Source organism: Dermacentor silvarum, chromosome 6 (assembly GCF_013339745.2).
Source record: "Dermacentor silvarum isolate Dsil-2018 chromosome 6, BIME_Dsil_1.4, whole genome shotgun sequence".
In the NCBI taxonomy this organism is placed as follows: domain Eukaryota; kingdom Metazoa; phylum Arthropoda; class Arachnida; order Ixodida; family Ixodidae; genus Dermacentor; species Dermacentor silvarum.
Window position 1 is genome coordinate 133,188,240 of NC_051159.1, and position 576,716 is coordinate 133,764,955.

Here is a 576,716-nt window from a genome sequence, read left to right on the forward strand (position 1 = left end):
TTCTTTGGTAAGGTGGGAGACCGGGCTAATTGGTATTCTATATTGGTACGACCAGCGCAAAGAGAGACACGAAACAAAAAGAGGCGACGAAGGCAAGCGCTGTCCGGATTTTTTAACGTGCTCCTAAATCTAAGTACACGGGTGTTTTCGCATTTCGCCCCCATCGAAATGCGACCGCCGTGGCCGGGATCAGATCCCGCGACCTCGTATTTAGAAGCCCAACACCGTAGCCACTAAGCCAGCCACGGCGGGTTCGTGTATAGATGTTCAGCCCACACGAAAAAAAAAAAAAGTGGTCATGTACATGGATCTGACCACACTTCGTCCCTTCGGCTTCGAACAATCTTTAGTTGGTTTGTATATTAATTAAGCGGCTTGAAGCCATTTTCTTTTATCGCAAATATGTTGTTTGACAACAATTAGTCTCATTAAGCCACTAATTTCTACAATGTGATGTTTTCTATAACTTTACGAACAAAAATAGCTGTTGACATGCCACAAGTAATTACGGTCGCTGTGTGGTACCGGACATCGCATGCTCAAAGAGAGTGGTGGGGGTTAAATAATCACTGTAGAAAATGAAGATAAGTCGGCCTGAGCTACTAAGTATGTTCTGGCCTGCTACACTGTACAGAGGAAGGAGGAAAGGGACAAAAATGAGTGATGAAAGGTGATGCTGACTTAAAGTCTCGAGTCCAGTCCGGCGTTTTGCAGATCGTTCTATAACGGCCATATATAGCTGTCTTTGCTGCCGTGTGGTCACACAATGCGGCTGAAATAGCGGCTTCCTATGCCTGCCAGCGCAAAAGAGGTTGTGCGCCCAGAAGGTTGGGCGCACAAGAAGGGAACGAGCATAAGAAGAAATACAGAGAGCGCTCGTCCTGTCTTTTGTCTTGTCCTGGTTGCCCGCTTGTGCTATCTGCTTTCGTCATGAGCGTGTTGCAAAGTCTCGGGCACTTGGTGGTGTTCGCAGTCCGGATATGGTCAAAGACGTCGTTATCTACTTATGCGCTGAAAGTTATGCATTGAAATGAATTGGCTGTTAGCGTAAAACAGTTGAAGTGGAAAACGTTGTGAGGTGCAGCACGCTACACAAGTGAACCCCGAAGAGCAGCAAAAGAAGCCGCAGTGGGCTTTCTGAACGAATTCGCGCCAAATCGAAGAAATATTCCGGCAGAATCAAGGTGGCGGGGTTAGGATTCATTTTGAACGCCTAACGCACAGCAAACGAACAGGGACGAGCCAATTAGTGGAAGCGTGCAACGTAAGAATTAGGTATATGTGGCACATGCACAAGGGAACCACCGGTGATTTATATACAGGTTGTCCCAGCTATCGCGCAGCACGATAATAATAATAATAAAAAAAAAAAACAAGGAACGGCGTTATGCGAAGCAAGCCTAGTGCGTATTGTTTCCAGTACAGTAATTTTTTTGTTACTAAGTATAAATTAGGTAATTGTAATGAATTATCTAACTCGAGAAGTACTGTCCTAATTATCAAAGTGTCAATGAGAAAATTGTAGAGCAACACGAAAAACTGCCGATATAGCTGTCTGTTGCTGAATACGTGCTACATAAGTGTCTCAGGTGGTGGGGTTAGGAGTGCTCCATGTCCTGTGTTTTTCCGAGTGTGAAAGGAGCCCGCGAATACATGCAGAATTGCCGCGCGACTGGCCGCTCGAGGTACTTTGTATATATATATATATATATATATATATATATATATATATATATATATATATATATATATATATATATAAGGGATTTCTCTAATTGCACCAATATTGATAGTTTTAATTTTCACAACGTCATTACATTTTGCCCTGTGTCATGCGCACGTTCGGTTCTTGCTTTTAGTGTTCTTTTTCTCGATCTCTGGTTCTTTTACATATCCTCCTGAGACCCGAACACAACTATGTGATATAATCATTCTTCGAGGTGGTTTTTATTATCTAATGTTATGTTATGAACTTGAAAAGCTACTTTTAAAATTTAGGTACCACGGTTAGATGCCAAAAAATGCGTCTCCATGTCCGTGAACAGCTCATCTCCTCATGTTTGCTATGGTAAAAACTGCATTTCACTGCTTAAATGTAGAGATATAGATGGAACTACGTGTAGTACATTGCCATGTTACTGGCGCGTCCGGTATTCTCACGCAATTTCTGTGATTTTGAAACGCACCTCAAGGTTGCTTTCGGCCGTCCGGGACGACACACAGGCCTAGATGAATGTCAAATTCCTCGAAAGTGGTTGACAAGAATATGAGTAAGCCACTTTTTTAGTTACACATGCACCGTACTTTATACCGAGAATTAATATTTTGCGTAATCACTTCCGCGTGAATTTATATATTTATATATATAAAAATGTACAAGGCAATGTGCAATGTGTTGTACAAGGAGTCTTAGGAGGATATGAGTGATGTTTTCTTAATAAAATCAGTTGAGTGTCAGCGTGCCGTGTCGTAGTTTTTTCCCTACCTTTTTTCTCTGTTCGTTTGGGCTGTGTTACAACCATTACAAGTTTAAAATGAAATATTCGTGTGCTACTCACAATTTCCTTGATGTATGAACGACTGTAACGTCAAGTATTGCGCTATGATAACATCAGTGTTAAACTCCTTCAGTTTCTCTTATCGCTGGTCGTTCACGGCCCATTCTTCGCGTTCGCTATCGCAGACGTTTCTCCGATCGGTGACTTGCCAAAGATAAGAGCGACGTCGTGGACTCTATACTACTTGTGCAGGGCTGTGTGAAACCTGCAAACACCGAGGACAGATAAAGAAAACAATAGCGGGAACTGAGTGAGTGTCGAATAATGCAAAAGAAAAAAAAAAACTGAAAGAATAAATACCGGAAGCTCTTTTTATCTCTATATTATCATGGGTGACTAGCTATGCCATGCCACCGCTCGCGTGTTCTTACTGAACGCAAATGTGATAATACTGGGTGAAACATGCAACCCTGTCTTTTACTCGCCCTATAATGCCGATATGATGGCCGGCATTAACAGAAGCACCAATAAAGCGTTTCCGGAGAATACGCAAGCTTGGACTGTAACTTTCTAACCTGGTTATTCTTTGATCCGCAAAACGATGTGAAACAACCGCACAGCCAATCAGCCGTAAGCACTATAGAAGATAAATTTCGTTGCCGAAACTCTCCAGTAGATGTAAACGTGTATAACTGCTCTCGTTGTGTGTGTTGTGTTGTTCCTTGGCCAGCTTGCCATGTTATGTCCTTAACGGTAATAAAAAAGACTCACACTGAGGATGATTTGTTGATAGTTGCTTATCACGGTTGATAGTGGTTCGAGGCGCATGGTTAAGGTACTAAAGAGCGATAAGGGCTTACTATGATCGTATCAATTCTGATAAGGTTGATAATCACCGATAAGGGGTTGATAAGGGTCAGATCAAGTTCGATAATGTTGATAAGGACCGATAAGAGTTTATAAGCGTCGGGTCATGGATAAGGTTGACAAGGACATATAAGAGATGATAAGGGTCGGATAGATTGCGATAAGGTTGATAACAACTGATAAGGTTTGATAAGGGTGGGAACTAGTCCGATAAGGTTGATAACGGTTGATGAGGGTTTATACTGGTAGGATCAAGTTTCATAACATTAATAACGACACCGGGTTGCGTGGAGATGAGCAAGTGGGACATTGCTTACGCATACTTAGATAACTCCCAAGAGAAGGTTTGCGTGAATTTTTTAACTTAGCTTTCTTTTTCAATATTTCTCTCTACTTATACAGACGATGAAGTAAAATTGAGAAGCCTAGCGGAAGCTTTTACTTCGCACACAGTTCGGAATGTAAGTTCGTCATCGGCACACGTACGTACATTAGATGAACGCAGGATAAAATACTACGGGATGCTTTTCTGTTAGCCTCTATATAGAAATCGAAAAATAACACTAATTAAAGAAGAACATGAACGCACTGAGGAATCTAGTGCAATTCCTCTACTTCAGATCGCCTAATTGAAAAATGTAGCTATCATTTTCATGACATATTAGAATGTGCACATAAACTAACGAACAAAAGCTTGTTAATTAGCTTTATAATAATTCATTTTACGGCACATGTGAAAATGGAACCGGGCAGTACGGAAGTAAGTCCATGTAGCAGAAAAAAACAACGAAGGAAAAAACTAGCAACAACTTCAATACACCTGTGTCTAAGGTGCAATACGAAATACGTTGGTGTTCAAGTTAACATGTTCTTGGAAAGTCTACCTAGCGTACCTTGAAACAAAGCAAAACAAGCAACAATAAACCCAGGAATCAGATGTGAGAAACGCAGTATTAAAATTTTGTCGAATAAACGGAAGTAACTGCTTTAAGGCGTTTCGCACGCGTTGATGACAGTGCTTGCTAACTTGAAGCTAAAAAAATCATGCGGATCACACGCAGTGCGGGGAATCGATGTAAGCTAAGCTTTCTGTGCTGTTTGGTGATGTTTGACGGTAATTGGCCGGGGTTGTTGACAGCGAATGTTTAAGTTGTTTACCGTTTAGTGGCAATACGAGAGTGGTGAGTTGATGTTAAACGTTAACTTGTGCGCACCACTTGTGTTTGTCTTCGTAGTACACCGAACACACAGCGAGACGTGTTTGCTCGAGGGGTTGTTGCGCGCCATTGTTCGCAGCCTGCGAGGAGGTTAGCACTGTCAATTGCTAACCCAAGCGCACCCAAGCGTCCTTTCGCGTACCCAGGTCGCCACGCTCACCTTGCGTTCTTTTGTACACCCGGCCGTTTGCGCTCCCTAATTTTGTTGCCGCAAAATCTAATACTCTCTATTGCCTCACACGGCTCATCGGCGCATCGCATCGTGGTAGAAGTGTTGAATTGCTGGACGGCCGCTTACGTGTAGCGACGTCTTGACGCTACGATATGCTTCTATAGGGCTTTGCGTCTGCACAATCTGCGTCAGTTGTCAGCGTGGACAAAATTGCACGATGTTTATTTTTCAGAAGTATAGCAGAAACGTACCGTACATGCATTACATTTAATTTAAACTTCTCCAGTTTGTCCGCAATAGTTGCCATGTCTAGTATAGCAACGTTTCCTTAATCCGCATGGTGTTGTACGCCCCCCCCCTCCCCCCTCCCCCTCACCCCACGCTTTTCTTTTTTTCCCGTTATATATATATTTTATACTCCTCCCATTCATTTCCCCACATAGGCTAAACCTGCGTGCGGGTACAAACGTAAGCTGCAGCTTACGTAAGCGTGCAGCTTACCCTGCAGTTCGAGGGTCATCCTCACAACACTTACTCAGAACACATTCAATTTTCGTTCACTTCACTTCAATTCAATTCGCCAACGCTTGTTGTCCTACATTTTGCCATTTGATGGACCAGTGCGATGCTCAACGCATTGTGGTGTGGTTTCCTCCTCAAGCGCTGCGATATTAAGAAAAGCTGTAGTATGAGTTATCACAGACGTCGCTGTAAACGAGAAAGATTATACGGGCGTATCTCTGTCGGACAGGAGCTCTAACAGCTATCGCCAGCCATCGCTCTAGAACGTCGTCAAACACCTGTCACCTTGAGTGAGTGCGTCAGAAAGTGTGTTAGATGGAGCAACAAAACAGCCTTGGTCTCTGCCCCTCAAATATACAGGCTGTCTGCCTTTCTTATTGTTTTTTTTTCTTGCTTTCTACTGACAATTGTTTTGTATACACAAGGGTTTTATGCCTTTTGCGTTGACGCAAATTTAGCGTATGATTTGATTGTAAGGGGTTGATATAATTGTGTTATACTTGGTCCATGCTGGAGTTACGTAGTTTGAATAAAGACGCGGCTCCTTATCATACGTGACAACCACGTATGTTAACACCCAGCCTCTCGTCAAACGCTCACGCGTTAATTTTTAGGCAGCCCTACAATACCTAAAACATAAAAATTAAATGCAGCAATTTGAAGAAAGCTAAAGAAAAAGAAGATCAGAACAGGGCACAACATCATGCATACCTCTAAATATTTGCAAACTGCTGAATCATTCTGCGAATCGGAAACGGCCGAACTGCGATTCACATATCCTAATCGGCGATTTCTCGAATGCCACTCGCCCTGCTTCGCGGAAGCGCAGCAACTTTGACGACAAATACAAAAATGCACGCAGTATTTTATTATTTTTATTGATCTTTCCGCATCTTCGACGGAGGCGTGCTACAAAGTGATTTCCACACCGCTCGCCCACTAATCAGCCTTGTTTTTCCTTTGCCAGAAGTTCCGGAGCTCCAAAGGGCAGCGTCTTCCATATATAGTGAAGCTTTTCGGTAGTGATCTTATCGAGGATGCCCTGCTAAATATTGACCACCGCACGCGGCGCCCCCGTCATCCGTTTGTTTTGTTGATTTTTCGACAGGATACGGACCTTGCGTTAATCTCGACTTTGCGTGAAGCTGTTGCGCCACCACCTGTTACGCAACTCAATCAGCAGCGCCGCACACCGTCATGTGGAGATTCAGGATTTGTGCACAAAATGCCCGCAAATATCTCCGAAGGCGCGCTCCTGTTTTTGGTCGCCACCTTTTGTTCGCTACAGAACATTTTCTTTTCTGTTGTCAGCGATAAGCTGAACAAGGTCGTGAAGGCTGGAGTGTTCAATCTCGCTGCGTTATTAAGAAATATGCCCAGGCTTATATATATGTCCCGATGACCAAATTTATCTTTAGAATAAAGCTGCTGCTGAGCAGGCATAAGGCTACATTTGTATACCGGACTGCGCAATGACTGCGCCAAGCTGTGCTGAATTTGTTTCGTTTAGCGAAAAGTTTGTGCAGATTACTGTAATCACCACCGCTGATTGCCTATTATCAGACACTGATGTTATATTCAGATTATGAGAACTAAATAGAATTAGACGCGTCGTGTAGCGTGCAGAAAATGTATGTTGACTAATAGGATGGGTACCAAGAGAAAGGCTACGCAGTCGAGGGTATATGTCTGCTAGATGCAGTGATGAGACTTCGGTATTCGTCGGACAGGGATAATCGGAGGTTTCTGAGAGTGGTCTTTGTCTTGAACTTGGCATAAAAAAATCACCTGACGATGATTATCTGAGATCTATCATAATTTATTCGCTCTCTAGCGAATAAATAAACTAGTTAGCCTGACAGCCTTATAGCTTGTCGGAATGGGCCAGTGATTGCTACGCCTGGGCGACTCTTTAGGGGCTCGAGGAGGCGTGAACATTTGTTCGTCACTTTGTTTTCTCGTAGATACGCGAGGAGAAAGGCGTGATACTTCCTCGCTTAGTATTCGCCGTTCTCTCGGTAACACTATACTTGTGCGCAGAATTGAGCGACAGGAAGCACTTCATCCAGTCCTTCATCCGTCATTGTTGTGCTGAAGGGGTTACTTGATAACCCGAGATGAAGACAGAAGAACGGGTTTGCTAACCTGCATGCTGGAGGGGTAGAAGAATTTATAGAAGAATTTACAGAAGAATAAAATTGGGTTGGAGTGCATACGGCAGGCATAGCCAAATCCTGACTGGGAGCTTACTACTGTCGTTGAAAAGAAAAGTGTACAATCATTGCATTCTACCGGTGCTAACATATGGGGCAGAAACATGAAGGTTAACAAAGAATCTCGAGAACAATTTAAGGACCACACAAACAGCGATGAACTAAAAATGTTAGGCCTAACGTTAAGAGACGGCAAGAGGGCGTTGTGGATCAGAGAACAAAGGGGAATAGCCGACATTATTAAGCGGGGAAAATGGAGCTGGAGAGGCCATGTAATGCGTAGTATGGATAACCGGTGAACCATTAGAGTTACAGAATGGATACCAAGAGAAGGGAAGCGCAGTCGAGGACGGCAGAAAACTAGGTGGGGTGATGAAGTTAGGAAATTTGAAGGCGCAAGTTGGAATCAGCTACCGCAAGACAGGGGTAATTGGAGATCGCAGGGAGAGGCCTTAGTCCTGCAGTGGACATAAATATAGGCTGATGATGATGTTGGAGGGGGAAGGGAACGTAGAAATAGGAGGAGCCAATAGAAGAGAGGGACTGCTTTCTACACGCGCACAGCCGTCAAAATATAACTTAACAGTAGGGCAGCGTTAAATGTCAACTGCACAAGTCTGCTTATCTAGAGAAGCATAAGCACTTTCACATGCCTGAAACTTCATTTAGAATGCGAGCATTACTTACATTACAAATCACCATGAAAAGCGAGGTAAATAATAAAGTTTCAGTAATTAACGTTTCATTAAATATTTTATGGCACGCATTGCAGTTACTGGATTGAATCACATCATGGTTCAAGGCGTGCCCATTAATTCATACTCAGACAAATTGAGAAATTTAGGAGAACTTACAACACTCAGTCAATATAGCGCCAGTTTTGGTATCCGAGTCCGTAAAATGTGCGTCGATATGCCGCTCACGTATGATTTTCTTGAGAAGTGTTATAAAACCGTGGACCAAAAACTAAGTGGAACGTCCATGCATCACGTGGCTCATTACAGGGACGGGTGTCTTGAAACTGGTTTTATAGTTTCGAAATTCCCAAATCACCCTATGCGCCTCTAGCACAGATCGGCTTAGATCATTCTCACCTTTTCGACATGCGCGGGAAGGTGATCGCTTCAAAGGTAAATAGCGGCGCATCGTAATTACGTTAGAAGACACGCTTTGTCGAGCAAGATAACATCCGCCTCTTGAAGCATAACAACCGTCGTGGTGAAATCGGCTTGCTGCCACGCAACTAATGACTAAATTGTATCCGTGGTGCCTTAAAAAGGAGCGATATAAAATACTTATCCAGCCTGCGCATTTACTTTATATTTGATTCATGACTGTCTCTTTAGTCACTGCTTTAACCCAGACACGCCATGGGTGTAAGCAGCCCTAACATATTCTTCATTGATACCGGAGTGTCCTGGAGCCAGGGCTTCTAGTGAACTTAAAATCTACAGGTTTCGAAATGCAACTTTGTGAACAGTTTGAGTATAGCATGCCAGGTCGTCAGCTATATAGGCAGACATCTCCAGTTTGTCATAATGGTCAGCATCTCTCTATTCATTAATTTCACGCTCTCATCATCCTATTTTTTGTTTGTTTGTTTCTCACAGCCTCAAATGGATCGAAATAAAAGGAGCACATTTTAACGTAGGAAACTTTGATTAGACATTAAGCTTCGGGTTGTCGACGTTCAGCATCATAACCAGCTCACTTTGCCTCAGCTAGTCGATAAAGGCTCTTCACGGAGGCTTCAACTAACACTACAAATCAATGAGGACAAGAGACAGAGAGGGCGCCACTCAGCGCTGCACTTCCAGCAAAGTTCATATAAATAGAGTACTACGCATATACAGCGTCAAGACACAGCGGTACTGTTGGGCCTGCGCAGGTGAGCAAGCGACGTTTTAACACGAACAAACGAGCAAAATCTTACACTTTCGGGCAATGTCAAGATATCTGAGCTCCTTTTCCGGTTAGGGACTGGAAGAAATTAATAAGTGTGCCCCTCGCCGAGATGCATATTTTACGCTTCAGTTATTTCTCGTGTAAGGCTATGCTCATGCTTAGCGAGACATTTTTTTTTCTTTTTGTGTGGTGCGTTGTTTGATCACCTGGTCATGTTGGACTATGTGACTCAACCGAGATAATGATTGCAGCTACGTATATTTGTAGCGCCTTTTGCGAACAAACGTTGTTAGGAGAGTAGTCTCTTGTGGCTTCCTTTATACCGTCGTCTGTACGTTGAAGTTTGTGCTCTTTGCTGAAACACGAAACACCCACAAGCCCAGGCGCCTATACGCTTGAGTTTGACGAAAAGCCAGGCGAACGTTTGTTGGGGTGCAAACGATTGGAATATTCAACTATTGCACGGAACTGAAGCGTTTATCGCTGGCCGTATACATATACTGCGGTGCGCCATTGCCTATAAGAAAGCTGTGAGAAGTACAGCAGTACCGAGATTATTCCGTTGGCAATCATTTCGGAGACGTTGATATTCGACGCTTTAGAATATTCTTCATGGTCCCATATTATTAAGTTTACCGGAGCACTAAGCACGTGTAACTTGTGTCTTGCCTGTGGCTTCTTCTCTCAGCTGAGCAACAAAGTGCGTAGGCATTCCCGCAACTCCTGTTCCGAGTGACGTGGGTCTCTTCTGCTGTAGGAGACATCTGTCATGTCGCGCTCGCGCTGATATCACGGCGCAGGAATAACCCAATAAGAACGAACGATTTATTCCAGCAGCGCCTTCTATACCACAAACCTGTGACTTTGCACTCGCGTGGTCGTCCATTTGGGTTGGCCGCGGCTTGCCGGTGACGCGTCAACGTGGCCGCTGCGCCGAGAGAGCGATTTAGTTAGGCGGCATGAGGTGTAGTTAATGCTGCACCAGGAAAGCTTATTACATTACTGGATTTCAATGTTGTGCGGACTTATATCTCGATTTATGAGTAGCCAGTTGGGCCCTGCTTTATGGAGCCACCTGTATTGCCTCACCATAACGCAGATTGACCGGATGAATTTGGCCCAACAAGCGAACGGCCCTCTAAACGCTAGCCCAACTAAGCCGCGCGGCTTGTACGACAGTATTAGTCCGAATAAAGCATGTTTTACTTCTTGAAAATTGACTTTTGTCTAAGGAAACCATACATTTGCGCTCATCAATATATATGTGTTAGAGGTGTTCAATGGGCCAGGTATTTTCACAAATTCGCGGTCATCTTTGCTTTATTGCCCAAAAGTTTGGGTCGGTGGACCAACCTTCGTCAGGAGTGGCAAGTGCCTGTAACCTTGTCTGTCACCCCTGACGAAGGTCGGTCCACATACTGTTGGTAATAAAGCAAAGATTACCGCCAAGTTGTGAAAAAAAAGAAAAAAGAATGAACACATTCTTTTTTCTTTTTTTTTCACAACTTGGCGGTAATCTTTGCTACAGTTTTTTTATTATTTTTGTAATAATTTTATGATCTCGTGTTCTATTCTGACCTGAAAATCGTCACATTTACAAGCTTCTCTTTGAAACCTAAAGGGTCCCTAAACCACTCCGAGCTCACGGCGAGCAATCACTTTCTTCGTCGTCTTCGCCGGCCCCTCCTCACGGATGCTCTCTGCTCCTCGCCGCATACTTCTCTAGAAGACACGTGCATACACTACGTCAATACCAAACGTCACGTTGGCTGTCTTTTCCTGCTTGACAGCCCCACCAACTCCCGCTTATCAGGACGACGCCGCTCTAACGGCAACACGCTGCTGGCGCCTCGCGTGTGCAATGCAAAACACGCTACACGAGGTGAAATTAGTTGATTGCAGACGACAGACAATATCAAGACGACGAGGAAGAGCAGCCGTGCGGCTGGCATGGCGAAGGCGTGCTATAGCAGACGGATTGGAAATTATGTCCCTCGTGTATGAACCTATCGACAGATTTCACTTTGGTGACGTTCACGTGCGTGACCTTGTTGGAGTCACGACGTGCGAAGATGGGACCCGAAAGGCCCAAAGGAGAAGCACGCGATTTATTGATTGATTTATTTATTATTATGTTTTTATTTTTTCACAGAGTTGGTTTAGGTGACACGGAAGAAGTAAACGAATTAGGAGGGAGCATTACGTCGCGCAGCCAGCCTTGTCAAGCCGGCTCTACGTGAAGCCCTTCACTTTGTCCACCGAGAAGCCGGTCCAACACGTGACCTCTTAGTATTAGCGTATTGGCTGAGAATATTTTGTTCCTGAGAGTTCTTTAATCGATGCGCACTTGTTCGGCTGCTCAGCACGCTCTGCGGGCAGAGCGCTGACGGACCGGGAGCACTTAAAACTACCGCGCGATAATATGAGGTAACAATCACGCGTCGGGCCGACTCTTCTCGCTTCATTAGTGTTATACGCAATGCTCCCCCTGTATAGCTCTTTACTTGCTCCGGGTTTACAGTCCCTTTAAGCAAGGCGGCTATAAAAAGCAGGATGTACAACTGCGCGTGAGCAGGTTCTGTTCTCTTTCTGCCACGAGCAGAATCTTTTGTTAGCATCTTGATCAGACGTTGTGGTCCATGTTTCCTTTCTCTACTGAAGCACCTGGCGTGTATGCTACATTTATTCGCTCCGTTGCTTTGCAGATTTGAGGTGTGAGGTGGAGCACGTGACATTTTTCTTTTTTTTCTTTTTATGTGTTTGTATGTGTTTATGTGTTTATGCGGTGACATTGGGCGCTTCTCCCAAGGATACTCTTAAGTCGAGGCTAAATCAATGTAGGCTGGTAGCTTATTCCTTCGAAAATGTATCTACCTATCTACGGCGCAAATTAAAGGTAGAATTCTATATTTGAATTTCTATTTATGAATTTCGCGCAAAATCCATCAGCCTTCTGTGAGTCGTGACGACGTCCGTATCATAGAATTTATTACCTCTACCTGCAGGAAAAATCACAAAGGTTGTTATGTAGGAGTTTTATTTCATTTTTATTTGTAATGTGGCACTTTAGTTTTTCAACAAAAAGGTAACTATACCTAGAACAAAACCGCCAAGTTCGATGGCGTCATGGGAAAGAGCGAAGGAAATCGCAACGTGGCATTGTTCCCCACGGATTTCGTTTTTTTGCCCTTTCTGGTTTGCCTACGCTTCGACTTGCCTACTTAAATTACCAGACCCACCGCACTGGTTCATCGGCTATGACGGTTCTGCTGCCAGTTACGAGATCGTGGGTTGGATTTCCAGGCATCGGCGGTAGCATTCGCATATCGATGGCATGTGAAAAGCTTGCTGTAGCGAACTTTGGGTGGCGCGTTAAATAATCCCTGTTGTTAAATTTCTACCGGAGCCCTTCCCCCTGATTCTTTCATAGCCACTATTCTTCGGAACCGTAAACTAACTAACTAACTAACTAACTAACTAACTAACTAACTAACTAACTAACTAACTAACTAACTAACTAACTAACTAACTAACTAACTAACTAACTAACTAACTAACTAACTAACTAACTAACTAACTAACTAACTAACTAACTAACTAACTAACTAACTAACTAACTGTAATGCCAGACTTAAAATCTATCAATTGCAACTCGGCATTATATTTCGCTTTAAATAGTGCCTCTTTAATATGTAAGCACGATGTATACGGCTACCTAATTCTTACCAAACACAAGCGAGTTGAGATTACCTTTTCGCTCTTTTGATGCCATAGATTATCTTCCCATAACTGAGGTACCGATAGAGGATCTTCGACGGTATAGCAAAGCAGTAAGCAGTGGGTCGGGAGAGCGAACTCTCTCCTTCCACTTCGCGCAGGGCAGAAGGTCAAACTCTGAAAGAGGTCAACCAAGATGAGATGTGACGGTGCGATACTGCATGCTTTGGGCTCTGTACACGGAGGCCAGTATACGTTGCTGTGCGTTAGGTGCTACATCGACTCGCTAAGAGACGACAAGCTCCTGTCGGCCTAGATCCACCTGTGCCTTTCGCACACCACAGTAAACATAGAGTCAACAGGCAGAAAGCAGGCTGGAATATATGCGTCACCTTTATTTAATACAGAATATTATCCAGCTTGAACGGTGTCCCAGCACAAGAAGATAAGGATGCCGTCATGTTTCGGAGAAGCCGCTTCTTAGGGGATTGTCTCGCAGGTTGTGCGCCCTGACTACAGAGGAAAGATACAAAGTGGGGCTCATCGCACACAGGGACTTGGGGTTATTTCGTTTTGCTCTATAATAAAGCTTGTCGGCGATACTAAGTATTCATTCGCATTCACGTTTGACGCGTGGTCAAAGAGTCCTCGAACCTGTATCTTGTGCTTTGCGCGAGATAGCTGGACAAAAAAAAAGCAATGTTAAGCAAAACGCATGGGTCGCAGGTTAAGTTTATGAGAATGCCAATGGGGAATCGAGTGACGACGGAGAGCCGCTGGGTAACGGAAGGGCAGTTCTCCACGGAATGAGGGAGGTTGTGCAGAATAAGGACGCTGTGATCACCGAACCACCACGCGCGCGTATATTCTTTTTACAATCCTCTCACATGCAAATCAAAAACTCTCTTGTCTGAATTTAAAATCTTGGGGATATACGTATAGTCTGAGTAATGCGATACTGCACATCATCGCTGGAAAAGCGCCGAGCGTTCGAGAAATTACCAGCTATCCCGTGAAAGAACAAAGTCCTAAGATACGTTCATTAAGAGTCGGTATGGGCCGGTGGTGTTGATGTAAAGCTTTATTAACACTATATTCGGCGAGCTCAGGTAAGAAACTTATAAACTCTAGAGACTACAGAGTTCGCTCTCAATTTTCAAATGTTAACGGCCGTAGCGCGGCTATAATCCGGACGTTCGAGATAGTTACGCTTTACAGCTGGACGCGTCCTCAGCCCGCCTATATAGGTTTGCGGCGATAATTCGACGCGTTTTCTAAGAGGATTACGAAAAGCGCCTGAAAGGCTTGGATGACTAAGGCGCGCTTGCTTGGACGAAATAACTCCGGTATAATTCCCTGGTAAAGAGGGCCCAATTCAGGAACAAAGCGGGACACGCTTGGAGGCAAGCGGAACACTCACTGCGAAACGAGCAGAGCCAAATTTGCATGAAACAATTGTATGGAGACTTTAAATCGACTATATATATATATATATATATATATATATATATATATATATATATATATATAATATGTATGTTACTCTGCCAAACAGTATTCAAGAGGACGCAGTGCAGCCATTTTGCGAGCTTTTGCCGGCCAGCTCCTTCGCTCGTCCGGGGAAGTCATTGGATCACAGTAGCATCGGCTCTGTACTATGAGACGCTATAGGGTGTAATACAAGCAATCAAGAAGCCGATGACAAACCTCGCGTCAAACGTGAATTCATAGTCGTTTATTTCAGCACAGGATGGAAGGGGGAGGGAGGGTGTCGAATCGAAAATGAAGTAAATGGGGCAGGGACGGTCTCAGAAATGAGCCCGCGATACTTTCATTATGCGCATTATATTACTTGTTGGCAGACATATCCTCCACTTTTCATTGTTCGCGAGCTCGGAATAAATTCTCACAGTCGAGCGTATTGGGTATTGCCTCGTTTTACAAATAGGCCAGGAGGAACGAATGTACTTGTTTTTTCTTAACAGGATGTCTCATCGCTTAGCACCTCGTGGTTTAGTATATACGTTGTCTTAGCTAAAGGAAAGTCGGCGGGATCTGTCGAAAAAAAAAAAATTCAGGTGTGCTGCCATTTTCCTTCGTCATGTCTTCTTGCGCTTTTTCATTGTAGCGAGCAAGATCGTGGAGAAGTCGGATGTCACCGCCGCTGGAGGGGTCGGCCGGTGGTCGCTTTCATTCGAACGACGTGTCCTTGTAATCCTCGGAAGCTTTCCTGGAACAATAAAAAAAAAAAACATATAAAATGAGCGCCAGTTAGTCACAAAGGCGCATCGTCATGAGTGCCAGACGACATACGATAAAGAATATAATGTACAGCAAAACTGCGCCGGCACTTACGTTTTACAAAGAAAACATTTTTTTAATAGAAAAAAAAAAGAAATGTTTTGCTCTGGCATATCTTTAATGAAGATAAGTAGTCCATGGCAGACTTACGTTGCGGGGTCGCGGAACCCTTTAAGTTCAAACAATCGGCGTGCGAGGCTCAATATAGCCTGACTTGCAAAAAAAAAAAAAAAAAAAAGCGACCTCCGTGATATGGCCCTCTATTGTAATTTGCAAACAAGCAACACACGCAGTATCAGCCTTTGCCTCTGAAGTTCTTGCAGGTCACAAAAACACGCCCAGCGTCCGTTCCCCCTTTCTATACTTTTCTTTATGTCGTCAAATCTGCCTTGTGTACGTATTTTTTCTCACTTTAGTGCGAAATACTATCTCCTGCGTGAAAGGAACTCGGGCGCTCGCTATCGCCGTTTCTTTCTTTTTCCTTTGGTGCATTTATTATTTCTTTTGGCGCATTTATCGCGGCACCCCAGTCGGACAGTTGACACACGCGATAAACAGACAGGCCGCTGTGGTTCCCTGAACCTGATTCAAGTGGTCTGCGCGTTTATTGGGGGACAGCCGAAATGCTTAGCGTGAGATCGATGTTGTGGTGCATTTGTTGTCTGTATATACACGCGGCTGTGTTGCTACGTGGAACCACTTGAATATGTGTACGCTATAGCTCGGCTGAAGTGTTCTCGTATAAGCCGTTGTTGTGCCTAAATGACGACGACGCACTTGAACAAGATCGCGTGCGTCGCATACCCTGTGGAAATACGACCCATATTGTTGTTTTTACCCTTAGTATATAGCGACGAGGACACCTCTACCTTCTGAGGCGGTGGTATTGAATGGAATAATAACCAGTTAACAAATTGCTCATAATTATTTCGACAGTAGTGTAGTTTCTAAGTGCCCAAACCTTTTTTGCACTGCGCCACTATTGAAATGCTGCCTACGGTGGCTTAGTGGCTGTGGCGGCAGCCGTATTTTTATGAGAGAGGAATGCAGTATAACGCTCGTACGTGTACTAAGATACGTTGCGCCAGTACTTGACTGACTGACTGATAATTAGTCCAATACTTGACTGACTGACTGGAGGAGGAGGAAAAGAAGGAACTAAAGGCAGGGATGTCAACCAGACGCACGTCCGGTTTGCTACCCTACACGGGGGAAGGGGTTTAAAGAGATGAAAAGAAAGAAAGGAGAGAGAAGAAGGTACTCTTAGCGTGACTGAGAATACCAGAATGACTGACCGGCTAAGTAGCTAACTAATTAATTAAGCTAATAATACGAACAAATATAACAGACCTTCCCGGCAAACTACCACGTTACACTTGTTGATACACCGTCTGACCGACGCTGCCGCGGCACAGAGGACCGCGCACGTTTCCCGCCTAAAGCTTTCCCTTTAACTCGGCCTTCTACGATGGCTTAACTTGTGGCCAGAGAGAGAAAGAAAGGGAAAGAAAGACAAGGAGGTTAGCCAGTGTAAATACCGGCTTGCTACCCTGTACTGGGGAAAGGGGTAAAGGGAATGAAGTGTGATAGAAAAAAAAGTGAAGTAAAAACATTCGCGCAATAACGCGACCCTACGCGCTACAACGTTCAAAGCCGGTCGCACAATTCACAAGCCCTTAAGAACTTCAGCAGAGCCCTTAAGGCCTTGAGTGCCGAAGCTCGTCTAGACTAGTGTCCTAAAACTTTTCCCTCTGTGAGGGGGTGATTGTCCAGTTTTTCAAGCGCAGTCGCGAGCACTTTTCTTGCCACATTGTAGCGGGGACAGTCACAGAGGAGGTGCTTGATTGTCTCCTCGCAACCACAGTTGTCGCAAGCAGGGCTGTCAGCCATTCCAATGCGGAAGGAATAGGCGTTCGTGAATACCACGCCGAGCCACAGGCGGCACAGAAGTGTTGCTTCCGCTCGTGATAACCCTGGTTGAAGACGGAGTTGCAGACGTGGATCCAATCTGTGGAGGCGTGCGTTGCTGAAATCACTGGTGTTCCACAGAGTCTGCGTAAGCTCGCGTGCGAGGGAACGAAGTTTTGTGGCTGCGTCTGTTCTCGACAGTGGTATTGGTACAATAGGGGCACCATCGTGGGCCGATCTGGCAGCGTCATCCGCACTGTGATTTCCCGAAATTTCGCAGTGACCCGGTATCCACTGGTAGATGATGTTGTGCCCCTTTTCGGTTGCGTGATGGTGAAGTAGTCGGATGTCTGCGATAATTGTGCTTTAGGTCCGTGATTGAAAGGGGACAGCAGGCACTGGAGAGCTGCCTTCGAGTCACAAAAGATGCACCATGACTGTGATGATTTGGGACCAATAAATTCCAGAGCAGCACGGATATCTGCGAGTTCTGCAGCCGTCGATGGTGTAATGCGAGACGTCTTGAATTGGATGGTGACAGATTTCACGGGAATTACCACTGCTCGAGCTGAACTTTTGGAGGAGACAGAACCGTCCGTGTAAACGTGGGTGCGTTCTCTATGCTTTTCATGCATGAATGAAAGCAAGGTTTGTTTGAGGGCGAATGACGACATCTCCGGTATCACAAAGAAAACTAGCGACCAGGCTGGCTGTTTCCGTCTGCGGGGCCAATTGGTGTGAGCATTTACATGGACCTCATGTTCCTCAACTGTACCTAACCACGATCATCACTTCGAGTCGTCGTCTTCTGCACGCTATATGGCCAGTTTTCCTGAAATAGAGCGTTGGCTCAATGGTTGCGTTACAATAGAAATAAAGGTGGCGCACAGTGGCGGGCTAACTTGTACTTTTCCTCTACGTTTTATTTGCTAACGGACCCCTTCCGCGGCGAGGTCAGTCTGTCAGACTTCCGGGGTGCGTTGCGCAGCCACGAAGTAATGCGCGCGAGCGTAGATAAAAACGCTGGCATCCGCAACGCGTCAGGCACACTCTCATTTGCGACGTGCGGTCGCGCACGACTGTGGGCCACGTGATGCGCCACTTACGCGCCAGAGGAAACACACAGACAGCGCTATCTCTCTGTCGCTTTGTTTTATCACTCACTCCACCTCTCTCTCCTATAGCTTAGGTTTCGCGCTTGGCGAGTGGTCGCCGCACAGCGCAACATCGGTTGCTGTCTAACGAGTGCACAATTAGCGCGCCCCGTGTCTGGGTGCTGTGCCTGCGGGCCTGGAGTCCAGACGCACGCCGTACTTCATGCAGACGTTGTGCCGTTAGCAGAGAGTCCTGCGAGTCTGGGCAGTACCCGAATTTGGAGCCTGCTGTTTTGTACAGTGGAGCAAATGCTATACTAGGGAAGCTGAAAAAAAAAAAAGAAATCCACTTTAGAAGTTATGTCAGAAGGCGCGCGCACCAATGCCCGGGTTATTCAGTATCACTGCTTTCAGTATCTTTTATATCTTGTCTCTCCTTTGCTGCTTTTTTAAATTTTGGTTTCTCTGTGTCGTTAGCTTATGCAGAGTCGACGAAACGTCATTAAGTGAATTGTCAAGGAAGTTACTCAGGGCCTCTGTTTAAAACTTGGCGTTACGTACACCATTGCAAGTCTGCCAAACCTTTTCATGACTAGTCGTGAAGGTTACCTTAGAACGGGGTCCATCTTTGTTAGGCACCGGTTGACGAGCGTTCGTAAACAGCCTAACGTTGGCGCTGCTGCAGGAACGCTAACGAGAACGGGTAGCGTAGTATATGTGCTAATGGCCGTTGCATACGGCAGGAACAAGGATACGAACCCATTGAGCAACGGTTCATCTGGTAACAGGGACCTTTGGTTATGGGATTATCCTGTCGTGGGTCCCGCTGCCACCGCTCATATTTGGCCACCATTGCCAGAAAAGCGGAGAAACAGCCGCACTGTAATGACTGGACTCTTGGCCACTCCGGTGATAACGATGAGCTGCTGCCCTTGTTGTCGAGAGGGGCCATCGCAATTTCGTAACTACCGTATACGGATATCGCATCGTATGTTTTTGTGCCTACTTGGCCTTGACCTTATCTGATACAAACAGCAAACAAACAGACAAACAAATAACACAGCAACTAAAGAGAGAGAGAGAGAGAGAGAGAGAGAGAAATAGGAATGAAAACAAGGATGTTAGCTAGCTGCAAAAACGTCTGGTTGGCTAGTTTGCTCTGACCGAAAATAAAAGAGGCGTAGAAGCATGAAATAAAGTACTTGGTAAAGAGAAAGAAGCGAACAACCTACCAAACTAAGGGACAAAAGCAAACGAAGAAACAAACGGAACCGTTCTGATTACTGTTTTGTCCCTGTCACGCACACACGCACGCACACACACACGCAAACACACACACACACACACACACACACACACACACACACACACACACACACACACACACACACACACACACACACACACACACACACACACACACACACACACACACACACACACACACGCACGCACGCACGCACGCACGCACACACACACACACACACACACACACACACACACACACACACACACACACACACACACACACACACACTCACACACACACTCTCTCTCTCTTTCTCTCTACCTTAATTTCTACACAACGACCGACGTATAACAGAACACCAAACTATTTTGAACGGATTTGAGATCGCCAGCAGTAACAATCGAAGTAAAAAAGAAAAAAAAATCGGCACACCAGAGACGCGTTGATAATGCATCTTTCAACATGACTGCTTAATAAGGAATGTCCGTCCCCCAAAATTTATTTCTTTGACTCGGAAAATACACTTCGTGCGGCATGCGACAGTGAAGGTGTATTACGCTGCAACGCATCTACTTCGCAAACAGAATCTGCCCCCGACCTTTTCATACTCTCGGAGGGATAACCAAGATGACGCAAAATGAACAGGCAAAGTGTTGCGGCATTTGCGTAGTTGCCCCAACGTGTCAAGATGCGATGTTTCTCAATCATCATAAGCATCTCTAAGCCTGCCGGTGCACCACGTAGCGTTTGGAGGGAATGCTCCGCTCGCCCATCACCTCTCCCTTGGGTGCTGTCGTCTGCCACTAAACCGCAGCCGGCTGTCTGCTAAGCAATTGATTTACCTCCAGTGCGCGATAAACGGACTGAGGGAAAGAGAACTGCGCACGGAGTGACGTGGGCTGAATCCAATTCCACGGGGGTGTACGGACGCGTGAAAAACAAAACTCCGCCAATTCGTGAGAACATCTTGTGAGAGGAAGTTCCTGCCTCGTTTTATCGTTGCCTCGTCCTCATTTGTTACGGGACCAACATTAGCGTGAAATTTGATTTAGGGGACGTGGCGAAGGGAACTGCAGCTGCAAAGACTACCGTCACCCTTTGATGATTAGTGCAGATGGTTTGCAGTGCTCACGAAGTCCGGTCAGGTGACTGTGACACATTTGTTCACGTGTGCTCACGATAACGCTTCGCATGATTCTTCTCTGTTACGCGGACCATATCGCCCACCACTCTCGCCCATTGCATGTATTTATTAGCGCCCGCCGAAATGCTGGTGCGAGTATTGCCCACGAACACGACCGTGACGGGTGTGATGCTTTCTCTGGCAAGGCGGCTTATCGCGCTTAAACCCAAGAACACAGGTGCTGTGGCGTTTTTCAGCTAGAGTAGCCACTTTTTCTCGCGAACCATTTTTCACATTCTAATAGAATGCGAAAAACGCGGGGTGGTTTAAGTAATCAATTATTCTAAATCTAAGCTTTTCGTTTTTTTTAAAGTTTTATGCGATTATCTAACGTGTCGTGAAACGTAATTACTAAATGACCCAAATTATCCGCTACCGATTCCTACATTGTAGGACAATGTGCTTTGCCATTCCTTCCGCGGCTCCTCTCCGGGCTTCTTTCTTTCTTCCCAATATTTATTCAGAAACAAACATTTTACGAAGATTTGACCAGAAAGGGACGAAAAAGCACCACCTTAGCGCCGTGGAACATTGCATGCGAGGCCTAAAATTGCATCTTATCTAACCTAACCTAACCTAACCTAACCTAACCTAGCCTAACCTAACCTAACTTTCATAGCCTAATCCTTTATCTCTGAACACGCGTTAATAGCTCTGGCTAGGTACGGCAACTGCGCAAGGACCTGCGCAACAAACGTTATAATAAGAAATAGTAAGCGTAACGTTAAGAAGCAGGAAGCAAGCGCGGTATCAACTAGATAATTAACGGTTCTGGCTGATATTCTACTGGGTGTTAAGAAGAAGAAGCGGAGTTGTGCAAGTAATTTAATGCGCAGAGCAAAAAAGCAGGTAGTCATTTAAAGTAACATAGTGGATGCCAAAGGAAGGGAAACGTAGTCTTGGAAGCAAAGGATTAGGGGAGTAGTGGGATTTTGAAATTTTCACACATATGATGGACTCAGCTGACGCAATACTAGAGCGACTAGAGATCACTTGTAGGGGCCTTCGTCCTGTCGTGGACATTATATAGGCTGATGATAACGCTGACTGCCTGCTACCGTCCTGGCATGTCTCGATTTCATTTTTTTTAATTAGGTTGGACCGGCTTACCTGGAACACCTGTAGATGTCCGCGAATCCCGTGTAGGTGCAGGATATGCTCGAGTCGCCGAAGAAGTTCACCGTCAGGTCTCTGGATACACCTGGATCATGAAAAAAGAAAGAGGGAAGTTACAGGGCGCAATGCAAATAAGACACCTTCTTCGCAAAGAGAGAGAGAGATAAGAGAGAGAAGGCTTTGTCGTGGGCCTGAAGGCACGTATGAACATGAGGTGCCCTTCTGTTACACTAATTACTATCGACATTCGATGCGGAAGCGTAAGCCTTCCTACTGAATGCGTTTGTATAAAAGTGAGAACTACTGATCGACGCTGTTTATTGTACGCCAAGGAACATTCTCTAAACGCTGCCGTCATTTCTGCGCTTCGTCCTTATTAAAATGTGGTCGTTTTGGTCCGCCCGTTGTCAGAAAGACATTTGAACTTTATCGTCCCTCGGCCACATCAGCGAGTTCCTCTCAGTTGCACGTCTTCGATTACCTAGAACGTCCGAGGCACCAGCCATACTTATTCCTTCTTCGTCTTCTTTCTGGGGTTTTACGTGACAAAACCAGTTCTGATTATGAGGCACGCCGTAGTGGAGGGCTCCGGATTAATTTTGACCACCTGGGGTTCTTTAACGTGCACTACAACGCAAGCACACGGGCGTTATTGCATTTCGTCTCCTTCGAAATGCGGCCGCCGCGGCCGGAATTTGATTCCGCGATCTCGTGCTCAGCAGCGCAATGCCTTAGCTGACTGAGCCACCGCGGCGTGTCATACTTATCCCAATGAAAGGTAACATTATCAGGGAATACACTGAGGACTTAAACAAACTTTGTTCTTCGGGAATGCGCACGGTGGAAAGGCTTTCAAGAACGGATAGCTTATCATCCACCTTATTGTACCAGAACGCTAACGAGAAGCAGAAAGCTACAGAGAAAGTTTATTCAGCGATAACAAATGACCGCACTCGGCATTATTCAAGCTCCAGTGACAATGTCGCATCCGCAACGTTGATGCAACTTTTTTTATTTAGCGATGAAGGCGAGGATCTGTAACCGAAATACCTTTGACACGAGCTGTTTCCAAGGCCTTTTGACTTACAGGCATCATCCTATGAATACTTCGATGTAGTTGTTCTGAAGCGTCTTTGATAATCAAGGGACTGCTCCGGAAGTCAATTTACTGACAAGGCTGATATTTGATCATGACATTAGCTGAGGCGTTCAAAAGACTGAGGGGATAATGGTTTCGTTTCAAGGTTCTCAAGTAGTGAAAAAGACTCATTAGCCTGCGTGGCGTTCCAGTCATATCCGCATTAGGGCCATTCATGGGCTGCTCTTTGTGAAGTGGCCAATAAGTTATAGCTTCTTGAAATATTGCTGAATTCATTCGTCCTAGCTGATCTAGAACCAGCGGCAATGTAACATATTTTGCAACATATACTCACTGTTTAATACTCTCCACGTGTTTTATGAATTAGTGGGGTGCTATGTAGAGTTTCAGAAATAAAGAAAGCAAGCGGTTTAGCGTATACAAGTGAAAAAGAAATGCACACAAATTCTGCTAGGTTTGTCTGGTAGTTTCTTTACTTCCGAGTAGGAACGGCGACGTGTTGTAGGTCCACCTGGTACAGGTGGGGTATACCCGCCAAGCACTGGGAGTAAACGCTTTTGCCGTAAGCAGGCTCACTAAGATAGTCGTAATATTCAAAAATCTCCGTCAAGAAACGTTTAGATATGTCAACAAACCTCAGAACACCACTACTAAAGAAAGATACCTGCCCGGCTATGTCCACAACTGTTGATCACTTGCTGTTAGAACGGCCAGCTTTCCGCACTCATCGCTGTATGCCGCTGAGCAAGTTACAGCAACTTAATTTCTCTCGATTTGCGCTCAATGATTTCTAATTCCCGAAAGGCCGTGCTTCAACCCGATACGAGGCTGCACAAAGCCTTACTAGAATTCTTCTCAACCATGGGATTAGACCCTTGTCTAAACAGTGCTCGTACTTTGCGTGTGATGTGATGTGTTGTTGTGGTAGGCCTTTATTATTGATATTATTATATTATTATTATGATTATATTATTAGTATTATTATTTCATTTTTATTATTATTACCTATTAGAGTTACAGAATGGATGCCAAAGGAAAGGAAAGCAGAGTCAATCAGGGCAGAGAACTAGGTGGTATGATAAAATTGTGACATTATCAGTCGTAGGATGGCGTCAGGTGGCGCAAAACGTGGGCAATTGGAGATCTCCGTGAGAAGCCTTCGTTCTGCAGTGGACATAAAATATGATGATGATGATGACTTTGGGCTCGCTGTTTCTAAAGCTCCTTACTACTTCGATCATCTTCAGTATACGTTCCGTCAACATAGTTATACGTCCCACGGGAATGCCCTTAATTTTCGCGTCGTCAGCTTTAGCCAAAATGCAAGGAAAAAAACATATTTTCACAATGCTGCTTATTAGCCTACGACGATTCTCGGATATATCGAAATAAGCTTCCTGAATGACATTCAGCTACAAGGCCTGTGCTAAACAAATGCAGTCAAGGCACCCTCAGGTGCAATTACTGTATAATTGAGCGCACTTCTGCTTCCCGAAGGCTGTTTCCACCGCACAAACAGTGAACTTAAAATGCAGCATGACGATTAAACAAAAATGACAAATACAATTTAAGGGTGCGTTTGGTTCATTACAGCTTCGCATCTTTTCAGTTGCACTCTGTACACACCCTGTCGCCGGAAGCGACATTAATGAAAGAGTGTTCGAGGACGATGACGACTGTTGCTGCAAGACAAACACAAGGCTGCTTCTTAGAATTTGTTTTGGAGGCATAAAGAGTGTATGAGAAGGTCGGAAAGTACACTAATACGATTGAACGGAAGCACAAATGTTACGAATACCCCCCCCCCCCCCCTTCTTCCTCTCTCCCCGCACGTGTTCAACATCTCTGCCTTATTAACATCGAAGTCCGCAAAAGAAATCCACATATTATAACTTTGTGCGGTGACCCATTTCGACAGAAAAAAATAAAATAAATGGAGCTGAGCGCTTTGCGCTTGTTTCGGACGCTGACTAATTGTCTGTCGCCAGTTGCTAACTCGGGAATAACGAACAGCAGTCAAGATGGAACTCGTTAAGGCGTCGCGTCCAACGCAATCAACGAGGTCGCGAATTGATTCTCCCGGAGGCGGTGACGTTACTTGTCAGTTGTGCAGGTGCCGGCAGAAGGCGCTGCAACCCGCCGGGTCAGCCGGCTCGACATGGTTCGTGCAAATGGCACACCCAGTTAGTCGCTTCCAATTTCTTGAGCGGATTTAGTCGCGCCTTCGCCTTTATTACTTTATTACTGTATTCGTGCGGTAGTTAGTGGCAAGGAAGCCAAGGCCGCGCTCCAGTGCTAATTTTGGGATGTTCTCAATCGCTCAGCTTTTTAAACTGCCTTTTTCCTTTGGCTGGCTAACTAACCATGCAGTAATTTATTAACAATAAAAAAAAACGCAATTGTGTAACCTCTTCCGTGAAGGAATTCCACGGCACACATCCGCCTTTCCTTACCTTTCTGACGTTACCCTGCCGTCAGCCTCCCAGAATTGCCTAGCAGCTACCGCAGGGATGCATTTAATCTAATTGCCATTCAGAATTGCCCGTTGTAGTTTGACAAAATGGTATTCTGGTCTGTTTCAGAAGCGACTGAAGGTAGCCAATGTTTGGCCTGTGTGAATTAGTGCAAAAGAAAATCGAAAGGAAAGAAAAGGAGGGGCAAGCGTCGCGATTAATCGCACATGTAATAAGATTACGTAACAGAGAGAAGGAGGTTACGCCGAGCACCTGTAAGGAAGTCCTGATTTAATTGACTTCGCGCCAGTTTTGCACCGATTAAGGCGAGCGCTGAAATCGCACCGAGCGTAACTCGCGCCAGTCACTTCGTTTCATTTTGATTCATTCGAAGCGTCGCCGCTGGGAGTCTGTAAGCTTGGATCCAGTAGCAGAACGGCCTCTATAGTATGCGGTGTCCTTGTTTGCTCTCGGCTCATTTGAGCTTCTTTATGAGCGAAAACTTCGGCAAAAACCGTGTGTCTGGGGTCACAGACGGTGAGGTAATCGGATTTACTGAAGTAATCCGTTGTACCACGTTAATTCTGCGTTCAATCGCGGAAAAACAGAAAACAGAGCTAAGGAAGAAACCTGCGTTGCTTTTTCTTTTTGTTCTTTTTTTCTCTTTCTTCTTGGCGGTAGTTTCAACAGGCATGCTCAATATGGGCGAATTGAGCCGTTTCTTTTTAAATACTCATATAGCGCCACAGAAGCTTTTAGTGCAGGGGTACACCACATAGTGCTGCGTATACTAACGAAACAACATATTTCAGCGGCCTTTAAGTCTTGACTACTTGGACTCCAGCATAGCTTGACTTCAACTGGGCTCGAGTTAACAAAACAATTTCTTACGCTGGAACTGTTAGTAAGATCAGGTGTCCGTCAATTGTGATGTTGCACGTATTATAGCGAATGTGGCTGGCCAATGGCGAACAGTTTGCAAACAAGAGCTTTGTGAATTCGTTCACTCATGCCGTAGAGCTTGTGTGATCAAATTAAAGAGGCTATAGCGACCACAAAAACCACGAACAGCATAGCAGATGCCTTTTCTTAAACGACAGGCCAAAGGACTGTACTTGGCTCAATGATTCAATACATTTTCCTGTGGCATTTGTTACAGACGGTAAATATTTTCTATCAACACAGCGTCATTTCCGTAGGAACAGCGTATTTATATAAGTATTTATATAGCGCTCTAGATGCGGAGTGGTATAAAGGAGTGTAGATTATTTATTCTGTTACCTCACAGGCTCCCGAAGGAGTATTGCGTTAGGGGGAGATACAGGAAATTAGCAAGAAGAAAGGAGTACAACGAAATTATACACTGTGAGTGGGTAAACACGAAATAACAAATATCCAACAATGTAAATAACGCGATAAATGAAACAAAACAATGTGTGAAATAGCTAAAAAGGGGGTACCAATTAATAAATTATACGAATGGTAGCTGGTGAAGATGAAAGACCAAGTCTAACTGTTTGGGAATTGCGATTTGAGAATTACACCTAAGGTTTGCTTATTCCGCAGAAGCAGATGACTTATGCGCAAAACTGAAGGTCAGATTTTTTTTATCTTTCTAAATTCCAGCCCAAGCTACGACGCTGATGCTGTCATGTCACGTCGTGTACTTTAGTGGCTTTATCTTCCTTTATATTCGTGCATAGGAGTGTGCAGAAAATCGCCAGCTTGAATTTTAGATAATTTTCGAGCGTACATCCAGTTATCTTAAGCAACCAACGAATAGCCAGACTAGGCGAGGCGTCGTGAAAAAAAAAAATGTGTACGTTACGTTGAGTGGAACTGCATTGCCAACTTGAAGGCGACACCGCCACGCCTTTTGTGAATACGGACAGATTAGCTACTGTGATGATATTTTCGAGCTATCGACGGTAGTTGCGGTTAGGAGAGAACCAATAGGTGTTTTGTTGACACCGTGGTTTACTGCTACAATTGCAGCCATATAGAGGTTATAGTTACACTTCTCTTGACGTTACGGGGTGGTTGTTCAAAGATGCTTTTCTAACTTTCTTGCCAGTCGTTCTACCGAGCCTTGCTTCCCTCTCGCCCCCTTCTCCAGCACCCCCTTCTCTCTTTCTTTTTCCAGGTACCCAAGCCAAAGCGTAAAACTCGAGTAGCGTCCCAGGGAACTGATGTACCGTCTATGGGGGAAGCTGGGGACGTATTCTGGGACGATCACGTTCGGCGATACTGTCGCCTTCGCGTGACGTAGTGCTCAATCAGCCAATCAGCTCATTCGGTGTTGCTCAGTCCGCCAATAAGCGCGCACTGAAAGTAATATCACCAAAGAAACCGTCCGAGAATACGTCCCCTGTTCACTTCATTCGACATTTTTAAAGCTTTGCTTTAAAAAAAATGAAGGAAAGAAATCTGAACAAAAATTAACCTGAGAACTAACAACTTCCGCTCGGCGTGCTCACCAGCGAGAGGCGGCGTGACGCTCCGGCGACCGTACCGTCCGTTGGGCACGAACTGGGGCGTGCCCTTGGCAGCTGAGGTGACGCTCAGCACAAGCAGCGCGAGCAGGGCGATGGCCCAGGCGCGGGCGTTCAACATGGCGATGGCTGCTGTTGCTGGCGGGGAACCTGCGGCGAAAACAAGAGAGAGACCGCGCTGTCAAAAGAGAGGCAGCGTTTGCGGCCGAATAAGGGCAAAACCAAACGGGAGAAAAGACGGCACACACTTGTTGTTGTTGGAGCACGGCTCAGCCTACGTAAGGCATCCTCTGCCAACAAAGCTACAATGCACTTTTAGATGGCCACTGGGATGGACGCCTCGGGTGTGCGCACAGACTCTCCTTCATCCATCTTATCCTTATTTCTCTCTGTACCTTTCCCAAGATGTAGGGTAGTCAACCAGGCGCGACCAAGATTAACCTTCTTGATTTTTCTCTTTATTTTTAGTTCAGTGTATACAAGGAGAGAGAGAGAGAGAGAGAGAATGAGAACAGAAAGAGAAGGAAGGCAGGGAGGTTAACCAGGAAAAGGAAGAAAAGAAGGTTTGCTACCCTTCGCGGGGAAAATGGGGAGAGGGATGGAGAAAGGCTTGGAGAAAGACGACTACGATAACGGACATTGGTGCGCAAAATCTGAGACGGCACGCATTCTTGTCACAGTATAACTCACAGGCCTGTAGACCGCAGGAGGCGATTTAGCACTATAGCTGCCTTTATTTAGCGCCAACGTCAGTTTTGACAATTCTGTTAACACCTTTTTTTTTTTTCTGATCACGTCTGTCTGTCCAGTATATTTAGTGCGGCGCGCAGCAAATGTCCTCTCCGTGCTACATAACGCGGACGGATGTGCTGAAGACGTGCGATTGTCTCATCACAGTCACAGGCACCCTTTCCTTTGCGCAACAGGACGCCCTTCTTCCATCCTTTGTCCTGCAGCGCGCTTCGTATACGTATTCCAAAATCGACTATAGACGACTAAGTGATTGATTGACTCATGAGGCGTTGGCCCTCGAAAGACGCGCCAGACAGTGCTGAAAAAACCGGGTGCCGGAGAGGTTCCGGATTGCTTCTTACGGTTCGTGGTTTTTAGTACCATGTAGAGAAAACTCGGTACATTGACGTTTTCGTTTTTTCAACCATCGGAATATGATCAATGGTGGCCAAAAATCTGTTGTCAATCATGTTTTTTGAAATTTTTTTTTGCAGCAGTACAGTAACTGCTTCATTATTAAAGAGTACTGATTTACCACACAAATTTTGAGCTTAAGCGAGACTACGAATTTCTCTACAGAATCTGACGAACTCTGTTTACTGTATCCGTTAGATAATCCATGATAGGTATTTCACAATACTAGCGCGCTTATTACTCGTACTTTCTTTGCTCATTGATGGGCTTTAACGTCTTGGAGCAACGCACCAGTTACGAGACACGCCGTACAAGTAGGGCCCCGAATTACTTTTTTGCCCGAAGGTCTGTTAACGCACACCTAAAGCATGGTAGACGAGAGTTCTTCCTCAGGGGTATTCTGTAGTCTGGAATTGAACTAATAAATATGCCACCGTTTGGCGGATTCCGTTATTGATTTTTTGGCTTATCTGATGATATTAAAAACGTCGGCAACTTTTTCACAACATTTGATTGTCTTTTGAATATGCATGTAACATGATTGTCTTTGAAATGACGTGACATACGCACACACAATGACGAGTACTTGGCGTCAGGGGGCTTGAAGTGATGAGCAATGTAGTGTTCGAAAAAAAAAAGAAATTTGGTACTATGTGCACATAAATATTCAAACAACGAAAACAAGCGATTAAAGAAATCAGCAGAATATACAAAGTAACAATCAGTCGCAAGTGTATAGGGACGCTTGCACAACGAACACAGAAATGGTGAGCAAATTCGTGTTAGTTGAGCAAAGTCGAGTTACGCATAATCAAACATGCATATACATGATTAAATTAACAAACTAGTGAATAGGCAATTGAACATAAATAAAGCAAACAGACAAGATTGAACTGCGTATCATTAGTCAAATAACGTCACTCTCCGTTAAGAAACCTGTTAAATCTTACAGGGTTCTAGTTAGTGTTTGTCGATAATTTCTCAGAACTACACTACACTATAAGTGGTTATTTGCAAGGATCCCTTTTTATTATTATTTTTTTTTTACTCAGACAACGCTTCAGCAAATTCAGATGCGGGATTCAGAGATGGCGCTGCATTCCTCTCTTCCACCCTGCCTGATTAACATCCTAAATAAATGCGCTGCGTGCTTTCATAAGCTACATTTGTATGCAGTTACATGCTGGGAATTGAGTTTATAAGAGAAACTTCGCATTATATATGAAGTAACTACCGAAATATGGATGCGTACACTTAAGTAACTCTTTTTCTTATTTTTATTTATTTATTGTTACACTACAGCGTTTCGTAAGATTATAACCACAGAAGGTATATATATATTGGGGGCAATTTTTCTGCGTCATTAACGACGCTTCTCGCGAGCTGTTGACCGTATAGGGACTCTCGCGTAGCTCAGTATCGTGCAACACGATCGCCGAAACCATTCGCCCAACAGTGCCTCGTTAATCTACTGCCAGGGGCGTCGTTATGTGGCCGTTAATAGCACTCCGTTTTCTGAAGCTGTGGTCAGCCTCGGACAGCGAAATTGAACCATACGTCTCAAACCCCGCGGAAGCTGGGCGTTGGGGCTATAGCATCGTTTTCTTTACGAGGCCATGGTGTTGCCCGTAACTTCTTGCAACTCACACGATCCTATAACAGCACCGCCAACTTGTTGTGCTAGCACCTGCCGCGGCTTATCGCTTCTAGGATAGATGGTCGTTCTTTAATCTCACGTAATTATGCGTAAACTCTTTGAGACCTAAGTCGTCAGACTGTTATCTTAGTGCGCTGCCTTTTCCAAGAATTCGACCTGAACATTCGCGTGAACCTCGTTTACGTACAACAAGGTGGTCCGTCATTTGACTGTAATGTAACCAAACTTGCCGATATCGAAAAACGCCGAGCAGTGCCAAGTTTGTTTCAAATAAAGACCCAGAGCTATAAATTTGCTACACGACCAACGTGGTTCAGCCTGGTTCAGCTTCCATCACCTACCGAGGCCTCAGACTTAGTTTTCACAGAGTGGAGGGGCAGACCACGTACCATATTGACTAGCGCTTGAGCGCTACGGACGAGCAGTTGCCGGACAATCGTGATAGTGTTTATATGACTAGTAGCAAAGGCCGCCAATCAACGTGAAATAGCCATTTTGAGTGGAAAACTCTGAATTTGGTCACTGGTTCAGTGCATTAAATGTGTAGATAGATAGATAGATAGATAGATAGATAGATAGATAGATAGATAGATAGATAGATAGATAGATAGATAGATAGATAGATAGATAGATAGATAGATAGATAGATAGATAGATAGATAGATAGATAGATAGATAGATAGATAGATAGATAGAGGTATTCATTGACTGACTGATTGATTGATATGGTACACACAAATGTCAACACGTTGAACCATGGTTGTCTCCACCCGGAGCAGTGCGAGATTAACTACGGTGTTGAATGCGTACCCTCAACAATGAAAAGTCGCTGCGTGCTCCTCCCTGCTTCCCTGTCAATGACCTGACGGTAGTATTGAAAACAGTGCTACACTTAAAGAAGAAAAAGAATTCAAAAAAATAAAAAAAGTATGAAAGGGCAGGAGGACATGGGCGGGCGATAAGGCTAATGCGGATCTCGAGAGCTCCGATTCAAAGAGACGTGGCCATTTGCCTTTAGTTCGACTTCTTTATTCTCGGATCACTGTCCTGAAAGAGCGTTTGTAATGAGCAGTTGCTAGAAAAGAGTGCAACGGCTTGTTATGCAGTTAAACCGTGCAGTTTAGCACTTCCGACGTCTTCTTTTTTTCTTTTTCTGTTACGGCTATGGATTCCGGACACTAGATTACCGACATGTCTCATCCTTAACAGTCTGAAGATCTGGTCCATGCATCGGGAACAGCAGACGGCAACGTAGGCGTCAAGATTTCTGAAGCCTTCCGTTCTCATAGTGCATTAGTAGCGGGCGTAGCGCCTGAACGAATCAACGCTTCCATTTGTTGGGCGTAGGCCTAAGCCGATCACCTTAAACATGAAGCGTGCATTTCCTCGGCTCTCTATCACCCGGGGCTAGTGAAGCGTCTCTTTGATATCCATAATTGGACATCTCGTCAGGAAGTAAACTCATATTCAAGAAAAGAAACACAGAACGCCGACCAAAATTCTGCGCTCAGACCGGTTGGGCCTTTCGGCTTCCACACGGGAGCCTTGTTCACTAATCTAACAGACTCGAAACATCGAGCGTAAGCTTGTTTCAGTAATCTGTCCGGGCATCTTGCATAGGCAGGCGAGAGATTACCACTGTTTTACTTGTGGGAACAGTAAATGTTTCCAAGTATTTCTGTTGCATCCAGTTATTTTCCGGATCTTTCTCTCTCTCTCTCTCTTTGTAGAGCAAGATGCTCTCCGTGAAGTTATGATCATCGGAAGGACCTCGATGATAACAGTGTATGACGCTGCATGCCCGAAAACAGCTTTTCAATCTCTGAAATAGGGCGGCACCGGCTCGTACTCTATATTTTTGACCGACAAAATAAGAACCTCGCGGCAATGATAAACTGGCACTTGGGAAAACTCGTCGCCTAGTCGAAGCGGCGGCTAGCGCGTATTTTGAAAGTTGGTGGGCTTGTTCACCGACGCCTATCCCATCAATCTTCGGTGCAATCACTTTCTCTCGAAGCCCTATTGGCATTAAAACGCAGCGAATACAATTTATAATTCCGCGATCATGTAAAACGAATCTTCCCTGCTCCTACTCTTCAGTGGCCAACATTTCTCTGGTTTCCTTAGTTTCTTTGTTTCAACGTCCTTCGCGAGTGCATCGCTTTTTTGACCTTTGGTAAGTTGGCTGCGTCGCATAAAGCGTATATCAGTGGGTGAGCCTGCTTTAGGGATGAAAAAAAAATAATAAGGAACATGATTTACAGTCAAGGGGCGTGCCAGTGTTGTTAAGCGTTCTCTGGCCAGAGCGCTACACGTAATGATGCAGGAAAATACGGTTCATGGGAAAAGGCAGCAATGAGATAAAAAAAGAAGATAATTTAGGTCAGGGTAAGATTATTGCGTGGATAAAAGGGAGAAAAGGGAAAGAAGAATACGAATGCAAGGGGTGGGTGGGGAGGGACTCAACGGCACAACATATCGGAACACAATAACAAGAGAAGCCTGCCTGGCTTCTCTTGTTACTCTGTTCTCTGTTCTCTTATTGAACAGCACACTGTTCGATAAAACGAAACTGTATGAGTGAAATAAATACATTGAAGGTAGTTGTTCTTCACTGTAATCTCGAGAGCTTTAGTCGAACCGAGGCAACAAAAGTCGGTAGCCGCGTAGATCGAAGCAAGCGAACCGTTCGTGGCTCCTGTATAATGTATTGCGAACCTCCAGATGCAGTAAACAAACAAACAGCCCCATGTTTCATACCATGTAGTTGGACTGACGTGTAATTTAGTGCATGGAAACATTATTATTATTATTATTATTATTATTATTATTATTATTATTATTATTATTATTATTATTATTATTATTATTATTATTATTATTATTATTATTATTATTATTATTATTATTATTATTATTATTATTAAACTGCTGGGAGAGTAATGTGCCAATCGCGAGCCTGAAGGTGTCCGCTGGGACAGTAAAATGCGAATAATTTGTGCCATTCATAAAACACTAAATTCTTAAGAAATGACAAGCGCCATCAGCGTCCTTAGAGAGCTGAAAACGTGAGGTGCCATAAAAAAACAGCAAAGAAAAAAAAATGGACACTCAGTCGTTGGCGAAATTAATGAGGCTTGTGTTAGCATCCCTTAACCGAGCGGACATATCGAAGGGGCGCGAGAATTCACTGGAACCGAGATCCCCCCCCCCCCCTTTTTTTTTTTTTTCAGTCAAACTATGACACGTGTAAACGGTCACATATAGCATGGGAACTTCGCACTTCCCTTACGGCGCCCTTTTCTTTCAAGTCTCGCTCAACTTAAACCATCACGGCCGTCCGGGTTCGTAAAGAATGACGCGAGTTTTCCCGACGAGGGCTGCAGGTAAGTTTTTCACGGCTTCGCTGATTTACTTGAAGAAGTGGTTGCGGCAACCGAAGAGCAAGTTGCCTGCTAGAGACACTTAGCTGGGGCCTTGTTTCTCATTTTTCTTTTTCAAGCTCGGGGGGTTCTCTTCACTCCGAGAGATCCTAATCCGAAAGGTGAGTCGCTTTCCAAACGCGTTTTAATTCTCAAAGGAACTCGTTCAACCAAGATTTTATGAGGAGTGACAGGCGCTCATGCTCTCATGTTTTGCTTGCTTTATTATTATCGTTTTTTTTCCTCCATTGTAGCGTCGCACTTTGAATATTAAACACCATCGGGGCAAAGTGGTTGCATGAATGAGATGAACATTGAGAAACTCTTGAGACTGGATATTTCCGAGAAGCGCGGCACCTTCGCATCGCGTCCCTTTGTAATCAAGTTTGCGCTGGACCTGCGATGGCGTTGGAAGCGCAGTTTTTTGAACCAACCTACTCCGGGCGCATGTGAATTTCCCAATCTTCCCGCTTGTGCGGGGCTACGTCAGGATCAAATTTTTTTTCGGTCACTTTAAACTTGCTTTAAGCTAAATGAACGGATATATATCTTTTTTCTTGCAAAGCATGCCACGACAAACATAAATGCCAAGTTGCTTGCTATGGGCTTTTTTTTTCTTGCGTAATTTTGTTCACATAATCAAGGATAACGGCTCGCGGGATTTAAACGCAATAATCTGAAGCAAAAAGCGCCATAGCAAATTGGCGCTTCTATGTACTGGTGCACAAAATTTAATGGTAAATAGTTTTATATTACATGTAATTTGCTCTCTAAGAACAAAAACAACAGCTTTAGTAAAAGACGGGTTGAAGTATCCGCATTCAATTATCATTGCATGTCAGTAAGTTACTGCATGCGCAGTTGCAAATAAATCTGCATACACAGGAAATGTAACTAGTTTCAAAAGGCAAAAGAAATATGCATTGGCATGTTTGCTGCTCTTTTGATAAGCACTCTAACCTGAATATGGCGGCCGAATGAACTTTCCCGTGTGTGCTTGAAAGACTTCAATCTCGATGCAACTTTCGTATCAGCAAGTACCAGTACTTGCTTTGTGTATTTGATGTTTCCTTGTTTTCCAGGTCCCAATGACATTAAGATCCTAAGCCTAATGTCCAACAAAACTCATTTCTGGCACGATGTGCCGAGCATGTACCTACACACGTCCGTTTACTTGTGACGTCAAGTCCAGAGGCCGAATTTACAAAGATTTTTGTTCGCAAACTGCTTCTCGCTATTCGTAGGCCGCCTTGGCGAATATGTCCAGCTTCAAGATTGGCTGACATTTTCCTTTACGAACAGCGTCAGAGCTTTCTGTGAATACGGGCCTCGGCGCGTAACGAAGTGTGCCTATAGCTTAGCTCGGTGTTAACGGCGTTTACACAGAGGGTCACCACCCGCTATGGTTGGAGAGCCCGCAGTGCCAAAACGAATGCCTCGAAACGTGGCACGAGAAGGGAGCGGTGCTACACAAAACGTTTTCCCGTTGAGATTACGAGTCTGTATACATGAACGATAGAGCAGTCCAGGAAGCACCACCAACAGGATGTTTCCGAGAAGCAGTTGCCATTGAGGGAGCCCACTTGTGGTAAGCTTCACTCGTACCTGAAAAGGGTGTAGCCTCGAGTGCGCGGGTGTGCGAGTGGCATGAGAGATCGCTCTGCGAGTGCTCCTGCAGGGAGCTTCGCGGGAAACTACTGGCGCCCCGTGAGCCACGCAGCGCGATGATAAGTTGAAGAAAGAGTTCCCTATTGAAGTGCACAGCTTTTGATGCTGCGTGTATGGCTGCCGGCGCTATACTCTGAATGCAGCAGGGAGACGGAGAAGCTTTGTAGAAAGCACAGTTGCGAGAAAGAAATAGCGAAACAGGGGACAGGAAGGCTTGAAGCGAAATAAAAGTGCGTGATCGTGGTATATACGGGTGACATAGGCGAAAACGAAAAGAAGGTTCTCGACATTTCCCACGGCTTGTGAGCTCGAAGTTTTATGTGGTAACTGGGTATTTAAATTCGATACGTATTATTCAATGTGTTTTCTGTCTCTCTTTGCTTCATTGTTTTCTGTAATGTTGCTGGAAGGAGACCTGTTTATTCAGACTTCTTCTGCACCCTTTTAACTTGAATCATTACCATCTGTTCATTCGTTGGAGGAGATGTAGGTTACCGTGCTTAAGACGGAATATCGGTGAAACCTAAAGGCAACCGAATTACACCTACGTTATTATGCTGTATATTGTATGTGCGCTTTCGCTAAAGCATTCATATAGAAGGTAGAAACATCTAACATCTGCAAAATAGAACATTTCTTAAAGAGGTGCATGATTGTGTTCGTTTCATCTGCAAGTCGTCCTGTTGGCCAAAGTGCGCGGAAGACTGCCGCACTGTTCGCCTCTGAAGCTTCGTCGAAACTTCGTTTCTATAAGTTGATGTCACGAGGTTAAGGTTTAGCTTATCGGTTGTAGAATTTCAGCCCCAAAGTTTGAAAAGGCACTACACAACTCAGGAAGTAAATACATTTCACGGAAGTTTAGAAATAATTAGTGTAATCTAGGCTTCTTACCTCAGAAGTCGAGATGATTTTGTTTGCAGTCGGAATTATTACGAACATAGACGAAACTTCAACATCATATAAAAAGAAAGAAAGAAAAGAAAGAAAGAAAGAAAGAAAGAAAGAAAGAAAGAAAGAAAGAAAGAAAGATCCTTACAGAATCTGTTCTGTATACTTTCTATTCTGTTCCTGATTTGCGTTTCATCGAAGCTATAAATGTAATTTTTCTGTAAACTTGGAGAGAGCCGAAAATGTTTATATCGTGCTGTAATTCTTTCCCCCCATTCTTTGGCGTACCAACTTTGAACTCAGAAAGGGCGTCACGTGTTGACGTTCCGTATATTTTCGAATTAAACAGCGTGCTGTGCGTATAGGTTCGCTCGGGAAGTCGTTTCGGTGGCTGCACTCAAATGAATAGCGGTTAGCGCCACAGCCAAACTAATATGACAAAAAGACACATTCTAATTAAAAGACGCGCCGCGTGCTTCCCCTGTTCCTCAAACACCCACGCGTTGCAAGCAAACATCGTCAGTTATTGAGTAAGGGGGAAACAAAAATTCCCCCCATTACATATTTCAAGCTGATCATCTCTTCTTCTTTCTTTCGCATTTCACCGCAGACCGTCGTCGCGCCCGTCGTGTTGTTTCAACTTGCGCTTCCTCGCACTTCGTAACGAGCTCGCAAATTATGCGACCGCGCGCGCATTCGACGCGGCTGCGTTTCCAGCTTCAACCGGTACGCTACAGCAAAGACCAGTTGCTGGCATGCGTACATGCCTGGTGACAGCTATGTCCGGCACTAAACAGTTTCGCGATGCGCTGGATCCGCGGACAGCCCACGTAGAGAAGCGCCGGCTACCGTTTCAACTGGAAACCGCTGCGTCAATATTGACACTGCGCGCGGCAGCAGAGAACCGCGCTCTAAGCCGCGCAAGCGCGAGCGGACGCGAGCGGACGCCGTGGGGTTTTCGCTCGCGCCTCGGAGCGCACGGCGCCAGCGAGTTCGTTTCATTACCATCTGGTCAGCGCGCACCTCGGCGACGAGCAAAGCAAGGTGCAAAAGGGTTGTAGCGTGGGCAAGAGGGCAAGCGCACGTGGTACGATAAGGGGCCTTGACGCATTCTGAGGTGTCTGAGATTTGCACATAGCTGTTTAGGATCATCCGTCCGGGCGTGTATATGTTAGCATATGGAACTTTTTTTTTTCGATTTCTTATGTTTCGTTTTACTCTTTTCATTACGCGAGAACGACTTTGAGCGAAGCAGCCAAACGCGACGTCGTGAGCTGCCTAAATTACGCACGGGGCCGGGCCTGTTCTCTCGTATATCCCATGCGTTGGCGGTGGTGGCGGGTCGGGGTAGGACGCTGAAGAGAAAGCGCGGTGGGTTGCCGGAAAACGACTCGCAATAGGGACACCCCCGCAATGTTTGCCCTTTAAGCTTGAAGGCAGTCGAAAAACGCGCGATGTCGTCCTTTCATGTGCACATTTCAAAAACGAATCTGGCTTAACTCAAAGAGCTTTATAAACTTGCCCCCCCCCCCCCCCCCCCCCAATTTTTTTAGGAGAACGCGGAAAAGGAAGACGTTTTTGTAGCGCTCAGTGGATGAAAAGAAAGGCATCGCTGCTAGCGGAGTTCATGTTGGCAAACACATTAAAAGGCTTTCAACTTGTTTTCCGCACTGTTGCCGGAATCCAAAGTGCGATTTAGGGGCGCGCTAAGGGGTCCCTTTTTAGAGCCTGCCGATATAAACTGATCTGGTATCAACACCTCGATTCGACAAATAAAAATAGCGAGGTGTTTGCGATGTGATCAATAGATGCTGAAGCAGTGAACGTTTTAACTCATCCGGAGCAGATTCACCGGCACCGGCTTGGACAGGAAGCATTGCTCAAGATAAGGGTATGATTCCTACACATTTTCAGGAAAGTGAATATGAAAATATTGTTCGCTCTCTACGCTATACGACGTCGAAGTTTTTCATAAATTAAACTTCGAAATGCCGCTGAACCGCTCGGCATTCTGCGTGCGCTCCGCACGTATCTGTGCCTGATATCGTATATGCATGGTTACTTACATGTATACATACATGAACAGTGTTGTGCCTGACATCGCTAATGCGTGGTTACTTACGCGTGTACATAAGTGAAATTTGCGCAGCCCTATCTATATCGTCTGCGGGAAAATACAAAAGTCGTACTTGGACTTTCTTGCTTTTTTAATCATAAGTACATTGCTTTGACTCACGGCCGTGTGCAGTGCGTGCTCGTCTGCGTACTTGAACCGTTTGACGTTAGATTCCAACAGTTTTTCAGCTACTAACGCTTTAGCGTAATAAAGAGCATGTACAAATTGTGAGCCGCTTCTCACCGACCGCTTCTCAGTAATTTCACAATGTCTGTAGAATATGAAATTTGGTGACGGATGCGAATGAATGAAAAGAAACACGGAACGGAAGAGGATCCGTACTCGCAAAAAAGAAGAAAAGAAAAAAAGAACAAAAGTGGGGGAAACATCACTTACAGACGACGATCTTTGAAAATTCGGCCTCAACTTTCTATTCTTGTTTCATGCACGGAAAATCAATGAAAAGTTGTTGCAGTTTGCTGCGATTTATTGCACCGAGACACTTTATTAGTGGAAGACACAGAGCCAACCACCAAGCGGAGAAGTCACTTTTCTCCTCGACGATTACGTCAATCAAGAGTTGCTTTATAAAGGCTTCCTCCTTTGGAGATTTTTTTTTTTCAGTACACGCTAAAAGCTCTTGACTACGAAATTAAAGCCCGGAGACACAGATGGGCGTTATCAGAGCGCATTAACTGCTTCGGTCGTGAGGTGGAGGAACGTAGGATGACAGTCCAGTCGAGGCCCGCCTATGAACACGACCGATATGTTCAGTGCTTGCCGAGAGAGAGAGAGATAAGAAAGAGAACAAAAAGGAAATAGAGAAGCCAGGGATGTTATCCAGAAAGCGTCTGTTGGCTACTCCGCACTGGGAAAAGGTAAGAGGAGAAAAGAGAGAGAGGGTGAGAGAGAGGAATGCGCTGAATGTGCGCACGTGTGCGGATGGCACTACGCAGTCAAAGGCGCTTGCACAAGCCAGTCGTATTCAGAAAGTATGCAAGTGCCTTCACTACCTTCGTGGCCGATGATCGGTGGGGATGGTGTTCCAGTAGTGTCCGTGCGCTCAGTGGACGGTCAAGTAGTTGCCTCATTGTATTGGACATAGAGTGGATATTTAAGCCACGACGCTTCCGTAGCGCAGTGACTTAACTATAGAGAATCATCCTGAAATATCTGAGGCCCGAGACTGCGCTAATCTTTACCTCCATAAGTCGACCCGCCGTGGTTTCTCAGTGGCTATGGTGTTGGGCTGCTGAGCGCGAGGTCGCGGTATCGAGTCCCGGCCATTTGGAGGGGGGACCCATTTAGAGGGGGGGGGGGGGGGGGGGCGAAATGCGAAAACACCCGTGTACTTAGATTTAGGTGCACGTTGAAGAACCCCAGGTGGTCGAAATTATTCCGGAGTCCTCCACTACGGCGTGCCTCATAATCAGATCGTTGTTTTGGCACGTAAAACCCCATTATTTATTTTTTATAAGTCGCGTATAATTGTGAAATTGAAAAAGATAGAGAAAACAAGAAAATGCGGGGAGGTTACCCACTCGGATAGCTGTACCTTGCACAGGAAAAAAGGAATGGGAGAATGAAAGGAATGAGAAGACCGAGGCAAAAGTGGAAAGAGTTTATGGGCACAGCGGCAGATACAGGGTGTTTATAAGTGTCTTCTCAACTTCATTGATATTAGTAAAGTCATTAGAGCTTGCTTAGGTTTCTGGACTGATGATGGGTGAGGTCATGCACCCAGGATCTTTGGCTCTCTATAGGTTCAACCATTGAGTTGGCTGAGCATGCTCCGAGGAGACTGACGTTGGACTTTGAACCGGGTGCAGTGGAGGAGCAAAGTGCTCGAAGGTCTCTTCCCATCTGCAGTGGCCACATAAGGGGCGCCGTCCCATTATTATGACGAAGGAGTACAAATTTGAGAAGTCTACATCTAGTCGTAGGCGGCACAGCAGAGCAGCGTAATGTCGTGCCGGGAGAGGGCCTGACTGTAATCGGCGATTACCATCACCTTTCTCCTGGTGCGACGCTGCGATAACTGAAATCAGTGCAATTACTGCAACTATGGTTACTAATGGCGGTTGGAATGTCAGATCAAGCACGATCATGCGACGGTTGGAAATCTCCGGAGCCTTGCGAGTAGAGCTGAGCAACGCTTAAAAATACAGAACTAGAAAAAAGGCGACGCGAATGTGAAATGCAGCCATAGAGGCTTCATGATCGTCGTGTCATGCAGCATTCTCAATTTAACTTTCTTCAGGCGCTCCTATGAGCAAGCAAGAAAACCGCTCACTTTGAGAGGCACTAAAATGAAATGCTGCTTGAGAAAGACAGAAAGCTGAGTGATTTGGAGCACCGACAAGTCGTACCGTTTGTTACTTCTTTTTATTGCAATAGCAATTATATGGACACTCCAAGCACATTTCTGCCGTCGTCGTCGCCGTTGTCATCGCCGTGAGGTTCCGTATAAAGTCCAATACCGATAAAATCATCGCCGCGCGCCGTACGCTGTGTGTGCGAGTGAAAGCGTACGAGGGTGAGCCGGCAATTGCGGCTCAATGTAGCGCAGCGCGAGGGAGGAAGGCAGGCCGGAAGCGTGCGTTCTTCTCTCGTGCTGCTCCATTGGCTGCTGCTCATAGCGCGCCCGCGCGGCCGCCGTATCTCGAAAGCGATCTGCGATGTGGGCGAAGTGCGCGCCCGCGCTGGCCTCATCTTCAAAGCGATCTGCGAAGGGGACAAAGTGCATGCGCCGAGTGCCCGTAGCTTTGTATGCGCTGTGCTTTCGACGTTTAGTTCGCGTTGAAGCGAGACGAGAGACAGCGCGAAGGTCGATTCGCCCGCTGCTGCTGGCGCGCTTTCTCACTCCGGCGTTTTCACAGCGAGTTTCCGCGGTCATCGAGCGAGGTGTGTTCATGTTTACCTGCGCACGCGTGACACCGTGCTTGTCTATTTCGTTAGTAAGCGAATGTTTACGACTTTAATATACGGCCCGTTAAACTAATATTCTTGCTTCGTATAGCTCTCTACTCATTTGCTGTCGCAATCGATGCCTCGCTTTCCGGGCGAAACTGCGACTTTTTTTCTTCGCTGCCGCGATACAGAGGGCAATGACTCCGTGTAGTGCAATTGCAAGCTTAAGGCAATCTATCGCAGGATGTTTACAGACTCCACATCTTTGAAATGCAAATTGGACTTCGCAGCACGGCGAGTCCGGTTTATGCTACTCTTTGGGGGTACAGATTTTTTTTTTCATCTTGTACTTTGGGAAGTTTAGCAAACCAACTCACAATTCCATGAATTCCGGGCAGTGGCGCCGACTTCTCTTTTTGTGCGTGTAAACAACGTTGGTTCGCTCCGGTTGCGTAACTAGCTATGAAGCGATAATCCCGGCACATTAGCGATGACACCGTCCGCGCGGTACGGAAAATGGCCTGCCCCATAACGTTGTTGTATCGAAAAAGCAAATGTTGCCTCTAGCTAAATTCACACGTGTGCTTCGTGCCTTCACGAAGCAACACTTCAGCGAGTGACGGTGCAACTTAGGAACTGAGAATCTATTTGCAAGTAACAACTTTGTCCCTGAACCAACATAAACAAGAACTACATATATTTTCATATGTTTGCACAAGATCGATTGCTCGATTCCTGAGTCGGACTGCGAACTTGTTTAAATTTGGCAGCAAATCCCGGTCGTTTTATTTGGATTTTCGCGGCTTTGAATTTTGTCTGTTCGACTGCAGAAGCGTGTAGAGAAACATTTTCTTTTCTGCTCAAAGTCCAGTCACGTTTACTTTCCCGCGTTTAAGGCTGCAGTGTTATCCCAAGTATTAACCGCGGTGCCTCGACATCTTAATACGCATGCCGCTGAACGGCATAGCAGTGATATCTCTAGACACAACGCCGCCTGATTGTACAATGAAACACATTTATGCATTCAAGTTTGAGGAACTCGTGGCCTGGCAAGCATTTACTTCCTTACTAGCGGTGGCACCTTTTCGATAGACGGTAAGCTGACACTCGGATGCACTGCAGTTCTTCTCAGCCAGTACAGCCTCCCTGAGTTTTAATAATATCGCGCGAACGCCGACAACACGGCATGTGAGCACCTTATATACGTCTATAAGCGGCGAGATGTGCTACTACTCGCCCTTAGACACATGTCGTGCGATTGTAGCTCGCGCTATATTATTAAAAATCCAGAAGGTTGTACAATGAATACCGCGTATTAAGGGTATAGAACACAAGACACTAGTTGTTTGTGCTGTAAGCTGCAATGGTCATTTAAAAGGACCCCCCGCCCTCATTCCCCATTCTAATTTTTGTTTCACACAACGCATGATTCGTTACTATCTAAACTTCCTTTCTCTTTTATCGTTAAAGGTTCTTATCTAATAGTGCTAGAACGCACGGGGTACAAATATGTTTGTGTGGTGTGCTTTAGATGGCATGCTAATGAGTACAAAAACACAAGTAGACCGCCTAGTTTGCCTCTTTTGACTGTTCGGTCGTCTTGTTTCAGCGTTAGGAGTCATGTTTCGACGCACTATGCTTGCAAACACTCGCAATTTATGGCAGCGTGCTACAAATGTAAAGCTCATAGCCAACGCGTGATCCAGTACTGCGCGTTAAATTGTCAGATGAACAAAAAAAAAAAAGGCGAAGAAAATAGCGCGAAAGCGCGCGACATGTCTCTGACCGAGAACTATATACTACAAGGCGTGCTAAGCATGCATGCTGAAACCTGAACATAATATAAGCTTCTCTAAACAGTATTGTCATCAACACCGGTTTCCTACTAGTTTCTGTATCATATGACAGACATCATATATGACAGCACTTTCCAGCTCATTTTGCTCTGCACAACTTTTTATCTTCTTTGTAGAATAAAAACCAGCTGATTTCTTACCCTGTACACTTAAAAGAAGGAGCTTATGGCTGCGTTAGATTTTGTATCGCGATAAGGAACGTGGAATGACGACTATCAAGACGCAATGAATATCGTGCAGAAGCAGGGAGCTCGATGTGGCAAACGTTGTGCAACGTCGACTGTTAAGAATGCCGCACAGATAGGCAGCTCTGTAGGACGGCTTTCTAGGCGCGGCCTGCTTCTGCACTACGCCTAATACTAAAATTGCACTACGACTAAAGAGTGCACTACGACTAATACTAAAATGCGTGGCAAACGTATACTATAAGCTGAGGATGCGGCCAAAGCCGTCGAGATACCCGCGCGCCTGCCGCGTCATCTGTTTCTGAGAGGCAACCGCGTAGTGTGTATTTTCGACGTGTTTTATTGCGTGACTTCACCGCTTCCACTTCTTGCCGAGTGATGCCAGTGCCATGTTCGCGAAAGAGTTGCATTCCACGTGTCTTACGACTCAACAGCCACAAACCTGCTAACTGTCCCTGATTGCAGCGGGAGAATTGCACGGTTCAAAAATATATGCATCGGCACCACACTGAAATGCGTCGGGAAATACGTTTTATGCGGTCGCGGGCAAAAAAATAAAAACAATAATAACGATGATACCCTTAACTTGTAAGTAATTTGCAGCATATTACAGTTAATTTATTTTTGTTTACGGTTTACTCAGTGTTGCTCGCCGAAAATGTGCTCAGTTTTCTCAAACAGTAAGCAAATACCTATGTGGGAATACTGCTTTTAACGATCGAGGGTGACGAGGACCAAGTTATTTCCAGGCAAAAGAATAAGGACGCCATAAATGTGGTACGCAGATAAACTAAGAGACTTAAAAAAATAGTTCAGTGAGGATGTCTGCGAAGGATTAACGGAGATCACAGAATGAGCAATCAAATGTTGAGCAAAAGCCGCCAACAAAGGTTGATAACATTTCCACGATCATCGCATAAACAATCAAATAAATAAATAAATAAATAAATAAATAAATAAATAAATAAATAAATAAATAAATAAATAAATAAATAAATAAATAAATAAAGAACAATGAATTAACGTGTTTAGAAGATGAAAGGCTAGAGCAATATTTACACGTACATGTCCACCACTGCATTTTTCTGTGGAGGGGCCGGAAACATGGTAGACATAGAAAGCGCTATAACAAACCCACAGCCTCCCAGATTGATTCCTTAACTATACGTGCAACAGAGGTTTTATTCGATGACACAAGGTGCCCATTGGCGCGGAATTCCGTACAACACTCCGCGCGTTGGACTTTAGCAGTGACTATTCGCAACTGTAGCTTGCTGAGAGTAAGGCATCCTACCTTGAGGGCTGCATGTATTTTCAACCTTATTACTGTTAGACATTAGCCGGTAATAATTTTGAATTACCAAATTCATTCGGACTGGCTATTAGTATACATTGCCTTGAATAAAGCGCAGTACAGGAGCATAACGTCGGAATACGCTGGTAGTAACGACAAACTGGTCTGATCCTATGACTGTTTCTTTTCATTTTCTTACTACATATATTTTTTATATTGTTGTCTCTGCTATGCGAAAAGGAGTAACCGTCACCGTTATAGGGTGACTGCATCTCTTCCGTTTATTTTCAGTTCAATAGAAAAAAAAAAACTGGTCTGTGCCGGTGTGTGGGCGTGATGGTGAGCCGGCGAACCAGAGAGTGCGGGACACTGAAGCGCGCTACTTTCAACAATTGCTGGAACAAGCGCACCCCGTCGTTTTGTGTGCTTGGGATTTTGTTATAACAATGCAGAAACAACAAGCCCAATATTTCATCATAGTGATTACTCTCTGATGACTAAGGCCTGCACAGAAAACAATAATCTATTCTTGCCAATGCTACAGCAAACACAATCACTAACGAAAGAGCCACGGACAAAGCAAAATTTCGTCTGCACTTGATGTTCTTTTTTTTTGTGTGTTTTTGACAGTCGGAACCCAAACCAAAAGTTTTTGAAATGAATAAATGTCTCCATCGTCCGAAATTGCGCATGCGAATTTGTTTACGTTCCTATTTCTGGTTCCCTTCCAACGAAAATAAGACTAAAAAAAAGTAAAGAAAAAATGTATTCTCTCCGACAGTAGTGTAGAACTCTCTCTATTCAAAGGTTTCACCCGAGGCAAGATTGAACTCTCACTGTCGACTGCTCGTATACTGTGATGTTCTCTCTATTTTTTCTTTCGAGTCTCGATTGAACTCGTACCGAACCGAACGTGGGGTTGATTTTCGTGTTTCGTGTTCGAGGTTTCCGCCTCCAGCTTTCCCACGTCCGCGCAAGGAATCCAGAGCGCACCCTCGCGAAGATTGCCACGAACGCGTGTTTTCGTCCAGCTCAGCGAGTTATAGAGCTTTTACTCTAGAAGGACCCGGCATGACCTCTAGTTGGGCAATATTCGAACCTTCAAGAGTGCGTTTTATTATTCACTGCTTAGCTTCTCCTTGCTATGCGTTTCTCCTCTATAACGCATTCACGAGGACCGTAGAGGTCCATATCGGTCGCACGCTTGGCAACTCGCGTTCTTTCACAAGCACTACAGGACACGATGAAGTGCAAACAAGTGGTTTTGCTGAGGCTGTCCAATCCAAGTGACTTTCTGACTTTGTTCTCCTTGCTGGAATTCACCATTCTTTGGTATGCTGAATCGCTTTTCGAGTTTTGCGCATGCAATTCCTTGTTCTGTTAAGTTCGTGGCAGTGTTGAACGTTTGATTAAATGTCGCTCGGGAGGCAACTATCCCACTGAATCGTGCTATTGCCAATAGTTTTCTCGTCTTAGAGGTTTGTTTGTTCCGTTTACATTCCTGTTCTGCACGTTCGGAATTTAGCGGTTGTCAAAGTTTAACTGTTTCTTTTTTACTCTTATTCGTGACACTGTAGCACCGAGGAACAAGTTGACCAACACGATCCACAATTTCTACCAAACAGTGTAAAAATGAAAATTTGGAAAACGTGTCGCCAAATAATCGATTGGACAAATGTTAGATAAAAATATGTCACACTGAAAACATGTTGGGAACATAATGGCGTTAGTCGAAGCTGTAACCACGGGCTTTGTGTCTGTTTCCCTGCCGTTTCCAAAAAGCTATTATACTTCTAAGACAATAAAGTCTCAAGAGCCTTAACTTCGCTGAAAATGCTTCTGACACCTGCGTGCTCTGCGTAATTATAGGAAGAACTGACTTGGTAGTGATTTGAGATTCAATGATGAAAATACCGTACGTCTATGCGACCGCACGCACAGACTGCATTGAAAATAAAGCTTGCATATAAGCGCACAACTGCGCAGCAATCTGTTCATAAGATTCCCAAGCGACACCTGCCCTAGGAGGGGAAGTAAGTCACCAGTACTTTCACAGATGCGTTCAGCCATCCTGTTCAAACGTAGAGTGTCTCACGCGACCTAAATTACTTGTAGAGTGACGCAGACCAAGTTTCAGTTCGTGCAGTTGTAAATAGAAAAAGAAAAACAGTCATGAGAATGTGGGAATGAGTGAGCAATCGAACAAGTGATTGAAGGAGGGAGGCGTCAGCGTCTCTCACTCACAATCATGGAGTCCGCAGAAAACGCGCATTGCAACGAAGAAAAAGAAAATAATTTACCGTTAAGCTAGAAATATGCTCATGTAACTTAGTGATTATTGGCCTATCGTCTACTAAGCGTTGCAACATTTTGCTTCGGGCCAACGACCGCAACTCCTAAGCAGGGTTTGTGCGTTTACGTGTGCCCTGTATAGCGTGCTTTGCCTGTATAACGACCGCGCAGTGCGACAAAACCAAACGGTTGCGAAGGCACACAAGCACGAACTTTCGCAACATACACACAGACAGATGGACAAATGCACGCACGCACCCACGAACTCACGCACGCACGCACGTCTTCGTTATCCGGACGAGGCAAAATGCGCGTCCCTGTGCTTCGTCCTCAACACCGAATTTTTCCGCCCGTCAGCCCAACGACGTTTCATTTAATTATTCAGCACGCCTCCCTTTCTCCAGGAGCACTTGTGCATAGGCAGTATGATTATTTCAGAAAGATGGCAAACGTGGAGAGTCAGTCGCGGCAACCAGCCGAAAGCGTGGTGCATTGCTAGCGGTCAGCGCGCCAAAATGAACGCACACTGTTTCGATGCTTCTTTACTTGTCTCTGTCTTTCCGTTCGTCACTCATGCCTACGGACGCCAAAACTGTGCGCCCACCTGGCGCCCTGTCAGGCGCACCTATTACGCTATCAGTGGGTGCGACGCGCTTGTGGAAAAACTGCAGTACCAACGTACAAGCGTCGGTGGCTGTGGTTGTAAGAACAGAGGCGGCGTTATATCTCGCGACGGGCATATTTCGCTCGTGTAATACTAAGGTTTCGTGTAATCCCTCGGCTGGACGTGTGCGTTATTTAGTTGCGTGGCAGAATGTTGCTTTTGACGGGCTTGTCGGGCGCCGTTTGAATTCTAAGAAAAGGGTCCCTGGCCATTATCAAAACAATTCTTAGAGGTTGGTACTTGTATTAGAAGATTGAATAACCTTGAATATTGGTTAACTTTAGTAAATCGGATTAGGAAATCGCGCCTTACTAAAGCGCTTCACGCTGAGCAAATAGTCATCAACATTACCCGGCAGAATCCGTCTAAGTACGCAAATGAGTCGACGTTGCGGGAAAACCAAAGCGGGTGTGTTGCATTTGAGCCGCTTGTAAAAACTTTGCAAACCCTCAGCCGTGGCGAGGAGGCAAACATCATCACGCCTATTTAGCGAGTAATAATGTGCTTTGAATGGATTCGCGTAACTAATGAGCGAGAAAAGGAGCCTGGAATTAACATCGCGACAAATGCTCGCCTTTTCCCACCGCTTTCTCTCTCGAAAATTATTCTGTGAGCTCTTTTCATTGGTATGTGTACCCTCATGGTGGTGACAACGCCATGTTTATTTTACCGCGACATTTCCGCGTAAAAATAAGCGTCTTTATTCTCCTCCTCGTAGCGTGCTGTGAAACGGGATCGGGCCTGGCAGTGAACGATTGTATAGGTCGGAACAGATAAAGTCAGAAACTAAGGCGACACTGCACTAGGTTTTTGTAAAGGCTAACTGTAACAAAAGAAGTCGCAGCTTCGCCCGAGAGGCGAGCATCAATTGTGATAGCAAATTAGGATACAGCTATACAAAGTAAGGATAGCAGTTTTATCGGCCGTATAACCTGGTAGACATTCGCTTACTAACTAAATTAACAAGCACGGTGTCGCGCGCGCACCAGCAAACATGAACACATCTCACTCGATGACCGCGCCCACTCGCTGTCGAAACGCTGGAGTGAGGAAGCGCAGCGGCAGCAGTGAGCGAATTGACCTTTGTGCTCACTTTAGCACAAGCAACCGATTAGCACAAGCGACCGATCACCCGATCAGATAAATTGCGGCACGCGACACTGTTGTGCCCTAGCATGCCGAAAACAAGAGTACCAGGCACCTCCTCTTTGAAACATGAATCATGTGACACTTTATCATGTGGCACTCTCTAAAATCAAGGTCTGGGTGCTATTTAAGCTCAAGCGTACAACTAAATCGCATCAGCCTGTGGAATAACAAGAAGGATTAGTGCTACCTAATCCTTTAGTCATTAGTGCTAACTAAGTTCGCTAAGTTTCTATAACCCGCCGTGGTGGCGTAAGTGGGTACGGCGTTGCGTTTCTAAGCCCCAGGGCGCGGGATCAAATCCCGGACGCGGCGGCCGCATTTCGTTGCGGGCGAAATACAAGAACGTCCGTGCAGCGTGCATCGGGTGCACCGAGAGAACCCCAGGTGGTCAAGATTATTCCGGAGTCTTTCACTACGGCGTAATCGTATCGTGGTTTTGGTGCGTAAAACTCCCTTATTTAATTTATATTTAAGTTTCTATGACCACAAAGACCAATGTAAGCTCAGTTGCAGTGAATTTGGTGATAAACCTTGTTGCGAACCTAAAGACGTGTGCGAGGCGCTTGCTAACAGTTTCAGCTCTACTTTTTTGTAATCTAACGCCGCAACCACGTATATCGGTTTTGACGAAAACGCCGACTGTTTAGCGCATGAATTTCTAACGGTAAAGGAGGTCTTCAATTCTGTAGCTAAGCTCAAGTCAAAACTTTCCGAAAGTTGTGGTGGAATTTCGAATTTTATAATCGAATCATGCGTGGACACTGCAGTGCCAACACTAATGACCTGTATGGCTTGTCATTGAAGAGCGGAATTGTTCCTTCTTAGTGTAAAATGCAGAGGTATTTGGCATTGCCTGGGATATTATTTCCTTAGTGAGGTTAGAAGACTGGTGAGGCTTACACAGTGCTGACTAACGGGCACGTCCTCTGCTACAGAGGTCTTCCAGATAAGAAGGAATTCGGGGTCGGATTTCTACTCCATAAGGACATAGCGAGCGACATAGCAGCCAACATCATACTAATCCATAAGAAGGGAGATGTTAAAGAATTGAAGAATTATAGATCCATTAGCTTGCTTTCAGTATTGTATGAATTATTTCACCAAGATAATTTCCAATAGAATCAGTGCAACACTTGACTTCAGCCAACCAAGAGAACAGGCTGGCTTCAGGAAGAAATATTTTACGATGGATCATATCCATGTCATCAATCAGGTAATCGAGAAATCTGCGGAGTACAATCAACCTCTCTATATGGCTTCCATAGATTATGAAAAGGCATTTGATTCAGTAGAGATACCAGCAGTCATAGAGGCATTGCGCAATCAAGGAGTGCAGGGGGCGTACGTGAATATCTTGGCAAATATCTACAAGGATTCCACAGCTACCTTGGTTCTCCACAAGAAAAGTAGAAAGTTACCTATTAAGAAAGGGGTCAGACAAGGAGACACAATCTCTCCAATGCTATTCGCTGCATGCTTAGAAGAAGTATTCAAGCTCTTAGACTGGGAAGGCTTAGGAGTGAGGATCAACGGCGAATATCTCAGCAACCTTCGGTTTGCAGATGACATTGTCCTATTCAGCTACAATGGGGACGAATTGCAACAAGTGATTGAGGACCTTAATCGAGAAAGTGTAAGAATTGGGTTGAAGAACAAACAAAAGACAAACATATTGTTCAATAGCCTGGCAAGGGAACAAGAACTCAGGATTGCCAGTCAGCCTCTAGAGTCTGTAAAGGAGTACGTTTATCTAGGTCAATTACTCACAGGGGACCCTGATCATGAGAAAGAAATTTACAGAGAGAGAGAGAGAGAGAGAGAGAGAGAAACATTTATTTAGACCATTCAGATCGTTGATCTTGAGGACGAGTGGGTGGTGTCCTCATTCCAGGACTCCACTGGCCATGGCTGCTCGACGTACTTGCTGGACGAGAGCTTGTTGTCCCGCCAGGGTATCGCCGGTCAGCTGTACCTCCCACCACTCAAATGACGTGTTAGGCGTCTTTAAATGTTGAGGTTTGCCCCCGCACCCCCACGAGATGTGAAAGAGTGTAGGGCGTGTGTCGCCGCACCAGGGGCAGATGCCGCGATATGTTTGTGGGTATATTTTGCTGTATCTGTGTAGGTTTGGGAATGTGTTTGTTTGGATAAGTCTGAGGGCTATTGCCTCTTCAGTGCTGAGATTTTTGTGAGGGGGAGGATAAATCCTGCGGTTGAGTCGCTGGATTTCGAGTCGGTCGCAGTAATTTGATGGCAGGGGCACAAAGGTAAAGGGAGGGGATTGATAAGACGATTGGTTTTGCCCCGCTCGGTTAATTAGCGCTCGAGCTAAGGCGTTCGCCCTTTCGTTCCCCTCCAGTCCCGCGTGACCCGGCGTCCAAGTGATTTGATGGGTTTCTCAAGGGACTGAACGACATCAGCTGCGGAGAGCGCATCTTTAATTACGTCAAATCGTTCCTGACGGGCCGGACGGCAACCATCGGAATAGGCCAGACTCGATCGGATACGATCGACGTGCCGAACAAAGGAACGCCGCAAGGGGCGATAGTCTCCCCGATTCTCTTCAACATCGCGATGCTAGCGCTGACCAAATTTACAGAAGAATAAATTGGCTTGGAGCGCATATGGCAGGCATTACCAAATCCCGACTGGGAGCTTACCACTGTCGTTGAGGAGGAATCATTGCATTCTACCGGTGCTAACACATGCGGCAGAAACTTGGAGGTCAACAAAGAAACTCGAGAACAAGTTAAGGACCACACAAAGGGCGATGGCATGAAAAATGTTAGGCCTAACGTTAAGAGACAGGAAGAGAGCGCTGTGGATCAGAGAGCAAACGGGGATAGCCGATATTCTAGTTGGCATTAAGAGGAAAAAATGGATCTGGGCAGGCCATGTAATGCGTCGGATGGATAACCATTGGACCATTAGAGTTACAGAATGGAAACCAAGAGAAGGGAAAGCGCAGTCGAAGACGGCATAAAACTAGGTGGGGTGATGAAGTTAGGAAATTCGCAGGCGCAAGTTGGAATCAGCTAGCGCAAGGAAGGGGTAATTGGAGATCGCAGGGAGAGGCCTTCGTCCTGCAGTGGACATAAATATAGGCTGATCATGATGATTTATTTTAAGCATAATCCCGACAGAGATGCTTTTATTGCGATAGCAATTATATGGACACTCCAAAGCAGATTTCTGCCGTCGGCGTCGCCGTTGCCGTCGCCGTCGCCGTCGCCGTGAGGTTCCGTATGACGTCAATGGAGATGACATCGTCGCCCGGCGCCGCTGAACGCTGTATGTGCGAGTGAAAGGGCGCGAGGGGCGCGTCTTTCACGGGGAGTGAACGCACGGCGGAGAACAAACGCGCGTTCTGCGCCGTGCGTTCTTAAGGGCTGCAGAAGTAGGCGTATCTTTCCTCCTTTACAGTCACCATATATGTAGAGCAAACGCGTCTTCTTCCGACGTGCGAAAGGCCGTGGGGGGGAGGGGGAGGGAAGGGAGGCGACGTTTAGCTGCGGCACCAAGTACCTATTTATATCAGAGGCTCCGGCAACAGTCATCAACGCCGCACGCTTTTTGTGCGAACGCGGGCAAAACGCCGACGGCGTCGACAACAGTTCTGCGTGTTGCCGGTGCTGCTGCATGTCCAAGTTTACACAGCTGATAAAGCTACTATCATTACTCCGTATAGCTCTCTACAAATTTGCTATCGCAATTGATGCTTCGCCTTTCAGGTGAAACTGCGGCAACTTTTTTAAATTCGTGTCAGTGGAAACAAGTATGTGCATGCTTTGAGGCATAGACCGGCAAATGCCTCTACGATTCCGTGCGCAGTCTGGCAAAGCATGTAAGTGTTTGCATACATTTTACATACATGTACGAGCTGCCTACCCTATTACGCGCTTGCAACAAACGTACGCTACAGTGTTTTTACAGAATGATATTTTTATGTGAATCTATTCACCTGTGCTTTAATTTTTACTTCACAAACTTCTCGCTACATCATGGTGGAGTCAGTGTATTGCATGTATTACATAACAGTGGGAATTTCTTTACTTCTTCCACAGTATGCTAAATCGCAGTCAAACATTTACCTTATTGTGTGCTATCTATATTTTGTACATGATGTTGTCTATTGTCGCAGCGGCCTTTAGGAGATCGATCGATCGATCAATTAGGGTATTCTTCATATAACTTGGTACACAATCGGATGCTTTTGTATGGAAGAAGAGGGGAACACGCAGCGCGGTCGGGAATGCACACCTCTTGTTAGGGTGATCGGCTTATACCGTACGCACAACGAACCGAAGCCATTATCTGTTCAGGCGCTACACCTGCTACTACAGACGTATGAGAACGGAAAGCTTGAGAAGTGTCAAGGCCTACGTCGCTGTCTGCTGCTCCTGATGTAAGGACCAGATCTTCGAACTCTTAAGGAGCAGGAATGTCGGGAATGTAGTGTACTAAGAGGATTCTTAACGGTAACCGAACGGAAAAAAAGGTGTAAGTGCCAAACTGCACGGTTTCTATAACAAGCCGTCTCACTCCCACATAGCAGCCGCTCATTACAAACACCTTTTCAGGACAGTGCACCGAAAATGAAAAAAAAAAAAAATCGAAATAAAGGGCAAAAGCCTAGTGTCTTCGAATCGGAGGTCTGGAGATCCGCATTAGCCCTATCGCCCGCCCATGTCTCTGTCACCCTCCATGCTTTTTTGAACACTTTTTTTTCTTTAAGAGTTGCACTGTTTTCTGCATTACCGCCAGGTCATTGACAGGGAAACAGGGAGGAGCCCGCAGCGACTTTTCATTGTTGAGGGTACACACTCAACACCGTTGTTAATCTGGCACGCCAGGCGGAAGCAACCATGGTCCAACGTGTTGACATTTAGGTGTAGGCCTATCTATCTATCTATCTATCTATCTATCTATCTATCTATCTATCTATCTATCTATCTATCTATCTATCTATCTATCTATCTATCTATCTATCTATCTATCTATCTATCTATCTATCTATCTATCTATCTATCTATCTATCTATCTATCTATCTATCTATCTATCTATCTATCTATCTATCTATCTATCTATCTATCTATCTATCTATCTATCTATCTATCTATCTATCTATCTATCTATCTATCTATCTATCTATCTATCTATCTATCTATCTATCTATCTATCTATCTATCTATCTATCTATCTAATCAATTGGCTGTGTGCAGCGCAGAGCGAAATATAAGGAAGCGAAGGAAGAACTCAACATTACTATCCCAGCGTTTACATCAAAGCTGTCGTGTTGTGCGCGACACGAGACGGCCGGAATTTCATGCGGTAGTTGTGTTTTTACGTTGCGGTGCTTGAACCAGAGCGTAATGAACGAATGCACGAACGTGTCAAATAACGAGGCAGTGTAAAGGGCGCTCCTTCGGGGAGCACGGTAAATTCCGACAGTGGACTTTATTATGGGACATGTAGTTACTCTCTCGAATAAGAGTCTGTCAGCAATATATCGTGCTTAGAGTGTGCTGAAGTTAGTGCTTATTCTCTCCCCATCACGCTCCGGCATTTTACAAGAGGCACTAGCTTCACTCTTCACATTCTGGCGAAGGTGTGACGATACGAAAAAAGTTGCACCTTCGCTCGTAATGCGAAGCAGCGATGAGATGACTGGCGCAGTATCGTGCACAGAAAGTCTTGCACTGTTTTGTGCGGCAATCATGTCCTCGGTCCCACAGACGCCGCACATGCAGGCTGAGTTCTCTGCTTTATTTTTCGTTTTTTTCCCAGACTGGTGGTTGTGCGAGTGTCATTGCAGCTTCGAAAGACATCTTGAGAGTCCTTAAACACTCTGCAGTGAGGCTTGCCGCCGCTTGACATTTTGTGGCCAGCGTACTCGGCATGCCTGACAAAGTGTAGGATGACATATATAGTTATGCCGTAGAACACTGAACGACGTGTTTCGTGAGGTGGAGCTTGCTTGCCCGTTAGGTTGCTTTCATACTTGTCTACACCATAGTGGACATTGGCTGCTCCTGTAGTCCTCAGAGAGATGCATCCACATAAATTCTGTGGCAACTGCCAGAGAGGAAGTTACCCTCACGCCGTTGCAGAGTATGTATCTCGTGACGCTTGGCGTGGTCCTGTCTCCTTGGCAATTGACTTTGTCCAATGTTCTTTGATAGGTGGCTCGAAGTCCGCTCTTGTTATCTTCTCTCAAGCAGGATGTATGTGTAGAACAGGTAGCCCGGAGGTGTCGTACCCAATTTTCGGGGAAATTCTGTGAGAAGTGCAACGCTGTAGAACAACTTCTCCTGAATGTACTTCATGCTGCATATATCTGCATGTTAGTGTCTAAAATAACAGTCATTTTGACACCGTAGGAATTCAAATTCAACTCCTCAAGGTATAGAACTGAGCGTTTCCGCCAACTTCCATCATGACACTCACAAAACTTCGTGCCGCGTATGTACGCCACCTGAAACAGCGCCTCATGCATTTTAAAAGACTGCAAAAAGGCTTCTCGCCCACTCAGCTGTTTCTTTGCATTTTCCCATGCTATCCCTTTGGTCTCGTCATTCCAAGCGCTTTTGATCAGGCCTTGTGAAGTGCTATCTGTTCTTGCCATATTTATTCGCTGATGCGCGATTATGCTGAGTCACTCGCGTACCTGTCATATGTATATCAGGAGCAATACAACAGATCATATCCGTGTGTTCAATCTTCAATAAGTACAGCGGCAGCAGTTTCAAAGGCGCTGTCAGCATTACGCTTTGGAAGCACATTGATCGCGCTGAACGCTTGCCGCCTTTTCTCGACGACGACGACGGTCATGATCCATCGTCAAGTAGATTTGCACCAACGTCGGCTTTCGTCAATGCGGCCCGATTCAGAAACTGTGCTACGACAAATAACTTCGGCAAATCATCGTTGCCCACATTTGAGTTTCCGCATCTCAATTTTCTTGGAATAACAAATGCCGCTCCATGATAAAACTTGACGTATCGATTACGAGAATAAGATGATGATGAATGATGCTCATTCCCTTTTTAATAGCACGAACCCACAGTCCAGGTTAGGCCATGAACCGGGTGGTAATATGATAAAAAAGAAAGGAAAACATGAGATAAAATACATAATTGGATGTGAGAAATAAACCGATAATGAATGATATAAAATAGCATGTAATAAGCTCGTCAGTCTTGCTTGAACAGGTAGAATAACATGAACTTAGTCCTAAAAATACATGAAGTAAAGGGTCATCGTCAAGAATGGGTCAGTAAAATTCTGAATAATAGACAGACAGACAGACAAAGAACTTTATTAAATAGGTCCTGAGAAGCCCTGCCCTAGGGCAGAGCTGCGGGCCGCTCCCACGTGGGGACGGGTAGGCCGAGCCTAACCGCCGCATCGTGGGCTCTCTGGACAGCCCAAGTTTGTCGTGACAGGTCTGAGCTCTGGATGGCAGAGCTCCATTCTTCTTCCGTGATGCGATTGGGCCCCTGTAACGAGGGGCATCGCCAGAGCATGTGTTCTAGATTGCTAACAGCCGCACAGTCGGGGCAAGTAGAGCTAAAAGCCTCTGGAGTGATCGAATGAAAAAGGGCCAGGTTGGGATAGGACTTAGTCTGAAGCATGCGTAAAGTGGACGACAGAGGTCTAGCCAGTTTTCTATGAGGTGGAGGATAAGTTCTCCTACCCAGGTGATAGTGCTTAGTGATCTCGTTGAAAGTAATGAGAGTGTCCCGAAACTCGAGAACCCTGGTCTCTGAGCTAGCCCCTGCTCTTGCGCGGTGGGTTAGTGCGCGCGCTTGGGAGTGGGCGATGTCATTGAGATTGGGCAAGGAGTCAAGCTGGGGGCCGAGGTGCGCCGGAAACCACGTGATGGTGTGTGTAAAGATGATCTTGTTCTTGAGAATCTTGTGAGCCTCCTCAGCAATGGACCCTGAAGCGAAAGCCCAGACTGCCGATCTCGAATCAGTGAAGATTTATGTTTTGCTGCTGTCTAGGAGGGCCATAGCAATTGCGACCTGCTCCGCTCTGGATGGAGTTGAGCACTTCAGGGAAGCTGCATTGACTATCTGTCCGTTGTGATCAACGATGGCAGTGGCGAAGTTAGACGACTGTCCATATTGGGCTGCGTCGACAAAACATGCCGAGTGGGGATCGCCTTTGATACTCTTGAGGAGAGCGAGGGCTCTTGCCCTGCGTCTGCCTACGTTGTGTTGAGGATGAACATCACGGGGAAACGGTGCGACTCGTATATTATTCCTTTGATCTTCTGAGATTTGATATTTACGTTCTTCCATGAGTATAGGGTTGATCCCAAGAACCGCCAGGATCATCTTTCCAGCCGGGGTGCAGGATAGACGGGCCAGTTGGGCCGACCCCTGGGCCTCAATTATCTCGTCTAAAGTGTTATGCACTCCTAGTTGCATAAGGAGGTCCGTGCTCGCCCGTAACGGAATGCCTAGTACTCTTTTGATACTCTTTCTGATTAGCGTGTTAAGTTTTTTTTTTCTTTTCAGAGTTATACCTAATAATAGATTATTATTAATATTGTGAATTTGTTATTTTGCTATTTTAATTTTCTAATTTGTTAAATTTTTGAAGGAGAAATAAATCAACCTTGGAAAATTTGAAATATTAAAAAGGTAATACTTTTGTGTTGCAGAGGCAACTATAAATGGCTCGTCAAACGTTCGTGTGGCTGTATCTGCATACATATGCTCGAAGTGAGAGTTGAACAGTAATGTAAAAAGGCAGCCCTAGATTACGAAGCGCAATTTCCAAATATCGTTTTCGTTGAGTAGAAAACCGCCGGCACGATAGTAAAAAGTGATCGATGGATTACAGCTTATTGGAAAGGTAGCATAAAGGGGATACCACCAGACCACATCTGTGCAAATAATAATTAAGTGGTGGAATACAGAAACGCAGTCTTGTAAATAATATCTCGAATTCTCGGATAGGACACCATTGTCGGTTCCAAGAATAATTTAGACGCACAAAATCCGTGGATTTTTCTAATGAGAGGCTATTGCCGAGTCCCTCCACTGAACATTTACCTTCACAGCTCTGGTCAAGGTCTATCAGCATTGTTTACTTTGTGAAATGAGAGTGATTCTGTGCAACATTTCTTCTTCAATATTAAAACGAAAATATTTTGAGGAGAACTCTTCTAAAACTATGACTTGGATTTGACTCTTCCGGTCTACCGTACTGGATTGTTGCCACATGAACATTTGTGATGCCCTCCGTAATTTTCTGCGTGATAAAAAAAAAGAGAGACAGAAAGAAAGAATTCAAGGCTAAAATTGTTCTCTTTCATTTTTATGCTCACCTAATTTCTACTTCAACATTTAGATATATTAGCCTTCATTTCTCTAATAGTTGACATTTTAGTTCACAATATACACGTTAGTAATTTCATTTCACCTTATTTCCCTCTAACACAATGATTACAATAGTAAGGGTTTCACCGCCCGATTCATGGCCGATCGCGAAAAGTGGGTTGCGCGCCATTACACTAAGGAATAACAACAACAACAACTACTACTACAACAACAACAATTTTGTGACGCAGCGCAGTTGTAGTTGACGGCGGCGCCCCCTAGTTGTTGCTCGGTGTCTATGGTGCTTTGCTGACGAGCACGAGGTCGTAGGTTCGATTCCCGACCCCGGCTGCTACATTACGATAGAGCTGGAATGCCAACACGCTCGTGCACCGTGCTTTAGGTTGCACGCATAGAGTTTCACACTATAAAACCTAGAGGGAAATGTGGCGCTGCTGCGCCGTGGTGTGCAAGGGAATGCCGGTATATTGTGGATTCGGATTGGCATTGTTCTTGGAGAGCCAGAACGCCTTGAAGACGCGCCTGGTCAGCACCGTTCCGTCTGTCACAATGATTCATTTCCTGCTAAAACAGGACGTAAAAAAACTGCTTTAGCTTTATTATTACACAAAAACATATTTTGTTTAATTTTGAGGACTTACTGTTGGATGCGCAATTCTATGAAACGTAAAAAAGTATCAGCTGGCCGCTAAAGTTGGAGGGCAGACGACAAGATTCTCGCTCGCTTTGGAACAACTTGTCTGTTCTTGATTTTCTTCGCTTGATGCTGCATTGTAGGTAAGTAAACTTTATTGAGAGATGTAATATGGTGTGAGTGAAAGGCTTTTATGTAGATTTTATTTTAAGAACGCGTCATTTGTGTAGCCATATCCACGTTTTAGACAAAGCCACGTACAACACCAGCCAACACAAGCCTCGCAGACACATATGCCGTCATTCTCATGAGGGCACGGCAGCCGTTTAAGAAACTCGCATAGACGGTGGCGCCAGTTTACCCTCTAGGTGTTAAAGTGAGAAACTCTATGGTTGCACGTTAGAGAAACACGGGTGGTCAAAGTTATTCCTTAGCCGCCAGTATGGTGTCTATAGCCTGTGTGCTGTTTTGAGACTTGAAGCCGTGACGATCAATCAATAAGCCTAAATTGCACTTTATTTCGGGCACAGAGTTGTGACGGTCGCAGTCGTTGCTGGCGAAACGAGCGACGCATTTCTGCCCACATTTTAACACAGGTATGCTGCACAGTGAATCGGGGTTGCCTTGCAACACAGGTATCTTTACAGTACTAGCTGCGTTTTACTAAAGTATACAAGCTGTTTTAAGCGCGGTGGCACTTTCAGAACGTTTCGGCTCATGAAATGAGGCGAGCTACACGCTCTGGCTGCGATGTAGTCTGTATGCTTGTACGAGGATAGGTTATCGGAAGAATAAATGCCTAGACAGTTGTAGTGCTGCACGTGATCTCTTAGGGCAACGTTGTCTAAAAGAAATATGAAAAAAAAGTAACAGGTGTGCGTGTTTTCAATTTAATGTGCATCTAGTTTAGGCCTCTTTCGTTTTTCTATAGAGGGCCAAAAATTGATTAAGTTCAGGAACGGGGAGTTGTCAAGGGCAACGAATGTCATTTCAGTGCCTATTTCCAATCGCTGGCACACCTGTCGCAAAGGTGTATTGATATGAATGACGCTTACGGCGTGACCTAATAAATAAACACTATCACGAATAAATAAAAGAGAATATTAATTGTGTCTGTATCTTTTATTTTTATGGAAATGGGTAGACCTCTTTAACTCCCCTCGTTTGATATTTGTAAAAAGACCATCTCGTTCGGCATTGGTACATTCTGTTTGAGAAAAAAAGAGCATGTATAATTTTCTTACGTTCTGCGAATCAGCCTACGTCGATCGTCAGTGGAATGCGCGCTCATGCCGTCGTAGCGTAAAAAAAAAAAGAAAAAAAAAGCTGTACTTGCTGAAATTGTCCCAAACGAGACCTTTTTGAACCTATGCTCTCCTTCAATTTCACAGCTCCGAAATCTGCTACGTATCTGTCACGCCGTCCGATGTTACCGGTCCGAGCGGCGAGCGTCTAACGAATCTGTTCGTTCGTCGACTTCGGCTTTGGTGCGTGCGCTTGCGATCAGTGGAGCCGCACCAAAAGATATATGCCATCATTAAAACGAAAGTTGAGCTCTGAAATCTGCGCGTGTTTTCCGAACGGCTCACTTAATTTGTATATCGCTTATCAGGAAGGAGAGTGGTGAAAAAAAAAAAAAGAGTTGACGGTTTAGCTTTGAAGTCACGCGTAATTAGGGGATGGAATGGGGGAGAGGGGGGGGGGGGTCATTTTTGAATTGAAGCGTCCAGGTGCCTAGATAAATGGTTCGTTTAAGATCCTCTTGCGACAGTCACCTATAGGCTAAATTGATTGGCCTGCCGTTCAGAAGCCCGGCCCCTACTGTTGAGTGACATTTAACAGCTTTGAAGCTGGCCAGCTTCTAATATTTCAAGTTCTATGACACGATAAGTTAAAAGGAGCCTGACACAAACACTGCTTGCGAACCATCTTTTTTTTAAGTATAGTCTACAGCTTCGTCGGCTGAATGTCAGATTATACTCGTGCCGCCTTTAATCCCGTGTTTGTATGTGCTAGTCTCTTTCAAAGAAATCAAAGGACGAGTTGGTGGAGGTGCGCCGAAACTTTGCCTTTTTGCCGCGATGAGAGATCAAACATTCATGAAGCACCGATTCCGGTGTTTACGGCCACTGAATAATTTTCTGAAGCGCCACTGCCGGCGCATTGCCGGAAATGTCATTTCTTAAATGAGGATGTCGTTCAATCGCGCATTTGGCTGCGGCAGTGCCCGCGTATGTGTACTACGTGCTGGTGACAGGCTTTGTTCTCTACGGAATTTCGCAATGAAACAAAAAAACACAGGCATTGGTAACAAAGGAGGCGTTCCAGTCACAGACGTTCACACAGGCCAGTGGACTCTTTGCACTCTCTCCAACCCCTTTACCCCCCACCCCAGTGTAGGGTAGCAAACCGGAAACTGACTTCTGGTTAACCTCCCTGCCTTTCCTCTCTCGCTTGCTCTCTCTCTTTCGCAATGAAACAATAAGCGGGCGCGTAAATTTCCTCACTGCAAGATATATACGCTTTAAAATGCACATTTTCTTTATTAAAGCGAAGCCTATTATGCCCCCCCCCCCCCCCCCCCTTTTCTTTTCCGGGTTTGACATGTCTGCCTGGTAGGTTTCTCACCGAGTAAAAAGGGCCAATCCCGGAGTCCATGTATTTACATCGTGGGCTGATCCCGGAGTTGGTGAATTTAATTAAAAGCACGACCTTGGAGAGGGTGTACAATACAAAAAGTGAGGTCGCTGTCAATCGATTTCGCTGTACTTTCGTCTTACTTGTGAGTGGATGGGTAAATAGAATTTCTCCCGATTCGCGCGAGCGTTTGGGGCGGTGCTCGCTCTGTGCTAAAGGTTGGTGTTCATTCTGTATCTCTCTCGCATAATGTATTGTGATTTTTACCATAGAGTTTCTTACAAAAATTACTAGAAGGAATTGCGGAGATAGTGTCTGCATGAGCTGAAAGTATGGCGATTCGGTCAGGGTGACAATGATGGATAGTACATGCATTTGACTATAAACATCGTCCCTACGGCTTCAAACAGCTTTGCAACTTCGCAAATTTATCCAACAAGATACTGCATTATTATTGCAACAGCTCGCGATGGTTATGCATCTGCGCGGGAACCTATCGCCTTGCTGTGTTTCCATAGCTATAATTGCTTAGAAATTTAACTGAGAGATAAAGCGCAATAATTAACACCACAATGAAGTTTTAAGCCACAACCGTGAGGATTAGACAAATATATGAACTAAGCGATCTTGGCGCTAGGGTTCCCTACTAGTAATTTTTGTAGAAAAAAAAATGTCGCAGTTGCGCCCGAAAGGCGAGCATCGATTGCGATAGCAAATTCGTGGACAGCTATACAAAGTAAGGATAGTAGTTTTATCAGCTGTATAAACTTGTAAACATAGGCACACTAACTCAATTAACAAGCATGGTGTCACGTGCGCACAAGCAAACATGAGCGCATCTCACTCAATGACCGCGGAAACTCGCTGTCAAAACGCTGGAGTCAGTCAGCAATGCAACAGCAGCGAGCGAATTGAGGTTCGTGCCGGCGCTTGCATTAACGCGAGCTTAGCCGCGAAAGCACAGGGAGAGCGGACTCTGCCCCCGCCACAGATGGCTTTCAAGATACAGCCGCGCGGTCGGGTGCTCGCGGCGCAGAACGCTCCCCCCCCCCCCTACTCCCCCCCTCCTCCCGGAGCCTTCCCGCCCGGCGGGAACGCGCGGCCGCAGTAAAGCGCGGTCCCTCCGCCTCTCTACCCTCCCTCCGACGGCTTGAAGCCAACGCCGGATTTTCCGCGACACGGGACCCTTAACGTGTTCTAATGGTCGTCACCTTTAATCTATCACCGTACCGAACACGTTTCGTGCTTGTTAGCACGTCGTCTATCGCGCGACCTAAGATGTACGTTCTGACGCCGAGTAATCCCCATGCCGAAAACTCGTCTGAGCTAAGTTTCCATACATGCCAGCTCTCCCCAATTTTTCGCAAATTTTACGAATTTGGAATCGTACTGCGATTTTACGAATGCGGCGTCGAGTTTCACGGAAAATAGATCCTGTGCAAGACATTTTTTTAGAGGTGCTGAATGGATGGGGCCGCTCCAGATTGAAAAGAAAAAAGAAAAAGGCGCACGAAAAAAGAAATGGTGATGGTACTTATGCCGCCCTGTTGTGGCAGCGCAAGGTGCCATATACCAGAGGGCTAGTTGCTTCGAGCGAGTTTGTTCCAACACGTTTCTGCAACAGAAACGCCGCTAAAAAAGTAACCGGGATTCAAACACAATGTGTTGCTTTTCACTCTCTGCTGTTCCTAGTTTGCTGCTGCTTGTGTGGTGCGCCTAAAAGCGAATCATCGTAAACAATGCGTATGTATTCCACAAAGGTCGTGTGCACCCCCCCCCCCCTTCCTCCCCAACCCTCTTGGTTCAGAGGTCGGCAAGTATACCATGTGGTTACAGCTGTATGTTCGGTTACATATATAGATAAAAATGTGCGCAGCTTCTGAAACCTTGAGCAGACGTCTGCTAATTGGCGGCAGATTTTACAAACTTGCACATTTTCTAAATATGTTTCTACTTATAGACGGTTAGTGCATTTGCTAACATATTATCCCCAATCGCAATTGCTTGTCATGAGCGCGCCAGTAGTCGATGATGTTTTTTGCTCGTACACAGCGTTCTGCAGTTCATTCATGCAGGTGCAAATGTCCAGCAAAATTTTACCAGATTGATTGTGGTGCGGCAGTGCGCTATATAACTCAGTCTATTCGTTAGAAACTGAGTAAATGAAAAAAAAATAATTTCGATATATTTAACTTAATGCACAAAGAGAAGGAAAACGATGTACGAAAGGCTGACACACAAACCCACACGCTTGTGACCAGCTGGAGAAAGCGATACTTTCGTTCCTTTCTTCACGACTGCCACAACGCCGCGCCTTGTGACAAATGAAATTACTTTCATAAGCAGGGTTTCCTGCTCCCATCATTTATAGCTCTATGAACTCGTTCATAATACGCGGTGTCGAGAATCGTCTGTCTGGAGCGCAAATTAAGCAAAAGAGGAAGCGAAATTTACTCCTACATACACGTCGAGAGTGCGTAAATGTTCCCTGTGCTATCACGTGGTAGCGGAAGTTTCGCACATTGCGTGACACGAGGCCTGACCTACGCGGCCCGTGTAGCTCAAGCATGGACGACAAGAGAGCGTCGCGATTCTGGTCGGTTAGCTTTTCCAAAGCGGCAAAATTAGATTAACTCAATGGGCGGATGCTGCACGAGCCAGTAATGCGTAAACCGCGAAATGCAGGCAGCACCTCTCGCGAGTAGGTTCTGTTCGCACCGTCTCTAGTCAGGCACGAATTAGCCAGCGACACACTACTACTGTGCCGGGAATACGCAGTGCGCCTAATTAAATAATGTCATACAGTAATGATCTTGCCATAACATATAACGTAAGGGAAGTGCCAAACATAGTTTCCAAAGCGACTAGTTATGGGCGTCGAGCGTAGCGACGGGAACTTCCTCATCAACGGACACTACTTTAGTTCTTGTTTGTATAGGCAATGTGTTACTGCAAAAATGTTAGCAATGAATTGCGAAAGAGAGACGTTCTGGTTTTCTGACGTGGTCTTCACACCGCGTTGCACTCCAAACACAATCGGCAAGTTGCAAGAAAGAAATCCACGTGGAATCTCCTGGGGGAGTCATCTGAAAGATGCGTAAGCATTTCGTAGTAGCGACGGGGTGTTCAGTGGCCGTGCGCTGGTGTGTTTCGTATAATTGCGAGAATGACCGCGAAAGAATCGTGAAACAGAGAAACAGAGATTGCAACACCGAACTCCTAAGTGAGACTTGTACGAGACGACGTAGAAGAGGCGAGTAGAAGCTCGTGTTATAGATAGCCCGCAGCGAATGTGGACGTGGGGTGAAATGACGAGAGGGAGATGTAGGAAATGAATGAAATGTGTGCAACATTTATTAGGCGCACTGTCTCTTGTTGGTTGGTTATACTGCAGGTGGGGGTGCCAGGTGCGCTGATGGCGTTCCGATTATTATAAGCCGTTATCGCTCTTTATCGCGTTATCCACCCGAGTCGAACCATTATGAATCATGATCAACTGTGCTCCGGCGGCGGGTACGTATGGCGCGGCGGCGCGGGCCGCATCTTGAAAGCGCTGTGCGATGCCGACAGAGAGTGCCGACTGCTGATAGCTTGGCGCGCTGTGTTTTCGCCGCTCACTTAGCGTTGAAGAGAGATGCGCGGGTCTATGTCTTGAAAGCGATCTGCGAAACGGGCAGAGTGCGGCATGTGAGCTCCGTGAGTGCTGTGTTCTCGCCGCCTCATTCGCGTTGAAGCGACAGGCAGCGCGAAGGTACAGTGTCACTCGCTGCTGCGTGCTCTATCTTGAAATCGATCGTCTTGCGGGAAGGATGGACGGACGCACAGACAGTTTTCTCGTTGGGGAAGCGATGAAATGCTTACACATTCAAAAGTGAGTAGAACAGCACTACACATTTTTTACGCTCACTTGTTCGAAATTCTGCACCAAAATTAACCCGGTGAAAATATCGCACGTACCAGTGCTCTACGCCGTGTGCATCTTGGCACGATAATATGGGTAACTCATTCGTTAATTATTTTTGACAAAATTCGTAATATATGAAAACGGCAGCGACCACTCGAATGGTGGTGTTTTGCCTCTCGGAAAAACGTCGGAAGCTTGCCGAATGACAACGGCGACAATGCAACAACGACGACGTCACGACATCGTCCTGGGTGTAGACCAAAGCAGTTCTTGTTTTCAGCCTTTAGCGGTGAGATAAATATCGCCGCGCACCGTTGCGGAAGCGACGTAGTGGGTGGGGGAAAAGCATTACGGCTAACGCGATAAGATTTCTGGAGGAACAGTGGCGCGACAGAGAAATGAGCGTAATCCAGAATACGTGCGCTTGCCTTGAAACCCGGGAGTTAAATAGCTACTAGCTGCAACGGCGTTATTCCTCGATGCATGCGGCGTTTCTCGTAGAAACGCTGCAAGTGCAATTGTTTCCAGTGCCAACTATTTGGCAGCAAACTATGCACGAAACGCTGCACTTGCTTACTCATTTCGTACAAGCTAATTAATGGTCGAACGTTAGGGCATCTTCCACTGTGTGTACATGCGCTCTCAAAAGGAAATGCTCGTAAGGAAGGCGAGAGAGAAGAAGGTGTTCACGGCGAGTAGTGCGCATTTTCGACTCGGCTTGAAACTAATTACCAACAACCCAGTTCTTAAGAGACAGCGCATAATGAAGTGCGATTAAAAAAATGGTTCCTTTTTCCCGAAAAGGGTATTGTTCCTTTGTTTCTTGTGCGCTTAAGGAAAGGAGGCCTACGGCTTTCATTGTTTACAGTTTTCTTTCTCGCCGTTAGATCGAACATTCGGGAAAAACCGGTGTGGACGGTGTCGGGAGTGTTACACTACGTTATGTGTTGAAACAGGCTCGACATTTGCGCACTGCTTCGTTTTCACATTTGTCGCCCCCTTTACGTTACCGCCTTGCCTTTGACTGTCGGAAAAAATCACCTCCACTGAATAACGAGACACTTGTATAGTGGAGAGATTTTTAAAAACATTCCCTTCCACACGTCTTCCTTTCTGCCTACCTGGTAATGCTGACTTTTCTTTCCTTGGTCTCATTTGCGAGCAATGCTACAAGGTAGAGCACAAAGGGCCTACTAACTTCAAATGGGTGTCGATTGCCGTGTGCTTTTGACACATTTTTGGCTTGCAGGCTAATGTCAGCCACGTTGGCGTGGTGGGTCAGCTACCAGACTACAGATTATACTGACACACTGCGAGCCAGAAAGGTCAATAAAGTAACCTCCTTATTTTATTATTCATAATACCCATCTGGGGCAGCATGCTATGCGTGCCGCTATGCAAATCTCTCCAAGTTTCTTTAAACAGCGTATCTCTTTACCTCTCCTAGAAAAATGTTAGGTTTTTCCATCCCAGCAAAATGCGTGCAGTTTAGATGGGTACCTTAAGTACTGAGTCTCCTGAGTCTTATCGCAACAATCGTACGTTTTGCTTATAGTCTTTGAGAGCATTTTCCATGGGTTGCAGTATAAAAAAAAAAATGCCGTTTATAATTTTTGTCACTGCATTTGCGCACCGATATTTTGATAAAAGAGGCTTCCTCGCTGGAAATTTACCTGCTTGCGTTAACGTTGTGGTCTGCTATTGCTTACTGCACAGAGCATTATAAAATAGTTTTGAACTGTTCTCTACTGCACTTTTCAAACACTTCTGTACGAGTGTTCATTTGACTGGTTGCTCTATTCGCCTCTCTGACTGGTGTTTAGACCTTCAAATAATGTTGCAACATTTGAGTTAACCATTCGTGCTACATCCTAACACAAAACAGGTCGTTCTTACAAAAAAATTTGAAGGAGAAACTATGGCACTTGGAATGACCGGTCTAGGGGTAGTTCATGCTGAAGGGAGTGCTTTCAGAAAGCAGACGATTTCGAAAGGAACGCAGTCTCGAGTGCCTTTCGTGGGTCATTATAACAAGCAGTTGATCAAGACATGTCACTCACGGTTTCTATGAGACGGCGTCGGTGGTTCGAATGGGTCCCGGTGTCGGCGGCCCGAGTCGGAATAAAAACTCCGCAGCTCTGTCGCTGGACGAGAGATGGCGCTGCACTGCCTTCTTCGATGTGCCTGTCTCCTGCTGCCCCGCTGCTTGGCACTGCTCGCACCGCGCGAGGTCCAAGTTTTTTTTCGCCAGCTCTCGCAACTCGTTTTATATCGGTGTACGAGTCGGCTACACGCCTCTGCGCTGACGACGTCACCGTGGCACGTGACCTCGGCCTGTCGCGCTCATTGGTGCTAGACCGCGGGGGCGTCGTCCAATCACCACAGCGCTCGCGCTCACCTCGGCGCGCTTTGACTCCTCTTATTGGGCGCCTTTCTCGTTTTTGCTTCTCCGTTACGATGAAGTTCGCCTTCGTGAGACGCTCGTGAGCGAACTATGCTGCGTCACTCGATTTGTTTATGCAACGAGCGCTTCTTCTTGGACTTTTCCGCGCGACTTGAAACGCGCGATACGTCCAAGTAAAGCACGGCGAAGTCCTCTTTTGCCGCGCAGAAGTTGTGGGTGCGCCTTGGTCAGTTATGCACTGGTAGTAAAAAAAAAAAAAAAAAAAAAAAAAAAAAAAAAAAAGGAGTAGGAAGAGAAAGGTTTATTGCAGCTAGCTGTTTCTCGTCACGATAGAAGCTTCAAAATCAAAATAGAAATTGGTTCAGAGTTTGTAGTATGAATAACGAAACGCGAGTTTATTAACGGACCCGGGCACTCACATAACCAGCTGCAGATCATTAGCGCATTGAAAAAAAAAAGCTTCCTTTGTGTGATAATTCGGCTGTGGTTAGTTTTGAACATTTTTTAGTACGCAGATGGAAAGTGAGATTACTTTTCGAGCTTGTGCTGCTGGTTACACGCGGTAGTGGTTCCGCCCCGTCTCGCGTTTTTGCACTTCAATTCACGACTTAAACGAACCGGCAATTTAATCAGAAAGAAAAACAAAAAAGCCCCACATTGTTAGCGCCATTGGTATAAGCACAATATTGTTTGCCGAGGGCACCGTGAAGGACTTTAGCTTAACTAGTACTTTCGCAAATGTGTGGCGTACGACACCCATTGTTAGAAGCATAAATTGGAGTCATGTTCGAAGCAAACTAACGCATTAACTGTAACGTCTGAATTGAGGTGCTGTTGAAAATAGACATGTACGTATCCTTCTTTTTAATTATTATTTAGGCTACGTATAGATTATGCTACGTATAAGTCTTATGTGTTTTAAAGGATTGGTAGTAGCCTTTACGACATACTTCATCGCGACAGGAAAATATTTCGTATAATGCATTGAAAACTCGCAATACATATGCTTTAGAAAAAAGCAGCCGTCAGTTTTCTACTTTATATATAAAAAAAGTGGATTGATCGTATGCAATTTTGCGCTCTAAATGGGTACTAAATGCATCGCGGAAAGCGTTCAGACTTAGCTCGGTATCAGTTTCTCTTTTCTTTTTTTCCCCTCGCGCATTAAAAATAGATTATGAACCCGAAAAAGAGAAATCTACTTGCCTGGTGATTTATTTGAATGTACAGCGAACGCAAGGACTGTAAAAACTTTCATGTAACATTCTGTAGCCGGTGCCCTTTCACTACAAAGTGAAGAAAAAGAATAGCATTAACCATAAAACAAGACAATTTGGCTTTGTAACCACCCAATTATTGGCCTATCCTCACTAAAACTTGCGCCATTGTGTTTAGTGCCGACAACCGCCACAACTTCCAAACAAGGTTTGCGTGTTTGAATTGGTCCTGTAAAGCGTGTTTTGTCTGTGAAGCGTTGGTGCACTGTGGCAAAGCAAGCGCACGTGGACGGAAATACGTACGCACGCACACACCCGCGCGCAAACAAACAAACAACCAAACAAACAAACAAACAAACAAACAAACAAACAAACAAACAAACAAACAAACAAACAAACAAACAAACAAACAAACAAAGAAACAAACAAACAACAACAGGCGCGCGAACATCTTAAACGCAAACATTACGAAGGGCGTCTCGGCTAACTGAAACAAAATAAAGAAACACCAAATGTGGGTACTGCACTTTCCTTGTTTATACCATTCCGCGCATGTTTCTAAATGTTGATTTAATTAAGGATTCTAGTTTAATTAAGAACTTTATTTAATCTACACAGCACGGTATTTCGTTAAAACTCAGCGTCTTATTGCAATCTTTCGTTTAGCGCCTCAAGGAAGTTTACTGAATCAGCTGAACTTAACGTAACAAAACAGCGTATAGCTGATTGTTACACGAACATGAACACGAAGGCGCACACCCTTCAGGTTTCTGCGCTTTTTTTGTGGGAACAGTAGCCATGGAAGAGTAATTTATTCTGCAGAGCTCGATGAGGACGTGCGTAAGTTTGGTCTAACATTTCGTGGCCCGAAAACACACCAGAAGAAAGACTGACTTCTATGTCAGGAAATAAGGTAAGCGACCAATCAAAATGCTATGCAGAGTATCGTTTCTATCTTTTCATCACTGATAGATTTTTATGGAAAGATCACTGAAGAAAAAATGCGCAACATTGTTTCCGTGAGCCGCTTGTACAACACGACTGGAGCTGACATTAAGCAAGATATTCTAACGGCGTGTTTGTACACACGAAGGCGAAGGTAACGAGCGGTGGGAGAGCAGGAAGACGAGGACTTTGCTTTTGGTCAGGCGGCCTCGCCCCATCTAGTGCTTTCTCCATCCAGCCTTCTAAATAAACGCATCCCGCCTTGTAACGTTTCTGTTGCTCCTCGCTCAGACGAAGCCCGTTGGGCGAGTCAGGTGGCGTCGCGTTGGGTGCATGGCTTGAGCCTGGCGACATGCGTTACTTGAGTGCGTCGCCCGTTGGCGATGAGACGCGCTATGGCATAGTTCACCTCACTGAGGCGGTCGAGTATCACGAAAGGGCCATCATAGTGTGCCAAAAGCTTTGTGCACAGACCGCGCTTCCGTACTGGGCTCTACAACCAGACCAAGTCACTAGCAGCATAGGTAACGGGGAGGTGGCGGCTGTCGTACCTTGCCTTTGATGTACTATCGACCCAAAAAGTTTATGGGCCACAGGATCTCAGAAAACGCTAAATATCCGAGCAGCCTTTAAAAGTATCCAGTAAAACCGTACATCACAATTTTGTTCGCATATACCAGTAGAGGCTGGAAATGGGAATACCAGGCAGCGTTTCGAGGCTGCGGAGATATTCAGCTTTTTGTCATATCCCTTGGCCCGTAAACTTTTTTGGTCGATAGCACCCTGCGAAGCTAGCGTTCGTTGACGAGCAAGCCTACGAGCCTCTTCGGCACGACAGAGTGTCTCAGCTATAGAATCATCGTCCGCAGTCGACAAAGGCAGGATGGTGCCTAGAGTACAACAAGGCGGCCGTGCATGCAGAAGAAAGAATGGGCTGTTGCAAGTTGTCTCGTGCCTCGCAGTGTTGTTGCGTCCCGAATCGGCAGGGCGCATTCTTGGGTTGTTTCCATTGATGCCACCCCCTTCATCAGCGGCTGCCTACCTGGCGACAGTGCCCGACGCCGACCATGACAAGCTGACCGTCGCGGATCGATGTGAGGGGCCAACTTCGTGGAATTACTACCCTGGGAACGGCGACGATCTCGGTTTCCCAGATGGCCACGCAGTTGCGGCAAATGTGAGGGCGAGGGTGCAACATTAGAGGCGGAGTTCTGTGGACAATATGACCCCTGCTATTGGCGGCACCAAGGTCATCAGATTCTCTAGTAGGGTCAACTAGGGAAGACGGCTGTTTTATAAGCGAACACATTTGGTGTCCTCAGGTGTGTCCTGACGTGTTCTGATATGTGCTCAGACATGTAGTGAGCTAAGACATTCAAAGTTCTCCCCCATGGAGCGGGCTTCCATATCTGGAGATACTGTATATATATATATATTCAGAGTATTACTATATGTACAGCCTCCCGCATCTTTAGCTATATCGCGCGAGAACACTATAATATGGTCGTACGTCGTCTTGAAGGGAACGTCAGCCCCCGGAAAGTAAAGCTAGTTTAGGTTTCAAGGAACATCCGCGCTCCTAGCGGTTGCCGGACATCCTAAGTTATTTTTCTTATTTCTTTTCTTGTGAGTTTTAAATCGGGCGAAGCGCGGGAAGGTGGTCGTCCTCGTGCATCCGTTGAGCTCGCGTCCGCTCATGCACCCTTGCCACTCGCTCAGCGATATCACAAGTCGTATCGCGCTTGGTCGTCTGCTTCGGTTGTCGTGCCAAGTGTAAATATGGGAAAGATAAGACAGAAAAGCTTGATCAGGCGTGCAACGAACGGAAGACGCAGGAGATCAGGTTGACCAAGCATTAGACGAAGATGGCTAAATCGGGGCATCACATGTGTCGCGCGGCTCTGTGGTGTTCGAACACTGGGAATTCCAGTTCTGCGAAGTTTTTCAGGTTTCCTAATCACCACGGGTAAGCAAAATTATTTCACTCTATTTTCCGAGCAGGTATTCATTTTGCATGAGTAAACCAGTTCTGTGCAAGCCTGAGTGGACTGACATAAGAGCAGTGTCGCTCGACTCATTCGTCATGACGGCAGCCCATCTGTTGCCGGTGAAACACTTGTAATGAAGGGTTTGAGTGCGTGTTTTTGGGCTGTACATTTTTTTCGCTCTTTGTCGACATGCACAGCCAAGGTTAAAAAAAAAGAAAGAAAAGACGCAGCCATGGTGGTTAATAATTTTCGCATTGGTATGGATCTTCTGGAATATATTTTCACTGTTGTACAAATTTCCGTTGTGAACGAAAATTGCTTCTGTAGATTGTCACTTTCGCATTGCGTCGAGGTCAGTCTTTTTCCAGTACCGAATGTGTGAATAAAAACAAAAGCGTTCAACTTTTACTTGTGTTGAGTTTTGGCTGGCCGAGAAATCGGCTAGTTGTAGTCGATTCACTTCACAACGCACGAACAAAATTAACGATTGATGGTGCCAGGAAGTTATTTTCTTCATGCAACCCCCGCTATATCTGTGGACTAGTTGAAGTGTAGCTCTAATTAAACGTAGCCGCAGGTTAGGTGTTTTAAAGCGACTAATTTCACGAAAAGACGAAATGTAATATATTAACCGCGAATATTGGTAATTAACAATGATTCGCTATGTAAATATGTGCATAAATACACACACATTAAATCTCGTTGGTTGGTCAACCACCTTGTGTTTCGGTACAGTGAAACTATATTCAAGGAAAGCACGCTCCAGAACGATGCTGCCGAGCAGAACACAGGGACGCTCGTATTCATTATAATAGCTTGGCACTGGTGCGTACGAGCAATGTCTCAGTGGTTTAGAAAATGAATAGCAGCTTGCAAGGTAAAGCTGGTAGGAAGAAAGCGCTTCCTAATACATGGCACACTTAGCGGGATCTGCTCCGCGATTTGGCCAATGTCGCCGCACGGCCAGCGGATCTGCAAGAGAGCACGAACACAGTCCCCTTGCATGCGAAGTGGGAAAGGAGGGCTTCAGCGGCAACCCTCCTCCTCCCGGCTGCGCGCCCTCTCTCTCTACCTTCTGACCTCATTAGTGACGTCATGGGGGCATTGTTTTGTTCGTGAATTATTACCAGTAGGATATCCGGCAGCCGCCAGTTGTGGAAGCGGCGCTGCCGCCGCGAATCAGCATGGGACCGAGCATCTCGTGGGAGGTATAGGGAGTTTCCGGCCCCTGCGAACGTCGCATTAGACGACTCGAAGAGTACTTAGTGCACTTGACAGTACTTCTGCCGGTCTCGTTGATTATCGCCGCTTAAAGACGCTAAAATGACGCGTGATGGACGCTCGCGCGATATAGCTAAAACTGCGGGAGGCTGTAGAATATGCGTCCCAGGTAACTTGTGCCTAAGCTTAAAAATATGCAATTGCCACGTATAGTTGAAGAGAACCAAACTAATGTTGCTTGCCGTCGTCGGAGCAAGTCAGAGCAAATACGCGATCTTAGGAACAGCCAACAGGCCAATAAACCTTCGTATACTACCTCTTGGCATCAAGGCTGCGAAAGTCGAAGCCCTTGCTATGCAATGAACGAGAAGAACCAAAAGAAACATTTCTACATTTGAATTAAATACGACGAAAAATTTCCCCTACGCTTTATCTGACTTCATTGTGTGTTTCCTTCATATTTATTTCCTGTCGCTTAAGAATGACCGATAAGCTTTAAAGTGGCTGCGGGTAACAGTGCAACGATCAAGAGTTCGTTTAGGTCATTACACCACTTTCTAACTTTTTAAACTCGAAGCGAACTGCACTACATATTCAGCAGTCAGTTTTTGCTTTATCCTGACTGGACTCACCCTTACCCTTGACTGTGAGCTTTGTTCCGCTGCCTTATCGTTGGCATACAAAGGTAATGAAACAAATTGTTCATTGGCGTATTACAACTGAGCCCATTCGCTTTAGCTATGTTCCGTGCTGAATGTACTTACACTGGAAATCACAGGTTTCGACATTGAAGCAATTACCCGTTCGAAATTGTTGCTAACTTTACATCGGCGTGTTAGCAGCGCCATAATAAACAGGTTTGTTAGCTTTAGAACTTAGGTTTGCTGTTTGAACATAGCCTGATTTGAACACCTGTGGTCGTGTTATTTAACGCTGTTTAGATCAGAGTAAACTGAAATTTCAATAAATAAAGATTAATAGAAACGTATTTCTAAACGTAAAGGAAATTGTATTAGGTATACTAGCTGAAGCTTTCGCAGCACTATACCAGCTGCTTCCACATGAAGATCCAATATGAGTCGGTGCAGAAGCTCCCACTGCGCTTCACGCGTAGGTTATGCTGGCGACCGTACCAAATATCAGCAACGTTGCAGAATGTGAAGTCACATAGCTTTAAACAAAGTGAACTTGCGACGAGGAGCAACTTTATCGGGTAGATTTCTTATAAACTTTGTGATAAGGCCAGACCAAAAAGAACAAAAAAAAAGAGAGAACTCAATCAACCGGACACAAACATTCAATATACGAATCTCCGAACCTATTCTTAGGTGGGTAAGAAAACTTGTGTAAGTTTTGTTCCTCTTTTTCTGAACGATTACAAGATGGAATGGCCTGCGGCTTGGTACACCACGTGAAATCTTTTGTTTGCCTCAACAACAAATTGCGTATCTTTGTTGTTCATCTTCGTGCTTAAAGGAAGGTCTTTTTTGGCCGTGCAAGTGAAACGTTTACACGTTTTGAGTGCGCTGACGCCCAGTTATATTCCTTGTTAGTCATCTGAGCGAATCGAAAAAAAAAGAAAATATAGGAAAGAAAGAAAAGAAAAGAGAGAAATCTCCATATGAAGCGGTAACAGTTCGAACGCAAAGTATCCAGCCCGCATTAGCTTATTCGTCCCTCGAAAAAAAAGAAAGGAAAAAAAAACGCTTGCTTTGTCTTGCCGGCTACTGCTTGCTTGTCCTATGTAATGCGAGAGAGAAAATTTTCGAGAGAACGACCTCTGAATATATTTCCCACAGGCGTATGCTACATCATCCAATCGGTATTTTGCAAAATGTATGCATTTTCTTCAATAAAGTGGAAGAGCGCCAAACCGTACGTGCAGTAGAACTCGCTGACCCTTGCAACAATTTTGCATCAGCGTCTCGAAATGGAGCAAGAGGAATGCTTGCTTAGATCGCCGAGATTGAAGCCCTGTTTTATAAAGAGCGACGGGTGCGGGACAAGGCGCAATACTCTGGCAGTGGAAGGCCCGTTCCACGCTTGCCGTTTGTAAGACAAAACGCTGGTAACGGCATACTTCTTCGAACTAGACGTCGGACTACCGGTCCTTCTCGTGGGGGAGGAGGGGGGGGGGGGGCAGTCCTTAACCTACAACGGCCGCAACCGCCAGCTTCTGCTTTTATTGAATCGTTAACAGAAACCCATAGTTTGCACACGGTCGTAAAACACTCGTGGATAAAAACCAGCGCTCGCCATTACGTCGATCGCATGCTGGAGGCAGGCCTCGAAGAAGGATCAGGCTTGTCTGAGGGCGATCAGACATTGATTGAAGTGGGAGAGGGCAGTTATGCACTACGCGACTTGTGACTTCAGATTTTGCCTCCACTTCTTGTAGAGTAGTCGACTTTGCGCTTGTGCGATACGCCGGGTGTGTCGGCTTTAAGCTGTGCTGCATCTTGTTCGCCCGCTTTTTACGCCATGTTTGCTCTTATATACGACACTGAAGCAAGAGAGGCGAGCACTACGTGAAGGATATGGATATACCGCGGATGGGCTTCGCGTGATGAAGAACAGCGCGTTTATCGACCGAGCCTCGCCGCAAGTGCTTCGTCCCTTGGCTTGTCAAATAACCCTAAACGGTGCTTGATCACTGTTTCGTATAACGCTGAATATGCCCAACAGGATAACCCTTTGCGTCTTGCCCTACGCGTGATCTCTCCGTCAGTTAGTTTGATTACCTTGGAATGGTTCAACAGCATCGAAAGAGACGTGCCTTTGGTCTGAGTCGATAACTCTGCTCTGTTTGTTGGTTGAGTGATTGTTTAATTGATTGAACTTCTTCTTCCTTTTTTCTGGGGTTTTACGTGCCAAAACCAGTTCTGATTATGAGGCACGCCGTAGTGGAGGGCTCCGATTTAATTTTGAGCACCTGGGGTTCTTTGACGTGCACTACAACGCAAGCACACGGGCGTTTTTGCATTTCGCCTCCATCGAAATGCGGCCGCCGCGGCCGGGATTCGATCCCGCGACCTCGTGCTCAGCAGCGTAGCGCCTTAGCTAACTGAGCCACCGCGGCGGGTGATTGATTGATTCACGCATTAAGCCTTGATCATTTGGATTTCGAGGTCAAGCAGTGTTGCCTAGGCCACTAATTATAAGCATTTCCTGGGAAAAGTAGCAATGAGCAACCTCAATTTGCAGATTAATAAAAGAATGGGTTGAAGTGCATTGGACATGCACACTCCAATTATGAACGGAAACTTGACAATATGCTTGAGGATAAAACTTTTACTCCATTTTGTCTTGAGGCAAGAACTTGGAGGTCAAGAGAGAGAGAAAGCAGGGACAGCAAAGGCAGCGAAGTCAGCTACCCTACACAGGGGTACGAAAAAGTGGGAATAGAAAGCGGATAAGTGGGATAGACTAAACACTGCGGGCACGCAGGAGGATGCACAGGAACATTATAAACGGTCACTCAAGGCCAGTGAGCTTCAAGAATCTTACTAGTGCATGATTAAATATTTGCTCCAGCGACAGATCTGGTCATGGTCGGAGCATCTATGGCTCAGAAAATGGCCTAGAGTCTAGCCGGTTTAACGTTGCGCAGAGAGATGGGCGTTGAATGTCACGCCGAGGACTGTTACACAACCGATGCCTCGATGGTTTCGAAACATCAAAGATAACTTAGGACATTAAAAAGGCACGGAAAGGGAAATGAGAGGGCGCTACGTGAAGCGGTAAAACAATGGCAGCCTGTATCAGCATTCGAGTATGGGTTTATGATATCCTAGTTAAAGAAGAGGAAAGGTACTAAAGCTCAACCAATGCGTAAAAGAGGTCTATGAGAGTCGCATAACTATAGTGTTAGGGGCAGAAAAACGCAGTAGAGAGTGGTAGAGGCTTAGGCGGAGTAATGTGATTATGATATTTGCTGGCCTTGGGTGGGGTTAGGTTGGCTCAATTTATGGGCTGTTACTTCTTTTGTGCAGCCAGTTGTCTTAATTAACCCTGTAATGCCCAACCTATCAAATGTGCTACGCTGAGTTTGATGCCTCAAAATGCTGATTGAAGCGTGGAAAACCAAATACAAAGCCCATAGTTGCGTTTTTAATATGCGGCAGTGAAGTTTAACCAGTAGATAATGTATTAAACCATTTTCTAATTAATTGATTAGTACAGTAATTTAGTTGTAACTGAAAACCATTTTTTTTCGACTAATGTACTTACTCTCCATGGCCAGAAATGAATGTCAACAATTTCTTCAAATTTTCCTTGATGTAGAACTGTGTTGGGGCATTACAGGGTTAAGAGCAAGCGCGTGATGATGATATTGATGTTACCTGCGTCACCTTCGCTGACCCATTGTGCACAAATGCATGGTAATCGCGTCAGTGCGCAATGTAGACCTATCACTGCGGTTACATCGCGGCCATCAGCGCGAAAGTATTTCCCGCTGAAATGAAAGTTTATTCGGACAAAAATATACATATTAATCGGAAAGGAAAACAAAAACATTCCCGTAAGCACACTGGCTCAGGATTTTGAGAGCGCATGCTATAGGAAGAAGGTATAGCTACTGCAGCGACAGGGGAGCGATTTAGATGAGGCGCAGGTGAACGAAGTGAAGTTATCCAACCTCCCCATCTTTCCTTGTTGCATCACTGCGGTATTTCTGTCACCTATTCAGGTTTTCCCGGTCTGTTTACATTTGTCTCTTCTCTCTCAAGCCTTTAGAAATTGACACGTAGGCTAACAACGGGAAGGGCTGTGCTAGGAAAAAAAAACGAACGGCGTGTGAATAGGGCCGCTTTTCTCAGCAAGTCACTATAATTTCTGGGTAAGTTCGCTTCGAGTACCAAGAGCTATTAGGAGGGCCGTAAGCTATACTGGTGCTGTGCAACTATTTGCAATTTGACTGTCGCTGGTTCGGTACATGTATACCTTTTTGGTATGACATCTAATCCAAAAAGTCCGATAGAAAGAACGAATGTACGGAGAGAGAAGCGCAATTAAGCTCAATTTATTTATTTATTTATTTATTTATTTATTTATTTATTTATTTATTTATTTATTTATTTATTTATTTATTTTTTATTTTTTTATTTATTTATTTATTTATTTATTTATTTATTTATGTATTTATTTATTTATTTATTTATTTATGTATTTATTTATTTATTTATTTATTTATTTATTTATTTATTTATTTATTTATTTATTTATTTATTTATTTATTTATTTATTTATTACACCACAAGGGCCCCATGGTGGGGCTTAACATGAGAGGTGGGAGTTTAAAATGGCGGTACGGGTTATACGTTAATGAAGGTCCAACAGTGACGGAGGCTTTCAACAGAGAGCGGTCAACCATCAGTCCAATGTGGGCTGAAAGAACGTTCCGGTCTTTGGTTATGCGTATCAAAGAGGATGGCTGAAATTTGGTTTTATGAGCTCTTTGAGGATTAACGGCCTTGGTATACGTGGTTCTAGCGGGAAGACTGATTGACTGGACGGAATGGGTTGTTGACAGCGTGGGAGTTTGTTTATTGCGTTCCTTTTAACTGGGCCCGACTTTCAGCACGAACACATTCTAACAGGTTAATCGGTAGCACTGATCTCAGGGATGTTTTCTTTTTCGGAAGCTCGAGCTTCAACTCGATATGTCGCTCACGGAAGCTGTGTCTCAACTAAGGCACTCGGCTCTCGTCTATAGTGATCATACTTTGTGTGTGGATGTGTTCGGAGTTCGGCCTTCCTCTTCCCCTCAATTCTATTTTGTCTCATTTTCAAGTGGGTCCTTGACATGTCCTTTTCAGGAGACAATTGTTGGACTGCTTATTTTCCTGTGCGTAATCATGGCGTTTATATATGTTTGCACAATTATTAATTAATTAATCAATCAATCAATCAATCAACATTTATTATATAAGGCCAAGAAACAACACTTCGGCCTTCATTCGGGCGCGCTGTTATGATGCTTTGACTATGACAAATTACTCTCACAATAAGACATATACTGAGAAAACAAGCGATATAAGGATACAATACATGCAGTAGTAATACAATCACAGCAGGTCTTAGGTTTGAGGATGTAGGCATTCAAATGTCAAGGCGCACATTATAAAACAAATTGCACGAGTACAATCTCGGTATCTGCATATATATTTGTTCATAGGCTGGCGTCGTCTAAATCGATGCTGATTATGATTCAATAAGAACAAGGATAGTTAATTTTTAGACATGTCCATATTTGCAGCGTAGTTATTAAATGTTCTCAGAAGGCCATAATAAGGTACAGTAGTTATTTTAAGAGTTGTGTACATAAAAAACATCTTACGTGAAAGTTCTTTTTTTTTAGAAAAGAAAAGAACCTATTGCGAACTTTGGAAAGAGCAAATTTGGTCAGTGCAACATTTTTTTTTTTTTTTTAGTGTACAAGGTTGTGAAGAAATACAACGTTTGCTTTAACACGCCTCGATCTCTGAGGGTGAAAAGTGAACGCATAGAATTAAGGTTGAAGATAGAATTGTCAGCCTGGGAAGAAATTCGGGGCGCATATATTGACGATAACTTACCTTGCACCTTCTCAATACTGCCATTTTTCGGTGTTCCAAGTGTCATTCCACGCAACCGTTACGTATGCCAGCACAGGATGAGAGTTGTGTTGACTTCGAGGAAAGAGTCAGGATTTATAAACTCTCTAGACAGTCGACAAATAGCGCCTAGGCACCTGAGAGCTTATAGCGCGAGAGTCTTAATGTGTGGAAAGAACGTGAACATGACGTCAAAAGGAACGCCAAGATTACTGATCTTGCCCCACCCGAGAACGCTTTCGTTTGTGTAAGCAAGTGCAAGATGGTGTGGGAGTAATAATAATAATAATAATAATAATAATAATAATAATAATAATAATAATAATAATAATAATAATAATAATAATAATAATAATAATAATAATAATAATAATAATAATAATATATATATATTATTATTATTATTATTATTATTATTATTATTATTATTATTATTATTATTATTATTATTATTATTATTATTATTACTGACCTATCTTCCGTTGCGGGTACATGCCATGTTTCAGGCTTATCATCAGAAGTTCAATGAGCGCGTGCGCAGTGGCAGTAGAAGAAGAAGACCAACCCACGAAAGGTCGGCACGCATCGTTCTCGTCCACGTCCTACCAGAGACGAAGTGCAATCAAGACCACCAGTGCACTCCCGAAGCACTAGTAGCGTGCGCCGTGCTACAAGCGCACGCCGACAAGGTAAAGGAATGATGCAGTGTCATTCGAGCATAGTGCGTGTTGGCCGCATCCGAGTCGCCGTATACCGTATCGCGTCATGCTCGAAATCAGGTTCGCGCAGGGAAACATGCTGCACCTTTATTGCTGCAGACACTATAGAAACTGTCATTTCAACATATGCCTTGATAAAGTGCTTATAAAGCTTTTTTTTTTATAGCTCCAGGAGCCGTGGCAAAAGATTGTCTTGCCTGCATCAACTCGACGATCCAGAGTAGTGGCTGTGGCATCCTCGGTATCAGTCATGGACATGGTACCCAAAGTGACCGTACCTGCTGAAACGTCGCATGACCGCCCATCACAAGATGGTCTACCTGAAGGCCAGGACGGAATAGGAAACGAAGCCCCAGTCGGCGCGACATCAGCGGTCTCCCACGAGCGTCCAGTGCTCGCCGACAACAGTGAACCAGCTCCGACGTTCCCTACCTGCAGCAGGCTGGCTACACTTCCAGTAGACCAGGTCACTACAATCATGACCACAAGACCACCACCGGGAAACAGTTCTCTAAGTACCAGAAAAAAAAGCAAAGTGGTTCGCTCGACGACTTCACCCACGAAGCGAGAGCAAGTCGTCACAAAGCCCGAGGTCTCTTCTGCACCACCTTTGAATTGCAACCTGTCCTCTCGAAGGTTCGAGCATAGGCCCATTCATCACCTGTCTGTTACGCCAAGCCAAAATCCGGATAGCGAAGTTACAGCAGCCACGCTGTCACTGACTCATTCAAAGCCACATGAGCTGAAAGATGCGACCAGCGTAGCTGAATGCCTGTCCAGCAAGAGCAAGTTCCAGCCTAGCCGAATCCTTTCCGAAGACACGGCTGAAGTGACCAGGGCCGACGCCGACACGCACACAGCCGCCAAAAAGGAAGTCGAAGCGGAAGGCAAGCCTGGCGAAAGATACAAATACGAAACAGAAACCGCTAAAGCGTACAGCAAAGCAGAGCGCGTAACAGCCAGCGAATCGAAGGCTGCTTTGGTGAAAGACGCTTCATTGCTCGTAGAGACACGTGATGCGGGTCACAGCAACGCCAGAAGCGAACCAGTGACCTTCACGACGCCCAAGACACCCCACAACACGAAAGCCTGGTTAGAACGCCGATTTTTGAAGATGTCGGATGCAGATCAGCGTTCTGCAATGGCGTTCTCAACGTCCAAAGACCAGGCAAGTAGCATACGAATGCATCAAAAATCTCCTTCTTATCCCGGAGAACAGGAAACGGCTATTCTCCACCCATTGTCTCAGAATGATACGACCGATATTCCACGTCTCATCAACGTTTATTGCAACTGCCCGGTCATGTAGCAGGGATCGGGAATTCTAGAGTGAATATATCCGAATAAAAGATTTTTTTCGGGCCGTAGCAGTAGTTACGTCACAAAAATCACAATGAATAATTCGACTTGAAATTCAGTTCCAGACGAAAATTCCAGCAATTACTGTTTCAACCGCAAAACCGAGGTATTTTACAGACTTCGACCTAAGCCATAATTGTGGTTGTGTTCATCTACAAAGTAAAAAAAAAAAATTGCCACACGACGCATGTTACAGAAATCTGCCTCCACTGGCATCCTTAGTTATAATAGTTTCGAGATCACTTGCCATAACGGCTCTTCGCAACAGGGGTCATATTCTGCGACGATCAGTTTCGGCGATAGTGTCGCCGTCAGGGGTGCGCTGATTGGCTGGTTGAGCACAACGTCACACGAAGGCGATAGTTTTGCCGAAGTGATCGTCGCAGAATACGTTTGAGGCAACGACAACAACGTCCCTAGCTTCGAGCGGTCGCTGGTCTGACGGCACCGCCAGTACGCAAAACCAAACACCAGTGATTTCTGAATTTCACACAATCGGCCCACCAGGCAGGTGTTTTCACGCTTACAAGAGTCTCGGTGAGAGCGCTAATGCGATTAAGACAAAATTTTAATTTGAACAGTAGGACGAAGGAACTGTTCACATCAGAACATGTGCAGTCGACAAGCCCAAAAATTCAACGCAATCAAAGTGGTGTCGTGTACGAGTTGTGTTGCTGCGGTGGTTTGGTGCCACTGCACCATTACAGATTTTAAATAACGTCAAGTAAACGGGCGGAGTAAGAATTCTCACAATAGTCCTTGTGAATATCTAGAGGCGGTGTGAGGCTTCTGTGTGAGCTTAAAAAAAACTGTGAGAGAGTTTGTGAAATTGTAAAGGAGGGAATGCAAGATGCAATAGCATGTTAGTGAATCGTGCTTACTCGCCGCTTCTTCCCGTAACCGCATTTCTCTGTATGGGAATGTCCGTGGTTAGCACAGCGCGCTAGCGCAATAATGCATTTGGCGAGTCCCTCTGCAGCGAACGCTTCGCTTCGCAGGCGACGACGCCGAGAACCGAAACGGCGCTACCTTTCTCCGAGAGCTGCCAGCGCAGGTCGACGCTGAAAAACCTGCGCTGTCGCGTAATACGGTTTGTGGCGCTTGCCGGGCTAATCATGATCGTCGTGGCCCTGCTGGCATCACTACGAGGAGGCACCAGAACTCGGATCATCACTGCTTGCGATTCGCCCGCCTGCTTGGCGCACTCGAAGGCATTCGAGGGCGTGCTCAATTACAGCGTCGACCCCTGCGTCGACATGGACGCCTTCGTTTGCTCCAAGGGCGCGGGATACCACACCGCTGGCTGGCGCACTCCGCCGAGTCTTGTCGCGCACGTCATCAGGCAGTACGAACTGCAGATCGTGGAGTTGTTCCTGCATGGCAACACCAAGTTTGCGGCATCCAAGTAAGCGTGCCGCCCACACTCCAGCCAAGGTAGCAGGCCTGAGCACTCTGATTTATGACGTCATGCTACTTGGAGCGAAATTTCAGTTGCCAAGCCCGGTGTGACGAAAGCGGTGATGTCAAAATCACTGTGGCTTACTCGGGAGCGTCCCCATTAGATTCTATGACAGTCGGGCAACGGTAGCATGACGTCACGGATCGAAGTACACCGCTCCAGCTCGATTCTCCTCTCCCCTATCCGTGCTGCCAGGCGTATGAAGCTTCTGCCGCTTTTGTGTGTACTACAGTCGTCAGCAATATGAAAGGGAACAGCGAATGTTTTAACGCGGCAGCGTTAAGGGCCCCGTCTCGCAGAAAATCAGGCGTCGGCAACCGGCGTCGGTGTGCGATGTCGGCGGGTGGCGGAGAAAGTCATCCCCAACCACGCAGGCCCTCCGAATATATTTAGGTACATGTATATGCCACGCCTTCTTATATGACATGCGGTATATGCGGGTTATATTGCCACATCATTCTATCATTAATGTTGCTCATACCTTGTCTTGCATTCTTGGCAGAGCTATTCCTCGGAACTTTGAGAATGGCAATCCACAAACAAATGTCATGAAACAAAACGCCCACAGCGCATGCCTTTTATGTTAAATCTTCTCAGACTGAAATATTAAAAGTACGAAACAAAAACGGCAACCTAAAAAAAAAACCTACCAGAAAGATCGCCTTCGTGCATAGCGTTAGCCGCCAGTGTTTCCTGGTAACCATTACGGTTGCTTAAGCTGCAGTTGTCGGGAAGCGTGAGAAGCAGTCAGGGATCTTTGAATGCTATCGCATTCCACTCTTAAAAGCGAAGTTTAAGCGTCCTCCATATTTTTTTTAAACGACGTTAACTCGTGATACTAGGGTTCAAATCTGGGAACTTGATTTATAACAATTAGTTTTCCTGTTGAACATTTATGCTCATAGAATATTTTTATAACGGCCATGTGAGTTTAGCCTACTATGGTTCTTTGAGAAAATTTTGGTGTTTCCTTTCATATTGTTGACGACTGTACATGATGCGTTCAACGAAACATTTGGTGCAACAGAGGTAGGTGACACAGATTATGAACATTTACTGCCCTGCCTTGTAAACATTTAGCGTATTTATGCTTCCTCTTCCTTTTATTATATATTAGAGAAAGGTAACACTTTTGAAATCAAAAGCAAAAATTCGTTTGCTGTTTCGTCATCCAAATAAATAGAAAAGCTTCTGCCAAGGAAGATGGTGGCACCTTGTCTGCTTAGCTTATCTACTGAGTGAAACATTGTCTGATAATCGTGTGGCGCGCGAGCCTTTTGCCTTATCTCATATCGATCACAATATTTCAGCGACAAACTAGAAGTTGACATGAATCCGGCAAAAGCAAGCACAGTTGGCTTGCTTTTGCGGCCCGGTTTTATGTACGAAACGCTATCAAATCAGCTGAAAGACCCCTGAATCATTCTAATCGACACCATAGTTTCTGTGCAACTTGCTTCCTTTTGCACAAGAATCCGTCCAAAGCTCGATGGTTCCCATAGACTCATATGCTATAATTCTGCAAGCAATCTAGAACAGGTTTACAGCCACAAAAAATATGAAAGATACCGCTCATGCGTTATGTGAAGCTAGGCGCGTAGAACCTATTCGGTCCAAGCCTTTACGTTGCCCGAGTGTCTAGTTCTTTGCTGGAACTAGCCTTAAGCCTGTAGCTAAATAGCTTCTATCTCTACCTCATGGCCGCTAACGGCACTAGATGGTTGATGGTAATTAGGGTTCGATGGTTTGATAACATGAACTACGGATTTAAATCGCCGAGAATAAACGCAGCAGTAAGGTAGAAATAACGAGTTTGGCAGCGCCAGCCGAGTAAGCAAAATACAAGCAGATGACGAACAAAAGCAGACGAGTAAGCAAAAGACAAGCAAAAGACAAAAAAAAAAACAAGGGTTTCAAGGCCGAGTCCTGCTGGTCGAAACGGGAATGGTTTAAGCCTTAGGCCATGCCATGATTGTACTATGTGCCACATATATGCGGCATTCTTTTGGCATGTAACACAACTGGTGGTGTTAACATAACTGGTAGTGATAACTAGCCGTTCGAAACCTAGCCAGTGTTACAACTAAGCGTATCTTTACAAAAAGTGGCGCAGAAACTCGCCACTGGGGAATTGTCATATAGTGCGTACAATTCTTCGCAATCATTGGCGCCAAGCGTATACTTCTGAAGCTTATACTCTACCCTTGAAACCAAGACTGTCATATTTTATGAGATCATCATCATCAGTCTATATTTATGTCCAGTGCAGGACGAAGGCCTCTCCCTGCGATCGCCAATTACCCCTATCTTGCGCTAGCTGATTCCAACTTGGGCCGCCTGCATATTTCTTAACTTCATCACCACACCTAGTTTTCTTCCGTCCTCGACTGCGCTTTCCTTCTCTTGGCATGCAACTTCAAAGCAACTCCAAAGCAACTCCAAAGAATTGCACGCACACTTTAACGATGTCACCATTAAACTCGTTTTTACCTCCAATCTCGTGTTTGGTAAATGAAAGAAATGTTGTGGCTATGGTTACAGTGTTATTTTATTGCGATAGCAATTATATGGACACTCCAAAGCAGATTTCTGCCGTCGCCGTCGCCGTCGCCGTGAGGTTCCGAATTTCGTCAATGGAGATGAAATCGTCGCCGCGCGCCGCCGAACGCTGTATGTGCGAGTGAAAGGGCGCGAGGAACGCCCGCTTTCACGGGGAGTGAACCCACGGCGGAGAACAAACGCGCGTTCTGTGCCGTGCTCCCTTAAGGGCTGCATATATGTAGAGCAAACGCGCCTTCTTCCGACGCCCAAAAGGCCTTGAAGAGGGGGGGGGGGGGGGAGGGGAAGGGAGGCGACGTTTAGCTGCGGATCAGAGGCTCCGGCAACAGTCACCAACGCCACACGCATTTTGTGCGAACGCGGGCAAAGTGCCGACGGCGTCGACAACAGTTCTGCGTGTTGCCGGTGCTGCTGCATGTCCAAGTTTATACAGCTGATAAAGCTACTATCATTACTCCGTATAGCTCTCTACAAATTTGCTATCGCAATTGATGCTTCACCTTTCAGGGGAAACTGCGACGACTTTTTTTTCTCTCATAATTTGCCCGCCTACAGGCTCGCCTGCGTTCCAACGCGTCCCCTTCAGATGTTTTTCCGTGTTGTTTCAACTGGGAGAAGTTCGGTTGCTTGCGTTTTCCGCGCGTACCTTGCCCGCGAAAGCTCTCGCTTTCATTCTAACTGCGCCTCGGTAAGGCCTAATCGAAACGCGCCAATTAAGCGTCTCAATGCGCTCGCTTGCCCGCGAGAAATTTATAAGGGTGTTCTATGCCGCTGTCGCATACGTCCGTGGCATTATAGTTGCAATATCGGGCTTCTGTACTAGACGTCGTGTATTCGAATCCTGCCGTCGGACACTTTTAATGGTCTTTATTTAATTATTTATAAATCAGTGCTTCGTTTAAAATGACATTTTTACACAGTTGCGAAGCCCTTTGAAGGATGAAGTTTAGGCAAATACATGTACTAACCCTGACTCCTGTGCTGGCTGACAAAATATCGCGTCGGAGCTCCGTACGCCCACAAGTAGGTGGTGGTAAGAGTACGGAAGTTTGTGTATTCGCAGATACTCAAGCCTAGATGGCGATACGGGTTTTTTGGGGACACTAAACGGAAGTACGAGTGCAACGGATCAGAAAATTACCTAGCGAAAGAATGCTACGCATTAAATTGTTACGAATGGGCACTTTCAACCGGACATGTAGCGAGATCATACAACAATGACAATGACAAGACAATGATAGTGGTGAACAACCCCAACAAGAAAAGCACGAAACGCTGGTTCAGTGCACTGCTTCGACATCGCCTCTCGCGGCTCAAAGGGAAACGGAGCAATCACTTTCTAGAGAGCTGCATTCGATCCAACTACACGACGACTTCCGCCCTAACGACGACTTCATTATTTAACTACTGAACTTGGTAAGCAAAGAGCGTTCATCAGTGGATTGAGGAAACGTCTCTCGACCGCGAAGAACGAAGGTCACAACTGGAATTCTCTCTCTGCGCAGGATTGTGACAGACTTCTTGCTCGAGTGCACGAACACACACAAGACGCCTCAGGGCTTGGACGCTTTCATCGACATCTTCAATCTCGTGCCCGTGCCATGGCCGTTCGAATACTCAACCACGGCGGAGCTGCACCCTCTTGAGGCTGTCTTGACGCTCAGCATAATGTTTGGCGTCGACACCTGGTTTCGTGCTTACATCGGCAACTCCAGGCAGATGACATCGGGTGCTAACAGCACTCCTGCCTTGTTTATTGAGGTGAGAAGGTGCAGGCAATGAGAAGTGCGTAGAAGAAAAAAAATGCAGCCAGTTCCACGAAGTGGACTCTGTCATAACAGCGGAGCTGTGGTCGTTCTGTTTCTGCGATTGTCGTGTGCGTTTCTTTTTTTACCAGCGAAGCTGTTTAGGTTGGAGGTAGTCTGGTGGTGTACGCCCGAAATGTGGGCCGATCCTGGAGGTATAGTACAGAAAGCTTGCACATACCCCTGTGAACTAGCGAAGCTGTTTAACCCTTTAAGTCCCAGTGATTCCAAATGGAATCATCAATTTTGTAGCTCAGTGGACAACCCCCGGTTAAAAAAAGAGCCATACGGAGTAATGATAGTAGCTTTATCAGCTGTATAAACTTGGACATGCAGCAGCACCGGCAACACGCAGAACTGTTGTCGACGCCATCGGCGTTTTGCCCACGTTCGCACAAAATGCGTGCGGCGTTGGTGACTGTTGCCGGAGCCTCTGATATAAATAGGTACTTGGTGCCGCAGCTAAACGTCCCTTCCCTCCCCTCCCTCCCCCCCCCCCCCCCCCCACGGCCTTTCGTGCGTCAGAAGAAGGCGCGTTTGCTCTATATATATGGTGATTGTAAAGGAGGAAAGAGACGCCTACTTCTGCAGCCCTTAAGGGAGCACGGCACAGAACGCGCGTTTGTTCTCCGCCGTGCGTTCACTCCCCGTGAAAGCGCGCGTCCCTCGCGCCCTTTCACTCGCACCTACAGCGTTCGGCGGCGCGCGGCGACGATTTCATCTCCATTGACGTCATACGGAACCTCACGGCGACGGCGACGGCAACGGCAACGGCGACGGCGACGGCGACGCCGACGGCAGAAATCTGCTTTGGAGTGTCCATATAATTGCTATCGCAATAAAAGTTATTCTTACGCTACAACTCATATTTAGCCCTTGTTCTACATATTCTGGCAAGCTGGTAGACTGAAGGGAGTGCTGTCACCTTTGACCGAAAAAATAAAAGAATCGCTTGCGCTGTTCCCGCCATTCGCTGAGATCCCCTCTTTTTTTCACCGTGCAGAGGTTGGACAAATATTTTATTTTTCTCTCGGAACATTTGGCCTCTGACTATTAGGTGTTGTGCTCTCCCTTCGCAGTAAATTTATTCGGTGAAAAGTATTTGTGGGTACCGGTGAACTTTCCGAATCTTGATGATTCCAAATGAAATCATTGGGACGTAGCGGCCCCGACTACTCACGCGATACATTTTCGATTGACGTTACCTCACTGACTAAATCGCATGTTTGTTCGCGCTCGAACGACGTTTTCATGCCGTACTTGGCCATGTTTTTGGTGCGTGTTAACTGATGGATCATTATCGCGTCAATAGCCTTTATTGTTGGTGGAGCCTTGCTCTGCTTTTTGTGATTTTATGCTGTTGATATGAGCTTATGCGGTGTAGATAAACATTTCTTTTGTGAAATCCCTCCATAATACGGAAAAATTTTCTTTGGGAGCAGATAGCGATAATCAGCACATGCGAGTTTTATGGGAAGAAGACATACGTCCCGAAGCTTGTGCTGATTCCTCGAGGAGGCATTGATTCGTCGGATGAAAAAGAAGTCATCGCGCAAACTATAAAAAATTGCGATGAATGAGCTCTTACTCCCGCATTCGGTGCGAGCAGTGTGGCACACACCTCGGCCTCAACAAAGAAAAGAATTGCTTCAAAGAGTTTCATCTAAAATAGACTTTTCACGTATTGCTTGAAACGACGCATTTCAAGTCCACCAAGTCCCACTGATTCCATTTGGAATCATTAAATAATTTTTGATTGAAAAGTGTCAGCACAGATTTTTAATTTTTTTAACTACCACGATCATGCACATTTCAAATTGTAAAGACCAATTTTTTACATTGACCAGAAATAATTTGGGCCTGAAAGGGTTGAGCTCGAGGATGGTACGTCGAGTGTACGCCGAAAAACTTCCCCTGGCGATGACGTCACCATGTGTCGTCTAGCAACGCATCGTCCCAGCTGCGCCGACCGCGCTGAGCTTTGCCACAGCTGCGGGAACCATGACGTCATCGCGCGTGCTGCATCGCTTCGCCTTAGCTTTTATGAAGCATGACGTCACCGCGCCATGCAAAGAGGCGGAGCTAAGCCAGTGACGTCACTGCGCCAACCCACGGGATATACTCGTATAGCTCCGCGTCGCCGCCGAGGCGACACAAAAGCCCCGCCGTCACCGCGCCGAGCACGTCGCCGAGAAGATGGGGCGGCCGAAGAAGAGCGTCACTACCGAAGAAGAGGAAGCGCGGCGCGAAAGCCGCCGCGCCGCTACTCGAGAGCGAGTGAGACGACTTCAGCCCGATCCCGAGTATCGCGCCGCCGAAGCGGCGGCGAAACGTCGGCGATTCGCAGAATATCCGGGGTTACGAGCCCGCGAAACCGAGCAAAAGTGTTTGATCGTCCAGATACTTCAATGACCGAGTGTTCGGTGCTCCTTGGGCTGTCGATGGTTCCGGGGTGATCTTGCGCAAAACGTGGCCGAGTCTCGACGCATAACCTCACAAAAGCTTGGCCGAACCAAAATAAAGCTAGGTGGTGTCGCCAGCTTCGCTGTTTGCCCAGTCTTCGCACCACTAGTGTGAAGCTGCCCCTATTTTTTTTCGCTGTGGTAGTCTTCGTTTTAGACCGAAGGAACGACCACATCTCCGCTGTTTCGACAGTTCGCGTCCCACCCCCCGCAACGCGCTAGGAACGCCGTCGCCCGTGGACGCCGACGCGTCCCATCCCCCGCAAGTATCGCCGTTCTGGCCAGTCAAGCGGCCGCGAATGCGCAGCTTCGCTGTGGTCGCCTTCTCCCCCCAGCGCGCCTCTCATCCTCTCCTGGTCACGTGACCTTTCCGTCTCCGCTACTGCGTGACGGCGGCCGTCATCGCCGGCGCACGCTCGACTAAGAACAGCGCCGCTGTTAAAAAAATCGCAACGTGTGCACTCCGTATTAGTATAATCTCGACAATCACATCTGCCCTCGATTCATGAAGCGAACTAGCCGGAACATCTGGAACACAAGTGATGACTAGGGGAAAAGAGAAAAGCGCTGAGCACCAACATTTATACTAACTGTGGCTATGCTGAATAGAGGGCAACAGTTCAAAGCGTATAATGCTAACAAAGAAGCTAAAAGAAATAAACCGTTTATTTTAGGATGTCCTTTTGTCATGATCTCCTTGGGTTTGTCCCAGTGGTTCAGCGGGTGTGGCGTTTTATTTTCTATGTCTTTTCTCACTACAAGTATTTATTATAACAAGGCAGTAGTGGATGTGCGACTGAGCCCATATTAGCATTGTTTGTTTCCGGTCCACGCAGACGTATTTATGAATAAAAACACTGCAACTAAGACAGAGTATTCACGAGAGAAAACAATTAACGAGATAAAATGCATTCATACCGACAAAAATACTACTGTGCACAAAGTGGTGTATTTGATTACTTGGCGGGGCGGCTGCATTTCCAAGGAATAAAGTGCTAAATCGCTCGTGTGCTTAGATTTAAGTGCACGGTAATGTCGTCCAGGTGGTCCCAATTAACTCTACTATGCCATCTCTGTATAGCCTCGCAGTTGAATGGATGCGTCAAAAGCGATGAACCATTGTTTTTTTTTTTTTATCATGTGTTCTCTCCACCGCATCGTTTAACTACTTGTGTAGAGCACAGCTATAATAATTGTCTGCGCTGATACAAAGAGTTTACCTTGTGCTATATATGCTTGTACTATATCTTGTACTATATTATGCGAACCATCTGTTCGTCGCATGGATCAGCAAGGCCAGCTGATGTAGAATGTGTGAGGACATTCTACTGATTCTAAGAGACATCTGTACCCTTTGGAGCTTATCTTGTCCACAAACAATAATCGAAACCTACATTGCGCGTCTTTCCCTTCTTTTACGTTGCTCCCTCAGTATTTCCAAGTCACGAACATAATGAGCGATAATAGCGTTCTTGACAGGGAAGTAACGAGCACAGAGTGTTAAAGAAAGGCATAATGCACGTAAGGGTCGTTGACGATTATCGTTTGTGGAAAAGGTACACCCCAAAGAGTGCAAATTATTTTTTAGAGTGTATCACCACTGAAATACTTTTTCCAGTCCTGTGCGCAGCCTTCCTTATGGCTCAGCTTTCTGCGAACTGTGGGCGACCGACGCGAGCTGTACTTCGAGGAGCTGCACCGGCTCTACAACGCGACGCTGCCGGACGATGACGAGAAGGCGGATCTGCTGGCGACCGAAAAGGGCGTCCTGCACATCCTGCACAACGCCAGGACAAAAGGACCGCCTGCGGGCCCTGCCGTCGCCACCGTAGTGAAGATCGCGGCTTTCGTGAGCAATTCCACCGTATCGAACTGGCTCGAACCGGTGTCGATCGCGCCTGGTGGAAGTACGGCGGACGAGACGATGCTGGTGTCGCTAGAAGATGTGCGTGTCCTGCGGGCAGTCGATGCGCTCCTCTCCACGTACAGCGTGAGCGCTCTGACCCAGCACCTGTCGTGGTGGCTCGTACAGATCCTCACGGTTATTGGCTGGTCTCAGGGGTTCTACGTCATCGCCGGTAGCCAGGCGGTGAGTTGGAGACCGCTGCAGTCATGGGGTGGCACTTCGAATTAAAAGGCTCAATGAGATGTACTTAAGAGGAAGCCTAAGCTTGGCCACTGCACGAACTTTTTTTATTGCCTGTTTTCTCTATTCAAATACACGCGAAACGACGAAATGCTGTCTCTAGGCCACCGCTGAATGGATGTCTCGTCTTTGCATGTGTAGCAATATGCGCTTTCCCTGTGGTACGCCAGGCGTTGCACCGTCGTGATCGCTGTGGCGACCGCGTTCGCGCCCTTTCATGTTGTGCTTCGACGCCGCGGTTCTCGCTGTGCATATTCGTGGCGTCCATACGCTTGCAGGTTCACGAAGGGAAACGTCACTGTAACTTTTAAATGCGTAAGCATTTCTATGCTTACCCAACGAGAAAACTGTCCGTCAGTCCGTCCGTCCGACTGTTCGTCCGACCCGTAAGACGATCGCTTTCAAGATAGAGCCCGCAGCGGCGAGCGATCGTGCTGCCAGTCGCTTCAACACGAACGAAGCGGCAAAAACACAGCGTGTGGAGCTATCAGCGGTCGGCGCACTCTGTCCGTTCCGCCAGTCGCTTTCAAGATACGGTCCGCAAGGCCATGCCAGAGTATACGTTTGATCGGTCCGTGCCACCGCCGGTGTACTGTGAATACGGTTCATAATGGTTCGACACGGATGCACAAGGCGCTATAAACAGCGATAACGGCTTATGATGATCGGAACGTCATCAGCGCGCCTGGCGCCGAGCCGCCTGTAGTACTTCGCTTGCTTTTCTTGCGCTATCAATGCACCTTGCGCCGCCGTCTTCGTGTCGCCGCAGCGCTATTGTTTGTACTGGCTGGATCGAGTGTTATAACACTGATAATGAATGACACCGGGCTGCGTGGAGATGAGCAAGCGCTTACGCTTGCATAATGCTTACGCGCACTTGGACGACTCCCAGAGGAGTTGGCGGTAATATTTTGTTTAGTCACAATATCTAAAAAAAATTGACGGAAATTGGCAATATAAAAAAGTCAAGCAGGAGGTTAAGAAATATGTAACTCTGCGCCTACCATACATATCGCAGTTTGGTAGACTGCATCTGTTAGAGCACCTAAAAGGGACAAATTTTTATGTAAGTTTACAGCTTTCGTGAAATTTGTACAATGTTTACGAGAGTTTTGCAGAGTTCCTACTGATAAATTAATACCATTTTTCAGAGCGGTATATATTACATCAATTATGTCCGCTTTTAACTTCCCAGTAGGTGCAGTTTAGAGAATTGCGATATAGTTCTATACTGCTGAGTGACAGAGTTGCAAACTTGATGCTTCAGTATTTCATTTTCATCTTGCAATTTCTAACTATATTTGCAAAAAAAAAGGGGGGGGGGGGAGAAAATGGCCTACTTAAAAAAATATCCTTCTTAAATTCGGTAGATTACAGCTTTTTCTTTTAAATGTATCATGCCTCAACAAAATGTGCACGCAGTGGATATCGAAAAATGCTATTTCTTTTTTACCATGTATTGTGATAGGAGCTCCTAATCTAAAGCATCCTCTTAAAGAAAAGTTGTGTGCTTGTAAACATTGGGAGTGGCGAGAAGTTGTGAAAGCAAGAAACGCTGATGACGGCATTGACCCGGGGCTTGTCCTCCTGGTTGTATTTGTTGGGTTTCAATGGCGACCATCACAGAGGGCTGGCGACGTCGGTCTTATATTTGGTAGTGCACGGTACGCTCATCTGATGCTGCAGTGTAGTACTTCGTCTTCTTTCAGGATTACGACTATACGTGGAGCTACAGTTCAGTAATTTCACCGCTGCGCGTTGCCCTTCTATTTCTTGTACGCAACGTTGACGCTGCGTTTCGACAGACCCACGCTAATTTTACACCGTGCACTGAATGGGAGGAATGAAGAAGCCGATGGGGAAGCAGTGAGGGCCTGGAAGCTCGATCCTACAACCCAGTCATCCCGATACTGCGCATACTGCTCGACACAGGATTCCAGACTGACAGCGCTTTTTCACCGTGTACTCAAGTAACTCGTTCCCAAGCCACAGTATCAGTGAAGGCAAAAATGCGGTCGTCTATTGGTTGACGGGCCATCAGTGAGCGACAATATGAAATTTTGCTTTGGTGCGTCGTCGCCTATCGGGGTGCAAAAAAGGGCTTGACATAAAGATACGACTGAAAAAAAATAATAACGTATTGGTTGTAAAGACGCTGTATACTGTATACAGACGTCTTTTATTCAGGTGGTGCTCGAATCAGATTTTTAATTAATTATTTATTTATTTTTTATTTTATTTATTTACAAATACTGCCATCTCAGTGTGAGACATTGCAGGTGATTTATCTAATTTATCATCATTATTTCGCTACAGGTGATGCGATAGTCACCAGTTTCGAATTTGTTAGCCAATAAATGTGCCCAATTCCTGAAACTCGGCGTCTTTCAGGCTTTCTCAACTGATATAATTTGGTCAAAACAGGTTGTGTCTGTAAGAGTAGCAGCTTAGGCTGGGTAGCCAAACAATCTTTCGTCGAGGAAACGCCTTACATACAGCGCACAATTGATACGGTAGGAAAGAGGGCGACAGATTTGGACAAATCACTCACTTTTGGGCGTAACTTTTGGACGTCACTTCTGGACGTCACTTTTCGTGCACGGTCACTGGCTCCGCCGATGGAAAATGACCTGACAAAACGAATAACAACAGCTTTATCCGCAGGTATTTTGATGTCGCATGTAGCTCTAGATTGCATTAACACAATGCCCGTTGCCTCAGCGACGCGCCACACGTGACATTACTTAGGGCAAATCGTTTCCGAGGACCAACCTCGGAAACGATTGGCTGAGAATACCAACTCTGGCTATGGAAATAAATAAATCACAGCGCTATAGACAATGGGACGACCGCAGAAGCAAGACGCACATCAGGTATGACACACCAACCAGTTATAACCATGATTCTGCTCAAGACGCACGGAGCGCTGTTTTTGCGGTTGTCCCTTGTCTAATGCGCTGTGATTTAACTATTATGCGAAACCAACTAGCTCGAATTTCCATTTTGTAGTATGGTGATAGGGAAGAAAAAGAAACTTGGAGGACGCTTAAGCTTCACCTTTAAGAACGCGATATCATTCATAGATCTCTGACTGCTTCTCACGCTTCCCGGCAACTGCAGCTTATGTAACCGTAATGTTTACCGGGAAACGCTGGCGGCGAACGCTGTGCACGAAATCGAGCTTTCTGGTAGAAACGCGGCCTTCTTGCGTGGGCCGATCCCGGAGGAAAGTGCACAGCCACGTCAAAAAAAAAAAAAAAAAAAAAGGTGCGCCATTTTCAGGTTTCTGTTATTGTTTATAGCGCTTTTTAATATTTCTGTCTGAGAAGATTTAACATAAATGGCATGCGCTGTCGGTGTTTTGTTTCATGACAATTGTTTGTGGGTTGTCATTCTCAAAATTCCGAGGAATAACTTTGTAATCTAAGACAAGTTATCAGCAACTTTAGTGGTAGAAGGGTGTGACAATATAACCCGCCCATATACCTGCACGTCATATAGCAAGCAGTGGCATAAACATACACCTAAATATATGCGACGCGCACGGACAAGTCCGCCGGCGCCGACACCAGATTTTCTAGCGACATGCGGCCCTTAACGCTATCGTGTTAAAGCTGCGTGCTGCAATAGTACATGCTGCTACAAACTGCAGGCGGCGGCAGCCGGGACCAGCGTGGAGTGCTACTCCATCGCCGCCAGCAAGTTTGGCCTACTGATGGCCTCCGAGAGCGCGGTCAGCCTGTTTGCGCGGGAAGCGCGCCTGGAGGCGGACTCCTTCTTCAAAAACCTGACCGCTTCACTCGTACATGCCGTCGACAAGACGCCCTGGCTGACCACCGACACAAAAGCCGCGATTCTCAGAAGGCTGCGTCAACTCGAGGTATGTGCCTAAAGTTGACCAGACTGCAGCCACATTTACGCGCCTTCCGAATCGGCACTATAGAACGGTTTCCCTGCGGTTACAGCGTCTGGGATATTATACATAGTGACACTGAATGTGAAATGTTCCTATTTAAAATGCCAGTATGAGCTATAAACAAAGTATACATGTTGACCTATCGTGATCTCGTAATCGTACCATTGTCTCACTTGTTTGTATGCATACCAAAATCATATATTTTCTTGCATTTATTTGCTTTTACCACCCTCCTCTCCCTAAGGCATTTCTCCCCCCGATCATCTTTCCTATGCAGAGTAGCATGCAGGTGCTTACATATACACCGGAAGAATTATCTCTACTTCATTAAAGAGCTTTCTCTGGTACAACGAGAAGGCAGAGTGAGAGCTTTGTGCTTCCATGCTATATACGGTGGAAATAAATTATTTCTCGCGCGCCTCAGATGTAAACATACCGAACTCCGCATCACTCTCGTGCGGACAGAAAGGGCTAAGCAATGAAGCTTTGACGAGGACGAATAATCTCGTCATACGACGGTCCCATTTTCAAGACCCACCGCGAGTCATCTCTTCCTATTGAACTGCGGAATGCGCTCGAAAAACGCCTCTTATGCCTTTGAACATTCAAACTCGCTCACCCATAAGTCACTGTCACGACTGTGCGAGTAAAGCTGGATTATCACACGACGGGACGGATTGCTGAATCAGTTCTCGAACGAACGGGACATGGCTGAACCGGAATGAACCGCGCCGTTAGCAGCAGCAGCATCGTCTGCGGTGCCCTCATTGTGTAGCGTGATTCGACGGCAGTGAGCCACGTGGTGCTCGTCCGTTAAGACTGAATCAGTAATACGGCCCGCCGTGTGCATTGAGCATTAAAAAGAGGGAACGCTTTTTGACACGTTTCTCCGTTTACCGGAAGGTCTGCGTGTGGCCTCCGGACGTGGGCCGTTCCGACGAGGTGCTCTGGCAGCTGTACTCGGACTTTTGCCTCTCCAACTGTGAGCGAGGTGGCGGCCGCACTACGGCAAAGCTGTCAATGTTTTCGGCGTCCACGGCCGCCACAGCTGCTCATCCGGCCCTGATAGACTACTGGCTGTTCACGAGCACCATGCTTTGGCGCAAGACCAGAGACCAGTACGAGGAAATGCAGTTGCGTTGGCAGGGTGACGCCCTGGAAGTGGTTCGCTACGAGCCGTGGAACAACCGGCTGCGGGTGTCGCACGCGGCGCTGCGAAGTCCCTTTCTACCACCCCGGAGGCGCCGAAATGTTACCGGCAAACTTCGCTGGTCTGGGAGCTGCTTTCCTGGCGCACGTTCTCCTGATGCTCATGCCGCCGGTGAGCGAGTGAGAGGGGCTAAAGGCCTTTGGAAACATGGCCTTTAACGCGCGCGCCGCCCGATCCCGAAGGTCGTGTTAGAAGCAACGAGGTTCCTAACGAAATAATTTCAGAGAAAACTCTGTGGTTGCAATCGCTCAGCTACCACGTGATCAATGATTAGTAAAATGTTCTGCGTAATATTCGTTCTTTGTGGCTTCAAACGTTCTTACGACGTTATTTATTACGCTTAATCTTTCCAAATTTTAAAGCACTCGTTTTCCTGAACGTACCCACGTAATTAGTTTATGCGCACATACGGAATCATCGCGAATTGTTGCATTTGTAACAAAAAATAAATTGAATTATGCGCTTTTACGTGCCAGAAACACGATCTTATTATGAGGCACACCGTAGTCGGGGGCTCCGGAATAATTTTGACCACTATGGACCCGGAATAACTTTAATCGCCCACCCGTGCACATCCCATCCTTCTCGTGATGGCTACAACAACGCCCGTTAGAAAACTCGCATAGACGGTGGCGCCAGCTTCCCCCCTAGTTAAGATTGTGAGAAACTAGATGTCTTGACCGTCTTGACGGCAGAAAGGTTTAAAAAGATAGAGATGTGAGGATCGCAATCATACAACCAGCAGTTCACACCCCTCCGTCACTAAACGTTGCTGCGAAAATCGCAGCAGCCGCAATCGGCGCGAGTGAAACGGCAATTGAAAGTTCGCATATTGGAAAATCGCAACTGCGAAGAACACAGTGAGAAATCGTAGCTTGCGCCGATGATCGCAGGATCCGAGTATTGACGACGGCATCATCCCGGCACCCTGGACGGACATTGCCAGCCTCGCGCGCCGGGCGGAGGACCTCCAGTGCGACCCCGAGTTATTCGACAACTTCGCAGACGTCGCCGCCTTGGGATTTGCCTGGCACGCTTTGAAGGCGTCCACTGGGCAGCTTCGTAGCGGGCTTACATCGTCGCTGACGCCCGAAACATTCCTGGCCATCAGGGACGCCAACGGGCACGAGCACATGTATACCGGCGACCAGCTTTTCTTCCTAACCTACTGCCTGAGCAGGTATATTAAGCGCATTCACCTTGCGCAGTTGCGCCAGCATAGCATCTAGCATTTTATAGCGAAGCATTCTTTGCCTCTTCCCCCTAACGGTGCGCCTCCTATGGTTCCTCAGCCACAACCGACGATCTACTGATTAAGCGACAGACGAATGCACACCGCTCTCGTTACAACTCCAACAAGTGCTTTGAGATGTTACTAGCGACGTGACTGCGCTTTTTTTTTTTTTTTTTTTTTGTGTAAGCGTGACTAAGGTCTAACAAAGGCTTGTGTTAGAATAGGCGAGGTTTGTCGGTTTGATGCCGAATCGTTGAATCGCGCTGCCATGCACGCGGGGCAACACACCGTATTTCTTTCACACGCGTTCTACTTCTCTCTGCTTTTCTCTACGCCGTCGGAGCAGGTGCGGAGAAAAGCGACACACCCGTCTTCACGCACCTGGACCGGACTGTAACCCGGCAGTAAGGAACGTGCGCGGTTTCGCTGGTGCCTTCAGCTGTAGACGCGGATCTCCCATGGCTCCCCACGTGACTTGCGACATCTCCGAGCTCTTCTAAAAGCACGATGCCGAACGAGTGTTACCGTTGCTCGCCGAGACCAACAAAGCAGTGCTGTGTTTTGTGTGCAACCGCGAACAGCCACTACTCTTTCTCAGATTTGTTCTTGCTTATTGCGCCTATCGATAGTCGTAATTTATCTACGTTTGTTTCTTCCTCATTTTTGTTTTACACGTGTTTGTGCTTTGGTCACTTAAGCATAACTTATCCTTGTTTATTATTGTTTTTTATTTGTTTGCAACGGGGTTACAATAGTTACTCTTCAAATTGGTTGTGCGTCAGTGACGCCTGAAAGTCTACATGCTTAGTGGCGTCAGTTCTTTCATAGCTTACGGTGAGAATGTATTCTTTTTTTTCTCTCTCTCGTTGTTGCCTTCGCCACGAGGCTGTACTTCTCGTAGGTAACCAGGTCGTTGTTATCACTATGTACAAGAACGCTTGAAGCACCCATCCTCCTCCTCCGTTACCACTTTACTAATGCGATATTCTTTGCCATCATTCTTTCTTTTTTTTTCAATTTGTAGCGCGATGGACACCTGTGATTTCTCACGCCCAATATGTACGTCATTCTGGTGGACACTTCTGCTTCGACGCGCAAGTTCTCACAGTGGTTTTTCTGCGTTGCGTGTTGGTGTAATTGCAGGCCCCTGCGCAAAACTTGTAGCACTCCGACAAGACTGTGGGATGGCAATGATACGCCGAGAAACAACTGATGGAAGTTTCTCCTTGCCGCAGATGGAAGCTGACGAACTTGTTTGTACTGCACGCGATGAACTCGTATTCGCAGCTTGCGACTTGGTCCGTTGTTTGTGAACGTTACATATGCGTAAAGAAACACGTCGATTTATGCTAAGAGCATCTGCCACCGCATCTGCTTTAACTTGGATTTTACGTGGAGAGGCATTCTGGGAGCGCGGTCAGAACTTTAACGCCAATGTTAGCTTGACGGACGCCACACCCTCCTTTACCGTTGTTGCTGTCATCATCACCACCAGCAGCAACTCTGCTTCAACCGTTCAGTTCTGGCTCAACTTGACTTCAGATCAACTAGAAGCACGTTGTGAGCGTAGCCATAAAGACAATCACAATGGCTTCATGAACACCGTGTCCTCATTTGCATTCATCATCATCATCGTTTCCGTCGGCAATAGCAGCAGCCACTCTGTAAGCAGCCACCATATCAGCCGCAAGTAAATGGCAAGTGTTCAAAACTCGGAAGGTGAATCCGAACATTTTAAAGAAAGACTACTAAATTAGACGTAATGTAGGTGAAAAGAGTACTGCCACCGTTACGAAGACAAGCAACAAAATAAAGTCCCAGACTCCAGTGACTTCGATTTCTCTCAAGTGCGTGCGTGCGTGCGTGCGTGCGTGTGTACACGCTTGTCGTATTTCTTCGGTTCCGCCTGAGTGGACGTTTCATTTGCTGTGTGGTTAGCGGAAGGCACTTTTTTCATTTGTTATGGTATTTTGTAATCATGGAGGTCTGTAAAAGTTAACGCCTTAGCTCGAGCGTCTACTAACCGAGCGATGGCGTCCTCTTCGAACCCCAACCCCTCACACTATCCCTCACAAAATTCCATCAATTTAAATGTCAAAGACATCCTTGCTCATCAGCGCGGAGTCCGCAGAAAATACCCGCCGCATCACCCACAACTTAGCGGGGAAGAGGCCGCCGATTGGCGCAAAATACAGACCGGGGTATTCCCCCATCTAAATCTGCTAAACGCCATGTATCCCACCCGCTATGGGCCAGGTGCCCTTGGTGCGGTGGCATACCTACACTAATACATGTAACCTGGGAGCGTACTAAGCACCCTCATAGGCCAACTAATAATATCTCAATGGAGCAGTGGGAGGCACAGCTCGTCCGTTCCGACTTGGCAGGCCAAAAGTCCTTAATAAGTCAGGTCGGGCAGGTGGCAGAGGCCAGTGGGGCCCTGGACTGAGGGTCTCCGACCACCGCTACTTAAAATATTTTCCAGCCATATAAAGTTTATATATACGACTTCGAAGCTTAAGCGTGACGAAGTTGAGAATATCGTAGCAATCGGGAGTGGCCTTACATTGCACGACTATACGGCTATATCTGCAAGTCTCTTCACGGTTGTTACTGAGTTATTACCAGCAGCAGCCGCCGGTGGTACAACTACTAATCCAGGCAGGCGAGTCTCGATATACGATGCCCAAATGCAATGAAACGAGCATGCACATTTAAACATGAATTTCTCATTTTGTTTAGTAACCAGAACGAGCCATCTGTCCTTCCATGAGTAGCCATTCATGGGCAGGTGTTTTATAAGAAATGAATCACCATTGCTGGACGACTGCAACAGTGCGTTCAAAAGATGCCCTAGGCCGTGTCAAAATGTCCAGGCAAATGTATTGAAAGTAAGAAAGTTAGTGGCGCTTACTTCGCTTTTGTCCCCGTTGTCTTTCTGCGTACCCCCTTTTTTTTATGCGGCAGGGCAATTTTCTCTGTGATTATATGTATCTTTATTATGATTAGACTTGCGAGTGCTGACTCGCTGCTTTCAACCATTCATTGTCGTCGCTGCAAGAAAATTACAATTGCGACACGTGGCGCGAAACTATGAAATATGTTCAACAAATATGTTCATGCACATTCAAACCAGAGATTGCTCAAATGTTCGAGCAATCGGTACGTCGTTGGCAGCTGGTTAGCTGAGTCGCTGAGGCGTGAGCGCTTTTTCCCATCTAGCGTCGAGCGCCGTCTCGTTGCGTCCCCGTCGTTTACCTGCAGAGACCAGCTGTATGCTCTCTTTGTGCACCGCTCTCATTTCGGCAGGCGAGAGTCCGTTAATCGTGAGCGAATTGTTTCGCGGAACCGCCGACGACTTCGAAGATGACGAACGTCCGCCGTCGCAGGGTGCGAAGGCGTCCAAGTGCGCGAGTGTCGCATTAGCCGCGTACGCCAGCCGCCCGCTGAAGAACATATCGTCAGCGGACGAGGCGCTGCTGCAATGGAGACACCAGACAGGCTGCAGCCGCTCGAAGACGCGGCATCCGCGCACCAACACCGCGCACGGATCGAGCAGCGCGACGCCGTGATCCCGTACGTCGCGGCGATTTGTGTCGCGTCGTTCGTTCCAGTCGTCGTCACCTTGAGCGTCGTGACCTGCCTGGCCGCCGTGTTGTGCAGCGTCGACGCTTCGTACGTCTTTGATGTCGCCGACTGTGCCGCCACCTAGATTGCGTGCCGAGGTGCTGGTGGCGCGCCGTCCAGCGACGTCAAAGCTCCCATTGGTCAGTCGGCGGGCGTTGGCAAGGAGCGCGTTGACGTTGACGAAGCAGTCGTCGCGGCGAAGCACGAGCACGAGCGACGCACCCCACGCGCGCGTGGGCACAAACTCGGTTACCAGGGAGCTGAGTGAAGCTGAACTCCCGACCGGCTGCACGACCACGTCGCTGTACTCCTTCGCTTCGTTCTGCAGTGGGAAATGAAGCGTACATCATTGCTTTTTCTTTATTTATTTGGAACTTACTGCGGTCAAGTAAGACCAAGCAGTTGGCGTTACACGAGAATACGTTGCAACAATGTTCATTTTGTTAACCTAGTGGTAGTACTGATCAAAACGTAGACAATCGAACACGGTACAGGATCAACCTAGTTATCATAAATGATTGCACAACGCTAAATATAGAAACCATGATAGAAAGGCAAATCGTCCGTTATACACACCGGTTTTAAGAAAAGAAATCTGCAGTTTCGTCAAATTTCACGAATGCATAATCTTCTATAAGCGTAGTACAAAATTACCGCACCTCGAGGAGTGACTCAACTGCTCGCTCAAGAGCACTCGCACGAGTAATGCAGTCCACTCTTTGACCGTGCGTGGAAAAAAAAAGAATAGGTCAGCTTTTTTTCGTGCTTGCGAAATAACGTTCTAGCTTAGGAATTTTATTGTCATGCACAAGTTTTGATGGCGAGTTTGTTGGTTTGTACTTGCTGGACCAGTTGATTTATACACTTGTTGCGGACAGGTAGCGTTACCTGCCCGGTCATTTCTTTACATGTTTTCGCCTCATTTCCACCGCGAGAAGTGGGAAACGAGGCTCGCTCATAGCTCGCATGGTCTATACGGAAAGCCCAGCGACTCCTGTAACGAGACAGCGCGAGGGGCAGCAATCGCGTGTCGTTAGCTCGTTTCATGCACAGCGTCCGATAAAAATTACTGCAGTGAACTCTGGCGCATTAGCGTCTACGCGAGCTGCAGGTACCGAGATTCAGCAAGCATGAGAATGGTGGAGAATGCATAGATTTGCATATTATTAGCGCTATAGCGTCTACGGGAGCCGCAGCTACGGAGATTCAGCCAGCATGAGGATGATGGAAAGTGCATGTATTTGCACAATATTCGTCCTGCTGGCTTAAAACGGCCGGTGTTGTGGCTTTGCATTTCGATCGTTTGCAACGAAATATTGCGGTAAAAGTACAACAGCTCACAATGAGTGCGCGTATGCACATTCATTGTCATTGCTGTATTTATAATTTATTGGAAACTAAGAAAAACAAGCCGTAATAACGTCACTCAAACGTTGGAAGCCACAAACACGAAAATTAAACAAATTCACGAAGTAATTAACCATCCTTCTCGTGATAACTGAACTATCTCAACGCCACAGTTCCCTCTAGTAATTTTTGGTCGGGAACTATGTATATGGTCTAATCCAGTAACAACGCTGGTTTTCTCTTGAAAGTCGTGGCAGCCTTCGTAATTCGGAATGGTAGCAGCGCTAAAGAGTGACCCCCGTGAAATTGGATGAAGTTGATGCGTTTTAAAATTAAATTCTTGGGTTTTGCGTGCCAATTTAGGTGCACGCAGTAAAGAGTGCGCGTTGTTTTATTGCGATAGCAATTATATGGACACTCAAAAGCAGATTTCTGCCGTCGGCGTCGCCGTCGCCGTCGCCGTGAGGTTCCGTATGACGTCAATGGAGATGAAATCGTCGCCGCGCGCCGCCGAACGCTGTATGTGCGAGTGAAAGGGCGCGAGGGACGCGCGCTTTCACGGAGAGTGAACGCACGGCGGAGAACAAACGCGCGTTTTGCGATAAGTGGTTCTTGAGGGAAAAGGAAAGGTTGGCGCTATCTTCTGCAGCCCTTGAGGGAGCACGGCTCAGCGCTGTGCTCCCTTAAGGGCTGCAGAAGTAGGCGTCTCTTTCCTCCTCTACAATCACCATATATGTAGAGTAAACGTACCTTCTTCCGACGCGCGAAAGGCTGTGGGGGAGGGGGGGAGGGGCAGGGAAGGGAGGCGACGTTTAGCTGCGGCACCAAGTGCCTATTTATATCAGAGGCTCCGGCAACAGTCACCAACGCCGCACGCATTTTGAGCGAACGCGGGCAAAACGCCGACGGCGTCGACAACAGTTCTGCGTGTTGCCGGTGCTGCTGCATGTCCAAGTTTATACAGCTGATAAAGCTGCTATCATTACTCCCTATAGCTCTCTTCAAATTTGCTATCGCAATTGATGCTTCGCCTTTCAGGTGAAACTGCGACTTTTTTGACCATGTGGAGTTCTTTAACGCCTACCTAAATCAAAGTACACGAGTATGAAACTATGGCGGCACCGCTCTGCACAATGCCCCTCTCTTCCGACACTGACCGGCTCCGCCGCCGCACGAAAACCGTTAGAGAACTCTCCTACATAAGGGATAACAGCTGTGTTGCTAACGGTGGCACACAGAACCAGAACTCCGGTGCCACCGTTAATAACAGTAGCTGTTATCCATTTTGCAACTTGTTCTTATTACTTTTTGCTATGACCTATACATATTTTATTAGCTGTCGGCTACGTTAACCTTATTTACAGCTGGAAGTCAAGCATGTGGGGAAATAACTTGCGCTATGAACGGTGGCCCCGAGGCGTTGCCTCGGTAATAGTAATAATCGTCATCTCTTTATGTCTACTGCAGGACGACAGCCTATCTCAGAAACCTCCAATTACCCATTTTGCGCCAGTTGCACGCCATCATATGCCTGCAAGTTTGCCCAATTTTATTACACCATCTAGTTTTCTGCCATCCTCGACTGCGCTTCTTACCCTTTGGCATCCATTGTTCAACTAATTAGACCACAGGTTATCTGACCTACGCCTTGGACGGCTTGTCCAACTTCATTTCTTCTTATTGCCAACTAGAATATCGGCTGCCCCCTGGTTAACCTCCCTTGCCTTTCCTTCCTTCTATCTCTTGACTGTCCCCGTTTTATCGTTAATCCGCACCGCTGTTTTCCTATCAATGTTCTTTCCATTGCTAGTCGCGCTGTCACTATGTAAGTACAGGTAGAATGCAACTATTGTACACTTTTATTTTCAAGGATAGCGGAAAGCTGCCGGTCATGACTTCGTAATGCCAACTGCAAGAGATTTAACCCATTTTCATTCTGTAGAGTTCCTTCTCATGATCCGCGTTCCCTGTGACTAATTGGCCTATAAGGAATTGGCTTTAGTACCTTTTCTGCAACTTCTTTCCAGACTGGCGCTTAAACAGTGCACACATATTGGCAAACAAGGTTGCACCTTTCTACAGCACTGCTGTATAGTCGCATTGTCTTTAAGATGGACGCGTGCGTTAGTTTCCACGAAAGAGCTTTTGAGCCACATTACATTGCAGCCATCCGTTGGCACCCTCTTTGGGAATGCTTTTACAGCGCAGGTACTGCTTACAACATCAAAAGGAAAACATAGCTTTGCGGCAATGGCAGTTAGCCTAAAGGAATGCGCTGGCACCAAAATTATTTATCGCTATAGTTTTAGTTCTTTGAGACTGTTACGAGTGTGAGAGGAACATGTATAGACAACCTACACGCATATATATATACTCTAAGCAAATGCCAAGGTTGTGTATTGCATGGGAGCTAAAGTTGTGACGTTGAAAACCGGTGGAATTTGGGACACGTCGGAAACGGCGTCCGGTCAAGAGGGTCACGGCGATAATTGATGTGGGACAAAATTAAATCGCAAAGGGTGCAGCATCTTTTTTTACATGCCACCCTTGACGCAGCACTATAGCGAACGAGCCACTATTCACGTCCACTATAGGCGACGATATATATGCTGAAAGAAAGAACATGTACCTGGACTTGTTTCAAGGCGTTTGCGCCGGCCACCATGTTCATGAAGAAGATGACGCGCACCGTGCGGTTCGGGTAATTCGACTCGTTTCCCCAGGTCTCGCGGATGGCGCTCCGCTGTTCTAGCCTCTCGGCTGACGTCATCACGAAAATGGCTAGCTGGAGCAATCCCATGTTTCGGTACGCAATCTTGTGCAGGTTCGGGTAGGTCCACAGATCGGTGCTTCCGGAGACCTCTTGGGTCCCTCGCCGCAAATCTCGAAACACGGTTCTCGTTGCACGCTGCAACTGCCTGCTCGTGCAGTTCACGCAGACCACGAGCGAGGCTACAGGAGCTGCATGTAATGAACGTCGCGAGAGCAATTGACGAAAAAAAAAAAAGCACGAAGAAAAAAAATTGCAGTGCCATTTGAGACTATACCTGCGTGTGAGAATGCGAAAGCATTATGGTCCCTTTGGTGAAATGTGTTTTTCCGCGCGTTCCTTGTCCGCGCAAGCTCGAGCCTGCGTTCTAACTGCACTTCGGTAAGGCACCAAGCCTCTCAACGCGCTCGCTTGCCCGCGCTGAGTTCTTAACTCGAAAGACCGCTCAGTGGCGTTCAATCTGCGACGTGACGTGTGCAGTGACGCACGCACTAGGCACAACTTTCGTCAACCAAAGCCGTAGACCAGTTCCTCTCTCTAGATCACACTATTGTGCCGGACAATGGACGAACCCTCTTAAACGAGTTAAAAGCATGAGTGTATACCAGGGGGTTAAAACATTTTTACAAATAAGTTAGATGTGAAGACTTATTTGGAAGAAAAGCGATTTTTTGTACCTTGGGGAACTCACTGTTTCATGCATGTATATTTAGATTGTTGTGAAGCATTTTTCTTCTGGGATATCTTGCAACTTGCTCTCAATAAAGACCTAGTACCTGTGGACTCTTTCGGCATACAATTTTTGCGATTTGAAAATGAGGATGGTATTCATTTTACCTCATTATGCTCTTGGGCGTCCACGGCATTTGGCGATCTATAGGGTGACAGTTCGGAACGCTGACATAGACTAGAAGCTGATGAGGCTATATTTCAAGGAAAGCATCAATAGAATTATCGCTGTGTACCAGTTTCATACCCCAGAGCCTGAATGGCTCCAAAGAGTGGAAGCATTGTTAAACGTGCCCGAACATTAACTGGATAGCGCAAAGCCAGTTCCTAGAGACTGTTCCCTCGAATGTATCTTTTTCTGCAATTGGCCTGTTCAATGTGGCAAAGAGAAAAAAAAGAAAGGAAAAAAAAAAAAAACACCGCCCTAGCACACCGTGCAGAAGTTAACCAGCGAAGCTGAAACGTGCGGCCCCGGTGTTTAGCAGTAGGTTAATCCCGACGCTGTATTGAAGGGTTTCTCAATTATTGGTTACATGTTTGTGTTTCTAGTGGAACGCAAGCGCCAATGGCGGGCCGATGCTGCTCACTCGAGATATCGAACGCATGTGACAATGGCGAGCCGATGAAGCGGCGTTGCGGGCAGAGCAGCGTCAACTGGCAATGGCGGGAACGCGTTCGCTAACGACGTCACCAACGGCGCTGCCAATGGCGCGCGTGCTTGGGTGCGACGTGGAGAACGACATAACTGACGGCGCAGCCAATGGAGACGTTTAGAGAAACATGGAATGATCGGCTTTTCGTTTCGCCTAGCCATATACAGCTTTCGCGGTAAAAAGCCGTTGTTTGCGTCGGGTAAGCGCGCTCCTCTCGCACACCGGAGACCCGGGTTCGATTCCCACTCAGGCTGAAATTTACCAAATCTTTTGTTCAAAGCCATTGGTTTACTTTATTTACAGGAACCTCCCTGAGAAATGTGACTGTCAATCCGAGCGTTTTTGATGTGTCTCTACTCTTTTCGCCGTCGGCCATTTTTGGCACGACCGCTCGGTGGCGACGCCGACGACACCGGATTTACGTGTAATAGGGCATATAATTAATGCTTTGGCATTGAAAATAAACTAGGTTGCTATGCAGGAAGGCCCGAGTTCGGCAAAGTTTGGGATCTCCGCGAGCTCTGGCAGCGCTCTCAGAATAATGTTATCTGTTATGTTATCTTTTAATGTTATCTTTTAGCGTATTCGCAAGGAAAAAAAAGTGTTGTCGTCAGAATGCGCCATGCCTGCATTGTTCGCATTCGACGGTGGATAGACAGATAATGTCCGTAAGAAGACACACGCCCGTTAGGCGCCCAGAATAAACGTGACAGGAGACTTGCTCCGAATGTGTACATAGATAGCGGCACAGTCACGGTATTGCGATATTGCGTTGATTACAATAAGCGGCTCTGGCGCGTAAGATTGCCCAGTCTTCTGTGTTTAAAACGAGGAAGTGGCGTGTGCAGAGTGCGCTACGTAACTTCATCTCGTCATTTTGTTGTCTGTAGATTTCGCGCGTTCAGCGCCATGTTCGTTAAGCTACACCTCTTCGTAAAGAGAGACGCCACGCCACTGCGATGTGATATTATTAGTGAAGGTGGTCCACCAATGGCGAATGGAACTTAAGGTTTCTAAAAGGGCGCGAATAACGTGTACCAAATCAGACGGGACAAGTACGTAACATTGTCGAAACTCGCGCCGTCGCGCCTGATTTGGAAGGCGCTGAAAACTTTCCAGGTTAGTAGAGTAAGTGTTTCTCCATGTGATGGCTCCCAGCAAAAGAGATATCTGTGAACGTAGAGCCTAATATAGTGATTAGATAATGTGTGGCTGGATGTAATTGCGAGTTTTGATGATTAAGTGAATACCGAATGAAAGTTTCTGTAACAGAGATAGAAGCGAGTATTACATTTCAAGTAGTGATCTAAAGTCACAACGAGCAACTTAGTCTGTTGCCGGTATTATTTGGTTGCCAAGTGTTAACAATATCGGAGTCATCTTCAGTACGGGGTTGTGGAATGTCATGAATGCGGCTTTAGATGTCAATGTGAAGTATGTTGTTTTATCACCTAGTGCTAATATTCGCTAAAACAAAATTTAACTTACATTGGAGTTCACTTAGCGCTTTGGGCATTGCCTGCGTGCAGTATACAGTCGGCATGGCCACGTACAATGGGCGAGTCTTTGATGAATAACGGGCAAAGTAGCAGGCCTAAAATTGATGCTTTCGGGACCCCTTGTTTAGTATATTTATTGGCAGAAACATTGCCGTTAACTTCTACTATATCTGTGACCTGTCGCTTACATAATTATCAATAAAATTCAGAGTGGAGCCGGAAATTCCGCCTTCAATAGTACAATAATGCAAACGTGGCTGATTTCAGAGATGGCGCGATGAAAAATGGGCCGATCACGCAGACAGTGCAATTCGCAGCCGCGTGGATCACGTGGGTAGCGTGGCGCACACAGGTTCGTGAGGTGCGGGGTTTCCGCGTCTTGCTGGCTTGCCGGACAGCTAGGCACGTGACCGCTATGCTGCAAAACGCGTTGCAGAAGATTAACAGTTTTAGAGTGCTTAATTGACCAGCTCACGATAGCTCCGCTTCACATAGTAGATTCCGAAATGTGCGTTGGATCTGCGCATCTTCCTTTTTTAATCAACAATCACTGCCCTTGAAAACGCGGCTGCAATATGCCTGTTCTGAAATGCGAGTACGTGAGTCATCAGTCTTCCGTGTCACGGTGCTGTGCCTCATGCTGGTAATATCCGATAGATGAACCAGAAAGGAGCTGTGATCGTGCACGTTCAGATGTAAACCGCAAGAGCTACTGCCACTGTCCATTGAAGCAGCTTGGCAACAGACGCCGTTTCCTAGAAACTGAGTCGAATGAGTTACCGATGCGTCGCTGGGCAAGGGGTTGCGTCACGGGCGAACCTCCTGACCAATCGAAAAGCCATATACGCAGGCAGCCGAACGACAGCAGGGCCAAGAACACCGAGGCTAGGCAGCTCACGAAGCGTCGCTTGAGTATCTGCGAACGCGAGAAGCAAACATCGTCAGTTCTTACCTTCCGTTCGCACCAGTACATGTCATCTCATTGTCTGCATGTGTCTCCCTGTCTCTCTATATCTGTTTATCTGCCTGCCTACGCGCCTGCCTCGCCTTGCCTCGCCTGTCACACTCTATCACGGCAATTTTGCGTGTACTCGCGGGCTTCTTTCACGGTCGAAAAAAAAAAAAAAACTTACGTAGCACGTATTGAGCAACAGAACGCTGTATAGGGATTATTTCGTGTTGCTCTACCATTTTCTCATTGACATTTTTCATCTAATTATAATATTTGAGTTGTGAATTATTAATGAAGACTAGTTATCTAATTAGGCGGAATGCAGAAAATAATCTGAGCATCTCGAAGCGACCGCAAACAACATTACCTTGGTTCAGGCCAGCTACGTGGCATTTGCCTTTTTTGTAATACTTGGTGCGTGATAGCAGCGACACCTTATATATATGTATATATATTGAATGTATTTCTTCATCCGTTAGTTGGCAGGCACTTACAGAATAAGCATCCACGTACGAAAAACGGTGAGGCGGCCATTACTCCTGCGGGAATGTCAAAATGCTTGAGTAATTAACATAATTACAAACGTTATCTTTTTAATTACTTACATTACAACGCAAATTTCAATTTATGAACTGTAGCCGGTGAGCTCGCAACGCGTATCCACTTGCAACGACTATTTCAGACTACGCCAGTTCCGAGATATTAATTTTCAATGTCCAAAGAAGTGCATAAGCGTTACACTTACTTTTGTGCTTCAATGCCTAAAACACCGTTGTCTTTAAAAATTAAGTATAACAACAGTGCATTTTTACGGCAAGTTTGACGGTGCGTATGCCGAAACCGGTGCCATGCTCAGGATTCGTTCTGAGTCAATATGCCCTGCATACTCACTAGCTACAATTCGTAAGCTAGAATAGGGGCCACAAAGTAATTATTAGAATAAGTTAATTAGCGTAATTATGTTAATTATTCAATTAGGCGTTTTGATTTCACGTAGAAGTAATGGCCGCATCAATTTAGTTCAAGGGTTAGAATTGTGCTACCTGCAACAGGCAACTTTTTTTAACTGGCGTAACGAAAAACAAAACACCCTCTATGTTAGCTTGCCTTGAGAACTGGGCGCCGAATTCGTGAGTGATGTAAGCTATTGGTAGGCCATCTGCGACATAATATGCCTAACATTGTGATTGGCTGCAACCTGCTCTTATGAACAGTTCTAACGTAACGAATATCTTCTGAACACCGGCCTAGAGCCCGTTGATGCTAGAATTGTTCGTAAGAGCGAATCCCCGCCAATCCTGGCGGTAAACATATTATTAGCGGAGGCAACCGACCAGTGACAAAGATAACTTAAGAACGAAAAGCCGTGTATTTGGCCTTGGGCCCATACTCACGAAAAAAGTTCTTACGCTAGAACTAACTGTTCGTTCTAGCTAGACCTAATAATGGTGATGTTGAAAATATTATTAGCAAAGGTTGCGCCTGCCAATGGCGAGCGACCTTTACGAACTGAAAACCGAAATTCCGCCCCTGAGGTATAAAAGCACAGAACAGTGCGGTATTCCGACCAAATTACGGCGTAAATCGCCGCTGTCGCATTTTTATGCGGGATGCTGGGTGAATCAGCGAAGCGTGTTCAGGAGGACTAAGACCAAGGCATCGTTGTCGATGGTGTGGCCTCAAAATATGACTAAAAGCTACGAGGCACATCGGCCACGTAGGAGAAGGTAAAAACTACGAACAGAAGAATATAATGAAACAAATAATCGCAAAGAAAACGGCAGGTGACAGAATGGAAGAAGAATATGATTTCGCCTATTATACAAAGAAGGGGGAGGGGGGAGCAAGATTTTCACCACAATCACTGCCACTAGCAGCGCAACTTTACGGACGCATCAAGTTGTGGAGAGCTGCTATCACGTACCCGTGCACATGGCTGGCGGCCCGCTGATACGCGCTGAAGAATAGGTTTGAAATCGACACAGTTAAACCTAGATGACTTGTCGAGCATTTCCGGAATGCTAGTGGCCAAATATAACCTGGGGCCACTGATAGCGATGCTAATGTAATGGAAAAATACTCTGGTAAAGGTGGTGAAAGTATTCTGGCGCACAGGAGAGAGCTGAATCGTAGAGCTTTAGAAAATTCTGTGCAGTAATCTGATTAAACCTGGAATCTAGCCGAATAACTCGTATACCACAAGCAGTGTCTGCCTTTCCGATAGTAATAGAGGCGACAGTTTGTAACCTGGACATCCTAAAAATAAACGCATCTGAGTTCGATAATGGGTCGAATATACCATTTGTAAATCGTCAATAACCTTGCTGTTCACATTCCAGTATATTTATTACTCTCCTTTGTGAGTACATTAGCCTCGATATTCGTCCACCAAACTAAGGTATTGTCGTAACTAATCTTAACATGCTTGAGGAATGGGATCCTGTATTTAAAGAAGAGAAATAAAAATCTGATTACAAGCATCGGGCATTTAAGAACGATAAAATTTTAAAGAGACACAATCAAGCCAGGACTCAAGTTCAGACACGCAATATTGTAAAATATCGTGCATGGTATAGCAGTCTCGCCACTATAGAAGAGAAAAGGCAATGTCATCGGCCTAGCGATGCAGTTGAATATCTTAGGTAAAGGAAATATAATTAAAATAAGTTAAGCAAAAGAGGAGAAAGGACTGGTCCCTGTGGTGCGCCTCAAGCGTGTTTATATGTACAAGAGGTACGCTTACCCTGGAAGCAAGAGACTTCGCATGCGTCATTGCCGTCGAATGTCCCGAGTCTTCCTCAGCGCAGAACCAGCCACAGGGGCCAACGTCAGCATTACGATGACGATGATGATGACGACAACAATGATAATGATGATGATGATGCTCCTCAACTATCGCTCGTACCCTCTAAGAGGAATATACCAAGAACAGGAGGAGACAAGAATACAAAAATAATTTTGATAATGTTAATGAATGACTGAATAATTAAATAAGTAAATACATAAATAAAACAGAAGTGTTTAAATATTGTAATGGGAAATTGATGCTGGAAAATGAATATACTTCTTGCTTTTGTTCCCAAGTAACGGCACTTACCCACTATAAGAGGGTTGGTCAAGAAGCTCTCATTAAAGTGATCTTGAAAAGGGATAACTGAAACGGTAAATAAAAATACAACCTATGATTTTAAATTAAATTAATATTTCACCGTGGAAATAGAAATGATGAAAGGAAAACGATGAAAATATCCCTCTCGTCTTATTCTTATGCTACATCTCCTCACGACTAAGTACATTTTGTATTAGTTTCATAACTACTGGCTCGGGCTCACCATGGAGCTAACAACAACAAATTTTAGACAAAAGAAAATGAAGGGAGGATATACAACAGCATGTCACCCATCAGAACGTCAACCAACCTGTTGGAGGCACGTTACCCTGTTTAATTCAATTTTTATTGCCAAAAGGTAGCAGCAGTTGAAAATCTAGCATTCATGAAAAGTAATAAGCGCGATAAGAAAGTCCTCTGCGATGACCTCGGCCAGTGTCATCATCACTGTTATCGTCGTCTTCGTCGTTCGTAAAGTCACGCGAAGAGCCACACTGCGGAGTTACCGACGAGCTCCTTACCGTTTTATTTTTTATTTTAATTTTTTTGTGGAGGGTAGGGGGAGAGGGGCTGCCTTAATTTTTGACGGCATAGGAAAGCAATGCCAACAAAGATCGATCTAATTACTCATCGTGGAGGAAGAGTATTAAGGCTCTGTAATGACCGTCACCTTGAATCCGCGTGCATAATCAGCATGCACTGCAGTGGCCGGACCACCTGAGTAAGGGCTCCCGGGCATGTCGTGCGCTTGAACAAGTCCACAGCAGGTGTACACATCAGTGTGCTCCTGTTAATCACTAACTCAGCTCTACGCGCTCAGAAATGTACAAATAATTCCAACCACTACACATTTATTGCAGCAACAACAGTTATTACAGCTGAAAGCTGTATATGGCTAGGCGAAACGAAAAAACCGTTCGTCCCACGTTTCTCTAAACGTCTCCACTGGCTGCGCCGTCAGTTACGTCGTTCTCTACGTCGCAACCAAGCGCGCGCGCCATTGGCAGCGCCGTTAGTGACGTCGTTCTCTGCGTCGTACCTGCTCTGCCCGCAACGCCGGCTCCTCGGCTCGCCGTTGTCGCATGCGTTCGATATCTCGAGTTAGCTCGGCGTCGGGGTTAGCAGCATCCCGCCCGCCATTGGCAGCTTGCGTTCCACTAGAAACACAAACATGTAACCAATAATTGAGAAACGCTTCAATACAGCGTCGGGATTAACCCGCTGCTAAACACCGGGGCCGCACGTTTCAGCTTCGCTGGTTAACCACCTGTACGGAGTTCTTGGGTGATGTTTTTTATCTCTTCCCATTCACTTCAAATGACTCGGATGTTGTAGTTGTCGTCCGTCGCTATTATCATCACCAAAATGTGACAGGTCCCGGTTCAGCCGTCCTATTCTTGGCCAACTGTGGCTGATTCTCGGTATATACCCATTTGTGTTCATGTGCCACGTACCTTTAGGTTAGCAAGACCCTCTAAACTGAGCGACCGAAAATGTTTCGTTATTGTCTTTGCCCTAACTGAAGGCAAAATGAATGTTTTGCACACCTTATATGTCTTCCGTGTCTTCGTTGATATGCCAGTTTTGGGCTGACATGTCTGCTTTTCATAGTGATTAATCGACAGCAAATTACCCATTTCGTCGTTTTGTCGATGTTTCGGGAGGCTCAGCATTTGTCGCCTGAAGCTGCCGACTGAAGAGCGTGAATGTCGCGCCGTCGCCTCTGTCTACGTCGATCATCATCGTAATCGGACGTTGCCGCTGTCAATCGTCGACGACCTCGTCCAGCCAGCTATGACTGTGTTACGCAGCATTTGGGGATTTCCCGTCGGTGGCTAACAACAATTGCTCCCTTAGAACGAAGCAGCTTACTGAGCTTCGGTTCAGTAAAATAAGTTCCTTACTCTCTCCAATTCTTCAACTGTCTATCATCAAGAGCATCTGCCACTATGCCACTCATACACAAGCCCCACCCCCCCCCCCCTTTTTTTTTTATTTCAGGGTTGCTAATTAAAGCGTAATAAACTTTTCTCCAGATTTACAATTCCGAAGTTTATTCTAAAGGTGCAATAACGTGTCCTGTACCTAAAGTAAATATTTCGTACTTGCTGTTGATTAACCGATTCATGATAAATAATCGTTTAAGATACTTACCTTTTATTTTGCCTTAAGTCTCCGTAATCCTTACTTTGTTAACGCTTGAAAATAACCCCTACAAAGTACATATCCTTGCCAAATGGTTCTCACACTCGCCGTGTGGCTTAGTGGCTATGACGTCATGCTGCTGAGCACGAGGTCGCGGGTTTGGATCGCGGCTGCGAAGACCGTATTTTGATAGGGGCGAAATGCTGAAACGCTCATGTTCTTAAATTTAGATGCGCGTTAAAAGTGGCCAAAATTACTCCGGAGTCCTGCACAACGGCGTCTCTCGTAGCCCCAGTGTTGCTTAGTGATGTTCATCCCAATCAATCAGTCAATCAGTCAGTCAATTGTCCCCCACACTATGCGTCGCAGTATATCAACAAGAAAACAATGCCACTAAAGGGTTAGCGTGAGAACCTGTTACAGCACACAACAAAGGCTAAGTGGGCCGTTGCGTTCCCAGCGCTGTTTTATTCCCGTTAATTTGGGCCATTTGGTCAGAACTGTACCTTGCGAAGCAATTATACCTAAATGCATTATCCTTAAATATCTAATTGTATGTATATCTATAGGACACACATGTCCCATACTGAATATTTCAGTTTATGTGTTACATATCGTTTTGTCTTTATTAGCTTGAGGTTACATGGTTTATATTTTGTATATTTCGTGTTCTTATTGCGTGGCCAGTGACCCCAGAATGACATGGGCCAATTTGATACTGGCACAAGAACAACGACCATATCGATCGCCCACCACGCGTCAATGCTTTTATCTCGTGTAGGAGTAGTTAATGGCAAGCGTTGCTTAGGGAAGGGCAGGGCCATCTTTTCTAACTCGCCCGGTGTCTTTCACACACAGCTTTTCCTAAATTTTAACGTGTTCGCCGTGTACAGCTCGTTTTAATATGATAATACAAGGAAAATATAATGGAAATAATTTCGCTTCAAGCTTGATTACCTTCACCAATAAATCTTGCGCCGTACTAGTTATGAAATGGCAGCATCTAGAGAAGAACTGCTGTGTTATGCCGGCACGGTGCAAGAGAGAGAGAGAGAGAAGAAACTTATGTAAAAGAGCACACGAGCGTATACGTAGCTGCTCCGCTCTGCAGAGGGTGGTCCCCTCAGTCCAGAGGCCAAGGTCGCACCAATCGACCTACCATCGTCATCGCCACATATGCACGTGGGCACCAGATGAATGAAAAGTAAGAAGAAGAAGGGGAACATTTCCTTATGGTAAATGCTTGCGTCTTGCTTTCGTTTGGAGCTTTCACATTGGGGTACAGCCACCAGAATGTTTGCACTGCAATGCAAAACTTTATCATTAATTCGAATCGACTGCCTTCCTAAAATAGTCAATTATAATAAGTAATTAGAACACCAAGCAGAATTCATCTTCCTTTTTTTCTTTCTTTGTATCTTTTTATAATTCCATTTTCTCCAAACCGCCCAATTCTTGGCCGATCCTCCACGGTGGGTATGTGCCATTTGTACTGTGGATCATCATCTTCTTCTTCCTTATGGGCGCCATCGCTCGCTTTGGACAGGTAAAAGAATCTAGAGTGCGCAATGTTATTATGCTTAGCGGCCTTATCACCTTGTCCTTCATCTGCAGTAAGGCAATATTTGTGAACCACCCTTTCTGTTCGCACATACTGTACTTGCACGTCTATTCCTTGCAATGCCAACCTCGTGGCTACTGGCTTCCACTTGCGTCTCATCGCATGTCACCGTCTTTGCGAACAGTATTGCGTTCGTGACTGGTATAACTACCTAATGATATCAGGTGCCACGACAGTCGAGGTCTGAGAATTGCGAAGAAACGCATCAACAACATGCTCAGTTTTCCTTGACGTGCAATATCGACTATGTCTGTCGGCGTAGTGATTGTGGACCAGTAATTGCTAGTGCTAGGTCTGTTTTTTGCTGATCAATCTAACCAGTCCCGCTAAATAAACACGCGCAGCTATTTCTTCTCCGTTCATGCATCAAGGACTTACATAATGAGGTCCATGCTAGCTAGCGTGCGGCGAAATGCCTCTCGAGAGAACACCAGCTTGTGCCCGAAATTCTGGGTGACGTTTTTCACGCTTTCGATGCAGATCGCAGAGAGACGTGCTGCGTGGTATTAGTTTGACACAACTGGACATCGGTCAGTTGTGCTTGTAAGGTGGTTGCTCAAGATAGGCCACAATTTAAAAGGAAAATAGAGTTACCCAGCATTTAGGAGAGCCGGAGGGCAATGACTTAGACATATACGCGCATAAAAGAAAGAGTCGTGCGTCTGGAGGCAGCTGTGGCGAAATAATTTTTTTTTCTTGCTTTCATTTGATCCTAACAGTTCATAGTTCCCTTGCAGCAGGTTTATACTCCCATGCACTTCTGAGGCTGTAGTATTGATTCCTGTTGGCTTACTCCTATTCAACTTTTTTTAGTAATTTGATAGACAAATCACTAACTTTGTCGTTGACTCTCACTCATTACTAATCAACGCCTATATTGTCCCAACCAATGAGTCACACACCTCCTAAACCAAGATAGGGTGTCTTAGAGATATATAGGAGACCAAGAATTAGAGTACACTATGTGCCCTGCGTACAAAAGTGTTCGAGTCTTGCTCTTGCGCAGTGCCTCTGACGCATCATTTTTGCTCATGAAGCGGGAGTTACCGAAGCACTCTGGTAGACGCATATACTGTATTTTGCGTTCGCTATTTCTGAAGTGTTCTGACCAGTTGGCTGACTCACGCACTCACGCACTCACGCAATCACTCCTCCCTATGTGTTTATACACATAGTCACTATACACGGTCAGCTAAGGCGCTGCGCTGCTGAGCACGAGGTCGCGGGATCGAAACCCGGCCGCGACGGCCGCATTTCGATTGAGGCGAAATGCAAAAACGCTCGTGTGCTTGCGTTGTAGTGCACGTTAAAGAACCCCAGGTGGTCAAGATTAATCCGGAGCTCTCCACTATGGCGTGCCTCATAATCAGAACTGGTTTTGGCGCGTAAAACCCCAGAAAGAAGAAAGAAGAATGTGTTTATCGTTCACTCGCTGACTTGGTGACCGTTGTGCACGCAGCTAGGACCCGCCTTCGGTTTGGCGTTGTCTCCCAGTTACACCAAGCTCTGCTTGGCAGTGTACGTGCTGGTCGCCATTCTCTTCCTCGAGGTCTGCTACCTGATCAGCCTTGTGGTGCAAGCTCGCACGGCGCACGCAGTCGATGCGCCCTCTGTGGAGGAACGCGACACGGCCGCCTACAGTGGCTCCAGTCTCAGCCGCATTGTCACCGCATGCTGCGTCACAGGTGAGCTTGTGTGTCATGAAAAGAGAAAGCGCGCTTGCAGCACCTTTGTTTTCTATACATTCGAGCGTTCTGTTCAATCCTTCAAGAACGCATGTTAACTCTTCCGGTGGAGTACGCTTACGGTACATGCGCAGAAACGGAGTGTCCTCCATCGTGGGCACGAGAACTCTCAGAACATAACTTATTCAAGTGAAAAGTAGTTACTTCTGTAGAAGCAGTTGCCAGAACTTTGTGTGCAGAGTCTGCGCGACGGCTTTTGGAATGCTGGAATGCCAGTGTCAATAAACCTCTTGTCGTGTCGAAGGCACCGGCAGTTGTTACACCCGAATGACACGACAAATAGAGGTTGACGAGAACAGATAAACGATGAGAACGATCAGAGAAACGAATGACACGAGTTGCTGCTCTAATTTGAGAGCGCTTGCTAATGTCAGTCGTCAGGACTTTTTTTAAGGAATGTTCACAGCCAGCTCGAAACTTTCGTGAAAAGGCATTGTCATCAAAATTTGCAGTATTTGGTTGGCCTTCTTGGCGCCGTAAAAAGTCAGGCAACGCGCAAGCGTTACGGTAGAAGGGTGATCAAAGTAACTATAAAAAACTACACTGCGTTATATTAGACTAACTGTATTATAAGCGTGAACCGTGGTCAGCTGGCCACACGAAAGAATTTCTGGACTAATCTTTGTAGTAGCGCAAGCAGTGCAGTACACATGATGTCATTGCCATTTAGAACAAATTTTTATATTAGCACCAGTTTGGAGATAACCACCACAAAACAGTTGTAGTTTCCCAAAAGCTTCCTTCCCACACTGCGGAAGAAAACCATTTGGAATGCCATCGGACCTTGTATCACATTTTTGGGGCATGCGTATATCTCGAAAATGTCGCTGTCCTAAGTATGATTTCATTACCACCTGGATTCAGTTCTTCATTTACAACATAAATCTTGAAAGTAGTTGAAACGTGTTAATTAGCTAACCGGGCGCCGTGATTTGTAGTCCGAGCTGTGTCCGCTCCTTCAGGTAATCAACTCGAAGTGGCAGAATTTGAATTTCGTCCACAGGTTTGTAAGATCTTTTTGATTTTAAAAAAAGACACTACAACCGGTGGCGAAGTACCTATACACCAGAACAGCAAATTGGCCTGTTGGACAAGTCCTTACGCTTCGAAATGCAGTAGTAGTAATTCGTTGTTTAATAAAATAAATAAATAAAATAAAAAAGGAAGAGGTTCAGATTGATTCTGACCGCACTGTAACTGTCTGATGCAGTCTGCTGACACCTGACCGGTCGACAGCAGGCAGAGGATGAGGGTAGGGGAGTAAAAGGGCAGGGAGAGAGGATAGCAGAGAGGACGATACAGTAAGGAAGACAACTATATATATATATATATATATATATATATATATATATATATATATATATATATATATATAAGGCGATAAGTTAAAAAGAAACCGCTGGCTCTCCCGTAATCGAGAGTATACGCGCAAGCATGAAATGGCTACCGGAAAGCAGATTGGTGCCGCGACGCAGGCCTGAAAGCTTAGTGAGCCGAAATGAACCTGTTTTGAACTGAACCTCGTTGCAAGTCTCGTCTCGGCCAAACAACCATCCACGGTGCGCCGGACGCTGCCGGCCTGGTCACGCAGCGTGGCGCCATCTCTCGAAGGAGGCGGCGCGAAACCCGCGCCGCGGAACTCACAGACCGCTGGCGTTGAAAAGAGCACAGGCAACCCTGTCTCAGCGCCAAAAGATGACAATTAAGTGTGTGGTGCACTGTATCTGCTTTTTGAAAGTCGCTATTAGAAATGACAAATTAAACTTCAGCGTACTAGAAGTTACCGCTTGATCGACATTGTGAACACACATTAGAAATAAATGGGAAGCAATGTTTTTTTTTTTTTAGATTGTTTGGGCAGTAACTAGCGTATGTAATGCGGTCCTGTACAAGGAGTTGGGGGACTGACAGAGACCGCATTTTCTTAAGTTTTGACTGGTTGCCCGGGTGATCTCGTTTTTCTCTCGCAAGGATGCCCGGATGTTCTCGCCTCATTCTCCTCTTGAGTGCCCGGATAACGGCTCTGCCTTTTAGCCCACTGTCTCTTGAAGATCGCCGACAACGGGAGCTAAAATCATTTCATGCCTAAAACTTCAACTGACGCCCGAACTCGGCAGCACTCCGTCTTGCTGAAACCTCGTTCCGTTAGGCCAAACGACTCCAACGTCCCTGAGCTTCGGTGATCTGAAGACGACCGGGCGTTTGCTGTGAGACGTTGCCGATGCCCACTTTCGATCGCCTTCGGTAGCGACCTCTTGCAAAACTCGCGCATCGCGCAGGCCCTCCAGACGAAGTGGTGGCCTGCGTCAAGTGCTCATCTCCACTGCCGAGTCCTTGGCTGGTGGTCCGGAAGCCGCCGTCAACCGGGCGCTCGTCCAACACCACGGGGACGGCCCGGCGCGCGACCGCGCTGTGGGACTACAGCGAGCTGCTGATCAGCGCCCAGGGAGCGAGCAAGTGCCCCTACACGAGCCTCGTCGTGGCAGTGCGCACCGAGGCCCAGCGGCGGGCGCAGCGCAGCGTCATCCGGCGCACCTGGGGCTACCACGGCAACTACGCAAATTGTAGCTTCGGACTCGTCTTCTTCATGGGCGCCGCCGCGACCAACAGTATCGTCAGACCCATCAGGGTGCGCTCTGCGGGAACACCCTCTGCACTCTTCTTTTTCGCTAGCAAACTCGTGCGAAAGAAAAGGGGTGGTGTGGGAACGATGATCAAATTGGCCGTTTGATGGTTAGGTGTCACGTTGTGAGAAAACGATGAAATGGGTAACGACGAAAGGAGAATAACAACCTTTATGAAAATAATATTCTAATATGTACAAAATCATAGAGCACACCGAAAAAAAAAAAGAAAGACACACGCACGCAGAAGAAGAACAACGCAACACAAAGTAACCCGTTATACATAACGCACACTGTCTGGGACCTTTTGATAAATGTTAGCACCAAATTTATCAGCTCTAAATATTGATATTTCAGCGTATCACGGCATGCCGTCACGTCTGTCTCACTTCTCAAAATGCTGCAGGCCGAGTTCCAGCTGCACAAGGACATTGTGGTCGAGCTGAAGAGCAGATGGGAAGCACAAAAGACCTGCACTTTTGTTCTCGCCACCGAGTGGGTTCCCTGCTTCGTTCCCAATGCTTCGCTAACACTAGTGGTCAGTGACGACACGTTCGTCGACGTCAAGGCCATCCTATCGGCGCTAGACTGGTTCTCCCAGTCGACCGGTGACCTGTTCGGCCGAGTAACCCTCGGTCTTGACACAAGCCCGTTTCCCCAGCTCGAAGGCTGCGCGGTATTCGCAAAGCCAGGTGCGCTGAGGCGACTGCAACCGGCCTTCGCGGATGAACCGCTCTCGTGCGACGCGGAGGAAGCGCTGGTCACCGGCCTCCTGTCACGTAAAGCGCAGCTCAACGTCGTCCATGTAGACAACATGGAGCCGTGTAACCATGGAAACAGAAAGAGTGTCGCAACCCCACCGTCAGTCGGCGGCGGCGCCTCTTCCCTGAGACCAGTTCACGCGTACGCGAGTTTCTATGAGCGAGATGGAAAAACTGTACTTGCAAGACCTGTTGTACTACCACAACTTCTCTTCCCTTGTGTAAACGCTTGAGCTTCCACAACTGTTGCGAACCCCGAGTCATGAGAAGTACAGTAAGTTCGGCAGGGGACTATTGAACATGCATTGCGTTGATCCTATAGCGGTTCCTTAATCCTAGGTACAGGGAGCCTCGTCAGAAACCAAAAGCTTTAATTAGAAGGAATTTGTTTGATAGATCGTCACGATAGTAGTTTACGTGCAGATACTCGTCGGCGCCAAGTTTGGCACTCGGGCCTGCAGACCAGAGGACCACAATAGTGATAAAAAAGCGTTGTGTGTGACGCAGTTGACTTCGTTACAGCCTTCGCACTCTAATGCGGGATAAATCGAAGACATAACTTTATGCCTTTCCAACTGATATGACAGGTGTACTTAGAGCACTTTCGCAATCTCGTTGTACCACTGGTATATTTAGCGATGAGGTTCGACTGACTGCCATGTAGTAATTCAATTATGGCTATGGCGGTTATAAAAGACATATCGATATAAAAAAGCGGCATCTATGGTATTTGTGTTCACGAAAGAGAAGCGAGCTAAGCCGCCTGCATCAGCTCGGATAGAAAACCCGATTCGCAAAGTAGCACGTTTGCAAACTTATGTGACCGGTCTTTAGAAAAATTATAGGAATAAATAATGAAATATGGGAATTTATGCGCTTTTTTTCTCTGAAGTGATTACGCAATTTGATCCTCTGTCGCTTCAATAAGCTATGATGTTGTCAGGTTTGACATTCCGTATTAAAGATAACAGGCAGCTTTTCTCGAAGTACCGGGCTCAGCGATTGAAATGTGATGCTCGGAGCGCGAGGCTGCCGGCGCTTTTTGCACCACCACTGAGCGCTGGGGACACCAAGGTGATTAATTGAGGTATACAACGAAGGCCAGGGACTTTGTAATGCATTGTGACTGCATTTGGTCCCCCAGTGATCACTGAGCGTTCTCCTGTGGAGCAAAAAGCGCCAGTCGCTATGTGGTCCGCCAGCCATAACCGTTGGACAAATAAAGTTTATTCCTATCCTATCCTATGTGGTCCGAGTATAGCGTTTCAATCACTGAGCACGGTACATCTAATCACCCAGCTGAGTGGCCCAACATTTAAGTTGTGGCAGAAACACCAAGCCTAAAATGCTTAAGTGGCTGAATAACAAAAGCAAGACAACAAACTATAGGTGGCTTCCTTGATCTTGTGTTTGCTTTCGGACTTCGAAGATAAATTTATTTGCACGGCATATAAAGTTACTATGCGCATGTTCTTCCGTGAAGACAGTGCACAGAGAGCCAATGCTCATAGCCTCCCGTAGAACCTAAAGTCTTTCAATATGAACCAACTAAGTTCTTATCGGCCCTCCTTCAGTACATAAGCACCACCCAACGCGAATCCCAACTTCGGCCACTCTTCTTTCTTTCTTTCTTTCTTTCTTTCTTTCTTTCTTTCTTTCTTTCTTTCTTTCTTTCTTTCTTTCTTTCTTTCTTTCTTTCTTTCTTTCTTTCTTTCTTTCTTTCTTTCTTTCTTTCGTTTTGCTCGTATAAAAAGAGATATTTTCGGTAACGTAGTGCCTCTCTCAAATGACCTAAAGGCAATCCGCGAGATGGCAAGCGTCCAATTTTTCCTTAACAAACAAGTAGCTAAGTTTAAAAGCGCCCTTACAAATGAACGGCTGATACCTTAACAAACAAGTAGCTAAGTTTAAAAGCGGCCTTACAAATGAACGGCTGATAGCCGGCGTCAAAGAAAACAATGTCAGTGTCTTGGAAGGGAAATAAAAGCTTGAAAGAGCGGGCTTCTAGCTACCAATTCAACCTCGCCTAATTTAATTTATAAGCCTAATTTGATCAACTTGAGCGTTCCGGCCTTTATCAATATACGTCTTGAAGTCCCCATTTAATTTACAGCCTTGGTGTAAAACGAGACAAATTTCCTCGGGGCACCGACAAGGCACAATTAACGCGGGCCCACTGTACCCTATTGTGTCTCCATTGTGTGACCTACATATTCACTTATAAGTGTCCTTGAAATATTGCGTAAACTTTGTTTTGGTCACTCATGTTTCAGGACACACAATAGTACGGAAGAGACGGATTAAAGCGTCGCTGCTGGCAAGAGTGATTTCTCTTTGTCATTTGAATCTGGAAGCAACGTCATCCTATTGTAAAATTAATTTTATCCGTCTAAATACGTAAGATGCTGGGCAAGCCGTTAACTACAGTGATTACCTACGTTTGCTCTCACCAGAAGGCTAATTTTTATTAGAATCTTTTCCTGTGTGTGCCCTTGCAGAAATATTATGAGCGGCAGCCTCCGTATAGACAAGGGCATGGACACGAAAGCTTCTCTTCTCGTAACCGCCTTCTTTTGAACGTTCTTCGTACCAGACTTTATCACCACTGAGCACTAGCGTCTAGATTTAGTTTGCAGCATCCAAAAAATTGCGGCGGAACCAACGCACTTGTTGCGATCAAGATTACGTGAAGCTTTCTTGAAACGTTTCTATGAAACGCTATAGGCGAGGACACGCATGATGCTTGCAACTTTAGTTTCTATCGTGGAAGTTTTTTGTGTCAATTGGCTTCGCGGTAACACGCGTGTAACTAACTGTTCGTGTTTTTCACCGCGTTTTGCGGCATAGCGAATACGTTCCTCCCCAACAGAACAAGAAGCCACGAATGTACCCCGCCACGTGAAACACGTTATCCGCGCCACCGCCGATTGTACTGCCTCCGCAATTGGCTAAGTTTGGTTACACTATCTCTGCGATTGGCCACTTTATTACTGCCCTGTTTCCAAGATTGGGCCGCTTTACTCAGCAAGATACCGTCCGATCATAGGCGCGAAACACCGGGGACCAAGAGAAAAAAAAAAGCTTTGCTTTAATAAACGAATTATGAGCACGAAGGCATTGTTGCAGTAACAATATTTAGTTGGAATTTGTTGCTTTAGTTGTGTAATTATGTAGAGAACAGAGGCCGGTGACCAGCACAACTGTAGGGCTAGTGCATACGGCTATATAATCCAATTCGTTTCATATCCGCTTGCATGCGTTAAGCTATGCGTCAGGACAGCATGGTCAGCAAAGTCCGCGAGTGTTCACAATGCAAGTTTTGCTTTAAAAAGTCCCGTGCTTGCTTTTTTATTGCTTTAGCCACCTGTTTTCAGTATAGTTACTGACCATCACTCACTGCTGACTATCTTCACTGAAGACCCAATTGAGTGAGCTGGACTCTAAACTGTTCCAGGCTGTACAAATCACTGCTATTTACACGTCTGACAGGCTGCACGAAGATTCTCATTGTCTGTCGTGTGACACTACAGACAATCCCAGTACCTCTCGGCTATAACGCCAGGTCCCTAGCAGTCTTTGAACTGAGTACGCACAAATACTCACATACCCCATTTCTGCTCTGTTCAATTATTGAATCGAATTGAATTCTGGGCTCTTACGTGCCAAAACCACCATTTGATTATGAGCCACGCCGCAGTGGGCGACTCCGTATTAATTCTGACCACCAAGGGTATCTTTAACGTGCCCAAAATGCACTAGACACAGTCGTTTTTCGCATTTCGTCCCCATCGAAATGCGGCCGCCGCGGCCGGGATTTGATCCCGAGACCTCGTGGTTAGCAGCGCAATACCATAGCCGCTAAGCCACCACGGCGGGTTCTGCTCAAGTATCAGAACTTCGAAGTGCGCTCAGTGCAGGTCACCGAAGTCGCTCTACCCATGGAAGCTGCGAGCTCTCCTTATGGAAATGCAAGCGGGCCGGGTGGGCGTCGTATTCCCCGTCACCGGCGGCCCCACTCCGAGATAATTGTGCGGCGGGACGGACTCGCCATATCAGCGATTTGCCCGCCACCTATACACATATACAATCTAGCGCAGCGCCCGTCTAATGTTTCAAAGGAAAACGTATCTGCGAGTCTGTTGATCGAGACGTTGCCATGTATACGTAAAGGGGCATTCATACGCGAGCTTCGAGACGCCGTTTTTCGGCCTTCCATTCATGCTGTCTGTCAGAGAATGAACTTTGTGGCCTCCGCAGCGCACTCGTTAGCGTGCCTGTCGCCGACGATGTCGAAACAGCGAAGCGTGCGTGTGGGTACGAGAAAAATGAATACCGCGAACGAGCATTCACCCACATTTCCTAATACCGGTAAGTGAAGGAAGAAAGGAAACTGCGAGCCTAAAAACGACTTTGTGCTCAGAATACGCTCGTTGTTTCTACTTAACATAGCCGGTTCGCACTCGCATGTACCACAACGTCAGATAACGCCTGACGGTGCTTCTAGAATCGCAAACAATGCGATGCTAGAATTATATGCGAATGTACGGTAGTAATGCGAGCATGAAAAAAATATTTTTGAGGTTTGCGCCTGACTCAGCTTTAATATTGTGATGGCCTCCGTTCCGTTAGGAGGCATCGTCTCGAGTGAAGAAAACAGACCCTGCAACAACCATGACCTACTTTTTTTGTTTTTTTCTGTTTTATCGCGTTCTTTCCTCCTTTGACGATATTTTAGAGTTTATGCTTTGTCTTGTGACCGCAATAAGTATTTACATATTGCGGCAGACAAAACAGGAGCAAGACTGTCACCAGTCGACAAAAAAAGAAAGTTGTTTCGTGAGCAACGAGAAATAACTAAACATAACGCCTGGTGTGCCGCTGAAACAGGTACGTCATTTGACGCAAATATAACAGCTATGCAGAGCCAAACGCAATCCGTATTTCGTTCCCTCGGCAGAGAAACGGAAAGCACGCGAACTACCGAAGGACGTTTGAACGATTATTATACACCTACATAGTCCCACCATCCACTACCAGCAGAGAAGCCAGCATTTCAATGCAATTGGCATTCTTAAGATAGTTCACGCGCTTTCTGGTAGCTATTTTTCTATCTCCTTCTTATTTCTGGGGTTTTACGTGCTAAAACCAGTTCTGATTATGAGGCACGTCGTAGTGGAGGGCTCCGGATTAATTTCGACCACCTAGGGTTCTATACCGTGCACTACAACGCAAGCGCACAGGCGCTTTTGCATTTCGCCTCCATCGAAGTGCGCCCGCCGCGGGTGGGATTCGATCCCGCGATCTCGTGCTCAGCAGAGCAACGCCTTAGCTGACTGAGCCACCTCGGCGGGTATCTATCTATCTGTCTGTCTGTCTGTGGGTCTAAGCGTTATCCCGCCAACTTGAGTCACTGGGTATTATAGTCTATAGTCCATGGGGTGGAGCATATAGCTGTTGTGCTTAGGGAACCGAAACACATTAAAATGTCTCAAGCGGTAGCAATAGAAAACAATATGAAAATTAAATAGGGACGTCCGGATATATCAAATTTACGAGTAACTAATCGAGTGGTGTCCTATACGATTCTGTCTTCGAATCGTATAGGCACTATTCGTAAACGCGAATATTTTTAGAACAGCTTTTGGATATTTCAAAAGGTCAACTTTACGCAATTAAGCATAAATTTGGAACAAAAGTTCGATAAATTTCATCCACACTGACACAGTAATGGCACAAAACGTGAGAACATAGGCAGTGAAGCCGGTTACATTGATATGGGAGCCGGGCTTTACCGTCTGTACAGTGATCATTCGCACTTTCCGAAGACCGTCTTTTTGCATGCGAACAAACTGCTTATTTGTTCCGTTCGCGCGTTTAATGAACAACGCTTCATAACGTACAATTTAATGGCACAATCTTGCCATCATTATGAACACTACAGTATGTGAACAACATATTATAGGAAATGTGAAAACAGCTCTTTATAATTAGATAACTATTCGAAAAGTATTCCATATTCGAATCGCTTCTGGCACTATTCTATTCGTTTTCGATTCGGTTTTAAAATATGAATATTTGAACACCCCTACATTTTAAACAAAACGGACAATAAGACCCTCGGTCAAAGGGTATATATATATTAAACAATGTTTCTCTTTTTCTAACCACCACAGCTGCAATTAATTGCGCCTGTTCGTGTCCCATGATTTGGCGGAACGTCGCCATCTCCTGACTTCAGGAATTATTGCGCTCAGAGCCGCCTTTCCTTCGCCAATACGGCGTCGTTCCGGACAAGAAATGCGCACGCAAAATTGCTGTGTTAATCAGCGTCACCTAAGTCATACGCTGCCACATTACTGCTCAAAACCACTTGCCCTTCGATGCTTCGCGTGTGCTTCGGTCTTCATTTGTTGGCTTGCAGTTATCACTTGTTGGCTCTCAGAAGATCTCGGAGGCTTAACATTGACTAACAAGAAAGCTGGTATGTATACGGCAGCACTTCACATGTTATTGACCGCGGTTCGCTCGGCGATCATGCGATTCGTTTAGGAAGCCTCAACAGTTGTAGCCCGTATTCTGAAGCTTCATTTTAACCAAGTGATTGGGTAAACAAGAAGGATCACATGCGCTGCATTTAAAAGCTACAACTTCCACTTGCATCGTGCTCTTTTAGTCATTGACCACTCGCTTCTGACGGGTCTGGACAATGGCAGCACGCAGCGTCGATTCGAGACTCATTCGAACCGGGCTTCCGGTTCTCGCAGCTGTCTGCGCAACAGCCCTATTTCGTGACTCTTATCGTTACAGTGAGGTTGCACTGCACAGTGCTTATGTTTGCCTTCTCCTGATACCATTCCCACTGCCGGCGCATCAAACGCTGACGTCTCAGTGGTCCCGCGCAAGTCTAAGCGCTGGCTGGTCCGACTCGTCCGCTTTTATACATGCAAGCTGCAAAGAGCTCGGGCTGGGTCAATCTGCCCCATGCTAGTCGGGCTTGGTTCAGACCGATACGGCGCTCGCTCAACGCGACCCGATGATGTTAACGTGAACTCGACAGGTCTATTATAGCCCGACAAGCCGGACTCGACCCGCTTCTGTCAGGTCTGTCTGTAAATGCCCTTAATGACGGGTAGTACATGGATTTACTTGAACTTCGCCCTTCTGGCTCCAGGCTGCTTCGTGACCTCGTAAATTGATCGTTTCTAACAAAACATCGGGTTACAAATGCAACAATTCGCATTACTTACGCATGCGCACATTGACTTATTGTTTCGCGGTCTTTAGAAAGCTGTGATCACTCGAATGACTCGAAATATAAAGTGTCAACAAAAATAATAGAGCCACAAGAACGTCTGAAGCTACACAAGCGCGAAGATGAGCCAAATCTGTGTGTACTATACCCATCGTTCCCATCGTAGGTGAACGATCGCAGTGCCCAGAATTTCCTCTCATAATTTGTTTTTTCTCTTTTTTGTACGAAACTGTACGTCTTCGACGTACAGCGCACACGCTTCGTGCGTCACACCCCCTCGTCCAAGCCACCACTCAAACTATAAGTGCTCGACGAGGCGAGTAGAAATAATCGCTCTGACTTGTCGCCACAGTGACTCGCACGTTCGCAGACCACTTTTCGCAATTCAATGGCCGAAGAAAAAAGCCACGCCACGACAAACACGGCAATCTTATTAGCCAGTCGCGATTTTCTCATTCGATGCGCGGCGGCTCGGTGATTAGGTGTCGCGAACAACCGCGTCGCGCGCAAACTCGAATTCGCCCGCGCAGCGATCGCTCGCGAAGCCGCAAATAACTTCGCACGCGTCGCTGTATAGCCGGCGAATCCGGCCAGCCGCGAAATTTTTTCCGGGTCGTCGGTCACCGAGCGTCTTATACAATAACGCAAAGCCGCCACTAACGAGCCTCGTCAAAAAGCACTAACAGCGAGCGAGTGTGTAGCACGCCTCGAAAAGTCCGATGCCATCGCACTCGAGGATTGTGGTGCACAGACTCGCGTTTGTATTCAAATTTCGCGCCCTCCCCCCTCTTTGTCTTTCATTCCATGGCACAGCCGCTGCGCGAAGCAAACTTTGTAATTAGGACTCGCTCCCAGCCTGTTCGAACGCATCACGCACATGAGCGATTCGCGTGGGTTTGCGGACCGCGCGAGTACTGTGGTACGAACGGAGATGCGATGTGAATCACGGCTGCAACTCGTAAGCAGCTTCCCTGTGCTAGTTGCGGTCGGCGAACGGTAACCGCCCACAAGCTAGTAATCCGCGTTACATCGAAACGCACTTCCGACGAAGGAAATAAGCTAAACAAAGAACCGGAATGTTTCTTCCGCATTGTGCAGGTGGGCCATAGAGTGCGCACTCAGATTTAACGACTCGAGTCATTAAATTCTCTCTGTTCCCTGCTCGGGTTTGTTGTCACGTTAGCATTGCGACGGCGAAGAATGGGGAGCATGGATATAAAAGCGTGAATCGAGATTTTAACTCTTTTATTGGGCGAACGTGCGCCTGGAAAGACAAGCAACAATCGAAGCGCAACGATAACAGCGGATACAGTAGTCCGATGTCGAATATCAACTAACGGGTCAAATTAGCTCCTCCATTTGTATATTCATTGTCGTACTATGCATCGCAGTGCATACGGCAGGCATTGCCAAATCCTGACTGGGAGCTTACAACTGTCGTTGAAAAGAAACGTTTACAATTATTGCATTCTACCGGTGCTAACATATGAGGCAGAAACTTGGAGCTTAACAGAGAAGCTCGAGAACTAGTTAAGGACCACACAAAGAGCGATGGAAAGAAAAATGTTAGGTCTAACGTTATGTGACAGGAAGAGAGCGGTGTGGATCAGAGAGCAAACGGCAGGCTGTGTAATGCGTATGATGGATAACCGGTGACCATTAGAGTTACCGAATGGATACCAAGAGAAGGGAAGCGCAGTCGAGGATGGCAGAAAACTAGGTGAGTTGATGAAGTTAGGAAATTTGCAGGTACAAGTTGGAATCCGCTTGCGCAAGACAGGGTTACGTAATTGGATATCGCAGGGGCCTTCGTCCTGCAGCTAGCATAAATATAGGCTGGTGATGATGATGATGGTGGTGGTGGTGATGATGATGATGATGATGATGATGATGATGATGATGATGATGATGATGATGGTGGTGGTGGTGGTGGTGGTGGGGTGGTGGTGGTGGTGGTGGTGGTGGCGGTGGTGGTGGTGGCGGTGGTGGTGGCTATATTCCCGAGTAATCGCTGGCACTCGCGTACATTCGCGAATGTACAACGCTGTTAAATTTGCTTAATTAAAAAGCGCAGTCTGCTTAGACCCGTCTATTTCATCGCTATATATAATCGGTAACAATATTCTATGTATTTCGCGTACAGCGCATCTTGCGTCGAGAGATAACCGTGTAGAAGTTATAAGCCGGTGAAATACAGTCACAGGCAAAATGTGAGACAGCGTATGCGTTACAATATGCGTGACGCCCTCTATCCTCCACAGCGGTGGCGCGTGGCGACTCTGTCGTTCGGCAGCTGCGTAAGATGTCGCGGGTTCGATTTTTTTTAAGTATTTAGCTTTTCAGGTGGTCGTTTATCTTTCTTATTTTTCTTGTTCACCCTCCCCCCCCCCCCTTTTTTTTTTCTTTTCTATTTAACCTTTCATGTCTATCCAGATGCGGAAAGCACTCTCGGCAGTGGCTGTCTGAATTAGGGATCGTATTAATCACGCATTCGCGATTATACCGCGAACTTCGTCGACATACACCTCAGCATGGGATTCAGCCACGCGTCAACTCATGTTCGCATCTAGCGGAGAAACGGGCGAAACGTAGACTTACCGCGTACGCAGCACGAACGCCTGCGAAAATATAGCCACGGCGACCACAATTAACGATACTCGCTTGTTGTGCGCTCGCCTGACCGAGAAAACAGCGTCTCTGTCAGAAGCGAGTATTGTTTTGACCGCATAGCTGGGCGCGAATCGAACGAGACAGAACCGAGAGCGCTTAACACCGTGCTGTAATTTAGATGTAGGGGGTGCTTCTGAGGTTGGGCACCAACGTGTACGGCGCTTGCACCTGTCGTAGGACAGCCTTGTATTGTTCGAAAGCCTTTATTTATCTTTCTTTTTTTAATATTTCTTCGACCTTCGTTCGTAAAGGCTAGCGATACGTCTATCTCCTAACGCGCTTTCTAGATTCTCTCCTTCCTTTCCCGTGACGCCAGTTGCCTGGACTTCCTAAATTGCACACACACATACACAAGAGGTCGCGTATTTGTAGATTTATAGGCAGTTCTTGGCCGTATAAGAAAGTGCGTAATAAATGTAGCCGCAATGCATCGTCCGCAATACATTTCCTTTATCCTCTATATTCAAGCTCGCATATGTGTATCTCACGCACACGCATAGCGATAGCACTAGGGGAATCGTGTAATGGACTTTCACTTTGTCTTGCATTGCATCAGCCAAAGTTTGCGTTTCATCACGTGTGCCACTTCTTGATATCAGGGACCACAATTTGGTAAGAAATATTTACGTTTAATTCATCCATTTCTTTATAATTTGATCTGTCCACTGGCCGGTGCCGGCGGTGGTACGATAGCGTCTTCGTGTGAACCATTCGCGAAGGGCAAAGTGAATGCAAAGTGGAAGGAATCACTAAAGAACATGGCCACTGGTGCCATATTTTCTAAAGTATTTCATTAACACCTCCACCATCATCGGAATCCGTCATCTGGATGGACAGCTGAGATGAAATGAATGGAATCGAAGGAAAAAAATCCTTAAGAAATGCGGCCCCTTGTGTTGGCCTCTAGCCTTGGTGCGCATAATAACAGGACTCGGCGATTGGCAAATAAAAAAAAACGCTAAGTTTTAACTTAGACGCTAAGATCAGCCAGGCGCATCACCAGCGTTTACGTACTGGGTTGGTTCTGGTTGCTCGCAGGGCAAAACCTCTGCGATGAGATCAACCTCTCCCGTCGTTCGTACCTTGTAAATAAACACCTGAACAAATTAATTAAATAAATCTCTACGTAAACGTCTCGCTTTTATTCAGACATTACTGACACTTTTTTTTCTTTTTTTGAGATTCTGTCAAGCGATACATTATCACTATTATCATTTGACTTGATCCCCACGGGCTTCTTGCTTTTCAACATCTACTTGCTAAAAAACGATAGATTTAAATTTCGGGATTGTTCTTTTAGTGCGTTCGCTATTTAGTTGTGACAGTGAAGATGTCACAACAATAGTTTCCTGCCTTTTGTTGTCTTGATCAATTTTTTTTTCTTTTCTATTTGATTGCAGTGCTAGCAAACACTTCAGGCAGTAAGGCGGACTGTTAGTTGACTTAAAAACACACTTTGTGTTCCAGTGGTTCAAAAAAGAAACTTGACGGAAAACAGACACGAAAGAGGCCCGACGTTTTTTTCCTGCCTTCTTGTTTTCCATTTACCTTTTTTTTTTTTTTACCGCTGCAACACTTATACTCCAGGCGAACTCAAGTTGGAAACCACAGCACTATATAAAAGGCGTCCGTGGCGGTTCACCGCGATTGCACAAGGTATAGCTTTGCGCTGGGACGCGCTAAATCAGGAACTCGCTAAACACAGTGCAGGTCGACCTGCAAGCTCAAACTTGCAAGTTCGGACTCCTTGATCGAATCTAAAATGAGAGCACCTGAGTTAGGTATTGCCTGGGCCTTTCAAACGCAAACCCATAAATAGTGAAAGCTAAGCTGTAGGCGCTCAGAATATAAGGACACTGTCAACATTCCACACGACGCACGAGCCAACGTTTTGAAAGGCGACAAAGCGCGACCCGCGGGGCGAATCTTCAAGTAGAGTCACTCATTGACGCAAGCGGTGCACTATAGCACGAATCTCTTTTAAGAATTGCGTTCAACAAGAAAAACAAATGCCAGAAATAAACTCTATAATTGACATAATAAAAGGGGCGTCGATGTGTGCTGATAGAGAGGAAAGACAAACTTACGTACAACTCTCGTAAACAAAGACTAAATAAATAAGAGAACAAAATAAGCAGGAGGAAGAAATTGTATAGAAGTGAATAGAGGGTTGCAGATGGCAACACAGCGCATAGTCATGAATCACGACCGCTGCAGGATGTATTACCCGATCTAGTAATGCATGTATCTGCTATGGCAGAAAAGTGAATGCTGGTTAAAAAAAACTGTGAAACAGAAGAACGTGAACTGTGCGGTCGGCGGGGCGCAAGGAAACGAAAATACACACGCAAAACAGCGTGAATATTATGTACCCAATGTATATTCTTACATTTTCCTACTTCTCGCCTGCCTCCTCAAACAACTCCTTCGCCGCGTGAGAACGAAAGAAAAAGAAGAAAGCACAAACCGAGAGAGAGTTGAGGCCCTTCGCGAGGTTGAATGGCAGCGTACGTGAGCTCGTTTGTATCGCCTGCTACGTGCCTCACAACTCCTAGGACCGGCGCTACTAAAAACTATCACAAATTTTACAATTCTGAGAAACGTTTACAGAACTGAGATCAAGGCGTGAGACCGGGCTAGTTGATAATGTATGATGTGCGACAATATCAACGAGAGAGGAGAGAAAAAAAAAGTTTAATGAGAGGAAAAGCGGTGAGGTTGGCCGGATAATCGCGTCTCTTGCCTGTTGGAACCCATGCGATGCGAAGCTTTCGTGAAGCGACTAATGAAACTCTATAAAGAATATTCACCTTCTGCGCCGCGTTTTGCGGCATAAGGATTACGCGTCTGCACGAAAAGATGGCAATATGCGGAGAACCCCCCCCCCCCCCCCCCCCTCCCGCGATCCACTTGACTCACGGGACCCACGCGACCGCGCGTTACTCTGTCTTTGGGATTGGCACAGTTTTCGTTAGACCATCTTCGAGATCGACCCATCTTTGGCACTGTCTCCAGTATCGAACCACATAATTGGGTGCAAACCCGACAGAATGGACGCGCCACAACTCGGGGAAGAAGGCGTAGAAACGTTTGCTTTAAATACATGAAATATGCGTTTGTAGGTGTATATTTGTTGCACTTGGAATATCTATGTACTGCTCGTTGTTTCACTGCTTTATTCCGTGGAGAATAGAGCCAGCCGCCGGCACATCTGTAGGGGTAGTACTACAGATGCGGCTGCATATAAGCCGATTCGTTATACGAGTCCTGTGCCGTGCATGAACTGTTGGGCAAGACAGCAGCTGCAGCAGCACCTAGGAGCCACGGTCACTAAAGTTCGGGAAAGACCGCAAAGAAAGTTTTACTTTAAATTGGCAAACAAGAGGTATCGGGGACAAAGGAGCGCAGCTTAGGCCGGCTTAACTTTTTTTTTATCCTTATATCTTCGAGGGCGGTCTCGTGGTATCATCGTATTTTTCTTCTTTGCATCATGATTATTGTTGTCGTCAACTTCTCATCATCGTCATCATTTCGTTTTGCCGTTTCTGCTCGGTGTGAAGAGTGGTAATTTGCCGGAGGAACCAATGCACCAGCGATGCCTGCTGAGAACGGTTTCACGTCGTCGCGTCACTCTCAAAGTGGATAGCGGGAAACAACGTCGTTCTATGCTTCTAAGCAATTCAGTTGGCATGCTGACATTTTCTTTCAAACAGAGCGAGCGGGACAGAAAAACGCCCTACATCCTTTTCTCTTTTTTTTTGTCTTTTTTTCCAACTAGACGCAATGCATTTCATACAGAATGCCGCAGGCGCTAACCCGCGAGAAAGAGAGGTTAAAAAAAAAAAGCATAAATCTCGCGGCGAACCGCAAGATTGGCAATGCGGCCGATTCATAGTCACTGGCTTACCCTGCCCCCCTTGAGCTTCTCTCTCTCTCTCTCTCTCTCTTTCTCTCTCGTTTTATCGCGCTGCTTAACGTCGTTACGCCGACAAATTTTCTCTTGTCTTTCTTTTATTTTCTTATTACACGTAATAGGTCGTCCTCATTACCTGGCTTCTCTGCAAAGCATTCACTCTCTCTCCTCCCTTGACTGAAGCATTCAACACAGACCGACGGGGTTGTGGTTTTTCAACGTGTCGTTTGAATCTACTGTTGGCTTACTTGTAGATTCGCTACTACAGACTTGGAGGAATGGGGACAACGCAACAAATAAATAAAGAAAGAAAAGAAAAACAAGCAGAAGAAAAAAAAGGAGCTAAGGCTTTCATGCCTGGAAGAGCTTCCAGTCGGTGTGAGGGGACGCTTCGACAATAAAATGTAAGAGATAGCAAAAACAAAAAAAAGCGCCAACGATGACCCAGGCAACGTCAGGATAACGTCCAAAACGAAATTATGAATATAGAACGAGAAAGAGAGTGGTTGAGGCACATGAAAATATTGCCAGAAGCCAGGCGAGACGGAAGAAACTAGAAAGGACGAAGCTGGTCTGGGGAAAAAAAACCTAGCGAAATTGCAGGGAATAAAAGCGTGCTTATTGAGGCTCAGCGAGACGCACGGCTCCGCTCTCGTCCAAGAGTTCGTCATTTCGGAGCTCTAGCAGCGACAAATTGCAATCAGCGCTTCGGGGTTTGGCCCCGCACGCACGGAGCTCCGGACACGGTCGCTAACTTATGCATTCCTCCTCGAGGAAGTAGCGGCCAGAGTAAGACAGCGGATGAAGAAAACGCTGACGGCGCGTTCGCCGTTAGTCCTCGCTGTTTGCCCGAAGCCCTTTTGCCGGTGCGATGGTGCAAGTCCAGGGTCCCAGGAAACAGGATTGCTTGCCTTCTTCGAGCAATGCGAAAAAAAAGAAAATAACGCTTCACTTGTGTCGCTCTGAGAGAAATGTAGCAATGTGGTCACCTGACGCATATTCTGTGGCTTGTGTAGCCATGGTGTCTTTTATTATGTTTAGTTTTTTCTCTCCTCTCTCCTTTCTTATTTGATTTCGGAAGCGGAATCATATGTATAAGCCTTCTAGGAACTTCCGTGTAAAACTCACGCAACTCCAGAAGCACGTGAGTGCTTGCGCACTTTTGAGTCGCCACGGTCTTTTCCCGTGGCAGCATCGAATCATTACCAGGCGTATTGAAAAGGCTCATCAAGCGTAGTTTCTGCGTTCTGTTGTTCAGTTTCCGAGAGAAAATGGAAATAACATTCCTATTTCTGGCGGCGGAGGCGGTGACATGCGTTGCTACCAGCCGTAACGAGCTTGTGCCTATGTTTACCAGGTACTCATCGTCTGGTTTGTGCTTTCATTCTTTGGGCGAAGTTTTCACGAAGCAGCTCAAAAAAGTTGTCGCAGTTTCACCTGAAAGGCGAAGCATCAATTGCGATAGCAAATTTGTAGCGAGCTATACGGAGTAATGATATTAGCTTTATCAGCTGTATAAAGTTGGACATGCAGCAGCACCGGCAACACGCAGAACTATTGTCGACGCCGTCGGCGTTTTGCCCGCGTTCGCTCAAAATGCGTGCGGCGTTGGTGACTGTTGCCGGAGCCTCTGATATAAATAGGCACTTGGTGCCGCAGCTAAACGTCGCCTCCCTTCCCTCCCCCCCCCTCCCCCACGGCCTCTCGCGCGTCGGAAGAAGGCGCGTTTGCTCTACATATATGGTGATTGTAAAGGAGGAAAGAGACGCCTACTTCTGCAGCCCTTAAGCGAGCACGGCGCAGAACGCGCGTTTGTTCTCCGCCGTGCGTTCACTCCCCGTTAAAGCGCGCGCCCCTCGCGCCCTTTCACTCGCACATACAGCGTTCGGCGCGCGGCGACAATTTCATCTCCATTGACGTCATACAGAACCTCACGGCGACGGCGACGGCAAAAATCTGCTTTTGAGTGTCCATATAATTGCTATCGCAATAAAATGTTTATGAGAAAACGTCTCCACCTCAGTTTCATCGCAGTTTCATCCGCTTCTGTTGTTTCTTTTGTACGAACGCCTGCACATGATGGGAGGCTTGCCGTGACGATCGATTTGCAACAGGTCTATGTTTATTTTATATATGGACACTCAAAAGCAGATTTCTGCCGTCGGCGTCGCCGTCGCCGTCGCCGTGAGGTTCCGTATGACGTCAATGGAGATGAAATCGTCGCCGAACGCTGTATGTGCGATTGAAAGGGCGCGAGGGACGCGCGCTTTCACGGGGAGTGAACGCACGGCGGAGAAGAAACGCGCATTCTGCGCTGTGCTCCCTTAAGGGCTGCAGAAGTAAGCGTCTCTTTCATCCTTTACAATCACCATATATGTAGAGCAAACGCGCCTTCTTGTGACGCACGAAAGGCCGTGGGGGGGGGGGGGGGGGGGGGGGGAAGGGAGGCGACGCTTAGCTGCGGCACCAAGTGCCTATTTATATCAGAGGCTCCGGCAACAGTCACCAACGCCGCACGCATTTCGTGCGAACGCGGGCAAAACGCCGACGGCGTCGACAACAGTGCTGTGTGTTGCCGGTGCTGCTGCATGTCCAAGTTTGTACAGCGGATAAAACTACTATCCTTACTCCGTATAGCTCTCTACTAAGTTGCTATCGCAATTGATGCTTCGTCTTTCGGGTGAAACTGCGACAACTTTTTTATTTTGTTCTTTGTTTATGACGTATGATACATCATCAACATTTGTGTGAATACACACTTATGTGGGCATACATGCATAACCAACTTGTGGATTTGTTACATTACATACCTCTCTTACAGCAAAGCACGCTTTAAAGGAAGCATAAGATTACGTTCAAGCACGTGCGGGGACAGAATTTTTTCCCTAGCACCAAACTGTATGAATAGCTCCACATGAGAAGATTGGTAAACGTATTCTAAAAACGGAAGGATGACAGTTACCATAAGATTGTGTTGACTTAGCTCTGGCCTCATAGTTGAGTACTGTGATTTCTCTTTTTAGACATGGGGTATTCTTCGCAACGTCACGGGAGCTGTTGCAGTTAGAAGATATTGTAGTTACTTCACCTGTTGAATGGTCGACACTGCCTGCATAGTGGAGGAGTGGCCCGCGTTTATGCATTTCTGGCACTACAGAGGTCGGAGCAAAGAAGGAAGTAGTGGGTGACTGCCTGCCAAGAAAAACACTTAAACGCTCGCTTCAGTAAAAGCAACACCGCGCTCATTGAAATGCCGGAGCGACGGAAGTCGATAATGATGTTGACCGATGAGGACATAAGCATACGCAAGCCTTTGTTGCTCGTGTCAGTGTCGGCGTCAGTGATGACGTCATTTGTCTTGATTTACTATTCTGCGATTTTCACTTCTTATTCACCGTCGCAGTCATAGAAATTGTTTAGCCGAGGTAACTTAACAAACAGCAAGGTTCCACAGCAAGATTCGTGTTGTTGCGATCACCGAAGTGCCTTAATTGCTGATCAGAATGACAGATCGGCAGCCGCCGCCACATGGCGATGCTGCGTCGATGTCATTGGAAGGCTGGTCACGTGATGTTGTGCGCATCTCGGAACAAACGTAGCCAAGGCTTCATAATAACTAGAGTGTACTAGAATGGGGGAGTGGGTCCAGCGGACGCCTTGGCAAGCGCCGAGGGTGAAGCAAAAAACGGTGAAATTGTGGCGGCGCTGCCGTCGCCTTATTTTGAATCTCCGGCCAATAAACGTTGGCTCCGGCTGTTTCAGCAGCGCTCATTGGCTGAAGCGAGCTCACGGGCTGAGTAGCTGTCGTCTGCTCGACGCACCATTGTTGTTGCGTCGTTTGCATTCTTTTCGCTGCTCTTTTTTCATTTTATTTACAGTAGATCGGTGGGCAATAATATCAGTGTTGCCGCCACCGAGTATCCGCCTGTCAAAGCTCCATGCAACTGCGGTAGGATCTCCAACGCTACAGTGCCTAGAATATACTTACGTATATTCTAGGCATTGTACCGACGCGATAAGTGCCCGGCCGGCGTGCGGGGCCGCTCATTCGGGAGAAAGCGACGGTGGTGCCACCAACTTGTCAAAAAAAAAAAAAGGCCTCAGCAGGGAGCCTGCGTTGGACCCACTCCCCCAATCTAGTACACAATCTAGTACACTCTAATAATATCACACCAAGGAGGATAAGGGGAGAGATTGCTTTTAGGCATCGCGGTAAACGCGTGTGCGCGCTTTCCACTGTTCATTGAACCCTCCGTCGTGGCTTAGTGGCTACGGCATTGCGCTAAGCACGAGGTCGCGGGTGCGATTCCCAGCCACGGCGGCCGCATTTCGATGGGGGCGACATTCAAAAAAACTCGTGTACCGTGCATTGGGTGTACGTTAAAGAACGCCGGGTGGTCAAAATTAATCCGGAGACCCCGACTACGTTATGTTATCATGTTAATCGGCAAGCGCTTGGTGACGATTTCTGGTAGCTCAGATAAATTTGTGCAGTGTCCCTGACTTCGTTTCATACGCTGTGCAGTCCGGGATGGTTTGTGAAGTGCAGTTAATAAATGACGTTTCCTTCACGCCAAAGATTCTCGCTGCTGCATGTTCCTAGTGAGGAATACCCCGACTACATCCGACATGGCCACTACAACGTGTGCATCGTAACTGTTGTAGATTCTTGCTCACATAAATTTTTCTTCGCATTCGCCTCGTCGACTTCCCCACCTGAGACATTCAGCTCGTAAGCAACTGGGAACAAATGCAACGGTTGTCGCGTTTCACTGTGGCATTGGTTTGAATACTGCATTTCAACGGAGGCTATGTGCCAAACCCAATGCGTGTGTTAGAATTTCACCGTTAGTTAACAAGTTCCGAGCATCAGATGTATTCCCCTATGTGGTCTCGCAGAGCATAGTTTCACTTTGGCCTAACTAAACAATTTACAAGTTAGTTATGCTCTTCAGGTTTTTCACCCGCTATTCACTATTGACATAAGGTTACGATATTCAGTTGGGTCAAGTTACGCGGTGTAAAATTCACAGTGATGTTTCATTAAAATCAGCCAGCGAGCTCTCTTTACGTTCGAGAACAGCAAGTCATAGTTTAATTAGTTGCAGGAGAGATTGGCTGACCAAGCATAATTTAATTTATTGTTATTTTATCCAGGCCGCGGTATTACTGTAATATGAAGCGTCGCCGTTTATTCGAGTTATAAGAATAAACGCAAGAAATTGTTGCATCGCATGAATAGGAATAATGCGGCAATATTTTCTTTTTTTTTTGGAGGGCGGGACACTAAGAGAACTTATTTACGATGTTTCTTTATGTGTTCTTATTGATTATATCATTATTCGCGCCTTCTTCATGTCAAGATAAATCTACAGCTGCGTTGCGCCAAGTGTTTCTCCTAGTATTAACTTCATACCAGACGTCTAAATTTGCTGTCTCGGTATTGTGTATGAATCGTTGATGTTGTAATGGCTACCCTGATGTTCCGGAAGGGGCGAGAACCTGCAGCGAGCCCCAGCTCCACCTCTACTTTTTTTGAAAAGTTGGTTGACGTTTCGCGCACGAGCACCGAAGCTAGGTGTAAAGTGGCGGAAGCAGGACGAACACCCCAGGAAGCTTTTAAGTTGTTTGAACGTGACGCAACCCGGAAAGCTGGCCATGGCTTTTAACTTGAGTGGTACACCGCCCAAACTTCGCACGAGGACAGTGCGACCTACAGCGAGTAGGCCTAAAGGGCATTATACGGAACACGACGCCTTTGAAAGCGCGTATATGGACTATAGAGCACCTGTTCACGAAACTCTGGTGCGTGCACAATGGTTAAAGCCTAGTGACTCTATAGGAAGCAGAATTTTGATTCTGGGTCTCAAAATGTTTCATAGAAACTGCCGTAAATCGGCAAGTTTCTAAAATATATAAGCATGAAGTTCACAAATCCGTAACTCTGCACTAAAATTATAGATGTAAACTGCATCTATTAGAACATCTAAAGCCAACAATTTTGAGATATGAATTTAGAGCTGACATAAAGTGGTGACAATGTTTACAAGGGTGTTGCGAAAGTGATACTCATAAAATAATAGTGTATTTTAGAGCAAAGTATAACACACCACTCTTGTCCACTTTCGATGTATTATTCGTTGCAGTTTACAGCATGATGATATCATTTTTCATTCCTGAGTTACAGAGTTGTAAACTTGATACGAAGCTTCTTCTTTTCGTTTTCCAACTTTCGGCAATCTTGGTAAAATAGTTGACAGCCTGAATTACTTGATTCTAGTTTTGTTATTTTTAAATGCAGCAAACCTAATCAAATTTGTTGCAGTGGTTGCCGAGAAACACGATTTTTCCGTTGCCATGTATTTAGATGGGATCCCCTGAGCTAAAGCTTCCTCTTAAATGCCAATTGCAACAAAATTTCACTTTGGCTAAATTTGTTACAAATGAGTAGTGCATTAGTAAAACTTGTTGCTGGGCTAGTTGGTTCATGTCATACCGTTGACCATATGGTCGCTTAGCGCAAATAATGAAAGAGGGACGGGGTCAAGGAGAGTGCCAATTGACCCCGTCAATTTGCGCTCCCCCTTGACCCCGTCCCTCCTTCATTATTTGCGCTAAGCGACCATATGGTCAACGGTATGAGTAGTGCATGTATAGTACTAAAGCAATCTTGAGAAAGCCACGGTACTAGTAATTACATAGTTTTCTTGCTAGCAGCGCTTAATTAGCACCTAAGCAGACGACGCGTGCCCCTGGTGGTCGTCGCTATGACGTAATTTCCGGAGCGTAGCCTCCGAGATTTGTAAGTGCGCCGCGGGCCCCGCCTCATCTCGGAGGTCATGCTGAGGAGCCGCGCGCTCTATGTCATACGTCACGTCCGCCGAGCGGTAATGGTAGCGTTTTTCTTTTCTTTTCTTTTTTTTTTTTGCAGTTTTGGTGTCAATTACGGCTTTTTTCCCGAGCTTCTCGTATCGCTTCCGCTCGTACTTCCAATGTCAAATATTACGCGGAGGCCCCCCTGCTATATCTACACCAATCTACACATGACCTAGAGCTAAGCTTCTTACGCGGTCCGAAATTTCGTTGCAGCTTGCCTTTAAGAGTGCTGATTTGTCACATGGCTAACTGGGTCTAACGGTTAAGGCTGTAAAAAAAACTTTGTTCTACTCGACAGCGAGCTCGAACTACACCTGTGATGAGCGAAATGGTAGTTTAAAATGATACGATCAGCGCACAAACATAACGGAAACACAAAAAGAGGCGAGGAGGAGAAACGCCGACTTCCAATTGGCGTTTATTACAAATAAACATGAATATATAAGCTCGCGCACGTGATCACAACCACGCATACTTGTGCTAGTAATCTAGAATGCCACACAACCGCAAGAAAAACCAACAAGCCTATGGCATTTCCCACGTGCAAATGACTCTAAATAGACAAATTATTTATCCATCAACGATATGGAAGGTTTACTAATACAGTTGCCTTTTGGCGGATATATCTTGGCGGATATATTCGGTGATCTATGCACGAAGGTTATATACAGAAGAAAACATGAACGAACAGACACTATGTTCTAGCGCAGTGTATGTGTGTTCGTGTTCTCTTCTGTGTCCTCGTAAGGCCTGCACTACTTTAGTATTCCAAGATGGCATACCGACAAGCCCGCGTCGCGACACTGGCCGACTTCATTTCTTGTTCTAGCGCAGTGTCTGTGTGTTCATGTTCTCTTCTGTGCCCTACACTTGGTGAAGTTCACAAGAACACCATTTGAAGACAGCCACGGGTGACTATGGGCTCCTTTAACGAAAGCAGTGACATTCGCTCACGTTACGTAATACACGCGGAGGAACTTTCCACGGCTTACTGCACGAGTAACACGATTCAAGATAACCACAAGTCTGCATACGTTTCCAACAACCACGACCATGCTGTCTGCGAGCACTTCGACGCATGGCCGCTGCACTCGGTAGCTCGTCAAATAATTGTGGCGTACCATTCACTTGTAAAGTAAGTTTTAAAGAATCAAATTCACAAAGCTTTTGGTTCGTAAGTGCCCTGTGCCTTTTGCCGGCCACCATCGCTGATAATGCGTCAAGCATCATGATTGGCTCGAATTTCCTCTTACGAACAGTTTTATCCTAGCAGTCTTTTGTGAATACGGGCCAATCTGTTCACGGGACACACAGCTTGCTGCTTCCACAGGGTAGACCTTCATGGCCACGATATCGACGCGAGGCGGTAGTCCAACATTGCGCTGAACGTCACCGTCTTTGAGTTCGAGCGACTCGACAGAACCACACACGCGCAATGTTTTAATGCGAATAGCTTTTTTGGGCTCTTACGCCCGCTTTTGTCGCCGATAGTTGGCGGCTCTCGGAGGTTAGTGGTCGGAGGTTAGAACAAAGACGCCGACGCAAAGGGCGCGCTCGCTCGTGTTTAGGGTCGCCTTCATTGCCGAACGCCAACTCTCATAGGTGTTTCAGAAGCACATGCTCTTCACCTATACTACTGCTAGAGATATGCTTGTTAATTGGTTTGTTCTCAACAGAATTACGCGTTGAAACAACAAACCTTCTTAAGTATCCCCACTGCAACAAATATAAACCGTCAAGTGCGCCATGCCTTCAAAAAAGTGAACAGCTTTCTCGTCGACAAACGACGTACCAATCGAAAGCCAGAAGTACGGTGCTTGTGGTTCGGCCAGCAGCTTATAGACAAAAATATACCCAGACGCGTGACATCGCTACCGGCAATAGGCGGCAACCATGGACAATGTTAGCGCTCCACACGAATGGCGTCATGAGCCTAACTCCTATAGATTCATTGAATGCAAAATGACATCATCATCATCAGCGTATATTTATGTCCACTGCAGGACGAAGACCTCTCCCTGCGATCTCCAATTACCCCTGTCGTGTGCTAGCTGATTACAACTTGCGTTGGAAGATTAATATTCCTAACTTTATCACCCCACCTAGTTTTCTGTCGTCCTCGACTGCGCTTCCCTTCTATCGGTATTCATTCTGTAACTCTAATGGTCCAGCGGTTATTCATCCTACGCATTACATGGCCTGTCCAGCTCCATTTTTCCTTCTTAATGTCAACTAGAATATCGGCTATCCCCGTTTGTTCTCTGATCCACACCGCTCTCTTCCTGTCTCTTAACGTTAGGCCTAACATTTTTCGTTCCATCGCTCTTTATGCGGTCCTTAACCTGTTCTCGAGCTTATTTGTTAACCTCCACGTTTCTGACCTAATGTTCGCACCGGTAGAATGCAATGATTGTACATTTTTCTTTTCAGCGAGAGTGGTAAGCTCCCAGTCAGGATTTGGCAATGCCTGCCGTATGCACTCCAACCCAATTTTATTCTTCTGTAAATTTCTTTCTCGTGATCAGTGTCCCCTGTGAGGAATTGACCTAGATAAACGTGCTCCTTTACAGAGTTTAAAGACTGACCGGCGATCCTGAATTCTTGTTTGCTTGCCAGGCTATTGAACATTATCTTTGTCTTCTGCATATTAATCTTCAACCCCACGGCAAAATCGGCAAAAGGTTAATTATGTCGTAAAGCTAATAAAATGGTCCACGGCTTAGAGCTATTCAATGCGAAATTGCTGCCACTTTCGAGGAAGTTGGAGCAGGTCTCCTAAATATTTTTTGTTCATAAGTAAAATAGGGCTGTCTTCATCCAGATATTTAAATGTCTAGCTCAGAATAAGATCCCGAGAAAGAAGAAGAGACGGACAGTGGGAGGGCGCCCGCGTGAGCCTCGTGCGAATCAGAAGAAGACACCACGAGAGCGAGGAACGCATCGTTCTGCCACGTCAGAGCCCAGCCCCGAGCGCAATCCAGAAGCCTTCTGCAAAAGTCTGCACAAGGACAACGTGGTCGGCGAGCAACGCAGGCCGACAACGTAAGGCATAAAACCTGTATCAGTCTTTCTCAAGATGTACTGTTCCCGATTAACGTGTTGCCCACGGTGTAGAAAACTGAGCAAGTCTATTGCCTCGATGGCTGCCGCATTAGTGTCAGCGAATACTTTACGCGTGGCGCTTCAGGTCGAGAGTATGCTTGAGGCAACTGGTTCTAGCTTGGCGTATTTATACCGCTAGTTCTAGTCGTGAGCGCTCCAGAAACACTGCACAAGTGGCGCAGAGAACACTTCGTCCTCCTTGCAGGCCCGGAAGCTGCGGCAGACAGCCTCCCCACGCAGTCAGCACCATTGAACTGCACGCGCGTGGCTAACCTTGTACCAGTCATGGACGCGCAACGCAAGGTACCCGACCATGCTGAATCGAGCGACAGCCCTCGAGTCCCCGATGCTACCGAAGACGAGGCACGAACCGCGAAGGAATCTCCAACACACAAGACGTTAGAGACGTTCCCTGACTCCGCAGTGGCCACTGAGACGAGCGAATTGTCTCCAACGTCGTCGGACAACAAGCTGACTGCATCTCCAGCCCACCGGGACCCTGCGATCGGGACCACGGAGCCATTCCAAGAACAATCGCGGTTTCCTAAGAATAAAGGCAAACAGTGTCGCTTGAGGGCTCCATCCATGGATCGACAGGGTGTCCCCACGGACCTGAATGTCCTTTCTCCGCCATCGCCTGAACGGTCATCATTGTCTCCAAAGCCCAAACGTAAGCACATCCCCGGCCCTTCCACTCGGTCAGGCCGAGCTCGTGGGTCCGAAGCCGTCCCGGCTGCGCCCTCACCTTCTTCGGATCAGGCCAAGCAGCACAGGTCGAAAGTTTCTATCGGCAAACCTGCTAACCTAAGCAAGAAGGGCAAGTTCGCGCATAGCCAAATTCTCCCCGCGGAGACATTCGATGGCACCAGGACCGAGCACGAGCATGACATCAACACCTCCGCGACAATAGACAAGTATAAAGGTACCGTCAGCGACACTAGTTCCAAGAGTAAGATGGGCACCGTCGCGCCTAGGCATATCTCACCTGCGAGCCCGTCTGACGCCACCAGGACCGGGTCCGGCACCGGCACCACTGCCACGACGCACGTTGATACGGATGGCAAGACCAACGAAAAGTCCGAACACAAAACAGACATTGTAGCTGGCAGTACCCGAGCAGAGCACACAACAATGGACGAATCGAGGACGACGATTGCGAGACCACCACCTATGGAAGCAGAGACGCTGAAACGCGAGCACCACGTTATTCGCAGCGGCGTTACGACGACCACCACGCCCAAGACACTCCGCGTCGAACAGACACGACCTGAACACCGCGTTCATAGTCCGGATGCAGATCCCCGCTCTGCCGTCATGTACTCAACGCTCAAAGAGCTGGCAAGTACCGATATCACTATTATCAATAACGCTACTTTAGTGAATCACCACAGTGCAACTTCACGTCAAAAAATCTGCGGACCCCACGCATATATCGGAATCTGGTGTAAGCGTAGCTTTAGTTGGATGTTTACTGTCACTTCCTCACTTTTAAGCTCAACGCTCGTCGATCAATGCAAGCTCTGGTCTCATTTCATTCAACTTCTTTCACCACACTGCTTTGTGGCCGACTTCTTCAATTTTCTGTTGCCGACATCTTCACGTTTAGCTTCTTTTTGCGCTTGTCTATTCGGGCATCTGCACAGTGGTACATACCCATTCCGAGAGCTGGCCAAGAATGTTGACATACCCAGTACTTCATGCTCAACTTGCAGACACACAGTGTCCCAAGATGTTTATGCGGACACGCACCCAGTGACACAATTTATTTATTCCGACGCATACGCAATGACCCAAGTTATATAATGGGCAAGACAGCAAAATCCAGCAGCCAGCGCCCATAAAGTGCGGAGAAAAGAAAGCTTCGTTTTAAAAGCAATGGGGTTCGTAGCATCACAGCCTTGGAAAGCTTCTGCATCGAACAGACCTTTACCGTGCGCCGGAAGGCGAATGATCCTGAACGAGCTGTTGCGGAATTTCTCGTGCAAGTTTTTCAAAGAACAATCTGTTCTTGGCAAAGCTATCTGCGAACTTATCAATGCTTTTAAGCGATATAGGCTCAAAGGATGATGGGGACTTGAACTGTTCAACAGTGGTTGAACAAGATATCTCTCTGGAGGCGAAGTTTAGGCAAGGAGACTTGCATTTGTCAGGTCAACAAAGTCGAAGACTAGTCTTGTTATCGAAACGTTGGCTACCCAAGACTTACCTCGCTCAAACATTGTTGATTATTCATAACAATGTTTCAGTCTTGACCACGGCTACAAGTAATTATGACAGGCTATGTTCAAAAGGACCTTCAGGCCAAAAAGCTGCCGTTTACGTTCTTCCGAAAAAGCGTGCTTCTATTTTGTCTCCATAAATTCTTAGCTGAGAGAGTGCGATGTTATGCGACATTTAACCTCAAGGTCTTTTTTTTTTTTTTTTTTTGCTATTCCGACAAGCTTTAGAGCGAAAAGCCAAAAGACCGAATACCTCTGTTCTGAAAGATAAAAATGATAAGCATGCCTCCCGTTAATTTTAAATAAATCCTGCGCATAGCTTGCAGAAAAAAAAAAGCACAGTTCACCCTGCTGAGAGTACTCAGCTTGCGTGATGCGATAGAAAATAAAAGTACCGGTTCGTTCAGCGGGCCCGACGGCCAACCGGCACAGCACCCGCACGCTAGGCTGCCAAGGGCTTGCGTAACATTATTTGTTAGTTCTTTAGGGCCTTCTATAACAGGGTTTCCGAGGCTGATTTGAGCCATCGTCCATGCCACGCTAATTTCATCGGTTCTCGAGCCTATAAGCAGTCGTGGGCATATAAGCAGCTCTTGGCATGCAGGGAGACCGACCCGCCTCGGCAACATGAGGTGCTCGATGACTGCTCTTCTACCGCAGGGTAGTTCAGTTGTCTGCTTTAGAGCGAGACAGTGACGTTGTCCACGACTACGCATCTAGCCTTCTCCCCACTCTGGGCGTTGTCCTCTCCGTCCTCATCGAACTATACCAGAGCAAATGACTTCAGCGAGCGCCGCGAGTCGTCGGTGCCTGTGGGTCATATCGCGCGATAGTATACCTCATCGCGAGGCTTGCAAGAGCCACGGCCGCTGGATAGAAAGTGCCTTTTTATCCAGCGACCGTGAAAGAGCTGCGGAAGGACGCTTCACACCGGTGTTTCAAAACGTGTATTTCCCTCGTTATCTCGCTCGATCTTCGACTCGATGCTCTACTTCCACTTCATGATCATGATGATTTCTATTGGCATCCCCTGCGACACGGGGCGCGACGAATAGGACACCTAGCCTGCTTGAGCTAATCAGTATTGTACTGGTGTTTCATTAAATGTATTAGTAAATAAACATTTATGTAAATGAGGCTAATTAACGTTTTACCCAAAAAAGGATGTGCAATTGATCCCAACAAAAGACTTGAAGCGCGTGATCCAAGGAGCTCGTAGGCGTTTCCAGAAAAGCTTACGCCGAAAATTGTTAGAGCGTAATTAATTCAGGCCAGTTTCACACAGAAACACGAGACTGAACAACCGACACACGTAACTGTGATGCCTATCGCAGACGCCCGTGCGTGACGGGACGTGACTGTGACGTGACGTGAGTGACGTGAGTGACGTACGGGCCATCATGAAGCGACCGAAATAGCCGCTTGATAAGGACGCTCTCTTGATGCCCGCCCGCCTCGCCATTGTGTGAATGAAAGAATAATTTATTTAGTGAGTAGACGCCCAAGCTTATCTGGGCTAGCGCAATTCGGGTATCTGTATTGAAGAATACACGTAGTGAGCAGATGACGATGCTCAGTAAGATGGGCACAGTCTATAGAAGAGTACAGACTGACTGGCACAGGCCAGAAGAAACATCCACTGCTGATGGGATCATTTACTGATGGTGTATTCAACTGGTTGCTTTCGAACACTCTTGTGGTTTACATTCGGTTGGTCGAAATCGACCCACTCAAAAGCACATTCGCCTGGTCCATTCAGAACGGCGCGTTCAATCTTGTAGCGCTCGGAGGCGCTCTCCCCTTCGAGCTGTGAGCGCGATCGAGATACGACAAGAATTTCGATCCCGTGGCCCCTTCGATCGTTCTGCGGGCAGCTGAACGTTTGGCACGGGCACGTCTTCTCTGACGACAACGTCGAGAGGCCTTCTCATCGCTATACAAACAGATTCGGAGCACGATAGCTAAGAACCAGTCGAATGTACGGCCGTGAGAGAGCTCTCGCTGTTGTCACACTCGAATCGCAGGCGACCACGCTGAAAAGTGAATCGACGGTGGCGCGCACGGAAGGCTTCCAGCTCTCGTTGACGCTGCAAAAGCTGCGCTGCCGCGTCATGTCCATCATGGGGATTGGGGCGCTCATCGTTCTCCTAGTGGCCACACTGGTATGGCTACGCGGCGGGAGCCCAACCAAGATGCGAACGGCCTGCGACACCGCAGCCTGCGTGCAGCTCTCGAGGACCTTCGACGGCTTGCTGAACTACAGCACCGACCCCTGCACCGACATGAACGCGTTCGTTTGCTCCAAGATCTCCGCGTACACCACCACCGGCGGCCGCACTTCGCCGAGCCTTGTCGCGCACGTCATCAAGCAGTACGAGCTGAAGATCGTCGACCTGTTCCTCGATGGCCAGGTCACGTTCAGGACATCGAAGTACGTACTCAACCTGGGGTTATCTTAGGCTTGCTCTTTCACGCCGTATTCATGTGAAACACACTCGGGCGTACCAACTGCTTTGCAAACCAAAGGCCGTGCTCACGTTTTTTTCTTATTATTATTATTCGCAAGACTTGTTCTTCATTGACTATAGCTGAGTTCGCTAATATTACGCTCGCTATCGCGATTGGCTGGCGCTTCTTACGAGTGGACTATTTTGAATGCGGTCCCTCGATCCAACTGAAACAAATAGAGATTGTCTCGGAAATTGTGTATATATTGTGAACACAAAATGTATGCAATAACAATAGCTGAAAGGAATGCCCTGCCTCAGGACCTTTTCCAAGCAGATAATCTCAATTTCAAACATTGTTTGTCCCCTTACTTATCTGAATAGAAATCCTTGTCATTTTCTTGTATTTCTCGTCATGTCTTTCGCGAAGGCTCCGAGTTTTTTTGGCCTGAAACCCAGCCTACTGTTGTGAGTGCAGGTCGGTAAATCTGTTGTATTTGCGGCCTGTATCCATATAGCCGCTAGATGATTGTGTTGTGATGGTTGGTGGTTTCTAGCTCATTGAACTAGGTTTGCATAAAATTTTGTACTTGTGGCTGTGTACACTTGCTGAGTTGTGTTGTCTGCATTCACCCTGTAACAGCCTTACGGCTGACAGTATTAAATAAATAAATAAATAAATAAATAAATAAATAAATAAATAAATAAATAAATAAATAAATAAATAAATAAATAAATAAATAAATAAATAAATAAATAAATAAATAAATAAATAAATAAATAAATAAATAAATAAATAAATAAATAAATAAATAACACTGATCAGAGGACAATGCTGCCAGAGCGAGTGGTTCCAGGAAAAGATAGAAGAAAAATACGTAACTTGTTGAAACGGCTCAAGTAATTAAGATATGTAATGATGAGAGCCTCGGGAGAATTTATAGATTTCATTATTGCTAACTATCTTGTACTGCTGCATCTCCAGGAGCGAATCTTATTGCAGCAAAAAAAAAAGTCAACTATCCGCCAAGGCAATGAACTATGGCACGAGTGAAGTATGTTGATGAGAACTGCGTAAATTTGGGATATAACAGGTTCGACCAATCGGAATTCTGTCAGTGTATGAACTCGTCTGCTTCTTCTGCAGGATTGTCCACAACTTCTTGAGGAAGTGCACGGACAGTAAAAGAACACAACAGTCCGTGGATCGTTTCATTGATTTCTTCAAGCTTGTGCCCGTGCGATGGCCTTTCAGCAATTCTACCTCGACCTCGCCCGAGTTGCACCCGCTCGAGACCGTTTTGACACTCAGCATAAGGTTGGGTGTCGACACTTGGTTCCGTGCCTACGTCAGCAAGGCCAGAGAGTCGGTATCAGGTTCCAGCAACGCCTCAGCCTTGTTCATTGAGGTTAGATGGTATTCATACTTCCAAGGCGTCCAATTAAATACCACTTGAATATTACAGACGAAACGAAAAACACGTGCTTCAAACAAAGCGATCCGTTGAACGACACCCCAGAAAGATGCATGGTTGTCGCAGCTGTTTCCGTTAACACCACAGGGTTTGCTACAAATATTACTAAAAGTTACTCTGGCGCCGCGATGTTCCAACTACCATGGAATAATGGTTAGTACATGAATTTGTCTATTCTTAGTGCGTGTGGCACCAGACGTAATTGTGGCGGTATTACGCTTTATTTTTCAAAACATTTTAAGTAGCAATAGTTTTCTAAACAAAGCAAGACAATAAATATCTGCGCACAAGCATAATCATTGCCGATTGGCACTTGCACTTAAGGCAGCATTTTGTTGAAAACGATCAACGCGCTAATTCACGAAACTGTTTTGAAGCTTTATAGGCGGATGAAGTTCAGGCAAATCCGCGTACTACCCTTAATTCCCATGCTTGCTAAAGCACCAGTCTTGTAGCTCCTATAGACATTAGCGCCTGAGTTGTCTCTATAGTAATTTTTGTAGGCGTTAATATAACTCGGTGGTTCGAACCCCCTGGAACCTGTTGGAACCTGCTGGGACTTGTTAGAGCATGTCTTGAAAGCTTGTTCGATGCGGTTATTTGTACTTCAACAAAATCGTGACTTTGTTGGTGCATCCCGACATCAGTGCACGATATGCGTCCTCGCAGATGTGTTGAAGTTTTCTAATACAAGCCGATCCTGGAGGTATGACGCAAACCCTGATAATCCTGATAAGGCTACCACATGACTCACGTGCATTTCTTTGACTCTTTCTCTGTGTTTGGCATCGGCATCTCGTAGAGTAGACGTAGCGGATCGTCTCACACACAGCTATGACACGGGTAAACAGTTAAGCGAGAAATGAAATAAAACCGCATGCATCGATCATGTGCGTCTTTGCATAGAAGTTAATGAACCATACGCGAAATTTTGTAAGCGAGCTTTCCCACACATTTAACTTGCTCTGACCAATATGGCAGCGTTTCCACTAGTTGCACAAGCCCGCTTGATGACACCTTGATTTTCGATTCTAGCCCAAGGTCCGCAATCTTGGTTAGGTTAAACAAGTTATTTGTATGCGAACCATTCTGTGCCTCGTTCTAGGCACTTTGCGCTATAGGTAGGTCGTCAAGGATCGCCACGTTTTGGCACTCGGCAATTAAAAGAAATTCGTGACCGATAGTGGAATCGATTATCTGTGCCTTCGAGTACAGCAGCCCAATGCTCTAATCGATCACTAGGCCACGATTGACTGCGTATACTCCTCTCGTGCCAAAGTCGACTAGCTCCTTGAGGCGTTCGACGCGCGCCTCACGTGACAGTTCCTCGTGTTCTTTCCTCCTGGCAGAGCTCGCGGTTTGAGACACTGTATCAGACTGCACCGTCTTCGGGATCTGTCCACATTCCCTAGTACTTTCCTCGCAGAAGCGAACGCTACGCAGAAGCTGTGCCACCTTGTACATGATCAGCCCAGATGGAACACGTTTCCACGTTTCATCGCCTGGGTGCAAATAGCGATCATCTATTGAACATAAACCACTTGACATAGCCGTAGGTACCTGCGATTGTATAACAGGTAGTCGCTGATGGCGCATAATCCGCGTTTCTCTCGCTTTTAATCCCTTGTCCTGCCCGTACGTAGAACCCGACAACCGGCATGTCGTAAGCTCGCATCGAACGGCCGGAGTAGAAATTGTGCCATCGCCGTCACACGATCGTCGTCACTGTCGACCTGCTGCTGTCACCAAACACACGCTAGCGTCAGACACGTAGCTTCTCGTCTTAACAAAAAACACGTTGGTCCACCTTGAAACGCCTTGCGTAATCCCAAACGATGCTGGGAAGCAAATTACCAGCAAAATGCTTCGCATAACATCTATCCCCGAGTGCGTGGGATTTGCTTCATTCTTTTTTCTTTGTCGTGACAGAACACTTCGTATCACCTTTATACATTTTATGCTATGTCACGTGCGGACATTGAACGAGCCTATCGAAGCACTACTCTCTCCCCTGTCGCAGGCGTCTGCACAGCCTACACAGTGGCTCGACTTCGTGAGGACACTCGGTGACCGCCGGAATGTTTACTACGAGGAGCTGCACAGGCTATTCAACGCGTCGCTGCCGGACGAGTCCAGCAGGGACAGACTGCTGGCGACCGAGAAGGACGTCTTGTCCATCCTGGACGCCGCCAGGACGCCAGGAGCAGCAGCGGGTCCTGCAGTCACCACCGTACACAAGGTCGCTGCTGCCGTGCCAAACTCTACCGTAGAAAACTGGCTCAAGCCGCTGAGAAAAATGTCGGGAGACAGGACGGTGGGCAGGACGATGCTGGTGTCGCTGGAAGACGTGCGCATTCTGTGGAAGATTGACGATTTGCTGTCCACGTACAGCACGGATGCACTGGCCGAACATCTGGCCTGGTGGCTAGTACAAATCCTCACGGTGATAGGCTGGCCCCAGGGTTACTACGTCATCGCTGGCAGCCAGGAGGTGAGCTCCCTTGCAAAATCAATTCTTAGAGACAGTCTTTTGAACGTTCTTTAGGTGTATTGCCGCAAAGCGTGCAAACTGTGTAATGATCAACAGCCTGTTTACTTAATCTTTCGAAGGTATGAAGAGATAACCCGCCTAAAAGTTTGAACCAAAGGAAAAGTACCATCAGAAAATGTTTTATACTTGCGGGGGCTCTTATTCAATTACGTGGAAACGGACAAAGAATTTTGCGCAGAATTCACTGTACGACTATGGATGAGATTTGTACCATATTGAAGGAAGTGTCAATATATTAACTGCCAGGAGCCTCTTTTCGATATAGGCCACAACTTTGCGAAAGTTGGCGAGAATAAAAAAAATCTATTAAGGAGAACCATTTTTACAAAATAACCTTCGAACAAAAGCTCCGTAACTGTAATCTGCAGCCATCGTTTCCTTGCTGGGCATATTTTGTATACACAACTTGGCCCTCTATGTATGTGGCATTATATAGGTGCCCGAGCAGACTTCTTCGGGACTTCACTGGGTATGTGCCTGTTCTTGGTAAACCCCGCCAGAATGCATGTGCCACAGTGACACAAGAGACACGAAGCCATAAATGTACTTAAATGCGTGTCGTACTTTTATGTGCGTGCACCTCTCACCCATAATATTGCCTCGACAAGCATTGTGCATCACCTTGGTCCTCGCGACGAAGGCAGCTACAGGCGACGAGGCTGTGCTTGTGTTATCCGCTACTGCTGCTGCCCAGCGAGGCAGCAGCAGTAGCTGCCTCGCTAGGCACTAAAAAACTCAAACAAGTTTCGCGTCATTTAGCTATCTACATTGCGTTGGATCTGTTTTGGTTGCTGTTGCAGTGGAACCTTGAGTTGTTTCGAATAATTATTGTTTGTTCCAAGAATGTTGCGTTTACCATTACCAATTAGGAATCACTGAACGGAAGCCACTATCGGTCAAGAAATTGTGTAATTATTTTTTTTTCTATTTATAACGTCTCGTGTTTTTTTTTTTTTTATTCTGTTGAAGCTAAAGCCCCCCTATTCAGGACAGCTTAATTGTTGTTGTTTTTTTATGTGACCATGGGCAACGGTTGAGAAGTGTTTGTTCTGTACTCTTTTAGGCGTAATTAACTTCATTACGATGCCCATCATTGTGATGGTACGATCGTTTCGTGGATTTGTCGGCAATTTTCAGCATTATTTCGAGTCACGATTGTCTCTATGAGAAGTTTTTAATCTACGGTACCTATAGGGTCACGTACTGGCGACCCTGTACAACTTTAGTCGCTCCGAAGCCCAAGCTATTGAAAGCTCACTCTTTCTGCTGCCTATTGGTGAGCAGTGCTTCAGGATCCCCGGAACAGTGCCAAGCGGCTAACATTATAATTCGCAAAATGGCTTCGAAACATTTTACAACGACCTTGCCGATTACTTAATTGCTTTGACTGGTAAAAACGGCAACAGGGCGCTGAAGAATCTTGCTGCACATTCAGGCCGCCGCTACCGGTGTCAAGGTCGAGTGCTACTCGGTCGCGGCCAGCAGGTTCGGTCTGCCGCTGGCATCCGAAAGCGCCGTCCACGGATTCTCACCGGAAGCACGCAGGGAAGTGGACGCCTTCTTAAAAGACCTACGCAACTTCCTGGTAGAAACTTTCTCCAAGATAGACTGGCTGAACGCCGAAGCCAAAGATGCGTTGTCCAAGAGGCTGTCTGATCTCGAGGTATGGACGGTGCCCAAAATAACGCATATGGTCGGCGTCACGACAATTCCCACAACCGCCACCCGCGTGTCAGTAGCGCTACATTTCACTATCGCACAGCGCTCGTGTTGTCTTTATTGTGTTGGTTCTCTTTGTCGTTTTTCAATTCGCACTGTGTGTTTAGAGGAATCAATCCGTGGCAACTATAACTCAAGTCAATGCATTTCTGTACTCTGTTTCATGCATGGCGGGCAAAGCTACGATGGCTGCGGAGACGTCTCTGATCACTCGCATTCGCGATCAAAGAAACCCTGCAGAATCACAACACAATTTCCGGCGAAGCAGTTTCTTTCGAGCAGTTGCAATCTCGGTTGCCTGTAATTAAATCACACACTTTAAAACGTCGTCCCTGTATGACTGGTCCGTTTAAAAACTTCCAGCATAAACCCCGTTCGGGCTGGTGGTAAAGAAATTTTACAAATTCAGGAATTCATCCACACGCATATCACTTTGTGAGAATACTGGCCATAATATTCCCCCGATTTTCACTAGATGGGATCTTGTTGCAGATTACAATTCCCCCAGGGCAGCATTTAAATTCTTAAACGGCAGTATGACAATTTCGAACACTTGCTCAAATTTTTAGCGAAGGCAATATTTATTTCGCACGCATCTAACTTCACACAAACATTTTGTAACGCTCCCAATTAAGCCAGTAACGTTAAAATTTATGGACACGTTGCGCATAAGATGTTCTTCTTTTGTGTTAAACAGGAAGATTGTGTAAGCAGATAAATTTCCGAGCTAATAACGACAGCGTGACATTTGGAAACACTTAATTTTCCGCAGAAGCTGTACTTGATCCACACGCATTTAACGTTACAGATAAATTTTCCATAGTAGTCCGCCAATCGTTGCTAAATTTGATCTCGGTAACATTTGCAGTTATGAAACGGCATGCTTGCAAAATTTTGCGCCGTTCGTGAAGGTTAATTATTTAAGCCCTGGGGTGGCTGATTACGCGAGTACTGCCAACGCCGCAATTAACCCACATATATCGTAATTTCCGTACACCTTAACATAACCTGCTCCTTATCTTCACAATATCTGAACAACCTGCCTTGTCTAGTTTACTGAGGACGCCAGAGAAACCACTTGCAAACGTGGTATAAGACACATGAATGTAGCAAAAAAAAAAAGAGGGTTCAGTAATTCTTCGTAACGTTTCTACTTAAACTAGGCAAACGAAAGTTTCGCCTCGTACTGCATTTAACATTCCAACTAATTTCGCCGAGTTTGAAGTTTCTTGTGCAAGTGTCTTGGTACTTTGGTAAATATTGCGAATTGCGGCAGTATGACACTCTGGAACGCTTGGATAAGTAACTTTCTACACAGGATATAATTAGGTTACTCGTGAAAACTAGCATATAACGTTTTTTTAGGGGTTCTAGTCGCAGTAACAGCTTCGCTGTATACATGTATATATACATATATATAATATAAGGCGCCACTCATGGAAGAAAGATACAGGTATTCGTCATACAATTCGATGTAACATTTTGTCTTGTACCTTTACGTCGCAAAATACACATTCGACGTAATTATTACGTGGAATGCATCGCAGATCTAAACCACCACCTGAGTAGGTCGTGATCTAAACCTGTTTACCGCATAACGAGCCGAGTGACACATTTCTGCGACCGGCTGTCACAGCGCACGACATGCGCGTTCGCGACCAAAACACAGTACGTGACATACTGCAAGTACAAAGCTGTATAAGTAATGGCTAATTAGACGTAACCTCTGGTTCGTAATTAGCAGTTGTAATATACAAATGAATTGTTCCGTAGAAAGCGTCACAGATCAGCAATGAAACTGCACCGCGAAACGCGCAGAATGAGTTTTCAATGAGCACACTAAGTATACAGGGTGTCTCAGCTAAAACTAACCAAGGTTTTAAAAACGACGGAGTGTGCCAGTGAGCTGAAACAAACTCAGTGGTGTTGAGGGCCGCGCTACGTAGTCTGCGGTGTTCTTCGTTTTGCAAAGTCATTTAATAAGTGTAAACTAATTGCCTAACTTTTTAAATGTTGGCTTCAGCAAGAAACTTCCAATGTATGAAAGTTGTAGACCACATTTGAAAATAGCCGACTTAAGTGTTTGCAACTATCATTGATGGAGCTTCTTCTTCTTGCCCTTAAAGACAGCCCGCGGCGAAATAAAAACACAACCGCGTGATTAGCACCTAGAGTTACTGTATATGCACCCCTACGGGTTGGGAGCTACAGTAACTATAATAGCACCACTATTTCAGCGCCCCCAGACGACCGATCATCGCGATGGGGCAATCGGTCGAGATCGGGCGCACATAGCAAGCGACGGTGATGTGTCACGTTTCGACGTGATGGGGCATAACACGCAAGGCAAAAAAAAAAAAGTCACAGGCCTGCGCGGCACACGCAGCACAGTCTCAGCGTAAGCTGGTGGAGCGGCTCAAGAGTAGCTTCAATTTGGGCACCACGCACAACAGGGTCTTCGCGGCAGTCTGTTCGCCTCGTTTTGACTAGAACGCTCTGAACTGTCCGTCCGGCGTCGACGGCGAGCTGCGGCTTGTAATGCTCTCTGCACATCAGTCTGCTGAGCCCGACCAAGCTTTACAACTGTAACTGTAACGGACACGCCGTGTTTGCAGGCACCTTAACTAGATGGCGCCACCATAGTGGCGGAGGCTCGGCAGCTCGGGAGCGCGTTGATTGCGCGCCTCGTCTGAATCGCATATCGTCGTCTGTGCCAGCGCGCGCTGCGTTTGCAGGCACCTTACCTAGATGGCGCCACCATACTGGCGGAGGCTCGGGTCGTCTGCCCTTTCGCGCTTGCCTTATAGGGCTGGCCGATCGCAAGCGCGTGTGTGGCTCAGTGGTAGAGCATCTGGCTGCCACGCAGCGGGCGCGGGTTCGATCCCGGAGAAATTTTTGTCGCATTTCCAGCGATAGCGGTTACGGCGACTAAACGCCTGCAGCGGCGGCAGCATCATCGCGAACCGAAACGGCTATTTGAATGAGCACATAACAGCTTACGCTGTAAAATGAATTCTGACTTGGGTACTTGTTGACCGCAGAACGCTTTAATCGGGAAGGAAAATGCAATTGTCATGTTCTTTCCCGATCACATCTTACTAGCGAGAGCTGCTGGCGCGTATCTTGCGGCCGCCGGAAACGCCAAGCCCGTCCCGGATAGCGCTGGAGAGACAGATTTCGTTTCTTGATCGGGTCGTCTGGGAGGGGTGCGACTGTTTTCACAACAAATCCGTGCAGGGGCGGGGCCTCGCCTCGATGGCGTATCACTATTTTCTTCTTTTTTTTCTTCCTTTCTGTTTGGCGGCGTTCCAACGCCGGCGTTGGAACGGAGAACACGCTGGACTGGTGGTGACTAGGCACAACTGTGGCTGCTGTTAAGGGATCGATGGTATTTCTAAATAAACGCATCACTGTTTTTATGATCCGAATATTTTATTTGTATTTAGATTTATAATCTCAATATCAGGGAGGGAGCAGTCTACCTGACTGGAGCAGTACTTATTTGGGGTGTTGCTACGCTGCGCTCCGCAACACGCCAACGACCGCCGCTTCGCGTCGGCGCCCGGAACCGCGGCTTCCGCTGCGGCACCGGGGAACAACCGACCGCGCCGGCAAACAGAGCGGGAAAAAAGAAAATGGTGAAACGTCATCGAGGCGAGGCCTCGCCCCTGCACGTATTTGTTGTGAAAACAGTCGCACCCGTCTGGGAGCACTGAAATAGTGGCACTATTAAAGCCCCTCGTAGCGCCAACCACTTTTCTCCTCCTCCGTTCCACGCTACCGCTCGGCGCGGCCAGCGCGACCTCGACACTGGCGCCGCCTATGTCGACCCTGCCGTAGCAGACGACCAGCTAACGCACTACCATAGGAAATCCGTGGAAAACTCTGATCGCTCGTAGAACACTTTCGTTTCCCTGGGTCGTAAATGGCGATAGGAGTGCGCTGGAAAGAAAAAATAGACACAAGCGTAACCCGTGCGTCCACGTGACACAGATTGGCCAATGGGGGAGTGGAGTAGACAGGAAGCGGCGAGGAGAAAAGCCGGGGCGAGCGCGGTGGCGGCAAGATCTAAGAATGGCGCTACTTTTGGAAGATTAAATTATGGGGTTTTACGTGCCAAAACCACGATTTTATTATGAGGCATGCCGAAGTAGGGGACTCCGGAAATTTTGGACCACCTGGGGTTCTTTAACGTGCTCCTAAATCTAAGTAGAATTCATCAATGTTACCCGCTATGTTGTTATGGACTAGAAATCCTACCCCAGATTCTCTCTTATCTGGAAGACCTCTGTAGCAGAGGACGTGGCTGTTAGTCAGCACTGTGTAAGCCTCGCCAGTTCTTCTAACCTCACTAAGGCCAATAATATCCCAGGCAATGCCTGATAATTCTTCAAATAGTCCTGCTAAGCTATCCTTACTCGAGAGGGTGCGTGTGTTGAACGTTGTCAGGTTCAGTTTCCAAATCCTGACTGGGAGCTTACCACTGTCGTTGAAAAGAAAAGTGTACAATCATTGCATTCTACCGGTGCTAACATATGGGGCAGAAACTTGGTGGTTAAGAAAGAAGCTCGAGAACAAGTTAAGGACCGCACAAGGAGCGATGGAACGAAAAATCTTAGGACTAATGTTAAGAGACAGGAAGAGAGCGGTGTGGATCAGAGAACAAACGGGGATAGTCGATATTCTAGTTGACATTAGGCAGTTTTAGTTTAGCGTGATTACCGGAATAGCGGGCGTACCGGAATAGCGGGATTGAAATGCACATGCGCAGAATGGTTAACTACCCATACCGTTTACCGTGCGCACGCTATTTCTCAGAGTTAACGTTACCGTGATAGCGTGGTTTACGTAGTTTACGTAAAACATGGCGGCGGTCCCGGTCGCCCGCTTCGAACTGAATTTGGCGTTGTTTTTGTAGAATTCACTTTGTTCGATCGTAGCAAATTACTGCGTAAACGGCTTTTGCTTAGTCTCATGCCGCTTCGCCGAGAGAGTGTTATGGCTAATCTTAAGGAATTTTCGAGATCGCTTCTCGTTTCGAACGCGCCTAAGCCTAACGAGAGAAATTTTCTCCTAAAGCCCCTATATATAAAAAGTAGCGCCAATCTTAGATCTTGCCGCCACCGCGCTCACCCCGGTGTTTCCTCCTCGCCGCCTCCTGTAGCCCCTGCCTCCCCCGCTCCCCCATTGGCCAATCCGTGTCACGTGGAAGCACGCGTTGGGCTTTTGTATACATTTTTCTTTCCAGCGCGCTCCGACCGCCATTCTCGGGCCTGTGCGACGAAAGTGCTGTAGGCATTAACAGATCAAACGTGTTAGGGACAAGAATTTCGTTGTGATGGCATGCTGCTGCGCCTTAAGTTGCCGCAACCGACAAGGCGAGGGCAAAAGGCTTTTTTTGTTTACTTGTTTACCACCCGGTGAGCGCAAACGCTTGCTGCACACTTGGTATTTGCGCCGTCTCGCATCATCGCGTTGCTATTTGCAAAACGGCATTATTAAGGCCAGCTACTGACTGACGAAGCAAAATCGCGCCTCAAAAACTGCTCCGCAGGGCGCGATCGAAGTTTTCCGCGGATTTCCTCTGGCAGCGCGTTAGCTGTCGTGTGCCACGGCAGGCCCGACGTAGGCGGCGCCACTGTCAATATCGGGCGTCGATCGCGCTGGCCGCGCCGAGCCAGCCGAGCGCGACAGCGGAATGGAGGAGGAGGGAAGTGGTTGGCGCTACTTTTTTATATATAGGGATTTTATTTGATGATGATGATGATTTATTGGCATCTCCTTTGAAACGGAGCGGCGACAAATAGTCACCTAGCCTGCTTGATTTAATCAGGTATACTATAGATGTTCTTTATTTAGCACTTTTGTATACCTCTCATTATCTCCCGACTTTTCTCTAAGTTGTGAGCGTCGGTAAAGTTGGGAGATAGGCGCGACGACGGCATATGGCCTCTGAGATTTCGCTGCAGATCGGCGGACATGGGAAGTAAAAATACAACGGCGCTCCTGGCTTCCATTGCTCTGCCTCTCGCACTTTCCGGACGCACACACACGTAGACTTAGGTGCCCTATGTATGCGAAATTCAACGCGTAATGGAATAGCGTCCCTCACGTAAACTACGCTATCACGCTATACTAAAACTCTCTTTCTGCAAAGTTCGTTTGCGGAACGGTAACGCTATTTCCCTTAACTCCGCTATTACGCTAACGTTCAACTAAAACTGTCTATTAAGCGGAATAAATGGAGCTGGGCAGGCCATGTAATGCGTAGGATGGGTAACCGGTGGCCCATTAGGGTTACAGAATGGATACCAAGGGAAGGGAAGCGCAGTCGAGGTCGGCAGAAAACCAGATGGGATGATGCAGTTAGGAAATTTGCAGGCGCAAGTTGGAATACGCTAGCGCAAGACAGGGGTAATTGGAGATCGCAGAGAGAGGCCTTCGTCCTGCAGTGGACATAAAATATAGGCTGATGATGATGATGATGATGATGAAATCTAGGTACACGGGTGTTTTCGCATTTCGCCGCCATCGAAATGCGGCCTCCGTGGCCGGGATTTGATCCCGCGACCTCGTGCTTAGCAGCCCAGCGCCCTAGCCACTAAGCAACCACGGCGGTTATTTTGGGAGATTGAGGGGCTTTAGGCGCTGTCACGCGATTGTTTTTGTATTTCGCGGACTTCTTTAAAGGCAAGTACAAGAAGCTTGACTTAGTTGCAACCACTTCAGTCGGCCATTTTTAAATGTGATCTACAAATTTCATTTCCTTGGCGAAGCAAATATTTAAAAAGTTAGGTAATGAGTTGTACTAATTATACTTCTCAAAACGAAAAACAAAAACTACCGCAGACTAGGCCGCGCGAGTCTCAATACCAGTGAGTTGGTTTCAGCCCCCTAACGCACTCAGTCGTTTTTAAAACATTGGTTGTTTTTAGCTGAGATACCCTGTATATATATTTACCTATCTTCAGCTACAGTGTACTAGAAGGCTGTACTTCAACTTCGTTGCTTGCTGTATCATGAAACAGAGTGCTGGTATAGCCATTAGTTCACACGTAGGCTAGCGCATGGAAAAATGTTATCTCCTGTCCTCGCTTTTTTTTTTTTTTTTTCGTTCAAGGTCTCTGTGTGGCCGCCAGACGAGGTTGAGTCCGACGAGGCACTCTGGCAGCTTTACAGGCCATTTTGCCTTTCTTGTGAACGAGGCGATGACAACTCGACAGGCGTCAGTCCGACGGTGTCGGCGTCCGCGAACACCAGCACAAAGCGTCCGACGCCGACGCTGATGGACTACTGGCTATACACGAGCCAAGTGCTGTGGAACGTGCCCGACGCCAAGTTCGATGTTATGCAGCTGCGCTGGCAAGCCGACGCTCTCGAAGCGATGCGGTACGAACCGCTGAACAACCGGCTTCGAGTGTCGCACGCAGCACTGCTCAGCCCCTTTTACCACCCCGGCGCCTCTGAACTGCGACATGCGAACTTCGGGGGCCTCGGAGCTTCCTTTCTGGCTCACCTTCTGCTGACATTTATGCCTCCGGTGAGCGAAGAGAGCGAGCGCAACGGGTTTACGAACGGACGTCATTGCTGCCCGCTTGTCCCGTACAACATAATGGTTTAAACATTGCCTCAGAGATTAGGGCAACGTATTTTGAGATCTCGGAGGTCATGGCTTAAGCCTTTAACCAGGGTCCCGGACTAACGTACGTAGCTGGGTTAAAGTGCAGCGAGATAGGTAAGCGGGCCTATTGGATGATATATTCATCATGGGAAGAGGTATAACGCCATGAAATACGGAAGACGGAGCAACGGCAGGATAAGACGTATGGACAAGGGGTGACAGCTTCAAAACCTGGATCCCCACGAAGCTCACGTTTGCGAAATGTGCGCGTATAATCGAGATGCCGATTACAAATAGAGAAGTTCCGGCTATGCAAATCGTATTTCATTCGGGAATTTCATATTCGATATTTGCGAATATTCGCTTTGGACGAATATTGAGTGTATTGACTCCGAAGCGATTCGGTAAAATATTCATAACATCAACTACATGTGGAACAGTAATCCGAATAAATTGGTTTAATCACAGTCTCGTCGTCAGCTTTTGTGAGACTTAGTTAGATGACTCTGTCGGGACAGAAGACGAAAAACGCCTGTGAAGTGCGATTGAAGAACCGTGCGATATGAAACTCCTGGATGCGGCATCAACATGGCAGCCTACCCCACTATATTACATCTTCATCTCTGTGTTTTGGCAAGTGAAAGCGGTTTTCACGTGAGGACATAAACGTGAGGAGACCGTTACTTTGTCAACGTACATGGAGCTGATGCTTCCGACATCTAAGCGTTGCTTTATTTATTTATTTATTTTCACGTCCGTAAAAAATAGTAGTCAGTTACACAAAACAACTTGAAATGTGATTATGTTCCCTGAACACATGTCTTCGGCTCTCGGGCGCATATAAAGCGCATTTGATGCAAGAGCACATCGCTCTGTGTTTGCATGAACTCAGGACGCGGACGTCGACGGCGGACTCCTGCCGTCACAGTGGACGAACACCAGTGACTTCAAACGCCGGGTGGAGAGCCTCAAGTGCTCCTCCGAGTTAATCGGCAACCTCGCCGACGTCGTCGCCTTGGAGCTCAGCTGGAAAGCACTGAAGAAGGCGGCTGCGTCCGATCTCGACAAGCAGCGCGAGAGGCGCTCGCCGTCCCCCAAGTTCCTGTCCATCAGGGACGCCAGCAGGGAGACGCGTCTGTACACTGCCGACCAGGTGTTCTTTCTCACCTACTGCCTGAGCAGGTGCGCTCGCATTCGCAGGTTACGGGCGAGGAGGGGTGTCCTCGTAATTCTGCTGCTAAGCATTTTTTTTTCGCCTCAGTCCTCCATGTTCAATGTTAACTTTATTTGAATTTCGTGCTGAAACTTCAGCGCTAGCACGTCTGTATGACGTTACGGATTTCAAGTTTTGTATATGGGCCGCGTTGGCTCAGTGAAAGCCTCCGTAACTTATCTTTTTTTTTTTTTTCGAAAGTTTGCCCCAACGGCATAAACTATTAAATATATAATTGTAGGCCGGTTTCGGCGATGAACATCAATATAGTGCTCGATGGTTGGTCCTATAGAGCCAAGAATCATAGTCCGGTGGTCTCGTGGGATATGAAGGCCCACTGTTTGCAGGTAGCGCCGATCGTATCTGGTTTAGGCCAGGGCATGTCCGCAACAGGTGTTTGATTGTAGCCGCGGGCGTTTGCACTGTTCAATCTTGGGCCCCTTTAGAACACAATGTAGTCCATCTTTAGCGATAAATGATTAACTGTTCCCTAGCAGACTGCGTCAGAATTCACGACGTCAAGCCCAGATTGTGCGAGACTTTGAAGGTGGCTTTGCCACCCGTCTTTTATTTTTGTGCCTTTTCTGGTTTATGAAGTTTCCTCATCACGGCAAGGGTCGCTTTCTTCGTCTTTTTGTTGCAGGGCAATGCACTAACACAGCTGAAATATCCTTTTTCTCTTTACTGTCTGCCCTTTTGAAAGGACGATATAGAAAAAAAAAGTTATTTAACCTGTATTAGTAAATTGCCTATCTACAATAACAAAAGCGCCACCGTTACCACCAGAAATAAAAAAAAAGCAAAAACGAAAGTGGCGACGCCGCCTTGAATTTCCCGCGCGCGCTCGCTATGACGTCAAGAATTCTGATGCCGTCTGCTTGGACCTACATAATTTTTTATCGGTAAAGGTGGACTAAGATGTTGAATTAGCAATGATAAAGGTGCAAACTCAGTATACTGTAGTCATGGGTGACTTCAATGCAAAAGTGGGGGAAAAGCAGGCTGGCGAGCAAGTAATTGGCATCTACGGCATCGATTCTAGGAACACTAAAGGTGAGATGTTGGTAGAATTCGCGAAAAGGAATAGGCTCCGAATAATGAATACCTTCTTCAGGGAGCGCATCAACAGGAAGTGGACCTGGAAAAGCCCAAATGGAAAAACAAGGAATGAAATAGATGTCATACTCTCTGCCGATCTCAGCATAGTGCAGGATGTAGAAGTGTTAGGTAGGGTAAAGTGCAGTGACCATAGGTTAGTGAGGTCTAGGATTTCTCTCAATTTGAAGAGAGAAAGAATAAAGTTACTCATAAAGAAACAGGCCAACCAAGATGCAGTATGGAAAAAAACAGACCAATTCAGGCTCGTGCTCGCAAACAAATATGCAGCTTTAGAACAGGAAGATAAAGACAACATAGAGGTAATGAATGAAACCGTAACTATATATGCTGATCTCAGAAGCAGCAATTGAAGTGGGAGGTAAGGCACCATGGCAGCCAGTATCTAAGCTCTCCCAAGTAACAAAGGACCTAATAAAGAAGCGGCAAAACATGAAAGTGTCAAACTCGAGAGATCATATAGAATTCTCTGAACTGTCGAAACTCATCAAGAAGAAAGTAACGGATATCCGAAATTATAACGTGGAAAAGATTGAGGAAGCAGTAAAATATGGATGCAGCATGAAATCAGTGAGAAGAAAACTAGGCATAGGACAAGGCAAAATGTATGCACTGAAAGATAAGCAAGGTAATATCACGTGCCACGTGCCAGAGCTGGAATTTCGGCGCGAAATTTGAAAGAAATGGATCTTGAACTTGACAATTTTCTCTACTAATCAACCTATAATCGCAAAATTTAGGAAACAATAGTTTTCAAAGAGTACCTACTCAATCTGGCTCTGATTTAGTGTTTTTTTTTTTTTTTTTTTTTTTTTGCTTATAGTGTATCTTTACGTTGGTGACGCAAGTATGCCTCTTTGGCTGTCTCGATGCAAAGCTTCACTCTTCCCTCTCGTGCCAAGGTGCGCAGATTACCGTCGGCTCCCCGGACAACTGCCCACTGGTCCGGACTGCAACGCGGCGGTGCGTAACGTTCGCGGTTTCGCCGCTGCCTTCGGCTGCGGCGCCGGAAGTCGGATGGCTCCCCGTGGGAAGTGCGACGTCTCCAACCTCTTCTGAAAGCACGTGCCAGACGCAGCAAGCTGCCCGTTTCATGTGTGGAGGGATCGCGTCGGGTGGACTACGCTCAGTGTGTTATACCATATGCGCGTATTTTTTTTATTTATTTGTTGTCGTTTTTTGCATTCCGGTAGGACTTCTCATTTGCCACCGTTCGCATTTGCATATTTCTCCCCCTTCGGGCTCGCGTTATGACCGCGCATCTATTTTTTTCTTCTATATTTTCGTTTCTTTTTGCGCGTTTAATCTGTTCGTTCAAGTATTTTTAATCCGTCGCCGCACTGTTGCCCGACTATCGGTTCTGATCATTGTTTAGTGTCAGTGACACTCCGGATCCCAGGTGGTTGAACCGACGACATCCGCTCCTTCTGTGATATTTTGCTACTGCGAATTCTTCGTTGGATGAGTTTCTCGTGATGTCGTTTCGCCTGTCAATGGACAGAAAGACTGCTGCTACCAAGACACCGAGTGGCTCTTGTGCTGTCTATAACGGCCGACTTCGGCCGACTATACAGCCGACTATTAGACTGGGACGTCGGTGTTTTTTTTTTTTTTTTTTTTTTTTCGCGCATATACTTTTGATTTCGTGCGTGCGCATCTCAAGTACGTACGCGAATGTGAGAGTATAGAAACGCGTTATTACTGTAATTGCCGTATCTTAAATGGATGCAGCTGATATTCGCGGCGCCGGTTGCTGCCCCAAGTATATAAGCCATATATATTGGACAACTATGGTTTATGATGGCTTATTGTTGTTTGAATGCTTTCTTTTACTTCCGGTAATTTTTGGGGGCCTTGCTGTCTTCGTCAACTGAGCCGGAGCGGGTTTTCGGTGCCCAGTTACTGAGCAATACTCATCGCAATTGGCGCTGATGTTTGTTCATTGTTCCGACTCTCTTCTCTGACCGTGCGCATCTTGCAATTCGCCTTCGCTCACTGAGCAGCTTTGAAGGAGCACCGGGACCGAAGCATGCTTGCATGTTGATGCAAACATTGTACAGTATAGATTGTAGGAAGCTGAAGTGCAAAATGGTGTCTTTGTCCTTGGATTTCAGTCAGTGAGTGCTCTGTAAGTTCCCTGACGCGGGCATTCCCAGTTGCGGAGTTGGATCAATACAACATTATTGGTTCGCCTGCCGAATGCGCTATGTTGCGACGTCGTACTTTCAAGTAATAAAACGCCATTGGCTTGCTCGACAAAATGAAACGAGTTGAAACCATTCTTTCCACGAAAAAAAAAAAAAGAAAAAAAAAAACGGGCAGGCCACTGACACACTTCCTTGTCGTCCGTTACATCATACAAGCGTCGGCAAGATTGCTTGTGATGTATGTATGAGTGTAGATGTATGCTCCCACCCTCCTAACATCTTGTAAAAGATCGCAGTATCTATAAATAAAAACAAATCGTTGTCACGGGAGCATATCATTCTCATGGAGCATGTCAAAGCGACGCTGGCGCTAAACGGTCACACAAGTCTCGGTGCCTTGGCCCTCGCTCAAGTAACCGGTCGTGCGCGCTGCATGCCGGCGCTGTAGCTGCCAATATATGCAAGGTGACAGAAGGGACACTGGCGCCGCAATTCATCAGCACTCGCAGAGTGGCCAACCGAACCCTTTTTTTTTTTTCAGTTTCAGCTAAACTCCTAAAACCCTCAAAACTCCTAAAACGGTGCTCCTGGGCCACACACACGCACACACAAACAAACAAACTGGGCAAGTAGTAAAAATCTAATTATGGAAGCTTTGTGAAATGTTGTGCTCCTGTCCAGTTTGCGCTATTTTTCACTATGACACCCAAACAACGCGCCCAGCTGCAATGATCCTCCTGCACACCCCGCATGCAAAAGGACATTTTCATCGCACCTATTTCACTTTACATAACTAAAGTGATAAAAACGCGACCGCCCAAATTTATCCATTTATTTTCTGATCAGGGTCGCACCATTGGGGAACTATTTTACGGTCGCTAATTTCAATCGTTCGTGAGTGTATTTACCTGCCTGTTTTCCGGCAAGTTGAAAACCGTATACTAACGGTGCGTCGACTTCTAAAATGACGGCAAACTCGAGCGCATTCGCAAATGAGTAAGCGTGGCCCACTTTGCATGGTTGAGCCACAAGTGCTTGCAATACATGAATAAAAAGCGCCAGAGAAGGTAGCCGACCTGCACCGAAAACCGCTATTTTCTTTTAGTTTTGCTCCAGAATGAAAAAAAAAAAAAAAAAAAAATTGAAACGTTCCTGTACAGTTGCAGTTCGCGCAAAAATTACGGTTTCTCCCGGTTTTCGGATCGGTTCGTGCTAGTTCTGTGCCGTGGCGTTTTAGTTTCTCGTAATGGCTGCAGCCAATAACGTTAGTATGTGCTTTCCGTGTGTGGTTCGTTATATGGAGAAACGTGACGTGACTGCCTGCACACTGAAGCAATATTTAATTACTTTGTATGGTTACGATCACTCGCTAGAAAATGCACAAGTGATCATTCTACTACTTCGGCTATCTTCGAATAGAGTCTGCAGCGGTCGGAATAAAATGAACTGACAGATCCATCGGCAGCGGCGCATAATTTGTGACCGAAGGGGATAAGCTGCCGATAGTTATTGCCTGGGATGATGATAACAATCCGGTTGCTTCGGGACAGCTCGGGAATATCCTGTGGCGAGTCAATGAACTCTGGGAAATTCCTATAGCCGGGTGCAACTTAAGGAGACAGGAGAGGACCCGCCCAGATGACCGAAGCGCGGCAGCTGACTGCCTCCGCGACTAAAGAAATAGTCCCATTGACGCGACTCGGAACCCTCGGAACAGCTCGAAGCGCGGGCTGCCAAGTTCTCCGTCGGCGGGCTCACCGGCCGTCCGGCTCATGACTTCAGTCTAGAGTGCGCGCACATTGGTGGAGCCTGAGCTCGTGTACATCCGCCTTTTGAAGTCGCTAGTGACCTCAAATCTGGGCCACACCGAGGACGCCTGAGTCGGCACCGACGGGCCGCACTTGGAAATTAAAATCAAATTGTAGAGCTTTATTTACGTGATGAAGTTAGGGAATTTACAGGCGCAAGTTGGAATCGGCTCGCGCAAGACGGGGGTAATTGGAGATCACAGGGAGAGGCCTTCATCCTCCAGTGGACATAAATATAGGCTGATGATGATGACGGGCCAGAACTACGGTCTTGATTAAAACACGCCGTAATGGGGGGACTGCGCATTCATTTCGACCACCTGGGGTTCTCTAACGTGCACACACTTTTCGGTACACGGGCATTCTCGCATTTCGCCCCCATGGAAATGCGACCGCCGCGGTCTGGATTTGATCCCGCGACCTGGTGCTTGCTTGGAAGCGCAACGCCAAAGCCACTACGCCACCACGGCGAGTTTTGAAAACTTAGCGAACTTATAAACTAGAGACCACCAAAGTTAGCCCTAATCATCTTGTTATTCCACATGCGGATGTGATTTAGTTGTACTCTGGATCTGGAATTTAAATAGCACCCACACTTTGATTGCACCCATGGCGGGTGCAGTTAGAGGTGCGAATGGCTACGTTGTAAATAAAGGTTTTCACCGTTGATTTCTTTAAATAACTATGCAGTTGCCATATACAGTCTAACCCGGATATATCGCACCCACATATAACGAATTATTGGGTATAATGAACCGCAGTAAAATCCCCTTGAAAGTTTTTGTATAAAATGGTTATTTTATATGTCGAGTGTATGGCTACATATCGAACTTTTTTGTGATACCCTTCAGATTCGATATATCCGGGTGCGACTGTATGTATATATATATATATATATATATATATATATATATATATATATATATATATAAAGACCACGTATTTAAGTTCAACAGTTTCGACCGGAGGACCGGGCTTCATCCGGGTTTATAACAAATGGGCACTTCGGCACTGACAGTGAGAACAACATATTGTGTGTTGGCCGCTCTGCTATCTAGAGAAAAGAAAAAAAAGCATACATACGAGACGTCAAACCGAAAGGGACAGCAGTGACAGTGATTCACTTTTCCTAGGCTATTTGACAGATTTACAGCAGCCTTATTGGCAATGATGCAGGGCAAGAGGAAGGCGGAGTTCTATGTTTGTGGGACAAGGAGGACAGAGACAAAGAGAGAGAGAGAGAAGAGAAAAGGAAAGAGAAAGAAAATAAGACAAGGCGTGAGTCGGAGAATGAGAGGGGCAGGGAAGGAGAAAACGCTCGCTGCGCAGCACCAGGGCGCGCGTCGCCGTTGTAGCGGGAGAGAGGATAAGGTTGAATGGGGTGGCGGGGGGCGAAATAGAGAAGGGACCCGGAAGGGAGACAGAAAAGCAGCAATTTGTGTAAAGGAACGCAGTGTCACAATGCACAAAAACAAGCCACGGCCCGCTCCGGCGATATTTGTGGTTCAGCTGAGATGCGGAAAAAGGGAAAAGAATATACGCGGCTTGCAAAGCGAGTACATCCTTGGACCTACAGTGTTCGGGAGCCTCCGTGTAAAAAGTGCAGTTTTCGAACGTTTACCGGGCAACTGACACCACGTCAGCAAGCGCGGATTCCTATCAAGGGCAATAAGTCACTCAGAATGACTACCTGCTTCAGTGGCAGGGCGAGGGAAACTGGATTTATTAGTTCTCCGCTCGCCCCCTGAGGTTAGCGCTGAGCCGTGCTCCCGCAAGGGCTGCAGAAGATAGCGTCAACCTTTCCCTTTCCTCACGAACCACTTACTACCCCCTGAGGCTCACGCGGAGGAAACGGCAAGCGGCGGCCAGCGTTTCTATTTTCTAGTAAAGAGCATGTATCCACGCTCCCCTCTCTCGCTGCACATCCCGGAGGCCCGTCAGCCGCCCCGGACTCTCATTGATTTCTTTAGCGTACGTTCCAAATTTATGGAAGAAAAAAAAAAAAGATGACCTCTGCTCGCATGCACGGGTGTGTTGGAAACCAGACTGCAAGAGGACGATGTTCACACATCCAAAGGAGTGTATGTTTTGATCATGCACAATGTCATTCGAAAATTTTCAAAAGTGATCCTTATTAGACTCCGATAATTGTTAAATTTCCTTCAATCACCCGATTCTTGGCCAATCCCCCATAGTGGGTGCGAGCCACTTTTGAAGGCAAGCACGCAAGCAAGCAAGCAAGCAAGCAAGCAAAGGAGTGACCATGACAGTCGAACGTGCCTCTTCACATGCGCGCGGTGGTTGTTGAACCACAGGCGAAAAGGAGTCTCTGTTTGTCCGATATATTCCTGCTTACACACTTCGCATCTAATTTTGTACATGACGTTGCTGGAATCACAATCAAGATTATCGTTAATTTTATATACAAAGACTGAATTCGATGCCTCGGCTGTGTCTGTTATGTGACGAGAAACCTTGCAGTGAGGTTCTCCACACGGCTGACAACCCTTGTGGACGTTGGGCTTCTGTTACAGTGTCCTCGCCCTAACTATCAAATCCCTCAATTTTTTGTTTCTTCTATACAGGACGTGTCCCAACTATCATGCACCAATATTTAAAATATGCAAATACCACGTAGGTAATGTTGTTTGCCGTCGCTTGGAGACACTCAGAATTTTTTTTTTACATTCCGCCTAACAACATAACTAGTCTTAATTAATTAATAAACTTCTCAAATATTATAATTAGGTGAAAAGTGTCAATTAGAAAATTGTAGAGCAACATGAAAAACTCCCGCTACAGCTTTCTGTTGCTCAATACGTGCTACATAAAAGTGTTTTTTCGAGTGTGAAAGAAGCCCCGGGAATGCACTTCAAAGTGCCTCGAGTGTATTCGGGGGCTTCTGACGGATTTCCTGAAGATCATGCTCCGCCCGACTTATTATAATCTCAGGTGCTCTTTTGAGGTCTCCGTTTGCCGGTATTACTTTTATGGTGAGATGCTAAATGATTTCATAGGACCAAATCACACAATAAACGCAAATTTCTTCACGCAGAAAGAACATAAATCGCACATTACATTTTAACCAATCCTCCTGGCGGCACATCTCTTTCGGCATATCCTGTTGACATATATGTAGGTGTTCTGCGGACAAAGTACACGATATTGCCGTGTCGAGGTGATATTCCTGGCCCGTTGAAGGGAGGGAGGGGCGCAATTCACTGGCATTCTGATTTTACCAAGCGTTCTTTCCAACTTTGTAGCACTCCGTCGTAGTGTGTGCAACGACCAGTTTTGCATGGACTTCGAGATAGCAGCGCGTTGTTATCTCCACAACGCGCTATGCGAAATGATTTTGGCCTCCATAATTTTGACTTACGATGATAGTGCGATTAAATGGCCTTTGTGAAAATATTGTGCACATATTTTCCTCACTTTGCACAAGGGTTGCTTGTGCCTGTTACTAATTTCAGTTTTATGCATTTTGGCGCTTTCTGTGGCTTTATACTGCTACTACTGCTGGCAACATACTGTATGATCGCAACCCGACAGCTACAGCTGACTGCTACTCGTCTGCGCGGCGAATAGGTCATTATCATTGTATTTTTGGTTGTCAGGTTGCCTTATTCATGCATCAAGACCACGAACGGAGCATTGCAGGCTAAAAGGTTGCATGCGCGTGTGTGCGACATTTTCTATGGAGTCGGCATTATCCACGTACCGCTCCTTCCGTAGACGCTGGTAACTGTGGTCTGTCATGCACGCATGTTAGTGCAGCTACGAGAAACCCGTGCGCCCAATACACATTTCTAGGTTTAATGATCCAAGGATAGCTTCTAGCTGTGTAAAGTTTGCGTAGGAAAAATTTCAGACTATAGTCTATTGTCGAGACCATGTATGGTCTCGACGTTTCCGAGAGGTACGGGCAAACGTAGAGTTTTTGCGGAGGTCTGGTACTATCACTCGTTTCAGACCATAATCATGAAGTTGGGTTGGTCCCCGTTGGAGGTTTATGCACGAAGGAAACAGTAAATTGGCAAGCACGAAATTACCACTTTTCTTGGCACGTACTGATTTCTTTATATATATAAAGATGCAACTGCGCCAATTTGCTTGTTACCACTTTGCAAAAAGAACTGATTCGGGGGTGCACTGTGCCGTTTCATGGGCACACCAGTCATGGTAACGGTTATTCAATAGCCACATGTGCAGTCACGTATAGCACAGTTACTATTTTGTTGTGCCTTCAAAGGCAAGCTTTAGAATGTGCAATGAAGCAGCACTTGCCCTCAGGATGTTTTGTGTCTAGGTTATGTATACTGTATATAATCAACTGGCTCTTTGTGCATCTGCAGCCGTGGCAGTTCGTGCAATACTGCTGTGTGCACCATTCCATAAAATACTTGGCAGGCACCGTCACGCTTAAGACTTTAACATTGTGAAAACTTGCTGTTTGTGCTGAAATAAACTGTAAGGGGCAAATGTAGATGCTCTTACACTAGGCTGCTGTGGTCTAAAGAGCAGGCATCGCAAGTCCGTTGAAAGCTCTGTAGCGTAGCGTACAGGTAGTACAGGTGTTAGCAAACATCAACTGGGTGGTCTTCTTTGGTAGGCACCACCACTACATTATCTAAATCTACATTGATGAAAGTATGGCGCTCTTTGGCCATATGTGGCCCTTGCGCCATAAACCCCATACATCATCATTGATGAAAGTAAATCATCACTGGTGCTTTTTAAAATAGTTTATATAGCAGAGGTGAATTTTGCGAATTGTGTTGTGGAATTAATGCAGAGTCAGCTTACAGAGCGTTGGCTTCTGAATTAGGTATGGTTACATGTACATGCGTATGTTGCTGACTGAAAAATTTCACAAAGAGGAAGATTGTCATCCGTCAGAGCAGCATGAAGCTTCGTGCTACCCTCGGCAGGTGACAATATTCCTTCATGTCACAAATTTGTGAGTGTCGACTTGGTATGGGGCTAAGTTACGACACCCACCTAGAAGATGTTAGTATTGCATATTTCTTAAATGGAGCATTAATATCAATCATAATTTCCTCATTATGACCCTACAGTGTCCTTGATTTATCAAACGCATCACAGTGGGAGCTTCAAGCTCAGCTGTGGAGCATGGCCACCACCACCATGGAGCAGCTTGGCCATGTGGATGACCTGCGTGCCCTGCAGGCAAGCCTGGGTGACTTGACGTGAGTGCTGCCTGCAGCATGCAGGCCTTTCATTGCAAAAGCAATCTACTTGCCATCATTCATGGTGTCCAAACCACCTCTAGGGGCTTCTGGTTTCATCAAGCAGTGTGAACCCGTAGCTTATAGAATGGAAACAATGGCAGACAAATGTAGGAGTGACTGGCTTGACATGCTCGTCGAGTACAGTGTTGTACACGTTCCTCTAAAATGGGAACGAAAGCTCGTTCATCGTTCCTTGCCAAACTTGAAATGAGTTCCCGTTACAAGTTCCTTTAATGCGAAAGGAACGCGTTTCAGTTACACTTCGGTCATTGGAATGTGTCGTTATATTACCGTTACATTTGATTTTTTAAATTGAAATGTAGTGTCGGATGATCCTGAGGCGAAATAACGTGAGCGATTTAAAACTCACATCGAACTACGTATATTATATGAATTTGAACATCGCTGGCAGCAGATTACCTGGAGATAAAAAAAATCCAAAGAAACACTCCTAGACAAATTTGTTTAGGGAGCACCGTACATACTCCAGACATGTCTAACTACAACTTTGGTGCCCGTCTATTACAAGTGCAACACATATGACACTTTCCACTTAGGTCTTCAAGTGCACAGTCAGGATACTGTGCTTCAGATATGCAAATAGAAAGTTACCCACATGCACTAATATAATTAAATTTCTTGCACAAGAAACCGCATCGAAAGGAACAATACATAGGCGTTTAGTGAATGATGATTCAATATTGCAGTATGAGTGAAAAAAAAATGTCCAGCATACATATTCGCAACTTAGTAAAGTCCCTTGTTTGAACTCAGCAGGAGTTGCATCTCGATGTTGGTGTCCGACAGACGAACCTGTTTTTTTTGTCAGCACTTCGTTGGCAATTTCGAAGAGCTGTTCCACCGAAGTGCTTGAGAGTATTGTCATGTTGTACTTGAGGAAAAGTTGGTTCAGTCCCTCAAAGTTCTTTATCTGTGACAGCGGGTAGTCAACTGGTACCAGCAGGTACCATGACAGCTCATCCTGTTCCTCGGCTGGAAGGCTTTGGCGCCCGAACGAGAAGATATCTTTGGGCGCGGACGAGGTGGTAACATCTGCGCTGGCTTGTTTGGTCACCGCAGCCAGCTCTGTGTTTATGTAGATGGTCTACAGGAGGGAGCGTCACGTGACAATCTTGAAGCCTAGTCATAAAAAAGTATAAGGGTGAACTCACGAAAAAAAATGTACCATAGTGACGTCACAGGGAAGTGGTAGTTCTTTGCGCCTCACGTGGTCGCCCATCCTCCCTGCATGATGTGCTGCGTACGTGCGTGTGTTTGTTGAATGCCGTGGAACGTTTACAGAAGGAACGCCGTTCCTTCTGCCATTCCGTCGTAAACCTAACGAGTTACCGTTACAGTTCCACCGACCCTTAATGAAACGTTGGCATTCCTCCGTTCCTCCAAAAAGGAACTAGTTCCAGGAACGCCGTTCCGTACAACAGTGGTCGAGTACCAGGAATCAAGTGTTGTGCAGGCATTTGCCTTTTACCTTACCAATAGGTGTCAGCTTTGCAACATTCCATCAAGCTATGCACACGAAACAGTTCCACGTGGCTTCTGAGATAATGGACAGTTAGAGCTTTGCTTAGTCTGCTCTGCTCACATTTCATGCACTGAGATGCTGCATAGAGCTGCTTTGATTTCACATTTTTTATTAGCGTGCACTTTTGATTAGCATCCCAGAGCCATGAGTGATGTGCAGTCAGCTGCCAAACAACGAAGAAGCGAACTTGACATACCTTCATGCTCTATTCAGTTGGCGTGGCAGCGAAGCTAGGACAATATTCTGCCTTTCACTGTTAGAATGAGTGTTGTGTGCATGTGCAATAATGTTTCTGATGAGTTATGCTGTTGTTTTGTCTGAGCTACTCATGATGCAACATTATCTCACTATCCCTGGCTTAGTGTACTGCGGTCGTAACTGCCTGTAATCAGAACGAGGATCGTGTTCGTGAGCTGAAATATATCACAAAAGCATAGTTTGTTCAAACTGCATAAGGTTTTGGTTATGACTTGGCATAAAGACTAACCAAGTGCACCAATGGCATTTTGCACCATGGCAGCAACATATGCAACTGAATGCGAATGATGTCTAAGAAGCCATTCGAGATGTTTAGTGATATTATGCATGGTTGTATGACGTCACTAAACAGAGTATGTAATTACTTATCATCATTGAAAAATTATTTGCAAAGTTCTTGTTGGCATGCTGTGTTTTTAATGCATATTACGATAACTTAATTCAACTGGGACTTTCAGTTCATTAATGCATTAGCATTATTAGGGTGCTTCACACACTTTCCGGGGGCTATCTTTGTATCTATGTATGCTTCTAACTCTTTTCCCACTTACCTGGTTCACTAGGTAATTTGTGGTCGAATGGGTAGCGCATTAGGCTGCTGCGCTGAGGGAAGAGGGTTCAAAACCAACCGTCGGACCGGCTGGTCAGTGTAGATGCACGACTGGGTAATCACCGCTGCTGAAACACTTTGACCACGCCGGCTTGGAGCACTGGGTATGTGCCAGTAGGTGTGTGCCGCTCTACAACGAACGACTTTGGCGCCAACTTAAGTTGCTAGGTCACTGACGAATTGCAACGACTCTACAATGACAAAGATACCTTAAATTTCACCGATGTTGAGCAGAATCGAACCCACGTCACAAGGGTCCCTCAAGGACAACAACCCGCCAATTTTAGCAGGCTGAACCATGAATGCACTGGCTATGTGCCGCTCTTCAGTGATCCTCTCACCAACTTGGGTCAGTGAGTATCTGCCACTGGGTAAGCGAGGGAACAATTTTCACGTTCGTCGACTTCTTGGCAGTACCACTAGGTTGCACAGCATGTCCAGAAAGAAGTGCGAGAGATGAGCCCGGTTGCCACATGACATTTGTCAGCATTCGCACACAACAGCATGCTATGCACTTTGGAGGCTTCGCGACGGCAGCACTAGATTGCTCCGAGTGTAGGAATAGGAAATTATAGGAAAACCTGTTTTCCTATAATTTCTGTAGCTTTATTTGGTGAGCCTGATTTTTTGTTATACTGTCACGAAAAGACTCACTGATGAATTCAGGTTAATCCACCTTCCAAAGGAATAGGCTACAGCACCAATGTGAAATGTGCACTCTCAAGCACCAAATAATTTGTTGCTTGTTCAAAAATACAAGTCTTCCAAAATGCACATCCTCGACGCTGGTCGGAAATTACAATAAAAGATGAAAACCACATGATTTTTCGGCGTTGTTGCAAGGGACAGGTCTAGAAATTAGGAGAGGCCATCCAAGAAAGTAGCATTTGTCATTGGTCCCTCTGTGCTTCAGCAAATGGTGCCCTTAAAGAATGTTTAGCCTCAAAGAGGAGATGCCCTTCATAATAAACTTCAGCACAAACAGAATGACACAAGAAGGAGGCGGGACAAGGCACTATGTTCTGTCTCCTCTTGGTGTTATCCTGTTTGCATTAAAGTGCATATATTATGAATGTGCACCAACTAGCTTCAATGCATTCTGCTGAGGACTTGCCCTATTGGTTCAGCAACAGCAAAGGGGCTGGATGCATAAACAGCCAAGACTAGTTAGGGCAGTTCATAGTGCAAACACGTCCACGTTATTGCACTGGATATTGGAAGAGATTTGGAAAAGGGCTATTCTGGCTTTGCCATGTACTTAAACAACCTCATTGTCATATGCCTCTGACAATGTGAACAAGTGTACAATACAGCAGTTACACCATAGAACGATGACGCACTCCTTTGGATCCAAACTGCAGTATTCATGGCTAAATCTCAACTGTTGCTGCACTTTTCTTTATATCACTAAGGAGCTTTCATGATATACCATCAGCATAAATTGAAATGTGAACAGGAAATAACTTATTAGAATGCTTGTTAGACTTAATTACGTGGAAGTGCGATATTGTCACGTAGTAGTGACGGTGCAGAACACAGTAACAAAACTGTGAATGACGAAATTATCTTTTTATTAAGCGAACTTGTCCTGAAATGTTGATCCGCGGAGCGTCGGTGGCTCCCTGGGCTGCTGCAGTATGATCGGTGTTGGTGACACAGGTTCTGTCATTCTAGCTGTTGTCGTGGCCATGCAATTCCTGGTCATTTCAGACAGAATGACAGCCTCCGGCTTGCTCGATGGTCTGGAGCGACGTTGGTGTTGTCTTCGGGTTCCCGGCTTGGACCACGGCTTTGCGAGGGTGTCCGGTGCATGACCACACAAGCACCTTCACCAGATGTCATGTAGTAGTGACGGTGCAGAACGTTCTAGATTATGTAGACGCGTCTTGTGCTGTGTGTTAACGTTCAACGTCGGTCACCGAAGAAAGATAAACACGTGTCAATATGTAATTGCTCATGCAGCTGGTTCCCAGTGGTGGAGCTGCCCTGAGTGTACAGTTTGGGGTCTGAATTACCTAGTTAGTCATTGTTGCAAATGCAGGAAACTGAACAGTGCATTGAAGTAGTTTTTGAATTGCTTGCATTTGAATTTATGCTGATACATATGATACATGTACATACATAGTCCAGATTAAGGTAGCCAGGTGTAAGATATTCATGTTAAAATAGGCTTTATGTGTACTATCATGCTGCAATGAAACGTAAATGGAAAAAACAAAGCTACACCTAGTCAATTACCTAAAAAAAGAAAAGCAAAGCATGATCGGTGCCTAACTGATTCCCAAAGGCTTCTTAGCCTTGATGCTGCCTGTGAAGTAAATCGTGCCAGTATCACAAACACTGGCAGATATGAAAATGGAATGGCAGCTTCATGGTTTTGTCATTTGAATTCTGTTCTAGCATGATAGCACATCTATTCAAATATTCAACCAGATTTGACCCAACTTCAGGTATCACCTTACAGTCCCATTGAAAAGTGATAAGGTGTCATTTTTCACAGCTCAGAAATTACACCTGGTAACGAAGAAAGGTTACCACCAGCAGTGCACATTCACACACTATATATATAATTGCTTGTGCTACCAGATGAAGGCATGTTGGCATGCTCTGGATGCATTACTTTCGCTAAACAGCCACAAGTGTGGTAGCAATCTTTTCCTAACTTGTTCTAGATATGGCAGCTGCATTTCATTTGGCAAATCACGTCCTACATTGTTGTGAAACATAAAGCAATGAACTGAAGGCAAGTGCGAAACATGTGAGAACTGTCAATATTTTTGTGCCTCTGACCGCTCCAGACATTTTACCGCTTTAGGACAAGTATGGTGGACAGGAGCACTAGAAAGGCTGTTGTTACTTGGCTTTCTAAATCTAAATGAACCTTACCTGAGGTCTTCAGCTTCTGAAGTTGTAGGGAGCCTTTTTTCATTTTGCAGACGGAACCAGGGCCTGCTTTTGGACACAGTGCAGCAGGAAAACAACCGCTTTGCTGATGCCTTGGGAAGCCTTGATGATGTGGTCAGTCAACACTCTTTTGTATACAGCTTATTTCAGACTATGGTAATGGGTCCATGGTGACGGTCATCACAGTGCAGGCTCTGGCCACATTGCTAAATAATAAATTTTCAATACGCTGAAATCACTGCACTACATTACAGGCTGCAAAACGTTTTAGTGTGGTTACCGGTATCACAGCTCTCTTGCTGCCTGTTCATATGCTTGACACTTGTTTGCCATGAAACTATGTGAACTCTGCCTATTAGCAGGTATTATCCTTTTCTAAGTTTGCTAGTTTTTTTTTCTGTCATTCAGCATGCACTCAATACAGCATCTCTGTGAATAGAGCCATCTAGTGAAGTCATCTTTACTATCGCACACCATTGTGGGAGTTATTAATGTTGACTGTACCGTTACGCATATGCAAAGTGGATGTACTATAGGTATTGCAAATGGCGTGCTGAAAAGCTAAAGCTGGATAAATGAATGCATACAGAATTAACGTTGTTTTGCAAATTATTGTCATGCTGTACATCTCGCTATAAATTCAAATTTTAACAGCCATTTTTAAAAGCAAGTCACTGCCAGCAAGGCATTGATTAAGCTCCTCTGGACTACTCTGCGTAATCTCATTGGAAATAGTGAGATCAGCAGGCTGCACATATAGTTCTTAATTGTACAATAACTGGGAAACCTTCCATTGGCTCCCATGTTTCATATCATCCGACCACAGACTGTTGTTCCCGCATAATTGTGCTACTTCCAGCATTACAGAAAAAAAAATTGCAGTCCAAGAACGTGCAGTAGGTAAAATGATTAAATAAACTTTCTTGTCAACTCCTTTTCTCCACTGAATCTACCATTTTGATGTTTTTCCTATCGAGCAGGCAACATGCTGTGATGGTGTCGACTTGCCAAAGCAATATTTCATTTTGTCACTAACTAGTGGCGTTTCAGTCGACTAACCATTGCAGAATGGCCTCCAGGGATACTCGCAGTTTGAAGCAATGTCTCAGATCTGGAATAGTTGGGGAACTGTCTTGCAGACCAGAAATATTTTATTTCGAATTATTGATTGCGAACAAGCAAGCTGATTGCTTAGTGTGCAGCTGCAGCGGGCCCGGGTGTACCAGGCCAAGTTGGTGCGCCTCAAGCGTGACATGACGGAGTTGCAGCAGCGGAGTAGCCGCCTGCGCAAGCGCGCCTTGCGGCTGCAGCAGCTGAAGCAGAAGGAGGCCCTGCAGGCCGAGCAGCAGCGCCAGCGAGACCTGGAGCGCACACGGCAGCTGCAGCCACGCGTGGCCCCACAATTGGCTCCCCCTTAAATGAGCCAGCATATTTGTAGATGCTACGTCCGTGATGTGAACAGTGCAAGGTGCAGGAAAAAGGAAAATACCTGCAAAATGTCCGAATTCATCGCTCACTTGCCTCTATGTTGGATCCACAAAATGAAGTGAATAATTGATCCGGCCCATAGATGAATGCGACATCTGCTCTCAGTAGACCGCTCTCGCCATGAGTTTCACTATGGTGGCATGTTTGGCTTGTTAGTATGTCATATGAAAGGGAAATAAAGTGCCCGATATGGCACATACGAGCGACACCAGGCGCACACGGCACTAACTTTAACGAGCATCTTATTTTCAGGATCAGAGCTATTGTGCCATTGCTTTGAGTACATGTTCAGTGACGCACTTGTCGAAAGGTATAACTCTGTCCCTGGTAATAAGGAAGTTAATGTTAGCACCATGCGTGCGGTGAGTCCAGTACTAGTACTAAAGGGCTGAAGGGCAACTATGGTAAGAAAAACTGTACTATAGGAGTGAGATTGAGAAGCTGCAACCATACACCTCCCCCTAATAATCGGCAAGAACAATCCACTATACTGAATTTTCTTTGGCATTCCCCTCAAGGTTGCCTTGAACATTGTGTTAGCAGGGCAGGTGCACATGTGCTCTGAACATGGTGAGATGGCTCTGAGGGAACATGTTGCCAGACTGCCAGACTAGTAGAATATATACTTGTGTCCTTGTGCAAAGTGCACACTTTGCGCGAGGGCAAAAGAGAGACAGACTTGGCGTTTCTCTTCAGTTTTTTTGCAAAGTGTGCGCTTATTTAAACCTGCATGAGATGGGTCTGTTGCACTGTTAACAGCTTCTCTGCAGAACCATTAAATGTGCTGCGATTCTGTGCCGCATCACACTTGCCCGCAAACTAAATCAGCGATTCAGTCCATCGTGTGAATGCAGTTCTCATTCGTGTCAGTTTTGCATTTCCTTTCCTAACTGGTGTTCCTCTTAGTTCCCGTTTGTGTGTGCTGTACATAACACAAGAACAATGAACATACAAATAGCCCAATTTATTGCTAAATCAAGCTCTCACAAAGCACATCGAGATTGTCCATCTCTGCAAGAACTTCCGTGGACAACAACTCAATACCACAAGTTATCTGTGTACATTAGAGTCGAAGTTCAGCAGCCATAGGTGACATGTGGTAAACACTCACCACTGGCAAACATTCCTGAAACATTTTAGTTATGTTATGGCCCTAGGCAGGTCTTCACACTGGGTTTATTTTTTTCGTCTACTTTTGCATCATAACATCACCTTTTCTCCGACAAACTACATCCGCTTGAGATGGGTGACTTTTAATTCGAGATACATTATGATAAAAATCTTATGGGATCAATGTGTAATATGAATGGGATGAGGAACCCCTCAAACAGTTGTCAAGTGGATTTTCCCTCCATCTCTATGAATATGTGGAGTTTATTCTCTGAATAAAAAGCTGGGGCAGAAGTGCTGGTAAACCAAACAGGACTTCAGGCCCTAGCACATGTCAGTGGTGTAGAGGAAGTGAATACACAAGGTTGTTCTGTGGTTGAAGGAAACGTACACTTGCCAACCAAAAAGCAAAAAAAAAATTTTAATATTTTTTACGTTTTGGCATCCAACACGGGTGTCTAGCTCACAATATTTTTGTTTAGCGAGGTGCAAGGCCGTCTTTAACATATACGTACCAAAAGCATTTTGAGTATAGCTCAGGGAGGGGTCCCCATGTCTGGTTTATCATGTCTGCCGTAGATTGTATGCAAAAGTATTCAAGGAGCAGGCAGGATGATTATTTTCCTTTTTGACGACTGAAGCCAATTGCCAATCAATACTGTGACCTGTTCATGATGCTCTGCCAGTGCATTAGACACTGTGTGCCCTTTGGCTACATCATTGCTGTGCTGCTGTAGCCATCTTTTTAAGTTTCCTGTTGGCACGCCTGGCATGGAATTATGTAGATGACACCAGTGTATTTTTCTTTTTCTAGGCAGCCTTTGACTCTGACAAGTTGCTGCTTTAGTTTGCTTGTAGATGTGGCAGATTTGCACTTTATAATTTTTGAAAATTCTTAAAATTGACTTGCTCACCCCTCGTGCATAAGGAAGTGAAGCCTGCTTCCATGTTGTCTCTGCTTTGGCAGGAGGGTTAGCAGCATGCCTTCCTTCCTTCATAATAAACTGGTCGGGATAGCCATTGTTCAGTCTTTCTTCACTCTTCAGCTCAAGTTTTCGTGCGACAGCAGTAGAACATAAGCGAATGCATGGGAAAACAGTGTCGATACAATAGATCATTTTTGTCCTATGGGATGTAATGGCTCAAAGTGCAGGCATTTATTTATTTTTATGTATTTACAGATACTGCCAGCCCTTACGCAGGGCTTATATATAAGCAGGAGTGGAATACAAACATTAACAAGACAAATATTTTGTACATTTAAAATTAACACAAAAAGGGACAATAAAATAAAGTAACACCAAGAGACATATAAGCAGATAACAGCATTAACTGCAGATCACATAGAGACAAAGAAAAGTATATAACTCTTCAGGACCTCAATAAAGTTCTTGACTGACTTATAAACAAGGATATCTCTTATGTGTATTGTGAAGAAATCAATTGATGAGGATGAAACCCTGTATGTGTAGGCTTCTGATTTACGCTCGTTGAAAGGCTGGATGCAGGGCGGTTGATTTCAATGTCCAAGAAAAGCAATGCGGCCATTAACTTCTTCAACGGTGAATTCGATCGTGTGCTGCAACGAGTTTAGGTGTTACAGGAAAGTTGAAATGTCTTCGCGGAGAGATAACACAGTAACAGTCAACATACCGCAGGAATAATTTCAGTGCAGGCTGGAACGTTACCAGGGCTCTTCAAGGGCTTCCAATGCAAGATTGGCACAAGCCACTGAGACCGACGCTCCCATCGCTGTCTTCCCAATGCAAGATTGGCACAAGCCACTGAGACCGACGCTCCCATCGCTGTCCCAAACACCTGCCTGTAGAATGATCCATTGAATGAGAAATGTGTTGCGTAAGCAAAAATCAAGAAGGCGGCACAGGTTGTCGACCTCGAACAAGGTGCGCGAAGGCTGAGAAGCGTCTATGTCCAATGCTGTTGTGCAGCACTCAACAGCCTTCAACAGGTACGTGCGTGAACATTGACTTGACGTCAAAGGAGACCATGACATTTTTGGTTTCCAAAGCCAAATTCTTGATATTGTCAACAAAGTCAGCGGAGTCCTTACGGTGAATGAAGCACATCATGAAGATATTGAGAAAGCCGATGCAATGGGGAACTTGTGAAGTCTACAATGGGCCAAAGTGGGACGCCAGGCTTGTGAACCTTAGGGAGGTCCTACATCACAGGAGCCAAGCTGGTGTGACCAAGCAGGCGGTTGTGCAGATGCTTGTTTTCCGGCGGTACGAACTTGGAAGACGCGAGTCGGTCTCTTTTGAAGTTCGGATGCAGTCTTTCTCGTAGGGTCCCGGTTTACTCTCCAATATGTTGTTCGGTCCTATATTGAACAATGTGAGCCTGCAGCAGGCTACCTTCAAGATGCTTTATTCGTAGTTTGAGGTGGTGATAACAATTGACTTCTTTTGGGGTTCAGCGTTCCTATGGTATGCATGTGATCACGTGCTGTATAAAAAACATGCTCCTTAGCTTTACTATATTGTGCATTGTTTTAAGGACTGTAACCAAGTAGCCCAATATCAACATTTTGCTTAGATGCGTTCGACAGTTTATTGCAACAGTTATGTACATATTTCCTTCACTGTCCATATGAATTGTGGTGGCACTGCTGTGCCAAAATGACTTTGTACATGTGGCTTGGGAATAAATCAGATGTTTCACCTAGAATCTGTCCTTAGGTTGCTTACATTATGACTCAATATTGGCGAGCCCAGATGCTGTGGGGGCCATTGAAAATAGCTCTTAGCTTGAATAAGTGAAACTTTTGAATGACACACCTGAAGAAAGGAAGGTGGGCAGCATATGTCAAAGGCCTATGAGACTATGGGAGGTCCACTAGGTTCTTTGGGTTTTGCTGCAGGAACTTCCATTTAGGAAGGTAATTTGTAGATTAGGTCGTCCATTGAAAGCATATCTGGTCCAGTGAACAAGTATCGTTGCCATAGATATCAAGCCTTTGGCTTGAGCCTGCATCATCATAAGGTAGGTCTGGCTCTGTACTTGTTAACTAAGGTGCAGTCGTGAGCAAAAGTTTGGGTACCAGAGGTGGCACTAAATTGTTTTTTTTCTTCCTTCGCAGCCTAGGCATAAAGGCCGAAATCAAGTGGTGCTGCCTAAGTGCGCTTGTTTGACCAGCATCATGAATTAAGGATATCTCATGTAGCGCGGCTGTGCTGGAAGGAATTTCTTATAGCTGATGCTGTGGTCTCCAAACTTATGAGCGCGACTGTACATGCCAAGGGTTTCGGGCTGCACTGCACAGGTCCTAGCACGTGTCGGTGGCTAGTCGACCTTCCCGCAAAACTCAAACCTGCAGATGCTCACTACCACTTGTGTCCGGCATCTCTGGTCAGAACCTATGAAATTGCCAAGTGGGTGCCAAGGTTTCCACACTCTGTCGAGAGGGCCTGCTCTGGACCCGCCAGGCCTCGTGGCCACCAAATGACTGCAAATACACCAAATATTCGAACCGATAGAATTTATTCTACACAAATCGACAGTTTGCGTTTCAGCGCCTGCGTCGCGCAGCGGAGTCCTGAAAATACAAACGAAAGTAGTTGGTAATAACATATGAAACCTTGATCGCCAGTGCAATCGATAGTAGCCAGAACTTACCAATATTTCTTGCAGCATCACTGCTTCAGGAGCTGGTGCCGAACTGCGAAGAAAGGAACCGCGAAGCCGCTTCCGAAGAATAGGGCAAACTTGATGGTCAGACCGTACTTGTTATTGATCTTGAAGGGCAAGTTCTGCAATAAGAAAAGTAGGCAAGCACGTCAGTGAGCGCGTACCGGCGTCTCCCGTAGACGCCTCTCACCGAACCAGGAATGCCGCTGGTGTCGTGGTCATCATGACCACTTCTTCGGATTGCCGAGGTAGTGAAATTCCGCGCCACAACGGCCAGTCGAGAAACGCGAGACATGTTCATGCCTTTCACTCGATACTCGCACGCACGTTTACCGAGTGCCCTTCTTGACCCTCCTAAGTAGCTCCGCTTGTGGATTGAGTTGGATACGGAATTGTGCATGTCTTGGCAGTAGCCAGCATGGAAGCCAGTGCCAGCCAGCGCAAGGCAAATGGCCAGCGCGCGTAGAGCGAGCTAGCCGGCCATGCCGGTGTGTGAACGAGCGTTCAAGTCAACGGCGTGAACAAATTCTCAGTTGTGACTCCCGGGTTGCGCCAGCTGCCAGCGAAATGGCCACCACAATGCCCAGCACGGGGCCTTTGGTAAACATGAGCTGTTCTTCACTGTGGACGCCATACAAAGACCTCCAGCAGGCTGTAGAAGCGGTGCTTGTACACAGGGATGTCGAGGCCGTGGCGGACTTCGTCGCTGCGCTTCGGCGCCATCGGCGGGACTTCGCAGCCTTGCTGGTAAATCCGGCGCGATGCGCCCAACATCGCGATGCCGTGTCGCGAGCACCGCAGGAGGGAATCGCGGTCTCCGGCAAGTCGACACCGCAGCTGCTACCGCAGGACGTGGTGGGCGAGGCGCTGCTGCTTAGCGAAATGTTTGAACTCAATGAGCTGGCTGCCTTGGAGTTGGTGCTGGCGGCGCAGCAGCAGTTGCCGCTCTTCCCTGAACTCACGCGTGGTTTGGTAGCCGTTCTGCTATATTACGACGGCCGGCGTGCTTTGGTCAATGCGCTGCGCACGCTTGTTCAGGTCACCGAGGGCCGCACCTGGACGGTCGGTCTCAACGCCGACGTGCTGGCCACTGTCACCAAGTACACCAACGGTCTGCGCGACGAGGATGGCGTGCTGGCTCGCGCACTTCAGCTGCTCGATCGCTTCGACTATGCGCGCGAACTCGACATGCTGCAAAGAAACCGCGCCCTTGGGCCACCGCGCTACCGTCGTCAGGTGCTGGACATGATCCAGGAGACGCAGCAGTCTCTAGCCGAGGTAGTCTTCTGTTGGGCCTGCCAGACACCGCTCTCCAAGAGCGACACCTTGGCCATTGTGCGTTTTCTGGCACAGCGAGCCCGGACTGCAGGCGATGGCGCTCTCGACAGCGTATCGCTCACGCTGCTCATGGCGTTGCTCTATGCACTAGACACGACACCGCTGTTGCGAGACGCCGATTTGGCCCTGGCCTTGCATCGCGAGTTCACGGCATCGCAGCAGGCGTGGAAGCAAGAGGCCCTGTTTCGCATCGCACAGTTCGCTTGGGCCCTCAGTCTGCGTGCCTCGTCTCAGCTGCCGGCTGCGGCTGGCCTGGAGCCAGAGCTGACCGTCTGCCTGGAAGAAGACGAGCGTCTCGTGGATACCGCCATCGAGGCCCAGGTGTTTTCTGCACTGCGGCAGCTGGTGGTGCGTTCGCCGCTGCTGCACCGCGAGGAGTTTTTCCTTAAGAAGATGCACGCGCTGCTTGCTGACTTCGTAGCCCTCATGCCACTCAAGCTGAAAGAACTGCGCAACCAGGGTGATGAGGCAGCGCGCATTATAAGCACCTATGCGCAAAATGGGCAACCACCGCCTGTGCAACTACCACGTCACTTTGAACAGCTGCTGGAACTGGTTGCTGAGCTGTATTCACAGGATCCACTCGAACTGAAACTGGCAGAGGACTTCTGGGTTGAAGCCCCCGAGGGTGGCCACAGGCGTCAACTGGCTAAATTTGTGCGTCTGGCGGGCGACCTACTCCAAGCGCCACTTTTTGTGCCATATGTGTCGGCACTGAGCAGCCTAGCACGTTCTCGCACCAGTGCACAGCACTGCTTTCAACTTCTCAAGAGCAATGGCCACCTGGCAGGTTCACAATGGAGCCCTGTTTCATGGGACCACTTTCTGGGATCAATGCGCAAGTACTTCAACTGCTTGCACCCTGAAGGCCCGCCTGAGCAATACCGGGCCACTCAGCCTGTTTCAGCGCTTGAACTTCGTGCACTGGTTGCCATGCTTAAGCTTCTGGAGACAGTGGTGCAGTATGATGAGCTTGCTCGACTGACTCTTGCTGATCACCCGCATCACAGCACACTGGCACTTCTGGCTGGCTTGATAGGCTGTGCTGTGCCACCAGAGCTGAAGGCAGCTCTACTGCGTGCTTTAGCTGCCTTTGCCACAGCCCCCGAGTTAGCGCCACGCATCTGGCAGCTGCTAGTGCCCTGCCTGCAAGGCCTCCGTGCTGAGCTAGATGAGGTTGAAAGTCGCAACGAAGAATTTCCCATCACGGCAGCATTGCTGGTTCTGCTGGCTGCCCTGCTTGATCATCCTCCAGGGCCTGGAGCCACACACTTCCTGGAGCACGTGCGTGAGGCTGTGTTTCTACGCCTTAATGTTCGGGCTTATCGACATGCAACTGAGAAGTGGCGGCTGGCAGCTGCGTGTTTGAAAGTGCTGGGCAAACCTTGTGTGGAAGTACTGTTGCTTGAGTATCTCGAAGAAGGGGGTGCGCTGTCGCTGCTGCTGCAGCTTCTGGATGAAGCTGCTGGCGAGCTGGGAGACCCTGCAGAGGCCAGCCTGTGTGCCCTACAGCTTATAGAACGAGCTCTGCACTTGCCATTTCGCGATCATCCAGGTTGTTCGCTGCACCGTCTGCTGTTGACCAGCACTAACCCGCGTACACAACACCCTGATTGTGGCCGTGTGCTGGCCACCTATGTTACCCATGGGGCTCTGCAACCACGTCATGCCTTGTCGGCGGCACGTATCCTGCTGCAGCTGTGCATGCAGCCGTCCTTGATTAGCCAGGTGGAAACTGCCTTCCGCGCCGACCGGGTCCAGGTCCTCATGCATGGCTTTGCTGAGGCTATTGAGGTAAGTTGCTCACTGCACATTCTTGCTTCTTAGCTTTGTAACTGAATAACTAACTAGCTTCTTTGCTGTCAGCAGGGCCGTGTGAATGGATGCGAGGCTGTTCTGTCAGACGACACAGTAGATGATTTGCATGTGGCATCATGGATAAAGACATAAATGCTGTTCGTTACTGCCGAAAATAAGGAGGTTAGATTAAAGTGCACCTTTTGAATATGCTAGTGGTCCTCCAACGTGCCAGCTACAACGGGCTCCGTGTTGATGCGAGCTGCGTGGTGTGTTAATCTCGAGGTTTTTTTTCACGAGGACCATAAATCGCCCTTGTTGCATTGTGAGCTGCACACATAGCGATTGGCAACATGTCAAGCTGCGACATCACATCCCTCTGCTGCAAGGCAACAGGCAAGCGGAGTGGCTGAGTGCGTCGCACTGTTCGTATCTGATAGGCACCAAGATCTACCTGTTCGTGGCTGTCACTTCACCTAGCACAATAGAAAGCTTTAGTGTGTCCAGTATTCTCATAAATGCAGGCGGACTGGACGTTTTGCCAGATGAGCGGAGGCGCGAACGTGAGCGGCCTGCTGGGTGCATCCACCTGGTGGCACAGAGCTAATATAGCAGTAACCAAGTGTACTCTACTTTGCTGCGGTTGTAAATTTCTAGCAGCAGCGTAATCGTGAGCATGTTGTCTTTTTAAGTGTTCAAAATGTTTTACACTTGGTTACAGCAATATTAGCTCTATGTTTGACAGGTTAAGCTGTGCAACACCAGGTGGCTGCACTGTGCAGGCTACTCACATTTAGGCTAAAGCCCCTTCATCACAGTTATAGTAGTATGGAGGAGCTTTAGCTTGCGCCTCTGCTCATCTGTCAAAACGTCCAGCTCGCTTGCGTTTACTGGAATGCAGGACATGCTCGGTGCTGGTGGTAGAAACCTCACAATGCAAGCTGCTTGGCTATATCTCGCGAGGGATCAATAGCCAGGTGACTTGCGGAGAAGTTGAGTCTTCGCGCGCTACCTCCAAGACACTGGAAGTAGGTGCCGCGACATAACATCATGACGCAGAGCCTAGCCCCGGTCTCCCAATGAACGTGTTAAGGTGAAAAAGCATGGCTAGGGAGGAGGTAACTTGTAATCGTTCGTAGCTCTCATAATTTGACACGCTTAACCTAAATTGGGATGCAAATCTTTAACTGTAGCTGTACCCTGTGCAACTACAAAATTTGTCCAAATTGTTTCAGTGACCCTTTAAAAAGAGGGAAGATGAGACTTTTAAATGATTTCTTCTGAATTGCTTTTGCCAAAGAGATATACACTTATAAATGACTAGATGTAATAATTAGGAAAGCAATTATGCAAATTAGGCTAATTAACTTTTAAACCAAAATAGCCATGTGATTGATCTCAATGAAAGGCTTTCAGCACACCTACCAAGGTGCTCATAACTGTTTCCAAAATTGCAAAAAGTTGACGGAGATAATTTTTTCAGAGTAACGAATCCCGGGTAGTTTCACACAGAAAAGCAAAACTGAACGGCTGAAGAGCGCAAATGTCACCCCCTTAGAAGATGCCCATGAGGGATGTGACGGCTTGCACCTCGCCATCGGGCGAGCATGAAGCGAGCGAGATCATGGCTTGATAAGGTCGCTCGCTTGAGCACCTTGTGCCACCATTACACATTTATTTCCTGCCTGCACTAGTGTAACTCCAAGTATATCTATTGTGATTGCATTAGGCTTTTGACCCACTTTTGGTTGTCAGTGCTATGATGTCAGTACTATGATTCTAAGTTATGCATCACTTTCGGCGAGTTTTGTTTTTTTCCAGTATCAGCATCAAAAACATTTACTTTTGTGACATGCCCACTATATTTCTAACATAAAATATTGCACCAAGGCAATGTAGTTTACATTTTTGTGGTAGTTCACCTTTAAATTTCGGTGTAGTTGGCGTTTAATGCTAACGTACTCCAGGCCTATGCCAACACAAGGCACCACCGAGTTTTTAGAAGCTTCCAAAGGTTCTTGGGAGCACTGAATTCTTAACGTTGAAGTCTTCTAGCTATTGCTAAGAGTAAATTGTTCACTTATACTACAAGATAACAGGCATGAATTTGCACCACACTCGAAGAGGTCAGTCTCATGCATTTATTTCAATTCATTCACCACTGTAGCTTCAAAAAGAACTTGACACACGTTCCAGAGGCCCATTCATGTGCTAGCTTGAAGCTCTATGTAGTAGTGGCATCTTGGTGAGAGCTAGTTGGTTTATTTTCAATATAAGCTCCTAACAACACGACTCAAATGAGGAGACAAATAAAACATCAACGACAGGACAAGCACTGTAAGTCAGCACTTGTCCTTTGTAGGTGTTCTTGTGCCCTTGTTTCAACTTACATTAAACCTCACTGGTTTCACACACGTCCAGGTGCCCAGCTTAGAGCTGCCCGTTGGCCACGAGGACAGTTGGTCCCCTGACGAGGTGCGAGCGGCCACAGCAGGGATGCTGCTGCAGCTGCTGCTAGTGTGTCTACAGCAGCAACCCCTCGAGCAGCCAGGCTCAGGCCTCGCACAGCTCCTGCTGCTGGGGGGCGCCGAGCACACAGCCTCGCTGCAGGAGCCTGGAGTAGGAGGCCAGGCACGCACCTGCCTGCACGCCCTGCTGGCACTGTTAGAACGGCCGCCGCCACACCGTGGCAGCAGCGGCAACAACGGGAGTGGTGTACTGCTCGCACTTGGCTACCAGCTGCTGTGGGCACTGTGCATCCGGCCAGCATGTGGCGGGGACACGGCTCTGCGCTTCTTGCGCTCATCGCGGGATTTCTTCACTCGGCACCTGGAGCTGTTGCCGTCGTGGCCTCCTCCATTGGCCCAGGCCTGGTTTGTGCGGCTGCTGGCACTCGAGTTGCGCCTGGCAGCCAAGCACGGGCCCCGCTCGCATGGACAGCGCTTGGTGCGGTTGCTGCTGCTGGACCGGCGACTGCTGCGCATGCTGGATGGCACCAAGCCACCGCCTTCTACCTCTGCTGCCAAGAGGCATGCCCATTTCTCATTTTCTATTTAAGTGAGCCTGTCTACTGAATAGTTTGTTATACAGTAGATTGGCAGGGGGTACAGCTGGGATTCTGACTCAAAAGCAGAACAAATAATAAACTTTATGATACCTCCAAAAATTTTGTCAATGAAAGAGGGCCAACCTGTAATTGTGAAGAAAGGAGATCCATCTGAAGTCGTGATCAACCAGCGTGAGGTAATCATGGTGGCATACCATTAGCCCATACCACTGAAACTCTTAAATACGGTCATTGCGATAACATAGCCAACTTCGTTATCTTGCCTCTCCCCCTCTTCAACAGAGGACAGATTTTGTGTGACCTAATCGCACTGAAGCAAAAGCTAGTTGTAGAGTTTATTGTCAGAGTAAAAATGAAACCAAGAAGTATGTAACATGACTGCAGTGAGAATACTTAGACAAGTTCAGCCAGAACATGTGCTGCCTTTGTGTGAATACCTTCAGCTCGGGTTTTCCATCAAATGTCCATAAACAAAAAAAGATTGTCATTCTTTCAAATTTTTATTCCTGGGTAGACCTGCAGTATACTTTTTGAGAAGGTGGCTTCTGTTAAGCGTAATTCTTGGATGAGCTGAACACTTGTGTGACTTGCTTCCCTTCCATTGATTCAGCGAACATCTTTTGGGCTGAGCATCTGCTAGGGTAACAGATGTTCAAGGTCCCTTCATGTTAGGGAGATCCACATATATTATCAAGGCAACTTTCTTTCATATCATGTGAATTCGAATTTGAAGAATGACCTTCATTCATTAACAACCTTTACTCAAATAACTCTTTTAGGCACCCAACTAATTTTCTCTGTTTAATATTTAGGTTGAACGTGTTTCTTTCCTTTTCATTATCATTAAAGACAGGCAGCAGCTGAACAAGTTTGTAATTCATTGAATTTTTTTGTGTTACAAATATTGACTCCACACAAGAACTTTAAAAAACACTTGAGGTGCGTGAATCGCATCGACCACTTCATGTGTATTGTGACTAGAAAACAGCTATCTTCAGCAATTCACCGGGTGCAAACCATTTACTCTCACAAACAAAGGGAGAACAGAACCTTCCTAAATGGCAACATACTAGCATAGCAGCACTTTTTTCAATAATGTACTCGGCACACATAAATAAATTTTTGAGCGCAGGTAGGACCAGAAGCACCTCGGGATGTATTTCAGGTATTTAAGGCATTATTTTCATTGCTTCTTCCTATTTTGAGGTGTTTCCCGAGAGTGTACAATTGCACACACAGTGCTCGAAGGGAATTAAGATGTGGTACGCATTAGTAGCTTAAAATGAAACACTTAGATTGGCTGCTCACAGTGTATTGCTACTATGACAAGGATGGCCTTGTTGATGTTTCATGCATTGGTGTTGCAGAAACCGCACATCTTGGGATCTGCTGGAAGCATCGCAGGTTGAGTCCCTGCTGTCATCACTAGAGCAGCGGGACCCATTGGGCGGTCCCCGCAGGGTTGATGTGGCGGCACTTCACCGGCGGCTGCTTGAGGACAGCCATGCTCTCCTGGCCGTCAACAGCAAGGAGAGGGTCCAGCAGGAGGTCAGTGGTACTCGTGAGGGGCCATTACCATGTAGCGTGCATCTATCTGCTGATACGTGTATGCAAACCATCCTAAAGGAGCAACAACATATAACTTGCCTATTGTGCGTGTGTGTGTGCGTGTGTGTGTGTGTGTGTGTGTGTGTGTGTGTGTGTGTGTGTGTGTGTGTGTGTGTGTGTGTGTGTGTGTGTGTGTGTGTGTGTGGCTTTTTTTTAGTGGATAGTCTGTGAAACCATAGCCATTATATAAAGCCCAATGGCACACATTTGACTGGCCGTTTCTGAGCACTCCTGCAGAGCTTTAAAGTTTTGTTTAACAAATTTACTAAGCTTTGTTATGACAACAAACATGCTCCTGTAGTGCTAACAAAGCCAGCTTAGCACTACTAAAATACTTTGTGTAATTCGGTGTCATTGTTATATTATGTGACCATTGAAGCCCTATGACAGCTTTTTAAAATGACCAGTCAAATATAACATTAGTTTCTCAAGCATAAAAAAGATTATTAATGCTTTCTGTGCCATAGGAAAGGTGAAAACTGTGCCAAATTTCCCAGAAAATCAGCTTGCAGGCAGCAATGCTTTCATTTTAAGTGTTCAAACAGACCATAATAGAGAGAAAATATACCCACAGTTCCACTGAACTGAACTTGTGGCTGTACCCTTTGTAATGGTTGAGCAGTTTTCAAACATACTCAGGCCAAAAATAAGGAAAAAAAGAGTGAAAAAATAGGACAACATTGTAAAAGAATGCTTCCCCGCATGATGTAACCATGCGGTGGGCGCACTGGGGCCCACCACTCGGAGAGCCGTGTTTTCGTCACTATTGCCGTAGCCAGCAGCACCTTGTACCCGTTGCCTGATGTGGCATCGTCAGCTGAGCGGAATCCCAGCGCGCGTGATAAGGTGGCGTCTTCTGGCGGAAAAGTGGGGAGGTTTTTGCATCGTAGCACTACGTGTTCAATGCTCTCGTCCTCCTTGCCACATGCCTTACAGATGGTGCTGGCTATGGTGGGGTCGTAGTGGTGGCGATATGCCAGCGTTCTGAGTGAGCCAGACCGTGCCTCCAACAAGTCTGCTACCAACACTGTTGTCTTAAAAGTCCTCCTGGTGGATGTCTCTCTTGCACGCCCTTGTACAGCTGCAGCATCGACTTGGTGTCCATGGTCGTTCGCCGCATTTTTGTTTCGCGTTGGTGCACCTGACTGCTTATGGCGTTGGCCGACATCTGAGTGTTTTCCGCTTGCGTAGGGCAGACAGACAGACAGACAAAGAACTTTAATGGAGGTCCTGAGAAGCTCTGTTGCCCCCTCTCAGGGAGGCGACGAAGCCGCGGCAACAAAAAAAAATTAACTTCCTGCGCAGTTGTTGAATACACTTCATCCACCTTGTTCACAAGCCGTTGACAGTGATGTAGTCAAACAACCTGCGTGCCCACCGGTGCTTCCCCATCACCCGCAGTTGCCCATCATACAAAATCTTACTGTTCGCCTCGCGTGCCTCAAAGCTTGACCAGCCAAGGTCTCCCTGGACGGCCTCGTTGGCGACGTTCCCATGGCATCCCGTTCCAAGGCTTCTGACGACCTGTTGGCCTCGCTCCAGCCACTCTCGAGTCGGCGAAGACATGCAAATGATGGCGTTCGCAAAGGTGAGGGCAAGGACGTGTACGGCCTTCCAGAGTTCGCGAACCATAACGTAGCGGTTGAAGCCCCATAAGCCTCTCCGGCCTAGGACACTGCCGGCCTGCCTTGACACCGTATGTAGGTGATCTTCATGGGTAGCAGTGTAGTCAGGCTGCGTGCACAGGTTGACGCCCAGGTACCTATATTCAGTTGCCTGTTCAACAGCCTGGCCTCCGGGAAGCGTGAAGGGTCGATCAACTTCAGCAGGGCCGGAAAATTGTAACACTGCAGACTTGGCAATAAATGAAAGGCCTAAGTTTCCCAGAAGTTCGCAAAGGTGAGGGCAAGAGTTTTCCATCAAATGTCATCAAGGGTTTTCCATCAAATCATTTTGTCCGCGTAGCTGTTCATCTGTGCCTGAAGATCTGCAGCACTTCCCGCCATAAGCACAATGTCTTCCGCGAAAACAAGGCCAGGTAATACCCAGCAACCCCTCATCTCCTGTCAGCGTACCCAAGAGTGAACCCAAGACCCAACTTCAGAAGCTGGCGTTCCACCAGGGACACATATAGCATGTAGAGGAGAGGGGCAAAGGACATCCCCGTTTTAGCCCTCGGGTCACAGAGACTTGCCCGACCGGACGCCGCACGTGGTCGTGACTACCCTGTTGTTGTAGAGGCGCTGGAGTACACTGATCCATGTTAGCGGCATCTCCATATCGCTCAGACACTGGAGCAGCTCCACATGTCGAACGCTGTCTTATGCTTTAGGAACATCCAAAAAGCAACAGACAAGAGTAGACGCTTCCTTGCGGGCAATTTCCACACACTGGGTCAGAGCAAACACATTATCTTCAAGCCGTTGGTCCTTGCAGAATCTGTTCTGAAGCTCTGTGAGATGGCTATTGACTTCAGCCCAAGCACTCATCCACATTTTCAAAACCTGGATGTAGACTGTATATCACAGACGTGACCGTGACAGGTTGGTAGTCGCGGAGCAGGCCCACGTCACTTTCTCTCTTCGGGATCAGTGTCACCCTGCCACGAAGCCAATCTTCTGGGACTGGGTCACCTTTGAGGATTCTTGTGAAAATCTCCGCTAGCTGCTCTCTTCATCGCGTGCCTGGCGTTTTCACAATGCCTGCAGGGATGTTATCAAGGCCGCGGGTGGTGTGCGCGCTGATGCCACCTATCGCCTTATCTACAGCCAGCTATGACACCTTCGAATCCAGGTGATCTGGTGCAGTTTCCGCGTCACTGCTGGGTATGGGGGTGCAACTGGCTGCCTGTAGCGCGAGTGGTGTTCCGTAGAGCTGCTCCAGATGACCAGATAGCAGCCCGTGCAGGTCAACAGCCTTCCTGTCGGTTACTGGGTCTCGGCTAGGCTAAGCTAGGCTAGGTAGGCTAGGCTAAGCGCTACCAACTCATTTCTAGCATTTTCCAAAATTTAATGATTATTGATCGATTATCGATTAGCTATCAATTGGCTATCGCAAGGTATTGGCCACGTATTTTCGCTAGGCTAAGCACTACCAAGTCATCCCCAGCATTTTCTGGATTAGCTATTGATTGGCTATCAATTGGTTTTCTATGATTGACTAAGCTTAAGTAGTCCCAACCATGCTTAGCTAGACTTAGCCAGGCTCAGCTTCACTAGTTCACAGGGGTATGTGCCATTGCGCTTGGACTCTTTCTGCACTACCGCCAGGATTGGCCCACATTTTTCGATTCAGCAGACACATTACGCCCAGCTTAAACAGTTCCGCTGTTAAAATATAGCCTGATGATAATCATGATCTCTGTATGTCTTTGTGTTTATTCTTTGTACTTTTAGAATATCCCCAAGTGTAGCAGTAAGTTGATTGAATTAATCAGCCAAGGACTAGACCAGTGACCTAGACGGTTAGCACTAGGATGATTGTGAAGCGTGAATAAGGTCTGATCCCTTGGATGACACTGCAGGTGAAGGCCGTGCTGCAAGCTGCGCTGGAGCGAAACGCAGAGCACGAGCATGCCTACGTTTCACGCCAGGCATTTAATGCCTGGCAGCAGCTCTCCTCGGTGCTGGTGGTGTGCTGGGCGTCTCAGCTCGATGCCCAGCTGTTGCTAGAGCTTGCACATGAGCTCCTGGTGCCATCGCGAACATTGAACGAGCAGGGACCTGCAGCCGAGCTGCTACTACTCATTGTGGCCGCTCTACGCCAGGCAAGCCTCACTGCCACTGACCAGGTTGGTTCTTTTGTAGGTGTGTTCGAATAGACAGATTTTTTTAATTGCATCAACTATTGAGTGCAGTTGGGAACCCACTGAAATATTCAAGTGCTCAGGAAGTCCCGTTGTTATGACCAGCTTGGACCAAAAATACAGAGGAGACAGTCATCCATACATTTTAATTAAACAGAAAGAAGTACAATCGAACCCACTTATAGCATTACTGGTTTTAACAATAACAATGTAACAGCATAGACCACTTATAACGTAAATCGCCGCAGTCGTGAATTTCCGCACTGCAGTCTATCCTGGATATATCAAACTCGGGTGTATCAAATTATTGTTTATATCAAACAGTTGTAAGCTCCCCTTGAACATCTAATGCAAAAGTATAGCAATGTACTACGTATATATTGAACTCCGCCACATTCAATATATCAAACGCTGTGCTGCACCCCTGCAAGAGCGCTTCTCTTAATAGAGACGTGATTACTTTTTGCATTGTTGGAAATATTTAATGCCAAAAAATTTAATAAGACAACCCTGTTTTGGCAGATGTTGTCAAACAAGCGATTGAATCTAAAGGGCATTACAATTGTCGGGATATGGGGGGAATGCCCACGGCCCTCTGCCTCGACACACCGAGCCCCGCGGTTGGCGCATGCCTGCGCATCAACCGCGGTCCGGTACAAGCTCGAGGAAACAATAGACGACAACCACGTGTAGACTCGGAAAGCATTTATTACGACTGCAACTAACACTTCGAGCAGGCCAGCTAGCTATAGTTGACATCGCTGAGGGTTCCCTCGAAGAGAATAATACACTAGGTAAAGAAGGGCTTCCGACTTACCAACTGGGGAATACGGGGGGGGGGGGCCGCGGCGTTTGCCGCGGCAAGAACGCGGTTGACTAACCACGTGCGGGAATAGGGGAGCGGCGGCGGAGACTTCCGCCGTCGCCACTTGCTGGAGACCAAAGAGAGTCGGGCGATGTCAGCGGGATCTCATGTGACCCACCCGGTGGCGCTGCTAGCGCTTGCGATTCCCGTGTGCAGCCCGCGGAAGGAAAGTTTCCCCTCTTCCAATTCTCTCTAGCGCGCATGCATCTGCCGCGACGTTCGCTGCGCGTGCGGCAGTCATGGGACTCTAGGATTCCCACACAATCCATGAGGGAAAAATAAGCCAGGTGCTCTCAGTTTTGCTCGTTGCACTTATGGATGGTTCATGCACACTGCATCCGTTCGTTATCGGCAAGAGAAGATCGCCACTCTGCTTCAAGAACACAAAAGGCCTCCCGGCCGATACCCATCCACAAGCAAGCGTGGATGATAATGTTGTCACTGAGTGCCGCCGAACTGGATATGCTGTGCTGCCGGGTTTGTTTTCTTGTAGAAAAGGGCTTTCTGCAAATAAGAGTTTAGTTTGCCACGAGCGGCCAAAATGAATCCGACCCCAACCTCCACTTGGACGGATATTTACATTGAAGTTTGAATTTAACAAAACCCCCGCGCGCCACATCCCCAATTCGTGGAAAGGCCGTTGCGGCAGCAACACGCAAGACACTTTGCTGTGCGATTCGCGGGTCCACACTGAACTTGTTTCATTCATGATCACATAGTTACACATGAGCAGGAATGGACTCGTGAACGTTCTGCAAGCTGAAAGCCACTTTTGAAACTGACAGCATGTTTGGGTGTTTAGTGTCAGCAATCACTAACACAGGGGCCAGAGGGGAAGGGCTGAGAACGAAGCGTCGTACCAGCCACGAGGCGCCGGAGCGCTGAGCAGCATGCAAGAAACGCGCATACTTTTTCCGGCGGTCAAAAAGCGAGATTGGTTGGTTCCAGCAGGAGGTCGGTTCCAAAAACTTGCACAACAGTCCACCTGGCTCGTTGCCCATGTATGACGATTGGCTGTTTACACGGCGTATTGTTGATATTGTAACGGACACATGTCCGGGTACATTCACATGCGATTTGTAGTACAAGTGCACTGATGGCGGCAAAGTGCGTATCCATACAGGCTAGTGTGCTTCCGCAGTGGGTTCGTTTCTACCTTAGTAAGCCTTGAATAAAAACACACCACAAGCCTTTCAATGGGGGCAAGGCACAATGCGGACTCGTGTTTGGGCGACGCAGGCATTTTGGGTTAGTGTTATCATAGACCATTCCACAGTGCAAGCGACTTGCAAAGTTTGTAAACATAAATTAAGTCAACCATTGTGCATTTCACACGGACATAGGGAAGCAAATTGCTGAGTTGCCGCTTTCAACGATGTAAGAAAACTGTCCCAAGATGTGTGGAGATCTCAGATAAGCTTCAAATAGGCATATTTTATCCTTCCAATTATTGATATATCAGACTACTTCGTGATCCCCTTCGAGTTAAATATATCCGGGATCGACTGCATAAGCGGTACCCTACTAGTATAACCAAATTTTTTCAAAGCCTGCGCACGTGTAAATTGTGTAGACCAAGCAGCTACATGTGTCCGGGAATCAAAGCATTTGGCCAGGATGTGACCCCACTTTTGTTGATGACGTGGTTCGTCCGCTTTCCAAGTGCCGTACAGCCAGTGAGAAGCATTTCTTGACTCTGCACCAAACCACAACTTTGGTAGCTGACTCCCGATGAGAGGGAGCTAGTTAGGTCTAGCTGGGCGGGGGTGTCGGGCGGTATGCCGTCGCTGAAAGCTTGCCCATGATATATGTTCATATTTGTAGACGAATACACGGAAATCTGGCGTGAGATGGCGTACACAGGCTGGACTGAAGCCAGCTTGCGTGAAGCGGAGTTTGCGGGTGATCAGCCGGCAACTACTGTGAATGCATATAGCAAATGTCTGTATGTGCACGTACTGGTAAGAACGGTGAAAGCTCACGTCTGGACAGCGTTCCGAAATGATACATTTGCGAAACACAGTTCAAGCTGACAGCATCACGAAATCAAGGTCGCGTGTGCGATATCTGCACTTCACTATGACGCACATCGCGACAAGTGAACGCAAATCGCACTTGCAGTCTCAACCAATTTTTCTGTGGTCCTGGAGGGTAAAAAACAAATCATTTATTTTGCCCTCAAAATTAATTTTTCTGGCCTGCCCAATAATTCAGATATTTTTGCAACGCCATCGAAGTCCAAAATAATCAGTTGGCGACTGTATTTACTTTCCATCCACAAACTGAAGAGCCAAAGAGTGGCAGGCGTTCAGTGCAGACCATGCGCCACTGGCAAGCAACTGGAGCAAATGGCCTCTCCGTTGCCTAGGCAACCCCCTTCGCGCTCCCACTGAACTAGCATGCTTCCGCCACATTATTTTTCCTACTTCGTTCCTTGTTTATTCCGCGTTTCTTCCTCCTCCACAATGCCCTCTTCGCTCTCCCCTCAGGTCTGCCTCGTTGAGAAGTGCATTTGCTGCCTCGTTTGTCTGCAGGATATTCCGCCAACCACATTATAACCGGTATTTTGTCTCGTGTGGCTGCACTATAACAGTTATGCGTATACATTTGAGTTCTATGGGAAGATATATGGCAGTCGGAACAGATCGCATTATATCCCGTCCTGCAGTCTAAGTGGCTATGTGATTAAGTGGTCTGAGCTGTACTCAGATGTAACAATGAGCAGCAGCCTCACTGTGAACTTTTGTGAGTGTTCTCTGATAAAATAAACCGCTTACTACAATCTTCCCTTGCTGCATTATTGGCTATAACAATTACCGTATTTACTCGCATAATGAACGCACCCCCCACTTTGCCAATAAGAAGTGTGTTTTTACAGTGTAAGTTGTTATGGGCTCATTCCAATAGCCGTTTCGGGTCGCGATGATGCCGCCGCCCCGTAGCCGCTTTCGCATGCGAAAAAAAGTACCCGCTCTCAGCCGGGATCGAACCTAGGCCCGCTGCGTGGGAGGCGGACTCTCTACCACTGAGCCACGCAAGCGCTTCGCTATCCGAGAGCGGGAAAATTTACTATAAACGCGCCCTATACAGGCGCGCAGGCGCAGCCGACGAGATGCGATTCAGACGCGGAACGCAAACAAAGCGGTTCCAAGCCTCCGCCGGTATGGTGGCTCCATCTAGTTAAGGTGCCGGCAAACGCAACCTTTCAGACACTGTAAATTTTGGTGCCACCTTAACTAGATTGCGCTAACATACCGACGGACGCTTGGGATCACGTTGATTGCGCTAGATTGGGCGCGTTGCAATGGGAGCGAATGTGACAACCATAGTTGCATTGTCGGCAGCTTGGCTGGGCCGAACGGCGCTAGCCATCGGCGATGGAACGCGTCGGCTTGCACACGCGACAGCGTCCCAAACAGGCCGTGTCAGGCGCGTTACAATGTGAGCGAATGTGACAGCCGTAGTTGCATTGTCGGCCACTTGGCTGGGCCGAACGGCGCTAGCCATCAGCGATGGGAACGTATCGGCTTGCACGCGCGACGGCGTCCCAAGCGTGTTCCTGACACATTCACTCAAATTACTAGGTAGTACTGTCGTAACACTCGTCTAGCTTACGCTGTGACTGTGCTGCGTGTGCCGCGCAGGCCTGGAATTTTTTTTTTTTTTCCTTGCATAATGAACACACCCTGAACTTGCTACAGTACGATTCGGCATCCGATATGACGTCCGGCGGGTACGATTGTATCGGACACCGTATTGGACACCGAATCACACCTTATGTATCCTGCTTTTATTGCGATAGCAATCATGTGGACACTCCAGGTGCATTTTTGCTGTCGGCGCCGACGACTGTGGCTCAATCTCCCACGTTCGAGGGAGGAAAGTGGGAAGGAAATGCGCCGTATTTCGTCGCATGCATGGCGCCGGGGGGAGGGAGGGGGGGGAGGCGGCACAGCAGCTGCGCGCGCCCTATCTTGAAAGCAATCTGCGTCGGAGGCCGAGTCTAGATGCGACGGCAGCTTGTACCTTGGTTTGTGCTCCGTTCTCGCCGCTCAGTTTGCAAGTGCTCGCTGTTGTCGCCGCGCTTGCTCATTTTGACGGCGAGTATCCGTGGTCTACGAGTGTGATATGTTTATGTTTGCCTGTGTGTGCTGACACAAGGCTTCACCACACGGAGTGCGAGTTATCTGCAGATTTTGCCTTTAGGTGTGGCTTTACGGCATATCGGCGCACGCTGTCGTAATGCCTATACTGTAAGAAGAAATTCGCAATGCCGTGAAGCCACACCTAAAGGCAAAATTCGCATATAAGGCGGGTGGTGACTTTGAGGCTAAGGATTCCGGGAAAAAACCTCGCCTTATATTCGAATAAATATGGTACTTAAATGTCCCAAAGGAGTTTCTAATCGTGTCCTGCATTTACCTCAATTTCTCAATAACCAAGGATCTGTTTGCGATAATATTGACCCCTTGGAGATTCTCGAGCACTAATCTATCACTTTAGCTTGATTTAATACTGGCCTTTAGCGACCCTTTAGCCCTTTTGTTATGTATCAGGCTCCTCTCGACAGGCAAACGTATCCATTGTGGTGAGAAGTTGGGAGGTGCCCGACAGGCACGCAGGCTCACGTTCGCTGGTTATTTAGGTTGGTAGCGCCAGCTTTTGGGGACTGTTTCAACCAATAAGTACACTTCACAATGCCTCCGGATGAGAGCAGCACTTCTTTTTTTTCCTTCCTCCATGCTTGAAGGGATTTTCACGTGATTTGTGGCATGAAGTGCCAAGAGGATGGCGACGTTTTCGGTGCGTGCATTTTATAGATGAAATTCATGTGAGTTCAGTGAATCAGAAGATGATTTTAGTGCTTTTGGCAAATATATTTCACCTTCATATGGTCAGTAATTGTCCTCAGATGAAAGCACTTTAGAAGAAAGCGACAATAGAGACCTGCAATGCAGATCCTGGCCTTCAGCCATGCGAGTGCTTCGAGCGCTACCACACAGTGCACAAGTACCGTTCAGAGCCCCGGGAATAAATAAATTTTCTGAAATAAATCGCTTAACATGCATTTGTTTACCTGAGCACTTTTTCTGCATGGCATCTAAGTATGCGAAATTGCTCCTGACAGGAATGACCACAAATGGGGTAAATATGCATGACCACAAAGGGTTAATGGTGGTCTGGTGGTGTTTCTCGTCCTTGTTCCACAGGTGTCGCCCACATCTGTATTGGCGCTGACCCGGTCACTGCTCCAGAGCATGGTGGTGTCTGGTAGTGGGCAGCAGCGATTGCGCGCCCACCTGTACGCAGCACTGCAGCATCTCCTGCTGGGCTGGCGAGGTGGCAGCGGCGAGAGGGTTGCATTGGCTCAGCTGGTGCAGTCGTGTGGACAGCCCCTGCGACAACTGCTCTGCCGCGATGCCACTGCTTCCCATGAGGTATGAAGCTAGAGTTCTAGCATCAGCTTTGGCAGTTCGGTGCCACCATAGTGTAAAAATTATTTTCAACTTTTTCCACTGTACAGTTCAACCTCGATTTAACAAAGTCATTGGGACCCTAGCAGTACTTTGTTAAATAGAAAATTTTCCTAATCTGAAAACACTTAGAACACTTGTACATAACATTACTATAAAATTCTAAGCAAGCGCCCCCACCTGTACAAGAGCCCCCCCCCCCCCCCTCCCGCCAACTTCACTGCTAATTTCAAATGATCTCGCTGTCGGCTGGTGGCGAGATCTGCCTGTCACATACAGAGGATTTCCCTGTGGCACAGCAACATGGCCACTCAGCGACAAAGGAGTGGTTGCGGCTACGCTCTGGTGTTGCTGGAAGCTTCACCGCCGCTAATTACTCGCCACCGATATCGTCGCTAGGCTTTTTCCGGTTCACTTCGAATCTGTAGCAGACGGGGCTTCAGAACAAACCGCCGACGCTTCCAAGCAGCAATGTTTTGTTACCGTTGTTGCCACTTTACCTTCTCCTCGCAATAATTTCCTACGAAGAAGAAAACATGCTGGCATTTGCAGCGCCGTCAGCTGCGATGCGAGCATCGCTGAGCTGCGGTTCGCTGTCTGCCGTCAGTAGCCATGCACTGCAGCTGAGCTTGACTTGTATGGTAACTCTCGTTAGTGCTAAACATGTGACCGTGGACATGGTTTTTAATAAAGCGAATATTCCGCATCACTTTACGCCTGGAATAGAAGCTGCATAAGGAATGTTCGTTCGCCGGTTGCGGCGACGCACTGGTGCAGCATCGATGTGCTATTTCTGCAGTTCTTTTGGGGGTTTTGAGAGTGATAAACAGCACTAACAAATGTTTCGCTTATTAAAGTTCATGTTAAATAAAATTTTAAATCCATCTCCGCTGCGCTTTTTTTTTTTTTTTTTTTTTTCTGGCGGGGAAATTTTGTCGTCGCCATCTTGAATTTTTGTGCCGTTCCGGGATAGCCCCCCCCCCCCCCTCACTTTGCCGGTAACTTCGACTTGCTTGAGGGGGGCGCTTGCTCGGAATTTTACGTTATATTTATTCATGATCAAAAATCAGTAGTTTTTGCCTGCTTACACACGTATCTTTTGTTCTTTCGTGGGAATGGCAAACCTTCTTAACAGTTGCTGGTGTCCATCACTTGAATTGAAACTCGGCATATCCTTATGTTACCCACATTCTCACAAAAAAAAAAAAAAATTATTAAAGTAGGCCAAACGTCGAGTTCATTTCGTTGCTTCGAGGCTTTAAACACACTGGGCTCTGATTGTGTGTTGGGGAATCAAAGCACTTCCATAAGTAGAAAATATTTTTATAACTCTGGTTTCATTGATTCTAGGTTTGATTGTACGGCAAAATCTCGTTACTTTCGCTGAGGAGTACTTCGACTCTCATTACTTTGACCTTCGACCCTCGCTAATTTGAACTTGGTCTTTGGTCCCTGCAAGCGTATGCATTATTTAATGGCATTAAACTCTTGTTAATTCGGAGGTATTTCGCCGTCCACCGATTAATAAGGACGACCTTGGGAGCATGCTGAGTGCGGAGCACCACAAATGTCTGACACTAAAGCCGCTTTAGTGTTCAACTGTAATGAAGCAGTGTAGTTTGCATCACCGTAGTGATAAGCAGGAACCATATGGAAATGACAGGAACTCTTCAAGCCTTTTTATTCTTGTGTTTGACTCCGCGCATGACACACTGTTGGAGGCATGCCTTCAGTACTGTGGTCACCATTTACAATCGCAACAGTAGTGACTGCAGATTCATCTGCAACAGCTGCGGTGAGCAGTGGTTTTGCTCTCAGTGCAAGGCATGTGCCACGTCACAAACATGGTGGAAGCTGTCAGAGATGAAAAGGGATTCTACTGCAGCCTGGCACTGGCATTGAAGTCAAATTGGTGTTTATAATAATTCCCATAATTCCTTTGCTGGTTGAAGCATTGCTGGAGAAACTTGAGAAGGCACAACATTTCTCTCTAGGATGAGTTTCAGAAATTGAATGTAACAATGTAAAATACACCATGAAGCCACACTATAACATTGAGCATTCATAAATGCTTCAACATTACTGCTGCTGACGCATTAAGGATGTGCGTCTTTTTGCCCATGAATTACTTTTGTTGCTAATTGATGCCCATTGAAAGCGATTCAATAAAATCTCATTAATTCGGATTTCATGAGACTAAAGAATGCTTATGACATGCACATGCCTTTATTTAGTGATACAATCCATTGCCCTTATTTCTATGTTGTGTGAAACCCTTGAAGAAACTGCTATTTTCTCTGTCTTGGGTAAATAGGTACTTGTAAGCTATTGCAAATAATTTGACCAAAACTTTTGCTGAACGTGACTTCGTTCACAGTGCAGCGCGCACGTCTTCATCAAGACAGATGTGCTTATCAATGCCATGTGCATTTCCTGATTAATTTGTCATGAGTTTTATTGATCAGGCTGGCAACATCAGCAGTGTGTTAGATGCTAACCTGCGCACAGCTGAAAATGGTGCAGACAGAGAGGCAGCGGAAAGACGCAGAACGCTAGCCATTGCTGGTGCTATACAGCTGCAAGAAGAACACAATCTTCGTGGAAGTCCTCCACGACAACAACTGAGGTAGTGGCCTGCTGTGCGAAGCGAGAAGCACCGTACTCACTAAGGTGTTCAAAGTCAAGTACTCGCCTGGATTGGACAGTAGGTGTCCTAGGTGTGTGGCAGTGAAAAAACTATGGGGACACCTAGGCAATTCTTATGATGCGTAAGTGCGAGAGCATTAGTTGTCGCTATGTGTGTCACTGAGTTTAGTGTTGCGGCGAAATGCCTCGCTGCAGCTCACCATGCTTGCTCTGCATTTCGAGGTGTCGGCGGCTTGGGTGGTGGACATTGTTTCGCTGCAATTGCGATGGTCTCGTACTTCGTTGGCAGTGAACTGGCATCTCCGGCCATGCTTTGTTGTCTCGCCTGATGATGTAGACGCGAGCGATTCAACTTCGGACGATGAAGACTCCATAGTGCCTACAGTGGCGCCACTTCTATCATGCGCCATCTAGTGAATCGGCCACTAGGCAGAGCCCAACCACGTGCACAGCCTCGAAGATATTCATCACTGTCGCCTGTTGCAGTGGTGGCGTAATGCAACGATGGCACACTGGTTAGCGCACTCAGCTACGGAGCGGTAGCAGTGGCGGTCATTACTATTAGATGACGTGGTTTGTGTGCCGTTTTTCTGACGGCTTTCTGATGACGACTGGGTTGCACAATGAGCCCAGTAATGCTCTCGCATTAAAAGAGACTCTGCAGCACGTTGCGCTCCACTGCCCCCACATCAGTACCACATCACTCACCAAAGCACGACCACTCCTCTTGATCCTCCAATCGACACTGCTGGTGAGCTGTTGGCAATGGCACTGGGGCTGACAAAGACGCAAGAAGTTGTCGGGCAGTCGAAACCACAAAGTGACATCTGGAACAGTGGTGGCGGTGTTAACTAATATCAGCAGAAGTGACAATGCGCTTCTTCGATTTGGCATTCTGGACTGTCGACTGCTCGAGACACTGCATACACAGCGCTTATTAGCTGAAAGCACCGCCTCAGGCAGCACAGGACTGTCAGGGATGGATAATTGAAAAGGCCCAGTGTGGTAGGCACTTTTCGAAGAACGATGACTTTTTCTTTCCTTTCTTAGTTTCTTTTTGGCCCAATCCACTTGTGTGATTGTCCGCTTCAAAGGACAATGGCTGCTACATCATCAGCAACAGCTAGTATGTAGGCCTCACTTGAAGCACCTATCGTCATTTTTTACTTACCAATGGCGTCTGCTATGTTTGTCACGTTACATGCCCTTCACTGAATCAAACCGTAGCAAGTGCTTGCTCCAACTGCAGTTGCAAGGCACATTGCACGACTGTAGAAAATTACTAGGCAAATGAACATGGCATTCCCGCTTGGCTCCTACAAGGTTCCCCGTACTCTTGCAGGCCATTGTTGACTGTGGTGAAGCATACTACTCTACTGCACTCTTCTTAGCACATTGCAACACCCTGAGCTTATTGCATTTTCGGGCTTGTGTAGGTTAAGCGGGGCGTTACTCCAAATTACCAAGTGTTTGATGCCATTGAATGATGTACACATTTGCTGCGACCAGACGGCACGTCCAGATGGTCTGATTTTCCAAGATAATAGAGGTCAGATCACGATGTTTACTGCATTCCCAACTCTAAATTTGAGCCCTGCATGCTGAGGATGTACAGTTAACCACAAAAATTTACGAACCATGGGATCTCTGGAAATGTTCAATTGCCGAGCAGCCTGTAACAGTAGTCAGTAAAACCGAACATCACGATGTTGTTCACATATACTGGTAGAGGCTGTAAATACAAATACTAGGCTGCGTTGTGAGGCTGTGCAGATATTTAGCTTTCTCTCAGATCTTGTGTTCCGTAAATTTTTGTGGGTGACTCTACTTGTGTGCAGGGCCCACGATCATGTCACTCTATCACTGGTCCTGGCGTTTACCAGATGTGATGTGGCAGTTGTGTCCTCTGTCAGTGTGTATGTTGAAGGTCAAGGCTTTTTTTAGTGCACAGGTTGTTTTAACTGCAACTCGGTGTGAATCCTGCACACAGGTGACACAGATGCTCGCACTGTGTGTGCTGGATGCCCTGGTGTCACTGGATGCCAGGTTCTGGCTGGAGCATCTAGCACGAGATGGATACCTGCCACAGCTGGTAGTGGCTAGTCCTGCCGCGCGGCCACACCTCCGTGAGGCGCGACTGGCACTGCTCGTGCGCATCGCAGCCTCAGGCGGTGCACGCACACTCCTCGAGGCTGGCCTGGACTCGCAGCTCTCAGCTTCCGAGTTCCTCAGGAGCGACGGGCTACCCGCGACGGAAAGCAGTAGCAAGTCAGCACTTCGGCTGCTGCTGGCTCTGTCGGCCACACTTGGTCCCCGCTGGGGCGCATCGTTGCTCGTCACGCACCGCGAGGTGCTGGCCGAACTGTTGGTGCAGAGGGACCCACTGGCCGCGCAACTGGTGGCACGTTTGGGGCAGCCACCACCTCTCCCGCTGCGGCAGCAGGCGCTCACACTTCTGGCTACGGCGACGGACGAACCGTCACTGGCTGTGCCGCTACTGGTGCTGGCCTGCGCGAGTAGTGAAAACGAACCTCATCCGGACGAGGCCCTGCTGGCACGCCTGCTACGGCGGTGGGTTGGCAGTGGTGAACAGGCGCACACGGAGTTGCTTGAGCGCACGCTCTACCTGCTGTGGCGCAGACACCGCAAGAGCCCCCTAGGACCGGATGCACGTGCCACCCTAACTGACTATGCCGAGCCGTTGAGTGCACAGTCTAAGTTCTGCCAGGCCTTAGTGCGCCGCTTGCAAAGGATGGCACTGAATGTGCCAGCAACTTGAGGCTCCGGTTAGGAGGTGCTGTCTGTGTCGTTCCATGTGTTGTCATTTAGGCCTGTTGCTGCACCTGTGTTCAGAGTTATTGTGCAAGTGCATATTCTTAAAAATGTATCTTATCCTGCAAGTGCTTATTGTTAAAAATGTATCGGGGTAAGGGGTGGGAGTATAGCCTTTCACTGAATAAAAGAAACTCGTTGTTTGGTTATATAATACTACAAAAGTGGCTGGTTGTCAGATTAATTCAAATGGGTAGGCTGGTTTGAACTACTATTTTGTTCCTGAATGGAAGATCGACAGCCACCAGTCAAGTCGTACATTCATCCTTGTGTTCTTGGCTTTCATTTTTGCCTGTGTGTTTCATTCCGTGTTTCCTCAAAACAAGTACATGTGCAGTTCTTATTTTTAATACGTATCTTTTGAGCACTGCCAGTGCATTCTCTAAATTGTCTGTGCTTTTCAAAAACAGTATCTTTGATGTGAAGATGCTGATGGAACAGCAAATCGTTGACCACAGCAAATGGCTATTAAGGGGGGAAGAGGTTTTTAGACAAAGTGTTTTATTATTTAACTTAGGATGATGAAAACTTCAGTGATTATGTATTTTCATGTGCTCATGCCAGTTATGAACTCAGTTTTTATGTACACCATGCCATTAATTATTAAATTGACAATTTGATCACATTTTTAATAAACTGGCTGCACAGATCCTGCTGAATGAAATGGCACTGAATTCTGCAGATATCAAAGAGTGCAACAAGATTAATTTTGATTATAGCTTTCCTAGAATATAAGTATTAAGCTTCAAAGTTCTCATTTGAATGACTGAGAAGAAATACTTCTCTTATTTCATCCTGTCTAAAAATTTATAATTTCCCAAAGTAACATTTGACATCCTTTTGTACTCGCTAAACATTCAGCTTCTCAAAAAAACAAAAATGATCAAAATTGAGTGTACCAAAGCTGAGAAAAGCTTGTAAGAAGATTGTAAGGTAATAAAAAAATGAAACTGAGAAAATAGCAAGAAACAAAACTCTGTGTATTCGAGATTTGCTACACAAATAAAAAGTGCCGTACTTTGCACGTAAATACCTTAAAAGGCACCAGGCGAGTAGAGCACATCACATTTCTGTCTTCAATCGAAACGGCGCCGCTGCATGTCCGGCACTTAGTCTTTTCAAGCAGCCTGTTGATTGTGGAGAGGTCGATGATCACGTAGGTGGCTGCCGACGCCGATGGATCAGTGTCCACGTGCGCCGGCGCGGTTGTCCGCATTTCGCACTCGCTCGCAGAAGTTGACGATAAGCTGCAGATCTTATCTTCAGTCTGTTTCCGCTGTTGTGCGCGCGATCGGTGCTCGTCAAGAACGTTGTCGATCCTTTTGCTACGCTGCCGATTACCGATGTCGTCTGAGGCAGCCGCCGAAACAGGAGCAGAAATCGGCATTTTGGCCAATGAATTGTGTTCCGCCACCATGACGTCCTGCACTAGGATCACTTGTGATGAACCCGAGCCATCGTCTCGCTTTCTGCTAGATTTCTTGTGCTTCTTTCCTAATTTATGTACGCTGCGGGACTTTCGATATCGCTTTGCCATGATAAATGTTTTTTCGTGATTTTCGGTCTCAAAGATCCGCTTCCCCCCTTAATGTCAAAGCTCAATTTAACGAACACGGATATAATAAATTACTGGATAAAACAAAGTAATGTACAACTTTGGTTGGCCACGGTTAAGTTTAGCACCTACAACTATAGTGAAACCGAAATTCAAGATGCAACACAATATCGTGTTTAGCAAAGCGAATATTTACTCACTCACAGTTTAAAACAATTTTCTTGAGAGGCAGGCATTTTGGAGGGGTATTTTTGGTCAATCATTTTTTTGGGAAACGATTGCTTTCGCATGACTCAGCATCGAACGTGTTGGTGTTGTGAGCAACCGTGTTCCTGGCACTGTGCCGAGATAGCGTACTCGGCGCTGAGCGAGAAGCGCTATTGCCCATAGATGTTGACGCTTCCGGTGCCGAGTTATGTGAAATCTCACGAAAGTGATTGTACTGCGGGTGTCGCACGAATTGGTGCTCATAGTGACAGCGTTGTCATCGCTCACATGAATGCATCTAGCCAACCGCAGCTCCAGCCATAGCTGGTATGGTGCAGTCGCGTCTGGCGTCTGACTAGACGCATGCTTCAGAGCACGACATGCTTCACTGCGATGCACCTTCAATAGTTGGAAACTGCGCTTGCGTCTTTTTTCAAATAAATTGACTTTTGTATGTGAGGTAGCATTCACGTGTCGGGCTGCGTGCTGTTCGTGTGCAATCTGATTGGTCAGTGGGCGGGCATGAGTTCTGCTGGGCTTTGACATGACATGCACGCCGCTGCACGGCATACTAATATAGCTAGGGTCGGTCACTCAGTGCCATGTGGCAATCCAAGTGATAACATCTGAGCAGCGGCGGGCCAGTCGTGTGAGACAGCATGCTTGGAACAGTGCCAAAAGGATGCTGTCGCCCGTCTACACTGACAAGTCAGTTGCTAGTCACGCGAAATGTTGTGAAAGCAATTTAATCTCTAAGTGAACGACCGAAAATACCTCCCTTGTTGGGTGACTTTCAATGCCGACATACGGTATCACGCTCGCATTTCTCTTACGTAGGTTTCTTTCTTCAATATTAGATAGGTATAATGAATATCAAAAGTGATCAACAAGAAGAAAATAAGGGATATTCGAAATTATAACGTGGGAAAGATCGAGGAAGCACTAAAATATGGATGCAGCATGAAATCAGTGAGAAGAAAACTTTGCATAGGACAAGGCAAGATGTATGTACTGAAAGATAAGCATGATAATTTCATCAGCAATTTCAACAATATAGTAAAAGCAGCTGAAGAATTTTATGCTGACCTGTACAGTACCCAGAGCAGCCACGCTACTTTCATTCGAAGTAGTGATGAACAGGATACAGAGGCTCCTTCGATAACTAGCGATGAAGTTAGAAGGGCCTTGCAAGACTTGACATGAGGAAAAGCTGCTGGAGAAGATGGAATAACAGTCGATTTAATCAAAGATGGAGGAGATGTCATCCTTGAAAAATTGGTGGCCCTTTATATGCAATCTCTCACGACTTCAAGTGTTCAAGAAAGCTGGAAGAACGCTAACGTTATACTAATCCATAAGAAGGGAGACGTTAAAGAATTGACGAATTATATGCCCATTAGCTTGCTTTCAGTATTGTATAAAATATTCACCAAGATAATTTACAATAGAATTGAGGTACCACTTGACTTCAGTGATCCAATAGAACAGGCTGGCTTCATTAAGGGATATTCTACGATGGATCACATCGTAGAATCACGCATCAATCGAGAAATCTGCGGAGTACAATCAGCCTCTCTATATGGCTTTCATAGATTATGAAAAGGTATTTGATTCAGTAGAGATACCAGCAGTCATAGTGGCATTGCGTAGTCAAGGAGTACAGGAGGCATACGTGAATACCTTGGCAAATATCTACAAGGATTCCACAGCTACCTTCGGGGTCAGGCAAGGAGACACAATCTCTCCAATGCTATTCACTGCATGCTTAGAAGTATTCAAGCTCTTAGACTGGGAAGTGTAGGAGTGGGGTTAAAGATTAATATGCAGAAGACAAAGATAATGTTCAATAGCCTGGCAAGGGAACAAGAATTCAGGATGGCCGGTCAGTCTCTAGAGTCAGTAAAGGTGTACGTTTATCTAGGTCAATTACTCACAGGGGACTCTGATCATGAGAAGGAAATTTACAGAAGAATAAAATTTTGGGTTGGAGTGCATACAGCAGGCATTGGAGCTTGCCACTGTCATTGAAAAGAAAAGTGTGCAATCATTCCATTCTACCGGTGCTAACATATGGGGCAGAAACTTGGAAGTTAACAAAGAAGCTCAAGAGCAAGTTGAGGACAGCACAAAGAGCAATGGAATGAAAAATGTTAAGTGTAACGTTAAGAGACAGAAAGAGAGTGGTGTGGATCAGAGAGCAAACGGGGATAACCAATTTTTTAATTGACATTAAGAGAAAAAAAATGGAACTGGGCAGGCATGTAATGCGTAGAGTGGATAGCTGATGGACTATTAAGAGCTACAGAATGGGTGCCAAGAGAAGGGAAGTGCAGTCGAGGACAGCAGGAAACTAGGTGGGGTGATGAAATTGGGAAATTTGCAGGCAGAAATTGGAATCGGCTAGCGCAAGAAAGGGGTAACTGGAGATCGCAGGGAGAGGCCTTCGTCCTGCAGTGGACATAAAAATAGGCTGATGATGATGAATGAATGCACATCAGATATAACAAAGTAACTTTAGTAGCAACTGCAACTTCATTATAACAAGGTCCGACTGTAGACGTTTGTGATTTGCTTTCCTTCTTGTCAGCTCTGAAGTCATGATGGCCTGCTACAGAGCAGGCAAAGCAGCCTGTAGCACATGGATGGCATTTGCATTCATGAACTGACACTGACCACTTGTGCCATGAAACCATTCACAAAGTGCTGCGAATAGCAATGGTTCTCAAGGCAGCCATTGTGGTGCACAATATGGCACATGAGACAGTTGTAAATTGGCACCCACTGTTGTGGCTATGGCATCCTGCGGGCAAGCATGAGGTTGTGGGTTTGAGTCTCGGCTTGCAGCAGCTGTGATTGATGGGAGCGTAATACGACAACACTTGTTTACTATGCTTTGACTGCATGTAAGGAACTCTAGCAGGCAAGTATTATGAAGCACCACATAGTCATCTTGGACAGCAACTCACCTGTGATAGGAAATTAAACCTCGTCAACCCAATCAGACTGAGCACTGCATAGCCATGTCAGACAGCGACTCGCCTGCCATAGGGAATTACACCTCATCAACCCAATCAGATTGTCACTCAGGTCAACAAAGTTGAACACTGCATTGCTGACGGCACAAGGTGAAACACGCAATTAGAGTTGCGAAGAAATGCTGTGGTTCTCATGAGCAGACTGCTTGCAAGTTACTTCAGTTGCTTTCTGCAGCTTATATTGCAAGAAACACATGTGTTGCTATGTGAATAATGCATAATCTATTGCTGTTACTGCTCCACACTGTGAGTGAAACTGCAACCTTTCCGTGCTGTCTATAGCTAGTATAGCCTTTGCTCTTCACCTATACATATCCTTTCACAAAGCTGGAGACGACCTGCTTTTTCAGCTGAAGTTGCAGTTTTGTGCACCTACATCCTGTAGCTTGTGCCACCACTACCGCTAGGCTTGTGCCACAGTCCAGTCTTGAACATGGGGGTTACTGCTGAGGTTAAAATGGCGTAGATGGTTCCTTGTTATAATAGTCTTTCTATGTAAGTAGCCTGTAACTTTGTGAAATATACTACCATTACGTTTTCATGGCTACAAAAAATTGATGTTGGCTAGTTCCCTGACTCCTATCTGGCTTGTGCAAGAATATTGTACTAATTGAGTAAAGTGGTGAAAAATGGAATATCTGTGTCTGCAAAGGAGATCTACCAGAAACAAACTATGTACATATGGTGAGTTGACTTTGACATTACAAAAAAAAAAAAAAAAAAAAAAACTGCAAGAAAGGACAGAACTGCATTTTGCAATCTAGCGTAGATTGCGGGTCTCTAAATAAATTTTGAGCTCCAGTTGGCTGCCCTTTTTGGTTACATTTACCAATTGTTTAGTTCCATGCTAGCTCCTCCTTTATGTGAAAACTGGGCAACCCCGTAAATTTTATCATTTCTCCAACTTGTGAGTATAGCCAGACTCAACTTGTGTTAAGTAGGCTTCTTAGCTGTATTACAGCACCAGCTGGTAATATTTCACACCAGGGTGTTCCATTGTCTCTGGCATGCCACTTTTTAGTAGAGATACTCAATATTCAAACACTTGCTACAAGAGAACTAAAGATATTGTGGTGAAAACTGGCTGCAGGGGTTAGAGAAAATTTTGTGTAGATACTGATGGAAGTTGTAAAAGAGCTTTGACTAAAAACTAAAAGCCATTTGTAATTACTACAGATTATGGGATTGCTCTGTGAACTGCTCACATAGTACAGGCATGTTCCCAAAATTTGTAAACAGTACCTTCCGTGGTTGCTCAGTGGTTACTGCGTGCTGCTGGGCACAGGGTTGTTGGTTTGATTCCTGGCTGCGGCGACCACATTCCACTTGTGGCAGAATTAAAAAATGCTTGTTCTTTGTGCTTTGTGCATGTTGAAGAACACTGGGTGGTCAAAATTAATGTGGAGCTCTCAACTACAGTGTCTCTTGTAGCTTGCCCTCCTGCTTTGGGACACTAAACCCCACAATTTAATTCAAATTTATAAATGATTACTGCACGAAGATGGAATAACCGGCAGGCTTAAAGTTTTCAGAGAGCTTGGGTGGTCTCTAGGCACTAACGGTGATTTGTTAATGCAGATGGGACATTTGAAGGCTGTTAATGCGAAGCATTCTTGTCGAATGTAGACAGCTTTTTTTTTTCTGCAGGGTATCAGACCATTTTTGTGGGCCGATCTCGAAGACAGTGCAGTCTAACACAGTATCTCAAACGGCGACCTAGGACTGCATTTAGAGCGCACAGCTGTTCTTCAAACACTTCGAGAGCGCTGCTGAAACAAAGTGCAATCACTTATCGCTTGACACAACTGCTCTTGGATTCTAGGCATAGCACACCTGGATTCTTCCACAAGTGTGCATTTACATCAGCAATGATGCACATTAGGCTTGGTCTGCCCTAACCTGTGATTTCACCATTGTAACCACCGGTGATGTCACCGATCAAGAGACGGTTGAAGCCACAATGAGTGAACCGATGGACATTGAGTAATTATGTTGTGATTTACATATGTATAATTGTACATACTCTAACAATGTAAAATTGTAGTACATAATCACCATCCCTAAAAATGAAACGTCTCATAAACATTTTATCATCTAAACCTGCTGTGTACGTTTCACTTCAGAAAATTACCACGGTTCATGAGTGCCCTTCTACTACAAAACGAGAATACTTTGCATTATGTAGCGCTCGAGTGGAGTTGTGACTGCCAAGTTTTAGTGAATGAGGTAATGCACAAAGCAGCACACAGGGGCTGGAGGATGGCGGCGAGCAGTTGGAAAAGTAGGGCTTGCCTGATGCGGTGTCAAAGCATGGGGGCATTGAGGTAGTGCCAGAACGTCCGATGTCAGGCTCAGGTTTACAACTGGTCACACATTTGGCAAGGTCCCTTTCTACCAGATGGCTCTGTTGAAGTAAAGGAGCAGAGCACTAACGTGCCAAGGAGATTTCTTGGAGTTTGTATAGGTCACAGGAGATTGTAGGGAGGGCTGCTGAACACCCAACACTTTCTTTGATGCGTACTTACTTGCTTACTGAAAGACCGCATAGTTTTGTGAGGGCTGGGGTTCTTCAGTGATTTTCTACGCGGTAAATCTTAGTAAATCTCTGACTAGAGTGCAGTGACAAATACACAGCTGCCTAACTCGAAAATAATTTGTATCGATGTGCAACTTAATTCTCCCCATATCAGTGCATCTCCGGAACTATGTTTTGGAACGTGGAGGCACACAGAAAAGATGCAGTGCAGTTTTGTGGATGGAGCTTGCACTGAATTCTCGTTGTCCCCAAGTATGGTTAGCATAATATAGGGCAAAGCCCAAAATGCAAATGGAGATGACTGCCTTTCTGAAAAGCTTGACCCTGGCTTTTTAATGTTGCTGCCCTCCTTGTTCATGGTGGAGGTGTCAGAACACATATTAAAGCTGATGAAGTCCACACGTGAAGCTGCTCTATGTTGGCATGGCTCCCGCTTTTAATAAAATCAACACAGTGTAGAAAAGAAAGTAATTTTTGGGGAAGAACTGTGTGAACTGTGGAATTACAACCCAATTTAAAGTGAAGCATTCGCTACTGTTGCTGCTGCTGCTATGCTGCCTTAGACTGCTGTTGTCACTCCCTCCGATCCTCCATGTAGCCACGCTAGCTACCACTGGATGCAGGCAGATTGTACGACCTCGCTGCATGGCGCAACTGTTTCTCCTACGCTGGCGACTATGTATATGTTTCTGAATTAGCAAAGGCACTTTCAATGCACATGTTATACTTAACTAAAGGGTCTCGTCCACGTGGTCTCGCCTAAGTGCATATGTGCAAAGGTTCAATCTGAAATCTTGATTACTGTGTTTATAGTGGTAATTTCAGTTCTTATATTTCTATACTTCAGAAGGTATTATAGTAATGGTTCCTGAGGTGCTTTATTTTCTTTTGACTACCTTAATTAACTGTCGTGTGGCTTTGAAACTGCACATATATGTTCCATGAAATTTCAACCGCTGTAGTTCTGGGCTGTAATTCTTTGATGGCAACAGTTTTAGCCTCCCCCGATACCTTTGTGACACGCTTTAATTAATGAAAGCAGCACATCTTTCAAAGCATGTGCCCTGTTCCTGCTAACTTTCAATTTGATGCGACTATTTTATTTGGGGAACGTACTTAAACTTACAAATGGCTCCAACAAGCAGTTAACTAAGCTTTGATGACTGTTTAACAACTGCCTACTAATCACCCGCAACATTGCCCCCCTTGCCTGCCTGGCTTTATTTCCCCCATACTGGATCTTGCATTGAATTTCAATCGTCCAGCAGTCGATGTGGACGCCTTTCATGGGAGGATTGCATAAAGCCATACGCAGTGCCGCGGAATTTAATTTTATAGTTAGCAACTAAATGATTTAGAAAGCACCACCTGCATGTGTGTGCATTTCAGGAGCGAGAGGTGCCCGCCATTTATCGTAAATGCGAGCTCCATGAAGGGCATGATGAAGGGCTTGGGTTGACCACATTTGAGCAATGTGCTTCCACTTCTCGGGTAAAAGCAAAAAAAAAAAAAAAAAAAAAAATATATATATATATATATATATATATATATATATATATATATATATATATATATATATATATAGCTGTAATCATAATTAGCGCGCCAGCAATATTTATTTCTGGCGCGACAAAAACTTCAGCTTGTGACGTCATATGGATCGAAACCAATCATTTGGGCGCCTCGATGTTCTCGCGGGCGAGAAGGGCATCACGATGCACCCTACCAATCACAACACACGCGCGCCTCTGCGGCAGCATTACTTTCCGCGAAAGCGAAAACAAGCGCGCGGAGATGACTGGCCGTGAGTTCTCACGTGAAATCTACTGAACGTAGCCCGTTCTAGCGTCGTTAGAAATCCACCGCATGCAGCGTAATGAAGAGCCCCCTCCTAGCGCCACGCGCGACCGTCCTTCTAGGTAAAAAATGTACCGAAATCGACGTTTTCGCCTGCATGCGCCCGCATGACACGGTCACGCCTTTTGAAGCCAACTCAAGTATGTGGCGCCAGTGCGAATCGATGCTGGCGGGCGGACGGACGGGGCAGCACGCAAAATAGTAATCTGTTGACCGAGAGAGCATTATTGTTTTTGGTACCCATGGCAGCGCTTGTAGGAGTCAAACACTAGCTTGACAAGACGCAAATGGCGACCCGAGAGTGGAAACTCCGGCAGACGGTGGAGTCGCACGCCGGAGACGTGACGGGCTGCGACTTCTCGGGTACCACTTTGGCCACTTGCTCGAATGATAAGACAGTGCGAATCTGGCTATTTGAGGCGGGCTCATTCACGGAGTCGTCCGCGTCGCCCCTCGTCGGCCACAAGTACGGCGTGAACGCGGTGCAGTTCTCGCCGCTGGGCACGGCACTCGCGTCGTGCTCCATCGACGGCAGCGTGTTTATATGGAACGTTCAGGTGAGTACGTGACGGCGTGCTGCGAGGGCCTGGCTTTGTGTTGTTTCACCGATAACTGCTTGCCGTCCCGTTTGGCAGAGTGGCGAGGTACTGGGACAACTGCAGCACCCAAGCGAGGCGGCCCTGCGCTGCTGTAGCTTCTCGCCCTCGGGCGCGCTACTGGCCACCGGAGGCGACGACGAGACGCTGGTGCTGTGGGACGTGGCCACACGCTCGCTAATGCGATCTCTCGGCGGTCACGGTGCTCTGGTCACCGCATGCAGCTTTTCGCCCGACGGCGCGCTGCTGGCGTCCGCGTCGTCGGCCGGAGACCTGCGCCTTTGGGATGCGCGCTATGGTCACGGCAGCTGTCTGCTGACGCGCTCCGAGGCTCACGACCTGGGTGCCACTGGCTGCCACTTCAGCCCTCAGTTCGAGGCCAGTCTTGCGCAGGGTACGCTCGAGAGCAGTTATCCTGCTTGCGTCCTGCGGCAACGATGACCTCGTGCGCGTGTGGCAGGTGCGCATGGCGCACCGCTGCAGCCTTTGGTCCCAGTGGGTGTTCGAGGGCCACTCTGGAAACGTCATGTGCTGTCGTTTCGCACCTGGCGGTCAACTGCTAGCTTCCAGGTGCGTCGCATGGTTTGCGGGCGCGCAGGCTACGTTGTCAGTGTGTGCTTCACAAAACTTGCTCTCGTGTGCAGTGCCGGTGACAAGACCACCATGCTGTGGGATGTGGTAAGTTGGCCGAGCACTTAGCTTATTTGCATGGTGTAAGAATACCAATTGTGTGGCGTTAGTGGTCGTCGATGTCATCTGATGGCATATCACACAGATACAACCACGCTGAATACACACAGAAGAATGTAAGATTTGACATGCGACGTTCGGCCCATAACACGTTCAGGGACGCATAAATGCGTAGGAAAATATACTTTTGAAATCATACTAGTACAGACAGGTATATAGCTAATTTAAAGCGTGGAGCAAAGCACAGCACTCTCGAAGTTCGTAGGCATTCTCTGGGTGATGCACTGAGCAAATATCTCTTCAGTAAAGAGAGAGAGAGAGAAATTTATTTACAGCAAGGCAGAGAGGTCGGCCTGAGCTGTAACTTGCTCTGGTGTGGATTCAGGTTTCTTTCCAAGGAAGTGTCTCACTTTGAGATGGTCATGGATGATGATTATGAGGAATTTATTGCACACTCGTGGGTTTTATTCAATAATCCGTAAACCTTTCTTGTCTCTTCAGAGCAAAAGAACAGGAACAGCTGGAAGAAGGACTTCATGAGTTTGTCGCATGCAGTATGCTGGTGCTGCGCACACAAACTTTAAAGGGGGGGTCAGGAGATTTGGACAACCACCCTGCATCTGTGCATGGTCACAGTAATGATGGTGACAAGAAAGCTGTATCTTTAGCTACCATGCAACACTAGCATATGATGACCTTCAAGTGTGGTTTGGTTATCTGGCAACTCTGGTGAGCAGAGTTTTGCATCAATAATTCTTACTACAGCCATAAAACAACTGCTGACAGCACATGTGCATGTGTGGCTTTTTCTTTGCCTTTTTTTATGTTGCTTTGCCACTCTTTGATGTTGCGCGAAGTAGATTAACCTTTCTAGGGGGGGAGCCACCACATCTTGACTGGATCTGTTGGTTCAACCTTTGCTGCATATTCAGGGCACTGGGGAGCAGCTGCAGCGGCTGACCAAGCATACCCGCTACGTGCCCTGCTGTGCCTTCTCAGGCGACGGCGAATTCCTGGCTACGGGCTCCAACGATCGCACAGTTGTCATCTGGACTCAGGTTGAGAGCACCGGGGTGAGTGCCTCCTCTTGCTGTCAGTTACGTCTCGGATTCTAACTAAATTGTCGTTGCTTACTTGCCAGGGTATGACACAGTACTTACACATTTGCATTGAGTCCCAACCGGTTATAAAATGGGTACAGACGTGACCCTGGCCTGGCGCCCGGCTTTCTATCTGGGGTGTGGGGTTCCGTGTGTTTTCCGTGCTCACGTTGATTTCGACGGGAATTCAGGGCGCAGGCTCCTTTCCCAAGCGTATCACCCCTGAAGGAAGCCGAACGCCAGGCCGGGGTACGCTTGTACCCTTTTGAACCAGTGGGTGCCCGGCGGCGGTGGGAATCGAACCCACAGCCTCCCGCAGCCGAGGCGGGCGTTCTACCACTAGGCCACGGCTGCGGCCTCGTATGATACGCCTCAAAGCACTAAGGCTGGCTAAGTGGAGACCCTTTTTATGATGCACTTGGCATGTTATCTGGCTTTCATTCATTTTCAATACCATCAAATCTGTTTCCCAATAAACGCTCTATGCGAGGATCCTCTGCCCTCGCTGACTGAACTTTAGGACATTAGAAGTTACTGTGCCCAAATTTTCTTTTTCCAATTGGTTTTTAGCTCAAAATATGCGTTCGGGGTTAATTTTCTTACCCCCTCCTCTTTTATTTTTAATTGGTTTTATACCTGTTATTGCATACCAATAGGAACGGGTTTCCCCACCTTTCATTTAATTTGCTTTCCAAACCAGGGGATCAGAGATAATTCGGGGTGTGCGTCTGGGGGAGGCCTCGCAAACCCCGCTCTTGGGCTATTCTTGTAGCTCAATAGTTTCAAACTGCTCTAGCCTGAAAAGGTGGTCCTCGATACGTCGTGATACTGTCACATGGTTCACAGGTTTTCACAGGTTGCTTCTGTGGTTCCCGCAGTTTATTCTTTTCAGTGAGATTGAACTGCAGCACCAAACACTCAAACAGGCATGATTCTTCGCATATAACTGTGCTGGCAGTAGGTCGTTACAATTGCTGATTATGCATAGAAGAAAGTGTGTTAGAGGCTCCATGTTTCCACCCATGTGTTTGTTTCTGCCATGCTCAGTTAACATGGCAACGATGGCAGTGGGCATGATGTATTATTCAGCTGCTAGATAAGGCCAACATGAGACAACCTTTGTGTAGTTTTAACAACTGCGAGATGAATAAGAGGAACTGAGGAGCTTAATTTCTTTTTTTTACAACCACATGAAGCCAACATAGAACAAAAAGCCAGGAAAAGTACGGGGGAAATTGGCGGTTCTTTTTAATTGAAATTTAGAGATGGCAAGGAAAAGGGAAATAAACGTGTTCAAAAAGACAACTTGTCACCGGTGGGAGCCGAACCCACATCCTCCACATTATATTGGCAATGCTGTACCATTGAGCTACTGCGGAGGCGATCCTTTCATCCACTTTCTTGAGTGGATGAGTGGAGATCTAGCCCTAGATCTAGTTTTAGCCAGTGCCATTCATGGTCACGGTGGCGGATGTGGAACATCCTTTCAATTGCAGCCATCATGCACTGCATTAACGCGATCAGGCAGCTGGCAACTAAACCCTCGCATGATACGCCTCACGGCACTAAGGCTGCCTAAGTGGAGACCCTTTTTATGATGCACTTGCAACATTTTATCACAATGCAAGAATCTGGAGCATAATCCCTCCTTCCAATTCTTTGTAGGAGGAAGGGCAAGGAGAGAAACCAAAGCCAGTGCAGCCGCAACCGCCACCGCCGCCGAAGGAGGGTGTCGGGGTGGCTGCGGTAGGCCGCTGGTCAGTGAACCAGGTGGGCGAATGGCTGGAGGGCCTGGGCCTTGGACAGCACCGGGCCACCTTTGAGGAGCACGCCATCGATGGCCAGGAGCTGCTGCACCTGACCCATGAGGGGCTGAGCAATGCCCTGCACGTGGACGCCCTGGGCACACGTGCCCGCCTGCTGCGCGAGGTGCAGGCCTTGAAGCACCCCCTGTGGCGGCATCTGCCTCCAGCTGGGGAGGACGACGCTGCCCTGCCCGAGGAGCTCTTCTGCCCCATCACCCAGGAACCCATGCGCGATCCCGTCGTGGCCGCAGGTCAGTGCTTGGAGGTTCTCACTGGTTTGGAAAAAGGTGGGAGAAGGGCCACTTGGCGGAATACGACAAGGCATAATAGGAAACACACGCACACACACAAAAAAAACTTTTTGAGCACACGTGTACGAGATAAGAAGTGTAATAGCGGTGTACAGGGCAGGGAGCACAATATTTCTAGGAGAGCCAGTGTGGCGATAGACAATTTACAGTCACTCACACATGACAAGAGGTGCAACTTCCTACAGTGTGCAGCAGACAGTGCTGAGGAGACTAGGTTGATGCACAAGGTGCAGCATAACCGGCATGCAATAGACACAGAACATGCCGCTGAATGCAAGTAGCACGTTGAGCACATCGGCCCTCAGAGCGTGGGGCGTGGCATATTCATGACATGAGGGCTGCGGGAGAGAGGTTTCTTCTCCTAGACGTAGTACATTGCTCCATAGTATAGGGTGGGTCACTGCATGGCCATGACTTTAATCTACACATCCATGTGCAAATTGTTAACACTCAGTGTTATCTATATGCCCATGTGCTAAGCTATGCATGAAGCCTTCATCTTTCATCAGACAAAACCTTGTGAAAGGGTACCATGTTACTTCAACAAAGCACTGAGATCAAGTGTGTTGCATGTGACCTGATGATCTGCAACATATGCTAGAGGCAGGTAGAAGAGAGGAGGTGGAATGAGGGCTCTGTGCTGGAAAGAGAGAACAGGCTAAGATGTTAGTGAGCAGGCTGGAAGACACACATTTTCAGTGTTGGGATGAGCCCTGTTAATGTTTCTTAAGGGACCATAAAACAAGAATGCATGATCTGGGAAAACGTAATGTCTGATAATGCATGTGGCAGCACTACAGATGAGACGCAAATCTGCTTTCACACAAAAGTTTATTTGGAGATTTGAATAGAAATCCAACAAAGTATTAAGTACCTTGTATATATATATAAAGTTCATTATCTGTGCTTAGCGACTTGAGTAAACATTATTCGTATGTACACATTTTTGAAGCAGCTGTAGCCATAAATGCACTTATTTTACCTGCTGCTTGAGTGCGAATGTTCAATAATAGCAACTTTCTTTTTTTTTTTTCGTGAAAGCAGCTGTATACCATGCATTAGGTGCACATTAAGGAACCCCAGGTGGTCAAAATTAATCCAGAGTACCCCACTATGGCGTGTCTCATAATCTTATTGTGGTTTCGGCACGTAACACCCCAGAATATTTTTTTTTTTCCTGAGCACTCGCAGTCCTTCTTCACTTTCCATGCATCTGCATATGCCTAAGTAAACCGTGCAAGGTATCGACAGCATCCGCAAATGAGGGTGGAACATGCCGCTGGGGTACGCCCCATACCCTCATGGACACATGAGGGTATGGGGCGTAACTACAGTAAAAGCTCGATGATACGATCACGGCTAATACGAATTTACGGATGATACGAATTTTTCTGTGGTCCCGGCCGAGCCCCATTACTTTGCAACGTGCTAGAGAACGGTTGTTACGAATCGATTTTCAGCCTGCGTCGGTTGATACGAATAAACGCCGCCTCACCGACGGCCGCGAAAGAGAACAGCGCGCAGTCACGCGCTTTCTCTCCTTCTCTTTTGGTGCGGAGGCGCGGCGCCGGACAGCGCGGACTCCGCGACTGGGCGCGAAGAGTTTGAAGTGGTGGCGCTTTTGGTGCTTTTGTACTTTTCCTCCTTTTCTGCGAGCCGTCAGATGGAATGGCTGCTGCGCTTCGGGCCTCGTTCTTCGTGTTTGCGCCATTTTGCCTAGTCGCAGAGAGCTATGTCTCGCAAGCGGAAAGCACTCTCCTTTAAAGAGAAATTAGACATTCTTCGAAAGGTCGATGAGGATCCCAAGAGGAAGCGGACGGAGTTGGCTAAGGAGCTAGGCCTCGCAACGTCAACACTGAGCACAATTGTTGCACAGTGAGACTATAATGAAAAACGTGCTTTTGTTCAACGTCAACGCGAAGCAAGCGAATTCGAACACGCTTATTTCGAACATACCACGCACCGACAATGCTCTTAGCAGCGCGCCAAATCACGCGGCGGCGCCTCCGACCGGCATTGCTCCGACACCGCCATAGAGCAAAAGCTCAGGAGAGACCCCTCAATGCCGCGCGCGAAGGAACGGGGAAAAAAAAAAAAAAAAACCTGCGGCGGAAATTTCCTTCTCTCTCAAATTGCAAGGTCGCTGTTTCTGCATCACGCCGGAACAAGCGTGTACGTGCCGACTAGAGTGTTCTAGACAACCGTATTCTAGCACACACTAGTGCCGTCAGCCACGCGGATAATCTAGTCACATGTTGACCTTGCACGCTGCAGCAGCAGCGCAGAGGGAAGCAGCGGCGGAGGGACAGTCGGGCCAACGAAACTGCCACGCCCACAAACGCTCGCTTCCCGATAACGGCAGAAAACGAAACTTCAGGGGGCGGCTAAAATAAGCTGGGCGCCAGCACGGTGGCGGGCGCGCACGGAGAAGTGCGCACGAAGATGTGTGCACGGAGTCGAAGGTGAGAGAGCTACGAGGGAGTTGAGAGGGAGGGCAAGCCACCGAAGCGGCGGAGTTGACGCGGCCAAATCCGCTTCCCTGCCGCCCTCCGCCCTCACCTTCGACGGTCTCCGCGCGCACCCGTGTGCCGGCGCCGCCCGCTCGCTCCCTGAAGCTTCGTTTTTTGTCGTTATCGGGAAGCGACCGTTAGCCGGCGTGGGCAATTTCGTGGCCCGCGCTTGCTATGCGCTTGCGCGCCGCGATATTTCACGACTCGCACCGTTCGTGCAACTACTTGTGCCTTCGTCTACTGTGTCTGGGCTTTATGCTTAGTGAGCCATGCTGAGATGGTGACAATGTCTAACAAGATCCGCGGTTCTAATGTTCCAATGACACATATACACAATAGGTTATATGGGCTGCTCTTCATACCATAACATAATGAAGCTCTTGTGCCTCTTCAGCATACTCGTTGGCATTTTGAATGTCTTGCACATCCTTGGCATGTTTCCAGTGACGAAATGAGGTCAGTGCAGGCACAACAGATGGACACCTCCACGTCAGTGGCACGCTGTTGCAGTTCTTGGGTGCAACATACAGAAACCTAATACACATGATCCTGAGGGAATAAAAAAGGACTGGCTTTTCAGAACATAAGAGTAGGGAAAACATAACAAGCAGGAACATATCAAAGAGGTTCTATATTCCATATCAGGCAATAGCAGTGCATTAGCCATGAAAGATTTTCCTTGTCTTAGTAATGTCAGAGAAAGAGCTAGTTGGTATTCCATTACAAAACTTGTTTAGCATGTAGAAACCAAGGTTCCTTGTCTGGTTTGGATGCGTTACCATCTTCTCTTTCTGTCCAGTGTACTTTCGAATGCAACAAACATTTAATGCACTCTTATAGCTAGCTGCTCAAGCTCTTGATCATGGATAAAACCATCATTTTTCTGCTCAACTTAGTTATTTAGTAAATGTTTCCAGTGAAGCTTTCTTCAGGCTAAAGTTTGCTTAAATATTCGTTATTGTTATACTAATTATAAATTATGCATTTAGTGCTTCAAGGGATACTGAAGGCAAATATTAAGTCGAGCTTGATTGAAAGGTTATGCTTCTGTAATAACAAATTCTTCATTTGTTATGAAAACAGAGGTTTGTTTTTTTTAAGCGAGAAAATGATGAAAATAGAAAATCGGAGTGGCGCCATCTGTTGTCAACTATGGTACCTCTTATGTGTGACGCCAGCACCTATGCTTCACAGAGACCGGCGGCGACCCGCCACTGTGAACACTTTTCTCTGTTTACAATGGCCAAGACAGCAATGTGTGGCAATTGACCACGCTGCCGGATCCGGCAGTGGAGTCTCAAGTGACTGTAACTGTTATCCTGAACCCAAGCAGAGCCACATAGTGACGCATGCAAGCTGAACATCTACACCCCTCCAAGCAGTGTGCTTCATATATAGAGCTAAAGAAAGAGTCTGCAAAAGACATATCATATTTTCTCGCATATAACCCGCACTAAAAGTTGAAAAAAATTGCTTAAAAAGTGGGGGTGCGAATATTTGCGAAGGGAGGGAGTTGGGGTCGACTTCACGGCAACGCGCGGCCTGCCGTGCAGAGTCCGCATGCCTATCGACATGTGTTAAGCCAATAAGAGGCCAACACAGGTTATAGCCAGATCCACATCCATAGTCTGGTAAGATGCTTTTCGCACGAGTCAGGTGCCGTTTCTTGTACACCCAGTTTGCACAGTTGGCCAGCCTTGTTTAGGCATCACGAGTGTGTCTTGGTGGCAGTCTTTCATAGTGAAAGAGAAACTGAAGATCGTAGCTGCTGCTGAAGAAATCGGCAACAGAGCTGCTGCGAGAAAGCACGACGTCGATGAGTCCTGCATTCGCGACTGGCGGAAGAAAAAAGAGGCTCTCGAAACTGCGAACAAGAACAGGCAAGCGTTTCGCGGCCCGAAGACTGGCGTGTACCCCCAGCTCGAGACGCAGCTTGCCAAATTGATTGAGGAGCGAAGGAGTCGTGGTCATGCTGTGTCGACAGAGATGGCGCAGATGGAAGCCCTGAAGCTGGCTCGGGAAATTAATATTTCACGCGAGTTTCGTGCGAGCCGCGGATGGGTGCAGTGCTTTATGGCCAGGCATGGATTTTCGATGCAGCGGCGAACTACCATGTGCCAGCGGCTTCTCAAAGCTTACGAGGAGAAACTGCTCAACTTTCAACGTTATGTCATCGGACTTAGGAAAGAGCACAACTGTTTACTATGCCAAGTAATTGTTAAAATCCTTGGTAGGGGCAAGGGCAAGACGGAGCGTGAAATTCTCGAAGCTTACCATATCAATTTGCAAGGGATAATTGCATCAATTCTACCTCTCTCTCAATGATGCAGAAGGAACTTAGTTTCCTATCGCACTGGCGTTAGCTACGTGGCGTTTTGCAATTACCTTTGTTTGTGTGTGGGTGTAGGCTTTTGAGCTGCGCATGCTCGCCGGGTTTTCCTGAGAGACGGGGTTTTTCAATAAAGCACAGTTGTTAGTCCAGTCGTCGTGTGTGCCACGTCTCTTCTCTGTCCTTCGTCTTTTGACTGGTTTTTACTATTCAGTATGTACTAACTGACCCAGACTGCTACTCTATTACTATGTCAGGTAGGAAATGCTGACCAAAGTCCAGTATATTTCGAGATGCCAATGAAAACGACTCTGGAAAAAAAGGGCTCAAAATATGTTTGCGTGCTGACTGGCGTGAACACCAAGCTTCGCTGCACAGTGATGTTGTGTGCTTTGGCCGATGGCACCAAACTGCGCCCGTATGTGATATTCAAGCATAAGACCCTGCCAAGTACACCATTGCCCCCAGGAATTATTGTGCGGGCGGAAGGACAATTCCTGGATGAACAGTGACCTCGTCAGTGACTGGATTCGAACAATTTGGGAAAAGAGACCAGGTGCATTGTTGGCACGCCGGTCGATGCTGGTGCTGGACTCCTTCCGAGGCCACTGCACTGACGCGGTGAAAGCTCGCCTCGCTGACAACGGCACAGACCTTGTCTGTTGGAATGATTTCCATGCTCCAACCACTTGACGTGTGTCTCAATAGGCCGTGCAAGGCACACGTGTAAGCGGCTATATGCCCAGTGGATGGCCGACGGCCTTTACGCCCTCACACCGACGGGACGCTTGCGAAGACCAGGCATTGAACTGCTGTGCCAGTGGATCGTAGATGCGTGGGGGGCGATCCCGGCCGATATGGTGCGCAAAAGGTTAAAAAATGTGCCATAAGCAATAGCTTAGATGGTTCCGAAGACGATTACGTCTTTGAGAGCGGCGACGAAGCCTCGGATGGCAGCAGTGAATTGGACGACAGCACTGACAACGTTGCGGCGGTCGTTTTGAAATAAATTTGTTTTGAAAACGAAATGATGACTGCGCGTCCTAGTCCTCATTTTTTCGGATAAGTGTGCGGGTTATACGCGAGGTTATTTTTTTCTTTTTCGTGGAGTTAAAAGTTAGGGGTCCGGGTTATATGCAAGGGCGGGTTATACGCGCTAAAATACGGTAACAATCGCATTGAGGGCGGTCACTTGGAGATGACGTCAAGTCCTGCTCTTTGGCGCCGGCGGTTCAAATTGAGAAGCAGCAGCGGGACCTTCGACGGCAATTTCCTAGGCAAAAATTGATACATTGGCATACAGAAAATGATGATATACTTCTAGACGAATACTGTGTTGATCTAGCTCGACCTAAAACTTTCCTTTAGGGTCCCTTTCAGAACGGATAGTGTTTTATTTTTGCCTCAGAGTTGTGGTAGTTCCTACTTCAAAATTCTTCCTGTCTGCTGGAAGCCAGTTGATGAGCTGCATCAGCAAAATTGTTTTACTGCTTCTTGAAATGAAGTAGATTAGATGAATCTGCAGATTGTTTACTTTCTGAGTAGCCCTCCAATATCGAAATGATGAAACAAATACAATTCATCCATAATGTTGAGTCGGAAATGATTCATACACCAGGGGTCTTTAAACTTTTGTTGGCCACACTCTCTTAATTTATGTAGGGTGTTTCAATGAAGACTTTAAGTATTGTTTATAAATAGGTTTATGTTGGAGTATGGTTTCTTCTGACCCGTAGGCGGTGGCAGGTGTCAAAAGACGGGTGAGATGCGGTAGTTAATGCTTTAATTACTTCAAATCACTTTACATTTTAACTATTATATTTAGATGGCTTCATTGTAATAGGGAAATGGAAGTGAGCTGTGCGCACATGCCGAATAAGAGCTTAGATCTAAAAAATTATGATGCCCTTGCACTTGTACCGCGAGGAATTTTGGCTTTCTGTGCGTGTGAAACCAGAACTTGGAGGCTGAGGAGTGTGCGTGACCAAGCCCTCGAGGCAGACGTTACTGGGAGAAGTGTATAACAGTTCAAAAATTTTAGGTAGCGCTCTGTCACTGTGGCTAACATGCATTGCTTGTGGGCTTTGCTGTGCAGATGGTTACAGTTACGAGCGGACCGCCATCAGTCGCTGGCTGGAGAGCGGGAAGGACACCAGTCCCATGACCAACGAGCCCTTGGAGCATACCATGGTGCTGCCCAACCGCACCCTGCAACTGCTCATCCAGAAGTACCTGCGCTAGAGGCATGCCTGAGTGGCGTCCACAGGCATCACCTGCACGCGCCTGGGTAACCTTGCACTGGGTGCGACACGTGTGCTTCAATTCGCATATTGAAGGTGGCAGGTAACAGCAAAGAGTTGTGGAACATTGCTCTGTGACGCGAGGTTAAAGACAGGATAGGAGATCTGAGCGGCAGGCATAGGCTGGCATACTCACTCACACTCATTTTACATTTGTTAGTATGAGTGAGTTATGAAGGGCATGAGGGAACATAAGTATGAACGAGTGTGAGCGTATGTGAGCATGAACAGGAGTAAAAGGCAGTGAAGATGAGCGTGCACATGAGTATGAGCGTGGGTAGACATGAGTATGAATGTGTGTGGGTGCCGATGAGCATCAGTGGGCATAAGTAGGAAGTTGAGTAAGTGGTGATGAGTGCGAGTTGGTGCATATCCGTAAAAAATATTGGTGAGTGAGTGTCCACTTTTTCTGTCGACCTATGGCTTCAGGTCACGCGAGAAGCACTTGCCCTGCTGTGTCTCTGATCTTCAAGTCTTGTCTTCAGTTTTGTCTCGCAGCGTAGTGTTCTGCTGTGTCTCAGAACCAACACAACCCTAACGGGGAAATGCATTTATGTCACACAGCACTTGCATTGATTGGTGTCAGTGCCCCTGTTTTCCACTAAAGTCTATAGTACCAAGATCAGAGTGCTGTTGTTACATGGCCCAGAATTTTAGTGGACATAAGTACATAGAGTAAACTTTCCTCGCAGGACCACATACACATAGCTTTGATTAAATAAGTTAGACCTATGCAGTGCTATAGGAATATGCAGGCTTTAGAAAAATTATGATCATTGTTATGGGACAGCAATTACATCACCATTCCTGTGTGAACTGTTTTGCAGTGCACCCTCACTTGTTCCTTTTGTGCACCAGTTTCAGGAGCTGACCAGGGTTTTTCCTGCAGTGGTAATCACGAGCACTTCGTAAACTCTGCAAAAGAGTGCTGTTTTGGTAAGGCACGAGAGTACTACGGATACGAACTTCAAGGTTGGAAATAGAGATAAAATACTGTATTGTAAGCCCTCATTAAGGCACACCCTGTGGGACAGCAGAGCGATTACCCACTTAACCAATTCAATTCTAGTAAAGCTGCACAAAATGGTAGAACCACTAGAAGGGACATTAAAGGAAATGTTGAGCTAAGCTGGACCCGTAAATTGCAGACGTCACACACGTAAGTGCTTGACCACATTTCATCTGCATCCTTTTCCTTGCATTCTTGTGGCTCAATGTCGCATTTCAATTGGTGAGGTGATGACAGTAAAGTATTATGATAGTGGCCAAATCACCCATTGATTATCACATTTAGTGCCATAGTATGGGCTGAAGAGAAATCATTGCAACCCAACCATTAAACAAAAGCAGCAAGCAGCAGGGGTTCAGGTAGGCAGTAAATGTTAGATTTGTAGGCAGTCAACTCTCGAGAACATTTACTTGACTGTACAAAGTGGCGGTACTTATTAATCGGGTAAGTGCTAGGGGTTCTGCTGTAATGGAGCCTGTTGTAGGCTTACAGGGACATTGCTGTAATATTGTTCATTGAACAAGAAGGTGGGGCTAATGTGGTGGGTTTGGCAGCTTGTTGCAGGCACCATTGTGGCCATTGCTTGCCCTGTAATAAAGTTTACTTTTCCTCGCCAAGTGGCTGCTGCTTGTGAGTCATCGAGTGTTCTTTTAGGAGTGGTTCGGTTAGTGGTAACTGTTGTTCACAACTAAAGGGGCCAGTTCCACGTAGTATAAGCGAATTTGTGTTTTCTCCGCAAAGTTGTGCGTAGGATTCCTAGCTAACTTGTCACATTTGCGGTGCTTTAGCTCGTTTGTGCTCTTCTATCTGCATAAAATGTAATTTAATGTACCTTATCTCCTGTTCTTGAGTTCGTAACATAGATTAGCAATTTTCCATGCCATTCTCAAAAGGCCTACTCACTTAAATTTAGTCCTTTCTTTAAAGGCATGAAGACCAATGTCTATACTGTAGCCATCATTGCTTTATACCCGTGGCATGCTAACCAGCGATGCTGCGAAACCACTGACATCACTGTCTCCACATACCATTGACACTACTATATCGTTTACATACTCTTTTCAAAACACTGCAATAAGTAATTTTTACCATTCATTTTGGTCAGTTTATGGATGTGTGGTGTAACATTTCTTTGGGCTTGTAGTAGTGGCTCTCGGCTTGTTGGTCCAACTTGAAGTGATTCCCTGCAAAGCTTACTGTTCCGGCATAGAGAAATACTTTAACTGTTAATGTATTGCATTAATCGAGATTGGTTTACGTAAACTTAGTCAAGTTCTCAAGTCTAAGTAAATAAAAAATCTGATAAATTTTGCAGGGTAGGGTTGTTTGTACTGCTAACCTTGGCTAATGTTGTGGTAGGCATCTAGTCACATGGAGCCCAACTTGATTTCGCCACCGCTGTCGCAACGCTTTCGTGCAGGCAGCGACTATGTTGCCGTCGCCATTATGTATGACGGCCTTTGCCTGTAATATAAAGACTGGGAACTGTAAAAGTGACACTTTCTTTGCCAAAGAAGAAAAAAATAGCAACGATGTGACGCTCATGGCAACTATGCATCCTGAACTGCAGGTCGCTATTGTTAAGAAGTAATGTTGTTCGCAAGATACTTGGGAGTGCCGATTTGTCGCACCACGAAGGCATTCCAAGATGCTTAAAAAGATGGCAACAATGTGATACTCGTGGCAACTATGCATCCCTGGCTGCAGGTTGCTGTCATTAAGAAGTCATGTTGTTCTCAAGATACTCATGATGTGCCAATTTGTCACGCCACGAAGGCATTACAAGATGCTTTTTTTTTTTGTTCTATTGGTCGTTGAAGTGGAGTTCTAAAAATTCAGTTCAGACACTATTGCATATTGTTTCACAGAGCTACTGCTAATACAGGGCTCTTAAGTGTTACTTATGCAGCATGAGGTTCTGTTGACAGAAAGCTAAGGCTTGCCTCACATAATTGTTGCATTACTTCAAGGCATGTGCCTTGAAGTAATGCGTGACATCTTTTGCAGATGAGTACAGTCATTCCATGCAGTTTTGGGGACTAGTCAAAGCTAGAGCAAGTGTACAAGAGTTAGTAGTCATTTACACTTGCTGATAATGTGCTTTGTATGTATGTTTCGTGGTTAACAAGTTATAATGATCATACCCCGAGCCTCCATGCTTTGCTGGCTGTCCTGTCTTAGTGTTAGAGCTCTGCTATACAGTGGGGTGCTGTGTGTTGAGTCCCTTTCTGCCTAACACAGATACCAAATCCTTTGAATAGGCACTGGTGGCACATTTCTCATAGCTCCAACCTGTGTTTAGAGCAGACACTTCTTTGTGCTTAGACGGTGGCCAGAAGCGACCTTGTTAGTAACCTAAACTATACAGAAATGCCCTTGCAATATTGCATCTAAGTGGTGGCACTTTCAGTTTGAATTAAGACTAGTATAATCCTCTTGCGGTGAGCTGTAATTGTAACTGGCTATAAGTAGTATTACCATAATTTTTTGTAGCCATGATTGATTGTTATTCATTTTGTTTTAAAATCTAGCCTGGGACAGATGAGATTGTTTAAAAAAGACACACTGCAATAGCCTTACTCTGCTGTTCTTACCATGGTCATTTTTAAAAATTAATTAAACCTGATTTTGTAAGCTTAGTTGTAATTAATCTACACAACAGTAATTAAAAATTTCATTTGCTGCAAGTTTGTGCTTATCAATATTATCTTTCCCTTCATTGTAATTTTAATGCAAAATAATAATAATAATACTAAAAGAGGGGGGCACTGTACAAAAAGCCACAGTTTCATGCCATACTTTAAAAATAGCAGCAAAGCCCACCTTGGTTGATTCTATATGACCGCATTAAAAAAGCTCTTGTATGTCAACATTGTCAGTGTTTGCATGCTGCTGCAAGTGCTTAGGTCATTGTCCAAATTTAAGTCTTGAGAATTTGTGCAGGAGGCCAATGCACTGTGATCTAATGTACCTTTTCGTCTCAACCAGTAATTAGGTGTCATTGTTTTACATGGCACAATATAATTGCAAAAATGAGACCCTTGAGTCTGGATGATGCATGGCATAATTTAATGTGTAGCTGTCGGACCAGTGATTATAGTACAAAGCGTCAATTCCGACAGTATGCAACAAATAATTACAGTACCGTAAACTTCCGAGCAAGCGCCCCCACTCGTGCAAGAGCCCCCCCGCCTAACTTCACTGCTAATTTCAAATTTCCGCGCCGTTCCGGGAAAGTCTGAGCAGAGATCGAGGCTTCAGTCAGTAGCCTGCCTCATGTAAGGCCCGCGTCCGGTAAAAACGCGGGAAAAAATGCGGGCCTTGCATGAGTAAATGTGGTACATGTACAGTCGGGTGTCGAATGCTTATGGGCACAAATCGTGTGAAAAATCTCAATCTCTGCTTACAGGCATGCTGTGTATGAATTGATGCAATGCTATATTGGTAGCACATGTTTAGTAGTCTTTCTTTGTACCCCTGGATATGTGCTTATGTGCCCCCTAAATTTTTGATGTTGGCGTTGCCTAAATAGACACGAAAGTGGGTGGAGGAAGCAGCTGTCATCATAGCTCAGTTGGCAGAGTATGTATTGCGTGCTTTGTGCTGAGGTTGTGGATTTGCCTCCCAGTAGCAGGTTATTGTTTCTCATATTTTTATTTTCCTTTTCATTTATTAAGAATACCAAGTATACCGTAATTAAATATTCATCCATAATTATGTACTTATAGCTAAATTAAAAATAAAATTCTCCTATGCTGTGCTCGGCTTCATATTATTGTTTCTAAAAATTAAGCCCCTTGGTTCTCCTAATCCTTCTCCTTAAATTTTGTGTCAGTGTCAAGTACAGCTGGGCCTCATGCCTAGAGGCATGCCACAGTTACCAAAGATGGTGATCTTGTAATGTTGCAAACCACTGACCACTGAAATAACCATTGATTGCTCGTCATTATGGCAGCAGAGGAACTGATGCTTCATAACCATGATTGCTGGATCAGCAGCTATCTAATAAAGACAGAAAGCACAAAGAAAGGTTTTTGTCATTGTTTCTTGCTATCTATATTTAGGAATAATGCACACAGGACACAGCATGCAATACCATTTTTCTTTTTTTTTTTCTCAGGTGATTTTTGTGTTAGCACTTGAGTATGAAGGTATTTCTTTGTACATTCAGGGAAAGTAATGCATCACATACCTATCAAGAGGAATTTACAACACTTTAAAAGAAACTATACATTTTTTACTTCTAATGTTTATCAATACTGTTTGCATTAAAGCAAGACATAGTACATTCACAACGGTGAGCTTTGGGCAATATTTCAACCAGGTCAACCGTCCATAACTATCTTCCTCAGAAAAAAAAAAAGGCAAGGCTGTGGCTGCAGTTTTCTATTTCTCAGGGTTGAAGAGCTGGGGGTAGGGAAAACAATATTAGGGTCTACAGTTTAGACAGGCTACGTTCCAGTTTCAGCGATGGGCCTGGGACTTCGAGGAAGTGTATTACGCCCAGCTCGGTAACATATGAATAAAAATAAATGAACTGGTCATGTTTGTGTACTGGAATCGTTGTACGAAGCAGGTCAACATGCTTTCTAGTAGTAAGTGAAGTGGCTGGTTGCCATTGTTTTGTGATTATACTCAATAAATTTTTATCCAAGAATATTTTGTGCCTGTTTCTGTGGAACGCTTTTATGTGTTGAGCCTATTTGCATATTGCATAGCTATGCTGCAGTTGCACCTTGAGTAAATTCGCTAGCTCATCGGAAAACTGTCATTGAGACTGGCCCTAGATGACAAGTTGAGACGTGGAAGCATTAGAAACTGAACAGGGACAGTCAAGGTCCTGTTCAGGCCTCAACAACAGGACTTGCCTTTCCCCTTGTCTGGAAGAGTCGCTTGTACATAAGAGCATGAACCTTGACTAATTTCGTTTGGTTTCCTCAGCCAGTACATGTCATGTGAATAGACTTTTGTTCAAGCAAGATTGATGATGGCGTCTGGAGACAACCACTGGTAACACGCGCACTCCTGCTGTCTGAGAGAAGGAGAGCAGCAGAGGAGTTCACCAGCCACACATGCATCTTGCACGGTTCCCAACTTGCTGCTGTTGCGAGAGAGTTTGATTACACTGTGGGTGTGGAGCCGACGGACATGTACACCAAGCAGTCCAATAAATGTACTCGAACAGGAGACCACCAGCAGACTTGCCATGGAGGAAGATTATGGGAGGTATTGGGACCTCTTTTGCCAGTGAACCTCCACGTCACCCCAGCCAGTAACAGCGTCTTGTGCGGAGATAAGGTGCAACTGAGAAGGTTCGTCATCTTATATCCCACCTTGGAAGAAAGTTTGTGATCCTTGAATCTTCAGGAGGAGTCTCACATGGCTAAACATTGTAAACAGATACTGATGACAGTGCCTACAATGGTGTGACGGCCGGTACGTCGCGTACCCGGTATTGAAGCTTTGGTGAAGACTGCTAAGTAAAACGTGGGCAGAATTTAGTTACCACCAATTGTGAAAGTATGCGAGCGCATATTTGCAAGTTTGAGAGGTATGCATTTCTATATGTGCAATGACGTCGGGATCCGACGCACATGCTGAAATCTAAGTGAAGCGAAGGTTTTAAAAATTTTCTGTTTTTCCTTTTTTTCTTCTTCTTTGTTGCGCTTGGTGTTGCCACGCGGCGTAACGTCATAATGGAGCTAAATGTAAGAGTGCAGGCCCGTTTCATAGAGATACCGCAACAATAACTTATAAAATGGGTTGTCCATAGTCGATCTTTTGAAGATTTTATGTGGCGGCTATTTAAATGCTATAAAATTTCATTTTCTGCACCACATCTTGCCGCATAGCGATACCTAGGCCCAGCATAGCACGACAGCGGCAGTTTACTACTGCACTATCTCCACGATCGGCCCATGTTTTCTGTTGGACGGGTACCTACAAAGTGGGTGAAGTCCGGCTATAATTATTATTACATCAATAATAATAATTACATCAAAACATTTTTCCCGGTTCGTTCAGAATTTTACTTGCAAGCAGTTAGCACAACTAGAATCCACGATTTTACAGCAGCTCGCTTCTACTATCACGTTCTCAGGGGTGGATCGAAGGTAGCAGAGTGGGGCGGAGGAATCTTAGTGCTAATGTTCCGGAGAAGGGATTAGGCCTGGTCATCCGCGCCTCCCCCCCCCCCCCCCCCCACACACACACACACACTTGCACAAGCGAACCAGGCAAGACAATATACCCAGTGATTTAGTGAACCGAATGATGCGGACAAAAAAATAAAAACACTTGTTGCGAAATCAGCGAGAACAAAGCAGTACTGGTAAGCGCCAAATCTACTTTAAAAACTATTGGCAAAAGAAAAAAAAAAAATCTACGCTTAAGTTTTTGTTCCTCCGACTTCTTTCGCCTACTTTCGACAGATGCCATGAACGTGGCTGAAGTACCATTAGCTGCTGTCGCTGTAAAATCTATTCGAAAGATGCTACCATTTGGTTTATGACATGTCTTTGCACGCGAACCATACAACGGCAACCGCCTAGCTGTAACTTGTTTTCCCCTGCAGTCATGCAGCTGGCTTTTCCTCACCTATTGCTTTTATGTGGCGAAGCCAGCTTTAGCGAACTCTTGGTGGAAGGACTATCTAGAGGGATGGGCTGGGGGCGCAAACATGCATGGACATCTTTACAGCTCGAGCAAGGACAATGCACTGAAAAAAAAAATCACCGTTGGACTCTGTCATCAACGCGATACTGCGACAAATAATCGACGCCCTGCAGCTGCCATTGTCTGGTTTAAGTACGCCAGTGGCGCTAACAGCTGCAAAAATTATGCAAGCTATAGACAGTCTTCTATAGCTACACTGCAGTAACCTCTACCTCTGCCCGCGAAGATGACTGTGCTGTTCTGTGAAGTGTGCACGTACACGTAGCACAAAAACAGTATGCTGTGCAGCCCTCATCATCGTGTTCACCATACCACCACCCTCCTTCCTCTTCACATCCTATCTCTTTTATTCCCCCAAACCCCTTCCCCAGCGTGGTGTAGAAGGCTAGAGCCACTTCACTCAGGCCGACCTCTCCGCCTACCTATTTACAGCTATTCTTTGAACTATACTCTTTACACCTCTTGAGGGGTATTGTAACGTGGTCGATCGTATAAGTACCATATGTGTCCAACGTACATAACCGAGCAAAAGAGCGGACTCTGCAGAAGTCTGATAAGCCGCTGGTGGCGATCCTTAATTGGGCTTATCTCGACAGTCAAGGGTCCGGCCAAGCTCTGTCCTTGTTCTCAGCCGTTTCCATCTCGTGGGCTGGTCATCGTGGGTGGGTGAGTGCAAAAATTTTGAGGAACAAACACGCAAACAAGATGACGTTCTCCATGTGAGACCGCGCTGCTGTCGCAGTTCAGTGCCGAAGAAGTCGCTTGACTGCGATTTCTTTTTCATTTTTTTTTTTGCCTGAGGCTTTCAATCATAGTTTACCGAAGATATCACCCGCATAGGGCTCGGAATATGTTCATGCTGTTCGCATTCTTGTGTCGGGCCATGGTAAATCTAATCGTATCAGAAAGGCATCCGAGCAGGAAAATTTCCAAGTTCTGTAACGGGCAGTACAGTCAAGGTGATAAGTGATACCTGATCTTGAAAAAAATGTTGAGCAGTTTTCTCTTGGAACGTGGTGCGTGCCGTGCTCAGTAAGTCGCGTTCAATGTGAGCTGCAACACGACGGGCCCGTGGTCGAAGAGGTCTGCACGGCGGCGCCGACATTCGAAAAACTGGTTTAATAAATACCAGTAATTGGAACGGCGCTTTGTTCTCCAATTTTTCGTGTCTCGGCGTCGCCGTGCATTCGTGGAGCACCTTCGACCACGGTCACCTTGTTGTCTTTCATACCGAACGCGACTGTACGTTAAATACACCCGAGTTGTCTCATGCAGTTCCTATTAACAAGGAAGGAGTTATTCTCCATAGCACGCTTCCCAGCTAGATTTAGAGCCGGCACGAGGTTCAACTCTTGCTATGCACATTATTATTTGGTTGTTTGAAACATAGCCCAAAGCGCCAGCCTTTTCAATAATGCGGTCTTTGTTTCAATTTGCGGTAGGCGGGAAACTGTTCAGTGCGCGCGCGCGTTCCTGAGAACACAAACACACGTCTTTAACGTTCCTTATAAAAGTAAAACCATGCGTAAAAGAGCTCCGAGAACGTTGTTAGAATTAAAATTCTGTGGTTTTACGTGTCGAAAAAACGAAAAACAAACAAACAAACAAACTATCTGGTTATGCAGAGACGCCTGTAGTGGGGGATTCCAGATTAATTTTTACCACCATGGGGTTCTTAACGTGCTCCTTTTTTTTAGCATGAATGGCCAACTAGCCCAAGCAACCACCCTCGTCCTAATTCTAAGCGCACGGGCATTTCTGCATTTCGCCTCCAATAAAATGCGGCCGGCGCGGCCGCAATCGAACCCGCGACCTTGAGCTTAGCAGCGCAATTACGCCTTAGCACAATAAGTTACCGCGGTGGGTAACGTTGTTATAGGAGCACTTAATGCTTGAAAACGCAAGCGTGTCATTGTTGTGCTAACACATGCAACTAGTCGTTTATTGTACGGTCGGCCACAAAAGCTTACGGGCACAATATTTTTGAACTTTTGTCCCATAAACATTCGTGGCCGACTGTGCCTATAAAAATAAGGGGAATGCAGTGAAAGAAATTGAAAGCTCCAAGGATCGATCATTAATTGAATATATATATTCTACTGCTGATTTTCCAACTTTCGCAAGCAGGGAAGATAGCATGCATGCAGCGGCTCTCATTGCAAATTGACGGCACAAACCTGTTCGAGTGATCAGCGTTCGCAGATGTAATTTATGACCGAGCAGTTCATCGTAATAGAGTTACTTTAACCGCCAATAGAACGCGTGACCTCTGCTCTGAGACCGAACGTCATATAGCCGCTGAGTAACCGCGAAGCCTAAGCGGAAGGTACCGTTGCACATTGACGTCCCCTTGGACCACTGCTTTGTACACGGACGCTGCTGTTACACAGTGTTACGTTCGGCGACCAGCGGGGGCAGCGATCTTGGAAGCGTCTCCTGATTGCCTGCGACTAATCGCTTCGGGAGGCTGAAAAGCCGTCCCGCCGGGAAAAGATCAGCGGCGACACCTTGTCTCTACACCTTACTCTTGAAAAAGTAGACGCGTTCTCACGGCCGCTCGACAGACCAGCTGGCCGCCAAGGCAGTTCTCCAAACCCGTTCGATGGCTGGCCCATTCCGAGAACAACCGACGCGTCAAGTTTGGCGCGAGGCCACCTGTCCTACGAGCGTCTCCTCCTTTCTGTGGGGCAGTGCGCAGTGTGTGCCCGAGGGAATTTCTTCGAAGGTGCTCGGGAAACAAAGGCGACGGGGGAGTATGCGCACCCTCTCCCTCAAGGCGGAACCTACGTGGACTTTCGACGCTCCGATTGGAGGATGGTGGGACCGCAGCTTGGACAGAGGGGTTTTAAGGGAGACTTTGGGGGCCATCGAGAGTGCTCTCCCATCTGCCGAGTGCTCTCCCATCGGGCCTGAGATGTAGCCAGTGCTTCGATATAGTATGCTCCGACCCAGTCAAGCTAGACTGATGAGACGTACCGTCTCGTTCTCATACTCGTGATGTAAATAGTGTAAATAAACCCTGTACTCTTCGTTCTCAATGAGAACATGTTCCTGCCTTCAAGTCCGTCCCCAAACCCAACAACGGGACAGTGGAGACACGGCATGGATCAGCCCTACGCATTTGCCGCTGCAAGGGAAAAAACATTACGCAACGGCTGCCAATGACTCTACTTGAGCTCTAGGCCATATACGACACCATTGAGGCAGCCTCATATTATTATCGGACACCACACAAGTACACATATACACCGATTCCCCGAGTGCCATGAAACAGCTGAAGAGAGTCCGCAAAGCTATACATCGATTTGCCGAAAGATACGTAAGCTTCACAAAAAACTCGCCTTCCCATGTTCACGTGCACTGCAGCCTACAAAGGGCATAACTATGACCCTTTCGGTGCAATGTCAGATAGTTAAGCCCCACGCACGACAGGAAAAAACACGCACCCACCAACACCTTTTGTGTCAGACTTATTTACGACTTTCCTAGCCCCCCAAAATTCCCTCATACGGGACACACGGGCTCTTACCAAAAACGGAAGTTGGCCCTCGGCCATAACCTGATAAACGACTCGATTTTATGTACAAGAGCTGCGTTTGCCTAGTTGCGGGTCTGGAGGCTCGTGCTCACGGACACGTAGTTACTGTGTGTGCTGCCTACGTGAGCACATACTGGAACTATATATATATGCAGATCGGTTCCCAGTCGACTAACGTTTAAAATACTACCCTTAATGTGCTTCCTTTTTTTTTTCTTCTAGGGAACATCTATGAAGCAGCAGTGATATGGCTATAGAATGTCCGTGTCTTCACTTCGTTGGTCGGTGAATATATATAGGGCACACGCTTACTCTGGACGCGCCTGGGAGTATATACTGTGAGTTGTGATTTGCGCCGCGCACCCAGAAAGGGCGATGTGCCGCCTCTGCACGATCGGGCAGCTATAGGCGCCTCGCGTTGAAATGGAGCTGCCCAAACAAGACGAATGGTTCCTCGAACCTTGAAAGGCCGCGTTCCGCGAAGCGCCGGACCGCGTTGACGCGCGCCGCCGTTTGAACAGCTGTCCGCGGCCGGCGACCATGATCTGCACCCTCGGACGACCTGCCTCACGATGGTAAGTGCGTCGCCGCTAGTGCTGGGGGGCAGCAGCCAATGCAAGCGCGATCGGTGGCATTGCTGCACTCAACTGCGCCTCCTACGTTTTGAAGGCGTATTTATGCTGTGCTCGTTACACCTAACTGACCCAATTAAGTAACACGATTGTTGGGAATGACGTCTAAATAGTGGTTGTAAGTGCCAGGACCCCCTGGCGTTGTCAACGTAAGTTACCATTCAGACCATGTTCAAGCCGCGCAGTTGATGCCTATGCATGCGGCGGCCAAGCTTATGTGTACGTAGTCGTATATCGGCCAACGGAGTCGCTCACTTCAATTCATGCAATAGCGGGTTTTCTTAATTGCCTTTTTCGTCACTGGAGAAAGGATGGGAACGTCTCCGCTCGTACGTGAATAACCGTGGTTCTTGCTGTGCCCCCCCCCCCCCCCCTCCCTTGAGATGTATATGGCGATCACGGCCCCGTCACGCCTGGAGGACGTATCCCCACCGTTGCTTACTTCGTTTTCTTTACGTACATCGCGCGGTTTCAGTGTGCACTGAATAAGTGATGCTAGAAACCATGCAAGTTTAAACGTGGAGCGCTACAGCGATTTTGCCCGCCGCGCAGAATGAAACAGAATTGAAAAGAGCGTGCTTGATGGCGCACGAGTATGTATGTACACGAGTTTGAAAAGAGCTATGTTTAGAGGTAATGGTCGCACGGCTGGTGTTTTCACGGACTCGCTAAGGCTTCTCGGACGTTTGGAAGCATTGGCGCACGTGGTCAAACGGCCGATAGAGTAAGAGTGCCGATCTAATGAAGCCTCACGCAGACGCGATCGTCAGCACGTTCTTGTGTAATGGCCGCTGAGAGTGGCTATGGGAGAAACAGGATACGCAGGAAGAGGTGCGCATGTTATTTAAGCTTTGCCGGGTTTTGCTATTGCTTCTCGTTTCCGATAAACAGCAAAGAACGCCCTTCAACTTTTTTTTTTTTTTGGCGGGTCTTTTGGGAACTAGCCATCACTTCGCTGTAGTATATATGCTGACCCCACAAGGATCATGTACTATCGGCGTCAAATGAAACGCGAACAGCGGCGCGCCTAACGGAATGTATAGTGCGCGCCGTCCAGTCGTCACCATTGAGAGGCGCGAACATCCGGTTTGACTGCCCTGCGCGATGATGCTCCCACCTTTCGTTTCTTTTTGGCTCTTTTATTTCAAAGCGAGAAACGAAAATCAAAGAAAACAGAAGATGAAATATCACAGCTTAGGGCAAGTATTATCGCCAAGCGCAGCGAAACCGTATATGTTCTATCGGCGTCAAATTAAACTCGAACAGTCATGCGCATGGTATACAGTTTGGGCAGTCATCGTTACTGCGCCGTCATCTTTTGTCGCTTTCAAATAAAAGAACCAGAACGGAAACGAAAATATTGCAGTATATGGGGAACATCTTCACGCAGTGCAGTCAAACCGGATGTGCGCTCCTGTCGATGGTGACGACTGGACGGCGCGCACTATACCTTCCGGCAGGCGCTTCCGCTGTTCGCGTTTCATTTGACGCCGATAGTACGTACTGCCACAATGGCACATTTTCGCATAAGAAGTCAGTAGAAACGAGTGTATGTTTTTTATACTGGCAAAAAGAAGTGTTTTAAAGAACGAAGTCTTTGCCAGCTCGGGTCCGGTGCTCATATAGTTAATGCGCGATGGGTGGTTTGAAAAACCACACGGTGCAGATGGAATCTCGAACTCCATTACTATTATAAAAAGACTCATTGTTTCAATATTCAAACCAGTTTTAGAAGCGCCTCAGATGAGATGCTTAAGCTTAAAACACACACACACACACACACACACACACACACACACACACACACACACACACACACACACACACACACACACACACACACACACACACACACACACACACACACACACACACACACACACACACACACACACACACACACACACACACACACACACACACACACACACACACACACACACACACACACACACACACACACACACACACACACACACACACACACACACACACACACACACACACACACACACACACACACACACACACACACACACACACGCACGCACGCACGCACGCACGCACGCACGCACGCACGCACGCACGCACGCACGCACGCACGCACGCACGCACGCACGCACGCACGCACGCACGCACGCACACACACACACACACACACACACACACACACACACACACACACACACACACACACACACACACACACACACACACACACACACACACACACACACACACACACACACACACACACACACCACACACACACACACACACACACACACACACACACACACACACACACACACACACACACACACACACAAATAGTAGCAGAACACGCAAAAATAAGTAGATTCTGAAGTTTTATCACCTAATCACTAAACACCTTAAAGAAAAACAGTTAATAGACCTCTTGGTAGATCAGTAGCTGCATGTGGCAGAACCGCACGTACCACAGGCGCCTGTGTTTTTGTTTACACGTATTAATTAACCTTTTTTTTTGTCCTTAGAGGGCTGCAGTGAATTAGTTTGGGAAGGGGCGAGAGTGCTAGCTGTGAGGAAGTTAGTTCCCCTCTACTTAAACGAACACCACAACAGCGAAGCTTTTTACTGTGCTTGTAGCATCTTGGACCGCTTGGGGGCTGAAGTCGATACTACGTTATTTCATTTTGAAGGTATCAAAAAAAAAAAAGAGTCAAGAATCATGGCGGTGAAGTTATTTATAGCACTTGCACATTCATTACTTTTACTACATATTTATGCAGTACTGGCAGCCACAGAGTTTAATAGCAAACAACGTTTGTGTATTGCTGGATGCTGTTATATAATGCATGGTTTCATTATGTGTCAGAAGTGCGTTCTTTTTTTCCCTTTTTTTTTCTGTTAGTTACTTTCTAAAACAAAGCTGAAAGGCATGCAGTAGATTATCCATGTTTAAATATGATAATACTTTTACGTGGATTACTTTTTCAGCTTCTGATAATATTGGTGATATTATATTCGGTCGATTGTTAATCAATGCGCTTTTGTAGCGGCACCTTTAAATGTTTGTATAACTCGAACAACTTGCATATTCTAGGGGGAAAATGCCAGAACTCGGGATTGTATTGCAAACCTGTGTAATTACTGGACATAGAATGTCTAGAACATATTCCACAGATTCCTGTTTGAATGCCGTCGACGTCGTAGGTTTGGCAATTTTTCATATCGTTAAGTCGCGAAAATACTTCTGCAGAGTCAGCGGGAGTAAGAAACAGCGATCCTTTGGTACTGGTACGGGTTGCGCTTTCGAAGACAAGGACACAGTAAGGCGCACAGCTAAACAAACGGGAGCACTCTATATATACATACATCACCGAACAGCCACGTGACGCTTCCTATCGGACTGACGAATTCAAGAAGAAAACTTCTTTATCTGACGGCGCAATCGATGGTGTACTGACGGTGTACACATAAAGAAATTTCCTTCTTGAATTCGTCAGTGCGATAGGAAGTGTCACGTGGCTGTTGGATGATATATGATGACGGAAAATTTTCAATAAATAACAGTTGCTAGAGCGCTCCCGTTTGTTTATGCGTGCCTTACTGTGTCCTTGTCTTCGAAAGTGCAACCCATACCAGTATGCAATTCCAAATCGCCCAAGAAACAGCACTCTTAAAAAGATACGTTACTAGTATTTCCCAGAAAATGCACATCATAATCAGTGTTTGGAAATGTGCTTTGTCTGACTGCATTGTCAAATAAAAAGTCACAGGCCTGCGCGGCACACGCAGCACAGTCACAGCGTAAGCTGGTTGAGCGGCTCAAGAGTAGCTCCAATTTGGGCACCACTGCACATCAGGGTCTTCGCGGCAGTCTGTTTGCCTCGTTTTGACGAGAACGATCTTAACTGTCCACCCGGCGTCGACGGCGAGCTGCGGCTTGTAATGATCTCTCCAGAGCAATTTGCTGAGCCCGATCAAGCCTTACAACTACAACTTACATGTCGGGCGCATCGCGTTTTCAGGCACCTTAACTAGATGGCGCCACCATACTGGCGGAGGCTCGGGAGCACGTTGATTGCGCGCCTCGTCTGAATCGCATATCGTCGTCTGCGCCTGCGGACGCTGCGTTTGCAGGCATCTTACCCAGATGGCACCACCATACTGGCGGAGGCTCGAGTTGTCTCACTCTGCGTTTGACTTAGGGTATTTTCCGCTGCCCGATAGCAAGCGCTTGCGTGGCTCAGTGGTAGAGTATCCGGCTCCCACGCAGCGGGAGCGGGCTCGATCCGGCGGGAATCGGGTACTTTTTCGCGTTTCCGGCGATAGCGGTTACGCGGCGGACGCCGCCGGCGGCGGCATCATCGCGACACGAAACGGCTATCGGAATGAGTCCATAACAGCTTACGCTGTAAAATAATGTGCGGTTGACCTAGCTCGGTTGTTTCAGGAAAATACCCAGTCATTCTGTGCAGAGATGCCCATGGCGCTACTCAATTACCTTAGTATCTGAAGTCTGACTATAGGGCCCACTCGAACATAGTGCGGAAACTGTGAACCTCCAGGGCGTGGTCGCGCCATCTGCTGGAGGCTTCTACATGGTTTCACTTGCCATCTCAGTGAATGTTGTATATCATGTGGTTCATCCTCTGCACCAACACAATTAACAACGACAAATCCGTCTTTGCTGGCCTTGCAGGTCTGAACCATTGCTGCTTCTATCACATGTACTACTTCTGGCTCTGACTTCAACTTCGAGGGCGCGCCCCTTGACGGAACCCGGTAGGCAGCACCCGTTTCCTTCTCTAATACACGCTGTCACTAACAGTTGAACCTTGTTATAATGAAGTCGGATCTGACACAAAAATATATTCGTTATGTCCGATATTTGTTATAGGCTTATATTTTCTACACACTGACATCGACGAGACACATTTTATATTAGCTTCGTTATATCCGTGTTCGTTATATCGAGTATGACTGTATCTGGTGGCGACGTATGCACGTGGACAGTGCATAGACACGAATAGATGGTAGAGCCAAACAATTTTACGAAACATCCTGTCCTGGCAGGTAGTGACGATTGTGGCGTATGGTCGCGGCGAGGTGGCCGAGTGGTGGGTGGTGTAGTTGCCGACCCGGCGCCCTGGATGGTGCAGCTGATGCGCGGGCGTAAGCACATCTGCGCCGGTGCCCTCGTCTCTCCAAGGCACGTGCTCACAGCTGCCCACTGCGTCCAGCAGCACAGGTGCGTATACCGCGAAGCACAGAGACAGTCCAAGATGACTAGCGCCGCTGTCTCTCCCTCTTGCACCGGCTGCGGTGGCCAAGTGGCGGTTGCGCCCCCGGAGTCCAGCAGCTTTGTGCCGCACCAGAGGTGCGCAGCGTCAACTACGTCGATGTTTCGCTGGCTAATGGCGTTATGTTGGGTGCGTGAAAAAAATTAAGAAAAAAAGGGGAAAAAACCTATGGGAACCAATATCCAAAAACCCACAACTTCCCGCAGCCGAGGCGGGCGCTCTACCACTAGGCCATATCTCGTCTTTGTTTGCTGCACTCCTTCTTTTACAATCCACGCTCAAGGCACCACCTCTTAAACTACCACTGCGAACTTACTCTCGCATAAGTCACAGCTCTGCCATAGCACGTTTACCCGGCCGCTCATCTGCCATGACCACTTCCTTCTTTCCTGATGCAATCGTTTATTGGAATGCGCTCCCTGACCACTTCGTTACCTGTACTGACCGCAAAAAATTTCGTGAATAGCTAACAAATCACTTCGAATAACTTTCTGCTCCCAGTGTACATCGTTGATGAGCCCATCATAAACCACTCGGAATAGTCTACCCTTGTGAACCCTTCCACCTAGTGTATTTTTTTTCTTGTTCGCGAACGTATTGCCGTGTTGCTTCTTTAAATTCGTAAGTTTTGTTTCATTGTTTCAAGTCCTGCAAAATCGGCAATGTTTCTTTTTTTGTTGTTGTTTTGTACGTAACCACTTTTACACATGTTTGTATTGCCCCCCCCCCCCCCCCCCCATCTTATGTAATGCCTTCAGGCCTTCAAGGTGATAATAAATGAAATTCAATATCAATCCGGAGCTATCTGCTTCGGAGTTTCTCGTAACCTCTATGTTGCTTTGAGACATCAGAACCGATTGGAGGAGGCATAAACTTTATTTACGGAAATGAGAGAGAGAGAGAGCAAGGAGAGGAAAGGCAGGGAGGTCAACCAGAAGAGCGTCCGGTTTGCTACCCTGCACTAGGGGTGAGGGAAAGGGGGAATAGAAAGAATAAAATAGGGAGAGAATGAGTAGTGAGTACACGTGGTACGATGTACAGGGACACTATAGGCGGTCTCTTAAACCGGTGCACTTCAAATACTGCACTAATGCTCCAGACAGTAAAATCGTCCGAGGTGGGCGGCGTCCCTAGTCCAGGATGCCGTGGGCCTTAGCCGATATCTTGGCCCTGCTCACCAGGCGATGCTGGTCTTCAGGGCTCGGGCTTGTCAGCTGGGCCTCCCACTGATCGACGGTTGGTCCGGTGATAGGTGGTGTCCGATGGTTTTTGTCCACATTCCCAAACCATGTTGTAGAGGGCATTGAGCGCAGAGCAGAAGGCACACTTGTGAGTGTAGCTTGTAGGATACATGGTGTGTAGCAGGGTGCTGTGCGGGAATGTGCCGGTCTGTAGTTTGCGGTACATCACCGCCTCTTCTCTTGTCAGCTTGGGATGCGGGGGTGGGTAGATCCTCCTACCCAGTCTGTAATGACTCAGGATATCGGCGTAATTTTTCGGGACGCTATCATGTTGGTCTACCGGGGCTCGTGAACCCGGTGGGATAGCCCGAAGAATGTGATCTCGGGCAGCGGCGTTAGCCGCTACATTACCCGCCAGGGTCTCGTGTCACGGAACCCAGACAATATACAGTTCTTGAAAACTGTTTAGTTTTTCGAGGATGTTCAGGGCTTGTTTGGAAATGCGGCCATTTTAGTAATTTCTACATGCTGTTTGTGAGTTCGTGATGACTGTGATGTGATCTTCCTCTCGCTTGCTCGTAGTGGCCGCCAGTGCTATCGCCGTTTCTTCTGCGCATTCGATGTATGGAGTGCTTAACGAGGCCGCTGCAACCTCTTGTCCTTGGCCGTTGATCACGCTGATAGCGTGGGCCGCTCTGTTCTTGTACTTTGCCGCGTCGGTGTATCTGGCTTCTTGTTTTGGTCCTTCGTAGGCCTTACGTATAGAGCTTGCACTCTCGCTTGTCTCCTTTCTCTGTTGTATTCAGGGTGCATGTTTCTCGGGATGCTGGCTACCGTGATCTTTTCGCTCAGGAGCAGAGGAACCCGCTGTTTTCTGGACTCATATTCGACTGGGTAGCCCAGTCTTAGCGTGTCCCTGCCCGTGCTGGTGAGCTTGAGTCGCTGTATCTGGATCGTCTTGTGGGCCTCTGCTAGTTCCTACCAGGTATTGTGGATGCCCAGGCTGAGTAACATCTCCGTCGACGTCGTCGGTGGAAGCCCCAGTGCCAGCTTGTAGGTCTTTCGTATTAGAGTGTTCAATTTGTCTCTCTCGCTGTTCTTGAGACCCAGGTACGGGGTGCCGTAAGTGACTCTGCTGAATATCAGGGCTTGTATTAATCTGATCGTGTCCTGCTCTTTCAGGCCGTGCTTCCTGTTAGTCACTCTTTGCACCAAGTGCGCGACTTGGGTAAGTGTCGCTTGCAGCTTTTTAAGGGCGGCGAGACCAGCACTGTTCTTCTGGAAAGTGAGGCCCAGAATACGGAGTACGTCCACCTTGGGTATGTTGACTCCATGTAGGGTCAATGTTAGGTCCGGTGCCTCCTGGGGAGGCCACCCTCGTGTCTCCTTTTTGAGGATCAGGAGCTCCGACTTTTTCGGGGCGCATGAAAGACCGCAGCGGTGTAGATAATGCTCGGTCCTGTCGATGACTTCCTGCAGGGCGCCCTCTATCGTACGGTATGTGCTCTACATTTTCGTTACGTGCTGTAGTAAGGAAAGGGGGGAGGGCTATTTTTGCGATCACGTTTGTTTGCCAAAATACTACAAGAGACGGCAGGCAAATGTCTAACGTATACCCTGTTTACGCATACACGAGTATGTGAATACGGGCCGAAAACGTTTCTGTCAATGAAGTGTGATGGTGGTTCAGGTTCCTGCGTGGGCACCATATATTTGTTTGATTGATTGATAGGTTTCAGCGCCTCAAAGCAACATAGGGACTATGGAGAGACTGTAGTAGCGGAAGGCTCCGAATCACAACCACCTGGATTCGTTGACGTGCACTCAAAGAGTTCTCTAGCTTGCACTCCACCCCATCGGTATGCGGCTGCCGTGGACCGAAACTGCGAGCTTGCGATCAGTGGCAGAACGTCATAGTCACTGCGGCTCAGTGACTGTTATGTCCTGCTGCTGAGCCAACACCACCTAGCACAAGGCCTGTTCACTCCGATCCATGACGTCATTCTACCTGGCCCGACTGCCACATAATCTAATGGGAATGTTTCTGAGTCAGCCGCGGTGAATTAGACGTCACCGCTTTCGTCACGCCAGCCTTGGCAATAGAAATTTCGGGTCAGGTTGCATGACGTCATGGACCGGAGTGAACAAGCCTTGTGCTATCTAGGTGGTGTTGGCTGACCACGATGCCACATGTGGCAGTGCGGCTAGCGAAGGCCGCACCCTGATGGGCCAATGGAATGCAAAGGCGGCCAAAATTAATCTGAAACTAACCGCCGCAGTTACCAAGTCAGTTACGGCTGCGATGCTCGCCGCCAAAGTTGCCAGCAGTATAGGCACCGTGCATTGCAGTTTGCGCGCGATCTATGCGCCACTACAAGTGAAGCTTTGGGACGGCCAGTGCCAAAACCAGCAAAACTGGAGAGACGCTGTATACATTCGCCGTGATACTTTCGATCGCTTATCACGAAAGAATGACTGTCCGAGTTGTGAAAATATCAAAGTGCTCATGCTCTGCATATGATAGCACGCGTTCGCAATCGATATGAGCAGCGGGAACAATTGTGAGCTTAATATCGTCAAAGCGCAGGGCATACCTCTCAAACGAGCGACCATAAGGAAGCCGTTGTCGTTCGGACTGGCGTATCATTTTCATCGCCTCTCTAGCGGCCGGCGTCGGCAATACTGGGGCGAAACATGAAATGTCGTAGCATCATCTGAACAGTGAACGGTGCCCATGCGTGGCGGCTGTGCGTGCTAAATGCAGGCCCGATCTGCGGCTTCGGCTGGCAGAAGGTGCCGAGCATGCTCCTCGACAGGTGCTCGTGCACGAGAATTTCGACGCATCCGAGCTGCGCCACGACCTCGCGCTTCTGGTGCTCGAACAACCGGCGGCTGCGGCCCGCGCCGAGATGGTGTGCCTGCCCACTGCAAGCGAGGAGAACCACGAGGGCAGGGCGGCCCTGGTGTCTGGTTGGGGCTCCACCGGGTCGCACGAGCAGATGCAGCAACAGGAGAATGTGGGAGAGGGCATCCCGGAACACCGCGAAGCCATGGTGCAGACGCTGAACCGTGACCAGTGCGAAGAGGCCTACCTGGGCTTGCTGGACATCACTGACGAGAAGCTATGTGCCGCGGGCGATGGCGTGGACACTTGCCAGGTAAACGCGACCGTATAGCAGGAGCGTATAGGCTATTGGTATAGCGCCGCTTTGATCGCCGCTCAGCGTTTGATTATTTATTTTTTCTGTCAAGGGAATGCGCGCAGACCAAGTTGCACGTAGTAGAGCCTCACTCACCGCTCTCCGCGGGTACAAAGAACGTGTTCTTGGACAAGTTAGCGTTTACAATACATTATACTACTTGGCGCAACGCGGCAACGTGAAATAGAGAAAGAAAGACACTGCGTGTCTGCTGGAGGCTGGATACGCTTTGCTTCTGAGCACGAGCATACATGCATGTGCAGGCGATAGCTGCTCGCGCTTTTCACTGCGCACTGGAAGCCGTGCATAGCCATGGGTGATAGAAAACACGTGCCGACAAAGCATGCTTTCGTTTCGCAGCCTGGCCGTTTAGGGCGGGTAATATGTAGCGATGTCTGAAAGGAGGTGGTGAGGGGCAGCTGCGCGCGGTTTTCCGCAGCGGAAGTCACGAATAGCTGGCAGTGCCTCTGAGTCATCAATCTTCGGTGGGAAGGTGCAAACGCACTCTAGAGAGCACCGCTGCATGCTGTCGCACATTCACCAGGCGCAGGTAACTAGCACAACGACCGCACCTGAAGCTTCTTGGTGGCCGTCACCGTGAGTCGCAACTGCCTTCATGGCGTCTTAATATATAATTCATGAGCATCCCGAAAAATGAACGCGGCACGGTGGCTCAGCGTCTATGAAGTGCATGGTTTTAGCGTACATCGGTTCCTAGCGACCTAGCTTTGTTGACGGCGGAAAGCGAAAATGCGGGCGTATACATATATAAGTTTAAAAGCAGCCGTGGTGGACAAAATTATTCCGAAGGCCTCCAAACATGGCATCTCGTATAGGCTACAGTGCAGCTTTGGTACGCGATACTCAATTCTGGAAAGAAGACGCATGCGTTGTGAAGTGCTCATGCGTATAGGGGAGCACAGAGTTGAGGCCAGTCCGATAACAACGTACGCTATCGTTTCTGACCACCCTTGGGAAGTCTTTTTAAGATTGTGCAACAAAGACAGCGACCTAAGAAAAAGCAGACAGAGACAGCCGAGATCCCGCTGTTAACTCACGTTTAATCAGAAAGCACGCCTGGACAATAATAGAGAAATGGAATGAAGTGAATGCCAGTTGATATAAAAGATCCCTTCTGCGCCGTATTTGTTGTTCATTCTCTCCTGATCCTTCTTTTCTTTGCACACTACGTTCGAGCAACAGATTATCGCGTTGGACGCCGTTCTGCAGGGCGACTCCGGAGGCCCGCTGGTTGTGAGCGACCCGGTGCGCGACCGCTTCTCAGTGGTCGGCGTCACGTCGTTCGGCGTGCGCTGCGGTGATTCCCGCTTTCCGGGAGTGTACACACGCGTGGCCGCCTACCTGCCCTGGATACGCGAAAAGATGGTTGAGCACTAGTGAGTATATCGAGGGGAGCAGAGGAATTGGTGTACTATGGTGCACTATACAGATGAGATAACGTTGGTGAAGATCATGTTTCAATACACGCGGTTTATGAGATGTCGGATTGTGGGAGTGTCATTTCGCAACCAACAAGCGCGAATGGGGGGTATTCTGTAAGAGTCCACTTAGTGGACTGTCCATTTCGGCAGCTGCTGATTGGCTGGAACAGCACGAGTGAGGAGGAGAACGGTGCCCCAGTACGTCTCCTCGCTCGTGCAGCTGTAGCCAATCAGCGACAGCCGAAATGGACAGACCACTAGGTGGTCTCTTACAGAATACACCCGGCCCCCCACCCCCGACCCTGCTTATGCGTAGAGAAAAAGAGAAAGAAAGTATTTTTATGAAGAGCAAAAAGATGACTCTGCAAGACAATTTTGAATGCGCCAGCCGATCTTGTCGGAACACGGCATTTCTGTTAAGAAATTGCATTAGTGGTGATAGGGTGGATTGGGTTAAGTTTGTTCGTCGTTAAAATTCGGGACCTACTTTCGGAGGTCAAACGTTGTGTGTGTTTCAAGACCCACGACCGCGGAGAGCGGTGTGCTTCCTGCAGCGCCGTCTCCAACCCTCGTTGGTACGAAGTTGCAAACTAATGGGGAAACGTTTTCGTTTAAGTTGCACATGCTGCCCCGTGGTACGCAGGTTCTCGACCGAGTATGCGACTGGCTTATCGGGAAAGCTTCCCCGGCGACCTCGCCATCCGCTTCTTACCGACACAGGTTGCAGTATGCGCATTATGGATTGCCCTGTCGGCTGCACACCGTGGGCATATCGCAAGCGGAACTTCGCAGTGTCTGCGCCTTTACTGGCATCACGTTTGTCATCTATACGTGCGTTTTAGAGACGGCCGGAAGCCGATTTTCGCAAGGACGGAATGAAATGTGACTCATTCTTTTGAAAAAGCTGATGTCGTCACGATACTCGCTTCTGTAAACAGTTGCAGCTGGCTGGTATTGTCATAGTTGAGTAAAATATTCCTCTCGCACAGCTCATTCCAACTCCACCTTTTCTTTCTTTTTAAAAAATTTAAGCTTATAAAACAACAAAATCAATGGCTGGACGACAGCAATAATTCTGTTTTCCGTGAAACGCCAGTGTGACAGGTTCGAATAAAATTTTGTGTTCTTGTGTGTTAGTGGCACTGAAAGCACACTATGTAATAAGTAAGAAAAAGTAAGAAATAAGAATAAAATAGAAATAAGGTTCAATGTAATAGGTTCAGGTGTAATAGAAATAAGTAAGATCTCTAGAGTGTAAGGCATATGCCACATTCCTTAGTGCATCGTTGCTTCAGGAATCGCTGAAAAGGTCGTCGGGGTGACAATGAATCGTAAGAACCTCAGTGTTTCAGGACGTGCCACCATAACCACATCTCGGTTGCAAAATACTTACGCAAGCCGTACGTGTTGATGACGATGTGATGACGCATGCATGCTTAGTGGCCGCAACGACTGAGAAACCGCTACGTCCACTTGGGACGGCGTCGACAAAGGCACAGCCCGACCTAAATGCGACGACCTTTCAAGGGAGATTGTGGAAGATGGCCTCGTTTACGGTAATTTGCCGGTTCTTTTGGAGAAGGCAAAAGGATGTTAGGGCCTTTACTTTTTTTTTGGAGAGGGCATTTTGCGTGAACGCTCCTTAAGATGGGGTGCGCTAGGAAATATAATGGCGCCGTATTTCGCTCTAAGAAAGTTTCCACAAGACATTCACTGGCTGCTGGTAATTCACGTACTATTCGTCACATACGCTGATAAACGCCACAAATGCGACTTGGGGACATTTTCTTTGTATATTTAAAGTAGGCGCATGCAAAAGTTTGTATGTTGACTCAGATATTACTCGGTAAATCAGATATGCGGCTTAAACCATGCAGCATACGTTCACACAAATCAAGCATGTCTATTATATTCGAATTATTAAATTAAGAGTGTCACGAAACTCACGTGATCATCATTTAGAAGTTATGCAAGAAAAAAGTGTGGTAACAGGGTAACAAAAAGGTAATGTGCAGCAATGTACTACGTTCGTGGTTTTTCGAAAATGCCTTTATGAACATCGCAGCAAGATATTGTCACTGAAAAATACTGCCATAATTACTGAAACTTATTTAAACACAGTGTCAATTTGAAGGGCAGTAGCTTTTCGCAAAAGAACCGTTAACGTGTAGCTCAGGAACGCAATAGACGCCAGAAATGTTTGTCAACTTAGAGGAGGAGGAGGAGGAGGAAGCAAGTTTAGTTTCACAACTAATTTATTTTAAAACGCTTAAAATTACTTTGCCATGTGCATGGAGAACACTGCTTCCTTAAACAGCGATATGCTGTTGTACATGGTATATGAAAAACTTCTTGTTTTTCAGATAGCCCAGAAATTTGAAGCCTACGACGGGTCCCTTTACCATGGACGTTTTTGCGGTGGGTTGTACCAGCCGGTGGGAAGCCTGTCGCGCTGTTTAACAACGGAAAGTGAAGGTCAATACAGGGTGTTCCTTATCAGTGACGGGTTCCACTTCAACGGCTAACCTGCATCGTTTCCTGATTGCTCTAGCGATCGAGCGCCATATAAGTTGTGCATATAGTGCACTTTTGCTTGGCACATGTGCTATTTTTTCTTGTGCAACCCGTCTCTGTGACTCGCCGGCTATGACGCTGCGGTGCTGTGCATGAGGTTGCGGGTGCGAATCCTGGCCGCGGCGGCCGCATTCAGATCGAAGAGGAATGGCATACCTTCCTACTTGCCCGATTCTTTATTTTTTTTGTAAAGGCCACAAATTTAAGCTCGTGCTACGACTTTACGAATGTTCCATAAAGTTTTATGACAAATAAGTTCGGTTCGCGAAAATGTTTAAAGCTCTCTAAAGGTGGGGCTGCTCAAGACTGCAAAAACAAAAAAGCGCAAAAAAGAAATTGCGATGCTAACTGCCTAGCCTTCTTGTGGCAGTGCAGGGCGCCATATAAAACGGAGAGCACTTACTACTAACAAGCTTGTTCAGAAAAGTTCCTTAAGCAGGCTAAATCGGCAGCAGCAAAGTCGCTGAAAGAGTCACTGTGACCTAATAATAAGCGCATGGTATGTCAGATTTTGCAGTTGTAAGTTTACTCCTGCCTGTGTGCTGCGTCTCAAGGCAAATCATGGTTAATAAAGCGCGTATGGGTATCCCAGAAAAGGTGTGCGCTCAGGGCAAACTATCCGTTCTCTTCGTGTTCGTGGGAGCATGTATGCGAATTTCATGCTCACAGCTTGGCGGGTATGTGCAACAACGCTCGTGCACCGTGTTTTAGGGTGCACGTCAAATAACCCCAACAGGTTAACGTTAACCTGGAGCTTTCTAGTATTCGATATGTACTTCATAAGATAATCCACTGCACAGTTTCGCGACGTCAAACATTTCATTTTTTCTTGTCCACGCCTCATTGCGCGCCCGACAAGCAGTTCACGGAACGCAGGTGACCTCCGTGACTCAAGAGTAACGATAAAGACTTCTACGGAAGGTTCTTGCTACACCGTGATCCTTAGGTTCGCTTACCGGCGACGGCGGCCGTATGGGGGCGGAATGCCATATAGGAGTGCGAATATACTCATGTACCGAGATTGGGATGCACGCAATACCCCAGTTACAGGGACCACGCTAGATCACGATCTCTTTCTATGTGCGTGTATTTTTCTTTATCTTTCTGCCTTCCCTTCCCCAGTGCAGGGTAGCAAACTGGATATCTATCTTCCGGTTAACCTCCCTGCCTTTCGCATCTCATTTATCTCTCTCTCTTTAGGTCACGATCGATCCCGGTCGGGATCGAAAGGGTCTGTGTGACACTGGTATTGAAGAAAAGCTTCAGGTGGTCAAATTTTATCCCAACTCCACACTGCGGCATTTCTTACAGCCACTGTGTGGCTGTAATGAGATGTAAAACCCACAAGTTGATTTTAGGGCTGCTTGACGAGTTTGGTTTCTAATGAAGCAAGTATTTTATTTCGATAGAACAGGCTGTGTTATTACTACAAGTTTGAACGACGCATTCGGTCGATAGACACCGGCACTTTTCTGGTTGTATTTCGTGTGCAAAAGTGGAAGTAGAAACCATCCGATCACGTGCGCAACGTCCTTGATGGTTTTGCAGCGCTGACATACATCTTCCTCGGCACAACGCATTGTTGGTTTGACTGCTACACATTTCTTTGGAATTTATATATTTTCAACTACTTCTACAACTAAACAGTTGTGCCTTATACCAATCTAGCAACTTGATTTACACAAAATGTGCCTGGCTAAGTGTACGGTCAATTCACCTACTAAGGTCATCTGGGAATTCGCCACTTACATCTGTGGTAGCCTGGCACATTTTCACGAAGAGTATTTGACATATCTGTAACGGCGGCTCAGCCATCACTTCACAAGAAAACGAAAGAACGAAAACGTCGGTGTCGAACACTGGCAGCGTTGGGCAGTGCGTCAAAGTGTGAGATGCCAGACGTTGAATTTCCGAACATGGTTATATAAATGAATGTCTTTGCACTGTACATCAGAATGGACAGTGCTGTTCGGTGGCTTCTTTAAATGCTTCTCATTTCTCACCGGTGTTTCATCGAAACTTCTGATGTCTCAGGATACTTGCTACGTGGATTTGAACGTTGCCGGCTTCAACCTTGCAAATGCAGTGCTATCCTAAGTTAATTGATCGCACAGTTAACTTGCGGATTTTAAATAATTAACGAGTTCATGAGCTATTACAATGCAATTAATCTTTTGCTATCGTCGGCGCGAAAAATGTGTAGCCGTAAAAGTGACATCTTTGTTTCTACTGCGCCGTTTTTAACAACCATCTAATGTCTTCGTTGGAACACCTAGTATATGTTGAACCAGTACAAGATCAGGCCGCGAGCATGAAGCTTCAGGATTGCGAGATTGGCACCGAGTCTGAAGTGGTGACGCAGCGGGTTTATTTACAGGGGGCGCCCTCGGCGGGGAATTTAGACGAGCCTCTGCTGGATCCAGTCGAGGTACTTGGCGACTCGCGTGTAGACGCCCGGGTAGCCGGGTTCCGCACAGCGGCGCCCGAATGATGTGATGCCGATGATGGTGAACCGCTGTTGCTCGTCCAGCAGCATTAGCGGTCCGCCAGAATCGCCCTGCACAGAGACAATGTGATTAGGACTGCCGAGCACGACAGTGTTGCATGCGTATCAGTCTGCGCTCTGCTACTCTGCCGACACTAAATGATTTACCTTGACTATAGCATGTCAACGCATCTTTCATGCGTGTTAGTGAGCATCCACGTGATTTCCCTCAATACGTGCAAGGTTGACATATTTGGCTACTGCTCTTCGCCCTCTCACTATCCAACCGCTTTTAGGGCACGTTATATCAGGCAATAGGGGCGTGAATGTATTTTAAATATAGTTTTCAGGCTATCCATGCATTACTTCATTTTTTAAACAGGGAGGGCTAGAACTCCAGGCTGACCCATTGTGCTTCAACCTCTTCCCTCTGTCCTCATCGTCACTCATCTTGTTCCTCTTTCTCTCCTTCTTTCGCATCACCCAGTACTTGTACTTTTGTATGCTAGACCCCTGCTTCCGCTGTCCCATCGATACACTACATTGAAGAAAGTGCATGAGTTTCACTCTCTTTGTGTGGTCAATATATCGTCCCCTTTCATTTGTTTCGTCGCAGCGTTGTTCGTAAGATATGTTCCCTTCACAACTGAACGGGTGACATCACGTGTTTCATATACAGTTGAGCCCCCAGAACACTCCACGCGTACGCGGAATACAGCAAAAATAAATGCAGAAGTTCCTATTGAAAAAAAAAAAAAATTGACTCGCCATCCCGGCCCTGCGAAAGTAGATGCACCGCGAAGCTGTTTAAACCACCACTACATCTGCTTAGGGTGGTATGCAATGCTTTATTGCTTTAGAGCAATGGTAGTAATAGTAATTTTGACAGCACGCCGCCGCCCATGGCGGTGCTGCAATGGTGAAATCGGCTGGTAGGCTGGTTATTTTATATATATATATATATATATATATATATATATATATATATATATATATATATATATATATACGAAAGGCTAGGGACGTCACTCCCCACGGCTCGCAAGCTGCCGTCGGCGCGGCAGCTTGCGCAACGGTAATCTTTACCGGGAATCGTATGCGGGGAGCGGTACGTGCTTCGCATTGTTATCAGGAGCGCCTTATCAATTATGTGGTTCAGATGATTGTTTTGTGCTTGTTCTTAATTGAAACGTATGTTGTATGCGTGATTTCAAAGAATGTATGCACCGTTCGCTTCTCTTTGCTGACTGCTTGAAGCCTCTGCCTTACGGGGGTACGAGCCAGTGCTCCTGGCCCTGCACTGCCGGGATCGGCCCACATTTTTTGCTGACGGACGCGGACACCACAAAATGCGCACAAACTAAAAGCTAACAGCTTCGCTCTAAAACATAGCCTGGAAGTTAGGAACCTTTGTCGACACATCAGGGGGCCAACTTTCTCTACACGTAAAGGAGGGCGCCGGCAATCAAGCCGCGCTTACCATTCCGCCTTTGCTGCCGAGAATCCGACTCACATAAGGGACGACACCGCTTTTAGCTTACAGCACCTTTGTCATCCAGTGGACGTTGGTATAGGTGACGACTACGGTGGTTATATATACGGTATATAGGGCGAGATACGCACCCTGCAGGCATCCTTGTCTCCTTTCAGGCTGCCCGCGCATAGGTAGTGGTCCGTGAAGGTGATGCTGGTGCGCTTGAAGGACTCCTTGCAGGTGTCCAGAGTCTGGATGGGGATGCGGGTGTCCTGTAGCGAGGCGCTGGACGGGCCGCCGTAGTAGAGCTCGCCCCATCCCGCGATGTTGGCACTGCGACTCTCGTACTGGTCATCGCGCAGAGAGCCGTACGGCAGGCAGATGAGTGCTATGTCCTTGTTCAGGGGCACTGGCCGCCGTAGCGTGAGCACGGCCACGTCATTCAGGTAGGTGCGCGCGTTGAACTGCGCGTGCCGTTCGATGCGCACCACCGGTTCGTCCACCGGGCTGGCACCGTCGTCGTTGCTCAGGTAGTCGTGCTCGCCCAGTCGCGCCACGAACGCGTCCGGAGTGAGCGACCGGTTGCCGCTGAAGGTGCAGTGCGCGGCCGTGAGCACGTGTCGGGGTGTGACGAGAGCACCGCCGCACAGCGGAGAGCGGACGCCGTTGCCGTGCACGTCGATGAACAGCAGGGCCTGCGTGCGGGCGGTATGACTCCTCGTGACGTCAGGTGACATTTCACAGGACAGTGAATGCATCTCCATACCCATTGTCGTGGCACAGGTGCTTCACCGTGTAATATACACTTTATAAAACAGTACATCAATCACAGTAGTCTTACAAACTGAATGGCAAGATACGTTATGGGTACTGGCAACTGAGGTACAGTCACGAGCAAAAGTTTGAGAACTGCAGGTGTAGCTACAAAGGTGAATTTCTCCGTGACCTATGCGCACAGCCTGTAAGTTGTAACACAGGTATTAACGCTGAAACGTGCGAGCACGGCAGTACACAAACCAGTTTGTGACTGCGTTTGGTGGTGAGGAGATGATTTTTATCATTACATTGTTTGTCGATACCGTGGCGCACTAGCGCTAACCATCTCCGACCATCTCCTTCCTTTATTTTTCTATGCGCCAATATAACTGTTAGGAAAATAAAGAGCGCGAGTAGCGATTTCAGTCACCAGCTCATTAATACAAACATTCTGTGGACGAAAGTCATGCACTAGCTGTATGGATTTCACGTTTGTAGGTATAACTATATATTTATCTATTTACTTATTTATTTATTTATTGTTATGGTTCGCACACATAAAAAGAATCACAGGGTAGAAGAGAGCTAGCTGGCAACTGCCACCAGAAGGGGCACAGCGCCTGCTAGCTCTAGAAGAGAAAATGTACATAGAAAAAGAATAGTGAGTGGAGAACACGGGAGAGGTTAAGAGGGAGTGTAAATAAATAAAAAAAAAAGAAATGGGAGGAGGGGGGGGGACAACACAAGAATATCACATGCATGTGTGTCACGCACACAAATTACCAAAAAAACAATGTCGTAGCCTATAATCTGGAGTCTAGATTTGTCGCCATCAAAAAATCCTAAAACTAGGGCTCTGTGCGCTTGATCATGTTTGGATGCAGTATCAACGTGGAAATGTAACGTCATCTGTTGTAGCACATAAACCAAGGGATCGCTATTCTCTGCAAAGTGCGGACCGCTGCGTACTGAAGGAGAGTCAGTTCAATATTAAATTACTCATTGTTTCTGTTGCCCCGCAGGACGCACAGGATGCACTGAGTCACCGACCCTGTCGGTGCAACCGTTCAGCCACCATAGCACGCCCTACCAGTGGTCATGCGGATGGCTTTAATGCAACGCTGTCGTTACTGTTGCTAAACGTCGGTCCATTCGAACAGACCATGATAAATTAATAGGGAAAGGCAACAACGTTTCAGATTCCATTCTCATGAATTGGCAGTCCGCTGTAACGAGCTACTAAGGAGTTCGAAGATTTATTTCCTCTGGCAAGGACAATCAGGCATGAAAGCAGGAAGTTGGGACTTAAGCGGAGCTAGTTATGGATATAAAAGTGTGACCATCCGCTGCGTTTGGTTTAGTTTGTTTTAAAATCCTGGCGCCCTGCGCTGACGAAGCGAGTGACAATACGCCTATCGCGTTGCGTGGGTGTCTCTTTTTAACTGTGTGCCACACAGAGACTCGTTCCCGGCATACTGACAGGTACAGGCTTTGGGATCAAGACACTTACAATCCAGGGCCATGCTCCCAGGTTCGACTCCCTGCCTCCCACGATGCGGACCAAGGCGCTGCTGGCTACGCCGCAATCTGCAAAGAGAACACACTTCGCTCAGCCATTGGCCTATGGCAACAGCTCACGGCGATTCCCACTCTGGCTTCCGAGTGTTGTAAAAGAAGCCTTTAGACGCATGTACTACGTATGTGTCTTTAATGAGACAGATGTAAAAAGATAATGAAAGGACCGCTGCTTACTTGCGACGAGGCGAGATAGGGAAATGTCTACGAGCTATTCGTTAAACTGCTTTCCTTATGTTGACTGCCATCAACTGCTCGTTTAGCTACCTTTATTTTTATTTGTGTTTATTAGCCTTCTTTAGAACAACACGCTCTGCTTCCGCTGCATGCGTGTCACATTTGTGCGGGCAACAAAGACGAAAACAAAATAAACGCGACCTGGCGGATTTCTTTTTTATTCTCACTTTGTTCACGAAGTTATCATGCACTCCGAGATACATTTAAATAGTTACTCTTTCAATATAACAGACACGAATTCGGCCAAGCAATCGTAAGTCAGGATTGTGTAACTCCAGTGCAGCAACGTGCAAAATAATATATATTCCTTACGCGCCACTCGGCGCAAATGGTTGCCTAATTACGTGCTTTAGTCTGCGTTTTGAAGCCAACTTCCTTGTCTGGTTACGTTGAGCAATTATTGCGGCTGATCGCTGTGTTACGAGCAAACCGGAGCGGATAGCCGCTGCGCAATATATACGCCCCTTTCGAAGCTTCTCCTATATGCTTGAACTAAAAGACTCGTGGCCACCCCCTGCTGAAAGAACCACACGGACGCATACGCGTGCAAGATGTACCGCGGCGCCACTATGTAGACATCAAGCGGTTGCGTTCCTGCGACATTCCAAGGACGAGCACTTTCCGGCGTGGCTCATACGAAGGAGATATAATCGCTAATGCGTCGGCGCTGTCCGCGCTCGTTTCGTATTGCTCGCACGAGGAAGTTTGTCTATAGTGCGTCGCGCCGCACGTGAAAACAAAGTCCTGTCCTGCTCTATCCGAGACCTCTCGTTTAAAGGCGACAAACAAATGACTGTTCGAGGAAAAATAAAATGCGGCATGGGATCGGGTGCCAGAAGAGCGCCACGTAGGCACCTCATGGAAACCTTCATATACGAATGGCGGATTCGCCAACGGAGCTACCGTTTCCTGCGCTTCTACAACGGTTGCAGTGAGGCAGAAAGTGACCAGTGCCTTATACGAGTATACTGTGCTTCGTAGACTTGGAAGCTGCAGTGCGGGGTAATCAGGTCAGAAACAGATGACAGAAAAAAGGGGTGTTCGCTATCGCTGTCTTGTAGGCGGTGTACAGTGTCGTGCCAAGTTAACAGTGGCGTTAGCTAACCAATGCTCGAATAAGGGAAGCAGGCACTTGTTGAAGCGGCCATACAATAGTTACCGCAATATGCAGTAGACTTACGTGAAGACGAACACGCATGGGCCGTGAAAATCTGTTCGTCTTATCAGAAGTTCGCTTTAGCAGAAGTAATCAGCAGAATTTAATACCTGCTATTCCTACGGCGCCCAAATATACAAAACACAAAATAATGGATGAAAGAGCACTAAATGCAAGAAGGCAGGCGTAAAAACAGTCGTTCATTAGATTTACGTGACGCAAGGTGTGGCTTTATGCGCTCTTAAGCTATTGCGGCTTGCTGGCTCTGCAAATGTGTACGCTGACACAATAGCTGACATTTCGTCTAGCTTGCTCAAAAAACCCTTCAGTGCCATTATGTTGAAAAAAAATGCCCAAAAGTATTCAGGGCGTTATCAGGCGCATCAGTAGCTGGTTCTTGTGGCTGCTTGGCAGTGTGCTCGCCAATCTACCAGCTCTCGCAGAGGTTTACTGTGGACTTACTCCATTATAGTTTCTATGGAGTCGGCCCTCCTGAATTTTCGCGTCATCGTGGTTGCGCGAGTAGCTGTTCGTGTTCACAGGAACACCATCTGCTTCTCGTGTAGCTGGCAGAGTTGCCTTCTCCAAGTCTGACTCTTATATACGCGTGCCTCTCGCTGAGCAGAGTTGCTTGCAGGCGTCGGTGGCGGCCGCTGAAGTTCGGCTTAACGGAATTCACAATTCGTGTTACGCTGAGTTTCTTCTTTTTCGCATTGGGTGCATGAGAAATCAAAACAAAGGTTCGCGCATTGTTCATTATATCAGAAAGTTCGGCTTAGCCGGGTTTGCTTTGAAGGGAGTCTATATACTACATAACAAAAAATGGTGTTGTCATATTTGTGACTGTCATAATGATTTTTTGTTTAGGGTTTTAGTTTGTTCTGATGATCCGGGCAGGGTGGTGGTGGTGTAGTACGCCGAGTACAGAATTAGGCCGTATGCATGAGCGTGTTTTCTTACCGCTTTTCATTTTAAATAGTCGCTCGCTAGGTGGCTGAAACGCTACGACATTAATGACGACTGTACCTGTCACTCGCGGCAATGGTCGAGGCGAGTAGATATAACAATTGACTCCATAAAGAAATGTGTTGCTGCGTTAGTCCAGGAGGGTTGAAAACACAGTAAATGTTTACCAGGCGTGATGGATGAATGCAAAGTCGCAAGACGTCGCCACCATGCAAGATGTGCTTTGCTTTTGCAGTATATACGTCTGTGCTGGTACATTCGCACTATATGCTAAAACCCTTTACTGGTAACCGTACGCTAGGCAACACTAGGAATATTTCATCTGTCCGCATAAGAACTGCAGTTTTACGGAATACCGGAAACATTGCACCGTCTCGGGGCAGTTTATTCAACCACAAAGCGAGGGAAGCATTTTGTTTCATGCTGTCGATTGATTGATTCGTGGGGTTTAACGTCCCAAAGCAACATTGAAGCTATGAGAGACGTCGTAGTGGAGGGTTCCGGAATAACTTTGATCACCTGGGGTTCTTTAACGTGCACCTAACTCTAAACATGCGAACGTTTCGGCATTTCTCCTCCACTGAAATACGGCCGCCGCGGCAGGGAATCGAACCCGAGACCTAGTGCTCTTTCAAGCTGTTCTCCTCAAAGGTAAAGAGCCACTATACCACGTGTTTCATGTAACTTGCACCAAGCATTAAAAAAAAATATGGTACGTTTTAGGCCATTCTGACCAACAGACATTGCTCGATACTTAGTTCGTTACTGTTCGTTAATGAGCCTGAGTTTTTCAAACTATCTCTTGAAGTGCGACTAGTTAGCTAATTATCTGATCGGAGAAGTTGTAGAGTTGGCCCAGAAACACTGAATGAAGTTGTTTTCATGGTTTTATTACGTGGTTACGGGGTTCTTTCTTGTGGGCTTTGGATATAACGTGTCACATATGGCAAAAAAAAAAAAAAAGATCAGAAAAGGCGTCACTGCGCATTTGTGCGTCCGGCGTGCTGCGCTCATAGATTGTTGTTTGTCTAAATCACCTAATAAATCGTACTTTTAACTCCACAAAGCCCAACTTATATTTCATACGCTGTTTTACATCTCAAAATGCGCATGCAAACGCGGGAAACGAAATATTATTGTAATAATTTTACATGCTGGAGCGAACTTTCAGTTACGGATAGCTGAGTAAGCAAATTACAAAATTATTAGTACTAAATAATTGTCTGTAAATAACATTTTATTGTCATTTTTCGGTACGAATGTTGTCTGCTTTCGAGAAATAAAAGTGATCAACTTGTTTTAATTTTTCTTGATGTGCAATAACGCTTGGGCTTTGTGGGGCTAATGATTGGTTCAAGTTACGTGCATAAATGAAATTTCTTCATTAATAACTGGGGAGGCGCAAGTCTTCTGTGGGCGGAGAGATGGGGGCGTGGCCGGGCTGCACATGGTTCACGGAATTCGCGAAACAGCCGGTACATGTACATTGATGGTTACGAAACTGTCGACGCTTTTATGCCGGCACTTAAGCAGCACGTAGCTCGTCATTGCAACACAAGTTTTGTGCGCTCTGGTTGAGCTCAAAGTCGTAAGGGGGCGCCACCAGCGCCGCTGCTCACGTCTACGTCACCGCGGTATTCCGGTATTCCGTAAATGATCGTGGGCTGCACAGAAAAGCTAAAACTCTATTACTAAGATGAGTGCAAGGAATACACACTTTCCGTGCCCCAAAGCTTCTGCTGCTGTGGTCGCTGAGCGGGAGGCTGCCGTGGACCACCGAAGTGTGGAGGCCGCCGGACTCCTCCTCCGCCACCACCTCCACCTCCAGGAAAGAAGGGCCGCCGACTGGGCTGCAGTGGACGACCCAGGCCCGGGAAGGTATGTTGTGGTACATGAGGTATCTGCCAGCCGTACACGTCGCAGTCAGACGTGCGAAGCGGTTTAGGAATACCATAGAACACAGCGCATAGCAGCCGCATTGACACTGCCACTTGGTGTGCCCTCGTTATGAGCGATTGCAGTGGAAGCAACTTACGCAGCTCAAGTAACTACAGTTACGCCAGAGCATTGAGGTGGGTTGCACAGGAGGATATACAAGCGGCAGGTTTGGTTGCTGTCAGAAGCTACTGCTGTGGTCTTCCTCAGATTGCGATAAACAGACAACAAACAAACAAAAATATTCTGAAGACTGAGTTCGCAAAGCCTTTTGCCTGTGCCCTATAATTGTGTTTAATTGTGTTGGCGGTTGTTTAACTGGATCATGACCCACCATGCAAACTGTATAGGTGGTGTCGGGTACTCAGTCTGCAGCTTTTCATTCGTCCAAAATCCTATTGGTTTAATGATGAAATTGCCCAGCATGCGAGCGAGCGAGTGAATAAATGGATGAAGAAAGAAGGAATGAAGAAAGGAGAAAGAAAGGAGGAATGAAGAAGGAATGAAGTAGGAATGAAATAATGAATGAACGAATTAATTAATCAATTAATAAACAAACGCCTCTGAAAGAAGGAACCGCGTACGTTTCCCGTGGAAGTATACCTGCTGTGGGAAGAAGTTGCCGAATCCGTTTCCTCCGAATCCGTTTCCGCCGAAGCCACCGCCACCGCCAAAGCCTCCGCCAAATCCTCCACCTCCTCCACCACCGCCACCTCCACCACTCTGAGGGCAGCAAACGAGCGATTGACGCCGGACGAAGCCGCACAGCGAGCGGCGTGCCAGGAACTCGTCGTCGAACAGGAAGCGACACTCCTGGTACGGCACGCAGCGGCCTGCCAAGCCCAGCGGTGACTGGCAGTAGCCGCCTGGAGACGGCAGCTCGTTAGCCGGGAACACCACTGCAAGGGGTGTCAACGCACGTGTCAGGAACATTGCAGATTTCCGGACGAACAGTAATGTCTCATTAGAGTGGAGGATACGGGGTTTTGTCTGGCGGTAAAGACTAATGCTCCAATTGGTGCTGAGAATGAGTAGGGTGACACTGTAGTGCGGAGGGACAAGGTGACGCCTGTCACCACCCCGACATAACGGGGGCAGCGTTTAAACATCTGCGTACGCACACTGAAAGTAAAAGTGCATTCGCTTGAGGGCGTTTCCTATTGGCTGACACCAGCTGTATCTTGCGCATGCATAGTTTCCCACAAAAGGTACTAGAGGATTCTCTGAATAGTTCAGTCACCATGGGAATGATGGTTAGTACATGGATTTGTCTTATCTTCGTACCTGTGGCTTCGGACGCTCTTGAGGCGTTATTTATTAGGTTTTATCATTATAAATTTACAAGAAATAATATCTAACCACGCGAAAGCAAGGAGTTGCTATGCACATGCATACTTATTACGTATGATCCCATCTGTAAGGCAGTATTTCGTTGAAAATGATGGACTTGCAAGGTCACAAAGCCGCTTGAAGTCAGAGGGACGGAATTTAGGCAAACCCACGAGCTATCCATCATAGGCAGTTTATTTCCTTCCAGCATAATCATTGCCATGCTGGTTGAACGGAAATACGTGCAGATCCTGTTGACAATAACGCTAGAGTGCCCTTAAATAATTTTCGTAGGAAGCTTTATGTTGCACGCCAGTGTCTGTGCTTTGCATTGTGAAACTGAGCGCAGTGGACATTCTGGAGCATTAGGAACTTAACTCAAACCTAGAGTACAAAAGCAACTTCGTCAGTTACCATCGCTTCTGAGAGGACGGGCGAAGCGACAAGCAATCGTATTTGTGAGGGAAGAAGACCGGTAATCGGGAGAAGGCACGGATCCCGATTGTCATTGCTCTGTTCAAGTACATTCTCTTGTCATTTCTTTTCGTTGCCTGCCTTTCGTTAGTATAAGCCATCTTCTAGTCGACTCTTTGACTCTACTCATGTAGGTCGTCATCCCCCTAATGGTCATTAGTAAAAACTATCCAAGAACAGCTCTCGATTTGCATCGCAAGTGTTCCTAAATAGAGGTGTTTTGAAACTCCGAAACGGGAACAGCGCAAATATGCAGTGATACGTACGTAGCCTCTTCTCGGGCGTCTCCTCTGTGGTCGCCTCCTCATTTGCGGCCGACACGGTGGCCAGCAGGCCTAGCGACAGGAGCACGCACAGTCGCATGATGCCGCCGCCGTCGCTGCTGCTGCTGCGAGAAAGGAAGAAACCGTCGCTGCGTCAGGTCCGCTTGCACGCGTATGCGGAGAGATTTCCGCCGGAGGGACCGCTCGATAAGGCGACGAGAATCTGCTACTAAGAATGACGACAGAGCGTCCACATACGCCAGGAACATTCGCACACGTACCGTGACAAGAGAAGAGCTCAAAGGCGAAGTAGCTCACGTGTGGAGCACGTTAACCATGCACTCAGAACTACAGCGGCGACATTAACTAATACTTGCACCTCCTACACAAGAGGTGACTTGCGACCATTGAACCATGACTTCGTTGGGTAGGTCGGGGCGTTTTGGGCGATGGATGCGGGCACCGCTTAGTGATATCATTCATTTTGAAAAGCGTGGTGTAGAGTCCTTTTCGTTGGTTTACCTCTCTGTGTGTCTCCGTGTGTTTCCTTTTTTAAAATATGGCGGATGCAAATATGGCGGATAAAATATGGCGGATGCAAGCTCGAGAGACCAACTGTAGACCGCCTTCTCGCCCCCGGACATGGTTTACAGCGAACTGTCAGCATTCTCTCGTGAAGTCATGGATCAACGCAGGCAGACTTTTTGTTGCATTTAGCCTAAGCTGAAGTCGCATTTGCCGGTTGATATTTAGATACACATAGAAAATGGACTGGCTCAAATCAAGTGTGGTACCAACAGAGGAACAGTAATGGCATTAGACGAGGGTATATCCTTGTCTAACGCTATGAGCATCAGAAAACTTCCGGTATACCGGAAGCTTTCTGAAGTTTATGGACTGTTCACGTGAACACTTCCTCACCTACTCTGTCGGTGCCACTCTCACTTTAATCTTGAATGAGTGTTATAAACAAGATCTTTTTCATGCGTGAGAGCCAAAATCTTTTTACATGCATTCAATGAGAGAAGAGTCCAATCTGAAATCATCGCACGCACTGGACACTATACAACATGACATTTGGTGAAATAGTAGTTATAGACAATGAACTCTATCTGCCACGGTGACAGTTGAAATTGTTTAATGAACAATCAAGGCCAGGAATTGAGCGCCGAGACCGAGTTTATGTGGATGGTATTTCCATAAATATGACTATTTGAATATTATCAGCTTCCCAATGAGATTGTTACGCTACTCAACTGATTTTTAGGGACCTTTTTTTCGTTGTATTAATTGTGTTTTAATAAGGCATTTTATTTGTTTACGCTACACACTAACATAACAGTCACATGCACGACACATTTTAGACGTATTCCAGGCGTCAGGTCGCCAGTATTACATATCATGATAACCGTGCCGTCTTCACGGCCAAGAGCATACCACTTTGACCGAAAAGTACGTGGAATGTGTTTTGACCGTAGCTCCACTGTCAATGAAAAATGAACAAACCGAGGCGTTGAAGCGAATGGACTGAATAAATTTCGAATATATCTTCAAATATTTACAACTGTTGAGCTTATTTATGGCGGCCTTTCAAATATGACACAGAAGATTTTTTCAAAAGCTAATACCGCGAGGTTAAAATGTGGTTGCTTTTCTTCGTCATCGGATGCAGCTGAAATGAGGCACAACTTGTTTGGCTCATACATGGAAACATTATTGCAGCACTACACAACTCACGGCGTTACGGCTCGCCTGCAGAATACGAAATCACTGCACTTCCGCATGTGGCGCTGCGCATGTAGCTTAGCGTCACGCCGTTTAACAGCGAAAGTGCAGGGCTCGCATTAAAATCCTAGTCTCCCCCGATTTTTCGGTCCTCGAAGTGAACGTAAAACGAAGAGTTCGCTAGAAGCGAATACAGGCTACTATGCTGAACTGTGAATACGGGATCATTGCTGCAGACAGCTTTAAACTCCATCTCGAAGGAACAGGAATGTTTTTCTTCGCCGCGCAAAATGATTTCTCCGCTCTCATGTATATTCAAGTAGCTCCTGAGGTGAAGCCTCATTTTAACTGCTTGATATTTGCGAATCAGCAGTGCCCGCGCAACCTAATTTTTCGATGTTAGACAGAGGATAACGCACCTTTATCCGCAATCACGCTTGATGTTGCAGCAACAAGGCTTCCCAGTTTCGCGGTTACCGCTTACTGTTGCTATATATATATATATATATATATATATATATATATATATATATATATATATACTCTCGCTCCCTCGAAGCTTTCAGCACAGACCATGGTTTCTCTGGGATGAACGCAGTACAGATTGGGGCCGTGCCCGGGACGCTCTTGACCTGGACCTGAATGTCATCGCGCCTTCTCAAAGTGTACTCGCTGAAAATACTCTGCCGCGGCAGCGCCAGGAGGGAAACAACGCCGTGAATGCGCTAGGGGCAACACCGATTGCACACGAGAGAGGCGAATAGACGCATGATACAATCGAGCTAGCCCCAAGCATGTCAGTCGTTAGCTAAAGTATGACCCTTTTGCTCGCTCGCTTCGTTGAGCGTAGCGCTAGCTATGTCCTTGAGAATAATTTAGAGCGTTGAAGAGGTCGCTAACGGAAAAAAAAAGAGAAGCGTTGAAACGGCTTTCCGAAGGCAAACATTCCACGACTTGCAAAGAATGATCGAAATGTTTCTTTCGTGACAGCGAACCCCGAGGATACTCTCGCACAAACTCAGCATGACAGATACTTGTTTCCACACTCATTCAATGGTACGGTCCGCTTCATCCGCTGCTTTGCAACATGGTTTTGGCTGGGGACTCGACAATTCTATGGAAGGGTAGAATTATGATTAGTGTTCACATATATACGTGGATAATTTATGTATTTTAATGTCTAGCTCTTCGAGCCTACTTAGAAGGAATTGACCTGTAGTTGTCGGTGGAGGAAACGTCTTCTGCGTTTTTCATCGGAGAAAGTCGTCGCCCAATTTGCCTGTAATTAGTGCTCGGCGTTAACTGTATCCACTAGTAATGCAGGGAAGATTCTCCCTGTCACTCCGGATGTCACGTTGTTGTGAAACGTCGCTGTTGACGCTGACGTCTCATCAGTAGTGTCGTGGACGCAGACTGGGGCATACATACTCTTTTTTTTTTTTTTTTTACGCTGAAGCTGCATGCGGTGGGAAGTAGGGTGTTTTACCTGTAGTCATTCATGTCTACAGCAGACAGCCGATACGAGCGTCTTCAGTGAAGATGACTGCAGAACAGCTTTGGGAATCCCTCAAGCGGTTTGATTGACCACTGTACGCTTGGAATCTCGGAGTGTTATATTGCGCTTACAAACGTCTCAGGGTATTGGTATGCAAAATTTCCGCTTCAGAAGACCTCAAGGCTCAACCCACCAAGCCTTGCTTGAACGTTCGCAGTCTCGCCGTTTGTCTCACTTTAGTATCGCGATGGCCTCGCCTGTTTTAGGCACTGAATGAAGAAATTTCACGACCCACAGCGTTTGATTAGGGTGTCACACCGACGAACAAACATATGCAATCGCTGGACGCTGAACGATGGACACAAGTGTTTCATGAAAGATCGCTCGAGGTGCAGCACATGAAGGAACACACGAAGTGGAGCGCATAAGAACATCTGTGTCATGCAGCTACACGTGTGCGCAGATGACTCAGTGAATGCGCGTATCGTCGATTTTGCAGCTGCTTCGGTGATTACGCAACTCTGTATCGCTTGGGCGAGCCGCTTCAACAGCACGGTAACTTGCGTTGTAGCTGAGTGCACAAACTCCACAGCAGCGCCGGAAAGCATATTTCATAAAACACAAGTTTCTCCAAGCTCCAGAACTTCAGAAGGACCAACTTTACGCTGAATTGATGAACCATCAACAATTCTCACTGGTGTCTTTCTTCAAGATTACCCTGCATTGCCTGAAGTACTATGCGTTCTAGGGCTTCCTGTATACTAGAGGACAGCGTGAGCCTTCACTCCTGCATGGCTACACAGTTAATTTTGTGCTTTGCCATGAACTGCTGTTTTAATTCAAAAGTTTTCTCATGGAGAAAACTTTGCTCAATCGTGAACCAAAATCCCCGATGTCCTTCATGCACCAAAGGGAGGCTATTATTCGGGCAGTGCACCGGGGTCTCTGCATCTTGGCAGTTTCAAGTTTATACGGTGGATTGCCTCGCGTCTTTTCCTGGACATCCAAACTAGAGGACAGTATAGTTCGTTTAAGAAATGGTAGAAAATGATGTGACATTTATGTACGAACCACTCAGATGAGGTAAACTCCGACCTTACTAGGCCTTGCAAGGCAACGCAGCAGGCAAGCTCCTGCACGCACATGTACCTCACATTCACTTATGACTTTTAGCCTAGATGTGTCCCTTGGCAAACAGAACCGACGACGACAACGACAATGAAGCGTTATCGTTTGACAGCCAAATGGTGATGATATCGAACGCTTTGCATGAAAAGAATAAATGAAGGGTTGAATAAGTGGTAGGCAGAATAAATAACAATATAATTAGCAAGCTTTGATTAGCATGATCTTTTTTCTACCACTGTTTTACAACCCTGCATCTAGTGACGATTAAAGTAATGCTTAATGGTATTTTCTTCCAGAATCAAAGCAGAGCGACAGCATAGCTGCCCTTGATGAGACATTTTTTACGAAACGTGGACATTATTCGAGCGTGCCGAACTCTAATCGTCGTGCTATTTACGCGATGGCTCAAATGTGTACCAGTGGTTGCGCAAGCTCTGCCACATGTGTTTGTCAGGAAGTCGTTGAGAAACCTGGTCGCAATGATTTCTAGCAATAAAGAGTGTAAAATTGATATCGCTATATTACGGCAACTGTACTTAAATAGCGTCCAGAAAGTTTCCACGAGTGCGCTATCACTAGCGAGAGCAAAGGATAAAATTTATCTGCAGGAAAGAAAGAGAGATTGGCCTGCTCGTGGGCATTCTGGCTACTATTCCTTATTCGTGAAGGGGCAAAAGGAAATGGAACGAAAAGTGGCGATGAGGGACAGAAACTATGAAATATGTGAAGGTAATACAATTCTAAAGGAATGAGACATATCCGCTCTCTTCTGAAGTAGCGCGTGCAGTCCCGTCTAAAGAAACTTATGATCATTGTATATGCAGATTCAAAGAAGGTGAACAAAAAAACAGGTAGGCGGAGTAAACTAATAGGGTCTCAACGATGAAAGCGTGCTTCGGCGGTGACGCGAGTTCCGAAAGGATCATGTTCTACAACATCAGCTCACTGTAAGGTACGCTCTTTAACAAGTGTAAGTTCGATGCCTCAAATGGATTCCTAGCTCGATGCCATAATCAATAAAGCAAAGGCGAAGACACACAAACACACAAGTCAACAATTCTGCGAAGTATATCTGGGAAAGAAAACGAGATGCAAGATGTGCAATGATTGAAAGGTCGGCAAGCGTGTGGAGGCAGCAACGACTGCTTGTGCTTCTTTGCATCGCGGCCTCATGTCCTCAATATTTCTCACTGACTCGACTTGATGCTAGCAATGACGTAAAGTTCATTACTAATCTTGATATGAATCTAGTGAGAAGCCTAACAACAACAACACCAACAAAAATGGGGCAGAATTTAGTAACTGCTAATTGTCAAAGTATGCCATGATCTATTCGAAGCGATGGTTTCATGATGCGGTGTTCTAAATGGTACTAAAACTGTCCGTAGTCTGCACCACATTTCGCAGAATAGCGATTACTTACTTGGCCCACCGTGGCGTGACAGTGGCGCAGTTTACTATCGCGCTATCTCCAGGATCGGCCCACTTCTTCCAACGCGCGGTAGACGTCTCGACAGTTGCACGCGCATGCGTCATGGGCGACCTTGCAAAGTGATCTTTCTATACCTTGGATCTCTTGCTAACTTGCGATTTTGTGCACATGGTGACGGCGCTCGCGCACGATCAACACACTTCTAGTTTTCTCTTAGATACCTCGAAAGTGGCTTAAGTCTGTCTACAAAGAAATGCGTGACCGATGGTGGAATCGAATCTGTGTTTTCCACCACTGCATTACCTAACCTAACCTAACCATTAGGTCACGATCATGCGCATGTTTCTCGCGTGCCGAAGTTCCTCTTTTAAACGTCTGGGGCGTTGCGTCATGTGCCAGCTTCTCGCAGTCTTCCGTTGTAACAGCTAGCGCTCTGAGACGCTGTGTTAGACTGACATGCCTTCGGAATCGGCCCATTGTTTTCATCAGACGGATACCTACAAAGTGATGGATGTCTGCTTATGAGGCTATTGCATTAGACCCTTCTATTTTACCGGTCATTACCGAAAGATTTAGGGTGAGGCCATGGTACGCCATATGGTATCTTATGGTGTCAGAAAGGGTTGGTGTACGCTGCGCTCTAGCATATGCGAGCAAAATTCAGGCTGGGATAAAAAAGAGACAAAAAAACTTTATTTAAATAAAAAATAGAAACAAAAACAATATGTTCGATCGTTTCAGATCACTAGCTTTCAGCTTTCAGTGCCGTTTACCCGGCCAATCAAAGCCGAATCTCTGCCGAATCTTGCCTCGCTACGAGTGGCCTTACAAGGTACGCTGTTACACTATAAGGAATCTTCAAAATCTTTGACACCAAGCCTTGCGTTAGAGGTACGGTGCAGCATATTAGACTGTTCATATCTTGTAATCTGCTCAATAACGGAATTTTAAGATTGTTCAAGGGTGTAGTGAGCACTGTGATTTAATAATCAAGCGTGTTCGGCGTATCGGCTGTGGTTGCCAATGCAGCCGCATAAGATGATGACAAGATCTGCTCAAGGTAATGGGGGGGGGAGACGCAAGGTGCGCATAGTGAGTAAGTTCTCTTCTGAAATTCCGCGCATGCTGAATTACATAGCGTTGTGCCTACACCATGTAAATAACGTTACACATTTATGAATATTCCGGATACATAACTGTCACAACAGTTTCTTGCATTGACATGCTCGTGACTCCGCCCGAATTGCACGCCCCTTTTATGTCAGAAGTACAGAGCTTGTGGTGGGAATCGACGCATTTTAACTGGAAGAAGCTTGTCTGTGAACAAGTGCCATGTTCTCGTCAATGACAAATGTTAACAAAAGTGGTGGCGAAAAGTAGCTTTCAGTATCGCAACCTCTACCTATTGATCGTGTGCTTACATGGTGTCGAAGCAAAAAAAAAAAAAAAAGAAGGAAAATGATAATGCAGCAGTCTATAGCAACAGAGCAGTGAATGACGGGTTTGTGCAATGTCCAGTCAGCTTGGGCGTGTCGCCAACTACAATTAGACATTACGCAACTTGAGAGAGAGAGAGTGTGTGTGTGTTTTCGTTTTGTCAAGGACTGCAGCCAAGGTGTGTTAAGTTGTCGTTTATAAAGAGGTGCTGCTTGCATAATTAGGATTCTTCCAACTAGTGCTGTAGAATTAACGCCTTCCTGCCGAATTCACGCCCAAACGTCGATTGGCCATAGCGATTTCAAAATAAACGCATAGCGTTTTCTTGAAAAACTAACGGTGACAAAGAGAGGCTAGGCCTTTGAAACGGGAAAACACATGCATCACAGGTCGACAAGACTTTTACAAGACCCTGACAATAAAGAAGACCCGTTGAGTCGAGAAATAAACGCCCCTGAAACGAACTCAAGAATATTAACCATTCTCGCCCAAAGAACGCCATTCTCGTCTCTAATAAAGTGAATTTCTAAGCCACTCTGCTAAAACATCAACACACTGAGAAACAACCTTACGAAAGTAATTTGCGAGAATTATGGTGGATGTCCAAGAGAGTGCGCGGATATTCCAGTGCGCCGACCAGCAAGCTGATAAGAAATGAGCAAGGAAAAAAAAAATAAAGCAAGGAAGAGAGAGAGAGAGAGAGAGGGAGAGAGAGAGAGAAAGAGAAAATAGATAGAGTTGCTTGACTTGGACAACAGAAGACAGCGTACAGGTTGCGAAGCCGGCATTGTTAGACAAGGACGTGACTGCAGACGCATTTGACTAAGTCGAGTGTCCTGAAGGCGTTTTAGGTTGCACGCGGCGTTAGTTGTTATCTCCCCTGTTTACGCTTTGCAGGGCGCGACGATTCACCACACCTTAGCGCCTTTGTCGCAAATCCTAGACGTGTCTTTTGTCTGCGTACATACCGCTTGGAAGTCCATCTGATTCATTTGTAGTTGTCCTTGCTAGTCCCCGCTTCGCTTTCTCTCATCTGTCGCAACTTTCAAGAACAATGCCAAGGCACGTTTCCCCTTAACGTAATCTTCCTTTTTTTTTATTCATTTCATTTAGTATTCGCTGCTCGGAAGACGGCATGAGTTCGGGCTTGCTGCGCCCAGCACGGCTTCCGCGGAGCGATATCACGTCCTTGACTCCGGCGGTCCAGGGGGAGTCAGGACATCGCCTTTCGCAAGTGTGCGCTTCTCAGCTGCTGGCGCATTTAACCTCCTCACAGAGAACCACCATGGACGCCGCGATGCAGCCAGAAACGTAGTTTATCATCGCTTCCTGGAAGACGCGCAATCGTTCGCGTTCGCCGGCGGCTCGGAAACGATCTGTGCTATTACATTACTGAACGGCAAGGGTTGCTTGTGAACAGACGGAGGAGGCATTGATTGACCTTACTGATGAATGCTTGTCTGTTTCTAAGTGTCTCCGTCGTCCACAATCATAATGGAACCTTTTGTTTTACGCAAGAACGCGAGATCGAGCCGGGTGCTCTGCATTGCACATAACGCGTACGAAATTGGTGTGGCTAAAGCGATGAAAACAAGAATTGCTACCTGTCTGAACGATCAAGCAATCAACGACTGCATTCGCATCTGAAGTAGTGAGAGTTTCGAAAGAAGATGGAACATTTTCCACTTTGCGCGTTTGCGGCCTAATGAATCGACGAATTAAGCCATTTCCATTTCGATCGCCGTGTGTATGTAGATGTCGTTGACAATACCAGAGGCTCTAAAGAATCGATCTACGCGAAGGCCACTGTGGCGACCGTCGCGCAATGAAGAAAACAATTTATCACATCTGTGACGAGTTTTGACATCATGGGGTACGATAAGCTTCCTCTCAGGTGGAAAGTTTCCGAAATAGATCCTGAAAGATGAACCAAGTTCTGAAGTACTCGGACGCCAAATTTCGCAATCTGTGCACGAACGAGATGGAGCGAAAGTAGACGGATTAAATGAAATGTCTTGCTCGTAAAAAGCCGGAGTATAAAAAAGGATTAGAGCATCAGTACGGGTCAGTTTTAATCCACATTCTCCGGCAAGCTGGCTTCTCACTACATCAAACCTCATCCTTCGTTCGTAATTCTTTTCGGATGCACCAACAATAATATGGTATGATTTAAACTAATGAGGGCAAACCCATATCGACCAAGATTTTAGCGCGAACGACGAGAGTTACTCCGGTCACTGTGAAAAAATGAAAACCAAGAGAATAGCTCTAAGTGACAATAAGGCGGGTATGCGGGGCCCGGTGCGTTCATTTTAGCTTAACGAAGGGGGATACGCCATTCAATAACCCCGCATTGCTGGTTGTCTCGTAAATATGTCCTAGATTAGTCACCCGCAGTGCGTGAGTCTCGAACAGAAAAACAAGTTTGGCAGATAAACGGGGTTCAAAGGTGAAAGTGGGTTCTCCGAAAAAAAGAATACAAGCCTTCCGCCGAGTACTAGTTTTCCATCCGAAGTCACTGACCGCGGTTGCCGAACTGGTATGTAAGGCAAGCAAAGAACAGCGCACACCGATGGATGCAGTCTTCGTCCGGTGTAAGCGAGAACAAGTCCTCAAGCCCAAAACAAAGCTTATCGAACTCGCGCGCGGTGCGGGCGCCGATTCGAAACACGCGGGCTCTTGCTCTAGTGAGAAAAATTTATTTACCTTTGCGCTGCCGAAGTCAGATCAACCACCTCTTCACACACAAGGGCTTTCGGCGCCCAAAATCAACCGGCCGGTCCAGGAAGGCCCAATCCAAACTTGCCCTGACCACAGTGAAAAAAAGCTGCCGTTTCTTGAAGGCGAACTTTTCCGGCGGTGCACACCACGTGAGCTTCACGCAGGGTTTTCCTCACACACCGAGAAGACCAAGCGCGTGAAAGGGGTTCACGATGCGTGGGCGTTATGTGAGCCGCGCTGGTGCTTCGTACGCGGTCAGGGGGGGGGGGGGGGGGGGGAGGAGTCACCCAGATGAAACGGGAGAGGAGATTGGGTGAACTGGTCAAAGCGCGCTCACGGCAACCTCAACGCAACTGAGCGAGCGAGCGGTGTCGGCCCCAGCTAAGGCAGCCGAAAAGAACACACCGAGTCCACTCACCCGTGGGGGCTAGTCGCAGCAGAATGGCGACCCACCGGGGAAATCAGCCCCCGGCGGCGGATCGCCAGAGAGAGCGCGGCGGCGCTGCGCTCAAGGCCAACCGCCTTCGCCGCCGCCGCTGTATGCGCCAGTCAACCAGCTACTGCGCCACTCCGTAAGCGAGGGGGGTTTCCCCAAAGAAACATTTTTTATTGCCGGATCGGGGCGACACATACATGCACAGCGGCCGCCACCGAGAGACCTCCGAGAAGTCGGCATCTTCTGCGAGGGACGGCACCCGAGCAGTGATCAGGGGAGACACTGCGAGGAAGGACAAGACAGTGTGCGCGACGCACACACTCGCACACACACACTGGAGGACAACTTGTCGCGTTGATCTTGTCGCGTTGTTGCGTCGCTAGTCTCGGGGCGGCGACTGGAGTCGCCGCGACGCGACGCGGTTTTGGCCGCCGACGACCCGATGACCCCCAGTAGCCGGAACAGCCGGTATACGCCAGCAGCTTGTAAAGCTAGTCCTACCCGTCGCGAGATGGGCACCGCTTACCAGGCGCGAAGCAGGAACTGCGCATGCGTGTCAGGCACAACCGGCATTAAGCTGAACCCTCAAAATTCCAGGAGAGGAACAGACACGGCGTTTTCACGTTGAAGACACTAAGAATTGCTTAAGTGTCGGTGCGGCGTTGGTACTTCCAGTTTCTGCTCGGGCGCATTCCGCTTACTTCCCGTAAAAACTGTCACCTCGCAACTCACAAAAGTTTCTGCGGTTGCACGACCAAAACCACAACACGCCGACTGAAGTCGAGTAGCCTTCAGTTGAGGATGGGAAATCTAATAGAAATAACCGGTCAACTGGCGGAAATAGGCTGTCTTGTGAGAAGTCACTGCCTCCAAAGGCGTTCCAGTCAAGTTCCGTGCAACGTATCTGCGTGCGCCTGCCATAGCATTGCTTTCCAGTAAATGTGTTCCTGGCCCAAAGCTTGAGGAAATACCCTTCTGCTGATGGAACTCAGATTCCATGTGTAAGGAGGCCGTACGAAAGAAATCACTGGCTTTCTGCTAAGCATTTGGTCGACTTCATTACACTTAGTCGATAGTGAATTGGCTAAGTTTCTTGACAGGCTATAATGGAAAGTATTAATACGAAGTATAACTGCCTGAAACAAAGATAGGCGCTCGTCTCCGCCTGTAGTTTGCAATTAAACTATACAAGCACAGCGTCTTATGCCTGGTGTGGTGGCCGAAGGAATCAAGAGTAAAGGGATAAAGCAAAAAGGCGTATAACAATAAATAAAATAATTTAAAACGCTACTTTAATATGGTATTGATATTAATTTCGTAATATATCAATCTTTGTATGCCGTCCGGGCCAACCAAAGTCCAACCTTCCTGTGGTCTGCGTTGGCATGTCCTCATTCCTCTCACTCCATCCGAAATCTTATCAAAAAGTTATTATCAACGTGTCACTTCTTTCTGTCGTACTGTCTATACTTTCGCTGACTAATTTCCTTTGCATCAGCTATCTTAGCGAGCCACTTATCACTCCTGCTGGTTCCGTTCGCGAGACATTTGGGGCGGACACGATAAAACTATAGGGTATATCACTAGGACAGGAAATGTGACAGTAAGATATAACGACCCATCATGCAGTGCAAATATACTTTTTGTGTTACGATAAAGTGAAAAAAAAGGGGTGAAAAATAAAATCGCCCGTGATTGGATCAGCTGCATGCTGACAGCGCCTGTTCCCAATCTCGGCCTTGTCATACTGCAGACATCTTTATCTACAAGCACTCGTCATCACAGAGTGTGCACAGCTTCTTGTTGTAATGTGAGCACGATGCTTACTAACGGAACAAAATGGCCCGACTCGAAGCTTTTAAGTTCGTTAACAGAGCACATAATCGGTCTCTGCCGTCTTGAAAACGCAGTACAGTGTCTAGCCCATCAGCGTCACCGTATCACTTGGTGACTGCGTTAGACCGGACCCGCCTCAGTTACACACTGGATCAAATCAGTTTAGATCACGTTACAAGGCTAGAAAGACGTGACAAAGTGTTTACGAACGCAGTGCGGGCGCTAGCGGGATTTCGTGCTTGATACAACGAGGCAAGATACCAATGCAATCACTAGCAATTTCGCTGTTTGACACCAGCTTGAAAGTTGGAAACGGACTTGGACACGAAACTGGACACGTAACTAGACCACCTTTCGTAGCATCCCTGCTCGTTTGTAACTGATAGCAGTGTTGTTGCCAGATAATTGAGGCGCCTATAATTTGCCTTTCCCCAGCGACGATTCTGAGATTCAACGACGATCGATCATTTTGCCGGAAGGTGTCAGCACTTGTAATGGAAAGGCACGGCTTCATGGCAGCCCACAAAACACCTGCAGGGAACGCTTTCTCAATGCCATACGTGACGGCGTTAACACGCTCGCGGCGAGGCCAAACGAGTCAGTGCGTCTATTTCGCTGTTCGAGTACGTTACAGCATTCTGAGTCAACTTTTATTTTAGGTTGCATATTTATTACGTGGCCCCAGAATCACCGCGGTGTCTTAGCTTATATACCGAAAGGCAATAGCTCTGGTGACGCAGATCGTGACAAACTCCAAGATTACGTAAAAAATGGAGGCTTCGGCAATGAGATATTGCCGGCAGCAACTTCTAGTGATACGTCATATAAATGAATTAAAACATTACAGGAACCAGGGCCCATATATACAAAAAGGCTATCACGCTTAACTTATCGCATAGCATCCAGCCAATCGCGACGCTGAACATATTATCAAAGGCTGCCAGCCACTGGCAAAAAGCACTTACACGAATTCTTCTCCAGGTATACAAGAATCGTATTTCAACAGCGCCTTACTTGAAAATCCCAGCAACGTAGTAGCACCTTCTATTGTGAAGGAAACTACAGACAGCCTTACCTTGGTACTCATGCTGTGCCGACTTGGTGCGTTCGAATGTGAAGTGAGAACGCTCTTGGCCCGCAGGTTTTATTCTCCCGTCTGTCTTGGCTGGTTTAGGCAAAGGATGCTTAGAAACCATTATACCTGAATATATTAAGCCGTGCCTAATTGACCACAACGATGCGCATCCCGTTACACAGACGACTTTCGTCAAATGGGTCGCTAGATGGTCGGCAAATAATTTAGTGCCATGGCGCCAAGTAAATAAAAAATAGAGGGCGCATAAACTTACTTCGTGATAAAACAACTCTGATATCCAAATATTGTCATTGCAACAAATCAATGTCCCCAAGAGCACACTTCCATTAATAAAGCGGATCTTTCTAACCTTTCTATGCCTACTTGTCTAACCATTAGGTATAGGCACAAAACGGTAAAGCATCACCATCACGAGAAATTGCATGATAATGATTGCGTGAAGCACGCACATGGGACAGATTTTCGCCGGAGGCCTGCATAAAACATTTTCGCGTTAAAAATAGCACACACGTAGCACGCGCCACAAGCGCCAGCTTCCCAGTTTTCTTGAGCTGCTAGAGACCACGTTACAACCGTCTTTTTGAACTGATATGAGCAGACGGAATTATGTACTACAGCTCAAGATGGCGGTGCTCGAAGAGCCTACCAGAAATCTCTGTCGCAGATTCTTTAGACCCTGTAGAAGAAAACGCACGCTCGCCAAGGCAAAACGAAACACATTGAGGCTTTGTGCCCAGCACTGGGCGCCGAAGCGTATATGTATTGTTTTGCTTTGGTGGTGGTGGTGGGGGGGATGTTTCCTTCCACATCTGTTCTGTCCTCGCCAGGTGCCCTCTAAGGGCCAGTATTGCGTGCTTCGAAACTTAACATAAAAACTACTACATAACAGAATATCCCCCCCCCCCTTTTTTTTTTGAAATTATTGAAGTTATTGGATGTGTTTCTGATATCATTGTACAGTTCTGACGTGTTATGATGTTCGTGATCATAACAACAGTACACACGACATACAACTGTGTTATGACCCAAATATACTAAGAATGTCGTTGAACGTCTGACAAATTATAGGAAACTGGAAAAATACATTTTCAATGCATGACACCAAGTCGCATGAAGACATATATGGCGAGCATTTATACAAAATTTATACAAAAGTTTTCAGACATGCTGTAATGTCACTCTTCTTCCACTCCCCCCCACAGGCGGTATAATATGCTCTAAGCGAACACAACCTTATTGAACTTTGTAATGTTAATTCAAACTCATTAGGAGTTATACTCCAGGCGCCCTGCCAATGGGATGACCTTCAAATTGTGGTTAAGGTTGGTAAAAAAGAACAAGAAAATGGTATTAAAGGCCGAATGCTATTAAATGACGAATAACAGGGGCGTAATGTGCCGATAATCGCTCCCGATGTCGTAGCAATATCTGCCAGTTCGTTGCGGAAAATGTTTTTATGGCCAGGAACATAGAAGAGATGAATCATGTGTGCTGTGGCGCAGGAGTGTAAAGTTTATTTTATTACATGTACGGTGGGGTGAGTGGTTGCAAGTCTGGTAAGCGTAATAAGTAATGAAAGACAATCAGTGTATAAACGTGTTGTGGTATGGTGACATGATGTTTGAATGAACAGTACAGCTTCTAAGAACACGGTTGACTCGCCGGTATATGCACTAGTTGCACGTTGCAGTTTATGGGGGGACGATGCTCGCATAAAATAATTATAATGATAGCCCAAGTAAAACAAAAAATATGACTCCTTTACAACACAAAGGGCACAAAAACTGTGGTTTTGAGAAATCAAGGAAGAACATTCCGAAGCATCTTTATCTGAACAAAACTTATAAAGTCCAATAGAACTCAAGGCTCTTAGTCTTATAGAATAAATCTTGTGAAATGAAGGGCCTTGGAGGCGTGATAATGAGAAAACTGAAAATACAATTCATGGGCCAGTTGTCGGCCTTGAAGTGCAGCTTGCCCCCTTAAATTGGTTGACATATGTTACGAACACGACGTGATTGATAAGTACAAAAGCTGCTCCGGCTGAGTGCGATGTATACGAAACACTTGTTGGCCAATCTCCGCGATTCTTTTGGGTCACATGCACGATGGAGCCTGCTCCTTCGGGAATTCGATGCCGCGATCGTGTCTGGCCGATAACACGAAGATACCGATGCCCTGTCACGCGCACCCATCGAACGTGACAATAGAGACACGTACGGGAGACGCCAGCGGCTTCCTTGGAGCCTTAACCACGCCGGATTTGCTCTCAAAACAGCTAACTGATACAGAAATACGTCCCATCATGGATAAACCATAGGTCGGAATGCGCACATCCCTCGTTATCTCTCTAGACTTGCCATCCTTTTGTTGGCGAGAAGGCGAGAAGAAAGAAAGCCGGTAGATCACACGAGTGTGCGGGGAGCCTACCAAGTTAACGAAACAACCATGAGAGCACTAAGACGTAGGCGGCTGTTTCATGACTTACATGACACGCATGTCATGACATTCATGTCATGACCTATCATTTATGTTCATAATACACTCTTGTCATACTATGCCAATTTTGGTACATACCAAGTTAACGAAAGGACCATGAGAGCACCAAGACGTAGGCTGATAGATAGATAGATACGTAGATAAATACTTAGATAGATAGATAGATGGATAGATAGATGGATAGATAGATGGATAGATAGATAGATAGATAGATAGATAGATAGATAGATAGATAGATAGATAGATAGATAGATAGATAGATAGATACTGTCAAAGAGGCAAATGTTCGCCAAGAAATGCTTCGCATTTAATACAGAAGCCAGTGACAGATCTTATCTCCTAGTCGTGCCCAGATCCCTCCGCAATGATGTTCTGTGAGCCTGCCCTGACGAGCTTTCCTCTGGTCACATGGACTACTCAAGGACGTTAACTGCAGTAGGGTATGAGACCGGGATAGCCGGTGCTCCATCTTGTTCAACCAGCGCAAACGAGACAAAGTTGTTTAAAAGGACACATCATATGTGTCTTTTTGAAAAATAGACTAGTTGGGAGTCAACGCTTGCCTTCGTCCCACCTTTCTTGCCATTCCTTTTTCTCGTTTGGAGCTGTTTAAAAAATATCAAAGACGTTAGCCAGAATCCGCCAACTACAGTATACTACTGGCCTAGAATGACTGCCTGCCTCAAGCGCTATGTGAAAGACTGTCGCGAATGCCAACGTTTTGAGGAAAAGGCTGTTTTATGTATTGAAGCACAAAGTTAACTGGAACGCCCATGCATTTCGTCGGGCACTTTGAAAATTAACATCTCGAAACTGGTTCAGTCCTGAGAATTCGTGCCAAGTGGATACGCCTTGCGAACTCAGCGGCTATAATTCGTAGATTGAAAGATGTTCCGTAAAATAATTAATTCAAAAGTTAATGTTAATTATTAAATTAGGTGCTTTGATTTCTCATGGAAGTAATGGCCGCCTCAACGAGTTGTTTAGATCAATGATTATAATTGTGCTATCTGCCACAGGCAATTAAAAAAATTGGTGCAGCTAAAATGAAACCCCCTGTATATACCCTATATAGAGGAGGGGTCTTCCTATGCCCTACGCCATGCCTCTTGAGTTCGCTTACCAGCCACAGCAGCTGCATTACGACAGGGGCGGAATGCAAATACACTCACATGTACCTAGATTTGGATGCACGTAATACCCCAGTCGCACGGGGAACTTTCAATTGCGATGGTTCCCATCGGTTTCAGTCGCGATCGAAAATGTCCGTGGCACACCGGCATAAAAAAAAAAAAAGCTCCAGGCCGCCAAACTTACAACACCCTTACTGCGTCATTTGTTGTTTCAGCCACTGTGTAGCCATGGGACGTAAAACCTACATCTTGATTTTAAGGCTGCTTCACGTGTAATGTTTATGTGTAATGGAGGAAGTATTTTTTTCCGGCAGGACAGGTTGTGCCATTGCATGTTTCGACGACACGTTCGGTTCAGTGAAGACCGACATTTTTCTCATTGTATTTCCTGTGCAAAAATTGATGTGGAAACCATCCAAGCACGTGCGCAACGTCCTTGACAGCTTTGCAGCGCCGACGTGCATCTTCAGTGGCGTGGCGCATTGTTGGTTTGACTGCTGCAACATTTCCTTGAAACTTACATCCTTTCAACTACTCCTTCAGCTAAATAGTAACGCCTTATAATTTAAGATCTGTACGCAAAATGTACCTCGCCAAGTGGACTGTCGATTCATCCACCAAGGTCAACTGGTGAATTGCGCCACTTACCTTTGTGGTAGCCTGAAACATTCTCATGAAGTGGACGAGTATTTGAAGTTTCTCTTCAGTAGTGGTGGCTCAGCCGTCAGTCAAAAAAAAAAAAAAAAAAAAAAAAAAAAAAAAACACTGGTGGTTGAGAACACTGGAAGCGTGGGGTAATGCGGGAAAGCGTGCAATGCCATACGTTGAATTGTGGAATATGGTGATATAAATGGATATTTTTGCACTGTCCATCTGACAGTATGCTGCTTTTTGATGGTTTCAGACTAAGTGCTTGAAAATTCTCCCCGAAATTATGGCGAAACTTGGTGATCGGCCGGGATACTCACTAAATGAAATCGAACACTGCTGGATTCAGCCTCTCAAATGTAGAATGTTTCCTAATGTTATTGACCATGAAGTTAATTTGCGGATTTAAGTTATATAACGAATTAATCACCGGCGCGTAAATGTGTCGCCGAAAAGTGACAGATTTGTCTCTACTGCAGTGTCTTTAAGAATAACTTAGTCTTCGTTGGAACACTTGGTATTCTGTGTTCAACCAGTACAAGAGCGGACCGTGTGCATGTCGCTTCAGGATCGCGAGGTAATTGGCACAGAGGCTGCAGTGATGACGCAGCGGGTTCTTTCTTTCTTTCTTTCACTTGCCCCAGCGCACAGTAGCTGGCTAAAGGAATGTATGTGCTTCAACTCGACCATCCTGCCCTTTTTGTCAAGCGTTTTCTCTCTGAGTATAGAGAAAAGAGAAGCTTCACGCGGTTTCATTCACACGTGAACTGCTGAGAAAAAAATTTTTCTTGGCGCATTCCTTTGCTCTTTTACTGCTCGCTACACTCTTACAAACACCAAGGTTGCGTCGCGTTGTTCAAGATCTTAGAGCTGAAAAAAGTTTTGTAGCCGTCAGTCTGATTTCATTCCGAACGATGAAATTATGTGTGTGCCTTGCGAGTGCGAAATGTATGGGTGCTTGGGTGCGACAATTCGATCGCACTTTGTACGCACACAAGAAATGATTATATATCATGAAGTGGTATTTCCGGAAGGCTGTGGTGAACTACGCAAATATGTGCATGTCGATCAGTCTGTATTGCCACAATCGTTCAAGCACCACAAACACAACTGGGGGCTTCTATACCGCGTCTCGCTAAATGTTTGACAGCTAAGGGCAACATAAACCGAAACGGAGGTGCGCCTTTTGAGGAGAAAGGCGCACCTCCGTTGCTGGAGAAAGCTAATCGCAAGACGCCCGTTCATTGTCCAGCATTTAGTCATATACACTTAATTTAGTAAATGTATTCACCGGCGTTTCATCTCTCATTTTGATGATTTTGATTTGATTTGTGTGCCTTTTTTCTTTACCCAAAATGGTTTGCGAAGAAAGACCAACCTGCTTCGTAGGTTGTTCAAAGGCTGTCGCCGCCCTTGTCGGCGGCTAGGATGGCGACGAGGCACACTGACCAACGTGCAGTAGAAGCGCATACTACGAACAAGGTCGGTGCCAAGTAAAGAACTCACTTTCTCCATTTATGGCGTCTTGTACTTTCGTGTGCTAGACTTCCACTGTTTTATCAATCGACTGTTAACGAAAGTACATGGCATCACCTTCTTTTGTGTTCTCAGTATGTTATCCCCTTTCACTTATAGCGTGGCCAGATATTAGTGAAATATGGTCCCTCCACTACTGATTGGGTGACAGACAGCATGTTCTTCAGATAAAATTGGGCCCCCATAACAAACCACGCGTACACGTAATATAGCAACAATAAATGCAACTGCACCTGTTCAAAACAACTCCTGGGGGCTGTAGGAACCTTTGTCGGCACATTAGTGGGCCAACTTCCCCTGCTTATAAACGAGGGTACATGCAATCGCGCCATGACGGTGATTTGGTTGACGTGTTCGTCACTTTGTTCTTTGCTGTCGAGACACCGACCTATAGTTAAGGTACACCACATTTATCTTCCAGCACTTTTGGTATCTTTGGTTGGTCGGTGACGGCAATCTACGTGTTTTACTGCATACTGCATAGGGCAAGATACGCACCTTGCAGACGTCCTGGCAGCCTGTCAGACTGTCCGCGCAGAGGTAGTTTGTGAAGGTGACGTTGTGGAGGTCTGTGAAGATGACGTTGATTCGCCTGTAGGCCTTATTGCAGGCTTCTAAACTCTGGATAGAAACAGGCGTGTTCTGCAGTGTGGTGCTCGACGGGGCGCCGAAGTAGGGCTTGTAACATCCCGCGATGTTGGCACTGCGACTCTCGTACTGGTCATCGCGCAGAAAGCCGTACGGCAGGCAGATGAGTGCTATGTCCTTGTTCAGGGGCACTGGCCGCCGTAGCGTGAGCACAGCCACGTCATTCAGATAGGTGCGCGGGTTGAACTGCTCATGCCGTTCGATGTGCACCACCGGTTCGTCTACAGGGCTGGCACCGTCGTCATTGCTCAGGTAGTCATGCTCGCCCAGTCGCGCAACGAACGCGTCCGGAGTGAGCGACCGGTTGCCGCTGAAGGTGCAGTGCGCGGCCGTGAGCACGTGTCGGGGTGTGACGAGCGCACCGCCGCACAGCGGAGAGCGGACGCCGTTGCCGTCCACGTCGATGAACAGCAGTGCCTGCGTGCGCGCAGTACGACTCTCGTGACGTCAGGTGACATTTCGCAGGACTCCCGCTACATTCTCGTGGTTATGTACAATTGCTATATCTGTGAAAGAGTTCGTCATAAGACGCGTAGAAAGTATGAACAGCCACCATTTAGCCACTTTCATCGACCTTTTGAACAACGTATCTAGTGCTGGCTTACGAATAAACCTAACTCACAGGAATAAGTGCACCAGTTCAAAAGCAAATATGCACGGTGAATTTTCAATGAAAGTGTGAACACACAATGAATGTTTCAGCTAAGACGACGCAAGCTTTAAGAAACTTTTCACTGGGGACTGAAGAAACTCGGTGCGTTCTGCTGCGTGAGTTTGCTTGCCATTGCCTGCTGCGCGCCGCAGTTTCAAAGATGGATGGAGAAAGAAATTATGCGCGAAGCGTGGAATGATAAAGTATGCAATTGTTTACGCGTTTATTAGTATATTATAGTTGCCGCCCAAGCAGGCATTATAATAATTATGAACAGTATGATTGAAATGCTAATTACACCGAACAAAAAAATCTACGTGTCTCTCATCCGCGTGTCTGCTTACGGCATGTTTATTTTATTTACTTTAAGAAAATATATTTATTGATGAATACTTACAGGCCTTCAGCAAGGCATTGTGTAACGGGTAAAACTACGGTTACAGCAACGTAAAACAAGCGCTATGTAACAAGGCAACTAAGAACAGCATCAATGTAACAAAAGCTTTATTCGCACAACGTAATAGCGTGCAAGCTCAGTACAGTTAATACAAAAAGTACAATTGAAATAAAAGCTTAAAAAAAGTCGCAGTTTTGCCCGAAAGGTGAAGCATTGATTATGATAGCAAATTAGTATACAGCTATACGAAGTAAGGATAGTAGTTTTATCGGCCGTATAAAGTTGTAAATATTTGCTTATTAACTAAATAAACAAGCAAGCATGGTGTCACGCGCGCAGGTAACCATGAACACATCTCGCTCGATGACCGCGGAAGCTCGTGAAAACGCTGGAGTGAGAAAGCGCGCCAGCGGCAGCGAGCAAATTGACCTTCGCGCTGGCTCTCGCTTCAACGCGAACTAAACGTCGAAAGCGCAGCGCATACGAAGTCACCGGCACTCGGCGCATGCTCTTTGTCCCCATCGCAGATCGTTTTGAAGTTGAGGCCCCCGCGGGCGCATATATCGTCCGCATCGCAGATCGCTTTCAAAATAGCTCCGTGAGCAGCAGCCGCGGGAGCAGAACGCACCCCCCTCCTGTCTCCGTCGCCTCCTCCCCGTGTCTCGTGCGTGAACGTAGACCGCGCGCTTCCGGCCGCCTTTCTCTCTCGCGTGCGCGAGATTAATCTGCGGTTGCCGGCTCACCCTCTCACGCTTTCACTCGCACACACAGCACAGGGCGCGCGGCGATGATTTTATCGCCGTTGGACTTTATACGGAACATCACGGCGATGGCGACGACGACGGCGACGGCCATAAAATTGCTATCGTGTCCATATAATTGCTATCGAAATAAAACAGGAATAAGTACACACGATAACATACTCGTAAATATAATACCAAGATCATTGCACTACAACGTGGCAATTGCCATATCAATTGCTAAATCACACCAATGCCAAGTGCAAAAAAATTAAAAATAAATAAATGAACAAGCAAACAAAGAAACAAAGTAAGACAAGGCAACAACAATTAAATTCTGCCATTTACAATAAGCTACAAGTTCAGAGACAATGAATGGTGCGCGTTCACTCGAACAGAACAGTGTAATTTAGTGGGGAAACCCGACAATGTTTTACATATGATTCTCATAAATAGTCAGTTGTAACGAGTTCCAAATAAGTTGGAAGATTTATTTCTTCTGGTAAGGGGTGAATCGCATACATGCAACAGCTCATAGGCATCGGAGATGAAGAGAGCGTTATAAGGTGTTCTTTAAGGATATAAAAGTGTTACCAATCTGCTGGTACTAGACACGTTTGGTTTAGTTTTCCTTATTTAATTCATTTATGAGGCTTGGTCTGACGCACAGCGTAACATATCTGCTATAAGTTTGCGTGGGCGTCACTCTTAACCGTGTACCAGAGGAACCGTTCCTGAGGAACCAACAGGTAAATACTTTGAGATCAAGACGCTTACAATCCAGGGCCATGCTCCCTGGATGGAGTCCAGGCCTCCAACGATGGGGACATGAGCATTGCTCTCTACGCCGCAATCTGCAATAGGAACACACTTAGTTCAGCAATTGGCCTATGGCACGAGCTCACTACTATTCCCGCTCTGGCTTCCGAGTGTTGTAATAGAAGCCTTTAGGTATCTGCGTTTAACGAGACAGACGCAAACAAGATGACGAAAGTTCCAATACTTGCTTGTGACAAAACGAGACAAGGAAATATCTTTGAGCAATTTGTTACATAATTATAAAACAGCGCCGGGGCCCCAGACAGCGAAAAGAAACAATAGGACAGTGCGCTGGAAAAGAGTCCTGCGAACTTGAAATTCATTGCACAAGTAGGAACAAATGGGCGGGTTGGTGTGGTAACATAGCTATAAAACAGCGCCCGGAACGCAGACAGCGAAAAGAAACAGCAGGACGGTGCAGCTGTTCTTTCTTTTCGCTGTGTGCGTTCCTGGCGCTGTTTTATAGTTATGTTACCACACCAACCCGCCCAGCTTTCTCTACTTTTGCAAGCAATTTGTTAACCAACTTTCACGATATAAGTCTGACTGCCATTGGCTGCCTGTCTTGCTGCCTTTATGCTTATTTGCATTTAATGCAGTCTTCTTTAGAACAACACGTTCTGCGTCAGCTGCGGGCGTGCCACGTTTGCGCGGTCAATAACAAACAAAACAATGTAAACACGACGTGGCGAACTTCCTTTCAATTATTGTGTACGCGAAGTTACATGTGCTCCAAGACAAATTTAAAATAGTTACTCTTTCAATATAACCGGCAAGAATTCGGGCGAAAGATCGTAAATCAGAATTACGTAAATCCTTTATAACAACGCACGCAAAAAAATTGTCCTTATGAGGACTATATTATTACGAGGCTCTCCGCAAATTATTGCTTTCGCACTATACACTTTAGGCTGCGTTTTGAGGCCGACTTCCTCGTCCAGTTATGCTGAGCAGTTATTGCTGCTGATCGCTGGGCTATTTATGGGCAAACCGTAGAGTATATGACAGCTGTGCATTGAAATGCCCCCTTTTGAAGCTTCTTTTACGACTTGCGGCCAGACCTGCTGAAAGAACCACACCGCCGTATATGCCTGCAAGATGTCTCCGCGACGCCACTATGCAGGAATCAAGCGGTTGTGTTTCTGCGACGTTCCAAGGACGAGAACTTTCCGGCGCGGCTCACAACGGAGGGGATAATCGCTAATGCGTCAGGTGCTGTCCGTGCTCGCTTTCACATTGCACTCACGAGGAAGTTTGTCAAGTATATAGCTAGGTGCAGCACATGAAAACAAATTGCGCTGTCCTGTTCAACCCGAGTTATCTCGTTTAAAGGCGACACACAACTGACTATTTGGGTGCCGAAGGAGCGGAACGTAGAATGTGCACTTCAGGGAACCGCGCATACGAATCTCCGACGTACCACACGAGCTCTTATACCTCCGTGTGGGTCAGACCTCCCTGGTGGTTTAACCCGCCGAGAGGAGGTTACGTTACGGAGGCTGCGTGTCGGGGTCGCACTCATCGCGTCTGTGACCGCTCTCTGGGCCCAACAGTCCCTATGATACATCGTGCCCATTTTGTGACACTACGATTCAAAATGTGACAGTGACACACCTATTATGGACGTGCCTAGGACTTCACCTAAGCCGTCTCCGTCACCTGCGGGCAACAAGCCTTCGTCCCGGCCGCCCACCTGACCTTGAACGTTGGATTCATGGATTGTATCATCGTTCACTTCTAGATTTTTTGCACGAGTCAAGCCTGTTCGTGTATTTTTGATATACTTTGTATTATGCCTAAGGGCAAGCTTTCGAAAAAGAAAACAAAAAACAAAAAACAAAAAACAAAACGCGGAGTCACTGATGGAGCGACCGTTTGCGGCGCTTTTGCAAAGTTTATAACGAGGCAGAAAGTGATCAGAGCCGTATACTATGCTTCATAGGCTTGGACGTTGCAATACAGAGGAAATTGAGTGAACGGATTACGGAGAACACGTTCCCTTGGTCAACAAGAAAGAAAAGAAAACACGCACTGTCAGCGGTACCTTACAGTCGGTGCGTAGTGTCGTGCTATATATATTAACAATGACGTAGCTACCTACTATGTTTTATATACGGAGTACTAAATGGTGCGTATTTACGGACGGATTTTACAGCGCTTCTTGTTTTAAATGATTCCTAGCAACGAAAAAGAATACTATATTAATAACGCACTAATTTATCGGACCCCGGCTGCTTTTGCTCTGTTCAAGTACATTCTCTTGTCTTCTTTTTTATTGCGATAGCAATTATATGGACACTCCAAAGCAAATTTCTGCCGTCGGTGTCGCCGTCGCCGTCGCCGTGAGGTTCCGTATGACGTCAATGGAGATGAAATCGTCGCCGCGCGCCGCCGAACGCTGTATGTGCGAGTGAAAGGGCGCGAGGGACGCGCGCTTTCACGGGGAGTGAACCCACGGTGGAGAACAAACGCGCGTTCTGCGCCGTGCTCCCTTAAGGGCTGCAGAAGTAGGCGTCTCTTTCCTCCTTTACAATCACCATATATGCAGAGAAAACGTGCTTTCTTCCGACGCGCGAAAGGCTGTGGGGGGAGGGAGGCGACGTTTAGCTGCGGCACCAAGTGCCTATTTATATCAGAGCAGAAGATAGCGCCAACCTTTCCCTTTCCCTCAAGAACCACTTATCATCATCATCATCATATCAGAGGCTCCGGCAACAGTCACCAACGCCGCACGCATTTTGTGCGAACGCGGGCAAAACGCCGACGGCGTCGACCACAGTTCTGCGTGTTGCCGGTGCTGCTGCATGTCCAAGTTTATACACCTGATAAAGCTACTATCATTACTTCGTATAGCTCTCTACAAATTTGCTATCGAAATTGATGCTTCGCCTTTCAGGTGAAACTGCGACAAGTTTTTTCTTTTCTTGTCTTTTTGGTTGAGTCATCAAGTTCAGTTTCCGACTTACTATGTTGGTCGTCGTCCTCCTGATGGTAATTAGTAAAAACTACCCAATAACAGCTATCGCTTCGCATCGCATGTGTCCCGAAATGCACGTGCTTTGAAACTCCACAATGCGAACAGCACCGTTTAGCTGCCGCACCAAATGCGTATCTTGCGACCGGGTGTTTTGTTTCGCACTTTCAATACTTCAGTCTGAGAAGATTCAACATAAAAGGCATGCCCTGCCGGTGTTTCGTTTCATGCTATTTGTTTATGGGCTGTTATTCTCAAAATTATGAAGAGCTGTGTAAACTTGGACATGTAGCAGCACCAGCAACGCGCAGAACTGTTGTCGACGGCGGCGGCGTTTTGCCCGCGTTCGCACCGAACGCGCGTGGCGTTGATGACGTGTTTATGAAGAACGTGCCAACCTTTGCCGTACACCCTATGGCGGTGTACCGTAGCGACCATAAGGCCATTGTCCCTGCGGTCACTAAATAAATGAAAACCACCGGATCGTATATATTTCTCCTTCTTTAATAGTGCAAATAACCAATTACACCATCACATCTTAATAGTCATAATTGGAAATACATCATTCCCACCATAGTACAGCTTCGCTGGTCTTCCGTCTCCACCCCAGTGGAAGGGCTGACAGTTTTTTTTTTAATTTGTCCTGTCATGGAGTATGCAAGCTCGAGAGACCAACTAGACCGCCTTCTCACCCCTGGACATGGTTTTCAGTGGACTGTCAGTATTATCGCGTCAAGTCATGGATCAACGCACGCAGACTTTCTATAGCATTTAGCCTAAATTGAAGTCGCATTTGCCGGTTGATTGGTAGCGAACACTTGGAAAATGAACTGGTTCACACGGAATTCGCACGGACTCGTTTACACGGCATTTGACTAGTTCACAGGGCATTGGCATTGGACGAGGGTGTAACCTCATCCATTGCCATATACCTGTTAGAAAACTTTCGGTATGCCGGAATATTTCTAAAGTTTATGGACTGTTCACGCGAACACTTCCTCGCCTGCCTTCTCCGTGCCATTTCACCTTATTCTTGCATAAGTGTTCTATGCATCTCCACCATGCGTAGGAATCATAACTATTTTACATGTATTTAATGAGCCAATAGTCCAATTTAACATCGTCACACGCACTCGAGATTCTTCGACATGACATTTGCGAGCAATACTAGTTACAATGCACTCCATCAGCCACGGTGACAGTTGAACTTGTTTAACGAACCACCGAGGTCAGGAATTAGGCGCCGAGGCCGATGCTGAGTTTATGTGGACAGTATTTCCATCGATATGACTGTTCAAATATTGTTGGCTCACACACGACATTGCTACTTCACCTACCTAATTTTATTTAAAAAGAAACCTTGTGTTGCCGTTGTTACTTCGTTTTAATAACGCCTGCTCTCCTTCACGCTGCACGCTAAAGTGACAGTCACACGGAGAACGCACTTCAGACGAATTCTCGGCGTACATTATATACTATATAAAATGATAACAGTGCTGTATACATTAACGGCCGTAGCACATACCACTTTCACCGGCAAATACGTGGAATGAGTTTTGACGGGAGTTAAATTAATGAAAAATGAACGATGGTGTGACAACGCTGGTTTCTGAAAGCTGATCAACCACGAACCGAACACAATTCGACTATTTCTTTAAATGCTTTCAACCGAGGAGCTTATTTGCGGCGACCTGTCAAATATGACATGGAAGATTTTCAAAAGCTGTTACCATGAGGTTGAAATTTTGTTTATTTGTGTTCGTCACCAACAGAAGCTCAAATAAATGAGAAATACAATTTTTGTGGCTCATATACGAAGCTTTATTGCAGCCACAACTCGCCAGCCTGCAATGTGATCTCAATGCACCTTCGCAAGTGGCATTGCGCATGTAGCTTATGTAGTCACGTCGTTCAACAGCGAAAGTACAGTGCTTATATTACCGCTCTAGTCACCTCAGATATGTCGGTCCTCAAAGGGAAGCTAAAATTACGAGTTCGCCAGAAGTTAATACGCTGCTTTGCTGAACTGTGAATACGGTATCATTGTTTGCAGACAGCTTTAAACTCCATCTCGAAGAGCCAGGAACGTTTCTTTCTATATTCGCCGAGCAAAACGATTTCTCCACTCTCATGAATAGTCAAGTAGCTCCTGAGGTGAAGCTTCATTTTAACTACTTTATATTTTCTAATCGGCAGCGCCAACAGAACCTGAATGTGTCTACATTACACTGCGGACAGCGGAACTGAAGCCTCAATCACGCTTGATGTCCCAACAACAAGGACTCTAGGTATCGCGGTTGCCGCTAATTGCCGCTTAACGTTGCTATTCTCGCTGCTTCTAAGCATTCAGGACAGAACACGGCCTTCTTGGGAAGAACCCGAGAGAGGTCATGGCCGTGCCAGAGACGCTCTTGACCTGGACCTGTACGTCATCGCTGGGCAATGCACTCAGAGCAACGGACTATTGCACACCAGAGAGCCAACTGGTTTCTCAATTACAGTACTAGTTCTTCGAGTTTAACTAGATGTAATTCGTCGGTAGTTAGCCGTAGAGGAAACAGCCTTTGCGTCCTTCATCAGCGAAGGTCGATGCTCAACTGGCCTTATGTATAGTGCTCGGCCTTAACTGTATTGACTGGTAAGGCAGGAAAGATTCTCACTCTCACTTCGGATGCAGTGTTGTTGCGAAACCTCGCAGTTGACGCATACTTTTGATGCAGTTTTCAAGAATGCAGTTGATGCTGTGGTGTCGACGCTGAATAGTATCATGGGTACAGGCTGGGGCTGTCATCCTCCTTTTAGGCTGAAGCTGCGTGTGGCGGGCAGTAGCAGGGTGTTTTACCTGTAGTCATAAGACAAGTCGACACAAGCGTCTTCAATGCAGATGACTGAGGATGGGAATCCCTCAACCGGGTTTCATTGACCACCATACGGTTAGAATCTCGGAGTGTTACTTTGCTCACACAAGTATCGTTCTTCTTCAGCATTCCTTCCTAGGAGACCTCAGCCGGCCAAGTCTTGCTTTCTTTCTTAAATTTATTTATGCTACCTCCTGCCGCCCAATTCCTGACCTATCTCTTTTGTGGTTACGCGCCATAAATCAGGTTCATCATCATCACCTACATCATCGTTGTGCTTCCTTGCACCGCGGCCTTTAACAAACATTCTGTCCTTAAACATTCCCCATTGTTAATATCAGAACGGGTTGGTGCACGCCTCGTTCTAGCGAATGCGGAGAAAACTCAGGCTGCAACGTGTACAGTTTATTTCAGACGACGAGCTTCCAAATTGCGGTGCCGTTTTTCCGACCATTCAAAGGCGAATTTCTGCGCTACAATGTTTCTTCTCGATACGCGACCTTAGAAGCTACTTTGTTACCATACAGGAAAATACAACCTTTAGAATCTTATCACCAAGCCTTGCGTTAGAGGTGTACAGTGTAGCAAAGTACACCGTTCATATCTCGTAATCTAAGTTACGGGGTTTAAAATCATGCAAGGGTCTAGTGTTGCGTAAATCGATCAAGCGTTCTCGGCATATCGGCTGCGGTCGCCGATAGAGCCGATGTAGCCAGGTAAGAAAATGATGGCGCAATCTTCTCAGAGGAGAGAAAAAAAATTCTGAAATGCCACCTGTTAAGTTACACAGTGGTGCGCCTACACCTTATAAATAACATTAGGCAATTATGAATATATCGCATATTTTACTGTCATTATAGTTTTCTTGCAATGGCCCATACATGTGACTCAGACCGAATTGCATGCCCTTTTATGCCAGCAGCACAGAGCTTGCTGTGGGAATCGAGGTACTTGAACTGTAATAAACTTGAACGTGAAGAAGTGCCACGGTAGTGTCGTCAACAAATTTTAACAAAATTGGTGCAAGGGGTAGAATCTTCAGTATTAGAACGTGTACATGATAATGAGCTTACTGAATGTTGAGGAATGAAACAAAAAAAAGGAAAATGTTAGCATTGCAGCTTTCGCAACACAGCAGCGAGTGTGTGTTTGTTTTGCCAAGGACTGCAGCAAAGGTGTGTTAACTTGTCCACAATAAAAAGCTGCTTGCTGTCTGCTTAATTAAAATTCTTACACCGCGTGCTTTGAAAAGAATGCTTTGTTATCGTATGCACGCCCGGTCGTCGACTGACATGTGGATTTCCAAATAAAAACGTCGTTTCTTTTCTCTTGAGAAATTGTAACGGTGCGAGACAGAGGCTAGGCTTTTGAAGCGTCAAAACATTTACATATCACCGAGAGACAAGACTTTTGCAAGAATTTGGCAGTATAATGAGGCTTGTTGAGTCGACGAATGTACACCTCAGAAAAGAACGCAGGAAAGTTACTTATCCTACACAAAGAGCGTCATTTTTGTAATTAATAAAGTGAGTTTCGAAGCCACTTTTCTAAATTATCGAAATACTAAGAAACAACTTAAGAGAGTAATTTGTGCAAATTCTGGTCGATGTTTAAAAGAGTGCAGGGTATTCGAACGCGCGCCATCCAGCAAGAATAAAAGGCAAGAAATAGGAAAAGCAGAAAAAGAAACAAAAAGAAAGAAAAGAAAGAGGCAGAGAAGCTCAACTTAGACAACACAAGACAGCGTACGGATTTGGAAGCGGGTATTGCTAGACATCTCGACCCCCTTCCTTGCGGAGTAGCATGTAGGTGAATACTCCTGCCCTGGCAAGCCTCTCTTCTTTTAGATAAAGATATCTTCCTCCATCTCTCTATTGTTAGACGTGGATGTGACTGCAGACGCATTTGACCAAGTCGAGTGTCCTAAAGGCGTTCAAGGTTGCAGGCGGCGTTAATAGTTATCTTCCCTCTTTACGCCCTTTGCATGGCGCGGCAATTCACCCCACCTTAGCTTCTTTGTCGCAAATCCTAGACCTGTCTTTTGTTTGTGTACACGCCGCTTGGAAGCCCACGTGATCCACCTTCATTTTGTAGTTGTCCTTGCTTTTCTTCGCTTCGCTTTCTCTCACATGTCACTACTTTCAAGAACAATACCAAGGTGCGTTTCCCCTTACCGTCAGCTTCTTTTTTTATTCCTTTCATTTAGTGTTCGCTGTTTAGAAGATGGTATGAGTTCGGGCTTGCTGCGCCCAGCACGGCTTCCGCAGAGCGATCTCACGTCCTTGACTCCGGCGGTCCAGTGGGGGTCAGGACATCGCCTTTCGCAAGTGCGCACAACTCGTCTGCTGGCACATTTAGTCTTCTTGCCGAGAACCGCGATAGATGCCGCGATACTGCCAGCAACTAGTTTGTGATCACTTCCTGGAAGGCGCACAATCGTTCGCATTCGCCGGCGGCTCGGAAACGATCTGTGCTATTACTTTAACGAACGACAAGGGTTGCTTGCGAATAGACGGAGGAGGCACTGACTGGCCTTATTGATGAATGCTTGTCTGTTTATAAGTGTACCCGTCATCCACGATCGTAATGGAACCTTCGGTATTACGCAAAAACACGAACTCGAGCCGGATGCTCTGCGCTGTATATAACACGAATAAAATCGGCGTGGCTCAAGCGATGAAAGCAAGAATTGCAACCTGTCTGAACAATCAAGTAATCAACGACTACCTTCGCAGTCCGAAATAGTGATAGTTTCAAAAGAAGATGGAACATTTCGCCTTTGCATGCCATGCAGCCTGGTGAATTGTCAGAGTGAACCATTCCCATTTCGAACGCTGTGTGTTTGTCGATATCGATGACGAGACCGGAGACTATCATGAATCGATCTACACGAAGGCCAGCGTCGCAACTCTTGGTGAAGGAGACAATGTATCGTATCTGTGACGCCTTTTGACATCTTGCGGTACAATAAGTTTCCTCTCAGGCGGAAACTTTCCGAGATAAATCCCAAAAAATGAATCAAGTTCTGAAGTACTGAAAAGCGAAATTTCGAAATCCGTGCACGTACGAGGTGGAGAGAGAACCGACAGATGAACCGACATGTGTTGCTTGAATAAAGGCAGAGTAGACAGAGAGGATTAAAGCATCAGCACGCGCCCGTTTTCATCCACATTCACCGGGAAGCTCGTTTCTCACTACGTCATACCTCTAATTCTTTTTGGAAGCAGCAAATACAATATGGTATAATCTAAACTATGTGTGAAATTGTCTTTCAATTGAGAGCAAAACACTATCGACCAATATTTTAGCATGAGCGATGAGATAGTTATTCCGATCACTGTGAGTAATGGAAACCAAGAGAATCCCTCGAAGTCATGATAAGGCCGGTACATAGCGCACTGCGTCTTGTTTAGCTTAACGAAGGCACATGTGAATAAAGAACCCAACTTGCGGCTTACCTCACAGATATATCCTGGATTAGTCACGCGCAGTGTGTGAATATCGAACAATAAAGCAAGCTTGGCAGATAAAAAGGGTTCAAAAACTGAAAGAGGTTTGTCAAAAAAAAGAAAAAAAAAAGGCACACCAACCTTCATTCGAGTAGCGTGGATGCCGAACTTGTAAGGCAGACAAGAACAGGACACCGCTGGATGCAGACTTCCTCCGGTGTAAGCGCGCAGAGGTCATCATGACCAAAACAAATCTTGTCAGATTTGTGCCCTGAACTAGCGTCCGCCGACGCTAGTTCGGATCACGCGGGATCTTGTGCTAGTGTGGAAAATTTCTTTACCTTTACAGTTCTGAAGTTAGATCAACCACCTCTTCACACACAAGGGATTTCAGCGCCCAAAATCAACCGGACGGTCCAGGAAGGCTCAACGCAAACTCGTTCTGACCTCAGTCAGAAATCTCTTCCAGGTTCTTGTAGGCACACTCCGCGAGATGCTGTCCCAACTCCTCCAATGGTGCACACCACATGAGCTTCACGCAGGGCTTTCCTCACGCACCGAGAAGACCAAGCGCAGGCGCGTGAAAGGGGTTCACGGTGCGTAGGCGTTATGTGACCGGCGCTGGTGCGTCGTACGCGGGAGGTCACCCAGATGAAAAGGAAGAGGGAATGGGGTGAAAGCTTCAGTGGCAACATCTGACCGCAACTGAGCGAACGAGTGAGTGGTCGGCCCCACCTAAGGCAGCTGAGAAGAACACACGGAGTGCACTCACCCGAAGGGGCTGGTCGCAGCAGAATGGAAACCCACCGGGTAAATCAGCCTCTGGTGGGAGAGGCGGCGAGACGCTGCGGTGAAGGCCGACGGCCTTCGCCGCCGCTTCATGCGCCAGTCGACCAGCCACTGCGCCGCTCCTTCAGCGCGAGGCGTTTGCCCAAAGAAAAACGAGTGAGTGCCAAATTTGGACGACCCACACACACACGCACACCGCCCGCCATAGACAGACCTCTGTTGCGAAGTCCGAGGGTCCGAGCGGCCACGAAGGGTCCATGGATTGTGTCGTGCCAGGTGCCGGGAGAAGGAGAGGCCCAGGGCCACGTCGAAGAGATGGGAGAATGGTTTAATATACAAATTTACATGATCTGATTTTCATCTCCGAAGGCTCGCGACACTCAAACTCTCCTTTTTATCCCTTTCGTTTCCCTCTTTCACTCGACGAGGGAATACACTTTAGTTCTTAGCCACTCACAATCTTCGACCGGTTCGCAATATCCCGCCCAGGATGTGTCCCCGTTCCACCTGGCTCCGCCTCCAATGTTGCCTGATCGCCCCCGCACACCAGGAAACCGGTGGCACCTTGGGAACCAAACGTCGACGTGGTTCCCATGGGAATGCTCGACCCTGGCCCCTTGCAAGAATTAGTCGCCTATCAGTGACGGTCAGTTTGACAGGGTCCGGAGACTGGCCTTCGCGAAAGCCACCGTTTCCAGAGAGGACGGTGGCTGTTGTGTCGGAAGGGGGCTCCTGGTTTGCACGTCACAGTCGGCGCCGGGCCTCGTCGTAGTTGCGGCGGGCGCTGGTGCTTCACGGAAACACATCAAGAGCGACGTTGCCGTTTTAGCGACGCACGAGGCCGATGACCCGTTGCAGCCGGGGACTAATTGCTTGTCCATCAGTCCCAGGTGACGCTGACGCTCTCCGGCCACGAGAAACGACAAGCGTGAACAGCACTCCGCAGCTGCACGTCTGTCGGTAAGGCCTCCTTTGTCTCGAAGGACCGCCAGGCACAACACCTCCCACTTCTTCAAGGGACGACACCCGACCAGCGCTCAGGGGAGACACTGCGAGGAACGACAAGACCGTGTGCGTCGGTGACACACACTTAAAGGCAACGTATTGTCGCGTTATTACCTCGCGTGCAATTTGTCGCATCATTCGTCTCCGGGCGGCGGCGACCCGGTCCGCACTAGTGGCCGGAACAGCCGGTGCTCCAGCCGCTTGTTGAACACGTAGTTGCTCTCGATGGGTAGCGCGCACTAGGCGAGAAGCTGCAACTGCGCATGCGTGTCAGCCGCACCCCACAGTGAGCGCGATCCCGAATACCAAAGGAAAGGAACAAACATGGCGCTTTGATGTTGATGATATTAAGAATTGCGTAAGATGTCCGTGCTGTGGTTGTACTTCCCGTTTCTGTTCTAGCGCGTTGCGCTTATCTCCTGTAAAAGCTGTCACCTCGAAACTCGCAAAAGTTTCTAAAGTTGAACAACCAAAACTGTAAACGCGCAGATTAAGTTCGAGGTGCGTCGATTGAAGATGGGAAATTGAAATAGAAATAACCGGTCAGCTGTGGAAATAGGGCACGGCGAAAGAAAGAGAAAATTCGTTCTATATTGTTGGGCCACAGGAACGCTGCAAACAGCTTTAAATGGTTGTCAGTTCAATTATTATACATCTCGGTGCTCATAGAGTAACCAGAGACGCCGCGTGTATAATTCAGGAACGCTTACTGGATTCCATTATGGTCTCATATACGGGCCGCGCAAGGTGCGTGAAAGAATATCTATAATTGCCACTACGTCAGAAGCAGCTCCTAATGGCTACCAGTGCAGTTATTAAACGTGTGGGCTCTCGTACTGTGACCGGAGACGCCGCGTGAGCGCCTCTATTTTCTAGGAACACGTACTATGTCCCATGACAGTGACTTCTTTCGACTCTTAGTATGCTTTACCGCATCACATAGCTGTACAGCGGCAATGATAAAGTAAGAAAACCGCTTAAAATGCATCACATATTAGATCTTTGCCTCAGCGCACTCCTCAACGCATGTCTTGATATAAAGCGAACAGAGTTAGGCCTACGCTCTACACTGCCTATGGCCAAATGGCCTGGGTTTATATCTGACTTCAGCTAACTCCTTTAGTATCTAGTTCCCTATGTAGCTACCCAGCTCACAACGGCAGTTACTACGCGGCTGTGCTACAAGAGGCGGTTTTTTGAAGACACTGTCTCTTAGCTGACTTTACACGGCTGGGCGTATCTGGGATCTCGTTATCTTGTAACCACTTTCAGTAGAAAAAAAAACGGACCTTTTGTGTCTCCACAGCATCGTAACGAGTTGCAAAAGATATCGAAATGTATCTCTCAACAAGACAAGCGCGAATTTGTCGTGAAGTAGTTAAAATAAACGATACGCGTGTAATCAGCACCAATAAAACAACAAATTAGGCATAATGCACTATGTACCCCTGTAAAGGGTGCACCGCCGTAGATATAGACATGTTGAGGCCAAGCCGCCGTATGGCACACCTTTGGGAAATCCAGCGTGTTCGCTTGAACTAAGCAGAACTTGCGCGAGGCAATGGTGTCTGGAGCGCGACTTCGGTGGTGCGCACAAGAAGCGAGAATTAATCGCAGAGTAGGTAAAATTAATGGTTCGGGCGTTTGAGCGCCAATATAGTCGAACATTAACCACACAACAAAGTAATGTTAAAGAACCCCAGTTGGTTAAAATTATTCCGCAGTCTTCCACTACGGCGTGCCTCATAATCAGATCGTGGTTTTATCACGTACAATCCCAGAAACGTCAACCAAACGTTGACGCGTAAGAAGAAAGGTCGACGTAATTGCGTGTTATGTACGATGCGAATACGATACGTAATGAGTGAATAATGAACATAAAGAAGACGAAAATAGACAAAAAAAATATCGCAGTTTCGCCCGAAAGGCGAAGCATCAATTGCGATAGCAAATTAGTAGAAAGCTATACGGAGTAAGGATAGTGGTTTTATCAGCTGTATAAACTTGGACATGCAGCAGCAACGCACAGAACTGTTGTCGACGCTGTCGGTGTTTTGCCCGCGTTCGCACCGAACGCGCGCGGCGTTGGTGACTGTTGCCGGTGCCTCTGGGGGCGGCTCGGAGGTTTTCGACAAGATCAGAATGGGACGCTCATCGAGCAGCGTCGGAAATCTTACCCACCTTTTCACCTCGCAACATGTTTATATAAATACGCATTTGGTGCCGCAGCTAAACGTCGCCTCCCCTCCCTCCCTCCCGCCCCCCACCCCCGGCCTTTCGCTCGATAGAAGAAGGCGCGTTTGCTCTCTATATATGGTGATTGTAAAGGAGGAAAGAGACGCTTAATTCTGCAGCCCTTCAGGGAACACGGCGCAGAACGCGCGTTGGCTTTCCGACGTGCGTTCGCTCCCCGTGAAAGCGCGCGTCCCTCGCGCCCTTTCACTCGCACATACAGCGTCCGGAGCGGGGCAATGATTTCATCGCCGTTGACGTCATACGGAACCTCACGGCGACGGCGACGGCGACGGCAACGGCGACGCCGACGGCAGAAATCCGCTTTGGAGTGTCCATATAATTGCTGTCGCAATAAAAAGTGCATGCAAGTTAATTTACATGAGGTTGACATAGGTCAAAACGTTTAACCAAGGTAAAATAACACATCTGAGGTACACTGAAATGAAAAAAAATGTTTTTGTTAAAAAATCACCAATCTTGACCAACAACTGTTCATCACGATGTCGATACGTACACTAAAAGTTTTGCGGAATTTTTGGAAGAAATGCTTATTATGGGCGTAATTCTGGTGGTATGCACCAAAAAAAAGTTGTCGCAGTTTCACCTGAAAGGCGAAGCATCAATTGCGATAGCAAATTTGTAGAGAGCTATACGGAGTAATGATAGTAGCTTTATCAGCTGTATAAACTTGGACATGCAGCAGCACCGGCAACACGCGCAACTGTTGTCGACGCCGTCGGCGTTTTGCCCGCGTTCGCACAAAATGCGTGCGGCGTTGGTGACTGTTGCCGGAGCTTCTGATATAAATAGGCACTTGGTGCTGCAGCTAAACGTCGCTTCTCTTCCCTCCCCCTCCCCCCCCCCACGGCTTTTCGTGCGTCCGAAGAATGCGCGTTTGCTCTACATATATGGTGATTGTAAAGGAGGAAAGAGACGCCTACTTCTGCAGCCCTTAACGCACGGCGCAGAACGCGCGTTTGTTCTCCGCCGTGGGTTCACTCCCCGTGAAAGCGCGCGTCCCTCGCGCCCTTTCACTCGCACATACAGCGTTCGGCGGCGCGCGGCGACGATTTCATCTCCATTGACGTCATACGGAACCTCACGGCGACGGCGACGGCGACGGCACGGCGACGGCGACGCCGACGGCAGAAATCTGCTTTGGAGTGTCCATATAATTGCTATCGCAATAAAATGTCACAGTTTCGCCCTAAGGGCGAAGCAATGAATGCGATAGCAACACAGCAATGTCATACGAAGTAAGGTGAGCGGTTTTGGTAGCAACAACACGCAGAACTGTTGTCGACGCCATCGGCGTTTTGCCCGCGTTAGCTCAAAATGCGTGCGGCGTTGGTGACTGTTGCTGGAGCCTCTGATATAAATAGGCACTTGGTGCCGCAGCTAAACGTCGCCTCCCTTCCCTCCCCCTCCCCCACGGCCTCTCACGCGTCTGAAGAAGGCGCGTTTGCTCTACATATATGGTGATTGTAAAGGAGAAAAGAGACGCCTACTTCTGCAGCCCTTAAGCGAGCACGGCGCAGAACGCGCGTTTGTTCTCCGCCGTGCGTTCACTCCCCGTGAAAGACGCGCCCCTCGCGCCCTTTCACTCGCACATACAGCGTTCGGCGCGCGGCGACGATTTCTTCTCCAAATGACGTCATACGGAACCTCACGGCGACGGCGACGGCGACGGCGATGGCGACGGCTACGGCGACGCCGACGGCAGAAATCTGCTTTTGAGTGTCCATATAATTGCTATCGCAATAAAATGAATATTTAATTATCGAATCATTTCAACCCCCATGTATGTCGAGCTTGTCTTCTTTAGCGTCGACACTTGGTAGACACGTTATTTTTGTGCGTGATGGGCAGTTTCCCGGGAGATTTATGGCCGTGTCTGTACAAATGGGAGGATTGGTCGGATTTCGGGATTTTCTCGGCAAATCGGGGGATCTGGCATTTATTGGATGGGACTTACAGGAAATACCACAAGGCCGGAAAATGTTGAAACAGCTTCAGTAAAGACCCTCCTGCTGATGGAACCCAGATTGAGTATTACCGGAAAAAAAATCTCTGGCTTCCCGCTAAGCACTTAGCCAGTTTCATTCGACTTAGTAGACAGTGAATTGGCTTAATCGCTTGAGGGGAGCTAATGGAGAGTAATAATACAACCGTATGAAACAAAGATGTACGCTCGTCCCCGCCTGCAGTTTGCAATTAAGCTCTAAAAGCACAGCCCCTTGATGCCTGTGTTGTGCCCGAATGAATCAAGAGCAAATGAAGACAGAAGAAAGGGTTATACCAATGAGTGAAATAATTTATAGCATTATTTTTATATGGCATTGATATTAAACTCGTAATGTGCCAATCTTTATACACTGCCCGTGGAAACCAAATTCCAACCTCCGTGTGGCCTGCAGTGGCACGAACTTATTTCTTTTCTCTCTATCTAAAATCTTATCAAAAATATAATATCAATGTATCACTTATTCCTGCCATACTTTCTATACCTTCAGTGATTGATTTTTCTTTTTTTTTGCATTAGCTATCTTGACGAACCTCGTATCGCTCCAGATTCTGTTCGCGAGACATTCGAGGGGTTAAGCGGGCACCATAGGAGTAATAGGAAATGACACTAGGCCGGAAAATATGACAAGATATAACGACCCAACTTTTGGGAACTGCAAAGATAATGTTGCCGTTAAGATACGATAAAAAAGAGGCTGAAAAAAAAAGAAGAAAAGAGGCCCGCGATCAAGATAGCTTCATGCTGACAGAGCCTGTTCCTTAAGTGGTCCTTGTTATATTGCCGGCATCTTTATCTACTCGCCATCACAGCCTACATGATGCTTTTAGTTCCAATGTGAGCATGACACTCGGTAACGGAACAAGCAAGCTCGACTCAAAACTTCGAAGTTTGTTAACAGAGCTCATTAATACCCATCATCGGCCTCTGCCTTCTTGAAAACGCAGTACACTGTCTCGATATCGGCGCCGCGTACGACTTGGCGATTGCATTAGACCGGACCCGCCTTAATTACATACTGGAATCAAATCAGTGTTTAAATTTCGTCACAAGGCTAGAAAGACGTGACAAGGCGTTGTCAAATGCAGTGCTGCGCAAGTCAGCTTTTGCGCTTAATATTTACGACGCAACCTAATATACCAACGCGCTCATTAGCAACTTCGCTGTCTACACGGACTTGAAAGTTGGACGCGAATTCGGCTGCGAAACTGGACACGAAACTAGACTAGTTTTCGTAGCGCCCCTGCTCGTTTGTAACTGTCAGAAGTGCAGTTCCCAAACCATTAAGACAATTAAGGTGCCTAGTGTGCTCTTGCCCAGTGACAACTTTGGGATTTGGCGATGATCGATCAATTTGCCGGAAGGTGTCGGCCCTTGTCGCGGAAAGGCGCAACGTCATAGCAGCACACAACACTCTAGTAGCGAACATTTTCTCGTTGTCATACGTGACAGCGTTAACGTACTTGTGCCGAGGTCTAAAGTGTCAGCGCGTCTCTTTAGCCGCTTGCAGGGACTGCATTCTAAGTGGACTTTTCCTTTGGGTTGCACAATTTTTCACGTGGCATCAGAATCAAAGCGGTGCCTCAGCCTAGAAACCGAAGGGCAATATTTTCTGTCTTGACGTGGTTTGCTTGCCTATTATTCACGCATTTTCGGAACGGTTCCGGATTTTATGACAAAATAACGAATCCAGATTTTGATCCTGTGGGAACAATAATTTGCTCCGTATTCGCCGCTCGTAAGACTAGGAGCCCGACCTGTCCTGTCAAGCGCGGGTGTACGTATACTACAAATATATTGAACAATGATCAGCGGGAAACTAAGAAGGTTGTCGAATCTGTTCTTACTACACGTATGCTTCATTATCTTTTTAACTGAGACTATTGTACGACAAGTCTGTCATGTTAAGAAAGAGGGAATTGGGTTTGGAACACTTAGAACTGAAAGTGAACGTTAACGCAATAAAATGTGACAAACTCTGAGGTTACAGTAAAAAAAAAGGAAAAAAAAACGAGGATTCGACAATAAGGTATTGGCGGCTGCTAGTGATACCTCATTCAAATTAAATAAAACTGTGCAGGATTTATTCTCACGCCCGCGCCGGCTGGTTCAGCCATTGGACGCTCCGAAAGCGATAGCCCTGAATATTATTAAGCTTTGCCGGATTCATCACGACGATGCGCAACCAATTACACAAAGGACTTCCTTAAATTGGATCGCTAGCTAGTCAGCAAATAATTAGGTGGCATGGCCTAAAAAAAAAGATTGTTGATCCATCCTCTTGCAGAGGTGAGTTGACTGAGCGGGTCATAACACGAAAGTGAAACCAGCAGTGGCGTATCTGTTGCACATTCACAAAACAAGCCCATAAATGTGCACACTTTGTTGTCAATTTCAATTTAGTTCGAAGGGCCAAGCAATGACAACGGCAGAGAGCACGCGAGGCCTGTGCTGCTGAGCAGTGTATAAACAGAATCCCGGAGGTGACCATGGTAACCACCTAGATTCTGTTGGCGTCATAAGTATATGACGCTACAGTGGGTGCGTATCTGACGAAACTGCGTCGTTAGAGCTCTGGCATCATCGCGTGCCCATGCACATGCTCAAAGGTGCGCAGACGCGTCGCCGTTGCGCCACCGAGTGGTGACCTTTGGCGAGGATCATCTTCGAAAAATGGCTAGAAACTCGTCAAGAACGCGGTCGCCCATAAATGCCGACTGAGTTTCACCGCAACACACTTTCAAGCACTACAACCTTTAATACCCTTGAAGGTGTTTGGGCTGGTGGTCTTACTTTCTACGAAATTACTTAATAATAAAACAACTGATACCCGAATATCTTCATTGCGCACAACAAATATACGTCATCAAGAGCACAACTGATTTATTAAAACGATCCTTTCTAAACTTTATTTCAGACCTTACTAGCGCATTTATGACCTTTGACTGAAAACAACTATTTTCTATACGTATATTATCCAGATTGGTTCGTTTGTACTTCTGTACTGTATAATCATGTGCCTTGATTGCCATGCCGGGTGGTACAGACCCTGTCAAGCCTGATTAATGGCTTTTTGTCTGTACCCACCAAGTGTAATTGATTTTCATTGATGCTGAAATAAAATGATTGATTGATTGATTGATTTATGTACCTAATTTCTTGAATGAACCATCGTGCTCATCATGTCCATGGCGAACGTGATCGCCACGACGCCCATCGCGCCGTAGGCCAGGTACTCGCGGCGCATTCTCGTCTGGCGTTCGAATTTCTCCAGCGCGGAGTCGATGGGGCCCCGCTCCCGCAGCAGGCGTCGCAGCTCGTCGTCCAGCTCCATGGTGCTCGCAGCCTCCCGGTCACCGTTGACGAGACGCTGGACTCGGGGCAGGCTACTACGCTTTCTGGGAGCGGGAAGATAATTTTCAGGTACGCCGACCCGTTGCCCGCTGCCACCGTCGCCCCGATCCGATGAACGCCGCGAGCTCAGTTCCTACGACGGGTGCTGTGGGCGACCAGTGCTGTGGGCTTGATTCCCGACGGCGGCAGCTGCGTTTCGATGGATGCGGAATGCCAGCATGCCTCCCAACTCTCCCGAATGTTTTCTTTAAGTCCACGTATTTGGGCTCGTTCTGCGTATTTACGACTGCTGCATAAAATTCTACCCAAAAATGAATTTTGTTCCCAAAAATGTTGGCTGGGCCTAGGCCTCCCACGTGGGGACATCGAGGTCTTGCCTCTTCGGCGCCTCGCAGGCTTGCTGGGTAGCCCAGAGTTGGTCGTCGAGTTGGGAGCTGCGCAGGGCGGCGTGCCATCTCGACGAGAGGGTCACGGTATTATTTGTCGGATATTGGTTTTTACATAAACTAAACTGCTGGTTTAAATAAATGTTTGTTCCTCCTCCTCCCAAAAATGTTTAAAGTTCTTGGAAGAAGGAAAGGCTGAAGGTTCATAAAAGAAGGTAAAGAAAAAGAAAGCGTGGTCGAAATAAATAAATTATGGGTGGTGCAATGCACAAAATAATATAGGGAGCACTTGCTTCTAGGAAGCTTATTCAGAAATGTTCCTTCAGCAGGCGAAACCGGCCGCAGCAAATGTCACTGTCACCTTACAACAGCGTGTTGCTTGTCAGAATTTGCTGTTCTGAGTCTGAGTAGCTCGCAAGCTACTGTTTGCGAGCTGAGTCTAAATGTGAATCATGATTAATAAATTGCTTATGAGTATCCTACAAAAGGAAGTGCGCTGGGCAAACTATCCGTTCTTCTGCTCGCGTGAGGATTTTCACGAATCTTAATGATGACTGCTTCGCAGGTATGTGCGAACCCCAGCAGGCAAAAGTTAACCTGGTGCTGATATTTCATACGCCGTCCTTCATAAGATAACCCACTGTACAGTTTCGGGACGTTAAATTCCACATTTTCATTTTTTTTTCTTGTGGTCTCCTCATTGGGAACCCAAGAATCAGTTCACGGAATGACTTGTTGCAGGCGACGTCCGTGATTCAATAGTAACGATAAAGATTCGGATAGAATACTCTTCCTGTACCTACCACCGTGACTCGTCAGCTGACTTTCTGGCAGCGTCGCTCGTATTACCATAGGGGCGGAATGCAAAGCCACTAATGTACCGAGATTTAGATGCACGTAATGCAATCACACGGGGCAACTTCTATAACGATTGATCTCGATCGCGCTTGATCGCGATTGAAAGTGTCTGCGCGACACCGGTATTAAAAAACCCCAGCCGCCAAACGTTATCCGAAGGCTCTTACTGCGGAATTTCTTACAGCCACTGTGTAGCTTTGGGAAGGTCATAAAACCTACAACTTCATTTTAGGGCTGCTTGACCAGTAATGTGTTTAATGAAGCAAGTAATTTATTTTTGTAGGATAGGTTGCGCTATTACAGGTTTCGACGCCGGATTCTCTATTTCCTTGTAGCTTGCCGTATACGGCGTTACTAAATGTCAGGTGACTGTGGTTGAGCTGCCACTGGCACCAGGCACACAAAGCTTTTCTTTCGTAAGTTCGCTTTGCCATTAGGCTGACCGCCATCACTAATGAGATGTCTGGCATCCGGATTGGCTAAAATTGTTTCTTACGAAAAATCCTAACGTAAGAATTCTTTGTGAATTCGGGCCCAGGAGAATAGGCGACAGGGTAGAGACAAAGAAATTGGTGGTGCAAAAGCTTGAACAATTGATTTAAAACTTCAGTGAAGATTGAGGTGAGATCAGAGAGGTAATTGTGTACTGACGGAGTCACTTAAATAGCCCCGATTCGAAAGTAGAAGTAGTCATCGGACCTCGGAAGGGTGAGGGGGTCGGCGAGATGATGCGGTATCTACCTTCTGATTGGTCACCGAGGAGTCACATGACAAGGCTCTTCCTTTTCTTGTGAGTCATCTTCTTGCATGTGCGTAGAGCGTTTCTTTCTCCACGGTGATGGACACTTACGGACAGGCAGAAATATATTCAAGTCTGTTGACACAAAACTCTGTGAATTTTTATTGGCCGAAAGGGACATTTTCCATCGCCGCATAGCAATTATCATACAAAAATAATCTTGTCAGCCAGAAGTTCTTTCTTCTCGGACGGCGCGACACTCGATAGCTCATTCGCACAAGGATGAGGAATTGACTTGAGCGTTCGACCAGCCACCAGGCTACACACACAGTCTTTTCGGATATTAGCTTCTCGTCGGCGACCAGAAGTCTGTATTGTAGTGCCACTCTAAACGTAATAGAAACACACCTTGTAGTAAAACCAGCTCGCAGTTGAAGTTGGCAGGCCAGCGCCATGACACTCCCAAACATGCAAGGCGTGAATCACGCACAGCACTTAAGTGGGCAAAACGATAGGCGAGTCGTAAAACGACACATTCGGTTCGATGTAGAAGGAAGTTTTCCTGCCCTAATGCACTTTTCATTCTGCAGTCCGCATTTTTCTTCAACGTCCTTGATAGCTTAGCAGCGCTAACATACATCTTCCTCGGCGTGGCGAATCGTTCGTTTCACTGCTACAACATTTGCTTGTTATCTATGTCCTTTCAATTACTTCTACAACTAAATAACTGTGCCTTACACCAGCCTTGCAACTTAAGAGATGTATGCAAAGTGTGCCTGGCTAAGTATATCGCCAATTTATCTACCAAGATCATCTGGTGAATTGCGCCACTTGCATCTGTAGTAGCATGGTACATTCTCATGAAGAGTGCTTTAGATTTCTCTCCAGTAGCGCCAGCTCAGCCGTCACTCCATAAGAAAAAGCAACAAGACATCGGTAGTTGCGAACATTGCCAGCGTGGGGCAGTGCGTCAACGTCAAAGTGTGTAATGTCATACGTTGAATTGCGGAATATGATGATATAAATGAATATTTTTGCACGACCCATCAGAAAGTATAGTGCTATTTGATGGATTCAGTTTCGACCGGTGTATCAGTGAAACTGGTGATGTCCCGGGATATCCAGTAAGTGTAGTTGAACGCTGCTGGCTTCAACCTCTCGAATGCAAAATGTTTGCTAATATAATTGACCAAGAAGTGAATTCACGGATTTCAGTTATATAACACGAGTTATTCGCCAGCGCGTAAATGTGTCACCCAAAAGTGAAACCTTTGTCTCCACTGCACTGTCTTTAAGAATAACTTACTCTTCGTTGGAACACTTGGTATTCTCTGTCGAAGCAGTACAAGAGCGGACCGCGTGCATGTCACTTCAGGATCGCGAGATCGGCACCGAGGCTGCAGTGATGACGCAGCGGGTTTATTTACAGGGGGCGCCCTCGGCAGGGAATTTAGACGAGCCTCTCCTGGATCCAGTCGAGGTACTTGGCGACTCGCGCGTAGACGCCCGGGTAGCCGGGTTCCGCACAGCGGCGCCCAAAAGATGTAATGCCGATGATGGTGAACCGCTGTTTCTCGTCCAGCAGCATTAGTGGTCCGCCGGAGTCGCCCTGCGCATAGATAATGTCATCAGGACTGTCTAGCACAACAGTGATGCATGTGCATTAGTTTGCGCTATTCTGCCGACACTGCATGATGTACGCTGACTATCTGTAGAGCATGTCAGCAAATGTAGAGCATTTCATGCGTGTTAGTGAGCATCCATATACTGTACTAATGCCCTCAATACGTGCTAGGTTGGCATATGTTGCCTGCTGCTCTTGGCCTTCTTGATACTTTAATTTACCCATGATGCGTGGTTGTTTAAAGGCTGCTGCCACCCTTGTCGGCGGCCCAGGTGTCGAGGCATTCTAACCGACACGCGGTCGTAGTGCACACTGCACACAGGGCCCGCGCTAAGTACGAGAAATCGCTTGCTCTATGTATGGCGTTTCGTACTTCTGTGTGCTAGAGTTCTGTTTCCCCTGTCCTACCAATTCCCTATTGAAGAAAGTGCATGGTGTAGCCCTGTTCTGTGTTGTGAGTATATCAACCCCTTTCATTTATTTATTCAAATTATTACTAAAATGTGGTTCCTTCTCAGCTGATTGAGGGAAAGGGGGTTCTTCACACTTGAGCCCCAGAACACGCCACGAGCGCGCAAAATACAGTAACAATGCAACGATTCCTATTGAAAACAACGCCGTGAAGTTTGAAATCGTTGTCGACACATTAATGGGAAAGCGAAGGCGCCGGAAATCAAGCCATGTTTACCATTCCGAGGGCGTCACTGTGCTCATTGCGGCCGAGATACCGACTCACTTAATGGACGACACCGCTTCTAGCTTACAGCACTTTTGTCATCCAGTGGACGTTGGTAGGTGACGGCCATTGTGGTTATACGTATATCGTATACAGGGCGAGATACGCACCCTGCAGGCATCCTTGTCTCCTTTCAGGCTGCCCGCGCATAGGTAGTGGTCCGTGAAGGTGATGCTGGTGCGCTTGAAGGACTCCTTGCAGGTGTCTAGAGTCTGGATGGGGATGCGGGTGTCCTGTAGCGATGCGCTGGACGGGCCGCCGTAGTAGAGCTCGCCCCATCCCGCGATGTTGGCGCTGCGGCTCTCGTACTGGTCATCGCGCAGAGAGCCGTACGGCAGGCAGACGAGTGCGATGTCCTTGTTCAGGGGCACGGGCCTCCTTAGCGTGAGCACGGCCACGTCATTCAGGTAGGTTCGCGGGTTGAACTGCTCGTGCCGTTCGATGCGCACCACTGGTTCGTCTACAGGGCTGGCACCGTCGTCGTTGCTCAGGTAGTCGTGCTCGCCCAGTCGCGCCACGAAACGCGTCCGGAGTGAGCGACCGGTTGCCGCTGAAGGTGCAGTGCGCGGCCGTGAGCACGTGTCGGGGTGTGACGAGCGCACCGCCGCACAGCGGAGAGCGGACGCCGTTGCCGTGCACGTCGATGAACAGCAGTGCCTGCGTGCGCGCAGTACGACTCTCGTGACGTCAGGTGAAATTAAGGCAGAAACTAAGTCCTTCAAGTTCTAACCTCGGAGAACCAAAGGATTTCATAGAAGTTTGTTTAAGCGAAAACCTCATTCAATTAGTAAAAGAACCAACACGCGTTGCTGGCAACAGTGCTAATATCTTGGATCTCACACTAACTGGAATCCCAAGAACTTCTCATCCATCACATACCTTTAAGAAATCAGTGATTACAAAGGTATCCATGCATGTTTTTCTGCTTACCTTGAACGCCTCAAATAACATTAAAAAATTGTCCTCTATGATAAGGTCAAACACGATAGAATCCTGGGAGGCCTTACTATGCAATCCGGACAGCAAGACTCAACGCGAAATCATCAGCCAAGCTCTTGCTGCCGCTGAGTCCTTCGGGATTCCGGTCGACGGATAGAGGCGCTGCGGAGGAAGACCGTCTTCTGCGACGTTAATTGACTGTTGGAAATAATGTTATTTCTCTCTCTCTCTCTCTCGTTCTATGATAAAGGTAAATACGGCGCAATTAACAACGAGATCAATAATTGTTTTCCTATACTTGAAGCCCAATATACTGCATGCATCTCCAGGAGAGATGGACGATATTCAGACGCAAATTACAGGACTTGGCAAACAGATTCATCCCAAAAATTATTTTTCATGATAACCACCAACAGTAGTGGTACGCTAAGCACTAAAGAGACTAGAAGGCAGGAAAAAGCACTTTTTTCGTGCTTCTAAGCTGAGCGGCTCGCCTAATGCGTGGCAGCGATAATATACTGCCGAGAATGCTTACCTGATTGCTGTGCGCAATGCCAACTACAGATTTTTCAACTCAGATTTGCCAAAATGGTTAAATGACAACCCAATAAAATTTTGCAAGGGCATCAACCCTAATGAATCACGCACTATAGCTCTGAGTAACGAATTGTGGAAAAAACCATTGGGCACGTCGTCGAATGCACTAACATCTTTAACACTGCTTTTAGCACAGTTTTTACCAGAGAACCCAGTATATTTCTGCCTACGCCATCGGCTAGTATTGTAGCTACTATGCCATACTCGCACACTATCTCATGATGGGATTTTATTTTGGTTAGATAACATTAAGCTTTCTTCATCGACAGGCGTCGATGAAATAAACTCTAAGCCTTTAAGAACAGCAGACCTACCATTACTGCATATCTGTGTCTTTTCCTTTCGCATTTACTCTATGTAGACCACATGCCAAATGATTGGAAAGTGGGGAGGGTCGTTCCTGTCTACAAATCTGGTAAAAAGGTTTCCCCACTAAATCACTGCCCCATTTCATTAACAAGTGTGCCGTGCAAAATCCTTGAGCATGTCATTTATTCTCATATGATGGCATTTCTCGATTCAAGCACTTTTTTTCATACATCCAAGCATTCCGAAAAAGCTTCTCCTGCGAGACACATCTGGCCATTTTCCTTCCTGATTTGCATGTTAACCTCAACGCCAATGCAAACACTGACGCCATTACGGAAAAGCGTTTGATAAATTACCGCATCAACAATTACTATTAGAAATAACCCAATTAAACTTCGAGCACAACGTTCTGGTTTGAATCGAGGAATTCTTGTTTAACCAATCTCAACCGGTTCTTGTTTACAACCATGCTTCTGACCCTGTTCCTGCAACGTCTGGTGTACTCCAAGGTTCTGTTCCCGGTCCTTTCCAATTTATAATATATCATAACGACTTGCCTCAACATTTACATTGCAAATCCGAATGTTCGCTGACGATTGTCTTGATTACCGACCAGTTTCGAACAATTCAGACGCAGATAAACTTCAGCATGATCTAGACCGTGCCCAGGAATGATGCAACCGGTGGCTAATGACCCGACTGAATGTAAACTTCTTTCCATTATCTACTATAAATGCCCCGTTACATTTCCGTACACAACTGCCACCGAACCTATACAACCAGCAAAATCATTCAAATACTTAGGTATTTTTGCCTAATGATCTGTCATGGCATGCACATGTTGCTAATGTCATGTCATCGGCAAATAGAGTTCTCGGTTTTCTGAAATGTCACTTTCGTCACGCTCAAAAACATGTTAAATTAGGTGCCTACAAATCACTCATTAGCTCGAAACTAGAGTATGCGTTAGCCACATGGTCCCCACATTAAGCACGCCCCGTAGATGACCTTGAAGCAGTACACAATTGTCCTGCTAGAGTAATTCACTCATTTTATACTCACGAAGTCAAAGCGAATCTCGGCTTGTGAACATTACTTTCCCGTCGACGCATAGCCACACTTTGTCTATTCCACAAGCTTTTCTATTCATCACATAATAACGCTCCTTACATGAGCCCACACGCATACATATCTCGTCGCCCTGGTCACCAACTGCAAGTTTCCCGTACACGTGTAAGAACTGTCAATTTTTCAGCATCTTTCTTTCCTCGCGCAGCCAAAGTCTGGAACTGCCTTCCTCACAATATTGTCACGATAACCTAGGCCATCATGTTTTTCAGCGAATGTGACTGAGTACGTGCTGATGCAATCTTGAGTGTTTTATTGTCTATTTCTGTACACCCACCCTTATGTACACCCACCTTGTACACCCACCCGTTAAGACCCCCCCGTGGGGTCCTAACGGTAAATAAATGGAATGAAACCCCACAGGACAACAGTGAATGCATGGCTACTATAACTGTCGTGGCACATGAAGTTTGCCGCCTTAGATACTTTATAAAAGTGTATAAGTAACTGCAGTCTTACAAACTGAACAGCAAAGATCATTAACGATGCGGGTAGCTGACGTATACAGTCACGAACAGGAGTTTGAACACCGCGGGCAAGGCGGCGAAGTTGAATTTTTCCGTGGCCTATGCGCACAACCTGCAACTGAGGAGTCGATGCCGAAACTTGGGAACCCCGTGGTGCTCCACCTAATTTGTGGCTGCGCTTTGGCGGTGACGATATGATCGATATCACTGCATTTTTTTTGCCATACCCGTGGCGCACTATAGCACTAACCTCCTACAACTGTCTTATATTTCTGTCTGGAATGCACCAAAATTGCTGCTGGAAAATAAATAGCGTGAGTAGCGATCTCAGAGGCCCCAGCTCATCAACAAAAACTTTTTGTTGATGAAAGTCACGTACTAGCAGAATGAATTTTACGTCTTGTAAGTACCAGCGGTCATGCGGCTGGATTTAATGTGATGGCACCGTTTCTGTTGCTAAAGGTTCGTCCACTTGAACAGAACATTATAAATTAGCAGGGAAAGCCAACAATGACGTCAGATTTCATTCTCATAGATGGGCAGTTCGCTTGAACGAGCTAGGAAGTAGGAAGCAGAAAAACAGGGCGTTATGACTTAAGAGGTGCTCGTTATGGATTTAAAAGTGTGACCATCCACTGGCACTGCATGCGTTTGGTTGAATTTTCATTTTCTTTATTGGATTCTTTCTTAAGGCCTGCGATGACTAAGAGCGTAACAGTACGACTATTCTCGTGGCGTGCGCGTCTTCTGTAATTGTGCGTCACGGGGACTCATTCCTGGCGAGCGGACAGGTACAGGCTTTGGGATCAAGACACTTACAATCCAGGGCCATGCTCCCAGGTTCGACTCCTTTCCTCCCACGATGCGGACCAAGGCGCTGTTGGCTACGCCGCAATCTGCAAAGCGAACATGCTTTGCTCAGCCATTGGCGTATGACAACAGCTCACGGCGATTCCCACTCTCGCTTCTGAGTGTTGTAAAAGAAGCATACATGCATATGCATTTAATGAGACCGATGCAAACAAGACGACGAAAGGACCACTGCTTGCTTGTGAAGAATCGAGACAAGGAAATTTCTTCAAGCTATTCGCTAACCTGATTTCCTGATGTCAGTCTGACTGCCACGGACTGTTCGTTTGGCTTCCTTTATTTTTATTTGTGTTTATTAGTGTTCTTTAATGCATGTGTCAGGTTTGTGCGGACAACAGAGACGAAAACAATATAAGCGTGACCCGGTGAATTTCTCTTGTGTTCGCACTTTGTTCGCGAAGTTATCATGTGATCCAAGACAAACTTAAAATAGTTATTCTTTCAATATAGTCGACACGAATGTCGCCGTAAGATCGTGAATTAAGCATAGCACTGTGCAAAATAATAGTCCTTAGGCGCAGCTCACCGAAAATGGTTGCTTGATTACCTGCTTTAGTCTGCGGTTAGAAGCCAACTTCCCCGTCCTGTTATGCCGAACAATTATTGTGACTGATTGCTGTGTTACGACCAAACCGGAGCGGACAGTAGCTGTGCATCGAAATACGCCCCTTTCCAAGCGTCTCTTATGCTTGAACTGCCGCCACACCTGCTGAAAGAATTACATGGACGTATATGCACGCAAGATGTTTCCGCGACGCCACTATGCAGGAATCAAGCGGTTGTAGTTGCTCCGACATCTCAAGGACGAGAACTTTCCGCCGCGGATCATGCGGAGAGGATAATCGCTAATGCGTCGGTGCTGTGCGTGCTAGTTTCGTGTTGCTCGCAAAAGGAAGTTTGTCAAAATGGCTCAATCAGCACAAGAAAACAAAGCGCGCGGTCCTGTTGAAGCCGAGACCTCTCGTTCAAAAAGCGACACACAACTGGCTGTTCGGACCAGCGCACAAACACACGGACCAAGAAAAGGGGAAGACACTTCACTGGACTCACAACTAAGTTTAATTGGAAAAAAGCAAGAAATATATGCTTGTAAACTCCAGCGAAGTGTCGTTCTCTTTTTTTTTTTTTTGTCCGTGCGTTTGCGCGCAGGGTTTATGATGAGATAAAGCAGTGCGTTGTTGTGTATAGTCCAGAATTAAGAGTTGAAAAACAGAGTAGCGTTAATCAGACATACTATATGAATGCGACGTCGCCACCATGAGCCGCTGTTCCTACTATACGCCCTCTGGTATTCCACTATACACGCTTGCGCTGGTGCATTAGCACTATGTGATAAAACCATATACTGGTAACTGTACGCTTGTCGATAATAGGAAGAGTTAACCTGTTCGCATAAGTAGTGCAATTCACAGAATACTGAAACACCCGGTCTGTTCAACCACAAAACGCGGTAAACCTTTTTGTGTGTCATCCTGTTCATTGATTGATTAAGTGGTTGATTGACTAATTGATTGGTTATAACGTCCCGAAGCAACACTAGGGCTTATGATAGACGCCGTGGTGGAGGGTTTCGGAATAATTTTGACCAACTGAAGTTATTGAACGAGAACCCAAATCTAAGTACGGGAGCGTTTCTGCATTTCGCCTTCATCGGAATGCGGCAGCCATGAACAGGAATTGAACCCACGAATTTCACCGAGGCTTAGCTGTGCGGCTTGCAGCGCTCATAGATTGCGGTCGGTCGAAATCGCATAATACGTACAACCTTCTTTAACCCCATAAAGCCCAACTTATATTTGATACACTGTTTTGATATCTCATAATGCTGATGTCAGCTCTTGGAAGCTTAACAAAAAAAACAAAAAAAACAACCATACTAGTATTTTGACACGCTGAAGCGAAGTTTCACTTATGGATGGCTGAGCACGCAAATGAATAAATAAATAATTTTTTCTCATCATCATCATCATCATCATCAGCCTATCTTGATGTCCACTGCAGGACGAAGGCCTCTCCCTGCGACCTGAAATTACCCCTGTCTTGCGCTAGCTGATCCCAAATTGCACCTGCGAATTTCCTAACTTCATCAACCCACCTACTTGTAGTTTTCTGGCGTCCTCGACTGCGCTTCCCCGCTCTTGGTATCCATTCTGTAACTCTAATGGTGCACCGGTTATACATTCTACGCATTACATGGCCTGCCGAGATCCCTTTCTTCCGCTTAATGTCCACTAGAATATCGGCTATCCCAGTTTGCTCTCTGATCCACCTCGCTCTCTTCCTGTCTCTTAACGTTAGGCCTAACATTTTTCATTCCATCGCTCTCTGTGTGGTCCTTAACTTGTTCTCTAGCTTCTTTGTTAACCTCCAAGTTTCTCTCCCATGTGTTAGCACCGGTAGAATGCAATGATTGTACACTTTTCTTTTCAATGGCAGTGGTTAGCTCCCAGTCTGGATTTGGCAATGCCTGCCGTATGCACTCCAATACAGTTTTATTCTTTTGTAAATTTCCTTCTCATAATCAGGGTCTCCTGTGGGTAATTGACCTAGACATATACAAGTACTGCTTTACACACTCTAGGGGCTGATTGGCGATCCTGAATTATTGTTCCCTTGCGAGGCTGTTGAACATTATCTTTGTCTTCTGCCTATTGATATTAAACCTCACTCTTCCGCTTTCTCAATTAAGCTCCTCAATAATTTATTGTAATTCATCTCCATTGTTGCTGAACAGGGCAATGTCTTCTGCAAACCGAAGGTTGCTGAGATTGAGGGTTACCGCCCTCATGATTTTTGCTAAGTATTGTACCTCAAATAATATTTTTTTTGCCCACGAATGTGCTTCTTATGGCCAGAAATAAAAGCGATGAAGTTTTAAAAATTTTTCCTTGTTGTAGAATGGCGCTTGGGCTTTCTTGGTTCAAGCTACGCGAAACAGCCGATACATGTACATTGATGACTACGTTAGCAGCACATAACCTGTAATCGCAATAATACTTTTGTGCGCTCTGGTTGAGCTCAAAGTCACAAGATGGCGCCACCAGCGCTGCCTCTCAGGTCTACGTCACCAGGTTGTTTTTGTTTCCGTAGAAGGTCGGACGTTATATGGAAAAGCTAGAACTCCTTAATACTAAGACGGGCGCACTGGATACGCACCTTCCGTGCCCCACAGCTTCTGCGGCCGCGGTCGCGCAGTGGGAGGCTGCCGTGGGCCGCCAAAATTTGGAGGAACTCCTGGTCGGACTCCTCCTCCTCCTCCTTCGCCGCCGTCCCCTCCTCTTCCAGGAAAGAAGGGTGGCCGACTGGGCTGCAGTGGCTGACCGAGGCCCGGGAACGTATGTTGCGGTACATGCGGTATCTGACAGCCGTACACGTCGCAGTGAGGCGGTAAGCGTTTTAAGGAAGACCGCAAAATACAGCACACAGGCAGCACACAGGATTTTGTTAATCATAACCACATAAAGCCACAGACAATGAAGCCAAGGAAAGCATCGGGAAATTAAGTGCGGTTGAAATTGGAATGTAGATAATAATAATAATAATAATAATAATAATAATAATAATAATAATAATAATAATAATAATAATAATAATAATAATAATAATAATAATAATAATAATAATAATAATAATAATAATAATAATAATAAAGTCTACTCTAATGAGACATTACTGTTCGTCCGCAAATGTACAATGTTCCTGACACGTGTGTTGCCGTGTCAGATACCGCATGTACCGCAACATACGTTAGTTGGCATCGTAGGTCATGACTGCGTGCTATCATCACACGTGTATCCAGATAAGCAACTAACCTAACCTAACCTAAAATTATTATTATTATTATTATTATTATTATTATTATTATTATTATTATTATTATTATTATTATCTACATTCCAATTTCAACCGCACTTAATTTCCCCGATGCTTTCCTTGGCTTCATTGTCTGTTGGCTTTATGTGGTTACCCCCTTACGATAGCGCAATAAGATGGATTGCACTGGAGGATAAACAAACGGTATGTTTGCTTGTTGTCAGTAGCTGTATCACTACCGGCTTTTAAACCACGTCTAAATTCAGATTGCTTATAGACGACACAGCCTGTGTTTGTAAATATTGATATTTGTGGTTGTAGTTGCTTATCTGGATACACGTGTGATGATAGCACGCAGTCATGACCTACGATGCCAACTAACTGCAGAAGTCTCGTTGTGGGTGCTCAATCTGAGGCTTTTCCTTCGTCCACATTCATTACCAGTTTAATGTTGGAACTGATCAGCGTGCGATTGATTGATTGATCGATCGATCGATCGATCGATGATGAGATTGAATGAATGAATGAATGGACGTAAGCCTTAACTGTGTGATACGATAATCGTGCGATACGAGTGCGCAATCCTGGCTGGATAATCAAGCTGCAGCATATTTTTCGTCCGCATTTTCATATTAATTTCAAGATAGAACGACGAAGCGCTCGAGTAAACAAATAATAGAATGAATGAACGAACGCAGCAGAAAGAAGGAACCGCGTACGTTTCCTGTAAAAAAGTATACCTGCTCAGGGAAGAAGTTGCCGAATCCGTTTCCTCCGAATCCGTTTCCTCCGAATCCGTTCCCGCCGAATCCGTTTCCGCCGAAGCCACCACCGAAGCCTCCGCCAAATCCTCCACTTCCTCCGCCACCACCACCACTTTGAGGGCAGCAAACGAGTGACTGACGCTGAGCAAAACCGCACAGCGAGCGGCGCGCCAGGAACTCGTCTTCGAACAGGAAGCGACACTCCTGGTACGGCACGCAGCGTCCCGACACGCCCAGCGGTGACTGGCAGTAGCCGCCGGGAGACTGCAGCTCGTTAGCCGGGAACACCACTGCAAAGAACGGCAACGCACGTGTCAGGAACGTTGCAGATTTCCGGACGAACAGTAATGTTTCATTAGAGTGGAGGATACGGGGTTTTGTCTGGCGGTAGAGACAATGCTCCAATTGGTGCTGAGAATGAGTAGGGGGACATTGTAGCGCGAAGGGACAAGGTGACGCCTCTCACCACCCCGACACACAGAGTGCAGCGTTTCTGCGTACACACGCTGAAAGTATAAAAACGCAATCTCATGGCGGTGTTTTCTACTGGCAGATGCCAGCTGTATGTTGCGGATGCATAGAGATTCCCACAAAAGGCACTAGAGTGTGCTCTGGCGCTGCCACAGTTCAGATATCATGGGAATGACATGAATTTGTCTTATCTTCGTACCTGTGGCTTCGGACGTTCTCGAGGCGTTATTTATTACGTTTTATAGTTATAAATTTACAAGCGATATCTAACCACGCGAAGGAAAGAAGTTGCTGTGCACACGCATATTTATTGCGTATTATCCCATTCATAAAGGAAAAGTATCGACTTGCAAAGTCACAAAGCCGTTTGAAGCCAAAAGGATGGAATTTAGGCCAACCCACGAGCTATCCATCATAGGCAGTTTATTTCCTTCTTTCATGATCATTGCCATGCTGGTTGAACGGCAATACGTGCAGATCCTGTTGACAATAACGCTAGAGTACCCTCGAATAATTTTCGTAGGACGCTTTATGCTGCACTCCAGTGTCTGTGCTTTGCATTGTGAAACTGAGCGTAGTGGGCTTTCTGGAGCATTAGGAACCTAACTCAAACCTAGAGTACAAAAGCAACTTTGTCAGTTACCACCTCTTCACGGAGGAGAGGTGCAGACACGAGCAAGCGTATTTGTGAGGGAAGAAGGCCGGTAACCCAGAGAACGCATGGATCCCGACTGCTTTCGTTCTGTTGAATGGCCTGCCCTTCTCTTCTGTTCTTTTAGTTGCTTGGCTTTCTTCAATATAAGCCATCTTCTAGTCGAGTCTTCGACTCTACTCATGTTGGTCGACGCGTCCCCCTAATCGTCATTAGTGAAAACCACCCAAGAAGAGCCACCGCACCTTCGCTTCGCATCGTTCGCAAGTGTTCCGAAATGCACGTGTTTTGAAACTCCGAGAAGGGAACAGCGCAAATATGCAAGGATATACGTACGTAGCCTCTTCTCGATGGTCTCCTCCGTGGTCGCCTCGTCATTTTCGGCCAGTACGGTGGCCAACAGGCCTAGCGATAGGAGCACGCACAGTCGCATGATGCTGCCGCGGCCGCCTCTGCTGCGAGAAAGGAAGAAACCGCCGCTGCGTCAGGTCCGCTTGAACACAGCGTGCGGGGAGATTTCCGCCGGAGGAACCGCTCGAGAAGGCGACGAGACTGTGCTACCAAGAATAAAGACAGAGCGTCCGCATACGTCAGGAACATTCGCACACGGGCCGTAACAAGAGAAGACCCAACGACGAAGCAGGAGCATTGAGCCATGGCGTCGTTTGGGAAGGCAGAGAGTCCACACGCTTTAGGCGATGGACGCGGGCGATGCCTAGCAATATCATTCGTTTTGAAAAGCACGGTGTTGCGTCCTTTTCATTAGTTTCCCTCTACGTGTATTTCCTTCTTTGAAATATTTTGCTCTTTCGCCGCGTATGCAAGCTCTAGAAACCAACTAGACCGCTTCTCGCATATGCACATTGTGTTTAGCGGGCTGTCTGCATTCTCGCGTGAAGTCATGAGTCAACGCACGCAGGCTTTCTATGCCAATTAGGATAAGTCGAATACTTGGAAAATGGATTGGTCCGCACCGAGCGGGGTATACCGACGTATGAGCAGTTATAGCATTAGATGAGGGTATACACTCGTCAAATGCTTTATTCATCAGAAAATTTCGGCATACCGGAAGTTTTCTGAAGGCTATGTACTGTTCACGCGAGCACTTCCTCACCTACTTTATTTCAACCATCTCTCACTTTAACCTTGAATGAGTTTTCCTGGTATCGTCATCATGCGTAATATCGGAGAAGTTGCTAGCGCCCTTTGACAGGCGGGAAAGTGTTTTTACGTGCATTTAATGAGAGAAGAGTTCAATCTGAAATTATCGCATACACTGGAGACTCTCCGACTTGACATTTGCGCGAAATACTAATAAAAATGCACTCTATCAGCCACGGCGACAGTTGAAAGCGTTTAGTAAACCATCGAGGCCAGGAATTGAGCGCCGAGGCCGAGTTTTTGTGGACGATCGAATGACTATTTGAAGATTATCGGTTCCCCAAAGACATTGTTATGCTACCCACCTGATTTTATACGAAATTTTTGTCGCTTTCGTAATTTTGTTTTAAGAAGAACTGTTGTCTGATCACGCTGCCGACATATAGTAACAGTCATATGGAGGATTCATTTCAGACGTATTCTCCGCCTCAGCTCGTCTATATTATGTCTTATCATAACCGTGCTGTGCTTACGGCCGAAGCGCTTACAACTTTCGCCGGAAACCACGTGGAATGCGTTTGGCCGGAGTTGCACTGTCAATGAAAAATGAAGGAGAGTGTGCAAATCAAAACCGAGAGGTTGAATCGAATACGGTCTGTATAAATAATTTCTTGAAATGTTTTTAACTTAGCAGATTAATTTCTGTGGCATTTAAATTAGAACAAAGACGATTTTCTAAAGGTAATACCACCAGGTGACCATGTGGTTAAGTTGTCTTCGTCATCAGCTGCCGCTCAAGTTAGGCACAACTAATATTTATTTGGCTCATACATGGAAGCATTATTGCAGCACTACACAATTCGCGGTGTTACGGCTAGCCCGAAGAAAATCAAGCCGCTGCACCTCCGCATGCGGAATTGCGCATTGCGCTTGTAGCTTAGCATAACGCATGCAGCTGAGCGCATGTAGCTTAGCGAATAGAAGCTGTTACGTTAAACAGTGAATACGGGATCATGGCTGCAGCAGCTTCAAACTCCATCTCAATGAACCAGGAATGTTTCTTACTTCGCGAAGCAAAACTATGTAGCTCCTGAGGTGAAGCTTCCTCTTTAACTACTTGACATTTTCAAATCCGCCGTGCCCACAGAACCTAACTTAGTCGATGTTAGACTGCGGATAGCGTAACTTTAGCCGCAATAACGCTTGATGTCACAACAACAAGGTTTCCAGGTTTCGCTGTTACCGCTAATCAGTGGTTACCGTTGCTATTCGCGCTCCCTCGAAGCATTCAGCACAGAGCATGGCTTCCTTGGGATGAGTGCGGCAGAGATTGAGGCCGTGCCCGGTACGCTCTTGACCTGGACCTGAACGTCATCGCGCCTTCTCAAAGTGCCCTTCGCTGAAAATACTCTGCAGTGGCAGCGCCAGGAGGGAAACAACGCCGTGAATGCGCTTATTAAGGGAACACCGATTGCACACGAGGGAGGCGAGTAGACGCACCACTTGAGCTTGGCCCAAGTATGTATACTCAGTCGTTAGCTGAAGTATGACCCTTCTACTTGCTTGCTTCGTTGAGCGTAGCGCTAGATGTGCCCTTGAGAATAATTTATAGCGTTGAAGAGGTCGCTAACAGAAAAAAATGAGATGTGTTGAAACGGCTTTCCTAATGCAAACATTTCACGACTTGGAGTGAATGATCGAAATGTTTCTTTCGTGACAGCGAACCCAGAAGAGACTCCCCGGCAAACTCAGCATGACAGATATTTGTTTGCACAGCGATCCTATGGCTCGGTTCGTTTTTTCCGCTCCCCTGCAACATAGTTTTGCAGCGTGGTCGACAATTTTAAGGAAGGGTAGAATTATGATTAGAGTTTCCATATATGTGGATGATGCATGCATTCTACTGTTTCTTCTTAAACATAGAAAATTGGAAACTGGTAATTAATGAAAAACACTTACTCTTCGAGTCTTTCAATAAGGAAGTCGTCTAGAGTTCTCTGCGGAGGTGACATCGTTTGCGTTCCTCGTCGGTGAAGGTCGACGCCCAACTCGCCAAACATTAAAATTCTGAGGCTGCAAAATATACGCCCTAATTACGAGGCACGCCGTATTAATTTTGACCACTTGACTTTTTTAACGTGCACCAAGTGCACAGTGCACCAACGCGCCGTACACAAGCGTTTTTTTTTTTTTTTTCATTCCGCCCCCATCGCCATGATGCCGCCGCGGTCGAGATCGAACCCGTCTCAAACTCAGCAGCGCAACGCCAGCGCCACTGGTTTCCCGGGGTGGGTGCGCAAATCGCCTGAAGTAATTGCTCGGCTTTACCTGTATTGGCTTGTAAGGCAAAAAAGATTATCACTGTCACTCTGGATGTCACGTTGCTGTGAAACTTCGCCGTTCATGCCGTTCTTTGAAATGCGATCTCAGTGCGGTCTCCCGGATGCAGACTGCGGCAGGCATATTCATTGTACGCAGAAGCTACATGCGGCTGGCTGTAGCAGGGCGTTTTACCTGTTGTCCTTCTTGTCTACGTCAGACATTCGATGTGAGCGCCTTCATTGCTGATGACTGAGGCCAGCCTTGGGAATCCCTCGAGCAGTTTCATTGAACATCCTACGGTTGGAACCTCGGAGTGTTACTTCGCCGTTATGAGCGTCTGAGGTTCTCTTTATGCAGCATTTCTGCCTCAGAAGACTTCAAGGGTCAAACCACCAAGCCTTGCTTCGATGTTCGCAGTCTCGCCGTTTGTCCCACATTAGTATCGCGATGATCTGGCGTGCTTTAGGCACTGGCTGAAGAACTGTGACGACCCGCAACGGTTGATCGAGATGCCGCACTGACGGCCAACCATGTACAGTCACCCGATGTAGAATGATGGCCGCCAATGATTCATGCGAGATCGCTCGTCGTGGTGGAGTGCATGAAAAACACCTGCGTCATGCATCTACATGTGTGCACAGATAACTCAGTCAATGCGGAGATGATCGCTTTTGCAGCTGCTTTGACAATTATTCAACTCAAGATCGCGTGGGCGAGCCGTTTCAACGGTACGGAAACATATTTTTAGCTGAGCGCGCAGACAGCACAGGAGCGCCGGAAACTATATTACGCAAGACGCAAGTGGTTCAAAGAATCAGTGAAGTCTGAAAAATAATTGCTTCATCATTTAAAGCATCCACGAGAACCATCGTTCAATTTGGAGTATTAATGATTTCTTGAAACATAACTTCAAATATAACTTGAGATAAAACTTCAAAGGTAATGAAGCTACGTACCACTCAGCACGGGTGGCATAAACGGGACGCCCTGTTCTCCAAGCACCAGAACTTCAGAAGGACCAACTTTATGCTAAATTGATGATCCAGCAACAATTCTTACTGGTGCGTCTTTCTTAAAGATAATGCTGCATTGCCAGAAGTGTTATTCGTTTAAAGGTTTTTTTTACAGTGTCCCATTACGTGGAAAGAAGACTATGATTATTCTATAAGCAGAATCGAAGTAGGTGAACGGAGAAGGTATAGGTAGAGTGAGCTAAAAGGGGCACTACGATTAAAGCGTGTTTCGGCGGTGACGCGAGGTCTAGCAGGTTCATGTTCCACGACATGAGCTTTTCGAAAGGAAGTTAATTCTCTGACGCAAGTTTTATGTCCTAAACGGAGTCTGAGCTTCATGCCAGTTTCGACAAAGCGAAGGCAAAAAGAAAGAAGGGAACGAAAATGAGGAGGAGGAGGATGAGGAATAAGTTAACGCCCCCCCCCCCCACCCCCCCCCCCCCACCCCCCAAATAAAAAAAAGTTTGCGTTTGGTAGCTTCACTCGTCTTCTCTGTTCAAAGTTCCTTGTATTGAAATTTCTTTCTAAACTTTTTATTGATTGCGTCTTTAATCTCTCCTTCATAATTACCTCTTCCATAATTTGGCTTCCGTTAGTCTGCTCACACGCGTACTGTTTTTTTTTTCATCTGGTATTTACGGTTGTGTTTCTTCTTTTGTTTCTCCCTTTTGAATAAGAATTTAGCTCAAGATAACTCCTGCTGTCGGATTCTATAGGCCTACCGCATAATTGCGTGTATACGTGCTATAAATAAGGTTCATCATCATCAGCATCATCACCACCATCATCATAATCATTGTCATATACATTATGTTAGAGATCGCCTTCGTCCTGCAGTGGCTATGAATATAGGCTGATGATGATAATGATGATGACACGTAGGCCCCATTTTAATTTGTTGAAAGGCCTAAAAATAAGAAGAAAAAGAAAAGAAATTCATGCTACTACTTTACCGGTCTTTACCGAAAGATTTAAGGTCAGACCATGATCTCTTATTCATGCCAGCGGACGTAGGTTGTCTGACGACCGTACGAGGTCAGAGCGGGTTGGCATACGCCTCGCCGTAGCGAATGCGGGCAAAACCTCAGCCTGCAGTGTGTTCGGTTTCCTTATGCTGATTAACTTTCAGCTTTCAGTGCCGTTTTCCCGGCCCATCAACGCCGAATTTCAGCGCTACAATCTTTCTTCACGACACACGACCTTAGAACCTACGCCGTTACAATACAGCAAAATACAACCTTAAGAATCTTTGTCACCAAGTCTTGCGTTAGAGGTATACGGTTTAGCGAAGTACACCCTGTTAATATCTCGTAATCTTTCAAGTTACAGGATTTAAAATCGTGCAAGGGTCTAGTGTTGTGTTTAAATTGATCAAGCGTTCTCGGCATATCGGCTGCGGTCGCCGATGTAGCCAATGTAGCCGGGTAAGAAAATGATGGCCCGATCTTCTCTATGGAGAGAGAGAGAGAGAGAGAGAGAGAGAGAGAGAGAGAGGAGAGAGAGAGAAAGAGAGAGAAATAAAAACAGACCAAGCCATGGCGCGCATAGTGAATGAGTTCTGTTCCTGAAACACCGCTTGTTAGATTACATAGCGCTCGCCTACGCCGTAGAAATATCATTATCGAATTATGAATACATCGCATACTTAACTATCATAAACAGTTTCTTGCAATGACATATTGACTCAGACGGAATTTTAGCTTTTTTAAAAATTAATGTTAAATTAATTTTGTAGCGTTAGCTACACTGGCCTAGCCAAGCCCGTTTCGCGCGGCACATCAAGAGCCGTGCTGCGCATGCGCAAAGATCAGTGATGTCACATGGCTTGCGCACCGGAGCCACCGGAGCCGGCACCTCTCGCGCACTCCGCCGCCGCCGCGCGCGACTCACCGCCGCCGGTCTGCGCATTCCAGAGGAGTGACGTCGTAGCCGTGGTAGACGCACTGGCGCCGGCGCGCGCTCGCTGTGCAGTCGCCGTCTGACACTGCGCTGGAGCCGCTGCGCTTCTGACTGGCGTTTGCCAGTGTGGTATAGCCATGGAGAAGGAGAGCGCAAATGCTGCTCAACAGCGCAGAAGAACGGAGAAGCTTGACTCATCGGATCCCGAAGTAGTTGCCTGGCAATTAGCGGTTGAGCGTAGGAGGAATGAATACACTGTGCCACATAATACGTATACCGCGTGTGTGTCATTGGAGCAGCAGTAAGCATGACAATCAAGCTAATTCTTGACAATCTAGACAGCCAGGAAAGCTAAGAATAATCAGCTGAACCTTTGCTAACGCTACGTATATCCTGGCATAGCCGAGCTAAGCCACTGCAACTTTTAAATTAATTTTTAAGTAATTTTAACGTATTTTAACAACAAACTTGGATGTGAACATGTGCCATGTTCTCGTCGTCAACAAATTTTAAGAAAACTGCTGCAAAAGGCAGATTCGTCAGTATTAGAAGCTGTACATAATGATAATGTGCTTACTGGGTGTCGAAAAAAATTAAAGGAGAAATGATAACATAGGAGCCTATAAGCAACAGAGCCATAAGTATTGAGTTTCTACAATGTCCAGCCGGTTTGGGCATGCCGCCAACTACATTTGGCCATTTGGCATATTGAGTGTGTGTGTGTGTGTGTGTGTGTGTGTGTGTGTGTTTTGCCAAGGACTGCAGCAAAGATGTTTTAAGTTGTCGATGATAAAGGGCTGGCGCCTGCGCCATTAGAATTCATACAACTCAGGCTTTAGAATTATCGCGTTCCTACCGAATTCACGTCCGATCGTTGACTGGCATAGCGATTTTCAAATAAACCGTCGTTTACGTCTTGAAAAATTGTAATTATGTGATACAGAGGCCAGGTCTTTGAAACGTCAAAACACGTGCATCACAGGTCTACAGGCCTTTTACAAGACCCAGACAGTTCTTATTTCTTGGGTTTTACGTGCCAAAACCAGTTCTGATTATGAGGCACGCCGTAGAGGAGGGCTCCGGGTTAATTTTGACCACCTGGGGTTCTCTAACGTGCACTACAACGCAGGCACACTGGCGTTTTTGCATTTCGCCTCCATCGAAATGCGGCCGCCGCGGCCGGGATTCGATCCCGCGATCTCGTGCTCAGCAGCGCAACAACGCCTTAGCTGACTGAGCCACCACGGTGGGTCAAAACCCCGACAGTAATAAGGCCCGTTGAATCGAGAAATAAACGCCCCAGAAAGGAACGCAAGAAAGTTAACCATTCTCGCCCAAAGAGCGTGATTCTCGTCTTTAATAAAGTGAATTTCGAAGCCACTCTGCTAACACATCAGCACACTGAGAAACAACGTTACGAAAGTAGAACTTTTTGTTGGGCTAGTTGGTGCATGTTACTGGGTGCTATATTGGTACCTATATATTGTGCGTTTCTTTCAATAAAACATGAGTTAGTAAGCGCTCGTCCGTGCCTATTCTTGTGTCGTCTGTTTGGCGCTTTAATACTCCAGGACATCGTTTCTCGCAAGTGTGCGCTTCTCATCTGCTGGTGCATTTAGCCTTCTCGCCGAGAACCGCCATGGACGCCGCGATGTAGATAGAAACGTAGTTTATCATCGCTTCCTGGAAGACGCGCAATCGTTCGCGTTCGCCGGTTGCTCGGGAACGATCTGTGCTATTATTTTACCGAATGGCAAGTATTGCTTGTGAACAGACGGAGGAGGCACTGACGGGCCTTATTGATGAATGCTTGTCTGTAAGTGTATCCGTCATCCACGATCGTAATGGGACCTTCTGTTTTACGCAGAAACACGTTCTCGAGCCGGATGCTCTGCAATGTATATAACACGTACAAAATTGGTGCAGCTAAAATGAGGAAAGCAAGAAATGCTACCTGTTTGAACGATCTAGTAATCAACCACTGCATTCGCATCCGAAGTAGCGAGAGTTTCATAAGATGGAGCCCTTCGCCTCTGCTCTCCATGCAGCATGGTGAATGGCCCGATTCAGCAATTTTCATTTTGACACGCTGTGCGTCGACATCAATGACGAAACCGTTGCCTCTGAGGAATTAATCTACGCGAAGGCCACCATGGAAACTATCACACAAAGAAGAAAACAATTTATTGCATCTGTGACTGACGCCTTTTGAAATCTTGCGGTACAATAAATTTCCTCAGGTGGGAACTTTCCGAGATAAATCCCGAAAAATGAACCTAGTTCTGAAGTACTCAAAAGCCAAATTTCGCAATCTATGCACGTACGAGGTGGAGAGAAAGCCGAAGGATTAAATGCCATGTCTCGCTAGTAAGACGGCGGAGTATAGAAAAAGTATTAAAGCATCAGTACGCGCCAGCTTTAATCCACACTGTCTGGCAAGCTTGCTTCTACCTGCGTTAAACCTCACCCTTTATTTTCAATTATTTTCGGAAGCAATGACAACAATATGGTATAATTTAAACTGTGTGTGAAAGTGTCATTGAGCGTAGACCAATATCGACCGGAATTTTAGCGCGAGTGACGTCTATGCTAAAAATAACCAAGACAATCGGAGCAAGTGCATAAAGGCGGTTATGCGTGGCCCGCTGCGTCCATTTTAGCTTAACGAAGGGATACTCCATTCAACAACCATTGCTGGTTGTCTCGCAGATGTGTCCTGGATTAGTCACCCGCAGTGCGTGAATATCGAGCATTAAAACATTTGCCAGATAAATGTGTTTCGAAGCGGAAAGAGGCTTCACTGAAAAAAAAAAGCACGCCTTCAACAGAGTACTAGTTTCCCATCTGAAGTCACTGATCACGGATGCTGAACTCGTATATAAGGCAGGTAAAGAACAGGACACCGCTGGATGTAAGCGAGTAAAACAAACGCGTCGCCCTCGGGTGCGGAGCTAGCCGCCGCCCGATTTGAATCGCGCGGGCTCTTGTGCTAGTGCCAAAACATTTCTTTACCTGTGCAATGAGTCGGATCAACCACCTTTTCACACACAAGGGCTTTCGGTGCCCCAAATCAGCTGGCCGCTCCAGGAAGGCGCAGCCTAAACTTGTTCTGACCACAGTCAATGAGCTCCCCAGGTTCTTGTAGGCCCTCTCTGCGAGTGCCGCCCCAACTCCTCAAGTGGTGCACACCACGTGAGCTTCACGCAGGGCTTTCCTCACGCACCGAGAAGATCAAGCGCAGGCGCGTGATTCACGATGCGTAGGCGTTATCTGGCTGGCGCTGGTACGTCGTATACGCGGGCGAGTGGGGTCACCCAGTTAGTAAGTTGAGAGGGTATGGGGGTGGAACAGCTGAAAGCGCGTTCAGGGCCACAAGCTGACCGCTACTGAGCAAGCGAGCGAGCGGTCGGCCCCAGCTGAGGCAGCCGAGAACAACACACCGAGTCCACTCACCCGAGGGGGGCTTGTCGCAGCAGGATAGCGACTCACCGGGGAAATCAGCCTCCGGCGGTAGATCGCGAGAGACAGAGAGCGCGCTGCATCGCTGCGCTCAAGGCCAACCGCCTTCGCCGCCGCCGCTGCATGCGCCAGTCAACCAACCGCTGCGCCATTCTTGTCAATGCGGGGAGTTTCCCCAAAAAAGGAATTTTTTTTATTGCCAGATCGGGGCGACACACCGCCCACCGTCGACAGACCTCCGAGAAATCGGCATCTTCTTCAAAGGACGACACCCGACCGGCGCTCAGGGGAGCCACTGAGAGGAAGAACAAGACAGCGTGCGTCGCACACACACACACTCGAAGACAGCCTCTTCGTGGCGTTATTACCTCGCGCGCACTTTGTCGCGTCGTTCGTCTCCGGACGGAGGCTGGAGCGGCGGCGACGCGGCCTTCTTAGCCGAGGACCCGGCACCCATTGGCCGGAACAGCTTGTGCGCCAGCAGCTTGTTGTAGAGGTAGTCCGACCCGTTGCTCTCGGTGGGCAGCGCGCACCAGGCGAGAAGCAGGAACTGCGCATGCGCGACAAGCACAACCAGCAGTGAGCACAACCCTTAATGCTACAGAAGACGAACAAACATGGCTTTTTGATGATGTTGCAGTTAAGAATTGCTTAAGATGTCGGTGCTGCTCTCGTACTTCCTGTTATCTGCTTCCTGCACGTTGCCGCTTACTTCCTGTAAAAGCTGCTTCCCTGCAACTCTCATAAGTTTCCACGGTGGTACAACCAAAACCACAAAGGCGCTGATTGAACCCGAGCCACGTCGATTAAAGATGGGAAATGTAAAATAAATAGCTTGTCAACTCTGGTAATGCGGTTTCGTGTAAGAAGTACTGCCTTCAAAGGCGTTCCAGTCAAGTCCCTTGCTACGTATCTGCGCGCGCCTACCATGGAATTGCGGTCCCAAGAAATGTGTTCCTGGCCCATAGCTTGAGGAATGACTCTCCTGCTGATCGAACTCAAGTTCCGTGTGAACATGCGAAAGAAAGCTCCTTTCCGCTAAGAAATTAGTCGATTTGATTCGACTTTGTCGACAGTGAATTGATTGGTTCATTGACGGGCTCCTCTAATGACAAGTATTGAAATAAGCGTCCCCGCCTATATTTTGCAATTAAATGTAGAAGTACAGCCCCTTGACGCCTGGTGTTGCGGCCGAAGGAATCAAGAGTAAACGAAGAAAGAAGGAAGTCTTATTAAGAATGAGTGCTCTTATTTAAACATTTTATTATGACATTGATATTAAGTTAGCCACCATGGTGGCGTAATGACTTGATGTTGCGCTGCTAAGCCCGAGGGCGCCAGATCGGATCCAGTCCGCATTTCGATGGGAGTAAAATGCAAAGACGCGTGTGTACCGTGCATTGGGTGCACGTTAAGGAACGCCAGATGATCCAATATAATCCAAGTCCTCCACTACGGCGTGCCTCATACTCAGATCGTGGTGTTGCACGTAAAACTACAGTATTTACTTGTTTTTATGATAAATCCGTAATATACCAATCTTTGTACGCCTCCCGTGTAAGACAAATTCCAACCTCCGTTATCGAAAACTTAATATCATTGTGTCACTTATTTCCGCAATACGGTCAATATCTTCGGTGCCCGATTTCGTTAGCATAAAATGTCTTGAAGTATCGCTTATCGCTCCCGATTCTGCTCGAGAGACTGTGGCGTTAAGCGGACACGATAGGAGTAACCGAAAATACAACTATGCTTGAAAACGCGACAAGATATAACGGCCTAACTTTTGTGCAATGTAAAGAAAAGATAACGTAAAAAAGAGGGAGAGAAAGACAACGAAACAAAAGCGCATGCGATCGAAACAGCTTCATGCTGACCGTGCCTAGCTGTTACCTTGCTCGACCTTGGGGAACAGTTCCAATGTGAGCAGGACACTTTGTGACGGAACAAAATAACCCCACACGAAGCTTTAAAATTCGTTTGCAGAGCACATTGATGTCCCTCATCGGCCTCTGCCGTCTTGAAAACGCAGTACGATGTTTCGACATCAGCGTCACCTTACCGCTTGGTGATTACATTAGACCGGACGCCGCCTCAATTACATACTGGATCAAATAAGTTTAAATCATGTTGCAAGGCTGACAAAACGTCACGAAGTCTTACCGAATGCAGTTCAGCGCAAGCGGGTTTTCGCGCTTGGTATAACGAGGCAACTCTACCAATGCATTCAATAGCAACTTCGCTGTTTTAAGTTCAACACGAACTTGAAAGTTGGACACAGACTTGGTCACAAAACTATACATGAAACTTGACTAGCTTTCGTATAGCGTCCCTGCACGTTTGTAACTGCCAGCAGTGCAGTTGCCAGATAAATAAGGTACCTAGTGGGCCTTTCCTCAGTGACAATTTCGGGATTAGGCGATGATCGATCAATCTGCCGGAAGGTGTCAGCTCTTGTCACTGCAAAGTGCGGTGTCATGACAGCCCAGAAAGCTTCTACAGGGAACACTTGCTCGATGCCATATGTTACAGCGTTAACGTACTCTTGGCGAGGTCTTAAGATTCAGTGCGCGTCTTTAGCCGCTCGCAGGGACTGTCGACTTTTCTTTTAGGCTGCATAATTTTTTCACTTGGTATCAAAATCAATGCGGTGCCTCTGCCTAGAAACTGAAGGGCAATATTGTCTGTGTTGACGCGGGTTACTTGCCAATTATCTACGATATTGTGGAACGGTTGTGGATTTTGGGACAAAATACCGAATCCAAACTTGATTCTGTAGGAACAATAATTTGCTTCGTATTCGCAGCTGGTGAGATTGGGAGCCCGATCTCTCCTCATAAGCGTTAGTGTGCGGACTACAAATGTATTGAACAATGATCAGCGTGACACTAAGAACGAAGGGCTAAGAACTACGAAATAATGCATTGCATGTGCAACGCTTGGAACCAAAAGTGAAGGTGTGCTCTCTAATATGCAACAAAGTCCATGATTACGTTCCAAACGGGAATATGGCAACGTATTCCCGGCAGCAACTTCTGGTCACACCTAATTTAAATTAAATAAATATTCCAAGATCCAGGGCCCGCATTTAAAGAAGTTTTTGCGGTATAGCTGCTGTGCTGAACAACTGCCCTACAGACAATAGCGATACTGAACATAATAGTGAAGGCTGCCTGCCAATGGCCAAGATCACTTACGAAATATGTTTGTAAATTTCGCCCTAGATATATAAATATCATTTTTTCAGCAGCGCATTATTCAAAATCCCAGAACAGTAGATGGAAAATTGGGAAAGAAGATATACGGTAACCTTATCGTGGTACTCATTCATAGTCGACTCGGCGCGTTCGAAAACTGTGCGAAATGAGAACACTCAAGACCGTAGGCTTTATTCTCACGTCCGCCTCGGCTGTTTAGCTATTGTACGCTTTGAAAGCGACAGCTCTTAAGATATACAGCCCTGCATGACTGACCACAATGATGCACATCTTGTTACACAAACAACCTTCGCGAAATGGGTTGCCACAAAGTCGGCAAATTAGTTGCCATGGCGCCTAGGAATTAATGAAAAAAATTTGTCGCAGTTTCACCCGAAAGGCGAAGCACCAATTGCGATAGCAAATTAGTAGAGATCTATGCGGAGTAAGGATAGTAATTTATGAGCTGTATAAACTTGTATATGCAGCAGCACCAGCAACACGCAGAACTGTTGTCGACGTCGTGGGCGTTTTGCCCGCGTTCGCACCGAACGCGCGCGGCGTTTTTATATAAATACGTATTTGGTGCTGCAGCTAAACGTCGCCTCTCCTCCCTCCCTCCCGTCCGCCCCACAGCCTTTCGCGCGACGGAAAAAGTTGCGTTTGCTCTCTATATATGGAAAGGAGGAAAGAGACGCTTAATTCTGCAGCCCTTCACGGAGCACGGCGCAGAACGCGCGTTTGCTCTCCGACGTGCGCTCGCTCCCCGTGAAAGCGCGCGTCCCTCGCCCCCTTTCACTCGCACATACAGCCTCAGGAGCGCGGCGACGATTTCATCGCCGTTGACGTCATACGGAACCTCACGGCGACGGCGACGACGACGGCGACGTCGACGGCAGAAATCTGCTTTGGAGTGTCCATATAATTGCTATCGCAATAAAAGGACACACATAGCAGGCAACAAAAGCGCCAGTGTGAAGGTTTTCTTGAGCTGCTAAAGGCTATGTTGAAAGCAGCCTTCTTGAACTGCTATGGGCAGACAGAATTTAGTGCCATAGCTCAAGATGGCGGCGCTCGGAGAGCCCTAGGAGAAGAAGTTGGCACACGGACATTGAACCTAGAAGAAGAAAGCGTATGCTCGCCAAAGCAAAACACACTGACGCTTTGCACCCAGTATCGGACGCCAAAGCGTTAATGTCATTTTTTTCTCTGGCGCATGTACGTTGCCTTCAAAATCGGCTCTTCCCTGGCGAGAATATTTTTAACAGCGGCGCTGTTCTTAGTCGAGCGTGCGCCGGCGATGACGGCCTCCGTCACGCAGGAGCAGAGCCGGAGAGGTCACGTGACCAGGAGAGGATAAGAAGCGCGCCGGGACAGAGAAGGTCACGTGACCAGCAAAGGAGGAGGAAAGGTGCGCTGGGGGAGGAGGCGACCATTGAGAAAGCGCGCACTGGGGGGTGGAGGCGATTGGCGCTAAGCCGTGCTCCTTTAAAGGCTGCAGAAGATAGCGCCAACAAACGAACCACCACCACCGGTCACAGCGAAACTGCTTTCGCGGCCGCTTGGCTGGCCCGAACGGCGTTACTTGCGGGGGATGGGACACGTCGACGTCCACGGGCGACGGCGTTCTGAGTGCGTTACGAGGGATGGGAAGCTTCGGGTTCCACGGGCGACGACGTTCCTAACGCGTTGCGGGAGGTGGGACGCATGGGCTTCCACGGGCGACGGCATTCCTAGCGCGTTGCGGGGAATGGGACGCGATCTGCCTAAACAGCAGAGATGTGGTCGTTCCTCCAGTCTAAAGCGACGACTACCACAGCGAAAAGAAAGATATGCGACAACTGCAGAAACAGAACGACCACAGCTCCGCTGTTTAGACAGATTTCACTTCATGGAACTCGTTGCATTTTCCCCCTCAAATTCTTCGACTACAGTACCTTGAACATGTAGATTTTGATGAAGTAGCGGCCGATGAAGCGCACGACCCAGCCAAAGTAGACGTTGAGGAAGATGTATATGAGCCAGTAGGAGGTCCACTTCTGCAGGGCCATGGGGTCCTGTCGCTCGAGGGCCCGCAGGGAGCCCAGCACGCCGACGATGGCGCTTATCGCCTGGCAGAGGAAGGCGCTCATCATGTCCATGGCGAACATGATCGCCACGACGCCCATCGCGCCGTAGGCCAGGTACTCGCGGCGCATTCTCGTCTGGCGTTCGAATTTCTCCAGCGCGGAGTCGATGGGGCCCCGCTCTCGCAGCAGGCGTCCCAGCTCGTCGCCCAGCTCCTGCGCCATGGTGCTCGCAGCCTGCCGGTCACCGTTGACGAGACGCTGGGCTCGGGGCAGGCTACGCTTTCTGGGAGCGGGAAGAGAATTTTTGGGTACGTCGGCCCGCTGCCCGCTGCCACCGTCGCCCCGATCCGATGAACGCCGCGAGCTCCGCGCGAGCACGATTGGAACGTCACGAGCTCCTGTCTAGCTTCTTCCTCCTCCGTCGGCCTGCAGAACGAAAAAAAGAAAAGGGTCAGCTAAGTGTCGACGCTGAAGAAGACAAAGTCGACGTACATGTTTGTTTGAATGATTAGATAAATAAATGTTAATTACATCAATTTATTCGACTCTTTTGGTCTCTTTTTCAGGTTCAGTATTAAGTAATTTTATACCTTATTTGTGTCGTATTTCACGCGCGATTACGTCGACCTTGTCTTCTTCAGCGTCGGCGTGCTGCGTAATTTCATTGTATGTTGTCGGTTGATCTCTGTTCTGCACCACTCCTGGCCGGCCGGGGAGTTCTCCATGGTCGCGGAAAGCGAGACCTCGCGCCTTGAAGTGGGCCAGCTCGTTGAGGTTTGTGGGGCCTCCCATGATGGATCCTATGTGAGCGGCGAACCACGTGAGAGTGTGGGTAGCAATGCTTTTGCCGTCGAGGATGCGACAGGCTTCTTTATACACGGCGCCAGCGCTGAAGGCGCGGATGGCTGCCCTGGAATCGCTGAAGATGTTGGCATGTTTCTCGTCCAGGAGGGCCAAGGCAATGGCCACTTGCTCGACCGCACATGACGACGTGCTTCGTACCGAAGCTGCGTTAACGGTCGAACCCTTGTGGTTGATGGACACTACTGCGAAATTTTTGCTGTTGCCATATTGGGCCGCGTCAACGAAGCAGCTGCCGCCAGGGAGTTCTGTCGCCCGGCGTAGGAACGCCACGGCCCTGGCCTTCCTTCTGCTTGATTGACCCTTTCTTTTATTGACCAAGCCGCCAGGTGGGTCAATTCCGGAGGTATTTCACTCTATGGTGCAATGTGGTTAATTCTTCACTATATTGGCGCTAATTACGCCGGTACCATTAATTTTACCTACTGTGCGACTAAATATCGTCTTGTCTCATTGAGATCTACATTTCGATACATTTTGTGACTCGCTGCGATGCTCTGGAGGCGCGATGGGGCCTTTTTTTTTTTCTGGAAGGGGTTACAAAATATCTAGATCGCAGGTTCGCCAAAGCCGTGTGAAGTCAGCAAAGACCCTTGATTTATTAAAAAAAAGGAATTCCTTCGGTGATGACGATCTTTAGAAACTGCGGCACTTATCTCACTGGTCGTTAGTGGTCCAAGAATTGGGAGGCGTGATTAACAAAACCTGCGTGGTATCGAACGTTTGGGGTACTTATATTTTGGTCCTTGGCGTGACTAGAAATCTTACTTCCAGATCATCAAGGGCTTACTTGACTGTTTGAAAAGTATGGGCCTGGACACTAGTTCATGGGCATAGGCTTGCCCGCTATGTGTTCTGCATCATTCCTCTGTTGCCACCGTCGGCCATCTTGTTCTCCTTTCTTACCCTCCTCCCCCAGCGCAGAGTAGCTGACTAGAGAAATTTAAACCCCAGGTAGACCTCTTTGCTTTTCTTTTCATTAAACGTTTCTCTCTCTCTGCCTCTTCAGTGTATCTTATTTAAATTCGGTATTTTAGACCTTGAACGAAAGAAAGAAAAACGAAGTTGGCAGCTGTAAGAGAGCCGGGGGAGAAAAAATAATAATGAAATAGCAAAACCTTACAATCAACTAGAGAAAAAGAGCGAGAAAATAAAGAGAGACAAACCTGGAATTTACGGTGGTGTGAGATTTAATTATGAAGTTTACCACCGAATTGTGAACATTCTTGTGACTGTGGCCGACACTAGCAACAAATAAGAAGAAAAAGTGTTAGTTAATGGTAGGAGAATGACGAAATCGTTTGCAGAAATCAGAGTGGACATGTGTTGAGTGAGTGAGCACAACTTTATTAGGGTCCTGTGCAGACGCGGAGGTTGCCAGGCGACAACAACAACAATGTGCCATTAACTCCAAGCATCTACAACTACGTCTACGAGAAACTGGGATATCGTATACGATGTTAGCAGTTAATATGTGAATGCGGCATACGACATCCCGCTTTGCCGTCCTGTATAATTGCAGCGACGCCCGCTACTAACACCCTACAGATACACTCAACTCCTGGCTCTTTTAGCAAAGGATACGTCCGTTATGTTTTCTCTGTACGTTCACACATTAGAACCTCTTCCCAACACAATAACCAACATTTTTTCCAAGGGCGTACGCATTGACCAACTATGTACGCGCGCCTGCTTTTCTACTAGTGGTACTACATACAAGCTCTAATGTAACTTTCTAGTTCTTTTTGCAGCCTTCCACCCCCGCCACCGCTTTACGTCCTCGTTCTACGTGGCAGTCACGCACCAATTTGAAGAAGCAGCAACAACAAAAAGAGGTCTAATGTGTCTATACATGGTGAAATTAGTAAACGTCACTGTTCTATATGTCAAGGAGAAAGAGAACATGAAGAAATTAAAAGTAACTCAATGTCATTAAGGGCGACATACCATGCAGGGATGACCTGGAAACCAAGAAGCTAAAGAAGAAGCAGATTTTTTTAAAAAAAGAAGGGAAACAGGGACTTTCGCGAACAGTCGATCTACTCGTCGATATAACGATGTTAATAACCCTCACTTCTACCCTTGCATAAATATATTTACAGTCGTTCTCTCTTTTTTGATGTCATTTTAAGCTTACCCACAACTACTCGTTCCTTGCCATCGTCAACCTTCACTAAAATTAACGATTGTTCACATTTCGTGCTTTTGTGTCTGCGTTCGTGGTTTCTATTAAATTCAGTTTCATCTTTAATAAGAGCTGTATTGTTTCATAGGTTGCTTTCAAACGTATTTCTATACTTCGCATAACTGGCGCGGTAGGTCATTTTTCATGCACATCATTTTCTTTTCACAGGTTTTTGTTTTTCTTCCTACACCTATCACAGCACCTACGGTATATAAAAAGAAGTAAATAAATGTAAAAACAAAACATTTACGCACCAATGTAAATATGAGAGATGGCTGTTATCGTGACATGAAAAGAGTGGGAAGAAATCTGCCATATGACATAAAATGCACATTTGACGCTCTTTGGCCATCATTTGCCCTTGCGTCACAAAGCTCCATACATCATAATCATCATCACAAAATACACATAGTGCACACACTTGGACCGGTATAACGTAAAACTATTCCAATCTGTTTTTATACGAATCCGCCATTAGCCCTTCGTGACAGGTCAGAATGATTCGAGTCCAGCCCGTTTGGTTGCTGTCCAATAATGCGTTTAGCAGGCTTTCGGAGGTGGTGTTTTGTGGCACTATATTGCACTGTGGCGCTCCCCTTGCCATCGTGCCGTACCCGTACAGGGGAGCCAAGCGCCATACGTCGAGCGCCACTTCCTCAAGGACCATTTCGGAACCCTGTGGAGCGTCGGCAACCAGGCGCGCAGCGTCTCAACGACAGTGTCTCAAAATACCAGCTGTCACGAGCTAACAATGCTAGAACCACGGTACCACCATGTTGTTTTTCACCACTGTGTTAGACTTCACTATCTTCGGAATCGGCTCACGAAAACGGTTAGACACAATAAATAGCGGTAAGTTTCCTAAAAAAAGCTAAACGCTTTCAAATGAATCTGACAAGGAATAACTCGCTCGAAACAGCCAATATAGCACCCTTCTGCTGAGAGAGACGCATCGTACTTGACTGCTGAAGTAGAGGAACCGAGTTACTTTGAAATTGAAGAGCTGCCGTGTTATTTTATCATCACCTTTATAGCGACACTGGCAAGAACTCACGATGTTATGCTGAAAAGCAAATGGAGAACGTTCGCTTTCTGAAACGCATGGAGGACAGCGAACTGGGAGCGATGCCTCTTCTTGCGCAATTAGTAAGCAGTGCGAATAATTCTGGCACAGATACGCTTGGCTCGAATCCCACATTTTAAGTTATGCGCTTGCTTTCGGACTTAATTTTAGTCGTCGCCTGGCTGCATAGAATGTATCATAACTGGACGGGCACCGTCCGGTCATGGTAAGCCGTGTGGACGGAATGAGAAATCGAACCACAGAATGCGAGCAAAGCCTTTTGTAGTATCTGCACGCATATATGTTCGGTTCTATGCACTGTATACACTTTGGCGCTTCGTCGTCAAGATGTGCGGTAGCGTGCTGTTACGTTCTTGTAATACCGCTATACAATTTTGCCGCTACAGTTCCTTATCGCTTTCGCCAGACGCTATGCCTGTTCTTGAGCAGTCCTGTCGAACAGGCACACGAGGCATTCCGCTTTTCGATTGTGGTGAAAGCGACAATAGCATATTAGCGACATGCTTAAAGAATGCCTCCTAGTAGATAACCCAATTCCTATGAGCCAAGAACCATGCGCGCTAACGCGCTAACACCTCAATAACGTTCACTATAGTGAGTACTGACGAAGCAGCGGTGACCCTCAATACCTTCTCACTTTTGTCATTAGCTGCTACCTTCCGTGCGGAAAAAATTCGTCCTATAGGATGACGTCATGGTGGCGAGCTTCCAGCCCTTTTGTTATGTAGAAGGCGATGACTATAGAATGATTTTTAAACTTCTTTCATCGACGCAGCCGTTTCTAGGTCTTGCAGAGGCATTTGCAGCACCAGTCAGCGCAGTGCCTGTCTTCCGTCTTCGTTTGTGTTCGTGCAAAGCGCGCGGTTGTTTAAGCCTGCAACTACGAGCAAAAAAAGACCGGGTAACGCCTTCGTTTCGTCTTTTAGTCTTTACTTCTTTTTGTTTTTCTATCTCCTCCCTTTACAACGTAAATAGATTGGATTCTGCAGAGGTGGGCCTGGCACACATGTATACAGCAGCTATGGCACTTGACCATATGTGCGCATACAGTGGCGTAACTAAACGTTTTCGGTTCTGTGGTGTCTGGTACGCAGCGGTGGCAGAGTGACGAACCTATTACTCGTCTCGTGCACAACTATACGTTCAGCCGCGTCGAACTCCGCCCAAGCTGCTTTGCCTTGGCTTTACTTACTACACAGGGCATTCGTGACATCCCGGTTGCAGTCAAGCTTCTCGACCACTCGCGCCGAACACTTACGTCATATAAAATTAGCGGTTGTCAGACGTTGCGCACGCGTCTGGAAACATGGGTGGCGCAAATGATTTCGGTCGCTTGCTGGCGACTACTTTCTCTTTCAGCGAGACTGAGAAACTGACGGAGAATAATTATTATTCCACGTCTGCGTAAGCATTCGCGCGACTGTTCCGCCCCTATATAGCACGTGATGTTGTCTACAGCAAGAGAGAACTGCGCTGCTACACCCGCCGTGGTTGCTCAGTGGCTATGGTGTTGGGCTGCTGATCACGAGGTCGCGGGATCGAATCCCGGCCACGGCGGCCGCATTTCGATGGGAGCGAAATGCGAAAACACCCGTGTACTTAGATTTAAGTGCACGTAAAAGCACCCCAGGCGGTCCAAATTAATTCGGAGTACCCCACTACGGCGTGCCCTCATAATCAAATCGTGGTTTTGGCACGTAAAACCCCATAATTACAACTGCGCTGCTAAGCAATTACGATGACATTGCACTGTACCTGCCGGGTTTCAGACATTCTGGGTATACGAGCTTCGCATGTGCGCAAGCGCAGTCACCGATAAGATAGTAGCCTGTGGGAGGTACCGCTTGCTTTCCGACGTAATACGCAGTTCGCGCGGGCGAGATGTGGAGCATCAGTAGGGGTGGTATATGTGAACTGTGTGCTGCTCCCTTCTCTCCAACATTTCTTTAGTCAAGCTTGTTCTCTGTGTGGTAGTGACTTCTGCCTCATATTTAGTGCGCGTCTCGACAGGGAAGAAACGTTTTCATGGCATTGTGGTGTTATCACGTGCATACCACGTGCCTTTTATAACCGGGTCGCGCTAGTCTGTATCACGCTCTCAATTTATCGGCGATTTCACATGTCTGAGTAACAGCATTATTGTCCTCGTTGTCGCAGCAACTGACTCTGGCCATGAGCTTGACGTCTTTTGTATCAACGGCCACATGGTCTGCCTTGGTGCGGTAGGGGTGATAGTGCAGAGATGCAAAGCGCGACCGTCTGGGTACAACCACGCGCAGCAACAGTCTCATTTTCATCTGGGTGGAGGGGACAAGAACCGGCATGTTATGTCCACCGTTCCACTCTGCACTGCTGTGTCCATATTGGAAACAAAACAAACAGAACGCTGACCAAAATGGTGTTGTCAAAAGGCTTGACGTTTCGGCTTCCACAGGAAAGCCTGTCTTGGTTCCCGTGTAAAAGCCGGAGCGTCAACGCCTTTGACAACACCATTTAGTCGGCGTTCTCTTTATTAGGGCAAAAGCCTTATAAGCCCCATGAAGCAAAAATTTGGGGGATCGTCCGGTGTTAACATTCGATGGCAAGAAAACCCACGTGACCAGGTGATGACGTCACGTTTCCGGCGCTCGACCTGCTGCGGCTCGCACTGCGAAATTCCACGATGGACAGCCACGGCGTCGTACGTACGCCGTGCCCCACACCCAAAAAACCCACCTGGCCCACTCCCAAAACAAAATTAAAGTGGATTAAAGTAGATTAAGGTGGACAAGGGTTGGTACAAATTAGACCACAGGTGGAAATAGGTGGATTAGGGTAGAATTTCTGTTTAAGGGGATAACTTAGAGAAGTCACCATACTTTCGCATTCAAGTCACGTAAGGATGCTTAGGTGACTGTCAATTTTTGTATTTCTAATATGAATCTACATCCTGACCTTGTCCATTTTTTATTTTAATGCTGTGTACGTTATCGCGTTGGTAGTGTTAGGGTGGCATGCGCTGGAGAAGTATACACATTTCGTTCTTCAAATCGAAGCTTTCCAGGCTAACCCTCCGGCATATTGCTGAACGTGGCTGCTGCTGCGGCTGTCTTGCCGATTAGTTCGCACACATTACAGCACTCATATAACAAATCGGCTTATATGTAGCCCCATCTGTATTGCCCCTGCAGATGTGCTGGCGAAAAGCTGTGTTCTGTGTGGAAACACGGAGTGAAACAACAAACGGTTCCTATAACAAATATACACCTTCAAGTGCATAATTCTTTTATTAAAGCGAAGCTCTCCTTATGCCTTCTTCCCCGGGGTTTGACGTGTCTGCCTGGTCGGCTTCGCGCCAAGTAAGGTGAGCTGCTCCTGGAGATAGTGCAATACTAAACTAGGCTGATCCCTGAGAAGGCGTGATGAAATGTGGGACGATTCGGGATACTGTGTAATCCGCAGTCGCGTTGGCTACGTCGGTCTCGTGGTGACTGTTTTGCGCGTCTTGCTGATCTGGTGGACAGGCACGTAATCACTATGCTTCAAATCATGGTGCAGAATATGGAAAATATTATAGCGTTTAATTAGGCTAATTAGGCGCTTCAGAAGATCTTCGCTTCACACAGATTCCAAAATGTGCGTTGGATCTGGATAATTTTTTTCTTTTATTTGAAGAAATGCACTTATTGACTAGTATATTTTTTTGTCCAAGAGTGTATTACACGACTCCTAATTAGATTGCAGTTGAATGAGTCGCCTGCGTTTTAGGTAGTGCTCCACCTGCTTGCATCTGCTTGCACGCTGGAGCTTACAGGTCCTTATTTTAGTCGTAAGAACACCGATCACGAAATATTAGTTTATTGATTACATTTCCACCTCGACCAGCAGTGTGATCTTCTTCGTCAATTTCTTATTTTACTTTATTTCTTGCTGACAGGAATGGTCCGTTTTTGTACCGAGATTACGACTATTACCTCTTTCTTTTTCGTACAGCTATGTCTGATATATGACGCTCCTGTTTCTTTTAACAGCTTTCTGCACTGCGTCATATCACTCAGCGGCTACCTGCTTAGCATTGCGAATGCGAACCTTTTTATAATAGACTCGTGAGACCTATTTCTGGAACGAGCTCGTTTCCTGCCATCGCAATAACCAGTCTTATTTTGTCATTATCTGACAATAGCGCCGTATTATTTTTTCTCGGATGTAGGATCCGATGATAGCAACTGAGCGTTATGGGACGTAATCGTTCCCAGTTCTGGCTTGTGCTGCTATTTCGCACATCCACCTAAATGTCTTCATCTTAAAATTTCTATCTTCACATTTATACATCGTCATTACTATAGCTTCGGTATCATGCATAAGCATTGCTGGTCGTGCTACCGTCATGTAAACTTAGCCTTGCAACTATAGGCTGGTAAATTGTGGCAAACGACCAATTAAGTATTACTGCAATTCGTCCCTCTTGTCTGTATTCTCCTAAGCAACACGTGATGTTCAAAATATGGAGTCTATTACGTGTTTCCGGCTCCGCCATTGCTTCTGTCACATGCAGTTAGAAAAAGCATAAACTTCGAGACGTGTTAGTGTTACTCAGAGGCGACCATCGCTGGGGCGTGGATTTGGACACCGCCTATTTTTAAGCCTCGCAGCTCTCCACATTCACCTAAGAGCGAAGGTGCCTAAACTGAGTTTTTTTTCTTCTAAGTGGATTTTGTCTTGGGTTACTAAGCACGAGGTCGTGGGATGAAATCCCGGCCACGGCGGTCGTATTTTAATGGAGGCAAAATGCGAAAACACATTTGTAATTAGATTTAGGTGCACGTCAAAGCACCCCAGGTGGTCCAAATTAATCCGGAGTCCGCCACTACGGCTTGCCTCATAATCAGATCGGGGTTTTGGCACCTAAAAACCCATAATTTCTTTCTTCTTTATTTCGAGTCATCAGATGTGAGGCCATTATAGAATTATAGATGTGTCGTATCTTGTACCAAGCCATGTGCCCTGTATTGCTTCTGCTAACCCTCACCCCTTTTCAACAAATATCCCCCGCTGTACTTCACTTTCACTTAGACACTTTGTTCTTACGTTGATTAGGGAACAACGTCATCTGTATGATAAGTGTTCCCATAAGGTTCTCCTGTACACAGCTGCATAAGATGTACGGTCACCGTCATACTTAACTCGAACCCGCCTTAATCGCCTTTTGGCTTCTCCTGTGGAAGGCGCTTGAGATTTCTAGTTGGGGTGCCTTGAAAGTACTAGCTTAACACGTGTTCCTTCCAAAGCGGTGAATGTTTGCTTCTTAAAGCACATGTTTGTTAAAGTTGAACCACGATAAATGCGCGTTGCTTGCTCTGGTCAAGTCTGATGGCGACTGCACTTCAAGCATAAAGTTTGGCACTAAGCCCAAGCTTATAGCATTAAACCGCAGCGGGAATCCGGCGACATTCTGAAACTTCCAGTCTCGGCGAGGAATGTGCGAGAACTATATTGCGAAAAAAAAAAAAAGAATTATCTGAAGCCTTGCCGAAATTCTGCCTTAGCTATCTTCCTCGCGGACTTTTGACACCGGTTCCTTCCATTTTGTTGCCGCACGTAGCAGTGCCTCTCGTATCGTAGCAGTCAAGACTCAGTAGGACCGTCTGTTTGGCTAGTTGGTCTAACATAGTTACTTTCAGATATCGCGCAAATCAGCACACATACACACGCGTCTGTCGTGTCCTATTGGTGTGTACGTGTACTTATTTGCGCTATATCTGAAAGTAACAATTAATACTCAATCGGCGCTTCGCGAACATCGGTGATTTCGTCGGAGGCAGCTGCGCTTTGCAGCAGTAGATTATTTTTCTGCCGCGCCATGAGCTGCGAGAAGGATGTGCAAAATGCCGAGCAACCAATATGTCGTCAACCGGGCACACGTCTCTTATTCTGGAATGCACGATCTGTGAAATCTCTTTCAGTATTTAGTCGTATACACCACCTTCGCGCGCAGTATCGCAGTGGTATACTTTAGTCTTACTTCGCTCTGTGCCACTGCAATGGGAAAGCCCCTCTCCATTGCTGCTGCATGATTCAGATAAACAGCTGCCAGAGTTGCAAAATCCCCACCGTACAGAACAACTGCGAAGCGTATTCGAACAGCGGAGCGATTGCATACTCTCTTGTCATCTGCAACTCGACCGAATTCCCTCTAAGATTCGTATCGGGTCAGCAGAATGTTTTCCTCGCCATGAGCGCACTGTATAGTGACCTTTCGCAAGTAATTCCCTGATTACCGTCAATCAGTACAAAGCATGTCTCTAGCAGCTTAGTCGGGTAGCCCATAACCATGGCACACTTTTTTTCACTTTTCCCCGCGTTGGTGGCTATTGCGTACATTATTTGTTAAAGTGGGGGCAGGCGGGGTGAAGGAGGGTGTTATGTTGACTCAGCGAAGGCACAGCAGTCTTCGAGCCCTTGGCCCAAAAAGCAGAGCAGGCACACACACACAGGCACTTTTCGAAGAAGAGAGAAAGAGAGGCGGACAGGCCCGCCATGGCAGCCATGTGGCCAGCGATGGCGCGGCCTTCTTTCTTTATTGTTATTACTGGCCCGCGCCCAACTCGTTGCGCAGCCAGTCGAGGTGCGAGGAGACGCGGGTGTAGATACCCGGGAAGTTTGGCGTGGCGCAGTCCTTTCCCGAGGAGACGATGCCCACCACGTAGTAGCGGCCCTGGTGCGGGAGCAGCAGGGGCCCCCCGGAGTCGCCCTGCGACGCAGCATATCGGAGAAGATGAGCATCCGCCGGACATCCTTTCGCTAGTCGTGCGAAACGCACACCGGACATTCGCGCGTTTCGTCGAAAGCTCTCACCCGTATTGACTGTTTTCTTTTTTCTTCCTTGCACACGGGCAACAGTGTTTCCCTCCTCACCTTCTGCGTATACCATATTACCGCGCGTGTTACCCTATCACATTACATTACCCTATCATGCAAAATCAAGGAGGAGCGTGCGCTTTAGTTGCATTGGAAATTGAAGGACATGTCAAGGGAAGAGTATGTCAATGGTACGTCAAGTTATGGTCAAGGCACGATAGACAACAAACTTGCAAGTTGAAGGGACCGCATATATTTTTATCCTGGGGTTCGTAAAAACATAATACTAGCGTTGGTAGGGCACGGGCGTGAATCTGCTTGGCGCTGTCATCGACTCGGGGTTGCAGAGACTCTGTCGTCTTTTTTTTTGTTACGCATATTTTTTTACATCACAACTTACGTGTGCTTTGCGGTGTATCCCAGATTCAAATGTAATACTCTACTGGGGCAAAAACAACCGAATTCCGGTTGATCATGACTGAGCCTTCTACATGACAAGAATCTTGAAGCCTTGTAATTCAAAGCGTACATTGAGGAAAACATGCGTGCGACAAGCATCTGCTCGCTTGCCGCCCCTCCCTTTTTGTATATGGCTGGTAGCCGACTATGGTAAATACACGGCTCTTCAGGCTCAAGCTCTTCGCTATCCGGAGATGTGACTTACGGGTATTCTTCACACAGTAGTGCAACAAAAATGAAGAGAATCTTGCGTGGCGTGCCTGTCAGTACCTACTGATACAGAAGTATAGCTTGCAGCTGTGGATGCAAAAATCAGTGGTTTGAGTGTCAAACCGTTAGGGTTGCCGCTTTACCCCGCAACAAATACAGGAAAGACTATAACTGGTAGCTGTGTATTATGGTAAAAGAAGTATTTACGCTTGCGTTTGGTCAATGTGGCAAGAAATTCGATCCACTTAACTAAAACGAACGACAGACTGCAGTGTGAAACGCATGCTCATCACTGCATTAGTGACGTCACAACGTCTTCTACCGAGCTTGTGGGCGGCGGCTGACCTCGAGTAGACCACGAGGAAGAACAGTGAAACAAGTTTAGTCAAGGACGCGAAAACAAATGGTCTTAGAGGCGTTTGCGGCAATGCGTCGGGTTTCGCTGATTAATAATCCGCACTTGCTTTCAACTTTCCCGCACCTACTAACGTTCGCTATAATGAATATTAACGTGCAAACCGCTCGAGTGTTGGTAAAGCTGTGAGGCAACCACACACTTTCCTAGTCTAACCCACCGTGGTTGCTTAGGGATTTCAGCGTTACGCTGCTAAGCACGAGGTCGCGGGATCGAATCCCGGCCGCGGCGGCCGCATTTCGATGGGGGCGAAATGCAAAAACGCCCGTGTACTGTACATTGGCTGCCCGTTAAGGAACCCCATGTGGTCAAAATTAATCCGGAATCCCCACTGCGGCATTCCTCATAATCAGATTGTGGTTTTGGCGCGTAAAACCCCAGAAATTATTATATAATTACTTTCCTAGTTTAGAACGTATTTTCTTTTCGCGAACATATGCATGCCAGAAACGTGACCTTTTCTAAAGCGTATATACCGCTTGAACTTGAAAACTTGGGAAACTGTAGCACGCGAACTTTGTCAACTTATGACACGATTCATCGGCCAGTATGGACTTTTTCTTGAGGTTGGCATACAGTGTGGCTTTACTAACTTCGGCGAAGTAGCACCTGCGGCGATCGTCTTGGGAGACCACGAATAAATGCATTGTCTTAATGTAAATATCTCTTCCACCTGCATGTCACTGACATGTGTATATCACATGACGTTTTTTTTTTCTTTTTTTTTAGCGCTATGTGAAAGACAGAGTCACACTGCATTGGCGTCAAGTTGTACACGAAGAAGTACGGTATACCTGCCAACTGTAAGCAAGCCGTCATCGAGAGGCCCTCTAAGTGGAAAGCCGAGCGGTCGGCACTTCCGCAATTTAGGACTTTAAAAACGCTCCCAATGTTCTGGCCAGCATGACCACCGTCAGCGCTAACGTCACTGGTTTTTCGCTGCTGCCTTGAATTAATCGCAGTTTCAGTCGCCAGTTTCCTGCTGCTTTTGTGAAAAGGCAATGGGAGCTTCGTGCGGCCGACAAGGTTAAGAAGTGCCTGATAATACGAAATCGAAAGCTATGAGCCTGACATTACCACACTTCGTAAGTGTAGATTAAATATGCACGACACGTGTACGATGCCGTCATCGTTATCACAAACGTCATTGGTTTTTACCGTAGAAGTCAGCTCTGTTAAAGGCATAGCCGAGTCAAAGCTCCGCCGGTAAAGCATTCAATTGGGGCTTTCTATATATTAGAATGTCGCTAGCGAGCTTAGCATTTAAAACTATAGCTTGGGGAGAAAAAGTCTTTGAACAGGACGGATAGCTTTCGGCAGCCAACAATTTGAGAAGAGGTCACAACACAAATATTATTGGTACACGCTCGTCTTGATGCGCTCTTTACGAGCTTCTGTCATGTTGCAGATGACTCACATACTTTAATGTTGATTTGTTTTGTTTATCATGGCCTAAGTAATCCAGCAACTTACTCTCGGCGGATATGTTACCACTGGGGAACTACCCAAATACTTTAGAAGGATTAAAAGAACGAAGGTTTTCACGGGCTGTTTTTATCTCGCGTGAAAGTTTATCCGCCCTCATTGAATTGCAGCCGAGCAAAGCTTTGCAATATGGGCACCCATTATGCGTTCTTTTTCTTTTTAATGTAGCTGCTTTTCCTTGCCTTGATCTCCCCCCCCCCCCCCCAAAAAAAAAAAAAAAAAAAACGAGTCAAAATCGGTAACGGATCGTCATGCTTCTTCAACTGACACATGAAATTACCATGGGATGCCACCAGAATGTCCATTAAGCGGTTAGTTTATGCGCTGGTCTGCTTAGGTTCTTGCATAAGTAGTCATACATTTTTATTGCTTGTTTTAAATACCTTGTGCCTATTTTAGAAGTTATAATGCATGAACAACAATGCCATTTTAAGAGGTACCTACAATCGTAAGCCAATACAAGATTTCCTCCTCCTGGGCATTGTAAACTCCCTTAAGAACCGGCCACGTAGCTATCCGAACTCCCCGAATCATCCGTCGACAAAGGATACTCTCGATAATAGCATTAGCACGTCTCGTCCGGCAGTAGTAAAGAAGGTGTGTTCTAACCTATCGTCTCTGTCATCGCGCTTCAAAAAACTTCAACTTGAAGAAAACTTGGGGAGTTGTTGCACGCACGCACACGCTCGATTTCATTACGCAGCCACAGCTGCTCACATAAGAATTCTGATTGTAAGTAACACAGCAGCTTTCTTGCAGGTTTCTGCATTACAAAGAAGCGCGATTTGACATGCACCTTCAATAGATGAAAATCTATTGAAGGTGCATCGTTCAACAGACAGCTTGTGACGCGAAACTTCAACCTTTGATAGTCGAACGAAGGGAAGTCATCTGCCTCGTTTTTCCGCAACCTAAAGTGTTGCAATTGGCGCTGAACAACATTTTCATTTAGGAAGAAATACGCCTCGGTGGGCACACAAAGGAAGTTACTAGGGTCGACTGAGTAAAAATGTCATTTTGCACACTGTTCTAACTGCTAGCGGTGACTGGTAGTGTATGTCAACGTTTCTTGGGCCCTTCTTTGCTGATTGTGAGACAGTCTGAGAAGCAATATCACGCAGTCATAATCGCGTTTACCGGTAATGTGGTGTATTCGCAGCAGCAGATCAAGCATTTGCACGGCGCTGCATGCACGTGGGTCACTGATCTTTTTCTTTTTTTTTCTTTTTCTTCCTTTACGCCGCTTCTCCTCTTCCCGCATAATGTTGCTCGTACTTCCGAATTGCAATATAGGCTTAAACAAATCTATTGTGCTTTGGTGCGTGCCATTTGGATACCAGCCGCCATGTCTAATATAGCAGCTCTGCATGAGTTCACTGAGGCGCCCGAAAGGAAACGCTGCTATAGGGGTGCCGATCGTGACGTGCGTTATTTTTTTCGTGAAGTATGCTTTATCAAAATTCTGTTGTCCTTACGGTACGCAATGTTTTCTTTTTGATTGTTGTGTTTTTATTTCTTTTGTTTTTCATGAGTCTAATTTTTGTTCCCTCAATTGTGACCAATGCCCTCCGCGGGATTTGGGGCCACAACAACAACAGCCTCTGGTTATGCCGCCGGTGCGGAGCGGGAATTTCTATCCGCAGCGTGTGGTAACAAGGAGCACTGCGCTAACGTATTGCGATCGCCTCGCTCGCAATTCTAACTAATGTCCTGTCGTATCTTGCGTTTAGTGATTTTTTGTTTGTCTGCACGATGATGCCGGAGGTTGCTTTAAAAAAAAAAGCTAAACAAAAAAGAAAACCAACTGCACTCCCATTCGCAAATCGACTCTTCTCTTCAGCCAGATGAAAAATGAAAATAATAAGAAAGAAGACGTCGAAATTGCTAGCAGTGCAGTTTTCCCATTACCGAGCCAAAAGAACGGTATACGGAAACTTCCCTCCGTGTTTGCATCAGCAACTCGCTCTCTCGTGATCTCAAAAACTCAATCTTGGCACCACCGCTCTTGCATTTCATCTCTCACACTACTGGTTTTTCCAATTTTTGTTCCCCCACCCATAATTTATTCTAATCCTTTTCGCTTTTTCGCTGAAGCCTGAGGGTATAGCAATAGACCACCTGGTTTCTTTTCCTACTAGTAAATTTTGTTATCAGCATCATCGTGATAGTCGTTATCAGAATAAACATCAACAACGTCAAAAACAACACAATATGACGACATACATTGATATTCTCCTCCTCTCTCCGTCTCCGAGTAACCCGACGTTGCCGGCTTAGCCATGGAACCGTTATGACTTCGCATCGCGCATGCACAAGTTCGCCACCGCAGACCGATGAGAGCCAATTTGCGTGCTGATGAATGGATGCGGTTGCAATTCCTGTGCCTGTCAGAAGTCGGTGCGCTGGCGTTGAGGCAGCCCGGATGGAATTACCCCCTGCGCTTATTAGACTCCGGCCCCTCTACGCTCCCGTGAGGACGGGCGAAAAAGAGCGCCGCGAAGTTCTTTACCCCCTTCCTTCTTTCCTCAAATATATATATATATATATATATATATATATATATATATATATATATATATATATATTTGCATCCACGGCCTTCATCTAACGGTATGTTTGATTTACCTACCGAAGGATAGTTAATGTGCCTGCAATGTTGGGACGCAGTAAAACATAGCTCATCCGCATCTCTTCTTCTCCTCTCCTCCACCTCCTCCTTTTCTTGCTCTTCGTTTATTCGCCCATGTAGATTCCTGTGCCCGTTAAAGAACCACAAGCGCTCAAAATTAATCTGGGGTCTCCCAATATGACGTTCCTCATAATCAGATCATAATGTTGGCAAGTAAAAGCCCTGAATTTTCATTTTTTAGTTCTATAGCACGCAATTAATCGCTTCATTGAAGCTTTCCGTCATATAGATTCGAGCACGTGCTTTGGATCTGCATAGTGTATTTTTCTTCTTTTCTTAGGCGGCGAAGACGGCGTGGAGTGCCTCACCTGGCACGAGTCCCTCTCGGCGCTGGCGTCTCCCGCGCACAGCTGTGCCTTGCTGATGGGCAAGTGCTGCTCGTACGCCTTCTTGCAGTCGGCCTCGGTCCACACGGGGATCTGGGCTTGCCGCAATACGCTGCTGCCGGCTCCGTCTGCGCGGTGTACATAAGCGCGCCCATTGTTATCGTTTGAGTAAGTGCACACATAACCACTGCGCATAACACTGCGAAGCCGGCCAAGCGATTGCGCGGTTACTGCTTGGTTACTGTACGAGCCAGTATATATATATATATATATATATATATATATATATATATATATATATATACGGTTGAAACAGCGGGCCGTTATTGAATTTCTGACTGCGGAAGGTTGTAGCTTGTGTGGAGATTTGAGGCGGTTGATTTGGGTCTTTCACAGTCCTTGCCCACCTCCGCACAGTGCTGACGTCAGCACAGGCATCCCTGTAAACTGCAGTCAGACGGCGATGAATGTTGATGGGCGTGCAACCTTCCGCAGTCAGAAATTCAGTTGCAGCCCCCTGTTTCAACCGGACGTGACCACTCAATGCCATGGATTGCTCGATTACTCTGGAACAAGAAGAGATAGGAAGGTGTGACAAGTGACATTCTATAGCTTACACATCAGTGCATTAATGATAAAGAGTTCAAAATGTTTGCAGTACTATATTGGCGAAGTAGTGGGCTTGGAGGCATTACTTTCTGAATCGCCCTCGTATATATAACGCCTGGTTACTTCAATAATTAAACGGGTGTATTGATGCTCCTACTACTGGAGGGGGACTGGTTCAAGCCTTCAGTACCATGCGAAAAAGACTTTCTGTTCACCCCAAAGATTTTAACGCAGGCTGGCATTCGAATTCGTCTTTAACTGTCTGTAATTCATCGTTAAACTGGCGATAATCTTTACTGGGCTCATTCATAAGATGGGTTAGATTAACGTCATCGTGGTCGCCTTTTTGGAGTACGATAGCACAATCGAGAAGCTGCACAAGTAAGAAACGTGACAGCACGAAACGCACGTCTTGCGCCTAGCGACAAATTGACAACTGCAATGATCCGGCGAAAAACGGTCACCGTCAAAAAAGTTGAACATTGTGCAGGTTATAGTATGACGCACTGACGTCATCGCGGCCGCCGTGTTCGAATATCAGCACGGCGAGGAGCGGCATTCGTGAGGTCCGCGTGAAAGCTATCTATAGGCAGCCTGCGTTGGCAAGATGGCGCTGTAACTATTCCATTTATCACAACAGGGTCGCCAACACCAGCCGCTAGGGTGGCGATGAAAAAAGAAAAAAAAATATTCTAAAACAAATCGACGCACCCGTGCATGGCCGGTAATTTATAGCGATGCGTTATGCTTTATTCTATACTAGTATTATCATCCACTGCTCACGGCCGGCTGATCCCGTTGATAGCGTGCGCGGACCGTCGCTCTGACCACTGACCAAGCGGGAAAAGGTATTAGCATCGGAAAGGCATCGCTACAAAATGCGGGCCCATCTTCATTCGATTAACGGCTGCACGCCAAGCTTTCCCGAGTTTAAGGTGGTGGTCCCACTACGGCGGCACGAGCCCCCCCGTTTTCAGTACTTTTGGAGTAACTGTGGCGGCTCTTTTACTTAGGATATAAAGTTGTGGTATATACCATAAAAAGCTTAATTCTTGTAGATTCCAACTATAGATAATATAAAGAAATTGAATAATGTGATTTAGAAATAAATGTTCAAGAACAAGCATGAGATACATGGTTTTTGCGAACTGTGTCTCAGTTGTGACCATATTTAGAAGAAACTACCGCACTTACTGCATTGCGGCTTGCTCTGTAGCTTTAGGACATATTTATCTAGTTCCTAGACGTAGCAAAATAATTTTGAATGTTTACTTTTGGGATAATTTGCTTTTGAAAATTGCCAAATATCGCAATTTTCTGTTGTAAACAGCCCGGCAACTACATGCTCAAGGAAGCTACATTTTGGATAAAGTAGAATTAAAAGAATTTACATTGAGGACGCAAAATTTCATTCATGTAACTTTATTAGTTTTAAAACGCAGCTTCGTAGCTTTATTACCTTCCCGCAAAAATGGGCAAAAATAAAACCAGAATTCTAAATATTGCTTAATTTCGGCCGCATTATTAGGAAAACTGATAAAGTTACATGAATGAAATTTTGCGTCCTAAATGTAAATTCTTTGAACTCTACTTTATCCAAAATGTAGCTTCCTTGAGCATGTAGTTGCCGGGCTGTTTACAACAAAATATTGCAATATTTGGCAATATTCAAAAGCAAGTTATACAAAAAGTAAAAATTCCAAAGTATTTTGCTATGTCTAGGAACTAGATAATTATGTCCTAAAGCTACAGAGCAAGCCGCAATGCAGTAAGTGCGGTAGTTTCTTCTAAATATGGTCACAACTGAGACACAGTTCGCAAAAACCATGTATCTCATGCTTGTTCTTGAACATTTATTTCTAAATCACACCAATCAGTTTCTTTATATTATATACAGTTGGAATCTACAAGAATTAAGGTTTTTATGGTTTATACGACAACTTCATATCATAAGTAGAAGAGCCGCCACGGTTGCTCCAAAAGTACTAAAAACGGGGGGCTCGTGCCGCCGGAGTGGGACCGCCACCTTAAAGGCCACGCTGCCATCCGTCGGGTTGCTCGTTCGTTCTGCGGCCCGACTATGCGTTATCATCCCACCATGGTTAGCGTAGTATACCATTTGCGCGTCTCGGGTACTCTTACCTAGTGATAAGCCATCGAAAGTATCAACCCAAATCTGAATCGCGTCCATCAAATTCTGCTTTCTCCGCTCGCTAGGATGTGTGTTGCGGCGCTGCGGTCAATCGTGGAAAGCTTCAGCGCAGGTTGCATAAAGTGGGGGCTTCATGCCCCAGTTTCCGCTAGAAGGCTGTCCCTCGATTTTAAACACAAGCTAAAAGAAAGTGTGTTCACGGTTCACCCGGCAACGTGACTTGGACTGGTAACCTCGTGACCTACCCAGATCCTTGTATACGATACTCACCAGACACTGAGCTATCTGCGTACTGTTGACGTCCGACCTTCAAGAAAAGGAGACGGACAGGCGCTGTGCAGCCCAAACAGTAACCTGCGCCCTGCCTATAGGCAAATGCATGTAAGTATTTCTCGCTGTCAGCATAATTTCGACAGTGAAGTGAAAGTGCCCGGTGAGAAGTATATCTTGCTCGTGCCCGCCGTTGGCCGCTTCGCAACGCGAGACAGATTGTGCAGTAAAGCGTGATTAGGTCGCACAAGAAAAGTGCAAGTCTTCTGTATGCCGAATTCGCAAGGCAGATTAGAACCGCTGCCACGCAGCACTATAGTTGCGAAGCAACGTTTTCTGAAATTTCTGAGCCAGTTTAGCGCTATGGAAGAACGGGAGCGCCAGCCGTGGGTTCAAACGGCATATTGGTGAGCCATTCTTGAGCCGAGATCACTCTGATAGAGCAGTGTAAATGAAGCGGGAAAGGTGAAACCGAAAATAGAACGGAAAGGACCGGAACGATTCCCTTGAGTGGCACCTGTTAGGCAAGTGCTTTTGTCGCTTCTTGCTCCTTGTGCGGGGCTTCACTTCCAATTCTGGATTTGATTTGAAAGCGTTTTTCTACGCCGTAAAGATGTGCGCACTCGTGTAGCCAGTGGGCCAATCCGAATATGCCGTTGAACTTGGCCTTCACTCGATACATTAGACAGTAGTCGTGTAGTGGGGGAACTTGACACGTGTATGCGCGCCTTTATACGATACGGAATGGAGGGAGAAAAACAAATTGGTGGTGCATTCATCCTTTAGAAATTATTGGTGACTCTAATGCTATTAGCAATCTATCTTATGAGTAACTGTCGATGATATGTTTTATATAATGATCATTATAGAAGGCGGCATATGCCCAGTGACACACACCTAGTGACCCTTGTTGGCATTAAAAAGGTTTATTGAAGAGCACCACTAAATATTCAGAGTTACATACAGAGAAACTACAGTTGGTCCGAAGGTTGGTTTTGAACACGATTCCTTAAGGGAAGGCCGATGCTCTACCCACTTGACCATGGGCTACCCAGTGACTCAAGTTGGCGGGAAAGAGGTTAGGCACGGACATACATATACAGAGATATAGATACATAGACATAGATACATAGAGACATACCGCAAACTGTGTTAAGTTCCCAACGAATGTTAATAGCATTAACAAAACAGAAAGGACACGCAGAATCTTGTCGTCAATACATGACTCGTCACATTGCTTACGCAAATGCCATGACCATCAAAGTCAAGCGATTGCGTCCAGTATTGAGCAGCCGCTGCACAAGCTAGACGCCAGCAAAGAGCAGCGAAGAACGAAGAGCGATTCCAGCAGTTGCACAGCGTTATAAACTTTTGTGCTAAGATAATACAATGATATGCACAAGCATAACACTGAGCAGATGAAGCCGCGGATAGTGGTAAGAGAGTTGGATAGGCCAGTGCGAAGTGCGAGTGGCAAGCAGCCTTGTGAACAGCGGTCAAATTCAAGAGTTTTCCTTCGTAAGAATTGTTTCATCGTTGGCCCGGTGCCTTCATTAATGTCGTGTCCGCTGCCTTGACTGGCTGGCCCTCGTTCTTACGTACAGCTCTAGCACAAGAACTGATTTGTGAATAATGGCTCAGATTCAGCACGCCTCAATTTAATCAGAAACTAAATTTTTTTTAACCCACAGCGCGCACGGATACAAATACAGCGCCAGTGATTTGCTTTTGTTCACAGTCAAAGCGATGTGTTCTGCTCGGCGGGTACCAAGGCTACGAGGAGCCATCAGCTCCAATGTACGCCGAAGAACGAAAATACTGAGCGTAAAAATGAAGTAGCTTGTCCTATGTGAATGTCAAACGATCCCGTACAAGGACTGATCATTTTCAACTCCTTAAACAAGCAAAAATTTGCAACGGAGTGGTTGTTACATGAATATTCAATATGCAGAGTTCTTTAACGCGCATACTTATCGGGGTGGACAATTGTGCCTTTGTATTGCCTGTCCACTATATTGCGGCCGCCGTTACCCGGGTATTTCTTAAATCAGCTCAGAAACGCTCTTTTTAAATTCTTTTATCACACTGATGTATGCATTGTTCTGTTATATTAGTAACCCTGTATAGTCAAATGATAACGCTGATTTGTATTCAGAGTACCGTGCATGAAGACAAAAGAAACGCAGAATGCTTTTTTTTTTTGGCAGCGTATGCAATCCGTGAAAATTGGCAGTCTCAATGGAAAATCTCAGTGAACAGCGAAGCTCACTGCCAATACGTGGTATTTTGAGTCTTCTTGGCGAGGAGAGGCAAGCGGACGCAGAAACAACGTTTACCTGCAGTTCAGTTTATTTAGCAACGTTTTGTGTACGCTTTGGGACCCACTAAAAAGGCTAGAAGAAAGCTTGCAATATTTTGCTCTCAGCGAGGGAACAGGTAGGTCGAAGCAGGGGCACATGGTGGCACACAGATTGAGCTGACGGAAAGATTACCTGTTTCGCTGCGCGTGGGCTCAGGTACGCCCCCTTGTGGCAAGCCTGGGGGAACGGTGGTAACATCAGAGGCCTCGTCACGATGGGAAACTTATTTACATCCATTACAAAATGAACAAGACTGCCCGGGTAAGCGTGAGAGCCACTGATCCATTTCATTTCGGCGTTTTGATCAAAAGCGGCGTGTGAGGGAAACTCCTAAAGGGCTGAGTTAAAAGGTATGGACTGGGGGTGTGGTGTTACTGAGGTATGCGCAGCGCAGCTGGTATGTTGCTTAAGTTACAGTCACACATAGGCCGCGGTGAATCTGTTTTCAGCACTTGACAGAAACAAGATAGCTAATAGTAGGCATCTGTATCTGTATAAATCATCCGCCGATACCTTTTTTTTGTGTGTGCTGTATTGATAGCTATGAACCAGCTAACCAAAACACGGCAGAGAGAACGACGTAAAGGAAAATTCTGGCAGAAGTGATCAATAACGATTGCCATGGACAGCGTTCTTTACAATCCGCTGGAATTCAATCAAATTGCAACTGCAGCAGGCCACATTCCGGGTTAAAGGGTGAAAGGATTGGGTCGTCGCAAAGAAGCTAACACTAAAAGGAAAGTCGAGGAGAGAGAGATAAATAACATTTATTAGTTCCGTAGGAACTAAGGCCCCAGTCCGGGTCTCCTGGTTGACTCATGCCTCCTGTCCCTGCAAATTCTTGGCGTGCTGCACCAGAAGCATGCACCATATAGTTTTTCTGACTTTCGTGGAGGAGTGGTCCACTCCTCCCAGCTGCCGGGACGCATGCTGGGTGGTAATTTCGAAAGTATTGTTTATTTGTAAGTGGAGTTTGGGCGGGGCACTGCCACAAGGTGTGCTTATTTGGCGGGTATGCTCGGCAGTGTTTACAAGTGGGGGAGCCTGGGTTACTGTTAATGTAATGCGTGTAGTGTTGTGCGAGTAATGTGTGTGTTTGCGCTTTTCGTACAACTGAGACGTCCTCTCTCGAATTCGTGTAGGATGGTGTGTTGAAAAGTGTTGGTGCTACCCTGGGAGACTTCAAAATGTACAGCCTTTCGTTTTGCCGCATCCTCTGCGCTGTTCTTGGGTTGTAAGTGTCCTCGACATGACAAAGCAATGGAGGTCCCAGATTAGCTGAGTGGGATAGCTTGTGTGCTCTTAAATTTCCTTGCAATTCTTGATGGCCTGGAACACACTGTATACGCACGTGTCGAAGGGCTTGAGCCTACACGCACATGTGGAGCTTTGTGCGTACGTGTAATGGCGGGTCATCATTTTGAATGTCTCTGCAAGCGCCTTGGCTGCCTGTTCGGATCATATTCGAGTCGGACATATGGGTCATTTTCGTTATGGCGAGTATTATCGCCAGCAATTCCGCGTCTTGAGAAGTTGGGACTCTCAAGCAACTTTCCACAAGCGTTGAGTCATGCTCCTCTACCACTGCTTTGTTGCTTTCGGCGTTATGACTGCAATCTGTATAGTACGCGCTTTTATCGTCTCTCTGCATGCTGCATCATATTTATTCTTTTTGACCAGCGTTTTTTATTCTTTTCTGGGTGCATACTTTTTGGAATGGAGTCTACATTTATCCTTGGCAAATAATCCCGTGGTGCTAATGTCGGGGGAATCGGGGGTGAGTTAGCGGTTTCCTTTCCCAGTCTGGTCAGTTTTCGTCAACCATGAAGCATTTGAAGTATTTGAAGTATTTGTATTTACAACTGAATATGCATGTCTATGTTGTCTCTTAGTGAGTTAAAGTGGCCGGTTTGCTTCAGTTTTATGGTTGAGTGTTAACTTAAGGACTCCAGGGCAAGTCTAGCACACTTGCTAATTTAGATGTCTATCCCTTTGCGTTGCGTGTAATTGGTTATCAAAGTCGAAGAGGCTCACCGGAGGAGCGTCCGGCTGGCAAATGGGCCTATAGCGTATAGAAACATGAGAGTGACGCAGTCTTTTTAACTGTAAACAAATACAAAATACAAATACAGTAGCGTCTTACATAATCCTCGAGAGCCAATAAAAGGCAAGGTGGGTAATCCTGCATCCTGTGTCTAGACAATGGCTGTCATCCAATGGCGCGAATGTGCGATTGATGTTGATCGATTTTATGGATCATTCTGAGGATGGACAGCCGAGGCGACCAATCGGTGTTTCTCGTGGTATACTCACTGAATTGCGTGGCACCCCAGCCAACGATGAAGGCGTTGTGGCCGTCCAGGGTGTTCGTGGCCAGGGGGCCGAAAGGGAGGCACACGGGCATCACGTACCGGCCCCACGTGACCGGCTTGCGCAGCACGAGCAGCGCGATGTCGTTGGCGTACGTGCGCCGGTCGTAGCGTGGGTGGCGGACCACGTCGGCCACCTCGACGTCGACGGGCGTCGTGTGGTCGTCGCTCGAGTTCAGGTCGTGGTCGCCCAGCCTCACGGTCAGCACCCGGGCGGGAAGCCTGCACGTGTCGACACTCATTCACCCAACAGCACCCGACGTATAATTTTTGATACCCTGGTACCGCGAAAAGCTTTTAGTAGCGTGTTCAGTCGGGGTTGTCTCAGCATATCCTATGCTAACTAGCAGTTTACTATACCATTTCATTTATTCGTGGATATTCGTGGCTTCGTGGCTAGAAACAAGGATGAACAAGGTGTTTTAATTTTCTTTGGCGTAAGAAGGGTGTTTGGGATTGCGGGGTTAAAAGAGGCTGTGAGTAGGTTGCTTCAATCAATGCACTTCAAGAAAGCTGTGATTTATGACTACCTCCCTGACACTGCATTCTTGTGGCAGTCTGGTTCTAACACACGCCGTCATTATCCGCTAGACAGTGAATACCATCTGGCCACTCGATCGCGTACTGAACTTACTACTTACGTGTCACCCGTCCAAGCACTAAGAAACAGACACATTGCCGCCATGTCGTCCCGTCCGATTGATGCAAATGAGAAAACACGGTAAAAAAATCAAGAGCGCCGAAATATCCATAGTACGGATCATGTTCTTCACAGATCGGTTCCCTGGCAACGAGCGACACCAGAGGCACGCAGCTTTCGGGTCTGCGTCAGTTGCTCACGGCACAGCCTTGCCTCGGCTTACATCAATCCCATCAGCACGTGCTTTTTAAAGTTCAGCACCGATAATGGCCCCATCCACGGCAGCTACGTTTCGATGAAAGCAGAATGAAGAAAAAGAAAAAAAAAGGCTGTGTATTGTGCTTTGGGAACACGTTAACGAGCTTGGAGTGGTAAAAATGAATCCAAAGCACCCCACTACGGCGTCTCACAACCCGTGTGTCGCTTTCGCTTTAGGACGGTAAATCCATTCAATCAATGACTTCATTCATATTGATGCCCGAGTTATGAGACATTGCTTCCTAGCACCTTTGTGTAGTCTGCAAAACATGGTAAGATAGAGAGTGTATAAGCAAAGAAAAGACGAGGAGATTAATTAGACAATATTTCCGGTTGGCTACCCTGGACTTAGGAAAGGGAATATGGGAGCGAAAATTAAAAAAAAAGGAAGAATGAACAATACAGTCGACTCCCGTTAAGGCGACCATTGTTAATTCGACTTATCGCTCAAATTGAACGCACTGGAATGTCCAGGCGAGAAAGCATACATTGCTGTGGAAGAAAAACTCGTTAAGTTCGAACACACGAAAGCATGCCCTTCGGTTAATTCGAACCCCACCAGCGCCCCATCATGCCCTCAGTGGTCAGTGAAAGCTTGAAAAGAGAGAAAACTCGGCAGACGACTCTATACTGCTTCCCTAGGCGATTAAATGGTGACGGCAGCAACATATCCTGCAGTGATGATGAAGACTTTCGCCGTGCGCTGGGCGATGTCTCTTTTGAGGATTTTGTCAGAGCCGACGACAGTGTTGACGTCTGTGGGCCGCTGACAAACGATGACACGTAAAGTTATTATAATACTGTGTTAAAACAGTATGTCGTACTTTAAGCAATAAAAGAGATTGGAATTAGTTCACTTTGCCGCCGTTTGTTAATTCGACCTTTCGGTTTATTTTATCAAATTTCGCGGTTCCGCAAATGTTGAACTAACGGGAGTCTATTGATTAATTAAAACTGTCGGTGTGGGGACTATCAAAGAGTCCGTGTAGGCGCCACATAGGCACACTAAGGGGCACTGTCCAATGCTTTCATTGCGTAAGAAGGTTTTTCAATATTATCGTTTATAGGACATGAGCAAGGAAAACATTTATATAAACTCTAAAACTGGTGATATGTATCGCTTTACTATACTTTTCCTCAAGCCTTGAGCATCTCATCTTTGGCAGAAATGGCACTCTTCTAAGCGAAGGTAATCTAACAAATGTTGGAGATGGTTCGGACGACCGGATATCTTAAAATGTGCCCGACTAGATGGATCATAATGCAATCAAGTGAGTGGAAAGCTGGGCCGAGTCAGAGGAGATGCTAGCGGAGGGCGAAATATACGTCTGACCTCGTAAAAGAAGTCAGAGTTAAGGAACGCACATATATAAAAAAGCCGGCACTTACTCTCGCCTGTGGCAAACGGAGTGCATGAAATTTTTTTGCCTGACACACACGCATGTACAAACACATGCATGTACACGACAAAAAAGAAAAAGAAGAGAGAAAAGAAGAAAAGAAAGAAAGAAAGAAAGAAAGAAAGAAAGAAAGAAAGAAAGAAAGAAAGAAAGAAGAAAGAAAAGACTAGAAGGTTTCCTTTAGGACAGTGGGAAATGACGGCTTTTACATCGATGATGTCGTTCCAAAGAAAGTTTAGGTAAAAAAAAAAATCTAATCTTCGCCGAGTTCTGCCCTTGAGCAGATCAGCTGCGCTTCACCCTCTCATTAAATAACAAAACTTGTGGCTGTTGGATCGATTGCTGAATGCGAAATTGATACTCGCAGTCACCCATGTACAGCGTTTTCGCGTGTAAAACTGGCACGAAAGTTTCGCAAGGGGAGATGACGGTTGTATCACAAACATTGGCATGGAATTCGGCTTCACGGTAGCGCACTCAAATAATTTGTAAGGCGCACTCAAATGTATCCTACCCATTTTATTTTGTCAGGTCACCATTTCTTCGTAGTCTCACTCTTGTATAGTCTGTTGTTGTCATAGGCGTGCGCACAGTGGGGGAGGAGGGGTGCAAATGAAGTGCACATTCGTTAGTTACCTCAAAACACTTAAAAGGTAAAAATTAAAAGCACAGTTGAAAGGCATATCTTCAAATGTTCTTTAAAACTTGGTATTGACATTCCCGCCGTAAGGTTAATTATGAAAAACATAGTTATGCGCGACTAATTACGTAATTAATCGTAAAAACATATACTGGCTGCTTCCTCACAAGACTGGTAACAGCATACAGTTGGCTTTATCCGTACAGTATGCTTGGGTTTTCGTTTTAAATTTTGCTCTGTGTTAGCTAGGACACCCGGCATGTTGAAGAACAATGAGATACAGTGCCTACGAGTTCGGTTTTCGGAAGGGGATGGTGGGAAAAGTAGAGCCCTTGAGACTACCGAGTTTCGATTAGAATGTCACTTGTAATCTTAGCATGTCAGCAAGCCAGAATTATTTTGCCTACTTCCATTGCCTTCTTTTAATGCCCTATTCCTTCACGCTGTTATATGGAGACGTTTCTGGTATAGTGATTTCCCTGTCCGTCATATTCAGGTGCGTCATTTAAGACATAACCCCTTATTTTACACCTATAGATATTTTACCCGCTTTCGTCATTTTCCGAGAAGATTTCATGTTGGTCACATTTTCATTTCTCTGCCAGTTAGATCAGTTAAATCAAAACACTCACCGAAATCATATTTATGAGGAAAGACCTCAATATTTGCTGTGCCATTTCGAACTATTATTCAATTTCTGCGTTCTAATTCATCACTTCATTGCTTTGTTAAATTTGAATTTTTTGTATTGGCGTGCTTTCAAATTTTGTCGCAATATACCATTTCTATGTGACGTAGAATTGTGTTATTAACGTTTCTGACTGCCTTCTGGCCTCTAGACACCGAGAAGCCTCTTTAACTTGGACTGTGCTATTTATTATTTGTATTTCATGCAGACATAAGGTTTATTATTATTTTGAAACCTCCTGCAGAACTTCCGAGCAGGCACTTAGTTCTGACCTTGTAACGCAGCTCGAAAGGTTCGAGATCGTACCGCGGAGATTGAAAGTGCTTCGTCTGTAGCTCGCAGAATAGCTACAGAACAACGTGCGACCAATTCTACATTTCACTGAGATGTGTAAAACGTTTGCACGGGTATAGGGGACAGAAAACATGATTTAACATCACAAGCTGGTGACATAAATCTGAAAGCCGGACTGAGTGACACTTCGTCAATGTTCTTTTTAGCTCCTAAGCACTGTGGGCTCCAGACCGTTTTCAGAAGCCAATTTCACTGGACCATGGCCGTGCTCGTCGCTGGCGCAGAGAGCAATGAGGGCTTTAAAAAAATTATGGGGTTTTACGTGCCAGAACCACGATCTGATTATGAGGCACGCCGTAGTGGGGGATTCCGGAAATTTGGACCACCTGGGGTTCTTTAACGTGCACCTAAATCTGAGTACACGGGTGTTTTCGCATTTCGCCCCCATCGAAATGCAGCCGCCGTGGCCGGGATTTGATCCCGCGACCTCGTGCTCAGCAGCCCAACACCAGCAATGAGGGCGTTGTTACAGTGGTTGAAGTAGACAGGTCTCTGCAACCGTTTATAAAAATGGTGTGCTCCTTGAAGTGTGCGCGCGACTAGTGCTCTCTCACTTTTCTTCTTTCTTTCTTTTCATCCCTATATCCCCTTCGCCCATTGCAGGGTAGCAGACCGAAAGTGCATCTGGTTAACCTACCTGCGTATCCTTGTTTCTTTTTCCCTCATCGGGAACAACTGAAAATTCTTAACTAATAGGCTCCCATAGTGGAAAAAAAAAAACGTATGTCCTCTACGACCTGAATCAACAATCATGTATGATTAAATGGGAAATTCGTATTGCTCCATATAAACCCATATGATCATATCTCATTATGGTACGGGGCTTATGAGTATTTCGGTGGAATACAGGAAGGTATTCTGTGCAGTGCTGATGCTACATCAGCTTGCACGACAGCTATAAAGCTGAGGAAATGACTTAAATCCCAAGAAATAAATGTCTGTGCGAATTCGTTGCCATCGAGAAATGAACAGAGCTGTTTTCAAATATGAAAACGTGAACATTTTTTTTCTGTTGCCTTCGGATATGTTCCTTTCTGAGCTGATAGCGACAGTTGTGGTTTTGTGCCTTGAAGAGGGTTATACGTGTAGAAATACGGTGTGAGGAGAGATGAAAGGACTGACAGATCAGCCCCTTCGCGGCATACATTGAGTGGAGTCGGGAACATTGAATATTTCTTGTCATATGCTAAGCACTTCCTGGCGAATCCTTTATTTCGACAGTGACGGATAGTCTGAAACGAAAATGCCCTTTCTCATGGGCTGTATTTCATGTACAAACGGAAATAAGGTCGTACTAGTTTCGCTTTGTAGATCGCATATTTTTGTGCATTAACGTGCGTCACAGACGCGACAGCGTACTTGTATTAAGGTCGACAAAATTCAGAGAATCTCGTTTTCTACCTTTCACATGTATCGTGCATATCACAGAAACTATCCTGTATGTACAAGCATTATGGCTGAAAGACAGAACAAAGAAAATGTTAGACTTCTTGGGGTTATCTTAGTTATTCATGATATTCTCCTTTACTAATCCTCGTTAATGTTGCTTTGCAAGACTTGTCATCACAACATGTTAAACAATGTTTTGTCTTCGGCGACACGGACACTGCTTCTAGAACGCATACAAAATTACACACGAGCAGAAGATCAATCAATCTCTGAACGAATTAGAATATACTTTTTTTATAGATTGCTGAAGCAAAACGCTGAAAATTGGTGACTGACAATTAGAAGCATCTGTGTACGATATATTTTTTAAATATTAGTCACTCACATCTCTTTTGTAATCATGTTTGCAACTCGTTCGTTTTGTAACAAATATTTGAAGAATTATTCGTATAAACGGACGACTATTGCACCTGAAGGTTGAATTTGAATGACTGTTAGCAGTACTTTTCAAAAGCCATTGTAACCAACGAGCCATCGCCCATGCAGTGTAATGAAAAAAAAAAAAAAAAACACCGCAGCTTCACTGACTTAACGTCGCGAAGACTGATGAAACAGCAGAGCTGGTGACTTCAACTTGGCTTTTACTTAGCTTGAACTTGACTCTTTTCTTAGCTTTTAACTTGGCATTTACTTAGCTTTAACTTGTCTCTAGCTTTACAGTATGGGGTAGTGGTAGTTGAAGCCACCAGCTCCCTGTTTCATGCTCGAGCAGCTTCCCGTCATCTTTCTTGCCACGCCGCTTCTTCTTCCGGAGACAGTTGCTTCTTAGTCCTCGCCATATTTGTCGCCGAACGTCGGAATGCTCTGCGCCGACACTGCACACTTTTATACTGCTCAGTAGACCCCTCACTGCTCGGTAGTGTATGACGAACATAAATGATAGGTCATGACATGAATCTCGTGACATGCGTGTCATGTAGGCCATAAAACAGCCACCTACGTCGTCGTACTCTCATGGTCGTTACGTTTACTTGGTAGGTACCAAAAGTGGCGTAGTATGACGAGAGTGTATGACGAACATAAATGATAGGTCATGACATGAATATAATGATATGTGTGTCATGTAGGTCATGAAACAGCCGCTACGTCTTGGTGCTCTCATGGTCGTTTTGTTAACTTGTTAGGTCCCAAAATTGGCATATGACAAAAGTGTATGAAGAACATAAATGATAGGGCATGACATGAATATCATGACATGTGTGTCATGAAGGTCATGAAACAGCCGCCTACGTCTTGGCGTTTGGTAAGTACCAAAATTGCCATAGTATGACAAGAGTGTATCACGAACATAAATGATAGGTCATGACATGAATGCCATGACATGCGTGTCATGTAGGTCATGAAACAGCCGCATACGTCTTGGTGCTCTCATAGTCGTTTCGTTAGCTTGGTAGGCTCCCCGCACACTACTTCGCATAACAACGAATCCCACAGGCAGTGGGATCTGCCGGCTTTTTTCTTAGCATATACTATAATGAAGTAATGCATTGTCGAAGCTGTGGTACAGGTTCACATCGATTCCATTCTAACTAGTCCAGCTTTCTACAAGACTGGCTCCATCAGCATGTAAGTTTTACGTTTTGCAACAAACTGAACTTAATTTTGTTTCATCAGGTGCTTTGCAAACGCCATTTACTAGTAATCAGGTAAGAGTGCCAGGAGTAAGCTTTGAGTAATACGAGTACCTTTGTGCAAGCTATAACCTTCTTCAAGGATTATGCTTGGACCCTTTACGTGCTACAGTAAAGACAGTCGTTGTCTTCAATGCATTGAATACCCCGCAGCTTCATTTCTCATCTTACAGAGGCATATAACTGTGGATGGAAGAAAGTATTGAAAAAAGAAAAGACACTTTACAACAGCCAGTAAATGTGATGTACATTGACTTAGATAATGATAACTCTAATGGTCTACACTTCAATGCTTTTGCTAATTGCTTTACGACAAGCGGCTAACATTTAGAGGGGTGGAAAAGGTAATAACAGCTATCGCTGCAAATTATTCTGCTCTGCAGGAATGATTTTTAGGTCAATGTTTTCTTCTGCTTTCCTCCAGAAAGACCATTGAAGAAAACCTGTCGTCACAAATGTGGGTAGCCATTTGCATAGATAACAGCTTGAACTTGGCATAACATGTTCCTTCGGGTGGCCTTTGCGATTCAGTACTGCAGCCAGCACAAGAACGGGACAAAAAACTAAGGAAACGAACGACACGGGCGCTGTTTTGCCTTATTATGTCATCACACCGACAAGCTGGACTAACAACCCTTTTGCAGTACTTTGCGATTTGTTTGTTCCTTTTGAAACTATCGATTCTGGCATACTTCAACCGGCGGGCAGCTGAGGAAGCTGACATGATGGCGCATTCTCTCGGCGGAGGCGCGGATGAAGTCAAAGCGGCTTTGAAAACGGGACGTTACGAGGTCAATGGGACGGGACTAATTCTCAAGGGTGTTTGCAGAAAATTCGATTGGAAACTTTATCGTGGCAGCGAAGGATTGTTCTCGGAATGTGACCTGCTAATCGGAAGCGTGTTTCTGCGGAGTACATGAATTACTACTCCCAGGTAATAAACAAATAAATAAATAAACAAATAAATAAAGATAGATAGATAGATAGACAGATAGATAGATAGGTGCATAGATAGATAGATAGATAGATAGATAGATAGATAGATAGATAGATAGATAGATAGATAGATAGATAGATAGATAGATAGATAGATAGATAGATAGATAGATAGATAGATAGATAGATAGATAGATAGATAGATAGATAAACAAACACTTCGTGACTATTTTTTCTATCCTACAAATGTGGTGGAGATAGCAACACTTTTGATGTTAGGCGAAGCGCACGACGGCTCCGTTGCCCTCTAAGTACCGGCGCGATCACGTCCATGACACATTTCCAACAGTTCAACCGTTTCGCAATTCACAATTCCCGGGATACTCCGGAGGTCTCCGTGTCGATGGAGGGATGCAACCGGGTGGCCACGGTTGCTGCTTTGTCCCCCGAGTATTCTAAATAACGTAGCACCATGTGAACAAGCAGCCTAGATGCTCACTAAGCCGCGTGTGGTATATATATATATATATATATATATATATATATATATTAAACAAATAAAAAAAAAAATAAAAACACAAAGGATCAGCGTGATCGGATATCATCTTTTCACCGGCTACGGCGCCCGTAATCTCACATTCACACTTGCATCGAGGCCATTTTAGCTTTGTTTTGCAAGTGTGCGAATGTACTTTCCGTCGAGAATACCGATCTTTCTGTTCGTCGAAGACTTGCAGTACTCGCAGGTTGTACTTTAATGAAAAGCAACATTTTGGCCATATAATAAACAGTGCTATCCTTCAAGCTGAAATATTGTTGGCTGAGCAGGAACTTAAATTCTTCAATCTTGCCGCAATCCGTTCATTTTTATTCGGTACTCTCCATTTTCAGCTTTAGGCTTTTTGAAATTATTAATTCATCTCAGATTAGAATAAGTGTTTACAGCTAGGCGTGTTGCACATTTAGAAATATAATTTCCGGCGCTCATTCGCCTCCGAAACCCGTGAACCGTTAACTGTCCATCAAAAAGAAAAAAAATAAACAAAATAAACAAAGAAACCTCAAACAAGCGCACTTACTGTCTTGCACGCGCGCCAACGCTGACGCAGTGGGCTGCGGTGAGCACGTGACGATCTGTGAGTAGCGCACCTCCGCAGCCGACCTTTGCTTGGGCTTCGGTCTTCAAGTAGATGGCCGCCTGCAAAGGAAGTGTTATACCAAAGCTGTGCGTTCCGTGCGCACAGCGCATGGGGTGTATGCCCTTGCTGTCCACGCTGTGTCCTACGAAAATCAGCGCGCGCGCCTATGATTGTGCTTTTAATGCACAGTGGGCAAGTACCTCTCTATTAACGCGAGTGCAAATATGCTTCTTATGGTTAGCTGTATATTTTTTCTTCTTTGCTTCTGTGGACTTCATATGCAGCTGTGTCTCTGGAATAGGTGTGCATGTTATGTGGGCAAACGGGTATAGCTTCGATTTCATTGGTAATGCGGCTCTGATGTAGCGCACCTTCCAATTCCTGAACAGTCATTAAACAATACCAGTGTATTACGAGCAAAACACGCACATTCATAATAAAAATAATGAATGAATGAATGAATCAATCAATTAATCAAAAGGCAATATGTTTGGACGTGTTGATTATTTATCGTAATACAACTAACAGTGTAGACGAGGGACAAGTCGAGACAGGACAAGCGCTAACTTTCAACAAAGGTTTTAATGAAGATCCTGAGCGCATATATATATATATATATATATATATATATATATATATATATATACCTATCTGAATCTGCAGAGATGAAGAAGGAAAGCTGGCACGTGTCGTTTATGTCAAGAATGCGAGCTCTTTCTTTGATAAAGCCACTGACGGGCAACTGACTCAATCATCTCCTGCATGTGCCATTTCCGGGAACTTCTACAATTTATCTGGTCAAGCTGTTCCCGTGGCGATACACGACAACAGTCTGATCGAAAAGAGGATGGTAAGGTGGCTGCGCGTCCCTTTTTTTACATTGGGCAGCCAGTTGGCCGCCTGTGGCAATGTTGCTGACTTTATTGTTGTGCTCTTGCACACGAACATTCAAGCACCTGCCCGTCTGACCAATGTAGTGTTTTCCACAAGAGTGTGGAATTTTGTAAACAACGCCCTTTTTGCAAGGGACGTAGGGATCTTTGTGCTTGATATTGCAGTCTGGTTTTCGCATTCTCGTGGGACAGCTCGACTTGCACAAACTCAAAAGCTAATTTGGCGCCATGAAAAACACTTTGACGCCGGAACGTTGCCTACCTTCTAAAGATTGTGAGAAACTTATGCGGGTAGGGAATCACTGCTACCTTATCTTTGTATCTTCTTAGACGACCTAGACGACACGTGGCAGTTTTTCTTCTTCCTCTCTGCAGATTCAGATGGGTATATATATATGCTCAGGATCTGCATTGAAACCTTTGTTGAAAGTTAGCGCTTGTACTGTCACGACTTGTCCCTTGTCCTTACTGCGCTGTCATTTCTATTACAATCGATCAATCAATCAATCAATCAGCTAAGTAAGTCAGCTTGCTGTTCACGTACCATCCATGGCCATGCACCGACGTCAGCCACCCGTCCTCCTACGACGCGGGAGTCGCTCACGCTGGAGAGCCCGCATCCTGCAGGTGAAACGCCACAGATGAACACGCAGGCGTCACAATCAGTTAACGTTACTTGGTTTACTTATTCCGTAATGAGACGCAGGCGTGACTATATGGCTCTTAGTCTTCGAACCGAGGCAGTTAAAGCAAACGGCGGTTGACTGACGTGTACGTATAGAACGGCACACTTGTGCACTTGTAAGGAGGATACACCGGTAAATGGGGTCAACGCGTTCGGTATATAGCCGAAAGCGTTCTGCCGGACGCACCGTGCTCACGTGCACGCCACGGACCGCGCACCGTGATTTTTCGTCGTCTTCTAATGCCGCGGATATGTGCGGCCACATCGATCTATACCGACACAGCACGCTACACGCGTAAAGCTCATGTGCGGATATTTGGTTGAATTATAGCAGCTTCACCCAATCGCTTCTTCATGACAGCGCTGCACATGTACTAGAGCGTATCAGCGAAGGGGCAAGCATTCAACAAAACGAGTAGGAAGAGATGAACCAATTCTTGCATGACTGTCTCATGCGCAATACAGGTGTTGGCCAAGAAAATGTATGCGAGGACTCCAAACTATACCGTCTTTCATTTACGCATGTACCATCACGGGCCCCTGCACCATGCAGCCGGAAATGAATTCATGTTCCCATGGACCTAGAATACATTTCCAACGATAGCAGTGTTGAAGAAGTCGCGCATCTACTCTTAGTCCCCGTTTGTTGTTCGAAGGCAATACCGAAAGAAATACAAACTAGATCAATTTACTGCACTCGAGACATGTGCTTATACAAATATGCTATTACGAATATATGTTTTTCCCGAAAAACATTTGAAACGCATAGTCTGCTTAGGGCATATTTTTGAACCCACTTCTAAAGGACGGGCAATTGAATAAGGATAGCTATGACCCTTGTGCTCCCCTCCCGGAAGTTAGAATTCCGCTCATCTTCTTTGGTGTATGTTTACAGGTAAAACTTTACAGTCGTATAAGCAAGTAACCTTGTCTTTAAAAAAAGCCCGCAGATCCCACGCCCTGTGGGAATCGATGTTATGCGAAGCAGAGTGCGGGGAGCCGACCAAGTTAACGAAACGACCATGAGAGCACAAAGACGTAGGCGCCTCTTTCATGACCTACATGACACGCATGCCATGACCTATCATTTATGTTCGAATCCATTTCAGTGGCTTTTGAGTGTTAATCTCTTTTCACTGCGTCATTGTCATTTTTGCTGAGTCATGCTGATGACTATGACTTCTACCATTATCCTTTAGTGTTCCCTTTATTTAGTACCCATGTCCGAACCCATTCCAGTTACAAACCAAGTTAACGAAACGACCATAAGAGCACCAAGACGAAGGCGGCTGTTTCATGACCTACACGACACACATGTCATGATATTCATGTCATGACATATCACTTATGTTCGTCATACACTCTTGTCATACTATGCCAATTTTGGTACCTACCAAGTTAACAAACGACCATGAGAGCACCAAGACGTAGGTGGCTAGATAGATAGATAGATAGATAGATAGATAGATAGATAGATAGATAGATAGATAGATAGATAGATAGATAGATAGATAGATAGATAGATAGATAGATAGATAGATAGATAGATAGATAGATAGATAGATAGATAGATAGATAGATAGATAGATAGATAGATAGATAGATAGATAGATAGATAGATACTGTCATAGTGGCAAATGTTCGCCAAGAAGAAGAACGTAAACTTTATTATCAAATCAATCATATTCGAGTCCGGCGTCCTTTTAGTGGGTCTGGGCACCCGCCGCGGACGCGGTTCCGAGACCTTGTCTCGAAGCGGCTTCCTCGGCTCGCTGGACGGCCCAGAGTTGTACTGTCAGGTTCGAGCTGAGCAGTGCGGTCTTCTAGTGCGAGCGGAGGCTGGCGGTGGAAGAGACGGAGGTGTCGGCACTGCCCGAATTGTTTGTTATGTCCTGACATTCCCATAACATGTGATTAAGTGTGGCAACCTCGCCGCACGATGTGCATCTGTTTGTAGTGTACATGTGTGGATACATGGCGTGAATTAGTCTGGGGTTTCTGTAAGAATCAGTTTGTAATTGCCTGTAGTGTACTGCTTGCGTCCTGTCTAACGTAACGTGAGGGAATGGGTATACGCGTCTCTGTAACTGGTAGTGTGTCGTGATGTCGTGGAACCTGGTCAAACGATATTCCCACGCCCAGACGTTTGCAATACCCAGCGGGGGCTCTTCCTCCGATGATGCTCGGTGAGTGAGGCCTCGAGCAACGCGGTGAGCCGCTTCGTTGGGGGTGCTCAGTCTAGTGTGTGCCGGGATCCACAGCAAGTGCCTTCGGTTATCGACGTCGGCCTCTCCCTGGTGTATGGGATGTCGCTGGAGTATGTGATACGCCTCTTGCGATATGCGCCCATTTGCAAAATTGCGAATTGCCATTTGCGAATCGCAGATCACGTATGTAGCCTTGGTTTGTGTGAGGGCCAGTGCTATGGCCGCTTCCTCTGCCGCTTCGGCATGTGCCGTGTTCACCAATAAATGTTTCGCATTTAATAAAATTAGGTGCAGAACAATAAAAGTGAAGTATCAACTGGTTTGTCGCCTAACATTTTATGTTTTGCCAGTGTTGAGCACGGCATTTTTTCTACATATCTTTTCTATTTCTGCAAATCTTAATGTAATCTGCTGGTGTAAAAATTTGTCTGCTCGCACTTCCGTTTATAGAACTGCATCATGCAAAACACATATTTGTAAACACCCGCTGTTAAGAGGGTGCGACGTTCGCAAAAGCGTCTCATCCCCCAGAGCAACGCCCGTCTTATGAGACCTGTTCCAAGAAACAAACGAACGAAATAAAGGTCCTGCTGGCAGTATTATCGTGTACCATTTCGCAAACAATTCGCACGTATTTGTAATACGATACTCACCAGATGGCAGTAGCGTTGGGGTAGCCTTCAGGGAGGGGTTCAGGTGGTGGGGCGGGGGCGATGGCCGCACCGTCTGCACCAGCGCCGCGGGAGGCGACGCCGGTCGAGTTGTCGCCCTCGCCTCCTGACGCCGGTTCGGGGACGCAGCAGAGCTTGGCCAGCGGTCCTCGATAGCCGCACACGTACCGCCGCTGCTCGCTGGACGAAAGTAGCGCCAGTTGCCTGCATTGCGACGCCAAGGTGCAGAAGCCTTCCTTGCCGTCCGGGCTGCGGCAGTCGGTCTCCCTCGGTGCTGCTGCTCCTGCTGCTCCTGCTGTTTAGCGCACAGGGAAACACAGTGCACTTGGCACAACAGGGACCACTGCGCGCTACTAGTGAGATGAATGTAAGTGGTGGGAGGAGCAGACATACGCCGAATGCGGAGGCAGCATGGGTTGGCTTACATGCACTCGGAGGGTACAGCTGCAGCTTCGAGAGCAGTATTTACCGTTGTGGTATAGTTTCCATCCCTATACGCAACGCTAGTGGCGACATTGGGGGGTTGATTATGCTGTTGCGGAACGCGATCGCTTTTAGGGGCGAAGCTCCTTATAGCGGCACCCGTTCGTCCCCGTCGTCGTAGTACTAGTGTGTAACCAGTCTGAGAAAAATGAGAAAAAAAATTACAGCATATCCACGGGGTGAATGATGATGAGTGGGCGAAGCTCCGGAGGGAATCATCGGATCTCCCGCTTAAGGGGACGCTAGCACAAACGCGTTAGAAACGTGCAGTACTCTCTAGTAAGGGGGAGCGGCCACAGCGTCTTACGCAGCCATTTACACATGCCGGAACGTGCACCGCGTTTGCCGACGCCATCACATGACTGCTGAGAGAGTACTACTATATGTAGGACTGTCGGACTTATGGGTGACGTCCATTTTCAGAGGACGACTTCATAGAGCTGTTGGCGTGTAAGAATGGCACCAAATAGCTTATCAGTTGATCAGTTGAGCTGAGCAGTTTAGTAAAGCGCTCTTTAGCCTCCGTACTTTTTCTTCTTCCCTAAAGCCATTCATGCTTAAGCACTTAGCTCTCATTCGGGATATGAGCGCTCAGGCGACAAAGTATTTGAGCTTTATCGTAGTTATGCGCACTCCGAACGCTTGTGCGATGGGGTATACACGCTAGCTTGCCGTTCAGTAATAAATAAGGACAAGTTGACAGGATGACACTGAGCGTACACACGCTGCGATGCCTTTGGTGTCAGCGGTAGCCGTAGTCCATAAAGCGGAGACTGCAGACCACTGAAGCTTCCCTAGCCCATCGTGACACGCGATCATTCGTGTTTCCTACTGTGTGCTCACCGGTGGAGGAGTTCGTAGCTTGCCCGGTCGCGAGAAGCGCCACCACCGTCACCAGCCACAGCAGCATCTGCGAGAAAGCGCCCCCCACGCTCAGTCAGCCAGTCTTGTGCGTGCGATTTTCATTAATAAGCCTGCGGCCATTCAGCTTATACGAAAGCACTCACAATGCGCGCTGCGCGGCAACATTAAAGGAGTATTGACATTACACTGTCTACTTTTCATCGTTTTCCACTCAACGAAGGTCCTGAACCTGGAAACCGTAGACAAAAAAAAAGGCCCCTTTTTTAAAGAAAGATGGTTGCATGCGAAGCTTTCGCCCATGCAAACTGAATCAAAGTCCGAAGCCAACGACCACGCAACGAACCCAAGAAATGCTGAGCGACCTTATGCGTTGCATATGTGATTTGATGGCTTGTTTAGGATTGTATTTTTTGAACGGTGAAGTTGAATGAAGACACATTTCGTTAAGTTGCATAGTCTTTTTTTTAGATCATGTAGCCGTTGATTACACGCACACAGTCACACTTTCACGGACTGCATGCCGTTGCCGATACACGGGATCTGCCTTAAAAAAGTTAATGGAGCAACAGTGCATTTTTACGGCGAGTTTGATGGCGCATGTCTCCAGACTGGTGTCATTCTCGAAATTATTTCCAAGTGGATACGCCTGACAAGCTCACCGGCTACAATTCGTAAATTGCAATGTGTCGTAAAGTAATTAACTAAGAAGTTAATTAGTGAATTTTTGTTAATTAGTTGAATATGTGTTTCGATTTCTCGTGTTACTAACGTTTAATTCATCGAATAACACAGCTCAATGATATGAATTATGCTACCTGCCACGGGCGATTTTTAAAAATTCCGTAAAACTTAAAAATGAACATCTTGTATACAGTTCGTCTGGGTAGCGTGGCGTTCCAGTTCTCATTGTTCTTATCGGTACAACTGCGAATGTAAACTGTAGTGGTCTATGACTGTGTGCGCAGTTTGTTCTATTGTGTGCGCAGATGCGCAGATAGTTCTATTGCGTAAGTTGGTTTTCCTGCAGTGCGTTTTCGGCGCTCACGGACGAATCAGTGAGACATAGAAAGCTTCGCTTTAATATTGGCAAACCTCAGAGCAGCCTAAATAGCTTTTCGGCGAGCCAGTTCCAGTTTCGTTTGCCAGGAGATCTGTTGTGACGTCATGTCACAGAAGGTGGTCACGTGGAAGCAGGGTGTCACGACGTTTTGGCCCTCGCTCCGGCTCGCTCGGTGGTCTGATATGTTGCCACATCGGGCCGCTCAATGAGCAGTAGCATATCAGATCACAGAGGCTGGAGCGAGAGCCAAAACGTTGCGATGCCCTGCTCCCACGTGACAACTTTCTGCGACGTGACGTCACACCACATACATCTCCTGGGAAACTAAACTGGAACTGGCTCCCCCCCCAAAAAAAAAAAACAATTTAGGCTGCTCCGAGGTTTTCCAGTGTATTGTCTACGGTTTCTAGGTACAGAACCTTCGTCCAGTGCAAAAAAATGAAAAGTAGAAAATATGTCAGTACTCCTTAAAAGCCACAATAAAAGCAACACAGGTAGCGCAAGATATGCATGAATTGATCCCATTTCCTTTGCTTCAGTGCTTATGACACTCCATAATTCAAGAAAGCTTCTTCTGGGCTAGTTAGTGCAAGACTATTACAGTATGTCGTCAGCCATGCATGAGATATTTTTGGGCTTTCTTTGCATTTCGTCCGTAGCTCAAAGCTGTGCGTAGCAATAGGCCCATTGAGTCACCGTATGACGCTGCATGCCTTCGCATCTAGCTTGGCTTTAGTGAGTGGCACCTGGTGCAAAAAGACGCAAAACTCTGTCTAGCAAATGCAGATAGAAGAGGGAGCTTGATAGACGTCTTTTCCGTCGGTAAAAAAGAAGAAACAAAAAAATGGAAACAGTCGAACGCTTCACAATCCCCGAAAGCGGAGAGGGTGTTATTATTCTAATCGTAGGGCTGGGAGGGTGCCTGATTACGGTTACGTTTAATTTGCTCATAGTTTAATCGCGAATATTTTATTTATAAAATGATATAGAGCTAAGCTGTACGTATTATTCAGTGAATCGATTACGTTAGTAGACATTTTCTGCTATACAGAAAGCCAGCTTGAATGGACCAACAATGGGCTGACAAAATAAACTTAAGCAGCGAGCCTTTAAAATGGAGACAACGTTTCGGGAAGGGGCCTTGTCTTCCTCAAAGGAACGACTTGTCATTTAGACTTCTGTTTGTTAGATTCTAGAAGATTCGTCATTTGGGTCATGTTTATATGTAATACTAACAGCGAAAACACATCGCTTTCGTGCCCTGTGTTCATCGCATAGCCCACGGACTAAAGAACGTTGCCAGCCGGTTTGACGTTGACGTTGTTTTCGGCGCTCCTGACAAGGTGCCACGAATCTGTTAAGTGGTGGACAAAACGTTTGACAAAATAAGCAAGAAAAAGTGTGTCTGTGCTTTAAAAGAAGACACCAAGTTCGTAACATGTAAAATAGATGTAGTGTACATGTTGTCATTAACTTGCTGCAATGTTTACATAGGAAAGACCGGCCGGTGTTTTAATACCCGTCTTAAAGAGCGTCGACAATCGCTTGACAAAGGTAACCCACTCAGACTTGTATATATAGAAACTTTGTGTTTTTAACTCATTTTTAAATTTTGGTTCTGAATTCTCTTGCACATGCTCACGTTATATATATATATATATATATATATATATATATATATATATATATATATATATATATATATGCGTTACCTTTGCCTGGCGTCCTCATATGAACGGATATAGTGCCTGCAAGTAATCTGTGGATCGCAGTACGTAGCTACGCGAATGCCACACGAGAAACATTGAAGCTCTGTGCAGCCCACTTCGAGGCCTTTCCACTGTCACCGCTCTCTCTGGCCCTGGTGGGATTTGTGTCGTTCTCGGGCCTCTATGCGACGATGACGGTGACGAGAACTTTATTTGGTGCTGAGGAACTGTGGCCCGGGGGAGCCGAAAGCTCCCTCAGGTCAAGCCTGTCCTTGTTTTCTTTATACGTTGCATCCTATCCCTGCGAGCGCCCATGTCGGTCACGGCAAGAGGAGAAGCTTTCATCGTGTTGTTGTTGTTGTTGTGAGTCAACCAATAAGGAGCCCGTTTTCTTCGCTTTCCTAAGGAATTGCTTGTGCAGTGCCGACACGTCCAGATAGGCTGCCACTCACGTGCGCACCGATAACGATCGTGGTGCTGAGCTCAATGAACCATGGCGACGATGAAGCGTGCCGTCGAAGAAACGGGGTGCTGACACAGAGCACTCGAGCACCGCATCGCTAACGCTCCCTTGTTCCTTAAGTGTGTTATTCGGATCTGTCGGTTGCCACCTCTCATAATGAAATCTTTTCAGGAACTTGGCCATTACCTTCTTCTTCTTATGCAGCGTCGTCTCGCGTAATTTGTCCATGGAGCGATCAATGGCTTCCTAAGAACTGTAGGTGTCGGTTTCTGGGGCTAAGTAGTGCGCAGCGTACGATATGAGATCACTTAGAATGACAATTTGCCAGGTAAAACTCTCTGGGTGAGAGACACGGCAATAAAGAAAGCTTAGTGGTCACGTTTGAGTAACATTGCCGGGTTTTCCGTTATAATGCACCGCACAGATCGATGCGCTACTATACAATTTGCTCTTCGAAACAAGTACTATCATAGACAATCCCTTCGTGCACGGCTGGACGATGATATTACGATATATGGAGCAACCCTCATGTCGTATTCAAGCGAACCTTACGCTCGCTGGGTTGCTATATGTTTTTAAGTTACTAGTATCACCGATTGCAAGCATTCAAGTAACCAGAGAAAAGCTTGCGAAACGTCGTGGTTAATCACAAGCGGTAGGCCGCATAATTGAGGGATTGTGCACAAAGTGCGGAAAGACTTCAGTGCTACAATAGATTAGAACTCACGTCCCCGTTTTAGAAGAGTATCTGCTGTAGTAGCTCATTGAATGATTGTGGCTTGCATGCAAAAGTGGTCAATTCGACTCATATTTGTGAAAGAAGTAGAACACCTTTTATACAGATGCTCCTTATGCCGTGATGCAGTGATTATGCAGTGAATATGCAGTGATGCAGTGATCAAGCCACTTAAGGTCATTAGGCTCAGGGGTGGAAATATAACGTACGATGCAAAATGTATTGCGACAAATATGGGTTTCATGTTTTTGTTTTGTTTTTAGTTTTTTTTTTTCAGGGACGGAGGGCGGGGGAGAGAGGAAGGATTAATTGTTTCATACTGGATGCACATTTGGCAATTGGTCTTAGTAGAAAATTTTATAACGCGGAAACTGAACATGTACGACTGTCCTGAGTCAGCCATGATGCTAACTCGTTGCTATGCAACACCGAAGTCAGTGGCACACACGTGAAGCCCTTCGCTATCTTTCCGGGCTGTGACCAAAGGTGAGATCGTGATATGGCTATCGGCCAATAATTCCGAGTGGCCAGTCCAAAACACTCGTCGTACGAGACCTTGCCACTTATGCAAAACCTGCTGCTGGATTTCTGTTCATTGTCAGCACAAGCCTATTCTGAAAGCATTGACGTCCCACAACAATCTCGGTATGGTAGCAAGGTTCGCCTTTATGTTTCTCCGTATTGACGGACTTGGCAAAGCGAGTCGCTTGGAGTACGGGCGGGCAAATAGAGAGAATTAAAATGCATCCAAGAAAACGACATGAGTGCAGTGCAAGAGATCGATTTCTAAATTTTGAGATATGGCTTATAAGTAGGAATAGGATGAGTATACATAGCATTTGGCGAACTCCATTCTTCCTCATCTCTCTGTTCACTGAGTTTGTGCCTCGTTTTGACTCCCTATTTATATTCTGTATGAATATTTTTTCACAAGTGACCACAAATGAAACTAGTAATCCCTTTGATTCTGAATGCGTTGTAGTACGACGTTTTTCTCCAGGCCTGTCTAAAACACACTAAGAAAACTGAAGTTGCCAAATTCGTTCACGGGCCCAAAAATGGTTTGTAAATGGTTTTCGCAACGATGGCAAAGAAAAAAAAAATCTGTTCTCTATAGCCAGTTGGCATAAATGAAGGAATCTTCTCAAGCCAGAGGAAAGGAAAAAGCGTTGTTGCAGGGGATGCTGAGTATACTTCTAATGTAGGTTTGTGGTACACCCCAGCAAGAGAGAGAGAGGGAGAAAAAAAAAGCACAGGCTTTTGTTTAGGACAACAGTTGAGTGTACATGATTATTTTGGGCTTAGAGACCACGGGGAGCTGACATACATTTCCTTGATCATCGAGCGCAGTGACTTAGTGGGAGCTCTCTGATGTCGATACGGAGGTAAATCGAGCCGGCACTTACCATTTCTACCTTCTTGTGTGCACTCGCAGTAGCGGATTGTCAGCGTAATTGGTTGCAATATACAAGAAACCCGTCTCAGCAATGGATTGCAGATGGAACTCTGCGAGTCCGACTCTACTCGACACGAAGAAGTATGTGTTTCTGGGTCTTGTTTACTCAGCAGCCGCTCCGCTTGGTCACCTGAGAAGGAGGGGTAATCTCCGGAGCTCCATATCGACGATCGTCTCAAGACGACGCTAGTCAAGTGCATCTCGTCGGCCCTTCGTCTTCGCTGGATCGCATATTGCGTTCGGTCTCTATCGGGTTCCCGTCCCGTCAAGCGTACTGAGCAAAGACGCCACTCAACACGCCAGATACGTAGCACATATTTGCCCCGAATGGCTGTACAATGTGCCCTTAATGAGATGGGCGCAGATACATGAGTGACAAACTCAATATTGGATTGCGTCTGGAGCGTAAGTAAGCTTACTGTTCACACGGAAGACTTCTATAGAAAGGGTTCAGTAGTTCATTCAGCGCAAAGGACTTTATGTTCGTGCAATATTAGTGTTTTGTTTGTAGAAGCCCTCGCAGCAAAGCAAGGCTTACAAGCTTTAGATTTCTTCCGAGGTCCGAGCAATAACTAGGACAGAAATAGTCGGGTCTAATGTGTAGGCGTGTTGTGAAGGCTGACAGGTATTAGCAATAATTTTGACGTTTTGTGGTTATTTTGGATATTATAACTGCTATTTTTATTTATCACATTATGTTCGTATTCAAAATATATTTTGTGGAACCATATATACAATCACTTATTTGATGACGCATGAAGTGTTTTTTTTCCCCTTTTTTTTCCCCTTTTATACGCGGTTCTTCGCATTTTATCTTCATTCACACTTTTCATTGTATTAGCCTAACATTGCCTCCTCCTGTGTATTGTAGATGCTATTAGCATAAAACACTTCAGGAACCCCTACTTGCGCGCTTTACGTACTTTCCTCTTTCTGCTCCTCCCTCTTTATAGTATGCCTGTCCCTTGAGCTGTGTAGCAAACGCAAATCATCCCTCGCTAACGTCTCTGTCATTCCTCTCTTCAGGCTACGACCCTCGCGTTCCGGAGTTACTGTGCAGTCGGCAGTATTTTCTCTTGCTACTTAATTTCTCTTTCACTGTATCGCGAGGCAGAACGCCTTTCTAACTATACTGAAGTGCCGGAACATGTGATTCTCGCATGCTGCAAGGTGCGGGCGAAAGCTGCTCCTACACACTTCGTGTGCTTTCAAGCAGCCGTTCGCGTGCTTACGAGAGACCAGCGCGGGTCATGACGGCGTCCGGGAAGAGTCTCAGCCGAGCTAGCTCCTGCGGAGCCTCCTTGCTCTCGTATAGGAATTAAGTCGTTGGTTTCGGTGACCGCTCGAAATCTCGTCACGCATCATTCGTGATCACCCATCTTCAGCAAAGAGAAGCGAGGATATTTTCATTGCCGCAGGTATTACGGGAACGGAAACCAATCAAGGAGTTGTCGATCTGGAGAGAGAGAGAGAGAGAGAGAGAGATACACGGGGTGGGAAAGGCCGAGAGGTTTACCGGAGAGATTCTGCTTTGCTACCCTGCACTGGGGGATCAAGGGTAAGGGGAAATGAAAGACGGAAAGAATAGCGGAGAGAAAAAGCAAACGCACGAAAAAGAAACAGAGGAGGCTGGGAACGTCCGTGAGAACTAAAGTCTCTAATAGGCCACTCGAACGCAAAAATTTCAAGAGTGCCTTGATCGACTTGTGGTGTGACGACTGTAAAGATGCGCTTATCTTAGTGTATTGATAAGGTAATACGAGTGGCTCCATGTTTACAGCTACTTCGGTGGACACGTGATAAACGGTCATATGGTTACTTCCGTAATTCGTTGTTACATTAAGCGTTTTACGAAGTGGGAAAATGGGCGACTCCACCTAAAGGGGGAAATACGTGCATTACTCACATAAAAGTGTCTCAGGCTTGCATGGCGTTGCTCGTGAAGATCAAACCACACGTTGATCAAACCAATAGATCCATTGCTGATGAGGCTAGATGACATGTTTGACCTCACGCTTACAATAGTCTAAAGCACATGTGTGCGTAAGCTTTCGGACAATTCAGTCAGCCAGGAAAGGTCTGGAGCAGGCTTCTATTGTCCCAAAGTATTCTTGAAGCGGCGCCGAATGACTCCTGGTGTAACGCCTTCCTTACGTGTGATTGGAAGTGCAATCCAATCCACGTGAGGTCAACCATGTCACCTAGCCTCATCAGCAATGGATCTATTGGTTTGATCAACATGTGGTTTGATCTTCATGAGCAACAGAAGTCAATTGCCATGCAAGCCTGAGACACTTTTATGTGAGTAGTGCACGTATTTCCCCCTTTGGTGGAGTCGCCGATGTCGACCGTAGCCCCAATCCCCCTCCATTTTTATTTCATTTCTTTTTTTACGATACGCGATCAAGAGTTGAGCTGAGTAGCAAAGGTCATCGCAATAATCCGCAGTGGTCCGTACGGGTACGGGTTGGAGTTAAATGAGCGGGCATTGCCATGTGGGCTTATTATGGAACCAAACAGCTGATGTCTAGCGTTGGGATTTATCCGAGGCAATAAAGGTATAGCTGCGGGTGTACTGGAAAATTTGTGTACACATGCGTGTGTGCTAGCGTGTGTAAATGCCTTCTCTGGCGTGCGTACGTGCAGTTATCATACATGCCGATGCGGCCCTAAGTTAACCGGCACTTAAAATCCGAAGCGCCTGGGTAGACAAGCCGTCAGCGTGATCGAAGGGTACTGCAAGGAAGACAGTAAAGTGTAGGCTAGGCACTCAGTGACACCACAAATTGCAACCAAAGCTCCAACACAAGAAGCGTGAAAACAGCGGCTCAGCACTGGTTGCTCCAAAGCACGAAGTCATGGCCTGCTTTGAAAAGGAATTATCGAAGGCAGCGAAAGAACAACACAACTTGTGTTCTTGCCACGTGTACACGCATACACAGTGCTAACTATCATTGCCTGTAGCACGCTGTGGGCGGAGATGTTCCCCGACGACGGGCTCGAAGTGCGCGACTCAATGCAAGTGCATCGGCCGCAGCACTTCTGCGAAAGCCAATTTTAGACTGAGACAGACAGAGAGCTTCAGTTCAACTGTTGGCATAGCGATGACCCAGTACATACCAAATGCGGGCCCCCTAAACCAATGATAAAGGAATGCTACCTCTGAAGATGCTGGGGTACGCAGTGACCAACCTACCGTTCGGCAATTACAGGCCGGTGCTTACGGGTAATTTTTGAGGAGAAAATTGGCATGTAGGGCGAGCCCTAAACATTGTGTGCCTGCTTTCATTCTTGGAAGGAAAGGTCAATGTTAGCTCAAATGCGAACCCTATGCCAAGCGCCTTGCATATAGTGATTTTAGTGACTGGGATGTCCGTGTATGTGAACGTAATAAGACCACTACGCGGACACGTGTAGACAGGTATTGAATCATGTGAACTTGGGGTTGATGAACGGGCGTTCCAGGGGTAACAATGTAAATCAATAATCGCTCTTTCGAACGAATCGGCCAAGCCGTAAGTTGTGTCTGCAAACACAACTTACGGAATCTGTAAAGTGGAGGTGTGCGAATACCAAACTTTTCCATTGTGTTTAACAGATAAGATATACCAAGTACATTTTAATCTTTACCAATTTATCATTACAATATGATCGCTATTCGCATACTCTTACTATACCTAAGTATATCGTTGCCTTAGCCTACCGCGTGCTAGATTGCACAACCTTCTGCACAACGAATACGGCGCGCGAGTGGAGCTGGCTGACACTCCCAGAGCTAGATCTAGTTGATGCATACACAAATGCACAATAAAATGGACGGGAAGGGAGCCGCCTAGCTAGCTTACTTGATAAAGCACCGCACGCGCTATGCAGAGGATGTGGGTATGGCTCCCATCCGCGGCAAGTTGTCTTTTCGTCCACTTGCGTTCCCTTTTTTTTATTATTTCTACATTTCAATTAAAACGTAAGGGATAATTTTTTACATGCATTTTCTGGTTTCGTTGCCTGTTTGCTTCATATGGTTGCAATTACCAACTCTCTTAGTTATTCCATCTCCATTTGCGGATTCTGCTGAAACATTTCTTAAAGAATTGTGTGAAGCATGCAGTATCTCGGCATTGTCAAAGCATTTCATCGTCGGCATAGGACTCTTAAGCTACCCCCGCTCTCACAAAAACTGTAACATAGGTTTCTGCACCCTAAATATTTACTGTTGAAACGCTTTGTTTTGACCCCCGTGAAGGTTTTCGCGATGTGGGTATACTTGACTGTGTATATAGGCAGGCAGGTGACAAGTCTCTGTGAACAGCAAAGGCGAAGACGTCATCGACACGTTGTATTAATACTGAAGCTCATCGTTTTCCTCGTCTACATTTCATCTGGCTCTGATATATTAAGAATCCTCCTGTGATCCTAACGGCTTTAGTAGCGAATAGAAGTACAAAAATTGATGCAATACGCGTTCAATTACCGGTATGAATAAAGCTTTCAAAAGAGGATACATCTGTCGGTAGTTGTGAATACTAGTTAACCGAGTCAACAGTACCCTACAATAATCATGAAAATGTATACAAATATGTGTGTTGTAGTGAAATATAGGACAATTATGAGGTGGAAGTCCCTTTACAAAGAAGTTGAAACTGCAGACTGAAACTTATAACGTTGCTAAATTAAGTTGGACATAATGAAGAAATTAGCATAATAAAGATACTCCTCGTCTCAGAAAAGCTTTAGAGCATTTGAACTATAGTCAGACTGCGTATTATATAGGATGCGACGAGTTACAAAACAATCTGCTTAGCTGGAAGCATTTAGGTTTACTGAAAAAAGAGAAAACAAACATGCTTCATGTCTGACCGGTCAATTGAAGGGTGCTCGCTGCGCGTAGCCTAGTGAAGCTAGTTACAAAGACTACAGATAAAAAAATATAACATACAACGACATTGTGCATTTTGAAACATAAGTATTTGCGCGCAATATTTATTTCATTCCCGGGAGCACAGTAAAACGACTATCTAATTGGCATAAGCTAATCGCGTAGAGCAGCATTCGTTACTTCGCCGATTCATAAGTGTCTCGAGTTTCAGAAAGAGCAGGCCTGAACTAACTATAGTCTCCAAGACAACTTAGCTGAACTTTCTCTTTGGTCTACATCAAATAATCACAGCCTATTCTCAACATTAGCGCACGTTTTCATGCAACTTAACTATAGTTGCAAATGACAGCTGATGCTAACAACTACCTCTTCATGCTCGGGTGTTGTTCTTGCCTGCACTTCTAAAGCTGCGAACAACTGTTTGGGACTTAACGCGTTTTCGGAACATCAATGTATAGTGGAGGCAGATTCGTCAGCAGAAGCGACAACAATAATCGAGTGCGAGCAAGAACGAGCAATCACGTCTCGCGACCTTGCGACGCGGCCCCTAAATTATGCGACCTCATCTGCGCGACGCAAGCATACGAGCCACCATGACCGCCTTCCGTCGGGAAGTCCCCGGCGAGTTAGACTTTCACGCAGGCCGCGCGACGCTATCGCCCTCGTCTTGGGCAGTGAGCAGGTCAGTGAAAATCGTTCGCTGAAGCAATGCTGCAGGTAAAAGCGAACGCCCGGTCATAGGACGCCACAACGGTGGCGCGGGTTCAACTGATTCACCCTCCTCCAACCTGGCCCTACCAGGACCACCGGCGTAGTCATCCTTTTGTTGCAGGAAAGAAGAAAGGCTCGGTCGCGCGTCACCTGCCGGGGTTGCCTGGGCCTAGCGAAAGTCTAGCGCCCGCCCAGCCGAGGAAGGGCGAGCGACAGCGCGCTGATGCCAAGCAGCGGTGGCGCACTTACGGTGATCGTCGAGAAGTCAAGGCGCCGCCGCTTCCTCGTCCCAGGCGTCGCAAGAACCGGATTCCCGCCACGTGCCGCCGCTTTCGGCAGCCGATCTGACGTCAGCCGGAGGCGAAAAGGAGGCGCGCCTCCTTTCCTTTTCTTCTCTGCTGGGCTCGCGTTGTAGACCTTCCCGCCCTGCCTCGTCTGCCGGCCCGCCCGTGGTGCTGTTGCGATGCTTCGCGAGTCAAGCAACGCGCGAAATCCCCGTCACCACACGTGTTGAACTGGGCCCGAAGTTCTCACAGACCATTTGAGATGCGCGCTCTGTTGGGTTTCTTCGGACCTGCCTGCCCGCCTACTCGTATCGACTCGGACAGGCAGCCAACGGCGCTGCAGGATCCCCCACTGATGGAAGCAAACGTGCGACTGTTTTCATCGACCATCGGCACCACACTGCTGGCGGGCCGGTCTGCGAGTTCCACCTGTTTTGAGCGCTGGCTAGCCGCGCGCCGACGGACAGACGCCTGGATTGCGGTGAATTCGTCCGCGACGCGGGTGCGGGTCTTTTCCTTTCACTCTCTGTGCAAGTGACTGCCCATCTATTTTTTTTTTTTTTTTTGCTTTCGGCCGGCTTTTGGCGGAGGGAGCACGCAGAGGGAACCACCAACGCGACAAGCAAGATATGGGAGTACGGGCTGTGCAGCGCATTGGGGCGATGAGGAAACAATTAACGACCGATTGCCGCGCAATAGGACCATTCGCTGCTGCCGAAGCTCCGCGTTTCGGGTGTCAGGAAATTTGTCCGAGCCGCAGCGGGGCTGTACGAAAAGTGGACGGTACGAGGCAAGCTTGATTTCAAGCAACACAGTGACTACCCGATAGAAGTGGCTCTCAAAGAAGACACGTGCAGTCCTTGAGATATTGAAGCACCCGACGTGGTAGCCCAGTCGCTATGGATTTGCGCTGCCGAACTCGAAATCACGTGTTCGCGGCCCCGGCCATGGCGTCCGCATTTTGTTGGGGGTGGAATGCAAAAAAAAAAAAAAAATCCGCCTCCATTTCACCCTGTGAAAATGGACGTGCAGCGAAGCTGGCGCAAGTACTGACAAGTACCACCACCCCAATTGACGTTAGACGTTACACAAGCACTACCGCCACAACAGACCTGCGTCACGCGCGCACGCACGTGTGCGGAAGTGCAGCACCCCTTCCTCATTCTCTTAGGCCCTCCGCCAAGCGCGAGTGCGTTATTAAACTAATTGTATTTCTTGAAGTAAATTGCGTCAGAAAAGTCTTAAAGTACGACTTACACACACGCTGCAGGCATGATAACTTCGCATTGTAATTCGTCTATGCGACAAAGCATAATTCTGTTACGCGGAAACTCAAAGACAAAGCCCATTTCCAGCTACCGTTTGAGGTCTGTCTGAGTGGCCGTGGCCGCCAGGTGGCGGCACTGTTTTTTGGGTGAGCACAGAACGAGCCCACGAAAAATCCCGACCAACTAGAGGGTAACAGCTTCGCTGTTAAACGCCCCTGTGTTGTGCATTGAGTGCACGTTAAAGAAACCCGTTAACGAAGTCATTATTATAGCGATATATAGTGTGTCAAAGTACGAAGCTCAAGCACAAAATTACAGACCAAGGCCCCCGTATTCACACGCAAACACAACAAATCACTTACGCTTGAACTGTTCGTAAGATGAAATGCTAGCTAATCGTGTTGTTGGACATATCATTAGTGAAAGTTGCCGGCCAATGGAGAACTGCAGTTACGAAAGAAAAGCTTTGGGAATTCGGCCCCAGGTGCTTGGGATGAGGAGTAGGCCATTGAATCCATGGCTTTGGTATTTCGGGAGGGCAACTTTTCCCTGGCACAACAGACCAACTAGAAAAACAGGTTATATTGCATTACGAATATTTGACGTTCACTTCACGCATACTGTATACACGACCACCTATGTTTGCAGTGCAAAAGCGAATGCAAGAAACAATTGCGAAGCACTACTTTTTTTTTGGTGTACATTTAAGCCCTACTTATATAAGCCCCAACTTTGCATAACACTTGTAAAATTTTTCCGAATGTGCAGCTTGAATCTGAGAGCAAACTTCGGCTGAATGACCAAGGAAAGGGTCTAACAAAGAAAAACATTATAGAGTTTTACGTGTCAAAAGTTCAAAACCACCATCTGACGCCGTAATGGGGGACTCCGAATTAATTTCGACCACATGTGGTTCTTTAACGTGCACCTAAGTCTAAGTACACGGGCGTTTTCTGCATTTTGGCCCCATAGAAATGTGGCCGCGTGGCAGGGAAGCGTCTTCCGCTAAGTGAAAATGGAATATTTAATACTCTACATATTTGTGTTGCCAGTGAACAAATTCAGGTGCATCTAAGGACATTTCATGAGGCCTTTCATTCTTTTTTTAGCTGTGCCTGTAGCGGTGACTGCAATATAAATTTGATAGAAACAACCTAGGTGCAGTCATGCACCTTCGAAGAAACTGTCTAGGGCGTTGAACTAACGTTGCCCTTTTTCCTGTTCAGAAATTTTGTTCTTCTCACTGTCACATGCATCACTAGATTTTATTTCTACGAGTGTCAAGCATGCTTCGCTGTACAAAAAAAAAAAAAAAAAACGATAGAGGGCAACTGAGTGAAAAGCAGTAGCAGTGGTTGATGCCACAATGACAGAGACGTAGTGAGCGACACGACGACCGCAGCACCAAACTAGGACGGCAACGATGACGGTGACACGATGACAAGGATGACGGCGCGACAACGTTGATGACAGTGACAGCCATGACCGTCCTGGAACTTGGATAGAACACTTGGTGGGGACAAATTTATAGTGGGGCAATGTCAGAAGAAATGTCAATGAAATTTCAATGTGGGGCTTTGACAGAAGAAGTCGCGAGACACCTTAGGTCTACTTGGGTGAAGACAAGTAGACTGTTCCTTCCTGGTGACGTATTCTGCCAAAGAAGCGTGATGTTGATGAGAAACGTGATGGCTACGCCGGCAATAGAGGCCCCGAAATATAGAAGAAGAAATGGTAGCACTGTAAAACGAAGTGCAGATTGAGCTTGGAATACTCGTGTGATTAGTCAACCTAAAAAGAACGGCAGAATTAGGCGATTCCTCCGGCCCTGAACTAAATTATTATCGACGTCAGCAGAACGATACTACTGCAAGTTTAAACAGAGCGAAAAGACGACAAGGCACGCTCACACAAAGAACCAGCGTTGTACTACCAACACGACAGGAATCATCACGGGGTAAAGATCCAAGCGGGCCCTGAAGGAAACGACGGATGATATTCTGCTACGCGCATCTTTCTGGAACAATAACACGGAAAAGGCGGGCAGGTTACGCCGCGCAAAAGATTTCCAAAGAACCTGTGTCAGCTTTTTCCTCGGCTTTTCCTAGGCCGTCCAAATGTAGCTCTGCTAATTTGCGAGTGGCCACTATTCTGTACTCCTTTGTATCAAATCAAATGCGCTAGAAATTCTTTTGAACGGCTTTGAGAGCCTGGTCATGGAACACTAATTGAGGACAACACCACATATCCATCGTATGTATCTGCTTGTAGAATGATGACATCATTTGCTTCGATGTAATTGACAGCGTCCTTCAAAGGAGGTGTTTCGAGGGATCTTCACTTCGTGTTGTTGTTTAATACTTGTTTTTTTTTATCGTGCTAGTAGCACTGCACTGGTTCTGTGTGTGAGTGTTCCTTGTCGTCGTCTTTTCCTGCTATTTACACGTGCAGCATGTCACACCAACTTTGCCGAAACAGAAGTACTCCTCAGCCAGAACTGTATACTTCTTAGCGATGCCGACAACGTCTTTTTCATCTGCTTCGACCTTCCAAATACTTGCACCGACACCTCTACTACAGTGCCTAGAATATAAGTATATTCTAGGCACTGTACCTCTACTCTCAGTGTGGTGCGTGACACAAGGTTGCGTGACGCTGCACAAACTGCCAATCTCCAGAACTGTCTCATAGAGTAGTTGTTAGCATGTCCCTCTCGCAACTGCACATATTGCCGCCGGGGTATTAGTTCGATCAGGAGTGGCAGTGGCGGGCAAAGTTCTATTGTTCTTCGCCATGTGGCGAGAAATTAGCAATGTCTTAACGGACATAATTGATGGTGAGGACGAATGGGCACAGCAGTCCCAGTTTGCATTTTTTTAACTGTTGCGGCACTAAAGCGCGTCTCCTATGCGTTTCGACAAGTCTGATCAAACCTGTCGTTTCTAGCTTGACTCTTAATGTCGAGTGAGTTTTGTTGATGCTGAGCCAGTTTTGCCCCTACAGAGCGGCATGGAGTGCAACGATAAGAGCACGCAAAAGGTCAAAGCACCGATGGTATTACATGATCTAAAAGGGCTTGAACCACTTTTCTAACTAATAAAATGGCCTCACTATTAAAGGACGTCGCCTCACGAATCTCGTGCCACAAAATGTTTTCAAATCCTTCAACTTAAGTCACCAGTACCCAGCTTTCTCTCTCTTTTCGTATGTGCTAGCGTGCTAGAAGCTACACAGCGGAAAAGCCAGGAGGGCAAAGCTCGGCCAAAAGTTCAGTGTCGCGGTGGTGAAAGGGCTTGCCGCGGCACCCCGTGGTAGACTATGCTACGCAGCATGCCGCAGCCATCTCGGAGGCCACACAGAGACGCTGCAGACACAACTGCGTGCAGTGTGTGTGTGTGTAAACTTTATTTAAAGAGGTCCGGAGGCTCGACTTAAAGGGACACTAAAGAGAAACAGGAAGTTCAGCTGGAATAAAAGAGGGACCTTCAGGAATGCATGCAGTTTTTATTGGGTGCAAAAATATGAGTTATTAGCGAAGAAATTCGTAAAACAAAGACCAAATATCTCTTCCTCAATTTCTCTCACCCCAGATTGGCGCTGAAGCAGTGTCGTCACAGATTTCATTGCTCTCCGAATCAGAATGCGCCATGATACGTCACCGCTTGCGTAAACGGCCGAGGCGCTGGATGCTTCACGGCTGCATGCACGCAGTACCGTTGCCAGAACCTTGCAACGAAGAGCTCTTTCTCGATATTCTCTCCTCCGTGCTCGAGCGGTAGGTGTTTCCGCGTGCGATGCGGTAGCGTGCTCGACGGAAGGCGAAGCGTCCGGTCCGCCAGGCGACGATGTTCCCGACAGAACAAGCGTAGAAAGTTGCGCACGTACTCGGTAGGGTTATTTCGTGGCTTTATTTAATGACATTCAGCACTCACCGAGCCGCCAGTTTGCTGCTGCAGGGAAGGGGGTTTGATGAAGGCCGCATTGAGGGAACAGCTGCTCGAGAAAGGACTGGCCTCTGGGGCACGCCAAGATACTTTCCGAGGGCGAGAAATAAAGAGAGCACACCATCGGTTTCTCTGGCTCTTTTGCCGTTTTATCATCGGCAGAGCACTGAGCCATTGCGAACGCCGCGGAGCCGGGTCTCACCGCGCGACACCACATGAAAGGACACAATCGAGTCAACACTGCCGCTGCCCCTGAGCAAGCGCCTTGGGCCATTTATACAGCCCTCAACACTACACACACGAGGCATTTTCTGGCTGTTTCCCGCGAAGTCAACGTTTTTCGAGCCACGCAACACGCAACCAAACACCGTAGAGCGGAACAGGCGCGCGCGACGATGCATTGACCAAAAACGAAACTACGAAACTATCACGAGCGGATGTATCGCCATGCCATTTTTTCTTATTTATTTAATTTTGTGCTAAATTTGTACTTCCAAGCCGAGGCGGGCCGCTCCCACGTTGGCACTAGAGTGTACTAGAATATGGTCGAGTGGGACGAGCGGCTGGGGCGGCGCATGCTTTGCAGTGAGGCGCTCGACGTGGAAAAATACTGGGGCGGCGCTGCGGTCGAAGTGGATTGGGCCGCATCAAGGTCGTGCCGTTGGAAACTGCTGGCGATACTGCTCGGCAGGTTCATTCGTACTACTTCGCGCGCTGGTATTTGCGTTCAGACCGATCAAATGGGGTTCGTAATTGCATATGACATGTATTTATGCCTTAAGAATAAATTCGTTTCCTTTCTCTCTTTTATTTATTTTTTATTATTTTCTAATGCCGCTTGTTGATTGCGCGTGCATTGCGGCCGCAGTGTCGGCTTTCATTCTACTATGCTATTGTACGGTTCCCTTTGGAGAAAAAATACTTTTCTCGTTCTTCAAGATGCATGTATCTCTCGTGTGTATTGTTGCGCATATAGTTTTCTATCAGTAGGTCTTGCGAAACGCAGACGAAGCAGCATATGTAACCTTCCTGCTTGCCTCTTCAAACAAGTAAAGCATATCTGCCACATCCGGCGCCTTGTACTTAGATTTACGGGAAGCATTGGTATAGATTAAAAAAAAGAGTAAACTGCAGTGCAACATTCTATTCAAGTTTCTACCTTTCTCGCGTAACAGAATGCGGAGTAATTGGTACGGGGTCATTTATTGCAGTCGGACTTCGAGCGCCGAAAACGGTTTTAGTTAGCCATTCTATATGCTAATCTTTGGCCGTAAGCCGTACGTGGGCATTTTTTTTCCAGTCGATACTTCAAAAAAGAAAGAAAGCCTGCGCGGTAGCCTAATTAGTGCCTATATCGTGGATATACGCCGTTGCGCTGCTAATTCTGGAGCTCGCTGCATGGTTCTATCCAGGTCGCGGAATTCGATGGGAACGAAATGGAAAAAGACTTGCATTTAGGTGCCAGTTAAAGAACCCTAGGTGGCAAAAACTAAACCGGGCGCCTCATAATCATAACGTGGTTTTGCCACGTGAAACCGAAGAATTTGCTTATATTAAAAAAAGAAAAAGAAAAAAGCAGGTGGCTGCGTTCTTCGGCTTATTTCTGGGGGTGCAAACAACATAAATTATTCCCGAGTCTGATTTCCCAGAAAAACATGTTACGCTTATCCTATATTTCATGCATAAATGTAATGCCGTTCCCAAATGTGTATGACCGCTCAACTCAGCAGCTTGTGTATTATAAACGGCTGCGTTCATTTATCCGGTGCACTATCATAACGACCATAATGAAACAATTAAAGGAACGGCATGTCTCGCATACACGTAGAGATATGTGCAGATCTGTTGCGTTCGTTGAAGCAAAGTGTGGTCCCACATGGGGCACTCAGTTTTAATGGGTTGCAAACATGGTGAGACTGTCAAAAATTCTTGTCTGAATCAAGTTAGCAGATTTACAGGCTGCCCCAAAACAGGGCGTTTATATTGAATGAGAGCTAGGAACTTGTTAAGCAGGACTTATTAACACCCGTCCATTAATTCTCTCAGGAACTGCGCCTCTGCGCAACAGCCACGGCTCTACGGCAGCAAAATCATTCGGAACAAGTCTGTCGAATGGCGGCAATTACAGACCGGAACTTATCCGAACCCGGCGATATCACACCTCATTTACCCAGACACGTGCAAGACAGATAAATGCAAAAACTGTGGTTCTAGAGCCAATCTGGAACATATGCTAAGGGAATGTCGAGGCATAACAAACAATAATGGGGATGCAGCCTTTCGCGATCGCCTCCGCGTGCGCTGGGAGACTGTTGCTCAGCTCTGCCCTTGACGATCAACTTTGGGCTGTCCAGCGGGCCGAGGAAGCCGCCAGGGCTCAAGAGCCCCTGGCCGTCACCTAGGCGGCACCATTTGCCTGTCCCACAAACTCGCAGGGCCTTTAAATAAAGTTATTTGACTGACTGAACAGTCCTCACTTGCACGCAGTCACTCACCTTTGAGATTGCAATAGTGCTGTGATGCGTCACATTCGAACGAAAATGACTATTCGGCGTCGTACAGTATATCAATAACACATACACACACACATATATATATATATATATATATATATATATATATAAGATGGTTTTGCCTGCTATGAATATTATTTCTGCGCATGCAAGTTTTATTTCCAGTATTCACTAATAAGTGTGTTTGTTACTGCAAACACGTGCGCTTATTCCGTCGGGAGTTCTCACTTTTTCAATTATTGCATTTAGAATATTTGTTATTTTTTCCATTATATATATATATATATATATATATATATATATATGTCTATGTACCCTTTGATTTAATTACCTAGAAATACATTGGTCATTGGCAATCAGATGGCCAGGTAAATTTTTTAGGCCTTTCCAATGTGTCAGTTAGGAGCCACCTGTGTAAGTGCCCCATCTATAACTCTTTGCGATAAGGAACTTAAGTTCCTCAGGAGTTAATTCAATTTGGCCTGTGTCCACCATGTGTATTGTTAAAATTTGTATTTTTTAGTGTTTTTGACGCATGCGCAGCAGGAGTTGAGTGACGATGACTCGCATTCCCTTTCCCCATTTTTTCTCTTTCTGCCCGTTGCGAATTGTATATATTTGCGCAGGCTTCAATAAAGGTGTTGTTGGCAGTCAGCGCTTGTCCTGTTTTCTCTCTTGTCCGTGTTTTTTGGCGCTGTTTTAAATATGAATGATCCGTACCAACTAGCTAGCTTGCACCCAAACCCTTCTGAGTCATTCTTCGCGCCACACAGTTAATAAACCTGGTTTATTTCGCCCGAATATTGTTTTCTTCGATTATTGTCCCTGATCAATATCCACCAACAAGAAGCGCGTGTAAAATGACACGATATCAATAATAAAATTTTCTTACGTAGCCTTCATGGTGCGGATATACCAGTTACTTTTAGAGGACAGTGGTGAAAACAACAATTCACCTGGCTAAATCTACATTTTGCACCGGCCGTCAAGAGTCATGGGCGCACGGAAGCAACATAAACATTAAAAAAATGTACTGCACAGAGGGTCTGCGAGAAAAACTGGCGCGAACGCGCGCGCGCTAGCAGACGACGCGCTTGACAACGACAGCAAAATTGAAGACGTCGCGTTGTATAATCTATGCCTCAATTATATATGTTTAGCAAAATGGCAAAAACATAAATTTGCAGTTCAAATAAAGCGCTATTTTAAGAATGACTATGCGCAATCGGCCTCGGCGCCCGCAGCGAAAGTACGTTGAATATGCCGCGGAGCGCGTCTCCGCCCCAATCCAGTTCGCTCGCAGCGCCCTCGCATAATTTTTCCACATGCGGCGCCTCAGCGGCAGAGCGCCGTTCGGCCCACTCGACCATTGTCTAGTACACTCTAGTTGGCACTGTCAGGCCAAGCCCTGCAGTGCACAGATAAAATCATTTTCTGTCTTTTTGTGATCATATATATATATATATATATATATATATATATATATATATATATATATATATATATATATATATATATATATATATATATATATATAGTAGTAACTAGATTTTTCAGTGGACCAAGCGTATTTAAACAATGAGAAGCACAACTTCGCCGTTATCTTAGGTTTATGTACCCAACAGCTTCCGTCGGCTCTCTCTATATATATATATATATATATATATATATATATATATATATATATCATATAGCAAGGATGTTTCACATCCGCCGCCATGGTTTGTGGGTGGTGGCGCTGGCTAACACTCTCAGGGTTAGTTCTAGTTGTAAAACATAAATACCCCAGAAAGTGGATGGGAAAGCGGCTCCGTGGTAGCTCAATGGTAAGGGCATCGCACGCGTAATGCGAAGACATGGGATCGTTCCCCACCTGCGGACAGTTGTTTTTTCATCCATTTTCATTTCCAATAATTTATGATTTCTTTAATTGAATTAGTAAGTACAAGTAATTTCCCCTATTTTGTCCTTGGTGTCATTGTTTGTTGGCTTCTTGTGATATGATTATGAATAATCGGGCCCCTCGGTTCCCTTTCTTCTCGTTCATATATATATATATATATATATATTGTGAGGGGGTTTAATTGCAAAACAGTTAGGGCTACGCAACAGCCTTGGTTCAAAGCGTCGGTCGCTGTCTCGCGCTCTCCAGGCTGCTGGACTTCGTCATTCTCTCTCAATGGCTGCTGACTCTCTTCCCACTACAATATATATATATATATATATATATATATATATATATATATATATGGGTTTTCTTGCAAGCTCTGATTGCCATAGTTGACTGCGTCTGTTGGTTCTCACGACATTCTTCCTGTAGAAGTGCGAGCATCCTGGAAATTTTGGGCTGAAACTTAAGTTAGACCATTTATTGTGTGAACCAACAAGGATTTAGTGGTAATGTTCTTTCCTACAGTTTGCCTCTTTACTTATCTTGCCAAACAATTTGTTCGCAGTTCTTAACAACCTCAGAGTTCTTACCAAAATACCTTACCGAACAATGTGTTGTCACAGTTCCTATTCTGACTTTTTTCTTCATTCATTATCATTCATATCTAAGGTGTACTCACCTAGATGGTATGGTAACGCCGCACACAGTACTCGAATACAATGTTCTCTGCCGGCACATTTTTACCCATTCGATCTATTTATTTCTTTTTTATCTAAAAGAAATGAAATGGTAACGATGCGACAAGTAAGTGTACCAACAACCGTCCTCGTTGTAATCTATTGAAGTAAAAACCTGAATATGCCAACGTATAATGCGCTCAAACGCTGTGGATGGATTCTAGTGAGGTTGGATCCGTGAGTGCCCGCGACAGCGACAATGAGTATCGTCGAAATATAGTAACAGGCAGAGCTTCCCTCAGTCTGAGTAGATTAAGCGGCATTTAGTTCATGTGCTATCAAGAAACGTACCGATGCACTGCTGTTGAGACCCCTTAGGGCTCAGTTGGAGTCCTTCGAGCGGGTGGCGTACGCTCACAGCTGGGGTATCCCTTACCATTGTCTTGTTTGCGCGTCATTAAAGTGAGACACAGTGTTTAACAAAAGTTGAAATGCACTTTTATTATTTTTTCTGTGGTCGACGATTGTCAGTTTCACGGCGCTACAAAATGAACGCTAGGATGTTCATAACAAGATTACTGATGAATGCACTCAGGCTTTTTTATGGCAGACTTCAAGCAAAGAATCAATGGTCAATGTACTCGGAAAAATGCATAACTAAATTTTCACAATTACTTAAATATTTATCTTCATAGCGACCGGTGGTCACACTGCAAGATGATGCAAATTTGCCAAAGCAGCGTCCACACGAAATTCTGATGGCGTGCAATGGCAGCCTCTCACCGAGTAATGCTGAAATGTTACGCTTGCTCGTCGAGAGAGCGAAATCAGCACGACAACAAAAGCGGGAGCGCGTCATAATAAGCGTCACTGAATCCTTTGTTTCACAGCTGCGTTGGTTTGTACTCTACCTACGAGACAACTGCAGTTCACCGGTGGGACATAATTCACCGCTCAGGACCACATACGGGTGACATTACGTCACGTGATCCCTGTGGGTGGAACAAGAAGGCGAACTTACGACTCGCTCGACAGTATCTAAAAACAGCAATTTTACACCTTCTCAAGTTAGAACCATGGGATCACATTCCCTGATGAGTGCCCTCTTTCCTTGACTTCTGCGAACGCCGTGCTTTAGTGAAAGACTCTCTAATGAAGGTTAAAGGTGAATTGCGACAGAACTGGTGTAATGGTTCCAGGGTCATGACTTCGTTGTCGGTTCGAAACTCTTCAGTTCAGGGGTGTAGGACAATTCCTACTTTGTTGCTTTTATCCTTAACGTGTTGTACGTCTTCTTCCTGCTCCCGCATTGCATGAGTGCCTCTTGAAAAAAAAAATTATGGCTTATCGCGTTATGAATTCCAATGATCCATTGACTAACTGGAATATGTGTAGCGAAGAATAAGGTAAAATAAATAAAACAAACACTTCAAGGGCTGAAGCAGGAGCCGTATTCTGAAACAGTTCCACTTCAGCGATATTTCGCCTAGGCGATAGTCGCGTTCAATAAGTCAACCGGCTGCTTACCCGTGACGTCAGCATGCACTACTAACACGGACACTCGAACGCTTCGCAAAACACACGAGAAGGCGCACCGTGCGAGTGCAGAGTGGCTCGGGTGTGTTGCTTTCGAGTGTATCGGCCGCACTACGACACAGGCGTGTTCGTTTATTCAATACATGTCGGGAGCACCAACTGACACCGTGACGTCAAAGTGACGTACACCAGAACTACTAGGTGGCGCGACTTCTTTTCCGGTTTTGCTCAACCAGCCAATCAGCGCGCGCCTGAAAGCGAAAAGAAAAGGAAACTTCTCCCTAAATGGAACGTTTCAGAATACGGCCCCAGGGTGTATTCTTAGGCCCAAATAGGAATACAGAAAGGCGACCTGATTTGTTACATCAGCGTTATCTAAAAAGTTGACACCTGGTGAAGTTATGTGGAATATATAACAAAACTGTTTAAAAAAACACATCAATGCCTTCATTGGTTGTAAACGTTTTCTTTTTCTGTATCTAGACTGATTGCTAGCTTCGGCGTTACAATACTCTTGCATCTTTGATTTGTACAAACATATAAGCTGAGGCCTTGCAGTCATACCACCATTTCAGAATACTGTTTTGAAAGCATAAGATTAATATTCAAATACAAAAGTGACAAACTGTAGGTTTGCTTCTAGGCTAAAGCCTTATCTTAAGCCGGTGCTGAGTCAGAAATTTTTGAGTATTACCAGGGGCACGGTTAGTATGCCTAAATTAGCCTCTTGCCGCATCAACGCTTATCCTACCTTTGTTTAATATTTTACCTTAGTGTGCTCTGGTGAAGCCGATGATTTGCTCCGCTGATTATCACATCTGGTGGACTAGCAAGTCTAAGGGACATCTATGGAGGTAAGCGAGTGGGATAGAATGTGAGGTGAACGTGTCAGCTGCTGTTCAACAAGGCTGCCTCCTGCAGCATCGCGACACATACTGTAGGGGCAATGAAGACACTGCGCTTTGCCTTTGAGTTGAATAAAGCAGAAACGTTTTGTAAAGATAATCTTTGAGATAAAAAAAAAGGCCAAAGTGAAACAGATCTGTCTTTCTGCCGTTGTGAAGCTTAACTTGGAACAACATCCGGCCAGTATTCGTGATGTGAAACGGAGCGAACTAATAATCACCGGACAGGCTCGCATGGCACAGGGAAAGTCGAAACCGCGGCGTCCTCATTAGACCCCGTAAGGCACAGAGACGGGAGCTTAGTTTCCATCGTCTCAGATGTGTTTCATCCCGTTGCACTCTCGTCCGTATGCAAACATTCACACAACGATGCCCATTCTGCTTCCTTCTGGGCGTGCATTGAGCAGCAGGCAGAGAAGGCGGCCCCGAAGCGGTGGCGGAGTGTCGTCCGCGGGAGGGTGTTGGTGGTTTTCTACTGGAGCCTCTCACTTAGCCATGGCAAGAACTCCGTGAGCCTCGTGTAGACACCAGGATAGCCGACCGTTGCACAGCGCTTTCCGAACGACACCACGCCAATGAGGAAAAATCGGCCATCGTCCGGCAGCACCAGCGGACCTCCTGAATCGCCCTGTAGGAAGCGAAAGCACAAATATTTACTCAAAATTACGAGTCTGTGATGTAAACACCCCAAAACAGGCCAAAATACGCGAAGCAGCACGAGGAAGGCTCGGACCCTACCAAGAATGCACTGAACGGCAGCGTGTGTAGCCGTTTCGGTGGTTACGTTGTCCGTTCAGAACACGCTTGATTGCTTAAAGAAAGTCGCAGTTTCACCCGAAAGGTGAAGCATCGATTGCGATAGCAAATTAGTAGACAGCTATACGAAGTAATATGGCAGAAGACAAAGATAATGTTGAACAGCCTGGCAAGGGAACAAGAATTCAGGATCACCAGTCAACCTCTAGAGTCTGTAAAGGAGTACGTGTATATATCTAGGTCAATTACACACAGGGGACCCTGATCAAGAAGGAAATTAAAACTGGGTTGGAGTGCATACGGCAGGAATTGCCAAATCCTGACTGGGAGCTTACCACTGTCCTTGAAAAGAAAAGCGTACAATCATTGCATTCTACCGGTGCTAACATATGGGGCAGAAACTTGGAGGTTAACAAAGAAGCTCGAGAACAAGTTAAGGACCGCACAAAGAGCGATGGAACGAAAAATCTTAGGACTAACGTTAAGAGAGCGGAAGAGAGTGGTGTGCATCAGAGAGCAAGCGGGGATAGCCGATATTCTAATTGACATTAAGAGAAAAAGATGGAGCTAGGCAGGCCACGTAATGCGTAGGATGGATAACTGGTGGACCATTAGAGTTCAGAATGGGCACCAAGAGAAGGGAAGCGCAGTCGAGGACGGCAGAAAACTAGGTGGAGTGATGAAGTTAGGAAATTTGCAGGCGCAAGTTGGAATCAGCTAGCGCAAGACATGGGCAATTGGAGATCGCAGGGAGAGACCTTCGTCATGCAGCAGACATAAATATAGGCTGATGATACGAAGTAAGGATAGTAGTTTTATCGGCCGTATGAACTTGGAAACATTCGCTTACTAACTGAATTAGGAAGCATGGTGTTAGCGCGTACAAGCAAGGATGAACAAATCTCACTCGGTGACCGCGGACATTCGCTGTCAAAACGCTGGCGTGAGCAAGCGCTGCAGCAGCAGTGAGCGGAGAGACCTTCGTGCTGTGTATCGTTTCAAAGCAAACTGAGCGGCGAGAACGCAAGACGCAGAAAGGTATGAGAGGTCTGCAGATCGCTTTCAAGATACGGCGCGCGCGACCGCACGCGGATCCGCAAGGTACGTAGCTGCTGGTGGAATAGAAGCTTTCCCCCACCCCCCAACTTCCGCGCTGCTTTCCCGCTTTCCTTCCTTTCTCGCACGAGAGTGAGCCGCGATCGTCAGTTGCCTATGCGCCCGGTCGCGAAATACGCAGTTGCTGCCGGAGTGACGCCGACGGCAAAAATGTACCTGTAGTGTCCATATAGTTACTATCGCAATAAAAAACACCCTGTATATTAGATAAAGAAAGTCACCTGGCAGGAGTCCTGGCGCCCATTGCCGTCGCCGGCGCACAGGTAGACAGATGAGATGGGCACCTCTTTCTGGAAGGCCTTCTTGCATGAATCCTCGTCCCATATCTTGATCTGTGCCTCCTTCAGAACATCGCTGGACTCCCCATCTGCGCAAGTAATTTATCGAAACGTTCAGTTTACCCTCTGCGGCTTGTGATCGAGGCAAATTGAAGCCGAATGAACGGACGTCAGCTCCTCGAGTCGTTCTTACGACGGAAGGGGTGTAATGATGAAGCCTACATGCCCCGTCTAAGACTAGGTTTCGAGAAGCAAAATAAATCTAGTGGTTGCAATGCAGGAGCGCTTGGCTTTGCACTCTTCTGCCGACGTGGTGAAAATACTCGCGGCAGCTCATAAGTGTTTCTTTCACCGATACAATGTGTATAACACAAATCTACCGAAAAGAAATAATATATGAGTGGTTGACACGCGCAAATAATGTTAAAATAATGAGGAGGCAACATTGTGTTGACAAGCTCGACGTGTTACCTAAATGAATAAAAATATATTTGTTATTGTCGACTGGTCCGTGTGTGACTATTGGAGCTTTCCTGTTCGTTACGCTTTCTAGTTATCAGTCCTGTATTCTTTTCCTGATCTATTAAAAACTTCCATTCGCTTGTAAGGAAGGGACATAAGAATGTCCAATGCTTAGGAAGAACAGTTTTGTCCAACTTACATGCACACAACATTTCTATAAACAAATTCGCTTAATTAGAGTTGTTTCTCAATCGAATGGTGGTTGTTATCATGCCTGCAAGTCTACTTTCCCACATTGAGATGATGCCTACGTACAGATACAACTTTCGATGGTGCCACAACGCCACGGCAGTCATGAGCTCTCACGAAAGCTAAAGAAAAAGTCTGAACTCGTTACCGATACTGGTAATGGTTGCCTTGTCAAAACATTGCTCGCAACAAATTTCGCCATACCAAATGACATCTATGCAATAATTGTTCGCCTGAATTGAGGTATGCAGTGAAAACAAACTGTGATAGCTAATTAATCATACAAGAAGCCAACAAACAATGACACCAAGGACAACATAGGGTAAATTACTTGTACTTACTGAGTGAATTAAAGAAATGATAAATTAAGAGAAATGAATGGATGAAAAACAACGTGCTGAAGGTGGGGAATGATCCCACGTCTTCGCATTACGCGTGCGATGCTCTTACCAATTGAGCTACCGCGGCGCCGTTTTCCAATCCATTTTCTGGGGTATTTAAGTTTTACTGCTATAGAACTAACTCTGGGAGTGTTAGACAGCGCCACCACTCACGAACCTTGGCGGCGGATGTACGAGGAACATCCTTTATGCCGCAGGCGTGACGAGTACGTGATCTTTTTGGGTGAAGGCAACTGGTCAATAAACCCACACATTCTACCTGAAGGCATCAATGTTGCTGTATTCGAGACCCTCGCTATTTAATGAACGAGAGGAAAGGAAACCGCGGGGCCCGGTTGTTTATTAATCATATAAGAAGCCAACAAACACCAAGGACAACAGACACCAAGGACAACATTAGGAAAATTGCTTGTACTTACTGAGTGAATTAAAGAAATTATAAGTTAAGAGAAATGAATGGATGAAAAAAATTTTCCGCGGGTGGGGAACAATCCCACATGCGATGCTCTTGCCAATCAAGCTACCGCGGCGCCGTCGACGGGAAAACGGCGCCGCGGTAGCTCAATTTGTAAGAGCATTGCACGCGTAATGCGAAGACGTGGGCTCGTCCTAGCCAACTCACGGGCTACAATGCGCAAATTGCCATATGTGCCGTAAAGTAATTAATTATGAAATTTATTAGTCAAGTTTTAATTATTTGAATATGTGTTTTGATTTCTCGTGCAAGTAATGTCAGCCACTTGGAATAATCCAGCTCAAAGACTATTATTATGCTATGTGCCATAGGCAACCTTTAAAAATTCTGTAAAGCTTAAACGTGATCACCCCGTAGTTTAGACACAGACCGAGCGTGATGACGTGCTTGATAAGCGAACCTATTTTCTCTATTTGCACATTTTTGTCGCTGACGGCTGCGAAGGCGACTTACTGAATGCCGTGGTTCCCCATCCGGTGACGAACGCGTGGTATCCGTTGAGGTCCCGTGTCTTGAAGTCGTCACCATACGGCAGGCACACGGGCCTCACAAATTTGTTGAACGTCACGGGACGTTCCATTGTGAGAATGGCTACGTCGTTCTTAAAGGTTCGCGCCACGAAGTCGGCGTGCCGTTCCACCTTGGACACAGGGATGTCGACGGGACTAACCCGGTCGTCGCTCCTCACAAGGTTGTGGTCGCCCAGGCGCACAGTGAACGAAGATGCAGGCAGGCTGCACGAAAAAGCCACTTGAGGACACAAGCGGACACACCGTATGAAGCATGACATTCAACGTTCCTCCACATTTGCTTGGCGCGTGTGTATTCTGAACCAAGCCACTGCTTTCCTGCTGCAATGTGGGTGAACGCTATAGGTGAATGACTGACTGCCTCAGGTGGTCGAAATAATTCCTATTAACGCGGGATAAAGCGTTATTCAGAGCCCAGGTGTTATCTTTTGAATCTAAAACCCCTTAAACCATCGTTAATTCTACTTGCGCGTATGACGTAGACTGACAAGTGTTCCCGTGTTTTGCTAGTACGCGCAAAGTACGCGCCGCGTGAACAAATGCAGGCTCAGTTACGTGTCATAGAGAATTATTTGTATGCGACTGATAAAAAGTTGGAGAATTCACTTTACTGTTTGCAAATTGTGAGTTATGTAAACCAATGCTTTAGGATTCCCCACAAACGAGTAGAAAGCTCAAGCCCATCAAACGTTCATGGAGGCCCTTCATCAGCCTTTCCAATAGCGTATGATGGGTGCATTACAACGTGTGTAGGCGCCTGTGATAGAGACCGTCAATTGGTTTGATAGAATTTGTTTCGCAGCAAATACTGCCAGGCGGGAAGGGTCCCGCCACTCAAATTTCAAACTGGGAAATAACTTCTGCGCTTCTCTGCAAAGAATGAGCTCCGCATATGCTGAAAGAGCCTGCCAATTTTTCACCTCCAATATCTCACGACTACAGAGGGCTTCTGGCCCCGAGTATCAATTATTACCCGCCGCAATACTTCGTGGCATTGGCATTGCGAGGCTAAGCTCGAGGTCGCGGTTTCGATGCCGACCGCGGCGGCTGCATTTCGATGGGGACGAAATGCAAGAACGCTCATGTGCTTAGATTTAGGTGCATGTTAAAGAACCCCAGGTGGTCAAAATTATCCTGGGTCTCCTATTAGGGTGTGACTCGTAATCAGATTGTGGTTGTGGAAAGTAAATCCTGAAAATTTAATATTTTGTTAAATATGAATTATTTTTTCCCATTGAGACATGCGAGTAGCGGAAGCTTGCTTGCCTAACGTATGTACGTTAGGTAGCACGCTTTCTCGAGCCGGCAGCGTTCAGTATACGGCTCAAACACACTTCGAAAGAGAAATAAGAAGAGAAAAGAGGAGGAAAGAACGTTAGGATGACACCCGGTTCTCTACCTTACATTGGCAGAGGGGAAAGAGGAGATAAAACTGAGAAGGGAAAAAACACAGCTTGAACGCGTATGCACACTCGCGAGTGCTGGCCCGACATTTAGAGAACGCATTCAAAATCACGCTACTCGTACGCTATGATATGATGGCTGCTGTTATTTTTGCTTTATAGTTTTTATTATGGTATCCAGGAGTGTAAATGAGATATATCGCATCGCCTAATGAATATCGGTGTGCTGACGACCAGCGTACACCGTCAGTAAAGCCATAGCAGGTACACGTACTTTGTCGCTCGATGTCCCACGACGACGCAGTGTGCTGCGGTCACCACGTGCCTGTCCGTAACCAGGGCCCCTCCACACGCAGCGCTGTTCACGCCACCACTGTTGATGTAGATAGCCGCCTGCAATTGACAACCTGGCATTAGGGTAACAGGGCGGAAGCATCGGGCACTAGAGCGCGCAGTGCTCGATGCGCGCTAGTCTCGGTTAAAGTCCCTAGATGTTTTTTGCTTTCATTAGGTAGCGACAAGCTTTGAAGTACCGCCGACGAATCTCATTGGGCGGTGCTCATTCCAACAGCCATGTTCTTCCTAACGCTGTTCCCCCGCATTCAGTTGCACGCTGCTGTGAGCAGCGTACTTAGCAGCGGTCGTTGACGGTCGCATGCTATCTAGCTATCTAGGAAGATAATGGCGGCCGATGGAGTAGATGTCGCTACTTAAGAGCAGGAAATCTAGGGACTTTAGTCTCGATCAGACAGCGCGGTTAGCGGCAGGCCTTCGTAACCGGCGCGCTGTGTGCCTTCTTATAACGTGATGATGATGAAAAATAGGAATATTGATAAATAATAAAGAAAAAAGTTAAAGAAATGGATTGTCTAGCCTCGTTGTGCTTATAGTGTGCGTGTGCGTCTTCTAATGCGTCAAGCATCTTTAGAGGGACACATGTTAAGTGTGCTTAAAAGGAGAGAGAAAAAAAAAAGGAAACCGGCAATTCTCGCTAGCTAACTTCGCTTTTCGTGCGGTTGCAGTACGCCTTGAGCACTGTCACGTCCTTTGAAGTGGCATGCTGGGTCTAATGGAGGCTGATTTCAAGTGACCTAACAAACCTGCCTAAATCAGCACTTCGCTGGTGTTATGGAGTTGTCAGTAAGGTTAAAGCGCGATGCAAAATTAGCGATGGTGTAATAAAAAGGAGTGCTGCAAAGGTGCGCACCAAACGAAGAAGCAAGAATGACATCAAACACTGGTCTGCGCTGGAACCAAAATTCTTCCTTGTACCTGAGACGTGGATGGTGTAACCACCTCTCTTTACCACTATGTTGGGGTGCTTATTGCTAGCTGCCAAATGCCAGTGATATAATTCAGTTTCAGCACTTTGGCTCAAGCGGCAAGCCTTCTGATCCAGGATAAAATTTATTGCATTTTTGTTATATTTTTATGATTGATCGTGCACAGTTGATAATTTAAGATATTTGAAAATTATCCAAAAGAAATGTACAAATAATATTTTATTCGAAGACTGAATCGAATATTTCTACTATGATCGACGGTCATAGAAAAAAAAAAAAAACTAGGCCAGAACTTAGCCCGCTAACTCTCTAAATGTGATAGCATACTTAGATTGCGAGTATTGTGACGTCTCGACAGCTGCCAGCAGGTGCGTCATGCGATCTTGCACACTCTCATGTATCAAAGTGACGTTTCTGTACCTCGTATCTCCTACAAACTTACGAATTTGTGCATACTGTGACGCTCTTGCGTACGCTCACGTAGTACGTACGCTCAACAAACCTCGATTTTCTTGCTAATCCTCAAAAACGCATTAAGGTCACCTATAATGCTATAAAGAAATGTGTGACTTATTGTGAGATCGAACCTCTGTATTGCAGCACAGCATGCCGACGCTCCAACCGATTGGCCACGATCGCAGGCATGTTTCACTCGTGCCAAAGTTGCTCCTTGAAACTTCCAGCGTGTGCGTCTCGTGCCACTTCTCGCATTATTTCTTCGTGACAGCTAGCGCTTCGAGAGGTGTGTTAGACTTGACTGGGCGAAGTCCGCATATAATGCTATAGCAACGATAATACACGGGACGTTTTGTAGTGAAGCTCTCTAGGTCGCTCAAGGAGTCATGCTTTTCCTGCTAAACCACTGCCATTCACCATCGCCAATGAGTCCTGAGCCGGGGTCTTGATCATTCGAATGAACTGCTTATTTGCAGCTAACGCTGCAAATTTGTATTTTTAATAAACAATGCTTCATAACCTGCAGTCTAATGACTTAATCTTAATTATGGGGTTTTACGTGCCAAAACAACGATCAGATTATGAGGCACGCCGTAGGGGGAGACTCCGGAATAATTACGACCACCTGGGGTTCTTTAACGTGCACCTAAATCTAAGTACACGGGTGCTTTCGCTTTTCGCCCCCATCGAAATGCGGCCGCCGTGGCCGGGATTCTATCCCGCGACCTCGTGCTCAGCAGCCCAACACCATAGCCACTGAGCAACCACGGCGGGTAGTGTAACGACAGAAACTTGCTAAATCGAATATAAACTAGAATGTGAAGACCGCTTCATATTAATGGCAAAAGAACTGCTGTTCATTATTCGAAAAATATTCGATTCGTTTCGCTTGTGGAACTGTTCGATTCGTATTTGATTCGGTCTCCAAAATTACTATTCACACGCCCCTACTTCTATTCAAACCGTGCCTTGGAGAAAAGACGGTCGGACAAAGTGCCACCCATGTCTCACAGAGCTTAAGCTACCGGCCTTATATTGCGTAATAATAACGCTCCTCGATCTGTGAGTGGTTTGTAGGGTATGTTGATACATATCTGCCTGAATTTGTGCCCCACACCTTGATATTAATTTTATAACCATGTTTGTTTCTTTTACAATGCGCACTTCACGACCGTCGCCCGTTTATACTCCAGTACCTCACAGCGGGAAACGCTAGTATTTGAGGACATAGTTAGCAAGAAAAGAAAGAGCCAAACAGAATCCTGTGCAGAGAGATCAGGGAGTAATGGACTCACCATCCAGGGCCACGCACCGGGTTCTGATTCACGGCCTCCGACGATGCGGCTCACACTCACATTAGTCTGGCCGCATGCTGCGCAAGATAATATGCAAACGACGCAAAATTAAGAAGCATGAACAAGTATGGCGTGTACATCGAAAAATAGCCTCTTGTTGCTGTTAGAGGCAACAAATGGCAAATGATAGAAAGGTGTGTACACTAAATGTTAAATGTTGCTGTGTACTCGCCTGCTTCTCAACTTCGTAAAAAAACTTGACATAGGATTGATCTCCTCGGAGAACTTAAACTTTTCACGAGGTAATCTCGGGAAGCCTATTAAAATTGCGGCGCTTGAGTCTAGACAAGGGTCTCAGCCCACCTCATTATAAGCCAAGGTGGCCGCTGTAGGAAGTTACCGCTGTTCATACTGTGCTTCTTCAAAAAGTATAGGATGGTAATCGACGGTCACGTAGGCAGTTCTTCTAACCATCTGGGTGCCTGCATACCCAATGGGCGATGAGCCCTACAATTGCCTCAACTGCTGCTTCGGGAGAGGCTCGCACTTTGGGAAATGAAACATCAAGAGTTGGTCACAATGAGTTAAACACAAGCGTTGCTCACCAGCGGGCAGGAAGCGCGGGTAGTTAGCAATCCTGGGTCCTTCAACGAGGGCGGAGTTATCACGGTTTGGTGGGCCTTGGGTCGGTGGCGGCCTGACCGGGGGTCGGGTAGGAGGCCGTGTTGGAGGCCGGGTAGGGCGTCGAGTTGGAGGTCGAGTTGGAGGTCGAGTTGGAGGCCGAGTCGGAGGCCTATCCTGTCCACTGCTCGGGCAACAGAGCAGAGGCACATTGCGCGAAAATCCGCAGATGTAGCGCCGCAGGAAGTTGTAGTCCCGCACTGATTGCAGCGCCGGACACCTGGCAAGCTCGAGGCAGCTGCCTGGCTCGTTTAAAGGCGTGCGGCAGTTGTCCTCGTCGGGAAACTCAAAGGAGAACGCTGCGCAAGACATAATTTCAGAATTTAAGCACGCATAAATCTGGTGAGTCGCAAAGGGTTTCTGAAAGGGCCGCCGGCCTTGGCCGCCTGAATGGCAGAAGCTTTGGCGAAAACGTACGGTGAATCTATCTGTCTATGTGGTGTATCAAAGCCATTGAGAATGAGTTGTGCTAAGCTGGTTTCACAGTTTGCAACTTTAGCGCACCAGAACGGCCACATAAGCTCTGAGTACGTACGTCACTGTGAAGAAGACAATTGTGTAAGCGCTTAACAAAGGCTGTACGCGCACATACCTCCTTGCGCCTTCACCAGACCACTGAGGCAGATCGCTACCAGAGTGAAAAGCGCCAGCAGGAATCCGGTTGAACCCATCTTGTTGCTCGTCGTGTTTCTTAAGGTTTGGCCTCGAAATCGCTGATCAGTTATGGGGATAGATTCTTGGTGTCTTTCTCACGCCCTGCGCTAAAGAAAAGAAAGTAGCTAAGACAAAGAGCAGGAAGAAGATGCAATTTGACAATAGCGCAGGTGAAGTTACATTTGAGCTGTATCCGATGTATATGGCTAGGTGAAACGAAAAACTATTCGTCCCATGTTTCTCTAAGCGTCTCCATTGGCGGCGCTGTCAGTTACGTCGTTCTCTACGTCGCAACCAAGCGCGCGCACCATTGGCAGCGCCGTTGGTGACGTCGTTCTCTGCGTCGTACCTACTCTGCCCGCAACGCCGGCTCCTCGGCTCGCCGTTGTCGCATGCATATCTCGAGTTAGCTCGGCATCGTGGTTAGCAGCATCCGCCCGCCATTAGCGCTTGCGTTCCACTAGAAACACAAACATGTAACCAATAATTGAGAAACGCTTCAATACAGCGTCGGGATTAACCCACTGCTAAACACCGGGGCCGCACGTTTCAGCTTCGCTGGTTAACCTGGTTCAGCTTCGCTGGTACGGAGTGCTTGGGCGGTGTTTGTTTTCTACTATGCAGTCAGGTAAACACCGAGCACGTATTTGGCCGCCTACTACTATAGCCCATTGAAACGGTCGATCGCAGACTCGCAGCTACCCTAAACCGTCTTGGTGATTGACTGTTGTCATTACAGCCGCTTTCGGAAGGCTGGACTTACATCTGGATGAGGAGATGCGCGCATATTATTTCATGGGCTGCTTGACTGCAAGACTTCGACGCACGTCGTACAAAACCTGGAGCTCTGTATTAGCCTTAAAGTGCTGGGAAGTCATCCATCGTTGTAAATGACTTGATTTTACGCCTTCTGGGAGCATAACATATTTCTCTTTTTCTGTGAAATTGGGCACCCCATTATCTGCGGATTGTTTCCGTAACTGGGAGATGTGAAAGCATCGGTTTATTTCCTGTGGCAAAAACTAGAACTGATATTTATTCCAGCTGTGTTGCTTTTAGTGCCTGCTTATTGCTTTCTTTGTGTTCTTTATTACTCCCTGCGTCTTAGCATTGCCTCCTCTTCGTTCCACTGCATCTGTTGCATGCAGTACAGGTGCTGCATTCCTGTATCGGCTGCAAGTAAAATGGAGTGGCTGGCACGCAGCGGATTGCTTCTAATTTGGCACGCGATATCCCGATTAAGCATGCGATGCCATTCCTGTTTCCGCCTTGGTGCGCTGTGCGCACAATCAATCATTATGCCAAAGTGAGACAGGTCACGATTATTTTTCCTCTTTTTTTTTTTGCCATCAGCTCCTGAATCTAAGAATTAGTAGCATATCGGAGGCTTAGCATCCCGGTGTCGTGATGACATGAGCCAAACCAGCATGCTACTGTATCTGCATGTACGTGTAGTAGAATCAAGTGAGCTATAGCGAGCATTCATCGTCAGAATATGTTAGAGTTACATAAAAGCCGCATTATTTCGATATTGACCGTGCAACACAGCTAGTGCGTGACACTGGGTTTCTACTTTCAAGCAGCCAGTGATAGGTAGTTATGCAGGAGTAGCACCCATTAAATGGTTTGTGAAGGTCCTGAACGCATTCCTTATACAGTGTACAGAAAATTGACGCAGATATGCGGAACACATTTATGGCTTCTTGCTTGTTTCTCTTTTTTAACGAATTTGCCAAAGCCATTAAGAGAGAGAGAAAGAGCAACGCTTAGCGGAAGGTGCAGATGTCAGCTCTGCTATATGCAAATCTTGCTAATTTACAAGTAATGCTTGAACTGGTAGAAAGAGCAGAAGAATATTAACAAAAGCGAAAAATAATAATAAGTAGGAGTAAACACAAATCAAGCCTCGACAACAAAAAAAAAGTCAGAAAATGTCTGTAAATCCTGACTGGCGAAAGTACTATAACAGCAGGGACCGCATCACTCAGATCGCGTCCCCAGTTCTGTCTCAGGGCCCTATGAAATAAGTGCTACGTATTTGTCATCGAATATCAAGTTAATTCTATGTGTGAAATAGTTGCAGAAAGCCAAACAAAAGGCTGTGCCGAGTCTATAGCCCCGGAGATACAGCAAGGAACAAACGTTTCGGCAACCACGACCATAGTTTAGACCCTAGGGCGCCGTGTTGACGGAGGGAACGTCGCGTGTGCGCGGTCTAAACTTGGGTTCGAACATGTAGACGCCGGAAACCCCGGCCTTGTAGGCTTGGCGAAGCATCACCCGGGCGAGCGGCTTCGCTCGCCTCCATCAACAAAAGCTCGTCTGGGACGCGCACTGAGAAAGGGTTTGCGCGGCGCATCTGTATAGTGGTGGTGGTGCGAGGCGAGGGTAAACAGGCTTGCCGAGTCTTCAAGCTGACCTCAGCCAGCGGCACGTGGTGACGTCAGAAGGAAAAACACATATCCCCCCCCCCCCCCCTACCCCTTTCCTCAGCACTCTTCCAGCATAGACGCTCGAGCCACAACGTCAGCTGGCGGACAGGACCGGTTTTCCGGTCGACGAGTGCGCCGTTGGCGCAGCGCCAAACGAGCCACCCGTCGCAGACCACGGTGCAAGGCATGGGGCAGCACGGCATTGCGTGGAAAAGCGGCTCCGCGTAACAGCTACATTTCGGCAGCAGGGCGTGAAAGGGGCGAACAATGCGCCTTGCGGCGGCGTCGTCGGCGTGTCTGCTCGACCTCCTCCCCGGCGCGATGCTGCACTTGCTGCGTGCCCGCACGCCTCGCGGCGTGATCGACCGATCAACGCCGGTGCCGTGTACTCCAAGAAAAAAAAAAAAAAAAAAAAAAAAAAAAAAAAAAAACAGAAAGACGCCTGTTCGCGGGCGGGACTTGAAGCTCTGCGCGGCGTCTATCGAATTACTGTTGTATGTAAAGAGGATTTTTGAATTGCGAAGTACCCGGCTACAGCTTTTTCTTGTGGAAATATTATTCTGCTCCACGCAGCTGTTATCCGCACTTTGATTTTGACAGGGCCCAACGCGTTGTCTTTAACGCTATACGGTATCGCACTCTTGTTATTAGGCAATCGTGTCCGCGCTATATAGGTTGTCGCTGTGCTAGATCGTAATTTTTCATTTTCTTTGGTTTTCCTTCCTAAACTGCTTTGATTGAAACTGTCATTTATAGATCCATGCTGCCTTCGACAGACGTCGTCACGTCTCGACAGACTTTGCTGCCAGCTTCAGTTATATTTCTTTCTGTCAGTGTCAAGCCTGTCTTTCATTATTGATTGAATGATTTTCTTATGGTACTTCTTCTTCCTGGGGTTTCACGTGCCAAAACCAGGTCTGATTATGAGGCACGCCGTAGTGGAGGGCTCCGGGTTAATTTTGACCATCTGGGGTTCTTTAACGTGCACTACAACGCAAGCACACGGACGTTTTTGCATTTCGCCTCCATCGAAATGCGGCCGCCGCGGCCGGGATTCGATCCCGCGACCTCCTGCTCAGCAGCGCAACGCCTTAGCTGACTGAGCCACCCCGGCGGGTTCTTATGGTACTGAAAACGTTAACAATATGCCACTGGCTTCTCCACATCGTAAACTTGTTTATGGATTAAAGTATGTTGTGAAGTCACGTGAATTATTACAGCCATTAGGCACTTAGATACCAAACGCAATTACAATAACAATAAAAATTGGCACAAGGATACAAATCTAGCACTAATCTCATAACTTGTCTAAATTACGCCACGTTTTCCTCTTGAACCTTGAGAACAACCTCAGCTACCTTGGCAATACTCCAAGGATGTCTGTTTCTTTGGTTGCCAACAATGCCCATACCACGTACGCGCATCACAAAAAGCGTGGGTTTACGAGACCAAGAGTCCGAAGGTCGCGAACACTATACCAAACTTACAGGACGCAGCATACGACGTGAGGTATTCCGCGATATAACTATCCTACTTGCGTAATTTCTCTGTTGCAGCATTGTTTGACGAGCTTGCTCCGCCTAAGCATGCCAAGTTCTCTAGTAAGAGTGGAACGTAGAGAGCTTGCCTAATTTAACATAAGAAACACTTTTTCGTGTCTCTGTCATTGCTTTCTCTGTCAGTTTTTATCTGAATCATTGCCATCTGTGTCTATGTACTTTGACAGCAAACAGTTTATGCATCACTCATGAACATCGCTATTCAAGTAAAGATCTCGCATTTTTCGGGCCACCTTCTACCGGAGTTACCTAATTCATTTTCAGAACAGCGTGAAAGAAAAGGACGAGAATTATCAGTAAGTGCTCAGAATGAGAAGGAGCCTGTACAAGCAGAAACCACGAGGTAAAAATGCGCCATTAATAAGGTTTTCTTCGCAACTTACGTGAAAACCACTTGAACATTGCTGCCGTCTTATTTACGCGGTATCAACACGCATTGGTATCTGCGTGGTAAGTTTTCTAACGGCAGTCATATAGTAAATGCCAAAAGACGCCTCGAAAATTTAAATGTCAGTGACAAAACTGACAGAAATAAAAGTTTTAAAAATGACTCCTCTTTCTTCCTTTATCATGCGTCAATGTGTACCATGGCGGTTGAGCAGAACCTTCTTCAGCGGCAACGTTCTATGTCGTACTCTCTTGTCGCGGTAACAAATAGTACATAATATTGAGAGAAAGGAATAGGAGAATATGATTAAAGCCAATGCAAAACGCGTTACCATTATGTTGACTTGGTACAATGACCGAGCATTTAGGTGTATTTTTATGCATGGAGACCGTACAGCCACATCGGGTTACTTGACTTCGTCACTAATACGTACATACGATAACCCATCCCCGTGGATGCTCCTGAATATAGTAGGCTAATCTCTCCGGGAAATAGGCGTCCCATCAGGTGAAGCACATCGCCAGACTTTCAGTCAACTCCGTGGGAGCATATTTAGAGTGAGTCCCAATGCGTCTAGTTTCTTCTCTCTAACTTAGAATACATATACTTGCTACCTTTTAAACGAAGTCGAATATCAATGAATTTCTGTAGGCTCTTTTGTGTCAATTGTCTATTAAACGACAAGAACCTGTTCACTTTGCGCTTCGGTCTTTGCAAGCATGTTCGCGTTGCCCTTTTGTCTTTCACTCGTATCTCTCAGTCGCGGCAACGATGCTCCACAATTGCGATGTTTATCCCACTTGTATTCATCCTTGTAGACCATCAACCAAACAGAAAGGAACCTTACAGAATCATTAAGTAACGCTGTGGGGAGACAGCGGCGCTATACCTTGTCTGAGACGGATGTATCGCGTCTTTGAATCCCGGTATTCCCCCGAGCGGTTGAGCAGAACGTTATAACGCGAACGTGATAAGGCGGAAGCGACGGCATGCTGCGAACAAAAAGACATCATTACAGCGTCCCATTTTCATTCGCAGCGTACGATTCTTGCTCAAAAAGTTGAAACAAAAGTGGCTTTACTGAAAGAAGGACGAAACAGGCTGCCTCGGGATTTTTCCCAGGATTGGGGCAATGTCATTTCTCTCCTAAAGGGCCATCACGCGAGAAAACGAAAGCGAAACGCAAATGCTCTGCCGATTGCGACGAACGCGTGTGTCACCGGTGTAGGCGTATAGGATAAATTGAAGTGGGTCGACGAGACGTGCGCTCCACCCTCCGGGACGAGGTCGAGCAGTGCCTCGAAGGCGAAAGCGAATGTCTATTGCATGACTTGTACGGCACGGAGATGTCGTACCCATATGCACGTACCCGCCTTGTTTCGGGAAAACGTCACGCTTTTTTCTTGACGAGCAGTAGCTTCCCCTGAAAAAAAATGTGTTAAACCATTTTGTTGCGGAACGACACGGATGTACCCGGCAGCCATCGCTCCGCGGAGCATTGCTTTCGCTAGGGGATTCGAAAATCTGCACTCGATGCTTTAGTCTGATTCTTAAGGTTTCGGACAAGCGGGACTTTACTGAAATCAGGGCAGCGTGGCTCTTGGGTTTACTCTTGTGATTTAGGCAGAGCTAATGACGGAGATCCGTGGCGCTAATAACTGCCAGAAGCTATCGCACTAATACCACAGTTTGCCAGCCAATAACAACTGAAATCGCACTGACCATGCCTGCATTGAGATAGAAAAAAAAAAGAGAGACAGCCGGTACGGGGAATGAGTTCAATACGAGAGGAGAGCAGTTCAACTGGACGAGACTTGGGCGGGACCAGAGCCGTCGTCTCTTGGAGACACACACGCCTTGGCGGGTATGCAATGACGGCCGTGACTGAAGCGCCATCACGATGACAACCCTTTAATTGCTTGAGGGTCATGCTTAGGCTATACTATCTGGACGCTTTACTTGTTTAGCGAGGCTCGCCTTCCCGCCAAGGACAACTCATTGCGGTCACGCCCTTGCGGTTGGACGTCTTTCTGAAAGAGAGTTGTTTCTTCACCCGTCTATGAGGACATCCAGTTTCCTTAACACCGGCGAGCTACAGAAGTCGTTAGCCGTTGTGCAATGAAAGTGACTGACACAGAAGGGTTAAGCTGACAGCTAAAACGTAGATATTTCCCGCAGAGTCATAAAATATGTGACGTCCACAGATGCATCCCATCTGAAGACACGAAGCTGCACAGCTCTCAACGTATAGGGTGTGTCACCGTTCGTCCTGACCAAGAGCACCCCTGGTGCGTCACGTTCATCTCTTGCATCAGTTCTCGAAGTTCCGAGAACCAATGTCATTCATCTCTGGCTTGTCGCATTTGTGTGGTGCACAGGGCGTCACTGTAAGCCTCTTTGCAGTAGTCCATGTTGTTGCCACGTTGGCTACAATGTTTTCAAGGTGAAACTTCGGCCAACGCAAGGAAACTCCTTTGCACGCATCAAGGACAAGCGTCCTCCACCAAGTGAAGAAAGAGCAGTTGCAAGTTGCTTCACTGCGAAGTGCCAAGCTCCGTAAAGACTTTGATCGTGACTTTGCAGCATGAGGCCATATTCTCTTTTGTAGAGGCGGCTTGTTGGTGTGTTTTACGGAGACGCACGTGTGACATAACGTGTGATCCTCGTACTATGACATGTGCAGTGCAATATGAGTTGAATTCGCACGCCTTGAAGCTGCCACAAGGAAAGAATAAACGCTATTGGTCTATCATTTGCGTGTCTCGCGGACATCTTTATTTCATACTACTAAACTTGTAGTTTAAGTACGAACCACATTCACGCTCTTACATTGGGAAGGCTTAGGAGTGAGGATCAACGGGGAATTTCTCAGCAGCCTTCGGTTTGTAGATGACATTGTCCTATTTAGCAACAATGGGGACGAAATACAACAAATGAATGAGGACCTTAACCGAGAAAGTGTAAGAGTGGGGTTGAAGATTAATATGCAGAAGGCAAAGATAATGTTCAACAGCCTGGCAAGGAAACAATAATTCAGGATCGCCATTCATCCTCTAGAGTCTATAAAGGAGTACGTTTGTCTAGGTCAATTACTCATAGGGGACCCTGATCATGAGAAGGAAATTTACAGATAAATAAAATTGGGTTGGAGTGCATACGGCAGGCATTGCCAAATCCTGACGGGGAGCTTACCACCCTCGTTGAAAAGAAAAGTTTACAATCATTGCATTCTACCCATGATAACACATGGGGCAGAAACTTGGAGGCTAACAAAGAAGCTCGAGAACAAGGACCACACAAAGAGCGATGGAACGAAAAATCTTAGGACTAACGTTAAGAGAGCGGAAGAGAGTGGTGTGCATCAGAGAGCAAGCGGGGATAGCCGATATTCTAGTTGACATTAAGACAAAAAAAATGGAGCTGGGCAGGCCACGTAATGCGTAGGATGGATAACCGGTGGACCATTAGAGTTACAGAATGGATACCAAGAGAAGGGAAGCGCAGTCGAGGACGGCAGAAAACTAGGTTGGGTGATGAAGTTAGGAAATTTGCAGGCGCAAGTGGGAATCAGCTAGCGCAAGACAGGGGTAATTGGAGATCGCAGGGAGAAACCTTTGTCCAGCAGGGGACATAAATATAGGCTGATGATGATCCCTTAATGCAAGATGACAAGTCATCTCGAGTCAATCTTTACGTACACGTTCAAGTAGCCGTTCCAGGTGTATACGAGGCCACAGTCTATTAAGGTTCAGATACAGAGGCGCCAACGATGCATGTTGTCATCGTCTAAGAAACGACAGCCCAGGTACAAGGACACAGAGGCATCAATGCTCTTATGCCTGTGTGTATGCAGCTGCAGTTTTTTCTTTTGGGCATACGTGTGTAATGACATCTGTGCTCGCCGCTGCCTGCATTTCGTGCTTGGGCGGGCGCGCTGCATGTGCCCTTTCTGCGCATGTGCGCATTCTTTTTCATTCTCGAATGAATCTCTTCCGAGAAAATTTAGTGCGAAAGCGGCATGACCAACTCCACAATGCCAAATTGAGATTGCTATGTGCGCCTCAGTGCTAAATGACTAAAGCTGCACCGAAAGTGCTCCATCATATCCGAACACGCAAAAAAAAAAAACTGCGCGTCGAGTTCAGGATATTGCGACTGTTTTTATTTCGATTATTATTATTTTTTAGCGCCACGCGATTACTTCAGCGCGCACCAACTGAAGTCCAGCCATGCTGAAAGTGCAACGCCATCTATCTTGGTAATCGAGCTGCGGTCAGTGCGGCCGCTAGGGAGTATGAACGCGCGCTATTCACAGTTAGAAATGGCGCAATTGCCCTTAGCGTGCTGCCTGTGGTCGACGTTCGCCGCTCGCTAATCAGCTCTGACACACAGCTGCGGTTACGCCGCCTGCGTGGCTGGTAAGGAAATAAATAAAGTAAAATAAAAAGGCTTCGTGAACGTCATTGTGCTTTACGAAGAGCTGACAGCATGTTAGCGTTTTTGTTAAGCCTATACGATACTGACGAATCATAGAAACTTCGTTAGGTACGTACGTTAGCATATCGTTAGCATGTTTGCTGGTACTTCGCGCGCACACCAACGTTTTGCGCCTTCGCAGGATTCATTAGAGAGTTTTAGCAGAGCGCCGCTTACGCTCCGCTCCGCTCAGATTTCACGTTCTGAGATACTGCAGGGAACTACGTAGATTTCGTATTTGATAAGCGTGTCTTGCTTGAGACGCGAGCGACGCGCAATCAACTCGGCTGCAAAACGACGAAGAGGCCAAGTAGACACGCTGTCACGCTCCGCTCAGTCGGCTTTGTAGCGGAGCGAGGGATGCGGTCTTCGTTCCGCTGACGATATGAGCGTTGTGCGCAAGTTCAATAGCGTTCCCGTCAAGCAGGTTGTGTGGCATTTGCTAGCATATGCCGGACTGAGCGGAGCGGACGTACAGCAAGCGCTCAGCTAAAACACTCTATTGTTTCAAACACGCGATCGTTGAAACTTTTGTAATCATCACCTTTGCGTTTTTTTTCCCGTTCACTCTTCGTTGCCAAGAAGTTTCAGCTGTCGTGTAGAGTAAGCTTTATTTGCGAAATATCGATCGTATTTGTGTGGGATGATGAAGTTAGGAAATTTGCAGGCGCAAGTTGGAATCAGCTAGCGCAAGACAGGGGTAATTGGAGATTACAGGGAGAGGCCTTCGTCCTGCAGTGGACATAAATATAGGCTGATGATGATGATGATGATGATGATGATGATGATGATGATGATGAATGAGCGCTGAGAAATGATGACCTGCCGCTGTTGTCGCTGCTTGTCGAAGGGGACATATGCCGCACATCTAATGCTTTTTTTCTTTTTTTTTTTCAGCGCAGCGTGAAATATATTGTTATCATGCGCTTCCATACAGAGGAGGCGTCTACGGTTTTTCCTTGGGAGGAGCTTGCTATCCGAGATCTCTCACTGAGGGCGCAATGTCTACAGTGGACAGGGCTGTGCATTGACGTGCATTTTGACACGACCATTTATGCCAGATGTAGTGTGAGAATGGCGCCTTCACCAAACGCTTTATGATCAAGATGCCGGCGGTAGTTGCACATAATGTATTTGACATGACGTGAACTCGAAGAACTGGTGGCCCCATATATATTCATGTTAATTAACCGTAATAATTACTGGCTTCCGTTCACAGGCACGTGATAATCTGTATGCAAAGGCCACGTTGCCGGTACACATCTGAACGTTTCTCACAAATGCCTCCGATAGCAATTCACGTTTCAAAATCGAAGCAGATTTAGAATAAAGAATAAACAAACAGCTACACGTAACAGTCCCTAATCAAGCTTTTTAAGTTAATCAATCCGGGGACGTCTTCCTGTCCCGAAACGTTGAGTACGTTTCCATCAATCAGTCAATCAATCAATCCTGCGGGAGAGCAATCAAGCAAGCAATCTGGATTCCATTGGTATGTTGAAATGGCTGTAAAAGTGTCGTAGTGACATGAACCTTGGTCTGGCGCAGCTAGGCGCAGACGCGACATGGTTTGGAGCAGGGTGACGCGTTGCCCTGGCCTTTTCTAAACATTGCCCGTGCTATCCATGTTATGCACGTGCCTGCGTTTGTCCAGGGTCCCGCACGAGCTATCAGCGGTAGCCGCTGTCAGTTACGATGCCCTTGTACAAAAGCGGCCAAACCAGCAGTCGATGACCTACTCTCGCGGCGTCGCCCCGGACTTCCCGCGATAATCGAAGCGCTGCGACGAGTGCCGTTTCCGGGAATTGCTCGCGTACTACACACGCGACACCCGCCGTCTCGCGCATCCGACAGCGTCGCAGTCCAAGGTCGGAAGCAGGTGGGGTCACTGAGCACGCCCAAGGCGGGGCTTCAAGTGGAAAACAAACGCGGTCAAGCGATGGCGAGAGTCATCGTTTGTTGATGCTAGAAGGCGCCTACCGTTATTGCCGGTGTCGCATGTGTGCGTGAAATGCACCGTGATTCAAGCGAACTCACGTTGTTCCTATTAGCCTTCATCAGAATATCTGCTTAAACGGGGGGTAATTGGCAGCCTTAGAAAATTGATCGTCACCACAGTTTCTTCTGCTTTACTAAACCTGAGATTCTGTAATTGTGGTCAAATTTTCACATTTTATCCGACACATTGGGAGAGAATTATAAGGTGAAGCACGGCCCAAGCTATACTATGGTTCTCTGCTGAATTGCTTTGTAGCATTTTATATGATAAATTGCGATTATCCCACCATATAATAAACACGCTATTTCACTGATTTCATTATTTCATGGCGAGGATTGGCCAATACCACTTAAGTGCACCAACCTGCTATTTAATCGCATGTAATAAAGGAAAGAAAGATAGGAATGTGTTTCATTAGTTTCACAGGAGATAATGATCCTGCACCTGTATGACCTCATCATTGTCTCGTAAACAGCCCGCAGTCTTGTGCTGTCTGTGTCACTCCTCAAACAACCAGCAATTCCGTCCTCCAGATGGCACTCATCTAATACCTCGTTGGCGTGAACTTTTTTTTTTTTTCATAAAACATCTTACCACAGCGGCAGTGAACGAGTATTACATTTTCTACGGGCTCCCATGCAGAAGAGAACATTTATCTGGAAAGTGCCATACAATGATATAATTTGCAAGTTGGGGGCCACATACAAGTTCTAAACATCACTGTGTGATCCGCTGTACAATTCCTTTTTTCCTTGGTTTTACGCTGATACCCAGGGGATCTCGGCCGTCTGCTAGGCGGAGGGAGGCTGTGTCCGCCCTCGTGAATTGCTGGCACCATTAAAGTTGAATCTCTCTCTCTCTCTCTCCTTGGTTTTAGATACCTAAGGCGTTAGCTTCAAACCCTCCGGGTAACACTGCAGCCGGTCTTCTGCATATCCTTATAGCTTTGTTGTTGGCTTACGGTTTCTTAATTTACGGTTGATTCTGCTGTTATACTATTTGCTTACGCTCGCAAACGTTCTAAGTAAAACTATAAAGAAAATGAGCTTGGGATGCGTTTATACGAAGCGTAAATGGCAGGCGAACTTAAGATATTGAACGCTGAAGGATCGCCAAGATCGTAGTCGATCCCTTCATTCTCGGGTCCTTCGGAAACTGGGACCGCAATTTGAGTCCGATAAGCGACACGAGGCGGGGAGTCAACGAAATGGAGAGATCACCAGGACACATAGCCATTTATGAATGCAGGTGGTAACCTACCACCTCATATTTCCACATTTGGTTCAAGTTTTATTTAATGTGATTAGTTGTGAGTCAGAGGGCAGGAAACTGAGGTGATCGCGAATATCTCGCCTAGGACCGCGGAAAGGTTCTATTTTGCATTGAACACGTGCCACACTTCAGGTTAGCTTTTTTACTTTTATAGCGGTTTTATAATTATCTCTGCTGAAATCACTACCACAAACTTGGTCAGTCGTATCTGGGGCTCGCCGAGAGCCCATGTGCCCTTACACGTTAAGTACTTTCAAAATGGTTCGTCGCAATTGCTCGAAAAGACAGAAGAAACTAGACAAATGTGCTTACAGTCGAGCAGTGCTTCCGAATAAGGCGTTGTCCATACCTCGACTAGTAAATAAAAAAAGAGTAAAAATGACGAGACGGCCAGTGATTGCATTGCTGCCTATATACTGGAGGGTGACTGGGTTAAATTTCAGAGGACCACTGCGAAAGCTGTGCTTTAAAAGAAAACAATATACCCAATCCCACGATTATTCCGGATGAGGTCGACATTGCGATAGTAATTTCAGTTCCATGTTACAAAGCCGGGATACGCTTGAATTACTGCATCAAACTGCCTGTTCAATCTCGCATGATTAGGATTTTTTTTTTTTTTTTTTTTTGTAGGGAAATGTGTCTAGGCTTGTTAAGGTGGGACCAATAACATTGTTTCGAGGGTTCTGTCCAGTATTCAGGGTTATGGGTTCCTATCGCAAGTAGCGTTATCGACAAATCTAATATTTCTTTGTGTTACTGTTTTCTGTTGACAATGGAAATATCAATGAATTCGGATGTAAGGAAACCACAGAAGCTCAGTAGTGTCTTTTGAACCTTTGCCGAAGCACTGATAGTTCAACAGTATACGTCTAGAAAGTTTCTTTACTCAGACCGTACTGTTGATTTGCTCGTGCAACGTTAGCGACATTTTTATTACATTGTTTCACACATAAGGCCTCGCGCTTTCATAACCGCATTTCGTTTGAGTAACATTCGCATAAGGGAAAAGTGGGCGTTTCACTCTTTGATTACTATAAGCACAATTCATTGCCCACTGTCCAGTAACACTGATTTGCGCGTAGCTTTCACTTTGCAATGCGGATTATAGAAGTGGTTCATGACGTTTGAATGCCCTTCTAGGCACATATGCACTTATGCACGCATAGCGCGACTGCGCCTCCGGTCTTGATGTCGAAAGCCGTATCTACTGCATAACACAACTCGGCATTATACTAATTGTGAAAGGCACTACCAGGGTGCATTACACACAACGTGTTATGTTTAAGGATGGAAGGAACGCTGTATAGAGACGTGAGAAATCACGGTACGGGGTAAAGTTATTGCCATTCGCACCGGCTAAGCGCAGGCAAACAGGAATCACTGGAGATCACGTGTCCTAGCCGAACACGTTATAATCAACATGATCCTCATGCCACTCATGACTTCGCGCATGCAAAGCTTAAACCCGTAGAATCAGGAGAGAAGAGTTTTGCCCGCTTTCTTTTTAGTCGTACCTAACAGAGAGAGAGAGAGAGAGAGAGAGAGAGAGAGAGAGAAAAATGTTACTTTCCTGCGGCGAAAGTTCTCGAAAACTTCGTCTCCAAAAAAGGTGCCTTTTTTCTGTTATACTATAAATTCTCGCGTTTTCTCTTCCGTTGTGCATCGCAGGCAAATGACATTTTCTCACTCTAGCATTATTCTGACGTTCCGACTACCAGAACGCGTGGAAATGGAATGATGTCATTCCCACGTAACGAAGGACAGAACCGATTGGAGTTCCTAAACAAGCTAAGCGAGCTCTGTTACTTTGTCGTCGTGCTAAACGCCACCGTTTCATCCAAGCCCCACCTGACAAACATCGCTCCTGTTTGTTTTTTGTTTACATATATATTTCACTCGTAATGGCTTGGACAGTAACCTTGTCGCTACAGTCATATATTTCACAGCTGCGTGCAATTCAACCTTGCCAATATATTACCCTATTCTTTAAAAAAAAGCAAAATAATGAAATGCATGCACAAGCAAGTAAACAACGCGAACAAATAAACAACCTGCACGGCAGTGCCTGCCGAGTGAGTATACCTGAGCTGCTAAAGCTTTTGCTCTGCAGCGAGCAAGCGTTGCTGTAAAAGCTGACGCGCCCCCCTGAGGCTTCGGGCGGCATCCCTCGTAGGAGCGCGTTGGTTGCGACACATCGAGTTACGCCTCCCGCTGTGTTTTCGTTGAAGTCCCGGCACCTCTGGCGCTTTCTTTTTCCGTGTCTAGGCCATTTTCCGTTTCAAGGGCGAAACATGCGTTGGCGAGAAAATGCTATGCGCTGAACGGGCAATTTATTCAGACGCGACACCAACGGCGCGGCTAAGCACAGCCTTTCTATTCGATGCGCTGCTGTATAGCCTCCAGCTGTTCTCTAATGAGAGAAGGCCGCAAAGAAACGAGTTAGCGCGAATCCACTCCAGCTACGCCCCGATGTGTAAACAGGTTCTCGATACAAATATTATGGGTACTTTATGATCACACATACCGATATATGTACGCTGCAGACTACGGGGTTTGATGTGAATGCTACAAGAAGTAATATCTGTGGCTAGGACTTGGGCTCCAGAGCATCTAGCGGTAAAAAGATGAAGGGTTGTCGTAATGTTGTGCGAACAAAACGAAGAAAATGGCCATTTAAGCTAAATTCATCGATAATAATATCAAAAAGGCAACTTTACCATTCGACCGTAAACGTCACTACGTCGTTTACGTCACAATGTCCCTTTAAAGCGATCAGACGGACGTCAGAGCTCGCGTAGTTCGAACAATCCTTGAAAGCGTTCAGGCGGATGTCAGATCTCGCGTAGTTCGAAGAATAGGGCCAAGATGACCAAGACAGGGACATCAACAATTACAGAAAGCACAAGAGGATGGTGGTCGCCTTCCAGCAACTACAGGGGGCCAAGATGACCAAGACGGGGACATCAACGATTACAGAAAGCACAAGAGGATGGTGGTCGCATTCCAGCAAGCAGAAGCGGCGACGAGAAATTGCCAGAAAGAAAAAAAAAAGGAAAGAAAGACATGCATGGCTTCCAGAGCTGGACAGCGACGTCCGGCGAGCCGCTCAGCGTACGTGAGTGACAGGAGGGGCAGACCTCGTACGGAGGAGGCCATCCGGGAAGCAGCACCACTCACCTGCGCCGCCGCACCAGCCGCAGTCTCGACTACTGAGCTGCCGCCGCCGTTCGGGTGTCGGTCGGCGCCGGCGGCACGTGCGGGAAGCCCCCCATCGCCACACGCGCACGCATCCCCCCCTGCCCCGCAGGAACAACTGCTGACCGGGGCGCCCCCCGGCGGAGACCTCGGCGGGACGCCTTGAACGGTGGCGGCGGCGGAAGCAAGGGCGATAAGAAGAAGACGGTGCGTCGAAGGCTGGCGAGGGAACCAGGTGAGGAGCCAGCGGGCAGGACGGCCAACGGGACTTCGCCGGCGGGTCAACGGTCGTCGTGCTCACTACACCGTACTACGCTCACCGAAATCAACAAGGTCTTGTGATAACGGTGCATCGGGCTGGTGGCAGTTAAGACGGTGCAATGGTTCTATCGTTTTCCATGAAATCGGCAGCAACACTCTCTTGTAATGTCTCGATGACGTAGCCTATTGGGACACAATGGGATGGTGAAGTCTCTTTGCTTTATTGTAAGCCTTTCTGTACCTCAAACATAAGTACACGGTCAACTCTTCTAAAAAAATATAGCTTTTCCATCATAATAAACCCCTCTGCATCCCAAAGGTAACGCCCTTTGGGAGCTTTGGGTGTGATGTTGCCATGCTTCCATATCTGTCTTTGGTCGTTATATTTCTAGTACCCCTGTGCATTTTTCAGCATGTCAGAGAATAGGCGCAGGGAACTCCGCTGACAAGAATCATGTGCTTCTGCGCATCTAATAAATACCAGGGAGCGGTGATGTGCCCGTGCGCGACCGTGAGCATTAGTGCTTTCTCGTGAATGAACAGTGCACACCTTTCGAATGCCACCAGATGGCGACACACCCGCGATATTGTGGCTCAATGGCGTGGCGACGCAGTTTTATCTTGGAATGATGAGTTTATAGGCACATTTAATAAACCTGCAGTCATCCCTAAAGAGGCTTCAAATGATCCCATCGCGCAAAATATGATGGCGGTACGAGGGACCAAAATGTGATCAGGATATATATTTACGATTTTTACTAGAAGCATATACATATCTTCTATCGTTGAAAACACCGACTTAAAGAATCCTCTGGCTGCACCGCTTCGAATACGTGAAGAATGCAAGAGCTGCGTCTGCCTTTTCACTTGTCAGTGCGTGGCTATTCCGGTTCGACGATAATTGTAGAAAAGCGCAGCGGGCTGTTTGTTTTTCTTCTTTGCTTTTTTAAACTTGAAAAGGGTGCACACATGTAACATTCTTGGCATTCAACAATAAAACAATAAACTAGCTTGTCATTACTCAGCGTTGCTTTTCGTGTTTGTTTCTTCTTCCCTTTGTTTTCACGCTGTAAGGCATCTCGAGAATTTACACCGAGCTAATGGCAATTGTAATGAAAGTGCACTCGCACTAAGACTTTTCTCAGCGAACAAGTGCAGGGCTAAGCTCGCGAAAAAAAAAAAAAGCAGAGAAAGAAAAAAAAAAAAAACGCGAAAGAGGAAAGAACGGCGGAAGGTCCTTGGCGAGAGACTTCTTCCTCGTGGAGTGTCTGGAACGCTATGTAATACTTTCAATGAAAAGAGGTCTAAAAAAAGAAAAAAAAAAATAGAACAGAAGGTATTGCACGAACTTTCGGATCTTGAACTAGCGGCGGGCTTGACGTAAAATCGGCTTTACTTAGCGAAAGGGGGCAAGCAACGGAGTACTTTCCCCGCTGCATGCCGAGGTCCTTGAACGTGCGTCGAAGTCTCAATGAGGAGCAGCCGGCCTCCTACGCGCGTTTTTACCTGCACCGAGAGCCGTGTGATCGATCGACAGCAAACCGTATAGGCCTGGTTTCGCAGCAGCTCTGCATTACACCGGTGACGATACACGCGGCGAGTGGACATTGACGTGGGAAACGGGCAGATCGCGTGACCCACCGTTGTGGACGGGCAGCGCTTTGAAAATGTTGTGCGGTGTGGGTTGGGTCGTCTGAGTCTGCGCCTGAGAGGCCGTCGTTTGAACGCTCGGAACCCTGCAAAAGGGTGTGTGTGTAAATGAGGGGAGGAAAGAGGGGCAGGTGTACCTTTCGGCCGCCGGTGGTCAGTGGTCGAGATAGGCAAGAGAAGTTCAGAGTATTGGTGGAAAAAAAGCAGGGAAGAGATGTACCCGGGAACGTTACAGAGATAAGTAACTTAACAATATATTCATACAGGTTTTGGTGAAGAAAACGAATCTGAAGTAGAGGTAGGCCAAACACTAGACTGCAATAGATGCATAGACGCGCGTTCTGTCTGGTCCCTTCCCCACAATCTTTCTCTGGTGGAGCAAGTCTCTCTCCGGAGACTTCGGGCCATCTCTTGACCAGCCATCTCTTAGAGCAGCCATCTCTTGTACCTTGGTTCAACTGTGGGAAGAGAATGTCCGGTGACCGATGTGCTCCGCTCCTGCGTATGCAGTGAATGGCCGCTGTCGACTTTGGATGTGCCCTGTTACAAGGAAAGTCAGCAAAAGTGCGCGTAGGAGTGTGAAGCGGAGAAGTGACCAACGTAAAGATTATGAACGATGGTTCATGGACAACAAATCTCATAAGCCGCTGTTGCAGTATCTGCCTCCAAGCTTATATGTAATCTAATTACAACATTGAGCAGGGCGTGGCAACCCAGGTGAATAAAAAAAAAGCAATAAATGTAGGAAAACTTCATTAGCTACAAACTGACTAGGGGACTGTTCGTTGTTACCGCGTTCCAAAAAGAAAGGCCCTAGCAATCATCATTGCCATCATAGAAATCCGTCGCAGCCGAGCGGATAATGGCGCGAGTGAAGCAGGGTCAGTCATCAAACAAAATGGTGGTCTTTATTTCTGTCAGGAGCATGGAAGTTCCTCGTCTTATTATTTTAAGTCTCTCCTCTTGTTGCAGGGGCTCTTCACTGCCGGGCTGTTGTGGAAAAGTACTGTCGCTTTCTTCTGGGAGCTCCATGACCGGGAGATCCGCCTGCGCACGTACAAAAAGATAAAAGCGTGCTTACTTTCACTCACAGATTTTCAAATGCGGTAGCTTACGTACGTACGATGGCCTCTGCTTTTATTTTTTTCCTCCGCAGAAACATTGTTTGTTGCGCGGGCACCAGTGTTGAGTAAACTGCAAAGTATACTGTCTGCAGCAGTTGTTGAACTGATGGGAACAATGCCCAACCTTTTTGTTTCGAAGCTAAACGATTCCTTGGAGCGAGGGGTGTAATTCAGCGTTGAACTCAGTACAGGTTGAACCAAAGTTTGTATGTCAACGCACTCCTAGTCTTGTTTGTTCTTGTTTCATTGTAAAGCGTTCGACAGTTACGGTGCCGGTCGTTGCTCTATACAACTCGCGGCAGCATTTCCTTATGCTCAGTTTAGCCAAAGTGCGCACAACTTCTACAGCAATGAACAACTGTTTTCTCAGGTGAAAATAATGTAACAGATAACTACCGATTCCACTTACTTTCACACATTAGTACAAGTTCGACATGGGAAAACGCTGCATTGCTTTCTTTTTGGTGGCTTACGATATCTTACTGCACTTCACATATGGCATATAGTCGCTGGACGACATAGCTCGCTGTTGACAAGGTAAGCAACCGTGCGGAATGTTTGCTTGGTCTTACCTCGTAAGAGGTAAGACCAAGCAAACATTCTAAACACCCGTGCTTTGCCCGTCGAGGGACCCGTGCCATTGCGCCACCAGAGCGAAACAATGGAAAGTAGAAAACAAGTTCCCGCCTCAGAAAACGCAGCGAGCGGACGATGTCCAACTCCTTGCCTTCAGAGAAATGAGCTTCTACCTTAACGTGGCGGCGCAGGTGACCTTGAGCAGGATGTGACGACTCTGTGAGCGAAGGAACCCTGCCTCCTTTTATGGTGCCCATTATTAACGTCTTAGCTCTGCTTAGATGACGGTGGATGCAGGGAGTGGTTCGTAGACGTCAGTGAGCGCAAGCGAGGTGGGGTCACGGATAGGGTCACTGTCATAAAGTCACGCCATAGTGTACAGGCTCTTGCCATAAAGTCATCCTGCTGCGTAGAACGCAAATACGCGCTAACGCCCGAGACGCGCAGTCTCGTCGCATCTAAGCGCTCGTTCTCTGTTTGCAGCAAGCCGCATCGGGTTTCTTCACCAGCAGTCGACCACAACCAGTAAGGTCCTATGCAAGCATTCCTGCCTGCAGCTGCGCTTCCGTGCGTGATCTCCTAAACGCGTGCAGAACTAGTCGTATGCATGCAGGGGATAGTGAGTGCTTGCGTCACCTACCGCTTGCTATAGGTGGTAATTTTAAGCGCCAGCTTCAGCACGTTGTACACCGCACGAACACTTCCTATATCAGGGCTCCATTATTCGCAATAAAAAGTTACGAGACGCATGAATTCGCGTAACCACGCAACATGAAACACGGTCGGTGGAATTGGCTATGAACATATACAAGGAAACTACGCCACTTTATTCTGGACTATGTATTCTCGCCGTGAGCAGAAATTTTACTCTCTCTCTTATCCTACTTAACACAAGGCTTTGGGGCAGAGGGTATCTCGCTGAGCATAACGAGGAACGCACCCATGTAACGTGTAGGTACTTGTACTTGCCGGAAACTTCAACCATATTTCGCGCTAGTGACTCATCCCACTCCCTAACCTTTAGAGGATGGAATCTTCGTTGACGGAACACGGTGTGTGTCCAGGAGTGCCGGTAAGCATGACATATGGCGGTTTCGAACGGATGCTTCGCTTGTACAACGTTTTCGTGTTGGCTGGAAACGTGTGAGTATAGGCAGCTGCGCTTGTCTGCGTCAAGAAGGATGGCCGCGCGTCACTACGGCGCGAGAGCAAATTACTGTGAAAGTAGGGGGCAAGCACAACGCCACTTTCCTGGTGGAACGGAACGGGAGGTTGAAAAAAAAAATGTGTCATCATATGAGTGAAACTGCGCCGTTGAGCGGTGAAGGAAACGCTGTTTCCTTCGTACAAGCATGTTTGCGAGGAGGGCACCTGCGACACGGCAAGGGACGGATGTTTTCCAGAACCATGATTTCTGCTCAGTCGGTCCATACGTATAGATGTCAGTGAATGCTTTGTAGCTTTGTCCAAATATGAGCGCAAAACACTGCAGTGAAGTGAATAGGCTGCTTCTTGAATTGACCCCATCGCCTTGCGCTTTGCGAAGTCTCGCGAACTCTAGTGCCGTTTTAGGACGGATCCAACCTATAGGTGCGCGAGCTCGTGGCTGTTTGCAGTGCGCACGTTAAAGAACATCAGCTGGACAAAACAAACACGCTGCTTTATCAGTATCATTTTTCTCGTAGCTAGTGTGCTGCTATCAATGTGCTGCCATCGATCAATGTGCTGCTATCAATCAATCAAGGCCGTACGTGCGGTGTTCAACTCTTCGCCCGCAACTCAGACCGGCTGAACCACCGGACAACGCCATAACGACTTCGTCATTCGTCGGTGGTGATGAGTATTATGGTTGTAGATGGGGGTGTAAAGTTTTGCCGTGTATTAAGAAAGGGAACGTTGTTTACGAAGCCGCATGTAAATAATCGAAGGCCCCTCTTGTTGTGCAAAGGATAGTTGCTATTTCGTGCCATAACGTATTTTTTTCTTCCGCAGTACAACATTCCGCGAAATAAGTTCACTTTCCGTGAATACCCAATAGGTTCCCAATGTTCTCAACAACACACCGAAAGATAATAAAAGCCGCTGAAAGTCGGTTTTAAATGGACATCGTAAGACATTTAATGAACTAATTTAATGAACGATAGCTCCGTGGTGAGTGACCGTAATGGAAGGCACATATTGCGTACATATGTCAATGTGCCAATCTGCTGATATTCTGTTTTTGTCAACCGCTAAAGCACGTCCGCGAGACGCGACGACTCTGTGGTGTGGCGCAGCTGTATATGGGCCTATGTATCGGCTTCACGATAAAGATGCGTGCAACGTTATCAGCTTCTAGGTTTGCAACAATCAGATTCCATTTATCACAAGTTGAATCGAGAATATTTACCACGTGCTATAATGCAGGCCTCGTTTAACGATACACGTGATATCGAAATCCAACAGACATGTTGTATTCTGGCTCAGCCTGTAAGCTGTATGAAAAAAGCCGTTTTTTTTCTTTTTCTTTTGCAAGCTGGCCAAGACTAGCCACAGAAGATCGCCATCTACGTTTCCGCTATACTCATTTCCTGCTGGACAAGGAAAGAACCGAATTTTCCTCATCAGCAAATTGGCCCGTTCGGCGCTCGTGAGAAAGTGTCACGGAATGATGGCAAAGTTTTCCATTCACTCGTGCAAACACTTGCTCATTAGGTGGGGTAGCACATATATTTAGGAGCATCACATGAGGGCGGAAGTTGCAGCCATTCAGGCCCTATTACGGCGCGGAATGGTCAACTATATTTACGAGCAGAGAGTACGAAAATGCGGGTGCTCCCGAACATTAGCCGACTTAATACTGCTGTATGTGTCGCTATAAATACCTTTCATTTTGGAGCATGCGTAGCAGTCATTCTTATGATTCCTTCTACCACATCGCTCACGACCTTCCTTTGCAATACTTACGACAAATATTTACACCTCCGTTTTCCTTGTTGTCTATTTCGTTACGAATGCGAAAGCACATCAGGGGCCGAATTTGCAAAGATTTTCATTTGGAAGTGCTGTTCGCCATAAGCCAGCCGCCTTCGATAATAACATGTGAATAACTTATGAAGAACCTCATGTCATGTGTTGATCTCTTAATGACTGCTTTGACACTGAATCAATCAATCAATCAATCAATCAATCAATCAATCAATCAATCAATCAATCAATCAATCAACCAATCAATCAATCTGAGCAACTCCACCAAGTAGCCAAAGATCTATCATGGTAGCTGCACCGCAAATGGCTATGGAAAGTATAAGATTATGAGTCCGATAACCTTATTCCACAGATGCATTATAGCTGTGCCAGGGTAAGTTACGCCGAGAGAAGTTACTTGCACTATCAAGCATCACACCGAAAAAGCATGAAATTGTAGATCGGGCAAGCATGAGTGCCAGGTATATGGAATTCGCCTGGTAATCGGGATTGTTTACGATTATGATCACGTTGGTAATGTCTCAGAACACTGCTCGCCTTCTTTAATCTAAATTTTCCCAAAACTACGCTCTCCTTACGCAAGCTCCAGGACACATTAACCGCGCCACCAAAGGAGCACTGCATGGCAGCGTGACCATTGGTAGCAGTCTAATCGGGCACACGGGAAGGGATGGTCAGCCTAACAACACCACAGCTATAGGTTCACCTTAACGCCATCTTAGACAACAAAAACTCATCTTAAAGGGACACTAAAGAGAAACGGGAAGTTCAGCTAGAATAAAAGAGGGACCTTCAGGAATGCATGCGGTTTTTGTTGGGTGCAAAAATATGCGTTATTAGCGGAGAAATTCGTAAACAAAGACCAATTATCTCTTCCTCAATTTCTCTCACCCCAGATTTGGCGCTGAAGCAGTGTCGTCACAGATTGCATTGCTCTCGGCGAATCAGAATGCGCCATGATACGTCACCGCATGCGTAAACGGCCGAGGCGCTGGATGCATCATGGCTGCATGCATGGTCGCTGCGTTTGCGTTCGCCGCGATGGATACCGTTGCTGCCGCTGAACCTTGCAACGAAGAGCTCGCCAGGGAAGCAGGACTGCATTTCAGCGAGATTCAGTGAAACGGAGCGCGAAATGATCCTTCGTGCTCGAGCGGTAGGTGTTTCCGCGTGCGATGGCGGTGAGCCGCCGGCCGCGCCGGCGGAATGCAGAGCTTCGTTTTCGTCGACGAAGGCGAAGCGTCCGGTCAGCCAGGCGACGATGTTCCCGACAGAACAAGCGTAGAAATTTGTGCACGTACTCGGTATGGTTATTTCGTGGCTTTATTTAATGACATTCAGCACTCACCGAGCCGCCAGTTTGCTGCTGCAGGGGCATCGGTACGGGGTTTGATGAAGGCCGCATTGAGGGAACAGCTGCTCGAGAAAGGACTGGCCTATGGGGCACGCCAAGATACTTTCCGAGGGCAAGATTATACACATAATCCGAGGGCGAGAAATGCAGAGAGCACACCATCGGTTTCTCTGGCTCTTTTGCCGTTTTATCACCGGCAGAGCACTGAGCCATTGCGAACGCCGGGGAGCCGGGGCTCTCCGCGCGACGCCACATGAAAGGACACAATCGAGTCAACACTGCCGCTGCCCCTGATCAAGCGCCTTGGGCCATTTATACAGCCCTCAACACTACACACACGAGGCATTTTCTGGCTGTTTCCCGCGAAGTCAACGTTTTTCGAGCCACGCAACACGCCACCAAACACCGTAGAGCGGAACAGGCGCGCGCGACAATGCATTGACCAAAAACGAAACTACGAAACTATCACGGCCGCATGTATCGACATGCCATTTTTTCTTATTTATTTAATTTTGTGCTAAACTTGTACTTCCTCGCTTGAAATGGATTAAAAAGTTGGCAAATGCTGTTTATGTACGTTTAAGGTGTATTTCATTTTGCGTTTTATTAACAGCGATAAATCGCTCTCGACCAATCGCGACCGGCCTACGTTTGTAATCTCCGACGTCATGAACGTTAGTGCGGGAATTTCGAAGGGGCGTCAGCACCTATCCTTCAGTTTTTTCGCTATTTTCTACTATCTTAAAGTTAGTGAGGAATAGTTTTCTTGTCTCCCTGTCTTTTTTCTATCATCATGTGATTACACTTACCACCATATTGAGAATCGGTAAAAAAAAAAAGAAGGGGGGGGGGGTGGAAAACGAGCTGCATAAAAGGAGAAGACAGGGTGAGCTCAAAACAACAATAACAACAACCACGAAGGGTACTAGACATTTTCCTCTCATCCTGTCATGTTTCTCTTTATTTTTTTTTGTTTCTCGTAAGAGCACGCTTTGTGGCAGGTGACCTTCACATTGATTTAAGGACCCATAAAGGAGCCGGTTACGTCTTAATGAGGGGAGCTTCGTAGACAACGTCGACTGCACAGTGTATGCGCTCGCTGCTCTCGCTTTTCTGAGGTGATGTGGTGCTAAATAATTAAAAAAGCACCGCTGATGCGATGTTATTAAATATTTGAGCGGTGCTATATACTTGTCGTGAGCGCGTTGCAGAAGGGCATAAAATTACATACAGGAACGTGCTCGGCATAACTCGATCATTTTCTCGCTTTTCTGAACTACCATTACTGTCATTGAAGCTCAGAATATAGAAATAGCTCAAATAATAGAAAAAAGGAATGTAATTCGCAAGGGTGGCTGCGAGGACATGATGGCAATGTTGCATCTTTGGTTAGCAGCGTGACAAAATATATGAATACTGCGAGACGGGACGGGAAAGAGCTCCGGCATACAACAATTTTTATTGCGCACATTACCCAGGCTTAAGTACCATGCTGTGGCACAGCAGAAAGTACAGATGAGTGACACGTATCCGGAACTTTGCTTCCAACAAACGACATATAAATCATGTGTCTAAATATTGCACATTTTCATTTCACAGTGACAATGAAGAGGCACTTGCACCGCGCTCTCCAGACTAGTGCATTTCAAGCGCTTCAATAATCTCTCTAGTTTGTTTGCTTTCGTGGCTACTGATAATTTGCGTGCCTTCGAATATGGGTCTGCAATGATGGATGCCGAGATGAGCAGAAACGGAGTTGAAAACATGATTGTTGTGCTCCTTTAATCGTTCATTGAGACAGCGTCCTATTTGACCACTGCAGGAGAGGGGAATGTTACACGCAGTGAAGGAGAACGGCCGAACGTGACTAGCAAGATGTCACTGCTGAGTGACATCTTGCTAGCCTCGTACGGCCGTCTACTTTCTGAACGCCTTCCGTCTTTTGTGGGTAAAATCTCCAGGTTTGTAGATGATTTTTTAGTGCTTTTAGGTTCTGACGTCGGCACTATCGAAACTCGTTGGAGAGCTGTTTTATCCCTGTTTGACAATTGTCGTCATCCCCTGGAATTAACCCATGAGCTGCCAGTGGCCGACTCGATTCCATTTTTGGATGTCAAACTCATTTTTAGGAACAATAATCTGTGCTGGATGTATGAACCCAGCGCTAACAAAGGTATCTTGCCATTTAGCTCAACCAATTCTAAACTCACCAAGCGAGGAATATTTAACCTAGGCGTCAAAAATGCCCTTTTAAAGTCATGACACCACCATATGAAAACTACATTTGGAAATCAGGCCCGGAGGCTTCAACAATCGGAGTACCCGGGCAGACTACTGGCGTCAGTAGCGGGAAGCTTGCAAAAGCAAGAGAAAACTAGCAACCCCGATCCTGCCATTCTCAGAAAGATAGTCACTGTCATCCCTTACATCCACACATTGCCCCATAAATTCAAGAAAGTCGGTCGGTGTGCTGGCGTCGATGTCCTGTTTACGGCACAAGATAAGTTGTCGCGCCTATGCAAGCAGGTTACCTGCTTGCACAGGCGAAGCTTGTCGTGTGTGTATCTGACCTTCGTGGTGATTTTCTTTCTTTCTCTCTCTTTCTATCTTTTCCTTTCTCTCTCTATTTCTTTCTCTCTTTCTGTATCTCTTTCATCCTGTTTCTCTCTTTCTTTGTTCTCTAACCTTCGTGGTGATTTTCTTTCTCTCTGTCTATTTCGTTTTTTTTCTCTTTCTCTCTTCTTTCTTTCTTTCTCTGACCTTCGCGGTGATTTTCTATCTCTCTTTCTCTCTTTCTTTTTCGTCCCTGGTATGTGCCAATGAGCTTGGACCCTTTCTGCACTATCGCCAGGATCGGCCCACTTTTCAGCGTGACACAGCCACCACCACCACCACCATCATCATCACCACCACCACATCCGAAACTTGTGAGCCTATAAAGCTTCGCTTCAAAAAAAAAAAAAAAAAAAAAAAAAAAAGCCGCAGGAACCAACTATAAAGGCCGCTTTGTCGCGTGCGCTGTAGGTGTTGTTTGCAACATCCCCCTTTCATGCGGCCGCGAATACAGTGGTCAGACGGGATGCTGTCTCAGTGAAGGATTAAAGGAGCACAACAATCATCTTTTAATTCCGTTTCTAGTCATCTAGGCATAAATAGCCCAGACGATCATTGCAGACCCATCTGTACTTTCTGTTGTGCCATAGCATGATACTTAGGCCTGGTTTATGTGCGTAATAAAAATCGTAAGTCAGCGCTCTTTCCTGTCACGTCTTTCACTTCCCATATAGATCGTCGTGCTGCTAACCTAAGATGAGGAAGAAGGAAGACTCTTGAAGACCGAAGACGCATTGCGAATGTTCGGTGGTCCGAAGTGAAACGACGCAGCCCGTTATGGGGCAGAGATGGTAAACTTGCTTTGCACCTGCATTTTTTAATGCGTAAGCATTCTTAGGCGACTCACCCAGGAAATCTGTCTGTCGGTATTTCCGGGCGTTACGCGTAACACGATGCGCTATATGTAGAAAAACAGAAACATTCGAAAGGGAAACGTTGGCGGTGATGAGTTTAGAACCTACAACCCCACGCTCAGAAGCCGAGTGTCGTACCCACTGGGCTAAACACCCACGCTTGGAGATGGTGAATGAACCTGAACCATATGAATGTGTTGTACCGGCGGTACAAAACACATATCCAAGGAAAACAGTTTCCATGAAGGCTTTGTTGAAATATTTGGTAATGGTGGAATACAAGACATCTCCAGGACCACATATACAGCCGACTTAGAACCTTGTAGACATCAGGAGGATTCCCGTTTTGCCAAAATTTTATGCCGAACACGCCATATCCCAGATATGTTTAGGTGGTCGCGTGATGTGCCTTCCGTTGGGCGTTCCTTCACTGACCGAAATGCCACCGATCTCTAAGGGCTCACGCTCTTCACGTCGCGCAACACAGACAAATAAAGAGACAGAGAATTTATAAAGGATTATAAGGAATGATGAGGGGTTATATAGGTCTCATCACGGTTGATAACGATTGCACGCGAATGGATAAGGTGCTAAAGAGCGATAAGGGCTGATAATGGTCAAAGCAATTCTGATAAAGCTTTTAAGGACCGATAAGGGTTGATAAGGGTCGGATCAAATCCGATAAGGTTGGTAAGAACTAATAAAGGTTGATAAGAGCTTATACTTGTCTGATCAAGTTTGATAAGATTGCTAATGACACCGGGTTGCGTGGAAATGAGCAAGTGGCATAATGCTTACGCATGCTCAGAAAACTCCAGTGGAGTTTCTGCATAATTTTTTGCATTCTCTCCAAACCATGCAGCGATTTTTCCTGTATTTCCTAACCTCTTCTAGACTCGTTTTTCACTCTGCTTGTACATTTAGAAATATGAGACAAGATAGCCCACGTCAGTACCTATTTATTAGAAGAATTTACTGGCAGGCTCGGAACGCTCTATGCGTTGATGAATACTTGAGTCGCGCCCACCCACCTGTGTCGATAAGGTGTTTTTCGTGGCCATCAACTGCTGACGACGCCGCCCGTGGTCTTGGCGATCCAGTCCAGATATTCGGTTACCCTGGTGTAGACGTCGGGGTAGTCACGATGTGCGCAGCCTGAGCCGAAGGACACTAGGCCGGCCAGCACCCAGCTGCCGTCGGCGCGTTTGCACTGGAACGGGCCGCCTGAGTCGCCCTGCAAGTGCGCGTGGTTACGACAAGGCTTTTTTACGTAGAATGACGTACAACTAGAACTTCCCGTTGCATGTGCTGTTGAGGAGGTGGATTGTAAAGAGTAAAGAAAAGTGCGCAATTTTTTGCAGATAAGAAGGTCTGAGGGTTTTGGTTTGTCCGAACGCACTAAGCTGCTAAAAGATGCCTCGAATACACATACCCAAGCACGTCTCTATGTTTCACGTCGATCCCGTAGACAGTGTATGCGCAGTACGCATCTTGGTTCGAATGAACAAATGTTTTCGTTCGTAGTGGCTCTTTGCCATTATCCGGTCATCTTGGCTAATAGGTCGAATATCACAATTGCCTGGCTTCTGCTTTGAAAAAAAGATGTATTGCGTTACACTTCTTCATTAGCATGGGCCCTTCGATGGATCATTTTATTGGTGTACCCAGTATTCTGAAGGGCATATGCATATACTGCTGGTGAAACGTGAGTAATGCTTGGCAAGATTGTTGCTGCGGACTTAATCTTCACTACAGGAGTGAAATCGATCAATCCAGCTTATGTTAATATTTCACTGCAAAGCCCTTCGGGAGGAAAATGCCAAATGCTATTCACTCACATAGCAGGATCCTCGGCCTCCTTCCAAGGCACCAGCGCACAGATGCCAGTTGCGGATGTTGATGCGGAACTTGCGCGCATAGGGCCCGTAGCACACGTTGTTGTTGTACACCGGCACGCTCACCTCACGAAGCACCGTCGACGGAGCACCACCTTTGTGAGAATATTACACAGCAGTTCCGTTATAAGCATATATTGATGGTGGGGTGTACTTCTTTACTTTTATAATTATTGTTTATTCGTTATGTGTTGTATCGCCTGTTGTATCGCAACAATATATTTGTTCTTGTACATCGCTTGGACGGCATCGTAGATAAATGTAGCATACTAATTACTGTCGAGCGCTGCTCAATAACCAAATGTAGACTTCAGCGGGGCTTCCTATATTTGGTGTTATATGCCAAGCGTACGGCTAGATTAGTATTTCACATCAACTATCCCTGTACATTGTCACTCACTCACTCACTCACTCACTCACTCACTCACTCACTCACTCACTCACTCACTCACTCACTCACTCACTCACTCACTCACTCACTCACTCACTCACTCACTCACTCACTCACTCACTCACTCACTCACTCACTCACTCACTCACTCACTCACTCACTCACTCACTCACTCACTCACTCACTCACTCACTCACTCACTCACTCACTCACTCACTCACTCACTCACTCACTCACTCACTCACTCACTCACTCACTCACTCACTCACTCACTCACTCACTCACTCACTCACTCACTCACTCACTCACTCACTCACTCACTCACTCACTTTTTTGGCAGCCTCCAGACAACGTCGTGCTCACCTCCAGATGTGGTAGCTCCCCATCCCGTGGAGACGCAGTTTTTCCCCTCGAATACTTCGTCGCGGTGCGGCAGGCAGACGGGCCGCACGCGACGGCTGAGGCGCACCCTTTTGGCGAGCTTGATGAGCGCGATGTCGTTGTTGTAGCCCTGGTAGCCGTGGTACTTGAAGATCTGGCGCGCGTTCACCTGGATCTCTTCGCCTTCGAGCACACTTTGGTCGTGCTCACCCACACGAACTTTGATGATGCTAGCAGGCGAGATCACGCCGCCAAACTGCCTGTGGTCACGAGATAAGAGCAGCGAGCGAATGTCCTCAAGCGTTCACGCAACCTCTTTCTTCTACTACATTTGCATAGATTGCATATTTCGGTTTATGATGTCAGTACTTCCTATTCAGTCATTCCTGCGACCGACCGTCCTCGTCTCTTACAGCGTGCTATTTCGCCTATGCCTGTGTCCGTGGCCACATAAGCTCTCAAGGTACAGTGTTTCAGCTTTTTGTCTATGGTACATTTTTTGGTTTGTAAAGCTAGGATCAATAAAGTGGAATTATTTTATTCCTTCATTCTTACGTTGTGAGAGGTCGCTTGGACCACCAATGGCCGCCAACGGCTCCTGGAATACATCTCAGAAAGCGCCATAGGTTCTCTTATCGTTTAGTGCTGATGCTTATGGGGCGCTTAAGTACTTCACTGTTCAACATCTATCCTCATCGCGAATAAAGAGCCAACGTGCGGGCGCAACACATTGAGCAATCATTACAGTTTTATTACTGTAGACGGCAGGCACTCATTCCTTGCATTGTATTTGCGCAGTTGAGGTGTAATTCCACGCCTTGTCAGTTCATTGTTTCTGCTTGGCTTCTAGCGCGCACCAGAGACAAAATTTTTAATCTGTACAAAAAAAAAAAAAAATGTCGCAGCTTCGCCCGAAACGCGAAGCATCAATTGCGATAGCAATTTAGTAGAGAGCTATTCGGAGTAGGGATAGTAGTTCTATCGGCTGCATAAACTTGGACACATTCGCTTACTAACTGAATTTACAAGCGTGGTGTCAGTGCGCACAAGCAAACAAGAATAGATCACACTGAATGACCGCAGACAATGACTGTCAAAACGCTGGCAGCTAGCGCAGCCGCCGCAGCGGGCGAAGGTTCGCGCGGTCTATCGCTTCAACGGAAACTGAACGGCGAATGCACGGCGCATACAAAGGTCAGAGCCCTGTGAAAATCACGTTTAAGAGACGGTGTGGGTGACTGCCAAAGCCGGGCAAAGTACAAAGTGCTGGCAGAGTAGAAGCTGCCCCCCCCCCCCCCCCCCCCTTCCGCGCTGGCTTCCCGCTTTCTTTCTTTCGTGTGGGAGATTGAGCGGCCAGTTACCCTTGCGCCCGGTTGCAAGACAAGCATTTGGTAGGCATTTGGCCGCAGCACAGCGTCGCCCCGCCTCCCTCCCTCCCATACCCCCACGGCCTTTCGCGCGACGGTAGCGTTTGCTTTCCGTCGTGCGTTCGCTCTCAGTGATAGCGCGCGTCCCCCGCGCGCTTTCACTCGCGGCGACGATTTTATTGCCCTTGGACTTTATACGGAACTTCACGACGACGGCGACGCCGACGGCAGAAATCCGGTTGAAGTGTCCATATAATTGCTATCGCAATAAAAAAAAAGAGAACATGGCTACTAAGGAGAGAAGACACCACAGTGCGCCTGTCGCTTTTCGCGGTGAAGCTTGCGTGCTGCGTGCTGTCTGCTCTCCAACGCGGCCTCAGGGACGACAGTCGTACTCACGTGACCACGCAGTGTGCCGCCGTGGCCACCCACTGGTCGCTGATAAGCCCTCCGCCGCAGAAGTGACGCGTCTTCCCGTCACGGCCAGCTTTGCGAAGGGAAACCTGCGGTAGGATGCTCAGTCAGGCGGGTTGTTGCCCACGTCAGATGAGCAAGCTGCGTCGTCGCGTCAAGTGCCCTGCACGGCGAACACCTTGCACGCCTCCGTGACGGAGTATCCGAAAACAAATGATGTCGTCATCGTGTATCAAGGAAATGGTTATGGATGCCTATGGGAAGCCACCGCCTCTTTATATCTCTATGTACGCAAGGACTTCCGCCATGCAGTTTTCGTTTGCAGGTGCTTAACAGGCTGTACGGATTATCAGATGTTTGTGTCTACTAACTTCTGATCGGTCCCATGTGTGACTCCTGCAACTCTCACGAGGCAATCGAATACGTTTTTTTTTTGTCATTGTTATAACGCTTAAAGCGACATTCTTCGGACTGTGTTAAATGAGCTATAGATCGTAGACCATTTTCCGAGACAAAGATTTTTGGACCATGGCTCCATGCGTCGCAGGATTACGATGCAACGCGAGCAATACTTCACCTTATGAAATCGGCTGGACTCGGCAACTGATTGTGGTCGTGATTGGCAGGCCCACGTATTCGCACTGCTAATGTTCCTTCCCCCTCTTTCTTTTGGTTCGTCCCTCAACCCCCTTGCACGTCTGATTGAAGTCCTTACTCTTACTCTCTCTATCTCTCTCTTCCTCCCTCCTCCTTGTGTTCAATTTCAGCTCCAACTCGTGCGTCGGGGTGCACGATGTTCTTGCGGAGCGCAGACTAGAACTCGCAGTTGCTACGCGTACAACGAAGGGGCCTTTCATTTTTTTTTTCATTGCGGAAGCATTCTAGGGTTACTTCCCTGGGAAATCTGTCCCTCTGTCTGTAACCCGGGACAAGATGCGCTCCGTAGGTATGCATGAGGTCCTATGGGGGTATATACGAGGATTTATTATGATTACATATGACTACTGAAGAGGTGTTAAGAGTAATTAAGGTTAATAAAAGACAAACGAATAATTACATTGAAATTAAGTCTAAATAAGACTCAAAACTAACAAAGGGTGAGGGAGCCTATGGAAATTAAATACTAATTACTACTGATCACTAATTAGTTAACTAAGAGGCTAAATACAATTAATTTAGGTTATTCAATATTAATTAAGGGTACTTACGATTGAATAGCCCTAGTTTCGATTTATTAACATTACGTGGATTAAGTCTAATCAGGATTAATTAAGGGTAATTAAAATGACACGTACACCTAGTTCCGACTGATTAACGTTAAATTGATCGAGGTTAATCAGGATTAATTAATGTAACTAAGATGACATGAGCATAATTAAGAATAATTACGATTGCATTACTTAAGCCCAATCAACATTAGTAAGGCTTAGGAAAATCAGCGAATGAAAATAATGCTTACGCATTATCTCGGATTATCTGACAGTCCCAGCAGGGAGTTCCTGCAGTAGCCTAATTTATTTATTTCTTGTTTTTAATTTTTTTTTCAATTGCATAGACCACACCTAGTCTATATAGATTGCCTTGAGTGTGCATATCCCTGCAGATTATATGCGTGTGTATGGTGTATGCGTCTTTCAGCCATTTTTTTTCACATATACCTTAGCGCTTAAGGTAATTGGGGCTCTTTTTATTGTTTAAAAAAAGTTACGTCAAATCAAATCGCATATAAGTCGTAGGGTTGATCGACACCAGGCGCGGGATTGTTACAATCTCGTCAGATGTACACGTGCCGTGCATAACACTAATGCGGAACCACATCATTAGTGTTTCGTGGATTCTAGGGCTAGCGATTTTCTCAAATGTCAGCTTAGTAACCAACCTTGTCTGAAGCCTACTGTAACCGAAGCTGTATACCTCATCTTTGGTCTCGTAACCTCAATTTACCACTACTGATGTTGATTGGCTGATATGATCCCAATGACGAAATTGGCATACAGTCGCTTCATACAGCCCAGTTTCAGTGCTGAAGTAAACAAAGATCAACACGAAAGTGAGAGCAGAGGCACCAATGCTGTTCGCGCATCGTCACAATTCGATTGCGGAACAAGCAAGCAAATAAGCAAGAAAGCTACATGTCTCGCGTTAGGAAACAAACCACTGTAATAAGAGTAACCGAAATGTGTAAACTGTGCAATAGGCGAAACTCTCTAGAAACTTAAAAAAAAGTTAATAAACGTGTATTCGTACGTCGTGCGTCGTTTTGCGGATGTTCTCTTCCTGAGACAATGATTTATTCTCCCAAAAGCAGTGAACTGCTAGGTCAAAACCAGCTCGCAAAAGCCTCAGATCAGACTTTTTTTCAGTATATTTCCGTATATTGTTGTGTACAACTTGCGGAACGGTGTAGGAGAATTGAATTCTCTCAATAGGCGGACCATTTGCCCGTCCCACAAGCTCGCAGGGCCTTTAATTAAAGTTCTTTGACTGACTGGCTGACGGATAGTCAGCAAACAGAGCCAAGAGTGCGCATACCCCGCGTTGCAACGCGCTTATAATAATAATAATAATCAATCGATCAATCAATCAATCAATCATTTATTTATCGTGCCCAGGAACAACCGTGAGGTCTGGGTGATAATAATAATAATAATAATAATAATAATAATAATAATAATAATAATAATAATAATAATAATAATAATAATAATAATAATAATAATAATCTAAAAAGATCCGAACACGGTTGCGTACAGGGACCTTACTGACAGCAATGCATTGACCTCAGCCACTGAGCACTTTTGCTATGTAAGTAAGCCAACTTTACACTTCGCGCGCCAGTTTGTAAGTGGGCTTTTTTGCACAACCGGTGTGCGAAGTGGCGCAACATAATGCAGCGATGGTCGAACGATTTCGTCGAAAGGCCCGGTCGCTTCGTCGTTGGATAAGTCGCACCGCCCACAAGCGACAAGGAACAACCAAGAATTGAAAACCATGAATTGGAACACATTCTACGTGTATTTGTGGAAGCTCTTTGTTTTACGATGTGTGCTCGCCAGATAGTGTGATATTTGTCACCATGTGTACCATAGCGCGTTGGCTCAGATGCTTTGGCGTTCTGGGGCAGAGCACGACATCGCGGATTCGATGCCTGGCGGCGACTGCTGCAGTTTAGGTGGGTTCGAATGAAAAAAAAAGAAGAAAGAAAAGAAAACAGTCGCGCGTAGCGAGCATTGGGTGCACGTTAATGAACTGCCGATGGCCAAAACTAATGTGGAACCCTCCCCTACGGCGTCCTTAGCCGTCGCTTTGTTTATCCCTGACGGTGAAATAAATAAATAAATAAATAAATAAATAAATAAATAAATAAATAAATAAATAAATAAATAATAAATAAATAAATAAATAAATAAATAAATCTCGCATTATCTCTGACCTAAAAAAAAGTTGGAAGGCTTTCGAACTACAAGTTCATGTCGATCAAAGGCAATGTCTTCCTCAAAATGGGGGGGTGGAAAGGGGGGGGGGGAGTGTCTGCGCACGGCATTTTATCGCGTCGTTACCCCTCGCGTAAGGGGAGTAGGAAGAGCGCCGGACTACTTAAATTTTTGGACTGCACTTCTTCGGGGTCGGCTTACATTTTTAGACTGCACATAAGCCCGGGAACTGCTTTAGACGCCACTACCTTCGGGATCGGCCCACATCTTTAGGCTGAATTAACTCCGTGATTGGGCTATGAAAGAGGCTAGAAATACACTTATCCGGATGCGGAAAATGTGGGGTAATCGACTAAGAAAGACGTTATTTGTCTTGAAAAGACAGCGCCTTCGTTATGTCGCGTAAATGTTTCTTTTTTGTTTCCAGTGTGTGGAATATCACCAACATCATGGTAATGCTTCGAAGTACGTTGCGGCCGACCACCATGACTGTGGCCTTCATTCACCGTATGTGATGATTGCATATAGTTCATCGCGCCACGACGTCACCGGTTATTCGCCATTTTATTTTGTGTATGGCCGAGAACCCGCCTTACCAATGGACTCATTGCTGCACCCGCCGTGGTGTCCTAGTGGCTATGTTGTTGCGCTGCTAAGCGCGAAATTGCGGGATCAAATACCGGCCACGGCAGCCGCATTTCGACGGGGGCGAAATGTAAAGAAACGCTCGTGTACTGTGCATTGGATGCACGTTAACGAAACCCAGGTGGTCCAATATAATCCGTAATTCTTCAGTACGGCGGGCCTCATGACAGGACCATGGTTTTGGCACGTAAATCTCCACAATTCAATTTAACTACTTGATGCACTCGACAGCACCTTCTGCCTAGCGAATATGCCTGCATGTGACGCCATCACCCGCGTCCGTTGGCATATCTCTCAGGAAAATCAGAGACGCCCTCTATGACTCCCGACATCGAGCCGCTCGCTATGTATGCGCCGGGTATACTCTGGTGCTTCTCTGATCACCCGCCCGCCATGTCGTGCTTTCCGAAAAGCTGCTGTTGCGTTATACCGGTCCATACCGCGTGCTGCAACAAGTGACTTATGTCTCAGTGATATCGATGGTGTTCTGCCGCTACTCCCTTCAGAGTCCATTGTGCAGCTCCGAGATCCATACCTTAATTTTAATTTATTTTAACTAAGTGCTCGTAAAAATAACTAAGGGCTCGTAATATTGTTTGTTGACCTTTGGACGGTCCCGTGAACAGGATTCGTTAGTACCTTCTCAAGCAAGGAAAAGTTTTCACCGCAAGTGTCATTTATTCGTTAGAAGCTGTCCAGATACACCGACCTTTCTTTCTCGACCCGGCACGTCGTCAACATTGCCGTTAGCTAATTCGATTACGACACGGGCCGCCGTGCATCGCTGGCGATGGCACTCGCACATTTTCGCTGCTGCGGATCTGTATCGCGGGGCGACGATCACGGGAACAAACGACAGCGAGAAGACGTAAGCCCGAAGCTTAGCCGTGCATCGCGCTGTACAAACACGTTGGACCGGGTGCCCGTGACAGCGACTAATGAATGCAAATGGCGCTGTCCCTAGCTTTAGCAACATCGCTCGTCTCGGCGTCAAGCCAATCGGAGGTCGTGTTTAAGCGGCATCTGCGTTTAATGGCACTACTGGTCGTCTTAAAGCGTCACGTAAAGCGCACAAGCCTGCAAGTCTTGCTTGCGCCATACTGTCCTCACTCATTGCGGCTGGTTTGGACACGGACATGAATGCTTGCGGTAGGCGGCGGCTTTATACGTAAGTACGTTCCAAGTACACTGTGATGGCCTTGTGGGCACGAATAGCTCTCTCTCTCTCTCTCTTTGTACACAAGCTTTCTTTACTTTGACCTAAAGAAAAGCTCAGTCGTTCTGAATTATACCAACTACATGTTACTGTGTTGTTGATGGCGTGAATGCGCGAAGGCGTCAGAGGATGATGAAAATAAAGGTTATGTACGAAGGCTGCAGCGTAAATTTAGCCTTAGTTGTGAGCGCCTATGTTTGCAAGTGCCTTACGTTTAACGCGAGGCTTTGTGAGAAAGCATTGTCGAATGAGCATCACTGTGTGAGCCAAAATGTGAAGTGGTTGTCACACTCAGAATAAATGCTCAGTTTTAGTAATAAAAGATAAGAGCATGCACATTACGCATGCTTGTCAAAAGCTGTAAAACAGTCACACATGTACTCTTCAACATCCGCCACCTTGCGCTTATCTTCTCTTATATTGGCTTATAGTGTCCCTGTACTCACTCTCTTCCTATTTTCCTCTTTCTATTCCCCCTTTCCCTCACCCCTAGTGCAGGGTAGCAAACCGAACGCTCTTCTGGTTGACCTCTCTGCCTTTCCTCTCCTTGCTCTCTCTCTCTCTCTCGCAGCTATTTTCCCCCGCATCGTTCTTGTGAAATGCTAGCTCATTCAGATAAAAAAAAAAAAAAAAGATGCTGTCCTTAATGCCAGTGTGCCAAATAACAGTAAAAACTTAGCCGTTGATGAATTAATTGCGAAAGTTGTTAGCGACAGAAATTTGTTAGCGAACGGCGGCAAATGAAATTGTGATAATCCACGTGATACTTATTTATGCAAGTGTTTTGGGGATGTCCATTTATATTAGAACCATATGAGTTGTTTCTTGTTCCGTATCACTGAACTTCGGATCTGAATAGTGTTCGTTATGCCTGTATGCCAAATGCCTACTGTGATCAGGAACATGTGCCTCATACATTTCGCCTCTCATTGAACGTGTAGCGTTAAAAAAAAAGAAAAAAAAAACTCTAGCATTTCACATAGGCAGCCAACATGAACAGTCTTCCGCGAGCGGAGCCTCCTTTCAAGCACTGTATGTGACGTACGCACCCCCCCCCCCCCCCCCTCACAATCCTCGTTTAAAAAAGAATAAATCCCCAGGTCTTTCATTACTAATTCAACATTGACGAACAGGCGTTATGCCTATATGTGGGGCATACTGCCTATTACGGTTTCACTGACATATGACACCTTCGCAAATGACGTTGAAGACGCCGGCTGCAACGCTTGCTCACCTGCCATGGCCACTCCCCGGCGTCGGCGGGCTGTCCTCCAACGATGCGCTCAATGTTCTTCTCGTTCAGAAAGCTTAGTCCACAGCCTGCGTGTTGCGTCGAAATCGACCAGGACATCTTGTATCACAAGCGCTACCAGCTCTTCTCCCCTCCTAATACTTTTCATGGTTTCTCTCCACCGTCAATCACTGCCTTCATCGTGAAACAAAGGAGCAATGAGTTAATTGTTCTCTTAGCGAGATCAACATAATGTCAAGCTTCGAGAAGAATAGTATGACTTGCCGGAATCACTACTTGCAGAAGTAGAGACCTCTAGAACACGGTTCAGGGAACAAACAACATGCGGACGCTTGAAATTTATGTACACGTCCACGCTTATATGAGCGTAGTCTAGCGGCATAAACAAACCCGATGGAAATAGGACAAATTAAGGCAGCGGAATACTGCTGCTTGAAGTGTAATTTGTGATGAATGAAGCTTGGCTACTGTTTACATGTTCTAGTAGTGCCCGCTGAAACTAGACGAAAGGCTTGGGTGCAACTGCGCCTTTAGACGACTCAAATGTCAAGATCGCCGAGGAGTTGCACGTGCATGGGCTGTTGAAAGAGATGCTAACTCAACTAAAAGTTGGAGCTAAAGAAGTCTTACCGCTTAGTACGAGCGAGATGGCGGGCAGCAGACTTGTGTGGTGTCTCATTACATCATTACAGACGGCCAAACGCAACGCTCAGTCTGTCTCGTTAGGTTGTTAAATTCCAGCCACGCGGAAACGTTGCACCGCAGGCCCTTCTGACATCTTACTTGGCGTAAATAATGTCAGTCAGGAAGTGACATGCTAATGTTCGCAGTGAAACACTTTCAGGAGCCCCTGAAGTATCTATAGTTTCCGTTCTAAACAACTAAAGAAGTTGCGAACTATCGTAAGCGGAATTTCACTTCAATGAGAGATGCACATTCCTAAATTTACGTATCTTGTTACCACCGAACTCCATTTTATAGAGGGGCGTAGAGTGCTTATATGAACTGTGCAACTTGTTCCGAGTATAGCTGACTTAGGTGAAGAGGGAACATTACTGAACATGAAGCTAGACTTGCTTTAACCACCGCTAAGACATCATTAAATCATTGCAATGACATCGCGCTTGATCCCGGGCGCCTAACGTATAGAGAGACGTCATGATTGTCTATGTTGTTTACAGGAGCAGCTCGGTTTTGTACCGGTGCTACCTTAGCAGGTTCGCTGTACACATTTGCATTTAAGAATATTCTTCTGAATCTGAAGAGATGATTCACGGGGCGTCCTCTGGAATTGATGGGAAGTATGAAGGCTCCCGACTGATAAGTCATAAGCTCAGTAATTATACCCCACCCCCCCTACAATTTTTTGTACACCCTGGTAAGCAGCGGAAAGGAACAAAATTCTTGTCTGCCATAATGAACTCGACTTAGACAACATGAGCCAATAATGCTGGGATATCGCTTAGTTGGTTTCTCATACCAAAGCAGGGGCAGTACAAAAAACTCAGACATAATAGACAGGTACATTGCGCCTGCATTTTCAACGGGCGCGTTTCTCGTACTGTTCCTTTTTTCACACTAACAAATTTGTTTACTAGACGTAGCCTGTTCAGAATCGTTCGACTTTGTTCCTTGCTGGTGCTCCTGACCTGTAATTGCACCATTGCTTCGACTACTTTCTCTATATGACGAAAACATTATTGGTAAACTACTGGTGGATTCACATTCACTTAATTTAAGAAAGCAATCACTTACCGAAGTTTGCAGGCTACAGGAATCCGTATAGCTTCGTACGTAGTAAGTATGGGGATTCTTGAGACTACGACGAGCGATTGCCTTAAATTAAATTTGAGGCAGACAACTTCGTGGATTTAGTTGCACGTAAGGCCGCAATGCTATGTGAAAGTTATTTGTAAGATTTTAAGCGGAGCTTACTTATTGAGTGCGCATTGTAACGGGAGGGTATATCAGTTGCACTCAACTTGCATACTCTCGCTATAAAATCAGTGCTCAATGCAAGAGCGCGAATGGCATTGCAGCGTTTCTCTATTCGTGGTGGTGTTTCACAAATGACATTTCAAAATCACTACATTCCAGATTTTAGCTGCCTTTGATGTGACAACAATATTTACAAACAGGTGCAACAGAAACGAAGAACACTAGGTTATGGCCATAGAACTTATGACAATGAAGGCCACTCGAGAACTCATGTAGTTCTTCCTGATCCTACATCACGATGGTCGTTTCAAGTACGTGGACTTGACGATAGGCTTCAGTTATCAGTAATGTTTTTTTTTCATTGGCACAGACATGACGACAACTGAAAACAGGTTTTCCTTATGTCTACTGAAACCAGCATCCTGCCCAGGCGCCAGAGTGGTACTGCATGACTTGGAATCAATCTAGCGACAGTTATTGTCGATCACTTAAGCAGAGGCACACATTTTTGAGACGAAGAGAAGCCCCAAAGGAGGATAAAAGAACACTTTCCTATCTACATCACCTACAATGTGCGCGTTCTTCAATTGTCCTTAATGCGTATTCATGAAGCAAGCAACCGCTTCAAATTCCCTTGCTCGAGACGAACGATATAAATTTATGATTGCCAGAGACGCTATCGCCCCTATTTCCAGAGACGCTATCGACCGACGGGCGAGATTAGACGCTATCTTCTCTTACAGCGCGTACATTAAAATACTTCCAGTAAGTCTAGTATCGCCGGCTTCCTAACACCGGATTCATTCATTCTATATTATCCGGCCACGCTGGGCGCCGAATAATTCTTTTGGGACATTGACGCATTCTCAGATATCGAAGCTACGCACCGCGCATTCCGGATGCTACATCACTGGCAAAGAAAAAAAAATGGTCATATGCGCGAAAAAAAAATAATATACTCAAAGTGCGGTACTCCTGCTGAGCAGCACAGGCCCCGAGGCGTCGACTACATCAAGTTGTGTCGGGAGGTCGACCTCTGCCCCTCGGAAAAGGCATGCGCTCCGCAATTGTGAAAAGCCCTGTCGCTTGCTCACTGTGCGAGGACTGTGCTTGAGCCAGCAGGAGACACCGCGCGGCCGTCACCAGCAGGAGCGTCAGTGGTGTCGCCATGCAGAAAGCCATGTCGGGAGGACCGCGCAGACTGGCGCGGGACTCCGATTTATAGCCCACAGTTCGTCGTCCTCTTGCGCGGCCCAGAACCGGTGCATCGAGTCACCCTCGCCCAGTCTGCCACGCATGGGTCATGTTTTTTTGCCCCCCGGGTGTGTTGACCTATGCGGGCATACGATAAGGGATGCCCCTTAGAGCATGTGGCCGGTGGTGTGCTGGGGGTACGTGGGGTAGTAAATGTAGGGGGGGGGGGAGGCAGGGGGGTTGCTTTGTTGTTAAGGTGCTTCCGACGCAAAGCGTGCTCGGACGCGTTCACCACCAGAGCAGCCTGTCGACACGAGGGCTTGACCGCTTCGTCTTTCCCCACCCCCCGTCGTGGAAAGCGCCTCAATATGAGACGTGCCTCTGCCCCAGGTAAGGACGTTATCTAATCGCTAAAGACGCCCAGTGTAGCTCTCAAGGTCCTCGAGACCAAAGCTGCCCAACTTTAGGAAGACTGAGCACCCGTGGCGTTTTGTTCTACTTTGCATTGCGTCTTCCTTTGAAATAGACCTTTCTGCTTTTGAAAGACGTCTTTGTTCTTGTTCTTGTTGTGAAAACATCAATTGGGTCTAGGATTGCAAAATTTTTACAGAAGTTTGCACCACTCGACGTTGAGGTATGAGTGTGACCAGGCTTGCAAACGTTGCCCTTAAAGAGCAGGCTTTAGCCTCCAGTATTTCTATCAACGTTGCACTGATTTCAGCGGGGGACCATGACAGGAGATTCTCGCTCTTGTTGATGACAACGCGCGAGGATTGAGCGTAGATATGACTCTGTGTTCGATATTCGGTGTATTTGTCAAACACCCGCCTTGTGTGTTCAGTTGACATCACGGTAGCGTGTCTGTATTACCTATAAGATTTCGTTTCGCCAGTTAAGGTTGGCCCCGCGAATAACACGCGGCACATGAATGATTAAGTTCCAGAAGATGTTCAAATGCCCGCGAAATTGATGCATCCATATGGCATAAGAAAGTTACGAAAATGTGTGGGTGGTTTCACTGAAAATCATGCCTGGTTACTTGCATAGTTAGAGGAATGCGGAGATGAAAGGAGAGAGAGACCAACGTAATAAATGCGCATATATTTTTGCTGTTAGACGGGGACGTTGAAGGTTCACCCCCTTCGTATGAAAATAATCGAAAACGCTAAAAACCCATCTGACGCTTTCTGCCGGTCCAAGACAGCCGGATTTTTTGTTTATCTAAACTGCACAGCAACGTTATTGGGAATCTTTTTTAAAACCAACGCAGCTTGTACAGTGCAGAAGGCCATTAATACCTTGTTGGATTTCAATACTATATCTGTTCTTTTCAAATCAACGGACGTTTCCGGTTGACGGCTGTTAGGGGTGCTGCTTTCGCGCACTCACAATTTTCGCAGATGATTATAGACCTAACTGAAAAGCATAAGCTGTGCTCGATGAATTACAGCGTCCGCTAATAATTGCGTAAGAAATAGCTGCTGCTTCAACTCCTTGTTTCAAGGGTGCTGTAGTAGGCAACCTTGATTCTTGCCCTCACATCACTTCCGATAAACGGCACATGAAACACTTGGGCGAAGAACAGTGCTTTAGAAAATACCGAAAGGAGACGACCGACGCGACCAATGCACATCGTCTCCTGTTTCCTGTTATAAAGCGTTCTTTCTCTCCGAGCATATACCAATCGGCCCAGATCAGCATTCTTGTACGTGATAATATTTATGTACCTTATACACTTATGGGGGCGCAAGACGTTCACGGGGATCTTGTACTGCTCAAGTCCTGCTATTTCATGATTTTTATAGCCCAAGATAAAGTAGGCAATCGAGCAGCTGCAGTGCTAGTTGCACTCACCACCGTATGTTAGCATAGATGAGGCCCTCGGTCTCTCAAGGATGTCAGGCATGGATGAAAGAAAGACCAGAATTTGCGTCTGTGCTGCCTGTTTTCGTGGCGCTTATGTTCTAGACAGCATACACCGTGACCTTATTGCGGTCACGCATGCTTCGCCATAATTAACGTTCACCAATCCTACTGCGTACTGCGCGTGACGCCATTGAGGAAGGTATGGCGCATTTCCTAATAGTGTATTACAGATAAATTTCCAAGCTTTCCTGAGAAACTTGAGATAATCGGTGGCATATTTTCGAGACCGACCGACGCTCACTGCTGCTTGTTTTGTTGCCTGTAATTTCCGAACAAAGGAAAACATTCTGCAACACCTATATCCTTCTGTATTATTTACAAAATACAGGGCTTTAAAAAAAATAGTGTCAGCGATAAAGAATATGACAGAACTTCAAAACTAACATGACACGAAGACGGCATCCACGAATACCTCAACGGTGACATAAATTACAGAAACACACACACACACACACAAATGATGACGACGACGGTGATAGGAAAAGCCACAGCAACATCCAGCAACAATGAAAGGAAAAGAAAGAAGCATGAACAACAACAACACCACCACCAACAACAAACAACGCGTCAAGACAATGCACCAGCGATAAAGCCATAATCATAGACTAGCAGCAAAAGCCATGAGAACAATGACAGTGGCGAGGTCAACAACAGTGTGTCACCGTGGCTCGGGCGTCACGTCTTATCTACAATGCCACAAATGTATAAGCAATGACCGAATAACTCGTGCACCGTTTCGTCTCAACAGGCAATGTCTTTTATTCATCCTCTTCTCGCAGGACGCGTGTAAGCGGCGATAGTGTCTCGTATCCAGCCAGTGAAGTGGTGGACGCGCGTGTACACGTCCGGGTAAGTGGCCCGGGCGCAGCCGGAACCGAACGACGCCACTCCCAGCACGTACCAGCGACCGTCCGATAGCTGGCACGACAGCGGACCACCGGAGTCACCCTGCGTGTGTGTCGGCGAACGCGACTTCAGAGCTGGCAAAGCAAACGCACTGAGATGATCCGCATAGCAGCCGATATGCACATTATGTGGCCACTTGTCCCCGTAGGTGTCTAGTTAATCCACTCGCGTAAATCACTTTGTCAAGTTGGAGTCTGTAACATCTTTTAGGCATAGCAGAACTTGATTGTATAGCGATTAATTATTACATGTAGCTAAAGCGCATCAACGATCTGATTAACCGACAATGTTTTACTGTGTTCTGAACCAGTATAGCAAGTATCATCGCTGGCGCAGGTTACTCTATAACTACCATGCCGCAGCCATGACCCACTTTTACTATATATTTGATTGACTTGGTTTTACACAATGAATAATACCTGTTCATCACTCTGTCAAATATTGTGCGTTCTTCACGTATGCCAGACTATAACAAAGCAGCAGGCAACATTGGTGCCCTGTAAAACTAGGAAGTGGACTGCGTACTCTTCTCGGACCAGATATAGCTATTCTATAGCTGCTTCTGCAGGCTTTAGAAAATTTTCTTTAAATAAGATAGCGTGAGTTACCATTAGGTTCACTTGGGCAAATTTTATTGTTTCACTATGTGAAGAGGCACTCCAATTGTAAATGTCACGAGCGTGACAGTAAGTTAGATAATTTAGAAAGCAATCTTATCAATTTGTAAGCGCGTATTCTTATGCTGCACAGTGGAATCATAGTATTATACGAAACAATGCAATTTTGCAATTTTCCCACCTACCACGTGTTTCAGTATTAGTTTCATCAAGCAGGCGTTTAGCCCTCACTATTTCTCACCGAATCGCGACGTACACTAACCACTGATATCCTGTACGCCAGCGACATTTTAATGCATGAGCGTGTTGTCGAGTAACGACGCTCAGTTAGGTGATAGAGTAAGGTAATGGTTCGGGCACGTTGTTAACACATTTACCTTCTTAGCGGACCAACACACACAGAACGTAAAGGTGTAAACACAAGCACTTGTGCTCGTCCACGCTTCTCAATATCATGTCTATAGTGCGTATCCACGCATTTCTTTCTCATGTGTACTATTGCATTAATAGACTTTTCACTTCAGTGAGGCTTATGTGCAGACCTGCCAGTCTAGGCGACAAAGCAGAGCATGTAGCATGAGAACTCGGTACCGTCACAAGCTTTTTGACCATGAACACCAGGAGCGCGCGCTGCTCGGTATATATAGGTAGAACACCTGTGAGCGACTAGCGCAATCTCGTAGTTTATAGGTTTAACGGATGCACTCCCTGATCGCAATTGCGCGTCCTCTGCTTTCAATCTACTGGCAGACCGTATATGTAAATGCGCATGCGCATGAAATTTAGAATTCCATAATTCCGGGATGTCGTGTGGCATGCAGTGAGGGTAGCAGACAACACGCAAGTGAAATTAGGGAGGGCGTCCGCTGACGCCACAAACTATATACGAGAGTGCACGGCCTGCTTCGAGTGGCATGTGCACCCATGCTCACTGTCATAAAGCTTGTAACTGCACTGTACATATAGTTGCTAGGCCTAGCTAAGCCTAACGACGTTGAAGTCGAGACTAAATCGATGACATGCATCATAAGCGTGCTTGCGCGCACATAACGAGCAATATGCCAGAATGTGCTCACGTAACACACTCCCCTTCCGGGCCGTCCGCCGCATAGGTGCCAGCTGCCGATGGGCACGTCGTAGATGGAGTGGCATTCCTTGAGTGGCCGAAGCGGCACGCGCAGCTTGTTCAGGCTGTAAGCTGTGGTACCCTGAGTGCGCTCGTTGCCCCAGCCGGACACGGCGCAGCTCAGGTTGGACAGAGGCCGCAGGGACGCCGGCGCCAGGCAAGCCGGCCGAACGTGGCCCGATCGGCGGAGTCGCTTAGCCAGCCGCAGCAGAGCCAGGTCACGCTGCAACCGGCCGTAGCCCGGGTGCGGGAGCACGTGCGTCACTCGCACCTGCACCTCGCTGCCTTCGGGTCGTCTCTGGTCGTACTCGCCAACGCGCACGAGAAACTCCGCCGGGGAAGCTGTGCGGCCCTTTGAACTGTCGGCGGGAGCATGAGTCACTTAATTGGCGGGAGACACGTTCCGTAGAGGACTTTTCGCTTACATGTGCATAGAATTTCATGTGTGCTGTGAAAGTAGTACTCTACAAAGAATCACAGATGCATACTATACATCCGTACGTGTCCCAGCTAACCGTTAGCCAAGCTTTACAACGAAAAAAGAAATCGATAAAGAACGCAGTGCAAGATACAATTTTAAGACCTACGGTGTTCGGTCGTCAGAGACCTAATGACTGAACGCCGCAGGTCTTAAAATCGTGTCTCGCGTTGTGTTCTTTATCATTGTTTTATTTGAAGAGCTTGGTTGACGTTAGCTGGGACACACAGTATAAGTAAATGGTAGCGCCAGCTAATGGTACTGGCAATTCCCTGCCGCGTGAACAGAAAATGTAGAGGCTTAGGTCATATATTGATTAGAAAACTACTCTCATCACATAGAACATTGCTAATTATAACAAAATTTCTACCCTGGCTAAACAATTTACTGTAATTTACATTAACGAGTGCTAAAATGTAGCAAGCTAGTGGGGTAGAAATCAAACTCTTGCACAATTGCACACGATGAAATAAAGTCTATGGAGGACTATGAAAGCTTGAGACACCGAAAGTGTATGAAAAAAAATCGAGATACAGTTTCATACAATTTGAAGGCCAAGGTCCTGAGGCTAGAAGGCAGCTTTTTGCTTTGCGGATGCTCGTAATACAGAAAGAAAAATAAAGAGAATCCAAGGAAATCAGGGAGGCTAACCAGACACATGCCCTATCACCTACCGTGCATGGGGAGGGGGGGGGGGGGACATAAATAAAGGAAATGGCAAAAAAAAAGAGAGAACAGATTACGCACATGTTCGGCAGAAGATATTGAGTTTGGATAAGTGGTTTCTGCTGGTCCGCTTATCTGACGAACAAAACTAGCGCTCTTGAAACGACCTTGCTTGGTCTAAGCGTTAAAATGTATATTTCACAGATGCCCTCCTGTACTGTTGGACCGAAGAAGCTTTCGAGCGGTAATGCATGGTGTTCTTAACAGTCGATAAAAAGCGAGACCATTGAAGCACTGAGTAGTTATGTCGATGAATAAGTGCACGAATAATTTTGCTGCATTTTAGACATGTTGGTTATCCACGATTTGGAGGATCGTGCCGGATCCCATCAAGTTTGTTTCCTTACCTGTTATCTTTCTTTATCTTTTTTCGTTGTTTACGCCGAGCTATTCTAGGAGTCACTGAATGTCCGAGTCTTCCGTTGTAAAGTGGTGCAATGACAGTTATCCACTACCAGAGAACATAAATTCTAACATTCTCTCGCTGCTCATCCTTATGGTACTCCGTTTAGTTCACGGACTAACCTGTTTTCTCGTTCAGTCCGATCAAACCACTAATTTGCAATTTATCTCTTGGACCATAGTCAGTTTTACCAGGGTCCTTCAATACTTATTGAAGTATTGAACCCACTAGGTTGCTACATTTCAGTACTCGTTGATGTAAATTACAATCTTTACAGCCTGATTTTCGTGATGCCCTCTGCAATTCGGGCTTGGAAGGCCTTGCATTCAATGAAAACCTGTTATTTTTAGTTCATTCCTTGTGTGTGGTAAGAGCTGGCCCCGCCAACACAATCAAGCTTCCTGTCCTGCCTTTCCTGTGGCGTGTTCTTTCCAGGCACTCAGCTCCACGTATTGTAAAAATAGATGACCTTTTTTTTGAATTTTATCAGTAGTGGACTAGCACGGTGTTATACCGCCTGCCACATAAGTGAAAAAAAAAATAGTAGGTGGTTCATATTGGCTTACCAACTTTCAAGACTGCCGCGTTCACACACCTAAACAGAAAATGTCGATATATCGACGGCACAAAATGGGAAACTGCGAACCAGCCTAGGGTCCCGCTAAGCTGGTCCTGTGTTCCGGGGACAATTGCTTTCGAAGACGCATGTTGCATTGTACTCCAGGCGACTTCGCGCTCGAAGATCCGATTGGGTTCTGAAATGGCCTCTGGAACTCATTGTACTGCCAGAACATTCGCAAGGTCTCTCGAAGAGGAAGTCGCGTTTCGTGCTGACATTCTTTCGTTATCGGTCGACGTCTTCTTTGATTGGCGCAAGCCGCGTCTTGACTGTATAGTGTGTCGGCTGGTTCTAGCTCAGCCTACTTAATTTAGTGCTGCGACACAATGGCATTAACATCTGCTCCAAAGGAGAGATATATCAATAGCGCACGGAAATAGAACTCAGATTGCAGACCAAGAGTATTGCCTTCTGAAGAGAAGTATTGATTGTTCAGCATTAGGTGTGACCATGCCCCGTTGCAAGAAAGTAACAATTCAGCCTCTCGCACGCCGTGTCTGTCAAGACTGTTGCAGACAGAATAGTTGTACGACGAACGAGATTGGCTTCACCATCGTATTTATATCAGACTGTCCATTATCGATTTAAGGGACCCTACAATGAAACACTAAATCAGCGTAGTCTGATAAAGCATTATGTCACGCTATTTTTCGTTAACCTCGCGGTAATATGTTGATTACTCGAAGAAAAAACAAAGTTCGAAGTTTCAGTTCTGAAATTTTGCACCGAAACAGCTCTGTGGCAGTGTGGCGTCACAAATACCAAGATATTCTTTTTGTGTGTGTGTTTAGGCCTGTAGGGGTTCAGTAAAACTTCTCAAGACTTGCTTAAAACAGTCTTTTTTTAATCAGCTTTTTTGAAGTGCAATGAAGCTCTTGTTTATTGAGAAAAAAAAATTTAACTAGGCACTAGCAGATGCCGTCCCTATTTATGATGTCATAGCGAAAAAAAATTAAAATTCTTGGGTCTTACGTGAAAAGTAAAAAAAAAAAAAAACGATATGATTATCAAGCAGGGTGTAGTGGAGGACTGCGGCATAATTTAGACCACCTGGGATTCTCTAACATGCACTCAATGCATTGTACAGGGCAGTTCTTGCATTTCGCCCCCGTCGAAATGCGACCACTGCGGCCGGGATTCGATCCCGCGCCCTGGGGCTTAGCAGCGCGACGCCAACGCCACTATACCAACAGGGCGGGTGGACGTGAGCGAGAGAGCTGGTGAGAGAACTTCAAGGTGGTGTCACGATACATCTGTTGTTTACGCGTCTTTTCTTGCTTAAACAGTTCTTCTCACGGTAAGAGGGTCCTTTTTTTTGGTATTGGACAAGGGTAATGTAATAATACAGCTCTAATTAATTTGCCTCTTTATCGTACCTCTTACATAATAATGTTCTGGGGAAGTCCGCAAGGTGAAGAATCAACCAACACTTGCTTGAATGGCACCCTGATAAGCGAGTTCCAGCTACATGCTTATTTCCTCCCCGAGTTCGTCGTTTACCTCGCTTCGTTAGAGCTTTGTCGTGTAGGGCGTGTCACGCATGCCTGAACGTTTGCACCGACAGGGGCGGGTACTCAGTGCATCCTGTGGTTCCTGCTTCGCAACGGAAACACTGAGTCATGCAATATTAGATTACGTCTCCTACAGCTGGTAGCGGTCTGCACTTTATAGAGATTACCATTCACTTGGCTTGCCATGTAGTGCAATGGACGGCATTACATTTCTCGCTTGTCGTGCGTCCAGACGCGATGAAGCACATATATTCTTACACTTTTTGAAGGTGACAAATCTAGATTCCCGATTATAGCATACCATGTTGCTCCTATTTTGTTTTAGCTACTTTGTGGATAATTAGCTAGATATTAAGTACCTCCCAATGAGTGTGACGCACATGCATGTTTTATTATTATGTTGTTCTCTGTCGTACCCCTTCTCTGCCATACTTTTTTTTCTTTTTAAAGACGATAGTCTTTCTTGGGGAACTTAAACGCTGAAAATTTGGTCTGTCTGTCTGTCTGTCTGTCTGTCTGTCTGTCTGTCTTTCTTTCTGTTTGTCTGTCTGTCAACCGATTCAGCCACCCGGCCAAAGTTGGACCACTTGCTTACCGCCCACACTACTTAAACTGGTACGGCTGTTCATACTTGTGAACGTTATCGATCAAAAAGTAAATATTACACATATCTGAGGCGCAAAATCACTAGGTAAGTATTAGGAGGTGTGCTCCTTTAATAGAAAATACATAGATACGTAACTCTAAAGACCCTAGTTTCTTAAGCTGCGCTGAAAATGCCATGCTATGCGCGCCGACGAACGACGTCTGCCACGAAGGGAGGGAACCCTCTGCACAAGCTCGTGTTTCCCCGACTGCGCGCCGACGAGCGCCCTCTGCCATGGAGGAAGGAAACCCTCTGCACAAGCTCATGTTTCCCGATGTATTGCCAGATGGCGTCCATGTCTCACGCAGCGCCTCCTCAATTTTATCAATGCCAGCCAGATGCGGCCGATTCAACATAAAGGAAGCGCTGTCTGAGGCAGGGCAAAACATAAACCAGCACTCATGTAGTACGGCCGGCAGAAGTACTATCGTCTTTCGACGACATTTGCAGCGAAGCACGCAGATACGCGGCCATTTTTTTGGCTATGCTCTCTCGATTGGTTATTCTCCTTTTCCATGCACCTTTTATCTTCTAGATTTGGCAGCCATTGTGCCCCTCCTGGTGGCAAAGTTGCCAGCTAGCTCTGTGTCTCGTCTGTGATTTTTTATAGGTGTACAAACCGAATAATAATAATAATAATAATAATAATAATAATAATAATAATAATAATAATAATAATAATAATAATAATAATAATAATAATAATAATAATAATAATAATAATAATAATAATAATAATAATGCTGATGATGATGAGGGACATTTCTGAAATTTAAAGCGATGCCAAGACAAGGTGGATTTTTTTTTACCTTCTTGGAGGCAACTGGGATAAGCGAGCGCTTGTAACCATACCGGAATTGATGTTCATCGGTGAGTCCGCGCACATTGACTCTCCTTCTTTTTATCTTATCTTTCTTCACCCCTTTCCCAATTGTAGTGCAGTCAACCGGGCCCGACCATGGGTACCCTGCCTGCCTTCCCTTGTTTATATCTCTCTGACTTGACAGATTGTAGGACAACGCCCACACATCGTCTTATAGTGTTCCTTCATTTCCTATCTGTGATCTTTCACATCTGTTTCCCTTTCTTAGTAGAGCGCAGTCAACGGAAGATAGGCCCTTGGTTAACCTCCCCGTCTTCCTTCTCATCTCTCTCTCTCTCTCTTCTTTCTTTGGTTGATTGATTGTTTTCACATCGCACTGGTCGTAATCTCGTAATAGGCTTGTATTCACATACTTGTGATCGCACTCATGCTGATTATTGCTTCCGTCGACTAGCCTGAAGTTGCTGCAATATCTAGCAAAGCTTCTCTTTCTGAAACCGGTCTTCCTACCATGCGCAAGAGACGCAGGAAATGGTTTGGCGCCCAGCGATGAGCTGCCAATAGCTACTCGAGTAGTGCAGGTCTGCAAACCTCTGTTTTGCAATATCTCCAGTCAAGGTTCTGCCATTTCATTTCAGCACGGGTAAGTGCAGCGTGCAGAAGCCTTCTTGTCAGTCGAAGAAAAAGAGCCTGGCCGAAGAGAAAGGAATCTTGGTAGCCTTTCTACGAAACCATGCAGGTCCGCGCGAAGACGCACCACAGAACGTTGTCTATACCACTGGGAAAGCACGGGGGGAAAGTGCTCTTAGCGACGGAGGAGGGGGGCTCTATGGCGCAGAGGTTTCGAGTGGTTCATACTTGAGAGCAAAGTGCCAGAGAACGGGGACTACAAGTCAAACAACAGAGCTCTCAAGTGCGCGCCTCATTAGACGTAGCATACCCTCTCTCTCCCACTTAGAAAGCAAGAGAACTTCCTGCCGGTAGAAGGCGCGCTTGAAGCAGAGTTGTAATCGTGAAAGTACACGAAAAACCGAAAAAAAAAAAGAACGCGACAACACGCAAACCACCTTCCTGCACTTTCGGCATGCTCAAGGTAGTGTAATTGTCTGGCCGACAGCGCTGCGGACCTTTCTCTTTTAACGACTACTTATTATGCTTGCGCTTTCTTCCACTTGGTTGTAGTGGTGGCGTCGCGTCAAGCGGTTTTGGCAAGAAAGCTGAAACAGGCTGTGGTTCCGGCTGTGCGCCGCTTTCCGAGGCGCAAAATCTTCTACCGCTTGTCCATCTGTTCAGAATATGCTCAGAAATCTGTTCAGAATCTGTTCAGAAATATGCGAGCAAATCTCACAGGACCTTCTTTGGCATTGTTAACGTCTGCTCAATGCAACAAGGCATTCAAGTTGCCAATAGCCATCTTATTCGATTCTCTTTTCTCTGCCGGCGTGATGCTGTGGGAAACAACTTGCCCAACTACTAGTGTTTACCCAAACGCATCGTTGCGCAATCTGAACGCATGTGTCCTGGCAGCGAAGCCCTCCACGTAGTTCGCGTCATTTTTTTTTCTCCCAGACAGGCTATACATTTTTAGATGTTTCCCTCGGGCCTCTTCTACTTTCGACTAGCGAAGATAATTCATTTTTAAATTATCTTTCAAAGTCGAGTCAGAGAAGATCGACAAGCAGTGCGTGAAAGCAAGACTTCATGCAGTCTACAGTATGACGAAGTTGCAGACAAAAATAACGTAGTCTCTGAAAGCCTTGGTTTAGTTGACGTTGACGTTGAAGCCTTTCCAATAAGGCACATAACCACTAGAGAGATTTAGTCGCAGCACGGCATTTCTTTTTTGCCGTGCAGTAACACAGCTCGTTTACAATTTCTTGATATGAGCTAAGTTTTTTTTTGTTTTTGTAAATTGAGGGTCTAAATAAAGTATCGTCATCATCATCATCAGCCTATATTTATGTTCACTGCAGGACGAAGGCCTCTCCCTGTGATCTCCAATTACCCCTGGCTTGCGCCTGCAAATTTCCTAACTTCGTCACCCCACCTAGTTTTCTGCCGTCTATAGTATACACGTCTATAAATCCTCAAAATTTATATTCTCTCTTTAATTGAGCTAAAAATAACTGAAATCGGTTCTGTACTTGGGCTAATAATAACATTTTTGCGCTCATAGGTTGTTGTGTTGCTGTTGCCTCAAAAAAAAAAAAAAAAAGATAAGCCATTTCCTCTTAGCACGCGCCCACAAAAAGAAGAAAGGAAAAAGAGAGGGAAAGGAAAAATAAACGTCTATGCTCACAGACTAAATTTGAAACGGAATCAACATCAACAAAGTTTGGGATTGAAAAACAGTGGGCATCGAAACCACAGCTTCTGTGGCCCGCTATAAACGCCGACGCACAGTTGGGCCATCCGCTAATTGGCGCTGTGGGACATTGGGCTCTCTCGGATGCTATGACGCAGAAGCTCGTATTGTGCCGCGACGATTGGCAAATCGCAGAAGCGTTTCGAGGACGCTGCTCCCTCGGGCGTAATCAGTCGAGCAGATACCCGACGTACGACCGCCACAACCATGCAATGCTCGGTGGCTTTGGTCGAACTGGGCGTTTCGGGTAACAGGTGTACTTGTGGCAAGCTCTCGAAGCTTGCACTATAGACTTTGTGTTTGTTTGTTTCTTGTCTTATCGCCGTCGAGACACCCTTTGCTTTTTCTTCTTGCACATGTACTGCGACTGCTTGTTTCTTTTGCTTTGTAGAGCGATACTGTTAGGTCCCCTCCTACTACCATCTGAATTTAAAGGGGTTTTTAGCAGCCGTCACTGTCGTCGTCAGTATCGTCAAATGCTTGAATAAGACGGTCGTGTAAACAAATATATAATATTATAAATAAATAAATAAATAAATAAATAAATAAATACATAAATTATTTATTTATTTATTTATTTATTTATTTATTTCACATAAATAAATAAATTATTTATTTATTTATTTATTTATTTATTTATTTATTTATTTATTTATTTATTTATTTATTTATTTGTTGCGTAAGTGCATCGCTAGTGTTGGTGAACGAGCTGGTGAACAGTGGTGTCCCGAGGTTCATGCGGGTTGCTTGACACGATTTAACAAGGTCACAACAGAGAACAGATTTACTATGAAACACATGATATATGGGGTTATCATTTTTAAGTTTTACAGAATTAAAAAAAAATCATCTTTGGGGATAACATAATTCTAGTGCTTGAGCTGAATTATTTAGAGAGGCGGGCATTACTTACATAAGATATCAAAACACATATTCAGTTAAAATACCAAAAATCCACTAATGAACTTCTCAATGAATTGCTTTGCGGTACATTGTGCAATTCACGAACTGTACCCGGTGAGATTGCCAGGCGTATCCACTTGGAATGAATTTCCAAAATGACAGCACTTTCGAGGTATGCGTCATCAAGCTCGCCGTAAAAATACGCTGTTGTTCCACTTAGTTAAAAAAAGGAGAAATCGTTTTTTTTATTTAAATACAAATGCAACTGGAACGCCCATGTATTTCGTCCCACGCTCTGGGAAACATCTCGCAAATACTGTCATCCTGCAAATTCATTTCAAGTAGGTACGTCTTGCAAACTCACCGGCTACAACTCGTAAATTGCAATATGCGCCACCCGCCGGGGTGGCTCAGTCAGCTAAGGCGTTGCGCTGCTGAGCACGAGATCGCGGTATCGAATCCCGGCCGCGGCGGCCGCATTTCGATGGAGGCGAAATGCAAAAACGCCCGTGTGCTTGCGTTCTAGTGCACGTTAAAGAACCCCAGGTGGTCGAAATTAATCCGGAGCCCTCCACTACGGCGTGCCTCATAATCGGAACTGGTTTTGGCACGAATAAGAAGAAATGCAATATGTGCCGTAAGGCACATATTGCACAGTAAGGTAAGTAGTGAATGTTTCTTAATTGGTTGTATATGTGTTTCGATTTCGCGTGCTAGTATTGTCCGCCTCTTCCAATAATCCAGTTCAAGGACAAGAATTATTCTATCTGTCACGGGTGAGTTTTAAACATTCCGCAAAACTTAAAGATGATCACCCCCGTATAAGTGTTCCCTAAGGTGCCCAATTTATTGGTCGAACCGCATAGCGCATTTGCAAACTTTGTGTTCATCTGGCGGTCCCAGGCCGCCAACTTCCCATCAGGTGGATGACCGTCCAAGTGTTTGAAAATCCCGCTCTTGTCGAGCATCGGGCCAAGAGCGCGCTTGTAGTTTTTTTAGCGGGTAGGTACAGCATTCGCCTGCCTCCCACAACAACGACGGATCCTCGACTATTGTACCAAACCTGTGGTGGGACAAGGGGTTCCCAGAGTCCTTCACAAATCTCTATAGGGCCCCCATTTCGATATGAGAGCCCATGAAACAACCGAACGCCGGGTCGTGGTACATTCATACCCATTAGAAAAACCTGTGAATTACCGGCGGCACCAGGATTCGAACCCAGGACCTACCACATGCAAGCCGCACGCTCTGCCATTTCACCACGGCTGCGGATGGGCCAGCTAGCGGAGAGTTATCGGGTGCTCTAATTTAGATTGAAGCTTCGATATCGATGCTTATAAATGTAATTTCATGCGTGCCGAATTCTGCACGTTCGTAGCTTTCAAAACGTATAACAAGCAAATGTGTTGTGGGTAGGTGCGCTCGTGCAAAAATATCCGAGTTGTATCTGACTTTAAGAAAGTTTTTTTTTTATGTTCTGCAGCCAGTTTACATGCAAACTCTTGTAGCTTCGGTTACAACCGACCGGCACAACAAGTGATTAATGCGGATTTAGTTTTGGCGAGGCTTAAGCTTTCTGGTTGTCCCAAACACAAACGTGAGAATTTATGATTGTATCTCTCGTCGAACATTTTGAAGAACGGGCCAGATTTGTGTATCGGTCGTGCTGTGCCGAGTAGGCCTGTTCTGAACAGTTAACTACAGCTAAGCAGAATTTGGCTCGGTCATTCATTTGGAACCGTAATCTCGTCGGAACGCGCCGGGTTGCTGGTTCCGCTTCCACCACGGATTCTATGCCGTCTCTTAATAGACAATCGATAACGAATGCGATCATAATCTGATTTTGTGCGCGCTTAGGTGAACTCGCATAGATTCTTCCTGCTTTTTTTGGTGGAATGTACTGTAATGTCTTGTAGTACTTGTAATGTTGTGCTTCATTCTCCGCTGTCTGCAGGTTCTTAGTGTTTGTTTTACTTTTTTTTCTCGTGTAGTGACTGTACATATAGTAACTGTTCCGGCAACGAGCGCTGTGACTGGACGTCAGCGTGCTGCCGGTATACATAGCGCTCAGGCTATGTATATAGTGTACCAGGCTCGGCTAGAGTTATCTGACGCTTTATTCCTTCCCGATTTTTTTATATTTCTGCCTTTGTTTCCTTTTTCATTTTTGGGATTTCTTACTCGCTTGAGTTTTCTTATGGATGGGATAGGCGGCCCTTTGGTGAACTATTTTCTCAGGGTCTCGTAATTTATTACTCTGCAAAAAGTGGCGGATCTTGAGCGAAAGACAGTTTGCAGTCTTCACGGCAGGAGATGCCTCCCAGATGTCACTCTCGTCAAGCGCCACTGGCAACCAGCGCTGAAAGTTAGCGTGCAAACAGCAGCTCCGTTTTACCCAGCCTATTGCGAGCAGCGGAAACAGTTTCCAGTAGCACAGGTTCGCATTTCGCGTAGGAAATTTTTACCGCTTATCTTGATGCACATGCATCCAGCTTCTGACCTGACAAGGCACCGGCGGGCAAGAACGTATAGATAGCTTGCACGTGACGTCACGTACGCAGCATTTCATCGTGCTGGGTAACAAACATGGTGCCTAGGATGACGTCAGTGCAAGCCATTTGCATGCGCTTCTGCCACCGCGCATGACCATTGACAGAGCTTGGCTGGACGCATCAGGCTAAAGCAATCGTTGACACGAGAGAAATACTGTTATCGTTCAAATTGCCACTACGTTTTCATGGCCTCCCTACCGCATGGCGTCAGCGTTAGTTGTACGTTCAAACTGTCGTCCGGCACCCTGGCCAGCGCTTGTTCCCCGTTGGGCTGAGTGACAAACATTCACTCTGTGACTCAGTGAGTGATTCCTGTTCCGAGGCTCAGCAGCTGCACGACCATCTTGCATGTACCGGTCGAGTCGTGAAAGCAAAACGGAATTCAACGTCATCGGCACAGCGAGATGCGTGCTGCCACGTCTGGTAAGTTTAAAGTTATGCATATATTCACTTCTGCCGTCAACATCCTTATCACTTGCCGTATCATATTCACGATCACGTTGTAATATAACACGCCGTGGTTGTTTAGTGACATTGGCTTTGCGCTGCTAAGCATGAGGTCGCGGGGTGAAATCCCGGCCGCGACGGTTGCATTTCGACGGGGATGAAATGCAAAGACGCCTGTGTGCCGTCCATTAGGTGCACGTTAACGAACCTCAGGTGGTCAAAATTAATCGGGAATCCCCCACTAAGGCGCATGCCTCATAATCATATCGTGATTGTGGCACGTAGTACCGCTGAATTTAATTTTCGTCAGTTGAACGTTGTAATATGGAGGTTCGATTAACAGCGTGCGAAAGTGCGCCGAGGGATCGCATCTGTACGCGCGACAAAACTGGTTCGAGCTTTCCTAGCGTGGCAGTCGTCACGTGACGAGTTTCGCGCTCATTCTCAACTTCGCTCGACGGTGACTCCGAGTGCAGTCACTAGAGGGCGACGCTCTCGCAATGACGCTGCGAGCTCCATTTCGGTTGCGCGTGGAAAGCCTGGAAAGTGCTGGACAAACAACAAAGCGTTGCGGGGAAGCATGAGCGTACTCGCGGCAGGCGTTTTGCCTATGCGACAGAAATTATCGCACATTTTTTTGCTTCTTTAACTAAATAAAAACAAAGAAATAAATAACACAAATAGATTACCATTCTCCGCACAATACTACTTGCGAGAAATTATTGCTAGAACTAGCAAAAAAAAAACAATAAAAGGAGAACAGAATGATACCGTTACAGGTGTTACTATACGCCTCTTAATGGGATTTTAAACTGTGGTACGCACATTTCTGGCGTCAGTTTTTCGATATCTGTTTATTATGAAGCATATTTATAACAGGAGACGTCCTGCCTACGACACTGTCTCTGTGTCATTTATCCGTGTGATACGATGCACGTGTCAGAGAAAAGTCGTGCTCATCTCCGCTGTTTTCGATAGGTTCCGTGGCAGGAAGTTGGCCTCGTGGCGTACGGAAGGAACTTCTTGAAACGGGCCTTCCAAAAATATGAGCTATATAACTAAGGCGAACAGAATGTCTTCAAAACAACAGCGTACAGGGGAAGGAGCTATTATTCTAGGTGGCAACAGGCGCGAGTTGCGAAAGTGCTGTCGGCGTCATGGAGTTCGGAACAAAGGAGCGATCATATGCTGGCTGTAGCCTTCCGCTTCTAGACTAAAGAAAGAAAAACCTGTAACATTGCTTTTTCTATTGTGCTGGCTGAAATTCGACTGTAGAACGCGGTCTGATGCGACTGTCTGAAAACAAGCCCGCTGTGCTCTGAGATACTGAAAGTGCTAGAAAGCGAACACAGAACACGAAGAAGGCAGGGTCGGCGCTGATCCCGTCTCTCTCATGTTGTGTGTCAGTTTGCTAGCAACTGAAATACTAGCTCGGAATAGTCAAACCTAACTACATTAGCCTGCGAACGGCGTGAGATGAGTTAGGTCTGTTACAACAGCATCAGAGAAGAGAGCATGCTTCAGACTTGATACCTGAGGAGAGCTGACGTGCCGATAACGTATTTTCCTCCGATTTCTCGCGTGATCTGCTGTGTTGAAGTGACGGACTGTCTTGTGCTGCAACGTTTTAGGCAATAAAACATGTCTTGGCACCAAACAAACGCTTAGAGGTCTTTAGCGCTATAATGTATGACTCAAGCTAGACTAATCCTTTGTAATTGGTTCGCCTTTAAGTCATAATGCGTCGCGATGCCACAAAGTCCATAGAGAGCACACCAAGTTTCCTGTAAACTCGTCTACATCACCCTTCACCACTCTCTTCAGCGCTGTGCCCCACCCAGAACCAATACAACAGCTCTGACGACTGTGGCTTGGCATAGCATTGACACGATATTTTGCTTTCCGCATCGAAATGGCGGACAGTATATAGTGCTTTTGAAAACTGTGGCAGCGAGGAAACTATCGCACGGTGTTTTTTTTTTTTTTTTTGCCGTTGTTATTGCAACAGCGCATACGTGTAGTCGCGCGCGACGACGTTGGCCCGTCTAGGCTACCGGTCGCATTCCGAGCAGACAACCCAAGACAGCCGGCCTGTACTGATGTCATACCAGAAATCGGTCAATGGTGTGCTGAAGTTTCTACGCTCGAGAAACCTATTAAAGGACACCCTGATGCTTCGAAGTTCACCGCCCCCCCCCCCCCCCCCCCCCCATTTTTTTTACTTTTGCGCGTTTTCTCCGCCATTCCTTCAATCTTTCTTTGCCCCCTTAGCCCTCGCTTAGTGGACGGTAGCAAACTCAGAACCCTCTCTTCTGATTAGCCTCCCTCTCTTCCTCATCTCATCTCTTCGCTGTCACATATTTATCGTCGCATATATGCCAGAGAACCTTTAGTTGGCTGCCATTGCACACATCAAGTGCATTCGTGCATGTGGCGTTTCCCAGATGACCACTTACTCGACGACGCAGTGGGCCGCGGTAAGCACCCATCGGTCCGTAAGCAGTGCTCCTCCACAGTGGTGCCTTGAACCCTTGGCCGACATCTTGCGCACTGAAACCTGCGTGATGCGAAGACGATGGTGAGAGACAACAAACGAGAGCGCTAGGTATTAGACGATTTTTATAGAAAAAAAAAAGCAGAAGTGCAATACATAAGAATTGAAATGCACATTTCGAACATAAGAAATGAAGGATGCGCTTAAGAGCTTTGATAAAGCGAAAATAGCATGTAGAAACTTTAAATCAATTGATCTGGTTTAGCGTTGACCGCTCAGAGTTGTGTAAAGCTAGGCACAGTCATTTTTTGCACTGGAATTCAGCCCCACGGTAATGCAGTAGCCAAATACACCAATCGAACTTCCCATCTCGTGCTTATCAGCGGAACACAATAGCCACTGCGCCGGATTATATCATAATTTCAAAAGATTTCAGAATACTGGACGCTGCCATCGCGAGTGACTTCTTCTCTGCTTCAGGGATTAAGTTACTCGTTGTTTTGCAAGAGTCGCATAAATGAAAACGAATAGAAGTCCACTTTATTTTTGGGTCATGGAGGAAAGCTAGACGCTAAATTAAGCTGGCGTGGGAAGGACTCTTCCTAACAAGAATAAAAATGCTGGCTTGCGGGACCAAAAGTAATTTCGGCGGCATACCACTGTCTTTCCGGTGTAGGAGTGCGGTGACATTTACATGCATACTGCATTTCCGAGTGTCATATACTTTCCCTGAGCTGCAGTATGATTATAGCGTTAATCTAAGCTGCAACTATTTTTAGGGAGCATAGCTCGGCCATCTATGGGTCCCTAGAAAATGAGGATGACATTATTTATAATTATTCTGATGGTAATAATGCAAGGCCTGTTTAGATTGCACGGCAGCACGTACCAGTAAAGGTAGTTACGCCACTTTCTTTGCAATCAATTGTTGCAAGGCTTTAGAGAGTGCAGACTGGAAACAGACGTAAAAAAAAACAACAAAAAAAAACTAAGGAAACAAACTTATGTGCACACAAAAAAACAGACAAAAAAAAAGTAAGTAAGCAAGTCAGTAGCACAACGCAGCCTAACAAACAAATGAATGACAGCTGTAGCGGTCACGCCTGTTCGCAACAGCCGCTGTCGTTTTCCTTGGCTGGCACGTTCGTCAATATATGACTATAGGATGACCATAAAACAATTGTTCACATTCACAATGATTATGATGTATTCTCCAGGAGAAATGGAGTTTGTGTGGGTGATCTTAAAGTGCAGAGAAAGTTTGCTAAAATAATTATTTCGAAAGAAGCTGTAGGAACGCAGGAACGTAAGAACCGTAACCATGTGGCAACTTACGCAGTTGCACCTGCTTGTCAAATAACAGTGTGGCCATTAACTTGAAAACTTAATTCGCGTAGACAACAGCAACGAATTCTTGCGTTGGTAACGTCTTGCACTGGATATATATATATATATATATATATATATATATATATATATATATATATATATATATATATATATATAACAAAGGAAAGCGAGGTTATCCAGAAGAAACATCCGGTTCTCTACCGTACACTGTGGAGCAGTGGAGAGGGTCATCGAAAGATAAGAAAGAAATAGAGAGAGATAGAGAGACAGAGCACATGCACACAATCACTGCTGTTCACGGCACAGAATAACAATTAAAACTTGTCAGTACTAGAGTGGCTCGTACAGGTTTGTTGTCAGTAAGAACTGCAACAATGCAGTCGTAGCCATCTGCTGCTGCACCTTGTGAGGTCGGTATTCTGCAATGATTTGTTCTGACAATGGTATGTCGTTATTAAAAGCTAGCGCAGTCGCGAGCACTTGTATCTGTGCACTATTTTGCGAACAGTAGCACAAAACTTGTTAAAGTGTCTGCTTGAGATCACGTTCATCTCAGGCAGTATTGTCAGCCATTGAAATAGGGAAGTCAAAATATTTTGTAAAGGGCTACTCCTAGCCATAGCCGACAATACAGTATGGGATCACGTCAGCGGAGTCCTGACGCTCTCTGTGTGGATCACACGTAGTTTTTGAAACAACCGACTGCACTTCCCGGACTCATGGCTTCGCCTTTTCATCTTGTACAGTGGATCGTTCTGCAGCAGCTCGTTCAAGCGCCTTCAATTGCCGATTGCATAAGCTTGACCTCTTGCCACGGCTACAACTGTCATCTAGCCTTTCCCGTGGCGAAACAACCTTGCTGTGCCGCTTGTGGCTGGGAATGGCGTTCACGAACGCTTACTTCTATCGTATGGGAATGGCTTGGATCCCGATGTGTGACTCCTGTAAGTGCGAGGAAACCATCGAGCACCTACTGTGTACCTGTCCTCGCTATGACGTACAACGCCTCTCTCTCTGGACAACTTTAAACCGACTGGACTCGAGACCGTTTTCTGAGTCAAATATACTCGGACCGTGGCTACACCCGTTACCGGCACAAAAAGCGATTCGGGCACTAGTACATTACCTGAAGTGCACCGGTTTAAGATACCGCTTATAGTGTCCCTGTGCGTCGTCCCACGTGTACTGAGTACTCACTCTTTTCTTCTTTGTATCCCCCTTTCCCTTACTCCCAGTTTAGGGTAGCAAACCGGATGCTTGTCTGGTTGACCTCCCTGCCTTTTCTCTCTTTGCTCTCTCTCTCTCTCATACAGTGAAATATATATATATATATATATATATATATATATATATATATATATGCCATTATTTAAGTACTTCTAGGGAAGTCACAACTCATAGCACTAAAGGGAACAGCACCGTATCGCTTTGGATTACAATTGGACACATGGAAATAGATACCGACAATAACGGGTTGAGTTCACAAAGTCGTCCCTGACCCCTTCCCTCTCCCCTGCATGTCCTTTTTATTTTCTTGTGTGGAGAGGCGCATCATAGCCTCAGTTGCTTTTGCGCCATAAAACCTTACATAACTATCTTGTGTGGAGAATAGCAAGAAAGTTAATTAGTTTACAAAAGTACTGACGTCACCTTGTGATGCTTTTCAATATCCTTAAAAAAAAACGCTGGATGAACGAAAAACACAATTACATGCTTTCACAATCGATATGAATGCCGATGATGGATGCCGAATTATGAATGATGCATGATGAACGCATTTTCTTTTATTCGAGCAAGTCGGAAAGGCGCAGTGTTTATTGTAAAGACCGAGAGTGTAAGAAGAACATTCTACGTGCCCTGAGGAAGAGAACGATGCGTACTGGGAGGACGCGCACCGTTAAAAGCACCATGACACAAGTGCACGACGTCCCCGATCAAATATTCCTAAACCACACGGCTGGAAAACGCTTCAGTTACATTCAAATGACGTTCGAGATGTTTCATCTCGCACTGTGCTTGACTCTGAGCCGCTCTGAACTAATTGACGACTGGCAGCGCATTTCTTGTCACGGAAAACGGCGAACACGCATGTACATGCAACATGCAAGTTGGTGAAGACTATAGTTGACATGTATAAAGCGAAACGAGTCGATCACTGCCCCCGAATACGCCTCGTCTGCATGACTGCGGATCGACGAATCGTTGCCACCGCTACTAAGCGTCTACACTGATAGAATCCTGATAGTCAAAATAACGTTTCTTAAATATATATTTTCATTTCGTTAGGGTTTAGTTCTGATTTTCATTACATTTTTTGTAGAAATTACGTTGTACATTATTTAATTTTTTGCTCTTCTTTTCCTTCAAAAAAAAAAAAAAAATGCGCAGAGCTACGGCCCGGGGATTCGGTGCCGTGTTATTCAATGTGGGCACGTTGTAATGCTTTCACGAAAATTGGAACGAAATGTCATGAAGTGTACTTGTTTGGCGGTGTGCTAGCTGGCTTGTCGTTTCTAGTTTCCTCAATAAGGAGTCGGGTGTTTTCGTTTTGCTTTCGTTTTTTAAATACGTATATTGTTTGAAGTACACACACTAAGAATATGGTTACCCTAATGTCCGCCCTGTCCTTTCAGCTGTGAGCATTTGGCGATTACGTACAGTGTGCGGCTCGGCCAAGTCGCCAGCATTTTCAGACTTCGTTTCTGTTTCTCAGAGGCAAAGAAAAAGGAAACGGCGGAAGGGATCGAAGAGTCGGCGCTGCCGGCGCACAGTAAACACCTGAGTCAAGCGTTCGTGCGGAGCAGTTTGATTCGTATCGATTTTCTCATCGCTCGGTTCAGGTTACCTTGGTCCGGCCGCAAGTCTTATACGCGGGCGTCAGATTTTATCGTTTTTCTTTGTCCCGGCTGGCCGGAGATATTTATAACGTCCGTGCAACGCTCAAAACTCGGCCACAAGTCAGCGCCGTCCGGCGTGTTGCCGTTTCTGTTTTATTTAGTTTTTTTTTTTTGCTCAGTGTTTTATTGCGCTCATTATTTTACTTGTTCTAAAGCAAGCGTGGCAAAACTTACCTGCCAGGGAAACTCGCCTGGAAGCGCTGGAGCTCCTCCGATGATATTGAACGAGGCATACTCTCGTTCTCTTAAGCCGCAGTCTGCAGAGGGTGACGGCATGCAGGGTCGATGTCATGGAAAAAGGCAGCCATGAGGAAAGTCGGTTACTGATGACATCTTTGAAATCGGTTGCTGGAACAATCAGAGCCGCTTAGGCCCTATGATCTGCGGTTAGGTCGAATGGAGACCCACATACTGCATGGCCAACGGAAGATACGTCGCACTAACTGGCGCATGACTAACTGGTGACCAGTGTGCTCTGGGCAACACCCATAGTTTCAGTTTCGGTAAGCTGACTTAATAAGAGCTTAGTATTTTCTGGTGCGAGATGTTAATAATCTCGGTAAGGTCAGCCATGATGTCCTAATGTGAAACTCCGTGGCATGAGCTATTCGATATATGCGCACTCTATTAAAAGCAACAACCATGTCGGACAGATATATAACCCTGACCTTGGGTAGCTTAACTATGAACGCACGCTCAGAACCATACTTAGGCTTTAAAAATTACTACGAGCCAATTATTACAATTTATTACTACTAAACGGTTTATTGGGGCATGTGCTATCATTGTTATGTGCACCAATATAGGCTGGGAGTGTCAAGGGGTGCGGGAGGGGGGGAAAGATCCGCAACAGCGTAGTATTAATTCGTTCATATCTCTGGCATGAAAGGAGAGCATCCGCAATGCTCACACTGCCCAGTCATGTCACGCTATGAAATATTTGCTTTAAAGAGGTCTGCAATACGTCGATAGTGAACTATTCGACCTTGGACTGATGCCTTTTAGGTGCTCCTGGAGTACACATTCCTCTGATGTTTAATCGCACTATCGGGGCCACTTTATACACTTCAGAGTTTTAATATCTACTATATTGATTTATTGCTATATAAAGCTGACGAATGGATTGGAGTAAGTGGTTTAATTTCTTTCTTTTCTTTAAGCGGACTTTAACTGCGTGCGTATATAACTGAACGGTTTAACATTGCCAAGACAGAGGAGAGAAGGGATGAAGAAAAGGCAGGGAGGTTAACCAGACTTTGTCCAGTTTGCCACCCTACACGTGGGGAGGGGGATGGAGGAGGGAAGGAAACACACACAGAGAGAGAGAGAACGTTGCCGAACTATAAGTTGGGCTATGCGGGACAACGCGTAGTGGACGACTTCGGAATAGCTTCGACCACTCCGCGTCGTCCTTTAGCATGCAGTACGCGAGCACTATCGCCTTATGCATTCATTAGAGTACGGCCACCGTATATATAGCAGGGAACTGAACTCGTGAAATTGTGCTCATAGTCACTCAGTCACTACTGCAAATTCTGTTCTGTGATTTGCTACGACTACGTGATCTATACGGTGAAACATACAGACCAGATTGATTCGCAGCCGTTCAACTATCATGATCGTGGGCTTGCTCTGACATGTCGAGGGCTGCTCTTTGCAGGCTGGTCAGCATTGGAGCGTTGCATGCGCCACAGCTGGTTTCATATTTCTGACGCCTCGGTTTGTTCCCAGACATCCTTCACGAGGGAAACAGTGGAACTGTCAGTAGACGGTGCGCAAGCGCTTGTGCGGGCGTGGGAAGCAAGCATACGTGTTACCCATGTTTAAAATAGGCGGTGCCGTGCTGCGCTGATCTGCGCTTGGGCCATTTGTTACGATGATAGTTTTGACACAGTCAATCACGCCACCGTAGCTCTCCATTGTGTTTCTGAGCACGAAAGAATAGCGTCGGTGTGTTCGCAGTCCACCCACGCGGCATTGTTTTCTATACCATAACGGGGGCAGGTGCGCTGGGGGTGCGGAAGAGGATAACATAGAAAGGACAATGATATAAAATAACACCAACAACAAAGATAAAAAGCGCCTCCTCTGTCTCTGATCTCCTCAACTGGCGTGAGCTCGCCGCTAGGAGCCGCTACACGTGTGCTGCTTCAACCAGAGCACCCGAACAAAAAGAACACGCTGCCACCGACGTCATCGAGGAGCGCAAACTTTTACCCTCTCGAACCACGCAATTCGGTCGGACCTTTTACGAGCGTAAGGTCGTAAGATTTCTATTATCCAGAAGCCGAGTCACAGTATAGTCTTCCCGCAGGCCGCACTCAACGCGGAAGAAAACCCTTTACATATCTTAACTGTATAGTTAAAATAGATTTTTCTATCCACTCACGGCTTGACAGTAAATTTCCCGCCGCCTGTCGAGCCCTCGACAACGAGGAGCAGTGCTCCCTCCGGGCAATCCGCGCGTTGTTCCTTCGAGAACGCATCTCGTGCGCTCGCAACCCAGCGGCACGCTGCGTAACCGGTGTTGTATGTTTTCCCCGGTGGCCGATAAAGGCGGCACGCAACAACTCGGAGGAATAAAGAAAGATAGCCGAGGTGGTTCCCTACCGTGCGGAGCTCTCGCGGCGAGGGGGCCACAGGCGACGAGCAGCAGCAGCGTCGCAGCGGCGGCAGCGGTGGCCTGCAGCATGGTTCTTCTTCGGTGACGGTGACCCGCTCGGACAGCCGGCGCACTGACTGTCGCCGCAGTGCCCCCTCGATGGAGCTCTTCGCTGCAGGTGAGCAACCGGCCGGGCTAGCAAGGGTCGTCGCCGCCCGCTCCGAAACGGGTTCCCCACCCCTCCATGCACTTTTAAGCATGTCTCCCAAGGTGAGCCCGCGATGCGCCGAACCCGACGTCGAAAAGCCGGCCAGCGCCGGTGACCCGCTGCGCTGCGTGTTCCTCTGCATCCTCGAACGACGTCCCTTGCTCTTTGCCCAAAGCGTTTCCTTCCCGAGGCGTTGGTCAGTAGCTTCCCACAGGCAACGTCAAGTTAAGGCTAATGATATCAGGTTGAAACTAACGTCGTAGGTCCTTTCCAATAATTGGTACATCTGCATCACTAGTACAAACTTGGGGAGAACTGAGTGGCTACGACGAGGCGCAAGAGCTGTTAAAATCAAAGACACCATATCTAATACAAGAAAAAAAAAGCCCTAAGCTTATAATGCTCGGCTGCGTTTTAAACGGTGCAATTCCTTGACGTTTTCCTTGCTTTCATTCAGAGCGAGTCTTGTTCAATGACCTGTTCGTTATCTCCTCTGCTTTTGCGTTTTCCCGACTTCTGGAAAGTGCGGCAAGAGACGAGCCTGTCGAGTAGATTTGGTATTCTTGTGCTCTGAGTGCCTGCAAACCACAACTGCTCTCCGTCGACTATACTTTGACGCAAATAGAATCAAGAAACACGATTGACGACACCTTTACGATAACTTCACTCGTTCAAGCCGACGGTTGGTCCAATGAAGCTGTGATCTTGCCCAGGCGAAGGTGGCAGCATGGCACTGAGTTGTACCTGACTGATCGATTACCTCTTTCGAAAGTGTAATGACGATGAGATGAAATGTAGATGCTAAATGCTGCGATGACGACGCCAAACCCCCCAAATCCCATCCGTAATAACCACTCTAATGCAAATTACTGACTGTGAATACCAAGGACAGCGTATCTTCATTCTAGAAGCTGACGACAGATAACTACTCTGGACGGCTGGCTGTACAGAAGAGTATCATGTGCACTTGGGCCTTTGGAGAATCAAGCACATCTGTGTGGTACGGATGTACTTCCTAAGTACGCCGATTTTTATTCTGACGACACGTTATCCCATAAAGCAGCCCATTCTCACCTCCATGTCACACACCACACCTTCTCTCACTCACACTTGCACGAATTTTCTTCTCACCAGGCAGCATTCCCTCTCTCCTGGGCCAGCGTATCCACAGAATTGTTACTGGATTAGCACTGTAACTACGTGTAATCGGCTACCTCAAATAATTTACACTATCATAAAGCAGCCAATGGCGGTTCATCTGTCCCTAAAAAGGCGGAAAAAGAGGCATATTCCGATGAGATTCGGTTTCTTCTCCTTTTTGCGCACAGATGGATCGACTAAATGTTGCGAAGACGTATATTTTGGTTGTCCAGCTGCAGAGAACGCGGAGAGGAAGTTCAAGCGATCGGGAAAGTAGTGCTATCAGACTTTGCATTGCGAAGGAATGTTCGACGCAAAATGCTGCTCTCGTGTGTGATCTGCATACATAGTGAGGTAATCCTAGAAAGAGATGCAGACGTGTTCATTGGCAGAAATTCTGACTAGCTTATGTACCACGTACTTTCTTCCCCCGTGCACCACATTCAACATTCACTGCCAAGCAAAAATATTTCTTCAGTCATAAGAAGAAGGAAAATACAGGACGAAACTCGAAAACTCACGTTCGCAATAATCAGCTCGTGAGCTTCTCATGGCCTCAGAGTAAACAGGCAGACCTAAAAAAAAAAAAAACACAGCGACGAACGCTCAGGAAATGAAGGAGGCAAAATGGTATTCTCAGCTCAATTCTGCTCGAGTGAGAACAAAGGGGTGCATTGAAACGCGAACGCGAATACGTGACTCACTGCGTCACGCAGTTCAGTACTGCTGACAAGAAAGAAAGAAAGAAAGAAAGAAAGAAAGAAAGAAAGAAAGAAAGAAAGAAAGAAAGAAAGAAAGAAAGAAAGAAACCGTGGTCCGTGCGAAGGAGCAGCGTGGTCGATGCGAAGGCGTCCGTGAATCGGCTGCATACTCTGCAAACGAGAAAACACGACGTGACGGTGGTCCCAAATTTCCCCAAGAGGTTGGGGGATTGAGGGGGGGGGGGGCGGAAGTGAGGGTTTGAGGAGCGCCGGGGGACGCAATTGTCCTTCCCTAACATTATATCCGGTACGACGCGTAGTGTTTTGGGATGCTTGCGTTGCGCTTCGCTATCACCATACATTTTGCCGACGAGCAGGTGGTTCTTCATGCGTTCAGCTTTCCGTGCGCGCTTCTGCTCGTACAAAAATGCAATTCTGCCACATGGTCGCCTGTAAGACGAGCCCCGCTGGGGGAAACAACGAGAGCTTACAAAAAACAAATGCGTCTAAGAAGTGAAAATTTTGTTTCTTGTGTGTCGTTGGTGGTCAAGCACGAAAGCTCCCACATAGAAAGAAAGAAAGAAAGAAAGAAAGAAAGAACAAGAAAGAAAGAAAGAAAGAAAGAACAAGAAAGAAAGAAAGAAAGAACAAGAAAGAAAGAAAGAAAGAAAGAAAGAAAGAACAAGAAAGAAAGAACAAGAAAGATAGAAAGAAAGAAAGAAAGAACAAGAAAGATAGATAGAAAGAAAGAAGTGCAGTGATTTCAGAGTGTTAGACGTTTCCAACACTATTGCTAAACTAGGCATTCATCACGGAGTAAGTATTTTTGGCTTTGGTCTATATTTGTAACTGAATCACGAAAAACAAATTACTCTCTTTTTTTGCGCTCATCACTGCTTCTCTTCCTGTTTGGTCTTTTTAGTAGTTCCTCTAGTGCTTGCAGTCTTCTACGTTTTCCTCGGACTACTCCGTCGTCGTTGATGTAATGTGAAAAAATTAGGACCTGGTAGTTTAGGAATGGCCAGCGGGCCGTGAACTTCGCTGTATGACCTCTGATGAGCCCGTTGCTTTCACTGGCATTATGTCGCGGTGCGTAGTCGTTTCTTAAGAATCTCTTTAAAATTGCTAGTGCATCCGATAGATTCGAGCGTAAATTTTATTTTGTACAATTTTGCGAGAGTTTTACGCTTGATATGATAAAAGATCGGCATGGTTTAAAAATGAAATATTAAACACATTTTGCCTGAGGGCTCTCGAAAATGTTTAGAAATATTCAGACAAAAGACAAAAGCGGCACCCATCACCAGTTAACCCTTAACCAGAGGCGTTAACGGATTTGCGCGATTCCATGCACATTTTGCAGAAGGAGTTCTACCTATAACTGTCTTGTAAACCCCTAACTCTCTAAGCATGCGATATAGCCTACTTATACTGTAATGTCTCAAGAGCTGCACGCACCTGCGTCACGGGCAACCTTTCACACTCTCGTTCTATACCTCGCATCTCTTGCAAGATTGCGAGTTCATGCGAACTGTGGCGCACTCGCGTGCGCTCAACACACCTCGAGCTTTGCAATTAGATTTCTCCAATATGGATGTAGTCGACCTATAATGGCATGAAAATACTACATGACCTGGGACGGAACCTGTGTCTTGCAGCAAAGCCGCCCAATGTTTTAACCATTAGGCCATGGTCGCACACATGCTTTTCTCGTGCCAATGTTTGCTCTTTGAAACGTCTGTCGTGTGCGTAACGAACCAGTTTCCCGCATTCTTCCAGCGTGACAGCCGGCGCTTTTAGGCGCTGTGTTAGACTGCACTGCCTTCTGCATAGGCCCAACATTTTTCAGACTGTACACCCTTTGCGATCGGCTGACGTTTTTGGGCCTGACGGTGACACCTCCAAAATGAGTGAAGTGCACCTATAATGCTGTCGTGTTAATAATTGGTCAATTGAGTAGCGTTTGCATAAGCGAAACCTACGAAGTGTAGAAGGAAATAACACACAAACATGTGTAGCCTACACTATAGCATGTGTAGCCAAAAAGGTATTTGTGGGATCATGAAGTGACGGATCCCAATACCTAATGCCAACATGTGCTGTGCTCATTATTTCAGCACATAGCGAGCGAAAAAGGCATTGCAGCAGAGTCTTGAAGCAGCAGCCGTAGCTACGGTCCGGTGATCCGTGAACGGCGCAGCAAGTCTGGTCAAGTGGTCCGTATGGCGGCGAGCAGTGGCTTTTCCGTGGCACTCTGCCTATTTACATCCCTTGCTGTTATCGAGGCCGGCGATGTGTGCAGGCATGGAAGGTGTGCCTCACCTGAAGAAGCGATGACGCGACGAAGGTTTAGGCAGATATTTGCGAGCGGTTGTGCCTATAGGGTATCGCCACAAGTTGTATCGTTCGAATCAAGGTTAAAATAAACTTCCCTTTATGTGTAGCAGAAGTTTCCAATCTACCAAGCGTGTCACTGTTTCTACTTTAGGAGATAATGTTAGGATACCAGCCGGTTACAGTAATGAGCTTAAGACACGCGCGAAATATACTGTTACTAGTATGAATATAACCTGTTTCTGTTGTAGTATTTTTGTACAGATAACTTATGGTAATAACGTCGACGGGATGTGCAAGTATCACTGCTTATTCAGCGTGGGAAAGTTGCACAGTACACGCAAAGAAAGTACGTAGAAAGAAACCCTATATCCAGAAGGTGTAGAGAGGAGAAATACTACAGTGACTTTCTCATTATATTTCACTCAATTACCACGAACAGCATAGTTATCAACACGCGAGTTCTCAATACAGCTCCACTGATTGTTCCCCACTCACTTAGTTTCTGGCACGTTTGATCTGCGAAGTAATCTGACTACCCAAACGATACCAACCGTCCCGTGTGAGGGCTGAAACTTTTTGCTATCTTGGGGTAGAAAATGATTTATAAAGAGTGCCATCAATTGCCTGTTCACCACCTGATTAGATTTAATTACTTAAAACACCATGTTCTCGCCCATGTAGCATCAAGCTTCTGTGGGGCTTCTTCAATTTTTGCAAAGGCCGAAGCCTGTTCTAAACTTATTTCCTACAAAGCGGTGGCCCGTTTGTCGTTAACTCTACCGAAATCAAACTTTTTAGCAATGAAAAACAAATAAAACTATCAAAGGCTAGTGCACCGGTAGTTGGCGCTCTTCGCATAAAATGTGGCGCCATATCGTTTTACGCAGTCAACGACATATTGAAAGAAGCGTCGTTTGTCTCCACGAAAAGTAAAAAGTAAAAACGTCACCGCGCGCTGTTTCTCGGCTGGCATCATGACATGCGTGCTATTGCTCTGAACTTGTCGCTCGAGACGATATTGGCGTCGCTATTAAACTGCGCGACACTGCGGCCCGACCTTAAATTCGTGGCGGCGGCGTTTTCGCATCTTGATGCTGCAGCGTCAACCGTAATGCTTTGGTGCCATAAAACGCCTCCCAGGGCTCAAGAGCCTCTTTAGCATTCACCGCAGAGGCGAGGTCGTCGTTTCAGGTGTCGTCGTTGGGTATGTGTGTTTTCTTTCGAGTTGCTTTTTGTCTTCACGCGAACCGATTGGTTCGACAGGAAGCACGAAGAACACGTTCATTGCCTTCGGCAGTCATCGTAGTCTTTGGGTGAGCTCTGCTTACTATGCAGAATCCATCAAAAAACCCCTTTATTGGAGAAGCATCGAACTTAAAGGCGGCAAAGATACGCTGGCCTGGTTTATGCTGCTAGCCTTTTGATAAACTGTCGGGTAGGCGGGAGGGAGGGGAAAGACAGTGCGTAGATCAGTTTTTTTTTAGTTCGGTGACCCTGAGTGTTGGGCAGTAACACGGGGCGAGAGGAAGATATGTAAACATGACGCCATTGCCTAATTACTCATTTACCTACGTTGACACTCTACACGTATAAGTATACATAGTAGCCGGAGTGAAAGCGTCCATTGCAAATTTTATCTCATAGGAGGTGTTCTACGTTTATTTGAGACAAACGGAACTTTCTCATAGACGAGATAATTCGAGACTTTTCTGTCGTTCTGGCGATAACATATGACAGCAGATGGTCACGTCATTTTAGGCAGAGGGAAAGCGACAGTGGCTTACATGAGTGATGGAGTTCCCATGCATAATAAATGGTTTGCGCGCCCTCTCTCTATGGCGGCATGTGCAAATGCTTCGACTAAGAACCGGCCATAAAAAAATAACCGCGTTCTAAGCGTGCCCGTGTGCTCTACTGGTAGTATGGGTTTTCAAATTTGCCACTCAAAGGGACGCACAAACATCCCTGGACCATTTGTTTTATATAGGAGATGTTGCATGAACGTGGACAGGTGCCTCTCTTCTTAAGGGCGCGCCTGTATTAATAATTTCTCAGCGTATAAGGAAAAGGGTGAATGTGAGAGAATACCGCCGTGAACAATTGTCAGGAGCTCAAGAGCAGCCTATAGCTCGGTGCCAATATCGACTTCGGTATTCCAACGCATATGAAGCCCACAAATTCTCTACTAACGCAACCTGAAAAACCGATATGGCAATTCCCTAAACTTCATTTGTAGAAGGCTCTAAAGGGCAGAAGTTTCATTATTTGTTTGTAGTTTACCTGGTGTTATTTTTGCTTTCGTAATTTCTGAAAGTTACTATTCAAAATTGTATGTATACTTCAGAATAATGTATAGGATGTTTGTGTTGCCCTCTTTAAAGTCATAATATGCGCAGTTAAGTAATCGTGCTATATGTTCCTACTGTGAACTTGGAAATTTGCAAACACAACGCAGAAGTAAAAAAAAATTCCCAATTTCCGGCAGAAAATGTACCACCCAGCGCCCACTTTATTAACCAGTAGATTCGAAATAAGCATATTCCATGCAAATCAATTCACGGGTGGGCCAACTCAGATAACTCCTGCCTTTCATATTTGTTTGAATAGGGAATGACCCAGGTAACACTCAATCTTCAAGCCAAATGTAAGCGAAAAAACAAGTAATGACCCGGATCCGACAGAACGCAGCAAATTGTGCGAGCGAAGCGCATGCGAGAAGAGCGGCGAAACGTTGCAGCAGTGGATACTGGAGTCAGAATCAAGTTGTGAGGGTCAACCTTCCAAAGCAGCCCATGGTCTACGAGACATGCCGTAGCGGGGGATATTCGGATTAACTTCGACCAGCTGTGGTTCTTTAACGTGTACTTCATTCTCGGTACAGTAACTTTTCGTTTTGTTGCATTCCGTGCTCATTAGAATCAGCCCGCCGCGACCAATCGAACCCGCAACCTCGCGCTCAGCAACAAAATGCCGAAGCCATCGAGCGAGTGCTCAAAGCAGCAGAATTGACAGGTGTCCTAGTTCATGCGTATTCACATACTGTGAATCGCCAAACATCTATACGCGAAGTGACAAAAAGAAGTGAAGGGCACCATTCCTTATCCCGTGTTGTTTGGACCCTCGCAATTTTACAGTACGTAAACAAAAAAACCTGAGAGTCAAGGCAAAAGAGGCGTTACATGAATGGCAGCGCTTAGAGGCCAATTGCAACGAAATTTCGCTTTGGCTAAATTGCATATAAATTAGAAATACATATTAATGAAGCAATATTGGCAAAGCTGCCCAGTTTTTCTTAGCTCTCACTAACTTGGAAACTGGGAAAATATGAACATTTGTTTCGTTTGTGGCAATTCGAGCATGCTTCGTAGACAATATAAAGGATGTATTGAATTATCTTATTATGGTAGCATGCATTGAAGTTATTAATTGCTGCTAACTCTGAATAAGTGACACGCAGAATGTTTAAAAGGTGGACGTTGCTGAGCCGTGAATTCTGTTCTGTGCAAGAAGCGATATAAACTAAAGCTCGTTAATTCGTGGGTGACTGAGACCTACATTTCTTGCGAGAAAGCCATTGGTGGGACTGTTATCTACGTCAAAAACCTCACTCGACCAGCATTAGTTACGGACACGTTTGGTTCTTCTCCAGTAAACGTCTAGACGACAAGAAGCGTTGAAGGGACAACGAGAAGAACCAAGAGACTGCTGGTTCTGCTTTGCACATTCTTAAAATGAAAGTGTAAAATATTCCTCGATGTTCCTCTTTAAGTTACCACATTTAACTTGATATACCTACAGTAGCGTATATGTTTTGTGTTGCTTCGAGGCTATCACCTTTGATTTTAACAGCGAAGCTGTTTAAAGCCAGCCGTAATTTGTGGCGCGTAGCAAGGAGACTGCCAAGAAAGAAAATAAACTTTCTTGCCGAGGCGGGATTCTCGCCCGCGTACCCCCGGTCCTAAGGCGAGCGTCTTAACCACTAGGCTATACAGCCACTTTTTTATTTCTTTATTACATGGGAGCAGAATCTTCAGCAACACAAGAAACAAGGCGCTACAGGTACATATTCAAAAGTCAGGCAAGCATGTGCAAGCGTCCAATCCGGCGCTGTTTCTTGAGCAGCGTACACACTACGAACGTAGGCTGCAGATTCCCGAAAGAACGACCGAGTGCTTCGCGGTAGTTCAGCGTGCCTGTCACACATTCTACTGCGCCAAAGACTCTTTAGACCAAGTATTATGAACATGTCATATGGTGGGTCACAGGGATCTTTAAAAGGTAAGAAACGAATTGTGTATGGTGTGATGTCTAAATATTTTTTTAAGCTTTCTTTGGAGAATGTCCCAGAAGAACACGGCATCCCTGCAATCGACAAAACAGTGTTCAATCGTTTCAGCATGTGGACACAAACGGCAGTTTGTTGTAGACCACGGCACGAAACATCCCCTTTTTTCTAACCAGGTTTTGACAGGAAGGGTTGCTGAATGTAAGGTAAAGAAAAAAGTTTTGATCCCTGGAGAAATGATCATTCGACGGACACGCTTAAGTACATCTAAGTGGCAACATTCCAAATAAGGCACACGATAATGGGGGACAGGAAATAATGTGTCTATCAGTGCAGCAGAAATTTCTTTACTGGATGCAGTGAAAATATAACCCAAGCTAAAGCGAGCTTTAAGAAAGTGAAAGCCTTCAACAAGATCTTTCAAGAAGCCCCAAGGAGCAGGTGGTGCATCTCTGACAGATGACGACACAACTATTTCTGTAAGGTAATTCAGGCTATAGAGCCATGCTTGCAGAGTATGCATTTATGCGAACCATATGATTGCGTTAGGAGCGTGTCGTCTTCGTGCACAGCTGGCGCGTTCGTACGCTCGTGCTCTGCGAGGTGAAGAGGTTTTGCGCGCTATGAGAGCGAGAGAGAGAGAGAGACGCATTCACGGAGCGGGTCTCTCGGAACGCGGTGTCGGTGTTGCAAGCTGCGTTATGCAACGCGCAGTGATGGCCGTAAATCCAAGACGCGCAAAAAGAAATTATCTTCATCATGAGTAACAAGATGAAATGTTCGCACCAACTTCCGGAAAATGCTGGGCTACGATCGCCCAGCTTCGCTGTTTCAAGCGTTGCGCGGCCGAGTGCAAGGTTAAGTGTTTTTTCTTTTTTTTTGTCTCGAAATATTAATATCTCGAATGCAAATCGCCGGCCGCTGGTAAGTGTAACGCCGGATTACGTAAAGAAGTGTTCTTTTCTCGATTCTCAATTGATAATTTTGGTGCTGTAACCCCGAGACAGTCTATGCGGAATTAGCTTACAATATTGTGGGAGTTATACGTATACTGTACTTTCTACTAGTGGGTCTATCAAGAAAAAAAAAGTGCGAAACTTTGCAATGAAGCCTTACCAAGTGCAGCGTAACTGCAGGCAGCATCAAACGTATATTGTTCCCCTGTGATTCACGGAAAGAGGGTCACGCAGTGCTGAAGACACTTTTGAAGTTCTTCGGTGACACACAACCCTACTCGGCCACGGGAGCCAATGTGCGTTACGGTGCTCGAATGGAGTAAAATGCCGCCAATATCTCTGCAGGACGTGAACCAAGTGTATATCCACAAAAGCAGCACGCAATGAATATAGCTTTTCTAAAGTATTTCAAATGTCAAGCTCCGTGAATTTAGCACGCAACCTAGTTACAGATAGAGTGCACTTTCAGGTAGCCATCTAATGAGAAGAAAGGGTTATAGCGCTTCGAGGGAGACGTTTTGAGCAGCCCGCTCACGGGTAGCTTTAATGCCTTGATAAATTTACGTCACCGATACATTTAAGTTTAAGTGCCCGTTGTATGGGAAAAACGTGACACGATTTCGCACTCTTCCTTCACAACTTTTTACTTCCTTTTCCTGATACATTGTGCGTACGTTGGTATTTCCTGCATTGGTACAGCGGTCTCACGGCCGCGGCATGAGTAACTCAGCAAAAGTCGACGCACACGGGCGGAAGCTTCAACCACATGGCGTGTCTCTTGCAACCGAGAAAGATCGGGGCATTAAGTGTGTAAAGAAACGTCGCTGCCACACTGAAAATAGTGAATATTGAAGCTCTCTGACAACTAGTAAGCGTAGTGAGTAAATACCTAAGAGGAGCGTGCAAGCATAAAAGCGTGCGAAACTAACTCAGCCACATGCTTGGCAAGTGCTGCATTGTTTTAGGATCATCATTTGTAGATTTTTAACGAGTGAATTTAGGCTTGCTAAGAAAATGAACGACAATAAGCGTTGACAAAAGAAGTTGTTGTAACACTTGTCACACTGACACGCCTATGAAGAGCTAATATCACAGTGCTCATGGCCAGAAAACGTGATGTGAAAACGCATCACGTTTTAGCATCAAAATTCCACCTCCTCTATTAGTGTGACACTCAATTTTTTAACCGTGACACAGTGTGTCACATTTAATAAACGGGACGCAGCTCGGGAAGGTGAAGAAGAATGCCAGAAAATAAATGAGTTGGTTCAACTCAAGAAGGACGACCTCTAGGGATTTTCTGACATGACCGCTTGCCGCAGCCTCGTCTATTGATTGAAAGCAATTTTGGGCAAAGGGAAAAAAAATGAGCCGGGGGAATATGAGCTGACCCACCTCCTCCTAGCTCCCCTCGTCTTCGACCATCTTCCTTTTTTATCTCACGAATTCCACCTACCTTCTATAGAAGCCGAATCGACCGACGTCCCGTAAGGCGCAGAAGAAAATTGTGGCTTCGTCTCTAGCCGAGCGTTGACCGAATACCACTCTTGACTGAGCGCACGAAACGGTCGAAAATTTCGAATAATTCTTTTTACAACATAAGCTTTATATGGCGTTGTGTTTCTTTGCTTTAAATTAGAAATTCAGCATTAAATTGTGCTCATTCACAAAAAATTGCCAAATAACATTATTATACTTATTTCCATTGTGAGTCCAGCCTATTCATAAGCTGTTGAACTCTGTTTTCCTTCGGTTTCATTATTTACACGAGCGTATTCCCGAGCAAATGACTCTTAAAAATATATAGACAAAGCTGTGGGCGAATAAATACTTGTGGCCAAACTGCGCCTCCACACTTTCCGGGGCGTGGCTGGTAGAAACCTGCCGAGCTGCTGCCGACTCTGCCCGCGTTTCCCCGGCTCAAACTCGGGAAACGGGGAAACGCGGGCGGCGTCGGCAGCAGCTCTGCGCTCTGCCTCGTTGGTGCTGCTACAATTTCTTTCTCTCTCTATCTCGCTCTCATTTTCTCTTTCCCCTCCCGAGCATTGCGCGCGCCGCGCGCATGCAGTCCTTCCCTCTCCTTAACGCCCCATGCCAAGGCAACATGTGCACGGCACGGAGAGGAGGCGAGGCACACGCCGCTCCGCGAGGTGGTTGCTAGGCAACGCAGTGATGTCATAGCTCGGCGAGGTTTTGCGGCAGGCGGCACTTTTTACGGTTAGCTAGAACAGCTTCGCTGTTAAAATTGTTTTCGGTCTCGAAGATATCCTGTTCTCCCCTGGCTGTGATGAAACTGAATTTGTTGTGGCCACAAGACGTACGGTTTTACGCAAAAAATTTTCGCTTTCACAATACGCATTTCTACCATTACTGCAAACAGTTGATTGATTGGTTGGCTTTAACTTTCTAGAGAAGCGATGGAACTTTCAGAGACAATGCCGCGGAGGATGCCTGATTATTTTTGATCATCTCAGATTTTTCGCAGCGTACCCTAAGCTAGGTACACGAACATATTTGCATTCCGCTCCCATTGGAATATGGCAGGCAGGGGAGTCGAACCCATGGCGCTGCACTCTGCAGCAGAACGCCATAACGTCAGGGCATCAGCGATGGGTTATGGCAAAGAATTGTCTGTTATAATTTTCATGTGCGCGATGTGCGCGTTTGTACATGTCACTCTTCCCCCCCCCCTCCCCCCACCCCCCACACACGCAGACACACAGAAAAATGGGCGGGGGGGGGGGGCGAGGTAGAGATAGGAGGCATAATCTCTTCGTGCCGGTCTGTGTAGTCTACGAAACCTGTCACGAACAGAGTACAACCCTCCTCATAAAGGCGCATTCATTACCAACTTTTTCGCAGGTCGTGTAAACACGCCTCTCACGTTAAGCGAACGTGTTTTCCTTGCAGGCTGCGGCGTTTCTGCCAGGCCCCCAGCCAACGAGAGCCGCATCGTGGGCGGAACGCCGACCGACATCGACCAGTGGCCCTGGCAGGTGATACGTTACGCTTCGAACACCCACCGTGCACTGCGCGTTCCTGAACAACATGTCCGCATATACCATTAGCATGCAGTGCGCTGTGTACGTTCGGCAAAACTTCACGAAAATACTGCTTGATGACAGTGTGAAGCTGCAATGCGCAGAGTTGTGCGGAGCACAGGAGCTCGCCTTCAGCCCTAGCCGCACGCCTAACGTAGCCCCCGCAGGGTGCCTCTGCGTCCTCTGCAGAGATGGTAATTTGGAATAAAAACAGCGCACCCTAACGGGACAAGCACGGAATAGGGACCCAGCGCTGTGACTATATCTTTTTTTATTGTCCAGTTAGTGTGTGCTCTTTTCGTCTTAAATGACCATGTACCAACTTAAAAAAAAGCTAAAAAAATTGAACATAGACGACAAGCGTTTTTGAACGCCACAGCAATGACGGACGCCATGCAAAATAAAACGGAGAAGGACTGGATATAATAAATGTTATACTAGCAGGTTTTCATAGAATTGTACCTAAAGGAAATGCATAATCCCGTAATAAATAGAATAAGAATACTTTTGATGGGAGCTTGTGGGGCTTTTGTGTTATTGCCACACTGCGGCGTGTAGACTCCCTTTAACTCGGCCATGCGCTTCACCAGCAATTGATTTAGCGATTTCTAATTTTATTTCTTGCTGTTAAAGTATGCGGTATAACTTGGGAACCTTCTTAAAAGCCTCTAAATAGTCAACACACAGGATCCGAGTGAAGACGTCACAGAAATTTTAAACGGTGCAGTAAGAATAATCAGTAAGATGATCAGCTTATTTAAGTCAAATGTAGACTGAAGATCCCTACGCCAGCGAATTCAATATAACCCTTTACCTGCGGTAATCCGGTCCATCCTGTGCATCCAAGTTCTCTAATCTTATCACACCATCTGATACTTCGTCGCCCTTGGTGGCGTTCCGGTTCTGTTGACACTCACTTTTTTATGCTAGTTGACCATCGGTTATCTGTTGCACCTATTTCACGTGCTTCCGAATACGTCTTTTTTTTTCATAATTTCAACAAGATCATCAGCTAGCCCCGCTTGATCTACATCCATGCCACCACATTAGGCCTAACCACTGAAGGGTGATACGCAAAAATACCTGGAGGAAATAATTTTTTTTTTCATTGAAATGTGCAAATTACACAGAGAACAGGAAAATTCCATAAAAAGAACATATATTGCAAGAACTTCTTCAGCAATAGGCTTCTCGCCTGTGGGCAATACCAAGCAAAACACTGAAAGTGAGCTTCACGGCAAGGCCCTTAAGGCTTCGTTTGGAACTTGCACGTGCCGTTTTCATCGGGTGTGAAACAGAGGTGTACATTGCACTTGCTCTGGGTTACTTGTGTGATACCAATGCAACCGCGGATTTGGCGTTGGTTTCCCTCTTGGATCATGCATTAAAAAAAAAGTGGTCGCAGTTTCACCTGAAAGGCGAAGCATCAATTGCGATAGCAAACTTGTAGAGAGCTATACGGAGTAAATGATATTAGCTTTATCAGCTGTATAAATTTGGACATGCAGCAGCACCGGCAACACGCAGAACTGTTGTCGACGCCATCGGCGTTTTGCCTGCGTTCGCTCAAAATGCGTGCGGCGTTGGTGACTGTTGCCGGAGCCTGTGATATAAATAGGCATGATGATGATGATGATAAGTGGTTCTTGAGGGAAAGGGAAAGGTTGGCGCTAGGCACTTGGTGCCGCAGCTAAACGTCGCCTCCCCTCCCTCCCCCTCCCCCACGGCTTCTCGCTCGTCGGAAGAAGGCGCGTTTGCTCTACATATATGGTGATTGTAAAGGAGAAAAGAGACGCCTACTTCTGCAGCCCTTAAGCGAGCACGGCGCAGAACGCGCGTTTGTTCTCCGCCGTGCGTTCACTCCCCGTGAAAGACGCGCCCCTCGCGCCCTTTCAGTCGCACATACAGCGTTCGGCGCGCGGCGACGATTTCTTCTCCAAATGACGTCATACGGAACCTCACGGCGACGGCGACGGCGACGCCGACGGCAGAAATCTGCTTTTGAGTGTCCATATAATTGCTATCGCAATAAAAAAAAAAGGAAACGAGCCGCGTGCCAAAGGTCTTCCTCGTTCTCTGTTCCTGTTCTAATCTAACAAATAACGATTGCTGCGTATCATTCAGTGTTGGCCGAAGACATTTAGCAAGTAACTTGGTACTCAAAACAAATTTTCCAAGTGTGAATGTATAAACTTTATTTCACAGACCAAGCAGTTGATGCCCGGAGGTGGGCGGCCACGATATTCCAAGTAGCTGTGGCCCTGTGCTGATAGCTTAGTTCACCAACCATAGCGGATCCTCAGGACTGGAGCTTCTCAGCTGGGCCTCCCACTTGTCTTCTCTGGGTGTATGGATGTAAATTTTTTTTTCTGGTGTGTTGCCTCTAGGCAAAATTCGCCCATAAAGGGCTAACTATACATGTACACTTCCATTGTTCTTCCCTAGCTTTCTTTTCGAGTTTCCTTATTGTTATTCTCCTTTTAGTAGGTAAACAGCCGTATCCTTATTGCTTCTGCTTTGGCAAACTTTAGCAATATCCGGAAGATAACGCTCCCTTTGGGTAAATAGTTTTACTGCTGCATCGGTGTAAGGGCCACGATCTGTGTTTTTCTTGCTGTGATGCAACCGTAATGAAGGGAAATAAGATCCTGTGGCAGAAGGGAATGAGCGCCATATAAAGAATGACTCGCTGCTTGCGATACAAGGGACAAAAAGAAAAGAAAAAGAAATGGGGACGATTGCAAAACAGGCTAGTCGTGCCCGCATTCTTGAGTTCGAACATTCTCAGTGTGAAAGAAAAAGCTTGCCCACTAAGAACTTCAAGCGATATCTTTTGTTCGAATTTCCTCTTCGCCGAGGGGACCCAAGGTTATATGCTACCTAACAAAAAACATGAAAAGGGACTGAAGTGAACTTGTTCTTTTTTTTTCTGCATTGCATGCTTGCCTATTGCGACTACAAATTTTCACATTACGCCCACTGATCACCTCATTAGAATTTGCAACCGCTCCACCTGTCTTTTAGCAGCTTGACTCATAAAAATGCAGCTGCATACCAATTAACAACGTTACTGAATGTAAAACTATATTTTGTAAAATAACACCCATTTAATCAATATAATTTTGCTTGGTATTATTTCAGGAGTCCAGACACAGCCGGAGGATATCTAAATTGCCAGTACCATCTCGGATAGCTCTTCCTGTCACTGCAACGTTTGCTTGATGCCGCCGTGTATTTCTTGTCTAATTGCTGCCTACTCATTACGTAATGCGATTAAGCGTCAGATGATAGACGAAGGAAAAAAGCACACTGAACATACAACGACGAGAGCATGTGCTTTTTCATTCCGTCAGCTTTATCCGTTATTTCTCTTGTAGCGCCAGGCGCAGCAATGGAATGCTCGGCTCCAAACGTTCACTAACTGCATAGCGCATTGCAGCAGAGCTTTCGAGGGCTGTGCTCTCCCCGGGTCTGACTGGCCTTCCTCGACTGCGACTGCTGAGGGCGCATCGCGGCTGACTTGTACGCTCGCTTGCTTGCCTATTGCCGTGGGCGCCTCAAGCAATGACAGTGCCACTGTAGGCTCTGAATCCTCTCCAAGGCATGAAATAATGGTGTAGCACGCGTTTGGTACAGTAGCACACTGTACTGGCAATCACTCTGTTCCGGATACACTGTATCGAACTTGAACATTTTTTTGTAGAGAGTACGCCCTGTGGTAGCACCACCTGCCCCCCTTGGAACACAAAAGTAGCAGGCAGTGCAGCTCAGTCAATTAGAAAAATATATGTTATCTCGACAAAAATATAATCTTTAGGTATGGAAAGCCTACATATTATAAACAAGAACAGGTCATTGATCAACATCCAGTAAAATCTATCTATCTATCTATCTATCTATCTATCTATCTATCTATCTATCTATCTATCTATCTATCTATCTATCTATCTATCATCTATCTATCTATCTATCTATCTATCTATCTATCTATCTAGCTATCTATCTATCTATCTATCTATCTATCTATCTATCTATCTATCTATCTATCTATCTATCTATCTATCTATCTATCTATCTATCTATCTATCTATCTATCTATCTATCTATCTATCTATCTATCTAATCTCCTCCGCCTCCTCCTCCAAAGTGGAAGCGCATCTAGTATTCAATCACAGGCTTTTCAGATCAAACAATGATATTCAGGTCCGGTTCTAGACTGTGCAGAAACGTAGAGGTTTGGGGAAGGGTGTCCACCAGAGCGTTTGGTAAATACGCCGCCTGTTCTTCTCTACCAACCGCAGGTGTCGCTGCACCACCGCCGTCCTTCTTCAGGCGCACCTGGACGTCGGCTCTGCGCGGCGAGCCTCGTGTCTGCATCATGGCTCCTCACCGCCGCTCACTGCCTGCTAGAGTGAGTGAGTGCGCATGCGTTGCTGGTCGTTGCTGGTCGTTGCTGGTCGTTGCCATCTAACAAATACAGAATATTGTGGTATCACTGTGGCCACGGAGCTCACTCTGTAGAAAATTGCGGCAATTCAAATTACATGGTATATCTGTATCTTACTTTGACAACGTGACTATTGCAAAAAGTGCAGTCAGAATGTTTCGGTGGAGTACGAATGTAGTTGCGTTTACAGGAATAGAAAAAATATAGAAGTTTTATTTTGTTTTTTTTTCTGGACGAGTTAATGAATTGCAAAGTTCTATTCCCCCCCCTCTGCAGCTTCATAACTGATCTGGCACATTTAGCGCTAAAACTATTTTTGTGTTGTTTTCACTCGTCAATATTGTTCGTTTTCAACTGGAGTTGTTTCATTTATTTGCATTCGATATTTACCTCATTGAAATTTTGTTCGTTTCATACTATTTGAACAGTAATGTTGAAGTCGGGAACAACGCTAAAGCATCCTGCAAAAGAAAAATCAGCGCTCATACTTTGTGCACAGCCCTCGTTGAAACCAGATTCAATGTATGTATGTGGCCAGTTCGGCTGCATGTAAGTATGGAGGAGTTAGTGTTACTGAACAAAATATACCTGAACATTAACTGCCTTCTACCATGTTATGTCTTATCACAACAAAGTCAGAAAATAACATTGTCTTATGACAGCGTTATCTACACAATTGGTCGTGGTGGTCAACGCTCACGTAGAGCCATTAATAATAAATTGCTTTCCGCAAGAAGCTTTATGCAAACGGATTTTGAGGTAGAGCACGAGCGGCCTTTTGTTTAATCGTAATAAACGTTCTTAAACAGCCTACAACTTAGTTAAGAAGCAAAACACCGAACTGGCAGCCTTGACACCTATCCGCAGCCCCGCAGCGACCGACGGCGCAGGGCGCCTGCTGCCCGACTGGCCTGTGGTTAGCCTGCCGGGCTGGCCAGTGTGTGCGCCTGCGCCGGCTAGCAGTGCACGCAAGGTTCCGGCGTCACAACTATACGCATGACGTGGCACTCGCCGAGTTGGTGCAGCCACTTCCTGAACCCGCTGCGCCCATCTGCTTGCCCTTGTCCTCCGGAGGATCCGCAGCTGTGGGTCGGCGCTGCGTCATCACCGGCTGGGGCGCCCGGCGACCGCTGGTCAGTCGCGCCCCGCAACTGCACCAGGCGGCACTGCCGGTGCTGCCGTGGGACCTGTGCCGGCGAGCTTATCCGTGGGCCGCAGCTCTACGCCGCTGGCTGCTGTGCGCAGGCCTCTGGAAAGGCGGCCGGGGTCCCTGTCATGTGAGGAGTTCCCCGCTAACGTTTCTCTGCGTTTGCGCAATATACATATATCCCGAGTTAATAACGTAAAGTGAACGTGCATGCGCAGGATATAAACTCCTATTTTACACGCACACGCACACGCACACGCACACGCACGCACACGCACACACACACACACGCACTCGCACACATGCGCATACGCACACACACACACACACACGCACGCTCTCGCACACACACACACACACACACACACACACACACACACACACACACACACACACACACACACACACACACACACACACACACACACACACACACACACACACACACACACACACACACACACACACACACACACACACACACACACACACACACACACACACACACACACACACACACACACGCACACGCACACGCACACGCACACGCACACGCACACGCACACGCACACACACACACACACACACACACACACACACACACACACACACACACACACACACACACACACACACACACACACACACGCACACACGCACGCTCTCGCACACATGCGCATACGCAAACACATACACATACGCGCGTACGCACGCACACGCACCCTTGCATGCACGCGTAACTCCGTGCAATACGAAAGGTATGACTGAAGCGTGCTTCTCCTCATAACGTCTCATATTGCGGAGAAGCCGAATCTCATGAATACCGTTTAGTGAAAGCCTTCGAAGTGCCTTGCACAATTTTCGCGCTATTAACAGAGAGTTGCAGTGCATTCTGGAGATCATCTGGTGCCAGTTAGGTACGCGTTCCCCAAGCACCCTCCCCCCCCCCCCCCCCTACCATATGCACCGCCATGTACTGCTCCTTTCTTCGCTACTTCACCCTCTTCAACTATGCCTGATCATCACTTTAAGGTGGTATTCACTATTAACTATGCCGTTGGGCCTGTACTAAGCAAGATTTAAAAAAAAAAACGTGTGTGCGTGCGCGTGCGTGTGGGTGTGGGTGTGTGTGTGTGTGCGTGTGGGTGTGTGTGTGTTCAGGTTTTTCACTCTTTCTCAAGCCAAAATCCTGTATCACTTTAAATACAAAGAACGAGAGAAATGTAGAGTGAAGTCAACGACCGCTCCGTTATCGAAGCGTTTACTCTAGGCTTAGGCTTCCCTAGCTCGGCCGCTGTCCATCACTTTGTAAGTGTGGAGAGATTTCACGATTTCATTTCAATTCAGTAGATTCTCGTTAAACGGAACATCAAGGGACGAAGTAAATAAGTTCCGCTTACCAGGAGTTTCATTTACCGAGTCGACTATTCAGCTCAGGGGCACACATAAGCTATCAACAGCAGAAACTAGGTAAAGCAGATGTGATTGCAAAGCTTCTTCTTACAAAGTTTACATGTGCTCGCAGCCACTGTCTAGTGATAAAACCACAAAACATAATTACAAAAAGAAAAATAGAAGCACAAAACATAATTACAAAATGAAAAAAAAAGTCAAATAATAAACAAACATAGCTGTCCTAATGAAGCAACTACTCTCAAAGTAATCGATAACTTTGATCTTCGTCTCTAGCACGTGCGCACTGTGCTGGCGTTCCTGTGCCACCATCAGAAACAAGAATCAAGCTCAATATTGCCAATAAAAAGAAATCACAGCGAGCCACAACCATGGTAGGACCAGGCTAACCACTACAGGGCGGCTAACGGCACCAACAAAAGAGCAAATGCCGCCTTGACGATAACGTATACAACTGGTGAGGAGGAGGAGGAGTAGGAAAAAAGAAGGAAGGAAAGGCAGGGAGGAAGGGCGCAAATAGTGATGCTTGTCACAGTGCTGCTGACATTGGCTGCTCAGCTTCACTTGCGGTAATACGTTTTAGTTCAGCATACCCGACGTTTGGAAAAATGCTATTCCGTACACCATTTTTTTTTCACAATTGACTTAACCTCGTCTAGCCTGTTATCGCGGTTTCGTGTCATAGGAAATCTGAGCTCATAAATCCAAATGAAACAATTAAGCAAGAGAAATTCCCATTTTGACGTCGTGTGTGGTCATCCAGGAAGAACACCGTCAGCGTGTTGCCAGCTCTGACTGTAAAAACAATGCTTTGGGTATGGTGCTTCCAACGAGGGTAAATACTTCCAAGACACTCGTAGCGGCGGAATCCAATTAGGTAGATAAATTGAAGCCTCGATCTCTGCATTACCGACTGTTTTACAGACTGCCACATGGGGCGAGACGGTTCACCTGCTAAGTTTAAGTTTGTTGAGTGCGAAAACATGCGAATACAAAGGCATTGTTTTGTGCTATATAGATGCCCGCTACAGTTTTCCTTAAACGAGTATGAAAACTCCACGCGCGTTAGCAAATTGTGTGAGAGTAATTTTGTATATTCCTACCTCGCATGTGAGTATTAATAATTGTAATACCAATGTTTTTTTTTTCAGGCGAAAGAATTCAGGCTATAAGAGGAATGCAAAGCCAACCAATCATAAGGATGCTGCTCCGTTCCTAGCGCAGTAATTTCGTTTAAGCGGTTTACGTTTACCGACATTCTACTGTGCACATCTGTGCTGCGGGACAAGGTGCACGAAAGAAAAAATATATCACCGACGATTACGATGCTCCGTAATGCGAATTTTGAGCACAGCTGTTTAGGTGTTTAGAATTTCCGTAATGTTTTTACAAAGAAGTTGATTCTGAACGACAGGGTCATCTCGGTGGCGGCGCTGAGCTTCTGCTCGGGCAGCTAGTTTAGCAGCAGCGGCAGACGAAGCATTTCCACTGGTTGCGTCGCTCATTGTTCAGAAAGAAAATGTGAACATGGGAACCCGTGACTCGCTCGTAGCGCATTCTCTAGCTGTGGCAGCGCAGGCGGAGTTGCGCATGCGCAGTTGGTCCGAATCGCACGCCAACACTTTGTTTCCATATATGTCTGGTCGCCGCCGTGAAGCACGTCTTGTTCGGCAGTCCACTTTCCTCCTCACCCGTTCGCCATACTCTCCTCCTCCGCTTACCTCCTCATGCTTCCAATGCACTGTTCTCCTTCGCTTGCAACCTCGCACTCTCTTCGCTCGTGTAGTCTTTCATATCCCGCTGCGCGCCGCGTTCGCTCTTTCATCAGTCGCTGTGCTTGTTCGCTCGGTTACGCCGAGGACGCCGAGGGACGCCGACGCTTAACACAACCCCCCCCCCCCCCCCCCCCCCCAGGAGCTGCTCTAAAAAAATTTATTTATTTATTTATTTATTTATTTATTTATTTATTTATTTATTTATTTATTTATTTATTTATTTATTGATACCTCAAATGCCCCTGGTATGGGGTATTACATGAGGGGTGGGTTACATTTGTACGAGTTCTTCGATGAATGACTTGAAGTGACACGGGTTTCAGTGGTGCGCAGCGTCGGTGGGCAGATGATTCCAGTCATTCGCTGTTCGAATGAAAAATGAGTTGAGGTGCGCAGTAGTGCGCGCAGGTGGTGGGTATACAGCTTTAGAGTGACTGTTGCGGAGCGAAAGGCGATGAGCAGGTACGATAATCGAGTGAGCAAGAGACGAGTGATAAAACTTGTGGTAGAGGGACAGGCGCGCTATTTTTCTGCGTGACACAAGACTGGGAAGATTAGCCGTATGTTTTAGATCAGTGACGCTAGAATAGTATGAATAATCTGAGAAGACAAATCTAATAGCACGGTTTTGAATAGACTCAAGAGATTTCTGTAGGTTAATCTGGTACGGGTCCCAAACTGCGCATGCGTATTCCAGCTTGGGACGAATGAACGTTTGGTACGTTAGCAATTTTACGTGAGGAGGGGTAAACTTAAGGTTACGCCGGACATAGCCAAGGACACGGTTAGCTTCATTTGTTATGCTTCCTATATGATGTGACTAGCTGAGGTCATTAGTCACTGTGATACCAAGGTACTTATACGATGAAGCTAAAGATAATTCGGAGCCAAAAATGACGTACCTATGTGCTTTCCTATATCATCCTATATTCATCCTATATTCGCTCTTGTGTTTGGAAAGTGGAGCCAATATTACGAAAGTACGAGCGCTTAAATTGCTTTACTCGTTCAACAATCATCAGAAGTGTAATTTTTCAAGCAGCTCTAGATGCCTTGTAGATTAGTTTTTTTTTTTTTTTTTTTTTTTTTTTTTTTTTTAGTGCGTAGCATTTCTTGACGAACATTTGCCATTTTGTCAGTATCTACCTATCTGTCTATTTATCTATCTGCCTATGTCTTGGTGCTCTCATGCTCGTTTCGATAACTTGGTAGTTGCCAAAATTGGCATAGTATGACAAGAGTGTATGACGAACATAAATGATAGGTCATAACATGAATATCATTATATGTGTGTCATGTATGTCATGAAACAGCCGCCTATGTCTTTGTGCTCTCATGGTCGTTTCGTTAACCTGGTGTGTACTAAAATGGACATAGTATGAGAAGAGTGTAGGACGAACATAAATAATAGGTTATGACATGAATATTACGACATGTGTGTCATGTAGGTCATGAAACAACCGCCTTATTCTTGGTGCTCTCATGGTCGTTTCGTTAACTTGGTATTTAACTGGAATGGGTTCGGAAATGGGTACTAAGCGAAGGAAACACTAGAGGATGATAATAGAAGTCATAGTCATGAGCATGACTCAGCAAAAATGACTGACTCAGTGAAAAGAGATTAACACTCAAAAGCCAGTGAAATGGGTTCGGATATAAATGATAGGTTATGACGTGAATGTCATGACATGCGTGACATCTAGGTCATGAAACAGCCGCCTACGTCTTGGTGCTCTCATGGTCGCTCCGTTAACTTGGTCGGCTCTCCGAACTCTGCTTCGCATAACATCGATTCCCACAGGGCGTGGGATCTGCCGGCTTTTTCTTTTTTTTTGTATTCTTATTCAGTGGACGATGTTTGTTTTTCGCATATTTGTAGTATGAGTATTCAGGTGAATGAATCCGCTGTCTGATTTCGTTATATCGAATCAACCGATTCCAGGGTGACTCGGGAGGGCCGCTGCAGTGTCAACGTAGCGATGGCCGCTGGCAGCTGTCAGGCCTTGTGTCCTGGGGCGCAGGCTGCGGTCGTCCTGGCCGACCAGCCGTGTTCGTGCGCGTGGCCGCGTACCGCCGTTGGATACGAGACACAACCAAGCGCCTGCAGCACCGAAACCAAGCCGCGCCACGTGACAGAGACCATCGGCCGCAAGATGCAGTGCGTGACGACACGACGGCGGGCCGTCCGCTTTTCTCGGTGTTATCGTTTCACACTTTCATGCCGTGACGACCGCCATGTGTTGATGAGTTTGTGAGCCGTCAGTGGCGCTCGCACCCCGCGCCGATCGCAGCCTGCGCCGCAAATGCGTTCTTCCAGCTCAGATGTTGTTTGGGTCCGAAACCAGTTTCAATAAAGACGGCGTCGGAAAGATCGTTCCAGGTATTGCGCCATCATACGAAGTAGTCCAAGCGGTAAATTATTCAGTCTGAGTTTGGCTCAGACTGCTGCACTTCATATGTTGCTGTTGTTCCTGGCTTTCCTGCAGGCTAAAAAGAAAAGGAGTAAGAAGTGATCTCATATTTCTGGCTACTCCTACATCCTTATTTTTTATTGCATGTTCACTGCTGTAAAAATGTTTCAAGGTTGCGGCATTCCAATACATAATTATTAATGAGTATTACGAGTTTTATTAACCTGAACAGGCGCGCACAGAAACCTGGAAGTTAATGGGAGTACATGTGTGCTTTCACATCGGCTCTTCTTTTCTCTCTCTCTAAAACCACTTTCATCCACCACACCTCCCCCCCCCCCCCCTCTCCTCTCTTCGTTTCAGCCCAACGTACATATAAACAAAAAAGTAATCTGGCAAACCTTTCTGCGTTTCACTAAACAGTTTCCGGTCTCTTTCGTATGCTTCTGCGTGCCTATGCTTCTGCTATGTATGCTTCTGCGTGCACTCCTGTGTATACACAGGAGCGCACGCGTGTAAGAGAAATGATTCACAAAGTAAACACACTCGCGCATAAAGGGAACGAATTCCGGCGCCGTGCTACAGGAATTATTTATGTGCATGCGTATGGCGGCCAGAGGTAGGGAGGATGCCATCTGCAAACTCTCTCGGTGCAGTTCTGTTGAATTGCGGAGGAAAACTACCCCCAATTTAGGTGATTAAACTACAGTGTCGGTTCTGTAATGAAACTTGAATGCCCATTATGCTTTCAGACACCTTGCGAGAACGGCTGCAGAGGCAAGTTACATGGCCGTACGGCCTTCAACGGGCAACTCTGCCTGTTAAGCAAGCACCTTGTTCCTGTTTAGTTGGGACTCGTAACCGACACGTAACCGACTCGTAAGGCTCAGAGCTTTGGTGCTTATATTCAATGTCACAGAGAGGTTCACTGCTGGTGGACCCGAGCAGTAAATCACGCTGCTTGGATTTTGAGGCTGTAGTGACCTAACTAAGAACATGAAATGCTTGCAAGTGACAGAATATTGGTCGAAGCAATGCAATTAATTTACGCTGGCTGGGTTGCATTCATGCGTCCTTCATTGTGCGTGGAATACTGTGTGGTCAATGCTTACTTCAGCAGCGACCTGGAAGAGGAAGAAATGAGAGGAGAAGTTAGCAGGCTCATTCCACCAAAAGTCAGCGTCTTGATGTATCGTATCTTGTTCTCGACAGCTTCCTCCCTAAAAAGCCAGCTAAAAGAATTTATACTTTTAGTGTTCCGGCATTGATGCATTTGATGTATCTACCTTTCCTTTGAATTTGGTAGACGCGGCGGGCGTAATCTGAATGTGTGTGTGTGTTTTTTTCACAGCGGAGCTGTTTAATCCAGTCGTTATGTGTCAACCGTGAACAGAAAATGTGGGCCGATCCTGGCGGCAGGGCAGGAAGGGTCCTAGCGCAATGGCACATACCCCTGTGAACTAGCGAAGCTGAGCCTGGCTAGTCTAGCTAAGCATGGTAGGGACTACTTATGCTTATTCAGTCATCGATAGCCAATCCATATCCAATCAATAGCTAATCGATAATCGATCAATAATCAATAAATTCCGGAAAATGCTGGGGATGACTTGGTAGTGCTTAGCCTAGCCCAAAAGCTATCACTAGCTAGGTGCTCATCAGCTCCACTATCTCTTTAGCATTGCGCCTCCAGTGCAAGCTACGCTAACTTTTCTTTCCTTGTATTCGTCATTTACGTTACTGTGTCATGCGCCGTAAAAAAAAAAAATCTGGAAGGTAAATGTTAGTGTCATGCCCTGACTTATAAGAAACACCGCTTCTTTTGACGTTTCCGGTAGCTGGGTTTGATTAGGAAGCATATTGTGGTGTGAATATGATGTCATGGCGTTGTGGCTGCTAAAAGTATTTTGTTGTGGCTGGAAAAGCGGTAGACGCAGGAAAAGTTTCCTCCTGACCATTTTACCACTTTAAGTATTAGCAGCAATTTCCTAATATCGTCCAAATCTTGGCCAATCCCCGGCAGTGGGTATGCACCATCATAGAAGGCAAACCAAACCAAACCAAGAGCGATGCATTCCACTAATGGCGAGAGTGACTTGCTGTAATAGAAACACTACAGGCACAGTATAGCATTCTTGCGCCACGCACGTGCAAGCATCGTGCGACGTGAGCACTAAATTTGATAAGCTTGCACCACCAGCGTCATCGAGACGATGGAATGGCTGCCATGGCAGCCTGGCTTCTCACTGTCGTCACACTTATGCCGTCCACCCATCTGGCAAGGTAAGACAGCGTCGTCTATTACTGCAGCAGTAAGGCGGCATTCACACATGGCGACTGACAGAGGTCGTGTGACCGACCGCGGCTGGCAACAAAGAAACTACCCACGGCGACAGGTGCCCACACCAGCGAACGACTGGCAACCCATCTGCTCGCACCGTCATTGCCACATAAAGTAAGCATCAAGGTTTACGCACGTCCCGCTCCTGCGCCGCTGATTGGTTCAGAAGCTGTGCGACTCCAGTCGCGCGGCTGAAAAATTGGTCAGGGCGCAATTGCACAAAAACAGTCGCTTCGCGACCAAAGCGACCATGTCAGACCACCGCTTTGCGACCAACTTACTCGCGCGACCTCTGCAACGCGCCGGTGTGAATGCCCCATGAGAATTTCCACGTGATTTGTGGACGTTCCGAGGTGTGATTCGCATGCTTCAAGGCTTGTTACAGAGGTATAGTGATGTTACAGGACAAGCGTCTACGGGATAATTTGTCATCCCACAGAAGGAAAGAGACTTGGGAAATATAGAGAGGTCTACCAGAAGAACAGGTCTGTGGTCTGCTACTATGTGGATAGGGTGAAGGGATGAGTAGAGAGGCGGAAAATAAAGATTAAGAAACGTGGGTGGCGATGGAATACTACAGCGAGCATTAGCGCGACCATAAAGCCACGCAGCAACTGACGCACTTTCTTTCTATTTATTTATTTGTTTATTGGTTCAAAAGCATAAAATCGTCAATTAGCTCCGTTTACATGTATGCGACAATTGGCGCATCGTGTCGCATCACATCAACTTTCTAGCGCATCGCATCCATGTAAACGGGGCTAATGCGCTAGGAAAGCGCGTCAAATTATGGCGCCAGACAGAGGTGGATTGAGAAGAGCAAGTCGACTTTCGGAGTGCATACAAACGCGATCGCATCGCATTAGGAATTATGGGAAGGGGATTTTCCGCAGATCTGCTGCACTCGCCGAGGCGAGACCGGAAACGATGCTTGGCTACGATGTGTGACAGCGTGTGCCACCACCGTCGCACAAGGGGCAATGCGCTACATGTGAAAGCTGGCGCATCGCTTCACTGGTGATGCGCTAGGAAATGCGATGGAATACTGTCGCATTTTTTCGCATTCATGTAAACGCGGCTACTTCCCCCTTTTTCCGAGGGAACATGTAGGTACACCGCTCTATCGTAGCCCTTAATTTTGCATAGAGCGTGTGAATATTTTCTTTGGGGTGCTGTTTCGTGAAAACACATATTCGCCACACACAAGGATATGAATATGACCGCCTTATTTTAGTTTGGATCAACCCGCATTTTGCGGCTGGAGACAAGGCCATTCGAACATGTCTTGAGAAACCCACATTTGGGCGGAGAACCAAGCGCAGAAGGAATAATATTTGGTAAGGGCTTTAACTGTGAAATAAGTTGGCTTGCAAGCATTTGTGGCTTTACAACGAATATATTCGTTATCAGTACGAACTTGTCCTTATTTGCCTCTAGTGCTACTTTGATGTCTTAACCAAAAAGAAGAAAAAAATGTCTTGATAAAGAAGGTCGCAAATTCACCTGATAGGCAAAGCATTGATAGTGATAGCAAAGTGTTAGACAACTACACGAAGTAAGGTTTGTAGTTTTATCGGCCGTATAATGTGCATTAAACATTTCGCTTATCAATTAAATTAGCAAGCATTGCGGCACGCGTGAACACGATAAGATAAACAGATCTCACTCGACGACTGGGAACACTCGGTGTAACAACGCTGGCGTGATGACGAGCGCCAGCAGTGGGTATTGAGCGCATTGTGCTGCCTTTCGCTGCAACTCGTTTCGGCAACTTGACAATTCGCGACCTCCAAAACTGCGCGCATGAAGCTATCAGCCATCTCTTCTCGCCACACTTGCACCCGCCTCAGATTACGTCCGAAATAGAGCGCTCGAGAAGCGTATGCGCTCAGCAACGTCATGCGCAGCCACGGCCTGGCATGAGTTAGTATACATTCTATCCAGGCTAGAGAAGGAGACGCGCACTCGCCTGCTCACCGCCCCCCTCCCCACTTCGACTTCGCGCACAATCAGTCACGTGACCTCTAGCAATACGCGCGCGGCAGGACGACACGCATCAAGCCACCATCCTTCTCGGCTCAAACTCGCACGCATTTTCTCGCGTCCACAGCATACACCGCGCCGGGCGCGTCCTCATCGTATACTTGGACTTTATATGGAACATCATGCCGACGCCGACAGCGACGACCATTGCGAAAATTCGCCTGGAGCGTTCATGCAAATGCTATGGCATTAAAATTAAAACCGTGCCCCAGACAGAGTACAGTGGGAAATACAGCGCTAACCTACAGCGCTATACAGTGCAACTGTCAGTTGTGTTTGTGTTTGCTATGCGAGCGCAAACATGAAACTGAAGGATTCTCTGAAAAACCTAGGGCACATGTTCATGACGACGAATGCTCAAGCTCTTGACAAGGCTTAATTTTTTTGTGTTTTTTTTTTCATTACGTAGGGCACGGCCGCTGGATATAAGTGCGTGGGGCAACAAAAATTAAAGAGCGAATGGCAATTATAACCATCCCGGCGTAAGTCAAAAGCGCGAGTTACCTTTCACCACGGACACGAAAGAAGCCATGTTCAAAGAGCAAGTGTTGCTTTTCGAACTCGGGTGAACTCGCCGGAATCGGTCTTGTTTATCGGAATAAGTCACGCACCAGCAATGCTGCCTGGATTATATCTCAATGGCAGGGCGTGAAAGGGCTCTTTCCTTTCAAGCTCGCTTTGTGCCATAAAATCTGATCGGCTGTGGCAATCGATGACGGCGGCGGTTGACACAGGTGGAGGAGACGTAAAGAAAGAAGAGAGAAGGAAATGAAGCCTGACACGGCAACACGCACTCTTTCAAGTGCGTTCAACCACCTGAACCCGCATGCAACGTTTTATGGGTTTGTTTCCCGGTGGAAGCAAGCCTTCGCACTGAAGAAATAAATGCGTACGAGTGATATTTTATCGAGCAATACATTGGTATTGCCCAAGGGGCAAGAGAGTCATGTGTCGGCATTCTTTCTCTGTCCCGACCCTATTGGCCGCAGCATCAGTGATGTTTTCATCTACAGCAAGCATAAAAGTCAGCAAAAAGTTCATGCTATTAGATTATACTTTCGTATACAGCACTCTAAATTACTATGTAGTAAATGAGGAATAAGGATTATAAACAGGGATAAGGTGCCTCAGAAAGGCTGGCCAACGTTTCGATAGGAGGACCTATCTTCGTCAAAGGCGGCCTCGTCATCCTCGGCGGGTTAGTTTTAAAGGGTTAGTGGAGTGACGTCACGTCGATGTCCGCTGTGGCTGGCTGTAAAGGGAGAGACTGAAAAGAAAATGAGCGCCTGCGCTTGACTGGCTAGGCGCGGTTTCTAAGACGAGGGGACAAGAGCGGGAGAACGAGAAAGTGGCAAAAAAAATTATAAAAAAGGGGAAAAAAAACCGTCAGAGGGGGTTGGGGGAGCGAAAGGCGAGTGAGCGTTCGGAGGAGTCGTGGTCGGCGTGCGTTTGGGGTCCCTGAAGAGCCGGTCAGTGTGCAGGTCACAATACGAGTTCAACCCTTTAAAACTAACCCACCGAGGATGACGAGGCCGCCTTTGACGAAGATAGGCCCTCCTATCGAAACGTTGGCCAGCCTTTCTGAGGCACCTTATCCCTGTTTATAATCCTTATTCCTCGTGTGCTACTCCATTAGTCAGCCATCTTTTTTAATGTAGTAAATGGTCACTGAAGTCACTGAAGTCACTAAAATAGTCACTGAAGGTAAATAAAGCCAGAACAATAACATAATATCTTGCTACATAAAAAGGAAAAATGTTCGTTTGAAGTCCTTATTCTCCTAAAAAAATAGACACGATGTATATTTATTGTAGTATTCACGCATTCATTACGGATGCATATTGAAGTACAATTCGCCAAAACATCTGGGAACCTTATATTAGCCTTGAATGCAGATTTTTGTTTAGCTACTTCAATTGTGAAAAGGCTTTGGTGGCACAGTGTATCACGCTGACTAAAAAAATAAATAATATGTATATTATGAAGATCCACCGCACACATTGGAATTTATGTGTAAGCGAAGCATTAGTTAAATATTATGCAGTCAAGTGATTGTCCCTATTCTCGTTCTTAATATCTTTTTTTGGCGCCTTATGATCGTCGCTACCGATCATCATCATCATCATCAATATAGGCTGGTGGTGGTGATGATGATGATGATGATGATGATGATGATGATGATGATGATGATGATGATGATGATGATGATGATCGTCGTCGTCGTCACTGGGAGTACGCTTTCGAGTGTGATATGATTGTCGCTACCATTGTGTTTCGAGTGTGTTAACAATGTAATTAGAATGTATTTAGGTTACGTTATAGTGGTCATTGCGATTGTATTTTCGAGTGTCTTCAGATCGTCTGTACGGTTTGCTTTTCGATTTTCGAAAGGTTATTGCTATAATTCGCTTTTCTAGTGTTGTTTTATCGAAGTAAAACTAGTTTACAATGTGCTGTGCAAGTTACGAATCCAAAAGCTTTAGCCCTGAAAGCTTCAATTTGATATTCTGGGGCCAGATTCACAAAGCGTCTCTTTCGTAAGTTCTATTTGCCATTGGCTGGCCGCCTTAGCTAATGATATGTCTGGCATCCGGATTGGCTAAAATACTTTCTTACGAAAAATTCTAGCGTAAGAAGTTTTTGTGAATTCTGGCCCTGACTCATAGACAGAGTGGGTGCGGTGCCCATTGTGTTACTTTTTCCTCACAGCTCTACTACTGCCACAAGTACACCCCCCACCGACGCACTGGCTTCCTGGGGCAGCTGGAGTGCTTGGACCGACTGTTCGCGCAGTTGTTCCCTCGGTGTCCAAACGCGAACGCGACACTGTCTCTTCCCTTCCGGTGAGCACTATGTCCACATCCAGCTTTACATGCGACTCCCTGAACACGTATAGCCTCCGGACCCTCCCTTTTACATTAACACTATGAAACGGGCTCGATTTGACTACTGACTCTCTGATTGGCTGTTGTTTAACGTTCTAAAACAACACGGGATCACGAAAGACGCCACAGTTGACGGGTTCGGACGTAATTTTGACCAGGTGTTGTTGTTTAACGCGCACACAAAGATCAGTGCAAGAGCGCTTTGCTGTTCAGCCTTGCCGGATAGTGCCTCGCTAACGTGCTGTAGTCCTCGCTAGCGCGATACAAATAGCACTGCCCATTTGGCTACGAGGAACGCCGTTGTGGAGAGCTGCGGATTACTTTCGACCATGTGAGGTTATTTAATGTGTACCTATATGTAAAAATTTCACGGGCGTTTCTGCATTCCGCCCCATCTGAATGCGGCCGCCACAGCATGGCACCGAACCCGCGACCTTGTGCTCACATAGGAGATTGCCATAGCCGCGGCCACAAAGCACCGAGCCTCTGATATACTCTAGTCAACTTGCGGGGCTAAAGTCGGCGTGTCGTATTCAGTGATCGTCGTGTTGGGGGAAGGGGGGAGGGGGGGCATTTGAGGTATTAATTTAGTAAACAAACCAAGGGGGCGGCAGGTTGACTTGATCCAACCCCCTTGGCAAGGTGCATTCAATTGAGGTTGTGGGTGGGTTGTCTGCTGCAAGGACCAAAGCCCCAGAATCTATATTCACATGTGCCGCTGTATTGCTTCGACGCTGGCTAGCGCGGAAATCTCGGAACGTAAAGAAACAAAAAGATACAACGGAAACGAAGATTAAAAACAACTTTCTGTAAATTCTGCAAGGTAGAGCTTTGTAGTCACTCGACCTACACAAGGCTAATTCAATGAAACAATCCGATCCACATCTTTGTCACTATAACTAGGCAAATGTGTGATGCTAAGGGCGCGGTGATGCATGGAGTCCGTGGCAGTGAGGTGGCGTGCGAAAACTTGCGAGAAGCCTCATTCTAACATCTTGAGGGACTTCTACATACTTCTTGAATTCGTTACATCAACACAAGAAGATGAAATACTGCATGACTATTTCCCGTCCTTTGAGAACTAGGTCAGCATGTATATTCGAATTTCTCCGTCGCAAAAAAAAAAATTCTTACTCAATAACGACGTTTGCGTTTATGCTATTTCACGCCTTATATAAATCGGTTTCAAATTTCTGAGCTGTGATTACTAGCTGTGCTTGGACTTGCCAGTTTTTTTCGCGAGTCTCATAGCTTACGGGCACAGTGCGCACTAATTGCGCATTTGAAATATCGTAGCCTTGACCGCACATATATTCTCATAATAATAAAGACAACACTGTATATGATTCCTCGTGCCCGAAAGCATTCCTAGTCATATAACGCTGGCACAGTTTTATAATTTCTTAATTGACCTCGTTAATTTTCGTGAAATTTGCTTGCGCGAGTTCTTTTTAAAGCGTCTTTAGATTCAGGTTCACATTATGAGTTAGGTTAAGGTTAGATTCAAATGCATATTTTTTTTAAGTACGTCAAGAAAGGTACAGGAACTACAGATATATCAATACCTGACCAAGGTCTCTGTACCCATATTATACAAAAATGCAGCCTTTCAAGCACACGGTGACAAGTTCGCAGCATGTACTGATAAACATAGCAGATGTTCCTAAGCAAAAGGAGAAAATTAAAATATTTGTTTTTCTTTGAAAGAACGAACTATCTTGTACATTTATAAATCAGTTTATAGAAAAAAGAAAACACACTAACCCCCACGCGCTAATACGTATAGTGCTGGGTATTATGCAGTGCTACGTACAATGCTACGTACAGTGCAAATAACCAATCTGACAAACATGAAATACGACACAATGTACAGAAAGTGCACTTTAATATCAAAGTATTTTCATATGCATTAGAGCGCACGAAAAATAGCTTAGCTGTATAAAGTGAACGTAAACGTATTATTAGTAAGTTAACTTAATAATTGGTTAATGTAATAATTCTTTCCCTCTTACTAAAGGGCTTTTTTCCCTCAAAGAATCGGACTTTGTCTTATAGAGGCATAGGCTGTGAGTCCGGTCTCATTTGTATTCTTTCTTTATTTTCGTATTTTGTTAAGAATGTAAGATGTGTTGTCGCCTCATTTTATTATTTCTCCCATTTTTTTTCTCGTTGCCGCATTATTTTTAAAACTCACTGGCTGTTGATTGAAAGCTTTAGAACCAACAATGTTCACTGGAGCATTTCTTCCTGCAAAGCGCACCGATCTCTCAAGCATGGAGTAAAATTCAAAGTTAAAATACGTGACGTCGCACGGGCACGCCGTTTTTATCAACAATCACGTTTCATTTCCTCCCAAATTAAAGTAATGCGTGCGTCGACAGCCATGCATTCACTGCAAAACGTTTTTCATGGGTGGATACACAAATGTACCAATTGTACTTTTTTTTTTTTTTGCCTGCGACTTACGAATTCGTTGTAATGTGCGAAATGTCATTCTCTGTCTTTTAGACAACTGGAGACATTAAACAAATTTTGTTTTGTATTTTCGCAGCTTTTAGAAGATTTCTAAAAAATTCTTCGTCTTCTTTTCTATCTACCAATGTTTTCCCGATCTCAGCATGAAAAATGACCCGGGTCCACCACGGTACATTTATCCCCTGCGTGACGGGGAATTCTCTGGTGAATAGAGGCAATTCTTACGTGAGACAGATATATAGGTAATATATTTCTTTTTACGGCATCACTTGCAGCCCGTAATGGCTCGCATTACTGTAAGCACAAGAATAAATGCATTTAATGAGCCTAATCTACTGACGGCCGCCTGTACCAAAGGAACGAACAAAGACGCCCTGCCGTGCAACGCCTCAGGCTCCACTGGAGCGGAACCCGATACGAAGAAACCCGTCGAGGCGTTCCTCGCGCAACCGCAGAGACCGAAGGAAACAAAGGCAGAGCGCACGGAAACCCATTTGTCTCGTGCCTTCCTTTCCTTTTGATTCTGCTACTATGTCTGTTCGGCAGTATAGAAAAGAGTAGGAAAACGTGTAATCCTAGCGCCGTTGCCGACACTAGAATGGCAGAAGGAGCAAACGACGACCGCTCAGTAACATGCTCTCGAGCGAATTGCTTCCGCCTTGCTATTGCCAAGCGGCGCGGCAGAAGCGAGAGCCGGCGTTGGCTAATCAGCTCAACAATGATTTATTTTGGCAGTCTGTAAAAACTCCACGTTTTTTTTTTAAGCGAAGATTTGTTTGCCCTACTACGGATGACCGTAGTAGGGCAAACTGGATGATCGTAGTTGATCATCGGATGGCCGATGATCTATCAATCAATCAATCAATCAATCAATCAATCTTTCAATCAATCTACCAATCAATGAATCGGTCAATTCATCCATTGTGTGCAGGTTCTTTCACTGAGATTACAATCACTCGGGCGCAGCCAGAAACCACGGCGAGAAGTCGTTTGTTGATGGGTGATGCGACTTCGACGTAAAAAAACGATAGGATACGTAATAATGGGGTCAGGTCAGACAGCGTAAGCACTGCGCGTGGTCGGCCCCGCGACAGGAGGGCAAGCCGACTCTCGGCTGTGCGCCGGTGGCCAGGATCGCGAGCGGCGCGTGTGCGACTTCGGTCGCGCGTGTCCCGTGGATGGTGGCTGGGGTCCTTGGGGACCGTGGCGCTGTGCTCGACGCTGCGGCCGCAGCCCTGGCAAGCGAGCCCGACGCTGCGACAATCCGGCGCCACGGTGGGGCGGCCGACCCTGCCAAGGACCGCAGTGGGACGCCGGATTGTGCCGCCTGGCTCCCTGCGTCGACGACCTCGCCGGCGGTGAGCTCATTGTTGGCAGTAGAGTCGGGGCAGTATCGACACACTGATTCTGTACGGGTACATAAAAAAAAGAGAAAAAAAAAGAGAAACTATCAACGATGTTTTGCTTGTAGTCTAATCTGCGGAACATGCGCGACAATTATTGCCAACAAATAGGCGAGAATGGGTTGGAGGAGGGTTCCTACTACTACAACACGAATACCGGCGATAGAACGAGGAAGAGGTAGAAATTTATTTATTTATTGGTCCCTTCCAAAGCCCACTGAAGGTCGTTGAGTAAGAGGGTCAACTTACTGAGAAACAAGCGCAAACAAGAGAGAGAGAGAAAGAAAGGCAGAGAGGTTAGATTTCCTCATTTCATCTCACCACCTTATTTCCTGCCGTCTTCGACTGCGCTTCCTTTTCTTTGGTGCTAAATTTTAAAAGAGAACGAGCAAGATTACTCGAGAGGAAACGGGACAACCTAGATGTAATCAGTGTAAAAGCACATCTATGATTTCAGGCTGGTGTTCGCAAACAAATAGGCAGCTTTAGAGCAGGAAGATGAAAATAACATACAAATAATGAATGACAACGTAAGTAGACGGATTTCAGAAGCCTAATTGAAGTGGGAGGTAAGGCTCTGAAGTAGGTAAGCTCTCCCAAGTGACAAAGCAGCTAAAAAAAAAACGACAAAGCATGATAGCGTCTCACTCACTGTGAGACCTACTCACTCACTGTGAGACCTGCTCACTCACTGTGAGAACTATCAAACCTGATAAACAAGAAGTAAGTAAGTGATATGCGAGATTAAAACGTCGGAAAGATTCAGGAAGCAGTAAGAAACGGAAGCAGCATAAAATCAGTGAAAAGGAAGTTCGGCATAGGAAAGAACAAGATGTATGCTATGATAGATATAAGCAGGCTAATGCCACCAGCGTTTTCGACCTAAAAAGGTTAATCATCATGCATTTTTATACGGGCGTGTAGGTGTCGCTTGCTTTATCATTTCGGTAATTAGCGTAAGTCATAACGCTTTACCTCTGACTACTGTACGTGTGGACATTCTTCCAGGTGTCGCTTCCAACTTCCAAGGTGAGTTATACGTCAGCGTGCACGTTACCTTGACATGATGTTCACACAGCATACATGTCCCCAATGACATTCAAGTAATCATATTATTGCAAATTCATTGAAGAGTACTCGCGAGAGTAGCTAATCAACTAATTGAAGCATAAATTGAGATCAGACGAATGCTTCTATTATAGAAGTGCTACACATCCCACGGAGGGACCGTTACGTTCACCCGACCATAAAGCAATAAGGCGATGCTCCAATCTCTTCGAGAAATGAAACATGCTGATAGCTTATGTGTTTTATTGACTGGTTAATCATATGAGCTAGAAGGAAAATGAAAGATGTTGTTCACGACAAGGTCACTATGCTCACAGTTTAGTCTCTGCAGAATTTCAGCCGCTTAATTTACCCGCAAGACGAACGAGAAGGTTTTCTATGGTCGCAATGACGTCGATGGTATAATTCTATTGCAATTAGATTTTTTTCTCGCGCGTAACTAGAATGACTTCGTTATAAAAATATTTCAGTGTTGTCACATAAAGGAACCGCTAAAGGACAGACAAAAAGCACCATCGTATTAACCAAAACTCACACAACAAAAACCCTATTCAGTTATTTTCGTGACAAATGAAACGACCTGTCTGCAGGTCGCGTTCTCTTTGCCAGTTTTCCGACATGGTCAGCAGCATAATAAACTACCGGGGCTTGAGCTGCTATTCTTGCACCAAAAAAACCCACAGTATCCATCATTAAGACTTCGCGAAATCCCAGCCGCTGAAATCGGACAACGACGGAAACAAAAACAACATCTGCCAAATAATCCTCCATCATTAATCGTGCCCCAGACACGGCGTTTTTCATGTTCAGGTCTCGATGTATACAGCGCATGCGCTGAAGCATAAAGAGAGAGAGAAGCGGGGGTAGTGGGCGAAGGAAGAACGGGGCATAAAGAATGTTGAAAACTTCCGCACAGTGGAGACTTATTGTCCCAGGCGTCAAAACGAAGCGCATATGGTGCCGCGACTGATCATTCACAGGCTCTGCGCACTCGTAGGGGTGGTGCGGGACGCCGCGCCCTTGGCCATCCCGAGACGTGATAGACACACCAGTCACGCTTTCGCGCCACAACACAGGCCTGTCACGTATGGAGGGGAGAGGAGAAAGACGAGGGGAGAGTGGGAAAGAACCCTCGCTCTTCCCGCAATGCAGTTGCAGGTTCACAGCCTCTCCTTCGCATCCCGAGGATTCTCTTTAGCTGAATGGCGCGCTGATTGACTGTCACTGCTGTGCAGCCCTGTGACCCGAATGAGGAGGCTATGCGCCACCACATCTGACCTCGTTGCGCTCTAAAATAAGCACTGGCATTATTGCGCCAGCAGCGCGGCGTTGTGCTCGTTAATTGAGCGTCGTTTAAATTTGGCTGACTGGAGGATTCCGCCCATTTTTGCTTGGCGGGAGCAGCCATGGTATTTTTGTGCGTGTTTTCGCCGTTTTACGCGTACTGCGCTGATAAGGATGATGCATTACACTTTTTATTGGACTGGCTGTAAACGGGTCAGAAAAAGGCGTCTATTTTGGGCGAGGTTTACTTCCTTTCTGGTTGTTATATCGATGGAAAGAAAAAAAGGAAAGAAAGAAAGGAAAGAAATAAGGAAGGAAGGCAGGAAGGAAAGAAAGAAAGAAAGAAAGAAAGAAAGAAAGAAAGAAAGAAAGAAAGAAAGAAAGAAAGAAAGAAAGAAAGAAAGAAAGAAAGATTCACACAGCATGTCCAATGGGGGATAAAAAATAACTAAGCCATTAGGTCCCCATATTTTTTAGTTCATTCTCTTTTATCTAGCGAATATTATTCAGAAGACCAAGCGCTTCATTCCCATCATGTCAGTAATCCTGAGCAGCCACAACAATATGAAGATCAGTGGAGACGTGCCCGCACAAGTTCTGACGCTATGCAGATGCTCATGTCTAAGCCAACGCCGTACATTCGAGTAGGGGCTTTTCCTCCATCCATAGAATTTAAATACAATAACAAAAAATGCCCGTAGTTTCCAACGAACAATCATGTGAAGGGTTCAGCTGTAAGCCCGATGATCCTATTTTTGAAGCAGTAGCTAGGGTTGACAATTTTCTGGTCTAATAAACGGCTCCGTGTATTGAGTTCTGCAAGCACGACTATATTTACTTAGAAAATCTTGAGACCTGCAAGTTTTAATCTCGCGTGTAGTGAACACCCGCTAGGCAAGTTCGTACCGCGTACGACACGCGCAGGGGTTGACCCACTTTTTCAAATCATTCAGACTATCACGAGCTACGGTGACTAAGCAAGTAGGGCACGCAGCACGTCTTTTTTAAAATGCGAATTGCGTTAATGGAACTCCAGTGTCTACATCGCATGCTGACGTCAATTTTATCATGCGCCTTCATCAAAATGTCATTCACGCGTAACCTCCTCAGACCCAGTATTCACACCCGTGGACGGCGGCTTTCATTATTTTTCTAGGCATACCGGGACGGCTAAGCTAGTATATATCCGGATGTAACGTAAAGCTGTGTAAAGGCGGCACTATATGTCAGGCCTCTAATCATTCTTTCGCCACTGCCTTTTTTGAGAAGATTGAAACTTTGTGTCGGACATATTGCTGCATCATCAGTGAAGACGAAATGTGAATGTGTAGCACATGTGAAATGCCATGAGATGGCATGGCAATCCAGGATGAAAAGCAATCACAAGAAACCGCAACGTGATGATAAACATGTAGGTATGTGTTTAGGAAACCTAAAGACGCGTATATGTTAACAAATTGAAGAAATGGTTTCCTTTTTCAGATAAATGCTGGCACGAATGTGAGCATGTGCGTGTGCTATCCGATCAAGGAAGCAATTTCTGAGGTTCCTAAGAGACCGGTTGACAACTAGAACTGCCTTTAAATAGTATTGTCTCACTAGGATATTGCTGTGTTTGAGGAGGTTAATATAAGCACTAGAGCTCATTAGACTGCCGATATAAGGAAGTAAGTGGGAACACTACGACAAATTGGAATGATGTGAACTGCTAACGCTAGCATCATATAACATTTGCAGCACCAAGTGCAGAGTTTTACAAGGACCATCTTCTATATATCCTCATCACAGACGCATACAGCATGACCCACAAGATTCTTGCTAGTTTTCTACATTAAGCTCATCTCGCATAATCCTTGTTATCGTTCTACAATTGATGGCAATGGCTATGGATCCCATCTCGCAACGACACAGCTAAAGAGTTGCATGCTGCTAGTCGTCGCAAATCTTTCTTTAGCCGGTAGATTTACATACAGCCCTATAACTGGCGAAAAGATCTTGTGGCTCTATAATCTGTCACAAATTTGCGTGACACTGCATTTGGCAAGCAGCTAGCGTTTGCTAATCAGTGTTAGAACTGGGCTAATGCTAGTTTCACTAGACCACGCGCCTTTCGCCGCTCTATTTTGTATGCTCAATTTCGAGCACAATATTGAACTCGGACTCGAGCACCAGAGCAGGCCTGGAGATCGGCGTCCGCCTTCAGAGCCAGATGTGCGGCCAGCTTTGCGCAGACCAGCGGGCAGCAACGCGACGGTACACTGCACCGACGCCGGTCGACTGCGGAGCCGTTTTCCCGAGGCGACGCTGCGCTGGGAACATGACGGCCGGCCGCTCCAGCTCGACCAACGCCGGCAGCTCTTTACCGGAGGACGTCTCGGTGAGCCAGCACACGCTGTCTTGACCAACACGATTGAACCACCGGAAGTTTTGATTTGATGTACCTGAAGTTTTGCGGTGCTGATTAAGCTATTGCGGACCCACGCCTTATACGTATCATATACAGTTTGCTTGTTCTTGCGGGGTGGGGCGGGGAGGAGGGGGGGGGGGTTGCATATTCTTATTAACGTATAGACAGCTTTAGCCTGTCTGTGTCCTGGCATCTCTTTACCGGATGCCAGCAAACCGATGACATGGACTTTGCCAATCTAGCACTTAGCCTACCTGCATTATGTCGCAAAGCTACCTATATTCCTGTGACGATCCTGCTGCCATCTGCTCCCCAGTTCAATACTTCAAACGTCTCTTTCCTATTTCGCCCACTCACCAGTCAACGCTCCCGTCAGCTTTGAACCACAGCGCTTCTGGGGGTGGAAGTTCCCTACAGTTAAGGCTGGATGAATATCTTGGCGTTCCACTACAATGTGCTGGTCGTCTCCGTATTTTTTTTTTCTGTGGCAGTCTCATCCGGTTGAGAATATTTGCTCCTGTACGTTTTTGGTCCTCAGGCTGCCAACTCGCGCCTCGAAAATCAATGCACTGCTCTCATACATGATGGTGATGATGCTGATTATTGTAAATTAGTTCTGCGGAATCCCACAAGGCGGAGGAAGTGTCGTGAAAGGCAAAATTGTCATCCAGCCGAATGTATCACGAATCTGCAAAGCTATACCGGACAAGCGCCAAGTTTCCTCAACTGCGAAGCTTTCTTTTCGAGGAACCTTCCTTGTCACGCTGGCATTCAGTGCTTTTATAAGCTTTGAATGCCAGCGTTTCTTGAAGATGGACGTATGTTACGGTTATTGCGGGGTTAATAGCTTGGCATTCTATTAGGATATGATGAGTCCTCTCAGGACGTTTGCTGCAGCAGACACATGTCCCATCCTGTTGCGAATGTTTGCTCCGGTATGTTTTTATCTCCAGGCAGCCAGCTCGTACCTCAAATAGCAAGCTGGTGCCCTTTGTGATATCGCACAGATTTTACCCTCCTGATTTCTTTCTCGCCGTACTTGTAAATCTCCGTATTCTTTTTTATTCCATCCTTTGCATCCAGTTTACTGTCTCTGTTTCTCTCTATTCTTTTTATTGACTCCTGGTTGTCTGTGTAAACTTTCACTTACCTTGTACTTGGTTGCCAACTTTCTTGACCTCTTCATTCATTCTGAGTTCACAATCTTGAGGTGCAGATAGTTGTGCACTTTAGCCGCCCATCTCCTTTCGTCTATGTTCGGAGTCTTTCCTCAAAACTAAATTTCTTCTGCGCTTATCTGACTTAAAAAAAAGGCCCAACTTATGTCACCCTGCACAGTTGTTTGTGGTTTTATTTGTGGTTTCACCATGACCCCTAAATGCCAATCGGCTCATTGACCTTTGATTACCTTCCAACCGAAGTTGCAGCAGCGCAGTTCCACACAAACCTTATCAGAATCCGACGTATTCGGATTACTCCGTATGTTCAGATTTCAAATCTTTCGTACGAGGATTCGTTCAGGAAAAAAAGTTTTAAGCTTCTGTTACAGATTATGTAGGTGAAGCGCCATCCGACTCAGGTTTATATCTGCGTGACTATTCGCCTATACGTGCAACACTGTTCAAGTGAAACTGCTTTGTATACTGCTACCTCTATATTGAACGCATTGTGATTAGATGGTCCTTTTGCACCACGTCGTGCGCTTGTGCCGCATGGTAAAGAAAAGAGCAATCAGCCGTGGCATAGCGCTCTCAGCACGAGTGAACGTTCACTCTTCACCTATGATAGCTGCAGGAGCTGCAGCTTCGTTTTTCAGTAAGCATGCCCACAGTATTCTCGCTGACGATTTGGGCAAGACGCATGGGCGTGTGTAACCCAATAACTGTGTACAGCCCAACCGATGTTTGAGGACAACTAACGCAGGGAAGAAACGATTTCGACGAGGATCACGGGGAATAAACTTAACGCAAGCGATAATAAACTGATGCACGGTAGAGTTGTTGAGTGGCAAAGTAAATAGCTTTGTGGAAGTGTCACTCCTTTGTCACGTGACAACTTTTTGCCCGTCAACTTAGTGCTATTTACATAAGCGGGTAAATTTACACGTGGGTAAAACGTTGCGTACAGTACGCCCCAGGCTTTCCTGCTACCACGGTACTCTGTATGGCTGATTCCATGCAGCAGTTCTACAATTACAGTCATGTAACTAAACCCGATTGTAACTGTTACAGTCAAGTAATGATGGGCAGCGTCATAATTTCTGTATAAGAACTCTTTGAAATCTGCAGTATTCATTCGTTGGCCGAGCATGTGTCTCACTATAAACCTTGCTGACACTATAGCAAAAGCTTGGGGAATTCTGTCCACAACTACCTGACCTCCGACTTTGCCTCGAGAACGCTCCATGTTTTTAGTAGGCAAGCGCTTTGATAATCGGTAGTGACGCGCCATCGTAATATGCACGTGCATTGTGAAGCTGACAATGGGTTCAGCGTATCAGGTTACCCCGGAAAGCGCCTCACAACTGTTATTGTCAACTGCTCAACAGTACGATGACATGTCATCTGGTCTAGAAATCGATTTGTGTAGATTTGTGTTGTAGTTTCTCGAGCACACTCATTAAGTAAATGCTTATCTTCAGCTACAGATCTCTATGTGACGCCATTATTCATTCTGGAATGTTATCAGAGCTCGTAAGCGGTTACAGTAAAACATCAGGATAATTGTTATATGTGCATTTCGGTCCTGGTTGGAACAGTCCAGTAGGCAAGCGTTCTCGATGTGCTACGTAAAGAAAATGAACAGTGTAGGTACTTGCATGCGGCACTTTGGCTTGCAGTGCGTTGTAGAAAAGTGCGGAGAATCGACACGCAATGATTTTTTTATTGCGCAGAGCTCACGGACCTTCGGCCCAGCGACGCTGGACAGTACGCCTGCTGGATGGAGACTACCGGCCGACCGCTGCCTCCTGTTGCCCTCGTCTCGCTAACCGGTCAGCCACGCTCTCTTATGAACGACAAAAACCGACACACAAAGGCCGGCTCCATTTTTTCTTTAACAGCGAAGCTGTTTAAGCCGGCTGTAATGTGTGCTGCCTGCCACTTGCGTTGCCTAGCAACCACCTCGCGGAGCGTCGCGCACTATGCTCGGGAGAGAGAAAGAGAAAATGAGAGCGTGAGAGAGAGAGAAACAAATTGTAACAGCACCAACGAGGCAATGCGCAGAGGTGCTGCCGACGCCATCCGCGCTTCTCCATTTCCCCGCATTAGCACCGAACGCTCGCGACGTCCGTGACTGCAGCAGGGTGCCTCTGGCGGCGGCTCGGCCGAGCTCCCACCAGCTGCGCGCTACTGCGTATGCGCCGTGACGTCATCCCGGTGTGTCGTCTGCAGCGCGCCGCCCGTACGCTGTGCATAGCTTTCGCCCCACTTTCTCTACGTGTACTCGAACTGCAAGTGCTTCGCGAGGCGTTCCCCGATGTCACGGACCACAAAGAAATACTTATACACTTCGTATAACTTAGCATCACTTGGCATTGCTTCGTATAACTTAGCATCACTTCGTACAGCCAGGACCAGCTAGAAAGCGATCAGCTCCGCTGTGTCTTTAGCCTTGCGCCACTAGTGCAAGCTACCCCGAATTTTTGTTAGACACAGCCACACGTAAGCAATATATAATGATGCCATGGAAATCATAGGTGAAGCTGACTGTGGTTTTAGTTGAAATATGGAAATGATAAGGTAAAGGAAAATGAAAGTGCATGAAAAAACAACTTGCCGCAAGTGGGAAACCAAACTCAGGTCTTCCACATTACGCGTGCCATGCTCTACCAATTGAGTTAAGGCAACGGTTGTCCCCCCAGCCGCTTTCTTAGTTTCATTGCGTGCTTTCCTTGCCTTTATATGATCTGTTGACTTCACGCGGTCTTATGGTTGTATTCCACCAATACGGTTTCATAAGTTACTTAGATTGCTAAACTGCATGGTCAAAATAAACCTGGTAATGTATGAAGCATTGCTTATAAATTTGAAAAAATGACTGTTTTCGGCCACAGTGTCCGCACCCCCCATTACCGTGGCGCCGGGTTCCTGCCTGGTGCTGCACTGCCGCCCTCCGCCCCCTTCTGCAGCTCAGCTAATCAATGCGGGTCGCTTCGAATGGCACCTCAATGGAAGCCTACGAGCAACCGCACGCCGGGCTGGAAAGGTTAGCGCCTCTATTTACGTAACAGCACTTTATGCACTTTTATCCCCTTCTCGTTTTTTTGTATTTTGCTTTGTCTCCTAAGTTGACGTTTGAAGTTTATTGATTCACATAAGAAAACGCGAAAAATAACTTCAGAATGAAAAACCACGAAAAGTGGCTTGAAAATGTCGGAGGCCAGGTAACAAACGCAGCAAATGGTAGCACAGCAAACGTATACCAGCATCCATATTTATGATATTAAAAATAAAGTAAGAGATAGTCATCTCTGCCCACATCACCGAAGAGAGGTCACATCCTATACAGAGGCCAAAATAAATAAATAATCATTACCGTAGTATCCCGAGTCATCGCCTAACCCCACGTCATTTGAAATTCATAGAAAATGTTGGCTAGGCCATGTGTCGGGGACCAAAGAAAAAAAATTGAAAAAAAGCTAGAATTTTTTTTGTTTTGTTTCATCTAGCGTGGCTTGACAAGAGATACGCTCAACTTTTATCACGGCATGTTATCGTGCTCGCAAGACTCGTAAAACGATGCTTTACTGCCCGCGACATCCACTACTTGCGTCGAGCGAGGGCAACTACAGAAGAGCACAATTCGAAGTCGTGACTGCGATCAGCCTGTGCCTGAAAGTGAACGCAGTACGAATTTTTCGGGAATTGCGAGGCCCACGGTTTACGTTCTCTAGGGGTGGGCGATGGCTCTGTGGCTTTGACATAATCGATTTCTTGCCTAAAAGGGGGGTGGGCGATGACTCGGGGATGGGCGATAACTCGGGATATTACGGTAGACAGCTTATAAAGTCGAAGAAGATACTTACCTATTTTGGCGTTAATTGTTAGTGAATTGTTGGGATCAAAAAAAGGAAAATACACTAGAGTAGACAGTAACATTTCTAGCACTTGGACGATATTAGTATGTAATATTGTATTTCTAGCACAAGTTTACTACATTGTGAAATAAATGATGTTTGAAGTGCTTATGGAGCAATAATAATTGCTTGCATTTTTTATTTTTTTATCCTAGGGACAATAACTTCTAGAATTTGGTTCCCATAATTGGTCTTCCTATGGGGAACTGTCCACCTTTCAGTTCTACGTGTTGTGGCACGCTTCCCTTTAGATTTTATCTTGGCGATTATTTTAATAAATAACAAGCGTATTGCGGAAAAAAATCGGAGGTAATCAAGTAAATGATATTCATACGTATCATCCATAATGTAGGTTGATAACCAACACTTATGCGATCATATAATTCAACTTGGATTAGAAAGAAAAAGGGAATAGCCGATATTCTAATTGACATTAAGCGAAAAAAATGGAGCTTGGAGGCCCATTAGGGTCACAGAATGGGAGCCAAGGGAAAGGAAGCGCAGTGGAGCATGGCAGAAAATTAGGTGGGGTGATGAAATTAGTAAGTTTACAGGCAGCAAATTGGAATCATCTAGCGCAAGACAGGGGTACTGGATAACGCTGGGAGAGGCTTTCGTTTTGGAGTGCAGATAAAATTAAGCTGATGATGATGATGATAACGCAGCCTTAGTTTTGAGCAAGCTTATCTCTCGGAGTTCCATATAAAAGCGTGAACTGTACGTTTGTCCCACGTGCCAATGCTTTCACAAAAAAAAACGAAAAAAAAAACGGGCTTTTCTTCATCAGAATAGCGGACAGGCTATTCAGACTCCCAATTCGTTCACCCCGATTTGTTCGTGTCACACTCTTCCACTTCCTGCTACTGTCTATTCGGCTCTTTTTTAAATGTGTTTAACGCACGACACTTAGTGCATCTCGAGCTGAGCATTTTTCTCAGCACTCCGAGGCGTTAAGTATTGTTGTCTGAAAAATGGCGACCATTGCCACTGAATTACATTAGGCGACCTGTAGCTAGACTTCTTATTACGCAACATGACTCTCCTGAAACGTGACTCGTTCGCACCAATCCACGGCATAGTCGTACTCAGCCGAGTGCCAAAGGAGAAGAAAGGCGCGTAACGTGGGATTCCCCGTCGTTGAGCTGCGTTACAGTTTCACTGCATTGCAAATATAGGCAGTGAAGCCCCATTTACAAACACTTAAGTCGTCGTAGGGTGGGCGTTCAAATGGTCAACAAAATAGAAAACGAAATGTCGTCTAAAATAGAAACTTACTCAAATAAGGCTTCCGCAAATAAATTTTGTTCTTACCTGCTGTGAATGTATTGAGTTTCGCTTGTTTGTGTAGCTATCACATGCGCCTCTTACTCTACGGGCATCGGCGCCTATGTTGCAGACTTCTGGCTCCTGTTGGGAATGAGCCTCGCAGCTTTCGTGGTTTGAGTCTTAGGTCAGTAGTTTCATAATCCGACAGACTAACGTCAGGAGCTCATTGCCAAAATTTCAGCTCGATTTCATTCATGCGCATGGGCAGGAACTTTACCGTGTCCTAGTGCCCCACACAAACTTACTTCTCCGCCTTTTGCAGTCTTTGTCATAACGCTTTATTGAAAATAATTCGGCAGTTAGAGTTGTGTTATAATGAGCTTCCTCGGGTTGGACAGCTACGCTAAGCATTGCTGGCGTTCCTACGTAGGAAAATTCTGACTAGAGAGTACGCGAGCCTCATTAAAACAGGCATGTTCTCGGTTTCTGTCGAGCATCTGGCATAACCTTATCGTCAGGGTCACGAAAGCTTCATGCGCGGGTATTAGCACGCGAACATTTCGGGACTGTTTAGCAAGCCAATCCGCTTCCGTGACGCGCGTCCCCGAGGGACCAAGCGCTCAGGTGGTACACTGCCGACGCGGATCACGGAAGCCGAAGCCTCATTAAGCTTTCCTAAAACGCTCGGGGTCCCTAATCAGATCGCGCACGCACGTCACCTCGCGTACGCAGGGGTGCGGCTTTATGCCGGCAGAGCAATGTCGGATCAATTCCGCTTTTCGCGAAGCTTCAGAACACTGTTTCGTAGTAAATTCAAAATAAATGAAAGGGCTGCCGCGCGAATAGACTGAAGCAATGCGGCTGATTAAGAGACATGTAGAAAAAAAAAAGCAAAGATATTCTTGCAGCTATAATTCTATCCGCTACAGACTAATTAGCCTACGACAGATGTCTTGTGCGTCTTAGTTTTTGTTGACGCATTTGCGACAGAGGCGAGCACAGTTGTTGGAAAGTACTGCCATGGTACTAAAGTGCACAGCTGAGCTGGGAAGCCCTACTTTGTTACACTCCTAATCTTATCATCATCATTCATCGATCTTTTTATCCCCTCCCGCCTTCCCCAGTGTAGAGTAGCAGGCCAGAGCAAACTAACGCTCAAGTCGACCTCTCTGCCTTTCTTCAAATAAACCTCTCTCTCTCTCTCTCTACTTTGTTACTTGGTAAAGCTTCTAACAGGTAGTAAGCAGTAGAAATGACGGGGACGAAAATAAAAAAAACACGACGAGCGCTAACTTTCAACAAATTGTTTATTTGAAACCGAGGCCCACATACATACGGCAAAAACTCAGATATGCCCCGCAAATTTATGAGCAGAGATACGGCTTTTTGTTACTAATACACGTACGTATTCTCACGCAAAAACAGTCACACCAACAGAGCGTAGTGATACGTCACACTACACAACAGTCACAACCGTAAAATTACCAGAGCGCTATGACCCATTCAAACCTTACTATATTTTTTCTCACAGAGCAAGGGAAGAAGTAACCTACATCTACAATCTTTGCTGCTTCAGTTATTATTCTTGTTAGTTCATCTTTGTGTCTCGACAGAATTAAGGTCCTTTTTAAAAACTTGGAATTCCAGACGTGCTACAGTGAAACACCAGCCACCAATCGCTCCGTTTTCCCGACATTATTATGTTGCTCTCTTAATCTGTAATTCAGGCGACGGCTTGTCTACTTCATTGGCTGTCGATTCTGATCACTATAGGGCTTCGCATGCTGTGCCGCAACGTGGCACGTCATCGAAAATATTTGTCTATAAAAAGAAAAAAAAAAGGACAGGCTGCCTACTCGATACTCATTCATTGTAACGTAATAGCGCGATGTAACGAAATACTCAGAATACGCTCGTCACATGTGTTTTCCTCTTGTTCCTCGACGCATTACTAATTACAGGGTAAACTATTCTCGAGGGCCGTGTGTCGAGCAGAGTTCAGTTGTCGAGCCCCCCAACTCGGTCTCTGCCTCTTTCAGTTTTTGCGTTCTTTTGCGCTCAGAGCTTCTTGCTATGCGTCAATCCTCGCTGACACAGCTCGGAATATTCGGTGGTCGGTGATCGATAGCGTCCGCTGCATTCCATGGCCTGGCCTCTTTGGTCGAAACATGGGTAGCGGCTTGCCGAAGGTAAGAACCCGCAACCACTAACTTTCTGATGCAGCACATATCAGCAACCTCAGCGCAAGCGGATCGTTCAAGGTAGAGCATTTCCAGCTTTGCTACAGCGAGCTGTAAATGTTGTACGAAGTCGTGGACGTAGAGTTTTGCAAGAGTAATATTCAGGCAAAGCAATGTGTTTCTACTTAGTGTCACCTTAAGCCTCTCAGCGACGTGACAAACAGGTAAAACATAAAATAAGTCCTAATTATTTATACATATATATTTTTTCCCGGGTTTCAGATGCAAACATTGTACCTTCCTGAAGTGACTGAAGCCGATAGCGGCCACTGGGATTGTGTTTACACGGGCCAAGATCAGTCATGGGCACTTGTGGAGTTCCAACTTGAAGGTAACCGTCAGCTAAAGGTGCTGCTCACACTAGTCCGTTGGCGAAAATTTCTAGTTTGCTGGTCAGGGGCAGTTATAACTTTCCGTAATAGCTCTCAAAAGAAAGAGAAAAAAAAAACGCTCATACATGTTTGATGCAGGTACGTATTCTCGCGCGAGAACAGTCACAAAAAAAAAACAAAAAAAAAAACGCGCTTACTACGCTTTGGGTGCACGTTAAAGGAGTACTGATATAACATTTTCAACTCTTCATTTTAAATTTTTTTGCCGTTTAGTCAAGGTCCTGAACCTCGACTCACCTGAAGAAATACTGGAAAGCCTCAGACTTTCATAAACAATTTACGACAACAGTTTTTTTTTTCTACGAACCAGTTTCGGCTTCATTTCCCAGGAAGAGCATGTGTCGGGACGTCATGCCACAGAAGGTGGTCACATGGTATCAAGACATCGCAATGTTTTGGCAATCCCTCCGCCTCGCTCGGTCACCGACTATGCTGCTACTCATTGCTCTGCCCGACGTCGCAGCGTAAGAGACGACCACCTAAAAAGCTGCAAGCAGTGCCAAAACGTCCCGATGTCCTGATTCCACGTGGTCACCTTTTCTATAAGGAGTAATGACACATACATTTACTGGCACGACAGACTAAAACTGGCTCGTAGAAAGCTGTAGAGTGATTTATTTAGGGCGATGTGAGGCTTCCTCCTATTTCTTCTAAGGTTGCAAGGTCTATGACATTATTTAACGCAGAAAGAAAGAAGTGTAAAAAATATCACCTCTGTACTCCTTAAAACAACTCCGTCATTGAGATTTAATCCTGAGTTGGCGTCCTTCGTAGGTCTTGTGTTGTTTTGGGACATTATATTCAATCAGTCAATCAACCAATTATTCAGTCAATCAAATAATTATTAGATCAAGTAATCACTTATTCAAATCAATCAATCAATTGATAATTTTCTCTAGAAGTATTATACTATCCATTGTTGCCACCAAACTGCAATGTAAAACTGCAATGTACCAAATAAGAAATGCCTGCTTGCGAGCTATTCCACCATCCGCTTAGCTTGGGCAAATTATAGCTGGAAATATAGAGGAGCGCCTCCGTTAACTTACCCTCTCGAATGCCCCCTTCTCAATGTAAAGAAATAGGTCAGGTTTCTAGTAAAGCAGCACTTACCCAATTTCTCTTGATCTAATTGTAACCCAATGCAAAATTGTGACCCATTATGACCCATCATCTGTGTACTGCAAGTTATAAAACATGCTATGAACAAAACTTACTCTAATGGCAGATACAAATCGCTTCCGAAATCAAATTGCCAATAACGCTAAGTTTCCCTGAGGGATACTTAGGTAGCGAATTGCGTTTGGAATATCGTGCTGTAAAACGCTCATTTCACTCAATGTCTTGCAGTTACGCTAGCGTTGAAGAAGTTCTGTGACTTCGTGAAATTTTTTTCCTATTTCTAGACCACGGCAAAATATTTCTTCGTCTGTTGGGAAATTGCTAGGATTGGCAGCACTGAGTATTTCCTTCAGTCTCTTTAGAAAAGCCAGACAACCAGTCTGGCCCTCTTTCTTCTTTACTGATCTGAAGTCGGGCGGAGACACTGCAGCCTCCCCTGAACAAACACTTTTATAGCTCTGAGAGCGATGAATGAATTAGAGCTAACAGCTGCTCAACGGGCGACATAGCGTTGACTGCATTTGAATACTCGGCGTCATTCACTGTGAATCGTGTGTGACGAGACGTGCATGGTGGCTGTTATGTCTGCCGCAGTGAAAACGGAGCCGGGAGGACGGACCGCCATCACCATTGCTGCAGTGGTGTTTGTGCAGCTTTCCACATTGTTCGGCTGCGGCTGGGCTTGGCTTTCCAGGTAATGCACCCTGCGTGAACAGGCAAGAAAGGCTGCTTGAAAAGGAGCCGCCCTACTCCTCTTTACCTACCCTATAACGCTAGCATTGCTGCGCACTGTCTCTTGACAACGCTTGGATTATGGTTTGCGCATCTAGCCGCATTACGAAATCCGCAAGCCCTCATTTCTGTAAAGCTCGACGCATCACAAGCTGACTTACTAAAAACATTGCGCCGCTTTGGAAGATACAGATGGAATCAGCCAACAAGGGATCACGTTGACATAGCTTCACATAGGTAATAATGATTTGCGATTGGCCGGGGTCTTGTAAGTCTTCATATTTGATTCTGGTTATTTATGCCGTAACTGCAGCAGTTAACTGATGTCACACGTTACAAGGAATATCCGACGTAATATACAGTACCTTTCAAGTTGTGGCAACGTTATCAGCGTACGCTGATGCCCACGTAATTCAAATGTATCCTTCTAGACGTTCAGGGATGTATGAGGGATTGTTTTATGCAATCACCATTTGCATTTACAAAGGATCAAGTACATCTTCCTGGTTCTCGTTTTATATTTTGGGGGGTGTGGTGTGTCGTGACCTGGCTCCTTGTCGTTTGCTCCTGTCTCACTTGTTCCTACCGCCATGCTTCGGCAAACAAAATTGGCGAATTACAAAAGCGTACGGCAGATGCTCGCTCGGCACGCCGCGTTTCTTTAGCGTCCGCACCTTCGCGTCTTCCCCGTGCTTCTTCGCTGCCGTCATAAGAGAAAAAATTTCATGTTCGCCCTGTACGACATCGGCTTAGATGTAGAGCTGACATCGCCCCCCTTTCCGTCGTGTGCTTGAGCGCTCGAAGAAGTGGGGAGATATATGCTGGCGCGAGGGGCGCAGGGGGCCATAAAGCGACAAGAGCCAACAACCGTTGTTTGCCTTCCAAACATGCATTTTCCAAGAGCAGAGGAGCCCGTGGTTCTCATCTGCATAACATATTCGAGAACTCGTCTAGACCTCCCTGTCCTCAGCCCTGGAAATATGTCATGGTTTTCTTTTATCTTAAAAGGTACACTGAAGGAGAAAACACTAAAGTGGTAAACTGTCTTATTTATTTGTTCACCGCCTTCGCGGTTGTTCGGCGCAAGAATGTGATTTGTTCTTTAAGGCAAACGAATGTGAAAGCGATTTGCTCATGTCACGTTGTTTCGCCGCGTCAAAACGATGGCAGCGAGAACTTAATTTTGTGATGTCACAGTTATGGTGGGATAGTCTATGAGTGTGTTGCCTAATTTTACCGTCGAAGCCTACAAAAGTCACAACGTTGACTGGTCTTCCCACTTCAATTAGGCTTTCTTTTTGTAATATACGCTAGGTTTGGTCGCTGCCAGCAGCGCTGGTATTCTGTGACGTCATTAACATCTAAATCAGAAACTTAAGATGCCCAGCCGCTGTAAATAAAGCACACCATTATTAAAAAGCAGACCATAAAACCAGGAAAGCCATAGGGTAAATTAATTGTTGAGTTTAATAAGTGAAGTGTATAAATAAAAAGGTATCGGGAAAATGAAAGTGCACAAAAGGGTAACTGGTTGCAGGTGAGTACCGAACCCACATCCTTCGCATTACACGTGTGGGGCTTTACCAGTTAACGATCATCCCCCCATCCGCTCTCTTGGGTTTTCGTGTATCTGTACCATGGGGGATGTAGTACAAGGGACGTCGTGTGCGTGCTGATTTACCCTGCTGACTGACGTCCCTACAGGATCCATCGTACACAGTCCTTTCACTGACCAGCCCCAACCCAGGCTCAGTTGAAGCATCCATGACAGCCCTCTCCGTCCGTGCAGGAAATCCTACAGGCATAATTTGACAAGTCGCCCGAAACGAAGCCCCCCCCCCCCCCCCCCCCGCAGCCCTAATAAAGAAAACACAAACAAGAAACTAAATGATGCCCGTGCCAGACAACACATGCTGCGAAAGATTTTTTTCTCTTTCGCGTTCCATCGATCCTCCCAGAGCATTTGGTGCGTGTTGATGGGGGTGCGTCGAAAGCTTGCGCTCTTTGTCCACTTAATTAGGCCAACTAAGCGTCGGTTATTAGGCGCGCAGGGCGCTCGCAGCCTCCCGTCTCCGACTAATTCACCGGATTTATCTCGTCGGACGCAGGAGGACGCGAGCAGGCGCTCGACGCGAGATGCTCGCGCTCAGCCGATCCGGGCCGATTAATCCCTCTACGAGTCCTCTTCGGCGAGCCTGTCTTTCGATCGAATGACGGCCCTTGGTTCTCGTCGGTGAGGAAGCACAATCTGCAGCTTGTATTTTCATTAATATTCTATTATGGACATGATAAGAAAAATATATGCGCACACGAATGCCAGCGCCGGCTACTTCCTTGTTTCAGGAAGCGTCTGTGTTTTAGGGGCGAAGCTCCTTATAGCGGCACCCGTTCATCCCCGTCGTAGTAGGTAGCCACGTCTAGTTTCATGAATTGCTCAATAGATGGCGTTGTGTGTCCGTATATGTATGTATACCCATATATACATACATATGTATACGTATAGTATAACCGGAAGCCGACTTCCGCTTCCCGTTTCCACTTCCGGTTCCGCTTCCGGTTCCGGAAGCCAGCTTCCGGCTTCCGGAGAACGCTTCCGGCGTTTTATGAAAAAAAAATCCGAAAGTTGTGTCTGTAGCGCGGAATCGAACCAGGGACCCCTCGCTTCCGAACGCGCGGCGTTAGCCCACTACGCCACGAAGCGCACATAGACACACGCACCACGACGGCAATAAATACCCAACATTAACGAAAGGCCGCGTTTCTAGCGCGTTTCTAACGCGTTTGTGCTAGCGCGTTACGGCCCGTGTAAGAAGCTGGTGTAAGACGCTGTGGCCTCTCCGCCTTACCTTCAACGCGTTTCGAACGCGCTGCCCAAGGCGGTGGCAAGTCAAGTTCAAGTCGAGGAGCGTTTATGAATACGGGGGGTATACTCTCTCAGCAGTCATGTGATGGCGTCGGCAAACGCGGTGCACGTTCCGGAATGTGTAAACGGCTGCGTAAGACGCTGTGGCCGCTCCCCCTTACTAGAGAGTACTGCACGTTTCTAACGCGTTTGTGCTAGCGTCCCCTTAAGCGGGAGATTCGATGATTCCCTCCGGAGCTTCGCCCACTCATCATCATTCACCCCGTGGATATGCTGTTATTTATTTCATATGCAGTGATTTACGATTATATACTTTTTTGCACGTAACATATTCGTAAAGCGTACGGTACATGTATGACATATACATATAATGCACATATATATAATATACATATATTGTACACTGCTTAAGTGCATAACATGTATTTTTCTGCTTAACAGTATAAATAGCACCACGTTGCAAAGAACTTGATAAATACAACCGTGCAAACAATAAAGTGCTATCACATACGGTACAAATCGCAGGATGACAGTAAGGATAAAGCAGTCATGTAAAGTAGGATTCTCTAGAAAAGATACTGTGCGTCAGGTATAGATCCGTTAACAAACGTTTTTCAAATCTGTTAGAACTTTTTTTGTCGCATTTGTTGGCCACAACTTGTTTTTATTCTTCTGCAGCGGCGCGCGGAAAAGTACTTGCACATTCACAGTGACAGGCATTGTGAATCTTACACCGCATGCAGTCGTACGCTCCCTTCCAATGGCCATTGAGAGCAAGGACTATTGAAATGCACATGCCTAATTGGCTCCTTTGTGCGAGGTTGCAGAAGAGAGTGATTGAGGTCGTGGATTTTAATGATTTCAGTGACCTTTGATTTCAATGGTCATTTAAAGCTAGTGTGTGATTACAGTAATACTTAGTATTACTATCTCAGCTACGTCATCTAACGCCATCATAAAAATTTTCTGGGTTTTCATCATGGGACGTTAGGGTGGTACACGCTCTCATGACTGCTTTTTTTTAGCATATCTTTAAATGTCATATACCGATTTGTTATCTTCTCTAGAAGTTACTGTTTCAAGGTTACTATTACTTACGGGTGAGACAAGTCTCTTGCTAGGATACCCAGTTCCATTCCCGAATTGATCAACTCTCATTGTCATTCTCACGGTCATCGACAATGCGCCACCGCCACTGCTATCAATGATTTGGCACCAATTTTATTTTGCTACTGTTCTCGACTCATGCGCGTTAAATCAGGCTACCGTATGCTTCTGTATGCATCATGTACCTGTCTTTTATGCGTTAGCATCGTGCTACAACTAAACAACCAAACAAACAAACAAACAAACAAACAAACAAACAAACAAACAAACAAACAAACAAACAAGCAAACAAGCAAACAAGCAAGCAAGCAAGCAAGCAAGCAAACAAACAAACAAACAAACAAACAAACAAACAAACAAACAAACAACAAACAAACAAACAAACAAACAAGCAAACAAACAAACAAGCAAACAAGCAAACAAGCAAACAAGCAAACAAGCAAACAAACAAGCAAACAAGCAAACAAGCAAACAAACAAGCAAACAAACAAACAAACAAACAAACAAACAAACAAACAAACAAACTGCAACAAGAGTATTTTGCAGGTAGACTTGATAAGGCGGTTTAACAAGCCGGATTGTTGAAAACCGACCTAGCGCGAACCCCACGATCGTCAACGTCTTCTTCCACACACTGGCTGGCACAGAGCTGGTGCCGATGTGCTCCGGTACAATCACTCCCCACGCAGAAAGGAGCCAACCTGGCGACTTAGGGGATTGACAGCACAGGAGGGTCGTAGCACGGTTTCAGCCGAGTGACGTGAACTGTTTCACGCCCTCGGCAGCGGTGGTCGGAAGATGGCTCGAGCGGCTCGATGATGTAGTTGACCGGAGATGTTTGCTCGACTACTCGGTAGGGACCGTGGTAATTCGAGAGAAGCTTGGTCGAAAGGCCGGGAGTAGTGGATGGGACCCCGAGCCAAACTAGCACTCCCGGGAAATAGTGGGCGCTAGATGCGGATTCGTCATAGCGAGATTTTTGGCCACATTGGTCTTGCGCGGTAAACGAGCGAGCCAGTTGACGACACTCTTCAGCATAAGCAGCCGCTTCTGAAACGGGCGAGGCTTCAGAGACATCGGGTCGGTAGGGGAGAATGGTGTCCATGGAACAGGATGGTTCACGTCCATATAGAAGAAAAAAAGGAGAGAAGCCGGTGCTAGCTTGTGGCGCAGAGTTATAGGCGTACGTGACGAAGGGGAGCACCCGGTCCCAATTGGAGTGATCATCGGACACGTACATCGCAAGCATATCTCCAAGGGTGCGGTTGAAACGCTCCGTCATGCCGTTTGTTTGCGGATGGTACGCAGAGGTGGTGCGGTGAACAATGCGGCATTCTTGGAGCAGTGCCTCAATAGCGTTTGAGAGAAAGACGCGGCCACGATCGCTTAATAATTCACGGGGCGCACCGTGTCGCAAAATGAGGCGGCGAAGAAGGAAGCGAGCGACGTCTATAGCGGTGGCAGCTGGCAGCGCAGATGTTTCAGAGATTTCTCGCGTGACAAACTGTTGCGCCCTTGTCATTAGCATTTCTTATGATGGAGATATAGAAATAAAGAGTAATGAATTAAACTTGCGAAAGTGATTGTGCGAAGAAACTGCTGCAGTTAAACGGTAAATGCTTGGCATATTAGCCCGAAAGGTATGCGTTATCTTGTGGCAGCATTCCTTGATAAGGAAGCACCTGCGCCTGCTTGCATGTGGAAGCACGTGCAATAATGTGACCATTGCTGCAGAGGCTTCCGTCGGTAGTTTGTGTGCACGTAAGCATGGCTGCAACTCACGAAAGTTACAATGTTCGTGTACATTTGTGTGTTTCATCGGTTATAACACCCAGGATTATAGGTCACCTTTTGGAACTTTTTTTAGGCTTGCTGTACAACTGAGGACGCAAAACTAGAACGTAATTGAGGCACCTGCGCACCTCGAAATAAAATATGCTGTACAAAATTAGCTGCTCAGTGTGGACATTAATTATTGTTGTGCTGCAGCAGTAATATTTTTTTTCGAGAGCAAATGCGATAAATTAATACGCATTTCGACCACTGGCTGACATTAACAAAATGTTCGGGAACATTTGGGGAAAGTAAGTACCGCTACTATTTATACTTAGCGTTCATAAATAAGTCCTGACTAGACATGTTTATTAAGGCGTTCTATACGTGTTGTGCTTTGAGAAATCAGGGCCGTATATCTACGAAAGAACCCATTACGCCACGACTGTTCGTAAGAACAACTGCCAGCCAATTGCGATGTTCGACATATTATTAGCCAAGGCGGCCAGCCCACGGCAAAGAGCACTTACGAGCATAGAGTTTTGTGAATTTGGCCCCAGTTTTATCTGGGATACTTATAGGACGGCGTTTGACGTGTAACACACCCCATATGGTTATGCTTAGTACGTATACTTGGGTTTAAAGAATATAAAAGTGAGTCTGCATGCTGATGCGTGAATACGGATGCGCGCGAAATTGCGACCTGTTTCAGCGAAAAAAAGAAAATGGAGAAAGTGAGGTCACGCTCGGAATTGACGAGGCCAAAAATGGAAGCGCGACATATTGCGTGCCCGTCTAACTTCGCTAGGGGAATGGCTCTCCCACACGCGAGACAATAAAACCTGGTGCGATGCGCTTTCCCGCTACCCGGTGAGTCAAGGGCGTTCGACGGCCATTCGAGTTGTGCTAAACAGTTCCAGCGAGGATATTATTCTGCCTCAGCTGGGGGATGTTTGGATACTTAGTCGGTAACACAAGTACACATTGCCTCACGTCCGTCGTATTTTAAATTTTTTTTTCGCAGGGGTGAAGTCTGAACAGATTGGTGAATGCCATGAAATGTCTTTTTGATTTGCAGCATAAAACCTAAACAAAAATGAATGAACTTTTAGCCGTTCAGTATTGATTAGATTATTTATCTTTTACAATGATGACGTGTGAAGATCCTTAGTGTTGCATTTTTGCATTTTTGTTTCATTTTCTTTTTTTTTTTTGTACTGCGCTTCAAATTTTCACGTGTCCAAAGCTATGACTTGGGATGTGAAAGTGTAGCGTAGATAAAAGACTCCTAGTCAGTGATTGTGCTCCTTTGGAACTTGTAACTATCTTGAAATCTGTCGGGAGCAAGTAAATAAATAAGTCAACAAACCAAGCCTATCATGCGTGTCTGCTAGCACTGGCAAACGCCTGAAATATGCTCCTCAAAACTCGAAGGCCGACCTTGCTGTCCCAAGGCAGTGTTCTGCACTGCACAGGAAATTATTGATTTAATTGATTTATTTGGTCAGATTGCTTGATTGGGATTCATTGCTTGATAGGGATTGATCTATTTCGTTGATTGATTTGGGATTAATTGATTGATTGATTTGATTGCTTGATTGCGATTCATTGAATGATTGCCTGACTGACTGATTAGTTCATCGATCAATTCATTGGTTTATTGGTGGATGAAACGGTCTACGAGTTATGTCGCAAATTATAATTGGAATCAAAAAACTGCATCAGGGCGCTACAATTTTCGGTTTGACCACATGACATTTCTTAATGCGCACAAAACATTCACCGACGATTACGACACTCCCTAATGCGAAATTTGAGCGCAGCTCTATACGTGGTTTCATTTCGCGGTATATTGGCTGGCGCGGACAATCTGTATCGTGCGGCACGTTGCAAACGGAGCGAAGTATGGCGCGACTGCCTCGCTAGTCGGGAGATCGCGAGAGGCAACGCGTGGGTGACCCGCGGGCGCTATTCACAGCAGCCGCCGCTTGCAGACCGCCGCTCATGCAGCGCCTGGTTTTCATATATGGTATCGTTGGCGTCATCGGTGAACAGACGACGCGCGCTGCTCTGGCGTCATCTCGTAACCGCAGAACCCGTCTTGCGTGCCACTGCGCATTTCTTCTCACGCTTTCGCCACGCTCTCCTCCTCCAATTTGATTCTCGCGGTCTCTTCGCTGTCGCCGTCTTTCATTCCCCGCGGCGCTCCGCGTTCGCTTTTTCATCCTTCGCTGTGCTTGTTCGCTCGGTTACGCCGACGCTCACCACAGGGACGGGCGCCTAAGAGCTGCGCTCTAAAATATCGGTGAACACATTGATTTGTATGGCACCCTTGCGGGAGCGAGGGTGACATACAAATCTAGCTTATTTATCAGCAGAACGCCAGAGCCACTTATCTCCCGTGGTGGATAGCTCTACAGAAGGAAGAAAACTGGCGTGGCATTCGTGACAATATCTTTTTTTCTTTTTTTACTGAAGTATCTTGCTGGCCATTTCAATGTTTCGAGCACGTATGGTGCGCAGAGCCCACTAACTGTACTCATAGTGACAAGCATTGTGCACGAGAACGTGAAAACAAGTAGCCTGTTGGGCGTGAGGCAATAAAAAAAGAACACCAATGTTATATTGTTCCACCATTTGAGCATTATTCACCCAAGCTAAATCAAATCAAATGAAAATTTATTTTATCAGTAAGCGAGAAGAAAATCCGGTCAAATTTATCTGATCTAAATCTATACCGAATCTAATTGGCAACAGTATAACGCTGATAGCTTAGCAGACTGCTCTTCATGCAAGCAGTTGATTCATTGATAAGTAATAGAGAACGACGTCATGGTTGCGTAGGATGAGAATTTAGCAATATCATCTCTACGTACTCCAGCACACCCCCCCCCCCCTTTCCCACCAATAAAAAGAACGTTTAATTGTGTTTTTGTGATACCAAGCACGTTTAGTACTACGGCAAGTAAGGTCGTATGCGCGTTGTGTGCGATTCCACAAGCCTGTACATGGTCATCAAGTAACCCTTGAAAGGAATTCAAAATGTAACAGCGCGACGTCGTGAGGGCGGAAATCTAAGAGCAGACAAGGACAATTTGATACATGCAAAACCATGCCCAACCTTTGACATTGCCTGAAAGAAAAACAACAGCCTTATATGCGTTATATACCGGCTTCACTGCAATACTAATATGTAATATGGTGAAGGATACACAGCTTATTTTGGTGCAAGGAAGTGACAATTTAGAGAAGAACCAAGTGTAAGCCTGTCGTTATTTAGTATAATTTGGCGGCACCTGCAGGACACCAAAGGGGCAGTGGGTGCACCAACGCTGGAACCCGGAATTGTCCCAGCTTTTATTATCCGGCTGTCCCTTGGGTGCCCTGGAGATGCTGCGCCATCCTCCTTAATATAATCTCAGGTGCTCTCCTGAGGCTTCAGTCTACCGCACTTATTTTCATTATCGTATGTTAGTCTCACCACAATACAGATGTGGACTGCGGCGAAGCTTACTAAAGCACATTCATTATTGTAGAACGCATGTGAAACGCTTGCCGGAATGAAGGCGGTAAACACGTACCAATCGCATAGAAAGAAAAAAGAAAGTAAGCAGGCAACTCATTTGTAGACATTCCGCCGAAGTGGAGAATATCCTATTATCCAACCTCTTACAAAAATTAAACATCAGAAATCTGCCAAGTCCGATCAACAACAGCGTGCATAATTAGGGGGAGAAATAGCAGGGGCTGCTGGTCCCAATTAGGCAGACGTCAGTTCCACTCTTGGTCGGCGAGCTTAAGTGGCAACGTTCACCGTTCTTCAACCAGGCTGTTTTGGCGAACAAGGTTTCATCATTCCGGGGCACACAAAAATTAATGTGAAAATACGCCTGCGCTTGTTGCTATTTCGTTCTCGTAGCCCTCACGGAGAAGCAATTACTCCTGCAAGCACATGCCAACCGGCGGCGTTTTATTTCTTCCTATTTTTAAAGAAAGTGAAAGAGATGCACTGGATGAAGAATGATGAACATTCCCGCAGAGCAAACGAATTTAAGAGCACGTTGCCTTCTTTCTTTTTTTTCTTCTGTCTCTCCATGTACCCTTAGCGGGCAAATAGCGTTGCATGCGGTAACGGTCAGCAAAATTTCGCAGTTCCTCATGGCCATGCTGAGTCGACGAGCCTAGATCCGGGCATCATATACCATATGCATGCGCACAATGCGGTCGCGTTATTATTTTCGTTTTCTTTGACTGTCATTCGCATAACGATGTACCCACCGAGAACAACATCTCTCGCAGTATATCGCTGCCCGCGCTTCACTATGCTAAGCTTTTGTTATTTGCTTGCGTTTATTTTTTTGGAAGCGTTCGCAGTAAGTGGCTTCTTGCTTTCATTTCCGGAAAGTACAAAACTTCAATTTCCCTGCGTTTCCATCATGTCTCCCTTCCTTGCGTTCATAACTGACTCCGTTCCTATTTTTTTAATCCACACTTTGCCGAGGCCACCTTAACGAGGAATAGCTGTTTTTTTCCCTATTTTTTTCTTCTAATGCGTAAATGAATTATAGAAGAATAGCGCCTCTTATTTCTGCAGAAGCAACAATAGGATGTTTCTTTTTGGAAATGTTGTTGCAAAGAAAGTCATAATTTTACGTTAAGTTAGGAGTCTGAAGCCTGGAACGTGGCCGTTACAAGGGGGAATAATTGCGCCATAGTTATTTTGCGCTTTCTTCCCTTACAGTGGCACCCTGCAACACTTTCCTCCGACATAGTTGTTTTCCAGATATCTCTTTCTTCTTAGCCCCCGCAATTAGTCACTTCTTGGGAAGACTGAATGCCGCTGACTTCTTCTTTTTAGACTACCCTTCCAGAGTAGTTCGAGTGTGCATGTTGAGAGATGCAGTTACGATGTCGTAGCAGGGGACACAAAATGATGTAGCATTGAAACGTGTAAAACACTCAGTCTAAGACAGCTCAAACCTTGGACAACATGTTACCTATACTGCCTAGTTGTATCACCCTGTCCCGATGCTTAGAAAAAGCGAGAAAGGAAACAAATGAAGCAGTGTAAAAAAAATAATAATAAAAAGGGGGGAGGAAAACTAAGAAAGGAAGCTTGGAGGAAAAACAGGAAGCAAGGAAGCTTGGAGGAAAAACAGGAAGCAAGGAAGGGAGGAACTCAGGAGCCAAATAACTAGCAGGCAATGAATGAGAGAAGTTTGTTAACGGAGGCAGACAAGGAGGCAGGATGTAACAGGAGGGTAGAGGAACACGGGGCAAATTAATGAGTGAATGAAATAAACGAGTATTTCAGGAGGTAACAAAGTGGACGAAGACGCTAACAAGAAAGAAAGAAAAGAAAAATGAAGAAAACAGAGAGAGAAGAAAATCCGACGGCCACGCCCCTCTTGGTGTCGGAGTGTGTGGCACTGCGGCACAGGCTCGCTGCTGTGTCGCCCGTACACCTTCGCGCCAACTCGTCGGGAGGCGGCTCGGAGGACCCAGACTGCGCTGGGTAGCGGCGGCCGTGCTGCGGCACCCTCAGTGACGGCGAGAAAGGGGGAGGAGAGGGGGGGGGGGGGGGCGAAACGAGGCGAGCGCCATGGAGCGCGGGCCCGCGCCACCGGCGGTGGGCCAGCTGGGGCCCGGGTCTCGCAGCAGATGGCGCCAGCCGTGGGCTGCTGCGCGCCGTCGCAGCAGGCGTCGTCTCCTGCTCGTTCGGACGGCCAGTGAGCAGCTGCTGCCGCGGAATGGCGGGCAGCAGGGCGCGTCGGTGACCCCCGTGGATGCCGCCCGGCGGGCCGGCGCCAAGGCCAGCGGCTCGGAGGTGAGCAGCAGCTGAGCACGTCATCGATTGCACGCCTCCTGTCCCAGACAGCCTCCGACAGAGGCACGCCCCGCTTTCTTTGCGGCCGACCCCACCACCGCCGCCGCCGCCGCCGCCGCGGCTAACACCGCCCGAGCGGTCGAGTACAGTGTGCGCGCGCTCGTGTTGTGATGCCCAGCTATATGTAGGTCCCGGCCAGCAGCTGCGCCACGGGCTGGCCCCGCTTCGCGAAGGTCGTGGTGGACGTGAGCCAAAACTATGCGAGGACACAAATGCGTTGTAGCCGAGCCCCGCGTTGTCGTCGCCTGGCCGCATGACTTCGCGCGAGCGATTTCATTCAGCGCTGACCTCCGGAATCGCACACTGAGAGCTGCCGTTGTTGTCGCACGGTAGGTTCTACGTTTCTTTCTTTCGCTGGCCAGCGATCTCTGCATGCTCGCCGACGCAACTTGCTCGCGAATCATCCCAGAGTGCGCTGTGTCGCACAGGTTGGGCACCGTGCATGCAGCACCGTCACGTTGCAGCGTTACATGCACACGGTTCGGTGAGACACTGATACCGTAGCAAACTGCAGGCGGAGGAGACCTTCTCGAAATAACGCACCGATTCGCTTGGCATTGGCAGCGCCCGGTCCCAGAAGCAGTGCTCTCGCTCGCGACCACTGACATTGTCCCGACAGAGACGTCGAGGCGTTCGCCAAAGCCCCGGCCCATTTGTTTATTTCCGTGCGTGGTCGGCCCTTCGGGAACCAGTAGCTCGCGAATCGAGATGGCGCTGCTTGAGACCGCGTTTCTGTGGGCCTGCTGCCAGTGCGTGCAATGCGACAGAAAACGGAACGTGGTGCGGGGCGCAGGAGAGTCAGGAGCTGCCGTTCTCGACAAACGGAGCACACCTTAGCCAGCCGTTTGAGCACTTCTTCCGGGACTGCAAGGGGGCGTCTGCTGCATCGTGCACCAACTCTCCTGTATCGTAGTCCCGTCGTCCGCGCACGTCTTATCGTGGGGTGGTGTTTTGTCGCGCCTCGGAGTTACCATCGTAGAGCGACTTCGTAGGGGCGAATGACGCCTACACTATATGCGCCGGACCCCAATTTTGCACCGTCCCTGTCCCTCAGTCGTATACTGAAGCGTGCGAACCGCTAATACGGCCGTGCCATGTACAGTGCGGCGCGCGCGCTGGCGCGCCATCAGCGCAAGGTGCGTCGTGGCGCGAATCGATGTCGCCGAAATAGCGTCCCATCGACCGACGCCTGCGCAGGGCGCTTGCGCGTTCACATGGCCGCCGCCAGGAGCCACTTTCCCGGCACCACCCCCCGGCGGCCCACCGGAGGCCGCCGCGTTTTTACAAACGCTGATTGCAGTTCTCACACTGCCATGTCGGTCGGACACGAACCCGGGAGGCGAAAAAAAAGCTCTGCGCAGCCAAGTGACACTGTCAGACGTCAAAATATTGTAAAGATAAAGCCTTTGTACAACTTTCGCTTATCGTGTTTCATTCGCTCAACCCTGGTTCACCCCTCTTGTAATGTTCTTTTTTTATTTTTTGCTCACCCACGTGCCGAATTGGTCCATTTAGTCAACACCTCCTTCCGTCGCCCCGAGCACACGTGCGGAAAACGTCGATGCGTGGTGTTATTGCAAGGAGAAAGGCACGTACATCACGCACGAGCGAGCTTTTTTTTCTTTTTCCGCTTCGTGCAATGAGGAACTCGGAACCAGACGGCGCCCTTCATGTGAAACTACCCCTGACGCGTGATTCCAGCCTATAAATTGTTGGAAGTGCTGCGTATCAGTTTGCACGCAACACTGCGTTGGTGCCGTTCCTTTTTTCTTTTCTTCATTTTTTTTGAACAATAACCATGATAACTGACACAGCGCAGCTTGGTTGCCTTGTTTTCTTTTAAAAGGACGGCGTTCGGTTGCACCATCACATATCAATGAAATGACTGCTGTGGAAACGCAAAGGTGGTTTTGCCACTTGCTTACCAGTTCTGCGGTAAAGCAACATATACAGAGTGTTTCAGCGAACACTCAAAAATTCTTAAAGTTTACCTGTGGCAGATAGCCCAATTCTACTTAATGAGCCGGTTTACTCGAAGCGGCGGACATTACTTGCGCAAAAAATTGAAATGCATACTAGAAAAATTAATAAAAATTCACTAATTAAGTTTTTAACTAATTACCTGATGGCCCATATTGTAATCTACAAATTGTAGCCGTGGAGTTCGCAAGACGGATCTACTGGGAACGAATTCTCGGGATGACACCAGTTTCGGGATATTAATTCCCGAACTTTGCGGAGAAATGCATTGGCGTTCCAGTTAATTTTGTGCTTCAATGCATAAAGCGATGTTTTGTTAAGAAACTAACTGGAACGCCAATGCATTTCTTCGCAAAGTTCGGGAATTAATATCTCGAAAGAGGTGTCATCCCGGGATTTCGTTCCAAGTGGATCTGCCTTGCAAACTCCACGGCTGCAATTTGTAGATTACAATATGGGCCATCAGGTAATTAGTTAAAACTTAATTAGTAAATATTTAATAATTAGTGATTATGCATTTCAATTTTTGGCGCAAGTAATGTCCGCCGCTTCGAGTAGACCAGCTCATTAACTAGAACTGGGCTATCTGCCACAGGCAACCTTAAATAAATTTTGAAAGTGTTCACTGAAACACCCTGTATATAGGCACAGAGCTTGCGGGGCACGTAACGATACTTGCTGGTTTCGTTCGGGAAATCACGGCATGAAATTAAGTCAGAGGGAATCAAATAGAAAAAAAATTGTTGGCCCTTCTACTCTGTGAATATGGATGATAAGCGAAGCTTGTCCCTTTGTATACCTAACCGTCCCCTTTGCCATCAACTTTATGTTTACTGGAATGTGCCCTTGTTCTTCAACCAGCCTTAGAATCTCTTAATTCATTCATACTTGTGTCGCTGTTCGTCGGAGCGGATCACACTGATGTGGGACAAGTTGTTGTAGAACCACAAACGCTTGCATTGATAAGCAGTGATAAGGGAGCTTAGTCATTCGAGCCCTTAAATTCAGAAGTTTGCAAATATGACGATGATGATGATTACACAACTGTGGCAAATACTTTCAGCATTTTGTGATTATGCTCATTAGCTCTTTATGCTCTCTTCAAAGTTCTTAAAATGCAACCACGATTTTGTTTTTTACACTTACGACTACGTTTCTAATAGAGAATCTTCGAACAATGCGGTTTTTCTGGCAACCTATTTAGACGATTTTCTTGGACGTACAATTCAGGTTTTTGATGCCTATCAAAAGCTACGTGTCCAGCTCTCCTCATACGTAGAGGGGCCGCGCGTCAGCGTCTTGTGCGCTCTACATCGACCCAGCTTGCACAATTTCTCAAGCAGGCAACAGTTGCATTGTAAATGAGAAGTTCGCGCAAACAATAATATCAGCTCACATCAAAAGTAATTATTACCATGCGTAACTAGAATATAAATAGTAATGCACATGCATTGATAAAGATTTCAAATTCCATTCAGTAATGTCTCCCGTAGTGAATTTCCAAATAATTATAGGTGGTGAACGAGTCAATGACGAAAGTAAAGTTAATTCGTTCCCCGAATATTTGTGACATCAGAATGAATGAGCTTGTCAGAGTGGCTCATATTTTTTATAACGGCGCGCTTGTTCTTGTCTCAGCAACAGCGCTCCAAAGAAAAAAATCCTCACCTCTTTTCGCTGCCGAACTTCCTAACTAAGTTATCTCGAAGTATTTAAAGAAAATGCAAGCAGCCGAGCGGTCGTGGCAGGGAAGGAATTTAATCATAGAGGAGGGAGATGCCCCGGCGGTTTTGTGCTTCCATTCATTGAAGAGCCAAGCTGCTCGTCATTTTTAATTATTTAAATGATTTTACTTTGTTTGGAATCTCGATTTTTTTATTATTTGTTTTTTTGTGTGTGTGCTCCACCCTTCTCGACACGTCCTGGAAGATGTCAGAGATTAATGCACCGCTGCACCGGAGCCATCGAGCCACGAGTAATTTTTTGCGATTATGAATTTCTTTTTGACGTTTACCTGGTGAAATGACGAAAGGGACGTGTAATAAAAAACATGGCGCATTCATTCAGTTACGACTAGTTTTAGTCCAGGAGGGTTCTTGCGATGCATATATATGTATAAAAACAACTAGCTGGTGGGCGAGATAGTAGTCTGACATCATAGAAATCAAACAGCCTGAAGAAACAGGCAGACGAAATAATCAAACACGGACGCTGTACATACAACTCATGATCATAACATTGATCGATATGAGGTTCTTGCAGAAATCGACTAGATTTTTTTCTGGGTTTTTCATTTCTTGCCTTGCGGTGTTTGATTCTTCCTTCTTACTGCACAGATAGACTTTCGATTTCATTCTACTCTCTTCTGTTCTAAGAACCGGCTCAACTAGCTCGACAGGTCACACGAAAGGCTATTTGCTTTTCTCGGGACTTCCGGCATGTTCATTGTTCGGGCGTCTGCACGCATTGTCTGAATTGAGGTGAAGTAATCTCACGTGTCACTGCGGCAAGATTTGCTACTGTTGTTGCTGTTACGGCTCGTGACTACTTTTAATATTTAGAGCACAGACAGGAGAATAAAAAAATACAGAAGACTGTGAATGTGAAGGTCGCTTCTTTAAATAAGTGCAATTTAACTTGACAGTTCAGATGGCTGTGGCTAAAAAGTGAAAATGTAAAAAAAAAAGAAAAAGAAATAACACAGCAGAATGTTTCCTTTAAGTAAAGTCAATGAAATAGTGCTTTCATGCATCTGAAACGTTTTCCATAGTAATTTGTATTCCGGTGTATTTCTATAACAATACACGGAGGCCTTTCCATATGGTGAAATTGTATTTATTTCTGTTTGATTTCGTAGTCATCGCCGAGAAGAAGTTTCCAAAGGAAATAAAGTTTATTTTCTGTTCTCTACAATTCATTTATGGAAATATAACCTGCATAGATTTTCGACGTTGTTTGCTTAATCATCACTTCATTTCGGAGCGACGGTCATAACACAAAGAAGAGGCCCACACAGACAGAATATCTGTCCATCCGTGTCTGCATGGTTGTATGAACGAACATGCAGCGGCTCTGACAGTAGACATCCTTGTGTGTGTGGGACAGATGAGCCTAGCTAGGTGCAGTAAATGTAGGCTCAAAAGTTCTTCACCAGCGAAAACAGGACCTTGTTTAGAATCAATAATATTACTGAAGAAAGTACTGTGCCTTTGATAAGTACCGCAAGCAGAGTAATAGGTTTGCCATGCTAACGTTCAAAGTTCGCTCCTTATACAACGCCATAATTCCTATTACCCACGCGATTTAGAATCGCGTTAACGAAAGAAACGTAAAAGAAGTTTATGATATCAGTCACTGCGCTATTATTTGAACATACACAACCATATGGACATGAAGAAGGTCACGTGCTGTTTTTGCGTACATATTGTAACAGTCATAACGAAGGTGGCTTTAAGCAGAGGAGGAAGCGTAACGTTGACCTTCATCAGTTATTGCTTTTTTTTTGTACAGGTGTTGTTTTCAGTAGAGTTGTACATTCATAACGAATCAAATAGAATGAGACGTACAACAGTAACAAGGATTTAGCGGTTGGTTGTGGCGAAATATTTGGCCAGCAAAATATTTGGTTAGCATCAAATATTTGAAAATGCCGAATAGTTCCTTTTCGACTACGAATACGAATAATTAGCGTGTATTATTCGATTCGCATACAAAACTTCGAATTTTCGGCCACCCCTTGTTTTTAGATATCAAACTCATACCACATTTTGCCTAACCCACATGTGCACTAATCTCGCATGGAGACACATATTTTATAAGTGATCTCATATGGCATGCGAGATTATTGGGTGTGTGGTATATGCGACAAATGAGATTTTTTTAGAGGGACGTTGCGGCTAAGTTGTTTTTTTTTAAACGTAATATAGTCGACCCTCTTAGTGGTACATAACTTTGCTGACACAATCATTAAAACCATACTTTTCAAGCATAGAATAGATTTTATCAATAATGATGGAACTCGCACAACCTATCTGGAAAGAAACGCATATAGTAGTGTTAGAAATAGAGAGTGTAGGTATGTTGGGTTACATATTTTAATGTAAACAGATTTATAAAGAACTACAGAAGGATTGAACAGCGGTCGAGTAGGAACCTATCCATTCTTGGGCAGAGCACAAACAAACAAAACACGAGAAAGAATACAAGACAAGCGCTGGTCTAACAACTGAAAGTCTTTATTGAAGAAAGAGATTATATAGACAGTAATCATAAAAGTCATGGGGATTACATGTAAAAAATTGACCACATAATCACGATAATGAATGAATACTGATCTCTTTGTTTGACGGCTCACTTATACAAATATTCTTGTTCTTGACTATGTTATATGCCTCAGCAATCTCACGTGTGCGCCGATGAAAATTACTTCCTTTAAAGAACTCGCATGCGCCCGTAACTGTTTATTTACACACTAGGGCAGTCTGTCCGATGCAGACGCTACTACACGTACAAGGTCTCCTATACTCCCTTCCAAAGGAACAATCAGTGTACTTAATATTAACATGCTTAACAGAGCAAGCGTTACCGCTCGCTCCTGCGCCAATCCTTGCACGCATATCCATCACAGCGCATAGACCACTAATTTCTGGCCACCGGAAAAAAAACAACGTAAATATCAGGTTAGGGGAACATGCCAATTCCTTAAAGGGAGTAAGGGAGTGGTATCGTCGCATCTTGCCAGCCATTGTTCTTGTGGCTGCGCGGCTTTTTTTTTTTCATGCTACCTCAATTATTATGATACATCACAATCAGCGCACACATGAGTTTGCTGAAAAAGTTTGACCAACAGCTCAAGGGCGAAATAGGTGTGGAATCGTAAAGAATGCTTTTTTTTCGACCCAATCACGCATAGGCAGTCTGTACACGTCATATCAATAAATTTTTCGTGGTTTTCGTGACGTCACGTGACAGACTAGTGAAGTGGATGTGGCCCGAAAAGTCTTTGATCAATCACGGAGGGCTAGTGCAGGAAATAGAATAGAAGCAGTCTGAAATAGCTTTACGCTATAGCGCCCCTGATGTCGACACAGTTTTCTGTCCTACAATTGAACCCTAGACACCCAGAAAGTCTGAATGCCACGTCCCTGTGATATTGTGGGATCTTGTTGATACGATACTGCATCATACGCCTTTCGGGATAATACGTTTTTCTCTCGATAATACAATTTGGTTGGATAATGCGTTGGAGAATACGATTTTCGGATTATACGCTTTATTTTCCGGTTCCCGAGAAGTCGTATCAACCAGATTCCATTGTATTCCGACTCGTTTAATATTAGAAAAATGTCACAATCGTGACAGCACCACCTGTGCGCCGATAACTATTTCAATGTATTATCTCGATGTAGTTTTTCATTCCCATTTATTCCTTCCTTATTCCACCTCCGATAAAAGCTATACCTTCAGTCACGCAAAGTGTATTTGCTTCACGCGTCGACTGACCCCTCGTATCCTTTACGCTACGAGGGCCACTACAAAAGGGCCCACTCCATCATCATGTTTCATCGACGTGGATTGAAATTTCCGCTGCTCATGACAACGTCACGAGAAAAAAGAACAACGATAAGTTTCGTACACTGAAGCACGTACCGTCTTTTTCGCAACTCTAAGCCGCCGGCTAAACACCACAGATCTTTCGCTAAGACGGATGTCCGAAGCCAGAGATAATCACAGTTGTTGCAAGAGCGATTAGGAAACGAAGAACGAAGGCCTGTTTATTTATCCTCTAGAAGAGTACGGCCCGCCTTGGAATGGTTGTCCAGGAATCTGTTTTCTTGATGAACCAAATGTGAAAGTGTCGCACTGGCGGCTAAAAAACTCGCCCCAGTCTTAATGGCTATGACTGTCTGCTTCTGAGCACGATGTCCTGGGTTCAATTCCCATCCACAGCAGCCGCTTTGGGATGTTTGTGGATTGGAATATCGCTCGTGTGCCGCGCCATTGGCGAATTTCATTGAACTCCAGGTGCCAAAAAGTAATCCGGAGCCCGTTACTACGTCGTCCCTCATAAACGGTGTGTTGCAAAAGACATAGTGATTGGTTAGTTAGGTATTGCATTATACGAATGCGATATATATAACGAAAACGGGCCACACAAGACAGAAAAGAAGAAGAGGTCAAGACACGCAAGACACGAGCCAAGCTTGTTGCTTTGTGTCGTTATAGCCATCGAATCCAATGGAATTTATAGAAAGTTGAGCCACCAGTTGGACCGCAGAGTTTAGTTCAGAAGCTTCAACTTCATAACGGTTATGGCATGATGACACGCGCCCGCATACGCCTTTTTTTTTTCTCGGTTGGCTGGTGCAATCGCCCGTATAAGTTGAATACACGATGAAGATGTCGTGAAATGACAGTAAAGATGAAGTGGAAAGTTCGTACACGAAAATTACCGTAAAGCATGCTTGACCATAGCTTCTTCAGTAGAATGCAACGAAAACCTGACCATCGGATACTCTTTTCTGCGATATTTTGTTCCCCTTTTCATCTGTATTATGTCGCCACTTTCTATATTTACCTAATGTTTTTTTTTTTTTTTTTTTATAGCGAAACAGTTAATTGTAAGCGCGCTTATCTCAACCACACTTTTGTCTTTACAAAAATATAGGTTTATAAAGTACAGAACACCATCACCGATATTTCACTGTTACGACGGTACTGAAACGCCTTCGTAAAAAAGAAAAAAGAAAAAAAAGCCTAATTGATGGGTCGCAGGGCATACATTGCGTCGAAAAAAAAAAAAAAAAACAAGGAGTGAAGCAGGAAGGGAGACTGGACTGCTGCAAAAACTCAGTCGAGCGCAGTAAAGCGGAAAAGCGTATCAAGGTTGGAACTAAAGGTCATTTGAGCGTAGCGGTGTCTATGCTGCCGCTGCACTATGTTTCACGCCGCCATGATGAGGTATGGCTATGCTCGTAAATGTTGAATTGCCCTGCAATGTTTCTTCCCTGATTTTATTTAATTTTTTTTGTTCCTGTGGCAAGAGAATGTTTTTTTGTCTCTCTAATGTGCTCATATATGGGGCACGGCAAAAAATTGCCTGTCGTAGCTTGTGACGCACTGCATAAATTAATGAGCTGGAGAATACCGTGTTTTCCGGATGTAGACCTCACCTAAATGAAATACACATGCGCAGGTGGCATTTAATTGCCGTAATCTCCCACTAAAATACCAGGAAGCTGTCGCCGCAGGCATGCGACAGTATAATTTTATAGCAGCGTACGACACTTCGATATGCCGAGAGGGATTTTTTTCAACTTATATAGTATATAGCAAACATTAAGATAAGGCAATGGTTTTTTTTCCACTTTGTTGGTTCGTATTCTGCTCTGTTGGCAGAGCAGAGCAAGAAACAAGTGATAATCCGAAGCGTACAAACCTTCTAAAAAAAGTTTGACATTTGTATTAGCTTTTCTTCTGCGCCAACTTTTTACGGGTTGTTGTATTGCGTTAAGTACTTTTTTTAGCTTTCTGGCGTCAACGTCACAAAGTTGAACAATACGCTTTGAGGGGTAATAATTGAACACCAGAGCTCGCACAGCCAATGCATTCTGTAGAATTGTGTCTGTGAGTATTGCAATATATGCGACGAACATACAGCCACTAATTTAACTAAAATTGACACTTTTCTCAAAGTCAAACACCATAGAAATTGCAGTTATGGAAGCAGCCAGCCTATTATAACGTCGATTTCCAGGCAGGGAAGAATGGTTATACTTTCGTGATATTCCTTTGAAATATGTGTCACTTTCAAGACTTTATCCTGTTTCCATTCCGCATGCTACACGCCCCTTATATTTTGGAATCCTTTTGTTATGATTTTTTCAAAAATAATCAGATCTATCTTGTCTAAAGACAGCATAGGACCAGCCCATGCGGTCCGAGATCGATTACGAACGCACAGATGATTTCACACAGCCTTTCGTCTCACTAATATATCCTAAGCGTACCCAATCCTCGTGTTTGTAAAACTCAGCCGAGGTAAATAGTTTGGTTTTTTACGTGTTAGATCCCTTCAAGTTATCACGTTTAATCGTCAACCCTGAAAACAATACTATACATCACGTCTGGTCTGCATTTCCACACAGCCCGCGTGTTATAGTCAGAAAAATACGGTACCATGAAGCCCTGAGCGTATCGCATCACGGGTAATTACTTTCCCTGTCACGTTCCTCTGTAAATTACGCAGAGTCCGTCTTATTCTTCTCATTTGATCATTCTGCTTCTGTAAAAACTTAGATCGAGAATGCGGCGGTATTCGCGACGAAGAACTTTGTGGAAAAAACTAGAATGTTAAATCGACCATATACTGCTATGCTTTTCATTTGTGAGAAATCTTGCTGTTTGCAGGCTGCTTTCGCTAATGAGATGATACTTATTATTATTGGCCGCTGCTTTTTCTTCCGTACCAGCATATCGGGGAAGGGGCACTGCAGATACCTGCTCGGACTTTTTGGAAAATATATATAGTTTAATGTGGCACACTGCTTTTGTCGGACAGTTGCATAGGCCGAAAGAAATTCCTTTAAAATGTCCTTATTCTGATACTGTAGCTGCAGTGTATGCCACCATTCGTTTTGATCTTCTAAACGTTCTAATATTCTAATAAAATTCGAATAAATAATAAGTTCTAATAAAGATTGAGCAATCCGTAAAATATGGATGCTGCATGAAATCAGTGAGAAGAAAACTTGGCATAGGACAAGGCAAGGTGTATGCACTGAAAGATAAGCAGGGTAATATCATCAGCAATTTCGATGACATAGTAAAAGCAGCAGACGAATTTTATACTGCCCTGTGCAGTACCCAGAGCAGCCAAGCTACTTTCATTCGAAGTAATAACGAACAGGATACAGAGGCTCCTTCTAAAACTGGCGATGAAGTTAAAAGGGCCTTGCAAGACATGACCAGGGAGAAACGCTGCTTGAGAGGATGGAATAACAGTCGATTTAATCAAAAACGGAGGAGATACCATGCTTGAAAAGCTTGCGACCCTTTATGCGCAATATCTCACGACTTCAAGTGTACCAGAGAACTGAAAGAATGCCAATATTATGCTAATCCACGAGAAGGGAGACGTTAGAAACTGAAAAATTATAGGCCCATTAGCTTGCTTTCCGTATTGTATAAGATATTCACGAAGATAATTTCCAATAGAATCAGGGCAACACTTGATTTCAATCAACCAAGAGAGAGATGGCTTAAGGAAGGCATATTCTACAATGGGTCACATCTATGTCATCAATCAGGTGATCGAGAAATCTGCGGAGTACAATAAACCCCTCTATATGGCTTTCATAGATTATGAAAAGGCATTTGATTCAGTAGAGATACCACCAGTCATAGAGACATTGCGTAATCATGGAGTACATTAGGCATATGTGAATATCTTGGGAAATATCTCCAAAGATTCCACAGCTACATTGGTTCTCCACAAAAAAGTATAAAGATACCTATCAAGAAAGGGGTCAGGCAAGGATATATACAATCTCTCCAATGCTATTCACTGCATGCTTAGAAGAAGTATTCAAGCTCTTAATTAGACTGGGAAGGCTTAGGAGTGAGAATCAACGGCGAATATCTCAACAACCTTCTATTTGCAGATGACATTGTCCTATTCAGCAACAATGGGGACGAATTACAGCTAATCATTGAGGACCTTAACCGAGAAAGTGTAAGAGTGGGGTTGAAGATTAACATGCAGAAGACAAAGGTAATGTTAAATAGCCTGTCAAGACAACAATAATTCGGAATCGCCAGTCAGCCTCTAGAGTCTGTAAAGCAGTACGCTTATCTAGCTCAATTTTTCACACCGGACGCTGCTCATGAGAAGGAAATTTACAGAAGAATAAAATTGGGTTGGAGTGCATACGTCAGGCATTGCCGAATCCTGACGGGGTGCTTACCACTGTCGTTGAAAAGGAAAGTGTACAATCATCGCATTCTACCGGTGCTAACATATGGGGCAGAAACTTGGAGGTTAACAAAGAATCTCAAGAACAAGTTAAGGACCGCACAAAGAGCGATGGAACGGAAAATGTTAGGCCTAACGTTAAGGGACAGGAAGAGAGCGGTGTGGATCAGAGAACAAACTGGGATAGCCGATATTCTAGTTGACATTAAGCGGGAAAAATGGAGCTAGGCAGGCCATGTAAGGCGTAGGATGGATAACCGCTGGACCATTAAAGTTACAGAATGGGTACCAAGAGAAGGGAAGCGCAGTCGAGGACGGCAGGAAACTAGGTGGGTGATGAAGTTAGGAAATTTGCAGGTGGAAATTGGAATCAACTAGCGCAAGACAGGGGCAATTGGAGATCGCAAGGTGAGGCCTTCGTCCTGCAGTGGACATAAAAATAGGCTGCTGCTGCTCCCGATGATGATGTTCTAATATTCAGATGGTCTTACTTTGTAATGATTCCTTTCATTTTCCACTCTTTTGATTCTTCCTCATTGGCTCACACGAAATGACGCCCTTTACTCGCGGTGTATGAGCCACTTGACAGTACAGATTAAAAGAAATGACAAAGACATGTACTCACAAAAAAAAAACGTTCTTGCATTAGTAGTGTTATTAAGAAGGGGGCCAGCCATTCGTCATATGTGACATATTATGTATTAGCTAGGTAGTCTACTCAGGATAAACAGCTGTTACGAACAAAATGTTTTGCGAATTCGTTCCGGAATAAAAGGGAATAATTCCTCACGAAATACGCCCGCAGAATTTTATTTGTGCGTTAGAAAAGTCAATTTATTGAGGTGATTCAGTTATTTTACTAATGTAATATATTGTCCCCCTTCATTTGTCTCCGTGTAAAACGTACTGAATTATGCGACGAGAGAAAAGCATGAAAAGTGAGCACTGAGGCACTGAGGTGCGCAGTTCAGCATTTGGCACCGTCTATACGGTAATTTTGTGGAGTACTTCCAGCGAACCGACTTGAAGGGACCTGCAGTTCCTGAAAATGTAGTCCACGAAAAGGGCGCAGGTGGGTCCCTGGGACCATGGAGTCTCGCGATCTATTTATGTACAGCTGGGAGATTGATCGGTTACCCTTCCAAACAATGAAATGAAGTCTTAGTAGAGACCACGGGGTAAGAGAGTATATATCTTACACCGTGGTCGCGGCTACATTTTTTATTGCGATAGCAATTCTATGGACACTTCTACCGGATTTCTGCCGTCGCCGTCGCCGTGAGGTTCCCTATAGATAAAATCTTCGCCGCGCGCCGTATGCCCGAGCGGAAGCGTGCGGGGACGCGCGCTATCACGGAGAGCGAACGCACTCAATCACCCACGCGCAAGCAAGGAAGCGGGAAGCCAGCGCCGGAGGGAGCGCGGGCAGGGGGGAGGGGGGGGGGGCGCACTTCTACGCTGCCAACAACCGCGCTCGTCGCTCGCTCGCCCGCACCGTCTCTTATCTCCACACGGCTCTGACCTTTATGCGCCGTGCATTCGCCGCTCAGTTTCCGTTGAAGCGATAGACCGCACGTACCTTCGCCCGCTGCTGCGGCGTATATATGCGCTTGCTGCCAGCGTTTTGACAGTCGTTGTCTCCAGTCATTCAGTGTGATCTATTCATGTTTGTTTCTGCGCGCTCACACCACGCTCGTTCATTCAGTTAGTAATAGTCGGGCCACATTTTCCAACGCACGCTACACATGCAATGCTGCCCGGGTCGGCAGTGCAGCGCTACAGGTGTGTCCCTTCGCACGCGCTGCCCACGGGAAGCGCTTCTCATCAACACCACCGTTTCACACGCGCCTCCTCGTGGTCATCGAGTCTCTCTTCATGTCGGTCTACTTACGCCGCAGCACACCTGCTTACTTAATCAGCTCATGTTTACTACAATTGATATTGCTACCAAAGCCGCTCACCTTACTTCGTATGACATTGCTGTGTTGCTATCGCATTCACTGCTTCGCTTTTAGGGCGAAACTGTGACATTTTTTTTTCAACGCGATTATTCGGCAAAGTTCACATGACCAAAATACGTCGAGCACCGGCATTGACGCCAGCGCATTTTTTTCCTCAACTGCAATGAGTTCCTACTGCATCCACGCATGCGCGCTGCACTTGCGGTAGAATCTGTCAAACTGTTTAGCTTTTCTATGGCGCTTTGTGCACGTGTGTGGACGGCATTTTTTTCTGAGCCATGCAAAGGGAATATGACCAGAAGTTTCGTTCTACCAGTCATATAACGCCAGTTGTAAAGACAGTGATGTGCTTCTTCGCAACATCAACGCCATGCGACCACGTCATCTCTGCAGCTGGCAGGACTGTTCATAAGCAAAGGAACTCTCTACTGCCAGATGACTTTAACAAGCTTCTTTGCCTGCGCAGCTGTGCCTGTGATTGCGTATGACTGAGTTTGACATGACTGAATGTCAATTTGCCCAGTGTCGTTCAAGTATTAATAAAAACAACTGTCGTTTTGAATAGCATATTCTTTTTTTTTCTTCTTCAAAGTATGTCTATTGCGACAAATCCCCGACTTTGATTTTGTTTCGCTTATGTGCGTGAATCCACAATTCTGATTATTCGATTAATTTATCAATTTAAAAGGGCAGATTAATCAGGTGAAAAATGTTTATCGACGCCCAGCCCTAAGTTAATGTATTTCACTACTTCTCAGTTGGTGTTACGTAGGGATCGTTTCCGTTCCCCACTAAAGAGATGGACCACCATTGGCTGAATTTTTTATACGCGCGAATGTCGCACGCTGATAAAAAGTACGAAATAGTAATGCTGAATTCAAGCTCACTGTGGTAACACTGAATCATTTAGGTACACGATAGCTTAGTCAAAAAACACTTTATACATCGAAATGCTTGTAAATATTTCACAATTCACATTGGATTAACATTGAAGCTGTAAGAAACGCTACTCTGAGCTCGGGAGTTTCAGGGGATCGATTGATAGAATATTGTTGGATTTCATGTGACGACTGAGAGTGACACCGGGTTTAGTATGGTACGCGGTTGTGCAGGGCATGTTGTAATTTTGACCACCTGGCCTGTAATGAGGCAAAGTTATGTTTACCTCGTTTTACTGTTTTCTTCGTTCTTCAGTGGCTTGCAGGCTATCGCACCATGTTTATCACCGGCGTCAGACTCTTGGACGCTGCAGTATGTAGGACATTAATATAGTCAACGGAAAGGATCGACTGACTCTATAGGCTCAGAATCTATGGAATATACGCGTACGAAAGGAAATACATTACATCGCGTGCTGAACCTCATAAGCTTAGTCGATTGTTAGCAATGATTTTCATTTGCCATGGAGCGCACCAATTATTCAGCTTATCCAGCTCACTTTGCAATGTTAGCTGGTCGCTAGGAATAATTATGGGCCGATAGATGACACGATCGTGTGCGAAAAGTGTAGTTGTTGAATTTATGTTGATGCAAGAGTCAATTCTGAAACGCAGCGCTTGCGAAGAAGAGTCATAATTGCACGGGCTGCATCCTGCAATGGCCGGGTCCGGTATAATAACTACGGATTTCTTTTGCTCGATCATATTCCATTGCTATTGTCTATACCCTTTCATGGTCGACCGATCCCGGTAATAGCGATAACGTCGGCGGAGCGCTGCTCTCTCCCCTGACGTAGAGCGAAAAGGAATAACATTGGAATGGAATTCCTGCATTATCCCGGCCGAGGATTTGTAGTTGTAGCGTCTTTTTTTTTTCGAGCTCTCATAGCAGCAAACGGGCAACGGCGAAGCACGAAGGATTGATGACTTAGGAAGCAACGTTACTATGGCTCTAGCTTATAATGCAAAATATTGCGCACCGCGCTTAGACGCGTCTGGTTCAGCGTAGCCGGCGTCCCGGACGCAGCACTGGGCCCGGTGCTGTACCAATCAGTGACCTTAAAGTACTCAGAACAAAGCACCAAGCGTAAGAGGCAGGAAGGCTGCTGTAGCTTCAATGAGGTGCCTTATGAACTAGTCTGGCGGTCACTCGTCGGAATACGGAGAAGGAGCGTGTACGCGGACGAGAGCTGCAACCGTTTCGGACTGCGCCGCTAAAAGCTTCCGGCCTTAGTCGATTGAGCTTTCGACGGAAATGAGACTGCCGCGCTCAGAGCGACGGCAGTCCCGCGACCTCGGTTCGTTGTTTCACTTCCTTGAGATTGGTGCGGCGCAGCTCGACCGAGCCAGACAGGGCACGCGCAGATACTGGTTCGATTGAAATGCATGGGACGTTCGTGGTGAGTGGTATGCAGTGGTAGGCGACGTGTAGCGAAGCATGCGGAAGCGAGTTCGTACTTCCGCATCCACTCTTCTGTAACGTTCATGTGACCAGCATGCACTGTGCACTTACATATGATTTTTTTTTTTTTTGTAGCTTGCTCTCCACACAAATTCAAATAAATTCTAGCGTTTTACGGGTCAGAATTGCAATCTGATTATGAGGCACGAAGTGTTATGGGCGATTCGAGAATAATTTTGACCATCCGGGGTTCATTAACCTATCATCTAATGAATGGTACACGAGCATTTCTTGCATTCCGTGCCAATAAAAATGCGGCCAGCGCGGCCAGGATCAAACCTCCGTCAACTTGCTGAGCAGTCCAGTACCATAGCCACTTAGTAAACACGGCGAGTTCTGAACAAATTTTTGGCAAGCAGATTTTTCCTTTAGTTTCTACATAAGCAAAGCACATTTAATCGACAATAGTTAATCAAAAAATACGAGACCCTACTGCTGCTAGGCTGTGCAAAGACGGAGTACGAAATTGTATTAATTTGTGCACTGAAGAGCTAGTCATGCTCTTCGTCATACGACGTTTGACGCGTGCGAAATGTCATGGCTCCGACTTCCTGGAATCTACGAAAACTTGATGGTGCGTGTTCTAAACTTGCTGAATTCATCAGTCGATTTAGGAGTTAGTACGTCGGATCGCATGCGCTGTCGTACTTGGTGACATCCGCTGTAAGTTTATCGATTACACACTTTCTTTACTAAGGTGGCAATTTCGACTTCGTGATTCGTTACGAGATGTAGACGTAGTTTGTTGCGAACGAGACCAAAAGAAGTGACAGGACACGCATGGCGCCAATTGTCACCCGTCAAATATTTTTGAAGCGAAAGCTTCATTACGCTACCTCGGACAGCCGTCGGCGACTCAACAGTTTTCACCTTGAGGGCTAGAGGTCAAACAACAAGAGAGCATTAAGGCGCGTTTATAGTCCGACGTTATCGGCACGCGGGCGAGCGTCATCAGACACCGGGCGCGTCGGAGCGCATTGGCCGCGCGTCCGGTAACGTTGGCGGCGCCAGTACGTCGAACCATCAGTCGAACTATAGCCGCTGTTGTTCTCGCCAACGTGACATAACGTGTGCGCGCGTTCACGCAACGTCGGAATATATTTAGGCCTTTACGGAGCCCTGAATGGAGAGATTGCCGCCATTGCCCGAGTGGAGTTGGGCCCGGCTGCGAGTTGCAACCAAGTCTCACTACTTCACTGATCACCGCAGTGTATTCATAAGCATAAAAAATGATGAATAAACACTGTATTCATGGAAAACACGTCTGTATATCATTGCGAAACCACACCTCGGCCACAGCTCGACAATGGGCCTAGCCAGGGCAGTCAAGCTTTCACTATCAACCAGGGTTAATCAAAGCTAAGCCACACCAATTGTTTCCTCGCCCGCAATGCGCTACATCTACTGCACTTTCAAGACTCTTGCAAAATGTTTTTGCAACGCTGCAGCTTGCGACGTAAACGTAAAGTGGGGACCGTTTTCCACGCTTCAACGTGGTTCACAATTGATAATCATGCACTGCGTTTCTCTTACTCTTAATGCGTACCTATGTGCGTGGGACAGGCAGAGCTGTCCTAGCTGACCTCCACTCAAAAAAAAAAATTCATCGATGATTATGATACTCCCTAATGGGAAATTTTAGCGCAGCACTATACGTATTTTTTTTTTCATTTAGCAATATATTGGCTGGCGCGGACAATCTGTCTCGTGCGGCAACAAATTGCAAAGCAAGCAGCGCTTTGTTTCCATATGTAGTCTTGGTGGACGTGCTCGCCGCATGCCTTATCGTTGGCGTCATCGGTGAACAGACTACGCGCGCTACTCTGGCCCCATCTCGTAGCCATCGTCACCGCAGAGCCCGTCTTGAGCGGCACTACGCTTTTCTTCGCACGGTTTCGCTATACCCTCCTCCTCCGCTTCCGTCCTCGCGCTCTCTTCGCTATCGCCTGCTTTCATACCGCGCTGCGTCCGCGTTCGCTCTTTCATCCTTCGCAGTGCTTCTTCGCTCGCTTATGAGTGACGCCGACGCCGAAGCTCGCCGGAGGAACGGGCGCCTAAGAGCTGCGCTCTAAAAGAAGAAAATCTCTCTTCAGATAGGTGTAGAGCAGTTTGACCCTGCTAAGCATAACTAGCTATCAAAGGGACCTATCAAAGGGATCTTCTTGCTATGTGAGAAACTTCCGTGAATCGCGAAGCAATTCCCGGTACTACCTCCCCTTCCTTTTCAGCCATTGTCTAAACATCTGTATTGGTTGAACTCTGTTGTTCGATGCACAAAGTCGGGCATCAGAATCACTTGCTTTTATAAGAAAAACGAGGGTATACGTGAGCTCAATCGTGTCAAAATCTTGGCGGTGGAAGCAGAGTGTTGGATTCATTTGATTGTCCGTGTGCCCCTTACTAAACAGCAGTGCTGCCGCAGTCAGTGGGCGGTCCCGCCTTACCGTTACATTTTATCCGAGAGCCCGTCCAAAGCACCGTTGACAGAGGCACGCAACCTCCTCCCCCCGTACACACACACACGCACACGCACGCACGCACGCACGCACGCACGCACACACACACACACACACACACACACACACACACACACACACACACACACACACACACACACACACACACACACACACACACACACACGCACACACACACACGCACACGCACGCGCGCACACACGCACACGCACACACGCACACGCACACACACACACAACACAAACACACACGCACACACACAAACACACGCACGCACGCACGCACACACGCAGAGAGAAGAAAGAACCATTCAAACACAGCTCATAGCCACCGAGTTCGTACGGTGTAGCATTATCACTCCGGGACGTTTCCATCGCTTGCGCCGTAGAAAATATTGAGCAACTTCGCGTAGGAAGTTTGTCCCGAAATGCCTGCAGGCTCCCTCTTCCCCCACATAGGCGTGAAACACTCAAGTTCGTCCTGCAAGCGCGGTTGGCAAGGCGACCCTCTCGGAAACGCCTTCCGTTCGTCGACTGACGGAAGGTCTGCCGTCGCGGAGGCAATTGAGGCGCGGTTGTGTTGACACTCTGCCAGTGTCAACAAAGCGACGACGGGAAGCGCAGTATTACCGGGACGCTCAGCTAACGGGAATTGAGCCGCTCAGTCGAAGCTCTGGACGCTCGCGGCGCCGTTGTTCCTTTCTCCGTGATCGAGTTTCACTACTCTCCGCGTCTCGCACCTGCTCGCCCAAGTATAACAGAGGTAGCGAACTACGCGGTGATCCCCTTCCGCCTTCTGTATCTGTGTACTCAATCGCAACGTGTAGGTTTATCGCACAGCTTTACAGTAGCAATCGATAGAGATGCGACTACAGCGCGGAGTGATCACCTCGCAGGGCTTCTGTTCGAAAACAAGGATAGCTTAAAGTATTTCACATCTGCAGTAACGCATGCCTACCTCAACATAATCAAGTTTACTCAGTGTACAGGTGGCAGCGTAAGCAGATATGATGGTGCGTTATGTTTAAACTTTTTCTCATATATGATTGGTAAGGATGATGCCAATGCGTGAAAATGTCGCAAATGACGAAGCACTCGGTGCTAAAGCACTCGGTTGAAGAAGTACCATTAAGTTAAGTCTTTCGAGCACAGAAATTGACTTTAATTTAAATCATTACTTTGAATGCAGAAATTGTGAAAACAGGTTACAGAAAAATGAAAAAAAAAATACCACTTGTAATAAGGTTCCCACAGGGTGGGCAGTGCTGCTGACCACCATGTCGGAATGGTCTCTTCATAGAACCTATTTATCATGTGGTCCTTAGGAATCTAGCTGCATAGTTTGCGCTTTCCACATTGAAAGTTGCTTTGAATTACCGCCATCTTACCAAATAATTATATATATATATATATATATATATATATATATATATATATATATATATATATATATATATATATGGTGTCCCAGCTAGCACGCAGCAGGATTTTAAAGAAGAGGAGCGGTGTTACGCGAAGCAAACCTAGTGCGTATTGTTTGCAGCTCAGTGGAGTAGCCGCCAGTAATTTTTTCGTTACTGATATTTAATTAGGTAATTGCAATTCATTATGTAAATCGAAAAGTGCTGTCCTAATTATCAAAGTGTCATGAGAAGATTGTAGAGCACCATGGAAAACTACCGATACAGCGTTCTGTTGCTCAATACGTGCTACATAAATGTGTACAGAACGCCGTATCGGGAGTTTTTCATGTTGCTCTACAATCTTCTCATGACACTTTGATAATTAGGACAGCACTTTTCGATTTACATAATTAATTACAATTACCTAATTAAATCTCAGTAACTAAAAAAAATTACTGGCGGCTACTCCACTGTACTGGAAACAATATGCACCAGGTTTGCTTCCACTAGGGCCCCCAAATGCTGTTTGACGACCTGCGACTCCTAGCGGACACGATACGAATCACGCATTTGGGCGAGACGGGCTTCGCGATCTTCGGCCGTCTTCGTGGCGTGGCTGGCGCGTGCTTAACCCACGTCTGCGCTATCATAGTCCCGTCGAATGCGCGCCGCATCGGCTCGCTTGCGTTTGCTCTCTTCAACGTTGACAGCTGTCTTTCGACAAAGTGGCGTGTTGCCGTCAAGGCTCACTCACACTATAGGCCGACAAGACGCCGATTTTGGTCTGCCGACTGTTGGCGACAGCAGTTTACAGGAAGGAAAACACTGGAAAGAAAACGCTCAGAGGCCATTTTTAGTCTGGCGCTTTCAGCGCGCCAGGCAGAGGCCTGCGAAATCGGATACATCACGCCGGCGACACCAGAATCGCCGAAGATTTGCCCCCTGTATAGATCGGCGCGTTGAACATGGCCCGCAGCAGCGCGGCATGAGTGTACTCTCTACCGCAGCGCATGCGCACAAGTGTGCGGCGAGCAAGTGATTTTTTGTTTGGCGAAGCCGCAACTGAGCCCGCTCTACTCAGTCCACCCGAACAATAGGCGCGCGATGCACTCTGGTATAGCGGCTTCGGTGTGAGTTTGGACATGTTCCACGTTCTATTCCCGCGCCGGCAGCGCCAAAGCGCGCCGAACGTCGCCGATCACGCTGTCAGCGCAGGACGCTAGACTGAGCGAGAGTCCACTTTTCGCCGGCTTAGCGGAACTGCGCCGCGCGTGGCGCACGTCCGTGCTTCGCTGGAGTTTTACTTGCCCTTCACACACTCTGAAACACCGCGCCACGTTACCGCTTCGTCAAGGCCGGCCACTGAGTAGAGGCCAGTGAGGCCGGTGCGCCGCTTTCGCCTCCGCGCGCGCTCAAAGATGGCAGTGCAGAGGGGGTAAATCTCTGCGACAATACAAAGGGCAGTGCCTTGTTATTTGAGGCTCGAACTGGTTGTCTAAGGACAAAAACATACCGGAGCCAATATTCGGAACTAGATGAATCATGTGTATGCTGAAGCAAAAATCAGGAGAACACTCAGTACGTCGGCTAATAAGACGTTGTCTTCAAAACATTTGACCTTGCTACAGGCGCAGACGGCAAGCGCAGCCTCGTTTTCACATACCTCAAGTATCAATTGTTTATCGGTTATTGTTGATTAGTGGCAAAACGCACACCCTATGTGCAGCATTGTTCCCTCTTAAGGCAACAATTTAGGGCTAATGACGCTGTCACACCTGGAAGATGTATTCGGATTTATTCAAGCTAGTGGTTTATATGGTACGTTAAGCGAGACACTTGTGCGAAGATATTAAGCGGATCCAACGCACCTGTGGGAATCTTTGTGAAGCGTAGATTTAGTGAAATAGGTAATTAAATTCAATACAGCTAAGTGCAATGCGTAAAACAGTCTTTATTTTACTCCTATGCAATGTGTAACCTCATGTTTGTGTTTATGCACTGCACAAGTAACAAGTTTTATCTGATGCAATGTTTGAGTTTAGGATGCCATGTCGCCTTTCAGCAGCATTCGACCGCCAAGCGCTAATTGAACCTTTTTTTTTTCACTAAGTTTGGTGCGTGCCTACGCGACCAATATAGTGCCCGTACAAACGAGATATCACAGATCTGTTTTCCGCTGCCATTTTAACGTCCTTTCTAGCTCACAATTCCGCACGGTGTTCTGAATCCCCCGTCCTACAACTCTACGTCTTATCACTCGCTTTTTGTCCTCGAGGGCGCTGGAAGTGCGTCGCGCTTGATTTCCCCGGGCATTGAGTCGGCTCGACTGCGAGATCGACCGATCTAATTACGCGGGATAATTTGTTTGTACGCGCCGGACGACGCGCACGAGAGAAGATCCGAGCAAATAGAATCGAACCGTTACTCTGATCTCGACGACAAAGCACTGAAGCAGTTAGTGGCGAAACTGTCGCTGCTCTCCCAACTACAATCGCAAGAGAGGAGCTCTCGTTTTAGGGGCACAGCGATTGTGGAATACTCGAGCTGTGTTGCTTTATTTGGCAGCTGCATACCCGCCGTAGTGGCCTGTGGAAATGGCGTTGCGCTACTAAGACCGAAGTTTCGGGATCGAATCCCGGCCGCAGCGGTCGCATTATGATGAGGGGGTGGATGCAAGAACGCCTGCATTGGCTGCACAGTAAAGAGACACAGGTGGTCAAAATGAATCCGCGGAGTCCTTCACTACGGCACGTCTCATAATTAAATCGTGATTTTGGCACCTAAAACACCAGAATTTATTTGAAGGTTTTGCAGCTGCATAATCATGTCGAAATAGATTCTAATCCCTTGGACGAGCACTGTTTATTGGTAGTGTTCACAGAATACGAAATCGAATACGAATACGAGAAGTGTTTAAATTTCCATAGATATGTCGTTTACAAGAAATAGTTTGAACATCGTGACGTACTAAGGATAGGGGCCGCTCTTCGACCTTTCCTGTATCTGGAGTTAATGGAAAGAAAGCAATTTTTGTAGAATGCTCTGGAATTCTTCTCGATGCTCGTGTGTTTATGACGCTCCATGTACAGCCTCCCGCATTTTTAGCTATATCGCGCGAGAGCACTATCTTATGGTGGTACGTCGCCCTGAGGGGAACATCGCATTAGACGACTCTTGCACAGGAAAGTGCTTACCGCACTTGAGAGTACTTCTGCCGGTCTCGCTGATTATCGCCGCTTAAAGGCGTTAGATTGAAGCGCGATGGACGCTCGCGCGATTTAGCATGAAATGCGGGAGGCTGTACGTTGTAACTTTGTAAATGTAGCTATGGCCGTTAACAACCCCACCGAGATTGTTCCATTCTATTTCGTATATACCACTTCCTCTTTGAATAAGTTATTTTTATTTTATAATTAAACATGTTTTAACTTTCTTCTTAATAAAGTGGCCATACAAAGAAAAATTAGGGCAGAACACATCTCTGATGGCTTTCCATGCAAGCGAAGCTTTCTTAGTTTCGGAGATCGGTACATTGGAACACAGCACACGGTAGTTAGAAAGTACAGGTATGTTGATTTACAGACTGCGACGTTTCCATGGTTCCGGGTCATTTTTATTTAATGCATAAAGCAGCGTTTTCCTCAAAAAGTTAACTGGAACGTCCATGCATTTCGTCGGACACTTTGAAAATTAATATCTCGAAACTGGTTCAGTCCTGAGAATTCGTTCCAAGTGAATACGCCTTGCGAAGTCAGCGGCTATAATTCGTAGATTAAAAATGGGCCTTAAAATGATTAATTAAAATGTAATTAGCATAATTATGTTAATTATTCAATTAGGCGTTATGATTTCTCGTGGAAGTAATGACCGCCTCATGAAGTAGTTTAGATCAAGGATTAAAATTGTACTATCTGCCACAGACAATTTTCAAAAATTTGGTGCAGCTAAAATGAAACACCCTGTATGCGTCTGATGACGTCGATTGCTTCTTTCTCATTTGTTAGTAGCTTCCAGTACCTTTTTCCAGTTAATTTCTAAAGGCACTTGTGCTTTCTGCTGCTGAAAGACCCCGTGCTGACGATTTCCGCGCGTTTAAATCGCTTACTACTATGCGCATGTGCTTAAATCACGTGAGTGAGCTAATAACACATGTGACTCACAACCTTTAGTCAAACGCAATAGTCGACCGGGGCTGAATCATAAATTTATGAGAGTTAAGTGTGCAGAAAGGGTGCAGGATTTGTGGTTCGCATTAGGCACTCTGTAAGCCCATACAAGACTGTATGACATCGGTGAGCAGCCGCACAGTCGATAGAGGTTAGAAAAGAAATTGACACTATGGAATCTTTGCATTAAAGTTTTAATGTCTTGCACTTCACAAATTTTAAATTCGAACGCTTTCAGACTAGGTTATGCTCATTTGCAACAACTGAAGCAGAAAAGCAAGGGAAAACTTTAGCTGCGTAACTAACTCTAACCTAGCCAGGTAAAAGTGCTGTCCTGCTAGCAGAATATGGGTTTCTTGGATGCAGGAGATAGTAGAGTGTTCCTTTGTTTTATGGGGGCGTGCGTGCAACAGCCTTGCGTGTGCAGGAATTGTTGCGGATCGGTAACCCACCGCAATGGCGAACAAACTCGCGTTCTGAGCATGCGCAGTGAGCCGTTGGCAGCTCTCTTGAGCAGATGAGCCAGTTGCGTGCGGGTCTACTATTCCGGTACCAGTGATGCTCTAAGCCGGGAAGGAATAGCTTCGTAGTCGTCATCCCGAAAGAAGCATTGCGAAAGGATATGCTATCGACCGTGTATAAAAGGAGCAGTTTTCCTTCTTCCCCGGACAAGCTGGTCAATAGCCCGCAGCAGTAAGAGGAAATACCCCTGATTACGTCACTGAATAGCGGTCATTCGTCGTCGCGCAAATCGGTATAATAGGAATGAGGTTAACAATAAAATGAATATAAGGCCGCCGACAGAGCGATAGGCTAACACTGACCAGCATGAAAACTGGCACGGGCCGGTCGTGCTGCACGAAATACGTTTTTTCCCCGCACGCGATTTTCAGAGCAATAATTAGCAGGAAAGATGCCGTTCTTTCGGCACGTTCCGTGACAAGTGCAACAGAAATCAATTCGAGGAGGAGTAACAAACAAGGTGGCTGCCTGTACTGACAGTAGTGCAACCGAGGGAGTGGGGGGAGAAGCCTCGGGCTGTTTCTCGACGTCACATGCAAACTCGTAAATATACAGGGTGTCCCAGCTATCACGCAGCACGATTTAAAACAAGAGGAACGGCGTTACGCGAAGCAAACCTAGTGCGTATTGTTTCCAGTACAGTGGAGTAGCCGCCAGTAATTTTTTCGTTGCTGAGATCTAATTAGCTAATTGTAATTAATTATCTAACTCGAGAAGTACTGCCCTAATTATCAAAGTGTCAATGAGAAAATTGTAGAGCGAGCAACATGAAAAACTCCCGATACAGCTTTCTGTTGCTCAGTACGTGCCACATAAATGTGCTTTTCCGAGCGTGAAAGGAGCCCGCGAATACACGCAGAATTGCCGCGCGACTGGTCGCTCGAGGCACGTTGCGTGTATTCGTGGGATTGTTTCACGCTCGAAAAAGCACATTTATGTGGCACGTACTGAGCAACAGAAAGCTGTATCGGGAGTTTTTCATGTTGCTCTACAATTTTCTCATTAACACTTTGTTAATTAGGGCAGTACTTCTCGAGTTAGATAATTAATTACAATTAGCTAATGAAATCTCCGCAACGAAAAAATTACTGGCGGCTACTCCACTGCACTGGAAACAATACGCACCAGGTTTGCTTCGCGTCACGCCGTTCCTCTTTTTCTAAATCGTGCTGCGGGATAGCTGGGACACCCTGTATATATATATATATATATATATATATATATCGAGGTTCGGGTGTTCGGTTCCGAGTGTATGTGACTGCGCCAAAGTTGCAGCAGCGTAGTCACACAAACATTATCAGAAGGTAGTCCCGATCTCGGATATTTTTCATCACCACAGTAATTGGGGGTCTTACGAAGATTTTTCTGCGACTTCGTATGATAATTCTTTAGAAATAAATTTTAAGCTACCATTCTAGGTTATTTTGTCTCAACTGTTTTTTTTTCTTGCCTTCCCTTGCAGCGTTCTTTAACGGCAGTTTAGCGTTCTTCTTTTTCTTTATTTTTGTACATTTAGAACTTGTTCGTGTTATCTGGATAACTTCAGCGTATGAAACAACGACGAAGATAGCAGATTTGTCGATAGTAAGTTACTCGCGTGACTCAGACCCATGTACTACACGCTGACGAACGCATTGGTGCCAAATTGTTTATTATGGAGTAAAAAATTGGGGCAGTTGTCCTTCGACACCCAGACCTTATCAATAGACATTATTATCTGTACTGTTCTGGTTGGCAATCTATTACGATTTGCTCAGTCGTCAATGGAAATTTGCTGCAGCAGACACATCCGCCATCCTATTGCGAATAGTGCTTCCAGTCTGTTCTCCTTTTCAGGGAGCCAGTTCGGGACTCTTAATGGAAGGCACTGCCCTCTATGCTATCGTATAGATTCTCCCTCTTGATCTTTTTCTTGCTGTATTTGTAAATCTTCATGGACATTTCATTTTCATCGTTCTCATTCAATTTACTGTCTCTGTATCTATCACTTTCTTTTTGATGACTCTAGGTTGTCTGTTTACAGTTTCAATTACCCTGTATACGAAAACAGCTGCATTGCCATCTGACTTCGGGTATCTGTCCACATAATCCTTCGCCTATACGTATAGCACTCAGCAAGTGGAACTGCTTTGCTCTGTGCCATCTGTATTGAACTCATTGCGATTAGGCTGTAGTGGTAGCACGTCGTGAGCTTGTGTTGCGTGGTAATGACTAGAACGAACAGCCGCCGCATGGGGCTCGCAGCTTTAGTGAACCCATCTTAATCTTTGCTAGCAGCATCAGCTGCCGCTGCGCTATGCAATAAGCGTGCCCGCATTCGCCTCGCCGGTGATCCTTGGCAAGACGTATGGATTAATATTATCGCATGTAAACGCCATCAGTAATACAAAAGCAGGCAATAAATCGAAAAGCGTGACATGAATGTTTAGGTGGCGGTGGTAGAATGGCACGATGCAATCCAGTTAATTCGTTTATGGCGGTAGCAATTATAGGGACACCAGAGGCGCGTTCGCACCGTCGGTGCCGCCGCCACCATTAGGAGGTGCTGAGTGGTCTCCGGATTTTTGCTGCTGCAGCATACACATGCCTCATCTATAATTGCGAATATATGCTCCGGTATGTTTTTGTCCTTAGCCAACCAGCTCGAGCCTCAAATAGCAAGGCGGGTCGCCTGCAGTGCCACTGGCGGCGCCCTTCATGCTAGCTTTGTGAGACGTTTGGTAGCAGCCAGGAAGCTGTTACAGCTGCACAGCAGTATGACCCGCTGTGTGCCGTCAACGTGTCACCCGGCGTAATTGTTATAACAGCGGCCAATGAACTAGAGCACACCGCTAAACGATGATATCGCTGTCAATATTTCGTCCTTAGTGTGAAACTGCCAATTTTTTTTCTTTTGGTACTAGTGAACTTGGGCTGAATTCACAAAACTTTTACTTCGTAAGTGTCCTTTGCCATTGGGCGAGCGCTATCGCTAATAATATACCCAGCATCAATACTGGCGGAAGCTTTCTTTTACATTAAATTCTAGCTTAAGAGCTTTCTGAGAATACGGGCTCTTGAGTTCACAACCATTCGACCCCTGCAGTCGATGACAAATAAACGTGGGAGATGTGATTCTTTGGATATTGATGGAGCCAGGAGCACGGTTCAATGCTTGATTCAAGTTGTTGTGGTCTTAAAGCTATTTATTAGCTTCTAAAGTCTTACGCGGTGACGCACGTTCTCCGACTTGCAGCATACCTCATAATAGCTTCCTTTTTTTTTTTCGGCTTAGCAAGCATGTATGGGCGCACGTTTGTGTGAATTAAAGCCTCTCTGCTTTTCGTTACGGAGCAGCTTTTTTAGTCAATCCCTCCGAACCGCTAATGCAACGAACGTTTTATAAATAACAGTGGTTCAACAAGGCATGTAATTTGCATATATGCCGTACTTTGCATATAATGTGCAGGGCCTTCAGTGCATAACAGGCACAGATGCAATTATCTGTCATAGCGTGTAGTTTAGGTTTGTTTATGCTAAAGTAGTAGTTATATTCCCCAATCACAAGATGTGCGTGCATTGTGAAACCTGTAGAAGTCTCCTAGCAGCTTCAAGAATAGTGCAGAGCTTTGAGCTCCACGGCGCGGAAATTTCGGCATCTCGCCAGCAACACCCCCCCCCCCCCCCTTCCGCCCAAAATTTGCGTTCTTTCTTTCATTTTTTTTTCAAGCAGGTGTTAAAGAAAACTATGGCGCACCCTACTGGCGGCGCTTCACAGTGAGACGGGTGTGCGACCGCCTCGGCTTTTGTTTCCCGAGTGCGTGACACTCTTTGTAGCAATGCAGAAACTAGAAGAGTGCGAGAATGCATTCCTGAATGACTGTCAAACGGAGAGCCCTTGACAACGCTCAGGGAATTTAAACGATACCAGCCCAGCCGGAATGATGGGTCGTACTGTATATTCCAGTAGGGTAGAAACTTTGGCCAGTTGGCGTAGCATAGTGCAAATTGTGAAAGACAAGCGCTGTATACTAACGTCGTATTGTTTGATATAGGATCTATTTGTCTTTTTGGTTCACTTCTGCTCGTCTGTCACAGGCAATTAAAAAAAGAAAAAAAAAACGAAACACATACGTGCCCCTGTGGTTTAAGGCGAGGTCCAAAGCGTGCCTTGCATACATGATGCCTCGCAAACCAAACTCACCGATCCGGTGCACAAGAAGACGCCTTCTAAGCGACTATTGGCGAACTTGTATGCTCGAAGCTATAGTCTGAGCAGCTCAGTTTGTTTTGCTACTCAGGGCGCAGCGTAGACAATCAGCAAAAAGCTTTGACACGTGGAAAAATATTCGTTGACGAAAAATTGAACGAAGGGCGAAGCTCTAACATAGACAAGCGGTGGCCGCGGAGCGCCCCGATGCACCGTGAGCATGATTCTCAGACGAGAAGGCTACGCATACGCGAAACTTAAAGACGCGTGCTGCATGACAAATACTGGATTGTCTCTCATGCCGAAATTCACAAACGATCGATTTGGGTTTGTATGTAAGTGGGTGGTTATTTATTTATTTATTTATTTATTTAGTTATTTATTCATTTATTTATTTAGTTATTTAAAATACCTTACAGGCCCAAAGGGCATTGAGTAAGGGTGGTTTACTTATTACAATGAAAGCACAAGCATACTCGTATGGAACAGGGTTAGAAAGCAAGTGAACATCAAAACGCAACGCAACATAGTAAATTCCAAAATAGAAAACAAGGTTCCAACGAAAGTGAACCAAAAAAAAAAGAAGTAAAACGCAGCACAACAGAAGAAGTTTGCGAAATAAGCACTAAAAGAGCCTTTGAGTGCAAGTAAACAAAAAAAAAAAAACGCAACACATCACAGAGTAAACAAAGCAAGAACTTAAACGACGGGACCGTGTTACAGCGCTATTTCAAAAAAAAATGTACCTCAAGCTTGTGGCGAAATGTATTCAGGTTATTGTCAGAGGCGATATCATCGGGAAGATCATTCCACATGCGGATGGCTTGGGGAAGTGCGGATGTGTTGAAAGCGTTCGCGTTACCAAAGATGCACACGAAGCCGAGGTGATTATGTAGCCTGTGTGACGTGAAAATGGGGCGTTCAAGGTGTAACGAGGCTATTTTATTGCTGTAGATGTACTTGTGAAACAGGCATAGGAGAGAAATTTCACTGCGAATGGTCAATGGTTGAAGGGAATGATCGAGTTGAGTCACACTGAATGAAAGCTGAGTTACACTTGAATGATTGTCATAGTTCCTTGAAATGTAACGGGCGGCTCTGTTCTGAGCTGCTTCAAGCATGTTAATTTGATAAGGCACGGAAGCGGACCGAACAGATGAGGCTTATTCAAGTTGTGGGAGGACGAAAGTTAGATAGGATAATTTGCGAGCATTAGAGGGACAAAAAGAATTGTGCGGTTTTACGTGCCAAACCACGATGTGATTATGAGGCACGCCGTAGTGGGGTACTCCGGAAATTTGGACCGCCTGGCGTTCTTTAACGTGCACCTAAATCTAAGTACACGGACAATGACGGAGGTTGCGGTGCAGATACTCTAATGTTTTTGAGGCTTTCGCGCAGGTAGAAGTGAAGTGATCAAACCAGGAGAGGCCTGGTTTAAGGTAAACGCCAATATAATTATAAGATGATGCCCGGGACAGCTTGTCTCCCGGGCCGCATGGCTCACTTAAACCTGTGACCCCGCTGGGTTTCGAGAGAGCACTCTCCAACGTAGTCTCGAGGGGTGTTTCAGAGCGCACAGTGCCGGGGAAGCGAGAAGGTAGAGAACATGCAAGCAGAAGGAAGCAGGCGTACACCTCTCGTTAAAAACTAGAATCCAGTGTTATTTTGCGTGCATAGTAGGCAGGAAAAACTCTATTTCGTCAGCGTTAGGTGGTGTTATTAGGCGTGGTTTCTTCAGGCGGGCCAGATGGCCATCAAGTGATGTTTGGTGGCGACCTCTTCAGCTCGTTCTATGGCATGCGTAACCTGAAAATGATACACCGCTGTCGATAGCCTCAGCTTGGTGTTTTTATGTGTCATTCAATGTGTATGCTAAGATCAATGTGTATTATTTTGGCTTTTTTTACATTTGTTTGGGGAACTGTATGATTTATGTGTATAAATATTACAGGTAAAAGCCCCACATGCTTGCAAAAGGTTTCAGAATTGGGCGCGAGAGAAACTCGCGAAATACTTCAATTTCGAGTGTGACAGTAAGGCACGTGGCACCATCGCAAGCTCTCCAAGGCCAATTCCCAGCTTTCATGGGAAACCAATACAGATGTGTGCGCGTTTTCTTTATTTCTCCTTTTTTTAGGTGTGTGGGGGTGGGGAGGGGGGGGGGGCTGCGGATATTAATGTAAATGTAGTCCGATATTTGATATATTTAGCGAGCTTGGTTCGTTTTATGTGGCGGAATGGCATGTGCATAAAAATAAAAGACGTACATGCTTTAGTGCTTCAATTTCAACCTACTGGATAGGTAGCGGATGCTCACTATGAATCATGGTCACACGGAAGCCATTCACGAAGAAACATAGGCGTTTAAGTTAACCTCATGATTAGCGTAAAGGTTACCTCTCTATTATACTAAGAAGCAGGGGCCTGGTTATCGCTGCTAACGTCACCATTTATTCTTCTATTTGGCGCTATGACATTGACTTTGCGATCCCTAAGTGTTCAACGTCGTCCCGGTAAAACCTTACTTTACCGCCACTAACTAACGCAACACAGAATTACCATTATCCTGATCCGGAATGGTTTTGCTGCGACGAACCTTGCTTTATTGCCGCATGCATTATATGGAACTATCCATTGTCGCCTAATAGCTGGACGTTGTTACTGCAATATCATTCTGTAAAAATTGGCTGACCCTGGTGATTAGAAGCTAACCACGTAAGCAAGTAACCAGGATATTGCTTTGAAACCGTTCTTCCTGATGCATTACTAATAACCACAAGTTTTTTTTTTACTTGTAAGCTTTCATGTTTTCACAGCTGTGGCAATTTATTCCGACATATTTACAATAACCTTGTTCTTGTATTCATCTTTCTTTCGAAAACTTGCTCGAGTCGAATGGCACTGCATCAGCGGCTTTTCTATTAGCATGAAGCGTCCGAGTGTTTCTTAAGCCGAGGAGATACCTAACGCATACGTCAGTGTTTGTCAGTTTAGAATAAACTGTTTCAAGAATGCGAGATGTGGATTGAAGCTCCAGGATAACTGCAAATTACGGCACGCCTCCGTACTGTAGAGTGACGTATTTATGTAGATATATCGCTGTTGTTAGCCACACCTATATTGACAATAGTTTCCTTGTCAGGAATGTAGAATGATAAGAAAGCCGAAGGGAACTATTTAACGCCTCTCGCATAACTGTCCGTGTGGCTCCGGCAAGACTAAGTATGCAAATAACGGCTCAAATAAAAGTGAGACTTGGGGCATGCAGCCACATAACTAGATAGTTACACTAATAGAGGATTTGCATGATCGCTATGCTAGGTGAATCGCTAGAGTACAGCATGCGACACGAGGAAGTAAAATGTTGATATTTCCAGTGCAGCACGCTCCATTTTGTACTAGTCTGTGTTAGATAATTACAAAGTTAACACAAGCATAAGCTTAGCCTCCCCTTGGTCAAATCATTCGCACGTGAATACCATCAAAGCAACTATGCCTTGACGCGGATATCAAACTTGCATTGTCTCAAGCAATAGCCAATTCGTTGCCCACTCACAAATGCAAACGTTTTGTCAGACAATGTTCGGCCAAATCTCATTTCGCCTAGTCTCCAACATACTGTCTCACTCATTCATCCTGAAATAAGCTTATTCTGCGCGTTCTGTACAAAAAAATCCTATGTTCTTTATTAACGAGGAGAGAGCAATGTCTATGGCACTAACAAACTTTTCTCGGCGTGTGCTTCTTTGAAGACCTTAACAAATTCAGCGCAATGTACCGGACAATGTGATATGCCCATTCATTTGAAATTATTAAGTTTTCAATTGGCTTTATAATCGTCACTGAATATCTGCCATGAATCACTTTTTTCTTTCTTTTTTTTTGTCTGTGTAGCCGGGTTTACGGCACATTCGTGTTAAATTTGTTTTGATATCTCTCTTTAAATTTGCTTTCTTTTTGTTGATTTTGTATCTCACTCTTGTAATAAAGTGTTTTCGCGAAGTTGTGTTTTCACACTATTGAAGATAATTAATCTTTAACGAGCTAGAGGTCATACTTTAGCCCCATACATGTTTTTTTCTGTAAACATTAAAAAAAAGTATGTGCCCTTATTGCATTACAGCAGTGTGAAATTTACTGACACTAAATACATGTTTTTTTCTGTAAACATTAAAAAAAAGTATGTACCCTTATTGCATTACAGCAGTGTGAAATTTACTGACACTAAATACATGTTTTTTTCTGTAAACATTAAAAAAATTATGTGCCCTTATTGCATTACAGCAGTGTGAAATTTACTGACACTAAATACATGTTTTTTTCTGTAAACATTAAAAAAAGTAAGTGCCCTTATTGCATTACAGCAGTGTGAAATTTACTGACACTAAATATGGGTAGGCATTCCTCACAGCCTTTCTGACATTTGATATATTTCTTGAGTGAACAAACACGAAGCCGCAGGCAGGTGCATTGCAAGACCTCGAGAAGGTCAATAGCAGTCACCTGACTGCTGGCCGGGCTCCAGCCTTTATTCTTGTCTACACTGAGCCCTAGTGACCGGCCCGTGATTGCTTCGACACCGTAAATGGAGGCTTGCAACACTGCAATTAGCTGATTCAGTGAGGAACATGGCGTGCGAAGCGTTCTGGAAGTCAAAGAACAGTATTCGCAACCGCAACGTCTTCCTGAGAGCAACAAGTATGGCGCTGTTCTACGCCAAACTAAGTCCGGCTAAATACGCATTCCTTTACTTACTAGTTTCCGCAAGTAAACTGCTTCAATTGCCCACCCGAGCGCTTGGATGTACTACGCCCAAGAAGAATGTCTAAGAAGTTTCCATTCATTTTAACAGCGAAGCTGGAGGTAGTCCGGTGGTGTACGCAGGAAACTCCTCCGCCTGGCGATGACGTCACGGGCGTCGCCTAGCTACCGATCGCCACCTCCTCACATACACTACTTCGCTGAGCTGGGGGAGAGAGAGAGCTGAGAGAGAGTGAAAGCAGAGTATAAAAATAGCATCGCGCAGCATCGCGGATGCGAGGTGGAGAGGAGGAGTGACGCAGGTGGTAGTGGGACGCGTAGAACTGCTACCGACGCCGACCGCGTTTCCCCGCGTTCGCGCTGAACGCGCCCGGTGTTCGTGACTGCAGCCGATGCCTCTGGCCGCGGCTTGGCAGGTTTCGACCAGAGAACTGGGGGGCATTCTGTAAGAGTCCACCTAGTGGACCGTCCACTTCGGCTGTCATCATTGGCTCCCGCTTCATGAGCGCGAAGGTGCCAACCAGTTTCCTTCGCGCTCGTTAAGCGGGCGCCAATGGCAGCAGCCGAAGTGGACAGTTTACTAGGTGGACTCTTGCAGAATATCCCCCTGAACATTCGTCGCTTC

At 46.3% G+C, this 576,716-nt stretch overlaps 12 protein-coding genes and 1 pseudogene across 20 annotated transcripts; 6 read left to right on the top strand and 7 right to left on the bottom strand.

The window, feature by feature from the left end:
• Positions 1–13,486: 13,486 nt before the first annotated feature.
• LOC119456055 (RYamide neuropeptides-like) lies at positions 13,487–68,011 on the bottom strand. Of its 2 annotated transcripts, none has more exons than XM_037717651.2 (4): positions 67,843–68,011; positions 27,992–28,156; positions 21,957–22,047; positions 13,487–15,341 (listed from the first exon to the last, which is right to left on the bottom strand). In XM_037717651.2, exons 2-4 carry the CDS (start codon positions 28,125–28,127, stop codon positions 15,302–15,304), a joined length of 267 nt encoding a protein of 88 aa, XP_037573579.1. In that variant the 5' UTR covers positions 28,128–28,156; positions 67,843–68,011; the 3' UTR covers positions 13,487–15,301. The 2 variants fall into 2 exon arrangements, with proteins under 2 accessions (XP_037573579.1, XP_049525476.1); XM_049669519.1 differs by lacking the exon at positions 67,843–68,011 and adding an exon at positions 28,251–28,367.
• A 106,229-nt stretch (positions 68,012–174,240) lies between these two features.
• LOC119456057 (biogenesis of lysosome-related organelles complex 1 subunit 6) lies at positions 174,241–186,586 on the top strand. Of its 2 annotated transcripts, none has more exons than XM_037717654.2 (4): positions 174,241–174,321; positions 175,840–175,943; positions 181,333–181,414; positions 182,503–186,586. In XM_037717654.2, the coding sequence occupies exons 2-4, from the start codon at positions 175,867–175,869 to the stop codon at positions 182,716–182,718; spliced, it is 375 nt and encodes a 124-aa protein (XP_037573582.1). In that variant the 5' UTR covers positions 174,241–174,321; positions 175,840–175,866; the 3' UTR covers positions 182,719–186,586. The 2 variants fall into 2 exon arrangements, with proteins under 2 accessions (XP_037573582.1, XP_049525477.1); XM_049669520.1 differs by having other exon boundaries at positions 174,305–174,401.
• A 1,404-nt stretch (positions 186,587–187,990) lies between these two features.
• Positions 187,991–211,127, top strand: LOC119456056 (nuclear pore complex protein Nup205). The gene is made up of 6 exons (XM_037717652.2): positions 187,991–190,678; positions 193,103–193,710; positions 195,116–195,296; positions 198,880–199,146; positions 205,237–205,464; positions 210,137–211,127. Exons 1-6 carry the CDS (start codon positions 188,114–188,116, stop codon positions 210,923–210,925), a joined length of 4,638 nt encoding a protein of 1,545 aa, XP_037573580.1. The 5' UTR covers positions 187,991–188,113; the 3' UTR covers positions 210,926–211,127.
• Positions 211,128–219,977: 8,850 nt separating this feature from the next.
• LOC119456059 (WD repeat, SAM and U-box domain-containing protein 1-like) lies at positions 219,978–237,475 on the top strand. The gene is given in 7 exon segments (XM_037717655.2): positions 219,978–220,725; positions 220,804–221,178; positions 221,180–221,334; positions 221,409–221,442; positions 222,387–222,527; positions 224,220–224,610; positions 231,605–237,475. Coding segments are annotated over 7 exon segments (1,512 nt in total). The 5' UTR covers positions 219,978–220,455; the 3' UTR covers positions 231,751–237,475.
• A 10,946-nt stretch (positions 237,476–248,421) lies between these two features.
• LOC119456906 (uncharacterized) lies at positions 248,422–257,853 on the top strand. The gene is made up of 4 exons (XM_049669127.1): positions 248,422–249,080; positions 250,249–250,280; positions 252,855–253,290; positions 257,138–257,853. Exons 1-4 carry the CDS (start codon positions 248,682–248,684, stop codon positions 257,297–257,299), a joined length of 1,029 nt encoding a protein of 342 aa, XP_049525084.1. The 5' UTR covers positions 248,422–248,681; the 3' UTR covers positions 257,300–257,853.
• Positions 257,854–259,699: 1,846 nt separating this feature from the next.
• On the bottom strand, positions 259,700–280,379 carry LOC119456060 (proclotting enzyme-like). Of its 4 annotated transcripts, none has more exons than XM_049669522.1 (7): positions 280,355–280,379; positions 270,002–270,120; positions 268,536–268,831; positions 267,715–267,898; positions 263,574–263,650; positions 261,457–262,002; positions 259,700–259,905 (listed from the first exon to the last, which is right to left on the bottom strand). In XM_049669522.1, exons 2-7 carry the CDS (start codon positions 270,096–270,098, stop codon positions 259,747–259,749), a joined length of 1,359 nt encoding a protein of 452 aa, XP_049525479.1. In that variant the 5' UTR covers positions 270,099–270,120; positions 280,355–280,379; the 3' UTR covers positions 259,700–259,746. The 4 variants fall into 4 exon arrangements, with proteins under 4 accessions (XP_049525479.1, XP_049525478.1, XP_049525480.1 ...); XM_049669521.1 differs by lacking the exon at positions 280,355–280,379 and adding an exon at positions 279,922–280,341; XM_049669523.1 differs by lacking the exon at positions 280,355–280,379 and adding an exon at positions 279,922–280,341 and having other exon boundaries at positions 267,715–267,847; positions 270,002–270,123.
• A 149-nt stretch (positions 280,380–280,528) lies between these two features.
• LOC119456061 (receptor expression-enhancing protein 5-like) lies at positions 280,529–340,892 on the bottom strand. Of its 2 annotated transcripts, XM_049669525.1 has the most exons (4): positions 340,345–340,892; positions 335,579–335,760; positions 335,447–335,505; positions 280,529–280,595 (listed from the first exon to the last, which is right to left on the bottom strand). In XM_049669525.1, exons 1-3 carry the CDS (start codon positions 340,696–340,698, stop codon positions 335,469–335,471), a joined length of 573 nt encoding a protein of 190 aa, XP_049525482.1. In that variant the 5' UTR covers positions 340,699–340,892; the 3' UTR covers positions 280,529–280,595; positions 335,447–335,468. The 2 variants fall into 2 exon arrangements, with proteins under 2 accessions (XP_049525482.1, XP_037573589.1); XM_037717661.2 differs by lacking the exon at positions 280,529–280,595 and having other exon boundaries at positions 335,349–335,505; positions 340,345–340,891.
• LOC119456907 (proclotting enzyme-like) lies at positions 288,979–303,041 on the bottom strand (annotated as a pseudogene).
• Positions 314,450–429,218, bottom strand: LOC119456908 (uncharacterized). The gene is given in 26 exon segments (XM_049669128.1): positions 314,450–314,655; positions 315,517–315,934; positions 315,936–316,063; positions 319,666–319,742; positions 322,873–323,074; positions 324,270–324,583; positions 325,753–325,895; positions 335,579–335,760; positions 340,345–340,759; positions 344,137–344,198; positions 346,772–346,903; positions 351,175–351,336; positions 357,010–357,155; positions 362,551–362,595; positions 364,732–365,009; positions 373,863–373,981; positions 375,360–375,499; positions 378,361–378,673; positions 404,230–404,382; positions 405,848–405,993; positions 407,945–408,225; positions 409,699–409,817; positions 412,459–412,535; positions 413,064–413,438; positions 413,732–413,900; positions 429,100–429,218. Coding segments are annotated over 25 exon segments (4,665 nt in total). The 5' UTR covers positions 413,811–413,900; positions 429,100–429,218; the 3' UTR covers positions 314,450–314,496.
• Positions 378,342–391,487, bottom strand: LOC125946407 (uncharacterized). 3 transcript variants are annotated; one of them, XM_049669529.1, is made up of 3 exons: positions 390,986–391,487; positions 379,705–379,771; positions 378,342–378,664 (listed from the first exon to the last, which is right to left on the bottom strand). In XM_049669529.1, the coding sequence occupies exons 2-3, from the start codon at positions 379,769–379,771 to the stop codon at positions 378,357–378,359; spliced, it is 375 nt and encodes a 124-aa protein (XP_049525486.1). In that variant the 5' UTR covers positions 390,986–391,487; the 3' UTR covers positions 378,342–378,356. The 3 variants fall into 3 exon arrangements, with proteins under 3 accessions (XP_049525486.1, XP_049525484.1, XP_049525485.1); XM_049669527.1 differs by lacking the exon at positions 390,986–391,487 and adding an exon at positions 385,100–385,289 and having other exon boundaries at positions 378,342–378,673; XM_049669528.1 differs by lacking the exon at positions 390,986–391,487 and adding an exon at positions 385,100–385,284.
• A 2,751-nt stretch (positions 429,219–431,969) lies between the features above and the next one.
• On the bottom strand, positions 431,970–473,246 carry LOC119456909 (chymotrypsin A). The gene is made up of 9 exons (XM_049669129.1): positions 473,148–473,246; positions 459,169–459,577; positions 457,385–457,517; positions 451,494–451,579; positions 444,950–445,053; positions 443,166–443,443; positions 442,355–442,506; positions 441,548–441,750; positions 431,970–432,075 (listed from the first exon to the last, which is right to left on the bottom strand). Exons 1-8 carry the CDS (start codon positions 473,231–473,233, stop codon positions 441,577–441,579), a joined length of 1,422 nt encoding a protein of 473 aa, XP_049525086.1. The 5' UTR covers positions 473,234–473,246; the 3' UTR covers positions 431,970–432,075; positions 441,548–441,576.
• A 6,703-nt stretch (positions 473,247–479,949) lies between these two features.
• On the top strand, positions 479,950–498,236 carry LOC119456910 (chymotrypsin-like elastase family member 2A). Its single transcript, XM_037718726.2, has 4 exons — positions 479,950–480,212; positions 492,572–492,657; positions 497,004–497,113; positions 498,017–498,236. The coding sequence occupies exons 1-4, from the start codon at positions 480,194–480,196 to the stop codon at positions 498,147–498,149; spliced, it is 348 nt and encodes a 115-aa protein (XP_037574654.2). The 5' UTR covers positions 479,950–480,193; the 3' UTR covers positions 498,150–498,236.
• A 61-nt stretch (positions 498,237–498,297) lies between these two features.
• On the top strand, positions 498,298–504,169 carry LOC125946341 (brain-specific serine protease 4-like; the record flags this gene model as incomplete). The annotated part of the gene is made up of 2 exons (XM_049669130.1): positions 498,298–498,426; positions 503,427–504,169. Coding segments are annotated over 2 exons (414 nt in total), but the record flags the coding sequence as incomplete, so codon positions are not given.
• Positions 504,170–576,716: the final 72,547 nt, after the last annotated feature.

Coding starts and splice junctions, on each gene's coding strand:
- LOC119456060 (XM_049669522.1), bottom strand. CDS start 270,098: ATGCGACTGTGCGTGCTCCTGTCGCTAGGCCTGCTGGCCACCGTGTCG. Junction 268,832..270,001: donor GACGCCCGAGAAGAGGCTAC/GTACGTATCACT, acceptor CACCCCTTGCAG/TGGTGTTCCCGGCTAACGAG. Junction 262,003..263,573: donor TGGGAGCATGGCCCTGGATT/GTAAGTGTCTTG, acceptor GCCCGCACGCAG/GCCCTGCTGTTCATCGACGT.
- LOC125946407 (XM_049669527.1), bottom strand. Junction 378,674..379,704: donor AGCTACGAACTCCTCCACCG/GTGAGCACACAG, acceptor TGCGCTAAACAG/CAGGAGCAGCAGGAGCAGCA.
- LOC119456909 (XM_049669129.1), bottom strand. CDS start 473,233: ATGTCGGCCAAGGGTTCAAGGCACCACTGTGGAGGAGCACTGCTTACG. Junction 459,578..473,147: donor GCGGCCCACTGCGTCGTCGA/GTAAGTGGTCAT, acceptor TCCCGCCGACAG/TTCAAAGGGCCGCACAGCTT. Junction 451,580..457,384: donor GCGCGTCCACCACTTCACTG/GCTGGATACGAG, acceptor CGCAACACGCAG/GCTGTGGACTAAGCTTTCTG.
- LOC119456056 (XM_037717652.2), top strand. CDS start 188,114: ATGGCCACCACAATGCCCAGCACGGGGCCTTTGGTAAACATGAGCTGT. Junction 195,297..198,879: donor AGGAGAGGGTCCAGCAGGAG/GTCAGTGGTACT, acceptor ATGACACTGCAG/GTGAAGGCCGTGCTGCAAGC. Junction 199,147..205,236: donor GCCTCACTGCCACTGACCAG/GTTGGTTCTTTT, acceptor CTTGTTCCACAG/GTGTCGCCCACATCTGTATT.
- LOC119456057 (XM_037717654.2), top strand. CDS start 175,867: ATGGCCACCACCACCATGGAGCAGCTTGGCCATGTGGATGACCTGCGT. Junction 175,944..181,332: donor GCAAGCCTGGGTGACTTGAC/GTGAGTGCTGCC, acceptor TTCATTTTGCAG/ACGGAACCAGGGCCTGCTTT. Junction 181,415..182,502: donor TGGGAAGCCTTGATGATGTG/GTCAGTCAACAC, acceptor CTTAGTGTGCAG/CTGCAGCGGGCCCGGGTGTA.
- LOC119456061 (XM_049669525.1), bottom strand. CDS start 340,698: ATGGCGCAGGAGCTGGGCGACGAGCTGGGACGCCTGCTGCGAGAGCGG. Junction 335,761..340,344: donor TCAAAATCTACATGTTCAAG/GTACTGTAGTCG, acceptor GCGCATGCGCAG/TTCCTGCTTCTCGCCTGGTG. Junction 335,506..335,578: donor CGCGACAAAGTGCGCGCGAG/GTAATAACGCCA, acceptor TCTTCCTCTCAG/TGGCTCCCCTGAGCGCCGGT.
- LOC119456906 (XM_049669127.1), top strand. CDS start 248,682: ATGGTAGAGCCAAACAATTTTACGAAACATCCTGTCCTGGCAGGTAGT. Junction 249,081..250,248: donor GGCTAATGGCGTTATGTTGG/GTGCGTGAAAAA, acceptor ACCATGTTGTAG/AGGGCATTGAGCGCAGAGCA. Junction 253,291..257,137: donor ATGGCGTGGACACTTGCCAG/GTAAACGCGACC, acceptor CTTGTTTTTCAG/ATAGCCCAGAAATTTGAAGC.
- LOC119456055 (XM_037717651.2), bottom strand. CDS start 28,127: ATGTTGAACGCCCGCGCCTGGGCCATCGCCCTGCTCGCGCTGCTTGTG. Junction 22,048..27,991: donor CGTCACGCCGCCTCTCGCTG/GTGAGCACGCCG, acceptor TTCATGATCCAG/GTGTATCCAGAGACCTGACG. Junction 15,342..21,956: donor GACATCTACAGGTGTTCCAG/GTAAGCCGGTCC, acceptor TTATTGTTCCAG/GAAAGCTTCCGAGGATTACA.
- LOC119456910 (XM_037718726.2), top strand. Junction 492,658..497,003: donor TCGACCAGTGGCCCTGGCAG/GTGATACGTTAC, acceptor TACCAACCGCAG/GTGTCGCTGCACCACCGCCG. Junction 497,114..498,016: donor GCCGCTCACTGCCTGCTAGA/GTGAGTGAGTGC, acceptor ACCTATCCGCAG/CCCCGCAGCGACCGACGGCG.